This window comes from Heptranchias perlo, chromosome 22, assembly GCF_035084215.1.
Source record: "Heptranchias perlo isolate sHepPer1 chromosome 22, sHepPer1.hap1, whole genome shotgun sequence".
Lineage (NCBI taxonomy): Eukaryota > Metazoa > Chordata > Chondrichthyes > Hexanchiformes > Hexanchidae > Heptranchias > Heptranchias perlo.
The window spans coordinates 9,693,435-10,270,150 of record NC_090346.1 but is presented as its reverse complement, the minus strand read 5'-3'; the positions used below and the strand labels follow the sequence as shown (position 1 = coordinate 10,270,150).

Sequence of the window (576,716 nt, the reverse complement as noted above, 5' to 3'; positions counted from 1 at the left end):
GACTTCAAGATCTACTCCACTAATGAAAGTTCTTTCTTTTCATCGTACAGGGTCTCACTCTGACGCATCCTCACTTGAATCAGAAAGTATTGTGTAAAGAGCTGCACTTTAGGTTGAACAAAACTCTTGAACGTCATCACTTTGTATCCCATTGCAGTGGAAACTCATGCCTTCGAGAGATTCAATTATCTGCCAAGCTGCCTTTACTATGGCCTGTTTCTCGCAGGTCAGCTCTTTGTTGGCAGTCTTTCCCAATGGTTTAATATTAAGTCAGGGGATTTTGGGGCATTAACCCACGAAAAGTGCAGGTGGCAGTCAGGTGAAGCATTGATCAATCGATGATGAGAAGCTGTGCAGTGTCAGTATTGAATGACAGATAGTATGGGGGTAATTTTAACCTAACTTGCCAGACAGGAAACCCATGGGATTGGGTGGAACGCCTGTTTTGGAGAGTAAAATCAGGCGGGGTGTAAAACCAGTGTTGCACCCAATCGCGCCAGTTTCATAATTGGGTGGGTTAGGTTAAAATTGCCCCCTATATGTCAGTCTTGTGTGTACTGTGCTCATTTGAGGCACAGCCATTTCATGGGCCTGAATGGTTATAATGCTTTGATGCAGAAAGCTATTCTTTTTAAAAGAGATCAGTCTCTTTCATAATCTCTTTCATCAGATAATCCACGTAGATGAGAACAAAATGACAATGCTTTGGGAGACTTGAGTATTGTATGTGATCATAGAATCATAGAAAGTTACGGGACAGAAGGAGGCCATTCGGCCCATCGTGTCCATGCTGGCCGAAAAAGAGCTATCCAGGTTTATCCCACTTTCCAGCACTTGGTCCGTATCCCTGTAGGTTACGGCACTTCAAGTGCACATCCAAGTACTTTTTAAACAAGTTGAGGGTTTTGCCTCTGCCAGTTCCAGACCCCCACCACCCTCTGGACGAAAAAATTTCACCTCAGCTCCCCTCTAATCTTTCTACCAATTACTTTCAATCTGTGCCCCCTGGTCACTGACACCTCTGCTAAGGGAAATAGGTCCTCCCTATCCACTCTATCTAGTCCCGTCATAATTTTTTATATACCTCAGTTAAATCTCCCCTCAGCCTCATTTGTTCCAAAGAAAACAACCCCAGCCTATCCATTCTTTTCTCATTGCTAAAATTCTCCAGCCCTGGCAACATCCTTGTAAGTCTCCTCTCTACCCTCTCTAGTGCAATCACATCTTTCCTGTAATGTGTTGACCAGAACTGTATGCAGTACTCTAGCTGTGGCCTAACCAATGTCTTATACAGTTCCAGCATAATATCCCTGCTCTTATATTCTATGCCTCGGCTAATAAAGGAATTATCCCGTATGCCTTTTTAACCACCTTATCTGCCTGTCCTGCTACCTTCAGGGATCTGTGGATATGCACTCCAAGGTCCCTTTGTTCCTCTACACCTCTCAGTATCCTCCCATTTATTGTGTACTCCCTTGCCTTATTTCTAAAATGGGAGTCTTTTTTTTCTTGATTCTGGGCTATAATGCAATGAAAACTAAATTCAAAGACATAGCCTCTTATAACTGGAACTTCATCTGTGATATGTGGAAGTTATCCAAATAACAGCCCATGAGCAAGGAAAACTATGATTGATTACTTCAGTGATCCTTCGAATATAATAATAAGTATCTCAAATGCAACAGCAATCACAATATCAAACTGACAAATGCTATTTTGTATGTAATTATGTATCTTCTACTGAAAAATATCTCTGGTAAAATATAACAGGATATAGAGACACGGATGATACCAGAACTGAGAGGTCATAACTATAAGGAAAGATTGAACAGGCGGGGGCTCTATTCTCTAGAAAAGAGAAGGCTGAGGGGTGACCTAATAGAGGTCTTTAAAATTATGAAGGGGGCTCGATAGGGTAGACGTAGAGAAGATGTTTCCACTTGTAGGGGAGTCCAAAACTAGGGGGCCGTAAATACAAGATAGTCAATAATAAAGCCAAAAGGAAATCATGAGAAGCTTCTTTACCCAGAGAGTGGTTAGAATGTAGAACTCGCTACCACATGGAGTAGTTGAGGTGAATATCACGGATGCATTTAAGGGGAAGCTAGGTAAGTACAAGAGGGAAAAAGAAATAGAAGGTTATGTTGATAGGATTAGATGAAGTAGGGTGGGTGGCAACTCACATGGAGTATAAACACTGGCAAAGACCTTTTGGGCCGAATGGCCTCTTTCTGTGCTGTACATTCTAATTAACAGGAGTAGGCCATTCGGCCCACCAAGCAGGCTCTGTCATTTTTGTTAAACATGGCAACCCTATCTTTTTCATCCCAATCTCCTGCCATTTCTCCGTATCCCTTAATCTATTTCCTTCTAAACACCTCAATCGACTGAGTCTATATCCTTGTGGGGCGACGCATTCCCACAATCCTTTGTGTGAAGAAGATTTTCCTGAATTCGCTTTTCACCGTGAATTACTTAGCCTTCTCACCTGGTATTACGACCCTTTGTTCCAGCTCTATTCATCTTACAGCCTCTTGTTTCCTAAATGAATTGCAAAGGACACTTTGCAACTGATGATTTTGTTGCTGCATCAAGAGGCTTTGCGTCAAAGGATTAACTTTACATTAGGAGAAAAAAGAAAAGATTAGCTGTTGTAAACTTGGTAGTAGAAATCTTAAATCTTCATTAACTTGTCAGAGTCGTTCAATAATTAGATCAAGTTCCAACTGTTGTATTTATCACGATATTTTATATTAGGTGACTCTGTTTGCCTGACAGTTTTATTTGAAAATCACAAGCTTTCGGAGCTTACCTCCTTCGTCAGGTGAGCTTACCTCCTTCGTCAGGTGAGCTTACCTCCTTCGTCAGGTGACGAAGGAGGTAAGCTCCGAAAGCTTGTGATTTTCAAATAAAACTGTTGGACTATAACCTGGTGTTGTAAGATTCCTTACATGTGTCCACCCCAGTCCATCACCGGCATCTCCACATCATGCCTGTTTGCCTGAGACGCTGTGGCCGTTTGCAGCTGGACCCCACTGCTCGCGTGAGAACATATCCTTGTCTTTTGAGACAACATAACAGATAAGATGGTTCATTTCCCAATTCTTTATGAAGACATTCAAATATCAAGCTGGCAAAGTGCAGCTTTATCACACTAACCTTCCATTTTGTACCAATAGATGATCTGAAGTGATTGTTCCAGCTCTCAAATCTACCATTCGAACTGCCAAATATAACTTTATTGCAAAGAAGCAACAATTGCTATCTTCCTGCTTCTTCAGCAGCCATTCTAGGTTCCTCACAAAAGCCTGTTCTGCCCATCTTCTGCCTAATGGTACAGTTTCTTGATCCTCCGAAGAGAGAATAGCCTTTTTAGCTCACTTTCTTCTCCAACTCTAATCTCGAGGATCTTGGCAAAGAACCTCCAACCATTGGTCAGTTCTGCTCTACCCATTTTAATCAGCATAAACCTAGAGGTTACTGTTGGTGATAGTGGAAAAATGCTTAAGATAGTCGTATGACATTACTGTTTTACAATAATGGACAGAGGAATGTCTTGTCCATCCCTGTCTTTTGCTGTTGATTCCATTTTCCATTTGCCAATTTATTTCAAATTGCATGTGCTCAGTGACCACTCTGTTCTTGCCATCCTGATGTCCTTTGATGGGGTAATCTTCACTGTCACCACCTGGGTGGTGATCTGACATAACGGATTGCCTGCCTAATGGACAACCTGCCCAATTTTCATCCCATCGATTTCAATAGAATGATAATTGGGCGAGGTCTACAACTGGGAGGTGGGGGAATGGGGTGGGGTATAGGACAATCCGCTCCACCAGATTACCAGCCAGGCAGTGGAGATGAAAATTACCCCCACTGTTTCTTTAAATTCAACCAAGTAGTTGCTTCATGACTCCCCCAAGTTCAATTGATTCTCACAACTATGTCTCCCGACCACACTATGAAATGGGTGGAGGATGTCTTTACGAAGAACAACTGCTACTGCTTACTTTCAGTGGCTCCTCTTTTCATCCCCTTTCATCTGTCCAGATCGCCTAACTTTAAATGAAACTCTCGCATCTGCTCCATTGCCTTTTAAAAATATAGTAAAGTGCTCTGAAACATCTTTCAGTACACAAGCAATGCTACGAAATGCAACTTTTCCTCGTTCCTTGATAATAAGTGTTGGAGTGTATCAATGACAACACTCTTAACCGAGAAAATTACAAATCATTGTGATCAAGAAACTGTACCATTGAACAGAAGATGGGTGGAACGGGCTTTTATAAAGAACCAAGAATGGCTGCTGAAGAAGCAGGAAGATAGCAGTTGTTGCTTCTTTGCAATAAAGTTATGTTTGGCAGCTCGAATGGTAGATTTGAGAGCTGGAACAATCACTTCAGATCATCTATTGGTACAAAATGGAAGGTTAGTGTGATAAAGCTGCACTTTGCCAGCTTGATATTTGAATGTCTTCATAAAGAATTGGGAAATGAACCATCTTATCTGTTATGTTGTCTCAAAAGACAAGGATAAGTTCTCATGCTAGCAGTGGGGTCCAGCTGCTCAGGCAAACAAAGTCACCTAATATAAAATATTGTGATAAATACAACAGTTGGAACTTGATCTAATTATTGAACGACTCTGACAAGTTAATGAAGATTTAGGATTTCTACTACCAAGTTTACAACAGCTAATCTTTTCTTTTTTTCTCCTAATGTAATGTTAATCCTTTGACGCAAAGCCTCTTGATGCAGCAACAAAATCATCAGTTGCAAAGTGTCTTTTGCAATTCATTTAGGAAACAAGAGGCTGTAAGATGAATAGAGCTGGAACAAAGGGTCGTAATACCAGGTGAGAAGGCTAAGTAATTCACGGTGAAAAGCGAATTCAGGAAAATCTTCTTCACACAAAGGATTGCGGGAATGCATCGCCCCATAAGGATATAGACTCAGTCGATTGAGGTGTTTAGAAGGAGCTAGATTAAGGGATACGGAGATATGGCAGGAGATTGGGATGAAAAAGATAGAGTTGCTACGGTTAACAAAAATGACAGAGCCTGCTTGGTGGGCCGAATGGCCTACTCCTGTTAAATAGAATGTACTGCACAGAAAGAGGCCATTCTTTGCCAGTGTTTATACTCCATGTGAGTTGCCACCCACCCTACTTCATCTAACCCTATCAACATAACCTTCTATTTCTTTTTCCCTCTTGTACTTACCTAGCTTCCCCTTAAATGCATCTGTGATATTCACCTCAACTAGTCCATGTGGTAGCGAGTTCCACATTCTAACCACTCTCTGGGTAAAGAAGCTTCTCATGATTTCCTTTTGGCTTTATTATTGACTATCTTGTATTTACGGCCCCCTAGTTTTGGACTCCCCTACAAGTGGAAACATCTTCTCTACGTCTACCCTATCGAGCCCCCTTCATAATTTTAAAGACCTCTATTAGGTCACCCCTCAGCCTTCTCTTTTCTAGAGAATAGAGCCCCCGTCTGTTCCATCTTTCCTTATAGTTATAACCTCTCTGTTCTGGTATCATCCCGTGTCTCTATATCCTGTTATATTTTACCAGGGATACTTTTCAGTAGAAGATACATAATTATATACAAAATAGCTTTTGTCAGTTTGATATTTTGATTGCTGTTGCATTTGAGATACTTATTATCATATTCGAAGGATCACTGAAGTAATCAATCATAGTTTTCCTTGCTCATGGGCTGTTATTTGGATAACTTCCACATATCACAGATGAAGTTCCAGTTATAAGAGGCTATGTCTTTGAATTTAGTTTTCATTGCATTATAGCCCAGAATCAAGAAAAAAAAGACTCTCACTTTAGAAATCACTGACAAACATTTCCTGGGAAATGCCTTTCGTTTGCTTTGGGCAATGAAATTAAGTTTTCATTCAGTTAAATGCCTTTGTCTTTTCTCCCCAGGGTTCAGAATGATGTTCATTTCTCAGATTATATGGTGTGTTTCTTTTAATACATGCCAATTAACCAGCCCTGTCCCCGTCTAGAATAGTGTGTGTCCTTTGCAGCTTTCAAAAGAAAAAAAAGCTCTTGCAGGCCAATGTAAGAATGATTTTCTGTCAATTTTGAGTGCAACAAATGAAGGATACATCAGAGCTGCAGCTAAGGTGATGCAGTTAGATGAGGAATGGCTCTGACTGCATAACACCCTCGAGGTCTTGTTCCTTGGGGTAGTGTTTAACTTCGCTACCTGGACACTAACCTGGCGAAGCTGAATGCCTGTTGTAGAACTCGCCTGATTTTCATCCCATTTGATTGCCAACATCTATATTGGCTATCCAATGGCAAATGTAGTCCCTTTCCTTGGATGCATGCCATTCTTTAGTGATTAGGTAGGAACATCAGAACAGGAGTAGTCCATTCAGCCCCTCGAGCCTGTTCTGCCATTCAATTAGATAATGGCTGATCTGTATCTTAACTCCACCTACCCGCCTTGGTTCTGTAACCCATAATACCCTTGCCTAACTAAAATCTATCAATCTCAGTTTTGAAATTTTCAATTGACCCCCAGCCTCAACAGCTTTTCTGGGGAGAGAGTTCCAGATTTCCGTTACCCTTTGAGTGAAGAAGTGCTTCCTGACATCACCCCTGAACGGCCTAGTTCTAATGTTAAAGGTTTTGCTCCCTTGTTCCAGACTCCCCCACCAGAGGAAATACTTTCTCTCCATCTACCCTACCAGAGGAAATACCTTCTCTCTATCTACCCTATCAATCCTTTAATCATCTTAAACAACTCCAGTACATCAACCCTGAATCTTCTATATCCAAGGGAATAGGTAGTTTGAATAGGTTAGCACTGTGTTTTCTCTCTAGAACCTGGTTATGAAACCAGTCCTGACTCATGGGATTTGAATGTCCTCTCTCTTCTGTGGTGAAGCAGGTTGGATAGTCTCAACTCATTCCCTGGAGGGCACCATTCACAGCACAAGACTCAGAGGGGGTGAGATTGATCTTGGAAGGTGGCGCAAATCATGGTGGTAGTGAATTGGCAGCTCGTTTCACACATTCATTAAAGTCAGTGGCAAAGCAAACCGAGCGGGTGTAAAACAGGCTGTCGATTCGCTATCGCCTGCCCCAGAGAGCCTTGATGGGCACAGAAACAGAAATGACATAAAATCTAATAATAATATTTGCATTTATTGAACTGAAACGTGTCAAGTGCTTCAACCAATTAACTACATTCAGCTACCACTCCAGAGACTTGAGCACAAAATCTGAGTTAGAAGGTCATGGGGTTCAAGTCCCACTACAAGGATTTGAGCACATAGTCCAGGCTGGCACTCCAGTGCAGCACTGAGGGAGTGCTTCACTGTCGAATGTGCCGTCTTTCGGATGAGACATTAAACCGAGGCCCTCTCCGGTGGACGTAAGATTCAATGGCACTATTTCAAAGACGAGCAGGGGAGTTCACCCTGGGGTCCTGACCAATATTTATCCCTCAAACCACATTACTAAAACAGATTATCTGGTCATTATCACGTTGCTGTTTGTGGGATCTTGCTGTGCACAAATTGACTGCCGCTTTTCCTACATTACAACAGTGACTACACTTCAAACGTACTTCATTGGCTGTAAAGTGCTTTGGGACGTCCTGAGGTTGTGAAAGGTACGATATAAATTTCGTTTCCTGTTATATAAATTCGTAGTGGGCTCTAGATAGATGGAACAAGTTAAAATCCTTTTCTAGGCTGCTATTTTAGCGCACAAATTACTTTTCTTTTGATTTATTCTCCTGCTAGGATTTTTTAATGATTTATTTTATCTTTGGTAGTAATTATAGCCATGCTTTTGCATATTTTCTGGAGAGAGGAGATGAAAGTCTTATCGTAAAATGGCAGAAATTGAAATCAAGCAATCTACAGAATATCATCCCCAAGACACGGCATCAAAGATCCCACACAGTTGCTGAGAACATAAAAAGGTCTTGTTCTGAAGACATCCCACAGAAGTCGAGAGACTTTTTTTTCAAGTCATTGGACACTTAAAAAAACATGCACTTTTTAATCAAGTTCATGATGGTGTGTCAACGGGGACATAAATAATGTTTTAATTTTTTTTAGCAGTTTAATAAAGATCTCTCTGTGGAATGGTACAATTTATCGATGAGATCCGAAACCTAATGCAAAGTGCAAGCGCGCGCTCTCAAAAAATGTTATTCGTTCTTTAAAGTCTTTGAGAAGTTGCAAATACAACACATGCAAGAGAGAATGTGGTGAAGCTCACAGAACCGATCAAAATCACAGCCGCCTTTCGGCATATTGCAGCTTCATGGCTTCTCATTGGTCCTAAAGAGAGAAACAGCAGGTGTCGTGAAGGAAGGGTAGGTCTTCAAGTAGCTTATGTGTCCGTCAGATTGACTTTAGCATTTAGAATGGTTCTAATTTGGTAATCGTCATAAAAGAAGGAAGATGACTTTCGGAACATATGAGTAGGCCATTCAGTCTCAAGCCTGTTCTGCCATTCAATTAGATCAACTCCATTTACTCTGGAATCACAAAAATCTATCAATCACAGTCTTGAAAATTTCAGTTTCCCTGCCTCTCACCTGTCCAGTTTCCCTGCTTCTCACCTGTCCAGTTTCCCTGCCTCTCACCTGTCCAGTTTCCCTGCCTCTCACCTGTCCAGTTTCCCTGCTTCTCACCTGTCCAGTTTCCCTGCCTCTCACCTGTCCAGTTTCCCTGCCTCTCACCTGTCCAGTTTCCCTGCTTCTCACCTGTCCAGTTTCCCTGCCTCTCACCTGTCCAGTTTCCCTGCCTCTCACCTGTCCAGTTTCCCTGCCTCTCACCTGTCCAGTTTCCCTGCCTCTCACCTGTCCAGTTTCCCTGCCTCTCACCTGTCCAGTTTCCCTGCTTCTCACCTGTCCAGTTTCCCTGCCTCTCACCTGTCCAGTTTCCCTGCCTCTCACCTGTCCAGTTTCCCTGCCTCTCACCTGTCCAGTTTCCCTGCCTCTCACCTGTCCAGTTTCCCTGCTTCTCACCTGTCCAGTTTCCCTGCCTCTCACCTGTCCAGTTTCCCTGCCTCTCACCTGTCCAGTTTCCCTGCCTCTCACCTGTCCAGTTTCCCTGCCTCTCACCTGTCCAGTTTCCCTGCTTCTCACCTGTCCAGTTTCCCTGCCTCTCACCTGTCCAGTTTCCCTGCCTCTCACCTGTCCAGTTTCCCTGCTTCTCACCTGTCCAGTTTCCCTGCTTCTCACCTGTCCAGTTTCCCATTTGTTTTAGCTATCAGCCTTTACAAGTTAATATTCATCCAAATAGCATTTAGCTACTGGTGTCCAGGATGTGCAGCAGTTATTTCATAGCTACAATGGGATAAGAGCATTATTCATCATGCAGCACTATTTCTGAGCAGTGCACGATGAGATTTATCTGAGCCCCGGACTTATTTATAGCTCCGACTCTAATACTTTTTAAAAGTGTGTCATCAATAAGGTCTGGTACTAATACAGCGATATATGTAATAAGCTCAAAACTCTATATACCTTTACAGGCAACTGAATGAACTGAGCTCCCACTACATATGATCTGAGCCATCGTCAACATGGCCATATTGAGCGTACTTGTGGCAAAATAATTGATTCCCACCCCCGCAAATCAATGACGACACACAATCATGTCTGCAACCTGAATTGTAAATGTTGAACATAAAAATATGAAGCAGTATTCAAAAAGGTCAATGTTGTCTCTTAATTTATTTACAAGCCATTGATTTCTCATGGAATCTCATTCCATCCTAGGGTTGGGGCTGGGGGACGGGGGAATTGTCTGTTATCATTGGGCTATTTAGTTGCATGTGCGGTCTTACTGCTCCTTGGCTAGGACTAGCTAACTGCGCACAGATAAGGGATCAAACAATGGATTTTCCTGCTCCTCATGGCTTCACCACTCGGTGGTGGTTTTTCACAGAAACCCTTATTGCACTTTGTGTTTTTATTCCTTCTGGTATTTTACAGTAACTTTTCATCAGCTGCAGGGGTATTAGTTTCCCCAGCAACGACAAGCTGCATTTATGTAGCGCCTTTGATGTAGTAAAAACATCCCAAAATGCTACACAGGAGTGTAATCAGACAGAATTTGACACCAAGCCACATAAGGAGATATTAGGACAGGTGATCAAAAGTTTGGTCAAAGGGGGAGGTTTTAAGGAGTGACTTAAAGGGGGGCTGAGAGGCGCAGAGGTTTAGGGAGGGAATTTCAGAGCTTATCAGTAGCAAGCGGCAGAGCTGAGCGGTAGCAAGGAGGCACGGCTGATTTTAACGGCTGGGCTTCTTTAGAACGCTGCTTGCCAAATTCCCGACCAAAAGGACAGGAAGTCAGCGGGCCGCCACTGGGGACCCATGGGAACGATCCCCGGCACAAGGCACATGGCGGGGCGGGAAATCGCAGTTGGGGGAGTGGAGAAAGCCTAGGAACATTCCCTGCTCCTCCTGTCCCACAAGGAATCTTACAAACAATTAAAATAACTTGCCTTACTGGGCCTCTTCAGTCCCCGGCTCATGTTCTCAGCAGCTTTGGCATTGAGTGGAAGCCACCACTACTCCCCGACTCGGGCTTCAGGTTAAAATACCAGTCGGGCCCCGACGATGTTGCATGAAGCTGGACACCCAGTGCCCTTTTCAAATGGATTCTGCTGTTTATTCCTGGGTGAGCCCACCCTCCACCCTCTCTAAATGCATCACCCATCACTGCAGGTCCTCCTGTAGCAAGGCCCCCAACACCCATTCACAAAGTGGGATCGCACTGTTCAAATCCTTCTTTTGCCTCAAAAAATGGGCATCGCCCTAAGGGCTGCCCACTATCCTTTACGAGTTTCTGGCCCACAGTGACACAACATCATTCACTGCACCCCAACTGTTCTTAAAACATTTTATCAGAAAACTACTTTTGCAAATATAATTGATTTGTTCCAGCTATATAAATCTGTGACTTGAATGTATTTCCAAGAATACCTTATTCATCTCAGCCCAATATTATTTAATTGATAAAGGGAGGTATTTTAAGTTTAATCTGCTCTGCCTCACAATATTTCAATTAAGTGTAATTTAAATGAATTAAAGCACTTGGCCCACTGTGTAGATTCCGTGCCAGGACACCTTTGATGCCTCTCTCCTGAAAATCCCTGGAGGTTTCTCTTTCCCCGGCTCTTATAGAAAGAGCACTGGGGATATGCGATATGTGTTATGAATGTTTCATTGTCTTTATGTCTCACTCACCTTTTTATATCAAACGCCCCCATAAGCGCCTCTCCTGATCACTATCCTCCTATCTGCTAATTTCAGACTGCAGCAGCAAATCAAGGACATTAATTTCATCTTTGCATTTCAACTTTTATCACAGCTCATAAAAAGGAAAATGGCACAGTGTGCAGTAGCTCTTGTGTTAATTTGCACTTTACCAGTATTGTTCAGCTTGTTTCTCTATACTTTATGCTTTTTGTTGAATTGTATTTTGTGCGTAACAGCCCGTTTGTGGTCTGAATCTGTTGCTGGAAGGAAGTGGACTTCACAAGTGGAGGGAGTGTCCATTGACACTACTGTGCCAGCCAATACATTGGAGACAGGGCGGGACTTATGGCAGGACTCACAGCAAACAGTCTATTTAATCAGCAAACAAAGTCTATTTACAAAGTCTATTTAAAAAGAGTGTCTACAAACTGCAGCAAACGGGACTCGTGACCAAAACTGCAGCAACTTCTCCCACCCAGTCACTTACAGCAGTGCAGTTTCTTGGCGTAATTGACAGGGGAATTACCCAATCATCTCCATTCTGACTGGGAATAATGGTGTCACTATATACAGGTAGGAGCCGTTAACTCTCTGTGACAGACTTGCTGATATGATACCTGAACCAGGAAGATTGGCAGCACTCCAGGGCATGAATATCCCTTGTAAAGAATTGGCCAAGCTCCTACTTTCTACAGGGAAATCTCTTAATAGAATCATTGGTTGGACTGTTCAGTAGCTCTGTCCACACCAGGAAATCTTGCCATGTCTGTCACTGTAAAAGCGTTCCAGAAGTGGTGATTAAAATTAATATTTGAATCAATGACTGACTTACTTTCGTAAGAGTTGTGCTCAATTGGTCAGTCGAATCGCTGACAATAAAATTGGTAATAGAGTGAGAATTCAACATGAAGAAAATGACTGTGAAGAGAACTTGCATTTATGTAGCACCTCATCTAATCTCTCAGGGCGTTTCACAGTGCTTTGCATGCAATGAATTACTTTGAGGTGCAGTGTTGTCATGAAGGCAAATGCAGCACCCATTTTGCAAACAGCAATGGGCTGAGTGACCGATTAATCTGTTGTTGGTTGAGGAGGGAATGTTGGTCAGAACACCGGGCAAACTTCCTGATCTTCTTCAAGTAGATCTTTAACATCCACCTGAACAGACAGATGGGGGGCCTTGGCTTTAATGTCTCATCTGAAGGATGACTTCTCCTCCTGTACCACACTGTACTGTAGTATATGATAGTTGGCTGCATATAATGACTCCGCTATTCCTGCCCAGAATGGAGATGATTGGTTAATTCCCCCATCAATCACACTTGGAGACCGCACTACTGTGGATTGACTTTACACACAGAATTTGTATTATGTGACTATCCTCCACTCACTGCAATTTGCTGGAGAAATCACCCTGCTTTTAACGGGAGAAGTTGCTGCAGTTTCGGTCATGAGTTCTGTTTACTGTATTTCGTAGACACTCTTTTTAAATAGCCTCTGTAAGCTGTTTGCTGTAGTGCGCTGTTTAAAGAGACTCTGCTTGCTGAGTAAATAGACTTTGTTTGAGTATCGCTGTAAATCCTGCCCCGCCTCCAACTCATTGGCAGACACAGTGGCGTCAATAGATACTCTGATAGTTAAAGTTGAGGCTTTAGGACATAAAACTCAATGGATTGACTTCCTGCGCACTGACTCACTGAAAATAAAGGGGTGAGGTGAATTATTTAAGATCTGGTGTTAGAACTTGGGAAATGTCTTCTGGCTGCAGTGCATATTCACTCTTTGCTGCTTTGAAGCACCTTGTTTTGCTACATTTTTATAGTGTTTTGCTTATCTGGAAACTGCTAGAGAGTGCCACACTAATACTGAAATGAAATGGTGATTATGCACCATTTCTGTAGATCTCATTAGCACCAGTGAGATTGAAAGTAATTCACATATTGGTGATCTTGCAACTTGTACTCAATGGATTTTTTTTTTCATTTGAATGAATGAATACATTACCTTGGCTTTCATTGATCTGATTAATGGACCCGTCTGAATGAAGTGAACAAACGGGATAAATGCCCATTTTTATTTTTTAAAAAACACCAATTTGTCAATCATTAGTCAAAATTATTTCAGATTAAGGGCTGGAAAATGAAAATGGCAGAGCTCTTTGCTGTTAAAATTGTTACTTCAAGTCCTATTGGAATTCATTTCAAGTCAGTTTTTTGAATAATGTTCTAAATGAACATTGGTACAATGCTAATGGTGTTCCATCCATGATCGTGTGACCTTTTCATTGAAGGCGGTTCGTGTAATCTTAGAAGTGTATTTAGGGTCACAGTTAGAATTCCATTCAGTGAACATGAATTATTCACTGCATGATGAACACATCAGTCATTCAGGTCATTATTCTTCACTGGAATGTGTTAAATAGTTATGTAAACTACTGTCTTGAAAGTTGTGATCCAAATAGATGACTCTCATCTGCTGGATGAATTCCATTTAATTTTAACCAGCTCTCAGGGATTTTGTTGCTCCATTTTAAGGACAAAGGCACTGGAAATGTTTAGAAAACTATCGTTAGATTTTTTTTTGTGCTGTGTTTTGTTGGGTCAGTCTAATTATCCCATTAGAAGAGAGCCCAGTGGTCTCTTGCCTCTGTTGGCAGCAGTGAACCAGTACTCTGTTAACGTCCTTCCCGCTCTCTTAAAGAGGGATCATCGCTGCTTTAAGTGGGGGAGGGGGAAGAACTAGAAGGAGCACCAGTAATTTTCATTGTCACAGGATCATACATAAACAACAATGATGCTCTACATCAGCATATTTAAGGTGAAATCACATTGTGTGATATTAATAGCAAACACATCATGGAATCTTATAACACATAAGGAGGCCATTTGGCCCATTGTGCCTGTGCCGGCTATTTGAAAGAGCTATCCAATTAGTCCCACACCCCCGCTCTTTCCCCAAAGCCTGAAAATGTTTCCTTTTCAAGTATTTATCCAATTCCCTTTTGAAAGTTACTATTGAATCTGCTTCCACCGCCCTTTCAAGCAGTGCAATCCAGATCATAACAACTCGCTCCGTTAAAAAAAATTCTCCTCCTCTCCTCTCTGGTTCTTTTGCCAATTACCTTAAATCTATGTCTCTGGTTACCGACTCTCCTGCCAGGGGAAATAGTTTCTCCTTATTTACTCTATCGAAACCGCTCATAATTTTGAACAGCTCTATTAAATCTCCCCTTAACCTTCCCTGCTCTAAGGAGAACAACCCCAGCTTCTCCACATAACTGAAGTCCTGCATTCCTGGCACCACTCTAGTAAATCTCCTCTGCACCCTCTCCAAGGCCTAAGAGATCCTTCTTAAAATGTGGTGCCCAGAAGTGCATAGAATTCTCTAGCTGAGGCCTAACCAGTGATTTATAAAGGTTTAACATTAACTCCTTGCTTTAGGAACTCTGTGCCTATATTTATAAACCCGTATGTGTTTTTAACAGCTTCATCAACTTGTCCTGCCACCTTCAAAGACTGTGTAGGTGAACCCAAATGTTAACATGTTGGTATGACTGCTATTTTAACAAGAGCATTAACCCACCTGAATTAAAATAGAGGACAAAGCAATTTCATATGAGCGTGTGAACACTTATTATTAATATTGTGCCATGCAATTTCAAACCCCACCGTTGGACGAACAGAACAAAGTGATTTGCCAGACACATTTTACTGGTGGAAGTGCCCCTTTAATGTGTCCATGCCTCCTGATAGGCAATGTTATGCTGCAAGCAGGGAGGGTGTAGCCATTGGAGCCCAAGTGAGAGGGAAAGTCCAACTGTTTGGGTCCAAACCACTGTGACACCCATGCCGAGAAATTCGAGTGTCAATCCCCACTCCTGAATGGAGAGGCCCGAGGTGCACCTGATATTGGGCCTTGGGCCTCATTGTCATCAAGCCGGCGAGCTGCCGACACCTGATAGGGGTCCAGCAGTAAGTGGCTAAAGGGGACAGGGAAGAGGGGCGATCAGGTCAGGAGGGAGGGCAATCGAGTCAGGATGGTAGTGGTGGCTGGGAAAGAGGGTAGCGGTTGGCAGCACTTGGGGATGGCAGGGGAGGGGGAGGGGGTAGCAGTGATCGGAGGTGGGGGGAAGGAGTAGTGGCCGGCAGCGACCCATATGCTTTTAATGTGGGGTCAGGAGAATCACAGAGGTGAGAGTTCTACCACTGAGCCACAGCTGACATAAGAGGTGGTCATTATAACCTAACTCACCAGGTGGGAAGCCCACGGGATCGGGGAACACTAGTTTTACGCCACGCCCAATATCACTCCCCACTGACTTCATTTGCAAAGTAAAATCGGGTGGGGTGTAAAATCAGCGTTGCACCCAATCTCTTCAGTTTCCTGACAGGTGGTTAGGTTAAAATTGCCCCCAGAATTTCAGATCAATTCTGTACCATCCCTTTCATCCTGCACAGTAAATGCTTGATACCTTCGAACTATGTGGAAGGGGACAAGGATCATGATGTTGACTTTGACTACCTTTAGTGTGTGTGATAAATAGACACCACTGTCTCCTATTTCCAATAGAGTATTGTGGTATAGTATTGAGTCAAATTCTTCTTTCCGCAGTCTATTTTAAAAGGAGAGTCAAATTTCAGGATTTTATTGATTTTTTTTCTTTACAGAAAGGATTGTGGGAGTGTTTAAGAGTTGCGTTTTAAAACAAAATTAATCTGCGTAGGTTTTAAAAGGCCACGTGCTGCAGACATTAAGGGCCCGATTTTACCAGGGGTGCGGGCTCCCGGCGGGTAGGCCTGCGGGCACGTACCAAACGCGCCCGGTGAAATTAGTGGGTTGCCCGCGCGATCGCAGCAGGCAATCCACTAATTGGATCCACTTACCTGCTCCTCCGGGTTCCCCGCTGCTGATCTGCGCGTCGGGCGGGCTGCGCATGCGCAGTAAGATCTGTCAGCTGGAGGCGCTCTATTTAAAGGGGCAGTCCTCCACTGACAGATGCTGCCACAAACAGTAAAAATTACAGCATGGAGCAGCCCAGGGGGAAGGCTGCTCCCAGTTTAATGATGCCTCACTCCAGGTATCATTAGATGGGGTGAGGAGGAGGGGGAGGACAGAGATCTTCCCCCCTGTGGCCGGCAGGAAGCGGCCTGCCTCTGCCACCAAGAAGGCCTGGCCCGAGGTGGCAGAGGGGGTCAGCTGCGCCACCAACATATCGCCCACCTGCATACAGTGCAGGAGGCGCACCAATGACCTCAGTAGTCAGCCACAGTGAGAACACGTAGTCTTTCCCCTACACTCCGCCTGCCACATCACCGCCCCCACCCCACATCTCCTTCGGCACCGCCAACACTACTCTGTCACATCACCCCTCACACCCAATCAAACCTCATCCTCATCTTACCTGCACCTACTCACCTCGCGAGTACTCACCCCACCACTACCACTCAACCCAATCCTCATACAATGTCGTGGCTCTATCCCATACTCACCCTCTCGTGCATCTCTCTCACGGCCAGCCTCACTCAACCTGCCACCACCTGTGCTGCAGCCACAGGGCATGCATCACATATGTGCAGTAGGCAGCGTAAGGCAAACATGTCGTGAGCATGAAGGGGATGCACAAGGGTGTTGGAGAGTCTGTCATGGTTCGTACTTCTATTGAATTAAATAACAACTCACATCACACATTATATTGGCTCCACTACTGCCATGTCTTCGCGAATCCTGTCCGGTTTGTGCAATAATGCCCGCTCCTGGGTATCCCTATGAGGACCCACCACTGATGCCACCCAGTGTGTCACTGCAGAGTGGGTGTAGATGTATTTGCAGGGCTCATCTGCGCAGACGACTGAGAGACACCGGGGATGTCCCGGTTGCAGCCTGGAAGGCTGTGGAGGTGCCCTCACGGGCACCGAAACACAGGGGGCGTCGGCCCAAAGCATCTACCAGGTCAGGGCATGAACAGGAGCAACCTGCCACCACCTCTGCTCGAGCCACAGGGGTAGCACCACGTAGGGGTACCAGGAAACGAGAACCCAAAGTTCCGTGAGCACACAGGGATTGCACCAGGGTGTTTGTCTATTTGTTATCTTTTTATTTCCAGTCTTTGAATGGCAACACGAAATAAAGTCACTTTTTCTCACCAATGCTGCCATCTCTTGTCCATAATTCTGTGGCTTGTGCAATATGTCCCTTCCGTGCGCCTCATCATCACGACGACCACCCCGTCCCACCCATTGGGCATAATACAGTGGGTGCAGGTGTACAGGCACCACTCTTCTGTGGAGGGAGCCTGTATGGACCCTCGTCTGCGCATGTTATGACATGTGAACGCCTCACACAGTGTGATGTTAGGAGAACCGTTGGCATATGAGTGCCTCCCTGGCCTGACGAGCGCGCAGGTGTGCTGGTGTTCGGGCCATGGGTCGTTCCTCCTCCTCTCGCTCTTCCTCCTCCTCCTCCTCCTCCTCCTCCTCATTGTCGTCCTCAATGTGGGTGGCGGGTGTGCATGGGGCCTCCTCCAGCGGCATCCCTCTCTGTAGTGCCATGTTGTGCAGGGCACAGCAGACAACTATAATTCGTCCCACTCGGAGTGGCGTGTATTGGTGCGCTCCCCCTGAACGATCAAGGCACCTGAAGCGGATCTTGAGCAGCGCTATGGCCTGCTCAGTTGTAGACCTGGTAGCAATGTGGCTGTCATTATATCGACGATGCGGCTCGGTAATGGGGTTCCTCAGAGGTGTCATAAGCCACGTGTGCAGGGGATATCCCTTGTCGCCGAGGAGCCAAACGTTGCCGGTGTTGGGTGCGTGGAAGAGGGGCGGGACGGTGTACTCCCTGAGGACGAAGGCATCGTGGCAGCTGCCAGGGTATCTGGCGCACACGTGTAGGAATCTCTGGCGGTGGTCACAAATGCGCTGGGCTTTCATGGAGTGATACCCTTTCCTGTTGATGAACAGCCCTGGCTCATGTGGAGGTGCCCGTATTGCTATGTGGGTGCAATCGATTACACCCTGCACCCGTGGGAAGCCAGCCACATCATGGAATCCCACCGCCCTCTACATCTGGCTGCGCTCATCCATGGCGAAGTTGATGTAGGTCGAGGCCCTGCGGAACAGCCCATCGGTGACCTGCCTTATGCACTTGTGTGCAGACGACTGAGAGACCCCGGTGATGTCCCCCGTGGCACCCTGGAAGGATCCGGAGGCGAAGAAGTTGAGGGCAGTGGTGACTTTGACGGCGACAGGTAAGAAGGTGCTGCTTGGTCCATCCGGGAGCAGCTCGTCATTAAGGAGGCTGCAGATGTCGGCGACTACCTGGCGAGTGACTCTGAGCCTACGTATGCACTGCTGCTCAGAGAGGTCCATGAAGCTGAGCCTCGGTCTGTGGACCCTGTGGCGAGGGTAGTGCCTCCTGCGACTCATCTCTCTCTGCGGTTGCCCTCCATCCTGCTGTGCAGGTGGATGTGCCGCAGCACCGTGTTGTGGGGATGCATGTCTCTGAGGCGGACGGCGTGGACTGCGAGGCTGCTGGGGCTGGTGATGCTGTTCGTCCTCCGAGGATGTCAACGCAGCACCCATCTGGCAGGTGTAGGTCTGCGGGGTTGTGCACAGTAGAAAAGTGTGTCCTCGCACAGGGGTTGCACTTCCACGCCGGTGAATCTTCTTGCTTGGAGGAGGGTGGTGGAGGGCAGGCGTTGCCCAATGTTACGGAGTGTCCTCCTGCGTTGGGGAAGGCTCTCCCCCCCCACCTGTGGAATGCACCTTGGCAGCTGCCACAGGCTGCTGGCTGCAACACGTCCGTTTGGAGTGAGACTGTTTCCCCCAGTATGTGAAACAGTCTGAGTTGAAGGTAAAATCCCACACTTCCTAATAAGACAGCTGCATCAGGTCATTTAATGACCTGAACAAGCAAAGTAAATACACTCAAGTGGCATCCCGCTGGCTTTAATTGCCTGCGGGATTCCCACCAGCGGGGGCTACGCACGCACCCCCGCACGTCAGCGCGGAACCCGGAAGTGGCCGGGATCGAGGCGCGATCCGGTCACGCACCTGGATGTCGGGATTTTCGAGGCCCCCCCGCCGAGAACGCACCGGAAACCCGCTGCTAAAATCGGGCCCTAAATATATGTATTGAACCCCATTTGTGGAATTCACAACTAATGCAGTGAGGGCCAATTACCTTATCCCAGCCCATTATCTGGGATGGCCCCTATTAGGATCGTCAACTTTAGTTGGCTGTATTCCTGGAGGTTTCAACACATGACCTCATGTATCCAACCACCCCGCCCAGTCAAAGAGCTTTTCCCCCCATCTCCAATATTTTTATAACTAATAGAAAATGAACTAAAAGACATAATTTTTTAAATGCCTCTATGATTTTTCTCCTGGGTTGCTCACAGGAGTGTCCAGGAGATTAACCTTCAATTCCTGGAGACTCCAGGGCAATCCTGGAGGGTTGGCAACCCTAGCCCCTGTTCATCTTCGGATGTCCTCTTTGAACTTGCACCTTTAAAGGGGAAGGAGAGGTAGCCAGTTTTATTGACAGGCCTACTAGTCAATCACTACAGGGAGGAGACAGCATCTCAGCCCCTAGCCTGTCTGGGAGGATACACAAAGGAGCAAAGGGATACTGGAGCAACGAGGGGAATACTGCAGTGCTGGAAATCTGAAAACAAAAGCAGAAAAAAGCTGGAAATACTCAGCGAGTCGGGCAGCGTCTGTGGAGAAAAAGAGGGGGAAACATTCAACTTGTGCCTAAAACGGACGCAAGGTTAGACCACACTTAGAGTACTGTGCACAGTTCTGGTCTCTGTATTACAAAAAGAATATAGAGTCACGAGAGAAGGTGCAAAAAAGATTTACAAGGATGATACCAGCACTGAGAGGTTATAACTATCAGGAAAGACTAAACAGACTGGGGCACTTTTCTCTAGAAAAGAGAAGGCTGAGGGATTGGAACATAGGAACATAGGAACAGGAGTAGGCCATTCAGCCCCTCGTGCCTGCTCCGCCATTTGATAAGATCATGGCTGATCTGTGATCTAACTCCATATACCCGCCTTTGGCCCATATCCCTTAATACCTTTGGTTGCCAAAAAGCTATCTATCTCAGATTTAAATTTAGCAATTGAGCTAGTATCAATTGCCGTTTGCAGAAGAGAGTTCCAAACTTCTACAACCCATTGGGTGTAGAAATGATTTCTAATCTCACTCCTGAAAGGTCTGGCTCTAATTTTTAGACTGTGCCCCCTACTCCTAAAATCCCCAACCAGCGGAAATAGTTTCTCTCTATCCACCCTATCTGTTCCCCTTAATATCTTATAAACTTCGATCAGATCACCCCTTAACCTTCTAAACTCGAGAGAATACAACCCCAATTTGTGTAATCTCTCCTCGTAACTTAACCCTTGAAGTCCACGTATCATTCTAGTAAACCTACGCTGCACTCCCTCCAAGGCCAATATGTCCTTCCGAAGGTGCGGTGCCCAGAACTGCTCACAGTACTCCAGGTGCGATCTAACCAGGGTAACCTGATAGATGTCTTTAAAATTATGAAGAGGTTTGATAGGGTAGACGTAGGGAAGATGTTCCCACTTGTGGGGAGGTCCAAAACCAGGGCTATAAATACAAGATAATCACTAATAAATCCAATTGGGAATTCAGGAGAAATTTCTTTACCCAGAGAGTGGTTAGAATGTGGAACTTGCTACCACATGGAGTAGTTTAGGTGAATAACATAGATGCATTTAAGGGGAAGCTAGATAAACACATGAGTGAGAAAAGATTAGAAGGATATGCCGATATGGTTCGATGAAGTAAGATGGGAGGAGGCTCGTGTGGAGCATAAACACTGGCATAGACCAGCTGGACCGAATGGCCTGTTTCTGTGCTGTAAGTTTTATGTAGCATCGTCGGAGCGACCGCACAAACTGCCGCTCCATGCCAGCCTGAGGCCTAAGTCAAATGTGGCTTCAGACCTCATTTCAATGCCACCGGCGAGGTGCGGGCGCCAAACGGGTACCCCAGTGCGGCCCGCTGGCTGAGGTGGGCGGCAAATCGGATCGGCCCTGATGCAGATCCGGCTAGCAGTTCGGGTCTCGGCGAGGGAGCCGATCTCGAGGGGAGAGCCTCGAGCGAGCCAGCAGCAGGCTGGAGCACTCCTGCTTCTCCCGAGCCCACAAAAATAAAAACTGAACAATTCTTGGATCTTTTTTTTTTGAGCAGCCTCCGGTGATCCCTTTAAGCTGGTTAGGTCGCACAAGACCTGGTACAACGAGGTGGAGCATATGCAAGCTCCGCCCGTTTGTACCCGAATTTCACACTCGGGATCCTACAACTGGGGTAGGAACCCCGATTTGCTTATTTAAGGAGCCTAACACTTGTTTCAGGCGGGCTCCCTAGACGGCTTAAAGTCCGTGTGCTTCTGGTACAGATCAGGCGCTGCAGATCGTGAAGCGAAATTCGGAGACCTAACGACCGTTTTCCGCTTGCAAAACGGGTGGGCCGTAAGTTTAATTTCTCCGCCCGGAAGTCACTCAGTTGACATTCCAAGTCTTAAGACCCTTCCTCAGGACAGGAAGGTGCCACAGGATACACGAGCAGACAATGAGACACAGCTCTTGCCGTTAGACGTCTGAAAGAAAGGTAATGCCAAAAGCAAGTAAGGCGGCCCATAAAGTTATACGGTGCATGATTTATTATTGTCTCCCATGTTTCCAAGAAGAGAAGTGAGATTGAGCTAAGCAAGTGCAATTTGCTTTAACTCTCACTCTGTATGTTTTCTTGCTCTCTGTGAAATAACAATTTGTATCCGGCCTCGTCTTACCAAGTGCTGTTCATTCCGCCTTTGAAAAGAGTAGAGAAGCACATGTGCAAAAGACACAATATCCAGTTTACATCACATGGAGGTCCTATTGGTATATCCCTGGATTATGCCATCATATAGTTAGGTATTGGACAATACAGATACATCCCTAAGTGTAAGATACATAGATCACGTATGGGAGTGACCAGCACTGCTGTAACCAAAAGGGGCAGATCTAAGGCAGATCATGAACTTGTAACCAAGACCTATACTTTAGTTTTGAACCTCAGACCTTTGAAACTAAAGTTTATGGCTGGTTTCTTCTTTGTACATGTGTGGCAGAAAGCTATTGTCATGGCAGTGGAGTGGGATCACAGGTATTCAGGGCCTAGTCTCCAACCTCTCTCCTTCACAACTTTTCTTGTCTTTATTTTATCAATATTGTCATTGTTCCTCTGACCTTTCTCAAAAGCTTCCACAGGTTCTGTTCTACACCTCTCTTCTTCCCCCCCCCCTCCCCCCAACATCACTGGGTTGAAATCAAAAATCATCCCACCATCTCATTAACTCATTCTCTGTCAGGATGTTGAAACTCTGGGGTTCCCTCAGTCTTCCATTCCTCCAAGCTTGACTTAATCTAATCACTAACATTTGAATTTTTCACATCTTCTGTCCTACACTTTTCAACAGTATTGGCATCCTACACCATAGGCCTCAGCCCTTCACCTCAATTTCTCAAATTTAATATTAAATTTTATCAATTCATTCACTGTTAGAATCTTGAAATGTTTATGAGGTCATTGTTATATCTGGTCTTTGTTGGGGGTATGGTACATCATCAATATGACCCTCACTGATCCAGCAGATTTGACCTCCAACTGATATATATCACAACAAATCTCCACAAACTGGTTTCGACCTCAATATATGTACAATCTTTGCGTGTGAATCTGGCAAGAATATATCAAAACAAAAGTAGAATTCAATGTTTAGTTGAGCCTTGTGTTTAACAGCCCTGATCAAATACATGTCATAAAATATTTTTTTCAATTATGAAACAGAAACAAAGCCTTATTAAATAGAAAGCAGGCTGACACTTTCAGGTCTTTCTATCATTGAGGGATGTTAGCCTTTGCATCAGATAAGATGAGGAGAACAAAAGTGTAGCAAGAAAACTAGGCAAATAGGAGAGCTGTCAGGGTGGTGATAAAACACTTCCAAGGATAGTAGCAGACAATGTCAAGTCACCTGGAAGGAAACCTCACGGGAAAGTAAAAATAACTCTGAGTTTCCCTGACTGATACAATATTTGTTTGTACTTTTTGCCAAACAAACAAGGCGGACCTAAATGGACATCATCTAGGCAATGTCCCTTTCCCAAGAACTTTATTGTCCTTAGAGTTTTAGAAGAGCTTTTAAATGAGGATTACCTTCATGAAATATACATTGAGTAAATCCTTCCTAGATGTTCACAAACACATGACATAATGATGTAGCTTTTAAACATATTAAAACTCTTAACATTCAACACGGCTGCTTCCTTTCTGAGTCTAATAAACATAGCAACATTTTGGAGCTGGGTTGAATTTTTTTTAATGACTGGCCATTCGTATAGTGTGCCAGGACTTGCTGTTTGTAGGCATGCTCCTCCCCCTTATATAGTTATAATAGCTGCAAAGTTTTGTAAATAGCTAGAGACTAGGAACTGTAGAGGAGCAAAGGGATGTGTGTGTCCATGTACACAAATCACTAAAAGCATAGGTGCAAAAAGTAATTGATTCTTTAAAGGTAATCACTAGTAATTTCCACGTCAATTGACGTCAATGTAAATAAAAATTGGGAGAGATGTATAACAGGCTGCTGATTGGCTATCTCCCATTTTACATTATCGCACAAAGTCAAAATCTACAGTCTTTAGACACCACTGAAAACTGGATTGATGGAATGGGGAAAACTCACACACTGCCTCTTGGTCTCCAAAGTAGAATACAACACACAAGATCAAAACACTTCTCTCCTACCAGGCAAATGCTCACATTATTAATCAATTTTATTACTTGGGTTGAAGGGTGTGAACAGCAGCTTCTTTGCTGTCTGTTGGCTTTGTTTACTTTTGGCATGACTTGCATCTCAAATTGCTTGGTTCCAAGAATAACCCCAGAGTGTTTGACAGGCATCTTGCAAGATTTACATGCAGTTTAATAAGGATGTGAGGGAAATGCTGGTGTATTTATAGACAACGAACAGCACTGTAGGAAATTATCTGGCTAGACATGCAGTTTAGTATATTACTACCAGACACCAAGGTAAAGGACTTCTCTCAATAGAGAGACTTCTATGCATTGTAGACAGGCTGGAGTGGAACCCTTGTCGCAGAGGTTAAAGGATAGTATTTTAACCCACTTCATCACGCTTCCATTTTCAATTTTCCACTAAGTCAGCATTTGCTGAAATTGTTTGCTCATTTGCATTCTCATTTACAATTCCCATCCATTACAATGTCCCAAATGCTTTTATTGATACTTCTACTGATGTTGCAGTCAACTAATCCCCAAATCTCCAAGTACCCAAGAACGGCAATGGTACTTCCTGACCAATTATCCATTGCATGTGAGTGTGCTGTACGTGACTACGTGATAGGACAATTATGTAAGCATGGCAAAATGGCTGCCAAATAATGCACTAAACGTTCATCACAATCCAGCAAGTCAGAGAGGCAGTCAGGGAAGCTGGCCAGTAAATCTGAAAAGGTGCAGAAACATCTTCCCACAGGAGACTGCTTTTTAATGGGTTAAATAATTATTTATTTGGCTGGAGGGGTGAACAGTCAACATTAATAAAGGACTAAAGGACTGAAAACACAAAAAGTCAACATACAGGTGCAGCAGGTAACCCGGAAGGCAAACGGAATATTGGCCTTTATTTCTAGGGGGATGGAGTATAAAAGCAGGGAAGACATGCTACAACTGTACAGAGTGTTGGTGAGACCACACCTGGAGTACTGCGTACAGTTCTGGTGCCCTTATTTAAGGAAGGACATACTTGCATTGGAGGCAGTTCAGAGAAGGTTCACTAGGTTGATTCCGGATATGGAAGGGTTGCCTTATGAGGAAAGATTGAACAGGTTGGGTCTATACTCATTGGAGTTTAGAAGAATGAGAGGAGATCTTATTGAAACATACAAGATTCTGAGGGGACTCGATAGGGTCGATGCTGAGAGGATGTTACCCCCCCATGGGGGAATCTAAAACTAGGGGGCATAGTCTCAGAATAAGGGGTCGCCCGTTTAAGATGGAAATGAGGAGGAATTTCTTCTCCCAGAGGGTCGTGAATCTTTGGAATTCTTTACCCCAAAAAGCTGTGGAGGCTGAGTCATTGAAAACATTCAAGGCTGAGTTAGACACATTTTTGATCAGCAAGGGAGTCAAAGGATATGGGGAAAGGGCAGGAAAGTGGAGTTGAGGTAAAAATCAGATCAGCCACCATCTCACTAAATGGCGGAGCAGGCTCGAGGGGCCGAATGGCCTACTCCTGCTCCTATCTCTTATGGTCTTATGGATTGTGACGGGCCTGCACTGTTACCACTGGCAGCTTATAGTAAATAAATTGTGCATAAAGTCAACAATGTACAAAGCAAAGCAACAAATATCTGAGGTTAACTATTTGGGTTCTCGTTCTCTGAATGTCTTTTTTTAAGATCACAGCTAATTATTCTCAGAATTTTCTATGTATGGTTTATGATACCACATACCTCTTTCGGATGAGATGTGTATTGCAGTACTGTGCTTATAGCGAAAGATTACTGTGGTATACTCAATATTAGATATATGTTACAGTGCTGTGGTTTATACAGACAGCTTACTCTTGTACACTTAATATTAGGTATATGTTACAGTGCTGTGGTTTATATGGGCAGATTACTGTGGTGCACTTAATATTATATAAGTGTTATGGCTCCCTCTTTTCGGGTACTGTCCCCCTCCCTTTCAAAACTGCCATCATCATCCCCTCCTCCAAAAACCTCCATCGACCCCTCTGTCCTTGCAAATGACCACCCCATCTCCAATCTCCCTTTCCTCTCCAAAGTTCTTGAACGTGTTGTCCCCTCCCAAATCCATGCTCACCTTTCCTGCAGCTCCATGTTTGAATCTCTCCAGTCAGGTTTCTCCCCCTGCCACAGCACTGACACAGCCCTAATCAAAATCACAAATGACATCCTCTAACTGTGACCGTGGTGCACTATCCCTCCTCATCCTTCTCGACCTGTCTGCAGCCTGTGACACAGTTGACCACACCACCCTCCTCCAACGCCTCTCCTCCATTGTCCAACTGAGTGGGACTGCTCTCACTGGGTTCCATTCTTACCTATCCAATCGTAGCCAGAGTATCTCCAGCATTGGCTTCTCTTCTCGCCCTCACACCATTATCTCCGGATCCCTCAAGGATCTATCATTGGCACCCTGCTCACGATTACCAAGCTCCACTTAATATTGGGCGCACGGTGGAGTGCTGTGGTTTACATAGCCAGATTACTGTAGTGGACCTAATACAAGATATATGTTATGGTGCTGTGATTTACATGAGTGGATTACTGTGGTTCAAATATGACAGATTGTAAAATTACCTCTGCTATATCTGACTTGGGTGCATTCTCTCCTTTGGGCTACAGCTCCTTGTTCTGTTTTTTGAAAACTGAAAATTGCCCATTACAGTTTTTTGTGAATATAGCCAAGAGCATACAATCAATGCAGTAAAGGTGAGGTAACACACAGGCTGTCAGTACATCAGTGGGATTACACTTAATCACCGATGACTCACCTCTCCCAGAAATACATGAAGTGTGAAAATAGGAAAGGCTGAAATAAAGTGCAGATCTCCAGGTTCAGTGGCATTAATTGAACTCCAGGTACTGTAACTGGAGAACAGGTACATCAAAAGGGGTTATTGTGTGAGTTGATCTTGCAGTTGAAAAGTCACAAAAATAAAGAGCAGAGCGAGAATTATAACAAACTCAGAAAGTAGATTACACAGTACATCCAACACATGGTTCAATTATTCCAAATTTGCTGGTATTTTATGTGATTTATTTTTCCATTACATTACTTTCTTTTATGCACGACTTACTGCAGTTTGACATATAAAAACATTTTAATAGGCCCATTTTATAATTTTAACATTTTAATCTCCAATAATTTTCCAATTGTAGTGGCAGATTTCTGTTGAGAGGCTAGCAGAGAAGGAACAGCAGCCCTGCCAGGGGACGGGCCTGCTCCAGAGGTGCGACTGGGCCGTACAAATGATCCGGCCCACCAAATTCGGGCGCTCTGAGGCCTGGGCAAGCACAGCGCATTTCGAGTGATTTACACTTAACCAGTGCCTGGGCAAAGGGACAAACATGAGGGCTCGTGACCTGTTTATGACTCACTAGGTGCTTCTTCTCTGGACCTGAGCTAGGGATAATGACGTTACAACTTAATTGCTTCCACGGCACTCGGTTCAACAGCTGAACTCCATATCATATGGACATCCTCGGGCAGTTTCCAGGGTATTACCCATAGGAATCGCGAAGGCAACACTTTGGCCAATTTTGTGGAGCACACTTCCTACAAACCTTTGGACACTTGTGGAAAGATACCACTTACCATTTTATGCTTTCTTGGCCTTGTTTACCTGCCTGTTAGAGATTAAGATTGAGAAATAGTTAAGAAATCCATTTTATGCAAAATAATCTGGTTGTATTAAGTTCCATTTTATATTAACTTCTGTAGTTAAATCTTAGCATTAAAAAAACTGCAAATGTAGCTGACAGGCAATACCTGTAACTCTCATATAAAATAGCCTTGGATAGTTCTAATCTTCTAATCGATATGTTTCAGGTAGTTTATGTCATAAAAACAGAAAATGCTGGAAACAGTCAGCAGGTCAGGCAGCATCTGTGGCGAGCGAGAGAAACAGATTTCTGATGAAAGGACATCGACCTGAAACATTAACTCTGTTTCTCTTTCCTCCGATGCCGTTTCTTTAGAAACCCATAAGAGGTTGCTCCAGTGTCATCAAACCAAGACATTTATTTTAAAAGTGGCCCTTTTTAGAAGGGCACAACTAAGAGAAACTAATGTCATAAAAAACAAAGGAAACATATCAAATGAAATAATAATGTTGCCACCTGTGTCCAATAGTCCCTCCACTTTTTTCTCTCTCCACAGATGCTACCTGACCTGCTGAGCATTTTCTGTTTTTATTTCAGATTTCCAGCGTCTGCAGTATTTTGCTTTTGTAAAGGTAGTTTACGTTCTGTCCTGAGATTGTGCTGCGAAGCCTTTTTGAGTCCTTGGTATGTTGAGCTAATAAGACCTGATGTAAAACCCAAAAGTGAAGGTCATGGAGGATGTAATATAATGGGCTTTTAGCTGAGCTTAGCAGCAAGCATACTGTGTAATGTGAGGTTGAGAGATGAAGAGAGACACCTGGAGGTTTAAGCTGTAAATGTGTGTATCTTCTGCAGCAAAGCATCCTTTGTGATCTCAGTGCTGGTCGTGACTATATGTAACATTTAATCTTTAATAAGTGGCAAGCATTTGACTCTGTGTCTAAGAATTTCTTCACTCAGAGGGTGGTGAACCTGTGGAATTCTCTACCACAGAAGGCTGTGGAGGCCAAGTCATTAGATGTATTCAAGAAGGAGATAGATATACTTCTTAATGCTAAAGGGATCAAAGGATATGGGGAAAAAGCGGGAACAGGGTACTGAGTTAGACAATCAGCCATGATCATTTTGAATGGCGGAGCAGGCCCGAAGGGCCGAATGGCCTACTCTTGCTCCTATTTTCTATGTTTCTATGTAATTCACCCTTGGCATATAGGCACAGGACTGTAGCCTTTGTCTATTTTATTACAAGATTCACATTCCTAGCCAAAGGACTACCTCCAGGCACATCGGGGAGGAAAATCTACCTCCTGCACCTCTAGGAGAGATAAGAATGTTCATTACTGTCTATATAAAAAAACTCTGCACAAGGCTTCACTGCGTGTAGAAAGTTACCACAAAAACACAAATCAATTCTCTTGCAAGACTTAAGTACAGTTAATTTCTCACTTAAACTAACCACTTCTAATGCATCATTGACAGAAGATACTTACTGTTGGCAAGCATTTGAAGTATTGGTGCTGTGCAGGACAGTGACAGCTTCATGCATTATGTGTTTAACAAGAAGCACCTGACTAATCCATATTACACAGCACTGCCAACACAGTACATAAAGTATTGTAAAGATTGTTGAACAGTAATACATTTAAAAATATAAAATAACATTTTTTACAAATATGTACATTATCAAAAATTAAGGATACACGAATGTGAGCATGGAGCCCCTTTGAAATCATAGTTTCTTTCACCAAAAGGATGGAAGCTTTCACAAATCTACATTAACATCCTTTAGTCTTACATCTGCACATGCGTCCTGTGTACAAATCTTACTTCCTGTTGTTACATTTTTGTCACCCTTTTATGTCAGTTGTTTCCGTTATAAATTCGTACATCCACATTTATAATGGATACTGCTTATGTAAACATGTCACATTGTAATTACACCTTCCCACCAGTGTTGGCAAAGGAGGCCGATCTATACTGATTTTTTTCTAATTTTGAAGTCTTTGGTGGTTCTGGCTCAGGAGCAGGAACTCCCGGCTCTGGGGGTCTCGGCTGCCGGTTCTGGGGATCTTGGCTCCTGGTTCGGTGGGTCTTGGTTCCCAGTTCTGGGGCTCTCTGCTTCTGGTTCGGGGAGTCTCCACTCCCGGTTCGGGGAGGTCTCTGTTCCTGCTTTGGGGGTCTCGGCTTCCGATTCGGGGCGCCTCCCCTCCCGGTTGGGGGGAGGTCTCCGTTCCTGGTTTGGGGAGTCTCAGCTCCCAATTCAGGGAGGTCTCCATTCCCGCTTCGGGGAATCTCAGCTCCTGGTTCGGGGAGTCTCAGCTGCCGGTCATCAATTCCCCGGGGAATTTCTGTCCCATTATACTTATTTCATCCACCTCTGAAAGGCTGAGTTAACCCTGCCACAATTAAAACCCTGGCTCTGACACCAGCACTAAACCATTAAGCCACCCTACCGAAAGAAGGATCCTTCATGTTATAAACTTAAGTCAGTACGTAGTAAATATGATATAGACTACAGAGCCAGTGCCTGGGAGTGATTACAGGGCAGAAATCCAATCATGGCATTCAGATGGCATCGTAAACCATGAGAATGAATATTGGGCAGTTTAGATGTGACATCTGAATCCCAAGGTCAAGTTAAAGCTGAAAAATCATATTGTTCATAATCTCTTTTTGTACAAAGTTGTGAATTTATTTCACAGTCATTTCTTGATATATAAAGGCTGTGAATCTTTTCCACTGTTTTTAAGCATGGTGTACTGTTCGTAGATGAAAATTTCAATTAACGTAGGACAAAAGGGTTGGATTGAATTACAGGACCTGGAGGTGCATTAAATTTTTGATTTAGGACCTTTAGATATCTTTAACAGCAAAATTACAAAAGAATCTACCACCTTGAACCTAATGTTATTAACATTTCCCTTATGTTGCCCTGTCATCTGGAATCAATCTTCTCCAGAAGCATAATGCAGTAAAACAAATTTACAATGCTTAACTCAATATGGACTTGCTACAAACCATTCATTACCTGTAAAGGGAAAGAAAAACAAATTAATTCCCATTGCAACAGCCAGCCATCCAGTCTTAAAGTGCTGAGGAGCCGAATGACGGAGCCATGTGAGAGGCTTGTCGTGTTCGTGCTGCAAAATGGGAAGTGACTCTTTCGTTTTCCTGCTTTGTCAACACTCATCCCACCAATTACTGAAGGAAGAAAAGAAACTGTCAGAGGCGCTGACTTTCGAATGAGACGTTAAACCGAGGCCCCGTCTGCTCTCTCAGGCGGACGTAAAAGATCCCATGGCACTATTTCGAAGAGGAGAAGGGGAGTTCTTCTTGGTGTCCTGGCCACTATTTATCTCTCAACTGACACCTAAAACAGATGATCTGGTCATTGTCAAATTGCTGTTTGTGGGTTCTTGCTATATGCATATTTGCTGCCGCGTTTCCTACATTACAACAGTGACTACGGTTGACATGTCTCAACTCGTCTTCGTGAAGCCCCCCATATACTTTCCCATACCTACCTTACCTAATTATTTTCTCAATTTGCCTGACCATTTTCTTCTCTTTCGGTTTCTACGAAAAATTTAGAAAATAAACTACTTTTTGTTGCTGCTGAAACCCTCATCCTTGCCTTTGTTACCTCCAGACTTGACTATTCCAAGGCTCTCTGGGCTGGCCTCCCACCCTCCGTAAACTTCAGTATATCCAGAACTCTGCTGCCCATATCCTAACTCGCACCAAGTCCCGTTCACCCATCAGCCCCTGTGCTTACTGACCTACATTGGCTCCCGGTCTGGCCACGCCTCAAATTTAAAATTCTCATCCTTGTGTTCAAATCCTTCCATGGCCTCGCCCCTCCCTATCTCTGTAACCTCCTCCAGCCCTACAACCCTCCGAGATCTCTGCGCTCCTCCAATTCTTGCCTCTTGTGCATCCCCGATTTCCTTTGCCCCACCAATGGTGGCTGTGCCTTCAGCTGCCTAGGCCCTAAATTCTGGAATTCCCTCCCTAAACCTCTCTGCCTCTCTCTCTTCCTTTAAGACGCTCCTTGAAACCTACCTCTTTGACCAAGCTTTTGGTCACCTGTCCTAATATCTCCTAATGTGGCTCGGTGTCAAATTTTGTTTGATAATCACTCCTGTGAAGCGCCTTGGGACGTTTTATTATATTAAAGGTGCTATATAAATGCAAGTTATGTTGTTGTTGTGCACTATTTTACTTCTGGGAAAATTCATTCTGTACTTTAGTTAGGCTTTGACTGGACTTTTATGTTTTTAGTCTGTGCACTTTCCTTATCTCAATAGGATCAACAAAGAACGGACGATGAATGCCTGACTGTTTTTGAATTTGAATAATAACTGAAAATCAATCAGTTTCAGTTACCTGCCCTGGTCTCACTTATTCACTGGGCAATGACGATGAGCAATTGTTTTATGACAAGGGACCAGTGGAGATAAGGACTGTATGTAAAAATGATCGGTCACAGCTGGTTGCACCTGGGTTATGGGTGATGGACTGTTCCATCATAGATATCTTCTGGGTGGGGTTACAACGCTCATCGTGTACCAAAAGTTTCTTGCTCCCACCCTCATTGAGTAGGATCTCAATGATGAACTAATCTAAAATATTATTTTGTTTAGATGGTAGGATAAAAAATGTGTCTTAAATTGGTGAGAGACTTAACCATATTCGGAGGAAGGGGGAGAGATATCTTTTGTGTGCTTTGTGTAACAAATCGTAAGCCTGTTTATAAAGAACTGGCTGATGGTTTTGTTCCACACAGAGCACAAAGGAAACCTTCCTCCATTTTGGCTGACCTGCTCTCACTGATGTCCCTGCAATTAAACTTCCAAACATACGTAGCAGGTCAATAAGGCTGAAGGTACATTCCCAAGTTTCACTGTGAGCTGCAATTAGATAAAAGTCATTGAGTAAAAGATGTCAAACAATAACTTTGGGCTGCTGGTTACTGAGGTGAAAAGCCTATTGGATATCTGTGCCTAATGATGTATTAATCAAAATATATATCCAAAGGGCTTTTAGATTCCATGTCTTTTTGTAGTTGTTAATGTAAAGTAGCAAATGTTCAGCCCTGACTACATGTATATTCATCAGTTCTGCGTATTTAATTAGAATTGACTCTGACAGCAGGTAATTATCATCTTTATTCAAGTGATCTTTCAGTAACCTTTGCTGTGGACCATTTCATGTGTTGCTGAGGTCATGTGGTTCAAAAATCAGATCAGAGCAGCATAGGCCTTTCTCCGCCAACAGTCCGTTCACTTTGCCTCACCATTCACGCTGAGCCTTCAGCCACTTGGACTAACTCAGTGGAATTCCCTCCCTAAACTCCTCTGCCTCTTCACCTCTCTCCTCCTTTAAAGATGTCTTCAGAACCCAGCTCTTTGACCAAGCTTTTGGTCACCCCTCCTGGAATAACCTTTCCGAGCTTGACGTCCGTTTTCCATTCACCTTCTATGAAACGCATTGGCATTTTATTAATGTTAAAGACGCTATATAAATGGAAGCTGTTGTCATTTTGGTTGAGGGACGAATGTTGGTTAGGACCTTGGAAGAACTTCCTGTTCTTCAAATAGTGCCATGGGATCTTTGATATCCACCTGAACCACAGGGATAGGAAGACAGGTATTCAGTTTAATGTCTCATCCAAAGCACAGCACCTCCAACAGTGCAATACTCCCTCAGCACTGCTTTGGGTTGTCAGCCCTTCATGGTCTTGCCCCTCCCATCTCCCATAACCTTCAGGTCCAGAGGCAAGAATGCTATGAACTGAGCCAAGCTCAGTACAATAAGTTCTCATATTATTACAATGTTTATGAAATAAGATTCTCCGGAACATTTGTTTATTGATATATTTGTCCCTTTGTGCTCATTAGAGTGAGGGATGTCAGTGATGGGTAAGGGAATATTTTTCCATTTTAGGCATCAGTACCAGCATCAGCCACCCACAGGTCAAGTTTAGCAGGCCAGATGTTGAGCAAAGCTCCCTTTCTCACCTCACAACAATGTGACTCAATGCCAGTGTTTGAAGGGAGTTCCCCTACTCCATTAATGGAAATCTTTCCACCGCTTTCTTATTTAACCTGAGCTGAGTTTCCGACCCCATATCTTCTCCATCACTGAGACGGCCTATTTCCACCTCCGTAACATCTCTGCCCCTGCTTCAGCTCATCTGCTGCTGAAACCCTCATCTATGCCTTTGTTACCTCTACGCTCGGCTATGCCAAAGCTCTCCTGGCCGGCCTTCCACCTGGCACCCTCCGTACACTTGAGCTCATCCAAAACTCTGCTGCCCGTATCCCAACTCGCACCAAGTCCCGTTCTCCCATCACCCCTGTACTCGCCGACCTACATTGGCTCCTGGTCCGGCAATGCCTCGATTTTTAAAATTCTCATCCTTGTTTTCAAATCCCTTCATGACCTCGCCCCTCCCTGTCTCTGTAACTTCCTCCAGCCCTACAACTCTCTGAGATCTCTGCGTTCCTCCAATTCTGGCCTCTTGCTCATCCCTGATTTTCATTGCTCCACGATTGGCAGCCTTGCCTTCAGCTGCCTAGGCTCTAAGCTCTGGAATTCCCTCCATAAACCTCTCCACCTCTTTACTTCTCTCTCCTCCTTTAATATGCTCCTTAAAACCTACCTCTTTGACCACCTGTCGTGATATACCTCCTTGTGGGGCTCGGTGTAAAATTTTGTTTGATAACGATCCTGCGAAGCACCTTGGGACATTTTACTATATTAAAGACACTGTGTAGATGCAAGTTGTTGTTAATTACATCAGCCACCCACGTAACCTCTCTGAATGAGACTGTCAATGAGGGATGCCAGGCTGTAAGCAGTTTCTGTGCTGTGGACTCATGCCAACTAGAAACTGGATTGAAACTGCCCCAAACTGATTTCACGCTTGGCACTTAACAATTTGCAGTAATAGGAAACTTCTATCCCGTCGGACTGGGTTCAATTTAGTTTCAGGTGTTACGACCTACTGCACCACTCAGCCCTCTCCAGCATCTTCTGTACGTTTTTACAGCATCGCTGGAGAGTAGGAGCTCACGACACTGGTGTCGTCCGTCCCCGAATACACTTTTCACGAAGGAAACATTAGGTCCTACAGACAGTGCAGGACCCTGATTTACATGTTTAAGTAGGCTGCGGCCTGTCTTAGGCTTGACCGTTCCTTACCCATTTGCTGGCCCGCTCCAAAATCGCACCAAGCTGGATATGGGTCAGAACATGGCAGTAAGCATTGTGCTATGATTTTCGGCCCCCTACCCATCCCTTCTCGTTCCCTCTTGACAACGGGAAAGTAAATCGGCCTCCATATGTTTCCTGGAGCAGTGTCGATTCCTGAGTCTGGTTAACATGCCCATTGACTGACTCAAGATACCTGATGGTGACGGGAGAGGATTTTGCATTGTTTATTGACTTTCAGTACAATTAAATCCAGCCTCTCAGACCTGTGTGCAGGATAAGACTTCATGTTCATGATAACCTCTGTGCACCATTCATTACTCATTAACAACATTAGCCTGAGGTATGAGGCCCAAACAAATTGCATTTTCTACTTTAAAGATCAACATGAACTATGATTGTGCAGCAAGTTTAGAGAGGATGACTCATATGTTTAAGTACAAGGCTTTCGCCTTCTTTTCTCAGCAAAGAGACATCTAATTGAAGGAAAAATATATTTTAACAAGGACTGAAATCTACTGGAGAACGTAAAGGTCATTTGAAACTTGTGCTAAAATAATGTCTACAAGTTTGGATTAAAACTGAAAGTGAGTTTAATTCTGGTAGGCACTCTCATTACCCCACACTGGGCTGAATGCTCTCATCTCTACCCGGCAAGAATTGTTAAAAGGGTAATTTGAAAAAAAATGAATTCAAATAAACAGTAATTTATGTAGAATCTCAGTGTGCCATCTATTATTAGGACTTGGGGTCTTTAGAGATTGATTTTAGGCCCTTTTCCTTCCTTTATCAACCTGCAACATTGCACATGGCTGGGAGAGATTTGTCCTCATCTCAGACTCGTTTCTGTATATTGCAAGTCTTTGCCTAAAAGTGTGCCTAGGATCCGTGACAAAATATCGTACTGGCCTGCTCTGTTTTTTTGAGGGAAAAAATGCGGAAAATTTTGAGTCTGCACAGCTGGTGGGAGAGACTCCATGTTGTCAGTGCGGACTGATAAAATTACCCCCTAGGTCACTATCTCTTTTCCACCTTTTCTTCCCCCCCTTTTAAAAGTCATTCTCTATTACTACTCATATGAACCACTCATTGGTATTCAGTGTGTAGAACAGTTCATTGGTGTTCAGTGTGTCGAACAGTTCATTGGTGTTCAGTGTGTAGAACAATTCATCTGGAAAATGTAGATGAGGCTGGAGCCTCAAAATCATGATGGGGGGTCATGACAATTACCTGCTGCCTGGGACAACACCAACAGGCACATGCAGAACGGTCCCGTCCCCTGCACATCCGTATTTTGGCGCAATCAAATTTCTAGGCTTGGATCTTTAAGGTACAACTGAAAACTCTAATGGAAAGATGGTAAAAGATGGTATTGGGAAAGATGAGAACAAATGGTCTGAAGGGCTTCTTCATCTGAATCTCTCCTGATCTTGTGAAGTGTTATGAATGAGCAAGTAAATGTCTACAGGTCCCTGGATCAGATCGGATACACCCTGTAACCCTCTAGGAAAGGAGAAAGAAAACTGGTGAGGCTCTGGTTAATATTTTGACGAGCTCCATAGGGACTCTGCCTCGAGGAGCAATGGATAAGATGGTTGTTTGCTTAGCTTTTCTGGAAACTTCTACAATTGGAAAGACTCAAGGGCACAAAAGAGCACTTATTTGGCCCCAGTACCGACACCATCAGTACAGACTAGAGAATTAATCTGCGAAATTATTTCCTTAATGACCAGCTCAAGTGACATGCCATTTGTCTTAAATGTAGGAATTCCATTTATTGCTCACTGATAATATTTTACGATGTTCTTTTATAGTAATAAATCTGATCTACAGGAGGAGCTGACTGTGTCTACTTAAGTATGTAGATTTTTTAAAAATATGGGTTGTTGTACGAGGATAGCTATCTATGCTTGATTTCAAATGTTATTGATTTAACAAAGTGTCTGCTGTGGTTCAGTGGGTAGAGCTCTTGTATCTGAGTCAGAAGGTTGTGGCTTCAAATCCCACTCCAGAGACTTGAGCACAAAATCTAGGTTGATACCTCAGTATTGCACTGCGGAGGTGCCGTCTTTTGGATGAGACATTAAACTGAGGCCCCGTCTGCCCTCTCAGGTGGATGTAAACGATCCCATGGCACTATTTCAAAGAGGAGCAGGAGAGTTATTCCCGGTGTCCTGGGCCAATATTTATTCCCCAACCAACATCACTAAAACAAATTATCTGGTCATTTATCTCATTGCTGTTTGTGGGATCTTGCTGTGCACAAATTGGCTGCCGCGTTTCCTACATTACAACAGTGACTGCACTTCAAAAGCTATAATGTGCTTTGGGATGTCCTGAGGCCATGAAAGGCGCTGTATAAATGCAGGTTCTTTCTGCACAACAAATCTTAGCTGAAGATCGACTCCGCTGATAGCAGCTTTAACCTCCTGCTGCTTTTGAAGATTTTGAAAAGTCTGCAATACGATTGTGATCACGGTGCTCTCTGTAACCTGAAGGGAAATTATCAAAATGTAACCCGTGTTTATCAGAAGCTCTTCCCTGCTATGCACTATGGAAGATTTACCATTCGCCCCGTATAGAGAAAACGCTTTGCTTCATCCCAGGAGCACTTCATCCAATGATCATGTTTAAGCAGTAGGTTGTTTTTCAGACCTAATACAGTGGAACATATAAGAGAGTAAGTGCTTCAGTTTAAAGTGCTTTCCCACATTAGTGTTCCCTTTTAAGATGAATTGCCCTTATCCTGGCACTATGTGAGAGCACAAGAGATAAGTATAGTAGTAAAAGTGCGGCAAGTCCTTGAGAACAGAGTTTCTCATCAGCTGTGGATGCCTGACCTGGAGATCTATAACTGGTGCCAGTCGTAAACTTAGGGCCATTGGCTGGAATTAATTGAATCCAATGAACTTCGGCTGCTGCTGATGTGCTGATATCTCTTGCTACAGCAGGCAGATCTCTGACAACTAAGGCTGCACCTCCTCCCTTCTGACGTGGAGGTGTTGTGGAGAAGGAGAAGGAGGGAAGGAGAAGGAGAAAGAGAGAAGGAAAAGGAGAGAAGACAAGAAGGCGAGAAGGAGAGGATACGGAGAAGGAGAGAAGGAGTAGTTTAAAGCAGGTTCCCAGGTCACAACTGGAAATGTAGCAATCTAGCCTTTCTCAGATTGGCAGCAAGTTGGCAGCGAGGAGGGAAACGCGGGCTCCTGGCACACTGGTGGCTTGTGACAGAGGAGCCAACGCTGGATCTCAAGGGGGATGGATCATGAAGAGTGAGAGGGCACTGGGTTTCAGAGCGGGCCCTGGTCTGGACTAGAGAGGAGGGTTGCCCTGGAGTCGCCAGGAATTAACGACTAATCTCCAGGACATTGCTGCGAGCAAACCAGGAGGAAAATCATTGGAGCATTAAAAAAAAATGTATTTTCTTTGAACACATTTGTTTATTAGTTATAAAAATATCAGGCATGGGATAAAAGGCTGTTTGACTGACAGTTGAGAATCATCCAATCGGGTAATGAGTTCATTCACTTTCCGATTGGCTTGGAAAGTGGTGCACCATGAGGATGGACATGTCGGGAGACCAATGGCAGGAGTGTGGGGGGCGGGGTGGTTGGAGGCAGGAGGCGATGTGATGAAACCTCCAGGAATATGTCCAACCAGAGTTGGGAACCCTAGTGGAGAGGGGAGCAGATAGCAGCAGAATTACAACAGTGACTACCTCGCAAAGGTACATCACTGGTTGTAAAGCGCTTTGGGAAGTCCCGAGTTCATGAAAGGCGCTGTATAAATCAAACCTTTCTTTCTTTCACCAGGACCGGCGAGTGGGGATGGGCGCCAGGAATTCGGATCAAGCAAAATCCTGGTCGAGCGGGGCTGCAGATTTTTGGCTCCCTGATGTTTCTCGCTCACTTTAGCAGGCCGCTTTAAAGCAGAATCGCTGTAATCAGGATTCATGTGGGAAATGCAGAATCATCTGTGGCTGTTCCAGAAACTATTACAAGAGGCCTCCTCTGTTTGGCCAACTCCAGACAGCACCTTCACAAACACTCAGTCTTAAAGAGGATACAATCCTAAATTTTATTAGTGGCAATTTCTGGACACTGTGTTTTGTGCTTGCTGTGGCTCAGTAGGTAGCACTCTCAGAAGGCCATGGGTTCAAGTCCCACTCCAGAGACTTGACCACATAATACAGGCTGACGCTTCAGTGCATTACTGAGGGGAGTGCTGCACTGACGGAGATGCCGTCGTTGAGATGAGACGTTAAACCAAGGCCCCATCTTGCCTCTCAGGCTGACACTTCAGTGCAGTGCTGTGGGAGACCTGGACAGATGCCTTAAACAGGCATTGAACCCCTTAAATATGTTAATGAGGTGCCTCATGCCTGTTGAACGGACCCGTCTACAAAATTTGTTCCCGCCGAGAGTCCTGGCGCTCGCCCCCACCCCCCCCTCAACACATAGCCCGATCCCACCTCACTCCTAGAACTTACCTGAGGACCGCTGCAAATGGCCCGAAATTCATTTCTCTTGTGGGCCGAGCGGCCTGTGAAGGCCCGACTGATACCGACAGCTCATCCCGAAGACATGGATGAGGCCCGAGGCCCAATTTCGGGACAGCCTCGGGCCTCTCTGTTCAGGCACAAGCTGCTAGCACAAAGCGCCGAGTCTAGACCAGAAATCGGGCCCAGGCTAATCTCTTCCCCAATCTCTTTTGTGTCACAATCAGACCCGGGGCTGAATTTAAAAAGTAAAAAGGAAAGGTTTTTTGTTTCATTTGGCGAACGATTTCCATCTTTCATCTCCAGAGTTTGAAGGACGATTTAATAGTTTGAATGGCACAGTCCAGTCGATTTGAGATCAAAGCTAGGTCTCAGAAAGGTCGAACAAGGAAGCTGAGTTCAGAGGAAATGGTGGAGAAGCAAGTCAGCTTTTGGGCTTCTACAGAACCTTGATCTGTAGAGACACAGAGGCTTAGAAAGTCGTGTAATGAAATCTCTTCAGTGTCTGAAGTCTGGATGAAATTATATGTTGTCTAAAATCTCCACCTGTATATTTTCACACCCATGTATTGAACCAAAGGAACTTTGCTGCAGTATCTTCATATGCAGGAGATACCTCAGCATTATCAACACTTTTATTGATTGTTTTATTGTGCAATTCACTGGGGGAGAGGAGCAACTTGTCTCTTTCTTTCCTTTCTATGCTACAAAGAATTACATAATATTTACAGCACAGAAACAGGCCATTCGGCCCGACAGGTCTATGCCGGCATTTATGCTCCACACAAGCCTCCTCCTACCCCTCTTCATCTAACCCTATCAGCATATCCTTCTATTCCTTTATCTCTCATGTATTTATCTAGTTTCCCTTTAAATGCATCTATGCTAGTCGCCTTAACTACTTCCTGTGGTAGCGAGTTCCACATTCTAACCATTCTCTGGGTAAAGAAGTTTCTCCTGAATTCCCTAATGGATTTATTGGTGACAATCTTACATTCATGGCACATAGTTTTGATGATTGTTGCGTGTTCAAACAATAACGGAAACTCAATACATTGTTTTAATGCTTAGAACTATGTCACCTATATCCCCCAAAACCCAAAAACAGGATCTTGCACAATCATCCCCTTAAATAACACAAATCAACAAGAGGTCGTTTGTAAGTGATTGGCGATTTGTTCACATCGCACTGAAGTGTGCAATTTGGAAATATCACGTGGATCTGTAGTAAATTGAATATTTTGACTTTGAATCCCTCACTGCGTAACTTCAAAAAAAACTCGGCAATCACAGCAATAGATTTTTAATCATTTTTATTTAAGTTGCGTTAAAGAAAGTGAAGTTGAAGAGAGTTACAAAGCTGATAGGGAGGCAATCAATTCTGTGCCTTGTCAAATAGCAGTAACTGGACTGGTTTTATTCCATTCAAGGTTCAGTTTTGCATTATTCAGAGGCTCTCGGAATGGACTGTAAATTCAGACCCTGGTGAATGTTGCTTTTGAATAATGGCCATCTAGGTGTGATTGCCATATCTGACCATGGACTCAGTTGACATGACAAATCACAAGAGGAAAGTCTGAATGATTTAGAAGAGTCATTTGAGCTCCCGGATTACGTTACTGCCTTGTAATCACTCCCAGGTACCTGTTACCAGGATAGGTTTCAGGGCCATCTTCTGTCTCAGGTCAGTTCTTGCATTAGCTGCAGCTGTTATTTCCTGTACAGATGCATTTGGATGTTTTTGGTGACCCTCCATCCTTTGACACTCACTCAACAGCATTTATGTAGCGCCACTAACGTAGTCAAACGTCCAAAGGCACTTCACAGGAGCAATGATCAGACAAAATTTGACACCGAGCCACATGAGGAGATATTAGGACAGTTAGGTAGGTTTTAAGGAGCGTCTTAAAGGAGGAGAGAGAGGTAGAGAGGCAGAGAGGTTTAGGGAGGGAATTCCAGAGCTTAGGGCCGAAGCAGCTGAAAGCACAGCCGCCAATGGTGGAGCGATTAAAATCACGGATGCGCAAGAGGCCAGAATTGGAGGAGTGCAGAGATCTCGGAGAGTTGTAGGGCTGGAGGAGGTTACAGAGTTAGGGAGGGGTGACGCCTTGAAGAAATTTGAAAACAAAGATGAGAATTTTAAAATTGAGGTGTTGCCAAATGTAGGTCAGCGAGCACTTGGTGATGGGTGAACGGGACTTGGTGCGAGTTAGGATACGGGCTGCACAGTTTTGGATGAGTTCAAGTTTACGAAGGGTGCAAGGTGGGAGGCCAGCCAGGAGAGCATTGGAATAATCAGAAGAGAATTAGCAATCAATACAGAATTTTTGACAAATAATCTACAACTGGGAAGTCATATGTACAGTATACCAATCATTTTGTCACAACATTAACATCTGGAACAGCTTTGCAGTCAGATAGGTAGATAGAACTTGCATCTTTATCGCACCTTTCACAAGCTCAGGACATCCCAAAACGCTTCACAGCAAATAAATTACTTTTGAAGCGTCGTCATTGTTTTAATATAGGAAACGCAGCAGCCAATTTGTGCACAGCAAGGCCCCACAACCAGCAAAGAGATAAATGACTAATTAATGTTAATTAGTCTCAACTTACCTGAGAACAGGCATGGTGGGGCCACCCGCCCTGGCAGGTGGGGGCCTACTTCACATTGGAAAGCTGCGTCATCGACGCCACAACAGCATTTTAACTTCTGGATTGCGGAGATATGCGGGGGGAGGGCCCAACCGCGCAGTCGAACCGTGGAGGAAGTCGTAGAGTGGCCAGAAGAGGCCAAGGTAAGTTTCAAAATCTCTGTGGAATCCTTGTGGGCCAGGAGGAGCAGGAGTTTCCCCCCCCCCCACCGGGCCTCCCCAGCCCCAGACCTAGCCTCTCTCTCCTAATGCCGGTATCAGTTGCCAATCTCCTTCCCCAGCGCTAACGTTATGCCGGGGACCGTTCCCTCGAACTCCCGGCCCGATTTTCGCTTTCGCCCGCCGGCCCTGATGTCACTCCCACCAGTTTCGGGCGGCAGACAGTCCCAACCTTATTTAAAATGAGGCCCGGGAGTTAAAATGGTCACGGTGTCACGCAGAGCTCCCCGAGAGGGTTTCCATCCAGCCCTGCACCCCTGCCTGCCAGAACCCACCCACCCACCAACCCCCCCAATTAAAATTGACCCTTTGATTTCACCAGATGCCCAGAGCTCACCCACGAGGAGACAGGTGAGTCACCGGGCAGCAGTTCTGCCTTTTATAGTAACAAGGCCCAAAGTCAACACTGACAGGACACCTGAGGAGAGGAGATCAGCCTGCCGTCTCAGTCAGAGAACAGTGTACGACTGAGAGACCTAAGGGTGGTGGGAATAAACTAAGTTGACTGCAACGCTTCAAGAAGAAGGCCCACCACCACCTTCTCAGGACAACTCGGGATGGACAATAAATGCCAGTGATGCCCATATCCTGAGAACAAATTTTTAAAATGGGAGCGAATAAATAACATTTTTTATTAAACAATATATTTTCCATTCACATAAATTGTGCTGTGGTGTTATTTAAACACAAATAAAACCAAAGGAGCAAACCGAAATCTAGATTTTTGTCATTTGGAGTGCAGTTTGTTCCAACTGAATTGTAGGTCTGTGCTTGTGAAAGGCAGTTAAGTATCTGCTCCTGATTGATGTCCTCCTAAAACAGCTTCAATTACAATAATCTAAAGTGAACCACAAATTTAGACGCTGTCTCTTAATCGATCTTAATGAATGTAGAGTGTTATTTCCAAAACATTATTACAGTTCATTAGTGGTACGTAGCATCCACTTTATTGAGTGGCGCAAACTGGAATCCTGCCCCCTTATCACGAAGGGTGGGCTACAATTGCTGACTCCAGTCAGAGCTCCCTCGTTCCTGCAGGCAGCAAACCCGTTCACCTGCATTGAGAAAACAAAGATCAGCAAGGAAAAGGGTCTTTCAAAAGTGAGGAGCAACTTCACTCGGGTGTGCGTACACGCGCCAAGGAAACATGCCACTTGCTTCTGCCCGTGATGTGAGTGTAGATGAACTGCCCAATTCACCCGCGCCCCCAATTCAGCACATTGGACGTACTTTGCTGATTGTTTCATCACGCCAGTCATCAGACTAATTCCTGTCCAAACTGGTCAACGTCAGGATAAGGAATGGTTAGGATCTGAGATAGGAACAGGAGTAGACCATTCAGCCCCTCGAGCCTGCTCCACCATTCAATTAGATCATAGCTGATTTGTATCTTACCTCCATTTACCCGCCTTGGTTCCGTAACCTTTAATACCCTTGTCGAACAAAACACTATCAACCTCAGTTTTGAAATTATTAATTGACCCCCAGCCTCAACAGCTTTTTGGGGGAAGAGAGTTCCAGATTTCCACCACCCTTTGTCTGAAGAAGTGCTTGAGATCACAATTTAAATTGCAAGGTTTCATTTTATGACCTTACCCGCACATCAGAAATTCACTGCATACGATGTCCCATCTGTTTCTTTCAAATGGTCGGAAAGTCATGTGCTTCTGATATGCTGTCCCAATGGGAGAGTGTAGTCAGTCCTCTGATATTTTACTTTATTGCTGATGAAAATCGAAAGTCGTTAATTAATTAACGTCATGAGGCACAGAGGTAAACGGAAAAATGGACTTCAGTTTGGAAAAAAAACGTTTGGATCCAGTTTTATGTTTTTGAAATTTCCAAATGTCTCATTCAAAAAGGTGATACCAGACGAGTGATAACCCTAAAGAAAAGAAAGAACAAACTTACATTTATATAGCGCCTTTCACGTCCCAAAGCGCTTTACAGCCAATTGGGTACTTTTGAAGTGTAGTCACTGTTGTAATGTAGAAAACTTAAACAAAAACAGAAAAACAAATTGCACCAAGCACTCAATGGATCAGCCAGCACCTGAGTGGAGAGAACGGATAATTTAACAGAGACCAGCTGAGCAAGATATTACACAGCCCATAATTCAGATATGTATGGATCACTTTAATGCTATCGTTCCCAGGGTCCCCCTTTTTTAAACAGGTGCAAATGGTCCAAATTGGATCTCATATGCCAGTTTAATATCAGTAAATATCTGGAAAAATGTCTGTTGGCTTTTTAAAAAGCAGCAGATCGACGTTCGAAAATTAAAAGGGAGATGATTATTTACTTGGAAAGTAAAGGTGTTAAGGGATAGGAGAATAGGCAGAGAACTGGGATCATGAATACAGAGCTGCCGTGACTAACAAGTTTGGTGGAACAGGTTCAACGGCCTATTCCTGGTCCTATGTTTCTATAGATGCAAAGTCAATATGGGTGAACTAATAATCCCTGTGGTTCTCAGCGAGTCCATGTGCTGGGTCACGTTTGAAGGTCAGCCATCAAGTAGGAAAGCTTTTTACGTTGAGGAAACAAACATCCTTTTAGCCATTGCAGTGAAGCGTTCCACTTTGCAATGTGCTAAATGAAGATTACGATGCAGTTTGAGTGGGAACATGAGGTGGATGAGGAATGTGAGCTATTCCCTTCATAGACACATTAAACCTTCTATTGAAACTCCAGTGTTGAAGACCCGATTGCAGGCTTTGCTCATTAAGTTATCAATCACTGGTTAATTCGTGGCCAGTGTATTTGTTACTGATTCAGGTCGAAATTCATTCTCAGCTTAACAGCAGCTCTTTGGCAAGAAGGTGTAGCATTAGGGATACATTAACGAGACAAGAAGTTCCTAGACGGCTTGAATTAACAATGACAGATAGCTCTGGGGATCATCAAGTCCGTTTATGTACTGCAGCAAAAAAGTTACCGAGAAGTGGGCCAACATTTAATTTGTGAGTCACATCAAGAGAGTTAAGAACATTTAAAAGAGGCAGTAATTCCGCAGCCTGGTATATAAGGGTGATGGACATTAATTGCGAATGGAAGTGATTTTGATCAGACTTCCCAGATTCCACCGTCCTGACCTCCAAGACTCCGTGCATGAGCGTCCAATAAAAATTTCAAAAGCTCAAGGTCATTTGTAAAGCTGCCCATCGTGTTTGACTGTATCCGGAAAATTTTGTGAGGTCTTACTAGACCGAAGAATGGATGGGAGAGACCTGCAGTTGTGCTTAAATATCCTCCCTTTATGCCAGCGGTAGGCTCTGGCATTCAGCCTGACCCCAGGCCCTGTTAATGGGTAAGCCAGGAAATAGCAACACTGCAGTCACCATCAGGATTCAGGGAGCCCAGGAAAACTCCCCCCCCCACCCCCACAACACCACCCCCAATTTGGGGCCCCACAAACTCCATGGCACACATTTGTGCTGCCCACAAAGACATCCTTGTCATAAAGAATAATGTGTAAACGCCTTGATTTTAAAATTCTCATTCTTGTATTCAAATTCCTCCATGGCATCATCCCTCCCTATCTCTGTAACCTCCTCCAGACCTACAATCCATCGAGATCTCTGCCTCCAACTCTGGCCTCTTGCGCATCCCTGATTTTCATCGCTCCACCATTGGCGGCCGTGCCTTCAGCTGCCTAGGCCCTAAACTTTGGAATTCTCTCCCGAAACTTCTCCGCCTCTCCACCTCTCTCTCTTCCTTTAAGATGCTCCTTAAAACCTATCTCTTTGACCAAGCTGTCCTAATATCAAATTTTGTTTGATAATCGCTCCTGTGAAGAGCCTTGGGACATTTTACTACGTTGAAGGTGCTATATAAATGCAAGTTGTTGTTGTTGTAATCAAAGGATGTAGCACATCTTGGGAAAGATGATACAAAACTCTGCTGCCCATGTCCTATCCGACACCAAGTATCTCCATCACCCCGTCCTTGCTGACCTATATTGGCTCCCGGTCCCTCACTGCCTCCAATTTTAAATTCTCAGCTTGTGTTTCAATCCCTTCATGACCTCGCCCTTCCCCATTCCTGTAACTCCCTCCAGCCTGACAACCTCTCGCGAGCTCTCGGTTTCTCGACACTGGCCTCTTTTGCAACACCCTCCCCTCTCTTGCCCTCTCATTTGCAACTGTGCTTTCAACCCACCTGAGCCCCATGTTCTGGAATAACCTCTCTCTTTCTTTACCTCCCTCTCTCCTCCTTTAAAACCCACCTCTATGACCAAGCTTTTGGTCGCCCCTCCTAACATCTCCATCTTTGGTTCAGCATCCACTTCTGTCTAATTATACCGCACCATGGGATATTTCTCTGTGTTAAGGACGCTATATAAATGCCATTTGTAGTTGTTGTTGAGATGAGATTGATAAACTGTTCATACTTGCCCCTAATGCTTTATAACATCAATTCAATCTCTTATGTGCTGCAGCTTTGTAACAACCTCCATTAGCGTCAAATTAAAGGTCACTCTGTGCTATGATCCCATGCCGAGTGTGACTTTGACTGACAGTGCTCAAATTAACTTCACTTGGGACCTTTAACAGCCATCACCCAGAGGATGCAATCAACCCGACTGCCTGGCATTATTTAAACCCATTTGCCAGAGGTGAAAGGATTAGTGCACAACCTAGTCCTGTGGAATAGATTATTTGAAATATTAGCTTTAGATGACAGTAGCCTGTTAGTGATAAAAAAAAGAACCTACTTTATAAAAGGCAGCGCCTGTAATAAAAAGTTCTGAGCATCATTGGCACTTGGTTAAGAATCACAATGAAGTTAACCTTTTACTCTTCAGTAATACTTGCCTACATTACAACAGTGCTACACGTCAAAAGTACTTAATTGGTTGTAAAGTGCTTTAGGGTGACCTGAGGGGTGCTATATGAATGCAAGTCTGTCTTTCTTTCTTTCTTCCCCATGAAAATTCTTTTCTTGTGACTACATTACAGACAACTAATAGCTCGGGATCACAGGCCACAAAATTCCTGGAGATCTACTCTGCTGGCACAAGTAAAGCAGCTAGCCCCTTAGTCCAGAGCTGGTGGCTCAATCCCAAATTTCAGGGACGGGGGGTCATTTATTTAGCACCTTTCACGACCTCAGGATGTTGCAACGCACTTAACAGCCAGTATTCTTAAAGAGTAGTCACTTTTGTAATGTAGGAAACATGGCAACCAATTTGTGCACAGCAAGCTCTCACAAACAGCAATGTGATAATGAGCAGATAATCTGTTTTTTAGTGATGTTGGTTGAGAGATAAATATTGGCCCAGGACACTGGGGAGAACTCCTCTGCTCTTTTTCAAATAGTGCCATGGGATCTTTTACATTCACCTGATAGGGCAGATGGGGCCTTGGTTTAATATCTGATCTGAAAGACAGCCCCTCTGACAATGTAGCACTCCCTCAGTATTACACAGAAGTGCCAGCCTAGATCATCTGCTCAAGTCTCTGGAGTGGGATGTGAACCCATGACCTATCCTGACTCAGAGGTGAGAGTGCTACCCACTGAGCCACGGCTAATAATATTAACTGTTCCAACAGTGTGCAAAATGTCTTTGCATTATAAAAAAATCCTGTTCCGGGGGGAATTGGACCGACGGTATTTAAATGAGGTCCAGCAGTTAAAATTGGCCGTGTCCTCCTGCTGCCTCTGGTGGGAGGGGAATTAAATTGCAAGGGCATTTTCCCACTCCGAGTTAAAAGCCACCTTTCCACGTTAATACCGCTCCAGGAGCAAAACCAAATGGAGATCAGTGGGTGTCTGGAGTTAGGCACAGCAAGCTTCCCTCATTACAGCTTTTATTGATTTGATTAGTCCAATTGTTGCTTGCCACCTCCAGAGACAACACAGCTAATAACACGCTCAGAGTTTCTCTCACACAATCCTGCACAGCTTTGCCAAGGGACTCCATGCATATCTGCGAGCAATTAGTGTGTGAAATACCATTCAAACACAATGTAAACTGACTGAATTTCCTATGTAAACTTTTTAAAAAGTAAGGCTGCATACAGTGACACCACAAGTCCTGGCCAGATGGAGAAGATTGGGTAATTCCCCCATCAATTGCGCCTGGACACTGCGCTGCTGTAAGTAACTGGGAATAATTTTACGCACATAATTTATATTATGTAACTATCCTCCACTCATTGCATTTTGCTGGAGAAATAATCCTGCTTTTGTTGGGAGACTTTGCTGCAGTTTCAGTCATGAGTTCTGTTTGCTGTAGTTCGTGGAGACTCTGTTTCAATTGACTGTTTGCTGTAAAATAGACTTTGTTGGCTGTAAGTCCTATCTTGCCTCCAACTCATTAACTGACACACTAGTGCCAATACTGTGAAAAAATAATGGCTCTCCTGATGGCTCGGATGTTATGTACACACCCCAGGTATAGAATTGAGCCACACAGACCAGGAAGGTTCATCCCTGGTCAATATTGATTAGCTGATCTTGGTTCAGCAGTAGAGATGCTACAATTGGCCTCAGCACCCCAGTACCAGGGAACAAGCTTCCTGTTTCTGATCTCTATCAGCTTCCTGCTCCTGACCTCTATCAGCTTCCTGTTCCTGATCTCTATCGGCTTCCTGTTCCTGATCTCTATCGGCTTCCTGTTCCTGGTCTCTATCGGCTTCCTGTTCCTGATCTCTATCGGCTTCCTGTTCCTGATCTCTATCGGCTTCCTGTTCCTGATCCGTATCGGCTTCCTGTTCCTGATCTCTATCGGCTTCCTGTTCCAGATCTCTATCGGCTTCCTGTTCCTGATCTCTATCGGCTTCCTGTTCCTGATCCCTATCAGCTTCCTGTTCCTGATCCGTATCAGCTTCCTGTTCCTGATCTGTATCAGCTTCCTGTTCCTGATCTCTATCGTCTTCCTGTTCCTGATCCGTATCAGCTTCCTGTTCCTGATCTCTATCAGCTTCCTGTTCCTGATCCGTATCAGCTTCCTGTTCCTGATCTCTATCAGCTTCCTGTTCCTGATCTCTATCAGCTTCATGTTCCTGATCTCTATCAGCTTCCTGTTCCTGATCTCTATCAGCTTCCTGTTCCTGATCTCTATCAGCTTCATGTTCCTAATCCGTATAAGCTTCCTGTTCCTGATCCGTATCAGCTTCCTGTTCCTGATCTCTATCAGCTTCCTGTTCCTGATCCGTATCAGCTTCCTGTTCCTGATCTCTATCAGCTTCCTGTTCCTGATCTCTATCAGCTTCATGTTCCTAATCCGTATAAGCTTCCTGTTCCTGATCTCTATCAGCTTCCTGTTCCTGATCTCTATCAGCTTCCTGTTCCTGATCTCTATCAGCTTCCTGTTCCTGATCCGTATCAGCTTCCTGTTCCTGATCTCTATAAGCTTCCTGTTACTGATCCGTATCAGCTTCCTGTTCCCGATCCGTATCAGCTTCCTGCTCCTGATCCGTATCAGCTTCCTGTTCCTGATCTCTATCGGCTTCCTGTTCCTGATCCGTATCAGCTTCCTGTTCCTGATCTCTATCAGCTTCCTGTTCCTGATCTCTATCAGCTTCCTGTTCCTGATCCGTATCAGCTTCCTGTTCCTGATCTCTATCAGCTTCCTGTTCCTGATCCGTATCAGCTTCCTGTTCCTGATCCGTATCAGCTTCCTGTTCCTGATCCATATCAGCTTCCTGTTCCTGATCTCTATCAGCTTCCTGTTCCTGATCCGTATCAGCTTCCTGTTCCTGATCTCTATCAGCTTCCTGTTCCTGATCTCTATCAGCTTCCTGTTCCTGATCTCTATCAGCTTCCTGTTCCTGATCCGTATCAGCTTCCTGTTCCTGATCCGTATCAGCTTCCTGTTCCTGATCCGTATCAGCTTCCTGTTCCTGATCCGTATCAGCTTCCTGTTCCTGATCCGTATCAGCTTCCTGTTCCTGATCTCTATCAGCTTCCTGTTACTGATCCGTATCAGCTTCCTGTTCCTGATCTCTATCAGCTTCCTGTTCCTGATCCGTATCAGCTTCCTGTTCCTGATCCCTATCAGCTTCCTGTTCCGGATCTCTATCAGCTTCCTGTTCCTGATCCCTATCAGCTTCCTGTTCCTGATCCGTATCGGCTTCCTGTTCCTGATCTCTATTGGCTTCCTGTTCCTGATCTCTATCGGCTTCCTGTTCCAGATCTCTGTCGGCTTCCTGTTCCTGATCTCTATCGGCTTCCTGTTCCTGATCTCTATCGGCTTCCTGTTCCTGATCTCTATCAGCTTCCTGTTCCTGATCCGTATCAGCTTCCTGTTCCTGATCCGTATCAGCTTCCTGTTCCTGATCTCTATCGGCTTCCTTTTCCTGATCTCTATCAGCTTCCTGTTCCTGAGCCGTATCAGCTTCCTGTTCCAGATCTCTATCGGCTTCCTGTTCCTGATCTCTATCAGCTTCCTGTTCCTGATCCGTATCAGCTTCCTGTTCCTGATCTCTATCAGCTTCCTGTTCCTGATCTCTATCGGCTTCCTGTTCCTGATCCGTATCAGCTTCCTGTTCCTGATCTCTATCAGCTTCCTGTTCCTGATCTCTATCAGCTTCCTGTTCCTGATCTCTATCAGCTTCCTGTTCCTGATCTCTATCAGCTTCCTGTTCCTGATCTCTATCAGCTTCATGTTCCTAATCCGTATAAGCTTCCTGCTCCTGATCTCTATCAGCTTCCTGTTCCTGATCTCTATCAGCTTCCTGTTCCTGATCCGTATCAGCTTCCTGTTCCTGATCTCTATCAGCTTCCTGTTACTGATCCGTATCAGCATCCTGTTCCTGATCCGTATCAGCTTCCTGTTCGTGATCCATATCAGCTTCCTGTTCCTGATCTCTATCAGCTTCCTGTTCCTGATCCGTATCAGCTTCCTGTTCCTGATCTCTATCAGCTTCCTGTTCCTGATCTCTATCAGCTTCCTGTTCCTGATCCGTATCAGCTTCCTGTTCCTGATCCGTATCAGCTTCCTGTTCCTGATCCGTATCAGCTTCCTGTTCCTGATCCGTATCAGCTTCCTGTTCCTGATCTCTATCAGCTTCCTGTTCCTGATCCGTATCAGCTTCCTGTTCCTGATCTCTATCAGCTTCCTGTTCCTGATCCGTATCAGCTTCCTGTTCCTGATCCCTATCAGCTTCCTGTTCCGGATCTCTATCAGCTTCCTGTTCCTGATCTCTATCAGCTTCCTGTTCCTGATCCGTATCAGCTTCCTGTTCCTGATCTCTATCAGCTTCCTGTTCCTGATCCCTATCAGCTTCCTGTTCCGGATCTCTATCAGCTTCCTGTTCCTGATCTCTATCAGCTTCCTGTTCCTGATCCGTATCATCTTCCTGTTCCTGATCCCTATCAGCTTCCTGTTCCTGATCCGTATCGGCTTCCTGTTCCTGATCTCTATTGGCTTCCTGTTCCTGATCTCTATCGGCTTCCTGTTCCAGATCTCTGTCGGCTTCCTGTTCCTGATCTCTATCGGCTTCCTGTTCCTGATCTCTATCGGCTTCCTGTTCCTGATCCGTATCAGCTTCCTGTTCCTGATCCGTATCAGCTTCCTGTTTCTGATCTCTATCGGCTTCCTGTTCCTGATCTCTATCAGCTTCCTGTTCCTGATCCGTATCAGCTTCCTGTTCCTGATCTCTATCGGCTTCCTGTTCCTGATCTCTATCGGCTTCCTGTTCCAGATCTCTATCGGCTTCCTGTTCCTGATCTCTATCGGCTTCCTGTTCCTGATCCGTATCAGCTTCCTGTTCCTGATCTCTATCAGCTTCCTGTTCCTGATCCGTATCAGCTTCCTGTTCCTGATCTCTATCAGCTTCCTGTTCCTGATCTCTATCAGCTTCCTGTTCCTGATCTCTATCAGCTTCCTGTTCCTGATCTCTATCAGCTTCCTGTTCCTGATCTCTATCAGCTTCATGTTCCTAATCCGTATAAGCTTCCTGTTCCTGATCTCTATCAGCTTCCTGTTCCTGATCTCTATCAGCTTCCTGTTCCTGATCTCTATCAGCTTCCTGTTCCTGATCCGTATCAGCTTCCTGTTCCTGATCTCTATCGGCTTCCTGTTCCTGATCCGTATCAGCTTCCTGTTCCCAATCCGTATCAGCTTCCTGCTCCTGATCTCTATCAGCTTCCTGTTCCTGATCTCTATCGGCTTCCTGTTCCTGATCCGTATCAGCTTCCTGTTCCTGATCTCTATCAGCTTCCTGTTCCTGATCTCTATCAGCTTCCTGTTCCTGATCTCTATCAGCTTCCTGTTCCTGATCTCTATCAGCTTCCTGTTCCTGATCTCTATCAGCTTCCTGTTCCTGATCTCTATCAGCTTCCTGTTCCTGATCTCTATCAGCTTCCTGTTCCTGATCTCTATCAGCTTCCTGTTCCTGATCCGTATCAGCTTCCTGTTCCTGATCTCTATCAGCTTCCTGTTCCTGATCCGTATCAGCTTCCTGTTCCTGATCTCTATCAGCTTCCTGTTCCTGATCTCTATCAGCTTCCTGTTCCTGATCTCTATCAGCTTCATGTTCCTAATCCGTATAAGCTTCCTGTTCCTGATCTCTATCAGCTTCCTGTTCCTGATCTCTATCAGCTTCCTGTTCCTGATCTCTATCAGCTTCCTGTTCCTGATCCGTATCAGCTTCCTGTTCCTGATCTCTATCGGCTTCCTGTTCCTGATCCGTATCAGCTTCCTGTTCCTGATCTCTATCAGCTTCCTGTTCCTGATCCGTATCAGCTTCCTGTTCCTGATCTCTATCAGCTTCCTGTTCCTGATCCGAATCAGCTTCCTTTTCCTGATCCGTATCAGCTTCCTGTTCCTGATCCGTATCAGCTTCCTGTTCCTGATCTCTATCAGCTTCCTGTTCCTGATCCGTATCAGCTTCCTGTTCCTGATCTCTATCAGCTTCCTGTTCCTGATCTCTATCAGCTTCCTGTTCCTGATCTCTATCAGCTTCCTGTTCCTGATCCGTATCAGCTTCCTCTTCCTGATCTCTATCGGCTTCCTGTTCCTGATCTGTATCAGCTTCCTGTTCCCGATCCGTATCAGCTTCCTGCTCCTGATCTCTATCGGCTTCCTGTTCCTGATCCGTATCAGCTTCCTGTTCCTGATCCATATCAGCTTCCTGTTCCTGATCTCTATCAGCTTCCTGTTCCTGATCCGTATCAGCTTCCTGTTCCTGATCCGTATCAGCTTCCTGTTCCTGATTCGTATCAGCTTCCTGTTCCTGATCCGTATCAGCTTCCTGTTCCTGATTCGTATCAGCTTCCTGTTCCTGATCCGTATCAGCTTCCTGTTCCTGATCTCTATCAGCTTCCTGTTCCTGATCCGTATCAGCTTCCTGTTCCTGATCTCTATCAGCTTCCTGTTCCTGATCTCCATCAGCTTCCTGTTCCTGATCCGTATCAGCTTCCTGTTCCTGATCCCTATCAGCTTCCTGTTCCTGATCCGTATCAGCTTCCTGTTCCTGATCTCTATCAGCTTCCTGTTCCTGATCTCTATCAGCTTCCTGTTCCTGATCTCTATCAGCTTCCTGTTCCTGATCCGTATCAGCTTCCTGTTCCTGATCCGTATCAGCTTCCTGTTCCTGATCCGTATCAGCTTCCTGTTCCTGATCCGTATCAGCTTCCTGTTCCTGATCCGTATCAGCTTCCTGTTCCTGATCTCTATCAGCTTCCTGTTACTGATCCGTATCAGCTTCCTGTTCCTGATCTCTATCAGCTTCCTGTTCCTGATCCGTATCAGCTTCCTGTTCCTGATCCCTATCAGCTTCCTGTTCCGGATCTCTATCAGCTTCCTGTTCCTGATCCCTATCAGCTTCCTGTTCCTGATCCGTATCGGCTTCCTGTTCCTGATCTCTATTGGCTTCCTGTTCCTGATCTCTATCGGCTTCCTGTTCCAGATCTCTGTCGGCTTCCTGTTCCTGATCTCTATCGGCTTCCTGTTCCTGATCTCTATCGGCTTCCTGTTCCTGATCTCTATCAGCTTCCTGTTCCTGATCCGTATCAGCTTCCTGTTCCTGATCCGTATCAGCTTCCTGTTCCTGATCTCTATCGGCTTCCTTTTCCTGATCTCTATCAGCTTCCTGTTCCTGAGCCATATCAGCTTCCTGTTCCAGATCTCTATCGGCTTCCTGTTCCTGATCTCTATCAGCTTCCTGTTCCTGATCCGTATCAGCTTCCTGTTCCTGATCTCTATCAGCTTCCTGTTCCTGATCTCTATCGGCTTCCTGTTCCTGATCCGTATCAGCTTCCTGTTCCTGATCTCTATCAGCTTCCTGTTCCTGATCTCTATCAGCTTCCTGTTCCTGATCTCTATCAGCTTCCTGTTCCTGATCTCTATCAGCTTCCTGTTCCTGATCTCTATCAGCTTCATGTTCCTAATCCGTATAAGCTTCCTGCTCCTGATCTCTATCAGCTTCCTGTTCCTGATCTCTATCAGCTTCCTGTTCCTGATCCGTATCAGCTTCCTGTTCCTGATCTCTATCAGCTTCCTGTTACTGATCCGTATCAGCTTCCTGTTCCTGATCCCTATCAGCTTCCTGTTCCGGATCTCTATCAGCTTCCTGTTCCTGATCTCTATCAGCTTCCTGTTCCTGATCCGTATCAGCTTCCTGTTCCTGATCTCTATCAGCTTCCTGTTCCTGATCCCTATCAGCTTCCTGTTCTGGATCTCTATCAGCTTCCTGTTCCTGATCTCTATCAGCTTCCTGTTCCTGATCCGTATCATCTTCCTGTTCCTGATCCCTATCAGCTTCCTGTTCCTGATCCGTATCGGCTTCCTGTTCCTGATCTCTATTGGCTTCCTGTTCCTGATCTCTATCGGCTTCCTGTTCCAGATCTCTGTCGGCTTCCTGTTCCTGATCTCTATCGGCTTCCTGTTCCTGATCTCTATCGGCTTCCTGTTCCTGATCCGTATCAGCTTCCTGTTCCTGATCCGTATCAGCTTCCTGTTTCTGATCTCTATCGGCTTCCTGTTCCTGATCTCTATCAGCTTCCTGTTCCTGATCCGTATCAGCTTCCTGTTCCTGATCTCTATCGGCTTCCTGTTCCTGATCTCTATCGGCTTCCTGTTCCAGATCTCTATCGGCTTCCTGTTCCTGATCTCTATCGGCTTCCTGTTCCTGATCCGTATCAGCTTCCTGTTCCTGATCTCTATCAGCTTCCTGTTCCTGATCCGTATCAGCTTCCTGTTCCTGATCTCTATCAGCTTCCTGTTCCTGATCTCTATCAGCTTCCTGTTCCTGATCTCTATCAGCTTCCTGTTCCTGATCTCTATCAGCTTCCTGTTCCTGATCTCTATCAGCTTCATGTTCCTAATCCGTATAAGCTTCCTGTTCCTGATCTCTATCAGCTTCCTGTTCCTGATCTCTATCAGCTTCCTGTTCCTGATCTCTATCAGCTTCCTGTTCCTGATCCGTATCAGCTTCCTGTTCCTGATCTCTATCGGCTTCCTGTTCCTGATCCGTATCAGCTTCCTGTTCCCAATCCGTATCAGCTTCCTGCTCCTGATCTCTATCAGCTTCCTGTTCCTGATCTCTATCGGCTTCCTGTTCCTGATCCGTATCAGCTTCCTGTTCCTGATCTCTATCAGCTTCCTGTTCCTGATCCGTATCAGCTTCCTGTTCCTGATCTCTATCAGCTTCCTGTTCCTGATCTCTATCAGCTTCCTGTTCCTGATCTCTATCAGCTTCCTGTTCCTGATCTCTATCAGCTTCCTGTTCCTGATCTCTATCAGCTTCCTGTTCCTGATCTCTATCAGCTTCCTGTTCCTGATCTCTATCAGCTTCCTGTTCCTGATCCGTATCAGCTTCCTGTTCCTGATCTCTATCAGCTTCCTGTTCCTGATCCGTATCAGCTTCCTGTTCCTGATCTCTATCAGCTTCCTGTTCCTGATCTCTATCAGCTTCCTGTTCCTGATCTCTATCAGCTTCATGTTCCTAATCCGTATAAGCTTCCTGTTCCTGATCTCTATCAGCTTCCTGTTCCTGATCTCTATCAGCTTCCTGTTCCTGATCTCTATCAGCTTCCTGTTCCTGATCCGTATCAGCTTCCTGTTCCTGATCTCTATCGGCTTCCTGTTCCTGATCCGTATCAGCTTCCTGTTCCTGATCTCTATCAGCTTCCTGTTCCTGATCCGTATCAGCTTCCTGTTCCTGATCTCTATCAGCTTCCTGTTCCTGATCCGAATCAGCTTCCTTTTCCTGATCCGTATCAGCTTCCTGTTCCTGATCCGTATCAGCTTCCTGTTCCTGATCTCTATCAGCTTCCTGTTCCTGATCCGTATCAGCTTCCTGTTCCTGATCTCTATCAGCTTCCTGTTCCTGATCTCTATCAGCTTCCTGTTCCTGATCTCTATCAGCTTCCTGTTCCTGATCCGTATCAGCTTCCTCTTCCTGATCTCTATCGGCTTCCTGTTCCTGATCTGTATCAGCTTCCTGTTCCCGATCCGTATCAGCTTCCTGCTCCTGATCTCTATCGGCTTCCTGTTCCTGATCCGTATCAGCTTCCTGTTCCTGATCCATATCAGCTTCCTGTTCCTGATCTCTATCAGCTTCCTGTTCCTGATCCGTATCAGCTTCCTGTTCCTGATCCGTATCAGCTTCCTGTTCCTGATTCGTATCAGCTTCCTGTTCCTGATCCGTATCAGCTTCCTGTTCCTGATTCGTATCAGCTTCCTGTTCCTGATCCGTATCAGCTTCCTGTTCCTGATCTCTATCAGCTTCCTGTTCCTGATCCGTATCAGCTTCCTGTTCCTGATCTCTATCAGCTTCCTGTTCCTGATCTCCATCAGCTTCCTGTTCCTGATCCGTATCAGCTTCCTGTTCCTGATCCCTATCAGCTTCCTGTTCCTGATCTCTATCGGCTTCCTGTTCCTGATCTCTATCGGCTTCCTGTTCCTGATCTCTATCGGCTTCCTGTTCCTGATCTCTATCGGCTTCCTGTTCCTGATCTCTATCGGCTTCCTGTTCCTGATCTCTATCAGCTTCCTGTTCCGGATCTCTATCAGCTTCCTGTTCCTGATCCGTATCAGCTTCCTGGTCCTGATCTCTATCAGCTTCCTGTTCCTGATCTCTATCAGCTTCCTGTTCCTGATTCGTATCAGCTTCCTGTTCCTGATCCGTATCAGCTTCCTGTTCCTGATCCATATCAGCTTCCTGTTCCTGATCTCTATAAGCTTCCTGTTCCTGATCCGTATCAGCTTCCTGTTCCTGATCCGTATCCGCTTCCTGTTCCTGATCCGTATCAGCTTCCTGTTCCTGATCCGTATCAGCTTCCTGTTCCTGATCCATATCAGCTTCCTGTTCCTGATCTCTATCAGCTTCCTGTTCCTGATCCGTATCAGCTTCCTGTTCCTGATCTCTATCAGCTTCCTGTTCCTGATCCGTATCAGCTTCCTGTTCCTGATCCGTATCAGCTTCCTGTTCCTGATCTCTATCAGCTTCCTGTTCCTGATCTCCATCAGCTTCCTGTTCCTGATCCGTATCAGCTTCCTGTTCCTGATCCCTATCAGCTTCCTGTTCCTGATCTCTATCGGCTTCCTGTTCCTGATCTCTATCGGCTTCCTGTTCCTGATCTCTATCGGCTTCCTGTTCCTGATCTCTATCGGCTTCCTGTTCCTGATCTCTATCAGCTTCCTGTTCCGGATCTCTATCAGCTTCCTGTTCCTGATCCGTATCAGCTTCCTGTTCCTGATCCGTATCAGCTTCCTGTTCCTGATCTCTATCGGCTTCCTGTTCCTGATCCGTATCAGCTTCCTGTTCCCGATCCGTATCAGCTTCCTGCTTCTGATCTCTATCAGCTTCCTGTTCCTGATCTCTATCAGCTTCCTGTTCCTGATCCGTATCAGCTTCCTGTTCCTGATCCGTATCCGCTTCCTGTTCCTGATCCGTATCAGCTTCCTGTTCCTGATCCGTATCAGCTTCCTGTTCCTGATCTCTATCAGCTTCCTGTTCCTGATCCGTATCAGCTTCCTGTTCCTGATCTCTATCAGCTTCCTGTTCCGGATCTCTATCAGCTTCCTGTTCCTGATCTCTATCAGCTTCCTGTTCCTGATCCGTATCAGCTTCCTGTTCCTGATCCGTATCAGCTTCCTGTTCCCGATCCGTATCAGCTTCCTGTTCCTGATCTCTATCGGCTTCCTGTTCCTGATCTCTATCAGCTTCCTCTTCCTGATCCGTATCAGCTTCCTGTTCCTGATCTCTATCGGCTTCCTGTTCCTGATCTCCATCGGCTTCCTGGTCCTGATCCCTATCGGCTTCCTGTTCCTGATCCGTATCGGCGTCCTGTTCCTGATCTCTATCGGCTTCCTGTTCCTGATCTCTATCGGCTTCCTGTTCCTGATCTCTATCGGCTTCCTGTTCCTGATCTCTATCGGCTTCCTGTTCCTGATCTCTATTGGCTTCCTGTTCCAGATCTCTATCGGCTTCCTGTTCCAGATCTCTATCGGCTTCCTGTTCCTGATCTCTATCGGCTTCCTGTTCCTGATCTCTATCGGCTTCCTGTTCCTGATCTCTATCAGCTTCCTGTTCCTGATCCGTATCAGCTTCCTGTTCCTGATCCGTATCAGCTTCCTGTTCCTGATCTCTATCGGCTTCCTGTTCCTGATCTCTATCAGCTTCCTGTTCCTGATCCGTATCAGCTTCCTGTTCCTGATCCGTATCAGCTTCCTGTTCCAGATCTCTATCGGCTTCCTGTTCCTGATCTCTATCAGCTTCCTGTTCCTGATCCGTATCAGCTTCCTGTTCCTGATCTCTATCGGCTTCCTGTTCCAGATCTCTATCGGCTTCCTGTTCCTGATCTCTATCGGCTTCCTGTTCCTGATCCGTATCAGCTTCCTGTTCCTGATCTCTATCGGCTTCCTGTTCCTGATCTCTACCGGCTTCCTGTTCCTGATCTCTATCGGCTTCCTTTTCCTGATCCGTATCAGCTTCCTGTTCCTGATCTCTATCAGCTTCCTGTTCCTGATCCGTATCAGCTTCCTGTTCCTGATCCGTATCAGCTTCCTGTTCCAGATCTCTATCGGCTTCCTGTTCCTGATCTCTATCAGCTTCCTGTTCCTGATCCGTATCAGCTTCCTGTTCCTGATCTCTATCGGCTTCCTGTTCCAGATCTCTATCGGCTTCCTGTTCCTGATCTCTATCGGCTTCCTGTTCCTGATCCGTATCAGCTTCCTGTTCCTGATCTCTATCGGCTTCCTGTTCCTGATCTCTATCGGCTTCCTGTTCCTGATCTCTATCGGCTTCCTTTTCCTGATCCGTATCAGCTTCCTGTTCCTGATCTCTATCAGCTTCCTGTTCCTGATCCGTATCAGCTTCCTGTTCCTGATCTCTACCAGCTTCCTGTTCCTGATCCGTATCAGCTTCCTGTTCCTGATCTCTATCGGCATCCTGTTCCTGATCCGTATCAGCTTCCTGTTCCCAATCCGTATCAGCTTCCTGCTCCTGATCTCTATCAGCTTCCTGTTCCTGATCTCTATCAGCTTCCTGTTCCTGATCCGTATCAGCTTCCTGTTCCTGATCTCTATCAGCTTCCTGTTCCTGATCCGTATCAGCTTCCTGTTCCTGATCCGCATCAGCTTCCTATCCCTGATCCATATCAGCTTCCTGTTCCTGATCTCTATCAGCTTCCTGTTCCTGTTCCGTATCAGCTTCCTGTTCCTGATCTCTATCAGCTTCCTGTTCCTGATCTCTATCAGCTTCCTGTTCCTGATCTCTATCAGCTTCCTGTTCCTGATCCGTATCAGCTTCCTGTTCCTGATACGTATCAGCTTCCTGTTCCTGATCCGTATCAGCTTCCTGTTCCTGATCCGTATCAGCTTCCTGTTCCTGATCTCTATCAGCTTCCTGTTCCTGATCTCTATCAGCTTCCTGTTCCTGATCCGTATCAGCTTCCTGTTCCTGATCCCTATCAGCTTCCTGTTCCTGATCTCTATCGGCTTCCTGTTCCTGATCTCTATCGGCTTCCTGTTCCTGATCTCTATCGGCTTCCTGTTCCTGATCTCTATCAGCTTCCTGTTCCTGATCCGTATCAGCTTCCTGTTCCTGATCCGTATCAGCTTCCTGTTCTTGATCTCTATCAGCGTCCTGTTCCTGATCCCTATCAGCTTCCTGTTCCTGATCCCTATCAGCTTCCTGTTCCTGATCTCTATCGGCTTCCTGTTCCTGATCTCTATCGGCTTCCTGTTCCTGATCTCTATCGGCTTCCTGTTCCTGATCTCTATCAGCTTCCTGTTCCTGATCCGTATCAGCTTCCTGTTCCAGATCCGTATCAGCTTCCTGTTCCTGATCCGTATCAGCTTCCTGTTCTTGATCTCTATCAGCTTCCTGTTCCTGATCTCTATCAGCTTCCTGTTCCTGATCCGTATCAGCTTCCTGTTCCTGATCCATATCAGCTTCCTGTTCCTGATCTCTATAAGCTTCCTGTTCCTGATCCGTATCAGCTTCCTGTTCCTGATCTCTATCAGCTTCCTGTTCCTGATCTCTATCAGCTTCCTGTTCCTGATCTCTATCAGCTTCCTGTTCCTGATCTCTATCAGCTTCCTGTTCCTGATCTCTATCAGCTTCCTGTTCCTGATCCGTATCAGCTTCCTGTTCCTGATCCGTATCAGCTTCCTGTTCCTGATCCGTATCAGTTTCCTGTTCCTGATCCATATCAGCTTCCTGTTCCTGATCTCTATCAGCTTCCTGTTCCTGATCCGTATCAGCTTCCTGTTCCTGATCCGTATCAGCTTCCTGTTCCTGATCCGTATCAGCTTCCTGTTCCTGATCCGTATCAGCTTCCTGTTCCTGATCCGTATCAGCTTCCTGTTCCTGATCCGTATCAGCTTCCTGTTCCTGATCTCTATCGGCTTCCTGTTCCTGATCTCTATCGGCTTCCTGTTCCTGATCTCTATCGGCTTCCTGTTCCTGATCTCTATCCGCTTCCTGTTCCTGATCCGTATAAGCTTCCTGTTCCTGATCCGTATCAGCTTCCTGTTCCTGATCTCTATCAGCTTCCTGTTCCTGATCCGTATCAGCTTCCTGTTCCTGATCCGTATCAGCTTCCTGTTCCTGATCACTATCAGCTTCCTGTTCCTGATCTCTATCAGCTTCCTGTTCCTGATCTCTATCGGCTTCCTGTTCCTGATCTCTATCGGCTTCCTGTTCCTGATCCGTATCAGCTTCCTGTTCCTGATCACTATCAGCTTCCTGTTCCTGATCTCTATCAGCTTCCTGTTCCTGATCTCTATCAGCTTCCTGTTCCTGATCTCTATCAGCTTCCTGTTCCTGATCCGTATCAGCTTCCTGTTCCTGATCTCTATCAGCTTCCTGTTCCTGATCCGTATCAGCTTCCTGTTCCCGATCCGTATCAGCTTCCTGTTCCCGATCCGTATCGGATTCCTGCTCCTGATCTCTATCGGCTTCCTGTTCCTGATTCGTATCAGCTTCCTGTTCCTGATCCGTATCAGCTTCCTGTTCCTTATCCGTATCAGCTTCCTGTTCCTGATCCGTATCAGCTTCCTGTTCCTGATCCGTATCAGCTTCCTGTTCCTGATCTCTATCAGCTTCCTGTTCCTGATCCATATCAGCTTCCTGTTCCTGATCCGTATCAGCTTCCTGTTCCTGATCTCTATCAGCTTCCTGTTCCTGATCTCTATCAGCTTCCTGTTCCTGATCCGTATCAGCTTCCTGTTCCCGATCCGTATCAGCTTCCTGTTCCCGATCCGTATCGGATTCCTGCTCCTGATCTCTATCGGCTTCCTGTTCCTGATTCGTATCAGCTTCCTGTTCCTGATCTCTATCAGCTTCCTGTTCCTGATCCGTAACAGCTTCCTGTTCCTGATCCGTATCAGCTTCCTGTTCCTGATCTCTATCAGCTTCCTGTTCCTGATCTCTATCAGCTTCCTGTTCCTGATCTCTATCAGCTTCCTGTTCCTGATCCGTATCAGCTTCCTGTTCCTGATCCGTATCAGCTTCCTGTTCCTGATCCGTATCAGTTTCCTGTTCCTGATCCATATCAGCTTCCTGTTCCTGATCTCTATCAGCTTCCTGTTCCTGATCCGTATCAGCTTCCTGTTCCTGATCCGTATCAGCTTCCTGTTCCTGATCCGTATCAGCTTCCTGTTCCTGATCCGTATCAGCTTCCTGTTCCTGATCCGTATCAGCTTCCTGTTCCTGATCCGTATCAGCTTCCTGTTCCTGATCCGTATCAGCTTCCTGTTCCTGATCCGTATCAGCTTCCTGTTCCTGATCCGTATCAGCTTCCTGTTCCTGATCCGTATCAGCTTTCTGTTCCTGATCCCTATCAGCTTCCTGTTCCTGATCCATATCGGCTTCCTGTTCCTGATCTCTATCGGCTTCCTGTTCCAGATCTCTCTCGGCTTCCTGTTCCAGATCTCTATCGGCTTCCTGTTCCTGATCTCTATCGGCTTCCTGTTCCTGATCTCTATCGGCTTCCTGTTCCTGATCTCTATCCGCTTCCTGTTCCTGATCCGTATACGCTTCCTGTTCCTGATCCGTATCAGCTTCCTGTTCCTGATCTCTATCAGCTTCCTGTTCCTGATCCGTATCAGCTTCCTGTTCCTGATCACTATCAGCTTCCTGTTCCTGATCTCTATCAGCTTCCTGTTCCTGATCTCTATCGGCTTCCTGTTCCTGATCTCTATCGGCTTCCTGTTCCTGATCTCTATCAGCTTCCTGTTCCTGATCTCTATCAGCTTCCTGTTCCTGATCTCTATCAGCTTCCTGTTCCTGATCTCTATCAGCTTCCTGTTCCTGATCCGTATCAGCTTCCTGTTCCTGATCTCTATCAGCTTCCTGTTCCTGATCCGTATCAGCTTCCTGTTCCCGATCCGTATCAGCTTCCTGTTCCCGATCCGTATCGGATTCCTGCTCCTGATCTCTATCGGCTTCCTGTTCCTGATTCGTATCAGCTTCCTGTTCCTGATCCGTATCAGCTTCCTGTTCCTTATCCGTATCAGCTTCCTGTTCCTGATCCGTATCAGCTTCCTGTTCCTGATCCGTATCAGCTTCCTGTTCCTGATCTCTATCAGCTTCCTGTTCCTGATCCATATCAGCTTCCTGTTCCTGATCCGTATCAGCTTCCTGTTCCTGATCTCTATCAGCTTCCTGTTCCTGATCTCTATCAGCTTCCTGTTCCTGATCTCTATCAGCTTCCTGTTCCTGATCCGTATCAGCTTCCTGTTCCTGATCCGTATCAGCTTCCTGTTCCTGATCTCTATCAGCTTCCTGTTCCTGATCCGTATCAGCTTCCTGTTCCCGATCCGTATCAGCTTCCTGTTCCCGATCCGTATCGGATTCCTGCTCCTGATCTCTATCGGCTTCCTGTTCCTGATTCGTATCAGCTTCCTGTTCCTGATCCATATCAGCTTCCTGTTCCTGATCCGTATCAGCTTCCTGTTCCTGATCTCTATCAGCTTCCTGTTCCTGATCTCTATCAGCTTCCTGTTCCTGATCTCTATCAGCTTCCTGTTCCTGATCTCTATCAGCTTCCTGTTCCTGATCTCTATCAGCTTCCTGTTCCTGATCCGTATCAGCTTCCTGTTCCTGATCCGTATCAGCTTCCTGTTCCTGATCTCTATCAGCTTCCTGTTCCTGATCCGTATCAGCTTCCTGTTCCTGATCCGTATCAGCTTCCTGTTCCTGATCCCTATCGGCTTCCTGTTCCTGATCCGTATCGGCTTCCTGTTCCTGATCTCTATCGGCTTCCTGTTCCTGATCTCTATCGGCTTCCTGTTCCTGATCCGTATCAGCTTCCTGTTCCTGATCTCTATCAGCTTCCTGTTCCTGATCTCTATCAGCTTCCTGTTCCTGATCCGTATCAGCTTCCTGTTCCTGATCCGTATCAGCTTCCTGTTCCTGATCCCTATCGGCTTCCTGTTCCTGATCCGTATCGGCTTCCTGTTCCTGATCTCTATCGGCTTCCTGTTCCTGATCCGTATCAGCTTCCTGTTCCCGATCCGTATCAGCTTCCTGTTCCCGATCCGTATCAGCTTCCTGCTCCTGATCTCTATCGGCTTCCTGTTCCTGATCCGTATCAGCTTCCTGTTCCTGATCTCTATCAGCTTCCTGTTACTGATCCGTATCAGCTTCCTGTTCCTGATCCGTATCAGCTTCCTGTTCCTGATCCGTATCAGCTTCCTGTTCCTGATCTCTATCAGCTTCCTGTTCCCGATCCGTATCAGCTTCCTGTTCCTGATCCGTATCAGCTTCCTGTTCCTGATCTCTATCAGCTTCCTGTTCCTGATCCGTATCAGCTTCCTGTTCCCGATCCGTATCAGCTTCCTGTTCCCGATCCGTATCGGATTCCTGCTCCTGATCTCTATCAGCTTCCTGTTCCAGATCTCTCTCGGCTTCCTGTTCCAGATCTCTATCGGCTTCCTGTTCCTGATCTCTATCGGCTTCCTGTTCCTGATCTCTATCGGCTTCCTGTTCCTGATCTCTATCCGCTTCCTGTTCCTGATCCGTATACGCTTCCTGTTCCTGATCCGTATCAGCTTCCTGTTCCTGATCTCTATCAGCTTCCTGTTCCTGATCCGTATCAGCTTCCTGTTCCTGATCACTATCAGCTTCCTGTTCCTGATCTCTATCAGCTTCCTGTTCCTGATCTCTATCGGCTTCCTGTTCCTGATCTCTATCGGCTTCCTGTTCCTGATCTCTATCAGCTTCCTGTTCCTGATCTCTATCAGCTTCCTGTTCCTGATCTCTATCAGCTTCCTGTTCCTGATCTCTATCAGCTTCCTGTTCCTGATCCGTATCAGCTTCCTGTTCCTGATCTCTATCAGCTTCCTGTTCCTGATCCGTATCAGCTTCCTGTTCCCGATCCGTATCAGCTTCCTGTTCCCGATCCGTATCGGATTCCTGCTCCTGATCTCTATCGGCTTCCTGTTCCTGATTCGTATCAGCTTCCTGTTCCTGATCCGTATCAGCTTCCTGTTCCTTATCCGTATCAGCTTCCTGTTCCTGATCCGTATCAGCTTCCTGTTCCTGATCCGTATCAGCTTCCTGTTCCTGATCTCTATCAGCTTCCTGTTCCTGATCCATATCAGCTTCCTGTTCCTGATCCGTATCAGCTTCCTGTTCCTGATCTCTATCAGCTTCCTGTTCCTGATCTCTATCAGCTTCCTGTTCCTGATCTCTATCAGCTTCCTGTTCCTGATCCGTATCAGCTTCCTGTTCCTGATCCGTATCAGCTTCCTGTTCCTGATCTCTATCAGCTTCCTGTTCCTGATCCGTATCAGCTTCCTGTTCCCGATCCGTATCAGCTTCCTGTTCCCGATCCGTATCGGATTCCTGCTCCTGATCTCTATCGGCTTCCTGTTCCTGATTCGTATCAGCTTCCTGTTCCTGATCCATATCAGCTTCCTGTTCCTGATCCGTATCAGCTTCCTGTTCCTGATCTCTATCAGCTTCCTGTTCCTGATCTCTATCAGCTTCCTGTTCCTGATCTCTATCAGCTTCCTGTTCCTGATCTCTATCAGCTTCCTGTTCCTGATCCGTATCAGCTTCCTGTTCCTGATCCGTATCAGCTTCCTGTTCCTGATCTCTATCAGCTTCCTGTTCCTGATCCGTATCAGCTTCCTGTTCCTGATCCGTATCAGCTTCCTGTTCCTGATCCCTATCGGCTTCCTGTTCCTGATCCGTATCGGCTTCCTGTTCCTGATCTCTATCGGCTTCCTGTTCCTGATCTCTATCGGCTTCCTGTTCCTGATCCGTATCAGCTTCCTGTTCCTGATCTCTATCAGCTTCCTGTTCCTGATCTCTATCAGCTTCCTGTTCCTGATCCGTATCAGCTTCCTGTTCCTGATCCGTATCAGCTTCCTGTTCCTGATCCCTATCGGCTTCCTGTTCCTGATCCGTATCGGCTTCCTGTTCCTGATCTCTATCGGCTTCCTGTTCCTGATCCGTATCAGCTTCCTGTTCCCGATCCGTATCAGCTTCCTGTTCCCGATCCGTATCAGCTTCCTGCTCCTGATCTCTATCGGCTTCCTGTTCCTGATCCGTATCAGCTTCCTGTTCCTGATCTCTATCAGCTTCCTGTTACTGATCCGTATCAGCTTCCTGTTCCTGATCCGTATCAGCTTCCTGTTCCTGATCCGTATCAGCTTCCTGTTCCTGATCTCTATCAGCTTCCTGTTCCCGATCCGTATCAGCTTCCTGTTCCTGATCTCTATCAGCTTCCTGTTCCTGATCTCTATCAGCTTCCTGTTCCTGATCCGTATCAGCTTCCTGTTCCTGATCCGTATCAGCTTCCTGTTCCTGATCCGTATCAGCTTTCTGTTCCTGATCTCCATCAACTTCCTGTTCCTGATCCGTATCAGCTTCCTGTTCCTGATCTCTATCAGCTTCCTGTTCCTGATCCCTATCAGCTTCCTGTTCCTGATCCCTATCAGCTTCCTGTTCCTGATCCGTATCGGCTTCCTGTTCCTGATCCGTATCGGCTTCCTGTTCCTGATCTCTATCGGCTTCCTGTTCCAGATCTCTATCGGCTTCCTGTTCCAGATCTCTATCGGCTTCCTGTTCCTGATCTCTATCGGCTTCCTGTTCCAGATCTCTATCGGCTTCCTGTTCCTGATCTCTATCCGCTTCCTGTTCCTGATCCGTATCAGCTTCCTGTTCCTGATCCGTATCAGCTTCCTGTTCCTGATCCGTATCAGCTTCCTGTTCCTGATCTCTATCGGCTTCCTGTTCCTGATCCGTATCAGCTTCCTGTTCCTGATCTCTATCGGCTTCCTGTTCCTGATCTCTATCGGCTTCCTGTTCCTGATCTCTATCGGCTTCCTGTTCCTGATCCGTATCAGCTTCCTGTTCCTGATCTCTATCAGCTTCCTGTTCCTGATCTCTATCAGCTTCCTGTTCCTGATCCGTATCAGCTTCCTGTTCCTGATCCGTATCGGCTTCCTGTTCCTGATCCGTATCGGCTTCCTGTTCCTGATCTCTATCGGCTTCCTGTTCCAGATCTCTATCGGCTTCCTGTTCCAGATCTCTATCGGCTTCCTGTTCCTGATCTCTATCGGCTTCCTGTTCCTGATCTCTATCAGCTTCCTGTTCCTGATCTCTATCCGCTTCCTGTTCCTGATCCGTATCAGCTTCCTGTTCCTGATCCGTATCAGCTTCGTGTTCCTGATCCGTATCAGCTTCCTGTTCCTGATCCGTATCAGCTTCCTGTTCCTGATCTCTATCAGCTTCCTGTTCCTGATCCGTATCGGCTTCCTGTTCCTGATCTCTATCGGCTTCCTGTTCCTGATCTCTATCGGCTTCCTGTTCCTGATCCGTATCAGCTTCCTGTTCCTGATCTCTATCAGCTTCCTGTTCCTGATCTCTATCGGCTTCCTGTTCCTGATCCGTATCAGCTTCCTGTTCCCGATCCGTATCAGCTTCCTGCTCCTGATCTCTATCAGCTTCCTGTTCCTGATCTCTATCAGCTTCCTGTTCCTGATCCGTATCAGCTTCCTGTTCCTGATCCGTATCAGCTTCCTGTTCCTGATCCGTATCAGCTTCCTGTTCCTGATCCATATCAGCTTCCTGTTCCTGATCTCTATCAGCTTCCTGTTCCTGATCGCTATCAGCTTCCTGTTCCTGATCTCTATCGGCTTCCTGTTCCTGATCCGTATCAGCTTCCTGTTCCCGATCCGTATCAGCTTCCTGTTCCCGATCCGTATCAGCTTCCTGCTCCTGATCTCTATCGGCTTCCTGTTCCTGATCCGTATCAGCTTCCTGTTCCTGATCTCTATCAGCTTCCTGTTCCTGATCCGTATCAGCTTCCTGTTCCTGATCCGTATCAGCTTCCTGTTCCTGATCCGTATCAGCTTCCTGTTCCTGATCTCTATCAGCTTCCTGTTCCTGATCCGTATCAGCTTCCTGTTCCTGATCTCTATCAGCTTCCTGTTCCTGATCTCTATCAGCTTCCTGTTCCTGATCTCTATCAGCTTCCTGTTCCTGATCCGTATCAGCTTCCTGTTCCTGATCCGTATCAGCTTCCTGTTCCTGATCCGTATCGGCTTCCTGTTCCTGATCCCTATCGGCTTCCTGTTCCTGATCCGTATCGGCTTCCTGTTCCTGATCTCTATCGGCTTCCTGTTCCTGATCTCTATCAGCTTCCTGTTCCTGATCTCTATCAGCTTCCTGTTCCTGATCCGTATCAGCTTCCTGTTCCTGATCCGTATCAGCTTCCTGTTCCTGATCCCTATCAGCTTCCTGTTCCTGATCCGTATCGGCTTCCTGTTCCTGATCTCTATCGGCTTCCTGTTCCAGATCTCTATCGGCTTCCTGTTCCTGATCTCTATCGGCTTCCTGTTCCTGATCTCTATCGGCTTCCTGTTCCTGATCTCTATCAGCTTCCTGTTCCTGATCCGTATCAGCTTCCTGTTCCTGATCCGTATCAGCTTCCTGTTCCTGATCTCTATCGGCTTCCTGTTCCTGATCTCTATCAGCTTCCTGTTCCTGATCCGTATCAGCTTCCTGTTCCTGATCCGTATCAGCTTCCTGTTCCTGATCTCTATCAGCTTCCTGTTCCTGATCCGTATCAGCTTCCTGTTCCTGATCCGTATCAGCTTCCTGTTCCTGATCCATATCAGCTTCCTATTCCTGATCTCTATCAGCTTCCTGTTCCTGATCTCTATCAGCTTCCTGTTCCTGATCTCTATCAGCTTCCTGTTCCTGATCTCTATCAGCTTCCTGTTCCTGATCCGTATCAGCTTCCTGTTCCTGATCTCTATCGGCTTCCTGTTCCTGATCCGTATCAGCTTCCTGTTCCCGATCCGTATCAGCTTCCTGTTCCCGATCCGTATAAGCTTCCTGCTCCTGATCTCTATCGGCTTCCTGTTCCTGATCCGTATCAGCTTCCTGTTCCTGATCTCTATCAGCTTCCTGTTCCTGATCCGTATCAGCTTCCTGTTCCTGATCCGTATCAGCTTCCTGTTCCTGATCCGTATCAGCTTCCTGTTCCTGATCTCTATCAGCTTCCTGTTCCTGATCCGTATCAGCTTCCTGTTCCTGATCTCTATCAGCTTCCTGTTCCTGATCTCTATCAGCTTCCTGTTCCTGATCCCTATCGGCTTCCTGTTCCTGATCCGTATCGGCTTCCTGTTCCTGATCTCTATCAGCTTCCTGTTCCTGATCTCTATCAGCTTCATGTTCCTGATCCGTATCAGCTTCCTGTTCCTGATCCGTATCAGCTTCCTGTTCCTGATCTCTATCAGCTTCCTGTTCCTGATCCGTATCAGCTTCCTGTTCCTGATCCGTATCAGCTTCCTGTTCCTGATCCCTATCGGATTCCTGTTCCTGATCCGTATCGGCTTCCTGTTCCTGATCTCTATCGGCTTCCTGTTCCTGATCTCTATCGGCTTCCTGTTCCAGATCTCTATCGGCTTCCTGTTCCTGATCTCTATCGGCTTCCTGTTCCTGATCTCTATCGGCTTCCTGTTCCTGATCTCTATCAGCTTCCTGTTCCTGATCCGTATCAGCTTTCTGTTCCTGATCCGTATCAGCTTCCTGTTCCTGATCTCTATCGGCTTCCTGTTCCTGATCTCTATCGGCTTCCTGTTCCTGATCTCTATCGGCTTCCTGTTCCTGATCTCTATCAGCTTCCTGTTCCTGATCCGTATCAGCTTCCTGTTCCTGATCCGTATCAGCTTCCTGTTCATGATCTCTATCGGCTTCCTGTTCATGATCTCTATCAGCTTCCTGTTCCTGATCCGTATCAGCTTCCTGTTCCTGATCTCTATCGGCTTCCTGTTCCTGATCTCTATCGGCTTCCTGTTCCTGATCTCTATCGGCTTCCTGTTCCTGATCTCTATCGGCTTCCTGTTCCTGATCTCTATCGGCTTCCTGTTCCTGATCCGTATCGGCTTCCTGTTCCTGATCTCTATCGGCTTCCTGTTCCAGATCTCTATCGGCTTCCTGTTCCTGATCTCTATCGGCTTCCTGTTCCTGATCCCTATCGGCTTCCTGTTCCTGATCCGTATCGGCTTCCTGTTCCTGATCTCTATCGGCTTCCTGTTCCTGATCTCTATCGGCTTCCTGTTCCTGATCCGTATCAGCTTCCTGTTCCTGATCCGTATCAGCTTCCTGTTCCTGATCCGTATCAGCTTCCTGTTCCTGATCCGTATCAGCTTCCTGTTCCTGATCCGTATCAGCTTCCTGTTCCTGATCTCTATCAGCTTCCTGTTCCTGATCCGTATCAGCTTCCTGTTCCTGATCCCTATCAGCTTCCTGTTCCTGATCCATATCGGCTTCCTGTTCCTGATCTCTATCGGCTTCCTGTTCCAGATCTCTCTCGGCTTCCTGTTCCAGATCTCTATCGGCTTCCTGTTCCTGATCTCTATCGGCTTCCTGTTCCTGATCTCTATCGGCTTCCTGTTCCTGATCTCTATCCGCTTCCTGTTCCTGATCCGTATAAGCTTCCTGTTCCTGATCCGTATCAGCTTCCTGTTCCTGATCTCTATCAGCTTCCTGTTCCTGATCCGTATCAGCTTCCTGTTCCTGATCTCTATCGGCTTCCTGTTCCTGATCTCTATCGGCTTCCTGTTCCTGATCTCTATCGGCTTCCTGTTCCTGATCCGTATCAGCTTCCTGTTCCTGATCACTATCAGCTTCCTGTTCCTGATCTCTATCAGCTTCCTGTTCCTGATCTCTATCAGCTTCCTGTTCCTGATCTCTATCAGCTTCCTGTTCCTGATCTCTATCAGCTTCCTGTTCCTGATCTCTATCGGCTTCCTGTTCCTGATCCGTATCAGCTTCCTGTTCCTGATCTCTATCAGCTTCCTGTTCCTGATCTCTCTCCGGTGCTCCATGCTGGTAAGTGCATGTTTGTGGACATCTGTGTGAGGACAGGATGAGACTTACCTGTGAGGTTTCCCCCATTTGAATAAGTTGCTGACACTCATTGTCTGGACTCTCACATAAAGAATGGCCAGGCAGGCAAGTTACCAGAGGGCAGCTGGCACCATACTTCAGCCAATCAGCAGCTTCAGGAGAGGACAAGAGAAAAATGAGCAAAAAAAAAGAAAGAAAAGTTGTTTAATATAATAAACAACACATTAGATGTCAGACTTTGCTCAGTTGTAGCACTCTCGCCTCTGAGTCAGAAGGATGTGGATTCAAATCCCACTCGAGAGACTTGAGCACCTAATCTAGGCTGAGACTTCAGTGCAGTACTGAGGGAGAGCTGCACTGTCGGAGGTGCAGTCTTTCAGATGAGATGTTAAAACCTAGGCCCCATCTGCCTTCTCAGGTGGATGTAAAGAATCCCACGTCACCATTCGAAGAAGAGCAGAGTTCTCCCCACAGTCCTGGCCAATATTTATCCCTCAACCAACATCACTAAAATAGATTATCTGGTCATTATCTCATTGCTATTTGTGCGAGCTTGCTGTGTGTAATTCAGCTGCCACGTTTCCTACATCACAACAGTGACGACACTTCAAATATACTTCATTGGGCAGAGTCTCAGATTAATATCTCATTTGAAAGATGGCACTACCAACAATGTATCACTTCCTCTGTACTGCACTGGAGCGTCAGCCGGGATGATGTCCTCAGAAAAAGGAGTGGGGTTTGATCCTATGACTTTCCAACATCAAAGGCAAAAGTGCTACCAACTGAGCCAAGATGACAATAGCACTTAAAGGAATTTATTACTTAAATATGATAGAGTGGAAAACAATGACCGAATAACACTGTGCAGCTGTTGACCTGTCTAATCAGTCGCCTGAGGAAAACACCTCACTTTGCAGTTCTTTAATGTGTGAGGTGAGTTGTCTGGTGATAACAATCCTGACCAGGAAATCTATTAAGGGCAATTAACGGCACAGAACTGCGTGGATATAAAGGGGCTGTAAATACTGAGGATCACTTTGTGATCCTGACATCAGATCTGACATTGTTCTAACGACTTGGTAATGGCAAATGCAATCATTTAGCAATGCATTAACCCACGCAAGAAATGATCCCAGAGCTGTCCAAACTGAGTTTGTGTCTCAAGCAAAATCAATGGCATTTAACCGTCTGTCTCTGAAATTGTATTGTATATTGTGATTCCATGAAGCAGTGATCCCACGGGGAATGATCCTGACACAGAAATCAATGGTGTACCAGGATAGCCCAGTCACTACTATGATGCCATGATAATATTGAGTTGATTATTGTGCTCCATATATACTAATGAAGCCAATCTTTGATTGGTGTCTCCCATCTTCCACCCTCCGTAAACTTGAGCTCATCTCTCCATGACCTTATCCCTCCCTATTTCTGTAACCTCCTCCAAACCAACAGCCCTCCGAGAACTCTGCACTCCTCTAGTTCTGACCTCATGCATCCTCGATTTCCTTCCCCCACCATTGCCTTCAGCTGCCTAAGCTCTGGAATTATTTCCCTAAACCTCTCTACCTCTCTCTCCTCCTTTCAGATGCTCCTTAAAACCTAGCTCTTTGATCAAGCTTTTGGTCACCTGACCTAATATCTCCTGATTTTGTCTGATAACACTCCCCTGAGCACTTCTTGAATCTGATTTGACACTGCACTGCACTCAAACACATGAGGTGTGAGGCTGCCTTGTCCAGGGACTTTCCTCTGCCTTTTTCAGAGTCAGATGAGACCCTGACTGCAGATTTACATTCTAACTTTAGCACTGGTGCAAAGCAGAAACAATCCCTCACTGATTTTTTGCATTCACGCTTGTGGTGTCAAACAGATAGCAAATTTATTACAACCTACAGTGACACTGCAAAAGTAGAGGATTATGGTAACAGTGTCAAACTACCATTAAAGGAGGATTCCAGCAAAGGTTGACCAAATCCTCCGTAAACTTGAGTTCATCCAAAACTCTGCTGCCCGTATCCTAACTCGCACCAAATCCCGTTCACCCATCGCCCCTGTGCTCGCTGACCTACAATGGCAACGCTTTGATTTAAAAATTTGCATCATCTGAAAGGAGGAGAGAGAGGTCTATGTCAGCGGGCTTAGCAGCGATGCCTCACACAGTCGAATAATCTGCTGCCACTCATTTTCTAGCCTCAAGTAAGAAAGATTTACCAGAAGGATGCCAGTAGTGATGGGACTTTATCCAGCAAGATTAACCACTTTTGGAAGTTGGGAAAAAAAATATTCTATCTAATCCAGGAAAATCTAAAATGAATGTTGAACTTTAGCACTTTGCCTGGTGCCACGGTAAGCTTTGGGAATCTGATTTTTGTATGGTAAGCCAGCAATATTATTTTAAGATAATTAACTCACACAGTTATGGCCAAGAATTTCTCTGTTTAATGATTCTAACTTTAAGTATACAGCTGGGAGCGATATAATGATCATCTTGTTCCATATGATGTGCGGTTAGCACTGAATTTTCTAATTGGACGCTTGCCTATGATAGTAATGACCAGCAGTCTTATTGGGATCAGTTGTCACCATGGCAACTTTAACTAACCAATGTGCAGTTAGGAAACGCACACCCACACACTTAATATACATGAAGTTATTAGCATCACGTCTAATGCCTTTTCCCTCTCCTTTTTTATCATTTAGCCGGACATGTGAGAAATCCAATATTGTGATTCAGGTTCTCCAGATATCTTGTCTTACGCCCGACACAAAAACACAGCTCCCCAAAGTGTGCCTGTGCTTTCCATGAATGGAAACAGCACATGAGGAACATAGGAACAGGAGTAGGCCATTCAGCCCCTTGAGCCTGTTACACCATTCAATTAGATCATGACTGATCTGTATCTTAACTCCATCTACCTGCCTTGGTTCTATAACCCATAATACCCTTGCCTAATAAAAATCTATCAATCTCAGTTTTGAAATTTTCAATTGACCCCCAGCCTCAGCAGCTTTTTTGGGGAGAGAGTTCCAGATTTCCACTCCCCTTTGTGTGAAGAAGTGCTTCCTGACATCACCCCTGAACGGCCTAGCTCTAATTTTAAGGTTATGCCCCCTTGTTCTGGACTCCCCCACCAGAGGAAATAGTTTCTCACTATCTACTGTACCAAATCCTTTAATCATCTTAAACACCTCAATTAGATCACCCCTTAATCTTCTATATTCAAGGGAAGACAAGCCGAGTCCATGCAACTTGTTTTCATAATTTAACCCTTTTAGCCCAGATATCATTCTGGTGAATCTGCGCTGCACCCCCTCCAAGGCCAATACATCCTCATAAATGAAGTAATCTTGCATGGAGTGTGCTGGGAGAACAATGGGCTCGATATTGACAGGGCTGCGGGTTCGTGGCGGGGGGTCTATTGGGCGCGTGGGTAACGCGCCCGGTGAAATCAGTCTGCCCCGAGCGCGATCGCAGGGTAATTGGATCCACTTACTCGGTCTTCCGGGTTCTCCGCTGCTGATCTGCGCGTCGGGCGGGCTGCGCATGTGCAGTAAGGTCTGTCAGCTGGAGGAGCTCTATTTAAAGGGGCAGTCCTCCACTGACAGATGCTGCAACAAATAGAGAAAATTACAGCATGGAGCAGCCCAGGGGGAAGGCTGCTCCCAGGTTTAATGATGCCTCACTCCAGGTATCATTAGATGGGGTGAGGAGGAGGGGGAGGACAGAGATCTTCCCCCCGGCAGGCGGGAGGAAGCGGCCTGCCTCTGCCACCAAGAAGGCCTGGCTCGAGGGGGCAGAGGAGGTCACCTGCACCACCAACATATCGTGCACCTGCATACAGTGCAGGAGGCGCTGCAATGACCTAAGTAGGTCAGCCAAAGTGAGTGCACTTACTCATTCCCCTACACTCCGTCTGCCACATCACCGCCCCCACCCCACACCTCCTTCTGCACTGCCAACACTACTCTGTCACATCACCCCTCACACACACTCAAACCTCATCCTCATCTTACCTGCACTTACCCACCTCGCCAGTACTCATCCCGCCACTACCACTCAACCCAATCCTCATATAATCTCATGGCTCTATCTCATACTCACCCTCTCATGCATCTCTTTCACAGTCAGCCTCACCCAACCTGCCACTACCTGTGCTGCAGCCACAGGGCATGCATCACATATGTGCAGTAGGAAGCGTAAGGCAAACGTGTCGTGAGCATGAAGGGGATGCACAAGGGTGTTTGAGGGTTTGTCATGATTTTTACTTATATTTAATTTCTGACCAACTCACATTACATATTATATTGGCACCACTTAATCTTGTCTGGTTTGTGCAATAATGCCCTTTCCTGAGGATCACAATGAAGACCCACACCTGATGCCACCCATTGTGTCACTGCAAAGTGTGTGTAGGTGTATTTGCAGGGCTCTTTTGTGCAGACGACTGAGAGACGTCGGCGATGTCCCCGGTGGCACCCTGGAAGGATCCGGAGGAGAAGTTGTTGAGGGCAGTGGTGACATTGACAGCGACAGGTAAGAAGATGGTGCTCGGGCCAGCCGGGAGCAGCTCGGCATGAAGGAGGCTGCAGATGTCCACGACTACATGTCGAGTGACTCTGAGCCTCCGTATGCACTGCTGCTCAGAGAGGTCCAGGAAGCTGAGCCTCGGTCTGTGGACCCTGTGGCGAGGGTAGTGCCCTCTGCGACGCATCTCTCTCTGCGGTTGCCCTCCCTCCTGCTGTGCAGGTGGATGTGTCACAGCACTGTGTTGTGGAGCCCCACGTGTCAGAGGTGGACGGCGTGGCCGGCGAGGCTGGTGATGCTGTTCACCCTCCGAGGAGGTCATGACTGCAGCTATGGCGGCCCCCATCCGGAAGATGTACATCTGAGGGGGTCCGCAAGGTAGGTACATGTCTCTGGACCCCGGGGTAAGTGTACAAGTTGGTGAATTTGATTGTCAGGAAGAGGATGGTGGAGGCCAAACTTTGTCCAAAGTGACAGAGTGGCCTCCTGCAATGAGTGAGGGTCTCCCCCCACCAAACCTGTCAAATGGACCTTTGCAGCTGCCACAGGCTGATGGCTGCAACACGTCCATTTCAACTGGGAGTGTTTCCCCCAGTATGGGAAACAGTCCCAGTTGTTTCTAAAATCCCACCCCTCCTGACATATTCCCTTAATCAGGTCTGTTAATGACCTGAAATACCTAGGTAAATAGTCTCAAGTGGCACCCCGCTGGCTTTAATTGCCTGCGGGAGTCCCACATGCGGGGGCTGCGCGCGCAAGTCGGCGCGTCTGTGGGGAACCCGGAAGTGGGCGGGTTGGAGCTGGGCTCCCGACCCACTCCGGAATTCCCCGATTTTCGGAGCCCCCCCAGCCAGGAACGCACCTGATAGCAGGTGCTAAAATGGAGCCCAATATATCTATTCATTGCCTCTGGATTACATTTGGGATTTCCAACACGCACACATGCCACTTCCGAAAGTGATTAATATCAAATCACGCAAGGCACTCATGGCAGATTAAACCCGACATCCCTGTGTTTCTCCAATTCTGGGCTCTTGTGCATTGCGAATTTCCTTCGCTCCACCATTGGCGGCCGTTCCTTCAGCTGCCTAGGCCCGAAAGCTCTGGAGTTCTCTCCCCAAACCTCTCCGCCTCTCTACCTCTCTCTCCTCCTTTAAAATGCTCCTTAAAACCTACCTCTTTGACCAAACTTTAGGTCACCTAATATCTCTTTATGTGGCTCAGTGCCAAATTTTGTTTGATAACGCTCCTGTAGAGCGCCTTAGGGTACTTTACTACATTAGAGGCGCTATATAAATGCAAGTTGTTGTTATACTTACAGATCGAATAATTTACAGCAGCAGTCACAGCGAGTTCTGGAAGTCAGTTAAAATAATAGCAGCTCTGAATCAGTAAGCATCAGAGGTCTTAGTTTATGAGGAAAGATTGAGGAAATTCGAGAGGAGACATCCAAGAAGTGATCTTGTAGCAGTTTATAAGGTACAGCAAAAAGTAAATGTGGAATATTACTTAAATGTGTCCTGGCCAATATTTATCCCTCAACCAACACCTAAAAGAAACAAATGATCTGGTCATTATCACATTGCTGTTTGTGGGACCTTGCTGTGCGCAAATTGGCTGCCACATTTCCTTCATTATAACAGTGACTACACTTCACAAGTGCTTCATTGGCTGTAAAGCGCTTTGGGATGTCCTGAGGTTGTGAAAGGCGCTATATAAATGAAAGTTCTTTCTTTCTTAAAAGTAAACTGTGTGAATAGGACAAGGGGACACAGCTTCAGGCTAATAAAGAACTACACACAAGGAATAGATTCCCGGATAGAAATATTGCTGTGTGAAGATCAGCATTTGAATGCTTAACATGTTCATGTGGCATTTGTTTGTCTGCTTGTTACTGGTGGTATTAACACATTTAAAATGAATGACTTAATGAAGGAAGCAGTAACAAATTTAAAATGAACAGATTAATAAATGGAGGCAAAAATGCTTTTAAGATAAATAGGTTGATAAATGCAGGCAGTAACACATGCAAAATGAATGGGCCAATAAATGGAGGCAATAATGTATTTAAAATAAATGGGTTAATAAATGGCGGCAGTAACACATTTAAAGTAAAGTAAATTGTCTAACAAATAGAAGCCATAACACGCTTAGAATAAACTGGTCAATGCTCCATTTAAATAGCGGGTAAAGCAATGCCTCATGAATATGTTCAGCATCCACATGCTACTGTTAACAAAACATAATTTCAAGACACTGACATAATTCTTTAATGACTTAACTCAAGTGTAGGATTTGATATATTTCTTCATTTATTAAAATGTATCTATAATTAATGGTAAGGTTGGAGAGTAAGTCAGTGAAATAATCAGGGGGTGGTCAGAGGAATAGATAAGCATCTTGGGATGTTTTACTATGTTAAAGGTGCTATATAAATGCATGGTTTTGTTGTTGCAGGTGGGTAGATGGTTTGAAAGAGAGAGAGCAGAGGGAAGCCAACAGTGTTTATTCAGTTTGTAAATTAATTATTAGAATAGTTTTCACCATAGAAGATATCGGATACCCCTCAAATCGCAACCCCTCAAATAATGAAGCAGTCCATGCCCCCATGCAGCAAGACCTGGACAACATTCAGGCTTGGGCTCATAAGTGGCAAGTAACATTCGTGCCAGAGAAGTGCCAGGCAATGACCATCTCCAACAAGAGAGAGTCTAACCACCTCCCCTTGACATTCAACGGCATTACCATCGCCGAATCCCCCACCATCAACATCCTGGGGGTCACCATTGACCAGAAACTTAACTGGACCAGCCATATAAATACTGTGGCTACAAGAGCAGGTCAGAGGCTGGGTATTCTGCGGCGAGTGACTCACCTCCTGACTCCCCAAAGTCTTTCCACCATCTACAAGGCACAAGTCAGGAGTGTGATGGAATATTCTCCACTTGCCTGGATCAGTGCAGCTCCAACAACACTCAAGAAGCTCGACACCATCCAGGACAAAGCAGCCCCCTTGATTGGCACCCCATCCACCACCCTAAACATTCACTCCCTTCACCACCAGCGCACCGTGGCTGCAGTGTGTACCATCCACAGGCTGCACTGCAGCAACTCGCCAAGGCTTCTTCGACAGCACCTCCCAAACCCACGACCTCTACCACCTAAAAGGACAAGGGCAGCAGGCACATGGGAACAACACCACCTGCACGTTCCCCTCCAAGTCACACACCATACCGACTTGGAAATATATCGCGGTTCCTTCATCGTCGCTGGGTCAAAATCCTGGAACTCCCTTCCTAACAGCACTTTGGGAGAACCTTCACCACACGGACTGCAGTGGTTCAAGAAGGCGGCTCACCACCACCTTCTCAAGGGTAATTAGGGATGGGCAATGAATGCTGGCCTCACCAGCGACGTCCACAACCCATGAACGAATAAAAGATATATATATATTCCTAAGGAGGTAATTAAAAGAATGGGAAATGTATCTGAGTAGTTCTTTAAAAGGTCATTAATGTTAAATGGAGGCATTTGATAAGGAGAATTTATAGCTCAAATGAAAGGCCATAGGGGTAGAAGTTGGCCTCGGCCTGTTTTCGGGTGAAGGACAGTCAGTACACACCAAAAGCTGGAGGCCTGAGGCTCACCCAAAATTAGGCCTCAGGTCTCATGTTAACAACTGGGCCTCCAGAGGCAGCTCACCAGTCGCCAAGGAACCAATGTGGGTCTCCTGCCTCGCCAGCAGCAGCCCTCAGGTAAGTCCTGGGGGAGGGAGGAGAATGGGGGGGTGGGCAGAGGCAAGCACGGGCTGGCAGTGTCCTGCAGTAGTGCTGCGGAGCTGGGAGGAGAATTCCTGCTGCTCCTGGCTCCACATGAAGGGGTGTATGAGAAAAAAAAACGTACATTTTTGTTGACCTTTAAGGACCGCTGGGTGGGCCTCATGTAGAACCGGCAATCCTGAGCGAAGCAAGCCCGGCCTCTGCTCCGCTGCGGGCAGACGAATTTCTAGCCAGGGCCCTCAAGCAGGCGTTAACCCCCTGATTTGCATATGCGAGGGGCCTAATGCCTAATGTTTCAGGTGGACAACAGGGACGCCTGGAAAGTTGCCCTTAAAAATATGGCAATGTCCCTAAATTAGGTACAGATCGGGCGTGGGACGCACGCTCCAAAATTGTTCCTTTTTACAACAACAACTTGCATTTATACAGTGCCTTTAACGTAGTATTTATATAGATCAAAAGTTTGGTCAAAGAGATAGGTTTTAAGGAGTGTCTTAAAGGAGGAGAGTAGAGAGGCGGAGAGGTGTAGAGAGGGAATTCCAGAGCTTGGGGCCTAAGCAGCTGAAGGCACGGCTGCCAACGGTGGAGCGATGAAAATCGGGGAGTCGCAAGAGGCCAAAATTGGAGGAGCGTAGAGATCTCGAAGAGTTGTAGGGCTGGAAAATGGGCGCAATGAGGACCAATTACTCCCCCATAGGATCAAAGATGAGGTAGAATAGTGGATTCTCAACTGTGTAACTAACATCAAACAGAGGGACAGTTATCAGCGATTGTAATTCTAGTTGTTTCATTGTCATCAGAATAACTTGATGTTGTTTTTCATGTACTGTTCCCTGCCACTGGGCACTGTAAGGATGCAGGGTGGATGGCAGCATTATATTTCAAGAAGTATTAGGTTAGATCAAACATGGGTTTAATAAGTTTCAGGTGATACATCATGTAAGCTAAGAATTGCTGAGCTAAAACCTGTTTGGTGACATTGTGTGGGCTACTGACCATTTGATCACAGCGTGTGGTGAGGTTAAGATTTGCATGAACAAACCTCAGGCAAGTTTGAACCATAATTAAGTGGGTTTTCATATGACAACTGAGTGAAGCAACAATACAAGAAACACATGATAACAGAGTCGTTGACCCAGGACCACTGGGTGGGCACAAGGTACGGCAGGAAGGACACGGGATATAATCTGGGAGAAAGAGAGATCTCGTGGTAGAGGGAAGAAGGAAGGACGCCAAGAAGAGGCAGGAGTTACGATTCTACCCAGAGGAGCAGGTAATATCATTTTTGTTTATTCCTCTGTACTGTTGCTAAAGTGATTGTATTTACATTAGTTATTTTATATCAATAAAGTCAACACACACACAATATGGAGTCATACAAACATACAAAATTGATGGGCAGGAAAAGACCAACTGGTTCTTCAAGCTTGCCCTACACACCATGATGGCCGAAGCATCAAGACTAAACATTACTTCCCTCCCTCCCTCCCTCCCCACCCCGTCCCCATCCCGTCCCCCACAGCCATGTAATCTCCTGGGAGAGGCAAAAAAGCTGAGAAAAATCCCAGGGCCAATAAAGGAAAATATACTCTGGAAAATTTCTTTTTGACTCCCTCAGACGATCGAGACCAGTCCAGGAGATCACATGGACCAAGTGTTACCTTACCTTACCTTCTATATGATGTGATCTCTGCCCCAGTCAAGAACCGGTCCAGCTCCCTCTTGAAGGCAAACAGAGAGTCAGCAACCACCACACCAGCTGGCAACACATCCCAGAGGCTCACAATTCTCTGGGGAAAGAAGAACCACCTAACATCAGGTCTATTCCTGGTCTTCCATAATCTAAACTCATGTCCCCTGGTCCTTCCCAATCTGTTAACCTGGAATAATCTATTAAGTCTGCTCAGATTCTTACACCACTGTGCAATGTACTCCACAGGTTTTGCCTGTGAATCTCTCACTGGCCCATTTTTATTATTATTTTTCCAGCTGGAATTTCATCCTTACTTTTCCCTTCTACTGAGCTGAGCTCTTGTGCACTCCGTGCTCGCTTTCATTGTCAGTATCACTAAAACTAAATGACCACTTCCAACAGTCCCTCCGCTATATCGCTCCTATCCAGTTTCTCCTCAAAAAAAAATGTCAGAGACCCATCATTCGAAGTTGGACTTCTGAGCTGCTGATGACTGAGGTCTTTTTTCACATTCATTGGGAAGGGGATGATCACAGTTTTCTCTGATTGCCTCAGAAAAGCAACAGATCAGACTCCTGCGTCCGAACTTTCAGTAGTGCAGGAAGGAGGGATGAGCACAAAACGAGCCCAGGTCCGGGAGACTAATTAGCATGGCGGCACCATTCAGGCAGTCCATCCCTCTCAAACTGCAGTAGCTGTCGTCCCATGAGACACGCCACACATGAAACTTGAAACTCTCAATTAGGAAGTGAAATATAGACAGACAGGCCACTCCAGCAGAGGTAGGCCTCCCCGCAGGCCTCATTAAAAGTAAGAGACCTGCTGAAGGTGTCTGTAATGTGATCTGACTTGTGTTACTGATTTATTACATACCCCAAATGAATGTGTTATTCTATACATAGCTCCCTTCCACAGGGGGAGAAACAATTACTCAAAAGCCAAGATAAATGTACAATGAATGTTAATGATGTATCAGTGTGCTCGAGATACCTTCCCCATTGAGGGATTGTAGTAACTGTGATGGGCATTCAATCTCCACCTGCCTTACTACTAAACATAATTGGCCCAGACTTTCACTGTTAAAGTTTAATGGTGTTCACCGTTATTAATGTGCAAATCGTCCAGTAACTTGTGATAGCCCATGAGATACCCCATAAATTGCGAATCGCCACAAGTTGCTGGATGATTTGCGCCCTTAGCCTCGTGAAAACAGCAGCTCGCCCTCAACCTCCCCGTGAGTTTCGTGAAGTTGCTGCATTTGCGCGTTAATTACCAGTTAAACTCGCCGTTGGAAGTTAGGGCTGATACTTAACAGCGTAAGTACCTTTTTAATGAGGAGATTTATGTTCCTGCAATGCCAATCAACCTCACCAGCCCAGAAAAGGAACAATTTAAACTGTGAACCCTCATTCCTACAGGTAGTAAATTGTTGTTAGCGATTTTTTAAGATTTTAAATTTAAATGTTTTAATTTTTTTCTTACTTTTCCTTTCTGTCTCTTTTTTTCTCTCTCTCTCGTAATCCAGTCTTTCTTTCCTACTCTTTATTTCTCTTTCTGTACCTGATTTGACTCTAATTCACCCTATTTCCTTCTCCGTCGTTCCCCTGTTTCTTTCTCAATCCTTAAATCTCTTTGGTTAAGGAGATAGACTGTTGGTCCCGTCGCTCACCAAGGTCCCAGATGCCCCGTTGCCCTCTCCGTGCCATTATCAGCTCACACTTCCGGCAAGTTACAGGGCAAAAAAAATGTAATGCTGAAGGGTGAGTGAAAATGTCTAACTAACGGGGCACGGCAGGAGATGCCCCACGCCAGCAAGATCTGGGATACAATTGCAATAAGAAGTAATGGTAAGAGAAATCACTGACTTCGAGTCACATATGGTTTATATTAAGAACACAACCATTAATTGTAAGGGCCAGATCACCACCGAGGATGAAAGCAATGAAACATTCCCATCAGATTAATGTTATACAGGGTTATGCTTCAATACATTAAACTGTCTAATCTTGGATAGTTTATGTGCCACAAAACTGCATGCACTCCTTTAAAACTACCAGGTATGAATTTCCATCATTTGTTTTGTGCTTTTACTAATAGCTGCGGATACATATTCTACTTGTACTGTATGTGTTTGGAGTGCGCTGAGTATTAAGAGCAGATGAATAGAGAACATTTTATGCTCTGATTGGTATTTTTTATTCTCGGAGTTAGGAAGTTACACAGTGGAAGTGCATGGGATGTGGCTTGACGCATTACAACAACAACAACAACAACAACAACAACAACAACATTGCATTTATATAGGGCCTTTAACATCCCAAGGCGCTTCATGGAGGCGTGAGAGAAATGATGCTGAGCCAAAGAAGGAGAGATTAGGAGGTGTGTGTAAAAGCTTGGTCAAAGAGGTGGGTTTTAAGAAGGGTCTTAAAGGAGGCGAGGAAGGCGGAAGAGTTTAGGGAGACAATTCCTGAGAGTGGGACAGTGACAGGAACAAATAGATATACGGGCCTAGAAATTGGGTCACGCAGCGCCCATTTTTCAGGCGCTACGCGGTCTCCTAAGTGCCCAAAATGGCAGGCAGGAAGCACATCCGCACTTCTGGCCAGAAGTGGGCCGGCCGCCATATTGGGTAAGGACAAACAGGAGGTGTTCTTTATCCACGCCTAAAACAGGTGTTAATCCCTTTGCATATGCTAATAAGAGGCCAAATGCCTGCTTCAGGTCCCCGCTGCAACATGGGCGCTCCCGAATTTCTAGGCCACAAACTTTATGTGAACTTTTGAATGAGTACACTGCAGTCACTGGATTAATTCTCTTATATCCTGGTTTATTATTTGAACCTTGTCTGAGCTGTGGGCAGAACCTGAATAAGTTGGGGCCTCATGACTTTCCCGACGGAGAGTGGGATTAAAATTGCACCTCGGTCTCAAACTCAAACAGTGAGGTTTTTTTTTTGTTGTTATTATTTATTTGAAGTAAACAGCAGGAGTAGGGAGACCATCTCTTAGGAGACGGGGTAGTTGGAGTGTCGCTATTATGGCTGTCAAATCCCTTGTTATGCTTGTTAGTTTTTGTCATGTTTAGTGTTAGGATCACAAATTGGAACATACTGCCCACAAATTGAATCCAGACTTGACGTTGCAGTACCATTCTTCGTAGTGTTGGCTGGAGGGACATGTCCGCAGTGTGGTGATGTGGTAATGGATCCCTTCTAACATGAGAAACCAACACAGTCTCCCATAGTCCAAGGTCGACCTCAGTGTCATTACATTTACCTGTAACTTTTGCAGCCTGGATGAGTCCGTGTTCTACATTTTCCTTCAATGCGAGAGGTTGCGGTGTCTCTTCTACTAATTGAAGGGGCTGCTCCTCAACTTCTGGCTCCACTCCAGCCCCACGCTCCTGATCTTTGGCCGCCCGGTGCGGAGGGAGGCGGGCAAGTTGGAGAAGCCCCTCGTGGGTCTGCTCCTGGGCCTGGCCAAAGTGGCCATCTACAGGTCCAGGTCGGACGCGGCCCTTGGGGGGTGGTCGCTCCAACTGTCTGCCTCTCAACCGCGGCCTTGTACAAGCCCGGGTGGCCCTGGAGAAGGAGCACGCGGTGTCCGCTGGTACACTCGAGGCCTTCCGCCACTGGTGGGTACTACAGGGACCGGAGTGTATACACTGGACACAGGTGATATTATTATTATTTCATTTTATAAGTTTCCTTTGTTTTACGGTTTAGTTCTGCCCCTCTAAAACAGGGACACTTTTGTTTGTTTTATGTCTGATGATACTGGGGCCAACCAGTGTCTCGTTATGGTTTTATTAAGAAAAAGCGTTAAATTTACCTACAATCAAATCAGGTAAAGAGTAGCTTGATATCCTGAGGCCTTCATCCCATTGGCCTTGGCTGAATTTGAACCAGGTTTCCAGAAAGGATAAAAGGAAAGAGACTTGCATTTCTATAGCGCCTTTCACAACCTTGGGATGTCCCAAAGCACTTTACAACCAATGAAGTACTTTTAAAGTGTAGTCACTGTTGTAATGTAGGATTCGAGGCAGCCAATTTGCGCACAGCAAGCTCCCATAAACAGCAATGGGACAATGACCAGATAATCTGTTTTAGTGATGTTGGTTGAGGGATAAATATTGACCAGGACACTGGGAGAACTCCTCCACTCTTCTTCGAAATAGTGCCATGGGATCTTTGACGCCTACCTGAGAGGGCAAACGGGGCCTCAGTTTAGTCTCATCCGAAAGATGGTACCCCTGACAGTGTATGTTAGATGAGATGATAGGCACCCTAATCAAGCTAAATCAAAGTAAATCTAACTGATATCCATTTAATTTGAAATCAAGTTAACCACCTGAACACAAAACACAGGTAACAGTGAAATGCTCCATTTATTTGATCATAATTCACTTGTTCCCGATTAAGGGAGAATGTGCTGCTCCCAATTGTATCACAGCTACTTACTAAAAGACCGTGGGCGCTAAATTGGGCCGTGTAACGGCCGTTGTTTCGGCGCGACATGGCCTCTTCGACATCCAAGATGGCGTCTTGGCTGCGCATGCACAATTCCAGCATGACATGCACCAGACGCCATCTTGGTATAGGAGTTAGCGCAGGCGCAGATAACGAACACTGGAATCATGTAAAGTGGGGAGAAAATGGCTTCAGTGTGCAACGCTGATTTAAAGTGATAGACACCATTTTGGGACTTAACGCTCAACTCAACGCACAGTCTTAACCCCAACCATCTGAACGTGTCTTAGAGTGCCTGGAGGACCCCCCCCCCCACCCAACATTTAGAACCAGGACGTGCAGGAATGAAGTTAGGAAATGCTTCTACGCGCAAAGGGTGGGAGAAGTTTGGAACGGTCTTCTGCAAATGGCAGTTAATGCTAGCTCAATTGAGAATTCTAAATCTGAGATTGATAGATTTCTGTGCACCAAGGGTATTAAGGGATATGGGGCTAAGGCGGGTATATGGAGTTAGGTCACAGGTCCACCCTGATCTGATCAAATGGTGGAACAGGCTCGAGGGGCAAAATGCCACTGCCACTTGCTGCCTCCTGATATGTGCCAGCTTCTCCTGCAAGAAAGCGGGACGTGTGTCTGGGTGATGCGCCTATCATGGTTGAATAACTGCCAGTGTGTGTGGCCTGTGAGTTGTGGGTGGGCGGCTTGCAATGGTGGTAATGTGTAAGGGTGAGAGGGTTGAGTACTGATGGAGTTTATTGGTATGTGGGTGATGGGGGGTGTCGTGCATGGAGCAATGGATGCGGCTAGTGGTGCCGTTGGTAGGAGACGCCACTTGACAGTTGACCTCATTCATCTTGACCACTCATGAACTTCTTCCTGTTCTGCATCCATGTTCATGATGCTGTGTGCCTGGCACTGACTTCATCCCCTACTGCCTCCCACTACCTTTTGGGTGTATGTCTGGAGGGCCTCTTGCTCCCCCCCGCAGATATAGGATGTCCCTCCTTCTGTCCACCTCTTGCACCAAAGCATCTGGTGCATCTGCAGAGAACCTTGGTGCACAGAGCCTCAGATCGGCAGATTGGTGACGTCTGGCATGCAGATTGGAGGATGTGGGATTTAGTGGTGCGCAACCTTTATTCAATGTTTTAACATAACTCAACAGTATGTAAAAATAGGGATGGGTCCTGCATCTATGCTTTACGTGTGCAATGTCTGATCTCTGTTCAGAGTCCATGCAGACAACAGGCTGTTATATTCAGCAAATAACAGGTACCAGCTACCTTTTAAGAGATTCCTAACAGACGACCTGCCTTTAAGAGAGTGCAGCTCCCCTGCTGGTTGAAAGTGCGAATTGCATGGAATCCTTGTTCAACACTGATTTCCAACACAGATTGCAGGTGAGTCCTCAGGCCTGACGAAAATCTCGTCCTGCCTGTGCAGGGACCATTGGGCGCGGGGCAATTGCGGATTGTGCTACTCCCGCCCAAAAACAGGCCCTATCCAATTTTTCCCCCTGTCTAACTAGATAAGGGCTCTTTCTGTTGAGCAAAATAAAGCAATGCCACGCTCTTTATCACCTGTCTATGTAGGTGTAACTTTTTATGGGGCTGAAATATTTACAGCAGCGAAAAAATCCATTGCTTACTGGCAACAGCAAAGTTATCACAGTATGTGAAGTTAGTAATGGGTCAGAGCCAGATATCAATGAAATGACTCACACACACATAGAGCAATTCCTTTTTTTTAATGGCATATTGAACCATTGTAGTTTTGGTATGGAAGGAGGCCGTTTGGCCCATCAAGTCTGTGTTAGTGCTAGCTCTCTCATTGCAGCTACCTAATCCTATTTCCCTGCCTTTTCCACTTCCCTTTAATATTCTCCTTCAAGTGTTTACTTAATTTCCTCTTAAGCATTGCTTGGTTTCAATCTCAGGTGTCAGCCGTGGCTCAGTTGGTAGCACTCGCATCTCTGAGTCAGAAGGGAAATATTTGCAGGGCTATGGGGAAAGGGCAGGGGGTGTGGGAATAATTGGATAGCTCGTTCAAAGAGCCGGAACAATAGGCCGAATAGTCTCATTCCGTGCTGTATCATTCTATGATTCTAAGATCGGTGCAAACCCTGGGATAGATGCATAAACGGCCTTTGGCCGATCTCCGCCAAAGTTAGAGCAGGGGGACTCATGATGCAGAAGCTTTGTGCTCTAGTTTCGATACGCCATTCAACATAATGCTGATTCTGACTGGTCTCGGAAGGGCCAAGGTTAATGCACTTCATGCCAGTGAGGATTACAATAGATTGTTGCTTTACCCTAAATGGAACAGCTCGGCCTCTTGTCTTGCCTAGAGATATTGGAGTTGTATTAAATATAGTAGGACACATGAAAACAGTGCTGTGGAGGAAGGGGGTGCGGAGCAAGTGGGGGGGGGGAATTGCAGTGGGTTATAACGCAATACTTTGACCTCTGGGATGTGAGGTCAAATCCATCATGGACTGATGGGTGACAGTCACCTCACTCTGCCAACTAAAAAGGTGCTACAAATGATGAGTCTGGGGCAGTCTCAATCCAGTTCTAGTGGGTGCAGGCCCACAGCTAAAGGTTGGCAATGCTCACAATGTGGCAATTGGGAATCACACTCTGAGACACCATGTCAAATGACCAATGTGGATGGGAAAATTTCACACTGGTTGAAGGGGCGGGGGGAGGGCGGGGGTTGCTCTTCCGAGACCTTAAAGACTTGTTCAGTTATTCATGTCCTCTCATCCTTCATCTACTGTCAAAGTTGAATCATCTACCTTCTCCACCCCTGTCAACATTCCATGGTTCTCCCCTTGTTGTGAATGGGAGCTACAGGTCTGAATGGCTAATGGCTCGAGGGGCTGAATGGCCTACTCCTGATCCTATGTTCCTTCCTAGTGCTCACCAGATCTGTCGTCAAAGAGTTCTCACCAAAACTAATTGGAGAAAATGATAAAATATATTTTTTTTTAGCAATGAGTTATTGACATCACGATAGAACAGGTAAACCTACAGTGAGGCAGAGTTTGAATTCCTATCATATGCTCAACATTTCAGTGTCATGCCCTTTTGATAGATCAATATATTTGTGCAGGACAAAGCTTGCACCTAGAGAAAGGATTTATTTGAAGGAAATGGGAAATTTCCTACATTTTGTGCTCTATACCTGTGACGCAAGTACTTTTCCAGCTTATACTGCGGTGATTGCACTGTCTTGGGATTGAAATGTGATTTGTGAAGCCATTACAGTTTATAACTTTAGGCTACTGCAGAGAGATGTGATTGTACAGTAGGAAATACAAGAGTACAGGCAATAATCTGATTATTGTGCGGGGTCAGAACACGATACTCCCAAGCTCATTGCTCCTCAGTAACTATCAGTACCAAAGATCCAGGTTAACAAATCCCACGGAAACATCTTCATGAACTTCGCTCCATGTCAATTTTTGTCTGATTAGGCTCCTGTGAAGCACCTTGGGACGTTTTACTACGTTAAAAGCGCTTTTATATAAATGCAAATTGATGTTGTTCGAATGGGTTTGTCTTAAAAATTATGATTTGTTATTTAATCTGTTTTAATCAGACTCAAACACAGCTACTAATGTGCTGCAAAAAGAACTGATCCTCTCTGGTGTCCAATTTGGCTTAATAAATATGATGTCCTTCATTTAACAGCATGAAACTTAATCGAGCAAAGAGTAAATTGTACGATAATCTGAAGTCCTAATTTATTCCCATCATTTTCTATTAGGGAGCTTAATACAGTGCGTGCACACACTGTCGTTTGCACAAAATAATGCACTTTCAATTGATTCTCAGCAGTGTATTCATATGTTTTACCAAAAGCCAATGTCCTCACCAATGCAATAATATTCAGTCCTCATTAACTTAACCCTTAGTGTGCTCAGGATAGGTTTTACACACCTGAGCCCGCTGTTACTCTGAGGGCTGCCAATGAGTTCCCTCGTTCATTGGTAGTCCTTCCTATATTGGAACGTTTTTACATGTCAGAAAGTGACCCGCCATGTCTATAACGAACCAAAACAAGCTACAGTGTAGGGGCTTTCGGTTTTCTCGAAGAAAACACAACCAATATGGACTGTGGGGGCAGGGAGCTGAAGAAATAAGTTAAGTAAAGGGAGCTCATGTTACTTTTTAGAGAACTTGTATTTATATAGGGTCTTTCACACCTCAGGTCGTCCCAAAGCACTTTGCTTTTGAAATGTAATCACTGTTGTAATGTAGGAAATGTGGCAGCCAATTTGTGCACAGCAAGCTCCCACAAACAGAAAGGAAATAAATGATGGGATCACCTGTTTTAGGTGTTGGTTGAGGGATGAATATTGGCCAAGACACAGGGGAGAACTCCCTTGCTCTTCTTCGAATAGTGCCGGGGGATCTTTTACACCCACCTGAGAGGGCAGACGGGACCTCGGCTTAACTCCTCATTGGGCTACGTTTGGTAGAAAGAAAAAATCAAAGTTAAGAAATAAAAATAGGACAGGGAGTAAATGGGAAATTTGGGGAATGGAAGACAGGGAAAGAATTAAAAGTGCTTACATGTTTAGTTTTAACTGAAATAGCTTTGAAGTGTTTATCTTGTGATACAGAATTAATATTACAATAATAAAATTGCTCCTGATATCTGAGTAACTTTATCACTATAGTACTTGTGCTTGTCACAGTGCCAGACTAAAACCATATAAAACTGGCTGGCCAGAGAGATTGAAATTTCCCTAGAGCGACTAAAAGGCTAATGACAGAAAGAAGAGAAAAGCACACAATGTCCACTTTTTATTAGAAAAAATAACATGAATACAGGAATATAAATGTGTGTCATAAGGGATAATGAGATGGGATTGATCCTTCAGTTCAATGGACATCTACTTAATTGTGTATTTTTCCAATTATATAAGTGTCTAATGACAATGCCATTAACTGACGATAGCTACTGGATCCCAACTTCAGCTCATCCAAAACTCTGCTGCCTGTATCCTAACTCGCACCAAGTCCCGTTCACCCATCACCTTTGTGCTCGCTGACTTACATTGGCTCCCGGTCCGGCAATGCATCGATTTTAAAATTCTCATCCTTGTTTTCAAATCCGTCCATGGCCTCGCCCCCTCCCTATCTCTGTAACCTCCTCCAGCCCCTACAATCCTCTGAGATCTCTGCATTCCTCCAATTCTGACCTCTTGCGTCCCCAATTTTCATCGCTCCACCATTGGTGGCCGTGCCTTCAGCTGCCTAGGCCCTAAGCTCTGGAATTCCCTCTCTAAACCTCTCCGCCTCTTTACCTCTCTCCTCCTTTAAGATGCTCCTTAAAACCTACCTCTTTGACCAAGCTTTTGGTCACCTGTCCTAATATCTCCTTATGTGGCTCGGTGTCAAATTTTGTTTAATCTCAAATGCTCTTGTAAAGCGCGTTGGGATGTTTTACTACGTTAAAGGTGCTATATAAATGCAAGTGTTGTTGTTGATGTGTCCGATGCTACTTATACATCCTGGGGTGGGGAGGCGTCTCAGCTGGTAAACTCCAGAACTTAGTACACCCATCTTTTGTTTGTTGTATTTGCTTATTTAAAACATACAAACAACACAAAGTACAAAAACAAGAAAGGAAGAATCAGTAAGATGGTGAGAACTAAAACAAAAGCAAAATGCTGCGGATGCTGGAAATGTGAAATAAAAAGATAATACTGGAAAACACTCAGCAGGTCAGGCAGCATCTGTGGAGAGAGAAACAGAGTTAACGTTTCAGATTGATGACCTTTCATCAGAACTCAGATTGTGAGAACTGCCTGGAGACAGTGAGCTTCAAAGTGACAGCCAGTTAAAATAAGAGCCAGGCCAGTCAGGAGTGAAATCAGGAGGCACTTTTTCACACAAAGGATGGTGGAAATCTGGCATCCTCTCCTACAAAAGGCTGTGGATGCTGGCAGTCAATTGAAATATTCAAGACTGAGATCGACAGGCTTTTATTAGGGAAGGGTATCAAGGAATATGGATCAAAAGGCGGGTAAATGAGTTGAGGTACAGATCATAGGAACATAGGAACAGGGGTAGGCTATTCAGCCCCTCAAGCCTGTACCAGCATTCAATTAGATCATGGCTCATCTGTACCTTGGTTCTGTAACCCTTTGCGTAACAAAAATCGATCAATCTCAGTTTTGAAATTTTCAATTGACCCCCAGCCTCAACAGCTTTTTTGGGGAGAGAGTTCCAGATTTCCACTACCCTTGGTGTGAAGAAGTGCTTCCTGACATCACCCCTTGAACGGCCGAGCTCTAATATTAAGGTTATGCCCCCTCGTACTGGACTCTCCCACGAGAGAAAATAGTTTCTCTCTAACTACCCCATCAAATCCTTTAATCATCTTTAACACCTCAATTAGATCACCCCTTAATCTTCTATACTCGAGGGGATGCAAGCCTAGTCTATGCAACCTGTACTCATAATGTAAACCTCTTAGCCACGATCTAACTGAATGGCGGAACGGGCTCGAGGGGCTGAACGGCCTCCTCCTGTTCCTAATGCTACTCTCCTGCAGCCTTGATTAAATAGCCATTGAATGTGATGTAGACGTCAACCTCGTCACTGTAAATGGCATTTTCCCTGTTCTCCTGGTAAAGACGCACCCACACCTCATCTTCCTCCTGCAGCTCCAACATGACGCTCTGACTCTGCATGATGCTGCGGTCGCTGGGCTGGGCATACAGGATCACCACCTCCTCGCTGTTGTGCATCAGGTGGAGGTACGTTTCCTTAAAGTTCCAGGTGTGCACATTCAGGTTGAAAAAGTAGACGCCTGGGACGTAGCAGTAGAACTTGCCGGTGAACATGTTGAAGTGCTGGTAGAGATTGACGAACTCAATGTCGAAAATCAGCTGCATTTGGAACTCGCTGCTCTGGATCCCCTTCCTGCGGCCGACCGAGAATGCTGCGTAGTATTGCTTGCAGTTGTTCCCAGGAAGGCCCGCTTGCCCTCTGTTCCCCTTGGGCCCAGTAATGCCAACAGAACCATTGGGCCCTTCTTTCCCTGTTTTTCCTATCGTTCCTCTCACCCCTTTCTCTCCCTTCGAGCCTACAGAGAGATAAACATTCATCATTATTTTTATTAGCAATTTTTTGGCGGGGTGGGGGGCGAATGTTACATAGAATTTACAGCACAGAAACAGGCCATTCGGCCCAACTGGTCTATGCTGGTGTTTATGCTCCATACGAGCCTCCTCCCTCCCTCCTTCATCCCAACCTATCAGCATAACCTATTCTTTTCTCCCTCATGTGCTTATCGAGCTTCTCCTTAAATGTATCTATGCTAGCCGCCTCAACTACTCAATGTGGTAGCGAGTTCCACATTCTCATCACTCTCTGCATAAAGAAGTTTCTCCTGAATTCCTTATTGGATTTATTAGTGACTCTCTTATATTTATGGCCCCTAGTTTTGGACTCCCCCACAAATGGAAGCATCTTCACTACGTCTACCCTATCGAACCCCTTCGGAATTTTTGATCATTGAAGTTGAGGGTGGTTGGTGAAGGGGAATGGACTGTTTTCACATTTCAGCGCCAATCTTCCCATTATGTGGAGCCTCGCCCGCCTGGAGCCCCAGGTTGGAATATTGCGTCCGTGCTCTCCCGATGCGCGCTCCCGACGGGTGAGGCTTCCTGCCAGGAGCCGGCATTCAGAAAATCAGTTTCAGCATCCAGCGCTCCCAGGTTAGGTACAGCACAAATTGACTGCAGAATGGTAGCTCCCTCTACTGCAACACTGTGACATTTCTCTAGTTCCTACAGAAGCCATCCTGTGGTCTCTCTGACTGACACTGCCAAATCATGCTTCATTAGGAGATAGATTTGTGCTGTAACTTCCACGGTCACTAGAAACTGAGCTGAAATTACAAAACATTCAGCACTTTCTTGAATAGTGACAGATGCTTGTAATTTCTGAAACACGTGCATTTGATAACCTTTCCATGATTGTTGTGAAACTAAGATCTGCATCTTTTTGCCCTCCAAATGACAGCACCTCTGACAGGAGGGAGGGAGAGAAAAAACAGGGAATTACAGACCAGTTAGCCTAACATCAGTAGTGGGGAAAATGCTAGAGTCTATTATAAAAGATGTGATAACAGGACACTTGGAGGGCATTAATGGGATTGGACAAAGTCAGCATGGGTTTATGAAAGGGAAATCATGCTTAACAAATCTACTGGAGTTTTTTGAGGAGGTAACTAGTAGAATAGATAGGAGAGAACCAGTGGATGTGGTGTATTTGGATTTTCAGAAGGCTTTTGATAAGGTCCCACACAAGAGGTTAGTGTGCAAAATTAAAGCACATGGGATTGGGGAAATATACTGGCATGGATTGAGAATTGGTTGACAGACAGGAAACAGAGAGTAGGAATAAACGGGTCTTTTTCCGAGTGGCAGGCAGTGACTAGTGGGGTACCGCAGGGATCAGTGCTTGGGCCCCAGCTATTCACAATACATATCAATGATTTGGATGAGGGAACGGAATGCAACATTTCCAAGTTTGCAGATGACACAAAGCAGGGGTGGAATGTGAGCTGTGAGGAGGATGCAAAGAGGCTCCAATGTGATTTAGACAAGTTGGGTGAGTGGGCAAGAACATGGCAGATGCAGTATAACATGGATAAATGTGAGGTTATCCACTTTGGTTATAAAAACAGAAAGACAGATTATGAATAGTGTTGGATTGGGAAAAGGGGAGGTGCAACGAGACCTGGGTGTCCTTGTACACCAGTCGCTGAAAGCGAGCATTCAGGTGCAGCAAGCAGTTAGGAAGGCGAATGGTATGTTGGCGTTCATTGCAAGAGGATTTGAGTACAGGAACAGGGATGTTTTACTGCAGTTGTAAAGGGCCTTGGTGAGACCACACCTGGAGTATTGTGTGCAGTTTTGGTCTCCTTATCTGATCCCATGGAGGGAGTGCAACGAAGGTTAACCAAACTGATTCCTGGGATGGCAGGACTGACATATGAGGAGAGATTGGGTCGACTAGGCCTATATTCACTAGAGTTTAGAAGAATGAGAGGTGATCTCGTCGAAACATATAAAATTCTATGACAGTGCAGCACTCCCTCACTACTAAACTGAGGTGTCAGCCTAGATTATATGCTTAAAATGTCTGGAGTGGGGTTTGATCCCTCAACCTTCTGACCAAGAGGCAAAAGTGCAACCCACTGAGCCACATTTAGTGCTGGGCTTTGTATTTTTAGAATCTCCAGATATAAACAACCAATTTGCAACACTTGGCAGCACAAGAGGGTAGAAATTGAACCTTGTAGTGCCTGTTTTATGGATGTAAAATGGGTGCAACAAGGGCCAGTTATGGGGACCAGCTTGTTGTGCTCAAAGGACGCCTGAAAGACATCTGTCCCAATATTGGGTCAGGCCATGTTTCAGGCGACCACCTAAAGCAGGTGTTAAGGTCCCTCACATCTGTTTTAGGCCACCTCTGCAAAATTGGATATCGCAGAGCGGAGATGAAGCTGGGCCTGCTGCACCCGGGATTCTTAAGCGGTCACTACGGCTTAAGTGGACGCCACCTGAAGGCCAGCAACTTGAAATCTGCATGGGAAGCAAAATGGCGGCATGTAGCATCAAGCACCGCAGGCAGCACCTGTTGACTCTTCCCAACGGTAGACACTACATGGTCCAGTGCTGGAGGAAATGGCCATCTCTTGAGCTGGACCTCACTGATGGAGGCAGCAATGCTGCCTCATTTATACGGTGCCTGGGCTGCCTCCTGTAGCAGTGCTGGAATCTAAATGCAGCGTATGTTGCAATTAAAAATAACCTCATTCTGTAATAGTTATTCCACTGACCGTTCTTGGCAGTTTTATAAATATTCTGATTACGTTATCAGTTTAAAATTGGCACAACTCCCCAGAAACTTGTGTGCCTGGACCATTAACATAAAGAGAGCTGAGACCATCAGATTTGTTAATAAATAGCACTTTTGAAAAGTGCCAATCGAGAAACTAGAAAAAGGCTGCGTCTGCTGACATCACCATGGTGCAAATAAAGGAAATTTTATTCTCCTCATCAGGAAGTGGGAGGACAATACTCACCGAACATTATTGCCTGGAATGTGTAATTTGATCCAGTGTGCTGTAGACTCATTCAAGATCTCTATAATGTGTGGAATAACTGAGGATCAAGGAACTCCAGAGTGTTAGGAGTGAGGGTCCTGCTTTGTATATATATCTCAAAAAGATTTCAACTATTTGCTGTTCATGTCATAATTTCTTCAAGTTATTGCATGCTGTGGATTTTTTTAATAAGAAATAGTCAAGCCAACTTTATAGGCTGGTTCATTGAAGTCAATGGAAATTAAAACCATTTACACTATCGCCCAAAGTCAAAATTATCCCCTTTGTCTGTACAGGTGAGGGTGCTCCTGCTCTGAGATACTGGGTACATCTTGACTTTGTGCCATAGTGCAAAACGGGTGATAGCGAGTCAGCAGCCCATTTTACATCTCTCCCGATTGACTTCAATGGAAATAAAAATCGGGAGAGATATAAAACGGGCTTTCAATTTGCTATAACCTGTGTTACACTATCGCACAAAGTGTAGATCTACTCCATGGTTTCCATGTCTGTTTGAAGCATCTCATTGAGCTGCTGGTGGTGAATGTTGTACAGTGGGTGCCTGTAATTGTTTTTTTGCCAATTGTTTTCTGTCTCTTACATGAAGTTCTGAAATCCTGTCATTGAAATGTTTCATAGGTAGCATTCGTGACTCTAAATCAGAAGGTTGTGGGTTCAAGTCCCACTCCAGGACCTAAGCACATAATCTAGGCTGACACTTCAGTAAAGTACTGAAGGAGAACTGCATTGTCAAAGATGCTGTTTTTCAGATGAAACATTAAACCAAGGCCCCATCTGCCCCCTCTGGTGGGTTTAAAGATCCCAGAGAACTACTCGAAGAAGTGCAGATGTGTCCTGGCTAACATTTATCCCTTAATCAACACCACCAAAATAAATTAGCTGGCCATTTATCTCATTGCTGTTACCGGGATCTTGCTGTGCGCAAATTGGCTGCCACATTTGTCTACAAAACAAGTAACGACGCTTCAAAAGTGACTCATTGACTTTAAATCACCTTGAGACATCCTGGGAAAGTGAAAGGTGCTATATAAATGCAATGTCTTTGTTTTTCTTGAGGTATCTGGTTGTTTTTGCATGGGGTCCTTTCTGTCATTGTGTTAGTTGTAATTTACTGAAGATCAGCCCTTTATTTAATAGTCTGGCAACATCAGTCAATTGTGATAGTCCCGTGTCTTGTAGTATTCTGCAACTCGTACAAGATTTTGTATAAAGTTATCACCATCAAGGTCAAGCAAGTTTTATACATCTACGTGAAATTCATTGCTAGTGTCTATTTTCTTGTTTACATAGGCTCGATTTTACACCAGAACTGTTGGGGGCAGGGGCAGGGCGGGGGGGGCGAAGAAAATCCCGATTTCCAGGAGCGGGCAGAAATCCCAGCTCCAACACGCCTAAGAACGTACTCGACCCAGAGTCATCTGGGTCCATGCACCGTTCCCGAACCCAGAATCCCCGCCGGCAATTAACACACCATGAGGAACGAGTCGTGTTTCAGCAGGCAGCCATTTGGACATTTAAATCCCTGTTTGACGGATGGGGATAAAAGGTGAGTTATTGCAGCAGGGCACTCAGTTCTCTCAGACAAACCTTTGGCTGGGAGATCTTTATGTTTAGACTGAGAATTCTTGGTTTCCACTCAGAATTGTTCTGTTTACACATATTTACCAACTTTTCGGACCCCCTCAAACTGACACCATCAGGTTGGGAGGGCGATGGCTGCATTCACCAGTACATCCGAGGACGAGGAACATCACCATCCTCGCCAGGCACGGCGTGCACCTCCACCACGTGGAGATCCACAACACAGTGCTGCGCCACAGGCACCTGCACAAGAGCACAGAGGGGAACAACAGAGGGAGCGACATCACAGGAGCACGACCCTCGTCAGAGGGTCTACAGACCGAGGCTCAGCTTCCTGGACCTCCTCTGAGGAGCAGTGATACAGAGGCTGAGAGTGAGTCGCCAGATGGTCGCAGACATCTGCAGCCTCCTTCATGCCGAGCTGCTCCCGGCTGGGCCTGGCAGCATCTCATTACCCGTCACTGTTAAAGTCACCACTGCCCTCAACATCTTAGCCTCCGGATCATTTCAGGGTGCCACCGGTGACATTGCCTGTTTTACAGGACCTTGCAATATGTCAACTTCCCATGGATGACCTCAGCCAGACAGAGGGCAGTGGGATTCCACGCTGTGGCTGGCTTCCCACGTGTACAGGGTGCAATCGATTGCACACACATAGCAATCCGAGCACCTCCACACGAGCCAGGACTGTTCATCAACAGACAGGGTTATCACTCAATCAACACTCAGCTCGTTAGTGACCACCGCAAAAGATTTCTTGACGTGTGTGCGGGATTTCCTGGCAGATGCTACGATTCGTTCATTCTGAGGGAATCCAACATCCAGGGCCTCTTCCATGCACCGAACAGCATTAAGGGCTGGCTCCTCGGGGACAAGGGATACCCCCTGCACACCTGGCTCATGAGACCTCTGAGGAACCCCATCACCGAGCAACAGCGTTGATACAACGACAGCCACATCGCGACCAGGTCTATAATTGAACATGCGATAGGACCGCTGAAGATGCGATTTCGGTGCCTCGATCGTTCTAGGGGAACGCTTCAATACGCACCAACTATGGTGGGTTGTATTATAGTAGTGTGTTGTGTCCTGCACAACATGGCGCAACAGAGAGGGGTACCGGTTGATGAGGCCTCGTGCCCTCATCCAGCACCCACATCTGCCACATGGAGGCGGAGGACCATCGCCAACACCCCCACGCCCCACTCCGCCCATGGGCAGAGCAGCGGCTCACCTGGCTGCACGTGAGGTCAGGGAGTCACTGATATGTGAACGGTTCTGATAAGATCAGAAAGTGAGAATAGTCCAGTCCTCTCACCACCTGGAAAGAGCAGCGCCAACACCAGCACCCCCCACCCCAGCACAAAACAGTCCTGCAACTACATATACACCCACTGTAAACTCACCCACTGGGTGGCATCAAGTGTCACCATTCATGATGAAGCACATGAAAGAGCCCTATCACAAAAGCCAGTCAAGAATGGGCAAGTAGTGGTGAGAATGATAATATTTAATGTGACTTTATCAAAAACCAAATATAAATGAACAACATGACAGTCTCTCAGACACCCTTGTGCATACCCTTCGTGCTCACAAATCCTTAGCCTTTCTCTTCCTACTATTTCTATGTGGTGCTCTGGCTGCAGCAGAGGTAGTGGCAGGTTGCTCATGTCCATGGCCGGACTGCTTAGATGCTTTCAGCCTATGCCCTCTGGGTTTCGGTGTCCCTGAGGGCCCCTCCAAAGACTGCTCCACCTGCACCTGTGCAGGAGCAGACTCGGTCACCCGGAGAGGAGGCAGCATTGCAGGTACTGGTTGAGAGGGGGGCAACGGATGAAACGTGGGAACGCTTTGAGTGGCGTCCCCATTTCCATGTCCCCTTTTGCCATCATCCCTCTCCTGGACCAGGCCCACATCACTTCTACCACCCTGCTGGAGAACAGTTTGGAGGATATGTATGATGCCTTGGAAGCCCAGTTGTAAAGTTTCTGTCTGCCTGTTTATGGCAGCAGAATGTTCTTCACCGTGAGTCCGAACGGCCGTTGTCAGGGCCTGAATGGACTCATTTGTGAGCTGTGCTTGAAGCTCAATGGAGGCTAGCCTTCTCTCCATTGCAGACATTCCCACACTTACCTGCGACACTATCTCAGACATTTCCGCAGTTACCTGCGACACTATCTCAGACATTTTTTTTATTCGTTCATGGGATGTGGGCGTCGCTGGCGAGGCCGGCATTTATTGCCCATCCCTAATTGCCCTTGAGAAGGTGGTGGTGAGCCGCCTTCTTGAACCGCTGCAGTCCGTGTGGTTACCTGCGACACCATCTCAGACATTTCAGCAGTTACGTGCGACACAATCTCAGACAGTTACTCATGTCCCTGCGACACTATTTCAGAGATTCTCTCCCGTGCCTGTGCCACCATTCCACTAATGCAAGTGTTGGACTCCTCCATTCTCTGCGCTATCGTGGCACCTGTTCCAGTACCTCACAAATGTGCTGCTGTCCCTCGACCATTCTCATGTTAAACGATGGTCCCCAGGGTTTAGCATCTGCGTCCAGTTGAGCAGAGCCAGCAGAGGAGTGTGCCCACCGATGCAGACTCTCCACAGCTGCCCCTGCCACCAGTGTCTGCTCGAGCTCACTTGTGTGTGGTGACTCAACAGGTGCCAACCCAACTAACTGACTGCTAGGAGGTGTGAGTACCTGCGCTGGTGGATGGCTCGCTAAGATGTGACGGTGCACCCTCAGAGGCCGGGAGCTCCTCTGAAGAATCGCCCTCTCCCGTCACTGCAGTCATTGAAGGGCCTGTAAGAGAACAGAAGGCAATATTAAGCATCATCACAAATGTGTCATGTTGTGATGAGCATACTGAGGTGTTCAACATGCCGATCATTGTTAACATCAATTCATGTTGTGTGTGATGAATGTTAAAGTTGTGTCACCAGACATTTGTGGGGTACCTGTCTCGGCGTCCCCGATGAACAGGCACTCGAGGGTGCCACTGATCTCTAGGGCCTCCTCCTCCGCCTCTGTGAGGACCACTACTTGTTGTGGCCCCCCCTCCAGTCCTCGCCCTCTCACGTGCATTTTGCGCTCTCTTCTCCTTCAAGGGGAGAAAGTACAGACGTGTGAGTGAGTGAGGGTGAAGTGGTCAGCCAATGAATGCATTGCTTTGGGTGAGGCTGACCATAAAAAAGGTGCATCAGAGGGTGAGTATCAGACAGAGACATCAATTGGATCAGGATTGGGGTGAGTGGTAGTGAAGGGGTCACAAATGGGGAGGTGAGGAAGTGCACAGGAAGTGAAGGTAAGTTGAGGATGAGCCTTAAGTGGGTGTGAGGAGTGATGTGATGGAGTAGTCTTGGCAGTGCAGAATGAGTTGGGAGGGCACAGGGTGATGTGCAACACGGAATGCAGGAGAATCAGTAAGTGTACTCACTTTTGCTGACCTAGTTAGGTCATTGAAACACTTCCTGCACTGGATCCAGGTGCGGGAGATGTTGCTGCTGCTCGTGACCTCCTCTGCCACCTCGAGCCAAGCCTTCTTGGTGGTAGAGGCAGAGCACTTCCTCCTGTCGGCCGGGTAAAATAGTTCCCTCCTCCTCCTCACCCTGGCCAGTAGCAGCTGAAGTGAGGCATCGCTGAATCTTGGAGCAGCCTTGCCCCTGTGCTGCTCCATTGGGTCTTCTTGCTTTTTGCTCCAGCAAAATCCATTGGAGCAATGGCCCTTTAAATCCAGACGCTCCAGCTGACAGCCTGTCATGGGGGTGCGCAGTCCGCCCACTGCGCAGCTTTCGGACGGCAAACCCAGAAACAAGGTTAAGGGGCACCAATTAAGTCCTGATCGCGTGGGGAACGGTAAGTTTTTATTATTCGGGTTTGCCACGGGCCCATTGACCCCACCCCCCCCAACCCTGCTGTCATTTTAAAATCGAGCCCCATATGTCTTTGTGTTATCTCTTGTCATGGCTCTACATTATGTACACGAAACTCATTTGGGCATTTGCCTGTTGCCGTAATAATAAGAGCAGGTAGTCCTCTGTGCGATGTGTTAGGATAAAGTACCCGAGCACCACCACTATTTGAAATAGAGAGTACGGTGTTCTCCTGGTGACCTGGTACATCATTCATCCCTCAACCAACACCAGCAAAACAGATGAACTGGTTATCCATCTCATTGTTGTGTGTGGGACCTGGTTGTGAGCAAATTGGCCCTTGCCTACGTTACAAATGTGACTACACTTCAAAAGTACTTCATTGACTATGACACACTTTAGGACATCATGAGGGGATGAAAGGCGCTATATAAATGCAAGTCATTCTTTCTTTAGGTTTTTTAAGTGAATTTCATGACCATTTCGGATTTAAATACAACACTGTTAAAAACTGCATTCAATAATGTTTTGATGCATTTCTACTAAAACCAGATAGACATATTCAATGAATATATACAATAAAACATTAAATTTAATTAATTAAAAAGGACTTTCTTCTGCTTCACATTTTCATTTTGTCGTCTTCCTATTCGCAAGTCCCCATATAATCTCTTTAAAAAATCTTCGCTCGTGACAAATTGTTCTCAGTTTTAGTGTTTGAGTTTGCTCAGGAATTTGGGGGCAGAAGTGACATTGAACAAATGTTGCCCCTTTGAGGCGTCTCACAGCATTTTTAGGACCTACGGTGTTGACAAGGAGCTGTGTCACAGTGACAATTACTGGGTTTCCTTACATGTGGACGCCACTGGGAACTGACTTGGGGGGGTGGTGGTGAGATGCTCTCTCAGTGGCAGCATCCCACCCTCAGGATCGTCTCAATGTCCTGTCCTTTCAGTATTAGTAAAGAAACAACAGACAGGAAATGGAAAACAGACACAAAGCCTGGCAAAAATCACAACCAGGCCCAGCGATATCTGTGAAAAAATCCATCCCCTCAAAGAGCATCATTTTATTATATAATACGCTGGGAGAAGAGAAAAAACGGATCTCTGTAGTCAACAATATCGCTACCCATAGGTGTCGGCCATGGCTCAGTTGGTGGCACTCTTGCCTCTGAGTCAAAGGTTGTAGGTTTAAGTCCCACTCTAGGGGGTTGAGCACATAATCAAGTCTCAGAGATGAGAGTGCTATCAGCTGAACCACAGCTGACACCTTAGGAAGCTGCTCTTAGTTTAGTACCGGAGATTGAATATTTTACTTAAGAGAGATTTTAAAGATCTTACCTTTCAGTATAGTAATGTCTATTGTCGGCTTGATTTCCGGCATGGGGTAAGTGGAATGGTCGCTTGCCATGCCATGAAGGGGTGACGTACCATACGGATAAACAGGCTTCTCCAAAGGGCCACAGCATCGGACACACGAAGATGGGACCGTCTGCTTTTTAAAGTGAATTCTTTTGGATGAGACGACCCCAGCCACCAAGGAAACAATCAGAGCAATGGGGGCCTTCATTCTTTAATAACGGAATGACCTGCGCAGACGAAGATACAGAAAATAATCAACATTGGCAACTTGTATCCGTAAATCAAGATAGGGTTGTCAATCCTCCAGGATTGTCCTGGAGTCTCCAGGATTTAAAGATTAATTTCCTGCTGTGAGCAACCCAGGAGAAAAATCATAGGGGCATTAAAAAAAATTAGTGTGTTTTTTAAAATTTTCATTGAACACTTTCATTTATTAGTTACAAAAATACCGGAGATGGGGAAATAAAGGCTGTTTGACAGTCAAGAATTATCCAATCGGGTAACAAAGAGTCTGTTCACTTTCCAATCGGTGCTGGAAGGCGGGAGACCGAGAAGATGGACATGTCGGGCGACCAATGGCGGGAGCGTTGAGGGGGCGGGGCGGTTGGAGGCGGGAGGTCAAGCGATGAAACCTCCAGGAATACATCCGACCAGAGTTGGCAACCCTAAGCAAGATAAAGATCCGGAACCTTCCGCCACACCCAGCCCGCCTGCAGCTTCCAGCTCACAATCCTGGGCTCCTGTTAGATCTAACAGGGCTGTGGGAGAAACGTCACCTCATGGACCGCAGCGGATCAAGATGGCGGCTCACCACCACCGTCTCAAGGGCAACCAGGGATGGGCAATAAAAGCTGGCCTTGCCAGCGACGCCCACATCCCGAGAACGGATGAATGGAAGAAAGCCAGATCATATACAGTCACAAAATAAAAGTTAAAAATCTGCTGCATTTCAGAGATCAACACTGTACAATTATTATTCTGGTTTCACTTGGTTCACTTCTTTGGGGTGAAGGGACACACAGAAAATTTGCTGTACCTTTCCTCAGATTAAATGATTGGGTGGAATCCACGATAAATTTGGGTTGTGCATTATACCGCACCCATTATAATCAAATGAACCTTTTCTTAATCCATACTTCCTTGTATACTAATGGGGGTCTGATTACCTGTAGAAATCTCTGTTTCGTTTTGAGAATTAAAAAGCCCAAGGCCGATGTCCTGTGTTACAGTCGGGGAGTACAATCGTGGCCTTAGCTGGTATTGAAGGAAAATACCTAATGAAAGAAATAATTCAATGGAAGGAAATTTCGAAATATATTTTATGGATGACGCAAAATTGCAAAACGGTGAGCGCTTGGAGGATGGTTCAAGGATCACTAGAATTAATCAGTGTAGATGGCAGCGGGCTCTAGTTATGGCATCTGTCAAAAGGAGCAAAGAAAAAGATCCTCTTTACAATCCCAGAGAAGAATTGATTGAGAACTCAGTTTATAAAACCCAGCATTTACAGTCTCTGCTGAGAGTCTGGGTTCCATGCCTTGGGGCTAGGGCTAATTACAGAGTTTGGTATTTTCAAGAATAGGGATTTAAGGCCATTAAATGGAAAAAGAGGAACAGATTCTCGAAAGATTACAAACTGGTATCAGGAGAACATCTGTTCCGCTTCATTTTGCAATAAGATAGGGATTGACTATGGGATGTGTTACACTGAAATATAACAAACCATTATCTCCTCTTCAGCCTATTCAATGACAGACTTCCCATATTAGTTGATGACACTATTAGTCATGTCAGTGTAATGTCTGTCATTTTGTCACATTATTATCTTCATGGCCTGTGAGCTCACCATCTTCAAAATGAAGTATAGTCATGTCAGTGTTAGTCTAATCCATCTCTCTCACCTGCAGTTTGAAAACCATAAAGTTCCTTCACTAGTCTGGGTGTTGTATTGTTGAAGGGACAAAACAAACTTCACATTATAAAAGTTTCACATAAGCCAAGAAGGCTTTGAGCGGGGCTTTGAGCGGGTGAAACTGACCTTGGGTGATCAGGCACAACAGGTGATAGTGAGTCAGCGGCCTGTTTTACACCACGCCCAATTTTTTTTCCCCATTAAAGTCAGTGGAAAAGATATTCAGGCGGAGGGTAAAGCCGATTCGCTATCACCCGCTTTGCGCTGCCGTCCAAGACCAATCTCATACCCCCTGAGCTTATTCAAGGAGCCATCTTTCAGTGTCCACCTCTTCTACTACGCAGGAGCCCTGTCTGACTGCCCCTCTAACATGGGGAGCTGTTTACGCTGCTTGCTTACTTCTTCAACACTTACTTCTTCAGCACTTCTTCACACAAAGGGTAGTAGAAATCTGAAACTCTCTCCCCCAAAAGGCCGTTGATGCTGGGGGTCAATTGAAACTTTCAAGACTTGAGATCGATAGATTTTTGTTGGGTAAGGGTATCGTGGGATATGGAGCAATGGCGGATAAATGGGGTTGAGGTACAGGTCGGCCATGAGCTAACTGAATGGTGGAACACACTCGAGGGGCTGAATGACCTGCTCCTATTTCTATGTTCCTATGTTCCTACTTACCCTAATGGATACTGTGGCTTTTTGAAGTCCAGCAACAGTGAATATCATTACAGTAGTGCCTGATAAAGGACCAGGAGAATCTTTGGCCTTGGATGCCTGAGTTATGCACTGCTGTGTGGAGGGATGGGAGACCTTTTAGTTTCTTTTACAAGGTGTAAAAGAAAAGAACTTGCATTTATATAGCACCTTTTATGTTCTCAGGATGTCCCAAAGTGAACATATACAATGACCATATACAATGACCATATACAATGAATTACTTTTTTGAAGGGTAGTCACTGTTGTTTCGTAAACAAACACAGCAGCTAATATGCATACTGCAAGGTCCCACAAACAGTAAATGAATGAATGATCAGATAATCTGTTTTGACTGATGGATAAATATTGGCCAGGGCACTGGGAAAATCTTAAAAAAGAGCCATAGGATATTTTACATCCACCTGAGAGGGCAGACAGGGCCTCGGCTTATCATCTCATGTGAAAGATGGTACCTCCGACAGTGCAGCACTCCCTCAGTACTGCACTGGAGTGTCAGCCTGGATTATGTGCTCAAGTCTCTGGAGCAGAGCTTAGAACCAAAAAACCTTCCGCCTCAGAGATAAGAGTGCTATCAAATGAGCCAAGCTGGCAATAGTCACTTTGAGATGAACTGTACATCAGCAGTCTGTACATATAGTCAGATCTGTAATCCTAATATAATCAAATTTCTGGCATGGTTCCAATATTTGCAAATTGTTACCAGATTCACATTATGCTCCGTATATTATCTGGTGATATAATCATTCCTTTTAATGTAAGTCTGGTTAGAAGCAATGCTTTGTCCTCTGAGACGTATTGCTCTATTTTACATTTATTATGCATAAAGCAAATTTGATCTAAACAATACTAATCCTAACCCACCCAGTATAAGTTATTTAAAGTGCTTACCAGCACAGGTTAGAACTAGGGAATCATGCAGATGTCATGAAAATGGAATGCAATGTGTCATAAATGATTGGCGATGGAAAGTGTTAGGTAGGATTTTACAAACTGCTGCTGAAGTGGCTTTAGAATGGGTTTGTTATTGCCGTGCTCCCACTTCCACCCTCCCTTCCCATCCCCTCTCCTCCCCTCCCTTCCCCTTCCCCACACCACCTTTCCCCACACAACCAAAAATTTGCAGGGCTACGGGGAAAGGGCAGGGGAGTGGGATTCGCTGGATTGCTCTTGCAGAGAGCCGGCATGGACTCAACGGGCCGAATGGCCTTCTTCTGTGCTGTAACCATTCTATGATTCACCTCTACCACTGCTGGTACATCAGTACAAATAAAAGAGAATTTACACTGGGCTATTCTCAGTTACATTTATAATGACGCTCATACAGAGAAACAGCAGTGGAATGACTAGTCCTGCTTTGTGCCATACATTGTGCATTGAGCTAGTTAGAACAAAAAGATCCCAGGTTAGGTCTACTTCTGGGCTGAGTTCTCAGATCTCAGCAAGGGCCAAAAACTGGTCTCAGGGTAGGGAGAGAACAATATTCCAGGATTCCGCACCATCTGGTTGTTATTCAGCAACCCCTGCTGGAAAATGCACAGATGTGAGTATCAGGGGTGCTCAGGATGAGGCTCGGCTCTGGTTCCTTCCATCGCCCAAGTATGCTCCCCACCACCGCTGGCAAAGAGTCTCATGGTGTTCATTTTATAGACTCACACATGACTGGATGGTAATGGATGGCCTGCAGCACCTGTGAGAGCACACCTCAACATCATCGCCCCCTTGAGGACAGGAGGGGAGAAAACTGTAGAAAAACTATATTTCCATTGGAAGTAAATAACAAAACAACTGCAACTGATTTTCCTGTGCTTCTTACATTTCAATTTCTGTCAGTTGAAAACAGTCTAAAAGCGCCATAAATAGAACACTGATATCATTGATCCAAAATGAGTTATGCATTCAGCCTCACTCATTGAGATGTTCATCATATCAAACAGGCCATAACACATACCCTGTATATAAATTCTTATTTCACGTGCCTTTTGCTTCCTCAGGACAGCTGGTAGCTGACTTGCTGGAGCCTGCTTCACTTTGCCAGTTTTTCCTGGTTCCCACTCTATTTACCCACCCCCCTTTAGCTCTTCTCATACTTTCGACATCTCCTTCATGTCTTTGATCTCTCTCATTATGTCTCACTTTATCTCCTGCACATATCACTTCTGCCCTTTAGCCATTTCCTGATTCCCCCACCTTAACACTTTACAGGTCATTCTGTCTTTTCCTGTGTATGTGTTCGTTGTATATGTTTTTCCCCCTTCTGCCCTTCCTTTTTCTGTTTCTGTTCATCTGTAACATTTTTCAGTTTTGAGGAAGGGTTTATCAATTATCTTGTGATTTCTCAACAGATGCTGACTGACCTGCTGAGTGTGTCCAGCATTTTCCATTTTTGTCTCAGATTACCAGCATCTGCAGTATTTTGCTTTTGTTGTCTTGCTGTCTTGCCTGATTCCTTCCTTTCTCACCCCTTCAGTAGCCTTCCGTGCTAATGTTTGACCATCTTTTCCCATGTGCTCTTGTATTCAGGAAGAAAAAAAACAATTCCAAACTTGATCTTCAGATACTTAATCAGATCCAAGTAACGGAAGGACTTTCTCCAATGTTTTTTTTGTTGGTTTGCTGTTTGATGAGACTCACTTTCCAGAACAATTTTCCCTATTGCTGTCGTACTTGGTACGCTGCAAATGGTATGTTAGCTTTTATTGCAAGGGGGTTGGAGTATAAGAATAAGGAGGACTTACTGCAATTATATAGGGCTCTGGTGAGACCACATCTGGAGTACTGTGTACAACTTTGGTCTCCATACCTAAGGAAGGATATACTTGCCTTAGACAGGATGCAATGAAGGTTCACTAGATTGATTCCTGGGGTGAGAGGGTTGTCCTATGAGGAGAGATTGAGTAGAATGGGCCTATATTCTCTGGAGTTTAGAAGAATGAGAGGTGATCCCATTGAAGCGTATAAGATTCTGACAGGGCTTGACAGGGTAGATGCTGAGAGGCTGTTTCCCCTGGCTGGAGAGTCTAGAACTAGGGGACATAGCCTCAAGATAAGGGGTTGGCCATTTAGGACCTAGACGAGTAAACATTTCTTCACTCATTGGGTTGTGAATCTTTGGAATTCTCTACCCCAGAGGGCTGCAAATACTCAATCAGTGAGTATATTCAAGACAGATCGATGGATATTTGGACACTAAGGGAATCAAGGGACATGGGGATAGGGCGGGAAAGTAGAGTTGAGGTCGAAGATCAGCCATGATCTTAGTGAATGGGGGAGCAGGCTCGAGGGGCCATATGGCCTACTCCTGCTCCTATTTCTTATGTACTTACAAGTTGTTTTTTCTCCCTTGCATTCCATGATCTGACATGTAAACAAGCCTCTACGTGTTCACCTTCTCAGGATCCAATTATCTCTCAGCTCTGTAAGTACTATGGGATTATTTCTGTAACACATCTATAGATATTACACCAGGGGAATTTTCTATTTCAGTCAAGCTCTATTATACACACACAAATGCCTGCTCCAAGTCTGGAATCTCAGCAACCCCTTTCCCACAACCCTGGGGTACATATCAGGCGATCAGGGACACGGTTCCCCCATTTTTCTATCCATTTGAATGGAAAGCTTACATCCACTGGAGAACAAGGCCTTGGTTCAACACCTCACCTGAAATACTGTATCACCAACAGTGCAGCACTCCATCAATACTGCATTGCAGTGCAGATTCAATAGTAACTTTCCAAAGGGAATTGGATATTTACTTGAGAAGGAAAAACTTGCAGGGCTTTGGGGAAAGTGCGGGGGAGTAGGACTAATTGGATAGCTGTATCAAAGATCCGGCACAGGCGCGATGGGCCAAATGGCCTCCTTCTGTGTTGTAAGATCTTATGATCTTATGATAGGGAACGGGCACAACATTTGGGCCACTTAATCATTCTTATAGTAATTATAGAGCGTAGTCTTCTTCCTAATTCATGGTTAAAAAGATTGTTTACTGTGCTTGATATTTTTATTTGTATTTAGTTTTACTAATTAGCAAAATTAATTAATGCAAAATAATTGCATTAAAATCTCCACAGATTTGCAGCAGTGGATCACTTATAATCTCCCAGTGTTCCCAGCATCAGGCTCCACACCAAGAGCACACTTTCTTTTAAAATTAATCGGCGGTAAAGGATTTCCTGATATAGGAACATAGGAACAGTAGGCCATTCAGCCCCTCGAGCCTGTTCTGCCCATTCAATTAGATCATGGCTGCTCTGCACCTCAACTCCATTTACCCACCTTTGCTCTGTATCCCTTGCTACCCTTACCCGACAAAAATCTCCCAGTAAGTGAATCCCCACACACTGGAGGATGTAATCGTAAAAATTATCCTGCAGGTTCTTAGTGCTGGATTATTTGTGTTTTTTAAAACATTCTGCTCTATGTTTTGGAAGAATATCATTCTTACTTAATCTTCAAAAATAAAGCGTTGTTAAAAAATTAAACAAAGCCCTTGAACTCTGAAATTACAAAGCTACGAACAGATTTTCCTGCAATGATAAATTGAAAAAAAGTTTCTGAATGAAAAATGTAAGGAGTAATAACTGGATAACTTGTGAATCAGTGCTTCAAATATTTACAATATTTCCTTGTGCAACAAAAAATCTGGAATACCTTTTATTCACATTCAAAAGCATACTAATTATTTAACACCTATATAGACTGTAGCTTGTTATAAGACAGTAACAGTTAGATGATGTGAAATGGAAGCTTAAGCTGTTTGCCAGTCTCACGTTAAACCTAAAAGATGTGATCCTTGGAACACATTCCGACCAGTCTTATTCTCATTATGATGTTTGGATTTGGGAGAGCTTTTTTTTCATTTCAGTAAGTTTATATTTTTGCCAGTGATCCTTGTCAGGGTGGGAAGAGCAGGATGGGCGGATGATGGGATTGAATGATATGATTTGAACTGGCTCTGATGTTGTGCCAGATTGGTATTCTAACGCATGTTTTCATCGGAAATTAAATCAGGTTTATTGCAAAAAGGGGAAAGGTATGACATACTGTCAATTTTTTCCATTATAAATTGCTATATGCGCATTTATAATGGAAACTGCCTATGTAAACTTGTTTTGTCTGTAATTACACTCTCCCCCCTTTGGAGGTGCTCCAGCCCCACCACTGGTGGGAGGGTGTAGTTACAGCGTAACAAGTTTATTTAGGCAGTTTGCATTATAGATGTGGACATAGGAATTTATTTAAAATAGAAATATAATAATAAGGGCATAATGTGTCATAAGGTGTCAGCCTTGGCTCAGTGGTAGTCAAAAAGTTGTGAGTTCAAATCCCACTCCAGAGACTTGAGAATAAAATCTAGGCTGGCATTTCGGTGCACGACGACAGTGTCAGGGTGGCCATCTTTTGGATGAGACGTTAAACCGAGACCCCATCTGCCCTCTCAGGTGGACGTAAAAAGTCCTAAGGCAGTATTTTGAAGAAGAGCAGGGGAGTTCTCCCTGGTGTCCTGGCCAAAATTTACCCCTCAACCAATATCACTGAAACAGATTATCCGGTTATTTATTTCATTCTCAGGGAGAACTCCCCTGCTCTTCTTCAAAAAGTGCATTGGATCTGTTACATCCACTGGAGAACAAGGCCTTGGTTCAACACCTCACCTGAAATACTGTATCACCAACAGTGCAGCACTCCCTCAATACTGCATTGCAGTGCAGATTCAATAGTAACTTTCCAAAGGGAATTGGATATTTACTTGAAAAGGAAAAACTTGCAGGGCTAAGGGGAGAGAGCAGGGGAGTAGGACTAATTGGATAGCTGTATCAAAGATCCGGCACAGGCACGATGGGCCAAATGGCCTCCTTCTGTGTTGTTAAGATTCTATGATCTTATGATAGGGAACGGGCACAACATTTGGGCCACTTAATCATTCTTATAGTAATTATAGAGCGTAGTCTTCTTCATGGTTAAAAAGATTGTTTACTGTGCTTGATATTTTTATTTGCATTTAGTTTTACTAATTAGCTAAATTAATTAATGCAAAATAATTGCATTAATATCTCCATAGATTTGCAGCAGTGGATCACTGTGTCAATCCCATAATATCAATAGTATACCCCTTGAAGTAACATCATTGCGTTTTATAGCAATGAAAACAAGCAATCTCTGAGATTACCCTTTAATAGATTATCGATCTAGAAAGATCAACTGAACAATACAATCAAGTCTCAAAGCAAGTCTGAATTCAACAGGTAATTTTCAGCAGCTCCACCTGGATACACTGGAATATAAATATTTTCAAAACTCCTTTGTTTGATAACTCTGACTTGTTTAAAATGCGTTAGACACCATTTTATAATAAACCTAAAGGCTATGGAATAACTAATTTCAAAACTTGTACTTGGCACATCACATCATCAGGTCTCATTTATAATTCTTATCACAATTTTACACCTCCATCATTGTACACCTATTATTAATTATGAACTGCTGAAAGGTCAGAAAAGAAGATATGGATTATAGTATTCGTACCAGGGCACTGTGGGTTATTTTTGGGGGTTTATACTGTACTTGTTCTTGTGACGATAGCACAAGTGCACGTATTGGAAACAGATCAACCCAGAGTCACACATAGGATCATAGAATCATAGAATCTTACAGCACAGAAGGAGGCCATTCGGCCCATTGTGCCTGTACCGGCTCTTTGAAAGAGTTATCCAATTATTCCCTCTCTCCTACACTTTCCCTATAGCCCTTTTCTCCCCTTCAAGTATTTATCCAATTCCCTTTGGAAAGTTACTTAGTCCAACAATCATTCATCTTTTGTATTTTTTTTGGGGGGGGGGGGTAAACTCTTTTTAACCTGGGTGTATGGAAAAGGATTCAGTCGGTGAGCTGAACTGGGTAGGATATTTTCATCTCGTTGTTAACTTGGCTGTGCAGTTAAACAATGTGCACTTAAAATACAAATAACCCAGCAGTGCAGTGTGGATGTGCCTGATTTAAAAGAACTTACCCGAGGACTTGCTACTAATATTTTTTTTCCTCTTCAGTGTGGCTGCTCCAGTTGTTTTGAACAGGTTTCCTTGCATCCACTCAGCACACAGTGAATTCCTCCACTCTGCGTTCCCGGTCTCTGCCTCGACTCTTCAGATGACACAGTCGAGCACAGGTCAAGCTGCTTTCTATTTCTGTTTGCATCTACAAGCGACTTGAGGGATCTTCTTTGCACAAAAAAAAACTCTTTGCTTTGGATCAAAACAATCAGATTGTTGCTCTTCGAGTTGCTGTAACCAGCCTAGAACTTGGTGTGTTCAGTCTCCAGATGGCCATTGTTCATGATCCAACAGGAAAAATAAAACTAATTTCAAACAAAAAAAATCGCCCCCGGCTCAAAGGAAAGAAAAAATGTGGTAAAACCAGCTGGAAGCGATTTCAGAGTAGGAAATGTCAGCAGTGGGGGAGCATGGAACAGCAGCCTGCATTCTGGAACATTCTGGAAGTCCTTTAGATTCAGGCAGAAACTGGAATTAAGAAGTCGCAGATTAACTTGTTTCAGATCCCTACCAAAAAGAATTGCATTTATATAGCATCCTTCAGGACCTCAGGACATCCCAAAGCACGTTACAGCCAATTAAGTACTTTTGAAGTATAGTCATTGTTGTAATGTAGGAAATGTGGCAGCCAATTTGCGCACAGCAAGGTCCCACAAACAGCAATGTGATAATGACCAGATAATCTGTTTCAGTGAGGTTGGTTAAGGGATAAATATTGGCCTGGACACCAGGGAGAATTCCCCTGCTCTTCTTTGAAATAGCGGCCATGGGATCGTTTATGTCCACCTGAGAGGGCAGATGGGGCCTCGGTTTAACGTGTCATCTAAAGGACATCACCTCCGACAGTGCAGCATTCCCTCGGTACTGCACTGGAGTGTCAGCTTAGATTTTGTGCTCAAATCTCTGGAGTGGGATGAGTCTCTTCTGGAGAAGGGTTTTTAAATTAATGCCTTGCATCACTTATTTGATAAACATATAAGACAGCCCTGATTTTGGCAACCAGCACTTGAAGTGACAAAATAAAGTCAATCTAGGAATTTCACCATCACCTTCTCATATTTTGTCAAATTTTGTTTGATAATCGCTCCTGTGAAGCGCCTTGGGACATTTTACTACATTAAAGGCGCTATATAAATGCAAGTTGTTGCTGTTGTGATTAAATCCCGCAAACAGCGTCTGCAGTTGTTCAGTAAATAGAACAACTGCCTACAGTTCACTGTTACAGCTTTTCATTTTACAGACAGCGCTCTCTGAAAATGACCCTGCTTCATAAATTCTCTGACAACAATCCGAATCCAAGTGAACACCAGCAACACAAAGAAGAGTTTAATTTCACGTCATAATAGCCTGAGTCCATTTTGAAGATTGGAGGCAAAAGACCCAATACTGTTCAGAACTTGCTAGAACGGGCGAAACAAAATTACAATAACGATAGAGCTTTGGAACTGATTAAATGTTGCCATTAAATGATTCAGTTAATTATGAAAGTCAATACAGATATAAAGTTCAGTAGTCAATGGATTGGATAATATACAACAGTTGGTAGAGTTGGGTTACAATGGAGAGGTGTCACTATCTCCTCAATACACAGGAGATTTACGAGGATGTTGCCAGGGCTGGAGAATTTTAGCCATGAGAAAAGTTTGGATAGGCTGGGGATATTTTCTTTGGAACAAAGGAGGCTGAGGGGAGATTTAATTGAGTTATATAAAATTATGACGGGGCTAAATAGAATGGATAGGGAGGACCTATTTCCCTTAGCAGGGGGGTCAGTGCCCAGGGGGTATACATTTAAAGTAATTGGTAGAAGGATGTAGGGATAAAATTTGGATGAAGGGATATAAAGCGGTGGGCCCCAATTCGCCAGTATAAAACGGTCTGAAAGGTACCATTCAGTCTTGTTAGGCTGGAAACAAAACACAAAGCACCATGGGATACTTGACCATGTTAGCCCTTTTCAAACTAACATAGATAGGTTTAGCTGACCAAGGACATTCCAAGCTTTACTTAAGGAATGTTTAGAAGGGGTCTGTTCCTGAGAAGTGATAAGAGTATAAAGGTGTATTGATAAAACACCTGCTGATGGTCTGGGAAAGGAGTCAGTTGGCTGCATAATTCAATAGAGCTTTGTAGTCAAGCAGGCCATGTTCCTGCTGAAGATCCCTCCCTATAGTGATAACAAGAGTAAGAGATAGCTCAAGAATGCGAAGTTAGAGTGAAGCCTCTGCAGCCCATAAGCTTCTCACAGGGGGTATTCGAGTTCAAAGGGCAGGCCTAGTAGTTGATTGATTAACCCTATAAACCAATGATGTATCAATATTACCATGTATACACCCCCATTAGTAATTAGTGGGTGTTATCTAATAAACTGTATAAACTAAGTTGTATTGCCACTTTTCCTTTGAGAACGAGGTCTCCAGCTGGGATGGCTGAGATTGTTCGCCCGTGTGCACTCGTAATAAACTATTGATCTGGGTAACACCTGAGTCTGTTAGTTCTGTTTTACCTTCCAGATTTTCCTCGCTTACAAAGGATTAGAGGGGAGCTGAGGAAAATTTTTTTCACCCAGAGGGTGGTGGGGGTCTGGAACTCACTGCCTGTAAGGGTGGTAGAGGCAGAAACCCTCAACTCATTTAAAAAGTACTTGAAGGTGCACTTGAAGTGCTGTAACCTACAGGGCTACGGACCAAGTGCTGCAAAGTGGGATTAAACTGTCTTTTTCGGCTGGCATGGACATGATGGGCCAAAAGGCCTCCTTCTGTGCCGTAACTTTCTATGATTCTATGATCTCATGGAGTAGTGTCATTACTTCAGTACATCCCAGGCACAAGCTAAGGGCAGCTGCCTCTGAGGTCACGGGCTACCTTAGCTTTGCAGTTTAATGAAGCCAACTAACTATCCCTCCTACCTAAATCTGGTTAAAGTCCAACTATCGATTCTAAAACAAACTAGGAATGCATGGGTAAGATCACTGGTCCCAGTGGGGTGATGCACTCAAAGGGAAGATGTGGGAGAGACAGGGCCATTGCACTGTGCTGATTCTCTGACCACATGCTCGTTTCATAAGAACACAAGAACATAAGAAATAGGAGCAGGAGTAGGCCACATGGCCCCTCGAGCCTGCTCTGCCATTAAATTACATCATGGCTGACCTTCAACCTCAACTCCACTTTCCCGCTGGATCCCCAGATCCCTTGATTCCCCTGGAGTCCAAAAATCTATCGATCTCAGTCTTGAATATACTCAACCTTTCAAGTGAAGGTTATTCTGGGAACACAGGATTGGTGAATTCTATGGCTAAGGCAAAGAGGAGGAGGGTGAAGGGTATATGATCTGGTCCTCCATTGAAGAGGGGAATGCGGGAGAGCTGATAACCTATTTATTTTAAATGTGTTAACGCCTCAGTTACGATAACAGATGAAGAAATCGTGTTGGAACGCATTAAGTATTCACTCGCTGAGGTTCACCTAATCTAATTTCTAGGCCAATGTATTCTACTATTGTAGAGCGTCTCCTATCGATGCCTCTCACACGGCAACCTTGTTCTCTGCCCTTATTTCTTCAATCTATTGAAGCTGAGGTCGAGGTGCATTGCTGGGCAATAGAGAGGGAGCCTTACCCTGAATCTCACCCCTGCTGTATCTAACCTGGAAGTATTTGGTGCTGACACTAGCTACGTGGACACCAGAAGTAGAAAATATTTAATTGCCAGCATCAATATCTCTCCTCAACCTTAAAATTAGAACTAGGCCATTTAGGGGTGATGTCAGGAAGCACTTCTTCACACAAAGGGTAGTGGAAATCTGGAACTCTCTCCCCAGAAAAGAGTTGTTGAGGCTGGGGGTCAATTGAAAATTTCAAAACTGAGATTGATAGGTTTTTGTTAGGGAAGGGTATTAAGGAACTAAGGAGAGTAGAAGGAGTTAAGATATAGATCAGCCATGATCGAATTGAATGGCTGAACAGGCTCGAGGGGCTGAATGACCTACTCCTGTTCCTATGTTCCCTCTGTTGGGAACAAATTCAAACAAAAGTTCCTCTTCTTGGAAGGAGTAGGGGGAAGATTGAATTCTGGCATCTTTTGCATGTTCAATTGATTTGAAGGGCACATTAAACCCTTCTCCATGCTGCTAGCCTTTCCGTTTAAATATAGTCAACCCATAATTGGAATAATGTGGCGTTCATTTGCTGGCCAAGAGTCCCTTGCCTTTCCTGGACAGGAGCTAATCAAGTGTTTACAACACTTTCATGTTAGCACTTCAATCTATTTGAGCATTCCTTGCGCAGTCTCTTAAGCTAAAAATCATTGTAACTCACTGAGTACTAATAAATCACAGCAACACTTGACAGTTTAGTCTGAGTGATCTTCCTGCCAAACAGTGTCATAACACTGCACACATTCATATACCATCCAATACTTTAGAGCTGTGTTGTTGCAGATGTGCAGGTATGAGTTTAAAATAGTTCAAATGATGGTTGTTAATTTAAATGGCTAATATCTACATAATGTACAAAGCAGAATTTCCTGAATCCACCGTGCTTGTCTGGTAACACGTAAATAGACTGAAGCTCTGCAGACAAAAATATATGTTAGCTTTGTAATGGTATATTGGTTGAATGTGAGTATTTAGAAGTGTCCCCTTAAGCGTCAATGTTTCAAATAAGTAATCAGTTAGACTCGGACTAGCGATGTCTGTCAGTTTGCAAAATGGAGATTGTAGGCTGGCAATGGGCTGCTGAATGTGAACCATAACAACCATAACAAATCTAGTTGTTTTTTCCTTTATTATTTAATGCTGCATTATTGGGTGCCCTAAAAATAATGGCCTTGAAATTGTACAGTGGGATATTAACGTACAAACACTTAACATGCTTACCTGAAATCCGTCTCTCTGCAGGTTTAGCAGAGGTGTTGATCTATTTATTCTAAACATGTTAATGCCTCGAATAAAATAATGCAGGAAGGAACTTCAGGATGAGTGGGTTGACTTTTTATGCTGGTACTTCACAGCCTATATCAAGACAAGAATAGCGTAAATTTGCCAGGGTGATGCCAGGGATGAGTTTAACTATAGTTATATGGGGACACTTGAGGTATTATTTACACTGGAGCACAGGAGGCTAAGAGGAGATTTAATAGAGGTTTTTAAAATTATGGAGAGTTTTGATACAGTGAATAGGGAAAGACCAATGCCTGGAATTTCCATTGGGTTTGACCAGACCTCCTGCCATAACTTCAGTGGAAGGTCAGTGGAAACCCTGGAGAAACGACATAATGAAAAGGCACAACTTCTGGTCGTAATCCATTAGGTTCACTTGTAGGAGCATTATGCATGTATATACTGTCCTAGGGAATTGAGGGTTAGCCAAGAGCCTAGGAAGTCTCATAATGGCTCTGTTGATATCTGCACTGCCTAGATTGAAACTGAGACCTACAAATAACAAAGGCCACAGGGTCAATTCCAGTGTGTGTTTAGTTGGCTGATCTTAGCTAAGATGATGTTTAGAGGCTCTAAGTTGACCGTAGCGTCCATTTGCTAAGGAGGGGGAAAAGTTAGTCACCGTTTTCATTCCTGACCCTTGCTGGGAAGTGTGCGTGTATGGCTATCAATTGAGGGCAGGATCAGGCTCACTTTAAAACTCCTACTGTCCGCAGTCACACGTGAAGAATGATCACGTGGGAATTATACAAGAGAGAAGCAGAGAGAACTGGAGGGAGAAAGAACAGCCATCTGAATAATGAATTGTTACAGTTTGACCTTTTGTCTTTTGAAGGCAATGATTTAAACACTCACTGCAGGTAATGGAGAACAAGTTGAAGTACATTCACAATTACATTACTGAGACCAGGAACACTTTCAATCTATTATGGTATTAGCTTGATTAAAACTGAAAATGGTAAATTAGCTGAAGGGTTTTCTCCATATGAATCTATCTGTGACTATGTGAAAAAGAGAGACGATTCCTGGCCATGAACCACCTGAGAAATAGGCACATTGAGCTCCAATATTATGTAAAGAAAGAACTAGCATTTTTATAGGGCCTTTCACCACCTCATGACATCCCAAAGCGCTTCACGGCCAATGAATTACTTCTGAAGTGTCGTCACTGTTGTAATGTAGGCAAATACAGCAACCAATTTGCACACAGCAAGGTCCCACAAACTGCAATGAGATAAATGACCAAATATTCTGTTTCTTTTGGTGATAAATGTTAGCCAGAACAACAAGAACAACTTGCATTTATATAGGGCCTTTAATGTAATTAAACAGCCCAAGTCGCTTCACAGGAGCGTTATCAGACAAAAATTACCACTGAGCCACATAAGGAGATATCAGGACAGGTGACTAAAAGCTTAGTCAAAGGGGTAGATTTTTAGGAGCATCTTAAAGGAGGAGAGAGAGGTAGAGAGACAGAGAGGTTTGGGGAGGGAATTCCAGAATTCCTAAACAGCTGAAGGCACGGCCGCCAACGATGGAGTGAAAAAAATTGGGGAGAACTCCACTGTTCTTCTTCAAATAGAGCCATGGGATCTTTTACATCCACTCGAGAGGGTTAAACATGTCATCTGAAAGACCACACCTCTGACAATAGAGTCAGAAAGAATCTAGATGGCCTTAATATGTTAATACATTTTAACTGCAAAGCAATGAAGGTTGATCAAAGTCCTTCCTGATAATCAGTCTATCAATGGGCACTTTAGGAAGTTTCTCCTTCTGGATAGCTGTGTTGAAAATTATCTGTCAATCATCATCCGGTCTCCTGAGATCAAACGGGGCAGGTAAGGTTTTAATTAACGATGGTTAAAGTCACTTTTTATTGCCAATTTCAAAACCCAGTTTTTTTAATGTTTTATTTTTAGCGTAAGAAAAGAAGAAAATCAGTGGAAAAATATTGGAGCCCAAAAAAAGCCCAGATGAATTGTTTTATTTTGAACATCAGTAAAACTCAAGAAAACAATCAAGGGACTTCAAAAAAGTACAGTCAAACTAAATGACAACCCACACTTATTAACACCATAGACACCACTTTTACAGGACTTACCATCACACTGTCATCTAAACCCTAGGTCGTATTTTTAAATTAAAAGTATAATTGAGGAAACTATGTTTATTATTGTGGCTCCAGCCACTTACCTGCCATTATGTGTCAGCCGTAGCTCAGTGACTGAGCAGAAGGTGGTGGGTTCAAGTCCCACTCCAGAGACTTGAGCGCAAAATCTAGGCTGACACTCCAGTGCAGTACTGAGGGAGTGCTGCACTGTCGGAGGAGCCCGTCTTTCGGATGGGACGTTAAGCCGAGTCCCGTCTGCCCTCTCGGTTGGATGTAAAAGATCCCACGCAACACTATTTCGAAGACGAGCAGGGGAGTTCGCCCCAGTGTCCTGGACAATATTTATCCCTCAACCCAACATCACTAAAACAGATTATCTGATCATTATCATATTGCAGTTTGTGGGATCTTGCTGTGCGCAAATTGGCTGTCGAGTTTTCTACATTACAACAGTGACTACACTTCAAAACTACTTCATTGGGTGTGAAGCACTTTGGGATGTCCTGAGGTCGTGAAAGGCGCTATATATAAACACAAGTCTTTGTGGGATATTAAAAATTGTTGGAGAGTATGCACAATCTTGCTTTTAGTAAACAATGCCTTGATGTATGATCAGAGCCAGCCTTAGATCGAGGACCTTATCCTCAAGGGACTATCAACATGGTATCTCTGTCAGTGCACTGCTGCCCTTGCTACATGGAACGCTTCACGAATTTGAGTGTCATCCTTGCACAGGGGCTATGCTAATCTTCTCTGTATCGTTCCAATTTTAGTATATGTGCTGCCGAAGCTGCCCTTGCTACATGACTAACTCAGAATAAAGACTAAATTTTGCTGTAGTGCAAGAATATAGGCCTAGAAATTCGGGCTGCTCCACCCGGCTCCACATTCAGGTAAGTATATTTTAAAATCCCACCTTGTTTGTTGCGGCTTGTAGTGGTCCCTTTAAGGACCGCCAGTTAGGCCGCATGTAGACCTGGTTTTCCTAAGTGCAGCTGGCTGCCTCATGGCAAACCAATCTTGCAGTGGGGGCCTCAAACAGTTGTTAGGCCTCTTATTTGCATATGCAAAGGGCCTAATGCCTGTTTCAGGCATGGGCACGGCATGCCAATTTTTTGGGTCTTTACTAATATGGCGGGCGCCGCACTTCCGGCTCGTAACAAGCGTGCACTTCCTGCCATGTAGGAGTCTTAGGAGGCCGTTCAGCGGCCGGAAATCGGGGGGGAAATGGAAAGTTTTATTAATCAACTTGGCGTTTACTCACGTCAATTATACGGCTAATTCCAAGTTCCCAGTGGGGAGCTGGACCGGCAGGGAGCACAGGTTGGAGAACTGGGGTTACAATGCCGTAGGCCTATCTCCGACGTGTGCTCCCTTTGAGTGCAGCTCCCCCGCTGCTGGGAGCATCGAATTAACTGTTATATCTGTCTACTGTTAGCTGGAAGAAGTAGAAAAGGAAATAGCACCCGCGGAAAATTTCTTACAGGTCACAACATTGTAAACCTCTCCTTTATAAACAAGTTTATGATTCTGCTACGCACAGTGCACAGAGGAAATCGTCCGACCTGCTTCATGTTCCTACTTGTTTCTGGGCCTCTGCTTTAAATATTCCTGACACTTGAGATTTTTCAATGACTGTATTCCTGGTAGCTAAGCTTGTACATGGTAGCAAAATCACTTGGCCTGATGCTAATTCTTTCCCTTGTTACTTTGAAGTGGAGGCTGTCTGTTGACAACCATTCACAAACAGGCCCACTTCGGGACAGGCGAGAATCAACATTTGGGAATAAGGACAAAGTGCTCCATAAAATTGGGACAGAGCTGCTGTTTTTTTGGGGCTCTTTCTTTTGAAGTCTCTCAGGAATTTTCCAGTTTTATGTAAATAAAAATTTTGATCCAGTTGAAAATCAGGGGGAACGTCTCATTTTAATTTTCCTGGGTGAGAGAGAGCAAGGGGAAATTCAAAGTTACAAAAAAACAACCTACCAAAACCTTTGTGCACTTATTCACATTGGATAGAAATGAGTGTTGGAGACAATAACGACCAACGTCTCACACATTTGTGTGACGTTACTCTGTCTGATATTCTAATGAAAGATTTAGCACAATTAAGAGAAATGGTTAATGCCTCTGTTAAAATACCAGACAGTGGAATGTCATATGAATGTGTTAAGCATGTGTTTGCTGTTAGCCCCAAGTAATTTCTCTGCCTGTTAACCTCTTGTACCATTTTTTTGTCTGGTTCATTTTATCTCCATTGCATAATGCATAACCAGCAGACCCAAGGTATTCTGCCAGCTGCATCTCACTGCACCTGGTATAGAGATAAGTGACACATACAACAGTGACTACACTTCAAAAAGTACTTCATGAGCTGTAGAGCACTCTGAGACATCCTGGGGCCGTGAAAGGCGCTGTATAAATGCAAATCTTTCTTTCTATTGGCTATGAAGCACCTTGGGACGCCCTGAGGTTGTGAAAAGGCCCTGTATAAATGCAAGCTCTTTCACATGCGTAGAGCTCTACTCCCCAGACTGGATCGCAGATATACCACACTTGGCGTAAAGCCCAAGCAGTCTGAGAGTTCCTACCGGGCGAGTGTGCTCGCAACTCACATTTGGGTGTCAAGTGACTGATCTGACTCCCCCGAGCTGCCCTTCCATTTTCATATCAATATGCGCCCGAAACTGCCGTGCATTCATGCAAACAGTGCAATTATAGCTGCAGCCTTAGATACAGCAACAAAGAGCTGCAGACATCTGAACATTTGCATTATAGACATGCCTCCTCCAGACAGCTGCTTCCCAAGCATATTGTCGATCGCCACTTGAATGCTCATGGCGTGACAGGATGCAGACATAAAAAAAGCATCTTTCCTATCAAGTGCCTCATGCTGCCTGCTTAATGTCATTGCACGAGTCTGATGTTTGCTAGAAACTAATGTTTGTTAAATGCACTGCAAATATTTGGCACACGACAATCATCTTGAAAATAACGATTACGCATTCAGACATAAGCCTGGTCTCTCCTGTGAGAATATGATAACATTTTAATATGCCTCTTGTAAAGCTGTGTTGCACAAGAACTGGAGGGTTTGGGGATCTGTACTGTGTATATAATTATCAATTGCTGGGAGGTAAAATAACTAAAGCTAGCTAGTTCATTAAGTCTCAGAGCTTCAGAGAATATGTTAAATATTTTCCCAAAGAGCTGAAACAGATTCTGTGCAACAACCCACCCAAATCATGTTGCATTAGGAAACTACTCTTTGCAATATAAATAAACGGTCTTCAGAGGAACTGGAAGAAATTAAACATTATAGGCAATGACCTTAGGGAATTATTGAGCAAGTCAGAATGCCTTGATCTTATACATATCGCTGTGGATTAGGGTTTGTAGCTGAACATATGAACATGCAAAAATGAAAAAGGAAAGACCATCTGGTCCATCAAACCTGCCCCACACCCATGATGTCTGTGTATTGTGACTAGAGACCTCCTATTCCCCGCACCCCCACCCTCCTCTCCCTCATAGCCTGTAATTTTCTGGGAGAGGCAAAAAAGAACAGGGCCAATCGTGTCTATGCCGGCTCTTTGAAAGAGCTATCCAATTAGTCCCAATCCCCCGCTCTTTCCCCATGGCCCTGCAAATTTTTCCTTTACAAGTATATATCCAAGTCCCTTTTGAAAGTTACAATCTGCTTCCACCACCTTTATAGGCAGTACATTCCAAATCACAACAACTCACTGCGTAAAAAAAATTCTCCTCATCTCCCCCCTGGTTCTTTTGAAAATGATCTTAAATCCGTGTCTTCTATTTATCAACCCTCCTGCCAGTGGAAACAGTTGCTCCTTATTTACTGTATGAAAACCCCTCATGTAAACACCCTGTTTATTCTTCAGTTGCTCTTCACTTTATCTCAGAGCTCTTCACATGGGAGAAACTTAACGAAAGAAGGGAGAGCGCCTGGATCTCCTTGTTTATTGACAGCCCGCTAACAAAATGGTGGAAAAACGCAGTCTGGAAAGTTGCAATGCCTAAATGTGATTTAGTTGGAAGGTTTTTAAGTCCAGAGAAAAATAGGCATTCTCCTCTTTTTTGGTAAAAGAAGGAATTTTGCCCCCAATCTCCTGGAGTGCTGCTTATGTTTCGTAATCTACCATGTTGTGTAACTACTTTGTCAGGTACCTTGGAATGTTGCTGCCCTATACCTGCAATATGGGGATGAATGGGGGTGGGGAGGAACAATGAGGGAATTTGAAATTAAATATTAGTACAAAGAGAAAAAGATAGAAAAGTGGAAGGACAAGAAATAACGGAAATTGGCAGAGGAGCAAGGCAAATTGAACAAAACTTGACCAAAATGGAGAAATGATTGAAAATGATGAAGTGAAAAAAAAATGAAAGAACAGGCAAATAAGAGACATTCCTAAGAATGTATATGAGGAAAGGAATAAAAAAGTGAAGTGGCAGGACTGAGAGAAATGAATGAAAGAGGAGGGCACTTTAATGAATAAGTAGGTGAATTGCTAAGCAACGTGGAGAGGGTTGATTTATTTGGAGGCAGTTTACTCAGGCACTTGTCCTAGAGGTCACATATGACGTGTGAGATTATTTCCAATGCTGTGTACTAATCTCACAGCGTAAGTGTTACGCATATCAGACCATGAAAAATGTATTTCTGATCTGCAAAGCATAAAGGAAATTCAATGAGCTTCCATAAATCTCTGGGGTTTTTTTTTCAGCTGCATCTGTGAAGACTGTGGTAAATTCTGTTATCTCCGGCAGAGTCTTCTGCGTAAGAGATGTCTAGATCAAAATACACCTCTGAGGATGAGATTCCTTTTAATTTGGTTGTAAAAGGTGAAATTTTGAACCAACTCACCTCAATTAAACATTCAACCTCTGTCACGTTACACTGGGAGGGGTTCGCAGTGTGTGTGCGCATTTGTGCACGCGTGTGCATGTGTGTGTATACGTGTGCGTGTGTGTGCATACGTGTGCGTGTGTGCGAGCTGCCGACTCGCTATCACCCATTTTACACTATCGCACAAAGTCAAGATCTACCCCTCTGTGTGTGTGTGTGTGTGTGAATGTGAGTGTGTGTGTGTGTGTGTGTGTGTGAATGTGTGTGTGAATGTGTGTGTGTGTGAGTGTGTGTGTGAGTGTGTGTGTGTGTGAGTGTGTGTGTGTGTGTGTGTGTGTGTGAGTGTGTGTGTGTGTGAGTGAGTGTGAGTGAGTGTGTGAGTGTGTGTGTGTGTGTGAGTGTGTGTGTGTGTGTGAATGTGTGTGTGTGAGTGAGTGTGTGTGTGTGTGTGAGTGTGAGTGTGTGTGTGTGTGTGTGTGTGAATGTGAGTGTGTGTGTGAATGTGAGTGTGTGTGTGTGTGTGAATGTGTGTGTGAGTGTGTGTGTGTGTGAGTGTGTGTGAGTGTGTGTGAATGTGTGTGTGTGTGTGTGTGTGTGTGTGAGTGTGTGTGTGTGTCCGCATATGGTCCCCGAGAGATTGCTTCAAGTGAACATTGTTAAACTCTGGGCCTCAGCATCATGCACAGCAACAAATACAACAGTAATTCTTGGTCTTTCGTTGAAGTTTCATGATTCTTGCGGATTGATGGTTGAACACTCTTCCAGTACCTCACCCAAGTAACTCCTGTTCACGTGTAAACCTGAACTCTTTCAACAGGCTATTCAAAAGAGGGGGGGAGGGTTGGGCGTCACAGCTGACCCCACTCCTGTCCTCGCCCGACATCTGACTGGATAGTGGAAGGTGCGAGAATATCTGAGAGTGAGTATGTGAGAGAAATCACACCTATGTACTAAATATCGGCTGAGATAACTGACTTACTTATCTAATTATATACCTTATAAAACACTCGAGCATGTCTTGGAGTGGGACGCATTGAAACCACAAGTACTCTGAGCCTCCGCATTTTTGTTATGGACAAGTCCCAACCATGTGGGCCATTATTCCAGCTGTCAACACTTCCCTTCAGCACTTCCATTGTACAAGGTTCCTTATTTCTTTATTCACCTATGGCCAATTATGGGCCTGCGTATTTTAAGTTGTGCGGCAATGACGGAGCGACATAAGATGTCACACTTTCTCCCGTTGTCGCCATAGCGACTCTGGGTGCAAGGATTCAATGAATAATACAAAAAAAATCACACCTGTCACACTGTGTAGTGCATTTACAAGACATCGGGACTGTTTCTTTTTATTCCTCCAGTTTTATAAAGTAGCTTAAATATATGTTCTGAGGATAAGTTTAAAATATGACAACCGTGATTCCGAGATTAAATTAAAATGACCTGGATGGTTTCCCATATCAATTTGTTAATTTGCGCATTTTGCCTACAATTACTTAAAATTCAATTCACAAAAGCACTCGCCATGGTTTTACTCCCGATGGCCAGCATTGGTATAGCATTTGGGAGGGGATTTAAATGTTAAAAGATTCCTCCAAAGGGGTGCATTTGTTGACGTGTCAATCAATTAAAGGCGAAATCCTGGCACAGCACACTATGCTTCAATATGGTGAAAAGAAAGGAGAAAGAACTTGCATTTATCTAGCGCCTTTCGCAACCCCAAAGCCCTTTACAGCCAATGAAGGACTTTTGAAGCATCAGCACTGTTGTAATGTAGCCAGCCAATGTAAGCACAGCAAGATCCCACAAATAGCAATGAGATAAATTATGAAATCATTTGTTTATTTTGATGGTAAATATTGGCCATGACACAGGAGAACTCCTCTGCTCTCCTTTGAACTAGTGCCATGGGATCTTTTTGTTCACACTTGAGGGCATACAGGAGCTCCAACATGCAGCACTCTCCTGGAGTGTCAGCCTGGATCATGTGCTCAAGTCTCTGGAGTGGGACTTGAACCCATGACATTATGGCTCAGAGGTGAAAGTGTTACCAACTGAGCCAAGGCTGCCCTGATAGGGCAGAGCTGATTGTGAGTCACCCAGTCAACTCTATGCATTTCCTATCAGCAGGTCCAACAGGTACTGTGGGCACATTGGCACACTGCTGTTAGCTGGTGAGTGGGGGGGGGGTGGGGACACCTAAAGGCAAGGGGCGGGAAAGTAAATTATAAAATTACTCTCACAGATCACCAATATAAGAACATGAAAACATAAGAAATAGGAGCAGGAGTAGAGCATGCGGCCCCTCGAACCTGCTCTGCCATTCAATCAGATCATGGTTGATCTTCGACCTCTATAAACAGAACTAAGCGACTCCACAACCAACGGATCAGATCAAAGCTCTGCAGTCCTGCCACATCCAGTCGTGAATGGTGATGGACAATTATACAACTAACGGGAGGAGGAGGCTCTGTAAACATCCCCATCCTCAATGATGGTGGAGTCCAGCACGTGAGTGCAAAAGACAAGGCTGAAGCGTTTGCAACCAGCTTCAGCCAGAAGTGCCGAGTGGATGATCCATCTCGGCCTCCTCTCGATATCCCCACCATCACGGAAGCCAGTCTTCAGTCAATTTGATTCATTCCACGTGATATCAAGAAACGGCTGACTGCACTGGATACAGCAAAGGCTATGGGCCCCAACAACATCCCGGCTGTAGTGCTGAAGACTTGTGCTCCAGAACCAACTGCGCCTCTAGCCAAACTGTTCCAGTACAGCTACAACACTGGCATCTATAAGAATAAAACCGGACGGACCACCCGGCATCGGACCACTAGGCATCGGACACGACAAAGGCAAACCAAGCCCAGTCGATCCTGCAAAGTCCTCCTCACTAACATCTGGGGACTTGTGCCAAAATCAGGAGAGCTGTCCCACAGACTAGTCAAGCAACAGCTTGACATAGCCATACTCACAGAATCATACCTTTCAGCCAACGTCCCAGACTCTTCCATCACCATCCCTGGGTATGTCCTGTCCCACCGGTAGGACAGACCGACCAGAGGTACAGTGATAAACAGTCAGGAGGGAGTGGCCCTGGGAGTCCTCAACATTGATTCTGGACCCCACGAAATCTCATGGCATCAGGTCAAACATGGGCAAGGAAACCTCCTGCTGATTACCACCTACCGCCCTCCCTCAGCTGATGAATCAGTCCTCCTCCATGTTGAATACCACTTGGAGGAAGCACTGAGGGTAGCAAGGGCACAGAATGTACTCTGGGTGGGGGACTTCAATGTCCATCACCAAGAGTGGCTCAGTAGCACCACTACTGACCGAGCTGGCCGAGTCCTGAAGGACATAGCTGCCAGACTGGGCCTGCGGCAGGTGGTGAGCAAACCAACACGAGGGAAAAACTTACTTGACCTCGTCCTCACCAATCTACCTGTCGCAAATGCATCTGTCCATGACAGTATTGGTAGGAGTGACCACCACACAGTCCTCGTGGAGATGAAGTTCCGTCTTCGCACTGAGGACACCATCCAACATGTTGTGTGGCACTACCACTGAGTTAAATGGGATAGATTCAGGACAGATCTAGCAGCTCAAAACTGGGCAACCATGAGGCGCTGTGGGCCATCAGCAGCAGCAGAATTGTATTCCAGCACAATCTGTAACCTCATGGCCCGGCATATTCCTCACTCTACCATTACCAACAAGCCAGGGGATCAACCCTGGTTCAATGAGGAGTGTAGAAGAGCATGCCAGGAGCAGCACCAGGCGTACTGAAAAATGAGGTGCCAACCTGGTGAAGCTACAACTCAGGACTACATGCATGCTAAACAGCGGAAGCAACATGCTATAGACAGAGCTAAGCGATTCCACAACCAATGGATCAGATCAAAGCTCTGCAGTCCTGCCACATCCAGTCGTGAATGGTGGTGGACAATTAAACAACTAACGGGAGGAGGAGGCTCTGTAAACATCCCCATCCTCAATGTTGGCGGAGTTCAGCACATGAGTGCAAAAGACAAGGCTGAAGCGTTTGCAACCATCTTCAGCCAGAAGTGCCGAGTGGATGATCCATCTCGGCCTCCTCCCGATATCCCCACCATCACAGAAGCCAGTCTTCAGCCAATTCGATTCACTCCACGTGATGTCAAGAAATGGCTGAGTGCACTGGATACAGCAAAGACTATGAGCCCCGACAACATCCCAGCTGTAGTGCTGAAGACTTGTGCTCTAGAACTAGCTGCACCTCTAACCAAGCTGTTTCCAGTACAGCTACAACACTGGCATCTACCTGACAATGTGGAAAATTGCCCAGGTATGCCCTGTCCACGAAAAGCAGGACAAATCCAATCCGGCCAATTACCGCCCCATCAGTCTACTCTCAATCATCAGCAAAATGTTGATTAATGCTGGGATACAGTTCCCTGGGCGCTGGCTCCCACCCCTCCCCCGGTACCAAGGGGCCATTCTTCATGCGGGAGACTAGGTGGTAAATGTCAGCAGATTATTCAGAATTGGGTTTTTTAAAAATGTAAACATTGATAGAAAAGTGTGAGTGTGTATTTACACGACTGTGTATCAGTGTGAAGTAGTTTCACATTGCATTGTTGCTACAGTTATAGTGTAAATGCAGCCTGAATCTAGAGTCAGAGCCCGAGCTGGTACCAGAGCAAAACAGAATGAGATTCGCTGAGACAGGGAATCTCACTTCAATTCACTCCAGAGTTGAAAAGGCCTTTAAAGGCCCATTTTGCACTTCATGGGGTAGAAATTCATTTGCTAGGCCAGCATGAGCTGGGCGCAGCGGACAATCCCTGTACCGGGACTGGTAGGCTTGAGGCCCGATTGACATTGGGCCTCAGGCCTCATTTTCATAACTCCGTCCAGCTGCCTGGGGATACGTGGCAGGCAAAGTGGAGATGAATGTAGGTCAGTAGGCCCTGGGAGAAGGGGGAAGAGGGGAGGCGATCGGGTGGAGGGGCGAACGCGAGCCAGCACATGGCTGTGGAGGCAGGAGGAGAATTCCTGTTCCTCTTGGCTCCACATTAAGGAAACTTTTTAAAAGTTAAAAACTAGGGGCTAGCACCCGTCTGTCAGGCGCTGCGTGGCCTCCTAAGGCCCCAAAATGGAGTCCGGAATGCGCATGCACGCTTCTAGTGTGACATGTGCCGGACGCCATCTCGGTAAAGGCGTTTGCGCACGTGCAGATAACAAATGCCGGTACCATGTAAAGTAAAGAGAATATGCGTTAGATCAGCATGCAACGGTGATTTAAAGGGACAGATACGATTTTGGAACTCAACGCTCTAGCTAACACACTGTCTTAACCACGTACAGCTGAACAGGTCATACACGGCCTGGGGGACCCCCCACCAGCGCTATTTAAAGGGACCATGCAGGATTTACAGGTTAGTTGCTGGATTATTGCTTCTGGCTGCTGATACAATGCATTTGTACCTGTTTTTGGAGGTCTCCTATACTTGAATACTAGCACTAGGGACATAGCCTAAAATTAGAGCCAGGACTTGCAGGAGTGAAGTTAGGAAATGACTCTACGCGCAAAGGGTGGGAGAAGTTTGGAACGCTCTTCTGCAAATGGCAGTTGATGCTAGCTCAATTGTTAATTTTAAATCTGAGATTGATAGATTTTCGTTAAGCAAGGGTATTAAGGGATATGGGGCTAAGACGGGTATATGGAGTGAGGTCACAGATCAACCATGATCTCAATGAATGGCGGAACAGGCTCGACGGGCTAAATGCCACTGCCATTTGCTGCCTCCTGTTATGCACCACCTTCTCCTGCAAGAAAGTAGGACATGGGTCGGTGAGTGTCCTGCAGGATGTTTGGGTGGTGTGCCTGCCATGGTTGAATAGCTGCCAGTGTGTGTGACCTGTGAGTTGTGTGTGTGCGGCTTGCAACAGTGGTAATGTGTGAGGATGAGAGGAAGCATCTAACTGGAAGAATTGAGTACTGATTGAAAGAGTTTGTTGGTATGTGGGTGATGGGGGGTGTAGTGTGTGGACCGGTGGATGCGGCTAGTGGTGTAGTTGGTAGGAGACGCCACTTGACAGTCCATCTCACTCACCGTGACCATTCATGTCAAAGCACTGAACTTCTTCCTGCACTGCATCCATGTTCATGGTGCTATGCGCCTAGCATTGACTTCGTTCCCTACTGCCTCCCACTGCCTCTTGAGCATATGTCCGGAGGGCCTCTTGCCCCCTTGCAGATATAGGATGCCCCTCCTTCTGTCCACCTCTTGCACCAAGGCCTCTAGTGCATCAGCAGAGAATACTTGGTGCACGCTCTCTTGCAGGCACGGTACAAACTCAGATCAGCAGATTCATGAGGTCTGGCATGCAGATTGGAGGATGTAGGATTTAGTAGTGCGCAACCTTTATTCAATGTTTTAACATAACTCAACAGTTTGTAAACATAGGGATGGGACCTGCATCTGTGGTTTACGTGTGCGATGTCTGATCTCTGTTCAGAGTCCATGCGGACCCGTATCTTATATTTTGCAAATAAGAGGTGCAGGCTGCCTTTAAGAGGTGCGAGCAACTCATGCGATATCTGGGCCCCACTGCTGGTGAGAAGCCATTCAACAGCGCAGCCCAGCCTGGCTGCTTGGCAGAATCAGGTAAATGACCAGGGAGCACGAATCTCACATGCTGCCTGCATCCTAACGGCCGGGCGCGGGTTAATCGCGTACCATGACCCCCGCGCCCAGATTCGGGGGTTAGCGAATTTAACCCCCTAGAAACTTACTGGTCTTTGGCGAACTCCAGCGGTCCCTTTAAGGACCGCTGGTTGGGCATCTGCAGAACTGGAGAACTTAGTCATAGCTTGCATGGTACAAACTCTGCCTAGTTTTTGACTAGGGGTCCTAAAACAGGTTATGGGCCTGTGGAACTGGAGTCACATATAGGCCAAACCGGGTAAGGACAGCAGGTTTGCTTTCCTAAAGGACATTCATGAACCAGGTGGGATTTTATGATACTCTGACAGCTTCATGGTCACTTTTACTGATACCAGCTTTTTATTTCCAGGTTCTTTTCAAACTGAATTCAAATTCTCAAACCGCCATGGTGGGATTCGAACTCACGTTCTCTGGACTATTAGTCCAGGCCACAGTAAACCATCTTTTATGCTTTATTTAGCTTGTCACGATTCTCTACATTAACCTTGTACATCTCACTCCTGGAATTGTTTGAATTATGCTTGGAATTTTATTGATTACATGTCGCTTACTTTTCCACACAATGCCATTGAGATGGAACAACGTAGCAACACCGTAACTTGATGAACAATGAAATGACCTTGTTGATCTACGTCAAAACCCACACAAATTCACATCCATCAGGAATTCATATTTTGAACTACTGCAAATTACTCAAAAAAGTAACCAAGGTACAATAACAAACTTGCAGCTTTGATTCAGGGCAACCATAACACACAATATCTTGGTCTATACTCTTGTCCTTCAATCAGGCTCCCTTCTGGCCTTCCACACATCCATTGTTGTTTAATTTCTTTCCTTTTTGCACTTACAATAGCTCATCATGCTGCGCAATATATTTAGAACAAGACCGTCAAGGTTATGTAGCAAAGGAGAGTTACAAAAAAAACTCAAGGGATTGAATCATGTTTTACCTGAAAAGAAATTAGAAAGGGCTTTTCTGGTTCCCTCAGTTGGTAACCGCACTGTCTGAGGAGGGACTGAGACATACGGAATAAGAAGTTCCCAGGTTTCATTCCCGGTCTGTCCTGGGGAAGTGTCATGGGGTGGAAAAGACAAGTTTGCCCCGATTTTAACTCTCGGCTGGGCATCGTGCTCGAGAGAGCTGAGGCAGACACTCAGGACGTCCCAAAGCCCTTCACAGCTAACTAATTATTTTTGAAGTGTAGGGGTCGATTTTCGGATGGCCAAGCGGGTGGGTTTCTTAGCGGGGGGGCTGCTAAAATTGGGAATTCCCGGGGCGGGTCCGGAGCCCGGCTCCAACCCGCCCACTTCCGGGTTCCCCAATGATGCGCTTAGATGTGGGGCCAGCCCCCGCATGCGGGACTCCCACCCCACTTAAACCAATTAATTAGATAGTTCAGGTCAATTGCAGACCTGATTGGGAGGATATTTTAGGAGGGGTGGGATCTTCATATCAACTGAGCGTGTTTCCCGTACTGGGGGAAACACTCCCAGTTGAAACAGATGTGTTGCAGCCACCAGCCTGTGGGAGCTGCAAAGGTCCATTTGACAGGTAGTGGGGGGAGACCCTCACTCATTGCAGGAGGCCACTCTGTCACTTTGGACAAAGTTTGGCCTCCACCACCCTCCTCCTAACAATAAAATTCACCAACTTGGAACCTCAACCCTGATGTGCAGACACATTTACCTACCTTGCGGACCCCCTCAGATGTACATCTTCCGGATGGGGGCCGCCATAGCTGCAGTCATGACCTCATCGGAGGACGAACAGCATCACCAGCCTTGCCGGCCGCAACGTCCACCTCTGACACGTGGAGCTCCACAACACAGTGCTGTGACACATCCACCTGCACAGCAGGAGGGAGGGCAACCGCAGAGAGAGATGCGTCGCAGAGGGCACTACCCTCGCCACAAGGTCTGCAGACCGAGGCTCAGCTTCCTGGACCTCTCTGAGCAGCAGTGCACACGGAGGCTCAGAGACACTCGACATGTAGTCGTGGACACCTGCAGCCTCTTTGATGCCGAGCTGCTCCCAGCTGGCCCGAGCACCATCTTCTTACCTGTCGCTGTCAAAGTCACCACTGCCCTCAACAACTTCTCCTCCGGATCCTTCCAGGGTGCCACTGGGGACATTGCCGACGTCTCTCAGTCGCCTGCACAAAAGAGCCCTGCAAATACACCTACACCCACTCTGCAGTGACACAATGGGTAGCATCAGTTGTGGGTCTTCATAGTGATCCTCAGGAAAGGGCATTATTGCACAAACCAGACAAGATTTGCAAAGACGTGGCAGTAATGGTGATAACAAATTTTAATGTGCTTGGCAAAACAAACAAACTAAATGAAAAACATGGCATTCTGTCTTACACCCTTGTGCATCCCCTTTGTGCTCACAAAACTTTAGCTTTACATTTACAGGAACCCCTACGTGGTGCTACCCCTGTGGCTTCAGCAGAGGTAGTGGCAGGTTGCTCTTGTCCATGCCCTGATCGATGAAATGCTTTGCACGGACGCCCTCTGGATTTCGGTGCCCGTGAGGGCCCCTCCAAAGACTGCTCCACCTGCACCTGTGCAGGGGCAGACTCGGCCACCTGGAGAGGAGGCAGAATTGTGGGTACTGGTTGAGACGGGGGCAACGGGTGAGACGTGGGAGCGCTTTGAGTGGAGTCCCCACTTCCATGTCCCCTTTCGCCATCATCCCTCTCCTAGCCCAGGCCCACATCACTCCTTGCACCCTGCTTGGCGACAGTTTGGAGGACTTGTGTGAAGCCTTGGAAGGCCAGTTGTAAGGTATCTGTCAGTCTGTTTGAGGCAGCAGAATGTTGCTCACCCTGAATCCGAACGGCCGTTGTCAGGGCCTGAATGGACTCATTGTTGAGCCGTGCTTGAAGCTCGATGGAGGCTAGACTTTCCTCCATTGCAGACATTCCCACACCTACCCGCGACACTATCTCAGAGATGCCTTCACATCCCTGCGACACTATCTCGGAGATACCCTCCTGTACCTGTGCCACCATTCCACTCATGCAGGAGTTGGACTCCTCCATCCTCTGCACGATAGTGGAGAGTGCGCGTGGCACCTGTTCCAGTACCTCGGCAATGTGCTGCTGGCCCTCGATGACTCTCCTTTTCACGGCTGGCCCCCAGGGTTCAGCATCTGGGTCCAGCTGAGCAGAGCCTGGAGAAGAGTGCTCTCCACAGCTGCCGCTGCCACCAGGGTCTGCTCGTGCTCATGTGTGTGGTGACTGACCATGTGCAAGCCCAACTAAGTGAGGACGGGGACCCACCGAAGTGTGTGTATCTGCGTTGGTGGATGGCTGGCTCAGATGTGACGATGCCCCCTCAGAGGCCGGCAGGTCCTCTGAGGAATCGCCCTCCGCAGTCACGGCGCTCGCAGATGGCCCTGCAAGAGAACAGAAAGCAATATTAAGCATATGGACAGATGTTGAGGTGCTGCAGATGCCAAGTGATGCTAAGATCATTCGCTATAATGAGTGCTGAGTGTTAGGTTTCTGTCACCAGCCGTTTGTGCACTCCCAGTCTCGGCGTCTGCCACGGACAGGCACTCCAGCGTGCGGCTTATTTCCATTGCCTGCTGCTCCGCGTCTGTTAAGACCACCTGGTGTGGCGGGCCCCCTCCAGTCCTTGCCCTCTCCCGGGCATTCTGGCATCTCTTCTCCTATCACGGCAAAACACAGAGAGGCGTGATTGAACGATGGTTGCATGGTGACCCGCTGCATGCATTGGTGTGGGTGGGGGTGAGCGTGAGGGAGATGCGTGGGAGGGTGCGTGTGAGACATCGCCATGAGATTGTATGAGGATTGGGTTTCGTGGTAATGTTCGAATGGGAACTGGGGCGGTGAATAAGTGCAGGCAAGGTGAGGATAATGTTTGAGTGGATGTGAGGAGTGATGCGAGAGCGTTATGGTGGCAGTACAGAAGGAGTTGTGCGGTGGTGGAGGTGATGTGGAAGACGGAGTGTGGGAGAATGCGTAAGTGTACTCACTTTGACTGACCTGGTTAGGTCATTAAAGCGCTTCCTGCACTGGACCCAGGTTCTGCACACATTGCCGCTGCTGCTGACCTCCTCGGCCACCTCCAGCCAGGTCTTCTTGGTGGCGGAGGCAGGCCACCTCCTCCCATCTGATGGGAAAAACGTTTCCCTCCTCCTCCTCACCCCATCGAGCAGCACCTGGAGTGAGGAGTCACAAAACCTTGTAGCAGCCTACTCCATTCTATTACTTTGCTTCTTTGCTGCAGGAGGAGCATTGGAGGACTGCCCCTTTAAATAGGGCTCCTCCTGCTGACAGCCTGTGACGCGGGTGCGCAGTGCGCCCGCTGCGCAGGTCTGCAACGGGAAACCCAGAAGCACGCGTGAGTACCTTCAATTAGGCTGCACTCGCGTGTGGAGCACCCCGATTTCACTGGGCGCGTTACCCACGCGCCCAGTCGACCCCCCACTGCCAGCCCGCCTCCCTCCTAATACTGGGCCCGTAGTCACTGTTGTAGTGTAGGAAACATGGCAGCCAACATGGGCACAGCAAGGTCCCACAAACAGAAAATGATGAAATAATCTGTTTACTTCATGATAAATATTGGCCAGGACACTGGGGAGAACTCACCCTGCTCTTCTTCGAATACTGCCATGGGAACTTTCACGTCCACCTGAGCAGGTAGACGGGGCCTCATTTTAACATCTCATCAAAAAGACGGCACCTCCAACAATGCAGCACTCCCTCAGTACTGCACTGGAGTGGCACCCTGTGCTTAATTCTCTGGGATGGGACTTGAACCCACAACCTTCTGACTCAGAGGTGACAATACTACTAACTGACACTAACTAACTGAGTGCAGGCCAGATTGAAATCAACTGTGATTCCCTCCACAACACTCCATGACCTGTTGAAGCTCACATATAAGTAAGGGCCACTGGGAAGGCTGCTGCCATTCGTGAAGCTGTAAAGTAGCAAACTTCAGTTCAGGAGAAGAGCAGAGAAAAGGAGTGCAAATATCATCCCAGTGAGACTAAACCACCCACTGTCTTACCTTTTGATGTCAGTGTGGGAATTTTTCAATGGAGGAATGAAATAATGCTAGTAATTACACTGATTTTATAATTAATTTGCAGTTTAATGCTTAACTGCACTAATGATAGTTTAATGCTTTGTGTCATTTTTTTCCCTTTAAGCAAGGGTTATTAAATTAATAAACATTTTATCTCTGACAATCCCTCGGGATAATTGTCCCCAAATATAAATTAACATTCCAATGAATTCAAACGTAATGGGAGTTTGCATTGTTGCTCACTGCTGTATTAGCATTTCAACCTGAACACAGAATATCAATTGATAAATATTGTTGATGCTGTTCATAAATTAGGCACAGATTTCATCGTTTTGAATTAGAAGATTTGCTTCACAGTTTACTCCATTAAAGGACAAACCTGTCATCTGAATTATGCAGCGATAATATTTCTTACAAAGAGATATAACTGTTTCCAGTGCTGCTTGGTGGTTTTACTCTATGTGTGTTTTATATTAAGGGGGTGACTTTCTAAGTACACGGTGGTGGGAGTCTGGAACTCACTGCCTGAAAAGGTGGTAGAGGCAGAAACCCTCATCGCATTTAAAAATTACTTGGATGTGCACTTGAAGTGCCGTAACCTACAAGGCTACGGACCAAGAGCCGGAAAGTGGGATTAGGCTGGATAGCTCCTTTTTGGCTGACACAGACATGATGGGCTGAATGGCCTCCTTCTGTGCTGTAAATCTCTATGATTCTATGGTGGTGGAGGAGAGTCTCACCAGCTATCAGCACATACCCAAAAACCACCATCTTGCATCCTTTGAAATCAATGTAGTGAAAGTTGCAGCAGTTCTCCTCACTAGCACAGACTCAGAAAATTACTCCCTATAAGTCACTGGTTACCTCCCCCACCCCACCACCATCAGAAGAGGTCCCATATCATCATGTCAGTCTACATCCATCGATTAATAACCACCAATCTCATCCCCAACCAGATACTTTAAAAATCTACTAAAGGAAATTTATGGTCATTTTTGTAATGTTTTCTTTAGTTTTAATGAGCTCTATTAGAAATGTGGAGGTCACCTTATTGACTGCGTTTCTTACATGAAGTTGGCTGCTGTCATTTTCAGTCCAGCATCTGCCTTCCCTCAGAGTGAGGAGGGCAGGGGGAAGAGGGAAGATCAAAAGGGATTCTAACTCAGGTCTGACAACAGCACCCTACACCCTGCTGATTACCAGGCCGTCATTGTCAGAGATTATGGAGACATCAGTGACCCCCACCTATCCCCTCAGCCACAGCCTGGGAAGTTTCCCCCAGAATAAAGAAGTGGATACTTTTCAACACCATCGAATCATTGAGGGCAACATAATGTGGGATCTCAACAACTTGAATCTAAAAGCTTGTTGAATCCAAAGACTAAATAAACCTGAGTGCTTGCTCCTACATGACACTTGACATATATCAGGGTATTTTTAGTAAATCATCTTCTGCAGCCTTCAAATGCAATTGGTGTGGAAAAGGGTATTAATGCTGCATGGTAAAAGGAAAGAAAAGAAAGATTGGCATTTATATAGGGCCTTTCAAGACCCTAGGACGTCCAAAGCACTTTACAACCAATGAACTACTTTTGAAGTGTAGTCACTGTTGTAATGTAGGAAACGCGACACCCAATTTGCACACAGCAAGGTCCCACAACAGCAATGTGATAATGACCAGATAATCTGATTTTGTTAGTGATGTTGGTTGAGGGATAAACATTGGCCAGGACACCGGGAGAACTCCCCTGCTCTTCTTCAAAATAGTGCCGTGGGATCTTTTATGTCCACCTGAGAGATCAGACGGGGCCTCAAAAGAAATATACGATATCACATACAACGTGCTTCAAACCACTATGATATTCACTTTCCTGTTTAGTGATCACACTATAAAGAACTTGTGTGACGAATGCACACTTGCACTTACACTTGCCTTGTAAGTCTTTGCACAAATATCCACAAGTTCAACACTGTTCTCAGGACCAATTCAAACCAGTTTGGGTACTTAATTATATTGTGTGGACTGTTATAACTCTTTATTGCATTATAACTCCAGCAGCTACAACATAGAATCATTGAGGCACAGAAGGAGGCCATTTGGCCCATCGTGCCTGTGCCAGCTCTTTGAAAGAGCTGTCCAATTAGTCCCACTCCCCTGCTCTTTCCCAATAGCCCTGCAAATTTTTCCTTTTCAAGTATTTATCCAATTCCCTTTTGAAAGCTACTAATGAATCTGTTTCCATCACCACAGTACAAAACAATCTCAACGGTCTAAGAAAGAAAAAGCTTGCATTTATATAACGCCTTTCACGTCCTCAGGATGTCCCAAAGTGCTCACCATCAATGCATTACTTTAAAATGCACTCATTCTTCTGGGACAGAGGGAGGAAAAATGGGAGAGCTTTTTCCCTCAGCAATGGATCTGTTAGGGACTGGTTAAAGAGTGGCACTGGTGGAGAGTATGGGGGCAGGAAACATGCCCTCTCAACTCAACTGGTGTGTGGAACAGGGAGAACAAGCCATTCTGTTTTCTCTCCCAGAAGGGCTTAGCCTCTTCACCATAGTGTTCTGGACAGTACAGCTGAGATCACACCATAATCCTGCATCCCACCATATCGCACCAATCAGTGAGCACTATTTGTAGGCAACTTGAATACACTTCAATAGTATATTTAAAAAGAATGCAATGAAAGTCATGTCACACTGTGTACAAAGAAATTGCATTGGCCAATATTGGCTACTTGGTCTTTGAAGATCTACACTTTGATGTTAATGAGGCTGCAGTAAATGTTTTGCTTATGTACGCTTGCGAGAATGGGTAGCCTCGCCTGTTAAGATCAATCATGAACCTGCACATGTTCTATATTAATTGGTGCATTACAGCTTTCAGCGGCTGCTGACGACGTCAATTGAGGACATTGGCCGAGTTTTGTCAGCGATAAAATAATCTTGACAATAACTGAGCTGAATGTGTTAATAACAGGAATAGGAATGACTGCAGAATGATTACTACAACTCACTTTTCAGTGTCGATAGTTATATGTGTGTTGACATCCCAGTATATCTACGTCTCTTCATATTAGGATTGACAAGGATTACATGTACAAGTGGACACAGTTTACACGTACAAGTGGACAAGGTTTACATGTACAGGCGGACAAAGTTTACATGTACAAATGGACATGGTTTACATGTACAAATGGACAAGGTTTACACGTACAAGTGGACAAGATTTACATGTACAAATGGACAAGATTTACATGTACAAGTGGACAAGATTTACATGTACAAATGGACACAGTTTACACATACAAGTGGACAAGGTTTACATGTACAAGTGGACAAGGTTACGTGTACAAGTGGACAAGGTTTACATGTACAAGTGGACAAGGTTACGTGTACAAGTGGACAAGGTTTACATGTACAAATGGACATGGTTTAAATGTACAAGTGGACAAGGTTTACATGTACAAATGGACATGGTTTAAATGTACAAGTGGACAATGTTTACATGTACAAATGGACAAGTTTTACACGTACAAATGGACAAGGTGTACACGTATGAGTGGACAAGGTTTACATGTGCAAGTTACAACCTCAACTTACGTGAAATCAGTTAACCTCACTATGATTTAGTGTTCGTCATGCTTGTTTATCTATTTATACTTTTTCCTAATTTTTCCCTTGTGCTTCTTGTTGCTAATTTCCGCCTGCCTTTCTTATTCAGATATTTGAAAAGTAAAAGCTTAGGAGGATATGGATAAATGGCAGGGGAATAGGACTATGTGAATAGCTCTGACAAAGAGCTGGAACAGGCACGATGGGCAGAATGGCCTCCTTATGCATTATAAAATTCTATGATTAAAGCTGGGGGAGCGGCTAATATTTGTTCCAAGTGGAAAGTTAATAAAGAAAAAATTCCATTGTGTCTCTCCTAAGAGATCAATCACATTGATATCAATATTATGGGATAGACACCACTAGGGGGAAGGGAATCTATCTTTCTCTACATCGATCTAGCATGTTCATTCCTCCAAAATGGGCCACGCAAAGGGCCCTTGTGACTAGGCCAATCAAAATAGTAACCAGGGAATGGAGGGGAGTGGAATGAATTGGATGGACGTAAAATTCCTATTTCCTACCACAACACAACAATCCCTCTTTAAAAATTAATTCAGTGCAAAACAAAGAAACGTTAAGAAATGTGAAAGGCTTTGTAAACGCTGGAAATACCGCAACAGGCCACCCAGATACATCAGGTTTAGTAAAGAAGTCACAGTATATTTCTCCCAATGTTCTCATGGAGTCTCTACTGAACGGTTAGAAATTAAAAATTGCTTTCCAAATGCTCCAAAGTGTTATGCTAAGGCTGGCTGGCCGGCTGGCCAGAGAACTTAGATATTGTTTACCTCCAGAACAGCCCATGACAGCAATTAACAAGGTAATAGTACACCATTAAGAAATAATGACAGTGATTTTTAATTTCTGGAGTGCTTTTAATTGTCTTCTCATGAATTATGGTTCTGGATTAGAGCAATATAGCTGAGAAAATGCTTGTTAGAAACAGTCAGTGCTGTCAAATTTCCATGAGATCTTGCATATCTCTAAATTGTAAAATTATTCTGTTAATTACGAGGAACAAGAGAGCTGGGAATTGTAAATCACCAAGGAGTGTGAATGGTAGTGGGCTTTTACTAACCTTGACAGGTGAGATAAGAATATTCTGTTTGCAACTTATTCCGTCCCTGTAGTTGTAAAAATGTTGTATAATATTATTTTGTGATATAAAAATCTGCAACAATCATCTGCTCTTTCTCCTTCTGTAAAAATGTGAAAACACAAGATTTAATTTAAGTGGTTACTGTTCCGATTTGGGCTCCACCCAGAGATCGTTCACCCATGTTTGACACGATAATCGGCTTCTGGAGGTAAAGCACATGCTTCCTGTGATGTGAACCTTAACCTTTTGGTCTCCAGGAGAACAATAAATCCTTTTACCATTGAGGTTATACACTGGAAATAGGACAGGATTCAATTGTTCTCTGCCCTCTAACCCCTCCGTCACCTCAAGACTACACTTAGTTCTGATTCCCTGGGGTCGATTATAACTGCGGCTGCCCAGCGTAAACAGGGCGATAGCAGCCTGAAAATGGAGTCGGGACACTTGCATGGGCCCTCTGGCCGCCACCATCCTGATCATTTTACTCCATGACGCTGATGGAATTGCCTCCAAGTGACAGCAACCAGCACTCCTGGGCCTGCTGTACTAATGATTATACGGAGTGTAAAGCTTTCAAAAGGGAATTGGATATCTGCTTGAAAAGGAAAAATCTGCAGGGCTACTGGGACAGAGCAGGGAGTGGGACTAATTGGATAGCTCTTTCAAAGAGCCGGCACAAGCACCATGGGCCGAATGGCCTCCTTCTGTGCTGTAAAACTCTGTGAAAACTACTTCTACCCTGCGCCAACCTCAAACCTCACCAGTACCAGTGTGAGGTTTATATTCAAAGACAAGAGGAACCCCTAATGCACCAGTCTGATTTCTTCCATTGCACACACTGGCATCACCATGCCCTCTGTACATGAGTGCCAATTGGTGCCTAACTTTGGCCATTTTCGTTCTTTGCCGCCTTACCTATTTAGGATTCGACTGAAGCTGTCTTAAACCCATTTTGCTAAGGACCAATACAGCTAGTGGAGAAAAGAGACTTTTTTTTCTTATCACCTGTACTGGATTGAGAGCCTGGTCCCAGAGGTGAATGGATAAGGTGCCAATTCACTTCACCACAGTGTCCTCCAATATAATCTTTAGCTGATTACCATGAAGTTCTATCACCAGTGTAGAAAATAATTAACAGCAGAGTGAATGGTGAGAAACGACCAGCTTCTGGGGAGAAATATGTCTAGAAGGAGTGGAGTAGGGCACAGTGGTCCAGTTATCCAATAGGGCCATACCTTCAGTGTCAGTGGATGTGGTACGGTCCTGGATCTGGATCACCCTCAGTATTATGGGATGTGGTATGGTCCTGGGTCTAGATCACCCTCAGTATTATGGGATGTGGTATGGTCCTGGGTCTAGATCACCCTCAGTACTCAGTATTATGGGATGTGGTATGGTCCTGGATCTGGATCACCCTCAGTATTATGGGATGTGGTATGGTCCTGGGTCTAGATCACCCTCAGTATTATGGGATCTGGTATGGTCCTGGGTCTAGATTACCCTCAGTATTATGGGATGTGGTACGGTCCTGGGTCTAGATCACCCTCAGTATTATGGGATGTGGTGTGGTCCTGGGTTTGGATCGTCCTCAGTATAACAGGATGTGGTATGGTCCTGGGTCTAGATCACCCTCAGTATTATGGGATGTGGTATGGTCCTGGGTCTAGATCACCCTCAGTATTATGGGATGTGGTGTGGTCCTGGGTTTGGATCACCCTCAGTATTATGGGATGTGGTATGGTCCTGGGTCTAGATCACCCTCAGTATTATGGGATGTTGTACGACCCAGGATCCAGATCACCCTTGGTATTATGGGATGTTGTATGATCCCACTTGGGCCTAAAAGTGAAGCGATAAATTGTTCATTTTTCATCTCCACTCATAAACAGAAAATGTTGAAATTCCAACTTATATTTAATAAATAATACACATTACCTCCTCATCTTAATTTATAAGATTTTGCTCGCCTAGGTTACGACCCTGTAACTGGTTGGTAGGAACAACACTTAAGTAGAAATCTCATCAAAAAAGATTGGCCGAACCCTGGAGAGACATCGTAAGCCTTTGACACATTTCTCCGACGGGGGAGGTGGTGAATTCTGCTGAAGTCACAGCAAGAATTCAGGAGCCCCCTCCCCCTCGTCCCCTACTCCCCCCACCATTGCGGAAATTCCAGACTTTTGTTTCTATCCTTTATTTTTCTGGTAATGAGAGCAAATTCTTGGCATGATTAGGAACCAGTAATCTCACTGAGGGTTCAGATGGCTTTGCCACAGGAATGAAGCTCAAACCCAAATTGCATTTACTCTCTGTGATCACTCCCACAAGAGATTACTATTTTAAAATAACATATATCCTGTGGAACTTAGGTAACGGCTTTATTGTATTTTGAGTTTCCAGAGAGTTTTATTTTTCTCAAACTTCACCGATCAGCAATCAGAGACTGTAACGTAGTCACTGCAGGCTTAACAAGCAATGGTACATTTTGATTTATGTCAGTATGTTATGATTGATACATATAAATTTGGCTACCGCACAGACTATAATAACACTACTATACAGACTTGAGAAATCATCCCCTTGAAGATAAACGGCAAAAGAAAAGATCAATTCTGTAACAGCATTTAACAGGGTCAGAAATCACAGATCAGTGAGACTCAATGCATGTGATTAAATATAGACTCAACAACACTAACAACAACTTGCATTTTTATATCGCCTTTAACGTAGTAACACGTCCCAAGGCACTTCACAGGAGCGTTATCAAACAAAATTTGACACCCAGCCACATAAGGACATATTAGGTCAGCTGACCAAAAGCTTGGTTAAAGAGGTAGGTTTTAAGGAGCGTCTTAAAGGAGGAGAGAGAGGCAGAGAGGCTGAGAGATTTAGGGAGGGAATTCCAGAGCATAGTGCCTAGGCAGCTGAAGAAATGGCCGCCATTGGTGGAGCGATTAAAATCGGGGATGCACAAGAAGCAAGAATTGGAGGAGAGCAGAGATCTTGGAGGGTTGTAGGCTGGAGGAGGTTACAGGGATAGGGAGGGACGAGGCCATGGAGGGATTTGAAAACAAAGATGAGAATTTTAAAATTGAGGTGTTCCCGGACAGGGAGCCAATGTAGGTCAGCAAGCACAGGGGTGATGGGTGAATGGGATTTGGTGCAAGCTAGGATATGGGCAGCAAAGTTTTGGATAATCACAAATTTATGGAGGGTGAAACATGGGAGGCCAGCAAGGAGAGCATTGGAATAGTCAAGTCTAGTGGTAACAAAGGCATGAGCAGATGAACTGAGGCAGGGGCAGAGATGGGCAATGTTAAGGAGGTGGAAGTAGGCGAACTTGATAATGGAGCAGATATGTGATTGGAAGCTCATCTCAGGGTCAAATAGGACGCCAGGGTTGCGAACGGTTTGGTTCAGCCTCAGACCATGGCCAGGGAGAGGGATGGAATCAGTGGCTAGGGAACGAAGTTTGTTGTGGGGACCAAAGACAGTGGCTTTGGTCTTCCCAATATTTAGTTGGAGGAAATTTTTGCTCATCCAGTCGGACAAGCAGTGTGACAAATGAGAGACAATGGAGGGGTTGAGAGAGATGATGGTGAGGTAGAGCTGGATGTCATCAGTGTACATGTGGAATCTGATGTTGTGTTCATAGGAACATAGGAACAGGAGTAGGCCATTCAGCCCCTCGTGCCTGCTCTGCCATTTGATAAGATCATGGCTGATCTGTGATCTAACTCCATATACCCACCTTTGGCCCATATCCCTTAATATCTTTGATTGCCAAAAAGCTATCTATCTCAGATTTAAATTTAGCATAGAATGATACATCATAGAAGGAGGCCTTTAGGCCCATCGTGCCTGTGCTGGCCCTTTGAAAGAGCTATCCAATTAATTCCATTTCTCTGCCCTTTCCCTGTAGCCCTGCAAACTTTTCCCCCTTGAAGTATTTATCCAATTCCCTTTTGAAAGTTACTATTGAATATGCTTCCACCACCCTTTCAGGCAGTGCGTTCCAGATCATAATAACTCGCTGCATAAAAAAAATTCTCCTTATCTCACCTCTGGTTCTTTTGCCAATTACCTTAAATCTATGTTTTCTGGTTACCGATCCTTCTGCCAATGGAAAAAGTTTCTCCTTATTTACTCTATCAAAACTCTTCATGATTTTGAACACCTTTATTAAATCTCCCCTTAACCTTCTCTGCTCTAAGGAGAACAATCCCAGCTTTTCTGGTCTCTCCACGTAACTGAAGTCCATCTAGTTCCATGAAGTGTAGGTAAATTTCCAACTAAAAATTCTCAAACTGCCTTGGTGGGATTAGAACACACATTCCTGGATTGTTGGTCCAGGCCTCTGGATTACTAGTCCAGTAAAATAACCACTACACTGCAAAATCTTGCAAAGGTAGACTTGGTTCTGTCAGAAAATATCTTGACACGAAACAGTATATGAAGGATATGAAATTCTAAATGAAGGTTTATCTGCAATCTTTGGACATATTGGTGCATTATTAACCAATGTTCTTCTGTTCTCTGTCTCTCCCTTTGGGGTCAATTTTTACTTCTATCACCTGTTCTAAATGGGTCAGTAGCCCCTTTAACATCAATGAAGAGGCCGGTGACATTTTGCAAGGGGCATGAAGTGCCCGCCTGTAGGCCCCTTTAAGTATACAAATCAGGGTCCCAGAACCCTGAACTGCCATTTTAGGTCTGTGCCATGCAAACTCCAACCATGGGCAATGGAGCCAAAGTGGCCCGGCCAAGGTCAGTTTGGAATTATTTTTGTGGGGCCAGCCCCAGGACCCCCACACTCTGCGATCACGACACCCCCAACCCACACTTACCTAGCTGGTGGCCAAGAAGGCCCAATGTCTGGAGGTCTCAATCCAGCAAGCTGTTTCGCGATGTGCATTCGGTGTCCCGCAGTTTGCTAGCCGATGTTACTGAGGCCGGTGCCTCAAAATCATGGTCGTCTCTTTGCCGCGGGTATGGAAGATCGGCCGGCACTCTCCACTGATCAGTTACCGAAAAGTCAAAATCGACCCCTATCCCTCTCCATATGAGAGCATCCTGATCCTTTCTTTTCTGCGAGAGATATGCAGCCGCTGTGGGAGGTCTACGGCACAAGCTGCATGTGATCTGAATGCAGCCAGACTAAGAGTCGGGGAATGTCTACGTCCAGAAGGAATTTGATAAGTTTTGGCACAAGAGATTACTAGCAGGAAATGAAAGCGTAGGGAATCAGAGGTAATCTTGTGAGATGGGTTGGTAATTGGTTGGGAGACAGGAGACAGAGAGTAGCGATGAAGGGAACATTCTCTGATTGGCAGGATCTGACTGGTGGTGTTCCCCAGGGATCTGAACTGGGGCCTCATCTTTTATCTATTAATGACTTAGAAAATGGAATAGAGAGTTGTACAACCAAGTTTGCAGAAGTCCCTCGAGCTTGGTCCACCATTCAATCAGATCATGCCTGATCTGCACATCAACTCCATTTACCCGCCTTTGCTCCATGTCCCTCACTACCCTTACCTAACCAAAATCTATCGATCTCAGTCTTGAAAATTTCAATTGTTCCAGCATCCACAGACCTTTGGGATAAGTGAATTCTAGATTTCCGCTACCCTTTGTGTGAAATGTGAAAAAGAGGGATAGTTTAACATTCATTTCTCCAGGGCTACATTCCATTGTAACAATGTTCCTTGACACCTGAATACCTGCCTTCGAGTCCATCCCAGATTCGAGGGGTGACCAGTTACCTGCCAGTTGGGTCTTAAGGGTCCTAAGTGAAATTCAATCCAGTTTCTAATAGACACAAGTCATCAGCACATCATCACTCATGATTTCAGTAATAATTGGGCAGCTTGATGGGGAAAGCCCATGAAGATGGCTAGCACGGGAAATCAAAGTCTTACTCTGTGCTGTATCATGGTGCGCACCCGAGGTATATCAGGGGGAGTTTTACTCTACATGTATCCCATGCACCTGGGAGTCCATGCACGGTCTTGGTCTAATCATCACAAGGAAACCCCTCCCTGTAGAATACAAGGGAAAATCAGAAGGCAAGTTACCCTGGCCATTCTTTCACACCTCTCAGAAACTGGTCATGGAGCAACAACAACAGCAGCTTCAGTTAATATATGGCCTTCATTGTAATAAAATATCTGTTATGTGCTTCGCACGGGAGAGTGCAGACCGAGTGGAACAGTTAGGAGAAGACCAAAGACACATTGGAAAAGACAGGTTTTAAATGCAGGGACAATCGGCACGAAGAGGAGGGAGTTCCGTGGAGTAGGAACAATGTAGCTGAAGGATCTTCCACCAACAAGGGATAGTAAGCCAGAGGAACGAAGGGCAGAAGCTGGGACTTGGGGCTGAAGGTAGAAAGGACATAAATAAAAATCAGCAGCATTGTCAGAAGTCCGGGAGCAGGTTAATCTCCTCGGCTAATGGTGCTAAGTAAACCAAAAAGAGCATTAAAAATTATTGTGGAAACAGAAAAAAATGACTCATAGGATAAAGGTAAATAGGGACTAAAGCCTTGCGATCCGCAATGTTTAAAGTATTAAATGCAAGAGAAATGCATTACATGCCTCCCTGTATTTAATTTCTGAGACCTCAAATTTAAAGGAATAAAATTACCAGAGAAAGCTACAGATTTGACTGTAATTCACTCGAGTGAATAACAGGATGGGGGTTGCTAGGAGACATGATGTCGTACTCCTGTCAGTCTATTGTTGGATTCTAACCTTTTCGTGTTTCATACTTTTCAAGTGTTTTCTTTAAACTATGACTCACCCCTTTTCTCTTGTCGCTTGTTGAACACTCTCTGTATTCACTGGCGCGTCATTGCTGCTCTAACGTTGAGTGTCATCATCATTCAGTTGTCTGAATTCTCCACTGGTGAACACTTTCACACGTAAAACACATCTTCTGTTCGATGGTCAGAAGCCTCCATTAAGAAACGTCACCTTCAGTAAGTTAGCAGAAGTGTCCGCCAACATCAGCTTGAATTCCGAGTCTGCGTTTTTTTTTTAATCGCAGGTGTTTTTATGAACCACCGCACTCCATAAAAAGGTGCGACCACTGACCAGTGAGGTGCAGAATTCACCCCGGTATTATACTGCGACCAGAACTTCTTTTCCTCCTCAGACTATTCTTTGTACACTGGGAGACGAAGCAGATTAATGCCCCCTCCCCCCAACGCAGTTACAATATCAAGGCTGCAAACTCTTATCATTCTTGCTTCATAAAAAAGAAAGACTTGCATTTATACACAGTGCCTTTCACAACCTCAGGACGTCCCAAAACACTTTACAGCGGATTAAGTACTTTTGAAGTGTAGTCACTGTTGTAATGTAGGAAACGCGACAGCCAATTTGCGCGCAGCAAGGTCCTACAAACAACAACGAGATAATAGTGGTGGACAATTAAACAAGGAGGCTCCGTGAACATCCTGATCCTCAATGATGGCGGAGTCCAGCACAGGAGTATAAAAGACAAGGTTGAAGCGTTTGCAACCATCTTCAGCCAGAAGTGCCGAGTGGATGATCCACCTCGGCCTCCTCCCGATATCCCCACCATCACGGAAGCCAGTCTTCAGCCAATTCGATTCACTCCAAGTGATATCAAGAAACGGCTGAGTGCACTGGATACAGCAAAGGCTATGGGCCCCGACAACATCCCGGCTGTAGTGCTGAAGACTTGTGCTCCAGAACTAGCTGCGCCTCTAGCCAAGCTGTTCCAGTATAGCTACAACACTGGCATCTACCCGACAATGTGGAAAATTGCCCAGGTATGTCCTGTCCACAAAAAGCAGGATAAATCCAATCCGGCCAATTACCGCCCCATCAGTCTACTCTCAATCATCAGCAAAGTGATGGATGGTGTCGCCGACAATGCTATCAAGCGGCACTTACTCACCAATAACCTGCTCACCGATGCTCAGTTTGGGTTCCGCCAGGACCACTCGACTCCAGACCTCATTACAGCCTTGGTCCAAACATGGACAAAAGAGCTGAATTCCAGAGGTGAAGTGAGAGTGACTGCCCTTGACATCAAGGCAGCATTTGACCGATTGTGGCACCAAGGAGCCTTAGTAAAATTGAAGTCAATGGGAATCAGGGGGAAAACTCTCCAGTGGCTGGAGTCACACCTAGCACAAAGGAAGATGATAGTGGTTGATGGAGACCAATCATCTCAGCCCCAGGGCATTGCTGCAGGAGTTCCTCAGGGCAGTGTCCTAGGCCCAATCATCTTCAGCTGCTTCATCAATGACCTTCCCTCCATCATAAGGTCAGAAATGAGGATGTTCGCTGATGATTGCACAGTGTTCAGTTCCATTCACAATCCCTCAGATAATAAAGCAGTCCGTGCCCGCATGCAGCAAGACCTGGACAACATCAAGGCTTGGGCTGATGTGTGGCACAAATGTTACTTGCCACTTAAGTGCCAGGCAATGACCATCTCCAACAAGAGAGAGTCTAACCACCTCCCCTTGACATTCAACAGCATTACCATTGCCGAATCCCTCACCATCAACATCCTGGGGGTCACCATTGACCAGAAACTGGATCAGCCACATAAATACTGTGGCTACAAGAGCAGGTCAGAGGCTGGGTATTCTGCGGCGAGTGACTCACCTCCTGACTCCCCAAAGCCTTTCCACCATCTACAAGGCACAAGTCAGGAGTGTGATGGAATACTCTCCACTTGCCTGGATGAGTGCAGCTCCAACAACACTCAAGAAGCTCGACACCATCCAGGACAAAGCAGCCCGCTTGATTGGCACTCCATCCACCACCCTAAACATTCACTCCCTTCACCACCGGCGCCCAGTGGCTGCAGTGTGTACCATCCACAGGATGCACTGCAGCAACTCGCCAAGGCTTCTTCAACAGCACCTCCCAAACCCATGATCTCTACCACCTAGAAGGACAAGAGCAGCAGGCACATGGGAACAACACCATCTGCACGTTCCCCTCCAAGTCACACACCATCCCGACTTCGAAATATATCGCCGTTCCTTTATCGTTGCTGGGTCAAAATCCTGGAACTCCCTTCCTAACAGCACTGTGGGAGAATCTTCACCACACGGACTGCAGCGGTTCAAGAAGGCGGCTCACCACCACCTTCTCAAGGGCAATTCGGGATGGCAATAAATGCTGGTCTTGCCAGCGACGCCCACATCCCATGAACGAATTAAAAAAAAGACCAGATAATCTGTTTTTTAGTGATGTTGGTTGAGGGATAAATATAGGCCAGGACACTGGGGAGCACTCCCCTGCTCTTCTTCAAAATAGATCCGTGGGATTTTTTGCGTGCACCTGAGAAGGCAGACGGTTTAATATCTCGTCAGAAAAACAGCACCTACGCTTCCCCACATTACAAAAGTACTTTGTTGGTTGTGAAGCGCTTTGGGACGTCCTTAGGTCGTGAAAGGCGCTATATAAATGCAAGTTCTTTCTTTCTTTCTATTCCCCATTATTTCCAACCTTTGAAATGAATGGATGGAGAATCATGGGCTGCGTGCATCCAAACATCCAATAGTGGGGGTGGGGGGAATCTCCGCAGGGGTTCTTCCGCTTGTCCCTGGAACCCTGGATAAACTGTGTAAATGTTCAGAGTTACAGCCAATAAACGGGAGAACGCCTGCAGAAATTCACCCCGCACACCCCCAGCAGGCGAGACTCCGCACTGGCAGCACGAGCTCATAAATTGCCCCTCCTTTCATTGGAGCTGGCAGTAAGAGTGACCAAATGGGCAGCAAGTAGTGCTCCATCTTACGTCATGCTGCAACGTTTGACGTACAAAAGGCTGAAGGGTTTGGTCAATAGGGGGGCCAAGTGAATCCAACACCTACTTGGATTTCCCAATGGCTCAACCACACCAGTCAGGAAAATGAATATCAGTGCACACTCACTGCAGAACAGCTTGCTGTTCATTCAGGGCACCAACAGTACATTAACAAATGGCTTAGCAACAGTTCTGCAGGCAAAATACATGGAGTTGCTCAGCTGAGCATCCGCTGTAGCCCATTCAAACACCCACCAGTACAGATATAGTCCATTGCTTTGCCTAACTCACAGGAATCAAAAGTAACCCATATTCAAGAGAACTTTCATTCATATAGTGGTTACATGGACTGCCAGTCCGACAACATCTCGATTTTAAAATTCTCACCCTTGTTTTCAAATCCTTCTCATGGCCTCGCCCCTCCCTATCTCTGTAACCTCCTCCAGCCCTACAACCCTCCAAGATCTCTGCGCTCCTCCAATTCTGACCTCTTACGCATCCCCGATTTTCATCGCTCCACCGTTGGCAGCCGTGTCTTCAGCTGCCTAGACCTCAAGCTCTGGAATGCCCTCCCTAAACCTCTCCTCCTCTCTACCTCACTGTCCTCATTTAAGACACACCTTAAAACCTACCTCTTTGACCAAGCTTTTGGTCACCTGTCCTAATATCTCATGTGGCTCGGTGTCAAATTTTGATGGATGATCGCTCCTGTGAAGCGCCTTGGGACGTTTTACTACATGAAAGGCGCTTTATAAATGTAAGTTGTTGTTAACATAGAGGAATGTTGCAGGGCCCCTCACAGGTCAATAGCAGTGACAATAGGAGAGGGGGGATCGAAAGCTCAAATGGAGAGATGTTTTAAGAAGGGTTTTAAAGGTAGAAAAATTGGTTGCTGCGTTTCCCAAAAGATAAGAGTGACTACACTTCAAAACAAAAAGCACCTCATTGGCTGTAAAGCACTTTGGGACATCCTGAGGTCATGAAAGGCACTGTATAATCACAAGTTCATATTTTTCTTTCTTTTCCTATGTCTGTTTTTCACAGAACAGCTACAGAGAGCAAGACTTTTTATGACTGAGTCAGTAAGCTGCAAGGCAATATTCAATCTTGAAAACATACTCCAGGTTTTTGCACTGATTATTGTATTTAACCAGATTCCTGTCTTCACAATTCAGAGAGGTTCATCTTTTCACGTTGCCAAAACATACAGGCTGTCAGGTGCCCTAATGCTGCCATGTATCAGCACATGCAGCACTTCATATACATTTATTATAAAATGGAGTCTCATTCAAAGAATTTAGGACACTGGGCTGCGCATGCACAATCGACACTGGGCTGCGCATACGCATTCGTTAACTCTTAGCCAAGCATGGTAGCTGCCATTAGTGTGGAGGAAGACCTTGATCGAGCCTGTTGTACCGACCGAGCCTGCTGAGGGGAACTTTAACTAAGTTGCTGCCTGCTGAGGGAACTTTGACTGAGTTACTGCCCGTTGAGGGAACTTTGACTGAGTTACTGCCCAATTGAGGGAACTTTGACCGAGTTACTGCCCACTGAGGGAACTTTGACCGAGTTGCTCCCTGCTGAGGGAACTTTGACCGAGTTGCTGCCCACTGAGGGAACTTTGACCGAGTTGCTCCCCGCTGAGGGAACTTTGACCGAGTTGCTGTGCTGGAAGTTGCTTGCTGCTCTCAGGCCTGGAGTTGCTTGGATCTTTGTGGTATCTTTGGCTGTGCTTTGTAGTTGTTGATTGCTGCTTTAATATTTGTGAGTCCATAGTAGTTGCACGTTAACCTTCTTGTTGATTGCTGCTTTATTCACAGTAGTATTTTGTGAGTTCATAGTAGTTGTGTGAGCTACGAGTACAATTGCTTTAATGACTGTAGTGATTCGTGGATTCCTGGTAGTTGCACTTTAACCTCAGTAGTACTTGCGGTACTATCACCAACGACTGCATGAATCATAGTAGTCAGACTGGTGCTTGCTCTATGTGGCCTCACATTTTTCTTTGCTACACTAACCCTCATGAGCACAGTATATTATGCCAATTCATCTTGAGGAATCCTTCAGGTCTCCATGCTGTGAAAGTCCGTGGGTACGGTTATCTTCACTGTGTGAAAGTCTGTGAGTATGGTTATCTTCACTGTGTGAAAGTCTGTGAGTATGGTTATCTTCACTGTGTGAAAGTCTGTGAGTATGGTTATCTTCACTGTGTGAAAGTCTGTGAGTATGGTTATCTTCACTGTGTGAAAGTCTGTGAGTATGGTTCACTACAAGCTGCATATTGTGTTCACTGCATTTGGTTTGATCCATGCAAAACTGCCTGCCAGTACATTTTATTTGCTGCATTTTGCTCCACATGTTCCTCCCCGTGCCTTTTATCTGGTGCACGTAAAGCTGCAGTACATTTGGTAAGGACCATGTGCTCCCTTTTGTCCATCGTACACCCAGCTTCCCACCATGCCCTCTCCTTTGTCCAAATGTTATCCCTTTGCCATTTGTCTGCTGCTGCAGGACATTACTTGTCCTCCATGCTGATTTTCCTGGTGTTTTTGTTTGTAATGTAACTGTGAGAGCTGTGTTTTCTTACTTCCAGGTGCAGAGATCTCAGGCAATTTTCATCTTTTGTGCATTTATTTGGCGCATCTGGACCAAGATTTACCATTTGGCAAGCAAAAGCCCTCGGAGTCTGCTACCTGGGAGGTGCAAGTTTTCTGACCATTCGCAATTTTTCTGTGATCTGTGCAAAAAACAGTATCTGCACTTAGTGTTGTGTCTTTTCCTCATTTTCTTCTAGGAATAGAGACCTGCCAGTCTCAGTCTGAGCATTCCTTCCGATACGCTGCAAGAAACATCCCGCCCCTGAGAGAACACCTTTGGAATTCTGCTGACTGGGCACTGCAAGTATTCTGACCGATTAATCGGTGATCGGTATCTCCACTTAGGCTTCTTTGTGTTTGTCCTCCTCGCTCATTCTAGGCCAGGAGCACAGCCGGAGACGGGCCAGTCGGAGACCGGCCAGTCGAGAGCTCAGCTGGAGACCGGCCAGTCGGGAGCTCAGCCAGAGACCAGCCAGTTGGGAGCACAGCCGGAGACCGGCCAGTCGGAGACCGGTCGGTCGGGAGCTCAGCCGGAGACCGGCCAGTCGGGAGCTCAGCCAGTTGGGAGCACAGCCGGAGACCGGCCAGTCGGAGACCGGTCGGTCGGGAGCTTAGCCGGAGACCGGCCAGTCGGGAGCTCAGCCAGTTGGGAGCACAGCCGGAGACCGGCCAGTCGGAGACCGGTCGGTCGGGAGCTTAGCCGGAGACCGGCCAGTCGGGAGCACAGCTGGAGACCAGCCATGTCACCGTCATAGTTGTTCAGAAAAGAGGCCAACTGGAAACAACCAAAGTGAGAATTTTGTGAACTTTCCCTTTTGTGCTCAGTAGGTTATGTTCCGTAGATGCTTTAAAAGTGAGTTGCATTTTGTTCCATTGCTTCCTCAGGCTCGGATATGAGGCACGGGAGGAGGGGGAGGGAAGGGTCTAGGAAGAGCGCCCCAAAGAAGCCTGGGCCAATTCCGTGTCTCCAGCTTGATCATGGACTCCTGGGGGACTAAATGCAGCAGACCATTGAAATCCGCTGGGATCCAATGGGGCCAAAATAATCAAAGCATGTGTAAAGTGGGACCCTTTCCAGACAGGGAAGCCTCATGGCAAGAATTCTCTCCATCTCAAAGGCCATCCAGCCTCATCTCGGTGACATTGCTTTCTCTTGCTCTTATCTCACCTCAGCGCATCTGCCACTGAAAAACACGTTGGTGCCTTTGTTAGCTCCAGACTCAATGGGGGTTAAATTTGGACGTGTAATGCTCATTCTTCAGGTGCTACACCACCTACTGAGCCCCCAAATGGCAGGCAGGAAACATGTGCACACTTTCACCCAGAATCACTGCCCCGATCACCACCGCTCCATGCCTCCTCCGATCTCCCTCACTACCGATTGTGGCCCCCTGACCCCCCCATGTCCCTCCCGACCGATCACCACCCTCCCTCCCGATGGCCAGGCACTCCGCTGACTGGAATATTGCAGCGAAGCCTCTCAAGCCTCTCCTTGCAGTCTTGACTGTGGAAGCTGCCTGACCTAATCACTGTTTCCTGCTCACTCCCACACTCCTTTCACAGAAGCGATCTAAGTCACTCTGACTCAAACCGTGAAAGTAAACCCTTTGGCAAAACATCCAGGTGTGAGTTCTGTGCGCCACTGAGCTCTTTTCCCATGTTGTCATTCCAACGTGAGTTCACTATAGTTGCCATTTGTTCCATGTGCTCATCTGTAGAGCTGCAGTCCTTGATGGCAAGTGAAGTATCCACGGATACCACCCAGCAATTCAAGGGTATCTTCTCGACAATGGAGTTTGATAGCGATGAAAAGTTTGCTTTGAATCATAGAATCATAGAATCATAGAAGTTTACAACATGGAAACAGGCCCTTCGGCCCAACATGTCCATGTCGCCCAGTTTATACCACTAAGCTAGTCCCAATTGCCTGCACTTGGCCCATATCCATCTATACCCATCTTACCCATGTAACTGTCCAAATGCTTATTAAAAGACAAAATTGTACCCGCCTCTACTACTGCCTCTGGCAGCTCGTTCCAGACACTCACCACCCTTTGAGTGAAAAAATTGCCCCTCTGGACCCTTTTGTATCTCTCCCTTCTCACCTTAAATCTATGCCCCCTCGTTATAGACTCCCCTACCTTTGGGAAAAGATTTTGACTATCTACCTTATCTATGCCCCTCATTATTTTATAGACTTCTATAAGATCACCCCTAAACCTCCTACTCTCCAGGGAAAAAAGTTTCAGTCTATCCAACCTCTCCCTATAAGTCAAACCATCAAGTCCCGGTAGCATCCTAGTAAATCTTTTCTGCACTCTTTCTAGTTTAATAATATCCTTTCTATAATAGGGTGACCAGAACTGTACACAGTATTCCAAGTGTGGCCTTACTAATGTCTTGTACAACTTCAACAAGACATCCCAACTCCTGTATTCAATGTTCTGACCAATGAAACCAAACATGCTGAATGCCTTCTTCACCACCCTATCCACCTGTGACTCCACTTTCAAGGAGCTATGAACCTGTACTCCTAGATCTCTTTGCTCTATAACTCTCCCCAACGCCCTACCATTAACGGAGTAGGTCCTGGCCCAATTCGATCTACCAAAATGCATCACCTCACATTTATCTAAATTAAACTCCATCTGCCATTCATCGGCCCACTGGCCCAATTGATCAAGATCCCGTTGCAATCCTAGATAACCTTCTTCACTGTCCACAATGCCACCAATCTTGGTGTCATCTGCAAACTTACTAACCATGTCTCCTAAATTCTCATCCAAATCATTAATATAAATAACAAATAACAGCGGACCCAGCACCAATCCCTGAGGCACACCGCTGGTCACAGGCCTCCAGTTTGAAAAACAACCCTCTACAACCACCCTCTGTCTTCTGTCGTCAATCCAATTTTGTATCCAATTGGCTACCTCACCTTGGATCCCGTGAGATTTAACCTTATGTAACAACCTACCATGCGGTACCTTGTCAAAGGCTTTGCTAAAGTCCATGTAGACCACGTCTACTGCACAGCCCTCATCTATCTTCTTGGTTACCCCTTCAAAATATTCAATCAAATTCGTGAGACATGATTTTCCTCTCACAAAACCATGCTGATTGTTCCTAATCAGTCCCTGCCTCTCCAAATGCCTGTAGATCCTGTCTCTCAGAATACCCTCTAACAACTTACCCACTACAGATGTCAAGCTCACCGGTCTGTAGTTCTCAGGCTTTTCCCTGCCGCCCTTCTTAAACAAAGGCACAACATTTGCTACCCTCCAATCTTCAGGCACCTCACCTGTAGCTGTCGATGATTCAAATATCTCTGCTAGGGGACCCGCAATTTCCTCCCTAACCTCCCATAACGTCCTGGGATACATTTCATCAGGTCCCGGAGATTTATCTACCTTGATACGCATTAAGACTTCCAGCACCTCCCTCTCTGTAATATGTACACTCCTCAAGACATCACTATTTATTTCCCCAAGTTCCCTAACATCCATGCCTTTCTCAACCGTAAATACCGATGTGAAATATTCATTTAGGATCTCACCCATCTCTTGTGGTTCCGCACATAGATGACCTTGTTGATCCTTAAGAGGCCCTACTCTCTCCCTAGTTACTCTTTTGCCCTTTATGTATTTGTAGAAGCTCTTTGGATTCTCCTTTGCCTTATCTGCCAAAGCAATCTCATGTCCCCTTTTTGCCCTCCTGATTTCTCTCTTAACTCTACTCCGGCAATCTCTATACTCTTCAAGGGATCCACTTGATCCCAACAGTCTATGCATGTCATATGCCTCCTTCTTCTTTTTGACTAGGGCCTCAATCTCCCGAGTCATCCAAGGTTCCCTACTTCTACCAGCCTTGCCCTTCACTTTATAAGGAATGTGCTTACCCTGAACCCTGGTTAACACACTTTTGAAAGCCTCCCACTTACCAGACGTCCCTTTGCCTGCCAACAGACTCTCCCAATCAACTTCTGAAAGTTCCTGTCTAATACCATCAAAATTGGCCTTTCCCCAATTTAGAATTTTAACTTTTGGGCCAGACCTATCCTTCTCCATAGCTATCTTAAAACTAATGGAATTATGATCGCTGGTCCCAAAGTGATCCCTCACTAACACTTCTGTCACCTGCCCTTCCTTATTTCCCAAGAGGAGGTCAAGTTTTGCCCCCTCTCTAGTCGGGCCATCCACATACTGAATGAGAAATTCCTCCTGAATACACTCAACAAATTTCTCTCCATCCAAGCCCCTAATGCTATGGCTGTCCCAGTCAATGTTGGGAAAGTTAAAGTCCCCTACTATTACCACCCTATTTTTCTTGCAGCTGTCTGTAATCTCCTTACATATTTGCTCCTCAATTTCCCGTTGACTATTTGGGGGCCTGTCGTACAATCCTATCAGTGTTCTCTCCCTTCTTATTTTTCAGTTCTACCCATATAGACTCAGTGGGCGAACCCTCGGATATGTGAAATTTCAGGAGTTTCAACAGGTACCTCAGATATATGTGTATTCTGTGCCAGTTGTCTTCAGCTGCAGACTCTGTTCTCATCTATCATTCTTGGCAAAAGACTCAGATTTTAGTGAATATCAACTCTCTTCTCACAGGCGACTGGCAGCCTCTTCTCGAAGACACGTTCCCACACAGTGGCAACTTGCACGTTCGCCTCCAAGTCACACACCATCCCGACTTGGAAATATATCGCCGTTCCTTCATTGTCGCTGGGTCAAAATCCTGGAACTCCCTACCTAACAGCACTGTGGGAGAACCGTCACCACACGGACTGCAGCGGTTCAAGAAGGCGGCTCACCACCACCTTCTCGAGGGCAATTAGGGATGGGCAATAAATGCCGGCCTTGCCAGCGACGCCCACATCCCGTGAACGAATTTAAAAAAAACTTCCAGGACATGTCTGTGAAACTGTGCTGTGTCCACTATGGACTGCCACACATCCGGTCAACTGGGAGAAGACCCAATCAGTGGTAAGTGTTACAGCTGTTACACATCTGCTTGGTTGCTGTGGTGTTCATGTTGAAATGGTTATGGATTAATGTCCAGCAGGTGGGCTATAAGCATGGCCCCTGCTGAGAGGGGCATGTATTCAAGCCACTGTCTCAATCTGGAACAAATGTTGCAACCCAAGAGCCAGGAAATGGGCTTCTTACTTATGCGCTCACTGCCCTGTGGCTTCCCACCTGTCAGAATGAATGTTTGGGGAAAGTTGCAGGCTGCGAGCACATTCCCGGGAAATTCCAGCCACCATCTCAGGTGGCACCACTGGCATCTTTAGCTTCTCCACCTCGCACTCCCAGGCCTCAGCCCTCAAATAGATGGATTGTCTCTCTGGTGTGGCACTGTTTGTTCAACAGCACTGTCACTGCAAATAAACCTGCTCACTTCTCTCCTAAACCCTCCCAAACCTTGCATGCGATGCAAACAAGTACCGCAACAAGTGACTTACGCTGAGCACTTATAGGCTGTGGACATGATGCTTGTGATCGACTGTAATTGTGAGCATGCATGAATCCATTTTGTGCAGCTGAGCATTCTGACCCCAATTCTATTTTGTTTCAGGTACCTCGCAGTGGGATGTGAGGCCACACTTACTTTGGCCTACAGCGGGAGGAAGAACAAACTGTGTGTCAAATCACACCACCTTGTACACACACGCCACATACTGAGGAAGGAGTTTCTTCCATTTTACGCCAGCAGGCGACGTCTCAGCCCAGGGAAGATGAAACAGGTGGAGGAGTTGGCCAACCTCCAACCTAAAAACAAGCAGATGATGGAATATATCCAGCAGAAATTCAATAAGTCGCAACCTTGCATGACATCAGGAACATCAAGGCACGGCTGAAAGCTGGGAAAGATAGCATGGATGCTCTAATAGCCGGCCCTGCTGTTCCAACTGACTCTGTCCCCCCCCCCCCCCCCCCCCGCTGTATATCGTCAGGACATCATCACCACCACACCATCTTGACAAAGCTTTAAGAGTGAGCATCACATGCTAGATATGACACTTTTCATAAAATACCAACAAGTCACAAGGGAAAAAGTTTATTTTCAAACCACAGCACAAAAGGAAAGCAGTCATTTCCTACTGCCTTTTCCGATCTTGAGTTAAAGAAACAGACCAAGTCAGCAGCTAAACATTACAACCATGCTCCAGACCCCAGTCATCTACCTGCAATACCATGACAGATTAGCTAGTTTATAATAAATAGTAATGTAAACATACCTTATTTTATACAGAAGTGACCCTGCTGCTCTCGCCACCCTAGATATACCTCCACTTCTGGCCTCAGCCCCAGGAGCGCCTCCTGCTCCATCCCCAGTCAGGGCCCAGTCTACCTGTGAGCAGTACTGCAGGTGATTTTAAACATCAGAGCAAAAGTGGAACCTGCAGCTGATCTACAGCCCTGGGAGGCATGGAAGGGAGACATAAATGTCGAAAGGACTTCACCCTTGTGAAGGGGACCGTAGGAGAAAGAGCTAAGATGGTGAAGTGGTAAAGCATTGTTAAACAGCAATCTCCAGGGGGGTATAGGGAGATATACCTTGAGGCAAATAAGAGAGGTTAACAAAAAAAATAGTGAAGGAAAAAAGAATCGAAACAAAAATAATGCTGAGAAACATAAAAGGATCGGGGTTGCAGTTCTTGTCTGCAAATGTGCAAAGCGTTAGACATGGAGCCAGGAAAACTCTAAACACTAATTAGGATGGAGGGGTGTGACAGCCTGGACAAAAACATGGCTTTAGCCAGGACAAGACTGGACAGTAAACATTCATCTGCTGATAATCTGGATGTGCTAATCACATGAAAAATGCACCTATGAAAATAGCGCACATATTGGGCGGCATTTTAACACATATTAAAGTACCGACTGCAAAAGTATAAAAATATTTGCCATTACTTCTCCCCTGCATTTGTGAAAATGTGCGGAGCCCATTTTGTTCAATAACATGGCAATGACACTCACCAACTGCGCTCTTGCAAAAATTATAGGCAGCCCAAAAGCTGAGACGACAATACCTGTAGTGAGAAATATGGCAAGGTCTTAACGTGCACTGCTCGCTGCATCGGTATCATCAACTACTCTCCTTCCTATTCAGTAAAGGATTGGAGAGAGAATGTGAAATTACCAATGAGCAAATTAAACAGGCCTTGCAGGGGCGGAGACGGGAAATGTTGAGGTGGAAGTAGGCGGTCTTTGTGATGGAGCAGATATGTGGTCAGAAGCTCAGCTCAGGGTCAAATAGGATGGCAACGTTGCAGAGGGATAGTTTATCACGGTCACAGTCACAAAGGATGTAATTTGTGACTTTGATAATGGCTGTTTCAGTACTGTGACGGGTGGAAACCTGATCGGACGGATTCAAACATGGAGTCGCGGGAAAGATGGGCACGGATTTGGGAGGCGACAAGGACTTGTTCAAGGACTTTGGAGAGGCAAGGGAGATTGGAGATGGGGGCGGTAGTTTGCAAGGACAGAGGGGTCATGGGTGGGTTTTTTGAGGAGGGAAGTGATGACGGCAGGTTTAAAGGGGAGGGGGATTTTTGGCAGAGGAGAGCAGGACCCGATAGTGCTTTATGTGGCCTAGCCAGATCTGGCGATGAATGGCTAAAGCAGTTAACCGCCATAAAGAAGTCAGCATCCCTTGGCCATACCAGGGGGAATAAGTAAAAGGAGAGTCCGAGAGCAAGAGGAGAGTCCGAGAGGTGAGCGCAGTGTAAAAGGAGAGTCCGAGAGGTGAGCGCAGTGTAAAAGGAGAGTCTGAGAACGGGAGGAGAATCTGAGAGGTGAGCGCAGTGTAAAAGGAGAGTCCGAGAGCGGGAGGAGAGACCGAGAGGTGAGCGCAGTGTAAAAGGAGAGTCCGAGAGGTGAGCACAGTGTAAAAGGAGAGTCCGAGAGGTGAGCACAGTGTAAAAGGAGAGTCCGAGAGGTGAGCACAGTGTAAAAGGAGAGTCCGAGAGGTGAGCACAGTGTAAAAGGAGAGTCCGAGAGGTGAGCACAGTGTAAAAGGAGAGTCCGAGAGGTGAGCGCAGTGTAAAAGGAGAGTCCGAGAGGTGAGCGCAGTGTAAATGAGTGTCCGAGAGCGGGAGGAGAATCTGAGAGGTGAGCGCAGTGTAAAAGGAGAGTCCGAGAGGTGAGCGCAGTGTAAAAGGAGAGTCCGAGAGGTGAGCACAGTGTAAAAGGAGAGTCCGAGAGGTGAGCGCAGTGTAAATGAGTGTCCGAGAGCGGGAGGAGAATCTGAGAGGTGAGCGCAGTGTAAAAGGAGAGTCCGAGAGGTGAGCGCAGTGTAAAAGGAGAGTCCGAGAGGTGAGCACAGTGTAAAAGGAGAGTCCGAGAGGTGAGCACAGTGTAAAAGGAGAGTCCGAGAGGTGAGCGCAGTGTAAAAGGAGAGTCCGAGAGGTGAGCGCAGTGTAAAAGGAGAGTCCGAGAGGTGAGCACAGTGTAAAAGGAGAGTCCGAGAGGTGAGCACAGTGTAAAAGGAGAGTCCGAGAGGTGAGCACAGTGTAAAAGGTGAGTCCGAGAGGTGAGCGCAGTGTAAAAGGAGAGTCCGAGAGGTGAGCGCAGTGTAAAAGGAGAGTCCGAGAGTGAGAGGAGAGTCTGAGAGGTGAACACAGTGTAAAAGGAGAGTCCGAGTGTGCGCAGTGTAAAAGGAGAGTCTGAGAGCGGGAGGAGAGTCCGAGAGGTGAGCGCAGTGTAAAAGGAGAGTCCGAGAGCGGGAGGAGAGTCCGAGAGCTGAGGGCGGTGTAAAAGGAGAGTCCGAGAGGTGAGCGTGGAGTAAAAGGAGAGTCTAGAGAGCGGGAAGAGAGTCCTAGAGGTGAGCGCAGTGTAAACGGAGAGTCCGAGAGCGGGAAGAGAGTCCGAGAGGTGAGCGCAGTGTAAATCTAAGGCAAGTCATGGTAGCAGAGCTCGCACTCGTGATATGCTCCTCCTGCACCATGTGGGAAGTCATGGACACTACAGGTGTCCCTGGCAACCGTGTGTGCAGGAAGTGTGTCCAGCTGCAGCTACTGGCTAACTGCATTTCGGAGCTGGAGCTGTGGGTGGATTCACTGTGGAGCATTCGTGATGCTGAGACGATCGTGGATAGCACGTTCAATGAGGTGGTCACACCGCAGGTAAAGATTACGCAGGCAGAAAGGAAATGGGTGACCGTCAGATAGAGCAGGAGTCCCCTGGGGCCATCTCCCTCTCAAACAGATATTCTGCTTTGGATACTGTTGGGGGAGATGGCTTATCAGGGGAAAGCAGCAAGAGCCTGGTTCGGGGCACCACGGGTGGCTCTGCTGCACAGGAGGGGAGGAAGAAGAGTGGCAAGGCTACAGTGATAGGGGATTCAATTGTAAGGGGAACAGACAGGCGTTTCTGCGGCTGCAAACGTGACTCCAGGATGGTATGTTGCCTTCCTGGTGCTAGGGTCAAGGATGTCACGGAGCGGCTGCAGGGCATTCTGGAGGGGGAGGGTGAACAGCCAGTAGTCATGGTCCATATCGGCACCAACGACATAGGTTTAAAAAAAAGGATGAGGTCCTGCAAGGTGAATTTAAGGAGTTAGGAGATAAATTAAAAAGCAGGATCTCAAAGATAGTGATCTCAGGATTACTACCAGTACCACGTGCTAGTGAGTATAGGAACAGGAGAATAGACCAGATGAATACGTGGCTGCAGGGATGGTGTAGGAGGGAGGGATTTAGATTCCTGGGACATTGGGACCGGTTCTGGGGAAGGTGGGACCTGTACAAGCGGGACGGGTTACACCCGAGCAGGACCGGGACCGATGTCCTCGCGGGGGTGTTTGCTAGTGCTGTTGGGGAAGGTTTAAACTAGAATGGCAGGGGGAAGGGAACCTGAGCAGGGAGACAGAGGAGGGGGAAACAAGGATAGAAAAAAAAAACAGAAAGGGAAGAAGCAATAGTGGAAGGCAGAGAAAACAAGGGCAAAAAACAAATAGGGTCATAGTGCAAAATAAAACTAAGATGACTAGCAATCTTAAAAAGACAGTCTAAAGCCATTGTGTCTAAATGCGAGGAGCATTCGCAATAAGGTAGATGAATTAACATCGCAGATAGATATTAACGGGTATGATATAGTTGCGATTACGGAGACATGGCTGCAGGGTGACCAAGGATGGGAACTGAACATCCAGGGGTATTCAATATTTAGGAAGGACAGGCAAAAAGGGAAAGGAGGTGGGGTAGCGTTGTTAGTAAGGAGGAAATCAATGCAATAGTGAGGAAAGATATTGGCTCGGAAAATCACGATGTGGAATCTGTATAGGTGGAGCTAAGAAACACCAAGGGGCAGAAAACGTTGGTGGGGATTGTCTATAGGCCCCCAAACAGTAATGGAGATGTAGGAGCGAGCATTAAACAGGAAATTAGAGATGTATGCAAGAAGGGTACAACTATAATCATGGGTGACTTTAAGTTACATATAGATTGGTCAAACCAAATTAGCAATAATACTGTGGGGGAGGAATTCCTGGAGTGTGTACGTGATGGATTTCTAGACCAATACGTTGAGGAACCAACTAGAGAACAGGCGATCCTAGACTGGGTATTGTGCAATGAGAAAGGATTAATTAACAATCTTGTTGTGCGGGGTCCCTTAGGGAAGAGCGACCATAACATGATAGAATTCCTCATTAAGATGGAGAGTGAAGTAGTTGAATCCGAAACTAGGGTCCTGAATCTAAATAAAGGAAATTATGAAAGTATGAGGTGCGAGTTGACTATGATAGATTGGGGAACTTTACTAAAAGGGATGATGGTGGATAGGCAATGGCTAATATTTAAAGAACGTGTGCAGGAATTACAACAATTATTCATTCCTGTCTGGCGCAAAAATAAAATAGGAAAGGTGGCTCAACCATGGCTTACAAAAGAAATTAGGGATAGTATTAGATCCAAAGAGGAGACATATAAAATTGCCATAAAAAGCGGCAAGCCTGAGAATTGGGAGCAGTTCAGAATTCAGCAAAGGAGAACGAAGAGGTTGATTAAGAGGGGAAAAATAGAGTATGAGAGTAAACTAGCAGGGATCATAAAAACTGACTGTAAAAGCTTCTATAAACATGTCAAGCGAAAAAGATTAGTGAAGACAAATGTAGGTCCCTTACAGTCAGAAATGGGGGAAATTATATTGGGGAACAAAGAAATGGCAGAACAATTAAACACATACTTTGGTTCTGTCTTCACAAAGGAGGACACAAATAACCTCCCAGAAATGTTAGGGAACCAAGGGTCTGGTGTGAGGGAGGAACTGAAGGAAACCAGTATTAGTAAAAAAAAATAGTACTAGGGAAATTAATGGGGCTAAAGACTGACAAATCCCCAGGGCCTGATAATCTACATCCCAGAGTACTAAAGGAAGTGGCCCTGGAAATAGTGGATGCATTGGTGATCATCTTCCAAAATTCTACAGACTCTGGAACAGTTCCTACAGATTGGAGGGTGGCAAATGTAACCCCACTATTTAAAAAAGGAGGGAGAGAAAAAACAGGGAATTACAGACCAGTTAGCCTAACATCAGTAGTGGGGAAAATGCTAGAGTCTATTATAAAGGATGTGATAACAGAACACTTGGAGGGCATTAACGGGATTGGACAAGGTCAGCATGGGTTTATGAAAGGGAAATCATGCTTAACAGATCTACTGGAGTTTTTTTGAGGATGTAACTAGTAGAATAGATAGGGGAGAACCAGTGAATGTGGTGTATTTGGATTTTCAGAAGGCTTTTGATGAGGTCCCACACAAGAGGTTAGTGTGCAAAATTAAAGCACATGGGATTGGGGGGAATATACTGGCATGGATTGAGAATTGGTTGACAGACAGGAAACAGAGAGTAGGAATAAACGGGTCTTTTTCCGGGTGGCAGGCAGTGACTAGTGGGGTACCGCAGGGATCAGTGCTTGGGCCCCATCTATTCACAATATGTATCAATGATTTGGATGAGGGAACTAAATGTAATATTTCCAAGTTTACAGACGACACAAAGCTGGGGTGGAATGTGAGCTGTGAGGAGGATGCAAAGAGGCTCCAATGTGATTTAGACAAGTTGGGTGAGTGGGCAAGAACATGGCAGATGCAGTATAATGTGGATAAATGTGAGGTTATCTACTTTGGTTGTAAAAACAGAAAGGCAGGTTATTATCTGAATGGTGATAGATTGGGAACAGGGGAGATGCAACGAGACCTGGGTGTCCTTGTACACCAGTTGCTGAAAGCGAGCATTCAGGTGCAGCAAGCAGTTAGGAAGGCGAATGGTATGTTGGCCTTCATTGCAAGAGGATCTGAGTACAGGAGCAGGGATGTCTTACTGCAGTTATACAGGGCCTTGGTGAGACCACATCTGGAGTATTGTGTGCAGTTTTGGTCTCCTTATCTGAGGAAGGATGTCCTTGCCATGGAGGGAGTGCAACAAAGGTTTACCAGACTGATTCCTGGGATGGCAGGACTGACGTATGAGGAGAGATTGGGTCGACTAGGCCTATATTCACTAGAGTTTAGAAGAATGAGAGGTGATCTCATCGAAACATATAAAATTCTAACAGGACTAGACAGACTAGATGCAGGGAGGATGTTCCCAATGGCTGGGGAGTCCAGAACCAGGGGTCACAGTCTCAGGATACGGGGTATGCCATTTACAACCGAGATGAGGAGAAATTTCTTCACTCAGAGGGTGGTGAACCTGTGGAATTCTCTACCACAGAAGGCAGTGGAGGCCAAGTCATTAGATGTATTCAAGAAGGAGATAGATATATTTCTTAATGCTAAAGGGATCAAAGGATATGGGGAAAAAGCAGGAACAGGGTGCTGAGTTAGACGATCAGCCATGATCATTTTGAATGGCGCAGCAGGCTCGAAGGGCCAAATGGCCTACTCTTGCTCCTATTTTCTATGCTTCTATGTAAGAACATAAGAAATAGGAGCAGGAGTAGGCCATATGGCCCCTCGAGCCTGCTCCGCCATCCAATTAAATCATGGCCAATCTTATACCTCAACTCCATTTTCCTGCTCTACCCCATATTCCTTGATTCCCTTCATGACCAAAAGTCTATCGGTCTCAAACTTGAATATACTCAACGACTGAGTATCCGCAGCCCTCTGGGGTACAGAATTCCAAAGATTCAGAACCCTCTGAGTGAAGACATTTTTCCTCATCTCGGTCCTAAATGGCCGACTCCTTACCCTGAGACTATGTCCCCTACTTCTAGACTCTCCAGCTCGGGGAAACAGCCTCTCAGTATCTACCCTGTCAAGCCCTCTAAGAATTTTATATGTTTCAATGAGATTACCTCTCATTCTTCTAAACTCCAGAGAATAATGGCTCATTCTACTCAATCTCTCCTCATAGGACAACCCTCTCATCCCAGGAATCAATCCAGTGAACCTTTGTTGCACCCCCTCTAAGGCAAGTATATCCTTCATTAGGTTTTGAGACCAAAACTGTACCAGTGCTCCAGGTGTGGTCTCACCAAAGCCCTATATAATTGCAGCAAGACCTCCTTACTCTTATGCTCCAACTCCCTTGCAATAAAGACTAACATGCCATTTGCCTTCCTAATTGTTTGCTGTACCTGCATGTTACCTTTCTTTGATTCAGGTACAAGGACACCTAAATCCCTCTGAATACCAACCTTTCTCAGTTTCTCAACTTTTAAAAAATATTCTGCTTTTCTATTCTTCCTATCAAGTGGATAATTTCACATTTCCCCACATTATAATCCATCTGTCACCTTCTTGCCCACTCACTTAACCTGTCTATATCCCTTTGCTTCCTCCTCACAGCTTACTTTCCCATCTAGCTTTGTATCATCAGCAAACTTGGATACATTACACTCAGTCCGCTCATCTAAGTCATTGATATATATTGTAAACAGCTGAGGCCCAAGCACTGATCCTTGCGGCACCCCACTAGTTATAACCTGCCAACACAAAAATGACCCGTTTATTCCTACTCTCTGTTTTCTGTCCATTAACCAATCCTCAATCCATGCTAATATATTACTCCCAATCCCATGAGGCCTAATCTTGTGTAACAACCTCTTGTGTGGCACCTTTTGAATGCCTTTTGAAAATCCAAATATACTACATCCACTGGTTCCCCTTTATCTACCCTGCTAGTTACACCCTCAAAAAGCTCTAATAGATTTGTCAAACATGATTTCCCTTTCATAAAACCGTGTTGACACTGGCTAATCATATTAGGATTTTCTAAGTGCCCTGTTACTTCCTTAATAATATACTCTAGCATTTTCCCCACTACTGATTTCAGGCTAACTGGCCTTTCGTTCCCTGTTTTCTCTCTCCCTCCTTTCTTGAATAGCAGGGTTACGTTTGCTACCTTCCAATCCACTGGGACTGTTCCAGAATCTAGGGAATTCTGGAAGATCAAAACCAATGCATCCACTATCTCTGCATCCACCTCTTTTAAAACCCTAAGATGTAGGCCATCAGATCCAGGGGATTTGTTGGCTTTTAGTCCCATTAATTTCTCCAGCACTTTTTCTTTACTAATCTTAATTACTTTAAAGTTCCTCACTCTCATTAGACCCTTGGGTCCCCACTATTTCCGGTATGTTCTATGTATCTGTCTTCTACTGTGAAGACAGATACAAGATATTTGTTTAACATCTCTGCCATTTCCTTATTCCCCATTATATTTTCTCCTGTCTCTGTCTCTAAGGAACCCATGTTTACTTTCACTAATCTCTTCTTTTTTATGTACTTGTAGAAGCTCTTACAATCTGTTTTTCTATTTCTTGCTAATCTTGCTGGAATGACCAGGGTAAGAGAGAGTAATGGTTTTAACAGGGCATCAAAAAGGTGAGGGTGTGATTGAGCAGGTCGGTAGCTGCAGAAATGTCGTCATGAGTGGTGGAATGGCTTGATGATCCAATTGAATGGTGGAACAGGCTCGAGGGGCTCATTGGCCTACTCCTAATCCTACGTTCCTGTGGCAGTCCAGGAGATCAATGTAGCCGCCAGCCAAACATTAGGTGGACGGTATAGCAGCCGTTGTCACTCCTGTAGTGGCAAAAGTCACTGTGTTTGAATTTAGCAGTTCATCTCCACTGTTCATTTGATTCCTGTGGGTGCGTTGCCAGCAGAGTGATCAGGGCCACAGAGGGGTCATGGGAGGGAAATCATGGCAGAAATCGAGGTGGCCAGTTCTGGTGCAGAGTTTGGGCTGAGGGCTCCTGTCCCCACTTCTCGTTTTTTTATTCGTTCATGGGATGTGGGTGTCGTTGGCGAGGCCATCATTTGTTGCCCATCCCTAATTGTCTTGAGAAGGTGGTGGTGAGCTGCCTTCTTGAACCACTGCAGTCCGTGTGGTGAAGGTTCTCCCACAGTGCTGTTAGGAAGGGTGTTCCAGGATTTTGACCCAGCGACGATGAAGGAACGGCGATATATTTCCAAGTCGGGATGGTGTGTGATTTGGAGGGGAACGTGCAGGTGGTGTTGTTCCCATGTTCCTGCTGCTCTTGTCCTTCTAGGTGGTAGAGGTCGCGGGTTTGGGGGGTGCTGTCGAAGAAACCTTGGTGAGTTGCTGCAGTGCATCCTGTGGATGGTACACACTGCAGCCACAGTGCGCCGGTGGTGAAGGGAGTGAATGTTTAGGGTGGTGGATGGGTTGCCAATCAAGCAGGCTGCTTTGTCCTGGATGGTGTCGAGCTTCTTGAGTGTTGTTGGAGCTGCACTCATCCAGGCAAGTGGAGAGTATTCCATCACACTCCTGACTTGTGGTGGAAAGGCTTTGGGGAGTCAGGAGGTGAGTCACTTGCCGCAGAATACGCAGCCTCTGACCTGCTCTTGTAGCTACAGTATTTATGTGGCTGGTCCAGTTAAGTTTCTGGTCAACGGTGACCCCCAGGATGTTGATGGTGGTGGACTCGGCGATGGTAATACCGTTGAATGTCAAGGGGAGCTAGTTAGACTCTATCTTGTTGGAGATGGTCATTGCCTGGCACTTGTCTGGTACGAATGTTACTTGCCACTTATCAGCCCAAGCCTGGATGTTGTCCAGGTCTTGCTGCATGCAGGCTCGGACTGCTTCATTATCTGAGGGATTGCGAATGGAACTGAGCACTGTGCAGTCATCAGCGAACATCCTCATTTCTGACCTTATGATGGAGGGAAGGTCATTGATGAAGCAGCTGAAGATGGTTGGGCCAAGGACACTGCCCTGAAGAACTCCTGCAGCAATGTCCTGGGGCTGAGATGATTGGCCTCCAACAACCACTACCATCTTCCTTTGTGCTAGGTATGATTCCAGCCACTGGAGAGTTTTCCCCCTGATTCCCATTGACTTTGATTTTACTAGGGCTCCTTGGTGCCACACTCGGTCAAATGCTGCCTTGATATAAAGGGCAGTTACGCACCTCTGGAATTCAGCTCTTTTGACCATGTTTGGACCATGGCTGTAATGACGTCTGGAGCTGAGTGGTCCTGGCGGAACCCAAACTGAGCATCGATGAGCAGGTTATTGGTGAGTAAGTGCCGCTTGATAGCACTGTCGACGACACCTTCCATCACTTTGCTGATGATTGAGAGTAGATTGATGGGGCGGTAATTGGCCAGATTGGATTTATCCTGCTTTTTGTGGACATGACATACCTGGGCAATTTTCCACATTGTCGGGTAGATGCCAGTGTTGTAGCTGTACTGGAACAGCTTGGCTAGAGGCCGTGGCTAGTTCTGGAGCACAAGTCTTCAGCATTACAGCTGGGATGTTGTCCGGGCCTCGTAGCCTTTGCTGTATCCAGCGCACTCAGCCCTTTCTTGATATCACGTGGAATCGAATATGGCTGAAGACTGGCTTCTGTGATGGTGGGGATATCGGGAGGAGGCCGAGACGGATCATCTGCTCAGCACTTCTGGCTGAAGATGGTTGCATAACGTGCTAGACTCCGCCAAACATTGAGAATGGGGATGTTTACAGAGCCTCCTCCTCCCGTTAGTTGTTTAATTGTCCACCACCATTTACGACTGGATGCGGCAGGACTGCAGAGCTTTGATCTGATCCGTTGGTTGTGGAATCGCTTAGCTCGCGTCCGTTTTTAGGTAAGCCTGGTGCTGCTCCTGGCAAGCTCTTCTGCACTCCTCATTGAACCAGGGTTGATCCCCGGCTTGTTGGTAATGGAGTGAGGAATATGCCAGGCCATGAGGTTACAGATTGTGCTGGAATACAATTCTGCTGCTGCTGACGGCCCATAGCGCATCTTGGATGCCCAGTTTTGGGCTGCTAGATCTGTTCTGAATCTATCCCATTTAGCATTGTGATAGTGCCACCCAACACGTTGGATGGTGTCCTCAGTGCGAGGACAGGACTTCGTCTCCACGAGGACTGTGTGGTGGTCACTCCTACCAATACTGTCATGGACAGATGCATTTGCAACAGGTAGATTGGTGAGGACGAGGTCAAGTAAGTTTTTCCCTTGTGTTGGTTCGCTCACCACCTGCCGCAGGCCCAGTCTGGCAGCTATGTCCTTCAGGACTCGGCCAGTAGTGGTGCTACCAAGCCACTCCTGGTGATGGACATTGAAGTCCCCCAACCAGAGTACATTCTGTGCCCTTACTTCCTCCAAGTGGTGTTCAACATGGAGGAGGACTGATTCATCAGCTGAGGGAGGGCAGTAATCAGCAGGAGCTTTCCTTGCCTCTGTTTGACCTGATGCCATGAGATTTCATGGGGTCCAGTGTTAATGTTGAGGACTCCCAGGGCCACTCCCTCCTGACTATATATCACTGTACCACCACCTCTAGGTCGGTCTGTCCTGCCCGTGGGACAAGACATACCCAGGGATGGCGATGGAAGAGTCTGGGACATCGGTTGAAAGGTATGATTCTGTGAGTATGGCTATGTCAGGTTTGACTAAGTCTGTGGGAGAGCTCTCCCACTTTTGGCACAGATCCCCAGATGTTAGTGAGGAGGACTTTGCAGGGTTGGTTGGCTTGGTTTGCCTTTGTCGTGTCATTGGTGCCTAGTAGTCCGTCCGGTTTATATTCTTATTATGACTTTATTTTAGCGAGACTGTACTACTGAGTGGCTTGCTAGGCCATTTCAGAATCAACCACATTGCTGTGGGTCCAGAGTCGCATATAGGCCAGATTGGGTAAGGACGGCAGGTTTCCTTCCCTAAAGGGGCATTAGTGAACCAAGATGGGTTTTTACGATAATCCGGTAGTTTCATGGTCACCATTACTGATACTCAATAGTTTAATTCCAGATTTTATTTAATTAATTGAATTTAAATGCCCCAGCTGTCGTGGTGGGATTAGAACTTATAACTCTGGATTATTAGTCCAGGCCTGCGGGATTACTAGTCCAGTAACATAACCACTATGCTACCGTACCCGTACTTACCAGACCACCACCCAGAAGTGGGTAGTTTTCATAAGGAAAGTCCAGGCCTTTATATCAGAGGAAGTTGAGAACAATCTGCTGTTCAGACCACACATTGACTCCCTTGTGCAGTGCTGGTCACTGAGGCACGAGGGAGTTGTTAATGTGCTGCGGCCGGTGCAGTGAAAAGCCACAAGGAGGATCACTAGGAGAAAAGAACAGAGATTCAAATGTAGGAATGATATCAAGAAATCATTCTTCACACAAAGAGGGCTCAACACTTGATTCAAGGTGCACCAAATGGCCTTGCTCATCTACAGTTATCTTGTGATCTCTTTTTCTTGATTGAAGAAGAGGAGGAGCAATGGGAGGAGGATGAGCAGCCTTCATAGATATACAGAGCCTAACTAGCAGCGTAACTGTAGGCGTGAAGAGGAGGCACTGTGCAGTTTATGTCGCCTGCAATTCCCAACAGCTATCGCCTGTATTCCAAAAGACACTGTATGTCATCTGCAGCTGTGGAGTAGAAGACAATGCTGCTGTCCGTTGGCCCCATACCTATCTGCCATCTTTCCCACAACTCCATGTTTGAACCTCTCCGATCAGGTTTTGGCCCCAATCAAAGTCAGTGGTGAGATCCTCTGTGACTGTGGCCCTGGTGCACTATCCCTCCTCATCCTTATTTGAGTAGTTTTTAAACATGGTTAACCACACCTTCCTTCTCCAACATCCAGTCCTGAATGAACTGCAAATTCCTCCAATGAAACATTGGGAAGACCAAAGACATTGTCTTCGGTCCCCGCCACAAACTCTATTCCCTCACTACTGATTCCACCCCCCCTCCCTGGCCGCTGTCTCATGCTGAAACAGACTGTTCACAACCTCGGCATCCTAATTGACCCTGAGCTGAGCTTCTGACCCCATATCTTCTCCATCACAAACACCACCTACTTCCACCTCCACGACACTGCCCGTATCAGCCCCTGCCTCAGCTCATCTGCTGCTGAAAGCCTCATCCATGCCTTTGTTACCTCCAGACTTAACTATTCTAATGCTCTCCTGGCCGGCTTCCCACCTTCCACGCTCAATATACTTGAGCTCATCCAAAACTCTGCTGCCTGTATCCTAACTCGCAGGGAATCTTGTTCACCCATCGCCCCTGTGCTCGCTGACCCACATTGGCTCCCAGTCCACAAACACCTTGATTTTAAAATTCTCATCCTCATGTTGAAATCCCTCCATGGCCTCACACCTTCCGATCTGAACTCGGTAGTGTCAGCGCTGTGCGTCCTCTGAACTCGGGAGTGTCAGCGCTGTGCGTCCTCTGAAATCAGTAATGTCAGCGTTGTGCGTCCTCTGAAATCAGTAATGTCAGCGCTGTGCGTCCTCTGAAATCAGTAATGTCAGCGCTGTGCGTCCTCTGAAATCAGTAGTGTCAGTGCTGTGCGTCCTCTGAAATCAGTAGTGTCAGCGCTGTGCGTCCTCTGAAATCAGTAGTGTCAGCGCTGTACGTTCTCTGAACTCGGGAGTGTCAGCGCTGTGTGTTCTCTGAACTCAGTAGTGTCAGCACTGTACATTCTCTGAACTCGGGAGTGTCAGCACTGTGTGTTCTCTGGACTCGGTAGTGTCAGCGCTGTGTGTTCTCTGAACTCGGGAGTGTCAGCGCTGTGTGTTCTCTGAACTCAGTAGTGTCAGCACTGTACATTCTCTGAACTCGGGAGTGTCAGCACTGTGTGTTCTCTGAACTCGGGAGTGTCAGCACTGTGTGTTCTCTGAACTCGGGAGTGTCAGCGCTGTACGTTCTCTGAACTCGGTAATGTCAGCGCTGTGGATTCTCTGAACTCGGGAGTGTCAGCACTGTACATTCTCTGAACTCGGGAGTGTCAGCGCTGTGTGTTCTCTGAACTCGGGAGTGTCAGCGCTGTGTGTTCTCTGAACTCGGGAGTGTCAGCGCTGTGTGTTCTCTGAACTCGGGAGTGTCAGCGCTGTGTGTTCTCTGAACTCGGGAGTGTCAGCGCTGTGGATTCTCTGAACTCGGGAGTGTCAGCGCTGTGTGTTCTCTGAACTCGGGAGTGTCAGCGCTGTGTGATCTCTGAACTCGGGAGTGTCAGCGCTGTGGATTCTCTGAACTCGGGAGTGTCAGCGCTGTACGTTCCCTGAACTCGGGAGTGTCAGCGCTGTGGATTCTCTGAACTCGGGAGTGTCAGCGCTGTGTGTTCTCTGAACTCGGGAGTGTCAGCGCTGTGTGTTCTCTGAACTCGGGAGTGTCAGCGCTGTGTGTTCTCTGAACTCGGGAGTGTCAGCGCTGTACGTTCCCTGAACTCGGGAGTGTCAGCGCTGTGGATTCTCTGAACTCGGGAGTGTCAGCGCTGTGTGTTCTCTGAACTCGGGAGTGTCAGCGCTGTACGTTCCCTGAACTCGGGAGTGTCAGCGCTGTGGATTCTCTGAACTCGATAGTGTCAGCACTGTACGTTCTCTGAACTCGGTAATGTCAGCACTGTACATTCTCTGAACTCGATAGTGTCAGCACTGTACATTCTCTGAACTCGGTAATGTCAGCACTGTACATTCTCTAAACTCGATAGTGTCAGCACTGTACATTCTCTGAACTCGGTAATGTCAGCAATGTACATTCTCTGAACTCGATAGTGTCAGCACTGTACATTCTCTCAACTCGGTAATGTCAGCACTGTACATTCTCTGAACTCGATAGTGTCAGCACTGTACATTCTCTGAACTCGGTAATGTCAGCACTGTACATTCTCTGAACTCGATAGTGTCAGCGCTGTACATTCTCTGAACTCGATAGTGTCAGCACTGTACATTCTCTGAACTCGGTAATGTCAGCACTGTACATTCTCTGAACTCGATAGTGTCAGCACTGTACATTCTCTGAACTCGGTAATGTCAGCACTGTACATTCTCTGAACTCGATAGTGTCAGCACTGTACATTCTCTGAACTCGGTAATGTCAGCACTGTACATTCTCTGAACTCGATAGTGTCAGCACTGTACATTCTCTGAACTCGGTAATGTCAGCACTGTATGTTCCCTGAACTCGATAATGTCAGCACTGTGCGTTCTCTGAACTCGGGAGTGTCAGCACTGTACGTTCTCTGAACTCGGGAGTGTCAGCACTGTGCGTTCTCTGAACTCGATAATGTCAGCACTGTACATTCTCTGAACTCGATAGTGTCAGCACTGTGCGTTCTCTGAACTCGGGAGTGTCAGCACTGTACGTTCTCTGAACTCGATAGTGTCAGCACTGTACGTTCTCTGAACTCGGGAGTGTCAGCACTGTACATTCTCTGAACTCGATAGTGTCAGCACTGTACGTTCTCTGAACTCGATAGTGTCAGCACTGTGTCTTCTTTGAACTTGGAAGTGTCAGCGCTGTCTGTTCTCTGAAATCAGTCATGTCAGCGCTGTACGTTCTCTGAACACGGGAGTGTCAGCACTGTGTGTTCTCTGAACTCGATAGTGTCAGCACTGTACGTTCTCTGAACTCGGGAGTGTCAGCACTGTGTGTTCTCTGAACTCGATAGTGTCAGCACTGTACGTTCTCTGAACTCGGGAGTGTCAGCACTGTGTGTTCTCTGAACTCGATAGTGTCAGCACTGTACGTTCTCTGAACTCGGGAGTGTCAGCACTGTGTGTTCTCTGAACTCGATAGTGTCAGCACTGTACGTTCTCTGAACTCGGGAGTGTCAACACTGTGTGTTCTCTGAACTCGATAGTGTCAGCACTGTATGTTCTCTGAACTCGGGAGTGTCAGCACTGTACATTCTCTGAACTCGATAGTGTCAGCACTGTACATTCTCTGAACTCGATAGTGTCAGCACTGTACGTTCTCTGAACTCGATAGTGTCAGCACTGTACGTTCTCTGAACTCGATAGTGTCAGCACTGTACATTCTCTGAACTCGATAGTGTCAGCACTGTACGTTCTCTGAACTCGGGAGTGTCAGCACTGTACGTTCTCTGAACTCGATAGTGTCAGCACTGTACGTTCTCTGAACTCGATAGTGTCAGCACTGTACGTTCTCTGAACTCGATAGTGTCAGCACTGTACGTTCTCTGAACTCGATAGTGTCAGCACTGTGCGTTCTCTGAACTCGGGAGTGTCAGCACTGTACATTCTCTGAACTCGATAGTGTCAGCACTGTACGTTCTCTGAACTCGATAGTGTCAGCACTGTGCGTTCTCTGAACTCGGGAGTGTCAGCACTGTACATTCTCTGAACTCGATAGTGTCAGCACTGTGCATTCTCTGAACTCGGGAGTGTCAGCACTGTACGTTCTCTGAACTCGATAGTGTCAGCACTGTGCGTTCTTTGAACTCGGGAGTGTCAGCACTGTACATTCTCTGAACTCGATAGTGTCAGCACTGTACGTTCTCTGAACTCGATAGTGTCAGCACTGTGTCTTCTCTGAACTTGGAAGTGTCAGCGCTGTCTGTTCTCTGAAATCAGTCATGTCAGCGCTGTGCGTTCTCTGGACTCGGGAGTGTCAGCACTGTGTGTTCTCTGAACTCGATGGTGTCAGCACTGTACGTTCTCTGAACTCGGGAGTGTCAGCACTGTGTGTTCTCTGAACTCGATAGTGTCAGCACTGTACGTTCTCTGAACTCGGGAGTGTCAGCACTGTGTGTTCTCTGAACTCGACAGTGTCAGCACTGTACGTTCTCTGAACTCGGGAGTGTCAGCACTGTGTGTTCTCTGAACTCGATAGTGTCAGCTCTGTACGTTCTCTGAACTCGGGAGTGTCAGCACTGTGTGTTCTCTGAACTCGATAGTGTCAGCACTGTACGTTCTCTGAACTCGGGAGTGTCAGTACTGTGCGTTCTCTGAACTCGATAGTGTCAGCACTGTATGTTCTCTGAACTCGGGAGTGTCAGCACTGTACGTTCTCTGAACTCGATAGTGTCAGCACTGTACATTCTCTGAACTCGATAGTGTCAGCACTGTACGTTCTCTGAACTCGATAGTGTCAGCACTGTACGTTCTCTGAACTCGATAGTGTCAGCACTGTACATTCTCTGAACTCGATAGTGTCAGCACTGTACGTTCTCTGAACTCGATAGTGTCAGCACTGTACGTTCTCTGAACTCGGGAGTGTCAGCACTGTGCGTTCTCTGAACTCGATCGTGTCAGCACTGTAAGTTCTCTGAACTCGGGAGTGTCAGCACTGTACCTTCTCTGAACTCGATAGTGTCAGCACTGTACGTTCTCTGAACTCGATAGTGTCAGCACTGTACGTTCTCTGAACTCGATAGTGTCAGCACTGTACGTTCTCTGAACTCGATAGTGTCAGCACTGTACGTTCTCTGAACTCGATAGTGTCAGCACTGTACGTTCTCTGAACTCGATAGTGTCAGCGCTGTGCGTTCTCTGAACTCGATAGTGTCAGCGCTGTACGTTCTCTGAACTCGATAGTGTCAGCACCGTGCGCTCTCTGAACTCGATAGTGTCAGCACTGTGCATTCTCTGAACTCGATAGTGTCAGCACTGTGCGTTCTCTGAACTCGATAGTGTCAGCACTGTGCGTTCTCTGAACTCAATAGTGTCAGCACTGTACGTTCTCTGAACTCGATAGTGTCAGCACTGTACGTTCTCTGAACTCGATAGTGTCAGCACTGTACGTTCTCTGAACTCGAGAGTGTCAGCACTGTACATTCTCTGAACTCGGGAGTGTCAGCACTGTACGTTCTCTGAACTCGATAGTGTCAGCACTGTGCGTTCTCTGAACTCGATAGTGTCAGCACTGTACGTTCTCTGAACTCGATAGTGTCAGCACTGTACGTTCTCTGAACTCGATAGTGTCAGCACTGGACGTTCTCTGAACTCGATAGTGTCAGCACTGTACGTTCTGTGAACTCGATAGTGTCAGCACTGCACGTTCTCTGAACTCGATAATGTCAGCACTGTGCGTTCTCTGAACTCGATAATGTCAGCACTGTGCGTTCTCTGACCTCGATAATGTCAGCACTGTACATTCTCTGAACTCGGGAGTGTCAGCACTGTGTGTTCTCTGAACTCGGGAGTGTCAGCACTGTGCGTTCTCTGAACTCGATAATGTCAGCACTGTACATTCTCTGAACTTGGTAGTGTCAACACTGTACATTCTCTGAACTCGATAGTGTCAGCACTGTACGTTCTCTGAACTCGATAGTGTCAGCACTGTACATTCTCTGAACTCGATAGTGTCAGCACTGTACATTCTCTGAACTCGGGAGTGTCAGCACTGTACATTCTCTGAACTCGATAGTGTCAGCACTGTACGTTCTCTGAACTCGGGAGTGTCAGCACTGTACATTCTCTGAACTCGATAGTGTCAGCACTGTACATTCTCTGAACTCGATAGTGTCAGCACTGTACGTTCTCTGAACTCGGGAGTGTCAGCACTGTGCGTTCTCTGAACTCGATCGTGTCAGCACTGTAAGTTCTCTGAACTCGGGAGTGTCAGCACTGTACCTTCTCTGAACTCGATAGTGTCAGCACTGTACGTTCTCTGAACTCGATAGTGTCAGCACTGTACGTTCTCTGAACTCGATAGTGTCAGCACTGTACGTTCTCTGAACTCGATAGTGTCAGCACTGTACGTTCTCTGAACTCGATAGTGTCAGCACTGTACGTTCTCTGAACTCGATAGTGTCAGCGCTGTGCGTTCTCTGAACTCGATAGTGTCAGCGCTGTACGTTCTCTGAACTCGATAGTGTCAGCACCGTGCGCTCTCTGAACTCGATAGTGTCAGCACTGTGCATTCTCTGAACTCGATAGTGTCAGCACTGTGCGTTCTCTGAACTCGATAGTGTCAGCACTGTGCGTTCTCTGAACTCAATAGTGTCAGCACTGTACGTTCTCTGAACTCGATAGTGTCAGCACTGTACGTTCTCTGAACTCGATAGTGTCAGCACTGTACGTTCTCTGAACTCGAGAGTGTCAGCACTGTACATTCTCTGAACTCGGGAGTGTCAGCACTGTACGTTCTCTGAACTCGATAGTGTCAGCACTGTGCGTTCTCTGAACTCGATAGTGTCAGCACTGTACGTTCTCTGAACTCGATAGTGTCAGCACTGTACGTTCTCTGAACTCGATAGTGTCAGCACTGGACGTTCTCTGAACTCGATAGTGTCAGCACTGTACGTTCTGTGAACTCGATAGTGTCAGCACTGCACGTTCTCTGAACTCGATAATGTCAGCACTGTGCGTTCTCTGAACTCGATAATGTCAGCACTGTGCGTTCTCTGACCTCGATAATGTCAGCACTGTACATTCTCTGAACTCGGGAGTGTCAGCACTGTGTGTTCTCTGAACTCGGGAGTGTCAGCACTGTGCGTTCTCTGAACTCGATAATGTCAGCACTGTACATTCTCTGAACTTGGTAGTGTCAACACTGTACATTCTCTGAACTCGATAGTGTCAGCACTGTACGTTCTCTGAACTCGATAGTGTCAGCACTGTACATTCTCTGAACTCGATAGTGTCAGCACTGTACATTCTCTGAACTCGGGAGTGTCAGCACTGTACATTCTCTGAACTCGATAGTGTCAGCACTGTACGTTCTCTGAACTCGGGAGTGTCAGCACTGTACATTCTCTGAACTCGATAGTGTCAGCACTGTACATTCTCTGAACTCGATAGTGTCAGCACTGTACATTCTCTGAACTCGGGTGTGTCAGCACTGTACGTTCTCTGAACTCGATAGTGTCAGCACTGTACGTTCTCTGAACTCGATAGTGTCAGCACTGCACGTTCTCTGAACTCGATAGTGTCAGCACTGTGCGTTCTCTGAACTCGGGAGTGTCAGCACTGTACGTTCTCTGAACTCGATAGTGTCAGCACTGTACGTTCTCTGAACTCGATAGTGTCAGCACTGTACGTTCTCTGAACTCGATAGTGTCAGCACTGTACATTCTCTGAACTCGATAGTGTCAGCACTGTACGTTCTCTGAACTCGGGAGTGTCAGCACTGTGCGTTCTCTGAACTCGATCGTGTCAGCACTGTAAGTTCTCTGAACTCGGGAGTGTCAGCACTGTACCTTCTCTGAACTCGATAGTGTCAGCACTGTACGTTCTCTGAACTCGATAGTGTCAGCACTGTACGTTCTCTGAACTCGATAGTGTCAGCACTGTACGTTCTCTGAACTCGATAGTGTCAGCACTGTACATTCTCTGAACTCGATAGTGTCAGCACTGTACATTCTCTGAACTCGATAGTGTCAGCACTGTACGTTCTCTGAACTCGGGAGTGTCAGCACTGTGCGTTCTCTGAACTCGATCGTGTCAGCACTGTAAGTTCTCTGAACTCGGGAGTGTCAGCACTGTACCTTCTCTGAACTCGATAGTGTCAGCACTGTACGTTCTCTGAACTCGATAGTGTCAGCACTGTACGTTCTCTGAACTCGATAGTGTCAGCACTGTACGTTCTCTGAACTCGATAGTGTCAGCACTGTACGTTCTCTGAACTCGATAGTGTCAGCACTGTACGTTCTCTGAACTCGATAGTGTCAGCGCTGTGCGTTCTCTGAACTCGATAGTGTCAGCGCTGTACGTTCTCTGAACTCGATAGTGTCAGCACCGTGCGCTCTCTGAACTCGATAGTGTCAGCACTGTGCATTCTCTGAACTCGATAGTGTCAGCACTGTGCGTTCTCTGAACTCGATAGTGTCAGCACTGTGCGTTCTCTGAACTCAATAGTGTCAGCACTGTACGTTCTCTGAACTCGATAGTGTCAGCACTGTACGTTCTCTGAACTCGATAGTGTCAGCACTGTACGTTCTCTGAACTCGAGAGTGTCAGCACTGTACATTCTCTGAACTCGGGAGTGTCAGCACTGTACGTTCTCTGAACTCGATAGTGTCAGCACTGTGCGTTCTCTGAACTCGATAGTGTCAGCACTGTACGTTCTCTGAACTCGATAGTGTCAGCACTGTGCGTTCTCTGAACTCGGGAGTGTCAGCACTGTACGTTCTCTGAACTCGATAGTGTCAGCACTGTACGTTCTCTGAACTCGATAGTGTCAGCACTGTACGTTCTCTGAACTCGATAGTGTCAGCACTTTACGTTCTCTGAACTCGATAGTGTCAGCACTGTACGTTCTCTGAACTCGATAGTGTCAGCGCTGTGCGTTCTCTGAACTCGATAGTGTCAGCACTGTACGTTCTCTGAACTCGATAGTGTCAGCACTGTGCGTTCTCTGAACTCGATAGTGTCAGCAATGTGCGTTCTCTGAACTCGATAGTGTCAGCACTGTGCGTTCTCTGAACTCGATAGTGTCAGCACTGTGCGTTCTCTGAACTCGATAGTGTCAGCACTGTACGTTCTCTGAACTCGATAGTGTCAGCACTGTACGTTCTCTGAACTCGATAGTGTCAGCACTGTACGTTCTCTGAACTCGATAATGTCAGCACTGTGCGTTCTCTGAACTCGATAATGTCAGCACTGTGCGTTCTCTGAACTCGATAATGTCAGCACTGCACATTCTCTGAACTCGGGAGTGTCAGCACTGTGTGTTCTCTGAACTCGGGAGTGTCAGCACTGTGCGTTCTCTGAACTCGATAATGTCAGCACTGTACATTCTCTGAACTTGGTAGTGTCAACACTGTACATTCTCTGAACTCGATAGTGTCAGCACTGTACGTTCTCTGAACTCGATCGTGTCAGCACTGTACATTCTCTGAACTCGATAGTGTCAGCACTGTACATTCTCTGAACTCGGGAGTGTCAGCACTGTACATTCTCTGAACTCGATAGTGTCAGCACTGTACGTTCTCTGAACTCGGGAGTGTCAGCACTGTACATTCTCTGAACTCGATCGTGTCAGCACTGTACATTCTCTGAACTCGATAGTGTCAGCACTGTACGTTCTCTGAACTCGGGAGTGTCAGCACTGTACGTTCTCTGAACTCGATAGTGTCAGCACTGTACGTTCTCTGAACTCGATAGTGTCAGCACTGTGTGTTCTCTGAACTCGAGTGTGTCAGCACTGTATGTTCTCTGAACTCGATAGTGTCAGCACTGTGCGTTCTCTTAACTCCATAGTGTCAGCACTGTACATTCTCTGAACTCGATAGTGTCAGCACTGTACGTTCTCTGAACTCGATAGTGTCAGCACTGTACATTCTCTGAACTCGGGAGTGTCAGCGCTGTGCGTTCTCTGGACTCGGGAGTGTCAGCGCTGTACGTTCTCTGAACTCGGGAGTGTCAGCACTGTACATTCTCTGAACTCGATAGTGTCAGCACTGTACATTCTCTGACCTCGATAGTGTCAGCGCTGTACGTTCTCTGAACTCGGGAGTGTCAGCACTGTGCGTTCTCTGGACTCGGGAGTGTCAGCGCTGTACGTTCTCTGAACTCGGGAGTGTCAGCACTGTGCGTTCTCTGGACTCGGGAGTGTCAGCGCTGTACGTTCTCTGAACTCGGGAGTGTCAGCACTGTACTTTCTCTGAACTCGATAGTGTCAGCACTGTACGTTCTCTGAACTCGATAGTGTCAGCACTGTACGTTCTCTGAACACGATAGTGTCAGCACTGTGTGTTCTCTGAACTCGAGTGTGTCAGCACTGTACGTTCTCTGAACTCGATAGTGTCAGCACTGTGCGTTCTCTTAACTCCATAGTGTCAGCACTGTACATTCTCTGAACTCGATAGTGTCAGCACTGTACGTTCTCTGAACTCGATCGTGTCAGCACTGTGCGTTCTCTGAACTCGGGAGTGTCAGCACTGTACGTTCTCTGAACTCGGGAGTGTCAGCACTGTACGTTCTCTGAACTCGATAGTGTCAGCACTGTACGTTCTCTGAACTCGATAGTGTCAGCACTGTGTGTTCTATGAACTTGGAAGTGTCAGCGCTGTCTGTTCTCTGAAATCAGTCATGTCAGCGCTGTGCGTTCTCTGGACTCGGAAGTGTCAGCGCTGTGCGTTCTCTGGACTCGGGAGTGTCAGCACTGTACGTTCTCTGAACTCGATAGTGTCAGCACTGTACGTTCTCTGAACTCGATAGTGTCAGCACTGTACGTTCTCTGAACTCGATAGTGTCAGCAATGTGCGTTCTCTGGACTCGGGAGTGTCAGCGCTGTGCGTTCTCTGGACTCGGGAGAGTCAGCACTGTATGTTCTCTGAACTCGATAGTGTCAGCACTGTACGTTCTCTGAACTCGATAGTGTCAGCACTGTACGTTCTCTGAACTCGATAGTGTCAGCACTGTACTTTCTCTGAACTCGATAGTGTCAGCACTGTACGTTCTCTGAACTCGATAGTGTCAGCACTGTACATTCTCTGAACTCGGGTGTGTCAGCAATGTACGTTCTCTGAACTCGGGAGTGTCAGCACTGTACGTTCTCTGAACTCGATAGTGTCAGCACTGTACGTTCTCTGAACTCGATAGTGTCAGCACTGTACGTTCTCTGAACTCGATAGTGTCAGCACTGTACGTTCTCTGAACTCGATAGTGTCAGCACTGTACATTCTCTGAACTCGGGAGTGTCAGCACTGTGCGTTCTCTTGACTCGGGAGTGTCAGCGCTGTACGTTCTCTGAACTCGATAGTGTCAGCGCTGTGCGTTCTCTGGACTCGGGAGTGTCAGCGCTGTACGTTCTCTGAACTCGATAGTGTCAGCACTGTACGTTCTCTGAACTCGATAGTGTCAGCACTGTACGTTCTCTGAACTCGATAGTGTCAGCACTGTACATTCTCTGAACTCGGGAGTGTCAGCGCTGTGCGTTCTCTGGACTCGGGAGTGTCAGCGCTGTACGTTCTCTGAACTCGGGAGTGTCAGCACTGTACATTCTCTGAACTCGATAGTGTCAGCACTGTACATTCTCTGACCTCGATAGTGTCAGCGCTGTACGTTCTCTGAACTCGGGAGTGTCAGCACTGTGCGTTCTCTGGACTCGGGAGTGTCAGCGCTGTACGTTCTCTGAACTCGGGAGTGTCAGCACTGTGCGTTCTCTGGACTCGGGAGTGTCAGCGCTGTACGTTCTCTGAACTCGGGAGTGTCAGCACTGTACTTTCTCTGAACTCGATAGTGTCAGCACTGTACGTTCTCTGAACTCGATAGTGTCAGCACTGTACGTTCTCTGAACTCGATAGTGTCAGCACTGTACGTTCTCTGAACTCGATAGTGTCAGCACTGTACGTTCTCTGAACTCGATAGTGTCAGCACTGTACGTTCTCTGAACTCGATAGTGTCAGCGCTGTGCGTTCTCTGGACTCGGGAGTGTCAGCACTGTACGTTCTCTGAACTCGATAGTGTCAGCGCTGTACGTTCTCTGGACTTGATAATGTCAGCACTGTACGTTCTCTGAACTCGATAGTGTCAGCCCTGTACGTTCTCTGAACTCGATAGTGTCAGCACTGTACATTCTCTGAACTCGGGAGTGTCAGCACTGTGCGTTCTCTGGACTCGGGCGAGTCAGCACTGTACGTTCTCTGAACTCGATAGTGTCAGCACTGTGCGTTCTCTGGACTCGGGAGTGTCAGCACTGTACATTCTCTGAACTCGATAGTGTCAGCACTGTACGTTCTCTGAACTCGATAGTGTCAGCACTGTGCGTTCTCTGAACTCGGGAGTGTCAGCACTGTACGTTCTCTGAACTCGATAGTGTCAGCACTGTACGTTCTCTGAACTGATAATGTTAGTGCTGTGCGTTCTCTGAACTCAGTAGCGTCACTGCTGTGTGTTCTCTGAACTCGATAGTGTCAGCGCTGTCTGTTCTCTGAAATCAGTCATGTCAGCGCTGTGCGTTCTCTGGACTCGGGAGTGTCAGCGCTGTCTGTTCTCTGGACTCGGGAGTGTCAGCACTGTGTGTTCTCTGAACTCGATAGTGTCAGCACTGTACGTTCTCTGAACTCGGGAGTGTCAGCACTGTATGTTCTCTGAACTCGATAGTGTCAGCACTGTACATTCTCTGAACTCGATAGTGTCAGCACTGTACGTTCTCTGAACTCGATAGTGTCAGCACTGTACGTTCTCTGAACTCGGGAGTGTCAGCACTGTACGTTCTCTGAACTTGATAGTGTCAGCACTGTACGTTCTCTGAACTCGGGATTGTCAGCACTGTACATTCTCTGAACTCGATAGTGTCAGCACTGTACGTTCTCTGAACTCGATAGTGTCAGCACTGTACGTTCTCTGAACTCGATAGTGTCAGCACTGTACGTTCTCTGAACTCGATAGTGTCAGCACTGTACGTTCTCTGAACTCGATAGTGTCAGCACTGTACGTTCTCTGAACTCGGGAGTGTCAGCACTGTACGTTCTCTGAACTCGGGAGTGTCAGCACTGTACATTCTCTGAACTCGATAGTGTCAGCACTGTACGTTCTCTGAACTCGATAGTGTCAGCACTGTACATTCTCTGAACTCGATAGTGTCAGCACTGTACGTTCTCTAAACTCGATAGTGTCAGCACTGTACGTTCTCTGAACTCGATAGTGTCAGCACTGTACGTTCACTGAACTCAATAGTGTCAGCGCTGTGCGTTCTCTGAACTCGGGAGTGTCAGCACTGAACGTTCTCTGAACTCGATAGTGTCAGCACTGTACGTTCTCTGAACTCGATAGTGTCAGCACTGTACGTTCTCTGAACTCGATAGTGTCAGCACTGTACGTTCTCTGAACTCGATAGTGTCAGCGCTGTGCGTTCTCTGAACTCGATAGTGTCAGCGCTGTACGTTCTCTGAACTCGATAGTGTCAGCACCGTGCGCTCTCTGAACTCGATAGTATCAGCACTGTGCATTCTCTGAACTCGATAGTGTCAGCACTGTGCGTTCTCTGAACTCGATAGTGTCAGCACTGTGCGTTCTCTGAACTCAATAGTGTCAGCACTGTACGTTCTCTGAACTCGATAGTGTCAGCACTGTACGTTCTCTGAACTCGATAGTGTCAGCACTGTACGTTCTCTGAACTCGAGAGTGTCAGCACTGTACATTCTCTGAACTCGGGAGTGTCAGCACTGTACGTTCTCTGAACTCGATAGTGTCAGCACTGTGCGTTCTCTGAACTCGATAGTGTCAGCACTGTGCGTTCTCTGAACTCGATAGTGTCAGCACTGTACGTTCTCTGAACTCGATAGTGTCAGCACTGTACATTCTCTGAACTCGATAGTGTCAGCACTGGACGTTCTCTGAACTCGATAGTGTCAGCACTGTACGTTCTGTGAACTCGATAGTGTCAGCACTGCACGTTCTCTGAACTCGATAATGTCAGCACTGTGCGTTCTCTGAACTCGATAATGTCAGCACTGTGCGTTCTCTGACCTCGATAATGTCAGCACTGTACATTCTCTGAACTCGGGAGTGTCAGCACTGTGTGTTCTCTGAACTCGGGAGTGTCAGCACTGTGCGTTCTCTGAACTCGATAATGTCAGCACTGTACATTCTCTGAACTTGGTAGTGTCAACACTGTACATTCTCTGAACTCGATAGTGTCAGCACTGTACGTTCTCTGAACTCGATAGTGTCAGCACTGTACATTCTCTGAACTCGATAGTGTCAGCACTGTACATTCTCTGAACTCGGGAGTGTCAGCACTGTACATTCTCTGAACTCGATAGTGTCAGCACTGTACGTTCTCTGAACTCGGGAGTGTCAGCACTGTACATTCTCTGAACTCGATAGTGTCAGCACTGTACATTCTCTGAACTCGATAGTGTCAGCACTGTACATTCTCTGAACTCGGGTGTGTCAGCACTGTACGTTCTCTGAACTCGATAGTGTCAGCACTGTACGTTCTCTGAACTCGATAGTGTCAGCACTGCACGTTCTCTGAACTCGATAGTGTCAGCACTGTGCATTCTCTGAACTCGGGAGTGTCAGCACTGTACGTTCTCTGAACTCGATAGTGTCAGCACTGTACGTTCTCTGAACTCGATAGTGTCAGCACTGTACGTTCTCTGAACTCGATAGTGTCAGCACTTTACGTTCTCTGAACTCGATAGTGTCAGCACTGTACGTTCTCTGAACTCGATAGTGTCAGCACTGTACGTTCTCTGAACTCGATAGTGTCCGCACTGTACGTTCTCTGAACTCGATAGTGTCAGCACTGTACGTTCTCTGAACTCGGGAGTGTCAGCACTGTGCGTTCTCTGAACTCGATAGTGTCAGCACTGTGCGTTCTCTGAACTCGATAGTGTCAGCACTGTACGTTCTCTGAACTCGATAGTGTCAGCACTGTACGTTCTCTGAACTCGATAGTGTCAGCACTGTACGTTCTCTGAACTCGATAGTGTCAGCACTGTACGTTCTCTGAACTCGATAATGTCAGCACTGTGCGTTCTCTGAACTCGATAATGTCAGCACTGTGCGTTCTCTGAACTCGATAATGTCAGCACTGCACATTCTCTGAACTCGGGAGTGTCAGCACTGTGTGTTCTCTGAACTCGGGAGTGTCAGCACTGTGCGTTCTCTGAACTCGATAATGTCAGCACTGTACATTCTCTGAACTTGGTAGTGTCAACACTGTACATTCTCTGAACTCGATAGTGTCAGCACTGTACGTTCTCTGAACTCGATCGTGTCAGCACTGTACATTCTCTGAACTCGATAGTGTCAGCACTGTACATTCTCTGAACTCGGGAGTGTCAGCACTGTACATTCTCTGAACTCGATAGTGTCAGCACTGTACGTTCTCTGAACTCGGGAGTGTCAGCACTGTACATTCTCTGAACTCGATCGTGTCAGCACTGTACATTCTCTGAACTCGATAGTGTCAGCACTGTACGTTCTCTGAACTCGGGAGTGTCAGCACTGTACGTTCTCTGAACTCGATAGTGTCAGCACTGTACGTTCTCTGAACTCGATAGTGTCAGCACTGTGTGTTCTCTGAACTCGAGTGTGTCAGCACTGTATGTTCTCTGAACTCGATAGTGTCAGCACTGTGCGTTCTCTTAACTCCATAGTGTCAGCACTGTACATTCTCTGAACTCGATAGTGTCAGCACTGTACGTTCTCTGAACTCGATAGTGTCAGCACTGTACATTCTCTGAACTCGGGAGTGTCAGCGCTGTGCGTTCTCTGGACTCGGGAGTGTCAGCGCTGTACGTTCTCTGAACTCGGGAGTGTCAGCACTGTACATTCTCTGAAATCGATAGTGTCAGCACTGTACATTCTCTGACCTCGATAGTGTCAGCGCTGTACGTTCTCTGAACTCGGGAGTGTCAGCACTGTGCGTTCTCTGGACTCGGGAGTGTCAGCGCTGTACGTTCTCTGAACTCGGGAGTGTCAGCACTGTGCGTTCTCTGGACTCGGGAGTGTCAGCGCTGTACGTTCTCTGAACTCGGGAGTGTCAGCACTGTACTTTCTCTGAACTCGATAGTGTCAGCACTGTACGTTCTCTGAACTCGATAGTGTCAGCACTGTACGTTCTCTGAACACGATAGTGTCAGCACTGTGTGTTCTCTGAACTCGAGTGTGTCAGCACTGTACGTTCTCTGAACTCGATAGTGTCAGCACTGTGCGTTCTCTTAACTCCATAGTGTCAGCACTGTACATTCTCTGAACTCGATAGTGTCAGCACTGTACGTTCTCTGAACTCGATCGTGTCAGCACTGTGCGTTCTCTGAACTCGGGAGTGTCAGCACTGTACGTTCTCTGAACTCGATAGTGTCAGCACTGTACGTTCTCTGAACTCGGGAGTGTCAGCACTGTACGTTCTCTGAACTCGATAGTGTCAGCACTGTACGTTCTCTGAACTCGATAGTGTCAGCACTGTGTGTTCTATGAACTTGGAAGTGTCAGCGCTGTCTGTTCTCTGAAATCAGTCATGTCAGCGCTGTGCGTTCTCTGGACTCGGAAGTGTCAGCGCTGTGCGTTCTCTGGACTCGGGAGTGTCAGCACTGTACGTTCTCTGAACTCGATAGTGTCAGCACTGTACGTTCTCTGAACTCGATAGTGTCAGCACTGTACGTTCTCTGAACTCGATAGTGTCAGCAATGTGCGTTCTCTGGACTCGGGAGTGTCAGCGCTGTGCGTTCTCTGGACTCGGGAGAGTCAGCACTGTATGTTCTCTGAACTCGATAGTGTCAGCACTGTACGTTCTCTGAACTCGATAGTGTCAGCACTGTACGTTCTCTGAACTCGACAGTGTCAGCACTGTACTTTCTCTGAACTCGATAGTGTCAGCACTGTACGTTCTCTGAACTCGATAGTGTCAGCACTGTACGTTCTCTGAACTCGATAGTGTCAGCACTGTACGTTCTCTGAACTCGATAGTGTCAGCACTGTACATTCTCTGAACTCGGGAGTGTCAGCACTGTGCGTTCTCTTGACTCGGGAGTGTCAGCGCTGTACGTTCTCTGAACTCGATCGTGTCAGCGCTGTGCGTTCTCTGGACTCGGGAGTGTCAGCGCTGTACGTTCTCTGAACTCGGGAGTGTCAGCACTGTACATTCTCTGAACTCGATAGTGTCAGCACTGTACATTCTCTGACCTCGATAGTGTCAGCGCTGTACGTTCTCTGAACTCGGGAGTGTCAGCACTGTGCGTTCTCTGGACTCGGGAGTGTCAGCGCTGTACGTTCTCTGAACTCGGGAGTGTCAGCACTGTGCGTTCTCTGGACTCGGGAGTGTCAGCGCTGTACGTTCTCTGAACTCGGGAGTGTCAGCACTGTACTTTCTCTGAACTCGATAGTGTCAGCACTGTACGTTCTCTGAACTCGATAGTGTCAGCACTGTACGTTCTCTGAACTCGATAGTGTCAGCACTGTACGTTCTCTGAACTCGATAGTGTCAGCACTGTACGTTCTCTGAACTCGATAGTGTCAGCACTGTACGTTCTCTGAACTCGATAGTGTCAGCGCTGTGCGTTCTCTGGACTCGGGAGTGTCAGCACTGTACGTTCTCTGAAATCGATAGTGTCAGCGCTGTACGTTCTCTGGACTTGATAATGTCAGCACTGTACGTTCTCTGAACTCGATAGTGTCAGCCCTGTACGTTCTCTGAACTCGATAGTGTCAGCACTGTACATTCTCTGAACTCGGGAGTGTCAGCACTGTGCGTTCTCTGGACTCGGGCGAGTCAGCACTGTACGTTCTCTGAACTCGATAGTGTCAGCACTGTGCGTTCTCTGGACTCGGGAGTGTCAGCACTGTACATTCTCTGAACTCGATAGTGTCAGCACTGTACGTTCTCTGAACTCGATAGTGTCAGCACTGTGCGTTCTCTGAACTCGGGAGTGTCAGCACTGTACGTTCTCTGAACTCGATAGTGTCAGCACTGTACATTCTCTGAACTGATAATGTTAGTGCTGTGCGTTCTCTGAACTCAGTAGCGTCACTGCTGTGTGTTCTCTGAACTCGATAGTGTCAGCGCTGTCTGTTCTCTGAAATCAGTCATGTCAGCGCTGTGCGTTCTCTGGACTCGGGAGTGTCAGCGCTGTCTGTTCTCTGGACTCGGGAGTGTCAGCACTGTGTGTTCTCTGAACTCGATAGTGTCAGCACTGTACGTTCTCTGAACTCGGGAGTGTCAGCACTGTATGTTCTCTGAACTCGATAGTGTCAGCACTGTACATTCTCTGAACTCGATAGTGTCAGCACTGTACGTTCTCTGAACTCGATAGTGTCAGCACTGTACGTTCTCTGAACTCGGGAGTGTCAGCACTGTACGTTCTCTGAACTCGATAGTGTCAGCACTGTACGTTCTCTGAACTCGGGAGTGTCAGCACTGTACATTCTCTGAACTCGATAGTGTCAGCACTGTACGTTCTCTGAACTCGATAGTGTCAGCACTGTACGTTCTCTGAACTCGATAGTGTCAGCACTGTACGTTCTCTGAACTCGATAGTGTCAGCACTGTACGTTCTCTGAACTCGATAGTGTCAGCACTGTACGTTCTCTGAACTCGGGAGTGTCAGCACTGTACGTTCTCTGAACTCGGGAGTGTCAGCACTGTACATTCTCTGAACTCGATAGTGTCAGCACTGTACGTTCTCTGAACTCGATAGTGTCAGCACTGTACATTCTCTGAACTCGATAGTGTCAGCACTGTACGTTCTCTAAACTCGATAGTGTCAGCACTGTACGTTCTCTGAACTCGATAGTGTCAGCACTGTACGTTCACTGAACTCAATAGTGTCAGCGCTGTGCGTTCTCTGAACTCGGGAGTGTCAGCACTGTACGTTCTCTGAACTCGATAGTGTCAGCACTGTACGTTCTCTGAACTCGATAGTGTCAGCACTGTACGTTCTCTGAACTGATAATGTTAGTGCTGTGCGTTCTCTGAACTCAGTAGCGTCACTGCTGTGTGTTCTCTGAACTCGATAGTGTCAGCGCTGTCTGTTCTCTGAAATCAGTCATGTCAGCGCTGTGCGTTCTCTGGACTCGGGAGTGTCAGCGCTGTCTGTTCTCTGGACTCGGGAGTGTCAGCACTGTGTGTTCTCTGAACTCGATAGTGTCAGCACTGTACGTTCTCTGAACTCGGGAGTGTCAGCACTGTATGTTCTCTGAACTCGATAGTGTCAGCACTGTACATTCTCTGAACTCGATAGTGTCAGCACTGTACGTTCTCTGAACTCGATAGTGTCAGCACTGTACGTTCTCTGAACTCGGGAGTGTCAGCACTGTACGTTCTCTGAACTCGATAGTGTCAGCACTGTACGTTCTCTGAACTCGGGAGTGTCAGCACTGTACATTCTCTGAACTCGATAGTGTCAGCACTGTACGTTCTCTGAACTCGATAGTGTCAGCACTGTCCGTTCTCTGAACTCGATAGTGTCAGCACTGTACGTTCTCTGAACTCGATAGTGTCAGCACTGTACGTTCTCTGAACTCGGGAGTGTCAGCACTGTACGTTCTCTGAACTCGGGAGTGTCAGCACTGTACATTCTCTGAACTCGATAGTGTCAGCACTGTACGTTCTCTGAACTCGATAGTGTCAGCACTGTACATTCTCTGAACTCGATAGTGTCAGCACTGTACGTTCTCTAAACTCGATAGTGTCAGCACTGTACGTTCTCTGAACTCGATAGTGTCAGCACTGTACGTTCACTGAACTCAATAGTGTCAGCGCTGTGCGTTCTCTGAACTCGGGAGTGTCAGCACTGTACGTTCTCTGAACTCGATAGTGTCAGCACTGTACGTTCTCTGAACTCGATAGTGTCAGCACTGTACGTTCTCTGAACTCGATAGTGTCAGCACTGTACGTTCTCTGAACTCGGGAGTGTCAGCACTGTACATTCTCTGAACTCGATAGTGTCAGCACTGTACGTTCTCTGAACTCGATAGTGTCAGCACTGTACATTCTCTGAACTCGATAGTGTCAGCACTGTACGTTCTCTAAACTCGATAGTGTCAGCACTGTACGTTCTCTGAACTCGATAGTGTCAGCACTGTACGTTCTCTGAACTCGATAGTGTCAGCACTGTACGTTCACTGAACTCAATAGTGTCAGCGCTGTGAGTTCTCTGAACTCGGGAGTGTCAGCACTGTACGTTCTCTGAACTCGATAGTGTCAGCACTGTACGTTCTCTGAACTCGATAGTGTCAGCACTGTACGTTCTCTGAACTCGATAGTGTCAGCACTGTACGTTCTCTGAACTCGATAGTGTCAGCACTGTACGTTCTCTGAACTCGATAGTGTCAGCACTGTACGTTCTCTGAACTCGATATTGTCAGCACTGTACGTTCACTGAACTCGATAGTGTCAGCGCTGTGCGTTCTCTGAACTCGGGAGTGTCAGCACTGTACGTTCTCTGAACTCGATAGTGTCAGCACTGTACGTTCTCTGAACTCGATAGTGTCAGCACTGTGCGTTCTCTGAACTCGATATTGTCAGCACTGTCTGTTCTATGAAATCAGTCGTGTCAGCGCTGTGCGTTCTCTGGACTCGGGAGTGTCAGCGCTGTGCGTTCACTGGACTCGGGAGTGTCAGCGCTGTGCGTTCTCTGGACTCGGGAGTGTCAGCACTGTACGTTCTCTGAACTCGATAGTGTCAGCACTGTACGTTCTCTGAACTCGATAGTGTCAGCACTGTACGTTCTCTGAACTCGATAGTGTCAGCACTGTGCGTTCTCTGGACTCGGGAGTGTCAGCGCTGTGCGTTCTCTGGACTCGGGAGAGTCAGCACTGGACGTTCTCTGAACTCGATAGTGTCAGCACTGTACGTTCTCTGAACTCGATAGTGTCAGCACTGTACGTTCTCTGAACTCGATAGTGTCAGCACTGTACGTTCTCTGAACTCGATAGTGTCAACACTGTACGTTCTCTGAACTCGATAGTGTCAGCACTGTACATTCTCTGAACTCGATAGTGTCAGCACTGTACGTTCTCTGAACTCGATAGTGTCAGCTCTGTCCTTTCTCTGAACTCGATAGTGTCAGCGCTGTGCGTTCTCTGAACTCGGGAGTGTCAGCGCTGTACGTACTCTGAACTCGATAGTGTCAGCTCTGTGCGTTCTCTGAACTCGGGAGTGTCAGCACTGTACGTTCTCTGAACTCGATAGTGTCAGCACTGTACGTTCTCTGAACTCGATAGTGTCAGCACTGTCTGTTCTCTGAACTCGATAGTGTCAGCACTGTATGTTCTCTGAACATGGTAGTGTCGGCGCTGTGCGTTCTCTGAACTCTGGAGTGTCAGCGCTGTGCGTTCTCTGAACTCGGTAGTGTCAGCGCTGTGTGTTCTCTGAACTCGGTAGTGTCAGCGCTGTGTGTTCTCTGAACTCGGTAATGTCAGCGCTGTGCGTTCCCTGAACTCGGGAGTGTCAGCGCTGTGCGTTCCTTGAACTCGGGAGTGTCAGCACTGTGCGTTCTCTGAACTCGGGAGTGTTAGCTCTGTACGTTCTCTGAACTCGGGAGTGTTGGCGCTGTACATTCTCTGAACTCGGTAATGTCAGCACTGTACGTTCTCTGAACTCGATAGTGTCAGCACTGTGCGTTCTCTGAACTCGATAGTGTCAGCACTGTGCGTTCTCTGAACTCGGGAGTGTTAGCACTGTACATTCTCTGAACTCGGTAATGTCAGCACTGTACATTCTCTGAACTCGGTAATGTCAGCACTGTACATTCTCTGAACTCGATAGTGTCAGCACTGTGCGTTCTCTGAACTCGGTAATGTCAGCACTGTACGTTCTCTGAACATGGTAGTGTCAGCGCTGTGCGTTCTCTGAACTCGGTAGTGTCAGCGCTGTGTGTTCTCTGAACTCGGTAATGTCAGCGCTGTGCGTTCCCTGAACTCGGGAGTGTCAGCGCTGTGCGTTCCTTGAACTCGGGAGTGTCAGCACTGTGCGTTCTCTGAACTCGGGAGTGTTCGCTCTGTAAGTTCTCTGAACTCGGGAGTGTTGCCGCTGTACATTCTCTGAACTCGGTAATGTCAGCACTGTACATTCTCTGAACTCGGTAATGTCAGCACGGTACATTCTCTGAACTCGATAGTGTCAGCACTGTGCGTTCTCTGAACTCGATAGTGTCAGCACTGTGCGTTCTCTGAACTCGGGAGTGTTAGCACTGTACATTCTCTGAACTCGGTAATGTCAGCACTGTACGTTCTCTGAACTCGGTAATGTCAGCACTGTACATTCCCTGAACTCGATAGTGTCAGCACTGTGCGTTCTCTGAACTCGGGAGTGTCAGCACTGTACATTCTCTGAACTCGGTAATGTCAGCACTGTATGTTCCCTGAACTCGGTAATGTCAGCACTGTGCGTTCTCTGAACTCGATAGTGTCAGCACTGTGCGTTCTCTGAACTCGATAATGTCAGCACTGTGCGTTCTCTGAACTCGATAATGTCAGCACTGTACATTCTCTGAACTCGGGAGTGTCAGCACTGTGCGTTCTCTGAACTCGGGAGTGTCAGCACTGTGCGTTCTCTGAACTCGATAGTGTCAGCACTGTATGTTCTCTGAACTCGGGAGTGTCAGCACTGTACATTCTCTGAACTCGATAGTGTCAGCACTGCATGTTCTCTGAGCTCGATAGTGTCAGCACTGTATGTTCTCTGTACTCGGGAGTGTTAGCACTGTCTGTTCTCTGAAATCAGTCGTGTCAGCGCTGTGCGTTCTCTGGACTCGGGAGTGTCAGCACTGTACGTTCTCTGAACTCGATAGTGTCAGCACTGTACGTTCTCTGAACCCGATAGTGTCAGCAGTGTACGTTCTCTGAACTCGATAGTGTCAGCACTGTACGTTCTCTGAACTCGATAGTGTCAGCACTGTACGTTCTCTGAACTCGATAGTGTCAGCACTGTACGTTCTCTGAACTCGATAGTGTCAGCACTGTACATTCTCTGAACTCGGGAGTGTCAGCACTGTGCGTTCTCTGGACTCGGGAGTGTCAGCACTGTGCGTTCTCTGGACTCGGGAGTGTCTGCGCTGTACGTTCTCTGAACTCGATAGTGTCAGCACTGTACGTTCTCTGGACTTGATAGTGTCAGCACTGTACGTTCTCTGAACTCGATAGTGTCAGCACTGTACATTCTCTGAACTCGGGAGTGTCAGCACTGTGCGTTCTCTGGACTCGGGAGTGTCAGCACTGTACGTTCTCTGAACTCGATAGTGTCAGCATTGTACCTTCTCTGGACTCGGGAGTGTCAGCACTGTGCGTTCTCTGGACTCGGGAGTGTCAGCACTGTACGTTCTCTGAACTCGATAGTGTCAGCACTGTACGTTCTCTGGACTCGGGAGTGTCAGCACTGTGCGTTCTCTGGACTCGATAGTGTCAGCACTGTACGTTCTCTGGAGTCGGGAGTGTCAGCACTGTACATTCTCTGAACTCGATAGTGTCAGCACTGTACGTTCTCTGAACTCGATAGTGTCAGCTCTGTACGTTCTCTGAACTCGATAGTGTCAGCACTGTACGTTCTCTGAACTCGATCGTGTCAGCGCTGTGCGTTCTCTGAACTCGGGAGTGTCAGCACTGTACGTTCTCTGAACTCGATAGTGTCAGCGCTGTGCGTTCTCTGAACTCGGGAGTGTCAGCACTGTACGTTCTCTGAACTCGATAGTGTCAGCGCTGTGCGTTCTCTGAACTCGATAGTGTCAGCGCTGTGCGTTCTCTGAACTCGATAGTGTCAGCTCTGTACGTTCTCTGAACTCGATAGTGTCAGCTCTGTACGTTCTCTGAACTCGATAGTGTCAGCTCTGTACGTTCTCTGAACTCGATAGTGTCAGCACTGTACGTTCTCTGAACTCGATAGTGTCAGCGCTGTGCGTTCTCTGAACTCGGGAGTGTCAGCCCTGTACGTTCTCTGAACTCGATAGTGTCAGCTCTGTACGTTCTCTGAACTCGATAGTGTCAGCACTGTACGTTCTCTGAACTCGATAGTTTCAGCACTGTGCGTTCTCTGAACTCGGGAGTGTCAGCACTGTACGTTCTCTGAACTCGATAGTGTCAGCGCTGTGCGTTCTCTGAACTCAGGGGTGTCAGCGCTGTGCGTTCTCTGAACTCGATAGTGTCAGCGCTGTGCGTTCTCTGAACTCGATAGTGTCAGCACTGTACGTTCTCTGAACTCGGGAGTGTCAGCACTGTACGTTCTCTGAACTCGATCGTGTCAGCACTGTACGTTCTCTGAACTCGATAGTGTCAGCACTGTGCGTTCTCTGAACTCGGGAGTGTCAGCGCTGTGTGTTCTCTGAACTCGGGAGTGTCAGCACTGTACGTTCTCTGAACATGGTAGTGTCAGCGCTGTGCGTTCTCTGAACTCGGGAGTGTCAGCGCTGTGGATTCTCTGAACTCGGGAGTGTCAGCGCTGTGCGTTCTCTGAACTCGGTAGTGTCAGCGCTGTGTGTTCTCTGAACTCGGTAATGTCAGCGCTGTGCGTTCCCTGAACTCGGGAGTGTCAGCGCTGTGCGTTCCTTGAACTCGGGAGTGTCAGCACTGTGCGTTCTCTGAACTCGGGAGTGTTCGCTCTGTAAGTTCTCTGAACTCGGGAGTGTTGCCGCTGTACATTCTCTGAACTCGGTAATGTCAGCACTGTACATTCTCTGAACTCGGTAATGTCAGCACGGTACATTCTCTGAACTCGATAGTGTCAGCACTGTGCGTTCTCTGAACTCGATAGTGTCAGCACTGTGCGTTCTCTGAACTCGGGAGTGTTAGCACTGTACATTCTCTGAACTCGGTAATGTCAGCACTGTACGTTCTCTGAACTCGGTAATGTCAGCACTGTACATTCCCTGAACTCGATAGTGTCAGCACTGTGCGTTCTCTGAACTCGGGAGTGTCAGCACTGTACATTCTCTGAACTCGGTAATGTCAGCACTGTATGTTCCCTGAACTCGGTAATGTCAGCACTGTGCGTTCTCTGAACTCGATAGTGTCAGCACTGTGCGTTCTCTGAACTCGATAATGTCAGCACTGTGCGTTCTCTGAACTCGATAATGTCAGCACTGTACATTCTCTGAACTCGGGAGTGTCAGCACTGTGCGTTCTCTGAACTCGGGAGTGTCAGCACTGTGCGTTCTCTGAACTCGATAGTGTCAGCACTGTATGTTCTCTGAACTCGGGAGTGTCAGCACTGTACATTCTCTGAACTCGATAGTGTCAGCACTGCATGTTCTCTGAGCTCGATAGTGTCAGCACTGTATGTTCTCTGTACTCGGGAGTGTTAGCACTGTCTGTTCTCTGAAATCAGTCGTGTCAGCGCTGTGCGTTCTCTGGACTCGGGAGTGTCAGCACTGTACGTTCTCTGAACTCGATAGTGTCAGCACTGTACGTTCTCTGAACCCGATAGTGTCAGCAGTGTACGTTCTCTGAACTCGATAGTGTCAGCACTGTACGTTCTCTGAACTCGATAGTGTCAGCACTGTACGTTCTCTGAACTCGATAGTGTCAGCACTGTACGTTCTCTGAACTCGATAGTGTCAGCACTGTACATTCTCTGAACTCGGGAGTGTCAGCACTGTGCGTTCTCTGGACTCGGGAGTGTCAGCACTGTGCGTTCTCTGGACTCGGGAGTGTCTGCGCTGTACGTTCTCTGAACTCGATAGTGTCAGCACTGTACGTTCTCTGGACTTGATAGTGTCAGCACTGTACGTTCTCTGAACTCGATAGTGTCAGCACTGTACATTCTCTGAACTCGGGAGTGTCAGCACTGTGCGTTCTCTGGACTCGGGAGTGTCAGCACTGTACGTTCTCTGAACTCGATAGTGTCAGCACTGTGCGTTCTCTGAACTCGATAGTGTCAGCACTGTGCGTTCTCTGAACTCGGGAGTGTTAGCACTGTACATTCTCTGAACTCGGTAATGTCAGCACTGTACATTCTCTGAACTCGGTAATGTCAGCACTGTACATTCTCTGAACTCGATAGTGTCAGCACTGTGCGTTCTCTGAACTCGGTAATGTCAGCACTGTACGTTCTCTGAACATGGTAGTGTCAGCGCTGTGCGTTCTCTGAACTCGGGAGTGTCAGCGCTGTGGATTCTCTGAACTCGGGAGTGTCAGCGCTGTGCGTTCTCTGAACTCGGTAGTGTCAGCGCTGTGTGTTCTCTGAACTCGGTAGTGTCAGCGCTGTGTGTTCTCTGAACTCGGTAATGTCAGCGCTGTGCGTTCCCTGAACTCGGGAGTGTCAGCGCTGTGCGTTCCTTGAACTCGGGAGTGTCAGCACTGTGCGTTCTCTGAACTCGGGAGTGTTCGCTCTGTAAGTTCTCTGAACTCGGGAGTGTTGCCGCTGTACATTCTCTGAACTCGGTAATGTCAGCACTGTACATTCTCTGAACTCGGTAATGTCAGCACGGTACATTCTCTGAACTCGATAGTGTCAGCACTGTGCGTTCTCTGAACTCGATAGTGTCAGCACTGTGCGTTCTCTGAACTCGGGAGTGTTAGCACTGTACATTCTCTGAACTCGGTAATGTCAGCACTGTACGTTCTCTGAACTCGGTAATGTCAGCACTGTACATTCCCTGAACTCGATAGTGTCAGCACTGTGCGTTCTCTGAACTCGGGAGTGTCAGCACTGTACATTCTCTGAACTCGGTAATGTCAGCACTGTATGTTCCCTGAACTCGGTAATGTCAGCACTGTGCGTTCTCTGAACTCGATAGTGTCAGCACTGTGCGTTCTCTGAACTCGATAATGTCAGCACTGTGCGTTCTCTGAACTCGATAATGTCAGCACTGTACATTCTCTGAACTCGGGAGTGTCAGCACTGTGCGTTCTCTGAACTCGGGAGTGTCAGCACTGTGCGTTCTCTGAACTCGATAGTGTCAGCACTGTATGTTCTCTGAACTCGGGAGTGTCAGCACTGTACATTCTCTGAACTCGATAGTGTCAGCACTGCATGTTCTCTGAGCTCGATAGTGTCAGCACTGTATGTTCTCTGTACTCGGGAGTGTTAGCACTGTCTGTTCTCTGAAATCAGTCGTGTCAGCGCTGTGCGTTCTCTGGACTCGGGAGTGTCAGCACTGTACGTTCTCTGAACTCGATAGTGTCAGCACTGTACGTTCTCTGAACCCGATAGTGTCAGCAGTGTACGTTCTCTGAACTCGATAGTGTCAGCACTGTACGTTCTCTGAACTCGATAGTGTCAGCACTGTACGTTCTCTGAACTCGATAGTGTCAGCACTGTACGTTCTCTGAACTCGATAGTGTCAGCACTGTACATTCTCTGAACTCGGGAGTGTCAGCACTGTGCGTTCTCTGGACTCGGGAGTGTCAGCACTGTGCGTTCTCTGGACTCGGGAGTGTCTGCGCTGTACGTTCTCTGAACTCGATAGTGTCAGCACTGTACGTTCTCTGGACTTGATAGTGTCAGCACTGTACGTTCTCTGAACTCGATAGTGTCAGCACTGTACATTCTCTGAACTCGGGAGTGTCAGCACTGTGCGTTCTCTGGACTCGGGAATGTCAGCACTGTACGTTCTCTGAACTCGATAGTGTCAGCATTGTACCTTCTCTGGACTCGGGAGTGTCAGCACTGTGCGTTCTCTGGACTCGGGAGTGTCAGCACTGTACGTTCTCTGAACTCGATAGTGTCAGCACTGTACGTTCTCTGGACTCGGGAGTGTCAGCACTGTGCGTTCTCTGGACTCGATAGTGTCAGCACTGTACGTTCTCTGGAGTCGGGAGTGTCAGCACTGTACATTCTCTGAACTCGATAGTGTCAGCACTGTACGTTCTCTGAACTCGATAGTGTCAGCTCTGTACGTTCTCTGAACTCGATAGTGTCAGCACTGTACGTTCTCTGAACTCGATCGTGTCAGCGCTGTGCGTTCTCTGAACTCGGGAGTGTCAGCACTGTACGTTCTCTGAACTCGATAGTGTCAGCGCTGTGCGTTCTCTGAACTCGGGAGTGTCAGCACTGTACGTTCTCTGAACTCGATAGTGTCAGCGCTGTGCGTTCTCTGAACTCGATAGTGTCAGCGCTGTGCGTTCTCTGAACTCGATAGTGTCAGCTCTGTACGTTCTCTGAACTCGATAGTGTCAGCTCTGTACGTTCTCTGAACTCGATAGTGTCAGCACTGTACGTTCGCTGAACTCGATAGTGTCAGCGCTGTGCGTTCTCTGAACTCGGGGGTGTCAGCCCTGTACGTTCTCTGAACTCGATAGTGTCAGCTCTGTACGTTCTCTGAACTCGATAGTGTCAGCACTGTACGTTCTCTGAACTCGATAGTTTCAGCACTGTGCGTTCTCTGAACTCGGGAGTGTCAGCACTGTACGTTCTCTGAACTCGATAGTGTCAGCGCTGTGCGTTCTCTGAACTCAGGGGTGTCAGCGCTGTGCGTTCTCTGAACTCGATAGTGTCAGCGCTGTGCGTTCTCTGAACTCGATAGTGTCAGCACTGTACGTTCTCTGAACTCGGGAGTGTCAGCACTGTACGTTCTCTGAACTCGATCGTGTCAGCACTGTACGTTCTCTGAACTCGATAGTGTCAGCACTGTGCGTTCTCTGAACTCGGGAGTGTCAGCGCTGTGTGTTCTCTGAACTCGGGAGTGTCAGCACTGTACGTTCTCTGAACATGGTAGTGTCAGCGCTGTGCGTTCTCTGAACTCGGGAGTGTCAGCGCTGTGGATTCTCTGAACTCGGGAGTGTCAGCGCTGTGCGTTCTCTGAACTCGGTAGTGTCAGCGCTGTGTGTTCTCTGAACTCGGTAATGTCAGCGCTGTGCGTTCCCTGAACTCGGGAGTGTCAGCGCTGTGCGTTCCTTGAACTCGGGAGTGTCAGCACTGTGCGTTCTCTGAACTCGGGAGTGTTCGCTCTGTAAGTTCTCTGAACTCGGGAGTGTTGCCGCTGTACATTCTCTGAACTCGGTAATGTCAGCACTGTACATTCTCTGAACTCGGTAATGTCAGCACGGTACATTCTCTGAACTCGATAGTGTCAGCACTGTGCGTTCTCTGAACTCGATAGTGTCAGCACTGTGCGTTCTCTGAACTCGGGAGTGTTAGCACTGTACATTCTCTGAACTCGGTAATGTCAGCACTGTACGTTCTCTGAACTCGGTAATGTCAGCACTGTACATTCCCTGAACTCGATAGTGTCAGCACTGTGCGTTCTCTGAACTCGGGAGTGTCAGCACTGTACATTCTCTGAACTCGGTAATGTCAGCACTGTATGTTCCCTGAACTCGGTAATGTCAGCACTGTGCGTTCTCTGAACTCGATAGTGTCAGCACTGTGCGTTCTCTGAACTCGATAATGTCAGCACTGTGCGTTCTCTGAACTCGATAATGTCAGCACTGTACATTCTCTGAACTCGGGAGTGTCAGCACTGTGCGTTCTCTGAACTCGGGAGTGTCAGCACTGTGCGTTCTCTGAACTCGATAGTGTCAGCACTGTATGTTCTCTGAACTCGGGAGTGTCAGCACTGTACATTCTCTGAACTCGATCGTGTCAGCACTGCATGTTCTCTGAGCTCGATAGTGTCAGCACTGTATGTTCTCTGTACTCGGGAGTGTTAGCACTGTCTGTTCTCTGAAATCAGTCGTGTCAGCGCTGTGCGTTCTCTGGACTCGGGAGTGTCAGCACTGTACGTTCTCTGAACTCGATAGTGTCAGCACTGTACGTTCTCTGAACCCGATAGTGTCAGCAGTGTACGTTCTCTGAACTCGATAGTGTCAGCACTGTACGTTCTCTGAACTCGATAGTGTCAGCACTGTACGTTCTCTGAACTCGATAGTGTCAGCACTGTACGTTCTCTGAACTCGATAGTGTCAGCACTGTACATTCTCTGAACTCGGGAGTGTCAGCACTGTGCGTTCTCTGGACTCGGGAGTGTCAGCACTGTGCGTTCTCTGGACTCGGGAGTGTCTGCGCTGTACGTTCTCTGAACTCGATAGTGTCAGCACTGTACGTTCTCTGGACTTGATAGTGTCAGCACTGTACGTTCTCTGAACTCGATAGTGTCAGCACTGTACATTCTCTGAACTCGGGAGTGTCAGCACTGTGCGTTCTCTGGACTCGGGAGTGTCAGCACTGTACGTTCTCTGAACTCGATAGTGTCAGCATTGTACCTTCTCTGGACTCGGGAGTGTCAGCACTGTGCGTTCTCTGGACTCGGGAGTGTCAGCACTGTACGTTCTCTGAACTCGATAGTGTCAGCACTGTACGTTCTCTGGACTCGGGAGTGTCAGCACTGTGCGTTCTCTGGACTCGATAGTGTCAGCACTGTACGTTCTCTGGAGTCGGGAGTGTCAGCACTGTACATTCTCTGAACTCGATAGTGTCAGCATTGTACGTTCTCTGAACTCGATAGTGTCAGCTCTGTACGTTCTCTGAACTCGATAGTGTCAGCACTGTACGTTCTCTGAACTCGATCGTGTCAGCGCTGTGCGTTCTCTGAACTCGGGAGTGTCAGCACTGTACGTTCTCTGAACTCGATAGTGTCAGCGCTGTGCGTTCTCTGAACTCGGGAGTGTCAGCACTGTACGTTCTCTGAACTCGATAGTGTCAGCGCTGTGCGTTCTCTGAACTCGATAGTGTCAGCGCTGTGCGTTCTCTGAACTCGATAGTGTCAGCTCTGTACGTTCTCTGAACTCGATAGTGTCAGCTCTGTACGTTCTCTGAACTCGATAGTGTCAGCACTGTACGTTCTCTGAACTCGATAGTGTCAGCGCTGTGCGTTCTCTGAACTCGGGAGTGTCAGCCCTGTACGTTCTCTGAACTCGATAGTGTCAGCTCTGTACGTTCTCTGAACTCGATAGTGTCAGCACTGTACGTTCTCTGAACTCGATAGTTTCAGCACTGTGCGTTCTCTGAACTCGGGAGTGTCAGCACTGTACGTTCTCTGAACTCGATAGTGTCAGCGCTGTGCGTTCTCTGAACTCAGGGGTGTCAGCGCTGTGCGTTCTCTGAACTCGATAGTGTCAGCGCTGTGCGTTCTCTGAACTCGATAGTGTCAGCACTGTACGTTCTCTGAACTCGGGAGTGTCAGCACTGTACGTTCTCTGAACTCGATCGTGTCAGCACTGTACGTTCTCTGAACTCGATAGTGTCAGCACTGTGCGTTCTCTGAACTCGGGAGTGTCAGCGCTGTGTGTTCTCTGAACTCGGGAGTGTCAGCACTGTACATTCTCTGAACATGGTAGTGTCAGCGCTGTGCGTTCTCTGAACTCGGGAGTGTCAGCGCTGTGGATTCTCTGAACTCGGGAGTGTCAGCGCTGTGCGTTCTCTGAACTCGGTAGTGTCAGCGCTGTGTGTTCTCTGAACTCGGTAATGTCAGCGCTGTGCGTTCCCTGAACTCGGGAGTGTCAGCGCTGTGCGTTCCTTGAACTCGGGAGTGTCAGCACTGTGCGTTCTCTGAACTCGGGAGTGTTCGCTCTGTAAGTTCTCTGAACTCGGGAGTGTTGCCGCTGTACATTCTCTGAACTCGGTAATGTCAGCACTGTACATTCTCTGAACTCGGTAATGTCAGCACGGTACATTCTCTGAACTCGATAGTGTCAGCACTGTGCGTTCTCTGAACTCGATAGTGTCAGCACTGTGCGTTCTCTGAACTCGGGAGTGTTAGCACTGTACATTCTCTGAACTCGGTAATGTCAGCACTGTACGTTCTCTGAACTCGGTAATGTCAGCACTGTACATTCCCTGAACTCGATAGTGTCAGCACTGTGCGTTCTCTGAACTCGGGAGTGTCAGCACTGTACATTCTCTGAACTCGGTAATGTCAGCACTGTATGTTCCCTGAACTCGGTAATGTCAGCACTGTGCGTTCTCTGAACTCGGGAGTGTCAGCACTGTACATTCTCTGAACTCGGGAGTGTCAGCACTGTACATTCTCTGAACTCGGAAGTGTCAGCACTGTACATTCTCTGAACTCGGGAGTGTCAGCACTGTGTGTTCTCTGAATTCGATAGTGTCAGCACTGTGCGTTCTCTGAACTCGTTAATGTCAGCACTGTACATTCTCTGAACTCGCGAGTGTCAGCACTGTGTGTTCTCTGAATTCGATCGTGTCAGCACTGTGCGTTCTCTGAACTCGATAATGTCAGCACTGTGCGTTCTCTGAACTCGATAATGTCAGCACTGTGCGTTCTCTGAACTCGGGAGTGTCAGCACTGTGCGTTCTCTGAACTCGGTAATGTCAGCACTGTGCGTTCTCTGAACTCGGGAGTGTCAGCACTGTACATTCTCTGAACTCGGGAGTGTCAGCACTGTACATTCTCTGAACTCGGAAGTGTCAGCACTGTACATTCTCTGAACTCGGGAGTGTCAGCACTGTGTGTTCTCTGAATTCGATAGTGTCAGCACTGTGCGTTCTCTGAACTCGTTAATGTCAGCACTGTACATTCTCTGAACTCGCGAGTGTCAGCACTGTGTGTTCTCTGAATTCGATCGTGTCAGCACTGTGCGTTCTCTGAACTCGATAATGTCAGCACTGTGCGTTCTCTGAACTCGATAATGTCAGCACTGTGCGTTCTCTGAACTCGGGAGTGTCAGCACTGTGCGTTCTCTGAACTCGATAGTGTCAGCACTGTATGTTCTCTGAACTCGGGAGTGTCAGCACTGTACATTCTCTGAACTCGATATTGTCAGCACTGTACATTCTCTGAACTCGATAGTGTCAGCACTGTACGTTCTCTGAACTCGATAGTGTCAGCACTGTCCGTTCTCTGAACTCGGGAGTGTCAGCACTGTACATTCTCTGAACTCGATAGTGTCAGCACTGTACGTTCTCTGAACTCGATCGTGTCAGCACTGTACGTTCTCTGAACTCGGGTGTGTCAGCACTGTACGTTCTCTGAACTCGATAGTGTCAGCACTGTACATTCTCTGAACTCGATCGTGTCAGCACTGTACGTTCTCTGAACTCGATAGTGTCAGCACTGTACGTTCTCTGAACTTGATAGTGTCAGCAATGTACGTTCTCTGAACTCGGGAGTGTCAGCACTGTGTGTTCTCTGAACTTGGTAGTGTTAGCGCTGTCTGTTCTCTGAAATCAGTCATGTCAGCGCTGTGCGTTCTCTGGACTCGGGAGTGTCAGCACTGTCTGTTCTCTGAAATCAGTCATGTCAGCGCTGTGCGTTCTCTGGACTCGGGAGTGTCAGCACTGTGCGTTCTCTGAACTCAGTAGCGTCACTGCTGTGTGTTCTCTGAACTTGGTAGTGTTCGCGCTGTCTGTTCTCTGAAATCAGTCGTGTCAGCGCTGTGCGTTCTCTGAACTCGGGAGTGTCAGCACTGTACATTCTCTGAACTCGATAGTGTCAGCACTGTACGTTCTCTGAACTCGATAGTGTCAGCACTGTACATTCTCTGAACTCGATAGTGTCAGCGCTGTACGTTCTCTGAACTCGATAGTGTCAGCGCTGTGCGTTCTCTGAACTCGGGAGTGTCAGCACTGTACGTTCTCTGAACTCGATAGTGTCAGCACTGTACGTTCTCTGAACTCGATAGTGTCAGCACTGTACGTTCTCTGAACTCGATAGTGTCAGCACTGTACGTTCTCTGAACTCGATAGTGTCAGCACTGTACATTCTCTGAACTCGATAGTGTCAGCAATATACGTTCTCTGAACTCGGGAGTGTCAGCACTGTACGTTCTCTGAACTCGATAGTGTCAGCACTGTACGTTCTCTGAACTCGATAGTGTCAGCACTGTACGTTCTCTGAACTCGATAGTGTCAGTGCTCTGCATTCTCTGAACTCAGTAGCGTCACTGCTGTGTGTTCTCTGAACTTGGTAGTGTTAGCGCTGTCTGTTCTCTGAAATCAGTCGTGTCAGCGCTGTGCTTTCTCTGGACTCGGGAGTGTCGGCGCTGTGCGTTCTCTGGACTCGGGAGTGTCGGCGCTGTGCGTTCTCTGAACTCGTTAATGTCAGCACTGTACATTCTCTGAACTCGCGAGTGTCAGCACTGTGTGTTCTCTGAATTCGATCGTGTCAGCACTGTGCGTTCTCTGAACTCGATAATGTCAGCACTGTGCGTTCTCTGAACTCGATAATGTCAGCACTGTGCGTTCTCTGAACTCGGGAGTGTCAGCACTGTGCGTTCTCTGAACTCGGTAATGTCAGCACTGTGCGTTCTCTGAACTCGGGAGTGTCAGCACTGTACATTCTCTGAACTCGGGAGTGTCAGCACTGTACATTCTCTGAACTCGGAAGTGTCAGCACTGTACATTCTCTGAACTCGGGAGTGTCAGCACTGTGTGTTCTCTGAATTCGATAGTGTCAGCACTGTGCGTTCTCTGAACTCGTTAATGTCAGCACTGTACATTCTCTGAACTCGCGAGTGTCAGCACTGTGTGTTCTCTGAATTCGATCGTGTCAGCACTGTGCGTTCTCTGAACTCGATAATGTCAGCACTGTGCGTTCTCTGAACTCGATAATGTCAGCACTGTGCGTTCTCTGAACTCGGGAGTGTCAGCACTGTGCGTTCTCTGAACTCGATAGTGTCAGCACTGTATGTTCTCTGAACTCGGGAGTGTCAGCACTGTACATTCTCTGAACTCGATATTGTCAGCACTGTACATTCTCTGAACTCGATAGTGTCAGCACTGTACGTTCTCTGAACTCGATAGTGTCAGCACTGTCCGTTCTCTGAACTCGGGAGTGTCAGCACTGTACATTCTCTGAACTCGATAGTGTCAGCACTGTACGTTCTCTGAACTCGATCGTGTCAGCACTGTACGTTCTCTGAACTCGGGTGTGTCAGCACTGTACGTTCTCTGAACTCGATAGTGTCAGCACTGTACATTCTCTGAACTCGATCGTGTCAGCACTGTACGTTCTCTGAACTCGATAGTGTCAGCACTGTACGTTCTCTGAACTTGATAGTGTCAGCAATGTACGTTCTCTGAACTCGGGAGTGTCAGCACTGTGTGTTCTCTGAACTTGGTAGTGTTAGCGCTGTCTGTTCTCTGAAATCAGTCATGTCAGCGCTGTGCGTTCTCTGGACTCGGGAGTGTCAGCACTGTCTGTTCTCTGAAATCAGTCATGTCAGCGCTGTGCGTTCTCTGGACTCGGGAGTGTCAGCACTGTGCGTTCTCTGAACTCAGTAGCGTCACTGCTGTGTGTTCTCTGAACTTGGTAGTGTTCGCGCTGTCTGTTCTCTGAAATCAGTCGTGTCAGCGCTGTGCGTTCTCTGAACTCGGGAGTGTCAGCACTGTACATTCTCTGAACTCGATAGTGTCAGCACTGTACGTTCTCTGAACTCGATAGTGTCAGCACTGTACATTCTCTGAACTCGATAGTGTCAGCGCTGTACGTTCTCTGAACTCGATAGTGTCAGCGCTGTGCGTTCTCTGAACTCGGGAGTGTCAGCACTGTACGTTCTCTGAACTCGATAGTGTCAGCACTGTACGTTCTCTGAACTCGATAGTGTCAGCACTGTACGTTCTCTGAACTCGATAGTGTCAGCACTGTACGTTCTCTGAACTCGATAGTGTCAGCACTGTACATTCTCTGAACTCGATAGTGTCAGCAATATACGTTCTCTGAACTCGGGAGTGTCAGCACTGTACGTTCTCTGAACTCGATAGTGTCAGCACTGTACGTTCTCTGAACTCGATAGTGTCAGCACTGTACGTTCTCTGAACTCGATAGTGTCAGTGCTCTGCATTCTCTGAACTCAGTAGCGTCACTGCTGTGTGTTCTCTGAACTTGGTAGTGTTAGCGCTGTCTGTTCTCTGAAATCAGTCGTGTCAGCGCTGTGCTTTCTCTGGACTCGGGAGTGTCGGCGCTGTGCGTTCTCTGGACTCGGGAGTGTCGGCGCTGTGCGTTCTCTGGACTCGGGAGTGTCGGCGCTGTGCGTTCTCTGGACTCGGGAGTGTCAGCGCTGTGCGTTCTCTGGACTCGGGAGTGTCGGCGCTGTGCGTTCTCTGGACTCGGGAGTGTCGGCGCTGTGCGTTCTCTGGACTCGGGAGTGTCAGCGCTGTACGTTCTCACAAACATCGATGAGATAATCTGATTTAGTGATGTTGGTTGAGGGATAAACATTGTCCAGGACACCAGGGAGAACTCCCCTGCTCTTCTTTGAAATAGTGCCATGGGATCTTTTACATCCACCTGAGGTCTTAGTTTAGCATCTTATCCTAAAGACAGGACCACCCATAGTGCAGCACTCCTGCAGTGTGTCAGCCCAGATTTTGTACTCAAGTCGCTACAGTGGGACTTGAACCCATGACCTTATGACTGAATGGTAAGAGTGCTACACATTGAGCCACGGCTGAAAGTCAGCAAGGCCCCGAGGCCAGCCACTCGTATTGCCACATCCCCGCTCGGGAGTTACAATCAAGCACTTTGAGTCTGCAGTGTTTAAAACACTGAGTTTGTCAAACATGAGAGTTGTGTGTTGCAGCCGTCCACCAAACAGGACAAAAGCAGGAGGAGAACCTGTTAAACTCGAGTCTGCTCACACCTGCCACTTCATTCCTGCTGCTCACTCGTTATTATTAGAAACCTTTGAACGTCACATTTTTAAATGGAGTTACAGTGCATTCCTTTAATTGAAACGTCTTTCTCTTTGACAAGTTGTAGATGCTATTGCAGTTTAATGTCAGGAACTGACTTTCTCCGGAGATTTGATGATAAGAATAAAAGCCTTGGAGACTATTTTCATGAAATCATTTTGTATTCGATGGATGCAAAGAATTGATGCGTTTGTACCATTCATCGGTATGTATTAAAGCAAATATATTTATGAAAATACATGCATTTATATATCGCTTTTCATGTCCCCAAAGTGTTTGACAGCCAATGATTTACTTTTTGAAGAGTAGTCGCTTTTGTTTTATGGGAAAGCACGGCAGCCAATGTACACAGACAGTCCCGCAAGCAGCAATGATATAAATGATCAGATAATGAAAGAAAGAAAAGAAAGACTTGCATTTATACAGCACTATTTTGTAGAAGAGCAGGGGAGTTCTCTCCAGTGTCCAGGCCAACATTTACCTCTCAACCAACATCACTAAAACAGACTATCTGATCGTTATCACATTGCTGTTTGTGGGACCTTGCAGCGTGTTCTGCCTGCCGTGTTTCCTACATTACAGCAGTGACTACACTTCAAAAGTACTTCATGGGCTGTAAATCACTTTGGGACGTCCTATATAAATGCAAGTCTTTCTGTCTACTACTTTAACCTTTTTACAATTCAGGTAGTTAATGCCTCTGTCCACTTCGTGCCCTTACTACCAGCAAAGTGGGCTCGGTCACAGGGCAGTGAGCTAATGCAATGTCCAGCCTGTCTTTACCTTTCAGAATTTCTGTTATTTTAAATACGTATTTTTTTTTGGGGGTGGGGGGGTGCAGGAGGGAGTTAATAAAGAGCAACATTTCTACTCCAGTCCTTGGAACAAAATAAGTTTTTGAAACGTTTATTTTCCCAGCCCTTGCAAATTTTTCTGGTGACTCAAACAGAAACCATTGACTTTAATCAACTTCCCTGTAGGCTTCTCAGTGAATTGAGAAAACTAATGACCTTGGAGGTCTCAGCACAAACCCAGCCCCCAATTAGAGTAATAATACTGCCACAGGTACTCCTGTCACTTTGTACAAGGTTAAGTGAATTAAAGTACTTGAGTCACCGGTTTCAGTGAACATTAGTGCCATTCTGATGGAGAGGTGAGAGCGCTGGTCTGTGGAGACGCAGTGATCCTCGATCCATATATGGATTGGGGTTGGTGGAAGGCAAATGGAGATTGATTTGGCCAAATGCTGAGTGCTTGGATCAGGAAAGTGTTAGTGGGCCTTTATTAGCAGCGTATCAAGCTGTTCAACTCGCTGAATGAAAACCATCATCCCTGCAGGTCTGAACAAGCTCCAGCCTGGCACAATGTAACTGTCCCGGTTTTTTTTTCTCCATGAAATTGGAAAAATTGGCCGGGAATTTCCTCAGAGCTGCTGCCTTCACAGGAATTGTGATGGAAATCCCGTCAACAGTCTCACCGTAAGAAAAATTTATCCTTTATATAAATTCAAGTATTTTTCCCCCTCCCCCCAATCACGTGATCACATACATCGCAGTTATAAACCTGATACTGCACCAGATGATGATGTCCTTTCATGAACCCTCCATCAGCCTGTCACATACATTGAAGAAATAAACCATCGTAAAGTGTGAATTTAACCTAACTAGCCCGGCATGTTGGAGTCGCACACCCGATTTAATCCCTGCCCAATTTCTCCCGCCCGATTTTACTCCCCGCCCGATTTACTCCACGTCCGATTTTACTCCCCGTCCGATTTTACTCCCCGCCTGATTTACTCCCCACCCGATTTTACATTCCATTGACTCCATTGGAGCGTCAAATGGGGCGAGGTGTAAATCGGCCTGTAACTCGAATCAGCCCCCTTCCCGCCGGGCAAGTTAGGTTAAAATCGGACCTTTAATCCCTATTTAAATCGTTCACAAACTGGGACTAAATAGAAAGTGTACTTTATCAGCATTGCATCCTGCAGAGGGTGACCTGAAATAACAGAGCCAAGCTTAAATCTAAATAACTCCGTATGTGTGAGTACGTCAATCGCAGCCATTAACAGACTGAGGTGAGCATCTGGTATTCAATAAAAGAAAGAAAGGCTGAAGTAATTTCCTCACACTGTTTTCAGCTACTATTTTCCTTTTTCACTCAGGTCAGTGTGGACAGTTGGAAATAACAGGGGTGAGTTTCCACGGAGCAGGAGGGGTTCTCCCGCTCATCTCTGCAACGTCCAGGGGCGGTGTTCAGCTCGCGGGAGCCCCCGTGCAAAGGTTCGGTTTGGGGGCCCCTACGTTTTACTAAACAATGACACTAAACACTGCCGACTCACTCTGGTGCCAAATCCACAGCAGCACCTGAGGAGAAAAAAGGATTTTCTGTCCACCCAAAACATCCATCGTCTCTTCGAATATTGACCCCATGAGCTACTACATAGCTTCCAGCATTTTGTTGGTGAAGTTCTAACCAGCCTATAACTTTTTTAGACTGATTCGTTTTTTAGAGACATTAAATGAATAGACTTTCACATACCGTATTCAGCTGCTATGGCCCTCCGTTGGGAATCGCACTGATCCTCTGACAAAGTGAGCTATGTCAGTAGATGTGGGTGTGAGAGTACTGGCAGGTGGGCATTGAAAGGCTCTTGTGCAGCCTAGCATCCTCTGTTGGTCCTTCTTGTCTTCTTTCAGATAGCAGAAGGAAAGGGGAATTCCCATTGGGAAACCCATTGTGCTGCTATTGTTGTCATTGTCCAAAAACTTGGCCATGTCACATTTGCCACAATGGCCCTGATTTTATCTGGGGCGGGAGATCATTCCGCACGAGGGGGCCTGGGTGAGCAACAAGACCGCTGGTCAAGGTCCAGAGAGATTTTAACTCCCGGGCCTCATTTCCATATCCAGGACCCGATTCCCGTCCTTCTGGCCCTCAATCCAGCTCCTGCCTGGCTTGGCCTGTCACGGGAGCAGTCACTGTTCCCCTGCTCAGTCCTCCAGTTAAAATAGCAGCTTGGGCCCCGGTGATGTCATTGGAGCCCAACCTACACATTTACAGAGGGCCCCGCCAGCTTGGGGCAATAAAACGCTTCTTGTGAGGGGGGGGGTCGTAAAAGACACGATAGAAATGGAAGTTTTTTTTTCTTTTCACTCCATTTTAGCAGCAGAAATAGAAAAAAGAATCAAAATAAAAGGTTGGAAAATGGCCTGTAAATGCTCAGAACAACCTTCAGGTGGGGGTATGTCTGTGTATATACCTGTGCCTAGTGACCTTGAGCGCCCACTTTCAATGGGCGGGAACTGAATGCCGTTGTATGGACTTCAGTACCATTTTAAAATTAAGTCCCCGCTGGGAGCTTTCTGCACCTGTGTGACCCAGGTGGAAATGTCTAAAATGCGCAGGCTCCCAGCATTCCTGGTCCCCGTCCCATTTGCCAACAATTCCCCAAAATTGGACACTAAACCAATTGGAAAATATGCCCTCGGGTTACCGAACCAACGGACCTGTGCCTAATTATCTCAGCATTTCATTTAGAGTGGTGATTGGTGTTAATGAGGAAAGTTTACGAGGGCATCGCAATTTCCATTTTAAGCTTCATTAACAATTGAACCAATATTTGATCCACCATCTGTGTCAGTGAGGCATCAAAATGAGATACAGCTAGCTGTAAGATGCTGCTGTAAAGCTCAACTTTGCTCTGGAAGCTGTGATTAACATGCTCTTTGCAACACGTTTCTTGTTATGTAACCATAATAGACTTGTCCAGACAGCTTTCTGCACCCCCGACTCTTGCTTCAGTCAACTTCAATCAAAATTCTTTCAAAGCTGTTGGCCAAAATTGGTGTGAGAAAGCTTAATCCATTCATATGCAATCACTTTGCTATTTTAACGGAGGTGCTAATGCGATTTAAGTAAGCAAGGCATTGTCGACTTTGCTCAGTGGAAGCTCTCTCATTTCTGAGTCGGAAGGTTGTAGGTTCAAGCCTCCCACTCCAAGACATAGGCTGACACTTCAGAACAGCACTGAGGGAGCGCTGCATAGCTGGAAAGTCCCTATCTCTTGAACAAAGCTTTAAATTGAGACCCCGTCAGCTTGTTCAGGTGGATGTAAAAGATCCATGGGACGTTTGGTGGAAAAAAGCATTAAGTTCTTCAGTCTCCTGGCCAACATTCATCTCTCAAGGACCACCATCAAAAACAGAATGCTGGTCGTTCAGTCATTTGCTCTTTTTTTTTGGGACCGTACCGTGCACTAATCGGCTGCAGTGTCAGCCTACATAATAATGAATATTTCAAAAAGTAATTCACTGACGGTGATGTTCTGAGGACATGAAAAGTGCTGTATGAACGCAAAGGGTAAATGCTTGCATTTGCTGCATGGACGGTGATCTACCGGAGCAGATTGTCCAGCCGTCATGGAACTCGTCTGATTTTCAATGCATTGACTTCATTCGAAGGAAAATCGGGCAAGTTCTGTAAAAGACAAGCGATCTGCTCCACCACCCAGGTGGTGATGACAAAGATAACAGGCAAAAGAACCAGAGGGGTGATGCGAAATTATTTTACACAGCGAGTTGTTACAATCTGGAATGTACTGCCTGAAAGGGAGGTGGAATCAAATTCAATAGTAACTTTCAAAAGGGAATTGGATATAAACTTGAAAATTTTCAGAGCTATAGGGAAAGAGCAGGGGACTGGGACTAATTGGATAGCTCTTTCAAATAGCAGGCACAGGCACGATGGGCCGAATGGTCTTCTTCATTGCTGTAAGATTCTATGAAAAATTTACCCTCAAGTCTTTGTTTTCTCTGTTAATATCTCCAGTAGAATCATGGAAAAAAGAAACATTTGTTTCCAACGAGAACAACAATCTTTCTTAGGCTGAGGGAAACGAATTAATGAGTGGGTTCTACTTTGCCCACCGTGGCTCAGTGGTAGCATGCTCGCCTCTAAGTCAGAAGGTTGTGGGTTAAAGTCCCACTCCAGAGACCTGAGCACAAAATCTAGGCTGATGCCTCAGTCCAGGACCGAGGGAGTGCTGCATTGTTGGAGGTGCCATCTTTCGGAGGAGATGTCAAACCTATTGGGAAAGATTGAATAGGCTGGGGCACTTTCCTCTAGGAAAGAGAAGTCTGAGGGGTGACCTGCTGTGGGTCTTTAAGATTATGAAAGGGTATGATAAGGTAGACATAGAGAAGATATTTCTACTTGAGGGGGAGACCAGAACTGGAGGCCATAAATATAAGATAGTCACTAATGAATCCAATAGGGAATTCAGAAGAAAATTCTTCACGCAGAGAGTGGTTAGAAGGGGTAATTGGGGTGACTAGCATAGATGCATTTAAGGGGAAGCTAGATAAACACATAATGGAGAAGGGACTAGAAGGATATGTTGATAGGAAGCCCACGTGGAGCATAAAGACTGGCATGGACCTGTTGGGCCAATTGGCCTGTTTCTGTGTTGTACAGTCTTTGTAAACTGAGGCCCCATCTGCCCTCTCAGGTGGTTGTAAAAGATTCCATGGCACTATTCGATGAAGAGCAGGGGAGTTCTCCCTAGTGTCCTGGCCAATACGTTTCAAACGATCAAAAACAGATTATCTGGTCATTATCACATTGCTGTCTGTGGGATCTTGCTGTGTGGAAATACCGGATTTAATGGCAGGACATCATTAGAATTTTTTTACTGCCCGTCATGGGGTGGGTACTTCATCGCTTTGGGATGTCCTGAGGTGGTGAGAGCTGATATAGAAATGCAAGTCTTTCTCATTTTCTTTTTGCCAGCCTAATGACTAAAAGGCTTGTAAAGAAAGGTAAATTAATCAATAGGCAGCAGTCACACGGTCCCTATTGTTCAGGCAACCAAGATTAATACATATCCAGTGCACAGGCCAAGGGCTAAAGATATTAATCCATGGGGTCACAGTGGTGGAAATGAGTTCCACTTGTTAAATTATGTATTTATTCATTGACCACGTTAGCATGACTTTTGATTTGTTTTTTGTGCATGTACCTCATCTTAAACAAGTAGTTATAAAAATACAAGCAATTTTGTAGACGATCTTCTGAATAAATCCTTTTTTTTGCAGGACTAGAGCACAGACTTGAACCCATGTGCAGCATCATCTTGTGAGAGTGCCATGGATTTCAGCATTGATTGCATTACACTCCTCTCAGCACTGTCTATGGCCTGTGACCCATATCTCGTTCTAAAATGTTTAATTCTTCTTGATGCTACTCAGAATATATATATATATCATCAGCGCTCACCATAGTACGGTTCATGTATGAGTCCTGTGTGCTTGGCTATAAACTTGTTATTCACTACAGTCCAGAAGCTGACAATTAAAAGAAAGAAAGCACTTCACCTTTCACCACTTCAAGACGTCCCAAAGCGCTCTACAGCCAATGAAGTATTTGTTGCAATGTAGGAAACGCAGCAGCTGAATTGTGCACAGCAAGGTCCCACAAACAGCAATGAAATAAATGGTCAGATCATCTGTTGGTTGTGGGATAGATGTTGGACAGGACACCAGAGTTCTTCCCTGGTCTTTTACATCCACATGAGAAGGCAGATAGGGCCTCTGTTGAGCATCTTACCTGAACAACCACAGCTCTGACAGTGCAGCACTCTGTCAGTACTGTACTGGAGTATCAGCTTAGATTATGTGCTCAAGTCTCTGGAGTGGGGCTTGAACCCACAACCTTCTAAATCAGAGGTAAGAGCACTACCACTGAGCCATGGCTGCCCCCTAAGTTTAGCAGCAGGTGAAGCTATACTTGTGATGGAGACATCTCTATGGATTTCTCTATCATCTCAGACAGGGGTAGAAGACTGACAAATGACGTGCAGTTCCTGTACAGACACAACAGGCCTCTCATACAACCAGGGTATAGCTCCTGTATGATTTATGTGTGACACACGTACCGCTGTGAGATTGATGCAGTGCGTATTTGTGAGATAAAACTGATTGCTCTTAACACAATACTGGGAAGCAAATATTCCCGACTAGAAAATTTTCAGGAGATAGAAAAGGGAAAAAAGGGAGGAGGGTGATTCCTTAATTAAGGATATAGAAAAAGTTTTTATTAATGATAGTGCTCAGCTGAAGCTTGTCTGGTTTGAGTTAAGAGATAATAAGGGATCTGTTACAATATTGGGAATACATTATAAGCCACTGAAAAGTGAGAAAAACATCAAGGATAGGATTTGTAGGCAATTTTGCAGGAGTTAAAGAGTTGTAATAATGGGGACTTCTTGAGGTAGACTGGGATAAGACAAGTTAATGGTTAAAATAGGGTAGTGTTTTTAGAATGCAACCGGGACTGTTTCCTTAATCAGTACATTACTTGTGAAACTGGGAAGATGCTGCATTGGATTTGGTTCTGGGTAACGAAATAAGGCAAGTAACTGATCTGAAAACAAGAGAGCACTTGGGAAATAGCGACCAGAACTTAATTACAGTCACATTGAAAAGAGATAAAAGAGGAATGCTAGATAAAGATGTTAGAGTGAAATTTTAAAGGGATGAAAGGAGGCCGGAGATTCTGAAATTAAAACAGGAAGTCCTGGTGGGTCGGCTGGAGCTGAAAAGAGAAATGAATTTGGTCAACACGACAGGCTCAGGACCATTGGATCGTTCTCATCTGTTCATTTAATTGTCAAGGAGAGATGAAGACACCAGAAAACTGCTCAAAGAACTGGAACGTGAAGGATTTGCTCTTTCTACTCAGTTTGACAAGCCGGAAACACTCACAAAACAAGGGGAATTGACTTTATCAAGAAAGAACATCGGGGATAACATGAACTTTTATCGGCGGTCGATAAACGGGTGACCGTGAATCGGCATAACCTGTTTTACACCAAAGTCGGGCGAGGTGTAAAACGGGCTGCTGATTCATTATCATCCATTCCTTGCCCAGTGATAAAAGTTAAAATGACCCCAGCCAAGTGAGTTGAAGAATATAGAGAAGGAGATGAGCCCATAAAGCGCATAAGATAATTAAAATGTTCCATCTTCATCTGCCAATGATAACATTGAGGAAATAATTAAAGTTTCAGAGATTGCTGGAATTCTGTATTAGAAAATCTTATGTGCTGCATGATAAGAAATCTGTAGAGGTTCAAGCTGAAGGATTGAAGATACAATATAAAGTCCTCTGAATACCACAGGTGAGTAATATTCAGCTGAACGCAGAAAGACGATAAGGATTGGGGATGAGGGGAATTTATCAGTAACCAGTAATAAAGCAATAAAGGGATTGAACAGCTCTGAGCCAGCTTACCCACAGACACTGTAATCAATGTTACACGGTCAATAGTCAGATTATTTTCATATCAGTCATTTGATCAGAAGCACCTGAAATTAATACATTTGAGTTTTCTTATGGAGACGGGAATCAAAAAAAGGGCAGGGGTGAGGCCACGGAAGGATTTGAAATCAAGGATGAGGCTTTGAAAATCGAGGCGTTAGCGGACCCCGGAGCCAATGAACACAACAGCAAGGCAACAAGATATGCTTGGTCACAAATATATATCTAATGAGAATTTCCCTGTATTCTGTGCAAGTCGTGCTCCACATAGTGCAACATATGGTAGGTTGGTCTCCTTAATATGTGCTGCCTCAGCCAAAAGCAGCCAATTCCCATCTGTTCACCACAGCACTCCAAAGCAATAACTTTTAACAGTTTTAACAGAGAATTTCAACAAATCGCTGCTTTGCATCTGTTTTCCATTTAGCAGCAGATCTGTCACAAGCTTTGGTTACAACACCACAGAGTTTTTGTGGTTTGGGTAGGCTCGAGCCATCTGCATTGGCAAGTCAACCATCTCAGCCCCAATATTAATTCCACTCTCCATATGGTCACTTGTGATTGGAAACCCTCTCCTCGCTAATTTTTGCACGGGATAGAATCTATTATGTGCAGACAAAGCTTCCATGATTTGAAATGACCAATTTCCACTGTGCGCTTTTAAGTCAGAGTAAGGGAGCAATTATACTCTTCCTAGAAGAAATCAACCCACGTGTTTTTTTTACAAGGGATGGCAGCTTGTAAAGTACATGGAATTAACTTACGTAACGTTGGACCATCGGGATTTTTAAAGCATAAGGGAGAAACAAAGCATTCCACTTCATTAGGAGAAAGAAAACAATTTGATTTTTTTAATTACAAATGAAAGGAGAGACTTAATCCGACATCAGAATGGTTCTGAAAAACTGGCCCCGAGCCTGATGGTTATTACTGAGTAATAATTCAATGAATTTCTGAAGAGGGATTAGAGAGAGCTAGGAAATGAATGAGGACATGAGTATAGAAGGAGGGAGCAGTCAGTTATGAAAATGGCCTACTCCTGTTCCTATGTTCCTATGACAAGGAAGCTGCAACGATAAACAACAAAAGAGGAAGACTCCCTAATCGCCATTTATAGTAAACAAAAGAGTAAGGAATGTGTTAACACTTCAAGTAGCGAAGAGAGGAGATCTCTCCCAGATGTAAAACTGAGCAAAGGCGCAAAGAAGTTAGAAATTGGACAACATATGGCTGGGGGAAGATTTGGCTTGTCTAGAGCTTCATGTTGGATCGACACTTGGAGAGTCACAATGGATATTGAGGAGATGGTGAAGGGAGAAAAAGAGTTGTGTGTCTTTGCCCTCCAGGTAGAAACTGATGCTGGGCCATGCAGCAATATGGACTGCCTGTGATTGTATGAGAAAGGCCAAAGGCCTCCCAAATGATCAGCATGCACCCATAGACAAGATGCAGGTGGCTGAGACCATGCCATGCCAAGCATACAGCTGGAAAGCTTCTTCAACGTATTACATTTTGCACCAATGACCTTTGGACATATGAAAGGGCATTCGCTTGGTCCGCTAACTTTTCCCAGGCTGCTCCGCTGACCCAAAGATGGCGACCTGTATTTGCTGCACTTCCCTCAGCATCACCTCCAAGGTTTTCTTGGTTAAAGGTGGCAAACACTTCACAGCCAATGAATTACTTTTGACCTGCAATCACTGTTGTTATCTAGGCAAACTTGTGCCAATTTGTGAAGAGCAAAGTCCCACAGACAGTAATGAGATAAATGACCAGTTAATCTGTTTTGGTGGTGTTGACTGAGGGATAATGTTGGCCAGGACACTGGGAGATCCGTCTTGCTCTTTGAATATTGTAAACAATTTTACAACACCAAGTTATAGTCCAACAAATTTATTTTAAATTCCACAAGCTTTCGGAGGCTTCCTCCTTCCTCAGGTGAACACCGTTCACCTGAGGAAGGAGGAAGCCTCCGAAAGCTTGTGGAATTTAAAATAAATTTGTTGGACTATAACTTGGTGTTGTAAAATTGTTTACAATTGTCAACCCCAGTCCATCACCGGCATCTCCACATTGCCATGGTACCAAGTGAATCTCCTGTAGAGTTGCACACGGTTACTTGAAATCAAGTGTAGTCATCAGATGAGGCGACGTAAGAGGACAGGAGATCATTGGACCAGGGCATACAGATGTAATCCAGTACCCATTTTAACGTTATACATTATGTTCTTATTGTTGTAATACTTTGATTTGGTATTATTAGTTACAGCTAAATAGCAAATGTTACAACAGTTTGGGAAGCAGAGTTAGAGTTAGTTGGAGCATAGGAATTTCTGTGCCATACAGGCTAATGATCTGGAAGATGCAAAATCGAGGTATTACAGTGCCACCACTGGCTGGAGGGTGTAATTGCAGCGTGACAAATTTACATAGGCAGTTTCCATTATAAATGTGGATATAGGAATTTATAATGGTAAATGTTGACACAAAAGTGTGACAAAAACGTTAACAACAGGAAGTAGGATTTTGTAGACAGGAAGTGCACACAGGTGTAAGAAATACCTAATAATAATGGGAGAGCAATGATACACCTTTTTACACTAACCATTTAACCATTCTTTATTTAAGGTGCTTAAATAGTTTCTATTCACATATTAAACATTCTTTCAAATTACAGCCATATTAGGATTGGGTCAATTTGTTAAAAGTTCACTATTATGAAAACCATATGAAATAAAGATAAAGATTCCATCCTCAGAAATCACTGGAAGAGAAAAATCAAACTGGAAAAGACGTGAATTTTAGTAGTCTATTCATTGAACAAAAGCAGAGACTACGCAATTAGTTCATGTTGTTATGTTGGTTGGCTGATAAACAGGGGACTACTAACAGGGACAGATAGCTCATGAATTTTACCTTGGTGTGTTCTGGGAAAACAGAAAGACTCGGTGAAATTGTGCTGGGACGCCAATGGCCATTTCACAGATTTTCCATAGCTTGATCGCTTGCTCCAACACCTCTGGTTGGGAATAATTTGTATCGTCTTTAATCTTGATTGCAGAAGAATTGTCACCACAGAGAAAAAACTCGTTCATTTTCCACATGCAACTTATGATCAGGAGAACCACTTTCCTTATCTTTAGCTAAGTTAGACTGCGGTCAAAGATTTCTTCTGCGTCGCAAAATTATGGCTGTTTATTTGTAGACACGTTAATGAATTTGCTACGCCTACCTCACAGAATATATCTTACCCTGTTATCAGCAATGTCTGCTACCATTACTAGCCAACAGCTTATCTTGTTTGTGACCCGCTTGCCCTTGTTCATTGTCCCCAACCCCGTAACGTTGTTATGGCAACGCACCTATGGCACTGTTGTTACAGGGTGCATTTGAGGATAACTAACAAGGACAGGTGGCTCACAACTTTTATCCTGGTGAGTTCTGGGAAAATAGAAAATCTTGGTGAAATTGTCCGTTAATTATAATGCACATTATGTTTAATATCCATTATGTGTCCACTCGAAGAGAACATATGAGATAAATTATGAATTCAATTGTATGCACTTTACACATCCATTATATAAACTCCTGGTTACAGCTATATTTAAAAATAATACCTTGTGCAATGGGTAAGTCCATCACAGAGTGAAATGATAAATATTTCACTAAATCACCATTTTACAAGAGAGAAATATTTATCATAGTTAGCTATTCATTACCCCAATCAAATGGTTTAATTGTTGGCTTCACCATTAAGCCATGTGAGCTTCCTCTCAGCTTTCTCGACAGATGGCTATCTCCACCCTCGAACATCCCCCATGCAAGGATTCGATAATAAATATGCTGCCTCCTCAGCCCCAAATACATCTGAATTGATCAGTCAGTCACACCATTACTGTGGAGTACTAAATCCGTACAACAATTTAAATATAGCAGCCACTTCTTATAGCGGGCGTGTTGGTGTTAACGCGATCACTGGTTAGCAGCAAGGAGTGGGAAGCCTGACTGACTTTGCCTCTCCCTATTCGGGGGATACTGCGTCCAATTATCACAATCCTACCGCTGCCCTGTGTGAGAACAGCTGACTCAGTAATTGAACGTAGGAACTTCCTGGCCTGTGTGACTCACTATCACACCAGGTCACTAAGGGAATACTCAACTGACATGGCTCCATCTATAAGTGTCAGGAGATTGAGCTTCATGGACCACAGTTGTGGAGAGGATATTGAATCCTGGCTTCAGATGACTAGAAATCCATCTGTGTGAGAGTATGAGTCACACTGCCTATACTCCTGGGACCCACACATGTTATATAAATACATAAGATTGCAATCACATCGTTTCAGTTGTGAAATGCTCTGATAGACAATAAAAGTGTACATAGCAATAAAAAATATGAGCTAGTCCCACACAGACTCTCAGTGAAAAGACTGCATGCGTCCCCTCCATGCTGTATTTAAAGATTGTATAATGGGTGAAAGGATGTTGGGTGTTTTTTCTTATTTATTTCCTTGCCTGATTAACTGCCTCATAGCAATGATTCTGTAAGTCAAAGCGAGATAACAAATGACCACAATCGAGGGAGGATATACCAGACTCTGCGGGTGAAGAGTCCTGTTTAGCGAGGATATACCAGACTCTGCGGGTGAAGAGTCCTGTTTAGCGAGGATATACCAGACTCTGTGGGTGAAGAGTCCTGTTTAGTGAGGATATACCATACTGTGTGGGTGAAGAGTCCTGTTTAGCGAGGATATACTATACTCTGCAGGTGAAGAGTCCTGTTTAGCGAGGATATACCAGACTCTGCGGGTGAAGAGTCCTGTTTAGCGAGGATATACTATACTCTGCAGGTGAAGAGTCCTGTTTAGCGAGGATATACCAGACTCTGCGGGTGAAGAGTCCTGTTTAGCGAGGATATCCCGGACTCTGTGGGTGAAGAGTCCTGTTTAGCGAGGATATTCCAGACTCTGCTGGTGAAGAGTCCTGTTTAGCGAGGATATCCCGGACTCTGTGGGTGAAGAGTCCTGTTTAGCGAGGATATCCCGGACTCTGTGGGTGAAGAGTCCTGTTTAGCGAGGATATTCCAGACTCTGCTGGTGAAGAGTCCTGTCTAGCGAGGATATCCCGGACTCTGTGGGTGAAGAGTCCTGTTTAGCGAGGATATTCCAGACTCTGCTGGTGAAGAGTCCTGTCTAGCGAGGATATTCCAGACTCTGCGGGTGAAGAGTCCTGTTTAGCGAGGATATCCCGGACTCTGTGGGTGAGGAGTCCTGTTTAGCGAGGATATTCCAGACTCTGCTGGTGAGGAGTCCTGTTTAGCGAGGATATTCCAGACTCTGCTGGTGAAGAGTCCTGTTTAGCGAGGATATTCCAGACTCTGCTGGTGAGGAGTCCTGTTTAGCGAGGATATTCCAGACTCTGCTGGTGAAGAGTCCTGTTTAGCGAGGATATTCCAGACTCTGCTGGTGAAGAGTCCTGTTTAGCGAGGATATTCCAGACTCTGCTGGTGAAGAGTCCTGTTTAGCGAGGATATTCCAGACTCTGCGGGTGAAGAGTCCTGTTTAGCGAGGATATGATTTGTTTCTGTTTTTCCTCTGGTCCATCTAGCCTGTTCCCACAGAACTGCAATACCTTGTGCATCACAATATATACACTCCCCACCCCCACCCCAGAATATGCGGTCTCCTGGGAGAGCCGCAAAACCAGATAAAAACCCAGGCCAATTTGGGGGGAAAAAATTCTGGGAAATTTCGGCCACCTTAGGCAATCAAAACTAGTCCAGGAGTTCACTCTGGCCCTGATAATGCTGTGCAGTATCTACCTCTTGATTTCTAGTAAGGTTTGTGTTGCCAACTGGTCAGATTAATGGGTTGTTCACCACATGTATAATCACAGTTTTATTTTAAAAATTCTTTTAAAGAGTTCGTGTTTCAACCACTGTTTCGATTGACTAAAATCTGGAGGAGAATAGTCATTTGACAAAAATTCCTAGAACCTTCCGTGACCCCTGTCATGCGCACAATGAGCGGCCTACCGGAAAATTGTGGGAATCTTTCCTGCGATTTGTAACCACGATCTTCCTACGATTTTCCGATAAGTCGCCTGGCCTGCTGGTGACATGGGGTTTCGGAGATTTCTGCCCGCTATGTGCTCAGCAATGAGATTAGGATTAAATTTCTTATGACAATCATGACCAAAATAAGACTAAAACTGAAAGGAGTTGACATTAAAACTGAAATGGCTTCTAGTGCTAAAACGTTGATCAATAGTCTGCAACTTTTAGGGCAGATGTTGGAAATTGAAACATACAAATAAAGGCCATGACTTGTGGGATCTTGCTGTGCAAAAATTGGCTGCCACATTTCCCTTCAACAGTGACTACATTTGAAAAAGTACTTCATTGGCAGTAAAGAGCTTTGGGACATCCTGAGTTCGTGAAAGGCATTATATAATTTTCTGTCTTTATGATTTGTGTGAGAAGAGAAACACGAAAATCGAGAACAAAATTAGATCTAAAATCTGAAAAGCAGAAGCTACATTTGTGAAGGAATTTATTTTGCTCAATTAAACAAGGTATTGAGCTTCTGAAAGGCTTTGTCATTGTGTGTGCGAATCGCAGGGGCACATTTATAACCACAAAGAAAGCAAAGACAGACTATGAGATAGGACAATTAAGACAACTGGTACAGTAGGGATTTGGTTTTGTGGGGGTAGGGATTCCTCTGGTCATTAAACCCCTTCAAGATCTCTGCCTCTTGCGCATCCCCGATTTTCATCGCTCCACCACTGGCCGTCGTGCCTTCACCTGCCTAGCCCCTAAGCTCTGGAATTCCCTCCATAAACCTCTGTGCGCCTCTCTCCTCCTTTAAGTCGGTCCTTAAAATCTACCTCTTTAACCAAGCTTTTGGTCGCCTGTCCCAATATCTCCTTATATGGCTCGGTGCCAAGTGTTGTTTGATAATCGCTCCTATGAAGCACCTTGGGACGTTTTACTACGTTAAAGGCGCTATATAAATGCAAGTTGTTATTGTCGCTACTTCTGCAGAAATCATAAACATGCACTTTTAGAACATCACCAGAAATATCCAGCAGAGGAAACCTTCACAGTATCATTACACATTGAGACCAGAGGAACCCTCCCTTACCTCCCTGGTCAGTTCCCAGTAATGACAGATTGTTGATTTGACACATCATGAGGGAAGGAGATGTGATATCAGATGATTCATCCCAGGCTGTTCGCCGACATCTTCTGGCTGCTGATATTATGCAGATTCCACTATAATGGACACTCAAACAGGCTGAGGATGCAGTTCATCACTTATTCCAGGGCCACCTCCATGCTGTGAGCAAGGTGAAAGCCAGATTGGAGACTTTCAGGATGTTTTCAGTGAGATGGGCATGGAGCTGAGAGGCAATGATGCAATCAAGGACCTTAGAAAAGGTGAGGTTTAGGATCAGGTGGTGGTTGAAGAGGTTGGGTCGAGTCTGTTTTTTTCTTATTGAGAATTCCTGAGGATAAGGAGCCATTAACAATATTGGCTAGCATCAGGCCAGGAGTTGAGTGGGTAGAGGTTCAAGGGAGCAAGAAGTGGTTTCTCATGGAGAAGGTGAGCAAGAAGAGGGCATTGGAGAGATGGAGAGAACCTACAGAGTGATGCGGGATCAGCGCTAGAATATACAGGTGGGCTAGGAGAGATTGGGAGTGCGGTGGGGGAAGAGCAAGGTCACGCAGCAATAGAGGAAGCTGCATAAATGGTCTCAATTTTAGAGACTCAGAAATCCTTGGGCTCTTCACACATGGGGCGGGAGGTGATGCTGAAGGGGTTGGAGCAAAGGAGTTTAAGGAGGTGGTTAGCTGTGGAGAAAAGGAGCCTTTTGTTGTCCTTGCCCTCCAGGATGAATCTTGGAGTAATTGGCAGTTTCGGCTGAAAGCGCAAGGCACAGTAACACTTGAGCCAGATCTGATGATGGATGACTAGACGGCATCCGAACCAAGCATGCTCAGATTTACAGCCCTTTGACTTGAAGGAACGACGATGGAACCACACTAGGGGGAACAGCAGGGGTGGGAGACAATGAATGACCAAAGAACAAGGGTGTTGGAGGCAGAGGTGAGGGTAAGGAGCAGTTGACAGGTCCACAGCAGCCGAGGTGTTGTGTTGGTTGGAGGGCTGGAGAAGAGAGAGTTTAAGAGTGAATTTGTAAGGGAGCTGTGGAAGAGTACTTTCCGCAGTCAGACAGAAAGAAAGACCTTTATTTTTTATTCGTTCATGGGATGTGGGCGTCGCTGGCAAGGCCGGCATTTATTGCCCATCCCTAATTGCCCTCGAGAAGGTGGTGGTGAGCCGCCTTCTTGAACCGCAGCAGTCCGTGTGGTGAAGGTTCTCCCACAGTGCTGTTAGGAAGGGAGTTCCAGGATTTTGACCCAGCGACAATGAAGGAACGGCGATATATTTCCAAGTCGGGATGGTGTGTGACTTGGAGGGGAACGTGCAGGTGGTGTTGTTCCTATGTGCCTGCTGCTCTTGTCCTTCTAGGTGGTAGAGGTCGCGGGTTTGGGAGGTGCTGTCGAAGAAGCCTTGGCGAGTTGCTGCAGTGCATCCTGTGGATGGTACACACTGCAGCCACGGTGCGCCGGTGGTGAAGGGAGTGAATGTTTAGGGTGGTGGATGGGGTGCCAATCAAGTGGGCTGCTTTGTCCTGGATGGTGTCAAGCTTCTTGAGTGCTGTTGGAGCTGCACTCATCCAGGCAAGTGGAGAGTATTCCATCCCACTCCTGACTTGTGCCTTGTAGATGGTGGAAAGGCTTTGGGGAGTCAGGAGGTGAGTCACTCGCTGCAGAATACCCAGCCTCTGACCTGCTTTTGTAGCCACGGTATTTATGTGGCTGGTCCAGTTAAGTTTCTGGTCAATGGTGACCCCCAGGATGTTGATAGTGGGGGATTCGGCGATGGTAATGCCGTTGAATGTCAAGGGGAGGTGGTTAGACCCTCTCTTGTTGGAGATGGTCATTGCCTGGCACTTGTCTGGCGCGAATGTTACTTGCTACTTATCAGCCCAAGCCTGGATGTTGTCCTGGTCTTGCTGCATGCGGGCTCGGACTGCTTCATTATCTGAGGGGTTGCAAATGGAACTGAACACTGTGCAATCATCAGCGAACATCCCCATTTCTGACCTTATGGTGGAGGGAAGGTCATTGATGAAGCAGCTGAAGATGGTTGGGCCTGGGACACTGCCTTGAGCAACTCCTGCAGCACTGCCCTGGGGCTGAGATGATTGGCTTCCAACAACCACTACCGTCTTCCTTTGTGCTAGTTATGACTCCAGCCACTGGAGAGTTTTCCCCCCGATTCCCACTGACTTCAATTTTACTAGGGCTCCTTGGTGCCACACTCGGTCAAATGCTGCCTTGATGTCAAGGGCAGTCACTCTCACCTCACCTCTGGAATTCAGCTCTTTTGTCCATATTTGGACCAAGGCTGTAATGAGGTCTATAGCCGAGTGGTCCTGGCAGAACCCAAACTGAGCATCGGTGAGCAGGTTATTGGTGAGTAAGTGCCGCTTGATAGCGCTGTCAACGACACCTTCCATCACTTTGCTGATGATTGAGAGTAGACTGATGAGGTGGTAATTGGCCGGATTGGATTTGTCTTGCTTTTTGTGGACAGGACATACCTGGGCAATTTTCCACATTGTTGGGTAGATGCCAGTGTTGTAGCTGTACTGGAACAGCTTGGCTAGAGGCGCAGCTAGTTCTGGAGCACAAGTTTTCAGCACTACAGCTGGGATGTTGTCGGGGCCCATAGCCTTTGCTGTATCCAGTGCACTCAGCCGTTTCTTGATATCACGTGGAGTGAATCGAATTGGCTGAAGACTGGCTTCTGTGATGGTGTGGATATCGGGAGGAGGCCGAGATGGATCATCCACTCGGCCCTTCTGGCTGAAGATGGTTGCAAATGCTTCAGCCTTGTCTTTTGCATTATTATAGAGCCTTTCACACCTTAAAACATTCCAAAGCATTTCACATCTTTTGAAGTACTTTTGAAGTGTAGTCACTGTCGTAATGTAGGGAAACGCGGCAGCCAATTTACACACAGAAAGATCCCACAAACAGTAAAGAGTTAAATGACAAGATAATCTGTTTTAGTGATATTGGTTGAAGGATGAATATTGGCCAGGACACCGGGAGAACTCCCCAACTCTTCTTCAAATGGTGCCATGGCATTATTTACATTCAATTGAGAGGGCAGGTGGGGGCCTCGATTTAACGTCTCACCTGAAAGGCAATACTCCGACAGTGCAGCACTTCCTCAGTACTGCATTAAAGTGTCAGCCTAGATTATGTGCTCAAATCTCTGGAGTGGGACTTGAACCCACAATCTTCTGACTCAGGGGAGAGAGTCAAGGCTGATACCAAGATGGAGAGCCTCGTGAGTGGAGGAGGTGAGAAAATGTGGGTGAGAAAAAGACAAGAAAGTGGTCAGAGATGGCCTTGTTAGTGACTTGAGACCTCAAGGGAAAGTGAGGTAAAGAGGTTAACCATGGCTATGAGGGTGTTTATGTGAAGAGTGACATTGAGTGAGGATAGGAAGGTGAAGCAGTCAGAGGAAAGAGGATTAATGGTGTTTAGTATCGACTGAAGTCACTAAGTATGAGTACATCCTCACTGCAGAACCTAAGGGAGGAAAGTAAGGAGGACATCTCAGTGAAGAAGTCGATTGGGGCTTGTATCGATGTGTGAATGTACCTCTTTAAAACATTTCATAGCAGATGGCATCGGGAAGTTTTTAAATATGAGAGGTCTCTTTATTTCCTATCTATTGCACACATATCTCAAGGCAATAGTGAAATGCTGCCGCTCTTAAGATCTTAACAAGGAGCAAGAGCAACAAGTGTTCACTCCAGGTTCACTCTCAGAGAGTGATGAGAATGTAGAACTCGCTACCACACGGAGTAGTTGAGGCGAATAGCATAGATGCATTTAAGGGGAAGCTAGATAAGTACAAGGGAGAAAGGAATAGGATATGTTGATAGGGTAAAATGATGTAAATAGAGGGAGGGGGCTCGTGTGGTGTTTAAACACTGGCGTATGGCCTGTTTCTGCGCTGTAAATTCTATGTAATTCTATTTTGTATCTACCATTCATAGCTTCCAATTCCAGTACCCCAGAGACAGTCACATTAATAAGCTACGCCAGTCATCTTATCTTCCCACACACAGAGACAAGCCTGTGGCAAATCCTGGAACAAAGATGTTCCAAATAAAGGCCACTTGTCTGTACAAACTTCCAAAGTTCCAGCTGTCAGACCTCTTTAGCCAGGGGGCATGGAGACGGCACTGAGCAAAAGCTAGAGCCAGGAACACAGATGCTGATTTGTTTCTTCTCTCCAGCTGGAGTATTGTGTCCAATTCTGGGCACCGCACTTTAGGAAGGATGTGAAGGCCTTAGAGAGGATGCAGAGAAGATTTACTAGCATGGTTCCAGGGGTGAGAGTGACGCGAATAGACTGGAGAAGCTGGGGTTGTTCTCCTTAGATCAGAGAAGGTTAAGAGGAGATTTGATAGAAGTGTTCAAAATCATGAAGGATTTAGATAAAGTAAATAAAGAGAAACTGTTCCCATTGATGCAAGGGTTGAAAACCAGAGGACACAGATTTAAGATGATTGGCAAAAGAACCAAAGGCGACATGAGGAAGAACTTTTTTTACACAGCGAGTAGTTATGATCTGGAATGCGCTGCCTGAAAGGGTGGTGGAGGCAGATTCAATAGTAACTTTCAAAAGGGAATTGGATAAATATTTGAAGGGAAAAAAATTTGCAGGGTTATGGGGAAAGAGCGAGGGGGAAATGGGACTAACTGGATTGCTCTTGGGGTCGATGGGCCAAATGGCCTCCTTCTGTGCTGTAACCATTCTATGATTCTTTGCGATTATTACTTTTTAATAAGCTGCCTCTTTCAGATATTTCACCATGTAGACGGAGCTCTGGAATTTGAAATTACAAACTCTTTTGCACTTTCAACTGGACATGAAGTCAGCGGAAAGGAAAAATCGGGCCAGGTGTATAACGGGCGGCCAACCCGCTATCGTCAGTTTTCCGCCCACACCCAAAGTGAAAATTACTCTGTAACGTTCAATTCTAGGTGTCAGCTGTGACTCCGTGGGTAGCACTCTTGCCTCTAAGTAATGAAGATTGTGGGTTCAAGTCCCACTCCTGAGAACTGAGCACAAAATCTAGACTGTCACTCCCAGTGCAGTACTGAGGGAGTGCTGCACTGTCGGAGGTGCCGTCTTTTGGATGAGACGTTAAGCTAAGGCCTGGCCTGCCCTCTCAGGTGGATGTAAAAGATCCCACGGCACTATTTCGACGAGGAGCAGGGGAGTTCACTCTGGTGTCTTGGCCAATATTTATCCCTCAACCAACATCGCTAAAACAGATGATCTGGTCATTATCTCATTGCTGTTTGTGGAACCTTGCTGTGTGCAAAATGGCTGCCGCGTTTCCTACATCACAACAGTGACTACAATTCAAAAAGTACTTCATTGGCTGTGGGACGTCCTGAGGTGATGAAATGTGCTATGTAAAGGCAAATCTTTCTTTTCTTTTCTGATGATGGGCTGCAATGGCTTTAACTGAAAGGAAAGATGGGCTCAGTTTGAAATCTGCATTCAGTCCTCAAAATGTAACTTTATAATTCAGGAAAGGTGGGTTTTTTCCCTCTACAATAAACCACTTATTTAAACCATTCTGGTCGTGAGCTATCCTTCTTTCTGCCTAATGCCATGTGTGCTGAATGTGTGTGGAGCTGGTTCGTGTTTCTTAATGAGGAGCTGAGAATGAGTATTGACAGTGCTTGAAGTAAACCTGCTGAAATACTAAGAGATCAATCTTTCAGTGGGTGATGTATGAGTCAGAGCCCAGGAGGGCATTCTCCCGGGCACATGTAGAGTGGACAAGGGATAATGCTGCAACTTATTGCTCTAAAAATAGAAGTAATCATCAGCTCAGGCAGCGCAGAGACCAAAGAAATTATTTTGATGTCTGTTCATGTGAGACAGGTTATGCCAAGAAGGGTGTGAGTCACGTCTCGCTGATCCCCTAACACTGCCACAAGGCTACGTGTTGCTCATATCACAGATCATAATGCTGGCTCCCTTGCTCATTGGTCTTTCTATGGAGCAAGTAACACAGCTGGTTAGTACACTCCATACACTTCAAAACACATGGGCAAGGAAGAGTACTCCAGCAACAGTGATGATTTGAGTGCAGTGTTTGTTGGTGAGGATGAAAGTATAGCTGTGGTAAGAGCCAGCACAGGCACAATGGGCTGAATGGCCTCCTTCTGTGCTGTAAGATTCTATGATTTTAACTGCTTAAACCAAAATGAATGATGGCCCGTGAGACCTGGGTTGGAATCCATCGCAGACACATAGAACAAACTGTTCTTCTCTCTCTGAAACCTATCATGGTCTTAAGTTAACTGATTTTGTTTGGTCTCAATACAGTTTAGACTATAAGGATAGTTAGCATGGGAACATTTTCACTGATGGGATGTTCTTGTGAGGTTACGTTGCATTCTGGGAGTAGTGTACTGGGAGCTTTAGACTAAATGTAACCCATATCATAGGCAACAACTTAACGAGAGCAACAGTTCCTCCAGTGTTAATATTGGGAGTGTAATGCATCGCCAATCTGAAATGGTCAAGCACAAATCAGGCCACCTGATTTAAATTTCATGCCCAATTCCCCCATGGAGCTGTGATCAGCATTGATGGAATGGTGCCTGTGTATGTTGTTCGGTTGCTAACTGATACTTAGTGAGATAACCAAATGTAACGGTGCAAGTGCCAGTATCAGTGTATTGATGTTAAGGCCGGAAACTCAGTCCGTCTATAGCCTGTCATCGCTCTGTGTTACTCCCTGTGGGAAGCTAATCAATCTAGGCCTCCCATCCACCAATGGCTCTTCTCAGTCTCTGGGTCACTCCCAGACTCTCTCAGCTCTCCGTTGCTCACCAACCCACCCTCTCCATGGCTTTGTAAGACAGCAGACAAGGTCCAAGAGAAGCAAGCTGACCTGCTCTGTAGATGGAATAAAGTCGACAGGAATCCCTGGGCCTGGGACTGAGAATGCTGACAAACTGGAGATTAGGCCTCACTCCACGTTAGTCCAGTAGGTTTGATCTCCGATTGTTTAATCTTTATGATTTTCTGATTCTATTAATTATAGACAGTTACACAATTTGCATGCAAATGTAATAAAACGAGCATTTCAGTAGTGCCAGGATAAGCAAGACTGATTCGTAAATTGCAAATATGATTCACCTCCTGACTCCCCAAAGTCTTTCCACCATCTACAAGGCACAAGTCAGGAGTGTGATGGAATACTCTCCACTTGCCTGGATGAGTGCAGCTCCAACAACAATCAAGAAGCTCGACACCATCCAGGACAAAGCAGCCCGCTTGATTGGCACCCTATCTACCAACTTAAAAAACATTCACTCCCTTCACCACCGGCGCACAGTGGCTGCAGTGTGTACCATCCACAGGATGCACTGCAGCAACTCGCCAAGGCTTCTTCAACAGCACCTCCCAAACCGGCGATCTCCACCACCTAGAAAGATAAGAGCAGCAGGCACATGGGAACAACACCACCTGCACATTCCCCTCCAAGTCACACCCCATCCCGACTTGGAAATATATCGCCGTTCCTTCATCGTCACTGGGTCAAAATCCTGGAACTCCCTTCCTAACAGCACTGTGGGAGAACCTTCACCACACGGACTGCAGCGGTTCAAGGCGGCGGCTCACCACCACCTTCTCAAGGGCAATTAGGGATGGGCAATAAATGCCGGCCTCGCCAGCGACGCCCACATTCCATGAACAAATAAAAAAATGAATAACATATTTTATTTTTTTTGAGGGGGGGTGGGGATTTGTAGAGTTTTTGTATTTATTATATTAAAAGTTTTATTCCTCCGGGTATAAAGTGGGGGGTGAACTTTTGTTCATGGTGTGTGATTGGATAATATATTTTTTTTGCGGAAATGTTTTTTTATTTCTTGAATCTGATTGGTTCAAGTTAGGCTGTTTCGTCTTCCTGACTGGCAAAGTGTTGACCAATGAGAAAGACTCCTACAGTCACATGACCAGTTCAAGGCGAACAAATATATAAACAAATAGAATGGTTTAAATTTGTGAAGAACAAAAAGGTGAAAACACATTAGATAATTGTTGAATTTTATTAGTAAAGCTAAACTAAGACCAAAATTACATAGCAGTTTTCTTTCAATTGCTGGGTGTTATCTAGGGCAAAGCTAGTCTCTGTTTTCTGATTAAGGCAGAAAAATTGCAATCGTTTGGTTTTCCGAAAATCATTCATCTGAAAATCTGTGCATTATTTTTTGGTTGCTACTTCCTTGTGCTTACTCACAAGCCTGGCACTCTCTGATGTGTGGTAGCCAACATAAAGAGGAGACATTCATCCCATCAGTCTAGGTTGGATTGAAGTCCTAGCCACTGAGGTGAAAGGACAGTACCCTAACCCACTGTGACACCCAGTGTCCTACCCCCACTGTGAAACCCAGTGTCCTACCCCCACTGTGACACCCAGTGTCCTACCCCCACTGTGACACCCAGTGTCCTACCCCCACTGTGACACCCAGTGTCCTACCCCCACTGTGACACCCAGTGTCCTACCCCCACTGTGACACCCAGTGTCCTAACCCAATGTGACACCCAGTGTCCTACCCCCACTGTGACACCCAGTGTCCTAACCCAATGTGACATCCAGTGCCCTAATCCACTGTGACACCCAGTGTCCTAACCCAATGTGACACCCAGTGTCCTACCCCCACTGTGACACCCAGTGTCCTAACCCAATGTGACACCCAGTGTCCTACCCCCACTGTGACACTCAGTGCCCTACACCAATTTGACACCCAGTGCCCTAATCCACTGTGACACCCAGTGCCCTAACCCAATGTGACATCCAGTGCCCTAACCCACTGTGACACCCAGTGCCCTAACCCAATGTGCCATGCAGTGCCATACCCCACTGTGGCACTCAGTGCCCTACACCAATTTGACACCTAGTGCCCTACCACACTGTGACACCCAGTGCACCAACCGACAGTGGTACCCAGTGCCCCACCCCACTGTGGCACCTCGTGCCCTAACCCAATGTAGCACCCAGTGCCCTAACCCAATGTAGCACCCAGTGCCCCACCCCATTGTGGCACCCAGTGCCCTACCCCCACTATGACACCCAGTGCCCTAACCCAATGTAGCACTCAGTGCCCTACCCCCACTATGACACCCAGTGCCCTACCCCACTGTGGCACCCAGTGCCCTAACCCACTGTGGCACCCAGTGCCCTAACCCAATGTGACACCCAGTGCCCAACCCCACTGTGACACCCAGTGCCCTAACCCAATGTGACACCCAGTGCCCTAACCCCACTGTGACACCCAGTTCCCTACCCCACTGTGACACCCAGTGTCCTACCCCACTGTGACACCCAGTGCCCTAACCCCACTGTGACACCCAGTTCCCTACCCCACTGTGACACCCAGTGTCCTACCCCACTGTGACACCCAGTGTCCTACCCCACTGTGACACCCAGTGTCCTACCCCACTGTGACACCCAGTGCCCTACCCCACTGTGACACCCAGTGTCCTACCCTCACTGTGTAGTTTGGATCATTTTTTGATCACAGTTCTGGTCTCCATATTCCAAAAAGATATACAGGCACTGGAGAAGGTGCAAAAAAGATTTACAAGGATGACACCAGAACTGAGAGGTTAAACTATCAGGAAAGGCTGAACAGGCAGGGGCTCTTTTCTCTGGAAAAGAGAAGGCTGAGAGGTGATCTAATAGAGGCTTTTAAAATTAGGAAGGGCTTTGATAGGGTAGACGTAGAGAAATTGTTTCAGTTTGCGGGGGAGTCTAAAACTAGAGGCCAAAAATACAAAATAGTCACTAATAAATCCAATAAGGAATTCAGGAGAAACTTCTTTATCCAGGCAGTGGTTAGAATGCCCAGTTGGGTCGAATGGCCTGTTTCTGTGCTGTAAATTCTATGTAATTTTTTAATCACTTCCTTTGAGTTTTCTGTATGGGCCTATTACATCCTCTGCAAACACCTCCAACAAATAAAAAAAATTGCTGTGTTATCTTATAGAATAATGAATGTATATTGCTCACCATCAGTACAGCTCTTCATTTCCAATTGATACATCCACTAGCTTAGTCAGAAATGTCAACCGGCTTAGCTTCAAATTTGCCTGTAAATAACCTGTGCCCCTTTACCTGAACCAATTAAAGTAGAAGAAAATGTCAGTCAACGAACAAAAGAAGAATTGTACAATGAAGAAACACACACAATAAATGCAATGGGTCACTGAAGAGGTTAAACCTCCAAAACATGCTCTCACTGTTGACAGATGAGTAACTCTTTGATGTTATGTTAGAACAGACTCGTCATCTTCCTTTCGCACTGAAAGGACGGGATAATCAGTCAAACCGAAATCAAGTCACATCTTCATCATCGGCACTACCAGGGATGATGAAAACGGGTCATCTTTAGTTGCCTGAAGTTTCCTAATTACTCAAAAATTTAAGTTCTTTATTTAATCACGAACAGCGGACCCAAGTACAAGGGAGCAAAATCAAATACATTTTTATCATCTTTGGCATTATGCAGACAGGCTGCAAAATGATCTGAGAAACATATTGTTTAGCAATTTACGTTATCCTTTGTGGACTGGATTTCTCAACATGTTAGTCCTCTTACAGTCCTAATGTCATACAGCTTCTTCATTTAATGACACCATCAATGACTAGGGCTCCATCTAAAACACATTTGCATCTGAGTAAAATGGTTTTGGATGCATAAAGGTTTCAGAATAAATCAGGAGACCACTGAATGCACTAAAGCCCTTGTTGACCGGAGGTCACCGGTTACGGTTATTTGCTTAGTACAAAGAGAAGATTCAATTCTCTCTTAACTCTCAATTCGCTTTATTCACGCCGTTAGATCATATACATATAGTTTATATGTCTGGTTAGATATAGACATGCAGTTTGCACCAGGTTATACAGTTTTATACCCAAACTAGGATCTAAACGCACACCCACTAGGTTTCTCTGACACTCCCTGAGTGGTCACAGAATATAAAGGCTAATACCCGAAAAGGAGAGCTGACGCTGGCCAGGCGTTCCATTCTCTCTCTCTCTCTCTCTTTCGACGTCGTCTCTACATCCTTGATGTAGGTTCTTCCACTTCCGCAATGGTTGGTCTCCGGAGTCTTCACTCTGGCTCCATGCCCCAGATTCTTCATTCTTATTCCGAATCTTATCTCTTCAAGCTGTGCTGTCTCTCTCCCGTTGGTTTAGGCTTTGCTCGCCTAGCCTGTGTCTTCTCCTCATTGGCTCTGTCCCAAGGACTTAGGTAGCATTACCTCATTACTCCTTTTCTAAATAAGGACTTGTGTCTTATCACATCTCCTTTGTCTTTCACAAAACTTAGCTAATTCAAACTGGTTCCAGCCAGCTCAGGGCAGCGACTGAACTCAGGTTACTTCAGTTCAAAAGTTGCTTTTGCCTGTGTGTCAGCAGTTTGGAATAAACTCAGCAGATTCTGCAGCCCCTGGCCAACACCCTGATGCTTTATTTTGGCTTCTTACGCAACCCCGATTTCATTTGCTCCACGATTGGCGGCCGTACCTTCAGCTGTCTAGGCCTCAACCTCTGGAATCCCCCTCTAAATCTCTCCGCCTCTCTAGCTCTCTATCTCTCTCTCTCCTCCTTTAAGTCGCTCCTTAAAACCTACCTTTTTGAACAAGCTTTTGGTTCCTAATATCTCTCGTGGCTCGGTGTCAAATTTTGTGTGATGATGCTCCTGCCTTGGGACATTTTACTACATTAAAGGCACTATATAAATGCAAGTTGTTGTTGATGTGTGAGACCCTCGCATCTCCAAGAGACTCTCTCACACTCTCTCAGCTACCAAAGAGGATAATATAAATGCACCATTAAACATCCCAATCACAACAGATGGTAGTATCTTCTAATGCAGAACATTTGAGCAATAGAGGGGACAATGTTCAATATTTACATAGCAATATCAAAAGTTAAAAGCTGCTGATAAGATTCCAGAAAGTACTGAGCCTGGAGACCTTGCAGAATTTCTCTCCACTGCAGAGCTCGAGGAACTGGTTGACTAGTTGCCTCTGGGCCTTGATTTTGGAGAAGGAATCTAATCTTGGCAAAAATAACACGGGAAAAAATGCCTGAGAGAAAATGAAAGCTAATAAATAAAAGTTTAAATAAAGCTCACTGTGAGCTTAGAACGGAATAAGAAGGAATGAGGAAAGAGCATCTAGCCTCCATCTAGCACACCCCACTTATTAACTTCATGTACAAGATCTACTCAGATCACTTTCGAATCCCTCCTGGAATCATAAAATGTTACACCACATGAACAGTCCAATGTTTCTACATGAACCACGTAGACTAATCCTACTCTCCTGCATATTCCCAAACTCTTTAATGTTCCTCTTTTTCAAGCAATTACCTAATTCCCTTTTAAGAGTGGTTTGTGACAGAGAATTCCACATTCTCACCATCCTCCAAGTAAAGTAAAGTTTCTAACTCCCCCTTTCATTGTTTTTTCTTATTGTGCCCTCTCATTACCATCTCACCAACCAGTGGAAACAATCTACCACTATTTACTAAATCATAACCCTTCATGATCTATCAGGTCTCCCATTCTCAGCTCCACCGAAAAAAAACTCTAACGTCTTGGGTCTGTGTTCATAACTCTGACCCCCTCATCCCTGATAACATTCCAGTGAGTCGACACTGCACCAATTCCATTGAGTTTACATCCTTCCTGGAATGGGGTGCAAACAATACTCCAACTGCCGCCTAACTAAGGTTGATAGAAGTTCAACATCACCTTTTGTACTCTCATCTCTGAATCGGAAAGTTGTGGGTTCAAATCCCACTCCAGATACTTGAGCACAAAATCTAGGGCGACACTCCCAGTGCAGTACCAAGGGAGTGTTGCACTGTCGGAGATGCCATATTTCAGATGGGACGTTAAACCGAGGCCCCGTCTGCCCTCTCAGGTGGACGTAAAAGATCCCATGGGACTATTTCGAAGAAGAGCAGGGGAGTTCTCTCGGTGTCCTCGTCAATGTTTATCCCTCAACCAACTAAAACAGATTATCTGGTCATTATCTCATTGCTGTTCGTGGGATCTTGCTGTGTGCAAATTGGCTCCGTGTTTCCTACATTGCAACAGCGATTACACTTCAAAAATTACTTCACTGGCTGTAAAGCGCTTTGGAACATCCTCTGGTCATGAAAGGCGCTATATAAATGCAAGCCTTTCTTTTCTTTTTCTGGTCACAAAACCAAGGATTCCACTAGCCGTTTTATGGCCTTATCTGCTTGTGCTATCACCTTTAATAACTAGTTCCTTTATTTTGTATTAAGCAACACAAATGTTACATTAAGTGGTGATTTCAACATTGAGAATAAATTACTTGTGTGAATAGCACTGACCACGGGTGTTCCAGTTTAATATTCTGTACTAAATCACAATGGATTCTTTTTAATGTGTGGTGCAACTTTTGTGCCACTTTCAATAACTTGCGCCCACGTAGTAATTTTGTCAAGATGCTTCTCAAGAATAGATTGGATAACCAGCAAGAGTTGCAAGGGGAGTTCAGAGAGGTGAATTGAAAGCTCCATCAAAGAGGTGGGTTTTGAGGGTGCTTTCGAAGAAGGGAAGCAAGATGATAATGGGAGGGGTTCGGGAAGGCAGTTCCAGAATGTATCAACGCAGATTTATTTACATAGAAAGTACAGCACAGAAACAGGCCATTCTGCTCAACAGGTCTATGCCAGTGTTTATGCTCCACACGAGCCTCCTCCCACCCCTCTTCATCTCATCCTACCAGCATATCCTTCTATTCCTTTCTCCCTCATGTGTTTATCTAGATGTCCCTTAAATGCATCTATGCTATTCGCCTCAACTACTCCTTGTGGTAGCGAGTTCCACATTCTAACCACTGCCTGGGTAAAGATTCTGGTACTTTGAGACACAAGTCTAGACTTGGGTCCTACATTAGTATATCATGGTATAGCATTGACTAATGGAAACAAGGAATTATCTATTCTTCATTTATGAACTATTTCTAATCAGGTTATTTCTCTGTGGTTCATTGAGATAGCAGATGGACTCTGAAATGACTCCAATCCATCACTGCCAACCATCTTTTAGAAGATTATCCTTTTCAAATGATTTTTAGCAATACAGTACATTATTTTGAAACTGAGAAGTAATATTCTATATCTCAGATATCTGCATTTATATTAGATTTTTAAAATGCCATGATGGGGGAGAAATTATTACTCACAAAAACAAAAATACAGTATTTGGAACTGAAATCTATAGTCAAAGGGTAACCAGTTCTTACTCCCATTGGTTTCTTCACTAAACAGTCCTGTGGAATTCTGAAGTGCCATTCCACTACAGTACCACATTCCTCATTGCCTGTTCATTCATGAAAAGACATCTTAAATCAGCTACACTGAACCCAATTCAGAAATCCCTTTATAAAGGGGGCTCATGAGGCTCATGTTAAACACTTGCATGAAAGTGCATTAACAGCAGTTCCTAATGTCACAGTTGTGCGGTTAACGCCTGAATATTAGCTTGTTGTTTAGCTTTACCACAACCTGTAATAATCCCTCACAAACTTCAACAAAATAGTCATGGTCACAAGTAAACGTCAACCTGCCATTGAGATTATTATAATTCAAACTCTCTCCTTTGTAGTATTTTGAATTCAGAATTAAACTCCTCAATTGATTAAAAATGAAGGCATTAAAAACAATCAATCATTATAGCTCTAGACATTGCAGTCCGATGTCCTTTCCTGTCATCATTCTCTGTTGCCCTTTAAAGTAGGAAAGCGTAGCACTGAAGTGCAGAATACAGAAGGGGTCCTTCACTGCCACCTTGCTGTGACACAAGTTGAAGTTACTTCCATCCATGATAAGGACAAAGATCTTCATTACATGTAGAACAGTAACATTTATATAGCACCTTTAACGTGGCAAAACGTCCCAAGGTGCTTCACAAGAGCATAATCAAACAGAATTTGACACTGAGCCACATAAGGAGCTATTAGGACAGGTAACCAAAAGCTTGGTCAAAGAGGTATGTTTTAAGGAGCGTCTTAAAGGAGGAGAGAGAGGTAGAGAGGCGGAGAGGTTTAGGGAGGGAATTCCAGAGCTTAGGGCCTAAGCAGCTGGAAGTACGGTCGCCAATGGTGGAGCGATTAAAATTGGGAATGCACAAGAGGCCAGAATTGGAGGAGCGCAGCAATCTCAGAGGGTTGTAGGGCTGGAGGAGGTTACAGAGATAGGGAGGGGCGAGGTCATGGAGAGATTTGAAAATGAGGATGAGAATGAGAATTTTAAAAATTGAGGCGTTGCCGGACCAGGAGCCAATGTAGGTCAGCGAGCACAGGGGGTGATGGGTAAACGGGACTTGGTACAAGTTAGGATGCAGGCTAAGCTAAGTTTCGGATGAGCTCAAGTTTACGGAAGTTGCAAGGTGGGAAGCCGGCCTGGAGAGCATTGGAATGTAGAATACAAAAGCACAGAGGTAATACTGAACTCACACAAGTTGAGTATTGTGAACAGTCTTGGACTCCCCTTGTAAGAAAGATATAAAAACAGTAGAAAAGGTGCAGGATAGATTCACCAAAACATTGGTGAGGAGCTACAGCTGTGAAGAGAGACTTCAGAAGTCAGGTCTGCTTTTGATGGAGTTAAGAAGGTCACCAGACAGAGTCTTCAAGAATATTAAGGCTCAGTTGAAGGGTCAAGAGGCACATGTTTATGATAATCACGAAAAGAATTAAAGATTAGAAAAAATCTTTCTACTCAGAGGGTGTTTAGAAAGTGGAATTCTTTGCCCCAAACCATTGTTGGAGCAGAGTCCAGAAAAATCCCTTTAAAAGGGAATTAGACAGTTGTTTGAAAAAGAGGAATATTAAAGATTGTGGGGTGCGTGCAGCAGTGGGACCAGATTGGATGGCTCATCTGATGAAATACACTGGTGCAGACTTATGGGTTGAATGAGGTGTTTCTGTGCTGTAATGTTCTAAGATCCTATGATATATCTAGGCATAAATACAACACAAAGTCCAAAAAAAAGAACTGAAAACGTTTAAAAAGGTACGAGGCACAGCAGAGCGAACAATACATGTGGATGTACATAAAGAACAGCAAAAGGTAACTGTTTAATTGAACAGAACAATGCACCAAATATTGCATGACTGCCAAGGGATTCTGATTTAGCCTCGGGCATTTCCAACCAACAATTCTTGGGATAATGACGTGTCATTGGAAAGCTGATTACTGCAACCGTCACTTTTGATTCTCATTTAACCACATCCTTAATCAATAAAGATTAGTTTTTTTTAAATCAACCCAGCCTTGGCTCAGTGGTTCAAGATCAAGAACCGTACTTCTTGGTTCAAGATCTAGGCTGACACTCCAGTGCAGTACTGAGGGAGTGCTGCACTGTCGGAGGTGCCACCTTTCAGATGAGATGTTAAACCGAGGTCCCCTCTGCTCTCTCAGCTGGACATAAAAGATCCCATGGCACTATTTTGAAGAAGAGCAGGGGAGTTCTCCCTAATGTCCTGGCCAATATTTATCCCTCAACCAAAACCACTAAAACAGATGATCTGGTCATTATCACATTGCTGTTTATGGGTGTTTGCTGTACGCAAATTGGCTGCTGTGTTTCCTACATTGCAAGAGACTACACTTCAAAAGTTCTTCATTGGCTAGAAAGTGCTTTGGAACGTCCTGAGGTCATGAAAGGCGCTATATAAATGCAAGTCTTTCTTTCTGATCAATCAGTATGGATCTCACCACTGTCTCATGTTTATTTTGTTTGACGTTTCATTGTCCTTTGAGAGTCTTTTCAGAGATGCAAGTTCAGCCTGTATTGTGTGTTATACATTATTAATCTAAATCCAAATCACCATGAAAGCATCCTGTTTTAACACTTTCACAGCCAGTCTGGTCTTTGGTACAACCTGATGTTCAAATTCCTGGGCCCAAAACTTGCATTACATAAATAGAATTTACAGCACAGAAACAGCCGTTCGGCCCAATTGGTCTATGCTGGTGTTTATGCTCCACACGAGTCTCCTCCCATCCTACTTCATCTCACCCTATCAACATATCCTTCGATTGCTTTCTCCCTCGTGTGTTTATCTAGCTCCTCCTTAAATGTATCGATGCTATTTGCCTCAACTACTCCCTGTGATAGTGAGTTCCACATTCTAACCACTCTCTGGGTAAAGAGGTTTCTCCTGAATTCCCTATTGGATTTATTAGTGTCTATTTTGTATTTATGATCCCTAGTTTTAGAATCCCACAAATGGAAACATCTTCTCTACATCTACCCTGTGAAACCACTTCATAATTTTAAAGATCTCTACCAGGTCACCCCTCAGCCTTTTCTTTTCTAGAGAAAAGAGCCCCAGCCCGCTCAGTCTTTCCTGATAGGTAAAGCCTCTCAGTTCCGGTATCATCCTTGTAAATATTTTTGCACCTTCTCCAGTGCTTCTATATCCTTTTTTCACCCCAGCTTCTGATCATCTCTCTTTCCTCCTCCCCTGGAACCATGATTTGTTCAACCCTACAATGAAACAAAAGCTACCTATGGGACCAGCAACATGGCTGAGATTCATTGTGCAATACAATCCATGAGAGAGTCCATCGAAAGCAAGGGAGGGAGAGTAATGCAGAAAGAATAACAACATATTAGGACATTCCTTTTACTCAAATAGCCTGCCTACACGGTCTAGGTTCAAGAATGAAGAACGGGCACCTGGGTGAGATGCTGGTGGGAATCTCACGATCATGGAATTATGGACTCGCATTAGTCACTATCTTAAGGAGTGGAGAGAAAACTTGAAAGCAAGCTTGCCGTAGCTATCTGAGAATATTGTTCGAATTTTTCACTCCGGCAAGTGTTTCTGACTTGATTGTACTTTAAGTGAATTCTGCACTATTTCCTGATATCCTTGATTGGATCAACAGTTGGAATCACTGCCAGGTCAGGGGGTGGGGTCAATGTCCTCTATCCACTGCTTTCTCCTGTTCTTTCACCTATTTTACAAGGAGGCGGGATAAAAGCCAGTGTACACAGAACACTGCAGTCTATAGAAACATAACTCAGTATACATAGAACACTGCAGTCTATAGAAACATAATTCAATGTGCACAGAACACTGCAGTCTATAGAAATATAACACAGTGTACACAGAACACTGCAGCCTATAGAAATATAACTCAGTGTACACAGAACACTGCAGCCTATAGAAATATAACTCAGTGTACACAGAATACCGCAGTCTATAGAAACATAACTCAATGTGCACAGAACACTGCAGTGTCTCCAAGTACAACTCAGTGTACACAAGGTACTAGAATTTATAAAAACATAAAATAATTTCTATTTATATATTTTGTTTAATATATAAAAAAAAATCACAAGGTGCTTCACAGATAGGCATATGGAACACAGATTCCAAGCCAGAAAAGGAGAGACTTGGAGGGATGACCAAAAACCTGGTTTAAGAGTTGAGTACGGTCTTTGTGATGTAGAAAATAATGCAGTACGAAACATCTGCACTAAGTTGCTTTAGTTGTGTTTAAACTCTGTACTGGTGCAGTGAGCCATCAGGAGCCTGCTCTCTTACACATTCCATTACTTCTTACTGAATCCATGAATGAATAACTCAGCAGGCCACCCATGTGATAGATAACACCCTTGTGCTCAAGATCTTCGCATTCTCTAAGAAGCGCTTCAGAACCTTTAGCTGCCTGCGTAAAACAGACCCCAAGAACTCAAAACGGGCACGGTAGCGTAGTAGTTATGTCACTGGACTAATAAATCCAGAGAATGGGAGTTCAAATTCCATCATGGCAGCTTGAGGATTTAATACTGATCTTAAGGGGAGATGCCTTCATGGAAAAGGTGCCCAATCATGGCATTAAAAGCTGGAATCAGCAAAAGTGCCCGTGAAGCTGTCAGATTGTCGTAAAAAACCCAACTAATGTCCTTTGGGGAAGGAAAACTGCCGTCCTAACCCGGTCTGGCCTGTATGTGACTCCAGTCCCCACACCGACGTAGATGACTCTTATCTGCTACTCAGTTGTATCAAAACCGTTACAAAGAACAACAAGAACTGCAGCAGTTTAAGAAAGTGGCCTAGGGACTGGCCTTGCTGAACATGCCCACATTTCAGAAAGATGGATCATCATCTTCGGCCATGAATCACGCGTGTCCTGTTTCTTTCCTTTCCTTGTATTCTTATTACTGGGCAGTGAAATTACTGTTCACTCAGAGTGTCTGTGTGTTCAGCATCCATTCATTCTATTCACCTGCCTCTCGTAGTCAACAGTCAAAACTTTGTTGCATAAACATGGGTTGTATTCCCTTGAGGGGTGATCCAATCGAGGTGTTTAAAATGATAAAAGGATTTGATAAGGTAGATACAGAGAAACTATTTCCTCTGGTGTGGGAATCCAGAACATGGGGGCATAATCTTAAAATTAGAGCCAGGTCATTCAGGAGTGAGATCAGTCACTCTCCTGTACCTCTCCTTCCCTCCTCAGGATCCAGTTGCTCCCCAGTACATCATTAATGGTGCAGAGTATCACAGTTGAGGCCGATTCTGTTCTCACCTGCCAGGTGCAGATCCAGCAGAGATCACTGACGAGCAATCAGGAGTGCAAACCCCGGCCGATTCTGATCGCACTAACCCAGGGGATCTGCAGTTAATCGTAGCACCCCTTTGCTGCACCGGCTGAGATCAGCTAACTAATGGAACCTGGGACCTCCCTGGTCTGAATGACTCAATACAACACAGGACAGTGCAGGTACCAGCTGTTAACTCCTGCTTTCGTTGTTACTGTGATGGAAGGTGTCGTCAACAGTGATATCAAGCGGCACTTACTCACCAATAACCCGCTCACTGATACTCAGTTTGGGTTCTGCCAGGACCACTCGGCTCCAGACCTCATTACAGCCTTGGTCCAAACATGGACAAAAGAGCTGAATTCCAGAGGTGAGGTGAGAGTGACTGCCCTTGACATCAAGGCAGCATTTGACCGAGTGTGGCACCAAGGAGCCCTAGTAAAATGGGAATCAGGGGGAAAACTCTCCAGTGGCTGGAGTCATACATAGCACAAAGGAAGATGGTAGTGGTTGTTGGAAGCCAATCATCTCAGGCCCAGGACATTGCTGCAGGAGTTCCTCAGGGCAGTGTCCTAGGCCCAACCATCTTCAGCTGCTTCATCAATGACCTTCCCTCCATCATAAGGTCAGAAATGGGGATGTTCGCTGATGATTGCACAGTGTTCAGTTCCATTCCCCTCAGATAATGAAGCAGTCCGAGCCCGCATACAGCAAGACCTGGACAACATCCAGGCTTGGGCTCATAAGTGGCAAGTAACATTCGCGCCAGACAAGTGCCAGGCAATGACCATCTCCAACACGAGAGAGTCTAACCACCCTTGACATTCAATGGCATTACCATCGCCGAATCCCCACCATCAACATCCTGGCGGTCACCATTGACTAGAAACTTAACTGGACCAGCCATATTAATACTGTGGTTACAAGAGCAGGTCAGAGGCTGGGTATTCTGCAGCGAGTGACTCAACTCGTGACTCCCCAAAGCCTTTCCACCATCTACAAGGCACAAGTCAGGAGTGTGATGGAATACTCTCCACTTGCCTGGATCAGTGCAGCTCCAACAACACTCAAGAAGCTCGACACCATCCAGGACAAAGCAGCCCGCTTGATTGGCATCCCATCCACCACTCTAAACATTCACTTCCTTCACCACCGGCGCACAGTGGCTGCAGTGTGTACCATCCACAGGATGCACTGCAGCAACTCGCCAAGGCTTCTTCGACAGCACCTCCCAAACCCGCGACCTCTACCACCTAGAAGGACAAGAGCAGCAGGCACATGGGAACAACACCACCTGCACGTTCCCCTCCAAGTCACATACCATCCCGACTTGGAAATATATCGCCGTTCCTTCATCGTCGTTGGGTCAAAATCCTGGAACTCCCTTCCTAACAGCCACACGGACTGCAGCGGTTCAAGAAGGCGGCTCACCACCACCTTCTCAGGAGCAATTAGGGATGGGCAATAAATGCCAGCCTTGCCAGCGACGCGCACATCCCATGAACGAATAAAACAAACTATATATGAATACAGTACCTGCTTATAGGTTTATAGCCAGTGCGTTGTGAGGATGGACGTGTTGGGTAGACCATTGGTGGAGGCGGGGCAGTGGGAGACCAGAGATCATGTGATGAAACCTCCAGAGATACGTCCGACCAGAGGACTAATCTAATCCTCCTGCTGATCTAAATCTCACTACCAATAAGGAATTCAGGAAAAACTTCTTTACCCAGAGTGTGGCTAGAATGTGGATCTTGCTACCACAAGGAGAAGTTGAGGCGAATAGCATGGATCCATGTAAGGGGAAGCTCGATAAACACACGAGGGAGAAAGGAATAGGTTATGTTGATAGGGTGAGATGAAGAGGGGTGAGAGGAGGCTCTTGTGGAGCATAAACACGGGCTTAGACCTGTTGAGTTGAATGGCCTGTTTCTGTGCTGTACTTTCTATGTACTTCTATGTAATATGCATCACATTGGGTCTGAGACCTTGCAAAATCTGATCACAATTTACTCATGGGCGCCACTGTGTGGTGAGTGTAGCAACTAGCAAATGGAATCATTTTAACTGCTATGTCTGGACATTATGGGCTCTATTTTAGCACCCACTATCGGGTGCGATCCTGGCGGGGGGGGCTCCGAAAATCGGGGAATCCCGGAGAGGGTCGGGAGCCCGGCTCCAACCCGCCCACTTCCGGGTTCCCCACAGACGTGCTGACATGCGCGCGCAGCCCCCGCATGTGGGACTCCTGCAGGCAATTAAAGCCAGCGGGGTGTCACTTGAGACTATTTACTTTGCTATTTCAGGTCATTAACAGACCTGATTAAGGGAATATTTCAGGAGGGGTGGGATTTTAGAAACAACTGGGACTGTTTCCCGTACTGGGGGAAACACTCCCAGTTGAAATGGACGTGTTGCAACTATCAGCCTGTGGCAGCTGCAAAGGTCCATTTGACAGGTGGGGGGATGGGGGAGACCCTCACTCATTGTAGGAGGCCACTCTGTCACTTGGGACAAAGTTTGGCCTCCACCACCCTCCTCCTAACAATAAAATTCACCAATTTGCACACTTACCCCGGGGACCAGAGACATTTACCTACCTTGCGAACCCCCTCAGATGTACATCTTCCGGATGGGGGCCGCCATAGCTGCAGTCATGACCTCCTCGGAGGGCGAACAGCCTCGCCGGCCACACCGTCCACCTCTGACACGTGGAGCTCCACAACAGAGTGCTGTGACACATCCACCTGCACAGCAGGAGGGAGGGCAACCGCAGAGAGAGATGCGTCGCAGAGGGCACTACCCTCGCCACAGGGTCCACAGACCGAGGCTCAGCTTCCTGGACCTCTCTGAGCAGCAGTGCACACGGAGGCTCAGAGTCACTCGACATGTAGTCGTGGACACCTGCAGCCTCCTTCATGCCGAGCTGCTCCCGGCTGGCCCGAGTACCATCTTCTTACCTGTCGCTGTCAAAGTCACCACTGCCCTCAACAACTTCTCCTCCGCATCCTTCCAGGGTGCCACTGGGGACATCGCCGACGCCTCTCAGTCGTCTGCACAAAAGAGCCCTGCAAATACACCTACACCCACTCTGCAGTGACACAATGGGTGGCATCAGTTGTGGGTCTTCATTGTGATCCTCAGGAAAGGGCATTATTGCACAAACCAGACAAGATTTGCAAAGATGTGGCAGTAGTGGTGCCAGTATAATATGTAATGTGAGTTGGTCAGAAATTAAATATAAGTAAAAACCATGACAAACCCTCAAACACCCTTGTGCATCCCCTTCATGCTCATGACACGTTTGCCTTACGCTTCCTACTGCACATATGTGATCCATGCCCTGTGGCTGCAGCACAGGTAGTGGCAGGTTGAGTGAGACTGACTGTGAAAGAGATGCATGAGAGGGTGAGTATGAGATAGAGCCATGAGATTGTATGAGGATTGAGTTGAGTGGTAGTGGCGGGATGAGTACTGGCGAGGTGAGTAAGTGCAGGTAAGATGAGGATGAGGTTTGAGTGGGTGTGAGGGGTGATGTGACAGAGTAGTGTTGGCAGTGCAGAAGATGTGGGGTGGGGGCGGTGATGTGGCAGACGGAGTGTAGGGGAATGAGTAAGTGTACTCACTTTGGCTGACCTACTTAGGTCATTGCAGTGCCTCCTGCACTGTATGCAGGTGCACGATATGTTGGTGGTGCAGGTGACCTCCTCTGCCACCTCGAGCCAGGCCTTCCTGGTGACAAAGGCAGGCCGCTTCCTCCCGCCCGCCGGGGGGAAGATCTCTGTCCTCCCCCTCCTCCTCACCCCATCTAATGATTCCTGGAGTGAGGCATCATTAAACCTGGGAGCAGCCTTCCCCCTGGGCTGCTCCATGCTGTATTTTTTCCTATTTATTGCAGCATCTGTCAGTGGAGGACTGCCCCTTTAAATAGAGCTCCTCCAGCTGACAGACCTTACTGCACATGCGCAGCCCGCCCGACGCACAGATCAGCAGTGGGGAACCCGGAAGACCGGGTAAGTGGATCCAATTAGGCTGCGATCGCGCTCGGGGCAGACTGATTTCACCGGGCGCGTGGCCCCCCCGCTGCGAACCCGCAGCCCTGGCAATATCGAGCCCTATGAATTGTACAGGATTTGTAAAGATGCAGAATCAGTTTGTTTCTCCATATAAAAAGCTAAAGAAAAGAATCTAGAAACCAAGTTAAAGTTTATCTGTTTTGCAACACAGTTCTTGTATCCTCTTTGAAGTCTCAAAGGGGGAGGGGGGAGATGTAATGGGCTGATTGCTTGCTCTACATACTAACACTGATCAACTCCTACTGAATAATTGATTCGGAATTTTCCTGTCACATTCTTTGAAAATAACTGAATTTGAATATTAGGAAATAAAAGGTTAAACACATGACTGTTGTAAAGTTATTGGAAATTTCTACGGGTCAGAATTTCCAGGGTGGGTGGGGAGAGAGTTTCCGATCTCTGGCCGTTGCTTTGAGATTGCCGGAAACCCGAGAAACTGAATCAACAGACGGGGCTTCCAACAAAGTTACTGCAGATGTTCGGGAAAATTGCTGCTGGAATCCCGGGCGGTAGGAATTTTGAAGCACTTTGGTATCAAATTGAAAGGGTGATTGTGGTTAAAATGTCCGATAGTGAATATTCAGGAGGCCTGGATAACTGATCACAGCCTTCCTAATCATTATGGGATTCATGATGTGGAGATGCCGGTGATGGACTGGGGTTGAAAATTGTAAACAATTTTACAACACCAAGTTATAGTCCAGCAATTTTATTTTAAATTCACAAGCTTTCGGAGGCTTCCTGAGGAAGGAGGAAGCCTCCGAAAGCTTGTGAATTTAAAATAAAATTGCTGGACTATAACTTGGTGTTGTAAAATTGTTTACAATTATGGGATTCAGATTATCAACCACTTCTAGAGTTACAAACTCTGTATCCCTGAAGGTTTCATCACACGATCTCTGGTCTCCCACTGCCCCACCTCCTCCAATGGTCTACCCAACACGTCCATCCTCAACGCACTGCCTTCCCCTGCGAAGTGCGAAATGAAAAGACTGACAGACTGTTCTGTTGGGTGATTCTTAACTTCAGTCAAACGGCCCTTTTTCTCATCTCCAATTTTTTCCCTGGAGAGTAGGAGGTTAAGGGGGTGATCTTATAGAAGTCTATAAAATAATGAGGGGCATAGATAAGGTAGATAGTTAAAATCTTTTCCCAAAGGTAGGGGAGTCTATAACAAGGGGGCATAGATTTAAGGTGAGAGGGGAAGAGATACAAAAGGGTCCAGAGGGGCAATGTTTTCACTCAAAGGGTGGTGAGTGTCTGGAACGAGCTGCCAGAGGCAGCAGTAGAGGCGGGTACAATTTTGTCTTTTAAAAAGCATTTGGACAGTTACATGGGTAAGATGGGTATAGAGGGATATGGGCCAAGTGCAGGCAATTGGGACTAGCTTAGTGGTATAAACTGGGCGACATGGACATGTTGGGCCGAAGGGCCTGTTTCCATGTTGTAACTTCTATATGATTCTATGATTCTAATAAGCGAAAGTGTTCAAAGAATTTCTTTTTAAAAACACACAATTTTTTTAATGTCCCGATGATCTTTCTCCGGGTTTGCTCACAGCAGTGTCCTGGAGATCAATTTTCAATTCCTGAGACTCCAGGACAGATCTGGAGAGTTGACAATCCCTAACCACTGCTTTGCATGTGGTCAGTTAGGGGTATCCAAATTATGGCCAATGGAAAGAAAGTGGCTCCTGATTCCTGGCACTCTGTCCCCCAAAGCCCAGGTAACTCAGTCCTATTTGTACTTTTGTTTCTTATTTGCTGCTTTGTTCCATTTGAATGTTTGCAGGCCTGGGGGTTTGGGAAAGGCTGTTGACACGACTTTTGCCTCATTGATTGATAAATCTAAATCAGAACAGCAAGATCTGTTAGTATCAGCAACTCGAGAACCATGCAAATTAATGGGAACACAGGACATGGGATTTTACATGACATCCCCAACCTGAAATGTATCTACGAGGCCCATGATGACAAGCTTGGATATCCCTGACTTAAGTGCCTGCCAGTCTATGTAATGCTGCTTCTGGCCACATGGTAGCACCTGTGAGACATAAATGAACTACATGCAACTTAAATTTTAGTCAATCTGTGTCAGTTTCTAGCGTAGTACTAGTTGGATTTCCTGATGGGCATCAAGGTTAAAACTCTTGGAATAGCATTTTCTTTAGGTGAAAGTGCTTTGATGTGAAATCCTGTAAATGTGGACATTTTCTGTGCTAAATTTTCTTAAAATGTCATGAAATTTCTTTGACAAGGTTTCTTGTTTCACACTAAGTCTCTAGATACTTCACAATGCTGACACACCCTTTGTTTTCTTTTTGCTGTTTAGTGATGTTATTGTGGTCAGCTGGTGTGATTCTGAAGCTATGTTTACGAGGCACAGCTAGCAGCAAAACAAGTCTGTCTGTCCGACCGTATCAACTCTGTGAGGTAGTGGGAAAATGTTCATTGAATCAGCTTTTGATCTCTCTAAAACTAGGCCCAGATTTGTGTCCCACTTGTGATTAAACTCACTGTGGTGCCAATATGCTGTATCTCCATATTTCGCATCGGTATTTATGGTTGAGAAAGGCATGGATGTTAGGGAACTTGGGGAAATAAATAGTGATGTCTTGAGGAGTGTACATATTACAGAGAGGGAGGTGCTGGAAGTCTTAACGCGCATCAAGGTAGATAAATCTCCGGGACCTGATGAAATGTATCCCAGGACGTTATGGGAGGTTAGGGAGGAAATTGCGGGTCCCCTAGCAGAATCATCCACCGCTACAGGTGAGGTGCCTGAAGATTGGAGGGGAGCAAATGTTGTGCCTTTGTTTAAGAAGGGCGGCAGGGAAAAGCCTGGGAACTACAGACCGGTGAGCCTGACATCTGTAGTGGGTAAGTTGTTAGAGGGTATTCTGAGGGACAGGATCTACAGGCATTTGGAGAGGCAGGGACTAATTAGGAACAGTCAGCATGGTTTTGTGAGAGGAAAATCATGTCTCACGAATTTGATTGAGTTTTTTGAAGGGGTAACCAAGAAGATAGATGAGGGCTGTGCAGTAGACGTGGTCTACATGGACTTCAGCAAAGCCTTTGACAAGGTACCGCATGGTAGGTTGTTACATAAGGTTAAATCTCATGGGATCCAAGGTGAGGTAGCCAATTGGATACAAAATTGGCTTGACGACAGAAGACAGAGGGTGGTTGTAGAGGGTTGTTTTTCAAACTGGATGCCTGTGTCCAGCGGTGTGCCTCAGGGATCGATGCTGGGTCCGCTGTTATTTGTTATTTATATTAATGATTTGGATGAGAATTTAGGAGGCATGATTAGTAAGTTTGCAGATGACACCAAGATTGGTGGCATTGTGGACAGTGAAGAAGGTTATCTAGGATTGCAACGGGATCTTGATAAATTGGGCCAGTGGGCCGATGAATGGCAGATGGAGTTTAATTTAGATAAATGTGAGGTGATGCATTTTGGTAGATCGAATCGGGCCAGGACCTACTCCATTAATGGTAGGGCGTTGGGGAGAGTTATAGAACAAAGAGATCTAGGAGTACAGGTTCATAGCTCCTTGAAAGTGGAGTCACAGGTGGATAGGGTGGTGAAGAAGGCATTCGGCATGCTTGGTTTCATTGGTCAGAACATTGAATGCAGGAGTTGAGATGTCTTGTTGAAGTTGTACAGGGCATTGGTGAGGCCACACTTGGAGTACTGTGTACAGTTCTGGTCACCCTATTATAGAAAGGATATTATTAAACTAGAAAGAGTGCAGAAAAGATTTACTAGGATGCTACCGGGACTTGATGGTTTGACTTATTGGGAGAGGTTGGACAGACTGGGACTTTTTTCCCTGGAGAGTAGGAGGTTAAGGGGTGATCTTATAGAAGTCTATAAAATAATGAGGGGCATAGATAAGGTAGATAGTCAAAATCTTTTCCCAAAGGTAGGGGAGTCTATAATGAGGGGGCATAGATTTAAGGTGAGAGGGGAGAGATACAAAAGGGTCCAGAGGGGCAATTTTTTCAAAGGGTGGTGAGTGTCTGGAACGAGCTGCCAGAGGCAGTATTAGAGGCGGGTACAATTTTGTCTTTTAAAAAGCATTTGGACAGTTACATGGGTAAGATGGGTTTAGAGGGATATGGGCCAAGTGCAGGAAATTGGGACTAGCTTAGTGGTATAAACTGGGCGACATGGACATGTTGGGCCGAAGGGCCTGTTTCCATGTTGTAACTTCTATGATTCTATGATTCTCCATCCAGTCCAACGTCAAAGATTGCCCCAGTAAAAGTGACTGTGAAGCTTTCGGATTGTCCTAAAAACTGGTTCATTAATGTCCTTCCCTTAGGGAAGAAAACCTGCCGTCCTTACCCAGTCTGGCCTATATGTGACTCCAGTCCCACACCAATGTGGTTGACTCTTAACTGCCCTCTGAAGTGGCCGAGCATGTCACTCAGTTGAAGAAGGCTCACCATCACCTTCCAGGACAACAAGGGATGGGCAAGTTTGGGTTTTAAATGCTGCAGGCGATAAACGGGCATCCCACGCCAGCTCGCTGATTCTGGAAGGGCGGGCACTTGGCTAGCTCCCACGATGAGCTGGCTGGCAGGTCAGGTCTGGGTTGGGGGGGGGGGGGGCGGGGGGGGGGGAGGGGAAGGGTCTCGAATGAGCCGGCTGGTGTTTTTTGGGGGCAGGGCCCAGGAGGAGAAAACCTGGGCTCACAAATATAAATACTCAAGATTCCCTGGGCCGTTTTTTTTGAGCAGCCTCCAGCGATCCCTTAAAGATTAGGCTGCTCAATGCCTGATACGACAGGGTGGAGTGGGCGTGGTGCCTGCTCTGCACATTTGCACCTGAATTTTGTAATTGGGGTTCTACAACCAATGTGAGTGAAACTTGGAATATAGTCCTATTTTATTTTTAATTATAATGAAATAAATCACTTATGTCAAAGCAAGCTGGGGAAAAACATACGACACACATATCAATATGTCTGGTGATCTATTATAACACAGCACTGGAAATCTAATATAACATCACTGTTTGAAGATCTATTATAACCCAGCACTGTTTGGAGATCTTTTATAACACAGCACTGTTTGGAGATCTTTTATAACACAGCACTGTTTGAAGATCTATTATAACCCAGCACTGTTTGGAGATCTTTTATAACACAGCACTGTTTGGAGATCTATTATAACACAGCGCTTCCAGGGCCAAACCCACCTAATTATGCATCACTGTTCCCCCACCTCTCGTGGGTCTATACCTGCAAGTGGTACAAGGTGGACTGGGGATGATGATGGAGGAGTCTGTGATAGTGGCAGATAGATATGATTGGGAGTTGGACCAGTCAGACTATTGCTTGACAAGTCAGTGAGGCACCTTTCCCAACTTAGACACTAGTCCCGTTGTTCACAAGGAGCACTTTGCTTTGTTGACTGGGCTAGGAGTGCCTGAATCTTATCCTGATCTACTGCTTTGGCTGATGTTGATAAATCTTTCTGATATCTCTCTCATGATTCTGTTCTGCTGCAGTTGTTTTACAACCGAGTGGTTTACTTGAGAGGGCATTAAGAAACAACCACATATTGTGGGACTGGAGCCACAGGCCGACAATTGTTTCCCTTCCCTGAAAGCCATCAGTAAACTAGTTGCGTTTTTTACGACAATCTGACGGTTTGGATGATCATTTTACCTTGTGCTTGCCCCTAAATTACCAGATTTATTGAATTCAATTTCTTAACTTGCCATGGTGAGACTTGAACTCACTACCTCTGGGACACTACCATTCTCATAATTTAAAGTGTACCTTCACAAGGCTTAATGAAAAAAAAGATTCCAATGACATCAAACAGGGCACATTTTGGATGTCACATGATTGGAGGGGGGTCATTTAACCATCGGACATCCTCACAAGATTAAACTAGTTACTCCTCCAATGTGTTAACACTGTCCACTCATCCAACATTCCCTGTATTGGGTGCATGGTTATTTCTCTCTTTACTCTTTCACTATACATATAGTGGAGAGGGTGTGTAAAAGCCAGCTACCCAGTCACTCTCTCAATTAGTGAGTGGATAGTTGGTTTTCACATGAACTCTCCACTCTATGTAAACTCCTGATTTCTCCTTGCTTCAGTTGGTAGCACTCTTGGCTCTGGTTCCAATGGTTGCAGGTCGGATCCCCTCACCGGTGATTGAATTTGTGATATAATTGCAAGTCAGACCATGTCAGACCCCTGGGTTTTACCCGCCTTTCTCCATCACATTCCCGGGCCACAGGAGCCTTCTCCTCCTTGCCAGATTTCCCAGGCTTCCCTCCCCCTCTATTATTCTGCTGTAACCATTCATACCACCTCTGGACCCAGCTTTTGTTTCTTTGCTTGTCCCGTTACCACCCCCTTTTGCCTTGCACCATCATCCCTTTTGTCATTTGATCACTTCTGTCCTCCACCCTATCACCTTTGTTCTTTACCACCCCCCACCCCCACCACCACCCCCCACCCCCCACCACCACCACCACCCCCCCCCCCCCACCCCCTTTTCCCAGGCTCTGTACTTACTTAAAAACTGTTGATCTCTGAACATCTTCCAATTCTGATGAAAGGTCATCGACCTGAAACCTTGGGCAGGAACTTGCGTGGGAGGGCTGTCCGCACATCCTGGGGTCAAACACCACGAAAATACTAACCGCATGGTCTCCGACGTCCACTTGCTCCCTCTTCAATTTTTTTTTAAAAGTGCAGCGCTGTGAAATCAGCACAGGTTCCCTCATATCGATAGAGACTGTGGGAATGGAAGCCTCGCCCACAGAATCTGTCAAGATGAAAAGTCACACCCACAAGCAGACAAGTAGAGATCGTTCTTTACAGTTAACTTCTGTATGTTAGTTTAAATAAAAATTTAACATATCTTATCGTAAAAAAAGCCAAGCAAATGATTTAATTTAATGAAACTTACATAATTTTTATTTAACTTTTAATTTAATTTTTATTTTAAATGATCAAAAAATATTAAGAGTAATTTGACATTCCACATTTTTTAAATTTAATTTTTGTTGTTTCCAGTCATTAATAGTCACTGCGCTTTTAAAAAGTAGTGTAGGGCTGGTACTTTCCAGCATACCTTTTGGTGGCGTAAGTATCTTCGTTCCAGCTGGGCAGGTGGGTAATTTTTCGAATGTTGGATGATTTTATTGATTATATTGTGGCGTGGCCCTTTAATTCGGAGCAAGTTCACGATTTCCGAGTTTTAGTGTGCTTTCACGAACTTGTTTCATTGATTCGCCAGCAGAGAGAGAGAGGACTCCATCGGTGAGTAATCTCTGGGCCGGTAACTCTTTTCCTCTCTCCACAGATGCTGCCTGACCTGCTGTTTTCCAGCATTTTCTGTTTTTATTTCAGATTTCCAGCATCCGCAGTATTTTGCTTTTGAACTTGTGAATCTAGGCTGACACCATAGTGCGGTACTGAGGGAATGCTGCATTGTTGCAGGTGTCTTCTTTTGGATGCAATGCTAAACCAAGCTCCCAATCAGCAGTTTTACCAAGGAATAGTTCAGCTGCTCATCCATCTCGTTGCTGTTGGTGGAATGGTTGCTGTATTTATCTATATAATATTCACTGCACTTTAAAAAATAATTTATTGTGTGAAGTGCGTTTGAGACATTCCGATGTGGTAAGATACTACATAAAATGTAAGCGTTACTATTCATGGTCATCTATGCTCTCCTGAGATTTGGGCAGTGCATTCAGAACTATACTCAAATCTGTTATGAATTTAAGTTACCAGACGTAGTCAGAGGGAAGATGGGCCTCAATATTACTTTCAATGTAAACTACAATTGGAGGAACAGCAGACATTTTTCTTCAATGTGAATGACAAGCAGGCAGCCAGGGTAACAACCTCATGATCAGGATACATGCTCTGAGCTGACACTGGGTGAATATTGATCAAAATCCATCAGGCACAACTAAACTTACTTGTAACTGAAAAACTAGGAGTTACTTCAGGCATTTCATTTTGGCAGCAGCAACATTAAATTAGCAGAAACTGTATTACCACAAATGCAGGACGTTGCACTAAAGGAGGATGCTGCGTCAGAAATTCATCTGCAAAATAGTAATTCAGATTACAAAACAAACGTCTATAGTAAAAGCCGCATCAGTTGACGCTCGTGGCGTAAGCCATTTTGCCTCGAAGGCAGTTGGTTCTGATCTGAAAAAAACACTTGCACAGGCCTCACCAATGATTTGTGAGAGATGCACGCAAGTGTGATCTCTCTTAGTCGGTAACTGCTGGGTTTGCTCATTCATACTTGAAAGTAGATGGAAAGGTTAGCCAATTAGTTACAGACTTGACAGAGTAAGACCTGCCAAGAACAGATTCAATAACACTGTAGGCTCAAGATGAGGCAGTGCTTGCCTTTAGATCCAAATTTAAAAACAAGAGAAATCTTGGCAAGAATCGTGCAGGCACTATCGACGGGGTTGATGAAACATCTGGCTTTCATTCTTAGAATGGCAATAAACAATGGCGAACAGGTTACAAATATTAGCCCAAAGAGCAGCTTAAAAGTATACCATTTAAAGATATTTTTTTTATTCTTTGGCAAGACAACCTAGAAGTATCTCGTCTTTCACAATTCAGAATTTAGGTAATGATTCTTTTCGAGCTATAGTGGGTGAACTTTGACTCATATCCAGTTCCCACTTGCAATGTTATATTGCTATGAGTCATTTACAGAGCACATTGCATTATATCACAGCCAACATAAACTAATAAGAGTTATCAATACAGCTTTAAACGTGAAGGCAATGCTTACCTAGGAAGACATGGCCTCGAGCAGCATGAAATTGATACCTCTTTAGTGTAAATTGCTGTCCTCTTTCGGAGTGATATTAAATTGCTTACTTTCTTCCAGCTCTTTCAAATCATTCCCAGCTCCCTCGAGAGCCACATAAATGGGGCAAGAGTTTGGTTTATATCTCACTCAGAGTAATAAAGGCAGTTTGAGGTTGTCAGGATGTGGTAGACACGAGTCTTCTGGAGATGGAGCACTCTCACCTCTGAGTCAGAAGGTCGTGAGCTCAAGTCCCACTCCAGAGACTTTAGCACAAAATCCAGGATGATACTTCAGTGCAGTACTGTGGGAGTGCTGCACTGTCAAAGGTGCCATCTGTCAGATAAGAAGTTAAACTGAGGCCCCATCTGCCCTCTCAGGCGGATGGAAAAGGTCCTACCACTCTATTTCTAAGAACCGGTGTTCTGGCCAATATTTATCCCTCAACCAACATCTAAAAACAGATTATCTAGTCATTATCACATTGCTGTTTGTGGGACCTTGCTGTGCATAAATTGGCTGTTGCACTTCCTACATTACAAATGACTACATTTCAAAAGTATTTCATTGGCTGTAAAGCACTTTGGGATGTCCTGAGGTCACAAAAGGCGCTGCAGAAATGCAAGTCTTTCTTATGGTACAATTAGTTTGGTGCTACAATGGTAGGAACGTGGAGCTCGCTCCATTTTGCTGATCCTAGGACTTGCATGTTAGTGATATCTGACCCAGATGTTTCTTTTGACAATGTGTGAACTTAAGTTACTGCTTTCTTGTAAATAGTTTGGTGGAACACTTAATGCTTAGGTTTTTTTTGATTGTTTAACTTATTCTTAAGAAAACGGAAAAAGTTACTTAAAATAATTTGGGATCCTTCCACACCTAAGTATCACCTGAGCACTTGACAAGTGAAATAACGTGCAATCAATAAGACCAAACTTCAAGGTACATCTTACCTGCACCCAGATATATGTAAGTCCTTCCAGTATAAAATAGCCAGACTTTCCTCCCAAACATCCACCATTTAAACAATACTTGCGTGATATAGCACCCTACCACACCGAAACATTTCAAAGTGCTTCAGGTAACGGATTAAAGTCACGGTCACTATATCGGCAAATATAGCAGCAATGAGATCAATGGCAGTTTTATCTGAGGTTGCTTGAGAGAGAAATGTTGGCCAGGACACCAGGAGAACTCCCCGCTCTTACTCAATTAGTGCCCTAAAATCTTTAGCCTCCATCTGAAACAATTGACCAGCTGCATTTGTTCACTGTACATCAATGTGTTTGTAAAAAAAAGTGTTTGCTGGAGGCAGTGTGGATAGATAACATAGGTGGTGAAAATGCACCTAATAAGGAAGCACACTGGTGCCAGGAAGGTAGAAGGCACTCAGTCATTCTTTAAAATGGGGCACACCAATAAACTAGGAAACACCATCATTAGGCTCTAGGACTCAAGTACAAATGAGACATTAACTTGGGGAAACTTCTGAGTTTCCTGAAGTGTGCGAACCGAAAGTGGAGCAAAGAGCTGAGATATAAGTTTGTTCCCCACCCCCATCCATCAGTCTTCCATTGTATGAACGGTACATGCATTGAATCTAAACTTAAGGTTTTCTAGTCTGCTTCCGCAAAAGCTTTGAAGGCTGCACATTGAGGAATTTAATGTGCAATGCAGATGAGCATTCACCCCCACGTTAAAAATGCATGGTGATATTTATCCCTGCCAATAGTGGATCCAATCTCCCAGTTTCTATTGTAATCCACTGTTACTTCACAGTGACTTTAAACAGTATTAACTCTAACCACCAAGTCCGTCCAGGGAGATAGGCTGGCTTGACATTTAAATAGTTCAATAACAGAGCTGGTTAGATTGGCCTGGGCTTGAAGTCTCATTTACTTTAATCAACACACTATGTTCTTACATGGTTGTTGTTTGCATTAACAGCACTGCTGTCAGAAACGGACTCAAAACTCTTTAAACCTTTTCTGAAGGTTTTAGTTCCAAGACTGAATACTTGAAAATACAGCAGAAACACTTGTTGAGATTTCTGAAGTTTGTATTCATGAAGTTTACTCTGTTGCCTAAGTCAAGTTTGAAGAGATTTTATGGCATCTACTGGGTTATCTGAGGCTGAATTTATTCCATTCAACTTCAGTTTTCATTAGGAAAATGGTGAGGGGCAAAAATAGCTGACAAGTTTACAGAGGTGCCTATTGGTTCTGTACCGATTAATTGATTAGCTTTGGTGCCTAAACAGCAAATTTTGAGCATCCTGTCTCCCAGTCCAGCAACACCTCGATTTTAGAATTCTCATCCTTGTTTTCAAATCCCTCCATGCCCTCCCCCTCCCTATCTCTGTAACCTCCTCCAGCCCTACAACCCTCCAAGATCTCTGCGTTCCTCCAATTCTGGACTCTTGCGCATCTCCAATTTTCATCACTCCACCACTGGTGGCCCTAAGCTCTAGAGCTCCTTTCCCAAGCCTCTCCGCCTCTCTACCTCTCTCTCCTCCTTTAAGTCGCTCTTTAAAACCTACCTCTTTGACCAAGCTTTTGGTCACCTGTTCTAATACCTCTTTATGTGACTCGGTGTCAAATTTTGTTTGATAATCGTTCCTGTGAAGCGCCTTGGTACGTTTTATTACATTAAAGGCAAGTTGTTGTTAGTGTTGTCTACCAGTTACAAATTTCTGGTATATCTGAGCAGAACTCTACCAGTTTGTGACAGAAGCACGGGCTACAACGTACTCACTTCCGTGCACTTTGCACTTGCCCCAGTGAGTTGACAGCGAGTTTTGCCCCAAAATATAATTTTATTCAAAGTTGGGTTTGATGTGCCCTGTTACAAAGGGAATTGGGTTGGAACAAGAATGAACAGCTGACTGGGCCCGAGTGGGAGAGTCCAGGGTCGTATCTAGACATCTCCCTATGGGATAAGATATGCTGCTTTCATTGGTTTGTTTATTCAGATGGTAAGTGAGACCATAAGCCTTCGCCAGCTGAAAGCAAGGTCAAGAACAAAACGATAGAACCCCCTCCCCATGCAGCAAACTTGACTATAGCTAAGAACACAGGGTCCAAATACCTGGAAATCCCCAATATGTACCTAAAGACACACTTGTTCCAAGTTTACTGCATTAAATTGTCAGATTAATCCAACCTTTGTAACTGTATAATATTTTTTCACAGAGAAGTTACTGAGCCTAATGGTATGAGAGAACAGAATTAACACACATACATGCCCGCGCGTGCACACAGAGAGCTAAAGTTCTCGAGTAAATAATGATACCATTAATTCAGCTCTTTAGCTGTCAGTCCATAAGGATGTGATTGGGACTTACTGTTTAAAGAGCGATCAAGTCAAAAACAACAGAAATACATTACAAAATAATTAAGCTGGTGCTCAAATTATTCCTGTGTTTTTTTAAATGAGCAAAAGGCTCTGCTCGCGAAATTCCCTCTTGAAAATCAGTTGACGGAGTAGGCACAGCATCCATGTGGAATGGACAGCTTAGTGAATCACAGCTGCTGACTGCATCCAATCTGGTTGACATTGTGTAAATGGGGTCAAATGAGACCGATAAATACGAGGTGATGTTAGTGTGTTCCTGCAAATATATTTGAGGGGAAATAGTCGGGCTCTTCAAGAAGTTTTTAAAAAATAAGTGTACCAGCGCAAGTACATCCACTATAGCAGCTTGCTCTACTGACAGGACAGAATCAACCCCTCTGTACGTACACATACCTGCTGCAAATGGAATAGCTGCCTTGGAGAAGACTGGAAAAATATTGAAGTGTTCCGATTAAGTCAAAGTTTATAAAGACATCTGAACCACACATATATTTATATATACACTGACTAACGCGTGCGGTATCTTCCCTTTCTCATATCTGCCGCTATCGCTAAGTTTTGCTGTTTGGGTTTGTATCTTCCACTGTTGACACTTCACCACTGGGACTCCCTCATTTGGACTTCATCGAATGTCAGCAACAGAAGATGAGATGGCTCATTTTTTTTTTGCAAGTATGTCACCAAGATAGTCACTCTATTGTAAGTAACTCCCGCTAAGATCCCCTAATATTTAACTGATTTAGTCTGTGCTCATTCAACACTCTGGTTAAATGTCCATCCTGATTAGAAGACACTTTTGTGCCCAGCTTGATCTGCTGCATATAACAAAAAGATACAGTAGAGTCTAGTTTCTTTTACCATAGTTACGCTGTCCTTATTTGACACTGCTAGCTTTCATTATCTTATCACAGTCTCGTATCCACCATTTCAGTGAAACATTGGAGCAGTTAGGTTTTATTTTTAAGCACAGGGCATTTTGTTTAAACTATAAACTTTATTGTAATCACTGAGATTAGGAATGCAATTTTTTTTTAAAAGTCATCAGCAGAGTACTCAAAACAAGATCGGTGGCAGAAGTAGAATACATGTGATTATTCTACAGCTTCACTGTTGCCGGGAAAAAGGCAACTACATTGTGAACAGAGAGATAATTACATGAATCTTTTGAAAAGCTTCAGGACAGAAGCTGAAGGACTTGGCGCATTCGTTCAATCTTTGGAGGGCTGTCCTCAGTGGAATCATCTGTTCAAGTGAAAACATATGGGCAAATATTACATTTCTTTGTACACATCAATATAAAGAACTGACACCTAATGAGCTCAACAGATAATTATTTCATTCTTTAACCCAGAGGCTCCATTTCCCTCTCTTGTCTCAGCAGTTGTAAATCAATGGAGCACTGCCATGTAAGGTATTGCTTAATCTATACAGGCCTTCCACACAATATGCTGCTTGGAAACTAGCATAACTAAAGGATGAAATGTGTTGGAAATGCTGAAAGAAAGAAAGAAAGAGATATAGAAAGAAAGAGGTATAGAAAGAAAGAAAGATTTGGATAGAAAGATAAAGAGAGAAAGAAAGAGGAAAGAAGGAAATAAAGAAAGAGAGAAAAAGAAAGAGTCAGAAAGAAAAAGAGAAAAGGAGAGAAGGAAAGACTTGCATTTACATAGTGTCTCTCAGGTCCTTAGGATGTCCCAAAGTGCGTTACAGCCGGTGAGGTACTTTTTAAAGTATAGTCACTGTTATAATTGTACTGAAAACGCCTGCAATAACTAGAAGATGTTAAGTGCCTTTTTCATAGAACTGTAAGGTTGACCATAGTTACAATCTTTTTGTCAGCAAAGTATCCAAACGTGCTGTTTACAAGTGAAAGCCCTTAAACATAATGCTGTTGTATTCCATGAGCCAGTGCACTTTATTGTGGTTGAATCATACTAGGCTTTCTGTCTATTAATTCCTCCAGGTCTTACTCTTTCAAGGGCCACTAGGAACTTCCCAACAAAGTCAGAAGTTTGAATCCCATCCAAGTGAAGAACTGTACAAGACCCACAATCTAAATTCTGCAGGTACCATGTAATGTGTAATCTAGCTTGGATTCTGCCATGTACAATAACCCAAAATATGTCTACTTTTTTGTATAATTTAACAATAACTTTTTTTACGCAACACAAAAAAATTAAATTCAAATATTTAATGACCTTTCTTCAGACTCACTTACTGATCCTTACAGTGCTGTATAAATACCAGATTACCACAGTACATACTGATTATGTGATCAACTTGACACAAAGTATTTACCTGTAGATTCAGATGCTTTAACCAGAGCCTCTGCTTTCTGAATGGTTAATTCACGAGCATTCCCCTTCAGCCCATCCAGATACTTGAGCAACAGACTGAAGTGCTTATCAGAGATCTAAAATAGAGCAGAAGACAGTAAATAGCTTGATGCTTTTGAAAGAAATTCCCTGTGGATATGTTCCCAAATCCAATGCATGAGAACAGTACAACTGAGCAACTCTTTAATAACTCATACACTCTCAATTTACATTTTCCTAAATTATCAAGCAACATTATTTATCAGTCTAGTAGATTGATATACGTAATTTGTAAGTAGTACGGTACAAAGAGCAATGGCTCCACTTCAAAATCTCATGAGTCAACAAGGATGATTGCTGGGCCCATTATTAGGCTGTGGGAACTCGGGGACTTGTCTGTTGATGGCCTAATGCAATTTCTTCCAGTCTTTGTTTTCTCAGCAATCATTGAGGCCAAATTCAGGAGGTCTCTATCCTTATTACAGTTATCTGCAGCTGCACCCTGTTGTCATGCTATTTATTAAAAGCAGACACATATTCAGGCACCACAGTGCCAGCATCACGTTGAAATTGGGGAATATTTACCAATGAGCCAGTAGAAAGAATTTGCATTTATATAGCGCCTTTCACAACCCCAGGACGTCCCAAAGCGCTTTACAGGCAATGAAGCACTTTTCTGAAGTGTAGTCACTGTTGTAATGTAGGAAACGCGACAGCCAATTTGCGCACAGCAAGCTCCCACAAACGGCAATGTAACAATGACCAGATTATCTGTTTTTACGTGTTGGTTGAGGGATAAATATTGGCCAGGACTCTGGGGAGAACTCCCCTCCTCTTCTTTGAAATAGTGCCATGGGATCTTTTACATCCACTTGTAGGACAATATTAAAGAATTAGCATTCTGCTATGTTACTGCCTGATGGGTTTTGGTTATACCACCACAGCTTAGACAGCTGTTCTGTTCTAGTTACGTGAAGTACGATGCAGGTGCTTTGCGTATGACTAATATGGGGCTGCTATTGACCTGCTGCTGGCAATAGGCCACACAGCAATAGGGCACTAGCACCATCGCCACAGACTGGAATCAGTTCCTAGAGTCATCCTGGCCACTCAGTAAAGCTCAATCTCTGCTAAAACATATCATGTTCACTACACCATGTACACTATGGGAATAATGAATATAATATAGGTCAGCGTGTTGTAAAACAATTGCAGGAAAAAACGGCAGAAGTATTCTCTGTTAGGTCAGTGACAGATATTTTACTAGGACTAGCTATCCCCAGGATTGAGGATACTCACTAACTTTGGTCACAATCTCCAGCAGTGACCTACTTGAAGGCCACCCTAGAGTTATCTAGAATTATAGTAAAGTATACAACAACAACTTGCTTTTATATAGTGCCTTTAACGCAGAAAAAACATCCCAAGGCACTTCAGAGACCCGAAAGGAAAAATTTACGCTGAGCCACAGAAGGAGATATTAGGAGGGGGTAACGAAATGCTTGGTCGAAGAGGTCGGTTTTAAAGGAGGAGAGACGGAGGGGTTTGGGGAGGGAATTCCAGAGCTCAGGGTCTAGACAGCTGAAAGCATGGCCGCCATTGATGGGGCGACGCACAAGAGACAGAGAAAATGGAGAGTTGGGGTGGGGTTGTAGGGATGGAGGAGTTTACAGGGATAGGGAAGGGTGAGGCCATGAAGGGGTTTAAGGATGAGAATTTTAAATTTGAGGGGTTGGGGGAACTGGAGCCTATAATGGCCGGTATGGGCAAAGTACTCAAACAAATTGTGACTTGGGCATTTCCTTTTATTATTCTCTATTTCTCCTCATTCTCATCTTCATTTTGTTTTAACACTCATCTTTTCTTCCCAACACACACATAATTTGATTTTCCTGTTCATTCTTTCCCTCTGTCTGAACAATTTCTGTAGAAGTTTGTTTTTCTTCTAATGAAGGGTTTTATCTGATTTATAATTGTAAACAATTTTACAACACCAAGTTATAGTCCAGCAATTTTATTTTAAATTCACAAGCTTTCGGAGGCTACCTCCTTCCTCAGGTGAACGATGTGGAAAAATGCTTATAAATCAGATGTGAAAATCGCCACATCTGATTTATAAGCAGCGGGACTTTGCCAGAAACAGATAATTATGTATTAACTGAACATTATTTCCACACTTTTGCACGTGTTTATTTATTTGTTTAATGATGCTCTGAACTTTCCTCTCTCATACCTCCTAAGCTTCAAATGACATAATCACATGTGAGCTTCCACCTCCTTACAGCCTCATTATGTCGAAATTAAGATTCTCGGCACCATCTCTAACTCATTTTTTCCCCAGCACCACAAATCTGTGAAACTCTTTACCTATGGACTTTTAAAACCCACACTATCTCATCTTACATAGGATTTTCGACACAAACACAGGCCATTCGGCCCAACTAGTCCATGTCGGTGTTTATGTTCCACACGAGCCACCTCCCACCCCTCTTCATCTAACCTTATCAGCATATCCTTCTATTCCTTTCTCTCTCATGTATTTAACTAGCTTCCCATTAAATGCATCTATGCTCGTCGCCTCAACTACTCCTTGTGGTAGCGAGTTCCCCATTCTAACCACTCTCTGGGTAATGAAGTTTCTCCTGAATTCCCTATTGGATTTATTAGTGACTATCTTATATTTATGGCCCCTAGTTTTAGGTTTCCCCACAAGCGGAAACATTTTCTCTACGTCTACCCTATCAAAGCCCTTCCTAATTTTAAAGACCTCTATTAGGTCACCCCTCAGCTCTCTCTTTTTCTAGAAGGAAGGACTTGCATTTATATTGCCCTTTCACATCCTCAGGATGTCCCAAAGCACTTCTCAGCCAATGAAGTACTTCTGAAGTGTAGTCGCTGTTATAATGTAGAAAATGCAGCAGCCAATTTGCACACAGCAAGGTCCCACAAACAGTAATGTGTTAATGACCAGATCATTTGTTTTTTTTTAATGATCTTGGTTGAGGGATAAATATTGGCCAGGACACCGGGGAGAACTCCCCCGATTGTCTTCAAAATAGTGCCACATGATCTTTAACGTCCACCTGAAAGGACAGACAGGGCCTCAGTTTAACATCTCCTCCAAAAGACGGCACCTCTGACAATGCAGCACTCCCTCACTACTGCACTGGATACTCAGCCTGGATCTTGTGCTCAAGTCTCTGGAGTGGGACTTGAACCCACGACCTTCTGACTCAGAGACGAGAGTGCTACCCACTGAGCCACGGTTGAGAAAAGAGCCCCAACCTGTCCAGCCTTTCCTGAGAAGTATAACCTGTCAGTTCTGGTATGATCCTTCTAATTATTTTTTGCGCCTACTCCAGTGCCTCTATATCCTTTTTATAATATGGAGATCAGAACTGTGCACGGTGTTCCAAGTGTGTTTTCTCTGACTCTTTTCAACCTTGGTTGTGCCCTGCATTTGGCCCCTCTGGCCTGTCACCTTGGGTTCTCCATAAAAGGAATTTCATAATAACTGTACTGAAACAACAGTTCCCTAACTTATACCAAGCAGAAAGCAGCTATATCGAGTAGAATAGCAGTTTGTGAATCTTGTGGAAACCTTAAAAAAAAAAGACGATATTTAATTATCAAATGCTTTTTAAAAACTTGACACAATAAAAAAAACTGTGGCTTCAGTTTGTAGTGTATCATTATATTTCTTTCATTATATTTATATAATATAAGCTACACTTGGTGAAGTATCGTCCTACTTAATTCATGGTCCTAAACTGCAAAAGAAAATCAAATATAGCTTGACCATAAAGCCTGGCATAAATAAAAAAAATAAACTGCAAATGCCGGAAATCCGAAACTAAAACAGAAGATTGTGTAAATACAGGTCAGCCAGCAGGTATGGGTCCACCATGAGTACTTAAAATTGAGAGAGACCAGCATGCTGAGAAAGGAAAGTTTGTTGGGGCTGATTCTCCTGGCCTCTGACCCCGGGAACTAACCCTATCTTCTGGGCGAAAGGCCAGCGTGGGTCTTGGGGGAAGCCCGAAGATTGAGCAAGCAAGGTGTCTATTTAAGACGTCACACCCCTTTCTCTCCGCCCCCCCCACCCCCCCACCCAAGATGATCTTCGGGGTTTTGGGCCTCTGGTTGCTGCTTTCCATGTCGGCAGCAAGCTGCAATCTGATTTCTTCTCCCCTTTGCGACAGGAGGAGGTGTCATTCCTGGAACATCAATTCACGTTCAGTGTCAGTTGTGGCTTAGTGGGTAGGACTCTCGCCTCTGAGTCAGAAGGTCATGGGTTCAATTCCCACTCCAGAGACTTGAGCACAAAATCTAGGCCGACACTCCCAGTGCAGTACTGGGGGAGTGCTGCATTGTTGGAGGTGCCGTCTTTTGGATGAGACATTAAACCGAGGCCCTGTCTGCCCTCTCAGTTGAACATAAAAGATCCCATGAAACTATTTCGAAGAAGAACAGGGGAGTTCGCCCCTGTGTCCTGGCCAATATTTATCCCTTAATCAACATCACTAAAAAAAAGATTAGCTGGTCATTAACTCATTGCTGTTTGTGGGACCTTGCTGTGCGCAAATTGGCTGCTGTGTTTCCTACATTACAATAGTGACTACACTTCAAAAGTACTTAATTGGCTGTAAAGTGCTTTAGGACGCCCTGAGGTCGTGAAAAGCACTATATAAATGCAAGTCTTTCTTTCATAACCTGGGACAGGAGATAGCAACAAAGTTCACTCAAAATAAAATCCCAGAGAATTATTACAAGACAGTAATCTAAATGTTGGGTGACATGAGAAAGCTTTGACATAATTTATTGGAATTTTTGGTTATACCTCTTGTTTTTATTTTGTTTGTTTTTAAAAAAAATTCCATCTTAATTCTGTCCTGCCTACACCTAGCATGGTCCATCTTGTGATACAACTGCTGCAGGCTTATACTCTTGCAGCTGATTACTCGGGAACTCTCTGGCCAATATATATTACAAACTCACACACTGAATAAAGAGTGCACTCTGACACAATGTTAACTTGTCATTAATAGGTTAGTTACCTAACAACTCCGCACAAACTGCCTTCATTCCGATGGCATGAACAGAAACTTGTCGGACTGGTGAATGGGTTGGCTTAATCCTAGATTGCAGCTCACTGCTGCCAACTTTCTAGCAATAATTTGCATGCAGGTGTTATTTTCTCCTTCGCTTACAGAAACATTATCTTGCTGGGCCATCAAAATGACACTGGCTCCTTTAAAACAAACATCAGAACGTCTTTTCGCTGTTCCTTTGCCCACATACACAGGTTTGAGAAACAATAGTTTATTTCTCCGTCACAAACATTTCCACAGAATCATAGAGCTATTCGGCCCATAGTGCCTGTGCTGGCTCTTTTGAAAGAGCCATCCAATTAGTCCCACTCCTCCTGCTCTTTCCCCATAGCCCTTCTTCCCTGAAGGCATCGACTTGCACTGTTGTACATTTGCATGGGCAGTGCCAGCGATTCGCTACCTCCGCCAAGTGACTCCCTCTTCATGCGCGAGTTTAGCAGAATCTTGACAGGATATTCAACCAAGACATGGGAGAAAAGTCACAGCTGAACCCAATCCTGGGTTACCCTGACATCCACACACATGCACTTTTCAGTTGGGGAGGGTCACTTGATAACAATCAGAAGAAAGAACGAACTTGCAAAGCGCTTCGCAGCCAATGAAGTACTTTTGAAGTGTAGTCACTGTTGTAATGTAGGAAATGTGGCAGCCAATTTGCGCACAGCAAGATCCCACAAACAGCAATGTGATAATGACCAGATCATCTCTTTTTTTAAAGTGATGTTGGTTGAGGTCATCTTGCTCAGCACAGACCAGGGATCAAACCTGAAAGTTTCATTCTCTGTAGGGCTCAGCTATTCACTGGATAAACTCAACAAGCCAACTGGGAGGTACACAAGTGTTTTTTTTTTAAAAAGAAGAAAGATTTGGGGAAAATTATCCAGGCAGGACTCTTCCCTTCCCCTCCCCTCTCCCCACAAACTCCCTGTATGGAATTGACAGCATCCTTGAAGGTGCTTGGAGTATGCAACATCCAGCTCTCCTGATCGAGAAGACTACAACAACAACTACTTGCATTTATATAGCGCCTTTAATGTAGTAAAACGTCCCAAAACACTTCACAGGAGGGATTTTCGAACAAAATTTGACACCGAGCCACACAGAAAGATATTAGGACAGGTGACCAAAAGCTTGGTCAAAGAAGTAGGTTTTAAGGAGCATCTTAAAGGAGGAGAGGTTTAGGGAGGGAATTCCAGAGCTTAGGGCCTAGGCAGCTGAAGGTACGGCCACCAATGGTGGAGCGATTAAAATCGGGGATGCGCAAGAGGCCAGAATTGGAGGAGTGCAAAGATCTCGGAGGGTTGTAGGGCTGGTGGAGGTTACAGAGATAGGAAGGGGCGAGGCCCTGGAGGGATTTTAAAACAAGAATGAGAATTTTAAAATCAAAGCGTTGCCAGACTAGCTTGAATACTTGGGGGAGGGGGAAGAGGAGAGAAATGGGTAAATGTACACAAACACACACACACACACAAACAAACACACACGCACACAAACAAACACACACACGCGCGCGCGCACTCACACACAGAAATCCCATTAAATGGTAGAACTAGCTTTTGTTTGATGACTTAGACTGGTCTATCTTTGATCTTTGTGTGTAGAGTTTATAAAAGTACATCATTCATCAGCTACAGAGAACTGAAGAATCTCCTTTGCTAATACCATTAGCATCAAAACGGAGATTGACGACTATTGATACTGGGAGTACAGCTGTCATGAGACAGGAAAATGAAGAACTTCTCTAAAATGCTACTTTGGACTAAATCCAAATTGAGCATGTAAGTGCATTTTAATGTTCTATGATATCTAATTTGTTTGCATAGTGTTGACTTTTGAGTCTGTGATTGGCACAGTTTCAAAGTGGGATTTTATTCACATTTTCTCAATATTGATGCATTACCTTATCACAATCGTACATGTGCTGTAGGAGCCAGGTCTGCCTCGTCTTTTGAAATCTCCATTCCTTGTGTTTTTTGCACCACCTGAAAACAATGGTGACATTTTTTAAAAAGGTGAGCAAGATAAAATGGAAAATACAGCCAGTTTTTTTAAAAAAAGACTTGTATTTAAATAGTGCCTTTATCACCTCAGGACACCCCAAAGCACTTTACAGTTAATTAAGTACTTTTTTGAAGTGTAGCCTCTGCTGTAATGCGGGAAACGCGGCAGCCAATTTACGCACAGCAAGGTCCCACAAACAGCAATGTGATAATGACCAGATCATCTGTTTTTAGATGTTGGTCGAAAGGTTCATTGCACAGGAGTTTAATTTGATTTTCTTGAAATCACAACTTTAATAAAAAGTTACTTGAAGGATCTAGTGAGATGTACAGGAACCTCCCTAGTTTACAGGCCAGACTCTCTGCACACTTTGACAGAATCAACGCCATCAGTCAATCCCTAATATTTAAGGAAAGGGTCTATTTTTAAAGGAGAACAAATCGATTGTCAGCATAATGCGCTTTGGGCTTTGCTTCCAAAGGCAGTGCTTCAGGGCAGTATCCAAGGCCCAACCATCTTCAGCTGCTTCATCAATGACCTTCCCTCCACCATAAGGTCAGAAATGGGGATGTTCGCTGATGATTACACAGTGTTCGGTTCCATTCGCAACCCCTCAGATAATGAAGCAGTCCGAGCCCGCATGCAGCACGACCTGGACAACATCCAGGCTTGGGCTGATATGTGGCAAGTAATATTCGCACAAGTGTCAGGCAATGACCATCTCCCAAAAAGAGTCTAACCACCTCCCCTTGACATTCAACAGCATTACCATCGCCAAATCCCCCACCATCAACATCCTGAGGGTCTCCATCGACCAGAAACTTAACTGGACCAGCCATATAAATACTGTGACTACAAGAGCAGGTCAGAGGCTGGGTGTTCTGCAGTGAGTGACTCACCTCCTGACTCCCCAAAGCCGTTCCACCATCTACAAGGCACAAGTCAGGAGTGTGATGGAATACTCTCCACTTGCCTGGATCAGTGCAGCTCCAACAACACTCAAGAAGCTCGACAAAGCAGCCCGCTTGATTGGCACCCCATCCACTACCCTAAACATTCACTCCCTTCACCACCGGCGCACTGTGTCTGCAGTGTGTACCATCCACAGGATGCACTGCAGCAACTCGCCAAGGCTTCTTCGACAGCACCTCCCAAACCCGCGACCTCTACCACCTAGAAGGACAAGAGCAGCAGGTACATGGGAACAACACCACCTGCACGTTCCCCTCCAAGTCACACACCATCCTGACTTGGAAATATATCGCCGTTCCTTCATCGTCGCTGGGTCAAAATCCTGGAACTCCCTTCCTAACAGCACCGTGGGAGAACCGTCACCACACGGACTGCAGCGGTTCAAGGCGGCGGCTCACCACCACCTTCTCAAGGGCAATTAGGGATGGGCAATAAATGCCGGCCTCGCCAGCGACGCCCACATCCCATGAACGAATAAAAAAAAATTGTTGCTCTTGTGAAGATGCACTAACGCATCGCTTACCACTTCACCTCCTCTTTGTTCATCCTCTGTCACCCACAACAAAATCTTTTAATATATTTTTTTCCAGCAGCACACCCGAGCTATGTTACTAAGCTATTCTCGATTCTGACCTAAGTCTGGAGGTTGTACTTTACAGACTCAAGAGTAGCAGACACAGAGCTCCAGTGTGGGATTGCATCGAACTGTATGCATCAGCGGCAAACCCAAAGTGCAATTAGAAAGAATCCTCCAATCATTAAAATCAACTTGTGGGTTAATTCTGTTATACAACTGAGCAGTTCAAATCTTTTTAAATAGCTAATTAATCAAAACTTTATCAATGACAACCGGTATCTAATCTAACTCCCGAACAACACCAGCATCTGTGATTCATAGATTTTTGTTAGGTAAGGGTATTAAGGGATGTGGAACCATAGCGCATAAATGGAGTTGAGAGACAGATCAGCCATGATCTCATTGAACGGTGGGACAGGCACAAGGGGCTGAATGGCCTATTCCTGTTCCTATTTGGGATTTTAAATGTTGGTCTTTACAGAGGCAGAGGCTGTTGAACTCATACTGATGGCGTCATGCAAATTATATATATATATTATATATACACACACATCTTCTCTGTAACCTCCTACAACCCTCCGCGATCTCTGCGCTCCTTCAATTCTGGCCTCTTACGTATCCCCAATTTTCATCGCTCCACCATTGGCAGCCGCGCCTTCAGCTGCCTAGGCCCTAAGCTCTGGAATTCCCTTCTTTAAGATACTCCTTAAAACCTACCTCTGACCACCTGTCCTAATATCTTCTTTTGTGGCTCGGTGTCAAATATTGCCTGATTACGCTCCTGTGAAACACCTTGGAACATTTTACTACGTTAAAGGCGCTATATAAATGCAAGTTGATACGCTATACATACACAGTCTTTTGGCTGGAGGTTTTCAATTAATCTCCAATGTCACAGAAGATCATCTGTCAATTTTTCCCCAAGTGTATGATATTCTAATATGATGCAATTCACAAAACAATATCTAAGAGGCTACATTATTCTTGGACTGGTCTGCACTTGCATGTATAAATTGCTGCTTTTTTCAGAGTCTGCCATTTAGCCAGTTCATTGTTCTGCTCTGCATCAATTATTCCCAAGAACACCTCGGGCTAATTTTCTGAACGTGATGCAGCTGTTGAATAATTAGTTCCCTTTATTTAGAGTACATTAAGCATTTTTTAAGGAACATGTAACAAAAGTGACAGAGGCATAAATCTATATACGATCATTTAAATGAACTATTCTGACAGCCCTCACTATACACCCTCGAGTGTTTCCTAAAACATGCACAGAATTCTTTGTCTAACATTACATAGAAAAACAACCCACTCCAGAATATAAATCACTTCACATCTTGAAAATCTCTCCGAATCATTATGCAAACCTAGATCTGCCAGCTGCCATAACGAACATCTTTTTAAAAGCCCTTTTTGAAAACTATATTCCCTTTTTTAGACCTCCCATGTCAGGTACACTCCCACAGCTGAGAGGGCGAAAGAAAGAACTTGCATTTATATAGCGCCTTTCACAACCTCAGGATGTCCCAAAGTGCTTTACAGCCAATTAAGTACTTTTGAAGTATAGTCACTGTTGTAATGTAGGAAATGCGGCAGTCAATTTGAGCACAGCAAGATCCCACAAACAGCAATGTGATAATGACCAGATCATCTGTTTTTAGGTGCTGGTTGAGAGATGGATATTGGCCAGGACACCAGGGCAACTCCCCAGCTCTTCTTTGAAATAGTGCCATGGGATCTTTTACGTCCACCTGAGAGGTTTAATGTCTCATTCGAAAGACGGTGCCTCCGACAAGGCAGCACTCTCTCAGTACTGCACTGGAGTGTCAGCCTAGATTATGTGCTCAAGTTTCTGGAGGTGGACGAGCCCACGTCCTTCTGACTCAGAGGCGAGTGCTACTTACTGAGCTATGGCTGTGCTCTCTCTTGGCCTCCGCCAACGTCTCATTCACCAATTCTTTTCTTTTTCTTTAGTGACCCGGCTGATATCAGGAATTCCTCTTCTGGGGAGTTTGCAGGTTGAAACCATGTTCTACTAGTCCATGACTCAATTCGTGCATTGACAGCTTCATGCAGAATAGTTCAAAGGGTGCCTGGCATCTTCTGGTACCTTCACGTGTGGGCTCGACTGTGAGAGTTGGCAGGCTACTCACTCATAGGGGACAAGCAGTGCCTGATCTTATCCTGACCCGACCGGGCTGGACTTTTCAGAATGAAGCAGCCTGTCATGGTTCTCGAGTCGCAAGGATGCATCCAAAAAGGCTGAATGCTAGGCATCACCAGATGCACGAGTATGAACTGGTGCCTGCTGGCCACAGCCCCTCCGGCAATCATCTGATATTGGGGGGGGGGGGGGGGGGGGGGGGGAGATTGTAAAGCCTGCGCGAGGTGTGATATGTACCGTGTATGAACTTGAATTGGCCGTCACACATTTTGCCACCGATGACAGTAGTGCTCACGGTCTGTGCCCATCTCTCCCGGTTTCTGTGCTAAGTATAGCATTTGTAAAACAAATGTGCAAAATGTTTTAGATTTTTGGCAGTGTTAAAAGAACGAACTTGCAAGAGCCAGGACTTTCAGGAGTGAAGTTAGGAAACACTTCTACATGCAAAGGGTGGTAGAAGTTTGGAACTCTCTTTCGCAAACGGCAGTTGATGCTAGCTCAATTGTTAATTTTATATCTGAGATTGATATATTTTTGTTAACCAAAGGTTTTAAGGGATATGGGGGCTAAGGCGGGTATATGGAATTAGGTCACAGATCAGCCATGGTGTCATCGAATGGTAGAACAGGCTCCAGGGGCTAAATGGCCTACTCCTGTTCCTATCTTCCTATGCATTTACACAGTGCTGACACCTCAGAGAGCTTTACATCCAAGAAGTTACTTTCTGAAGTGCAGTCATATGTTGTTACGTAGACAATCGCAGCCACCAACTTGCACATAGCAAAGTCTCACAAACAGCAAAGGACAAATAACCTGTGTTTGGTGGTTGAGGGAGGAATGTTGGCCAGGGGACTTGGAAATCAATCTGGAAAGACCTTTCTGTGACGCTTGAAGTGGAAGCAAAAATTTATTTCCCAACTAAAACGCCAACTAGGTGACGGTTCGATCACTCCAAAACAAGCAGTGAGGATTAGCGAGTGACAAGAGAGTGACGGCGTGATTGTGTGTCCTTCCCAGCTATGACAGGTGCCAGGAAACAGATGCTGTTTGGCTGTGATCGCAGATTTATAATGTAATTACTACAGCATCGCAGGGGCAGAATTGTATAACAAACGGGACAAAAATCTCCCCCAGGTTTGTATGCAGCAAATGTATTTCAAAAGTAAAATAAAGCCCTCAGTGATTTATTTGCAGATTGTAGTAAATCTAATCACACAATCTGACTTAACCCCACCCAGTTGTGTTTGTATCTGTAACTTGGAAACCAGACTTTTTTTTTAAAGTGTAACCTTTGTTTTCTGTAACAGTCAATTCTCTCGCCCTTTTCCCCTCCGAGAGCTAGAGCTCAGCTCAGCACTCTCTCCTCTAATGGTGAGTATAGAAAGAAACAACTTGCATTTCTATAGCGCCTTTCATGATCTCAGGATGTCCCAAAAGTGCTTTACAGCCACTGAAGTGTAGTCAGCGTGCAAGCGCTCACCTCATTTGCACGGTTCAGAGTGTGAATTCAAGCGCCAATAAGCAGAGCAGAGGGTGTGTAAACTTTATGAGCAACTGTTTGGCGTCAGCCTTGGCTCAGGGGTAGCACTCTCGCCTCTCCATCAACTAACATCGTTCAAACAGATTATCTGGTCAGTTATCGCGTTGTTCTTTGTGGGACCTTGCTGTGTGCAAATCGACTGCCGCGTTTTCCCTGCATTGGCTGTGAAGCGCTTTGGGGCGTCCTGTGGATGTGAACGGCACTATATAAAAGGCAAGTTCTTTCTTACAGTCACGTGGGGAAAGACAGAACATTGATTAGGATTCGAGTGCTGAGGAGCAGAGAAACCTGACAGGGAAACTTGTGCTGTAGGGTGAAAATCTCAAACATTTCCTGTGACGAATGATTTCCCTAGTCCCAGTCAGCCTCATTTGTAAAGCTGTTGATTCTATTACAACAGTGTCAACATAAAAATGCACTTCCGAGTACTTTCATAGATTTTTTTTATGCCCAAGGAGATCAGTTAGAATTAATTTGCGATGCCAGTTTATCAGAGGGAGGTTCTGCAGAGGCAGAGTTCTCCTTTGTTGCCAATAGCAACTCCATCCAGACCGAGTAAAGAGTTGACAAAAAGTTCAGTGGACTAAAGTAAAGAAATTCTTTCATCTCTCTCACCTCGTTAGATATTCCAACGCAAGTTCAGACGCTGAAGATGTCGGAGGCCTCTCCTTTTTGACCGACAAACCAGCTTCCCGCAGCAGCTGTTTTTCTTCCTTTTTGCGCTCTTTCTTCAGCTTCCGTTCAATCTTTCTCTTTTCTTCTGGTGTGAGTTCCTCCTCTTCCTGGCACACTGGCACTTCCGTCTTTTCTTCTTCAATATCCTGACAACCAGATAAACATCAAATAAATTTAATGGTTTGGCAAAAAAAATTCTCAATTATTTTACGGGCAATGTGCATCAGATGCTAATGTTGTAATCACTCCCAACATGAGAGGTATTACAACAGCCAACTAAATTAACTTGTTTATAACTCGCCAAGGCTTCTTTGACAGCACGTCCCAAACCCATGACCTCCACCACTTAGAAGGACAAGGGCAGCGGGTGCATGGGAGCACCATCACCTCCAAATTCCCCTCCAAGTCACACACCATCCCGACTTGGACATATATCGGCCGTCCCTTCATCGTCGCTGGGTCGAAATCCTGGAACTCCCTACCCAACAGTGCTGTGGGAGCACCTTCACCTCACGGACTGCAGCTGTTCAAGAAGGCGGCTCACCACCACCTTCTCAAGGGGCAACTGGGGATGGGCAATAAATGCTGGTCTTGCCACATCCCGAGAATAAATGGAAAAAAAAGGGCTATTAAAACATCTCAATTATCTGCTCTGTTGTTTTAAATATCAGCTGCTACTTTTAGTACAATGGAATTATGTAAGAGAACCGTGAATGTACAGATGAGAACTCACTGGTGATGGGAAAAGACAGCTTGTATACAACAGAACTATGGTCGTGATCATTCAAACAACATTCTAATTGGAGACGGCTGCTCAACAAACTAACCCATGCAATGGATGCAAAAACCCTATACAAATGAAGTGCCTAGCACTTTCCAAAAGGTAAATAGTTCTTTCCAACTGGTATCACAGCAAATTATGGTGCTTGTAAAAGTAATTTTAAAAATACATCATCTTGTATGTCTCTTTGTTTTGTGGAAACATATTTTACCAACGGCTGCTATTGCTGATATCTGTAGTGAATGGGGAATAGCTCGCAAGGTACACCCTTAAACTGTTGATAATACTTTCCTTAGAAATGTTATCAGTTTTTACTGCAAAACACCAGCAAATTTGAGTGCTTGACAAGCAATATGGGATTTAGAAGCCACCTGTGCAAATCTATTTGGAATGGATTGCCCCATGGTTTGACTGCAAGTCAGAATAAGTTGTTGACTAATCCTTTGATGGTAGGATTGAACATTTGGATTAATATACACAGGATTTAGACCGGCTATAACTGAGGTCTCAATACTACAATAGATCATGATGCCCTTAAGCCTACAGTGCAAACAGATGTAGGGCAACTTTAAAACAAAGGCACTCAACTGAGATTTGAGTTCAATTCTGAATGTGGCATTAGATACAATTCCTTTGAATGGCACTTAGTAAATTAAAAGAACACTACAGCATCTGGGGGTAGGAGAAAATCATTTTTGTATCAAATTTTCGTGTTCAAGTAATATGCTACACTTCCTGGGCATCTGTACAATTTATTGGGAGCGCTTCTGACCTGTGGGCAGGAATTCTTTACAAGAGCATCAAGGAAAAGGAGGGATGTAGAAAGGGTGGGAATGAAGAGAAGGTGGAAGGGAGCAGAAGCCATGGGGCGGTGTTTTGGCAAGGAAGAGGGGAGAAGCTGGGAGTGACGTTTGGGATGGTAGGTGACTGACTAGTTGGTCAATTTGTTCTTCCTTTTTTTTAAATTAAAAAATTGATTAATTGTGAAGTTTAAAAATGCAATATTTTTAATGTAAAAATTTTGAAATGTTCTGTAGGAGTCCTGACTCCACCCCCATTAGAAATATACAAACAATTTTGTGCTGTCAACATCTGGATTTACCCCTTAGGCTTCCATGGACTTATTAATCCCACCAATACCACTAAAGGAATGTTGGGTATACCTATAGTGCAAGTCACGAACCCCACACAAGTACTTATCTTCGCATGTCACAGGCTTAAAATTGGGAGTCGCCAGCTGTTTGGGGCTGTGTCAGCCATTGCTGGTTTTCTAGGTTGGCAGGGATGGTTAAACTTGTGCAGAGATCTCAGCTGGGCAGCAGTAGCCCTGCTGCAATTGTCTGCAGGGTTAGGGAGAGGGGAAAAATAAAAAAAAGTCCTCCAACATTCTGCTCCTGATTGGTGCACAGCAGCTTCTGCTGGAACTGCCCGTGTGGTCAGTACGAGAGCGGGTGTGGCTGTGAAGCCTTCCGCGGTTGAATAGGCCCGGCAACACACTCCTACTCAAGGTTCACATGTAAAAACTGGCCACTTGGGTGAGGTACTGGAGGATGATCCCTCCCATACTCCAGTAATTAAGTCTTCAGGAAGGGGAAGGAGGGAGAAAGAGGAGATTTAATAGAGGGATTCAAAATCATGAGGGGTTTTGATGGAGTAGATAAGGAGAAACTGTTTCCAGTGGCAAAAGGGTCGGTAACCATAGGACACAGATTTACGGTAATTGGCAAAAGGAACAGAGGCGATATGAGGAGAATTTTTTTTTACGCAGCGAGCTGTCGTGTTCCGGAATGCTCTGCCTGAAAGGGCGGTGGAAGCAGATTCAATAATAACTTTCAAAAGGGAATTGGATAGATACTTGAAAGAGAAAAATCTGCAGGGGAAATATGGGGAAAGAGTAGGGGAGTGGGACTAATTGAAAAGCTCCTTCAAAGAGCCAGCACAGGCACGATGGGCCGAATGGCCTCCCTCTGTGCTGTATCATTCTATGAAAACAAATGATGTAGTCAGTCAGTAAATTACATCTGCACAATCCCTGATTGCCTGCAGTGTCCTGGTGTTGCTATGCATTCTCCACGTATGGGAATTATCGTTGGTCGTCAAAGAGTATTTTACCAGCCTTTTTTCCCTGTCTTTTAAGTGCTGGAAGGCCTGGATATCAGGCAGCCACACGCACATGCACCCTCCAGCAGGGTGTGCTGAAAAGCAATCAGGAGCTAGGTGATTATTTTCAGGGGCACTGATCGCAATTGCAGCAACTCTATCACTCTTCCGACTGAGATCAACTAACTGGGCAGAGGTCCGGGGTTGCAGTCGGGAATCTTCGTGGCCTGTCTGGCTCCGTGCAAACCATGCAGGGAATTTACCCACGAGTGAGCTTTCTGTTCCCAAATTATTCTGCTTTGGCGATTGCAAGTCACTCCAGGATCTGCCATCCGTTAGTACACGATGAATAACTACTGTTAGATTTGATCATCGTCAATCTAAGAACATCATTATATTCAGTATTTTTTTTATTACATTCAATCACTGACTAACAAAACAAAGCTTTAAAAAGGCAGGAACAACAGTCAGCTGGTCTGTGGAACACGACGTACCTGTCATCTGAAATTATTCTGGATAAGAAGAAAAGCAGAATGTGAATGATGATTAGCAGATGACCGGCTACACTCGCAGAAACCAGCTTCAGGAACCCTTCAAATACAGTCTTACTCATTTCTGCGATTACCAATTCAATCTTGTATTTTGTGAACGTTGTCAGGCAGACTCAAGACAACTGTGCAACTCTGTCCCAGTTTGATTGATGGTCAAAACACGTCCGTCCCTCCCACCCACCCCCCCCCACCATCTTTCTTCGAATGGGTTCTGACGGCCTGAAGTTAACCCTACCCTCCTCTCTCCACAGATGCTGCCTGACCTGCTGAGCGTTTCCAGCATTTTTGCTGTTTTTATTTCAAAGTTCCAGCATCCGCAGTATTTTGCTTTTTGTTTAAAGTGGCTGGTTCTTTCAGGTATAGCAGGGTTGTCCATTTGCAGCCCCAGGACCACATGTGGCTCCCAGCCCTTGAACTACAAGCAACTCCAGCCTACCTGAAGGAAGAGAAATAACTCTTATCTGTGTAGGACCTCTCACAATCTCAGGATGTCCAAAAGTGTCTTAGAGCCAACGAAGTATCATAGTAGGTACAGCACAGGAGGAGGCCATTCGGCCCATCGTGCCTGTGCCGGCTCTTTGAAAGAGCTATCCAATTATTCCCATTCCTCTGCTCTTTCTCCATAGCCCTGTAAATATTTTCGCTTCAAGTTTTTAATCCAATCCCCTTTTGAAAATTACTGTTGCATCTGCTTCCACCACTCTTTCAGGCAGTGCATTCCATAAGAAAATAAGAAATAGGAGCAGGAGTAGGCCATACGGCCCCTCGAGCCCTGCTCCGCCGTTCAATAAGATCAAGGCTGATCGTCGACCTCAACTCCACTTGCCCGTCCTATCCCCATATCCCTTAGTGTCCAAAAATCCATCGATCTCAGTCTTGAATATACTCAACGACTGAGCATCCACAGCCTTCTGGGGTAGAGAATTCCAAAGATTCATAATCCTCTGAGTGAAGAAATTTTTCCTCACGTTGGTCCTAAATGGCCGACCCCCTCAAAAGAAGTACTTCTGAAGTGTCGTCGCTGGTGTAATGTAGGGAAATGCCGTAGCTAATTTGTGCACAGTGAGGTCCCACAACCAGCAATGAAATAAATGACCAGCTACTTGTGCTTGTATTTCTTGTTCATTGGTTTGCCCTGATGAAATTTGTGGGCCTGGAGATTGAGAAAGGGTTGTTCAGTAGTGCCTTGAGACCATAAGAGATAGGAGCAGGAGTAGACCATTCGGCCCCTCAAGCCTGCTCCGCCATTTAATGAGATCATGGCTGATCTGATTTTTTACCTAAATTCCACTTTCCTGCCCTTTCCCCATATCCTTTGACTCCCTTGCTGATCAAAAATGTGTCCAACTCAGCCTTGAATGTTTTCAATGACTCAGCCTCCACAGCTTTTTGGGGTAAAGAATTCCAAAGATTCACAACCCTCTGGGAGAAGAAATTCCTCCACATTCCAGTCTTAAATGGGCGACCCCTTATTCTGAGACTATGTCCCCTAGCTTTAGATTTCCCCCATGATGGGTAACATCCTCTCAGCATCTACCCTATCGAGTCCCCTCAGAACCTTGTATGTTTCAATAAGATCTCCTCTCATTCTTCTAAACTCCAATGAGTACAGACCCAACCTGTTCAATCTTTCCTCATAAGACAACCCTTCCATACCCGGAATCAACCTAGTCAACCTTCTCTGAACTGCCTCCAATGCAAGTATGTCCTTCCTTAAATGAGAAAGTACTGCAGTACAAAGGGATCTGGGGGTCCTAGTGCAAGAAAATCAAAAAGTTGGTATGCAGGTGCAGCAGGTGATCAAGAAAGCCAACGGAATGTTGGCTTTTATTGCTAGGGGGATAGAATATAAAAACAAGGAGGTATTGCTGCAGTTATATAAGGTATTGGTGAGACCGCACCTGGAATACTGCATACAGTTTTGGTCTCCATACTTAAGAAAAGACATACTTGCTCTCGAGGCAGTACAAAGAAGGTTCACTCGGTTAATCCCGGGGATGAGGGGGCGGACATATGAGGAGAGGTTGAGTAGATTGGGACTCTACTCATTGGAGTTCAGAAGAATGAGAGGCGATCTTATTGAAACATATAAGATTGTGAAGGGTCTTGATCGGGTGGATGCAGTAAGGATGTTCCCAAAGATGGGTGAAACTAGAACTAGGGGGCATAATCTTAGAATAAGGGGCTGCTCTTTCAAAACTGAGATGAGGAGAAACTTCTTCACTCAGAGGGTGGTAGGTCTGTGGAATTTGCTGCCCCAGGAAGCTGTGGAAGCTACATCATTAGATAAATTTAAAACAGAAATAGACAGTTTCCTAGAAGTAAAGGGAATTAGGGGTTATGGGGAGCGGGCAGGAAATTGGACATGAAGCTGAGTTCGGATCGGTCAATGCCCTGTGGGTGGCGGAGAGGGCCCAGGGGCTATGTGGCCGGGTCCTGCTCCGACTTCTTGTGTTCTTTAGATTTGTGGTTGGGATCAGATCAGCCATGATCTTATTGAATGGCGGAGCAGGCTCGAGGGGCCGATTGGCCTACTCCTGCTCCAATTTCTTATGTTCTTATGTTCTTAAGAGCACCAGAACTGTACGCAGTATTCCAGGTGTGGTTTCGCCAGCATCCTGTACAGTTGTAGCATGACTTCCCTGCCTCTATACTCCATCCCCCTAGAAATAATGGCCAATATTCCGTTTGCCTTCCGGATTACCTGCTGCACCTGTATGTTGACTTTTTGTGTTTCATTTTTTTTATTATTCGTTCATGGGATGTGGGCGTCGCTGGTGAGGCCAGCATTTATTGCCCATCCCGAATTGCCCTTGAGAAGGTGGTGGTGAGCCGCCTTCTTGAACCGCTGCAGTCCATGTGGTGAAGGCTCTCCCACAGTGCTGTTAGGAAGGGAGTTCCAGGATTTTGACTCAGCGACGATGAAGGAACGGCGATATATTTCCAAGTCGGGATGGTGTGTGACTTGGAGGGGAACGTGCAGGTGGTGTGTTCCCATGTGCCTGCTGCTCTTGTCCTTCTAGGTGGTAGAGGTCGCGGGTTTGGAAGGTGCTGTCGAAGAAGCCTTGGCGAGTTGCTACAGTGAATCCTGTGGATGGTACACACTGCAGACACAGTGCGCCGGTGGTGAAGGGAGTGAATGTTTAGGGTGGTGGATGGGGTGCCAATCAAGCGGGCTGCTTTGTCCTGGATGGTGTCGAGCTTCTTGAGTGTTGTTGGAGCTGCACTCATCCAGGCAAGTGGAGAGTATTCCGTCACACTCCTGACTTGTGGCTTGTAGTTGATGGAAAGACTTTGGGGAGTCAGGAGGTGAGTCACTCGCTGCAGAATACCCAGCCTCTGACCTGCTCTTGTAGCTACAGTATTTACATGGTTGGTCCAGTTAAGTTTCTGGTCAATGGTGACCCCCAGGATATTGATGGTGGGGGATTCGGCGATGGTAATGCCGTTGAATGTCAAGGGGAGGTGGTTAGACTCTCTCTTGATGGAGATGGTCATTGCCTGGCACTTGTCTGGCACGAATGTTACTTGCCACTTATCAGCCCAAGCCTGGATGTTGTCCAGGTCTTGCTGCATGCGGGCACAGACTGCTTCATTATCTGAGGGGTTGTGAACGGAACTGATCACTGTGCAATCATCAGCGAACATCCCCATTTCTGACCTTATGATGGAGGGAAGGTCATTGATGAAGCAGCTGAAGATGGTTGGGCCTAGGACACTGCCTTGAGGAACTCCTGCAGCAATGTCCTGGGGCTGAGATGATTGGCCTCCAACAACCACTACCATCTTCCTTTGTGCCAGGTATGACTCCAGTCACTGGAGAGTTTTCCCCATAATTCCCATTGACTTCAATTTTACTAGGGCTCCTCGGTGCCACACTCGGTCAAATGCTGCCTTGATGTCAAGGGCAGTCACTCTCACCTCACCTCTGGAATTCAGCTCTTTTGTCTATGTTTGGACCAAGGCTGTAATGAGGTCTGGAGCCGAATGGTGCTGGCAGAACCCAAACTGTGCATCCGTGAGCAGGTTATTGGTGAGTAAGTGCCGCTTGATAGCACTGTCGACGACACCTTCCATCATTTTGCTGATGATTGAGAGTAGACTGATGGGGCGGTAATTGGCCGGATCAGATTTGTCTTGCTTTTTGTGGACAGGACATACCTGGGCAATTTTCCACATTGTTGGGTAGATGCCAGTGTTGTAGCTGTACTGGAACAGTTTGGCTAGAGGCGCAGCTAGTTCTGAAGCACAAGTCTTCAGCACTACAACCGGGATATTGTCGGGGCCCATAGCCTTTGCTGTATCCAGTGCACTCAGCCGTTTCTTGATATCACGTGGAGTGAATCGAATTGGCTGAAGACTGGCTTCTGTGGTGGTGGGGATATCGGGAGGAGGCCGAGATGGATCATCCACTTGGCACTTCTGGCTGAAGATGGTTGCAAACGCTTCAGCCTTGTCTTTTACACTCACGTGCTGGACTCTGCCATCATTGAGGATGGGAATGTTTACAGACCCTCCTCCTCCCATTAGTTGTTTAATTGTCCACCACCATTCACGACTGGATGTGGCAGGACTGCAGAGCTTTGATCTGATCCGTTGGTTGTGGAATTGCTTAGCTCTGTCTATAGCATGTTGCTTCCACTGTTTAGCATGCATGTAGTCCTGTGTTATAGCTTCACCAGGTTGGCATCTCATTTTTAGGTACGCCTGGTGCTGCTCCTGGCATGCTCTTCTGCACTCCTCATTGAACCAGGGTTGATCCCCTGGCTTGTTGGTAATGGTAGAGTGAGGAATATGCCAAGCCATGAGGTTACAGATTGTGCTGGAATACAATTCTGCTGCTGCTGATGGCCCACAGCGCCTCATGGATGCCCAGTTTTGAGCTGCTACATCTGTTCTGAATCTATCCCATTTAGCACGGTGGTAGTGCCACACAACACATTGGATGGTGTCCTCAGTGCGAAGACAGGACTTCGTCTCCACGAGGACCATGCGGTGGTCACTCCTACCAATACTGTCATGGACAGATGCATTTGCGACAGGTAGATTGGTGAGGACGAGGTCAAGTAGGTTTCTCCCTCGTGTTGGCGTACTCACCACCTGTCGCAGGCCCAGTCTGGCAGCTATGTCCTTCAGGACTCGGCCAGCTCGGTCAGTAGTGGTGCTACTGAGCCACTCTTGGTGATGGACATTGAAGTCCCCCACCCAGAGTATATTCTGTGCCCTTGCTACCCTCAGTGCTTCCTCCAAGTGGTGCTCAACATGGATTGATTCATCAGCTGAGGGAGGACGGTAGGTGGTAATCAACAGGAGGTTTCCTTGCCCGTGTTTGACCTGAGATTTCATGGGGTTCCGGAGTCAATGTTGAGGACTCCCAGGGCTACTCCCTCCTGACTGTATATCACTGTACCGCCACCTCTGGTGGGTCTGATCTGCCATGTACGAGGACACCCAGATCTCTGTGTACCGCAGCTTTTGTAGTATTTCTCCATTCAAATAATATTTTGCTTTTTTATTTTTCCTCCCAAAGTGGATGACTTCACATTTTCCCACATTATATTCCAACTGCCATATTTTTGCCCATTTGCTTAATGTGTCAATATTCCTTTGCAGACACTTTGTGTCCTCATTGCAACTTGCTTTTCCACCTATCTTTGTATCATCAGCAAATTTGGTCACAAGACACTCTGTTCCTTCATCCAAGTCATTGATATATATTGTAAATAGTTGAGGCCCCAGCACTGATCCCTGCGGCACCCCACTAGTTACAGACTGTCATTTTGAAAATTACCCTTTTATCCCGACTCTTTCTTTTCTGTTAGTAAACCAATCCTCTATCCATGCCAGTATATTACCCCCAACACCATGAGCTCTTATCTTGTGCAGTAATCTTTAATGTGGCACCTTATCGAATGCCTTTTGGAAATCCAAATATACTGCATCCATTGGTTCCCCTTTATCCACCCTGCCCGTCACTTCCTCAAAGAACTCTAATAAATTTGTCAGACATGATTTCCCCTTCATAAAACCATGTTGACTCTCCTTGATTGTATTATGAGTCTCCAAATGTCCTGCTGCTACTTCCTTAATAATGGATTCTAGCATTTTCCCAATGACAGGTGTTAGGCTAACTGGTCTATAGTTACCTGCTTTCTGTCTCACTCCCTTCTTGAATAGGGGTGTTACGTTTGCGGTTTTCCAATCCGCTGGGACCTTTCCAGAATGTGGTGAATTCTGGAAGATTACAACCAATGCATCCGCTATCTCTGTAGCCACTTCCTTTAAGACCCTCGGATGCAAGCCATCAGGTCCAGGGGACTTGTCTGCCTTTAGACCCATTAGTTTACCAAGTACTTTTTCTCTAGTGATAGTGATTGTTTTTAGTTCCTCCCTCCCCTTTGCCCCTTGATTATCTACTATTATTGGTATATTATTAGTGTCTTCTACTGTGAAGACCGATACAAAACATCTGTTCAATTCCTCTGTCATTTCCTTGTTTTCCATTATTATTTCCCCAGTCTCATCCTCTAAGGGACCAATGTTTACTTTAACTACCCTCTTCCTTTTTATATACTTGAAGAAGCTTTTACTGTCAGTTTTGCTAGCTTATGCTCATAATTTATTTTCTCCCTCTTTATTATTCTGTTAGTCATCCTTTGCTGGTTTTTAAAGTTTTCCCAATCTTCTGGCTTACCAGTAATCTTTGCCATGTTGTATGCTTTTTCTTTTAACCTGATACCATCCTTGACTTCCTTAGTTAGCCATGGTTGGTTCACCCGTTTTGTGGAGTCTTTCTCCCTCACAGGGATATATTTTTGTTGCGAGTCATAAAATATCTTTTCAAATGTTTGCCACTGCTTATCCACCATCATACCATCTAATCTGTTTACCCAGTCCACTTTATAGCCAATTCCGCCCTCATTCCTTTATAATTGCCCTTATTTAAGTTTAATACAGTAGTTTCAGACCCAAGATCCTCGCTCTCAAACTGGATGTGAAATTCTATCATGTTGTGATCACTGCTTCCCAAGGGATCCTTTACTTTGAGATCATTAATTAATCCTGTTTCGTTACCCATTACCAAATCCAAAATGGCCTGTTCCCTGGTTGGTTCCCCGAAGTATTGGTCTAAGAAACAGTCCCTAATACACTTTATAGCCAATTTGATTTGTCCAATCTATGTGAAAGTTAAAATCGCCCATGATTATTGCATTACCTTTTTTACAAGCCCCCCCTTATTTCCTGATTTATATTTTGCCCTACAGTGTAGCTACTGTTAGGGGGCCTATGTACTACTCCCACCAGTGATTTCTTTCCCTTTGACATCTTGATCTTCTGAGCCAAGATCATTTCTCACCATTATACCAATTTCATCCTTTATTAACAGAGCTACCCCATCACCTTTACCTTTGCCATTGGCTCATTGGTTGATTCTATATCAGGAAACCAAAATCCAAGATAATGGGAACGAGGACTTAGAAAGTTTATTTACTTATGGTACGCACATATGTGGCCCACAAAGACAAAAGCTTAGACATTGGAGGGATTAGCGCCAAGTAATGTAGTTGCCAATAAAAGGAAGGGTGTTGCCCAAGATCAGACTTAAGTACTACCAATTAAAGAACACCATGGCCACAAAAGACATCCACTTTAGCGGGCAGGTGATACAAGCTTGAACACAGCCCCAAGAAGACACAAACGAATTAAAATGAGGATCAAACACACAAAGATCTCCTTCTTCTTGCCGAACACTGCCATAATTTAAAAGATGAGCTCAGCACAAACCTGGGATAAAACTTGGAACTTTCCTAGTCTGTGACACACTATGGTGTGCGTTTATCTAACTAGTCATCAGGAAAAGACCCTACTACTGACATATTTACCAAGAAAAAAATACTTGCAGTGGGTTACCAGCACAGTAAAAGTATCTTTGTACTTTATTAAAAGTCTTGTGTCTCTGTGAACATGTCTTTAGTGCTGTAGAATTACCTCAACCAATCAGACCGTAGAACCAGTGTCTTTGGTCCCTGTCACAAACTCCACTCCCCTGATTCCATCCCCTTCCCCAGCCAGTCTCTCAGGCAGAACCGAACTGTTCACAACCACCTCAGCGCCCTTCGACCCCGAGCTGAGTTTCAGATCCCATATCCCGTCTATCACAAAGAACGCCTACCTTCCACATCTGTCCCAAACTCAGCCCTCTGCGGCTCAAACCCTGAAATGACATGCTGTCATTGCCTCCCAACTCCACTATTTTCAACTCCCTGCTTGCTGGCCTCTACCCTCACTCAACTTCAGCTTGTATAAAACCATGGTGCACACATACCGTTCCAAGCTAAGTCTCACTCACCCATCACCTTGGTCCTCACTAACCCACAATGGCTCCCATCCCCCATCACCTCAAATTTAAAATCCTTGTCCTCATCTTTAAATCCCTCCATGGCCTCATTCCATCCTACATCCATAACCTACTTCAGCTTGTGTCGGCCATGGTTCAGTGAGTAGCACTCTCGCCTCGGAGTCAGAAGGTTATGAGTTCATGTCCCACTCCAGAGACTTGATCACGTAATCCAGACCAACGCTCCAGTGCAGTACTGAGGGAGTGCTGCACTGTCGGAGGTGCCATCTTTCAGATGGAATGTTAAGCCGAGGCCCCGTCTGCCCCCTCAGGTGGATGTAAAAGATTTCATGGCACTTTTCGAAGACAAGCAGAGGAGTTCACCCCGGTGTCCTGGCTAGTATCACCAAAACAGACGATCTGGTCATTATCACACTGTTGTTTGTGGGATCTTGCTCTGTGCAAATTGACCCAACATTACAAAACAGTGACTACACTTCAAAAATACTTCATTGGCTGTAAAGCGCTTTGGGATGTCCTGAGGTCATGAAAGGCACTATATAAATGCAAGCTCTTTCTTTCTTTCTCTATCCTCCCCCAAACTCTTCACTTCTCTGACACTGGTCTCTTGCCCTTTACCCCCTCCCATTGCCCCACAATTGGCTGCAGGGCCTTCAGATGTCTGGGTTCTACCCTGTGAAACTCCCTCCATAAACTGCTCAGTCTCTCTCCTCCTTTAAAAATCTTTCGGTCACCTTTTCTAATATTTCCTTTGTTGGTTCAGTGTCGGTATTCCATACGTCTCGGTGAAGCGCCTCGAGACGCTTTTATACATTATACATATGGAAGCTGTTGTTGTAAATTTCCATGTACTGAACTGCAGTGTTATAAACAACTAATATGATGAATTCTCATTAGTGAACTGCAATAGACATATACTAAACTAATGTACAGAACTGCAATATACTAAATTGTAAATATACTGAATACACTATACCTATATCTTAAAAAAAGAAAGACTTGAATTTATATTTTGCGCCTTTCAGGATGTCCCAAAGTGCTTTACAGCCAACTAAGTACTTTTGAAGCGTAGTCACTGTTGTAATGTAGGATACACTGCCATCCAAAAGACAGCACTCTCTCAGTACTGCACTGGAGTGTCAGCCTGGATTAGGTCCTCAAGTCTCTGGAGTGGGACACGAATCCACAACCTTCTGACTCAGAGGCGAGAGTGCTGCCCACTGAGCCACGGCTGATACCTTAAGTTACAAATCCCATCCATGTACTTATTTTCACGTCACTGGCTTACAATCGGGGCCCTTCTTGAGTCGTCAACTTTTTGGGGCTGTGTCAGCACTATATACTCAACTGTTTATTTAAATATACCAAACCATATCATATCATAATATTCCGATAGTATTTTTCTGTACCTCACTGTCCACAGTCATGAAACTGCTGAAGGCAGCAAATGATTGCAATCACTTATCAATCCCGTGCACGTTGTGCAAATTCCTTGGCTCAAGCCCAACAGTTGTGCATTAAATGTTAATCAACTCTCTGCAGTAGAGACTCCTCCTCTTTCTTCAGCCTAACCCCCCCCTCCACCTTCCCCACTCCACATGTCAAAGATTTGAAAACTATCTTCTGATCCTACAGCTGCTGTTTTCTCAAAACAAGTTGCTGCATCCTTTACTAATGAGGCCAGTCATAAAAATGCCAAGCACTTGACAAAAGAGGCTCCTAATCGACCACTACTCCCTCCTCGGAGGCATTTCAGAAACAAAAAGCAGATTTAGTTTTTTGTTTTTGTTTTGCTGGCTGGGGTTCTGTCCCGAGTGCCCAGTCTGTGGTCTGGGCATTTCCTCGGTTGCTTCCTAGGAGCTAGTTTTTTTTTTAAATGATTAATAGCCTTTTCCCTCTGCTAGCTGTCATATGCACTATAGTTTTTGACACAAAAAAAATGCCAGCGCACTCCTACCCCCACCCCGCCCCACTTATTTTGCCTAAGATTTAAAAAAAACAAGCTGGAAAGAGTTAGAAATATCTTCCTGTTGTTGAGTTTTAAATGGTTTGTGGGGTTCGGATGAAACAGCAATGTAACTTGTGTCCATTATCCAAAAAATCCTTATGGAAAAAAAATATAAAAGGCTCACTGTGTTAGGGAACACTGGACTGAATTAAAAAGGCTTCTGAAGTGCACTGGGGGCAGAAGGATTCAAAACAAGCTCTGTAAGGAAACGCACTTTGCTCCATCAGTGAGAAACCCTTTGTATGTGTATAAATATATATCCTGCACTAGGTAAGTATTCCTGGAGGACTTGGTTTTGAAGTTTACAGAGGGGGTGGGGTTTTTTTTAAAAAAACCCTGAGATCTGAGGTGCCTCGATGGAAATCATACCCACAGAATAGGCAGCTTGCCAGATAGCCTTCTGTGGTGTGACCGCGATGCATTTAGGCTTTAATGAAATCCAGGCAGAACACATTACATGGTGTATCTGCTGAGAACGAGCGCTCCCTTCAGTAATCACTGCCGATAAAGAACACTAAAAGGCAGGGCTCGGTAAAAGGGGGAGGGAGGTGGTCCACTTCTGATGGGCTGGGGTTTTGTTGTGTTTCTTTTTTTTAAAAAAAAAATTATTATTTTCAGCAGATACAATCTAGGTCAGCCTGCTTCCTCTGGATACTCGAACAGTTCATGAGTTTTCTCTCTCTCTCTTTCTCTTTACCCCCCCCTCCCTCCCTCCACTCTTGCTGTTTGTCATCGCTCAGTGGCCAGAATGGAAATGAGCTGCGAGTGCCCGCTTACTTGTGCTGGTGCTGTGCCCTTTCTCCCGGGAGGAGGAGGAGGAGGCTGGGGCTGGGGCTCCTGCACAGTCCTGTAACAGTCCTCACACACACACCACACACACACAGAGAGAGAGAGAGAGAGAGAGCGGAGAAAGGATGTCTTTTCCCAGAAAGGGACACGCCGGCTGACGAGGATGTAACGAGCCCTGGACTCTCCCCACACTCGGCAGACTCTCACCCACAGCTCCAGCTCTGATACTTTCCATTCTCCAGGACTCCAAAGACTTGAGAGAGGACACTTTTTGGGAGCCAACTTTTTTATTTAAAAAAAAGAAACCCTGAAATTCTTCTAACCGGCAAATCCAAGTTGCAAACTCGAAACTGAGGTAAGTTTTTTGCTTTCTGTTTTTTTTTTCCTCCCCTCGTTAGTCCTGAAACTAGAAACCAACTTCATTTTTTTTTGCTTGACTTGAGTGTTTCTATGGTAACCGCTGGAGCATGGCTCTTGACCACCTGCTTTAAAGCTATTTTTTTTTTAAAAACAGTTTTGAACAGGATTTCATACAGTTTCAGCCGTGCATGTTAATTAGGTCCAACTGTTTTCTAATCACGGACTGATTGCTTTCTGTACACGCACTTTTTAAACCCAGAAAGTCTACGGTAATGACATTATAGTTGCTGAATGTAACACTCTCAAACTGCACTGTGGTGGAAGTGTAGAGTTTATATTCGATTTCAGACTCAATGACGTTTAGTAAATTATGGGGCAGGCACTCATTATTTGTCACCTACTGCCCCCAAAGAAACAATAAATTACTGGGACTGTCATCCCCTCAGTTATTGGTGAAATATAGACAGCATAAAAGTGACAGAATCATTTTTCTATTCACTCACTCAAACTGTCCAGAGGGGACAGAATATACCTTGGTCGATCAAGAGTTCTGCTAACTAACAGGGTCTTTAAGACTAGGGGAGGGGTGCAGAGAAAGGGTGAGAATTTGGCGGTGCATTAGGTCTTAAGTGCTCGAGGATCCCAAAATGGAAGATTATCAAGTTCGAATCGATTCCCAAGAGACATTATTGACACTAGTCTACTTTCACCAATTCTCGGCCAGATGGAGCAGTGTGCGGCACCACAATGACCCAGATCTTGCTGGCGTGGGGCATCTCCTGCTGTGCCCCGTTAGTTAGACATTTTCGCTCACCCTTCAGCTCGAAATTTTTTTTGCCCTGTAACTTGCCGGAAGTGTGAGCTGATAATGGCACGGTGAGGGCAACGGGGCAATTGGGACCTTGGTGAGCGACGGGACCAACAGTCTATCTCCTTAACCAAAGAGATTTAAGGATTGAGAAAGAAACAGGGGAACGACGGAGAAGGAAATAGGGTGAATTAGAGTTAAATCAAGTGCAGAAAGAGAAATAAAGAGAGGGAAAGAAAGATCGGATTAAAGATTGGAGAGAAAAAAAGAGACAGAAAAGAAAAGCAAGAAAAAAACAATTAAATTAAAAATTTTAATTTTTAAAAATCTCTAACAACAATTTGCTACCTGTAGGAATGAGGGTTCACAGTTTAAATTGTTCCTTTCTGGGCTGGTGAGGTTGATTGGCATTGCAGGAACATAAATCTCCTCATTAAAAAGGTACTTACGCTGTTAAGTACCAGCCCTAGCTTTCTGCGGCGAGTTTAGTTGGTAATTAACGCGCAAATGCAGCAACCTGATGAAATTCACGGGGAGGTTGAGGGCGAGCTACCATTTTCGCGAGGTTAGCGGCGCAAATCATCCAGCAACGTGCAGCGATTCGCAATTCACGGGGTATCTCTTCCTCGCCACATGTTGCTGGACGATTTACACACTAATAACGGCGAGAGCCATTAAACTCGCCGTTATTTTGGCAGCAAAATCTGGGCCCACATCTTTGAGGTGTATGTGTCTGTCCGTGGGTTCACCGGTGTGGCAGCTAATGGACGTAGACTCCAGCTTCCATTTTGTCTGGTGCTCCGTGCCTTGGTGGCCGTGAGATTTCTGTTGGGGTTAAGCCAATGAGGTTTGAGCATCATTCCCACCTACCCCACAATGAAAACATATTCACTGAGCATAACATTTGAAGAACTGTTCATCCCAGTAAGACAGCCTAGAAAGGATTCACGCTGTGCAAACTCAAAAGCCAGTCAATAAAAGAGGAAAACATTGCTGCAGTATGGATGCTCCGCCACTAGATGTCACTGGCATGTTTAATAAATCAATATTTTGTTATCAACCATCAGTTAAAAATCCTCAAATTTTTGCAATAAATAAAAAGGAAATTGACTAATGCAGTGGCCCTAATTAAACAAACAGAATCCCCCAAAATTGGTACAAACTTTGGAATCCCATGTAGCAAAAAAAAATTAACCGGTCACCATAAACTATTGGTGCTCATCATGTTTAATTTCCCCCCATTTGTTCTCGGGATGTGGAAGACACCAACAAGGCCTCATTTGTTGTCCAATCCTAGCTGGTCTGAGGTAGTGATGGGCCTTCTTCAAGCATTTTTTTTAAGATTACTGTTTAGTGGCTTGTTAGGTCACCTTAGAGGGCATTAGTGTTAGGGTTACAAACTCTGGTTGGACGTATTCCTGGAGGTTTCATCACATAACCTCCTGCCTCCAACCACCCCGCCCAGTCAAACAGCCATTTTTCCTAATCACCAATATTTTTATAAATAATAATTAACTATAAATGTAAGCATTCAAAGAAAATTTTAAACAAACACACTAATTTTTTTTAATGCCCCTATGATTTTTCTCCCGGGTTGCTCAGGGCAGTGTCCAGGAGATTGATCTTTAATTCCTGGTGACTCCAGGACAATCCTACAGTGTGGGACTAGAGTCAGGTTTAGGCCAGACTGGGTAGAGGTGGCAATGGACCAGTTAGGGTCATTTTTTTTATTCTGCTGACCGTGTGCGAGTTAACTTATTTAATGAATTCAATTTCAAAACTTGCTGTGGTGGGATGGAACACATGGTCTCTGGCTTGCTAGTCCTGTGACATCAGCGAGTGCACTACTGCACCCTTTCACAAAACATGGTAAGGACACCGTTACTGCTCCCAAAAAAACTCTTGGCCGCTGTGACCGTTTAGTAAAATATTACATTCTACAAGCCTGGACCGGAAATCTGAAAGGACAGTTGGCTTCAGAATCAGAAATAACATTGCAACCACTGGAGTGGATGAATCCAGTCTGGTACAATTCATTTCAAAAGCACTGTGAATTCCACCGAGCTATTCCTAAACACAGAGACAGACCGCGTTTTAAGCTTGTGTGCTGGTAACCAAAATTTTAAAAAATGATTGAGGTCTGTCTTGAACAGTAAGTCAGGATATAACAGATGCTCTAACTGCTGACCCACCACTATAGCCTACAGGAAATGTTTTCACCACTTGCGCTGATCACTGCAACAATGCAGTATATAAAATGCAAACCTTTACAAGTGTACTTATGACCTTTATCTGCTTGTCATTTCAGACTTAACATTTACTTTGCAATTACATTAAGATTTAACTTAAACAGCCAGAAAGAAAGATTTGTATTTATACTGCACCTTTCACGACCTCAGGACGTCCCAAAGCACTTTACAGCCATTGAAGTACTTTTGAACTGTAGTCACTGTTGTAGTGTAGGAAATGCGGCAGCCAATTTGCCACAAACAGCAATGTGACAATGAGCAGATAATCTGTTTGTGACATTGGTTGAGGGATAAATATTGGCCAGGACACTGGGAAGAACTCCCCTGCTCTTCTTCGAAATAGTGCCATGGGATTTTTTTCAGCACCTGAGGGGGCAGACGGGGCCTCGGTTTAATGTCTCATGTGAAAGACGGCACCTCCGACAGTGCAGCACTCCCTTGGTACTGCACTGTAGTGTCAGCCTGGATTATGTGCTCCAGTCTTTGGAGTGGGACTTGAACCAACAACCTTCTGACTAAGGTGAGTGCGCTGCTCACTGAGCCACGGCTGACACCTGAGAGGGCAGATGGGTACGGAACACAGTTTGTTTCTCTAAAACCATCAGTGCTCAATGTATATCCTCTATACCATTTTTTAAGAAACTAACACCCCCGCCCCCTTCTAACATACTGGCCAAGATAGCTACTGAGTGGAAGCCTGGCAGTTCCCCACAGGAAACAACAACTACAACTTGCATTTATATAGCGCCTTTAACAGAGTGAAATGTCCCAAGGCACTTCACTGGAATGTTATCAGACAATATTTGACACTGAGCCAGATAAGGTGATATTAACACAGGTGACCAAAAGCTTGGTCAAGAGGTAGTTTTAAGGAGCATCTTAAAAGGAGGAGAAAGAGATAGAGAGGTTTAGGGAGGGAATTCCAGAGAGGGCCTAGGCAGCTGAAGGCAAGGCCTCCAATGGTGGAGCGAAGGAAATCGGGGATGCACAAGAAGCCAGAATTAGAGGAGCGCAGAGATTTCGGAGGGATGTAGGGCTGGAGGAGGTTACAGAGATAGGGAGGGGCGAGGCCATGGAGGGATTTGAACACAAGTATGAGCATTTCAAATTTAAAATAAATTTAACGGAAAGGGAAAAATACTCCAGAAACAATAGTTCCATTAAAGCTACAGATCCAATTATTCATTAGAGCCCTGTGGATGCAGGGAAGGCCAGCCGCGTAATAGTAGGTGCTTGCTTTCTCTCGCTGAGCAGCAAGAGAAGAGGAAAGGAACAGAGCTGAGTCCCAGGCCTGGTGACATCCTATAGTCCGTGTGCCTGTAAAAGAAGGCCGAGCGTCACATGGAGCAGCAAGTTTGTGAGGGGCCGGGGTGAAGAGTGGGCAGGCTGTATAATAAATGCCATCGATTTACACAGTGCAAAGCAACTCATTAAAAAGTTTCTGAAGCAAGGAAGAGAAAACACGTTCCCCTTTGGCAGGGGTGTTCTCCCCGGTGTCCTGGCCAACATTTATTCCTCAACCAACTTCACTGAAAATCAGATGATCTGGTCATTATCACATTGCTGTTTGTGGGACCTTGCTGTGCACAAACTAGCTGCTGCATTTCCTACATTACAACAGTGACTACACTTCAAAAATTACTTAATTGGCTGTAAAACGCTTTTGGATCTCCTGAGGTCGTGGAAGGCACTATATAAATGCAGTCTTTCTTTTAGTTGTACACTTTATGCACTATGCATGTGTCAGCACAAAGATAGGGCATTCGCATCATTCATGACTCTGCTGAATTGCAAAAGTAGAATTCTGTTTATTCCTTTCTTTTGGTTTCCAGTAATGTTTTATCTTTAACTGCAGTACTTGGTGGCTGGTAGCGTGATCCGCTATTAACCCACATCCAATGGCCTCTGCGCAGGCAGAACAAGACTTCCGTCCTGCCTCAGTACTCACCTGCAAGCAGCGTTCAAATCCAGGCCTTGCACGTCGATTCAATGCAATTTGCACTTTCCACCAGCAGGGGGAGCCCTAATATCTTAAAGGGAGGATGTTTCTTAGAAATCTCTTAAAGGTAGACGGTACCTGGTATTTGCAGAAAGTAACAGTCTACTCTCTGAATGGAGATTCAACATCAAAGTTGCGCACTACTAAATCCCACATCCTCCAATCTGCACGCCAGAACTCAACAATCTGCAGATCTGAGTTGGTACCAGGCCTGTGAGAGTGTGTGCACCAAGGTTCTCCGCTGATGCACCAGAGACCTTGGTGCAAGAGGTGGACAGAAGGAAGGACACCCTATATCCGCAGGGGGGGGGTGGGGGGTGGGGGGCAAGAGGCCCTCCGGACATATGGCCCAAAGGCAGTGGGAGACGAAGTCAATGCCAGGGGCACAGCATCATGAACATGGAAGCAGTGCAGGAAGAAGTTCAAAGCTTTGACACGAGTGGTCAAGGTGAGTGAGGTCAACTGTCAAGTGGTGTCTCTACCAACTGCTCCACGCACTACACCCCCATCACCCACATACCAACAAACTCTTTCCATCAGTACTCAACTCTTCCAATCAGATGTTTCCTCTCACCCTTACACATTACCACTGTTTCAAGCCGCCCACCCACAACTCACAAGCCACACACATTGGCAGCTATTCAACCATAACAGGCACATCACCCAGACACAGGTCCTGCTTTCTTGCAGAAGAAGGTGGCGCATAACAGGAGGCAGCAAGTGGCCGTGGCATTTAACCCCTTGAGCCTGTTCCGCCATTCAATGAGATCATGTTGGACCTGTGACCTAACTCCATATACCCGCCGTGAGCCCATATCCCTTAATACCCTTGGTTCACAGAAATCTATCAATCTCAGATTTAGAATTCACAATTAAGCTAGCACCGACTGCGTTTGAAGAAGAACGTTCCAAATGTCTCCCACCCTTTGTGTGTAGAAGCGTTTCCTAAATTCACTCCTGCACGTCCTGGTTCTAAATGTTAGGCTATATCCCTAGTCCTAGTATTCAAGTATAGGAGATCTCCAAAAACAGTTACAAATGTCTCGGCAGCCAGAAGCAATAATCCAGCCACTAACATGTAAATCCTGCATGGCCCCTTTAAATAGCGTTGGTCAGGGTCCTCGAGGCATTCTAAGACATGTTCAGATGGTTGTGGTTAAGACTGTGCACTGAATTGAGCACTGAGTGCCAAAATGGTGTCTATCACTTTAAATCAGCGTTGCACACTGATTGTATCCATTTTCTCCTTACTTTACACGCAGCCGGCGTTCGGTATTTGCGTGTGCGCTAACTCCTATACCAAGATGGCATCTGGCGCACGTCACGCTGGAAACGTGCCAACACACCACCTTGGCAGCTCGAGAGGTCACGTAGCACCAAAACAACGGGCGCTACACGGCCCAATTTAGCACCCAAACTTTCTTCAACTTAAAACTTATCTGCTGCCAGTAATGAACCAAGACTGTGGAAAACAAGGGAAGAGAGGCCCCTGCATTAACAGAAATGTGAAACTCATATCTGCTCCAAATATCTGGAGCTGCATTAGCTCTGGGCACTTTTGTTCTATAACCAACTTGGCTGGAACGATTAAAGAGGAATGTAATACACAATCTCATCAGACATTAATGTATGTCGTGCATGACTCTCGCCCCCATTAGCAGAGAAACTGCATAAACCCCCTGGCTCTGAAATTCGTGGGCTTCGGAGGGGAGGCACGGATCTGGGGTGGAGCCGAGTTTCCATCTGCCCACTGACTGACCCCTGGCCTCATCTGAAATCCTGGGGTCAAGATTACTTAAATGTAAAGGGCGGAGTCTGCAGTGTTTCCAGTGTAACAGAGACACCTGCCTGGAAATGGGAGGAGGAGGAGGGCGGGGCGGGCAGAGAGAATGGGGACATTTCTCTGCAATGTTTGTGAGCTCTGGGAAGGAAGGGGCAAATGTTTAAAAAAAAAGTGACCAGTTTCTTTTCTATTCTACCAGTTTCTCCGCGACCGACTGCATTGCAAGTCCGGCCATTACATTTTCTGTCCCCCCACCCCCCACAGCCCTGGCGACGCTGGTTGCCAGGGGCTCACGGATGTGACACTCCTCCCCAAAGTTAGTGTTGGTGGCCGACTTGCACTTGAAGCATTTTGCCGGTCGGTGTATGCGGCGTTTGTTGGGTTAAGTATTTTGCTTTCGAGACAATATTTGTCACAGTCAAATTCTGTTGGATAAACAAAGCACATTTTATATTAAAAGAACAGCAGCACAAATGTGTAAGTGTGCCATGTTATCAAAGTCCCTGAGTCAACAAAGCACATATAAAGAGGTGTTTTTCTTCACAAAGCTGAATCAACAAAATTTCTTGTTCAACCCATTTCGAGCCTTACACATAATTAAGCTCGTGCAAAGAGCTTGTAATTTGCAGAGAAAAAATATTAATTTAAACACTTAAGTGCACAGCCTGTGCAAAGCACCATTCACTGCCCAAACAGGGGGTCCAGCAACCTGTGCCCAAGCCCTTTGCTGCTTGTTATCCAGCTCAGAGAGATGCAAAGTTATCTCTCCCAACATGTCAGTCGCGGCTCAGTGGGCAGCACTCTCGCCTCTGAGTCAGAAGGTCGTGGGGTTCAAGTCCCACTCCTGAGACACCACAAAATCTAGGCTGACACTTCAGCGCAGTACTGAGGGAGTGCTGCGCTGTTGGAGGGGCCGTCTTTCGGATGAGACGTTAAACCGAGGCCCCGTCTGCCCTCTCAGGTGGACGTAAAAGATCCCATGACACTATTCGAAGAAGAGCAGGGACGTTCTCCCTGGTGTCCTGGCCAATATTAATCACTCAACCAACATCACTAAAGAACAGATTATCTGGTCATTATTACATTGCTGATCATGGGATCTTGCTGTGCAGAAATTGGCTGCTCCATTTCCTACATTACAACCGTGACTACGCTTCAAAAGTACTTCACTGGCTGTGAAGCGCTTTGGGACATCCTGAGGTCATGAAAGATGCTATATAAATGCAAGTCTTCCATTTTTATTAAACCCACGGGGAAGAAGATTCCACCCTCTCTCCAAGTTTATGGATGAAACTAGAAGTTGACATTTTGTGGAGAATCACAGGCTCATGTTATACAAGGCACTGCAACTAGCTGCAGCGCCCGGGGCTCCCGAGCGGCGCGGGGCGGGCCCGGGGCTCCCGGGCGGGGCGGGGCGGGCCCGGGGCTCCCGGGCGGGGCGGGGCGGGCCCGGGGCTCCCGGGCGGGGCGGGGCGGGCCCGGGGCTCCCGGGCGGCGCGGCGGTTCTGTGGTAGCACTCTCGCCTCCGAGTCAGAAGGTCGAGTGTTCAAGCCCCACTCACAGAACCAGTTGCCAGTACAACCCACCTTGCTTTGCGATCGAGTTTTACTGATATGGAGCTGCAAAGACAACTTGGTGCAAAGTATCTCATTGTGGCTTCAGCCCCTTTGTTGGGGCACAACCAGTGGGCCCACCATCACGAGTCTGTGGAGATGTCATTGGCTGGCGAGAAGAATTGTTTCGTTCACTCTAGGTCACATAACGTAGGTTATCTGGGACTTGCATTCAATACATTTTGATCTCTTTTTTACATCATACATCAGAACTGTTAAAACCAAAATTATTTTAAAATTTCACAAATATGGTCCAGCTGATGAACCATCAAAAGCTAAAACCTTGAGCGGGGGATTCCAGAACAAGGGGGCATAACCTTAAAATTAGAGCTAGGCCGTTCAGGGGTGATGTCAGGAAGCATTTCTTCACACAAAGGGTAGTGGAAATCTGGAACTCTCTCCCCCAAAAAGCTGCTGAGGCTGGGGGGTGGGGGGTCAAATGAAAATTTCAAAACTGAGATTAATAGATTTTTGTTAGACAAGGGTATTAAGGGTTAAAGAACTAAGGCGGGTAGATGGAGTTAAGAAACAGATCAGCCATGATCTAATTGAATGGCGGAACAGGCTTGAGGGGCTGAATGGCCTACTCCTGTTCCTATATTCCCCCAGGTGACTTGATATGAAATGTCCCTCTAAAATTTCCCATCATTGCCACTTTTAAAGTCACCAGCATTTTAACCTAATAGAATAACTAATTTTATCAATAATTAAAAAGGCACGGGAGACTTTAGTTATGAAGCGAGGCTAGAGAAACTGGGGCTCTTTTCATTAGAGCAGGGAAGGTTAAGAGGCGTTCCAATGCAGGTGCTCTAAATAATGAGGAGTCTTGGTAAGATAAATAGGGAAAAACTATTTCACTAGTCAGTGAGTCAGTAACTAGAGGGCATACATTTATGATCATCGCCAATTAAATAAAGGGAGAGGTTAGGAGGGATTCTCTTATGCAGAGGGTTATCAGGACATGGATGTTCTACCAGAAACAATGGCGGAAGGGAGAAGTCGTAATAGCTTTTTGAAAGGGAAGTGGATAATCATTTGAAAAAGAAAATAAAAAGGGTTTTGGAGAAACAGGCAGGCGAACGGATATCAATGGGTAACTGTCAGCATAAGTGCAATGGGCTGAATGGCATCCTCCTGGGCCGTCAAAAAAAACTATGATTCTATGAAAACTCACTGTCTGGCTTTGTAATTGAAATGGAAGAATCCTGGACTTCCACCCACAATGCCCACGTTCATGCCCCCAGCCTGTATTTGTTTTTGGAGTGAGGGAGAAGAGGGTGAAAGAGATGGATATGTTTGCAGTCCCATCGCAGTGCAACAACAACAATGTGCATTTAAAACGTCGCAAGGCGCTTCACAGGAGCGTTATCAAACATAATTCGACACCGAGCCACATAAAGAGATATTAAGACTCGTGACCAAAAAGCTTGGTCAAAGAGGTAGGTTTTAAGGAGCGTCTTAAAAGGAGGAGAGAGAGGTAGAGAGGTTTAGGGAGGGAATTCCAGAGCTTGGGGCCCAGGCAGCTGAAGGCACGGCCGCCAACGCTGGAGCGAAGGAAATCAGAGATGCGCAAGAGGCCAGAATTGGAGGAGCGCAGAGATCTCAGAGGGTTGTAGGGCTGGAGGAGGTTACAGAGACAGAGAGGGGGGCGAGGCCATGGAGGGATTTGAAAACAAGGTTGAGAATTTTTAAATTGCGGCGTTGCCATGTTAAGGCACCTGTCAACTGTGGAGCAGAACTGTGGAGTAATCCAGACTCTGGATGGTCAGGTCCGGCCGGCTACAATGGACAATCAGATGAGAACAACAGGCACAGCCTAATGTGACAAAATCTTTCATAATAATTTCGGATTATTTTTTCGCCAGTGCAGTTTTACTGTAATAACAGCTGATAAAATGCCACCGAGCAAATCTGCGAAAGCAGCACCATTTGTAACTGGCTGTTCGAAATACAGCACATGGAATCTGTCTCCAAGGATAGGCTCTTATATTATCTTTGGAAAAAGTCCATCAGCCATGTACTCTGGACTACAAAAATAAATCAGGGGAAAGAGTTGGGTTATAGTGTGTAAAAACAACTGTTAATTGCACTGTGCCATAGAGTTCATGAAAACAGACGTAGTCTTGTGCAGAAAACAGAGTCTGCTCTACTATACTGTGCACCAGCCAAGACCACTTCCTTCCTCTGACTGACTTTGGAGTATGACTTACCCTCTGTCCTTGTGTAACTGCATATGGTACGGTAAAACAAAATAGCTTATTAAAATTTCATTTGAAGTAACTATATTAAAGCAGAATTTTCTTCAGTCATGTATTCCAATTTCTGAAAGTCAGTCGCTCAGCTACTGAATGTTATCTAAGATGCTGGCATTTACAATATTTGTTGTACTATAATTATATAGACCTCCTTTTCATGCGGCAGGAGAAGGGCAGAAATGCTCACTTACAAAATGATATGATGTGGAGATGCCGGTGATGGACTGGGGTTGACAATTGTAAACAATTTTACAACACCAAGTTATAGTCCAGCAATTTTATTTTAAATTCACAAGCTTTCGGAGATTTTCTCCTTCCTCAGGCAAATGTTTCAAGAGCTCCTTGAAGCCTACGCATTTATATATATAGAACAATACATGGTGTTTACAGACTGTTGCAGGGGCAGTCTGTAAACACCATGTATTGTTCTATATGTATAAATGCGTAGGCTTCAAGGAGCTCTTGAAACATTTGCCTGAGGAAGGAGAAAATCTCCGAAAGCTTGTGAATTTAAAATAAAATTGCTGGACTATAACTTGGTGTTGTAAAATTGTTTACAATTTACAAAATGATACACTGTGTGGCGTTGGTTTATGCTCCAATTCTTCAAAGGGAAAGTATCTGAGCTCAGCATAGTCTTTCGGGAAAGTATCACACTGAGGACAGGCATTTCATTGCCAAGGGTGGGAAAGGGAAAGAGAGGTCATTAAACCAGAAGGAATTTAATTCTCTCACCACCCCCTTCCCCCCGCACTCCCCACCCAATCCACCCTGCCCCCAGTGGCCGGGTCAAGAGTAGCAACTGGCTAGGAAGCAATTTGCCTACACAATAACAGTCACCGTTATGGTTGCCAACTCTCCAGGATTGTCCTGAAGTCTCCAGGAATTAAAGATTAAACTCCTGGACATGGCTGCCAGCAATATCCGGGAGAAAATCATAGCGGCATTAAAAAAAATGGTGTTTTTTTTTCTATTTTCTTTGAACATTTTTGTTTATTGGTTCTAAAAATATTGGAGATGTGAAAAAAGGTAGTTTGACTGGCGAGGCGGTTGGGGGTCCCATTGGCTACACCACTGCTGATACATTCTTAATGGGATAAAGTCAATCTAAAACACTACTTCCAGAGACAACGGGACTACCGGACAAGAGAACACTGGTTCAGGGCAAATTCAGGACAGACGTCAGGAAGCTTTTCTTTACACAGAGGGTGATCAACAGCTGGAACAGGTGCCCAGGGAGGGCGTTTAAGGCCCATGCAAGACACAGACGCAGCTGCAATGGGGAGACGATAAGGTTAGTCCTGAAAGGCATGAGATCAGAGGAGCTGAAGAGCCTGCTTCATCCAAACTGATCACTGACCGTGTGCCATTGCAGAGTTGGCGGCTAAGCAGATTAGCCAAGGCCCCGCCCGAGCTGAGCTGCCATGAGGTGATTCCCTCTTTCCCTTTGTGGACGCGTCTGGCTTTTGCTTGGCACCGCACCCTCAATGGCACCGCCGAGATCAGGAGCTTGGCGTGTAAGGAATCATGGCAAAGAGAACGGGTCCTACCTCTCTCTTTGATAAAGCACATCGGAGGCCCTCTTGCACCAGTGCGCCAGCCATAAGCTTATCTTCTGCGAGTGCGGAATATTATAAACAAGAAATGGAAGTATTTCTGGGTTGACAGTATTCTGTCAAACGATTAGAACTTGCACAAGCCGTACCCTGGACCTCCTGCTGTGGAGTGGTTGAGTGCTCCTTTACATAAAAACAAAATGTGTGTCACAAGTTGTTTAACAGCTACGAGAAATTGATTTATTCCAACCATTTCTCACTGAAGAGGACTCCTTCCTTGCAATAAATTAACTCTGGAGAAATCTGCGGAGACATACCCTTTCTATTAATGAACTTCAGAATCCCTCTCTATATCGGTCTCTATGTGCAAGTCTCTGCTGAGACGACCTTGGCAGCTCTCCCATGAACACCAGACAGTTTTGCTGGAACAGAAGAATCCACTGGTCCTACACAATTTCCCAGCTCCTGATGGTTAGAAATAAACCGTTTTTTTAAAAAAATCACTGCTGCAAAATTCAGACCAGTGGTTGCAGCAGGGTGAAAATAGGGTTACCAACTCTGGTTTGATGTATTCCTGGAGGTTTCATCACATGACCTCCCGACCCCCAGCCACCCCCTCCAGTCAAACAGCCTTTTCCCCCCATCTCCAATATTTTTTTTATAACTAATAAAATGAAAGTGTTCAAAGAAACTAAAGAAAAACTCATCATTGTTTTTAACGCCTCTAATTTTTCTCCCAGTTTTTTTGCTCGCAGCAGTGTCCAGGAGATTAATCTTTAATTCCTGGAGGCTGCAGGGAAATCCTGGAGGGTTGGTAAACCCAAGGTGAAAACCGCACTTGGTGACGTTCACATCGGAAAAACGCACAAGCCTCAGCCGAGGTGGGTGGGTTGTGGAAACAAGGGGCTCGATGTTACCAGGGGTGCGGGTTTGCGGCGGGGGGGGGGGGGGGCTATTGGGCGCGTGGGTAACGCGCCCGGCGAAATCAGTCTGCCCCGCGCGATCGCAGCCTAATTGGATCCACTTACCTGGTCTTCCGGGTTCCCCACTGCTGATCTGCGCGGCGGGCGGGCTGCGCATGCGCAGTAAGGTCTGTCAGCTGGAGGAGCTCTATTTAAAGGGGCAGTCCTCCACTGACTGATGCTGCAACAAATAGAAAAAATTACAGCATGGAGCAGCCCAGGGGGAAGGCTGCTCCCAGGTTTAATGATGCCTCACTCCAGGTATCAATAGATGGGGTGAGGAGGAGGGGGAGGACAGAGATCTTCCCCCCGGCGGGCGGGAGGAAGCGGCCTGCCTCTGTCACCAGGAAGGCCTGGCTCAAGGGGGCAGAGGAGGTCACCTGCACCACCAACATATCGCCCACCTGCATACAGTGCAGGAGGCGCTGCAATGACCTCAGTAGGTCAGCCAAAGTGAGTACACTTACTCATTCCCCTACACTCCGTCTGCCACATCACCGCCCCCACCCCACATCTCCTGCACTGCCAACACTACTCTGTCACATCACCCCTCACACCCACTCAAACCTCATCCTCATCTCACCTGCACCTACTCACCTTGCCAGTACTCATCCCGCCACTACCACTCAACCCAATCCTCATACAATCTCATGGCTCTATCTCATACTCACCCTCTGATGCATCTCTTTCACGGTCAGCCTCACTCACCCTGCCACTACCTGTGCTGCAGCCACAGGGCATGCATCACATATGTGCAGTAGGAAGCGTAAGGCAAACGTGTCATGAGCATGAAGGAGATGCACAAGGGTGTTTGAGGGTTTGTCATGGTTTTTACCGATATTGAATTTCTGACCAACTCACATTACATATTATATTGGCACCACTACTGCCACATCTTTGCGAATCTTGTCTGGTTTGTGCAATAATGCCCTTTCCTGAGGATCACAATGAAGACCCACACCTGATGCCACCCATTGTGTCACTGCAGAGTGGGTGTGGGTGTATTTGCAGGGCTCTTTTGTGCAGATGACTGAGAGACGTCGGTGATGTCCCCGGTGGCACCCTGGAAGGATGCGGAGGAGAAGTTGTTGAGGGCAGTGGTGACTTTGACAGCGACAGGTAAGAAGATGGTGCTCGGGCCAACCGGGAGCAGCTCGGCATGAAGGAGGCTGCAGATGTCCACGACTACATGTAGAGTGACTCTGAGCCTCCATGTGCACTGCTGCTCAGAGAGGTCCAGGAAGCTGAGCCTCGGTCTGTGGACCCTGTGGCGAGGGTAGTGCCCTCTGCGACGCATCTCTCTCTGCGGTTGCCCTCCCTCCTGCTGTGCGGGTGGATGTGTCACAGCACTGTGTTGTGGAGCTCCACGTGTCAGAGGTGGACGGCGTGGCCGGTGATGCTGTTCGCCCTCCAAGGAGGTCATGACTGCAGCTACAGCGGCCCCCATCCGAAAGATGTACATCTGAGGGGGTCTGCAAGGTAGGTACATGTCTCTGGACCCCGGGGTAAGTGTGCAAGTTGGTGAATTTTCTTGTCAGGAGGAGGGTGGTGGAGGCCAAACTTTGTCCCAAGTGACAGAGTGGCCTCCTGCAATGGGTGAGGGTCTCCTTCCCCCCCCCCCCCCTCACCTGTCAAATGGACCTTTGCAGCTGCCACAGGCTGATAGTTGCAACACGTCCATTTGAACTTGGAGTGTTTCCCCCAGTATGGGAAACAGTCCCAGTTGTTTCTAAAATCCCACCCCTCCTCACATATTCCCTTAATCAGGTCTGTTAATGACCTGAAATACCTAGGTAAATAGTCTCAAGTGGCACCCCGCTGGCTTTAATTGCCTGCGGGATTCCCACCTGCGGGGGCTGCGCGCGCACGTCGGCGCGTCTGTGGGGAACCCGGAAGTGGGCGGGTTGGAGCCGGGCTCCGGACCCGCTCCGGGATTCCCCCATTTTCGGAGCCCCCCCCCCCCCCCGCCAGGAACGCACCCGATAGCGGGTGCTAAAATGGAGGCCAAGGTGTGCCTCACATATCGGATGGCACAGTCGTTGATTTGACTCCAGAGAATGGTTTTTTAAGTACTGATTTCAAATGCAATTGCGTCTATAAATTATTCAGGGCTTCTATTGGTGGGAAGTCAGTTTTCTTTCAATTTCTTATACAAAACAAGTGGGAGCTGATCACAGAATATTGAGAGAGTTTTTTTTTTACAAGTACCAACGCGAATTGCTATGTGAGTGACATGAAACACCAACAGATAATATCACCGTACATAAATACAGACATCACCTCACTTATGTTAATGCAAGAAACTTCACCGCTAGTCCCGTAACAGTTTTGTGATTCATTTGCTCAAATCCTCTTGGAGTTGTTATTCAAGTGTTGATCCGTGTTGTAGCATGTTATATTCATACAGCAACAACTTCCACATATACAGCGCCTTTAACGTAATATAAATGTCCCAAGGCGCTTCAGAGGAGCGTAATCAAACAAAAATTTGACACCAAGCCACGTAAGGAGATATTAGCACATGACCAAAAGCTTAGTCAAAGAGGTAGGTTTTAAGGAGCGTCTTAAAGGAGGAGAGAGAGGTAGAGAGGCGGAGAGGTTTAGGGAGGGAATTCCACAGCTTGAGGCCTAGGCAGCTGAAGGCACGGCCGCCAATGGTGGAACGATTAAAATTGGGGATGTGCAAGAGGCCAGAATTAGAGGAACGCAGAGGTCAATGCAAAACTGTATTGTTAAATCTTGCACAACAGCCTGTGCAGATTTATTGCTGTTAACGGACTGCCCAGAAGCACTTCAATCTTAACACACATCTCGCAATGTGTAACTGCATAGATTGCTTCAGGATGCCTTTGCAAAAAAAAGGTTGATTGAAATTGGTTCTCACATTGATGTACTTGATACTTGATAATATGTATCTCATACGCATACATTGCGGAATTGGACTCGGTACAGAAGTAATCAGCATGGGACTCTTGCCAGCTTCACTCACGCACTCCAGTACTAATTAAATCCTAAAGGTATTTGCTGTCACAGGAAAAATTGGCAGTGGCCACCTGGTGTAATAAACAGCATGCCAATCAATATGCAAAAGTGAAAGACATGTTAGAAAGAAAACCTGCTTTCACGACCTCAGGACGTCCCAAAGCGCTTTACAGCCAATGAAGTACTTTTGAAGTGTAGTCACTGTTGTAATGTAGGAAACGCAACAGCCAATTTTCGCACAGCAAGGTCCCACAAACAGCAATGAGATAATGACCAGATAATCTGTTTTTAGTGATGGTGGTTGAGGGATAAATATTGGCCAGGACACTGGGAAGAGCTCCCCTGCTCTTCTTCGAAATAATGCCAAGGGATCTTTTACGTCCACCTGAGAGAGCAGACAGGGCCTCGGTTTAACACTACATCCGAAAGACGGCACCTCCGACAGCGCAGCACTCCCTCAGTACGGCACTGGGAGTATCAGCCTGGATTATGTGCTCAAGTCTCTGGTTCTGACTCAGAGGTGAGAGTGCTACCCACTGAGCCACGGCTGACACAACACTATAGCCAAAACATTAGCCTTTCTCTTTCATATTCTGATCGACCTGCTGTGTATTTCCAATAATTTCTGATTTTTATTTCAGACGTCCAACATTCATAATTATTTGACTTCATCACCAGTTAGCTGCCAGTGTTTTTGTAGCCATTGTGGGGTAGAAACTGGTCTTGTGACGGGTGGTATCGCGTTGGCCATCTGTTATACGTCCCACCATACTGAATATCGGGCGAGGCATATAAATGGGCGACCAATGCATACCACCCATCTCGCGCTGCCGCCTCAAGACCAATTTCTATCCCCGTGACCCTCAAAAGGATTAAATCCTTGCAGTTACAGAGCAGCTATGTTGGTTTGGATCTGTTTCCCAGCACATGGCACCACAGTGCAGCAGAATTGGGGAGTTCTCAATCATGGGAGGCAAGTTCCTGGTCGGGGCTGGGACGTCGGGGGCCAGGGTGGAGAGAAAGAGAGAAAATCAGGGATGAGGAGGGGGCCTATCTCGCACCTCCTACCAAAATAGTTACAGCACAAGGGCACGAGTGATTGCCTGTTTTAGGGAATGGACTTTGCAATGGAAGAATAAATCCAAATTAAAGGGGGAAGGAGAATCAATTCTAACAAGAGATCAGGGGCCTCAAATCCCCCCTCTAACGAGAAGCAGCAGAATGCCTCATTTTTCTTTGTAATTAATGACCTGCTATGAAAATGTGGAGCGGATGGCTTTAAAAACATGCAATTTCTGAGTGCAATTTTGTTGGTGGATTGATTACAAATAAAAAAGCACTCTCATTTTTTTTTAAATAAAAGAGGAACTTCAGCACTGAGATAGGTTTCTGCATGAAGTACAGTCACAAATACTATTGTGAAACAAGGAAAAAATCGATACAACCCCTTCCCTATTGCAAATGATCCCACTGTTTCTCTGAATTATGATGTGGAACGCCTGCATTTCCTTCCAACTGCCGTAAATCCAAATCTGCACTGCGGTTGCCAAAATTTCACAATCTCTTCTGGCATCTAAACAAACTAAAACACAACAGGAGTTGGAAGTTACACTTGGGACAATGCTGGTTAAAGAACATGTAGTTAGAATGGTCATTTCCTCCCAAGGTCAGGGCTGTCTCCAGCTTTTTTGTTGCTTTCATGGTGCCAAAGCAAGAGTGTACACGGAGGCAGCAATTGCCACTGTTTTCATAACCATTTTTGAACAGTTTAGAACACGTTTCTCGTAACCTACCCTGTATAATTGACAATATTCCACCACTGCAGGGAAACTCACACCAGAGATAATGGAGGAAAAATTCGATAGGGCCTATTATTGGGCGCAGCTAGCATGATCCGCTATTAACCCGCGTCCAATGGTCCCTGCGTCCTTTTTTTTTTATTCGTTCATGGGATGTGGGCGTCGCAGGCGAGGCCAGCATTTATTGCGCATCCCTAATTGCCCTCGAGAAGGTGGGGGTGGGCCGCCTTCTTGCAGTCCATGTGGTGAAGGTTCTCCCACAGCGCTGTGAGGAAGGGAGTTCCAGGATTTTGACCCAGCGACGATGAAAGAACAGCGATAGATTTCCAAGTCGGGATGGTGTGTGACTTGGAGGGGAACGTGCAGGTGGTGTTGTTCCCATGTGCCTGCTGCCCTTGTCCTTCTGGGTGGTAGAGGTCGCGGGTTTGGGAGGTGCTGTTGAAGAAGCCTTGGTGAGTTGCTGCAGTGCATCCTGTGGTTGGTACACACTGTAGCCACTGTGCGCCAGTGGTGAAGGGAGTGAATGTTTAGGGTGGTGGATGGGGTGCCAATCAAGCGGGCTGCTTTGTCCTGGATAGTGTCAAGCTTCTTGAGTGTTGTTGGAGCTGCACTCATCCAGGCAAGTGGAGAGTATTCCATCACACTCCTGACTTGTGCCTTGTAGATGGTGGAAAGGCTTTGAGGAGTCGGGAGGTGAGTCACTCGCTGCAGAATACCCAGCCTCTGACCTGCTCTTGTAGCCACAGTATTATGTGGTTGGTCCAGTTACGTTTCTGGTCAATGGTGACCCCCAGAATGTTGACGGTGGGATTCGGCGATGGTAATGCCGTTGAATGTCAAGGGGAGGTGGTTAGATTCTCTCTTGTTGGAGATGGTCATTGCCTGGCACTTGTCTGGCGCGAATGTTACTTGCCACTTATGAGCCCAAGCCTAGATGTTGTCCAGGTCTTGCTGCATGTGGGCACGGACTGCTTCATTATCTGAGGGGTTGCGAATGGAACTGAACACTGTGCAGTCATCAGCGAACATCCCCATTTCTGACCTTATGATGGAAGGAAGGTCATTGATGAAGCAGTTGATGATGGTTGGGTCTAGGACACTGTCCTGAGGAACTCCTGCTGCAATGTCCTGGGGCTGAGATGATTGGCCTCCAACAACCACTTTGTGCTAGGTATGACTCCAGCCACTGGAGAGTTTTCCCCTGATTCCCACTGACTTCAAATTTATAGGGCTCCTTGGTGCCACACTCGGTCAAATGCTGCCTTGATGTCAAGGGCAGTCACTCTCACCTCACCTCTGGAATTCAACTCTTTTGTCCATGTTTGGACCAAGGCTGTAATGAGGTCTGGAGCCGAGTGGTCCTGGTGGAACCCAAACTGAGCATTGGTCGGCATGTTATTGGTGAGTAAGCGCCACCTGATAGCACTGTCGACGACACCTTCCATCATTTTGCTGATGATTGAGAGTAGACTGATGGGGCGGTAATTGGCGGGATTAGATTTGTCCTGCTTTTTGTGGACAGGACATACCTGGGCAATTTTCCACATTGTCAGGTAGATGCCAGTGTTGTAGCTGTACTGGAACAGCTTGGCTAGAGGGGCAGCTAGTTCTGGAGCACAAGTCTTCAGCGCTACAGCTGGGATGTTGTCGGGGCCCATAGCCTTTGCTGTATCCAGTGCACTCAGCCGTTTCTTGATATCACGTGGAGTGAATCGAATTGGCTGAAGACTGGCTTCTGTGATGGTGGGGATATCGGGAGGAGGCTGAGATGGATCATCCACTCGGCACTTCTGGCTGAAGATGGTTGCAAACGCTTCAGCCTTGTCTTTTGCACTGACGTGCTGGACTCCGCCATCATTGAGGATGGGGATGTTTAAAGAGCCTCCTCCTCCCGTTAGTTGTTTAATTGTCCACCACCATTCATGACTGGATGTGGCAGGACTGCAGAGCTTTGATCTGATCCGTTGGTTGTGGAATTGCTTAGCTCTGTCTATAGCATGTTGCTTCCGCTGTTTAGCATGCATGTAGTCCTGTGTTATAGCTTCACCAGGTTGGCACCTCATTTTTAGGTACGCCTGGTGCTGCTCCTGGCATGCTCTTCTACACTCCTCATTGAACCAGGGTTGATCCCCTGGCTTGTTGGTAATGGTAGAGTGAGGAACATGCCGGGCCATGAGGTTACAGATTGTGCTGGAATACAAATCCAGACTTTGCACATCAATTCAATGCAATTTGCACTTTCTACCAGCAGGGAGAGCCCCAGTGTCTTAAAGGTAGGATGTCTCTTCAAATCTCTTAAAGGTAGCTGGTACCTGTTATTTGCTAAAAATAATAGTCTGCTGTCTGCACGGAGTCTGAACAGAGATCAGACACTGCACACGTAAAATGCAGATGCAGGTCCCATCCCTATGTTTACACACTGATGAGTCATGTTACAACATTGAATAAAGGTTGCGCACAACTAAATCCCACATCTCCAATCTGCATGCGAGACCTCACCAATCTGCCGATGAGTCGTTACCAGGCCTGCGAGAGTGCGTGCACCAAGGTTCTCTGCCGATGCACTAGAGGCCTTGGTGCAAGAGCTGGACAGAAAGAGGGACATCCTAAATCCGTTTTGGGGGGGGGGGGGGGCAAGAAGCCCTCCAGACATACGGCCAAACGCAGTGGGAGGCAGCAGGGGACGAAGTCAACACCAGGCGCACAGCACCACGAACATGGATGCAGTGCAGTAAGGAGTTCAATGCTTTGACACGAGTGGTCAAGGTGAGTGAGGTCAACTGTCAAGTGGTGTCTCCTACCAACTGCATCACTAGCCGCATCCACTGCTTCACGCACTACACCCCCCATCACCCACATACCAACACAAAGATCCTCTCACCCTTACACATTACCACTGTTGCAAGCCACCCACCCATAACTCACAGGCCATTCACACTGGCAGCTATTCAACCATGACAGGCACATCTCCCAGACACATGCCCGCTTTCTTGCAGAAGAAGGTGGCGCGTAACAGGAGGCAGCAAGTGGCTATGGTATTTAGCCCCTTGAGCCTGTTCCGCCATTCAATGAGATCATGCTGGACCTGTGACCTAACTCCATATACCCGCCTTAGCCCCATATCCCTTAATATCCTTGGTCCACAGAAATCTATCAATCTCAGATTTAGAATTCACAATTGAGCTGGCACCGACTGCCGTTTGGAAAAGAGCATTTCAAATGTCTCCCACCCTTTATGTGTAGAAGTGTTTCCTAATTTCACTCCTGCACGTCCTGGCTCTAAATGTTAGGCTATGTCCCTAGTCCTAGTATTCAAGTATAGGAGACCTCCAAAAACAGTTACAAATGTATCAGCAGCCAGAGCAATAATCCAGCCACTAACATGTAAATCCTGCATGGTCCCTTTAAATAACTCTGGTGGGGGTCCTCCAAGCACTCGAAGACACATTAAGATGGTCGGGGTTAAGACTGTACGTTGAGTTGAGCATTAAGTCCCAAAATGGTATCTATCACTTTAAATCAGCGTTGCACATTGATTGCACCCATTTTCTCCTTACTTTATATGCTTCTGGCATTTGCCATGTGCCAACTCCTTTTTCAAGATGGCGTCACGCTGGAAACGAGTGTGCGCAGCCAAGACGCCATCTTAGGTGTTCGAGAGGCCGCGTAGCGCCGTAACAACGGGCGCTACACGGCCCAATTTAGAGCCCACTGAATCAAAAAGTATTTATCACCCACCCCTATTTAACAAATTGTGTCTCGTTTTGATACATCACTTAGGGGATGTATGAATTTTAAATTTTAGTCTGATTTAGCGGAGCCGTACACTTTGAATTCGAACTGGCCAAATATTTGAAAGGAAAATTTAATGGAATGCTGTCATCTTGGTAAAAGGGGGAGAGGGACTAATTGGATAACTCTTTCAAATAGCCGTCACAGGCACGATGGGCCAAATGGCCTCCTTCTGTGCTGTATGATTCTTGTGATCTGCACAATCACTTCAGCAGATTGTAAACAGGAGTGCATGATGACACCTGGCATCATCGCGTCACCAAATGCTGCGTACGGGGCAGTGGAGAAAACAGCATCTCAGTAGTTCAAGCGCCTGCTGCAGAGTGAGTGAACTTTCCTGGCGGCTAATACTTCAACCACAAAAATCGTCTTAAAATGGGCTGTTAAGGATTAGGCCCAAAAATATCCCCACAACGCAAAGTTTTGCCCATTTACGTTTGAACAAGCAATGACACGACTCTCAGACCTGACATTAGGTTCGGTGGCCCACCATCAAGGCACTTAACACTGTCATCATCATGTCCAAGAAAGAAAGAATTTTCATTTATATAGCACCTTTCATGACCTCAGGGCGCCCCAAAGTGCTTTACAGCCAATGAAGTACTTTTGAAGTGTAGTCACTGTTGTAATGTAGGAAAAGCGGCAGCCAATTTGTGCACAGCAAGGTCCCACAAACAGTAATATAATAATGACCAGATAATCTGTTTTTTTAGTGATGTTGGTTGAGGGATAAATATTGGCCAGGACACCACTGCTCTTCTTCGAAATAGTGCCAAGGGACCTTTTACAACCATCTGAGAGGGCAGATGGGGCCATGGTTTAACGTCTTATCCGAAGGTCAGCACCTCCGATGGTGCAGCTCTCCCTCAGTACTGCACTGAAGTGTCAGCCTGGATTATATGCTCAAGTCTCTGGAATGGAATTTGAACCCACAACTTTCTGGCTCAGAGGCGAGAGTGCTGCCCACTCAGCCACAGCTGACTATGTTATTACTGTGACTGTACATTTTCATATGAATTAAATCAAAATTTTATTCGCTACAGATGAAACACTAATTCATATGTCTAAATAAGAACATAAGAGATAGGAGCAGGAGTAGGCCACATGGCCCCTCAAGCCTACTCCGCCATTCAATCAGATCATGGCTGATCTTCGACCTCAACTCCACTTTCCCGCCCGATCCCCATATCCCTTGATTCCCCTAGAGTCCAGAATTCTGTCTATCTCAGCCTTGAATATATTCAACAACTCAGCATCCACAGCCCTCTGGGGTAGAGAATTCCAAAGATTCACAACCCTCTGAGTGAAAAAATTCCTCCTCATCTCGGTCTTAAATAGCTGATCCCTTATCCTGCAACTATGCCCTCTAGTTCTAGACTCTCCAGCCATGGGACACAATCTCTCAGTATCTACCCTGTCAAGCCCCCTCATAATCTTATATGTTTCAATGAGATCACCTCTCATTCTTCTAAACTCCAGAGAGTATAGGCCCATTCTACTCAACCTCGCCGCATAAGACAACCCTCTCATCCCTGGAATTAAACTACTACCTCCGCTGCACCGCCTCTAAGGCAAGTATATCCTTCCTTAGATAAGGAGACCAAAACAGTACACAGTACTCCAGGTAAGGTCTTACTAAATCCCTGTACAATTGTAGTAAGACTTCCTTACTCTTGTACTCCAACCCCTTTGCAATAAAGGCCAACATGCCATTTTCCTTCCTAATTGCTTTCTGTACCAGCATGCTAATTTTTTGTGTTTCTGTACACCAACATTTAATAGTTTCTCACCATTTAAAAAATTATTCTGTTTTACTATTCTTCCTACCAAAGTGAATAACCTCACATTTCCCCACATTGTACTCCACCTGCCACCTTCTTGCCCACTCACTTAACCTGGTTATATCCCTTTGCAGACTCTTCGTGTCCTCCTCACAGCTTACTTTCCCACATAGCTTTGTATCGTCAGCAAACTTGGATACATCACACTCGATCCCATCATCTAAGTCACGAATGTAGATTGTAAATAACTGAGGACCAAGCACTGATCCTTGCGGCACCCCACTAGTTAGTCAGCCAGCCTGAAAATGACCTGTTTATCCCTAATCTCTGTTTTCTGTCCGTTAACCAATCCTCTATCCATTCTAATATGTTACCTCCAACCCCATGAGCCCTTATCTTGTGTAACAACCTTTCATGTAGCACCTTATCAAATGCCTTTTGAAAATCCAAATATACAACATCCACTGGTTCCCCTTTATCTACTCTGCTAGTTACATCCTCAAAAAATAGGTTTGTCAAACACGATTTCCCTTTCATAAAACCATGTTGACTCTGCCTAATCACATTATGATGTTCTAAGTGCCCTATTACCACTTCCTCTCATCCCTGGGCAACAGTAGTGTTTAGTTCTACTTCTAAATATATAACGCACAGCAATAAGTGACTTACAATTACAGTACAATTGAGGGATTCGAGAAGTGCCATGTTCCAAAATCTCAGCAGTTTACACAAGCCAGCAGATTCCAAGGCTAAATTTACTGCCTTAAACTGATCAGTACCTTGTTAATGGACATATATCAATTATTTCTGAGAGCAAGATTTGATTTCATCCACATTGCTGTCATTATACAGCAGATATGTTAAATGCAGGCGAAAGGGCAATAAGGTGCCCTAAGGCACGCAAAGAAAGAACAAACTTGCATTTATGTAGCGCCTTTCACAACCTCAGGACGTCCCAAAATGCTTTGAAGTATAGTCACTGTTGTAATGTAGGAAACTTGGCAGCCAATTTGTGCACAGCAAGGTCCCACAAACAGCAATGTGATAATGACCAGATAACCTGTTTTAGTGATGTAGGTTGAGGGATAAATATTAGCCAGGACACTTGGGAGAACTCCCCTATTCTTCTTCGAAATAGTGTCATGGAATCTTTTATGTCTACCTGAGGGGGCAGATGGAGCCTCGGTTTAATGTCTCATCAGAAAGACGGCACCTCCAACAGCACAGCACTCACTCAGTACTGCACTGGAGTGTCATCTTGGATAATATGTTCAAGTCTCTGGAGTGGGACTTGAACCTACAACCTTCTGACTCAGAGGCAAGATTGCTATCGACTGAGTCACGGCTGACACGCAATGTCATGATTTGTCCTGCATTAAGTACCAGATTTTCAAGTAAATAAACTAAATTATATTTTTAAATGCGTACACAGATTTTATACTATTTTTCCTTTCTCTTCAAGTCCCTTCCAGACAGTTCCCCAATCCAAGAGCCTGCTCTCTTCTTGAACCAGCTGCTGATAAAGATTCAAACAGCCTTGGGTGGGTCACCCTCCAAATTCTTCCTCCACCGCTGTGGAAGTGACCCATTTGTCCACGTGGCATTTCACTCTGATGCCCCAGCTCGCCACATGGCAGAGGGTAGCCAGTGCCAAACCAATCTGTGACCAAGCACTTTCAGGGCACCAACATACTCTGGCCACCTTGATGGTGGTCACGGTTAATTACCTGCTGATAATTAGAGCTTTCAATAAGTTCAAACCCCCCCCCCCGCCCCACCCCCACCCCCCGCCCAATCCCAGGCTGCTTCCAGTCACTGATTACCCTGTTTCCCCCGGCCGTCAGGAGCAGCATGTTTTCACAGTAACCTTGAGTGAAAGATGTTTTGCAGACACATAGTGGAAATTTGAAGAATTCAGACTGGTTTCAATTACCGTTCCCTCAACAACGGAGTCAGAAATCTTTTTAGGGACAAAACAAAGGATGGATTCTATCCCACATATTGCAAATTACAATCTGTGAGAATTTTATGATGAACTTAATTACAAATGATGATGGAAAGGAATCTCTCTGGATTTGTATAATAGCAGGGGTACAATGAACTTGTCAGCTGTAAAGGAGTGCAAATATTTCCCCCTCAGGGTTAACTACACATTACTGAAGCTGTAAATATGCATTAGCATTTCTTTAAAAAATTAAATAGTTTGAAAGAATCTGGATTGGACATTCTAGTAGTTGGGAAGGCCAATAAGCTGCTTTATGGACCGGTCAGAAGCCAGTTTTGGTTCGAGATCTCAGCCCATGAACTCAGTTTCCGAGTGAAGCTCAGACACTCCCCACAAGGAAAGAGAAAGGACAAAAAAATTAATAACAAATCAGACAGCTGGCCTTTCGGGCCACACTTGTACATCCTCTGGCAGCTAGTTTCAGAGTGAAGTCAGCGGAGGCCTGGGAGCTGGTCACTGGCAGGATTCATGAGGCAGAGCATCCAAAATGGAAAAGGGGAGAAAGTGATCAAGGAAGGAAGGTAGTCTTATCCTCACAAAAACCCAAACTAGTTATGAGCAACACTTTTCTCAATTGCTACTTGTTTTTTGTTCAAACTTAAAAGTGTTACTGAAGTCAAAGGAAGTGGCACAGAGAAGAATCTGAGCCTGACACTGTGAGGAAACTGAATTAACACACACGGATGTTCAAATCCGTGAAGCACTCTACGTACTGGCTTTATCTACCAACATTAATTCAGCTCAGCAACACAATGAAGTCAGTTCACAGTGAAGTGATCAGCATTCACTTTTGAACTAAAAGATAGACTGACAGAAATAGATGGGAACTACAACACGCCCAATAGAGACAGGCACAACACGCCCAATAGAACGAGACGGGCGCAACACGCCCAATAGAGACGGGCACTACATGCCCAATAGAACGAGACGGGCGCAACACGCCCAATAGAACGAGACGGGCGCAACACGCCCAATAGAGACGGGCACAACACGCCCAATAGAACGAGACGGGCGCAACACGCCCAATAGAACAAGATGGGCACAACACGCCCAATAGAACAAGATGGGCACAACACGCCCAATAGAACGAGATGGGCACAACACGCCCAATAGAACGAGATGGGCACAACACGCCCAATAGAGATGGGCACTACACGCCCAATAGAGACGGGTGCAACACGCCCAATAGAACGAGACGGGCGCAACACGCCCAATAGAACGAGATGGGCACAACACGCCCAATAGAGACAGGCGCAACACGCCCAATAGAGACGGGCGCAACACGCCCAATAGAACGAGACGGGCGCAACACGCCCAATAGAACGAGACGGGCGCAACACGCCCAATAGAGACGGGCACTACACGCCCAATAGAGACAGGCACAACACGCCCAACAGAGACGGGCGCAACACGCCCAACAGAGACGGGCGCAACACGCCCAATAGAACGAGATGGGCGCAACACGCCCAATAGAACAAGATGGGCACAACACGCCCAATAGAGATGGACGCAACACGCCCAATAGAGACGGGCGCAACACGCCCAATAGAACGAGACGGGCGCAACACGCCCAATAGAACGAGATGGGCACAACACGCCCAATAGAACGAGATGGGCACAACACGCCCAATAGAGACGGGCGCAACACGCCCAATAGAACGAGACGGGCGCAACACGCCCAATAGAACGAGACGGGCGCAACACGCCCAATAGAGACGGGCACTACACGCCCAATAGAGACGGGCACAACACGCCCAACAGAGACGGGCGCAACACGCCCAATAGAACGAGACGGGCGCAACACACCCAATAGAACGAGATGGGCGCAACACGCCCAATAGAACAAGATGGGCACAACACGCCCAATAGAGACAGGCGCAACACGCCCAATAGAGACGGGCGCAACACGCCCAATAGAACGAGACGGGCGCAACACGCCCAATAGAACGAGACGGGCGCAACACGCCCAATAGAGACGGGCACTACACGCCCAATAGAGACAGGCACAACACGCCCAACAGAGACGGGCGCAACACGCCCAACAGAGACGGGCGCAACACGCCCAATAGAACGAGATGGGCGCAACACGCCCAATAGAACAAGATGGGCACAACACGCCCAATAGAGATGGACGCAACACGCCCAATAGAGACGGGCGCAACACGCCCAATAGAACGAGACGGGCGCAACACGCCCAATAGAACGAGATGGGCACAACACGCCCAATAGAACGAGATGGGCACAACACGCCCAATAGAGACGGGCGCAACACGCCCAATAGAACGAGACGGGCGCAACACGCCCAATAGAGACGGGCACAACACGCCCAATAGAACGAGACGGGCGCAACACGCCCAATAGAACAAGATGGGCACAACACGCCCAATAGAACAAGATGGGCACAACACGCCCAATAGAGACAGGCACAACACGCCCAATAGAGACAGGCACAACACACCCAATAGAGACGGGCGCAACACGCCCAATAGAGACGGGCGCAACACGCCCAATAGAACGAGACGGGCGCAACACGCCCAATAGAACAAGATGGGCACAACACACCCAATAGAGACAGGCACAACACGCCCAATAGAGACAGGCACAACACGCCCAATAGAGACGGGCACAACACACCCAATAGAGACGGGCACAACACGCCCAATAGAGACGGGCACAATACGCCCAATAGAACGAGACGGGCACAACACGCCCAATAGAGACGGGCACAACACGCCCAATAGAGACGGGCACAACACGCCCAATAGAGACGGGCACAACACGCCCAATAGAACGAGACGGGCACAACACGCCCAATAGAACGAGACGGGCACAACACGCCCAATAGAATGAGATGGGCACAACACGCCCAACAGAGACGGGCACAACACGCCCAATAGAGACGGGCGCAACACGCCCAATAGAGACGGGCGCAACACGCCCAATAGAGACGGGCACAACACGCCCAATAGAACGAGACGGGCACAACACGCACAATAGAGATGGGCGCAACACGCCCAATAGAGACGGGCGCAACACGCCCAATAGAACGAGACGGGCACAACACGCCCAATAGAGACAGGCGCAACACGCCCAATAGAGACGGGCGCAACACGCCCAATAGAACGAGACGGGCGCAACACGCCCAATAGAGACGGGCACAACACGCCCAATAGAATGAGACGGGCACAACACGCCCAATAGAGACAGGCGCAACACGCCCAATAGAATGAGACGGGCACAACACGCCCAATAGAGACGGGCGCAACACGCCCAATAGAACGAGACGGGCACAACACGCCCAATAGAGACGGGCACAACACGCCCAATAGAACGAGACGGGCACAACACGCCCAATAGAGACAGGCGCAACACGCCCAATAGAATGAGACGGGCACAACACGCCCAACAGAGACAGGCGCAACACGCCCAACAGAGACAGGCACAACACGCCCAATAGAGACAGGCACAACACGCCTAATAGAGACAGGCACAACACGCCTAATAGAGACAGGCACAACACGCCCAATAGAGACGGGCACAACACGCCCAATAGAACGAGGCGGGCACAACACGCCCAATAGAGACAGGCGCAACACGCCCAATAGAACGAGGCGGGCACAACACGCCCAATAGAGACAGGCGCAACACGCCCAATAGAACGAGACGGGCACAACACGCCCAACAGAGACAGGCGCAACACGCCCAATAGAGACAGGCACAACACGCCCAATAGAACAAGATGGGAATAATACTCAACGATAATAGGAAAAAAGGCAGATTTTTCTCCATTCAGTAATGTTAATAAAAAAAGTTAGCATGAGAATAAAGTAGCTTAAAGTGGCTGGGTGACTTGGAATACCAAAGGGTCTGAATGGCCTTATCTTGTCCTTCATTTTTTCTTGCATTTTCCCACTTCTTACTCAGGCTGATTTTTTTTTCCCCCGCTAACGTTCGAGAACAGAGGACGATGTACCTGCTAACGGTTTCACCTTAAAGAAGATCCCATTGGCGACAGAGTCACATTCTTTAATTTCTTCAATACCTTATTTCAATGTCACCACCATTTTCATAACCTACCAATACAGAAAATCAAATTTATTGACCCGTTGGCATGGCAGATGCAAAATTACCTGCTCAGCATCTCCAACCTAATCTGGGTTACCATAGAACAGTTTCAAAATTATCACCACATCACACATGCCGCACCCTCATTACTGTTTGGCGGTCAGTAAGGGGGTGCAGCGTACGGCTGGTAGCTTCTCTCCCCTTTCAGTTTATGAAGGGACTGTGGGTGAGTATGTAAACACTGCTTCCACATTCGATATGTAACAACCTAAGCTTCAAACTTCAGTATAAAACCATCGACAAATGTGGTTTGTCAGCAAACCCAGTGCATCCTGTTTATTCTGTCTCAAAGGTCTGTACACATGAATGTACTTTTATTATGATAGACACCAGGAGCAAGAAATCCAACAAGACACAACCATTCATTGAAAAGGAAATTGTATACCTGCTGCTGGCAACAATATCGTGACATTCTATTCCAAGTAGAATACTTGAGACTTGATTCAGAAATGCTAAACTAAATCTCATCCATATGGTAATGATTTCCCAAGGATCTAAAATTATTTTTTGAATTAATGATCCAGAGTCCAGCTGGATAGAAAACTAAAGTTCCCCTTCCTGTAATCTCAAGAAAGTATGGATATTTCTTCTGGACATAAAATCCCTCCAATCTCTTCTGCTCTCCTGGGTAAACAGGGTGGGTGTGCTGGGAAGCCCACAGAATGAGACTGGGATCATGTTCTCTTTATTTCCTTTAAGCCATCTTACCCTCACCCCCCACCACCCCCCCCCACCCCCGCCCCAACAATGAAGGCACCTGGCCTCCACTCTCCACCTCCCATGGCAACGTGACCGAGATTGGGGCAAAATAGAACTGTGCGTTACCACTGCCAAAGCGTTCCAAGTGAATGCGATGCACCCCGATGCTTTATTTTGTTTTCTTTCTTTTGTGCATCAGCCATGGCTCAGTTGGAGGCACTCTCGCCTCTGAGTCGGAAGGCTGTGGGTTCAAGTCCCACTCCAGAGACTAGTGCACAAAATCTGGGTTGACACTCCAGTGCAGTACTGAGGGAGTGCTGCACTGTGGGAGATGCCTTTTTTTTGGATGAGACATTAACCCAAGGCCCCGTCTGCCCTCTCAGGTGGATGTAAAAGATCCCATGGTGGCACTATTTCTAAGAAAAGTAGGGGAGTTCTCCCCGGTGTCCTGGCCAATATTTATCCGTCAACCAACATCACTAAAAAAGATTATCTGGTCATTATCACATTACTGTTTGTGGGACCTTGCTGTGCGCAAATTGGGTGCCGTGTTTCCTACATTACGAAAGTGACACACTTCAAAAGTACTTCATTGACTGTAAAGCACTTTGGGATGTGCTGAGGTCGAGAAGGACAATAATATAAATGCATGTCTGTCTTTTATTTTCTTCTTCTTAAACACTTATGTCCTTGAATCGATTCGGATCATCCTAAATCATAAATGAGTTTGAAGCAAAACACATTAGGAGCAAACAAAGTTCCTCGTGAACCTCCTGGGCGAAAGTAACAGTTTCAGACAATCAGTCAGTGCAGATGAGAAACTAGACTGTACTTGTGCCAGAAGGGGCGATGGTATCTGTCAGGTCCACTCTGGAGCTGGGGGAGGCGCTATTGTGGCCAGTGGCCTCTGGCCTGCCATGTGTTGAGAGAGGTTTGTTTTGACAAAACACAAGATACTTTACTAAAGGCATTCTTAAGAAATCCCTGGAGTAGGTTTCTCAGTTAACGACTTGCACTTGCACAAAATCTAGAGTTGGCCGGGCAAAATGTCAGCACGGGTGTTGACTGGAGTAGGAATTTCAAACAGCTAAGTGCTGCAGCCAGCTTACACCATCTGTGCATTACTCAGTTTAAGATTCCGATGTTTTATTCATTCACTCTGTCGGTTCCAGCCTTGTGCAGCATTGGAGTAGCAGCAACACCTCGAGGTTGAATGGGTTTGTGCTGGGTGGGGAAGGCGGTTCAGCTGTTTCGTTTGGTAGGTTACATTGCTGAGCCAGTGCATCAGTGTCAGCCCTGGCTCAGTGGGCAGCACTCTCGCCTCTGAGCTCAAGCCCCACTCCAGAGACTTGAGCACAAAATCTAGGCTGACACTCCAGTGCAGTACTGAAGGAGTGCTGCACTGTCGGAGGTGCCGTCTTTCAGCTGAGACATCAAAACGAGGCCTTGTCTACCCTTTCAGGTGGACGTAAAAGATCCCACAGGCACTATTTCAAAGAAGGTCAGGGGAGTTCTCCCTGGTGTCCTGGCCAATATTTATCCCTCAAACAACATCACTAAAACAGATTATCTGGTCATTATCACATTTCTGTTTGTGGGACCTTACTGTTCGTAAATTGGCTGTTGCATTTCTTACAACAGTGGCCACACATCAAAGAAATACTTAATTGGCTGCAAAGCGCTTTGGGATGTCCTGAGGTGTTGAAACGCATTATATAAATGCAAGTCTTTCAAGTCTTTTTTCTTTCCTTTAATGCTCCTAACAGTGCTCTCAAGCCAGATCTTTTGTTCTAACCTGGAGCAGCGGAGGTCTCTGTAGTTGCCAGAATCAGGTTTGGGCTGTGTGGAGAAACCGTAGGCTTGAACCAGTGTCCTGCTGTCCGAGTGGCCCAGTGCACTAACGCACCAAAATATTACAAGAATCGGACGCGGTGGAGTACAGATGGCTCATTCAGGGTACCGAAAAATATAAAATAAGAACAGAAAATGCTGGAAAACACTCAGCAGATCAGGCAGCATTCGTGGAGAGAGAAACAGAGTTTCAGGTCAATGACCTTTCATCAGAAACTGGAAGATGTTTGAGATTGTTTTTAAGCAAGTGCAGAACCAGGGATAAAAGAGGTAGGGAGCAGGAAAAAACAAAGGGGAAGATCTGTGATAGGCTGGAGGGAAGGAGTGATCAAATGACAAAAGGGATGACGGTGCAAGGCAAAAGTGGGTGGTAACGGGACAAGAACAGAAACAAAAGATGGGTCCAGAGGAGGTACAAATGGTTATAGCAGAAAAGCAGAGGGGGAAGGGAAGCCTGGAAAATCTGGCAAAGAGGATAAGGCTCCTGTGGCCCAGGAACGTGACGGAGAAAGGCGGGTAAAACCCAGGGGTGCGGACCACCCCGTCGGCCGTGTACTGACAGAGGATCCCCACCCCAAGCACCAGCCTGCACCTCCTCCAGTGGCTCAGGTGCATCCGTCCTCCATTACCAGCACCAGACTGAGTCAAAATGAAACATGTTCCAATCGTGTTCTTTTCTCAATTCCAAAACAACTTTTGGTGGTGGTGGTGGGGGGGGGGGGGGAGAAAAGTTACTGCCAAGTTTGGTTTTTGGTTGCATACATTCTTCAAAGAGTTCTAATCTGAAACATCCTTCCACAAAATTCAGTCCTTCTTGTTGATCTAAACCATGCTGTGCAGCCATGAAATTCTCTTCCCCCTCCCCCCTCCCTTACCCTTCGCACTACTTCTGGAAATAGTTAGATTGAGACATGTACTCCTTAAAGGAAAAAACAAAATCCAACCACCAGCACTTTTAATGTGCACAAGAAATGTGGACTCTGGCAGCCTTGAGATACCGTATGATGATGCTCTGGGTCACACGGTGAGTTCCTGATCTCAGCCAACCCATCGCAGGGTGGCAACCATGCAAAGACAAGGCGGTTCTTCACATCACTCTTGCCCCAAACCCCATCCGCTTCTTCAGCCCGAGATTAGCAAAAGAGTAGAATTAGGCTCGTAGGTTGTCTGCTGATCTTATTTAGAAAATGGAAAGCAAGACCTAAAGAGTGGAAGAAACTCGCCAGGGAAAACCACCCGTAGAGTAGAAAATTATTCGGAGATATATTGCCCCCATCAGCGCAGCATTCCAATCTACTGCTCCCCCAGCTGTTCTTAGTTTTCTATGCTCGAGAAGAACATTGCGGATTAATAGTTTCACAAATACAAAAAGCCTGGTTATGAAACTCATTCTAACATTCAGTTTACAATGCAAAGTTAGGTTGTAGCAGACAGATTAACATTAATACTGAATTGACATTGCTATTTGGAATTTCAATGATCAACTGATTATTATTAATTTTTCCTTGAATTTTACTTTTATTATTGGGGAAATATAATTGTATGTTTTGAATCAAAATGGTTGTGCTCAATGATTTCCCTCTCCCCTCTGCCCCATGCCCTAACCAAGGAACCCTCTCTTAGGCTGCTGTTAGGGCAACTCGACTCAACAACAACTTGCATTTATATAGCGCCTTGACATCCCAAGGGGCTTCACAGGAGCGATTATCAACACAAAATATGACACCGAGCCACATAAAGAGATACTAGGACAGGTATCTCTCCCCTCCTTTAAGGAGCATCTTAAAGGAGGGGAGAGAGGCGGAGGGGTATAGGGAGGAAATTCCAGAGCTTAGGGCCTAGGCAGCCGAAGGCACGGCCGCCAATGATGGGGCAAAGGAAATCGGGGATGCGCAAGAGGCCAGAACTGGAGGAGCGCTGAGATCTTGGAGGGTTGTGGGGCTGGAGGAGGTTACAGAGATAGGGAGGGGTGAGGCCATGGAGGGATTTGAAACTCAATTGTGATGGGAGTATCTGAGCCATCCGGGCTGGTCCTTGTGTCCCTCTCGCACCTTGTGAAGGGAGCGCTCAGCATCTGTTCAGTACCCTCCTGGCAGCATGGTGGAGATTAGGAACCTGCCTGTGGGACGTTACAAATGCAAGTCCTTGCAATACCAATCAAGCTGCAGTACATCGTGTTTGGGAACGGTATTTTAAGATGCTGCCACCTTTTGTTTTTATGGAATTGATCAACCCGCACACCAATAGATTCAGAAATTATCGCTATCTTTCGACTGACTTGGTTAATAAACAGAGCACAATCCTCACAAGAGCATGCCCTTTAAGATTAGAAAGGTTTTTAAAAAAGTACACAGTAAATGGTTGTTACATAAGGTTAAATCTCATGGGATCCAAGGTGAGGTAGCCAATTGGATACAAAATTGGCTTGACGACAGAAGACAGAGGGTGGTTGTAGAGGGTTGTTTTTCATACTGGAGGCCTGTGTCCAGCGGTGTGCCTCAGGGATCGGTGCTGGGTCCGCTGTTATTTGTTATTTATATTAATGATTTGGATGAGAATTTAGGAGGCATGGTTAGTAAGTTTGCAGATGACACCAAGATTGGTGGCATTGTGGACAGTGAAGAAGGTTATCTAGGATTGCAACGGGATCTTGATAAATTGGGCCAGTGGGCCGATGAATGGCAGATGGAGTTTAATTTAGATAAATGTGAGGTGATGCATTTTGGTAGATCGAATCGGGCCAGGACCTACTCCGTTAATGGTAGGGCGTTGGGGAGAGTTATAGAACAAAGAGATCTAGGTTCATAGCTCCTTGAAAGTGGAGTCACAGGTGGATAGGGTGGTGAAGAAGGCATTCGGCATGCTTGGTTTCATTGGTCAGAACATTGAATGCAGGAGTTGGGATGTCTTGTTGAAGTTGTACAGGGCATTGGTGAGGCCACACTTGGAATACTGTGTACAGTTCTGGTCACCCTATTATAGAAAGGATATTATTAAACTAGAAAGAGTGCAGAAAAGATTTACTAGGATGCTACCGGGACTTGATGGTTTGACTTATAGGGAGAGGTTAGACAGACTGGGACTTTTTTCCCTGGAGAGTAGGAGGTTTAGGGGTGATCTTATAGAAGTCTATAAAATAATGAGGGGCATAGATAAGGTAGATAGTCAAAATCTTTTCCCAAAGGTAGGGGAGTCTATAACGAGGGGGCATAGATTTAAGGTGAGAGGGGAGAGATACAAAAGGGTCCAGAGGGGCAATTTTTTCACTCAAAGGGTGGTGAGTGTCTGGAACGAGCTGCCAGAGGCAGTAGTAGAGGCGGGTACAATTTTGTCTTTTAAAAAGCATTTGGACAGTTACATGGGTAAGATGGGTATAGATGGATATGGGCCAAGTGCAGGCAATTGGGACTAGCTTAGTGGTATAAACTGGGCGACATGGACATGTTGTAACTTCTATGATTCTATGAATGTTCTGATTTATTACAGCCTAAAGATTAATTCTGTCGGCTTGGCCCGCTTGGTAGCACTCTCCCCTCTGAGTCAGGAGGAGGTGGGCTCAAGTCCCACTCCAGAACTTGAGCACATGGCGCATGGGCTGTCATCTCAGTGCAGTGCTGCATTATGAGGGTGCTGTGTTTCAGATGAGACGTTAAGCAGAGGCCCCTCCCGCCCCATCAGTTTGGTGCGGTGACTTGCGGGGAATCTGAAGAACAGAGAGCACTCCTGGTGTCCCGGTAACATTCCACCACCACCAAAAACAGATCAACTGGTCATTCATCTCACTTGCTGACTGTGGGACCTTGCTGTGCGCAATTTGGCCTACATAACAACATTGATGGCACTTCCTACAAAAAATAGTAATTCACTAGAAGTGCTTTGGAATGCCCTGAAAGATATAAGCTGCTCTATAAATTTAGACTCTTTCTCAATCTTCAATGTGTAGTGACAAAGTTAAGAATGTTGTACACTGCACCTGCCATGGTCTGTAACCAATAACTACAATAGTCTAACTGCAGGTCTCCAAATCAATGGAATAATGATTGCTTAAATTTGTATTTGTCGATTTACAATGTCTGACTTAAAGTGAGTCATAACTGATTATACAATAGCTATCATCCATCATAAAAGCAACAGTGACATTCAATGATAAAGCCCATTGATGTAGCTCTGAATAGTGATCCCTTAGAATAATACAGTTTTATAAAAAGCAATCTCTCCTGGCTCAAGGTATGGCAGAAACCATTAAAGGTATTTCTGTCTTCATAATTACAAATGAACTGCCTGACTTAATGCCATATACAATGCAATAACTCCAGTGCGCCTTTCAATTACAGACTGAAGGGAAGCCTAAATACATTCGATTTTCAACAGTTACGGTAGCAATTCTGATCAATTTTCTAAGCTTTGGGACACAGTTCCTTTCATACTTGGGTATAAATGTATGGTATAAACAGTAATTTGAAAGGTGGTGTCTGAATCAAATGATACTGCAAATAGATGCATTTAAGGGGAAGATAGATAAGCATGAAAGAGAAAGAAATAAACGGTTATGCTGATTGGGTTAGATGAAGAGGTGTGGAGCATAAACACCAGCATGGACCCAGTTGGGCCAAATGGCCTGTTTCTGTGCTGTACATTCTATGTAATTCTATGCAGAGTTTAGTACAGACATTTCTGTTCTGATCCTAGAATCGGCTCCTGAACATTTTCAGGGTAAAAGTGTCTGAACAAGTTTATATTTGTCTAAAATACCGTATTGCTTGAATCATAACACTGGGTTCCTAGCAATGCTCCTTGGCAGACAGGCTTTATTTTGCTAAAGAATTGCACAAGGATTCATAGAAGTATTTGATGCCTTGATAGTGAAGTAAATGCAGGGCACAAGGTTCCATTTCCTGGAATACAATGAGCAGTGCTCCGTGCTTCCAATATTAAAGAGACTGGGGATAAAGAACTGACAGATTTACTGAGTGCTTTTTAAAGCTCAAAGTGCCTTCTGCTGAGATTCTATTTTACCACCATAGTGCTGTTCAATACAAATGGCCATCCAAAGAGCCCAAGGGGTCCTTGTGCTTGTTCTTACTTACAAGGGTGTGACTGTTGGACAGCAGTGGGGGTTGCATAATCGGGCCCTCTAGGGAGCACGTGATGCTGCTGAAGCGAGCCTTTGACTTAGTGGTAGCATTCCGGCCTCTGAGTCAGAAGGTGCAGGGTTCGAACCCCGCTCCAGATAGTCCAGGCGAGTGGAGACCGGCTCCGAATTCTGGGTTGACATCCAGCGGGATACTGACGTCCGGTAGGCGTGTGTGGCACCCCCTCATTGTATGGGTTGTGGGAGCCCATAAAACCATCCCCGCCACATAGGGCTAACCTGTCGGCTGGTGTATATATAGATGGTCACGACCATGGAAGGAGAGTTCACGTCATGGCCTGTCAGACTGTTAGTCAGCCTGCGAATCCTTCCACCATGTCGCACTATTCTCCAAGGGAGGAGTTTGAAGATACAAAAACAACATGCGATGCTGCTTAACCGCAGGCCTAAAGAGCAACAGCAACGTGGGCCAAAGTGTTAATCATATTGCTCATATGAGAGAAGCTTTGGAAGTATGTACCCCGGGAGTGAGTGCAGGATCCACTTTTGTTCTCAGTGTATTTATTTGAAGCAGAGGAAAATACGCGCTGCGGTGAGAAAATGGGGCGGTGGAATTACTTTTGCATCAATCCAGCAAAGTGCTAGAACAGACACGATGGGCTGAGTGGCCGCCTCCTGCACTGTAAACTTCTATAATTTCTGCTCCCGATCCCTGTCCGGCGATTCTTGCTGGAAGTGCATGTATGTGGATGGTGGGCAAGGACAGGATCGAAATTGGCTGTAATTCCTGCTGAACTGAGAGTACTCGGTTAACTGCAAAAAGGTGACAGGGCTAAGTCTGTGCATCCATCGAGCTGACGCTGACAGAATTATCCAGAGGCCACAAAAAGATCTCTGTGTAGGGTTGCCAACTCTGGCTGGGTATATTCCTGGAGGTTTTATTACATGACCTCCTCCTTCCAACTGACCAGCCCCCCCACACTCCCCCAATTGGTTGCCCAACATTAAAAGCAAAATACTGCAGATGCTGGAAATCTGAAATAGAAACCGAAAATGCTGGAGAAGCTCAGCATCTGTGGAGAAAGAAACAAGAGTTAACGTTTCAGGTCGAAGACCTTTCGTCAGAACTGGAAGACGACGACTTGGCCAATTGGAGAGCAAACAGACTCTTCACTACTTGAATGGATAGTGAGGAGTCAAACGGCCCTTTCTTTCCCAACTCCCACATTTTTATAACTAATAAACAAAACTGTTGAAAGAAAATGATTTTTTTTTAAATGCCCCTACGATTTTTCTCTCGGGTTTGCTCCCAGCAGTGTCCTGGAGACTAATCTTCAACTCCTGGAGACTCCAGGACAATCCTGGAGAGTTGGCAACACTGTCTCCATGGCTCCTGCAACTTCCTGTAGAGATTAATTTTATACTGTACGCACCTTTTGTAATTTTAGACAGATCATCTGGCAAGGTTGCAGGTTCATGCCTACAGGCCACAAGTTGATTATTAAGCAGAGGTTTTGGGGTTGTGTAAGAAGGGATCACTAGACTTCTGTTGTGAGAAAAGTGGCTTATAAGATAAAAGATTTATCTTGAGTTAATTCTGTGGTATAATTTCATTAGCTAGCTCTATTTGTGGGGGGAGACCAAAACTAGGGGCCATAAATATAAAATAGTCACTAATGAATCCAGTAGGGAATTCAGGAGAAATTTCTTTACTCGGAGAGTGGTTAGAATGTGGAACTCGCTACCACAAGGAGTAGCTGAGGAGAATAGCACAGGTGCATTTAAGGGGAAGCTAGATAAACATATGAGGGAGAAAGGAATAGAAGATTATGCTGATATGGTTAGATGAAGAGAGGTGGGAGGAGGTTTGTGTGAAACATAAACACCGGCACGGACCGGTTTCTGTGCTGTACATTCTATGTAATTATATGTGCTAGTTCTGCAGCAATATATTTAAGTGAAGGTTAAGACTGAACCCTTACGACTGTGGTTGTGTTAACATTTGTGAGCCTTGGCCAAATATGGCTTCAAGTTGAAAAATGCTCACAGCTAATAAAATGTCAAGTATTCAAATTTTCCGCAATAAGTCAAAAGTGGGTGAGAGGAAAGGAGGGACACTTGAGCCAAGGAATCTCAGACTCACCTGAGCTACTAATGTGAATTCAGCTCCCACGTAATAAATCTCATTGTTTTTGAAAAAAAATAATGAATCTCACGGTGAAGTATGAAAGTCTTGTTGATGCTATACTGGCATAACACTGCCAACATAAGCTGCTACAAATTTGTGGAACCAGCTCAAAAAAGCAGCTAAAATTTACTCTATGGACCAGGCTTTGAGACTCAGCCTGGCCACTTTTCTAAAACAATAAATGAGGATTGGCAGTTAACAAAACTAAACCCCTCCCACTCCTTTTGACTCTATATCTATCCTTTCCTGTTAAAAAAAAAAATCACCCTATCCAGCCCTTCACATTATTGTGCTATTTTCTGGGACTCTTCTCATCAACACCCCCCGAGCATACTGCACGCTGCCTTCCAATGAATTCTCTGTTTCCTCAAATTACAGATCCTGTTAAAAGTATGTGCGTAGTAAAAACAAAGGAGTAACCAAGCTATTCAATAAGGCTTTTGCAATTTAGTTATACAATACTATTGTGTTAAGTCGGTGCTGTCATTATTGCTAAACCAAGCCCCATCACTACCAACCCTCATGATTTTAACAATCCGTTTTGCTCAGTTCACAAAGCTATTATCACTCACAATGCCTCAATGATTCTGCACTTTTTCCTACTGTGTTTACAGTATGAGGGTGGTGGGAGGCGAGAGAGAAAGAAAAAATATGCGAATTGTGCACTTTAAATAGCACACAATAAATCAACGTTAGCCCCGCAAACTTGATCGATGGTCAACGTAACGGTGAGTGCTGATATTGCTGAATACCGTTGACCTTCCATAACAAAGCCAATACTCCTGCTTTATGCTGCGAGAGGCACTGGCAAGGCCCACTGCAACTTCTAATGTTAACGGCGCTGACTATTTAAGCCAATAGGAAGCAAGCATTCAAGACGGCGAGACAAAAGGAAGGGCAAGCTGAAGAAAGCCCCCATTTAGTATTAAGTTTAAAACCTGACAAAAAACTCACAACACAAATAACAAAGCACGTGTGTGTGTGCGTGCGTGCGTGCGATCTTTTGTGCTAGGCCCAACCTGAGCAACTTCGTTTGACAGCTCAAAGCAATTTTTTTAAATTAAAAAGTAAAGAAAATTCTTCAGTGAATTAATATGTCTACTGGATTGAGGTTTGTCAGTGTTGGGGAATGGAACATCTGCTTGCACTTCTATCACCCAATGTTATTGTCAAAGCCATTGGCAGAACTAAGCTCCATTTACTCTGCCCCAACAATAGGTTTACAACCCAACCTCAACACCCTCTCCTGCACCGCTGTGGTTTTTCCACTTCACATATCAACTGTCCTTCCTGCCTCTTTGAGTGAGCTTGCCCATTAGGGCTAACTTGGACTGAGCAATTTTGTTTCGAGCAACTCTTAAAGCCAGAGGAGATGGGAGGTTTTTGTCCCACCAGTGTACGCAGCTTTCAAACCTGGGTCCCAAGGCAAAAGGTTAATGTGTATTCAGTTCATTAAATTTCACAAGTTTCTGTTGAGTTTTCACACAGGCACACCAGAATTAGACCAAGGTGGAAATGCCCACAAAATAGGCAACAACAGGCCAGTGGCATAAAGTGACCTTACTATTATCCCAATTTTCTCCCTTCCTTTTCTGAGGAGACCAACTCTTGCTGGGGCCCAGTTGAAAGAACGCCAGAAGCCCTCCAAGTATGGCACCCGAATAGCCATTCTTCAGGTGCGAGTCTAGAGGGCAAGTGTTACCCTGCTATTCTACATGGTGGGCATCACAATTGGGTCTGATCCTCCGATGTCCACACGCACACTTTGCAAGAAAGGCCGCCGGACAGCGGACAGGAATTCGCTCTGATTTTTCCTTTCCCCAGCTCAGGGATACTTAGGCAAATTATAGCACTCTAACGGCTGCCATTGCTAAGATCGGCTCACGCAGCAGAAATGGAGAATCAAACCTGAGAATTTCTGTTCCTTATAGCTAAGTTCTACACCATGTAATACCTTTACCTACCAGGGGACTGAGGGCAAGGGGAATGAGCTTTAAGATATTAACTTGCAGCAAAATGCCACTTTGGTTTAAAGTGTCATGATAGACTGCATAAGGTCCATTGTGCATTAGGGACTCAGCTCAGAGCTGAACCTGAGTGTAAAAAGAAAGACCTACATTTATATAGCACCTTTCCTGACCTCGGGATGTCCCAAAGCGCTTTACAGACAATGAAGTACTCTTTTGAGGTGCAGTCACTGTTATAATGTAGGAAATGCCAATTTGTGCACAGCAAGGTCCCACAAACAGTAATGTGATAATGACCAGATAATCCGCTTTAGTGATGTTGGTTGAGGGATAAATATTGGCCAGGGCACTGGGAGAACTCCCCTGCTCTTCTTTGAAATGGTGCCACGGGATCTTTTACGTCCAACTGAGAGGTAGACGGGGCCTCGGTTTAACGTCTCATCCGAAATATGGCACACCTCTGACAGTGCAACACTCCCTCAGTACTGCAGTGGAGTGTCAGCCTAGATTTTATGCACAAATCCCTGGAGTGGGACTTGAACCCACGACTTTCTTACTCAAAAGTGAGAGAATGCTACCAACTGAGCCATGGCTGACACCTCAGGGGCAAAACTTCCGCGCCACATCAGCAGCTCAAAGCACCACAACCCAAATATCGTGTAATGCCACTGAAGTTGGGAGAAATTGGTGGGGGAGGGGGGGGGGAAATAGGATGTGTGACAGAAAAGGAACCCCTCCCATTCCAAATTATAAAATCTTGTAATTTTCATCTGAAATTGTAACTGGGTGGACTGGGATTTATTTATGTCTGATGTTGCTGAAGGAATTTTCTTTGTCTTAATGCAAGAGGTGGAGAGTAATGTAATCCACACCTGACAGCCTAGAGCAAACTTTGACATTCAAAATAGTATTCTGCTGGGAGAAGTCTCCAGATTTAAACCACGGACCACAAAAGACTTGCTTTGATCAAGGAAGGAAGGTGCTCTTCATTTCAAAGGAAATGAGGGCTAGATCTGAGCGTCAGTCTTAGTATCTAGTTCACTTTTTTCAACGGTTTGGCTCCGTGTTACTGCAGTGGGATGGAGCACCATGGAGATAGAAATATCCATGTTTCAGATCTTTAGTCAGTTATAAAGGGGGTTATTTTAACCCCCAAGAACGGGTGGGTGGGGGTGGGTGGAAGTTGAAAATAGTTGTTTTTTGGGTCGCAACCGCAACCCGGCTTTATTTCCAGGTTTAACGTCGGTGCGTAAAAGTACAGGCTTCCCACTGGGAATGCAAAGTCTGAAAATTTTGCCGCTGAGACCCAAAAAAACAACTATTTTCAACTCCCAACCCCCCCGTTCACGGGGGTTAAAATCACCCCCAAAGACTCTTGAGAAAGGACTTAAAGAATCTTGAAACACTTTGATCACAGAAACCAATTTGAAAGTATCAGGGACAGTTAGGTACTGATTTATCTTGCTCCTGTATAAATTTACGTTATGCAATACCAACATTTGTAGTTTAGCCTGAAACACGGTCTGTCAGCATGCCGTTTCTCTAACTGTCGGAAAGGTGAGGAGCATATGCTGGGCATCCTGTACTATTTTTGATGTACAGCCCAGTGGCACAGGGACAGATAGTTTATTTCAAGGTTAACAATCAGTCACTTCATCCACAAAGTTAGGTTTCGGTTTCATAGGCATAGGCCAGCATGTGGAAGTTGCACTTTGTGGTAAGTGCCAATCAAGAGCGTTGGGAGCGGTGTTGGAATTGTAACAGGATGAACAGCTCGCATGGTACTTAAAGATGCTGCTTCAAGTGTCAGCCACTCCCAGGGCTTGCTGCTATATTTGTAGTACCGTAACCTAGGACACAACCCACTGAGTGAAAGAACATGGATACTGATATCCCAGGAAAGGCATGACCGTCTGCAACCTTTCAGTGTTGGGAAAGTTGAAAGGAAAGCAGACAAGATGTATGTAGGAGGCTCCAAGATTTTCAGGCAAGTGAGAACTAAATGGAAGTTCCCCTGCCTCCATAAAAGGAAAGGACAGGCAGGGCTCATTGGAAAGTGGAGCCTGTACAATGTACAGTAGTGTTCGATCAACACTGGCTACATTATAATTCATCACAGCATTCCTTCAGCATCTTGAGCTCTGGGGATAGGGGTCTGTAAAGTACACAAGAGTGATAATGCTTTTGGTAATTGAATGCAATGGGTTCGCAAGTTCACAGCATTAACCATAATCTGGTTTTAATCAACAACCATGCGGGCAGCTAGCACTTCATCCTCAAGGAGAAAACAAACGGACCAAAATATAACCACGCATTCAGTGCACTAAAAGAAGTCCAGCAGTGAATAATATTCAGTGGCGTGTGCAGCCCAGCAACGATACTTAGCGGACTCAGGCTACTTGTGGACCAGATACATACTACGCCAATACTCCGTGCCTGAGACTGGCAACTGTTACTGTCAGGCAGCACATTGCCTTCACACAAAGGAGCACCCAATGAGGAAAAAAAGTGTCTTCTTTTTAATTCTTTCTCTTGGCAACTTTCTCCTGAAGGCACCAACTCCTAGCCGAGATACAGTTCTAGAGGCGCCTCTCTTATCTCATTCAAGTGACCACTATTCATGCATAAGCCTCAAAAGTTAGTGCTATTTGCAGAGGGCATCATTATCAAGACCAATCCTATCCTTACACCAATGTAGCTGGATAGCGAGCGATTTTCCTCTCCCTAATCTAGGGCATGAAGGCCAATTGTAACGTCCCCTCTACTCCTGCCCAAGATCAGCTAATTCAGCATGGATTCAACCTGGACCCTTCCTAGTTAAAACTCGTTCAGCCATCAGCAGAAAAAATCTTCTTAGCATGAAGATAATAAGCAGCGAACAAAATGGCCAGACAAGGACATAATCCGCTTGCTACTTCAGTACACACGAGTTAAATGGTTGGATCATTTACCATGACATGCATTCCATAGCCACCCATCATTTCTCTCTCTCTCTTTATCTAAAGGAAACAAGGTAAATGAAACTCAATCCACTCAGCAAACTTAAGAGGAAGAACTTGTAATTACAATATTCCTATTTTACATGGAATGCGGAATCAAAACAATTAGAAATTAAATCTTCACCATATTCATGAAAGATCTATAATGAAGTGTTTGCTTATTTTTATCAGAAGCACTACTTTTGAGAACTAGGACAAGTAATCATAGAAAAGAATCGAAGGGAAAAAAAACATCTGCCACTAATTTCCACTGCTGTCTGATTAAACCAAGTTCCATTGTATATCTTCAATATTGTACAATCGTACCTTCAGGAAAACAATTGGACAATAGGTTCCAATTTCACAAAGCCTTAATCCCCCTCATTCTCAGTGTTTTAAAGTTCGTTAACTACCTAGGAAAAAAAACCTTCCTATCACTATCGTATTGAATCTTCACCCAAGAGAAACTATTTTGAAGAAAATATTTTATTAATAATAGTAACACAATGGTGTCAGCGTTGGTTCAGTGGTAGCATATAGAAATATATAAATTACAACACAGAAACAGGCCATTTGACCCAACCAGTCCATGTCAGCATTTATCCTCTATGTGAGCAAATAGTTCTAATCATATTTACCCACTCTCTTCCCATATCCGTTCATCCCCTTGTCCTTTGTCCATCTATCCAATCTAATCTTGAATGTTGACATAATTTCTGCCTCAACCACTAACCCTGGAAGTGAATTCCACAGCCTCACAACTCTGTGTGTGAAGAGGTTACTCCTACCCTCTGATCTGTATCTCTTCCATTTAATCTTGTATCTGTGGCCTTTCGCTCTTGACCCCTCCACTACTGGAAGCAGTCTGATTCTATCTAACCTGCCCCATACTTTCATAATATTAAACACTTCTATTATATCGGCCCCGGAATCTGCATTGCTGTAACAAGAAAAGACTTATTTTCTTTTGTAGCTTCTTGATGAAGGTCCAGCAGTGGTGTAAGAGATTCCCACCAAGAAAGACCCATTAGAATCCTAACCCCTTCACATATCTGAACCGAGCTTCTCTCGGAGGAGAAGTTGATGGACCTCAGCTATTAGAGCCTGAATATCATGTAGCACAACATCCAGGGTGGGAGGAGAAAACAAGAGAAGTATCAGATGGCCCTGGCCTGCCTTGCAGTACAAACCTATGATCCGGTATAAAATGCTATTAACATGGATGAGAAGTCAATGGTTCAGATTATCCACCCTCTCAGGGGCAACGATTGAGGGTAGAAGACAATTATTTTTTTAAGGAAGTGAAATGAATCATTCAGACTCAACTGATAGATGAACTGGTCACATTTTATACCCCATTACAGACTCAGACTTTGCAAAATTAGTTTGTTTTGTATTTTAAACTTTTGCAGGTTACCCCCCCAACCCACTCCGCCACCTCCCATCTTCCCCTCCCTCCCTTCCTCGCACCCCCCCCCCTCACTTCTTAACTTGACTGGGCTTTTTAAGATACGAACACAAGCAGGACTGGTATTGTTTTTTGTTCTGGCCAAAAGACTAGGGGCTGAGGTCCTATAATTCAAACTGGGAGCTAAATCAGAGCCATAGTTAATATGAAATATGATCCACACACAGTTTTGACAGCGGGCTTTATGCAGTGCAGATGCTGCGATTACAGAGATCCGCCTTATTGTAAATTCTTATAATTCACATGGCCTGCAGACTGGGCCTTTGTGGCTGTCGCTTTGAATGGTATGCAGTGTGGGCAGAAAGATATTACCCCTGGCACAAGTGAGGTGCCTCCTTTCAACACAGAATGGGATAACTTTTATTAAGCTACAGTAACACATTTGAGGTTATGGGACCATGACAGCTAGTGGTACACCACTTGTGGAATCCCTCTAACCCAGCCACCACCGGGGGTTACTGAGGTGAGCAAACTGCAGTCGGAGACTCCAGTGGAAATTGTCAGTGAGTCCCAGGACCCTGGTAGAGTGGCTTGGTTAATTAAATCCACTATCTGAGCCTTGAAAGTTAAAGCTAGTAAGTTTAAAAAAAAACAGATGCATTTATATCGCGCCATTCACGACCTTAGGATGCTCCAAAGCGCTTTACAGCCACGGAAGTACTTTTGAAGTATCGTCACTGTTGTAACATAGGAAACACAGCAGCCAATAAGCACACAGCAAGATCCCACAAACAGCAATCTAATAATGAACAGTTAATCTGTTTTTAAGATGTTGGTTGAGGGATAAATATTGACCAAGACTCAAGGACAACTAGGGATGGGCAATAAATGCCGGCCTCGCCAGCGACGCCCACATCCCATGAACGAATTTTTAAAAAAAAGACACTGAGGAGAACTCCCCTGCACTTCTTCGAAAAAGTGCCAAGGGATTCCCACCAGAGAAGGCAGACAGAGCCTCAGTTTAATGTCTCATCCCAAAGACGGCACCTCCAACAGTATAGCACTTCCCTCAGTACTGCACTGAGGTGTCAGCCTGCATTTTGTGGTCAAGTCACTGGAGTGGGATTTGAACCTACAACCTTCTGACTCAGAGGTGAGAGAATGCTACCCACTGAGTGAGTAACTTGCGCTGAGCTCACTCAAATCCCTTCCTTTTCTTGTAAATCAAGTGGTCGATGCTGAAACTCTTGCAACAGATACCGAGAAAAACTGCATCCCAGTAAAAGAAATTCCAGAACAGTGGTGTAATCGTTTCATTTAATAACTTTCCCTGTAACTTGTGTGATTGCATGTAATTCATTCATGAACAATGCAGGCAGGAAACTGAAACGTCAGTGACACAGATTTGCTACTGCCGTTCGTGATGAGCTGTATTTATTTCTTTTAAAAGAAGGATCATATGGGACTGGGCAGTAGTGTTTAAATTTTCCGCCTCTTCTTGGGTCTGAATCCAGCCCAGGTTGATAGGATGAAAGTGCTCTCTCCAATGACTGTAAGGGTCCTATGTGAAGTGACTAGAGATCATTTTAGTCTAATTCTTAGTGATATGGCACAAAACAGCCCATGATTCAATACAAATTGGCTTTCTCACTCAGAGAGAGACGATAAGGAAAGCACACAGCAAGGTCCCACAATCAGCAATGCGATAGTGACCAGATAACCTGTTTTAGTGATGTTGGTTGAGGGATAAATATTGGACACTGAGGAGAACTCCCCTGCACTTCTTCGAAATAGTGCTGTGGGATCTTTTACGTCCACCTGAGAGGGTTTAATGTCTTATCTGAAAGACAGTGCAGCGCTCCCTCAGTAACACTAACCGCGATGCAGCAGAAGCTGCTCCTTGAAAGTTGCGACGGACACATTAATGGTGCAACACAGCAAGCTTTACTCGCAATTTCTCACGTTGTACTTGACTCTGGAGAGCTCAATGATATCAGCAAGTGCCTTCTTTCCCCTGCAGAGGCATCCTTGGCTTTAATCAGCCCACAAAGTCACTACACCCTACCGGAAGTCCAGCTCGTAGAAATGTGCCGGGAAATGATCGAAATAAGCAAATTAGTATTTACTCAGGAGCACAAAAAGCTGCATTTTGTGCCAATGGCCCAGGGCTATGACAAGGCCACAGTGACTTGTTATCCATTGACACGTGCTCATCCAGAACTGAATTCTGCCCTATGTGCAACACCAACTGAGCTCTTAACTGCAAGCACTGCATGAAACATGCACACTGCCCACAGGAAAATACTTTGGGAGCAAATAATAAATATGTTTGGCTCCAAAGTGGCTGAATAAGTTAATGTTGGAATCATAGCTCGTACTGTGCTTGTTCCGCTGTGTCAGAGCTCTGCTTGTCTAATACAGTAGCTCGTTTGTGAGGCATAAACATTACTTTCAAAGTACTGCAATAGCTGTTAACACTTGGTTCTTTGACGGGCTTACTCTGTAATCAGGACTGGAGCTGAGGAAGCCTGATGGGGAAGAGTGGATGCATCTGGATTAGGGTTGCCAACTCTGGTTGGACATATTCCTGGAGCTCTCATCACATGACCTCCTGCTTCCAACCGCCTCGCACCCACATCCCCGCCATTACTCATTACCCAATTGGCCAATTCGTCACACATCAGTCAACAGCCTTTATGCCCATGTCTGATATCTTTAGAACTAATAAACAAAAGTGTTCAAAGAATTTTTTTTTGAAAAAACACTTTTTTTATTGCCCCTATGATTTCTCTCCCGGCTTTGCTCAAAGCAGTGTCCTGGGGATTAGTCTTTAATTCCTGGAGACACCAGGGCAATCCTGTAGGGTTGGTTACCCTAATCTGGATGTAGCTCTGTACGACTTTCATTACGTATTCAGATTTGGTTTAGGGAGTATCAGTAAATTTACTTATTGGCTGTCAAAAGTCGGGGGGGGGGGGCGGAGTTATCAAACTATCAATTTATTATCAAGCAGACGACAGCAATGCTTTTGAAAGAGTGACATTTCTTGGAAGGCACAGAGGAAATCCTGGATTCAACAGGACCGCAGGCTTGGCACTAAGGCAAGAGGGCAATGGGAGTTGGTTGTGCAATTCCTAAACAATGCTGCGAGCTGAGTGGCTTGGCTTCATTCTTCCTTTCGCTCACATGATAATATATTCACTAATTAGAAACAAAATTTTGCGAGCGCATTATGAATCACTGGCCTGTTCTTTCCTTGCTCAGTTACTGATTATGTATGCAATAGGAAAAAAGTTGCTTTGTGTAACATGCAGAGGGTTCTGAAAGCTGCATTAGTGGCGCAGTCAGATCCAACTGAGAACTACTGAGAACTCCTAAAGCTTTGTGCAGCAAATTAATCCTTAAAATATTGGTCCCATTATTTGTTTGTCCAAGTGTAAGGAGGTCTAATTTATCCAGCAGAGTGGGGGTCCACCCAAGGAATACCATCAACAACTTAGAGACCACCTATCTAATGTTCTCATAGAATTGGCCTATGTTCAGTATGAGGGCATTTTTTTTTTTAATTTGCTGCTCTGGTTTTTGATTAAATATTTGTCTTCGATGAGCCCAATGCTAAGTAAACTGAGTATTTACGGATGGTGCCCTAGGAGGCGTAATAAATAATTCTGAGGACCAAAGGGAGCTGCAAAGGGATATTGATAAGATGATAGACTGAGCAAAAAGGTGGCAGATGAAATTCGAGGTCAGCTAATGTAAGATGGTACATTTTGGTTTTAAAAAAATAATTATATTTTGAATGAGGGAAAACTAGATGTGGAACAGCAGAGGGATTTGGGGATGCAGACTGGATGCAGGGAGGATGTTTCCCCTGGCTGGGGGGGGGGGGGGGGGGTCCAGAACGAGGGTTCACAGTCTCAGGATACTGGGTGGGACATTTAGGACTGAGATGAGGAGAAATTTCTTCACTCAGAGGGTGCTGAACCTGTGGAATTCTCTACCACAGGAGGCCAAGTCACTGAATATTTTTAAGAAGGAGCTAGATAGATTTCGAGACACAAAAGGCATCAAGGGGTATGGGGAGAGAGCGGGAATATGGTATTGATAGAGGATCAGCCATGATCATAATGAATGGCAGAGCAAGCTCTAAGGGCCGAGTGGCCTGCTCCTGCTCCTATTCCTATTTTCTATGTTTCTATGTGCTATGTGTATGTTCATATGAAATTCCAAGCAGCACCGTAAGTAGATAAGGCCATGAAAAAGCGTATGGAATATTGGGTTTATGGCAGGAAGTATAGAATATAATAATCGAGATGTAATGGTGAATCTATATAGTAGTAACACCACAATTGGGAGTAGTGTGCGCAGTTTTGAGCTCCACTTTATAGAAAGTATGTTGAGGCAAAAGAGAGTACACAACCTAAATTCACCAATGTAAGGAGTCGTACAACACCCGGTTATAGTCCAACAGCTTTATTTGAAATCACAAGCTTTCGGAGCTTTGCTCCTTCGTCAGGTGAGATAGTGAGACAGTGACCAGATAATCTGTTTTAGTGGTATTGGTTGAGGGATAAATATTGGCCAGGAAACCAAGAACTCCTTTGCGCTTCTTCAAAATAGTGCCATGGAATGTTTTGTGTCCATTTGAAAGGGTAGACGAGGTCTTGGTTTAACATCCTAAAGACGGCACCTCCGACAGTGCAGCATTTCCTTGGTACTGCACTGGAGTGTCAGCCTAGATTTTTGTGCTCAAGTCTCTGGAGTGGGAATTGAAGCCACCTGACGAAGGAGCAAAGCTCCGAAAGCTTGTGAATTCAAATAAAGCTGTTGGACTATAACCTGGTGTTGTACGACTCCTTACATTTGTCCACCCCAGTCCATCACTGGCATCTCCACATCATAAATTCACCAAGAACTTGTATTTACATAATGCCTTTCAAGGCATCCTAAAGCACTTCACAACCAATGAAGTACTTTTGAAGTGTAGTCACTGTTGTATTGTAGGCAAAAGTGGCAGCCAATTTGCACACAGCAAGGTCCCACACACAGCAGTGAGACAGTGACCAGATAATCTGTTTTAGTGGTATTGGTTGAGGGATAAATATTGGCCAGGAAACCAAGAACTCCTTTGCTCTTCTTCAAAATAGTGCCATGGAATGTTTTGTGTCCATTTGAAAGGGTAGACGAGGTCTTGGTTTAACATCCTAAAGACGGCACCTCCGACAGTGCAGCATTTCCTTGGTACTGCCCTGGAGTGTCAGCCTAGATTTTTGTGCTCAAGTCTCTGGAGTGGGAATTGAAGCCACGGCCTTCTGACTCAGAGGCGAGTGCGCTACCAACTGAGCTATGACTGACACGGCTAAAAAGGTTTCTAAACATGTCAAACACAAATGAAAAGAAGATTACTGCAGCAAAAATTAATCTTTGGGCAGAATTATCACCAAGCAAATGGAATATTTAGACCTACTGGTGAAACAACGCGCCTGGAGATTTAATGAAACTGAGAACATTATATTACATAAGTTGACAAGAAGTGGAAAGTTGCTCTGTCAAGTTAAGTAGGAAAGGCTGAAAGAGATTAGCGAAATAGTAAAATCCCAGAAGGTCAGGAGCTGTCAGACACTGCTGTAATGATACCAAACTGGCTGCCTAGTTACAGGAGCTGTACTGGTTTAAAGAATGAGCATCGTCAGGAATTTTTAAATGTTTCCCTCCATCCCCCATTTTGATCCCATCCTCTTCTGAAGGAACTGATGCTGGAATACACTTCCACAAGCACCTCTGGTATTTAACCCAAGTGACCATCAGTAATGTCCGAGTCCAGACAGTGAGCATTAGCAATTGATTTGACACTGGGGTGAGAGGTCAGGGTCAGGAAGTATGTTACAGCCAAGCACAAATTTTGTTTCCGCCTCGTCATCTACACATGCGCACTTACCAGCAGGAGTTGCTGTATGGTGATGAGGATGAATATTTTCCCTTCCCCTGCCCAGGCCATTGAGGTTAATATTAATGCCCCTACTGCCACCTCAGCTGAGGTCAGGTAACTCAGCAAAGATTAGCCGTCTAACTGAGCTATATAGACCAAGAGGGTCTCAATTTCAATTCCTGGTCTGTACTAATCTCAGCTAGGGTAACAGTGTTAGGGGATGGGGGAATCACAATTGACCTTTGTGTTCCAGGCTAGAGAGGGATGGAAAATATAAATATCAGCCACGGTTCCCACTCCTATCCATTGACCACTGATCCATGTTGCAAGTGCACCGCCTTCTCTATGAGGTCAAAATCATTTATAGGCTCACGTATAAAAAGTGACCACTTGATGGAATACTAGCAGTCTGCCACACCATGACTCAGGTATAATATCCTTCCACCTGATTTCCCACAGTCGAATAGTCTGTGCAGACACACATGGGGAATGGCCACTTGGAAGAGATACTTGAGGTGCCTCCAGCGCCCAGAAGTCACTGCCCTCGGAGAAAAAAAAATATGGATTTATTTTTATTCAATGTACTACTTGCGCCAAGAGCAGACTCTTCAGTTTGCTCTCACAAGTAACCAATCTTCTAACTGTTGGCATTTTAAACAGAGAAATTGGAACTTCCATACTAAAAAAAAATTGGTTTATAGAAATGAGAAAGCCTAGGCTTTACAGATGGAATGTAACCCTCACAAAAACACAGCTTTTGTGTGACCCACAAATGCAAGAGTATCAAGACAACTTCTTTAAACTTTTATGTTTCTGACATTGGTGAATACGATACAGCCTCAGGTCTGACAGAGATAAATGAAATGGGCTTGTTTTATCTCATCGAAATAGCCCATCAACATATGCATCATGTTTCTAAAAAGAATCAATGAGCTTTTCATCCTGCTGATCATTTGTGTGTAGTTAACCATTTCCCAGCTGTAGTCCTAAGATAACCACTGGGACATTCCTGGCAGGTGATATCTTTCCCTACCTCTACTCTTGAGATGATATCATCAATGTGTCCACAAGGTGTGTGCCCAAGGCAGAGTCCAGCTGCCACCTATAGTAACCAGAAGCTCAATGCATGCAACTCACCTACAGTAGGAGGGCTCCTAAAAGCTCTTCCTCTATAATACAGCTACTTGTGCAGTTTCTACAGCCCTAAAGCTGGGCAAGTAGCAAAGATAGGATAGTCAACTTTGGGTTGGTGAAATACAGAAATAGTTCTCGCAGTGCTGACTCACAGGAAGCACAGCCTTTGGGCTGGTGAGTAGTTTTACTTGAGTTGTTTTGCATATTGCACTGATCTGTGCAATTTATCCCATCTGGCAGTTTTATTATAGCTAAGGCTATATTATCAATATATTTTAAAAGTTTCAGAGTTCGATGGAAGAGGTAACCTGCAGTTACACTGCTCAAACAGAAAAAAAACAAAAACAGTTTGTTCAGCTTGGTGTGTAACATCACCATGTTGTACACTTATTTGAAATCTAACATCACTGCTGGATATTTTGCAGGATTATTCAGTGTTTTCACATCCATGGTATTGGAATCAGTAGGAAGCACACTTTAGCTTTAATTATGCTGGTGTGTCGAGGTCATGTCAACTCCAAACTGATTTCATGGTTGTTCGAACTCCAAATGGCATCGCCATCGCCAATGTAAACGGTAGGTGGGTGCCTCACCAACTCAACCCTCAATTAGATTGCTGAAAAGTTAAGACGTTTGGTTAACCCTTATACTTAAAAAAAAAAATAAAGTAAGGTTTTATCATCATCTGCAAAGTTCACATCTCTGGGTAAGCTAAGGTACATTGGGGTGATGTGACATTTTCATAGATATATCCAGAGGAGGCAATGTACACATAAAGTCACATGGCACTCAAAATTTACAAACATTCAACAGGTGTGTAGATGGTTGTCTACAAATAGGTAGCATTAGGGATTAGCAGAGCAAGGCTGCTTCTTGTTAGGAGAGTGCAGGCCAAACAGAGAGGAAAGCTGTCTTTCAAATATCACAAAGCAATACAGAGCTCATCACCAGTGGCACAAATCTTACATGAGCCCCTAGATCAGCCCCACTGCGCAGAGGACCAAAACAAATATGCATACTGAAAGAAAGAAAGACTTGCATTTATATAGCGCCTTTCATGACCTTGGGACGTCCCAAAGCACTTCACAGCCACTGAAGCACTTTTTCAAGTGTAATCACTGTTGTAATGTAGGACCGCGGCAGCCAATTTGCGCACAGCAAGGTCCCACAAACAGCAATGTGATAATGATCAGATAATCTGTTTTAGTGATGTTGGTTGAGGGATAAATATTGGCCAGGACACCGGAAGAACACCCCTGTTGTTCTTCAAAATGGTGCCACGGGATCTTTTACGTCCACCTGAGAGGGCAGACGGGGCCTTGGTTTAACGTCTCATCCGAAAGACGGCACCACGGACAGTGCAGCACTCCCTCAATGTTGCACTCGAGTATCAACTGAGATTTTGTGCTCAAGTCCCTGGAGGGGGACTTGAACCACAACCTTCTGACTCAGAGGCGACAGTGCCACCACTGAGCTCCATTCATGTAATGGTTGGAGTACAATTCTGGTTTCAGTGCAATCTGTTCTGCAGTACAGTCTATACAATAATCTCAGTTTAGGAGCTTTCTGACCAACTAACAAAATGTTTATTTACAGGTTGATTATGTTCAATCTTTTTGTCTCCCCAACTTTGACCCGCATCTCCTTTTCGGTTCCCTGTATGTCTTCAGCTTCTAGGCCCTAAGCTCTGGAATTCCCTCCCTAAACCTCTCCAAATCTCTCTCCACCTTTGCGACAGTCCTTAAAACCTACCTCTTTTGTGTCAATTTTTGTCTGAAAAAGTGCTTTGGGATGTTTTACTACGTTAAAGGCACTATATAAATGCAAGTTATTGTACTTGTTAATAGTGTGTGAATTACTGCAAAAAAAAACCCTTTCGTTTTCTCCATGCTTCACAACAACAGCTTCACATCATTCGAGCAAATACTGGATTCTGACGCAGTCAAGTAATAGACTAACACTTCTTGCTACTGGCTATTAATGCGCAGGAAAGTGGAAGAGTCCAATTGACTGAGCTAAAAATCTTATTCAGTGTAGGATTACTAAACTCCAAGTATGTGACTGCAGCAGAATTTGTAGTACTGTACTCTATAAAGAAGATGAGCAGGCGTCACAGTGCAATGATGCACAATATACTGATGCACGTGGGCTTGTGCCTACAATTGATTAAGATATGGTATTGTAGTAATTATGGTCCTGAGCTAGCAATCCAGAGATCCTGCGTGCAGAAAAAGATCATGAAAACTGCCACACTGTCATAAAAACCCAGCCGGCTCACTAATGTCCTTCAGGAAAGGGAACCTGCCATCCCAACCCAGTCTGGTCCACATAATTTCAGTCCCACACTATGGGCTTGATTTTCGGACGTCCGAGACGGCGGGTTCGTGCCGGGGGAGCTCCGAAAATCGGGGATTCCCGGGGCGGGTCCGGAGCCCAGCTCCAACCTGCCCACTTCCGGGTTCCTCAGACTAGAACTAAGAGACATGGAAGGTCCTCCAAGGAAGGATGGGAATCTGCCGGATAGCACAGCAGGGGCAAAGGTCTAGGGGCAGGATGGATGGCTCCCTTTTGGCGTGCAATTGGTGTGGATATCAGAACCCAGGGACATTGTTAGAGCCCACAAGTCACTGCAACCTACTTGTTACTGCTGGTGATATGCAACTTTTTGAAGTGAGGTGTTCCAGGATTTTGGAGTCAGCCTTATGAAGATGGCTGCAAACCATAGGAAGTCTAAGTAAAATAAAAATTTTTAATGCAAGTCTTCAGTTAGCTCACATCACTGAGGGTGAAATTTAATTATTTCCTAAGAAAGACTTGCATTTCTATAGCGCCTTTCATGACCTCAGGACGTCTCAAAGTGCTTTACAGCCAATGAAGTACATTTGAAGTGTAGTCCGTGTGATAATGTAGGAAACGTGGCAGCCAATTTACACACAAGGTCCCACAAACAGCAATGAGATAATGACCAGATAATCAGGTTTTAGGTGTTGGTTGACAGCTAAATATTAGCCAGGACACCCCTGCTCGTTTTCAAAATAGTGCCGTGGGATCTTTTATGTCCACCTGAGGGGGAAGACAGGGCTTCGGTTTAATGTCTCATCTGAAAGACGGCACCTCCGACAGTGCAGCACTCCCTCAGTACTGCACTGGGAGTGTCAGCCTAGATTTTGTGCTCCAGTCTCTGGAGTGGGACTCAGAGGTGAGAGTGAGAAGGAAGGAAGGAATTATTTACCAACCTCCCCAAATTGATATGAAAGTCATTACAATTGTGGCAAAGATGCTGATGTAGTCAAATTATACCATGCATCGCGCACAACTTCTTACACAGTAGACAAACGTACAGGACATAATAGACCTGTGAATGATTATAGAGCCCAAAAAAAAGTTCAACTTCTGAGGTTAGAATTCCTTTGGCAGTTCCTTAAATGACTGATGGGAATTGAAGAGTCACACATTATGCAGTAATTGTTAGCTTGATCCAATTATCATTCACTAGGTCACACGGCATACTGAACTTTAAAATGGGCATGTTACATAATGCTTGGGTAAACTTAAGGTTGGGACTGGATCCTTTTTTGGAGCCAACTTGGCTACAGTTTGAGGATTTCTGCAGCCAAGTAAGCTAATCTGTACCCGCTAGTGGTATTTACATCTGCATTCTATCTCCTCAATTAAGATCATGAAATTGTGCAATTATAAATATCATCCTTCCAGTCTCACTGGCTATAAACAGATCACCTAAAATGGCTTTTGGCAGTGACTAGTTTTTGCAACTAATTAGCTTGCGATTTTAATTATACATTATGAAGTATACCTTTCTTAACTAGTTTTTTTCATTTTTAAATAGACTCGGGTGTTGGTTGCAATTCAGAATGGGTTAGTTCTACACAATAAACTTGTAGCTTGCACCTTGGTTGTGAGAAAGATGAGACAGAGAATTATAAAGAGTTTTGATAGAGGAAATAGTTTCTCCTGATTTACACTGGCAGAAGGGTCAGTAACCAGAGGACACACAGGTTTAAGGTAATTGACAAAAGAACCAGCGGTGAGATGAGGAGAATTTTTTTCGCAGCGAGTTGTTGTGATGTGGAACGCGCTGCCTGAAAGGGTGGTGGAAGCAGATTCAATAATAACTTTCAAAAGGGAATTGGATAACTTAAAGGGGAAGAATTTTGCATGGCTATGGGGAAAGGGCAGGGGAGTAGGACCAATTTGGATAGCTCTTTCAACGAGCCGGCACAGGCACGAAGGGCCGATTGGCCTCCTTCTGTGCTGTATCATTCTATGATTCAGTGCACGTAATGTTAATACAGGCACAGCAAGTTAGAACTTTGTTTTCTGATTTTTTTTTTCTTTCGAAAGGTGTACAATGTTTAGTATTTTCACTGCATAGTTCCTACAGCACAATTTTTACCTTGGCATTCCGCTATCATTCTGCAGGGTGAGGAGGAGCGGGAAGGTGCTGGAGTTTGCTCCATCTTATCCAATAATCCGGTGACATTTATTCCTAGAACTTGACAACGAGAGTGTTTCCCGAGTGAGGGCTGCACACATTGGCTGAATGGAACGGTTGTCAAGGTCGGGAGTAGGATACTGTTCAGCCTTTTTTGGGGAAGGTCACCTGTAACACGATAGTCTCGATACCATAGGTCTCTTTGAAGAGTCATAACTTCGAAACATCAACATCATGTTCAAGCTCAGAGGCTGCAGCATTCCTTTCATTTTACTTTGCAAGGCAAAAAGTACACACAGGATAATAGGGCAGATGCCCGACACAGAGCGCAGAAGTAGAAATTCAATAAACCCTTCGGAGAGCTATATAAAGCACAAGATGCCCATTATAGTAGCGAGGCCGCAATTTTACTGTCACTAATCAATCACTGAAAAGTGGCTTCAGCTTCACAGTGACAACAAGTGACAGTAGGGGGGTGATTTTAAACCCAAACGGGCGGGAGTTGAAAATAGTTGCTTTTTTGGGTCGCAACCGTAAAATTTTCAGATTTTGCATTCCCAGTGGGAAGCCTGTACTTTTACGCGTCGACGTTAAACCCGGAAATAAAGCCGGGTTGCGGTCGGAACCCAAAAAACAACTATTTTCAACTCCCAACTCACCCGTTCTTGGGGTTTAAAATCACCCCCTATAACTCCAGTCAGGTCCCAATCAGGCTTGGATCTAACGTAATTATGAAAGATGCAGTACTCTACTGCCTTTTGTTTCTGCATAACTTCAAAGGGATTGGAAATGCATTACTGTGGGAAGCCTGTTTCACCCGGGAGAGTCAGCTTCAGCTGTCCAACCAACAACAGGAGAGTTCTGTGCTTTAAGTCTGTGCCGATCAGCTGGGAAGCTCAGCTACATTGAAGCTATAGCAAGCAAACTTCTGTTTTAAGTTCTATGTTGGGTGGTGTCTTTATTACTTTATGCATCATGCAGGAAAGCGAAGTGCATGATTCACTATTTTATACTGCATGCTTTCATTTATCTGTCATATTCAAATAAAACTATCTGTTGGTTTCGAGCCCTAGTTTCAATCTAATGGAGAATATATTCAGAAAAATCAAATGGTGGCACATGATCCATTCTAGTAGCTGGTGTACAGAGCAAAGGTTTTTGGTTACAATCCTTGGATCTTGCTATGATTTACCTAAATATTGGATGAGTTAAGGCACGCTCTGGATTTGTATGGGGATGCTAAACCCCAGAAAATATCTTTCGTGAAAACCTAAAATATATGAAAGGATTATAAGAACATAAGAAATAGGAGCAGGAGTAGGCCAATCGGCCCTTCGAGCCTGCTCCGCCATTCAATAAGATCATGGCTGATCTGATCCTAACCTCAAATCTAAATTCATGTCCAATTTCCTGCCCGCTCCCCGTAACCCCTAATTCCCTTTACTTCTAGGAAACTGTCGATTTCTGTTTTAAATTTATTTAATGATGTAGCTTCCACAGCTTCCTGGGGCAGCAAATTCCACAGACCTACTACCCTCTGAGTGAAGAAGTTTCTCCTCATCTCAGTTTTGAAAGAGCAGCCCCTTATTCTAAGATTATGCCCCCTAGTTCTAGTTTCACCCATCCTTGGGAACATCCTCACCGCATCCACCCGATCAAGCCCCTTCACAATTTTATATGTTTCAATAAGATCGCCTCTCATTCTTCTGAACTCCAATGAGTAGAGTCCCAATCTACTCAACCTCTCCTCATATGTCCACCCCTCATCCCCGGGATTAACCGAGTGAACGTTCTTTGTACTGCCTCGAGAGCAAGTATGTCTTTTCTTAAGTATGGACACCAAAACTGTATGCAGTATTCCAGGTGCGGTCTCACCAATACCTTATATAACTGCAGCAATACCTCCCTGTTTTTATATTCTATCCTCCTAGCAATAAACGCTAACATTCCGTTGGCCTTCTTGATCACCTGCTGCACCTGAATACTAACTTTTTGATTTTCTTGCACTGGGACCCCCAGATCCCTTTGTACTGCAGTACTTCCCAGTTTCTTGCCATTAAGATAATAACTTGCTCTCTGATTTTTCCTGTCAAAGTTCATAACCTCACATTTTCCAATATTGTATTGCATCTGCCAAATCTCCGCCCACTCACCCAGCCTGTCTATATCCCCTTGTAGGTTTATGATGTCCTCCTCACTCTCTACTTTCCCTCCCATCTTTGTATCATCTGCAAACTTTGATATGTTACACTCGGTCCCCTCTTCCAAATCGTTAATATAGATTGTAAAGAGTTGGGGACCCAGCACCGAACCCTGCGGAACACCACTGGCTACTGGTTGCCAGTCCGAGAATGAACCATTTATCCCAACTCTCTGCTTCTTGTTAGATAACCAATCCTCCACCCATGCCAGAATATTACCCCCAATCCAGTGATTCTTTATCTTGAGCAATAATCTTTTATGGGGCATCTTGTCGAATGCCTTCTGAAGTCTAAATACACTACGTCCACTGGTTCTCCTTTATCCACCCTGTACGTTATGTCCTCAAAGAACTCAAGCAAATTTGTCAGACATGACTTCCCCTTCGTAAAGCCATGCTGACTTTGTCCTATTACATTATGTTTATCCAAATGTTCCGCTACTGTCTCCTTAATAATAGACTCCAAAATTTTACCCACCACAGATGTTAGGCTTACTGGTCTATAATTTCCAGCCTTCTGCCTACTACCCTTTTTAAATAAGGGTGTTACATTAGCAGTTTTCCAATTATAAAGGATAACACCGGTTGTAACTTGGTTCAAGGATGGCATGAGATGGAGAAGAGGCTGATGTTTAGGACACCTCCCTGAACCCCTCAGATGAACATGTGGAAGGCTATGTCCCAATACTTGGGGCATTGCCCATTAGGTGTCAGTTTTGACTCAGTTGGTAGCACTCTTGCCTCTGAGTCAGAAGGTTGTGGGTTCAAGTCCCCCTCCAGAGACCTGAGCACATAATCCAGGCTGACACTCCAGTGCAGTACAAGAGGGAGCACTGCACTCTGGAGGTGCCAGCTTTCAGATGAGATGTTAAATCGAGGCCCCATCTACCCTCTCAGGTAAACGTAAAAGATCCCCTGGCACTATTTCAAAGAAAAGCAGGGGAGTTCTACCCGGTGTCCTAGCCAACATTTATCCCTCAACCAACATCATTAAAACAGATTATCTGGTCATTATCACATTGCTGTTTGTGGGACCTTGCTGTGCGCAAATTGGCTGCCGTGTTTCCCTACATTACAACAGCGACTACAAATCAAAAGTACTTCATTGGTTGTAAAGCGCTTTGGGATGTCCTGAGGTCATGAAAGGCACTAAATAAATGCAAGTCTTTCCTTCTTTCAATAACAGCAGTGTATGTAACATTGCTATTTTTTCAATTCAACAATTTCACAGTAATTCAGCACACAGTGATGCCAGATACTAGAAATAGCAACCATATCCCAGAAATACTGAGGATGGTCAATTGTGTCATCTCTGTGGTAAAGAAGAAAACACTGGGTGTCATTCATACCAGTACTGTGACTAATACCTCATCGTTCTACCATCATGAAGCATAACAATCAGAATTAGTTCTTTCCCCTATTCCCACCCCCAGGAATTCTTTGGACACCGTACTGAAAGTTGCTTTGTGGTTAAACAATCTAGGCACTTTTAGTTCTCAAAATAGCTATTTCACAACTGAGTAAGAATTCAATTTTTAAAAAACCCAAAATACAATTCCAGTTAATTCCAGAGTTAAGTACAGATCTCCTCCTTTATGTTGCTCCTTATAACCTAGCTCTTTGACCAAGCTTTTGGTCACCTGTCCTAATATCTCCATATGTGGCTCGGTGTCAAATTTTGTCTGATAATACTCCTGTGAAGTGCTTTGGGATGTTTTACTATGTTAAAGGTGCTATATAAATGCAAGTTGTTGTCATTGACATGCATGTTTACCGGGGCTAAAAGGGATAAATTATGAGGACAGGTTGCATAGACTAGGCTTATATTCCCTTGAATATAGACGATTAAGGGATGATCTAATTGAGGTGTTTAAGATGTTTAAAGGATTTGATAGGGTAGATAGAGCAAAACTATTTTCTCTGGTGGGGGAGTCCAGAACAAGGGGGCATAACCTTAAAATTAGAGCTAGGCCGTTCAGGGGTGATGTCAGGAAGCATTTCTTCACACAAAGGGGAGTGGAAATCTGGAACTCTCTCCCTCCATAAAGCTGTTGAGGCTGGGGGTCAATTGAAAATGTCAAAACTGAGATTGATAGAGTTTTGTTGGTTAAGGGTATTAAGGGTTACAGAACCAAGGCAGGTAGATGGAGTTAAGATACGGATCAGCCATGATGTAATTGAATGATGGAACAGGCTCGAGGGATTGAATGGCCTACTCCTGTTCCTATGTTCTCATGTATGCATGTGCACACACATGTACGCAGCACACATACTTTGCAGAACATTTTTGGAATACTGTAACTTTTTTTTTTAAATCCTTCTTATAATTTTATAATTTTTTTTAAGAGAAAAGACAAAGTTGGTTTTAAACTAGTATCTACCGCCCAATGCAGCACAGCCTGGCCTCGAGATACAGCTACTTTGCATATAGTTTAAAGGAAAGTACTTGCAAGCCTAATCAAATCTCTTTCTTTCCCTTAGTAATCAAGCGTACTAGTAGGATTAATGTTTAACTTTTATCTTTCCCTAACTGCTTCACAATAACCTACTGTAATTGTAACTGACACCAATCGTGCCTTCAGAGATCAACCAATAGCATTAACACAGCACTGATCTCTGCTCACTCCCCCACCTCATCATGTGAGAGAACAGAAATTCACCAATCGGGTATAAACCTGTATAATATCAGTGGTAACACTCTCACCTCAGAGTCATAAGGTCAAGGGTTCAAGTCCCACTCCAAGGCTGAGCACATAATCTAGGCTGACACTTCAGCGCAGTACTGAGGGAGTGCTGCACTGTCAGAGGTGCCATCTTTCGGATGAGACGTTAATCCGAGGCCTGGTCTCCATGTTCAGGGGGACGTAAAGAATCCATGGCACTATTTGAAGAAGAGCAGGGGAGTTCTCCCAGTGACCTGGCCAATATTTATCCCTCAACCGACAACACCAAAACAGCTCAACTGGGTCATTCACCTCACTGGTGTTTGTGGGATGGTTCCTAAGCAATAGTGACTACACTTCAAAATTAATTCATTGGCTGTGAAGCGCTTTGGGACGTATAAATACAAATCGTTCCTTCATACTTTCCCAGCATCAGAAATCAAACATACTGTGCCATGCTCTGTCCGGTTTCTTTTTTACTCCAAGATATTCTGATGGCGAGACTCCATCTTAAACATCATTACATACTCTAATTCACCCAACACCTTCCCCCCCTCTTCTCCCCCCGCCCCCCCACACATGCCCAATAAGCAATGCCTGGTCCCCCTCCACCCACCCATCTTATATGGCATCTCCCTTCTCCTATCTGCATATGCAACATGGGAGAGCAGAAAGGGGACAGAAAAATGGAGCAGCTTGAATTAAAGATGATCAACAATCAACTCTACAGAGTGCTTCCTAAAAGCTACAGCCAGATCAAATTCATTTTGAAAACACTGGCCTGGTAGCACACAGGGTGGAGCTTTCAACTCAAGCTGGTGGATTTGAATCCATCAATCAGAGGAGCCTGTTACATTTTGGTGCGTTTCATAAGCTCATGTTCAAGACATTAAGTGGAGCACCTTGCACCCAAGGATCGAAAAATATCTCCACAAGATTAAAGGGTTTTTCTTGATTGAGGAGAGCTTTCTTCCCACTTCCGCTCACTCCCCAAAGTTAATAGTTCATGTGTCCGCACCTCCTTTCTCAATCAAGGGGATTAGGTGCAGAAAAGGGGCCTCCCTGTGGTTACTTTTATTTTGTGGGCAGCCTGCCTGCAAATGTAGATTAGTCAAGGCTGAGATTTAAAAGCAGGTCTCCTCTTTAGGGGCTAAATGAGGAAATGTTGGTGTAATTGTTGGTCTTTCATATGCTGTGCTCTATCAGTATATACTAACAATATAAATAAAAAGTAAAACTGTGAATCCAGCAAATCGGCAGTAAATCCAGGTATAGATAATTACATTAACGTTTCATGTGGGACCCTTTATTGAAACTGGTGTAAGGGCCCCACCTTAAATGTTAACCTATCTTTACCTTCCAGATGCTGGCTGACCTGCTGTACGTTCCCAGAGTTTCCCTTTTTCATGCACGAACAATCTGCCAGGAAGCATAAAGAGTTGAAAAAAACACTGCAGATGTGATAACAAACCAAGGGTTTAATGAGCGTTGCATTAAGTGTTAGAATGTTCAGTCCCTGAAAACCAAATTCACTGATCTACTCAAAGCCCTATTCCAATGATCACAATATACACATTTAGCTGCAGGTCTCAACCCAAGGAAAGTCAGGTCACCAAACAGGAGACTAACGACGAGTGTGGCTTCTGATCTACATTCACTCAACGAACCACGCTCACTCACATTCTCATAAACGGAATGATTGAAATGACTAAGTTCTGACTCTTCCTTTCCACACTTGCCACGGTCACGACAATGCCAGCGATGACGTTTTATCAGGGGGAGAAAACAAGACCAATTGGAAACTGACCTAAATTAACAGAGACGTGTTTAATCACTGTGGTGAGAGGGACTGCAAAACCACTGCGTTCAATAGAGCAAAGTTTATTACAGCGTGGGGTTGACCGCAAATCCATCGCAGTGAACAAGCCTGGTTCATTTGTGACAAGACGGATTGCAAACCTACTGAAATAAATTATCTGGTTCAATGCAGTAGGAAAATAACATATTTTATACAAACTTACTCAAAAATAGGTTGATAGAAAACGCCACATCATTGTGCCATACAGCTGGTGGGGGGAAAGTTCTTGCCAACAAGAGTCAACACATTTTTGGAGCTTTAGCAGCTGGTAGCGGCCTAGGAACAGAAGGGTTGTAACCCTCTCAGCCATGGATGGTGTATGGTTATGGGGAGTCTCAGATGAGACTAGGGAAAAAAGCAACTCAAAAACTGGCCAAATATACAGCAATGGAACAATATTTTTTCAATGAAACATATACTCTAGATGTGAGTTACAAAAGTGCAATGTTATAAATTCTATTCAGGAGGTCTGCAAAATAAAATGAATTTCACACTGCAGAAAATGTAGAATAAGTGATTTTACTGTGGAGCTGCTGATTCACAATACACTGCTCTCCACTTCCAGCAATTCCTCTTTGAACTTTCCACTCGTCTCAATGTTCAAATTGCTTATTTTGTGCTCCTTAAGCTTGATTGTCTAATTTTTACTACTACGAGCTGGGTGTTACTGGTAAGTGGTTACTGCGGCTGAGGGAAATACTACCAGCCATTCAGATTAAAAGCTATTTACCCCAATTACAGAATATTCCAGTTTTAATCCTGTGCTCCATTAGCTCAGGTGAACTGTCCATTTCCCATAAAGGCGTAAGCTGTGGCTCAGTAGTAGCAAACTCTCGCCTCTGAGTCAGAAGGTCGCGGGTTCAAGTCTCACTCCACAGACTTGAGCACATAATCTAGGCTGACACTCCCAGTGCAGTACTGAGGGAGTACTGCACTGTCGGAAGTGCCATCTTTCGGATGAGGCGCTAAACCGAGGCTCCCGTCTGCCCTCTCAGGTGGCGTAAAAGATCCCATGGCACTATTCGAACAACAGCAGGGGAGTTCTCCCCAGTTTACTGGCCAATATTTATCCCTCAACCAACACCTAAAACTGATTATCTGGTCATTATCATGTTGTTGTTTGCTGCATGCAATTTGGTTGCTGCGTTTCCTACATTACAACAGTGACTACACTTCAAAAGTACTACATTGGCTGTAAAGCACTTTGGGACGTCCTGAGGTCACGAAAGGGGCCATATAAATGCAAGTCTTTTTTCTTTCTTTCTTGGCTTTATATTAGCCTGGAGGAGGCACTATCCAGTATTACATCCCAGGAAAATATGGTCAAAATATGAATTACACACAGGATGCCCTTGACAGTTCACCTGAACTAATGGAGCACAGGATTAAAACTGAAATATTCTGTAATTGGGGTAAATAGCTTTTAATCTGAATGGCTGGTAGTATTTCTCTCAGCCGCAGTAACCACTTACCAGTAACACCCAGCTCGTAGTAGTAAAAATTAGACAATTGAGCTTAAGGAGCACAAAATAAGCAATTTGAACATTGAGACCAGTGGAAAGTTCATGCTGGCTTACTGCACTGACTTCTAAGTCACTGATTTGGACAATCAGCGCCAATCTGTGTTACACATTAAATATATTGTTAATAAATTAGTTAATAGTTGTTACAGATTTGGGTGCTACTAGGGCATAGAAATGCTGTGTGTGAAAAAAAAATCCATGGACTGTACCACCTCCCTCCTACCAACCAAGTCTGGCAAAGGCGAGACGAAAGTGGTGAAAGGACATTAGAGATGTGCAATAAAAACAGAAAATGCTGGAAATGCTCAGCAAGTCTGGCAGCATCTGTGAAGAAAGAAACAGAGTTAACGTTTCAGGTCGATGACCCTTCATCTGACCTGGAAGAAGTTGAAGATTAAACAGTTTTTAAGCAAGTACAGAGCCAGGGAGGGGGGGGGGGGGGGGGGGGAGAGGGAGGAAAGAACAAAAGGGTAGGTCTATGATAGGGTAGAGGGCAGGAGTGATTAAATGACAAAAGAGATGATGGTGCAAGGCAAGGAGGTTAGTAATGGGACAGGTTAAAAAACAAAAGATAGGTCTTGAGGAGCTGTAAATGGCAAAACCATTGCCAGCACCTGCTGTCCGAGAAAATGGGAGCCGTGGTTATGATCTGAAGTTATTAAAATCATTGTTGAGTCCGGAAGGTTGAAAAGTACCTAATCGAAAGATGAGGTGCTGTTCCTCGAGCTTCTGTTGAGCTTCATTGGAACAGTGTAGGAGGTCGAGGACAAAGAGGTCAGAGTGGGAGAGGGAGAGGGAATTAAAATGGCAAGCGACCGGCAGGTCAGGGTCGCACTTAAGGACACAGCGGAGGTGTTCAGCAAAGCGATCACCCAATCTGCATTTGGTCTCCCCAGTGTAGAAGAGGCCGCATTGTGAGCAGCGAATACAGTATAGTAAATTGAAAGTACCACCAGTAAATCCCTGTTTTACCTGGAAGGAGTATTTGAGAGATGTGCAATTCAGCTGTTCTCACGTGGACTAATGTTCTAAAAGCAACAACTGAAGGTGTGAAAACCAAAGAAGGTTTTTTTCTTTTGTATGAATAATCTCGCTGAGCTGATGACAAGCATCGAATGATAAATGATAGTATCACAACGTCAAAACCAGTATCGAGCTCAAGCACACTATCAGTAACCCGAGACCCACCTTGTGCACTTTCTAGCAGTCGGTTGAATAGAATGTTATTGGCAGAAGCCTGGAATTACGTCACCTGCCCTAACTGCTCAATGAGAGATGGTGCATGACACAACAAAACCATGAAGGAGAAAGAACTTGATAAAAAAAAGTTTTAAAACTGTAGTTAGCATGTCAATGCTAACGTTACAATATCCTTGACAATCCATTTACAGGTTTAAGCAAATGTTTTCATAAGGGCACTGAATACAAAAGCAAGGGGGTGATGATGAATCTGTTATTGGTTAGGTCACAGTTAGTGTACTGCATGCAGTTTTGGACATCTATTTGAAAGGCTTCCTTATCTCTGTAACCTCCTCCAGCCCTACAACCCTCCGAGATCTCTGCGCTCCTCTAATTCTGACCTCTTGCGCATCCCCTATTTTCATCACTCCACCATTGGTGGCCGTGCCTTCAGCTGCCAAGGCTTTAAGCTCTGGAATTCCCTCCCTAAACCCTCTCCACCTCTGTACCTCTCGCTCCTCAAAGACGCTCCTTAAAATCTACCTCTTTTGCCTGTGTTAATATCTCCTTATGTGGCTGCGGCTTTTGATAACGCTCCTGTGAAGCTCCTCGAGATGTTTTACTATGTTAAAGACGCTATATAAATGCAAGTTGTTGTTTTTGTTGCTGATACTGGACCCATGGAAAAATGTGTAGCATGGGTTCATCTGAATGATACCAACAATGAGGGGATATAGTTATGGCATGACTCTCAAAAAATTAGGGCTGTATTTACAGGCATGCAGAAGGTTAACAGTTCTGATTGAAATGTTCCAAATTATAAAATGTGCTCATTAAATCTATATTCAGCTGAATAAATAATAGCCCCTATAAAAACATTTTTTAAAAAACAGCTTTCAGAATCTACGTGTAGTTCACTGGATAGCTAAGGTTTGTGATTGAAACCTGCAGTGTAACGGTTTTATATGTCTGAAAGGTTTGAGTGCCGAATACAAAACTTTAATTAGAACTTTGTTTATTCGCAAAAGTTCCACAAGTTGAAAATTCAACAAAATAAAATGACTGTGAATAAAGAAACACGAGGGGAGGAAGCAGGACTCCACTAACAGTTCCAGTATGCAGAGTTTGGCTCCAGAGTGTCGGAACAAATCTTTACATGTGCAGACAACCTATTTAATAAAAACATGATGGCGTATTAATATTTTTAAAACTCTTCAGCCTTCAAATTAGATTTGTTGGTAAGTGAATTATGTCTTGTGTCATTGAGTCTTACATGTTTGGTTGCTGCCAGGGCAGCAATGAGATAAAAGGAGAAAAAAAAGAGAAGAAATGTATCTCAAATTCTAATCTGAAAAATCTGTACTTGAAATTCACAAAAGCTAATTTTTTCTGAATGTGAGCATAATTTTGAAGAACTCTAAGGCATTCAGCACCAAAAGAGTTAACTTCTCCTGTTGAAGAGTTGGCTGCGTCAAAATAAATCTTTTATAAAAAGTCTTTCTGAGCCAATAGAGTCAAAGTACACTTCAGTCCCACAATCATTTCCTTCAGCTGTTTGTGTTCACTTGATATTGACCGTACACAAACTGGGATGGGTTTGTGTGTGCATGTGTGTGGCCTGCCAAGCGAACCCTGAAACAGTTATGACTCATTAACAGAGGAAAAAAACAAACACACATAAGCGCATCGCACAATGTCGTGCCAGCTGATAGCGAGAACGAAAGAATGGGAAAACCAGCAGACAGGGAAAAAAAGCCTTCAGTGCAGCTCGCTTCCGTTCAGTGTCAGACTCGCCGCCGTCTATGTTAACCGTCTAGACGGTAAAGACCGATGGCAACACGTTTAAGGTATGGCACCCTTGGCGCGGGCTTGGATGGGGAGGTGTTGGAATCTGTTGAGGGATTAAAATGATCAAACCTCATGGGCGGATGCAGCCGCTTGTAGCCCAGACCTGCAGCGGCAGCACTTGTTTGGGCTTCGCTGCAGCAGGGCAGGGAGGTTAGATGTACCGTGGTCGCTTCCGCTGTCCCAGACTGGAGCAGGTTCAATTTATTAATTTGACTGATTATTTATTACGATTTGTAACATTCACCCTTGTCCAGTGCCCACTGGAACAAGTTAAGCGAATTTCTGGTTTGCAAACAAGAAACTGCCTCAAACTGTTGTAGTGATGTACAGGTTTACCAGAAAGTACTTTATTAACGTAGAAATCAAATCAGAGTGACAGCCGGCAGGAAATTGAAATTAATCCTTTGTTGTGAGTGAGGCCCGAATGAACAATTGTGCACATTTCTTGTAATATTTGCTATCAGAAATGTAGCAAACACAAAAGTAGCAATCTTGGCTTTGTTTGACACGTTATCAACAATTGCAAAAATATGTGCCTCCTCCAGACATTAACAGTAGTTCATGTGCAGAAGTGATACTTTCTGTTCACCGCCGCGATATTACTTGCAGATCTTTCACTTCCCCACCCAACCAATTACTTCTCTTTTAACCGTTGGATTTACCTTTTGTGCTATTTTAAATATGTAACGTACTGTACTTTTAACTACTGTGCAAGTCACGAGAAAAAATTCTGCTTAACTACTTTTATCCATCAAGTGCTTAACAGCTGTGTGGAGAGAAAACTTATCAAACTCATTCAGGGTTTTAATTTTAAAAATGTCACCCAATGAACAAAAATAAATCAGGTCTATATTGACTGCATCTATGTACCATATTGCTGTATCACCTGGGCACAGACTGATTAAAGGCTGCACCATTAAAGGGAGAGTCAGTGAACTGAGGTTACCCAGTTTCGAAAGGAGACAGCGTTCACATTCGAAGTTCACTGGTGGGAAATGCTCGCCAGGGTGAGGGACTGGAGGGCCACTGGTTCCTGTGGAACCGCCCTCAGAAGTCAAGAGGAGAGACTGCGACTTACAGTGGGGACAATCTGTATGCAAGAATGTTTCCCTCCCTAGACACCCCCACCCCTTTAAATCGCACCTTAAAACCTACCTCTTTGACCAAGCTTTTGGTCATCTGTCCTAATATCTCTTTACGTGGCTCAGTGTCAAATTTTGTCTGATTACACTCCTGTGAAGCGCCTTGGGACGTTTTACTACATTAAAGGCGCTATATAAATGCAAGAAGTTGTTGTTGATAACCTAGAGTTTTTACAGTCAACAGGACTGTTTTTAAAAAAAACAATAAATCCTTAAGCAGCAATTGTCTAGATTGTTCCCAAAAGACAGGCAGATATATCAATCAAGGGTTTATTAAAAGTCCAGTGACATCTTGTCTATATGTAATTGCAGTGGGATGCAACGGCATTTTATTTAGTGATTGAGCTTTACATCAATGCAGTCTCTGGCCTGAGTGCCCAGGCTTCTGTTAATTGAAGTGGGCATTATTGTAAAGGCAAATATGATTCATACTTTAAGAGTTTCACAATAAATTGTATAAGTAGAAATAGCAACTTTGAGTCTTGATCAATAATTACCAATAGTGCAACAAAAAGCTCTCAATTCAGCCTTCCATGACCTGAACCCTTTAACAATTCATGTAGAGCTGCTTTACAGTCTCAAACAGGCAACTACCAGGACTGTCCCCGACCAGTTAATCAGATGACTCCATTTTAAAACTCTCATCCTTGTTTTCAAATCCCTCCGTGGCCTCGCCCCCTCCTTCTCTCTGTAACCTCCTCCAGCCCTACAACCCTCCGAGATCTCTGCGCTCCTCCAATTCTGGCCTCTTGCGCATCCCCGATTTTAATCTTGCCACCATTGGTGGCCGTGCCTTCAGCTGCCCAGGCCCTACGCTCTGGGAATTCCCTCCCTAAACCTCTCTCTCCTCCTTTCAGACGCTCCTTAAAACCTCATCTGTCCTAATATCTCCTTTCATGGCTCGGTGTCAAGTTTTGTTTGCTAACGTTCCTGTGAAGCGCCTTGGGACGTTGTACTACATTAAAGGCATTATATAAACGCGAGTAGTTGTTGTTATTGTTAATAATAATTATCTCTAATACCTAAACCCACTGGATAAAATTAGTGTCTGGACATTCTTTTATACTTGTACATATTTTACTTCTTTTTTGTTAATTAGAAAGGTATCTTTTACCTCTTCCCTTTTCTGCAGTCTCCATCTGCTTTCCAATTTTACCCAAGCAGGGAGGAGGCCTGCTCTTGGACCTCGTTCAGTGTTGCCCTAAAACTGAAGGTACATGTCAACAACCTAGGACAACCCCTTCTCTTCCCACATGGAGGCATTGGCTTCACTTAGCACTTTATTGCAGCTGGGTATCTCACCATGTCGACAACAACCCACCTGTATTCTACCATACCAAGATGCAACATCCACGGGCTCCACTGTGGACCTTTGACATTATCATCAACCGCTAAATCACTGCGCTCTCCTTTCCAAATACAACACTCTGCAGCATGTCAACTGGGTAGCAGGATTCCTTTCCTGAAGGACATTAGTGCACCAACTGGATTTTTATGACCCAATCTGGCAGCTTTCTTAGTAATTTCTTCTGGTGCTAGCCCACAATTTACTTCAATTCATAACTTGTCATGGTGAGATTTAACTCACGTCCTCCGGTTTGCTAGTCCAGCACCATAACCACATTACCGTATTCCCACATTCGCGCAGTAAGGTCATGGAAATGAATGGATGGATTGGAATGGTCAGGCAGCAATCTGATCAATGTACATTTATAGAACGCCTTATCGCATCAAAATATCTAAAAGCATTTCCACACAGTGAATTTCTTCTCAAATGCAAATGTGACACCACTGTCCTCCAGCCCAGGGATGAGATAAGTGCTTTTAGAGGTGTTGGTTCAGAAAGCAATGGTGGCCAGGATGGAAAGAGAATTCCCTAGTCTTCTTTAAATAGTTCCATGGGATTTTTGATGTCCACCAGAACCACTGGAACAGGCGGACAGAAACTCGGTTTATGTTATAACAATTTGGATCCTCTCCCAATTCTTTTTGTTTAAACTCATGCTCACCACAAAAGTCTGTTTGCAAAGGCAAGCCCTCGCGTTCTATGAACTGAAACGTGACCTTTTGCAAATAGTATCTATGTGGTAGTGTGCCCAGGGTGAACAATAAATCCTTTTACTGTTTGTACATACACTGGAAATGGCATATGCTGCCTGTGTAACTTCTCGGCTTTCCAAAATTAATACACTGGCAAACAGTATGAGTCAGGTGGAAAGGTACTAATTAGCTTTTTATTGAGACATGGAAGCAAAGTAAATCAATCAGCAGAATGAGTCTCGTAACTCGTTCTCTTACTAACTCTGGACCATTCATTCCCAATGAAAAGGCTTACATTAGCGATGAACTCCAAGGAGTCCTTTTAGCCTCCAGCTCATGAAGTGATACAATGAGAAGGGAATTAAGGAACATGAGGAACACAGCTAGTTTATTAGCCTATCCTTCTCTTTTCAAACCAATCCAAAAGGAAGATAAAATGTACCGTCACGATTAATAAAACTTGGCTTGTCCAAACAATTCACACGCCTTCCAGACAAAGCATAACTGCCAAAATCTTGATGGGACAATTGAAAAGGCCATGGATTGTCAATATAGGTGATCAATATTAGTTATTTCTAGCTGGTTGGAGTTGGCATCTACTACCCTTTGATGGACAATATGACCAGCTCTGCCCTAAACAATATATATGTCTGCTACAACCATCAAACCATTTTGGTTTCAATGCAGGATGAGGAAACCCACAAGCAATTATCAATGGGAATAAATTATCTCCCTGTTGAGGATTGCTCCCAGGAATACTTTGAGCAGGCAGCCACCATAGCTCGTTTAAAAGTGCTATAAATTTCATAAAACATCTAATTTGGAGATCATTATGAATTGAAACAGTACAGGTTTCTGATCCATCATGGTCTAACCCAAACAATAGCACCTCCATGAATGTTGCACTCTCTTAGTTCTGAACTAAAGCATAGATCAAACCCTGGTATAGGGTTTGAACCATCTGACTCAAAAGCAACACTGCTACCAATTGAGCGAAGCTGACATACAAATCTCAAAAGCAAAATCAGGCAATTTGTTAACAGTCAATCATATCCAGAGATCGTGGAGTCAGACAGCACAGGAGGCCATTTGGCCAATCATGCCTGTGCCAGCACTTTGAAAGACCTATCCAATAGTCCCACTCCCCCGCTCTTTCCCCAGAGCCCAACAATTTTTTCCTTTTCTAGTATATATCCAATTCCCTTTTGAAAGTTAGTATTGAATCTGCTTCCACCATTGTTTCAGGTAGTGCATTCCAGATGATGATAACTCACTGCATTAAAAAAAAATTCTCCTCATCTCCCCTCTGGTACTTTATGCCTCCTGCCAGTGGAAACAGTTTCTCCCTATCTACTCTATCAAAATCCCTCATAGTTTTGAACACCTATTAAATCTCCCCTTAACCTTCTCTGCTCTAAGGAGAACAATCCAATATTCTCTAGTCGCTCCACATAACTGAAGATACAATGACAGCCTTCAAATATCTCCCTGGTGTTGGTTAATATTTAGAATACATAACATTAAGTGGAACGTTTAGTCTGGGTCTGGTAGGTTTTCATTGCATTAATGAATTTGGTGCTGGTAACATCAATTCAGCTGCACACAAATGTTTGTGCCAACAGAGGTAATCTTAACTCGCACCAAGTCCCGTTCACCCATCACTCCTGTGCTCACTGACCTACATTGGCTCCCAGTCCGACAATGCCTGATTTTAAAATTCTCATCCTTGTTTTCAAATCCCTCCATGACCTCGCCCCTCCCTACCTCTCTCACCTCCTCCAGCCCTACACCCTCCGCGATCTCTGCTCCCTCCAATTCTGGCCTCTTGTGCATCCCCGATTTTCATCGGTCCACCGTGCCTTCAGCTACCTAAGCCCTAAGCTCTGGAATTTCCTCCCTAAACCTCTCCGCCTCTCTACCCTCCATTAAGGCATTCCTTAAAAGCTAACTCTTTGACCTTTTTGGTCACCTGTCCTAAGATCTCCTTATATGGCTCGGTGTCAAATTTTGTTTGATAATTGCTCCTGTGAAGCACTTTGGAACGTTTTACTATGTTAAAGGTGCTATATAAATGCAAGTTGTTGTTGTTTAAGGGTTAATTTTTGCCCTTCTGCTGCACTTGTTACTGAAGAGATTGGTAAAGTCACATTGTTTTACATAAAGACATGTGACAGAATCTGATCCGTTGCACAAGTTTAAATTGTGATTTCACGGCTCAAATGAGGTGTTGCTCAATTTCTTCCTTCTGATTTAAAGCCATTTAATTCAGGTGCATCCGTGAACTGTAAGCAACTGATGTAATGCAAACCATCGACAGTGAAATCTGCTTGCAAAAAGAATTCACCTGAACTAAAAGCTGTACGGTCCTCTTTCGAGCAACCAACTTGCACATTTCTGGTCAGTTTTATCAACTTCAAAGTGATCAGATTGCTGACATGCGTTGTGACATGTGTTTTTAGACAGAGTCTAAAAGAGGTAGGATAAGACCAAGTGAGCCATAGCGTGGAGTGCTACGATAAGAATGGAATGAGACGAGGCCATTCAGTCCATTCGAATTCTACCAACCCAATTAATCTCTTGAGTTGAGGGTTTCCAGACTTTACTCCTGTCTACCCCAACCAACGCCCCCCCCCCAAATAAAAGGTAAATCAAGATGCAGATTCACCGTATGCCATTTTCCCAATCAATGTCAGGTGAGGAGGGGTGGGTGTTGCTAAACAGAGGGTCTTTCCTGCAGAAGTGGAGAAAAAAACATGGAGAAGTCCAGGTCATTCTCCACACCTTCGAGTGACATGGTCAGAAAGCTGAGAGCAAGTAGCTGCCCAACAGTCCTCTTAATTGGGGAATGTTACAGAATATTGATGGGAGTAAAGGGGGGAAAGGAGAGACACACTTAAGGGTAGGGAATTGCTGTATTGGTCCTTGGAAAGTTAACGAGTCAACGGCAGGGTAGGTGTGCGAAATGTACAAACATCCTTGACCCATGAAGTATAGAACCAGCGGCCCTGTCCATCGTGGTCAGGAACAGTGGAACACCCAACGGTTGTGTCATTACACTGTTTTCATAGGAACATAGGAAACGCTAGACGAAAAAAAAGATCAGTTAGTCTATGACATCACGAATAAATATGAACCTGCACGATTATAGGAGAACAATTTGCACGTTGACCGTAAAGCATTGAATTTTCAGTTATTTCATATTTCCACATGATAGAGGAATAGAGTTTGTATTTATAACATAGGAATTGCGAGACAAAAAAAAAATGACCAAGGTCCATCTAGTTCGCCTTCTACCATCCTGGTAGTCAGTCGCATGATAATGGATTGTTGACTAATCATAGCAGTCAATCTCCATCAATTAGTCTACAACAGACCCAGACATGAGGCGAGGAAAACCCCAGTCGTGGAAAGCTTTGGGAACCAGGGGTCCAAAGTCACTTTTTTTCCAGCAAGGGTGGAAAATGGTAGGGGTGGAGGGGAGAGTATGGAAAGTCTATACACATCCTCAAATAAAGAATCTGAACAGTTCCTAGCAGAGAACATGCTGAGAAGAGGCGATTCATTTCCCCCTTCTGTTGGTTGTAAAATAATGGAGGTGGAATATGAACTGTTTATTTCTGAACGATAAAAAAAGTCAAAAGTAACCACATCTACAGTGGAACAGTTCAAACATTTCTGTATTTTGCAAAGTAAAAGGGTCATTTAGTTTGTAAGATTTCTGCACAAACACAAATGAGTATGGGTATGATACAGACCATGTTAGGCGATCCTTAGAGATTCAACAGACGATTTGACATAGTCAACTGCTCTTTGTTAAATACAACTAGAGCTATAGAATACCCCTCTGCTATACACCACACCTCCACCCAGCACCTCCTCACATGGCCTAGCCGAGATCAGTAACTCACCGTGAGGGAAATCTCTCCGAGGTTCAGCATACGATACCACCAACCTACCACCATGTTTTTGCCCACGTTTGAATTCATGCACTTAGGAATCTTATTATTTTACAAAGATCCTCCTCCCCCTCACTCAAAAAGATCGATTGCATTTCTAATGAAATAACTGCAATTTATTTTCTCTCCACAGCCAAGCTAGCGACCTGCTGAAACATCCTGAGTGAAGTCACTATGTGGAGTTGTGTAGGTTTCAATGAGACGGTGAATGGTCCGGACCAGCATTTCTGCTACGACCTCGAACTGGTCCTTTCCATCCTCTCCATCGTTTACCTCATCATCTGCTTCCCTTTCAGCATCTGCTACAACTCCCTGTTAATCCTAGTCAACCTCTACAACAAGCCGTCAATGACGATGCCCGACGTTTACTTTGTTAACATAGCTATTGCAGGCCTCATCCTCAGCCTCGTGGCACTGATACAGCTGCTGGGCCCGGACAATCCACAGTGGGCCGTGTGGAACTTCAACAGGGAAGTCTACATCACCTTGCTTATTTTATTTAACATCTCGGCTCTTGTCACCATGTACTCTACCACTTTGCTCAGTTTGGACTACTACATCGAGCAAGCTTTGCCAAGAACTTACATGTCCAGTGTCTACAACACCAAGCACGTCTGCGGGTTCATCTGGGGAGGGGCTGTGCTTACCAGCTTTTCGTCTCTTCTGCTCTACGTGTGCAGCCACGTTCCCAAGATAATAGAGTGCTCAAAAATACAGAATAAACAGGTGGCAGATACCATCATGGTATTTATTGGCTTCTTTGTGCCGGCTATAGCAGTGCTCTATGCCTTAATACTGATTCTCCGAATTCGGAACCAGTCCACCCCTCTTGATCAAGATTCGGCAAGGCTAGATCCTTCTACACACAAACTGCTGATGGCCACAGTCTGTACTCAGTTTATACTGTGGACCCCATATTACATGGCACTGTTAGTGCATGTAACCTTTAGCCCAAAAGGATCAGACTTAATAACGCGGTATAAAATTTACTATTTTGTTAAGGGCTTGTCGAAGCTGTTGGCTTATTCGTGCAGCTTTGTTATACCACTGCTCTACACCTACATGCACAAGAACTTTACCAACAAACTGAGGCAGCTAGTCAGACACCTGGACTGCCTGAATGAAGGATGTTCTCACCGACACTCAGAGGTGCAGTAACACGTCCTTGTGAGCTAAAGTTCCTTCAAATGTATGGATGGTGCACAGCTTCACGAATCAAGGCGGAACAAAAATAAACATGCAGTATTGGTGTCAAGAGCAAAAGCCCTCCAGTACATGCCACTGACATTAGCTATTGCAGAGGGTGCACAATTCCATTGTGATGGGAGTCCTGTAGGCTGAATACCATTCCATGTTAGAATATCGCACTGGCCTTCATTAACCAGTTCCCTAAACTCAATATCCAGTACAGCAATGGAATATATTTTTAGGAGCTTGGAACACTTCTTGGCACCCGAAGCTGTGTCAACAGTAAATGGAATGTGCAAGCTTGCAGAAATGGTGAAACCAAACCTTCAAAAGGTTTGTAAGCATCAGACCCAACTAAAGCCTTTTGCTTGGCTAAGTAACAAACAAAAAAAGACTGGTCATGACTTGGTTCCAGGATTACCACTTGCATGCCCCAAAGCTACAACAACAGCTGATGGGATGGTCACAGGGGCCAAGAATGTTTCCAATTGTGATAAGCTGTTCAGATAGGGTAACCAGCGAACTTTACACACCGTTCTGAAAGTTACTCAACCAAAGCCGACCAATTGAATGATCTCTTTGTGTTTGGAAGGACATCCTGCAGAAAGTCTCATCAAAGTGCAAGATCACCCAATACAAGCTCCATGAGGACTTGTTCCAAGACCTGTGGATTAGTCTCAGTAAACTGTCGGGAAACCTTCAACTGTTTGATGTGTACAGGATCGGTCATTATCAGCAGTGAGGTACAATGAATATTTCCGCAACTGAGCCGATTCAGATACCTCATAACCAACAATATCTCAATTAGCTGTGGTCAGCTTTGCAAGTTGACAGATCTACCATCTCTCACTGCTTCCATTCTGTCTGTTAAATGTGTGGTGTAATTGTTAACTAATTCGTGTCTCATGACTTTGGTTTTGTAGATATAAAAATATTTCCACAGTTCCTAGATCAAACACACAGTATAAAATAGTCCAATGCTATTTATTGTCATTGCCTTGTAAATAAAAAGATATATTCCCAAGGTTACAGTACGAGAGCCTTGCTCTGTTAAGATGTACAGTTTATACTAGTCTGAGGTAATACTTAATTTTAATTTACAGTATACAATTATATTTTTTTAAATTAAAAATACAATTGACTGAGCGGATCAGGGAGTTACAGCATTATCTTTTTCTCTCCAAGCCTGGGTTTGAATCCAGCCAAAAGTGACAGGATGAAAGCACAGCAAGGATCCCAAGTAAAATGAGTTTGACACAATCTTAATCTAGTTCTCAGTCAAGTTCTCAGAACTCATTAGTGGTCTCACTCACAAGGATGGCTGATACAGGGATTCGAAATTTCACACTGGTCCAAATGAATGGGGCACCATGAACCTACCTTTTTTTTTATTCGTTCATGGGATGTGGGCGTCGCTGGCAAGGCCAGCATTTATTGCCCATCCCTAATTGCCCTCGAGAAGGTGGTGGTGAGCCGCCTTCTTGAACCGCTGCAGTCTGTGTGGTGAAGGTTCTCCCACAGTGCTGTTAGGAAGGGAATTCCAGGATTTTGACCCAGTGACAATGAAGGAACGGCGATATATTTCCAAGTCGGGATGGTGTGTGACTTGGAGGGGAACGTGCAGGTCGTGTTGTTTCCATGTACCTGCTGCCCTTGTCCTTCTCGGTGGTAGAGGTCGCAGGTTCGGGAGGTGCCGAAGAAGCCTTGGCGAGTTGCTGCAGTGCAGCCTGTGGATGGTACACACTGCAGCCACAGTGCGCCGGTGGTGAAGGGAGTGAATGTTTAGGGTGGTGGATGAGGTGCCAATCAAGCAGGCTGCTTTGTCCTGGATGGTGCTGAGCTTCTTGAGTGTTGTTGGAGCTGCACTCATCCAGGCAAGTGGAGAGTATTCCATCACACTCCTGACTTGTGCCTTGTAGATGGTGGAAAGGCTTTGGGGAGTCAGGAGGTAAGTCACTCGCTGCAGAATACCCAGCCTCTGACCTGCTCTTGTAGCCACAGTATTTATATGGCTGGTCCAGTTAAGTTTCTGGTCAATGGTGACCCCCAGGATCTTGATGGTGGGGGATTCGGCGATGGTAATGCCGTTGAATGTCAAGGGGAGGTGGTTAGACTCTCTCTTGATGGAGATGGTCATTGCCTGGCACTTGTCTGGTGCGAATGTTGCTTGCCACTTATGAGCCCAAGCCTGGATGTTGTCCAGGTCTTGCTGCACGAGGGCTCGGACTGCTTCATTATTTGAGGGGTTGCGAATGGAACTGAACACTGTGCAATCATCAGCGAACATCCCCATTTCTGACCTTATGATGGAGGAAAGGTCATTGATGAAGCAGCTGAAGATGGTTGGGCCTAGGACACTGCCCTGAGGAACTCCTGCAGCAATGCCCTGGGGATGTGGTGATAGGCCTCCAAAAACCACTACCATCTTCCTTTGTGCTGGTATGGGTCCAGCCACTAGAGAGTTTTTCCCCTGATTCCCATTGACTTCAATTATACTAGGGCTCCTTGGTGCCACACTCGGTCAAATGCTGCCTTGATGTCAAGGGCAGTCACTCTCCCCTCACCTCTGGAATTCAGCTCTTTTGTCCATGTTTGGACCAAGGCTGTAACGAGGTCTGGAGCCGAGTGGTCCTGGCGGAACCCAAACTGAGCATCGGTGAGTAGGTTATTGGTGAGTAAGTGCCGCTTGATAGCACTGTCGACGACACCTTCCATCACTTAGCTGATGATTGAGAGTAGACTGATGGGGCGGTAATTGGCCGGATTGGATCTGTCCTGCTTTTTGTGGACAGGACATACCTGGTCAATTTTCCACATTGTTGGGTAGATGCCAGTGTTGTAGCTGTACTGGAACAGCTTGGCTAGAGGCGCAGCTAGTTCTGGAGCACAAGTCTTCACCTCTGCTACACTTAACTAGAGTGTGCTCACCATCAGTGCTGGGGATGTGAAACGGAAAATGTTTCATTCTGTAGCTCAGGCATCCTTTACCCTCACGATCACAAGAATTTCGCCATTTTTAGTGTTACAAAAACAATTAAAATGTCACTTCAGTAAAGCAAGGCTCACTCACAAGAGTAATTTACAAATGCTTCTGCAAGCTTCAGCTAGTATTGATTATCATTGCAATTGCAGTGTTGTCAATAGATGTACTTAATATATTGGTACCAATATGTTATCAGGGGGAAAAAAAATCAACTTGTACTGAAGCCCATGTGGTTTAATGGTGTGTGATATGCTTCTTATGGGATACTCTTCATTAGCTCAGATTGCTCCCACCAACACAGATAGACACATAACCCCCAGTACTTCATCCCTGTGCTAAACAGCTCAAAATACTTTCTCCAATACAATCCTTGTTTTAGGGCAAAGTCTGTTGATCTGTGGTACTGGATTTCCTTCACTGTTCAAGTGGGCACGGTATACACATTTCATACCCTCCGTTACACTTCACTAAAATCCTAACAACAAGTCACCCGGAATGAATAACATAACTGTCCTCACAGTACATGATCTATTGATTAAATCACAAACTCAAACAAGTGTACACAAATACTTTGATGAAGTAACAGAGGGTTGATGAAGGTGGTGTAGTGGATGTTGTATATATGGACTTTCAAAAGGCATTTGATGAAGTACCACATCATAGACTTACTTGGAAAATAGAAGCACCTGGTGTTAAAGGGACAGTGGTAACTTGGGTATGTAATTGGCTAAGGGATAGGAAGCAGAGAGTAGTGGTGAATGGATGTTTTTCTGACTGGAGAGAATTCCCCCAGGGATCGGTATTAGGACAATTGCTTATCTTGTTATATATAAATGACCTGTACTTGGGTATAGGGAGTACAATTTCGAAGTTTGCGAATGATACAAAACTTGGCAACGTAGTAAACAGTGAACAGGATAGTAGTAGACTTCAGGAGGACACAGACAGAATGGTGAAATGGACTGACACATGGCAGATAAGTGTGAAGTGATGCACTTTGGGAGGAACAACTCGGCGAGGAAATATAATCTAAATGGTACTATTTTGAGGGGGTGCAAGAGCAGAAGGACCTGGGGATGCATAAATCTTTGAAGGTGGCAGGGCAAGTTGATAAGGTGGTTAAGAAAGTGCATGGGATACTTGGCTTTGTAAATAGGAGCGTTGAATACAAAAACAAGGAAGTCATGCTAAACCTTTATAGATCACAGGTTAGGCCTCAGCTGGAGTATTGTGTACAATTCTGGACACCACATTTTGGGAAGGATGTCAAGGCCTTGGATAGGGTGCAGGGGAGGTTTACCAGGGTGATACTAGGGATGAGGGACTTCAGTTATACAGAGACACTACAGAAGCTGAAATTGTTCTCCCTAGAGCACAGAAGGTTAAGGGGATATTCAAAATTATGAGGGGTTTTGATAGAGCAAGTAAGGGGAAACCGTTTCCTCTGGCAAGTAGGTTGGTAACCAAAGGACACAGGTTTAAAATAATTGGCGAAAGACCTAGAGGGGAAATTAGGAGAATTTTTTTCACACAGAGGGTTGTAAGATCTGGAATGCACTACCTGAAAGGGTGATGGAATCAGATTCCATAGGAACTTTCAAAAAGACATGTACTTGAAGAGGACTAATTTGCAGGATTATGGGGAAAAAGCTGGGGAGCAGGATTGGACAGCTCTTCCAAAGAGCCGGCATGGGCATGAATGGCCTCCTTCTGTGCTGTAAGATTCTATGATTCTATGAAATATAACATTACCCACAGTTCTTAAGATCATGTAACCTTGGTCCATGATCTTTTGAGGTAAATGTCATTCTCACACTGTCAGTTAGTTCTCAGAGGGTTGTCACAAGGTGGTGCCTTTTCAGTCGGCACATTAGGTAAGAATCTATTCTGTGTTATAACCAGATTTTTATTTTTATTTACCGAATAGTGCGTATATGATTTTTTTTTGTCGATAATTTAAAAAGGTACACACACTTGCTACTCAAAAAGTGAATCTGATAAGAGAATATCCCGCTTAACAGCGGGTTTTGTTTGCAGATTGATTTCCCCAGAAAATTTCAACGCAATTGAACTCACAGAGAGTGAGGGGATCCCCTGTAATGGAGCTTTGTACAGCTCGCAACAAGAAAAGTAGGATTATAAGAACGAGCGTTGGAACTGCTAATTAACCGCATTTTGTTCCAGCTTTTGGAAAGTTGCCGTTCTGGGATTCATAGGGGTCACTACATAACAACCCATTGTTTAGGAGCAAATTTATCCCACTGTATCAGTTCTAAGATCAGTTAGTAACAGCAGAAAGATTAGTTGACCAGGAATTGACCTACGTAAGTTGTTTTTCTTGGTCATTTATCGCATATATACTGTTGGTGGGACCTTGCTATGCACAAATTAGCTGCCGTGTTTGCTGACATAACAACAATGATTACATTTCAAAAAAGTAATTAATTGCACACGAGGCACCTTGAGATTGCGATAAAAGCACTACACAGATGAAAGTTCTTTCTTCTTCTCCTGGTAGACTTAACTTAATTTCAACACAACGGACTGGAATTAAAGGTCTGATGCCCAGAACACAGTGGATACAAAGTCATGTTGTTTTTGGTGGCCATATTCTCTCTCCTTCTCTCGAAGGCCCAGGCTACAATTCCTCATCCAAGTGGCCAACCTTCAAGACAGCAAAGTGGTGATTGTAGCCCCCAAGAACGGGTGGGTTGGGGGCGGGTGGGAGTTGAAAATAGTTGGTTTTTTGGGTCGCAACCGCAAAATTTTTGGACTTTGCATTCCCAGTGGGAAGCCTGTACTTTTACGCGCCCAAATTAAACCCAGAAATAAAGCCGGGTTACAGTCGCGACCCAAAAAACAACTATTTTCAACTCCCAACCCACCCCCAACTCACCTGTTCTTGGGAGTTAAAATCACCCTCCAAGCGTTGGCAGTTAATTTGACAAAGGGGATCATCACGGCCCAGGCTGGTGGCACCCTCACCATTACATAGAATGTACGGTACAGAAACAGGCCATTCGGCCCAACAGGTCCATGCCGATGTTTATGCTCCACATGAGCCTCCTCCCTCCCTACTTCATTTAACCCTATCAGCAAACCCTTCTATCCTTTTCCCCCTCATATGTTTATCTAGCTTCCCCTTAAATGCATCTATGCTATTTCCCTGAGCTACTCCTTGTGGTAGCACGTTCCACATTCTTACCACTCTTTGGGTAAAGAGGTTTCTCCTGAATTCCCTATTGGATTTATTAGTGACGCCATGTTTTCATGAGTTTACAATTGATCGCTACCCTGTAACTCCTGCTGTCAGGAGTCCGAGCTGATTTTTAAAAAAAATCTCTCTCCAGCCCTGGGGCATTGGGAGTAATTATATTGCCCCCAGTGCTGCGCCAGCTGAGATTAACTAATCCACCACAGACCAAGGATCAAACCCAGGGACCTTCCCGGTCAGTAGGGCTCAGTACCACACTGGACAGTCACTGGGATATGGGGGGGGGGGGGGGGCGGGGGGAAGGGGGAGGAAGAAACTCTCATCACATTTTGCTTCTTAAAATATTTTCATTCCTTGTGAAAGTTCAATGGTCGTTGAAATTGGAGGTCCAGGGGCTCTGGAACCCTATAATAACCCTCAGGAAAGACAAATGCATCTCACAGAAATACCAGGGTTCTCTTATTAAAATGAGGACCAGTGTAAAGAGTTTGGCCCCACATTCATGGTTTGTGCTCCACCACGAAGGGTTAAAGGAACCCTTTGTCTAATATCCTTGCAAGATCTTTGCCAATAACGGTATGAAATTTAAGGAAAAGGACACAGAAATCCCAATGCCCAAGTGCATAATTCCTCTTGGCAGCATCAACCTCTGCCCTAAGGCACCATGAGTTAAGAGGCACCACCCCAAATTTTCCTTAAATACTAAGTTGCCTGTCATTTTCCCAAATATTTGCACATCATTCAACACTCCTGAACAAACAAAGAGAGATTATACATTCTGAAAAGTGCTATATCAATGCAAGTTTTTCTTTCTTTTCTTTGCCTTGACAACAATCTACAAAACTGTACTGAAGGGCTTTGCACCACATCCCTGGCCCTGCCCTGTTGATCAGGGCAATCTTCTTTAGTGAGGTCCTATAGCACTGGTTTGGAGATAAAAATTCTTCTTTCAAAAACATGTTACAGCATCAGTGGAATCCCTTGCTCAACACCAGTATGTGCTCACTTTTTATTCCTCAGATTTGCTTTGAAAGGTTATTTCTTCTATTCACCAGCTGGCAGATCAATAGTTTTACATGAGGCGGAGGGCGGAAATCTGATAACACACGGGCCAGGTAGGAGGCTCTGGCCTCGCGATCAGGCATGATAACAACAACTTGCATTTATATAGCGCTTTTAACATAGGAAAACGTACCAAGGCGCTTTACAGGAGCATAATCAGACAAAAATTGACACCAAGCCAAAGAAGGAGACCAGAAGTGTGGTCAAAGAGAGTCTTAAAGGAGCAGAGGCAGAGAGGTTTAGGGAGGGAATTCCAGAGCTTAGGGCCTAGGCAGCTGAAGGCACGGCCGCCTATGGCGGGGTGAAGGAAGTCGAGGATGCGCAAGAGGGCAGAATTGGAGGAACGCGGAGTTCTCAGGGGGTTGTAGGACTGGAGGAAGTGACATTGCAAGCCACATGGTGAATCCCAAGATTTCAAATCAGGAATCTCCAAGTCCAAATTGGCTTAAAAACCTGTCGTCACTGAGCTATTGGCCTCTATGTATTTAGTCTGGAATTTTTTTTAAAATCTGTTATTCGAATAAATTAAGGAGTTGATCCTTTAATTCAGCTGGAGCCAACTGCTATCTCCCCATCTTTGGCCTCAGTTGTCTGACTGACACAATACTGAGCCCTGTAACAGTTGCTTGGGAAACAATTGCGCTGCAATCTGTTCGCCATGTCCATATATAAAAGACGGGTTGTCCACTGACAAAATGACAGATTGTTTACTTAATACTAACATACTGTAGAATGTCAGTATTAATAACTTTTCCCATGAATAGCATCATGGCTATTTTGCATCCAAGAGGACATCATAATCGTCCAGACGACAGCAACACCCTGTATTGGCAAGTAACTGTTCAAAACATACCCTTTACATTAGCATTATGGTGCTTTAGAGAGATTTGGATTTGTTTTGCAGTTCATAACCTCCTTTCCTCAACAGAAAAACCAATGGGCCAAATCTCTAAGAAGAATTTAGTACATGTAGGAATTAGATTGAACAGTTTAAATTGTTCCCTTTCTGGGCCAGAGAGGTTGCATTAACAATTATCGTGTCGTTCAAAAGGTACTTATGTTCTCAATCACTAGCCCCAGCTTTTTGCAGCGAGTTTAATGGGCAATTAAGGTGCAAATCCAGCAAGTTCTTAAAAGTAACGGGGAGGTTGAGGGAGCTATGCCGTTTGGGTGAAGCAGTGTAAATCGACCAGCAAGTTCTGGAGCTTCACAATTCACGGCGTATCTCATAATCCCCTGAATTTGCTGGCCGATTTGCACCTTAATAACAGCGTGCGTCGTTAACGCACTGTTATTTTTCCAGCAAGATTTGGCTTAAAGTTAAAAACCATAACAAGACTCTGAAAACGTTAGACGATTTACATCGGATGGGTACCGCTATTCCCATCAGTTTGACGCTGCTGAATGCTGTTTATCACATGCAAATCTGAGTATGACCTCAGTAACAATTTAAAAAAAAAATAAATCTGGTCTGACTAGCCCTTCCTTCACACACGCTGAATTAGCAAAAGAAACTTGTTAGAAACAGTTTTACTCCTCAATCCATTATGAGATAGAAAATTTGCTGTCTTGATAAAACAGCACATTGCATTTTTCAAACCCTGACTAAATATTCGAGGGTTAAAAGTCATTATACTTTTCAAATTAGTTGTGCTGGGTTTATACATTATGCAAAATATAATGAGTGGATGGATCTCAGGGCTCTGAGCTTCATTCCCATGCTTTAAGACAATTAAGCCTTGACAACAGTCTTGTAACACATTCCGACCCAAGTTATCATACAATATGAGCAGAGAACAGAATCACGGTCTGCTACAGAGATGGCCCCATATCTCCATCCACTCAATGAGCCAGCTCTAGGGTCATCCGTCCAAACAATAGTATCAACTTTGTGATAATCAAAAAGCACAGTAATCATAGCAGAGCTCAGTGAGTGTGGAAACTTGCTTATAGAGCTCAACGAGTGTGGAAACTTGCAAGTATGGAGCTCAGTGAGTGTGGAAACACCCATGTACAGAGCTCAGCATGTGTGGAAACTATGTACAGAGCTCAGTGAGTGTGCAAACACCTATGTACAGAGCACAGCATGTGTGGAAACTATGTACAGAGCTCAGTGAGTGTGCAAACACCTATGTACAGAGCACAGCATGTGTGGAAACTATGTACAGAGCTCAGTGAGTGTGCAAACACCTATGTACAGAGCACAGCATGTGTGGAAACTATGTACAGAGCTCAGTGAGTGTGCAAACACCTATGTACAGAGCACAGCATGTGTGGAAACTATGTACAGAGCTCAGTGAGTGTGCAAACACCTATGTACAGAGCACAGCATGTGTGGAAACTATGTACAGAGCTCAGTGAGTGTGCAAACACCCATGTACAGAGCTCAGTGAGTGTGCAAACACCCATGTACAGAGCACAGCATGTGTGGAAACTATGTACAGAGCTCAGTGAGTGTGCAAACACCCATGTACAGAGCTCAGTGAGTGTGCAAACACCCATGTACAGAGCACAGCATGTGTGGAAACTATGTACAGAGCTCAGTGAGTGTGCAAACACCTATGTACAGAGCACAGCATGTGTGGAAACTATGTACAGAGTTCAGTGAGTGTGCAAACACCCATGTACAGAGCTCAGTGAGTGTGCAAACACCTATGTACAGAGCTCAGCATGTGTGGAAACTATGTACAGAGCTCAGTGAGTGTGGAAACTTGCACGTATGGAGCTCAGTGAGTGTGGAAATGCCCACATACAGAGCTCAGCATGTGTGGAAACTATGTACAGAGTTCAGTGAGTGTGGAAACACCCATGTACAAAGCTCAGAGTGTGTGGAAACTTGCACGTAGAGAGTTCAGTGAGTGTGGAAACACCCATGTACAGAGGTCAGTGTGTGTGGAAACTTGTATATACAGAGCTCAGATAGTGTGGAAACACAAACACACAGACAGCTCTGATTTGCCAAGCCAGAGAATGATGCAGAGATGCCAGGGTAATGCGGCATTGCCAGTTTTGCATTACACTGATCAGGTGATCCAGGCAAACTAGCAGAACAGATTTCCAATGCAGCATTATAGAGTATCAGTCCTATTGGATACCCTCTCACTAAAAATAACACAGAGTGCAGTAGAATTGTATGTGTGGCCTCAGGGGAGAAGTGAATATCAAGCTTAAAAATCAGAAAAACAACCCAGGACGGATCACAAAATCCTGATTGGCTTTGTTATAAAATCACTGCCTGTACAGACATTATTTTAGTAAACAGTGCAGTCAGTGGTTAATTGTAAACTTTGAAGTCAGTGAGATAACACAGGCCAGTGTGTCTCCTGCAGAGGCACACAGCAGCCTTGACCACCCCGGCCTGCATTAAATCTGACATTTTCCTTCCAAATACAATTTGTCCACCTTGACCTTCTGCTGGTTTATAGGGTAGATTTTTACAAATTTGTGTTCCCAGCCTACAGCTGCTGATGGGGAGGGGGGATATATGGAGAATTTGAGGGTGCAGGTCAATGGGTCACCCCTTCCCCCCTCTCCCCCACCCGGAATTTGCTATCCATTGACTCTAATCTTTCGGATGAACCATTAACGGGGTTCGGTGGCAGGGCACCAGCTTCTGAAGGGGTGGGGTTGTGGCGGACTCGGGGGCAGTGGGGGGGTTTCGTGCCTTGACCATCTGTGGCCTGTATAGTGATAGAGTGTGGCGGAAGGACGGGGGCACCTGAGGCCTGAACCCTTTGTGGATTAATGATGGGTGGCGGGGGGGGGGGGCGGGATTATTTTGAGGTCCTGAGTTATCCGCCAACGAACAAGGTTAATTATTAAAAAAAGGTATAGCCTTTTCTCCTTGTCTAACCAAGATCTTGTACCTCAGTTAGAATACTGTGTCCAATTTTGGTCTTCTCACATCGTGAAAGATAGAGATTCTGGAAATGGTGCAGAGAGGGCCTAGTTTAAAACACCTTTGCTACCCAGATAGGCTCAAAGAGCTGGGTCTGTATAATTCAGAAAAGCGTAGACTCAGGGGCTATTTGATTGAGGGTTTTAAAATAATGAAGAGACTAGATTGTGTTTATGTGGACCAATTATTTCAACCAGGGATCACGCTTACAAGTTATGTGAGGACAGAAGTAGGTTGGCTGTTAGGCAGTTCTTCTTTTCCTAGAGAATAGTGAACCTCTGGAACAGGCTGCCAGCTCGTGCGGTGAACACTGATTCGATCAATTCCTACAGGAAAGAGCTGGACCTGTTTCTGGTTGAGGTGGAGATTACCTCGTGTAAGAGGTCAGTACGCTCTAATATAAATCAGGGTCAATGTGGTCTTCTGGACTAGTTTTGATCGCCTAAAGTTGTGGGAGAGGAATTTTCCTGATTTTGTTCCCTAATTGACCTAGGTTTTTAATCTGGTTTTTTTCCCCTCTCCCAGGAGATCACATGGCTGTGGGTGGGTGGGGAGTGTCTGTATCGTGATGCACGGGGTATCACTGCTGGATGGACCAGTGGGTATCTTACAGTCCATCATGTTCATATGTTCGTAAACCGAGTCCCTATCTGCCCTCTCAGGTGGGCATAAAAGATCCCATGGCACTATCCTAAGAAAAGCAAGGGCGTTCTCCTGGTGTCCTGGCCAATATTTATTCCTCAATCGACCTCACTGAAACAGATTATCTTGTCATTTATCTCATTGCTGTTTGTGGGATTTTGCTTTGCCCGAATTGACTGCTGTGTTTCCCTACGTTACAACAGTGACTACACTGCAGAAATGCTTAATTGGCTGTGAAGCACGTTGGGACATCCTGAGGGCGTGAAAGGCCACAGAGATGCAAGTTCTTTCTTAATGGACTGAAAATCCCATGGGACTTACTGATGCCTGTATTCCTGATCTGAGCTCCTGGAGAACAAATTCATAACATTTATCCTTATGTGTAAAACAAAAAAAAATGAATCATTATATTTTCCCATAACAAAATGGTCATAATCCTGATTGGCTGTTGAAGAGTATTCATAGGACTGAATGTTCAACCTGCTGAAACAGCTCTACGGGAATGTCACCTACACACAATCTGCTTGACGGACTCCCCTAATGATTCGTCAAGATTATCCAGTGAGTAGCTAAGACATACAACCAGGTTCCATCCATGCTACGTGCTGACTGAGGTGAAATCAGCTGAGTAGTTGCGCCTTAGCAGCCTTGGATGAGGGAGTGGAAAATTGACCAGGGCTCCTACTCTTTATCACTCTCCAACGGCCTCTGTTGGAAGGGTGTGCGTGTGAACGTCAACTGAGGGCAGGATCAGCCGCAGCTGCAACGTCACCTTGTCCCATGGATGAACATCCTGCCAAACAGTCACCGTCAAAGCCCGCACAGGAATAGCGGCCACTTGAGTGAAGTACCAGAGAGTGTCCATGGAATGGCACTGCAGCACCTTCAGGAGATGGAACAACACTTGAGAAGGGGGAAAAAAAAACCTTCCCAAGCCCAGACTGATTCCTATATTTAGATACGCTCATACCACACATCACTTCCTGGGAGAGTTGATAGGCTTTGCAAGTCTCCACCAATAGGCTAACCAATAGAGGTGCACGGGAACACAATATTTTCTTTCTCTTCCTTGCTGGAAAAAGAGCCCAGAACTCACTCACTACGACCTCAGATGGTACAACGGAGATTGGGAACTGGTCTTGTGGTGCACTGTAGGTAAAATTTACATCCCAGATTAGTCAATCAGTAAACCAACAATGTCACAGAAAAAAATAGCAATCTAATAAACTCCTTCTTTCGTCATTGTACTTTTAACATAAAATTGTACACTGAGAATGGAATGCAAATTGTCACTTTAATTCATGGCCTTGTTTATTACAATCGTCTCAGTGATGAAATCAAAGGCAGGATACCACTTCCTACGATGCCTAATCCTCCTTTAATAATACTTTATGCGAAATACAGAACTGATGTGGTCATGCGCATTCATGATTTATACTTTCTTAGCCAGCTCTCTCAGATTTTAGCTCCCTTGCTTAATTTACCATCCACCAGGCTGAGCATTGGATGCTTCCCATCTGTCAGGTGCCCCCTGCGATTTTGCACTGTAGAATAAAGAAATATACGGCTCTTTTGAACAACAACATCTGCCTTTAAAATTTCATGCTGAGCGAGGCTGGTCGTGCTAATGGTCACTATGAAAGTATTGCACATAATCTAGGCTGACACTCTAGTGCAGTACTGAGAGAATGCTGCACTGTCGGAGGTGCCGTCTTTTGGATGAAATATTAAACCGAGGCCCTCTTTTACGTCTGCCCTCTCAGGTGGGTGTAAAAGATCCCATGGCACTATTTTGAAGAAGAGCGAAGGAGATCTCCTTGGTGTCCTGTCCAATATTTATCCCTCAACCAACATCACTAAAACAGATGATCTGGTCAATATCACATCGTTATTTGTGGGACCTTGCTGTGCGCAATTTGGCTGCCTTGTTTCCCTACTTTACAACAGTGACTACACTTCAAAAATACTTAATTGGCTGTAAAGTGCTTTGGGATTTCCTGAGGTTGTGGAAGATGCTATATAAATGTAAGTCTTTCTTTTTCTTTTTTTAACACAACCAGGTTAATGACGGTGCAGAGGATTTGGAAACATTTGAAGATTTTAGGACTTTCACCGTTATCACACACTCACGACCACGCCTGTTAGCGACCCCTTGATCCCTTTGAACTGAAGTGTGACCTTGTACACACAATATCTGGTAACGTAGCATTACCCATCGTTAAACAGATACCGTTGCTAATGCACTTTGCTCGCTGAAATTGACACAGATCCTTTAGGTTCTCCTTAGGGCTTGGGGAGAGCAGAAGAAAGATTGCTCTATCAGAACACAGAACTACCAATCAGATTAAAAAAACTGAACAATGGCAACAGATCAATAGAGTAGATTTCACTTGATTGTAGAAAATTTAACTTACAAAAAGAATAAAAGACTTTGATACTCTGCTAACTCTCTTAATAATACTGAACCTAGACCATTGTCCATATAACAAACTTAAACATGAGGTTTAGTTTACCGTCACAATGTCTTTGATTGCTCACTTTTACATGGACTGTAGTACAATACGATGTGGATTTGTTTCCAACCCAGTGAACCCATGATTATCGATTAGGTATGAAAATCACTGTGCTTAATTAATGTCATGTTTCAGTATGTTCTGACCATTTTACCACTGAAAAGATTTGAAAATACAAGTTACATTTAATGTTTTTTTTTAAAACCAAAAGTGCATTCTCACCCAAAAAAAGGCTCCCAGACAAAAGATGGTTAATATGCTAATCAGAAGTTTTTCTTCTCCCAGAGTCTAAACAATAATTATTCGCTCCTCTGGGTAACCAAAAAAGAAATACCTCACAGTCATTGCGTTGGAAAACCCTTTGATCCCTCTCTGTGAAGAGAGAGGCCCAGAGAAGGCAAGCTCATAAAAAACAGGAGACTGGAAGGAGAGGAGGTTCTTACCTGGCCTGCAAGCCAGAAAGCGGAGAAGTTACTATGTTTAAGTTAAGTAAGGTGACCCACTGATGTGGGGAAGCATAGCATGCCCATTATTTTATTGTGCAAAGACAAGTTGTATTAATTTAAATAAGTGAAACTGATCCTCAGGAAGGATATATTGGCCTTGGAGGGGGTGCAGCGCAGGTTCACCAGAATGATACTGGGGCTAAAAGGGTTAAATTATGAGGACAGGTTGCATGGACTAGGCTTGTATTCCCTCGAGTATAGAAAATTAAGGAATGATCTAATTAAGGCATTTAAGGTAATTAAAAGATTTGATGGAGTAGATCATAGATAGAGAGAAATTATTTCTTCTGGTGGGAGAGTCCACAACAAGGGGGCATAACCTTAAAATTAGAGCTAGGCCGTTCAGGGGAGATGTCAGGATCAATTCTTCACACAAAGGATAGTGAAAATCTGGAACTCGCTCCCCCAAAAAGCTGTTGAGGCTGGAGGTCAAATGAAAATTTTAAAACTGAGACTGATAGATTTTTGTTAGGTAAAAGTCTTAAGGAATATGGAACCAAGGCAGGTAAATGGAGTTGAGATACAGATCAGCCATGATCTAACTGAATGGCGGATCTGGCTTGAGGGGCTGAATGGCCTACTGCTGTTCCTATGTTTCCTTTGTATGTTCAGCTGATGTGAAATAAAGCAGCTCAACGGGTGTTTGCTCAGTCCGCCTCTGGACAGATTGAAGAAACACAGCGAATTACATAAGAGTTTACAGCACAGAAACAGGCCATTTGGCCCAACTGGTCTATGCCGGTGTTTGTATGCTCCACACGAACCTACATATGTGAAAGACATGAATATCCGGTCCAGAGTACAAAGGGATGCTTTTGCTACATCCCTGAGTTACTCTACCGTACATGTAGATATAAGGCAGCGTGAGTCAATTCCCTTGAAAGTAAGATGCTCGGACCTCTTAAGGAAGCAACAGATGCCACTTACCCACATAAAGTATCTACATCAGACCTGAATTTGTAACAAATTATGTATTGGTAAAATACTCTACCGTCAAAAACTTCACTCAAAGCAATGTACCTCAAGGTTGTGCAGTGTGCTTTTTGTGTGATGATCTCAATGCATCACCTCCAAATAGACCCACCATTATCGGTACCAGTGACATATCTGTAACCATCGGCACTTCATGTTGCTGTCTAGCTCAAAATGCCCTGTCCAGACACAACCCAAGTTTGGATGGAGAAAATATCTGTAGTTGCAATTCTGGGTGACGACACACCTAGAGTAATGCTGCATGAAAATTTCAAACATCCACCCCCACACTTCATTGAAATCTTAGAAACAAGTGAGTGTGGCCAAAATAGTCAAGCTGGTGTCTAAAATTACTGACCTGATTATCACAGGCTCTTGATGCTCAGACACTTGTGATCATCAATGCGGGCTCGGCTCCAAGTGATTTTGTGCAAGTGCTCAGAAGATTTCTTTTTTAAAAAAAAAGAGCCAAGTAATTCAGGATAAAAACGATCACACACGAGGGCTACTATAAACCATCAAAACTGCACGTATAACAATTCAGAGAAAACCACGATTCTGTGGTGAAGTTGAACGTTAGTGTTTTGAACTGGAGGTTCGTTGATGGCAAGTTAAAAATATGCAGATGTTTGCACAACTAGCACTCCACCCAATGGAAAACATTCCCTCCCGGACAAGTGCACGCTAAGTCCTCCTGTGAAGCATGCATTGTTTTTTTTTGAAAAAAAGCATCAAATACCGTGACTTGTTCACATTTTTTGAGTCCTCATTGCTGTGCATTAAAATTTTTATTGCCACTTAGGCATGGCAGAAGTTCAGAAAACTCAACAGATCAAAGATAACATCAATTATTCATGCAGAACAGGTCAATAAAAGGGCTGAGGCCCTTAAGATTAGAAACTCGCAGGGTTCCACACAGTACAACAACAACAACATTTGCTTCGGTATAGTGCCATAAAAGTTTCATTAGTGTAACAGCAATAAGTTTGGTAATCCAGGAGCATTTTTGTTTACCAAAAAATGTTTTTTTTTTAAAGAAAGTACTACTGAGCCTGCAACCTTTTGTGTTGATTCCAATGCTCTCCTGGCCGGCCTCCCACCTTGCACTCTCCGTAAACTTGAGCTCATTCAAAACTCCGTTGCCCGTATCCTAACTCGCACCGAGTCCGGTTCACCCATCATCCCTGTGCTCACTGATCTACACCGGCTTCCAGTCCAGCAACGCCTCAAGTTTAAAATTCTCAACCTTGTTTACAAATCCCTGCATGGCCTCACCCCTCCCTGTCTTTGTAACCTGCTGCAGGCCTACAACCCTCCGAGATCTCTGCGTACCTCCAATTATGGCCTCTTGTGCATCCCCGATTATCATTGCTCCACCATTGGCGGCTGTGCCCTCAGCCCTGGAATTCCCTCCCTAAACTTCTCCGCCTCTCTTTCTCTCTCTTCTCCTTTAAAACGATCCTTAAAACCTACCTCTTTGCCCAAGTTTTTGGTCACCTGTCCTAATATCTCCTTATGTGACCCGGTGTCAAATTTTGTTTAATAACCCTCCTGTGGAGTGCCCTGGGGAATTTTATTATGTTAAAGGTGCTATATAAATGCAAGTTGTTGTTGTTGATTCACTGTACAATGAGATTTATTAACTTCTATACTACTAGCACTGTATTGCTTTACGTGTTAGCCTTGTCTCAGTGATAGCACGCACGCCTCTGAGTCAGAAGGTTGTGGGTTCAAGCCCCACTCCAGGACTTGAGCACAAAATCATGGCCAACACTTCAGTGCAGTAATGAGGGAGTTCTGCATTGTCAGAGGTGCTGTCTTTTGGATGAGACATTAAACGGAGGCTCCGTCTGCCGAAGGTTGAAGAAGTGCAGGGAAGTTCTCCCCTCAACCAACACCAGCAAAAAAGAGTAAATGGTCATTCATCTCATTGATGCTCTTGTGATCGTTGCTGCCTGCTAATTGGTACCATGTTTGCCAAAACAGTGACTACACTTCAAAAATAATCCATTGGCTGTAAATCACTTTGGGATGTCCCGAGGACGTGATGGGCACTATATAAATGGAAGTTCTTTCTTTTTTTTAAAAAAAGAAAACAACTGACAATACTCTTATCTCTGATTGCTACGCCTGCAGGCGTGTTAATAGCTGCTAGGATAAAGTCACTGAGCTGTGTTACGAGGGGAGGTATTTTCCTCAAGACTGAAATGGAGGCTGACCATGTACAGGCGCATTAAAAGAAGCGAGCCCAGCCCTACCCCCAAACCCTGCCGACCCACAACGCCCTCCGGCTGGTTCTATGTGCCATGCCCCCCTTCCAACATGCCTTACAGCCCCGCCCTTCAATGCTACGCACAGAATCATAGGCAAAGCGAAATATCAATCAGCAATCTTCCTCCTTAAACTCCAATTTGTGGGTGTAGCCGCTCACACCATGGGGGTGGTTTTAGGAGACAATTGCGGGTGCGTTGGGGGCTCTGAAAATCGCGCAAATCCCGTTCCGGTTCAGAAACTGGCTCCAACCCGCCGATTTCAGAATTTCCCAGGGACCCACCCATGTGCGAGCGGGCGACCCGAAAACGGAAGTCCCGCCAGCAATTAAAACCGGCGGGCTGACAGTTAAAGAACCAAATGTACCTCATCGAGGTACTTAAGGCACTTTACCTGTGACAGATGAAGGGATTAGTAAGATTTTTTTTTAAACACACCTGGGCGGCTTGCCCACCGCTTCTGATTCACGCCTGGTGAAACCAGACATGCCAGATCAGGGAACAAGAAACAAAATAAATTAAATAAAAAAACATGCAATGAAGTGAAAACACTAAAAGCACCTACCTTTGAAACCTGCTCCGGTGTCAGATGTCTCCCGCTCCGATGTTCCCCCCCCCCGTTCTCACCTTCCTGATCTTCCCCTCTACCCTCCCCCCTCCCCGGTCTTCCAGTCCAGCACCGGATGATGTCTGGCTCTCTCTCTTTCCCATGTTGCAGCTCCTGACGGCAGCCAGCCTGTCAGTCAGGCTAGCTGCCGGGCGCGAAACCCGGAGAGGACGTTAACCACTATCAATCAACGTACGATCGCGTCGGAAACGGTGAGTTTGATTCATGCGGGTTTGCCACGGGCCCAATGGCCTCCCGGCTAATATCGGGGCCCAGGAGTTTGGACTATGACAGTGAGCAGGGCTGAGGTAATCAGGTGACAGGTCTGCAACTAGATGATAGGTCTTGTGAGGGGCGGTAGCCAGTCTTGTTGACCGGCTTACTGTCAATTCACTGAACAGAAAGAAGATGGGGAGACAGCCCTCCCACTTCCTGTGGTCAGCATCAGTCAGTCCAGTTAGGTCTGGGAAAAGAGCTCGGCCTAGCAAGGGAAAGCTCACTCTCCTTAAATTCAGAGCAAGTCATAACCAGAAGGCTGACCAGGAAAAGTTAAGTTAGCCCACTAATGCAGGATAGTTTATTATTTTTCCTAATCACAAGAGGTTTGAAGTGACGTAAGTGAATTTTGATCATAATAGTCACTCTGCACATTCACCTGCTGTTCGTAAAATAACGCAGCTTAACGATTGATACTTGACCTTGTCTCATTAAAATGCTTTCAGTCCACCTACTGAAAGATTGGAAGAGTGCACATGAGGGCATGTGTGAAAGAAGTGATATTCAGTCCAGATCACAAGGTGATACTACTGTTATGCATCTGGCTTATGCTGTCCCATAATTATTGGGAAGTAAGGACTTACTCCTGAACATAAAGGTGTGAGGACCACTTACAGGGGTGAGAATTGCTTTCAGGAGTCACCAGCACTGCTGAACCCAAGAGAATATCTAAGGCAGATCCGAAACGTGTAACAGTGGGCATGAAATTGTGCTCCATCACTCTATGGCACAGTATACCCCCGAGCTTCATGACCACCCCACCTACAGAGAGTTAAAATGTTCCAACACAAATGTATGGTCATTTGTGTTGTTCAGAGCTAGGAGTTGATGTCATATGAGGATCGAAGGAGCAGGCACAACCTGTCTAACCCAACTGTTACAAATGACAAACGAACTTATATCATTTATTTACAATATTCAAAATAGGGAAAATGAAGCAAGGGGACAGGGCAACCTAAGCAAGAGGGCAGAATCAGGTTATCAGTGATGCAGTGCTTGGCATTCTGGAAGAACGAGATCAACTAAGCTGAAGAGCTTACCTTATGAGAACCAATCTAGTGAGTGTACGGAGGCGGGGTGAATTTCCGGATACTGCTCAGATATGCAACAAAGACAGGAAAGTAATTGCAGGAAGTTGCTACAACCAACAGGGTCAGAGTCAGCAGGCCAGGCCAACATGAGACAGTTTGAAGAAATGACGGTAATTACCCAGGCAAGGCTGGGCATTAATCATGAGTTTGTTTACTGCAGATCTTTGCTCAGGCTGGCACGATTTAGCAAACAATTGTTTGTTTAAAATGAGGCCTTGTTTGTGAAAATTAGGATGGGCACTGTACATAGAATTACACAGAATGTACAGCACAGAAACAGGCCATTCAGCCCAACAGGTCCATGCCGGTGTTTATGTTTCACATGAGCCTCCTTCCACCCTTCATCTAACCCGATCAACATAACATTCTATTCCTTTCTCCCTCATGTGTTTATCTAGCTTCCCCTTAAATGCATTTATGCTATTCGCCTCATCTGTTCCTTCTGGTAGCGAGTTCCACATTCTAACCACTCTGGGAAAAGAGGTTTCTCCTGAATTCCCTACTGAATTTATTAGTGACCATCTCATATTTGTGGCTCCTAGTTCTGGTCTCTCCCGTAAGTGGAAACAGCTTCTCTACGTCTACCCTGTAGCGTAAGCCTGACAGGATTACTGTAAAATATTACTGGGCTTAGTTAGTGGTGCCTCGATGGTGATCATGGGGGGAACTGAAGTAATCAAAAAAGGTATAAATAACGAGAATAACTAATGGAATAAACATGAAATATCACAATAAGCAACAAGCAAGCCACTGTTATTGCCCATGCTCAACAGTGACTGATTATATGCAACCCTTTTGAATATTAAAAGCAAGGTTGTGCCAACTTCAGAAATCAGATATAATTTAATACTTGATGGAAATTTGAAACGCCCACAATCAGTCTCTGTGACCCCCAGTAATGTGAGCGTCTTTTCTTGAGGACTTGCTGAAGTAATTCTGCCTGCCCCAGAGATCCACTGAGTCCGGGAATTCAATGTTTCCAGGGTTATTCAAAAACAAAAGCAAAATACTGCGGATGCTGGAAATCTGACATCAGACCATAACCGCTCCCATTTTTTTGTGGTACTGCAGCAGCTGATAATGATTCTGCTGTTACCATTTACAGCTCCTCTAGAACCATCTTTTGGCCCTTAACTTGTCCCAGTCCCACCCTCCTTGCCTTGCACTGCACCATCATCCCTTTTGTCATTTAATTACTCTTGCCTTCCACCCTATCACAGACCCCCCCCCTTTTGTTCTTTCCTCCCCACCCCTTCCTCCCCACCACCTTTCCCTGACTCTGTACTTGCTTAAAAACTGTTAACTCTTTAACATCTTCCAGTTCTGACAAAAGGTCTTTGACCTGAAACGTTAACTGTTTCTTTCTGCACAGATGCTGCCTGACCTGCTGAGTTTCTCCAGCATTTTCTGTTTTTATTCAAAACCAAAACCCATAAGCAAAAATCTGGGACGAGAACATGTCTCTGTGACGAAGCACCTACCAGTGACAATTATGCCCCTTCAATGGTGAACGTGCATTAAGGCTAGAAAGATAAATCTGAAATGAATTACTAGCAGGTGTCAGCTTTGACTCAGCGGTAGCACACTCACCTAAGTCAGAAGGTTGTGGGTTCAAGTCCTACTCCAGAGTTTGAGCAAATGATCTAGGCTGACACTCCCAGTGCAGCACTGAGGGAGTTCTGCACTGTCGGATGAGACATTAAACGAGGTCCCGTCTGCCCTCTCAGGTGGACGTAAAAGATCCTATGCACTATTTCGAAGAAGAGCTGAGGAGTTCTCTCCGGTGTCCTGGCCAATATTTATCCCTCAACCAACATCACTAAAAAAAGATTATCTGGTCATTATTACATTGCTGTTTGTGGGACCTTGCTATGTGTAAATTGGCTGCCATGTTTCCTACATTACAACAGTGACTACATTTTTAAATAGAGTACTTCATTGGCTACGAAACGTTTTGGGACGTCCTGAGATCATGAAAGCTGTTACATAAATGCAAGTTTTTCTTTCTTTTTGTTCTTTAATTACGGATAGCAAAGAGAACGTGTGTTGGTCTACAATCAAATTAACAATGCATTCCAAAATAAGTAGAGGCTAAAATGGTAAGTTGTGGCAATAAAAGATCAAGAGAGGCTTGAATAATTTCTTCTCTTTAGCAAAAAATAGTTTTGCAGACACTGAAACCAAACATTTAGGGGTTTCAACAGGGCAAAAGGAAAATACTACAAATAAAAAGAGGGTAGTAATGTTGAGGATATCAATTGAGAAGCTGATCAAACATGTTTAAAATTGTGGTGCTGGACTGGGAGTAGAGCAGGAAATAAGAGAGATAACAGACGTTTCCTATAGTTATATAAAATGGCAACTGCCTAAGGAGTTGAGAATAATAAACGTAACTGCATATTTCAGGAAAGAGCTAAGCTACCAGATAGTCCAGTAATGGTGCCAGCAATGTGGAAAGTCTTAAGAGCTGATAGCAAGAGACGTAAAGTTGAAAATGTTAACTGGTTAACAGTTTTAGGAAAAGGAGATTTTTTTTGTTAGAATGAACTGGATTTTTTTTAAAAAGGTATTTAGTTCATAGGCGATAGGAAAATTACAGCAGACACTTAGGGTTGCCAACCCTCCAGGAGGTTCGAGGAATTAAAGATTAATCTCCAGGATACAGCTTGAGCAAACCGGGGAGAAAAGTCATCGGGGCATTAAAAAGAAATTATGTTTTTTTTCCCCCAAACACTTTCGTTTATTTGTTATGAAAATATTGGAGTTGGGGGGAAAAAAAAGATTGTCTGACTGGGCGGAGCTGTTGGAGGCAGGAGGTCATGTGATGAAACCTCCAGGAATACATCCAACCAGAGTTGGCAACTCCACAGGTGCTGCCAAAACAAAAAGCATCACATACCGATAAACCTTCATCAGTGACCTGTACAAAAGGTTATCGTGCGCCACAATATTGGAATGGAAATCGCAAACTTGATAAGAAATTGCCTTCACGGTGGAAAGCAAAGGGAGTCCATCAGTGGATAGATAGTTCTTGAAATGGGCAGCAGAGATGAGCTGGAGCTGCACAGTGACAACCCTCCAAAATCATTTCTCTGAGCAGCGACTTTTTATTTCCTGTTGGCTTTTTGCGTTTGTTCACCTCTTTAATCTTGGTGTTGACAGCTCTTGCATTTCCTGGCGCTGTCCAGGAATGATTGTCTTTAAGCGTGTATCTAGTTATTTATTCCTATGCTGAATAATGCTGCATGAAGACATTAATTTATGTGATTTCATCTGTGGAGTAAGTAATATCATTTTGACGCTTTTGCAGTCCTATATCATAGGAACATAGAATCATAGAATGATACAGCACAGAAGGAGGCCTTCCGGCCAATCGGCCTGTGCCGGCTCTTTGAAACAGCTATCCAATTAGCCCCCCTCCCCTGCTCTTTCCCCTTGGCCCTGCAAATTTCCCCCCTTCAAGTATTTATCTAATTCCCTTTTGAAAGCTATTTATCTAATTCCCTTTTGAAAGCTATTATTGAATCTAACTCCATCACCCTTTCAGTCGATGCATTCCAGATCATAACTCAAAACATTAAAAAAAATTTCCTCATTTCGCCTCTGGTTCTTTTGCCAATTACCTTAAATATGAATCTGTTGAAATCTTATCCAACAGTTGAAAATCAGTGTCACATCACAATTATAATACTGCATAAAATGGGTAAAACATGTACATTTGGAAAAAAACAAGTACAGCGTGAACAGCTTTGAAGTTTTGAACTCATAGCAGAAAGGAATTGAATTGGCTTTGAAGAGTGTGAAGAACTGAATTAGCTTTGAAGGGTTCGAAACAGGCCAAGAAAACACATACAGCAAGATTGATGGGACCAAAATCAAGCTGGAAACCCAACTTCAAAGACGATAAATCATATAGGAGCTTTAAAGATGCAGTGTAACAACACTGAGAAAATAGGTCCTGTTTAGTGAAGAAACTGGGAGATTACTTCAGATGTAAGCAAACTACACACAAGTTGAGCAGCAAAATGTTGGAGCCAGACTCATGTGATCTTTGGATAAGTCAGAAGCACAATTCCTGCCAGCCACATGCAGTCTGAACACCATTAAAGTTCTCTATGTCTCACCTAGATTTAAATAAAACCAACCATTGGAAATTCTGTAATGGTCATCATCACATTCAATCACAACATTAAGTTGGTCTGACCAGTTTCCTTCCAGTATAACGATGTACCTTTCTCTTGCTTCCAGCAAAACCAAGTCTACCAGTCTGGTCTTATAACCTGAACCAACTGACAATGAACACCTATATCTTTGCAATTCATAATCTACATGGCAAACGCTAGGGGGATGGGGGGAGAAGAATGAGCCTAAACCAAGTGACGTTAAACCAAGGTCCCTTCTGCCCTCTCAGGTGGGCGTACAAGATCCCTTGGCACTATTCAATGAAGAGCAGGAGAGTTCCCCAGGTGTCCTGGACAACATTTATCTCTCAACCAGTATCACTAAAACAGATGATCTGGCCATTTTCTCATTGCTGTTTGTGGGACCTTGCTGTGCGCAAATTGGCTGCCGCGTTTCCTACATTACAACAGTGACTACACTTCAAAAGTACTTCATTTGACGTAAAGCTCTTCAGGAGGTCTTGAGATCATGAAATCCGCTATGTCGATGCAAGTCTTTCTTTCTTAAATAGGATTCCACCACCATCTGCATGTGTGATGAATTCATCCAACATTTGGTATGGTCGAACTTCTAACTAGCAGTGAAAACTCCATTAATTAACCTGTCAGCTAAATGGAAATATCAGTGAGATTTCATGCTGCTGGACAACTGAGCAGAAGTTCTGATAATAATGAAGTACGATCTGAGTCACTGAAGAGCATCACTTAAAGCTGCTTTGGTCACTGATGTCCACCACTTGGATTTTACATGGCCAGCAACATCACCAAAAAAAAAGTAAAGAAAGAACTTGCATTTATATAGCGCCTTTCACAACCTCAGGACGCCCCAAAGTGCTTTACTGCCAATGAAGTAATTTTGAAGTGTAATCACTGTTGTAATGTAGGAAATGTGGAAGCCAATTTGCGCACAGCAAGGTCCCACAAACAGTGGTGAGATAATGACCAGATAATCTGTTTTTTAGTGATGTTGGTTGAGGGATAAATGTTGGCCAGGACACCGGAGTGAACTCCCCTGCTCTTCTTTGAATAGTACAGTGGGATCTTTTTACCTCCATCTGAGAGGGCAGACAGGGCTTCGGTTTAATGTCTCATCCGAAGGACGGCACCTACGACAGTGCAGCACTCCCTCAGTACTGCACTGGGAGTGTCAGCCTGGATTTTGTGCTCAAGTCTCTGGAGTGGGACTCGAACCCACAATCTTCTGACTCAGAGGCGAGAGTGCTACCCACTGAGCCACGGCTGACACTTGAGCCAACTTGATTCACTATGGCTGGCGGTCGGGGAGGATCTCTTCTTACCGGCTCTTCCCGGTCAGCGGCCTTCGCTTATCGTGCACGTTTACTTTGTCATCACCACCGACTGCGTAAGACCTGTGCGTCGGGAGCCACGGTGCTTGCAAGGCTCTTTTGTAAAATAAAAGCAGCTTCAATTTACCAAAGATCCTCTAGGGTTTATTACAAAAAAAAATATTCTGACATCCAACAGGATCTAGTTTCAGTAAACAAGTTCTCCAGAGCAGTGATATTCAACAGGCCATGCAACTGAATCAAAGCCCTTCATTATAATATTTTAATACACCACACATATGTCAAAGCACCAGTCTTCTAACATGGAGACAGACGATCTCAACTTACGATCATTTTTAGAAAGAAAAACAACCCATTTATATAGTGCCTTTCACGCTCTTAAAACATCCCAAAGCACTTCATAGCCAATGCATTACTTTTGAAGTGTGGCCGCTGCTGTTTTGTAGGCAAGTGTGGCAGCCAATTTCTGCACAGCAAGAGCATTGAGATGAATGACCAGTTAATCTGTTTTTGGTAGTGTTGGTTGAGGAACGAATGTTAGCCAAGTCAAAGAAAAAGTGGCCATGGGATCTTTTACATCCACCTGAACAGGTACTTGGTTTGATGTCCTATCTGAAAGACGGCACCTGTGACAATGCAGCACTCCCTCAGTGTAATGCACTATCCTAGATTATGTGCTCAACTTCTGGAGTCGGGCTTGAGTCCACAACCTTCTGACTCAGCTGACACATGAGTTTATTTAGTGGATAGAATTAAAATGAGGGGAAACTGCTCTAGATGAACAATCCTTCTTCACCCCTCAATTGTCAATTAAGGAGCAACAAACTTGGGAGGGCACCCAAATATCTGTGGCCTACACTGTTTCAACCCTTAGCAATGACAAATCAATTATATAGCTACGTTGGTGTAGAAAAATGTCCCAAAGCATGTCACATTCGAGGAAAAAACATACACCAAACCAAGGGAGGAGAGATTAGGAGGGGTGACCAAAAGCTTGGACAAAGAGGTGAATTTTAAGGAGGGTCTTAAAAGGGAGATAGGGAGATAAGGAGATCGGGTGACAGAGCAGCTTAGGGCGGGTGGGAATTCCAGAGACCAGGCCTGGGTGGCTGAAAGTAGTACTGCCAATGGTGGGGTGAACTGAGGGATGCACAAGAGGCCAGAGTCACAGAAGTGGGGAATTTGAGACGGGTAGGTTATCGGGCTGGAGGAGGTCAAGGAAATAGGGAAGGGCAAGGCCATGGAGAGATTCAAACACAAAAGGATGCAAATTTGAAGAGGGATTAGGGGCCATTGCAGTCGACAAGTATAGGTGTTAAAGCAGAGGAGAGTGCGAACTGAGTTTGTAACTTGGTCACGGGATTGATGGTGGGAAAGGGGTTGAAGGGGAGGCGATGTCATCCGTCAGGGTATATATATCCTATATCTTTTGGCTGGCACAGGATCTTTTTCTGGCTGAGCAATTAAGTCTCAAGTTTTTGACAAACAGAAAATAAAAGAAACAGAACAAAAAGATTGCTTTGGCTGAAGCAGCAAAGGAGTGTGAGGGACAACGGCCACTACTGCTGTGCAGTATCACTTTGTTTGTTCATTGTGGTTTTACTGCAACACTTTTGGTCGGACAGATTTTGGCCCATAGTTTGATGCTTAAACTGCTGGACTCTCTCATCACATTCCATAAATTCATGCAGTCTTTTTGCTTAAAGAGCATTATTTGAACACAACAGTCCTTGTTTTTGTTTGGCCTACATACAGTACAGAAGCTCATTTTTCAAAACGTTCACATAATAAATTAATACTAAAGAGTATCCACTTTGTAACTTTACAGAACAAAGTATCTCTTTCTGGGACTGAGTGCCAGGAGGTCATTTGAAGTACATTTACTCTACAGTATAGTTATTATTAAATTTTATTATATGTGTGGCATCCAAGTTATCTAGGATGGAATCATCAGAATATCATGGGTATTTGTCAAATTAAAAATGTACATAGCAATTTTTTTTTTGCCAGAGATTTACTATTGTATCAATGTACACCCGCAAGATTTGAAATTCATACAAACTGCATAACTGCACCATTGTATTAGATTTTACAGTAATATTTTCACTCAATTGAAAAGAACTTGTGCACTTTCCTTGCACGCTAGTCTCATAACAGAGAGACAGAGAAAAAAAAATCTCAAAGAGCTTAAAAAAAAGATTAAAAAGGAAAGCAGAAAGGAGAGTAAGATGAGTGAAGGGAGGGAGGGGTGCAGCGGAGAGGGAGAAGGGAGCAGCGGAGGGTGAGAGAAGGGGAGCAGCGGAGAGGGAGGGGGGACCGGCGGAGGGGGAGAAGAGAGAGGACGGCAGAGAGGGGGAGGGGGGAGCAGGGTGGTAGAGGGAAAGGGAAAGCAGTGGAGAAGGAGAGGGAGAGCAGTCTTGCAGGGTGAGGAAGTAATTTAATCTGAGTGCTCTGCTGATGTGAATAAAACACTCAAGCCTCATGTTCAATTATCAGCGACGCTCCATGGAATCGCTGCCGTCAATCTAGTATCATATCTGTGACTTGTGGTTCGGCACAAACAAAACTGAATTACTATAATCTTTTCTAATTGGCCTTTGGCCATTGCACAGAAGAATCTGCTGTTTTACCGTTTAAATCCCTCTCAATGAGCTGTAGATTTGGTAGAAAATGCCTGAAAGGTGGAAAGGGGCAGCCATGTGCCTCCTGAGTTCCTGGACAGGCTAGCTACAAAGGAAATCACATTGGTGTGTTGTCACAACTGTGGAAATCATCATTCCAATGGTTACCAGACCACACAAGAGGTATGAGATACAGTAAATCATTTAGAGCTAGATCAGAGAATGGGAGGGGTCGACAAGCCCAGCCTCTCTCACTGGATGAATGAAGACTTGTTGTCAGTTTCACCCCGAGACATAAAAGTTAGTTCCTAAAGTTGTTGAGGCCTCTGCTCCCACTGTAATAATAGGCAGGTATGTCGATGTTGGAGGTATAATTAATCCAATTCTAAACACGGTGCTCCACTTGAGAACAAGATGATGCAAGTTTGAACCATGTACAGATTCTTTTCCCCACCACCCAAAGGCAATTCCGAACACCACAGGCTTATCTGTCTGTACCTACCTTTACGGATGACTTGCAGGCGCTGCACACGGATTGTCTCACACGCTGGCACAGGTTTGTGCTCAGGATCCTCCACATGGTGTCAGCCGTGGCTCAGTGGGTTGCACTCTCGGCCGACTCAGAAGGTCGTGGGTTCAAGTCCCACTCCAGAGACTTGAGCACAAAATCTAGGCTGACACGCCCACTGCAGTACTGGGGGAGTGCTGCACTGTCGCATGTGCCGTCTTTTGTTAAGCCAAGGCCCTGAGTGCCCTCTCAGGTGGACGTAGACGATCCCATGACACTATTCAAAAGAACAGCAGTGGAGTTTTCCCGGTGAACTGGTCAATATTTATCCCTCAAGCAACATCACTAAAACAGATTCGCTCCAGTCCTGCAATGGAGTTTCAACCTAGACATGGGGCCCAAGTCCTGGAGTGGGCCTCGAACCCACAATCTTCTGATTCAGAGGCTACCACTGAGCCAAGGCTGACACCTTTACCACAGCTTCGTTGATCTTTACCATGACGAGGACAGGTTCAGTTTTTGGTGAAGGTCCATGCTGTAGACATTATGGCCAGATTCTGTTGTAGCGGGGCATCTGGCAGCATCTGCCGTTAGCTAGACTTGCCCCCTGCACTCTTCAGCTGAAATCATTTTTGGCCACTAAGTTGCTGAAAGTGCGAGCTGATAACGGGGCAGCGAGGGAAACAGGGCATCTGGGACCTGAGTAAACAGGGCAAGCAACAGGATATCTCCTTAATTGAAGGATGGGGAAATAAACACAGGTAGGACGGAGGAGGAGGAGGGTGAATTTAATGTCAAATCAGGTACAGGAAGAGAAATAGAGGGAAAGAAAGAATGGCTTTAGAGAGAGAGAAAGAAAAGTAAGAATTTTTTTAAAAAGACATTTTTAATATCTCCTCAAAAAATTAAGAACTTGAAGGAATGAGACTCCACACTTGTAAGTGTTAATTTTCAGTGCCAGAGAGGTTAATTTGCAGTCTTTAACACTCATCACATTGTTAAAAGGGTGCTTACGCTTGTAATGACAAGACTTAACATTCTCTGGCAAGTTTAGTGGGCAATTAATGGGCAAATGCAGCAAGTTCCCAAAAAATGGGGGAGGCTAAGGGCATGATGTCGTTTTGGCGAAGCTAATGGCGAGCAGCTCAATTCGGATAGCAACTTTTGGATATTCACATTTAACCGGGCATGTGCTCCTCACCTGACATTGCTGTACCATTTACCCATAAGTAACGGCATGTGCCATTCGCCTCACTGTTATCTCGACAGCAAATTCTGGCCCAATATGTCTGCTGATTTCTGTCTTTCAGTTGAGCGTTGCTTAAAGCTTCTCTTCCCCCACCTCCTTTTCTAGTCAATTTTCTCTTCTTTTTTTTCCCAACTGGATTACAATTTCACAACATCAATCACCATCTGGTGCCATGTCCATGTGGCCTTTGTCCATGTGCATGCCTCTACAGTGAGCATCAGCAGGTTATTCACGCATGGTAGGGAGGACAACTCACCACGGCTTCTTCGACAGCAATTCCCAAACCCGTGGCCTCCACCACCTAGAAGGACATGGGCAGCAGGCGCATGGGAACTCCATCACCTCCAAGTCGCACACCATCCCGACTTGGGCATATGTCGGCCGTTCCTTCATGCTCGCTGGGATAAAATCCTGGAACTTCCTATCTAACAACACTTTGGGAGCACCTTCACCACACGGACTGCACCACCACCTTCTCAAGGGCAACTAGGGATGGGCAATAAATGCCGGCCTCGCCAGCGACTCCCACATTCCAAAAGTGATTTTTTTTTTAAAGTCAAGTCTGACCCTGTCCTCACCCGTTGCCCACTCCAATTGAGACCAGCTAGCTCAACATAAAGATCCAACCTGTGACTCCTCCAGGTCACTGACTAATATGGCTGGGCCATTCATTACACACATCTTAGTGATCTCATTAGCTGCTTTGTACAAATGCCATAGATGCACATGGCATTTTTGTAGGAGCTGGCACTTGAGTTAGAACAATACCAAAAGGGTACCTTGTAACTGGAGAATAGGCTTAAAAAATATAACCCACAGGGTGTTGTTACTATTTCAATTATAGTTCATGCAGTAAAGGAGGAAGGTTTGTGCAATGGGAGATTGTGTTGCAAAAGGTGGTTTCCTTTTAGATGAACATAGCTGGGTCAAAAAGCGGGGAGGTTGATTGCCTTCTAGTGTGAGTCATTTTTTGAGAGACAGAGAACGAGTGGGAGATTGCAACAGAGCTGTCCATGGAAATCTGTATTATGCAGTGGGGTACTTGCAGGTTATTTCCAATTTTGATTTTGAAACTAATAAAATAAACTGTGCAAGTCAGGGTCGTGCTGACAGAGGTTGCATTACTTTCATTCTGAAACGCACTCGCTCAAAAAAAATTACATGAAGCATCATTTTAAACAGCTCAGGAAAAAAAAAGTAGTCGACCCATTGTGTAAAGGTGGTTAAGAAATCCATGCACGGTTGCTATCCGTACATCACTGTAATGAAGGCAATTTTTCTATGTAAACTGTTGGCTCTGCTTTGCCCGTGGAATGTCAGGACAAAAGAAATTTTGCTGAGTGCTTTAGTGATGCAGGGGGTATAGGTATGGGTGTCCAGAGTGTGTGGAGTTTATGAAGCTCCATCTAGTGATAGAAGTGTGAAACACAGGTATCGCTGTTGGACACACAATGCTGGTGTCCAAGTAAGATGTGTGTGACATGCACAGCAAATTTATTGCAGATGGGCAACTGCTTGTACTCAAACTCCTCTTTGTTTTGCACCAACTCAGTTTTGGTTTGTTGGAAATAAATGTGTAAATCTTTGTAAAAAGCTTTATAAACCCTGAATTCATTGAGACATTTTCACTCATTTTAGCGAGATTTTACGACTGAGTGTCTTGCTAGGCCATTTCAGAGGGCAATTAAGAATCAACCACATTGCTGTGGGTCTGGAGTCACATATAGGCCAGACCGGGTAAGGACGGCAGGTTTCCTTCCCTAAAGGACATTAGTGAACCAGATGGGTTTTTACAACAATCCGGTAGTTTCATGGCCGCCATTACTGATACTAGTATTTCAATTCCAGATTTGATTTGATTAATTGAATTTAAATTCCCCAGCTGCCGTGACGGGATTTGAACTCATGATTCTGGATTATTAGTCCAGGCCTCTGGATTACTAGTCTAGCAACATAACCACTATGCTACTGTACCCTACAGGCTCTGTAAACATCCCCATCCTCAATGAGGCAGAGTCCAGCACCTCAGTGCAAAAGACAAGGCTGAAGCGTTTGCAACTATCCTCAGCCAGAAGTGCCGAGTGGATGATCCATCTCGGCCTCCTCCCGATATCCCCACCATCACAGAAGCCAGTCTTCAGCCAATTCGATTCACTCCATGTGATATCAAGAAACGGCTGAGTGCACTGGATGCAGCAAAGGCTATGGGCCCCGACAACATCCCGGCTGTAGTGCTGAAGACTTGTGCTCCAGAACTACCTGCGCCTCCAGCCAAGCTGTTCCAGTACAGCTACAACACTGGCATCTACCTGACAATGTGGAAAATTACCCAGGTATGTCCTGTCCACAAAAAGCAGGACAAATCCAATCCGGCCAATTACCGCCCCATCAGTCTACTCTCAATCATCAGCAAAGTGATGGAAGGTGTCGTTAGCAGTGCTATCAAGCGGCACTTACTCACCAATAACCTGCTCACCGATACTCAGTTTGGGTTCTGCCAGGACCACTCGGCTCCAGACCTCATTACAGCCTTGGTCCAAACATGGACAAGAGCTGAATTCCAGAGGTGAGGTGAGAGTGACTGCCCTCGACATCAAGGCAGCATTTGACAGAGTGTGGCACCAAGGAGCCCTAGTAAAATTGAAGTCAATGGGAATCAGGGGGAAAACTCTCCAGTGGCTGGAGTCATACCAGCACAAAGGAAGATGGTAGTGGTTGTTGGAGGCCAATCATCTCGGCCCCAGGACATTGCTGCAGGAGTTCCTCAGGGCAGTGTCCTGGGCCCAACCATCTTCAGCTGCTTCATCAATGACCTTCCCATCATCATAAAGTCAGAAATGGGGATGTTCACTGATGATTGCAGTGTTCAGTTCCATTCGCAACCCCTCAGATAATGAAGCAGTCCGAGCCCGCATGCAGCAAGACCTGGACAACATCCAGGCTTGGGCTCATAAGTGGCAAGTAACATTCGTGCCAGACAAGTGCCAGGCAATGACCATCTCCAACAAGAGAGAGTCTAACCACCTCCCCTTGACATTCAACGGCATTACCATCGTCGAATCCCCCACCATCAACATCCTGGGGGGTCACCATTGACCAGAAACTTAACTGGACCAGCCACATAAATACTATGGCTACAAGAGCAGGTCAGAGGCTTGGTATTCTGCGGCGAGTGACTCACCTCCTGACTCCCCAAAGCCTTTCCACCATCTACAAGGCACAAGTCAGGAGTGTGATAGAATACTCTCCACTTGCCTGGATGAGTGCAGCTCCAACAACACTCAAGAAGCTCGACACCATCCAGGACAAAGCAGCCCGCTTGATTGGCACCCCATCCACCACCCTAAACATTCACTCCCTTCACCACCGGTGCACAGTGGCCGCAGTGTGCACCATCCACAGGATACACTGCAGCAATTCGCCAAGGCTTCTTCGACAGCACCCCCCAAACCCGCAACCTCTACCACCGAGAAGGACAAGAGCAGCAGGCACATGGGAACAGCACCACCTGCACGTTCCCCTCCAAGTCACACCATCCCGACTTGGAAATATATCGCCGTTCCTTCATCGTCGCTGGGTCAAAATCCTGGAACTCCCTTCCTAACAGCACTGTGGGAGAACCTACACCACACGGACTGCTGCGGTTCAAGGCGGCGGTTCACCACCACCTTCTCAAGGGCAATTATTAACGAGCAATAAATGCTGGCCTTGCTAGCGATGCCCACATCCCATGAACGAATAGCAAAAAATTTTTTTTTAGAGCAAATCGATAATCATAAAATCATAGAAAGGTTACAGCATGGAAGGAGGCCATTCAGCCCATCTATGCAAGAGCAATCCAGCTCGTCCCACTCCCCCGCCTATTCCCCGTAGCCCTGCAAATTTTTTCCTTTCAAGCACTTATCCAGTTCCCTTTTGAAGGCCATGATTGAATCTGCCTCCACCACCCCCTCGATCAGTGCATTACAGATCCTAACCACTCGCTGTGTAAAAAAGTTTTTCCTCGTGTCATCTTTGGTTCTTTTGTCAATCACCTAAATCTGTGTCCTCTGGTCCTTGACCCTTCTGCCAATGGGAACAGTTTCTCTCTATCTACTCTGTCTAGGCCCTTCATGATTTTGAATACCACTATCAAATCTCCTTGCAACCGTCTCTGTTCCAAGGAGAACAGCCCCAGCTTCTCCAGTCTATCCACATAACTAAAGACCCTCATCCCTGGAATCGTTCGAGTAAGTCTCTTCTGCACTCTCTCTAAGGCCTTCATGTCTTTCCTAAAGTGCAGTGCCCAGAACTGGACACAATGGATGAGGAGACAAGGATCTAATCCCTGTCTTACCAAACATTACTCACGCCTCTTCCAAAGCGTGCGTGAAGGGTGTCAAATGGGTAGGTCTATTCTGAACTGATCAAATGTGGCTCAGTCCATAGGTAGCGCTGTCCATTGGTTGAACCATCTTAGGAACATAGAAACAGGAGTAGGCCATTCGGCCCCTCCCGCCATTCAATTAGATCATGCCTAATCTGTATCTTAACTCCACCTACCCACCTTGGTTCCGTAACCCTTAATGCCCTTGCCTAACAAAAAAAATCTATTGATCTCAGTTTTGAAATTGTCAATTGATCCCCAGCCTCATCAACTATCCTGTGTGAAGTGCTTCCTGACATCACCCCTGAATGGCCTAGCTCGAATTTTAAGGTTATGCCCCCTTGTTCTGGACTCTCCCACCAGAGGAAATAGTTTCTCTCTATCTACCCTATCAACTCCTTTAATCATCTTAAACACTTCAATTAGATCACCCCTTAATCTTCTACATTCAAGGGAATACAAGCCTAGACGATGCGACCTGTCCTCATAATTTAACCCTTTTTGATTTACAGTGGGGGGAGTAGGATCACTAACTCAGGGACAGAACGGGGAAAATTTATTCCAAGGGAAATAAAGTATTTTCACTGCAGGCACCCAGTCATTGATCAGCCTTAAAATTGCTATTAAAATTCAAATGAACACTCACATTTAAAACTGAGCTGAACCCAGCCTGGAGGAAAGATTATAAAAACACCAAGTCTTCATTTAGACTTGGAAAAAAAGTACTGAGTAATGACAAACCTTATTTTTGGCAAACATTATTCCAATGCTCTCCTGGTCAGCCTCTCACCTACTACTCTCTCTAAACTTGAGTTATCCAAAAGTCTGCTGCCCATATCCTAACTTGCAACATGTCCCACTCACCCATCACCCCTGTGTTCGCTAACCTGCATTGGCTTCCAGTCCAGCAACATCTCAATTTTAAAACTCACATCCTGGTGTTCAAATCTTTCCGTGCCCTCGCCCCTCGCCCCTCCCTATCTCTGTAACCACCTCCAACCCTCCAAGATCTCTGCGCTCCTCCAATTCTGGACTTTTGCACATCCCTGATTTCCTTCGCTCCACTGGCGGCCGTGCCTTCAACTGCCTGGGCCCTAAGCTCTGGAATACCCCCCCTAAACCTCTCCGCCTCCCTCTCCTCTTTTAAGTCGCTCCTTAAAACCTACCTCTTTGACCAAGCTTTTGGTCACCTGTTCTAATATCTCTTTATGTGGCTCGGTGTCAAATTTTGTTTGATAATCGCTCCTGTGAAGCGCCTTGGGTCGTTTTACTACGTTAAAGATGCTTTATAAATGCAAGTTATTGTTGTTATATTTCCCCTCCCCCCAAACAAAAGAGTTGTAAATGGGGGATTGTAAGGGTTTCTTGTGGGGTCAACAGACTCTGAACACAACCCAAGCATACACAGAAGGCTCGTATCAGAGGCCTGGAATGAGAGAATGTGACTGGCTTCAGTCTGACGCCTGTGAACAGTTGAAATTCTTGGCAAGATCCATTGTACAGCTTTAGTCCAAACCACATGTATTGTAGGTAACTTTCGGTCCGAGTATACTGTTATCCTTTTATCCAATTTAACAACAGTTACACACTGAAGTATTTATGCCAGAGTGCTAAGTTATCTTTGGGCTGTACAAAAACAGGACTTGTACTTACAAAAGCTCTAGTCTGCCAAACCAACATCCACAGCCTAAAGTCTAATCCCACAGTAAGCACACCACCTAAACCACGGAATAGCATTGACATTAACAGTCACAGAGAAACCAGCTCCTTCACACATGGCATAGTCTAACCCCCAATTCCTACCCCTTCCCTCAGTGTTGACTCCTCGCTAGGATACAGTTTCACAGGCAAGGGTAGCCCTTCAGTACCTTATCGAAGTGGCTGCTATTGATGACGGGGAGTCTCGGGAAGCTATCTGACTGTGGCTAAGACCACGACCAAGACTGATCCGGTCAACGTGCACTTCCGGTTGGTGTCGCTGCATCGCGATAAGGAGTGAGTGGGAACCCTGGTTGATTTTTCTGCTCCCTAATTCATGAGTGCTGCAGCCAACTGTAGCACTCCTACTACTGCTCCAAGTGAGAATAGCTAACTATGGATCAAACCTGGGACCTTCCTGGTCTGCAGGTCTCTGCTAATCACCGATTTAAACGCTGAGCTATTAGAGGAGCCAAGTAGATATTTTGTGTAAAGTTCCTCTGCAATGAGAAAATGAACAGTAGAGCAGAATTCTGATCCTGGTTCACCACATCTCTTTAGAAGAACACTTGTGAAATTCAATGCCTTCTGAGCATGGAGCAAACCCTAGTTACACCTGGGAATGGAGCAAACCCCACTTACACCTGGGTATGGAGCAAACCCCACTTACACCTGGGAATGGAGCAAACCCTAGTTACACCTGGGAATGGAGCAAACCCCACTTACACCTGGGTATGGAGCAAACCCCACTTACACCTGGGAATGGAGCAAACCCTAGTTACACCTGGGAATGGAGCAAACCCTAGTTACACCTGGGAATGGAGCAAACCCCACTTACACCTGGGAATGGAGCAAACCCCACTTACACCTGGGTATGGAGCAAACCCCACTTACACCTGGGTATGGAGCAAACCCTAGTTACACCTGGGAATGGAGCAAACCCCACTTACACCTGGGAATGGAGCAAACCCCAGTTACACCTGGGAATGGAGCAAACCCCAGTTACACCTGGGAATGGAGCAAACCCCACTTACACCTGGGAATGGAGCAAACCCCACTTACACCTGGGTATGGAGCAAACCCCACTTACACCTGGGTATGGAGCAAACCCCACTTACACCTGGGTATGGAGCAAACCCTAGTTACACCTGGGAATGGAGCAAACCCTAGTTACACCTGGGAATGGAGCAAACCCTAGTTACACCTGGGAATGGAGCAAACCCCACTTACACCTGGGTATGGAGCAAACCCCACTTACACCTAGGTATGGAGCAAACCCCACTTACACCTGGGTATGGAGCAAACCCTAGTTACACCTGGGAATGGAGCAAACCCCACTTACACCTGGGTATGGAGCAAACCCCACTTACACCTGGGTATGGAGCAAACCCTAGTTACACCTGGGAATGGAGCAAACCCTAGTTACACCTGGGAATGGAGCAAACCCCAGTTACACCTGGGAATGGAGCAAACCCCAGTTACACCTGGGAATGGAGCAAACCCCACTTACACCTGGGAATGGAGCAAACCCCAGTTACACCTGGGAATGGAGCAAACCCTAGTTACACCTGGGAATGGAGCAAACCCAACTTACACCTGGGAATGGAGAAAACCCCAGTTACACCTGGGTATGGAGCAAACCCAACTTACACCTGGGAATGGAGCAAACCCTAGTTATACCTGGGTATGGAGCAAACCCTAGTTACACCTGAGAATGGAGCAAACCCAACTTACACCTGGGTATGGAGCAAACCCCAGTTACACCTGGGTATGGAGCAAACCCTAGTTACACCTGGGTATGGAGCAAACCCAACTTACACCTGGGTATGGAGCAAACCCCAGTTACACCTGGGAATGGAGCAATCCCTAGTTACACCTGGGAATGGAGCAAACCCCAGTTACACCTAGAAATGGAGCAAACCCCAGTTACACCTGGGTATGGAGCAAACCCCAGTTACACCTGGGAATGGAGCAAACCCAACTTACACCTGGGAATGGAGCAAACCCTAGTTACACATTAGTGAAACAGATGGGCTTTTGTGACAAACCGGCAACTTTCATTGTCAATTTCCCGGAATTCAAAATGACAACTTGCCATAGTGGGATTTAACTGGATTGCTAATCCAGTACCATAACCACCATACTACTATACCCTATTCCTAATATTAGCATCGTTTTTACAAAAAACCTGACCTAAGTTGAGATGAATACATGCTTTAAGGGTGAAATTATTTCTACATTTACTAGGTTAGCAAACACATTAAAATGGAACGCTGTGGAATTCCAGAGCAATTTCACCCACTTCGGGACCTACGTCCTAAGGCTAAAACTTTGAGAGGGTATAGAGTCATCCCTCTCTCGTACAGTGGACAGTTGGCCAATACCCAATTCAGCCTTGGTCGTTGTGTGCAGCAGGAGAATTAGGCAGTTACCTTCCAGGAATGAATTACAGTTGATCATAGCCGCATTTACACTCACTTATTCATTCTCCCTAATTCCCAGAAGCTGCATCTCGCAAGAAATGCATGTGTCAACATTTGACTAACTTGTGACCAGGTGCCAAGAAAAATAAAGTATTCATCAAGGCTCACAAACAATTTTGTTCAAAAAAACGGAATTAGCTCGGAATGGAGAGTTTTTGCTTCATTGGAAGTGAAAACTGATGGAAAAGGCAGGTTTCCTTTTTGTTACAATGGTGTTAAGCAAATTGCATTGTTTTCACAGTACAATTTTGTGTTGGACTCCACGACTCTCGGCAGTGTTTGCCTTGATTGTTCCTCCCCTGTGTAGGGTTGCCGACTCTGGTTGGATGTATTTCTGGATGGCCTCCCACTGCTTCAAACAGCCTCGCCCCCTCATCTCCAATATTTTTTATAACTAAGAAACTAAACTGTTCAATGAAGAAGGTACACAATTTTTATTCAATGCCCCCATGATTTTTCTCCCGGGTTGATCGCATCAGTGTCCCGGAGATTAATCTTTAATTCCTGGAGACTCCAAGACAATCCTGGAGGGTTGTCAGCCCTGCTCCCGTGACCAAGGTGATGAGTAGCTACGCCGTTAGGACGAGCATGTATTCCAAACTAGGAAAGTAGCAAAAGCTGATCAACAGCCCCAAAAAATGCCGACAGCTCAAAAAAAAACAGCCCCGAGTACAGGCCTCATCACGGGAATACGAGGAGTTAGGGTGAAATGGCAGTGGGGCACAGGCTTGTCATAAATTGAACTGCTGGTAAGCCTAGCATTCGGTCTCTTTTACAGCAGGGGAAAAAAAAATACAGAAGTGCAGCTTTGCAGCAGTGGTGCATTTAAAAGTTACTTAAGATGGGGTGAGGGAGGGGGTCTGGGGCCTGTTACCCACCGCCCCCGAATGTTTTTATAAGCAATAAATTAAAGTGTTCGAAGAAAATGAAAAGAAGAAAAAACGAACTTGCATTTATATAGCGCCTTTCACAACCTCAGGGTGTCACAAAGTGCATTACAGCCAATGAAGTACTTTTGAAGTGTAGTCAATGTTGTAATGTGGGAAACGTGGCAGCCAATTTGCACACAGCAAGGTCCCACAAACAGCGGTGTGTTTCACCTGCTCTTCTTCGAAATATTGCAAAGGGATCATTTAAGTCCACCTGAGAGCGTAGATGGGGCCTCAGTTTAATGTCTCATCCTAAAGACCTTTGACAGTGCAGCACTCCCTCAGTACTGCACTCGAGTGTCAGCCTAGATTTTGTGCTCAAGTCTCTGGAGTGGGGCTTGAGCCCACAACCTTCTGACTCAGAGGCGAGGATGATTCTATACGACTTTACTGGTCCAGTACCTTTCACGGGGAATCGAGCCCCGGGTACATCACGTGATCTTGTGAACTGAAACCTTACACAATAGGCACTTTCAATATTCTTAACTGACAGCACTTTCTATATTCACAAGATGAAACTGGCTCGCTATCTCATCTGTCCCTGTCCCACACCCCTTGGCAGCCCTGAGGGAGGCAGGCAATTACCTGGATCAAATAAAGGTATACTGATTGAACTATTAGCAGGAAAAAAAACTATTTTCATTTTTAAGTAGCTTCTATATAAAAAAGGGTGAGGCAATATCACACCCAAACTTGTCTTTTAATCACTGATTTAGTCCTCTGCATTTTAAGTGTTTTCTGTTTTTAAATCACTAAAAAGTCAAATAATTGCCCCTCATATTTCTAATTGCTGCTGCATTAATGTTCTAACTATTGGGTAATCCAAGAAAGAAAGAACAAACTTGCATTTATACATTTAGATAGTGTCTTTCACAACCTGCAAAGTGCTTAAGAGCCAATCAAGTACTTTTGAAGTGTAGTCACTGTTGTAAAGTAGAGAAACACAGCAGGCAATTTTCACAATTTATATTTTATCCTTACTGAGTCCACCTTACACCACGTACCATTTCCTAACTAAGAAGGCAGGCAAGTGACCTGCTTCTAAACTTTTGCAATGCATGTGCCCAAGTATGGCCTGGTGTGTCTCTCCCTCCATCTGTTCCATTGTGGATTCCACGCAACCCATTTAACCTTTTGGCTTAGGGTTCTGTAAAGTTTCTCTTTGGTTCCTCCTGTAAAATGAAGCAAGAAAACCCCCAGAATATGTGTCCAGCCTTGCATCCTACACAGCTCATCCTCGACCATCTGCCTTCCTTGCCATGACATTTCCATGGCCCTAGGAGCTCATAAACAATCATGTTCCACAGTGAAAACCTTCCTTAGGTGACATATTTCTGAATATTGACTCTCCCTATTATTATATCACCAGCAATCGATACATATTTAACACTCAACATAAAGGAAACTTATTGATTTAGTACAGGGCGCACTATAGAAGGTATTAAATTCTACTTCACATGCAAGTTGGTCTTTCTTTTTCATATTTATTGACAATCCAGGTCATACTCTGTCTCAGGAGTGACAATAACCAGTAAGTCCAGCAACGAACAAAACACAGAGCCAATAATATTATAGGAATTGAGGCCATGCTTGCAGGAGATTCAATTTTTACATCACTGGATATAAAAATACAGCTTGCACTGGTATAAAATTAGACGCTCAAGAGCTTTGGCTCACTTACGATTTAGCGATGCCTCACTGAGTTCATTATCTGTCCTGGGAATCAGCACATATTGGAACAACTTATAGCCAGTAAAGGGTCAATAAAGAGGTTGCTTTCCCATTAACTGTAGTGATTTTCCAATATGGCTTCTCAGGTTCCCAGGATCAGCAGTGAGCTCAGCATAAACCTGCATCTCTGCCAACAAGTTTACAAAAATATCCCAATAGGTCTCATTATAACATAGTAACTAGCCATTAAAGTATGGAAATGAAAGCAGGAAATGTAAGACAATCCCATGGCACTTTTTGAAGAAGGGCAGGGGAGTTCTTCCCAGTGTCCTGGCCAATATTTATCCTTCAACCAACATCACTAAAGTTTATCGGGTCATTTATCTGATTGCTGTTTGTGGGACCCTGCTGTGCACAAATTTGCTGCTGCGTTTCCTACATTACAACAGTGACTACACTTCAAAAAAAGTACTTCATTGGCTACAAAGCACTTTGGGATATCCAGAGGTCATGAAAGGCACTATACAGATGCTAAGTTCTTTCTTCATTGTACAACTGAGGTTGAACATTAATACTTAGCTTTTTTTCTCAGTTTGTTGGCCAGCTGAATAAAACTTGTGCAGTGTATGTCAACATACAGGTTATATTCCAGTATCTTGATCAAAACTTGCATCTTTCAACACAAGCATGCCATTTTTTTATGATAATACAACAACTTGCATTTATATAGCACCTTTAATATAAGAAAACTTTCCAAAGCAGTTCATAGAAGCAAAATTAGACAAATATTGAAACCGAGCCAAAGAAGGAGATATTAGGAATGCAGACTAAAAGCTTGGTCGACGATTTAGGTTTTAAGGAGAGTCTTAAAGGCAGAGAGAAAGCTAGAGAGGTGAGGAGGTTTAGGGAGGGAATTCAAGGGCTTAAGACCAAGATGACTGAAGGCACTGCTGTCATTGGGGGGGGGCCGATGGGAGTGGGGGATGTGTAAGACGTCAGAGTTGGTGGAATGCAGAGTTCTCAGAGGGTTGTAGGGCTGGAGGAGGTTACAGAGATAGGGAGGGGTGAGGCTATGAAGGGACTTGAATACGAGGATGAGAATTTTAAAATGGAGACGTTGATGGATCGGGAAGCAATGCAGGTCAGTGAGCACAGGGGTGATGGGTGAGCGGGACAGTGCGGAATAGGATATGGGCAACAGAGTTTTGGATCAGCTCAAGCTTTTGCAGTGTGAAGGATGGGAGGCCAGCCAGGAGAATATTGGAATAGTGAAGTCTGGAAGTGACAAAGGCACGGATGAGGGTTTCAGCAGCAGATAAGCTGAGGTAGGGGCGGAGGTGGACGATGTTATGGCGGTGGAAGAAGGCGGTCTTCGTGATGGAGAGGACACGAGGTCAGAAGATCAGCTCGCAGTCAAATGGGATGCTGAGGTTGTAAAGTCTAGTTTAATCGGAGATGGTAGCTGGGGAGAGGGATGGGATCGGTGCCAAGGGAACGGAGTTTGTGGGCGGGAGAGGGACAAAGACAATGGCTTGGGTCTTCCCGAAGTTTAACTGATTATAGTGGATCCTCAATGTATAGCAGTATTCCGTTCCATTCTCTAGCTCTGATGTCCATCACTTTGATAAACACATTCATTAACACACTCCCGCACAAAAAAAAAACACAAACACGCACACTTGCCGCACACAATCGAGGTGTGGATTATCTTCAAAAGATCAATTTTGAACACCTGGTCTTTTTTGGAACTGGGCTGTTGACCACATTTGGGCAGATTAGGTTGAAAAGGATTAGAAGTGCTGTTGAATGGTAAACAAATGTTTCTGCCAATTGTGTGCAACTTCCAATATGTCACAGATTCAGATATCTTGAGTGGTGAATGGGAAGTTGTTCAAAGCAGCACCACAGCAGCCAAGTGTGTGAGTGTGAACCAGAAACTCATCAAAGCACAAGCATATCAGTAATAATTATTAAATATTCACCTACTATTGCACTGAAATTTAAACAGAACAATACTCATTCATCCCCTGTGGCATTCTATTTCTCTCCTCTTTAGGGCTGGGGCTCTGACCACCTCTGTTGCTATTTTGACGGTACTCAGTACCTCACTGGACGTTCTTCAATCTTATCAGACTACAGTACAACATCGCACTGAACCTAGACACAGACACAAAACATTTAAACAGACGTGCAATGGCAAGTCGGATTGGATTCCAAATACTTTCATTTCATTTCGTTTTAAGAATGCCGTACACAATAACTTGAATGTTTCTAAGTCATAATAGTTCATTATGGAGACTCCCACTGACTGCCAGAATGGATCATGGCATACTTTTGGGCAAGAGGTGCAAACCCATGTTATTACAGTGTTTTTTATGGCAAGAGTTATATATTCACGTCAGTAGAAACGGAAATGAGTGAATGGACAAAGCACACAATAAACTTTAATCACGCTACCCAGACATACATCTGGTCTTCACAAGGACTGCACTACCAACTCCAAAAACAAATAAACACCTTTGAAACACTGCAGTTACCAGAATATGGCAACCTTGTCCTCAAACAATAACATGTTTAGAAGAGTTAATTGAACTGAACAAATTGCAATTGATAGATTTTTGTTAGGCACGGGTATTAAGGCAGGTAGGTGGAGTTATGATACAGATCGGCCCTGATCTAATTGAAAGGCAGTACAGGCTCGAGAGGCTGAATGGCCTTCTCCTGTTACTATGGTCCTAAATTGCCATGCCAGGTCTCACTGGATTTGGACAGAGTGAATAATCTGAACTAACCACCCCAAATCTCAACAAGATATTTTTTAAATCTGTAAATTATGCTCTATTTTGTGCATGTGTGGGCAATTTTGTGCTATAATATTCTATTTTAAGGAAAAAAACAAGTATATGAAATTCAATTCTGTTGCACAATGTCACCCAATTATGGGCGTAAACTAATTTTATCCTCTTATCTATCTTTGTGAGGGAAGAAAGAGGATGAGGGAGGAGTTAGAGTTTGATTACGTTTGCCCAGTAACTAAATCAAAATAACAAGCAGTAAGACAGAAGTACCACATAGTCAATATCCAAAATATGAGTCAAAGATGCAGGTCTATGGCACAGAAATTGTTACTCAAAACCACAGGTTCTAAGTCTCACATATTATAGAAGATTTTTTTTTAAACTGTCCTCACAAGGAAGAAGTTTACTCTTCCTCTATGGATAACGTAAGATGGATATTCAGATCTCAGACCTGCACAACACAAGAACAACGTTAACAAATCGAGCAAGATTAAAGATGAGAAGGAATTTCTCCATTCCTCCCAAAAGGCTAGTAGATATGATTAATAGCACGCCATCAAAACCATATTATTAGTTCACTTAAAAAGAAGCTATGACAAAAGGAACAAGTGTAGGCCATTCAACCCTTCTAGCCTGTTCTGCCATTCAATCAGATCAAGGATGATCTGTACCTCAACTCCATTTATCCGCCTTTGCTCCATATCCCTAGCAAAAATCTATCAATCTCAATCTTGAAAATTTCAATTGACTTTTGGCCGGGGGGGGGGGTGGGGGGGGGGGCGGGTAGGTAGGAGGGGAAGAGAAGAGTTCCAAATTTCCACTACCCTATGTGTATAAAGTACTACCTGAAGTTTGGATGGTCATTACAGAGAGATACGTTACGGAACACCATTGCCCCTCCGTCACTGTCACTACAAAAGTGAGGTGGTCAGGGAGAAATTTCAGAGCTGCCTCTTCTTGCACCCTTTCCCTTATGTTCATTCACCTCTCTCAGGAGTTTAAATAAGTTGGACAGAACTTTCAAGCAATTGTGTTCAGTCTCTGGGACGAATGGGCAAATAAGGTCCATCTCATTACATAATCTACATTCATACTTTAAAATTACACCTTTCCATAAAAGGTTATAATTGAATATTAATCAATTTTCTTGATAGAGTGATTTAAGCATCAGCATTTCAATATCTGAACACAAAAGTTGAACTCTGAAAACTGAAGATTCGATTTTTTGGATGGAAACTGAAATCCTCATCATTAAAAAGGGTGTGATCATAAGAAAAGTGTTTGGCGGACTTTGCTTCTTTGGAGAGACAGAGAAGTAAGAGGAGCAGTGCGCCATTGTTGTAACATGCAAGTTGCATCAGGGTGTATTCCATAGGATCACAAACACACAACGCAAAGACATCAAACAAAAAATGTTTTGACCAAACACTGGAAAAGAGGATGCTCCTTTAATCTAAAAAGCATTAGAGCGTAAAAGCAAGTTACCGTCGGACACCAGGGTTTGAAGCTGTTGGAATGAAGGTTTCCTTTTTCTGCTGGGTGTAAGTGTCCCATGCATTAACCTCTCAATCCTACACCTAGCGGTCATGAACTCAACACAAACCTGTTCCTAATTCAGTGCATACACAGATTAAATTGGCAAACTCACTTAGGCAGCCCATAAAAATGGCAGTGAAATGGATAAAATTTATACCAGTGTAATACTGGGTGCTTTTTTGAGGTTGGGATTAAGCACATCATTGGAACAGACTATAGGAGATCCCTTAACCTGAACTCTGGTCAATGGTGCACTTGAGCTTCTCGCTGGTGACATTTGGTGCCTAAAGAGAAAAAGCTCATTCGCTCCCTACGCTGAGCGGCACAAAAAAAAATTAACAATGAAAAGCAAAAAGGAGATTAAAAACTATGATTTAATTACTTCCTACTTATATGAAGTTCATGTTACTTAATGCAAAGATCGCTTCAGCAAGAAAATATTTGCTCATATCACTAAATGAGTGGTTTAAAAGGGAACAAAACAACACAAACTTCACTGAGGGTCACGTGCATTACTCAGAGACAGAATAGAGGGGGCAGGGACACTCAAAAGCTTTATTTGTATGGATGCAAAGGAAGATCACACTCATTTTTAAATCTGACTGCTTGCCACTACAGAATCCAAATTCATATTTGAGAATTGGGAAGAACAACTTCTGTCACACTCCAAATGCAGAGATCTCCCAGTACAAACCGGCAGACAAACTCATAACCTGAACCTGCAACAGTCCCACCTCCCACTGGTGAACCAGACAGATATATTAAAACCTATTAGACCACTTACGCGTGCATACAGAAAAACTTTTGCTAATTTTATTTTTATAAAGTGTTAGTGAAACCTAACAGTTCACATTTGGGAATGCTGAGCTCAGTAATTAAAACTGTTGCTGACGTCACTTCTGCTTTTCAATTAAAAGAAATACCCTGAGCATTTTTTTTTGCATTGGTTAGGAATCCATAAATTTCTACAGTGTGGGTGAAGTTTATATCGGTGGGTTAGGTTTCCATTGAGCCACTGCAAGCAGTTTCCCTCTGAATCTGTCGAGGTTACAGCAACTCCATTGTTTCGTGCTGCTAATGTGTCGTTTTTATTTTCATACGTTTAACTTTTTGGTTTTTTTTAAAAGTGCTTTTGTTGCTACTTTGTGTTGTTTCCCAGGTCGTCCACACTGCGTTCACAGAATCTGCAAGGGTAAGCCTACCAAGAATAAACTGAAGTTAAAATTCACTTAAAACTTTTCAAAAGTTTTAAAGAAAGAACTTGCATTTATGTAGCGCCTTTCACGACCTCAGGGCGTCCCAAAGCATTTCAAAGCCAATTAAGTACTTTTAAAAGTGACGTCACCGTAGCAAGATAGGAAACAGTGACGTCAGCCAGTTATAATTGCTGGGCTCAGCATTCTCAAATGTGAACTGTTGGGTTTCATTAACACCTAAAAAAAAAAATTAGCAAAAGATTTTGTGTATGCATAAGTAAAATACTGCATATGTGCAGAGGTTTAATAGATTTTAATATATCTGTCTGGCACAGCAGTGTTGTGGATTCAGGTTATGAGTTTGTCTGTGGGAGTTTACCGTGCGCAAACAAACAACAATGTGATAGTGACCAGATAATCTGTTTTAGTGATGCTGGTTGAGGGATGAATATCGGCCAGGACACCGGGGTGAAACCCTCTGCTGTTCTTCGTAATAGTGCCTTTACGTCCACCTGAGAGGGCAGGCGGGGCCTGCGTTTAACATCTCATCCGAAAGACGGCACCTCCGACAGTAATGCTTTCCCTCAGTACTGCACTGGAGCGTCAGCCTGGATTATGTGCTCAAGTCTCTGGAGTGGGGCTTGAACCCGTAACCCTCCGACTCAGAGGCGAGAGTGCTACCAACTGAGCCACAGCTGACACTTAAAAGCAAATACAAGTCGTTCGGATGCCTTAGAGATAAGTGTCCATCTCTGAGCTACAAAGACCGAGGCCCCTAGGTTAGATGCCTTGCCTGTACTGACTTAGCCGATCCTGGTCAAGGTAGTTGCAATGGCTGCAGCTCCCCTGGTGTTTTGAGAGAGAAACATTTCACTCAAGCGATGATGCAGTCTTTGGCAAAAATAGAAAGAGAGTCTGCCAGACACTTCAACAGAACAGAAGGACAGTGTCCTTCTAAATGGGGCGCACAGTGGTGTGTTGAGATAACTTTCCAAATTGAACAGACATGCACAGCAATGCACCCATTGTGTGTGTGTGTTCCCATTCCTGATTGCTATACAGAAACTCTACTGGAAGTGGGCACGCTTGAATGGTGGAATGAGAGGATTGAGTTCGGCTGTGATGTCCTCCACACTTGGATTGTCTCCCAACGCTCTTGTCAAGGGTCACACATGAATAATAATCACAGGGATAAGGTATTGGAAGGGATCCAGGGTCCATGGGACCATAGCCCAGTGAGGCAGTTAACGCCTCCAGGACAGCAGGGAAAAAAATTAGGGAAAAAAAGTAAAGATATTAAAATAAAAAACAAATTCACTATCCACATAAGTACATATTGGATACAATTCTTTTTCTGAAGTAACAGTAATTATGTTTTGACAACGCAGAGTTTGTGAAGAATGAAGCCTAGCAGCCATCTAATTAGAGAAAACCCATACATGCACAAATAAGTGCAATGATTTTCATGTCTGTTTGATTGCCTCACATCACTATAAGCCCCATTTAAGGGACATGTTCTTTGTTGAAGTGTCTGGCAGACTATTTTCTGTGTTTGCCTATAACTGCGATGGACAAGAGGCCAGAGTTGGAGGAACGCAGGGTTCTTGGAGGGTTGTAGGGCTGGAGGAGGTTACAGAGACAGAGCTGGGCAAGGCCATGGAGGGATTTGAACACAAGGATGAGAACTCCCCTCCTGCAGTTCCAATTCATCCTGAGGTATGGTTCCATGGGTGCAAGCCAACCTCCTGGACCATGGCGTTAGCAGGCTGTTTGATCATAGAGGCGCCACAGCTGAATCCAACCCCATCCTCAAACGATCTTCACACTTTTTAGCAAGAGTCACTGAGTAGCAATTAGGCACAGCAGCCCTGGGTGAATTTTCCCCTCCTTAGCCCAAGGGAGTGTTCGGGATCAGAGCTGAAACCTTCCTGGTCTGCTCAACTCTGCTCCCAACTAGGCTGTAGACTTACTGAGCCATCACAGGAACCCAGGCCTCCATATTAAATCAGCAAAGGGGAAGCTGCGTCAAAGTGATTTGAATACGAAATATCTCTCATATTGAGGATCTCCCTCCCTCCGTGACAGTTTGACTGGTGCCTTGTACCTTGAAGACCAGCTCAGAAGGACCACAGATTAAGTACCTCCAACCAGCCGTATAAACTTTTAACAAGCGTTTCACCATATGTGCAGTGATGTTAATGACTTGTTGTCGTACTTTAGTTGAGTAACACTGTCTCAGATGACATTGTAACAATTTCCTCAACACATTGTAAAAAACATTAAACGCGTTCGGTGTCTGAATGTCAACATACAGTAATTGAAGGAAAGCCTGTCCGCAGTAAATATGATGCCTTCAATTCAGCTGACTAATAGCTGATCCTTGAGACTGCAAACTGTGACTGGCACAGCTCGACTGAGTCATTTAAAACATGAGAGGCTCTCTGACATATTACTCGATTCCTGACTGCAAAATGAGTTCCAATCTCTGACCAACATTCTCAGTCCGGTATCCCCTTGAAGGTGAGTTGGCCAGCCTCACCTGCGGAGAGGGTTGCTGTGGGTGGTCTTCTCATACACTGCTTAAGATTGCCACCTCACAGGCTGACCAAGGAACAGCATTGACCAGTGCTCTGGAGAGATTTATGACTTGATATTCTCAACCCAGACCAAATAAAGAGGTGTGGATTACATAGAACGTACAGCACAGAACAACAGACCATTGCCCCAACAGGTCCATGCCAGTGTTTATGCTCCACACGAGCCTCCTCCCTCCCCTTCTTCATCTCACCCCTATTTCTTTCTCCCTCATGTGTTTATCTAGCTTCCCCTTTAAAATGCATCTATGCTATTCGCCTCAACTACTCCTAGTGCTAGCGAGTTCCACATTCTAACCATTCTCTGGGTAAATAAGTTTCTCCTGAATTCCCTACTGGATTTATTAATGACTATCTTATATTTATGGCCCCTAGTTCTGGTCTCCCCTGCAAGTGGAAACATCTTCTCCACCTCTACCCTACTGAACCCTTTCATAATCTTAAAGACCTCTATCAGGTCACCCCTCAGTCTTCTCTTTTCTCGAGAAAAGAACCCCAGCCTGTTCAATGTTTCCTGATAGGTATAACCTCTCTGTTCTGGTATCATCCTAGTAAATCTTTTTTGCACCTTCTCCAGTGCCTGTATATCCTTTTTATAATGTGGAGACCAGAATTGTTCACAGTACTGCAAGTGTGGTCTAACCAAGTTTAACATGACTTCTCTGCTTTTCAATTCTACCCCTCTAGAAATGAACTCCAATGCTTTGTTTGCTTTTTTTTTTAAATGGCCTTATTAACCTGCATCGCTACTTTTAGTGATTTGTGTATCTGCACCCCCAGATCCCTCTGCTCCTCTACATCATTTAGACTCTTACTTTCCAAGCAGTATGTGGCCCCCTTTTTCTTCCTACCAAAATGTTTGCGGGGGGGGAGGGTAAGAGAAGGAAGATATGAATCTTACTCCTGATACTGTAAGCTGTGTGTTCCACTGTTACATATTATTGAATCTCACTCTGCAGTCTTAACCAATGATAAGTGCTATATCCCAAATATCTCTGGCCTACTGTCTATTTTGTTAACAGTGTTTTAAGATTCTTTTTGCGTTATGCGCAGGCAGGTAAAAGACTCACACCCACTGTATTGCATTTACTGTATCACAGAAATAGCCAGCAGTTTGAACTTTTGCACTGCTACATCCTGTCAGGAAATCATCTGCTCGGGTATGGCAGGAACTGGGTTGACAGCAGTGGCTTAGTTAGAAGCCCTCTCGCCTTTGAGTCAGAAGGTCGTGGGTTCAAGTCCCACTCCAGGGGCTTAAGCACAAAATCCAGGCTGACACACGCGAGTGCAGTACTGAAGGAGTGCTGCATTGTCAGAGTTGCCATCTTTTGGATGAGACCCCCCCTCTGCCCTCTCAGGTGGACGTAAAAAAAAAAAATCACGTGGCACCATTTCCTAGAAGAGCAGGTGAGTTCTCCCCGGTGCTCTGGCCAATATTCATCCCTCAACCAACATCACTAAAACAGATGATCTGGTCATGATCACATTGCGGTTTGTGGGATCTTGCTGTGCGCAAATTGGCTGCGGTGTTTCCTACATTACAACAGTGACTACACTTCAAAAATACTTTATTGGCTGTAAAGCGCTTTGGGATGTCCTTAGGGTGTGAAAGGCACTATATAAATGCAATGATGTGGAGATGCCGGTGTTGGACTGGGGTGGACAAATGTAAGGAATCTTACAACACCAGGTTATAGTCCAACAGTTTTATTTGAAAATCACAAGCTTTCGGAGGCTTTCTCCTTCAAAGGAGAAAGCCTCCGAAAGCTTGTGATTTTCAAATAAAACTGTTGGACTATAACCTGGTGTTGTAAGATTCCTTACATTTATATAAATGCAAGTTCTTTCTTTTTCTTTCTTTGACTCTTCAGATGAACAGGAACCTAGAGTGAACACCTGGCCTCCTTAAACTGGTGCACGCTCAGCAGCTCTCCAAGGGGCAAGTGTCCAACTTGGTAACATTGGAGAAATGAATTGCCTTCTTTCGGAGGATGTCAGTGGAAGTGATGTTTTATAAAAGCTACAAGATAAAATCAACAAGCTAATTGCAGTGAATGAAAGCAATCTTTTTTTTTGCTCCAGAATATCAATTTCTTTCCTCACTGAGCTAAATCATTATACAGCAACAGATTCTATTTATATAGTATCTTCAATGTAAAAAAATACACCCAAGGCATTTCACAGAGGCATATGGAAAACAGACACCAAGCCAGGAAAGGAGAGATTAGGAGAGGGTGCCCAAAAGCTTGGTCAAAGAGATGAGATTGGAGGAGGTTTTTAAAGAGAGGAGAAAGAGGAGGAGAGGAGAGGTAATTCCAGAGAATAAGGTAGCAGCAGGCCCTGCCTCCAATGATGGGTAAAGGGATGAGGGTGGGATACTCAAGAGGCAGAAGTCCAAGGAGCAGAGAGTTGAGGGGGAATATAGGGATGGAGGAGGGTGGGGCGAGGGTCCGGAGGGATTTAGTGATGAGGATTTTAAGCATGAGGCACTGGGGGAAAGGGAGCTAATTTAGGTGAGCAAGGATTGAAGGGATGGGTGAGCAGGACATAGTATAGGATAGGATGCAGCAATAGATCTATTATAGTAACATTCAACTATATCTAGAGGGCACTGGTGTGGGGATGTCATATCCAAGGGATAACCAAGTGGCAATATATTCATTTTCCCTCCTTATCCCTCTTTTTTTTCTTTACAGCAAATATTTGAGAGTTATTTTCTTGTGGGTATGGAGGCACGGCTCTCCCAGCATTCACAACGGCAGTGAAAGCCCTTAATTAAAGCTATAGACCCTAAAGTGATTTTTTAAAAAAAAGATACATTTTGTGGAGTTGCTGTAGTTTTGTTACATGTTACTTTCAGCAGAATACAATGTCACAGTAAAGCTGCTGGTACAGTTAAGTGCATGCTGGAAACCACATGCTTTGGTGGGCCAGAGTAATTTGGTGGCGTCGCTCAGGCTGAGCCAGATCAGGGAGCTTGTAAGGGTCCCACTTACACAGGGAGGGTCTCGCAGAGTGTTGGTTTGTCGTCCTAGGCTTTTGTGGCCCAGATGGAGGAGAATCCTTGATAGCTTGTGACCATGTTTCCTACGAACCCATTTTTATCATCCCATGAGGCTGTCCCAACCCCGACTCTCTGGAACTCACTCCTTCTCTCTTTCTTTGAAAGTTTTCTCAAAACCAATCTTTTCAACCAACTTTTTACGACACTCCTCCTAAATTCTCCCTCCGTGCCTTATTGTTACTTTAACTATTCCTATTTTTTCTTCTTCCATCTCTTCAGAAAGTGTCTTGAGATGTTTTCCACATGGAGGGTACTAGTTTACGATTTGCCACGAGGGCTCTTTCTCCAGTTGATAAGTCCATGAGGCACAGACCTAGCTCTGCACGAACTGTGTAGAAGACTTGCACTTTCATCATCAGTCCTGGGATTGCTCCGCTCCCCATAAAATATCCTTGATATCTCTATGGTAGAAGGGCGAGGGGAGAGGGGGGGAAAGAGAGACAGACACACAAATACCAGGAATTTATAACACATTCTATGCTGAGGCAGGAAGGCAGGAGATAGCAATCTCATGAAGGAATGTTGTTATGTCTGCTCATCACATACTACAGTTTGTGATAATCAAGGAGTGGCCCAGTGATAAAAGGACAATTCCACTGGTTTTCTAACACTGGCCTACAGTGGCATAGTCGTTACATAATACGTGCCACAAATATGCCACTGTAGGCTAGTGAGGTTTTGAAGGGTGAATACTGGGGTCTGAATGAAAAACCCTGAATGTAAATGACACTTGAAACACAAACTAAAAACAAACAGTCTCAAGATTTTTTGAACGACTGCAAGACTCAATTTGCGAAAGTTGCCCCTTTGCAGGTTGAATCTCGAGAACTTCTTTGAAAATATTCCTTCCAGATCTTTTGTGTGAAAACACTGATTCTCCCTCAGCCACCCCACCCCTCCCCCTCACGTAGGCTATTTTCCACAAACCACTTGTAGCCAGACAGACTTACAAAATAGTTCGGATTTAGTTTAAATTTGAAGGCAGGGTTCTTTGTACTGTTTTCCCTGATTACCTGGTTAATGCAGGAGGGTCAGCTGGACAAAAATCAGGGGAGGGGCAACAAAGAAAAAAATGGTGTGACATGTAATCCTCCAGTTGCTGAGCTCCCCATCTCAGTCAGGTGGTCTGGGCTGTATGGAATGATAAGGTGTGCGTGTGAGAGAGAGAGAGAGAGAGAGAGAGAGCGAGAAAGAATTTTGAGCTCATCGTGATGAGGTGTATTAGTTCTGGCAAATAGAGTATTTTTGGGCTCCTACTGTTAGCTTTTTTTTTTACATAGAATGTACAGCACACAAATAGGCCATTCAGGCCAACAGGTCTGTCTATGCTCCACACGAGCCTCCTCCCTCCCTACTTCATCTAACCCGATTAGCATAACCGTTTATTCCTTTCTCCCTCATGTGTTTATCTAGCTTCCCCTTAAATGCATCTATGCTATTCGCCTCAACTGCTCCCTGTGGTAGCGAGTTCCATATTCGAACCACTCTCTGGGTAAAGAAGTTTCCCCTGAATTCCCTATTGGATTTATTAGTGACGGTCTTATATTTATGGCCCCTTGAAGTATTTCCAGGTTAGTTATACCTGGAGCGCCTGCAGAGTATAGGCTCCTTCTACTCTGCTGAGCCTCTGAAATCCATCCTTTACTGCTCAGTTAGTGCACTTTGGGCCCATGCCCAACAGGATCTGGATCAAAACTGTTCAAACTCATTTCATGTAGGATCCTTAGAGCCACCAAGTTTCATCCCATTAGTCTGGGCTACATTGAAACCGAGTACCAGAGGTAAAAAGCCTCTGCATGACCTACTCCCCCTCCAACACTTCATTTAAATTTGGTTTAAAAAAGATGGGTCAGGGCCTGGTCCAGAGATGAGGCCACTCAACCTCAACTCTATGTTACATAAATACAAAAGTAAGTTTAAATTAATCACAATCTTTTGCTATGGTTTTATTTTTGAAAAGGTTATACGATGATGAAACACATTTTTTAATTTTTTAGGTCAGACAGCTGCATTCAAACCAACCCATATTTTTTTCTGTTTCGTGCTGCGCTAATATAGGCCAAAGGTCCAAGCTTTTTATCTTCATGAGCCGCTTAGACGCAAACCATGGAGCCTAAGGGGTCACATTTGAAGTTTAAGTGCATGTTTCCATCCATTTGCTTATATCACAAGTTACCGATACTGACAGATCTTGGTGTTCTGATTTAGGATTTGCCCATCAATGAGGCGACTGTTAAGACTAACACTTTCCAAACCTCCAATCCAACAAAATTCAAACAGGACAAACCAGCGAGAAATACACGCACAAAGAGTGTGGAGCTGGCTGGGTTTAGTGGGCTGTATTGCCAGGACTCACAGGCCGACAGGCAGCAGTTTGCATTCCTGCACTAAACTAAAATTTCCGCCTCAAGTTCTTTTTTTAAAAAAAAAAGTTCCACCTCTCCCATCCCTTCCACTGACACACCACCCCCCTTCATTTGAGAGCGTGAGCCATTATTCATATCAGCTACAAACATATGTGTTTCTACACAACACACCCAATCCTGCTACTTTTTTCTCTACCCACCTATCTCTCCACAAAGATTCAGCACCATGAAGCTACTTGCAGAGGCAGAATGGTTATCGGGAAAGCTGCAAATTCCCTGCTAATGGATCCCGCGACCTATATAAGTGAATCAGCTGAATTTGGAACAATCCAACGCACGCGTTTTAGTGATGATTTGATATTGGGATGTAATTTCCCCTCTCTGACTGCTCTCCACCTGCACTCTCCCATCTTTGCAAAGAAAGTTCTTGCTGACAGTGCTTCCTTTTCCCAAAGCCACCTGCCGAAGAGATTAATGGCATCCTCCTAGGGTACCAGATTCCAGTTCCGAGAACTTGTTTATGACCGTTTTAGAAGCTTCACCCTTTGCAGCGTGACCAATCCCAATGCGAAATGGTCCCAACTCACACCCAAGTCTGTTTTGCCTCTGTTTCCAAATCATAAAACGGGGTTGGGATTCTCCAGTTTGAGTCTTCCTCCAGGTCCCTTTCCCATCTCCTGGGCTTGGTTTCAAATGGTACCCCGCTACCTTTTTAATTAGTCGCCTGTGTTCGATTTGTACGATTCTGTCCATCCAGCCCTCCTTCTCTCTTGGGCCTGTTTTGGATTTTTTAAAAATTCGTTCATGGGATGCGGGCGTCGCTGGCAAAGCCAGCATTTATTGCCCATCCCTAATTGCCCTTGAGAAGGTGGTGCAATAGGCCTGAAATTAGGTGAGTTTAAGCAATTGTTTTCTACTTTTGGTGCTTCCCTCGCCCCCATGAATCGACGCCCCCATTTTACATGACAATTCCTGAACTCTTTCCAGGAGCCACTCCAACTGTCCACGTGGTGTACTATCTAGTCGGCTGGCACAAAGTTAGCCAGCCATCGAAGGGATTGAAAGTCCTTGGAGTCATCTATTAAGTCCCAGGCTCTACCACCTTCGATAATAAACAACCAAGGGTACTTTGACTCTGGCCTTTTGTGCATCCCCCACTTCCTTCGGCCCACCATTGGCGGCCATGCCTTCAGCCATCTAGGCCCTAAGCTCTGGAATTCCCTCCTCAAACCTCTCCGCCTCCCTCTCCTCCGTTGAGATGCTGCTTACAACTTACCTCTTTGACCAAGCGTGTGGTCACCTGTCCTAATGTCTCTTTCTTTGGCTCGGCGTCAGTTTTTGTCTGCTAACCCTCCTGTGAAGCACCATAGGACGTTTTACTACATTAAAAGCACTATATAAATGCAAGTTGTTGGTGTTTGCACAGTTTCAAACTTCACCTTGTACGTTAAGTGACAAATTCCTAACTAAGATTTTAGACCAAGTCGCTCAGAATTTTTTATTTTCTCTGCACCAAATCTTCAATCAGGAAACTGATTGGACCTTGGAATCAATCCGATTGAGGAAACTCCCTCTTCCTTTAACTGTTCAAGAACTGAAAAGATTACTGGAGAAAAATGTATACTTGGTATTGCAATTAAGGGTTTTCTGCTTTAAAACAAAAATCCCATTGCTCAATATTAAGAACAAACAGTGGTGTTGCTTTCACAGCGCAATCAAAAGGAAATTGCAGTGTAGACTTCATACTATTTTTGGATAAATTACAAACACAACTATAGTCATCACAGTAACCCACCCTTTCTGTGTTTTTTTTGAAACAAGTATTTAGGAACTGCTAAAGCCCAGTTATGCACAGCTAGATCTGATTTTTTTTAAGTGTACTTTTCACTCCTTTAGATCCTCCTCATCATGCAGGAAAAAGACAAACTGTACCCAATCTCGCCTGTTACTGACCACAAGAATGTGAGCAATGACAGCTCAGCATGGGACCCCCTCTGATGATCTTTTCCTTCATTCTCTCTTGGAAAGCAACCCAGCATCACTTAGCATCTCCCTCAGTGGCAAAACTAGGCTTGGAAACGTGCTTGGTGTGAGGTGATTCTGCGCTATTATCGCTGGGCAGCGGATACGCAAACACATTGCATCAATCAAATGCTACGGCTTTTAATATTTCCTGAGGAAGTGGCGTGCTCAAGGTAAAAGGAAGCTCTGAGCCATCGAGAGCAAGAGGATTTTCAAAAGATGCGTAATACTCTTGCCCAATACTCAGAAAATCTGGGGGTGCAAGACTTCACCCTGTACAGAACCTACGTGTGCACTTGTTAGAGCTGGGGAGCAAGCACTCTGAGCAAGGCAAATGTGCTCTTAAGAAAAGGACACAATTGAGTTTATTCAAAAAAGCAACCAGAGCGGTTTGTGTTTTGGAAACCAAACTGATGGAATTTGTTTCTGAATAAACAGGCCTCCCTTGCTGAAGTGGCTGAGAAAACAGTTAGCTTGATGTTCCACTGAACAAGCAACGCCCTCAAAGAGGAAGTCTGAGGCACTTCCTCACTATGTCAGCAAGCAAGAAACCAAAAGCAGAATCAAGAGGTGAGTGAAAGCAAATCAATTCAATTTTGCAAAATAGTTTGTAAACTGCCTGTTGCAGTATTTCAATTTAGTAATCTATGCAATCATGTGTTCTATTTTAGTCTGAGCAATACTAAATGTACAGGCACTGAAGGGAATGGGAATGATACTCTCACAAACCAGACGATATTTGCTGAGTGTATACAGTACATTAGGCCCAGGATCTTGATAGGGTGGCTGCAACTACTGAACAAAGCTTGGATTTTCTGTGGAAACTGAACCAAGTTTTAATCAATATGCTCTTTCCGAATACAGAAACAAGACACAAAAGTACCTCTTACTTAATTTTAGATTTACTCATATAGTCAGTCAGTCAGTCTTCCTGTGTGTATTCAATGGTGTGGATGCCAACTGTTCGTGTTTTGCACTAACACTCAGTGATCTCCGGTGGGCTCCGTGCATCAACATTCGTTGACCCAAAGATGCCTTTTTTTTTGTTCTGACCAGCATCTCTTTGGGCAGAGTTGCAGAGTTTCATGAGCACACAGAGCTACAAGCGAGCAAATCAATAACAACAAGTGGTGAGAAGTTTGTGCGGGGGTAAGCGGTTTAGAACAACATTACCTGGAGCAATCCTTTATCTACTGCCGTGCACTGCAAATAATCGAGTGATTCTAAAGCTAATATAGGCAAATAACTTTTCCAAGCGTTGGTTGCTGTATTTGCAAACATGATTTGAGAAAGAATTTTGACTTTTTTTTTTGCAATGCTTTTGAAATCATTGGATGTAAATGTTGAGGTGGTTGCTAAACATAGTCAAGTTTCATTTCCATTGATTTTTTAAAATTTAAATCTTCAGCAGTACAAGCATGTTGAGGGCAGAAGTGATGTCCAATCCAAATTGACTTTTGGCAGAGTGCCTTTTTCAAAATGACCCCTAAAATCATAGAATTATACAACACGGTAGGAGGCCATTTGGCCCATCGTGCCTGTGCCAGCTCGCTGAAAGAGCTACCAATTAGTCCCACTCCCCTGCTCTTTCCCCATAGCCCTCAAGTGTATATCCAATTCCTATTTGAAAGTTACTATTGAATCTGCTTCCACCACCCTTTCAGGCAGCGCATTCCAGATCATAACAACTCGCTGAGTAAACAATTTCTCATCTCCCTCCTGCCACTGGAAACAGTTTCTCCCTGTCTATTCTATCAAAATCCCTCATAATTTTGAGCACCTCTCCCCTTCAATCGCCCCTTAACATTCCTTGCTCTATAGAGAACAATCCCAGTATCTCTAGTCTCTCCTCATAACTCAATCCCTCATCCCTGGTACCATTCTGGTAAATCTCCTCTGCACCCTCTCCAAGGCCTTGACATCCTTTCTGAAGTGTGGTCTCCATAATTGGACAAAATACTCTAGCTGAGGGTTAACCAATGATTTATAAAGGTTTAGCATAACTTCCATACTTTTGTACTCTATGCCTCTATTTATAAATTGTAAACAATTTTACAACACCAAGTTATAGTCCAGCAATTTTATTTTAAATTCACAAGCTTTCGGAGGCTACCTCCTTCCTCAGGTGAACGATGTGGAAAGAATAAGAATAAAATAGAAGAGAGAGAGGTCCTGAGGAGTGTGGATACATCAGGGGTGTGGTGTTCTTTTTTTTTTATTCGTTCACGGGATGTGGGCGTCGCTGGCGAGGCAGGCATTTATTGCCCATCCCTAATTGCCCCTTGAGAAGGTGGTGGTGAGCCGCCTTCTTGAACCGCTGCAGTCCGTGTGGTGACGGTTCTCCCACAGTGCTGTTAGGAAGGGAGTTCCAGGATTTTGACCCAGTGACGATGAAGGAACGGCGATATATTTCCAAGTCGGGATGGTGTGTGACTTGGAGGGGAACGTGCAGGTGGTGTTGTTCCCATGTGCCTGCTGCCCTTGTCCTTCTAGGTGGTAGAGGTCGCGGGTTTGGGAGGTGCTGTCGAAGAAGCCTTGGCGAGTTGCTGCAGTGCATCCTGTGGATGGTACACACTGCAGCCACAGTGTGCCGGTGGTGGAGGGAGTGAATGTTTAGGGTGGTGGATGGGGTGCCAATCAAGCGGGCTGCTTTATCTTGGATGTTGTCGAGCTTCTTGAGTGTTGTTGGAGCTGCACTCATCCAAGCAAGTGGAGAGTATTCCATCACACTCCTGACTTGTGCCTTGTAGATGGTGGAAAGGCTTTGGGGAGTCAGGAAGTGAGTCACTCGCCGTAGAATACCCAGCCTCTGACCTGCTCTCGTAGCTACAGTATTTATATGGCCGGTCCAGTTAAGTTTCTGGTCAGTGGTGACCCCCAGGATGTTGATGGTGGGGGATTCGGCGATGGTAATGCCGTTGAATATCAAGGGGAGGTGGTTAGACTCTCTCTTGTTGGAGATGGTCATTGCCTGGCACTTATCTGGCGCGAATGTTACTTGCCACTTACGAGCCCAAGCCTGGATGTTGTCCAGGTCTTGCTGTATGCGGGCTCGGACTGCTTCATTATTTGAGGGGTTGCGAATGGAACTGAACACTGTGCAATCATCAGCGAGCATCCCCATTTCTGACCTTATGATGAAGCGAAGGTCATTGATGAAGCAGCTGAAGATGGTTGGGCCTAGGACACTGCCTTGAGGAACTCCTGCAGCAATGTCCTGGGGCTGAGATGATTGACCTCCAACAACTACTATCATCTTCCTTTATGCTAGGTATGACTCCAGCCATTGGAGAGTTTTCCCCCTGATTCCCATTGACTTCAATTTTACTAGGGCTCCTTGGTGCCACACTCGGTCAAATGCTGCCTTGATGTCAAGGGCAGTCACTCTCACCTCACCTCTGGAATTCAGCTCTTTTGTCCATGTTTGGTCCAAGGCTGTAATGAGGTCTGGAGCCGAGTGTTGTAGCTGTACTGGAACAGCTTGGCTAGAGGCGCAGCTAGTTCTGGAGCACAAGTCTTCAGCAGTACAGCCGGGATGTTGTCGGGGCCCATAGCCTTTGCTGTATCCCGTGCACTCAGCCGTTTCTTGATATCACGTGGAGTGAATCGCATTGGCTGAAGACTGGCTTCTGTGATTTTGGGGATATCGGGAGGAGGCCGAGATGGATCATCCACTCGGCACTTCTGGCTGAAGATGGTTGCAAACGCTTCAGCCTTGTCTTTTGCAATCATGTGCTGGACTCCGCCATCATTGAGGATGGAGATGTTTGCAGAGCCTCCTCCTCCCGTTAGTTGTTTAATTGTCCACCACCATTCACGACTGGATGTGGCAGGACTGCAGAGCTTTGATCTGATCCGTTGGTTGTGGAATCGCTTAGCTCTGTCTATAGCATGTTGCTTCCACTGTTTAGCACGTATGTAGTCCTGAGTTGTAGCTTCACCAGGTTGGCACCTCATTTTTAGGTACGCCTGGTGCTGCTCCTGGCATGCTCTTCTACACTCCTCATTGAACCAGGGTTGATCTCCTGGCTTGTTGGTAATGGTAGAGTGAGGAATATGCCGGGCCATGAGGTTACAGATTGTGCTGGAATACAATTCTGCTGCTGCTGATGTACACAAATGTGCAAAGCATCAGAAATAATGTTTGGAAACTAGAGGCTTTAATTTAGAATGGAGAGACATTATATCGTAGTTCAGAGAAAAACTTGGCTTCAGCCAGATTGATGCTAGGAATTAAATATTCCTGGCTTTAACATTTTCAGGAGAGATTGAGAGGAATAAAAGGAAGAAATAAATAATTAAGGACCAGGTTGCAGCCATAGAAAGGACAGTGCTAAAAAAAAATTGTTTGGTTTAGTTTAAGAAATAATTGGGGATTTGTCACCACATTGAAGGTACATGATAAGACACTGAATGAATAGTGGGAAAGAGAGATTTGCAGTAGTGACAACGTTCTAATAATGAGGGACTTTTAAGGTAGACTGGGATATGACAAAAGCCTGTGGTCAAAATGGGAGGGATTTCAGAATGAATTCTTTAATCACTGTGTCACAGGAAAATCAGCAAGAACCCAACCCACCCCACCCATTTTGCAAATGAATGTGTAATTAAGAGAAATTGGTACGCCCCTCCCCCAACTAGAAACAAGTGAATAGAATTTCAAGAATAAAATGGATTTCAGGCTGCCCCATACGGATTTATAAATATTGTAAACTGAGGTCTGTAAAATCCATTTGAATTAGTTCTCTTAAAAACAACTGAGTACAACCATTGTTGGGACTCGTCAACACATCCTGGAAACAGGGGGCTGACTATCAACAAGCTGAGGCAGGAATTCTACTTCCATTTTCGAGGAAATTCTCCAGAACAGGATGACTTAGTTAAGAATGAGGTCCATCTGCATTGCATTTTATAAAGTAATTATAAAGCATATAGTTTACACTAAACTGCAGTGCAGTAAAAAGTTCATTAAAGTGCTCTAACATAAACCCATAAAGACCACGCTGCCTGAAATCCAGCACAAATAAAAGTTTAAAAGTACCAGATTATCAAAGAGTGTAACTCGGATTGCACACTGCTACAGAGGTTAGGATGTATTAAAACATATGCCTTCCAAATATTGGTTCTTCCAAACTTCTCTTTCTGACCGTACCCTGCGACAGATGGTGCTCCTGTTTATTTTTAAATGTAGAAAATCCCGAATTAGAAGCTGGCTCTGACAACTTTTGGTTATCTCCCAGAATCGGCTATGTGTTCAATTACTGCAGTTAGAGAGCAAAGAAAGAGGCAAAAAAATTAGGCCGTGTTTTAAAACTCAAATTTACAGGGAAAGGAAGCCGAGGGCTGTGCGAGCGTGCCTTTCCATTAAAAAAATAAACATTCAAGTTTAGTCAAGCTAATCTCCAATTTCCTCATCCCAGTCAAAGTCCTGGACAGAAGGACCAATTTCACACGTGAAAACATAAGGCTTCAACAAAAAGATTTGTTTGTGGATTATTTTAAAAATTGGAGTATCAGAATATTTGTTCCCATTTCTATCTCTGACTGTACCGACAGCAAGCAGTCAGGCATAATAGGGAACCAAAGTACCAAGATAGTAAACCACACACCTGCCATGGATTCCACCATGGTTTGCAGCCAACCTTATGCTTATTTGTGTTTGAATGTACCTTTGTGCCCAACTACCTTTGTAATGTCAATTTGGCTCTGTTGGAAGCACTCTCAGCCGAGTCAGAAGTTGCGACATCAAGCCTCACTCCAGAATTTGAGCACATAATGTAGGCTGACACTCTAGTGCAGCACTGGGGAGGTGTTGCATTGTCAGGGGTGCTGTACTTTAGATGAGATTTGAAACCAAGGCCCCCTCTACTTGTTGTGGTGATTCTTATGGATCTCATGGCACTGTTCGAAGAAACACAAGTACTCCAGTGTCCTGTCTAGCATTCTTCTCTCAACCAACAATACCAAAAACAGACAAAACTGATCAATTATCTCACTGCCTTTTGCGAACCTTCCTGTGGTCAAAATAGCTGCCACGTTGCCTACATAACAGAAGTCACTGCACCTCAAAGTAATTCATTGTATGTAAAGCACTTGGGTGTGAGAGACGTGACGAATTCAAGTCGTCTTCTTCACCCTTATTTAATCCAAATAAATATCCAATTTTCAGACACCAGCGGGGAATTGCTGACATACTTCAGTGTTACAAAACAACAACATTTATATAGTGCCTTTAGTGTAGTAAAACATCCCAAAGCGCTTCACAGGAGCGTTATCAAACAAAATTTGACAAGGCCAGTGGTGGGTGCTCAGTTGCCGCTTTCTTTGATCGGTGTGGATTGACGTTTAGTCTCGCCACTTATCACATCAGTTGTATTCTCTGAACAAACTAGAACTTCCTGGTATTTGGCTAACATTCCAGATTACACTATTACTCGGCTAGAGTCAAGGTTACACACATGCACATGTGGGATCAATGCTGGCAGTCATTATCTGAACCACATTGTGCATTTCTATTTAACTGTGGTGAAAGGACATTAACTCAATGTATTTAACGTTCAAGGAAAAGAAATACTGAATCGAATAAAATTCACTTTATTTACTCTTTCATGCTCAGAGATGCCTCCTCACACTCTGCTACATCATTGTAGCTCCAGTCAAGTCTCATTGGGGTTAATAGGGTTAGATGAAGAGGGGTGGGAGGAGGCTCATGTGGAGCATAAACCAGTTGGGCCGAATGGCCTGTTTCTGTGCTGTAATTCATTATTAGCATTACAATTCAAGGTTTTGTTAAATGCGTAGATTTCACCGGTGTTTTTCCGGCTACATTCCTCCCAATAATGCAGCAAAATTCTCCAGATTTCTTTTTGTAAAAACTCTACATATTTTTCAAATCAATTTGAACTCCCTCTCCTCAAGTTCTTGGCCCCCTGCTAGCCCCTCCCCAAACACAGTCTCTGCCAATGCAACCACTGACCCAGTCACTAAGAGCTGGGGGCGGGTGGGGGGGTGGGGGGGGGTGGGGGGAGGTGGGGGTAAACGGACAGAATTGCCCTTCCACTCAATGCCCTCTTTTACAGCATAGTTGAGATGGAAAACTCCTCCTGGGAATACAAGGGCAGCAGCAAACTTCACCTTTGTTGTTATTTCTTCAGAGAAGGGTGAGGAAAGGGGGCGAGGGTGAGGAAACGGGGCGAGGGTGAGGAAAGGGGGCGAGGGTGAGGAAAGGGGGCGAGGGTGAGGAAACGGGGCGAGGGTGAGGAAACGGGGCGAGGGTGAGGAAAGGGGGCGAGGGTGAGGAAACGGGGCGAGGGTGAGGAAAGGGGGCGAGGGTGAGGAAACGGGGCGAGGGTGAGGAAACGGGGCGAGGGTGAGGAAACGGGGCGAGGGTGAGGAAACGGGGCGAGGGTGAGGAAACGGGGCGAGGGTGAGGAAACGGGGCGAGGGTGAGGAAACGGGGCGAGGGTGAGGAAACGGGGCGAGGGTGAGGAAACGGGGCGAGGGTGAGGAAACGGGGCGAGGGTGAGGAAACGGGGCGAGGGTGAGGAAACGGGGCGAGGGTGAGGAAACGGGGCGAAGGTGAAAAATGCAACAAGACATTATTTAAACGGTGTACTGTAGAAAAAAAAAATCTCACCATATCCATTACTGGGATATGAAATAAATGATTAAGTGACTGACTTACTTGTTAATGATTTAGGTCTTACTGGAATTATTGGTTCGACCTTTGTTTAAGAGTGTCAACACCATTATTATGTTATAGATAAGAGTGTTTTATTTAGTTCTGGTCACCAAGAAACAAGGGAGACATTCGAGCGCTGGACCCAGTGCAGGGAAGAGCCACGACAGTCTTATCCCCCAGTGTCAGGGGTCTGCGTTACGAGGGAAGACTGGAAAGATTTTCAGCCTTGAAAAGAGGCATCTGGGTGCTGAACCTGTGGAAGTACATAACATAGGAAATGGCATGGAAAAGGTTAATCCAGAATAGTACTTTAAACAGTGGTTGTCGGACGAGGGTACACAGGTTGAAACTATTAAAAGATAACTTTGCAGGTGATATTAGGCAGTTTCTCTCCATGCGGAGAATGATCAGCACTTGCAACGGGCTTCCAGGCAAAGCGGCGGAATCAAAAAACCCCACAATCATTTAAGAAACAACTGGATGCAGCAGTGCTGGGAGTATAGGATTGTTCTGGTTGGATAGAAACATAGAAAGGTTACAGCACGGAAGGAGGCCATTCGGCCCATTGAGTCCACGCCGGCTCTCTGCAAGAGCAATCCAGCCAGTCCCACTCCCCCGCCTATTCCCCGTAGCCCTGCAAATTTTTTTCCTTTCAAGTACTAATCCAGTTCCCTTTTGAAGGCCATGATTGAATCTGCCTCCACCACCCCCTCGGGCAGTGCATTCTAGATCCTGACCACTCGATAAATAAAAACGTTTTTCCTCATGTCACCTTTCATTCTTTTGCCAATCACTTTAAATCAGCGTCCTCTGGTCCTTGACCCTTCCCCAATGGGAACAGTTTCTCTCTACCTACCCTGTCTGGACCCTTCATGATTTTGAATACCTCTATCAAATCTCCTCGCATCTGTCTCTGTTCCAAGGAGAACAACTCCAGCTTCTCCAGTCTATCCACAGAACTAAAGTCCCTCATCCCTGGAATCACTCTAGTAAATCTCTTCTGCACCCTCTCTAAGGTCTTCACATCTTTCCTAAAGTGCGGTGCCCAGAACTGGACACAATACTCCAGTTGTGGGTGAACCAGTGTTTTATAAAGGCTCATCATGACTTCCATACTTTTGTACTCTATGCCTCCGTTCAGTGTATAGATCTTGATTACACTAAAACTGCATTAAGCATTTACCAATAAATCATAATGTAACTATAAAAATAATTATCTGTATATTAAATAACCACTGCACCATTTTTGTCCAATACCAATTTTTTTTCTACAAAATACCTCTACACTTTTTTTTTTGCATTTTTTAACCACTTTCTCAACCTGCCCTGCCACCTTCAACAATTTGTGCACATATACCCCCAGATCTCTCTGTTCCTGTACCCCTTTTAGAGTTGTGCCCTCTAGTTTATATTGCCTCTCCTCGTTCTTTCTACCAAAATGTATCACTTTGCATTTTTCTGCGTTAAATTTCATCTGCCACGTGTCTGCCCATTCTACCAGAGTGTCTATATCCTCTCGAAGTCTATCACTAGCCTCCTCACTGTTTACGACCCTTCCAAATTTTGAGATATCTGCAAATTTTGAAATTGAGCCCTGTACATCCAAGTCCAAGTCATTAATATACATCAAGAAAACCAGCGGTCCCAGCACCAACTCCTGGGGAACACCACTGTACACCTCCCCAGTCCGACAAATAACTGTTCACACTACTCTCTGTTCCCTGTCCCGTTACCAATTCTGTATCCATATTGCTACTGCCCCCTTTATTCCATGGGCCGCAATCTTGATGATAAGCCTACCATGCGGCACTTTATCAAACGCCTTTTGAAAGTCTATATACACATCAACTGCCATGCCCTCATCTGTGTCCTCTGTTCCCTCATCAACTATCAGGTTAGTTAAACACGAATGTATTAAGTTGGGCCGAACGGCCGCCTTTATCTAGTATCTTGTGATCACTGCATTGTATTTTAATGGGAGAAGTGCCAAAACACATCACATTAGCTATAATGAACTCACACGTGACACAATGACAGTTTTGGTTCAAGCAAACAGCGTACACTACCATTAGACCCACTGTTTAGTTAAGTTAGAGTCTATATATTTGCTGTAAAATTATGTAAAAGGTGCAGAAAAATGTTTTTAAGTATTTAAACATTCCAACAAAAAAGGGACGCACTCCTGATTCGAGTGGGAACTGTAAGGGGTTACGGCCTTGTTTCCAAGGAGAATGGAACTGGTCCGTGCAGAAACTCAACATGAGCTGGGCTCAGGGAGGCCGGGCAGACTGTTTAACATTTTCTGCTCCTCGTGGTTTGTATGTGGTGGTTGCATCTCATGTGTTTTTTTTATCTGTGGGACTGACGACAATGGTGATATTTGCACTCATCCCTTGCCATTCTGTAACCCACATTACCAAACCCACGATTGCACAGACAGCCAATGAGTTAAGACGAGCATCTTTGCTTTTCTGATTAATGTAGAGTGTCAGAGTGTGGGGGTGGCCTGTAGCAGTGGATGGGATTAGATCTGGTCAAATAAAAACACACAGTGGCGGCCAGCCAAACTGGACTTGTGGTTTCTATTGCACAGTTCTGTTTTCCTTCTTGTGTGACAATGCACATTAAGTGGTTTAAGCCATTGCAGATCATTTGTACCACAATGGTGTTTTAATCGGATTTGACTAATTGCAGCCTGAGGGAATGGAATTGACCGAGCAAGAGGACACTCGGGTTCCTTCCTTATTGTCCCATAATTTCAACAATGCTGCTTCATTTTCTCCCTCCTCTCTCTCACCACCTTTTTTCTATAGACAATCCACTGTCCTGCCTGGGATTGTTCCTTACCAGCCTGGACGCACCTCATGTCACTTCTGTTGACATTGCAGCCTAGGCTTCTGGGAACTAGCAACTTGAAGCCAGCGGGTAAAGATTGTAACGGCACGTTCCATCCATGGCTGGACGTAGGACTCCTCTAGAAATAGGAGTGTTCGAGCTCTCCCAGAGGCTCAATTGGTAAAAGCAGCAATACAAACCTAATTACAGGGTTTGGAAAAAATATAGTTTTGTGTGTAATTATTCAGAATTTTTTTTTTAATATAAATGTATGTTTTTTTTAAAATCTCACTGAAAGGTGACCACCCTTCCTATCTGGGCCATCTGTTGTATCCCCATTGCATTCTATCAGTTAGCCTTGGCTTCCAGCATTCCCTATTGGGTATTAGGATGGCTGGGAGCCATGGCAAAGCAAAGATGCCTTATGTTTCCACATCCCAGCCTTTGAAAGACAGAGAAGATGGCTCTGATCAAGAGCCCGGGCGCCTCGTGGTGAGTTTAATTTCACTTCAAACTTTTTTTTTGTAATTTGAGCCGCAAAGTGAAAACCAGTTTTCATTTTGCTTGCCAAACGTCCAATTACAATAATGCGATTTCTGCCAATGTATCGTTGCAGTCCAGAAATGTTACTGCGTCAATGTGTACGTTCACTGTAACAAACGTGATGTATTTGGCACCTCTGCTAAATACAGTGCTGCCTTTCTCAGTTCAATACTCCAGATGAAGGCCCACAATGTTCTTTATACAGCCTCACGGATACTTTTATGATGATATTTGGCAGCAGGTGATACTGCCAGATTGGTGAAAATTACCATTTTTAAAAAAAATCAACATAACCACTACAGCAATGATGACAGGAACAATTCAAGTGTTATCTTCACTGGTTAGGTCTCAGCTGGAGTATTGTGTCCAATTCTGGGCACTGCACATCAAGAAGGATGTCAAAGCCTTGGAGAGGGTGCAGAGGAGATTTACTAGAATGGAGCCGGGATGAGGGACTTCAGTTATGTGGAGAGACTGGAGAAGCTGGGATTGTTCTCCTTAGAACAGAGAAGGTTAAGGGGAGATTTAATTATGAGGGGTTTTGATAGAGCAGATTACATGGAATTTACAGCTCAGAAATGAGCCATTCGGCCCAATTGGTCTATGCTGGTGTTTATGCTCCACACGAGCCTCTTCCCACCCCTCTTCATCTCACCCGATCAGCATATCCTTCTATTCCTTTCTCCTTCATGTGTTTATCTAGCTTTCCCTTAAATGCATCCATGCTGTTTGTCTCAACTACTTCTGGCTTGCACCAATGAAATTGATTTTAAATCAATTAAATATCACATTTTTGGGGAGGAGGGGGTTTGGAAGAGTCACGATGCTCTGAGACATTTGTGAGTAGATAGGGAGAAACTGTTTCCACTGGCAGGAGGGTCGGTAACCAGAGGACACAGAGTTAAGATAATTAGCAAAAGAACCAGAGGGGAGATGAGGAGAATTAATTTTTTTACGCAGCGAGTTGTAATGATCTGGAATGCACTGCCTGAAAGGGTGGTGGAAGTAGATTCAATAGTAACTTTCAAAAGAGAATTGGATAAATACTAGAAAAGGAAACATTTGCTAGGTTACGGGGAAAGAGCAGGGGGGAGTGGGACTAATGGGAAAACTCTTTCAAAGAGCCGGCACAGGCACAATGGGTCGAATGGCCTCTTTCTGTCCTGTATGATTCTACAATACAGATCCTCTCCAACCCCCCCCACTTCCCAAATAAAACCAGTTTCGCTCTCCAAGGTATGGAAACTCACTCACATGGCAACCCCCACTAAATAGATTCAAACTCAACATCCTAGAGTTAAACAATATAGACCAAGTACTTTCAAATTTCTACAAGTTTCTAAACAGGAGGCTCTAGAAAAAGAGGCCCCTTCTTTTACTATTAATATTTACGAATCATCCTACACTACAACAGTGACTACACTTCAAAAAGTACTTCATTGGCTGTAAAGCGCTTTGTAACATCCTGAGGCGCTATATAAATGCAAGTCTTTGTTTTCTTTATATTACTCCTCACTCAGAAAAACTGTATCAGCAAGTAATCACTGGTCTCAAATCACAAGGAAGCTTCAAGTCCAGATGAGAAACATCAAACAGTTAAAGGTATTAGATTCAAGTTTTGTTGCAGAATTCTTACTATTTCCTGAATTTCTGAATATATAAACTGGTCAATGAATCGGAACAAGCCATGTGCATCCCAAGGTCACTGAAACGAGGACGTGAATATTTAAAAAAAATAAAGTTACATTTGAGATGTGCAGTGAGCGTAGCTCTGCAGGGACCTTACTTACAGTTTATACGTTAAAAATTGCAATATGTTCAACCGTAAAAGCTATTTTAAAAAAGGGATGTTTCTAAATGATTCAACTTGAGACGAAAAGTGAAATGAAAATGTCCACCTGAAATAAGGCAAAATCCAATTTAAAAATAAATCTAAAGATCTATTTTCTTGCTGTGTTAAATGATTGCTAATTCTATCTGCAATTTAATGCTACAGGCAAAAAGTGATAAGAATGTACGGTGAACCCAATGGCCCAGATTTTGCCGGAGCTTCATCTCGAAAATTCTTTGCGCTTTAACTTGCTGGAAGTGTGAGCTGATAACAGCACAGCGAGGGTAACAGGGCATCTGGGACCTTAGTGAACGATGGGACCGACAGTCTATCTCCTTAACCAAAGAGATTTAAAGATTGAGAAAGAAACAGAGGGAACAACAGAGAAGGAAATAGGGTGAATGAGAGTCAAATCAAGTGCAGAAAGAGAAATAATGAAAGGGGAAGAAAGACTAGATTAAGAGAGAGAGAAAAAAAAAAAGAAAAAGGAAAAATAAGAAAAAAATTTAAGTATTAAAATTTTACATTTTAAAAATCTCCAACAATAATTTACTACCTGCAGGAATGAGACACCAGTTTAAACTGCTCCCTTTCCGGGCTGGAGAGATTGAGTGGCATTGCACGAACATAAATCTAGTTATTAAAAAGGTACTTATGCTGTTAACTACTAGCCCTAACTTTTTATGGAGAGTTTAATTAGTAATTAATGCACAAATGCAGCAATTTAATGAAACTCACGGGGAGGTTGAGGGCGAGCTGCCGTTTTCGCGAGTTGCGCAAATCGTCCAGCAACTTGTGACGACTCGCCATTCACGGAGTATCTAGAAACGTAGAAAAACTTACGGCACAGAAGGAAGCCATTCAGCCTGGTAGGTTACGGCACTTCAAGCGCATATCCAAGTACTTTTTAATAGAAACATAGAAAACATGGAAAAATCTTCCTCGCCACAAGTTGCTGGGCGATTTACACATTAATAACGGCGAGTGCCATTAAACTCGATGTTATTTTGGCAGCAAAATCTGGGCCATTGTGTTTCAGGTTTACGTATCAGGGCACCTGACTGTATTGTAATGTGGTTAGAAAAAAAACACATTGCTGCCATCTTGTGGATAATTGTAAACAATTTTACAACACCAAGTTATAGTCCAGCAATTTTATTTTAAATTCACAAGCTTGTGAATTTAAAATAAAATTGCTGGACTATAACTTGGTGTTGTAAAATTGTTTACAATTGTCAACCCCAGTCCATCACCGGCATCTCCACATCATCTTGTGGATAAGTGAATCAAGTACATGCATCGTTACACAGCAGATTAACAATCACAAGATAAATATGGGTGACAAAGGCCATTCAGTCCATCTTAGCTTATTCATCCAGAAAGACCCTGCAGTTTTTTCTCCCCATCACCGCGATCAGTTGTTTTTGGGGAGGGGGATGATGACGGTGGTTTTGAGAGAGGGACAGCACCTGAGGAGTGTGACCCATTTACAATATCAGCTAGCACGCCGGGGGGTGCGGGGGGGGGGGGGCAGGAAGGGAAGTTGGACGGTCAGCGGTTTAGCGGGAATGGAGTCAATGGAGCAGGAGTTGGGTCTCGTGGACAAGGTGAGCTGCGAGAGGGTACGAGGGGGGATGGGAGAGAAACTGAAAGAGAGACGCAAGTTCAGGGCGCGGGTCGGGGGAAAGCAGCTGGACAAATGGTCTCAGCCTGAAGTCCGTGAGCTCCTTGCACTTGCTGTTGGAGGAGCGGGTGGAGGGGGCAGAGGAGATGGGTTAAAGGAGACGGTTGGTAGTGGAGAAAAGGGTTATCTGGATCCTGGAGCAATGGGTAGTTTTGGCAGAGGAGAATGGGGCCCAATAGTACCTGATGTGGTCCGATGACGGATGGCTAAATCACCTATGCACCAGATATGTTCAAGTCTGTACACCATTTTGGTTGCCCCCCCCCACCCGCCATACCATGGGGGGAAACCAGAATGGGAGAGAGTAAAAGTTGTGCTGGGAAAAAGGCATCAGAGGTGGAGGTGGACGAGCAAGTCTACGGCTGCAGAAGTATTGTGATGAATGGAAAGCCAAAGGTTCAGCATTTCGGAGTTTGAAAGTGACGTTGGGGGGGGGGGGGGGGGGAAGAGTTTTTTTCCCCCAGGGGGGCAGATGCTTAAGGAAGTGGGGGTGGAAGTGGGAGCTGGACGTGGGTGGTGAGGGATACAAGGAAGTAGTCGAAGATGATTTGGTCAGAGATCAAGACCATGGGAGAAGCGGGGCCTCGGGAGATGGCAAGGTCGAGGGGGCGGCTGAGAGTATGGGGAGAAGAGTTACAGGGAGGACAGGAGGGCAGTGAATTCAGAGGAGAGATGGGCAAGAGGAGCTGAGATACATTGAAATCATTGAGGATGAGGAGTCACTCACAGACCGAGGAAGGCTACTTTGGGCAGAAACTCAGGGTGAGGCTTGTGGGGGGGTGGGGTGGGGCGGGGGGGGAGGCTGTGGTGGTAGAAAACGAGGATTTTAAAGGAGAGGTGAGAGCGGTGGAACAGGGCAAGGCGCTCGGAGGAAAGGAACAAGAGGAGGAGGGGTGGAGACCAAGGTTTGACTTGGTGAAGACAGCCACACCACCACTCCAGTGGTTTGAGCGGAGCAGATGGTGAAAATATAGCCAGGTGGGGAGGCTTCATTAAGGGGCAAGGTGTGCTAAATTTGCCTTTTACAAATTCGCTGGAAAATATCTTGCCCACGCACGGAACCCACCGGAACTGTCTCCAAGTATTTTGCTTTGGTTCTGGGACACTGAAACACTGTGTGGTCTCAACCAATCTTCACTCTGCAACTAGCCTTCAGCAGTTTGCATCAGCAGCTGGCTGACTGCCCACTGGCAGTAGCTAACCGGTAAAGGAAATCCTCAGCTTCGACTTTGCACTCTGACTTGTTACATTACCAGGGCGTCACACTATCTGAGTTTCCAGAGAATGTACTATACACTTTGCTTCAGTCTATTGTCCACTTAATGCTCTCCGGAAATTAAGATACTATACAGCCACGGAGAAAGGGTTATTTAGGTGCCTCCGCAACCCTGGGCCCATTAGACAATGATCCAGATTTACATTATATGCTTACTACTACTACTACTACTACTACTACGACTACTACTACAACAAGCATTTAACACAGTAAAATGTTCCACAGTGCTTCAGAGGAGCGATTATCAAACAAAATTTGACACTGAACCACATAAGGAGGTATTAGGACAGGTGACCAAAAGCTTGGTCAAAGAGATAGGTTTTAAGGAGCATCTTAAAGCAGGATAGAGGTAGAGAGGCAGAGAGGTTTAGGGAGGGAATTCCAGGGCTTAGGCGGCTGAAGGCACGGCCACTAATGGTGGAGCGATGGAAATGGGGGATGCGCAATCGTCCAGAATTGGAGGATTTCAGAGATCTCAGAGGGTTGTAGGGGCCGGAGGAGGTCACAGAGATAGGGAGGGGGCCGAGGCCATGGAGGGATTTGAAAACAAGGATGAGATTTTTTTTAAATTGAGGCGTTGCCAGACAAAGTACTCGATCAAAACTCAAAGGTTGGGAAGGTCCTATGTTTGGTTCAGGGTCTGTGCTGAGGGAGCTCATCCTAGGCAGGTCGTCAGTAGGGATGGTGCAATTGGCCTCTCCAGCCTCGAGTTAGAGGGGGGGAAGGTCAACCAGGGTTGCTCCTGATCGTTATCCAGCTGGATGAACACGTGCTTGACATCAGATGAGAAAGGGGTCTAGCCTCAGCTCTTAACGTCGACCACAAATAGCCTACCCAAACTCATTGTTAATGAAGAATTATCACGGGGTGAGGGGCACCCATGGGCCAATTCCCAGTAAGGATCAACGTCTCCACAAGAGAAGGGGAGGGTGAGAATTGATGGGAATGGGAAAATCACTGGCTTCCTACATTCCATCAGTGTTTGGAACATTCAGGAGGACTTCAGAGTCAGGAAACCCGTGACCTCTCCCACCTAGAAGGACAAGGGCAGCGGTCACATGGGAACAACACCACCTGCACGTTCCCCTCCAAGTCACACACCATCCCGACTTGGAAATATATCGCCGTTCCTTCATCGTCGCTGGGTCAAAATCCTGGAACTCCCTTCCTAACAGCACTGTGGGAAAACCTTCACCACACAGACTGCAGCGGTTCAAGAAGGCGGCTCACCACCACCTTCTCAAGGGATGGGCAATAAATGCCGGCCTTGCCAGCCACGCCCAGATCTCATGAACAAATATAAAAAAATACTGCAACACAAACTGTAAGGAAGCAAGGGCCTCCCTCCCCCTAGGCAACACCTGTACCCTGTAATATCTTAAATTCTTAGTAGCGCGTGAACATCAGACTGGCTCTAATGCAAAATACTCAGCTAGTAAATTCTAAACCACTCAGATCATCAGAACTAAAATCCCAACTCTCTGACTCGATATGGAATCTAAATATAGGAATCCACAGCGCCAAATTAATACGTTACAGGACACACACAAAATAAAGCAACTTTAGGCACCCCTGCTGTTGCTCCAGACAACCCCACAGGTGGTTGAAAATCTCATCAGAAGACCAAATAGTGTCTAAAAATCAGTATTTCTAACTGCTTCCAATTGCACAGCATGAATGCTCTTTTGTGGCAAAAGAACTTGCATTTATTTAGCGCCTTTCATGACCTCAGGATGTCCCAAAGTGCTCCACAGCCAATGAAGTAGTTTTGAAGTGTGGTCACTGTTGTAACGTAGGAAATACGGCAGTCAATTTGCGCACAGCAAGATCCCACAAACATCAATGAGATATATGATCAGATAATCTGTTTTAGTGATGTTGGTTGAGGGATAAATATCGGCCAGGACACCGGGGAGAACTCCCTGTCTTTCTTCGAAGTAGTGCCACGGGGTCTTTTACATCCACCTGAGAGGGCAGATGGGCCTCAGTTTAATGTCTCATCCGAAAGACGACACCTCTGACAGTGCAGCACTCCCTCAGTACTGCACTGGATTGTCAGCCTAGATCATGTGCTCAAGTCTCAATAATGGGGCTTGAACCGATTACCTTCTGTAACTGAGGCGAGAGTCCTACCACAGAGCCAAGGCTGACACCTAAATCAATCTTTACTTTTGTTACAATTCATCAAAATATTTTTTGGTAGATAGAAATTAACTACTTATCTTCTTTGTTCTTCACAGGTTGAAAACGGAAACGTTGTAATTTTTCTCAACTCAATTTGCTGAATCGAATGCCATAGATTACAATTCAGGATACAAACTGGCTGCATTACGGCAACCACAGTGCACTGCTGAGTGAGTCAATCTACGAGCAAAGAGTGGAGCTACAACAATGGCGCGGCAAGAAACTCCACACAATGCGACCCATCTCTCAGATTACTTTAACTCTACTCTCTCTCCCTCAGACAATGGCAATTCCACACACGTTCCTTCAGATTTTGACAACTCCGCATTCATTGAGATTGTGAAGGCACAAGATTTAATCTCAAGGAGCATTTACGCCTACAGCATATTTGGACTTGTTGGGTTCATAACGGGCATCTTCATCATAGTCATTTATATTGGAAACTACAGTAAGAAAAGGAAATTCGAAAAACTTGACATCTTTCTATTCTCCCTGACATTGGCAGATCTCATACTCATCCTTTTCTCACTCACTGATATAGTAAGACCAGAGGCCGTAGAAACCACTGCTCTTGGTTGTGCAGTCCTCTCATTTTTCTTCAACACCGCCTATTTCTACACGGAATACATTCACATCGTGATTTCCTTCTTCTTAGCATATGACCACATTGCACTGATTAGGAAGGCACTGAATAAACCGTTCATCTCAGTCTTGGCTGCAATGGGCCTAAGCGTCCTCTTCTCCGTCCTGGTCACGGCGCTAACTGGGGCCGGACGTGACCCAAGCAAGACAGTGAACTGTCATGTAGACCCACTAGAGGCCCCACCAGAGTACGGCATCGTCAAGTTTGTCTTCGGATTTCTAATGCCAACACTCATCATTCTGGGCTTTATCCTGCATTTCCTGATTCATTCCACATGCCTGCGGAATTCAGAGGACCTCCAAGACTGCAGGGAGCGTGTCCAGCCACACCGGGTTTTTCTGGCGTTGGTCACAGTGACTTTTATTTGCCGTCTGGTTTATAACATTCTACTTCTCCTCAGACCACAAACGGACGCCGGAAGCCGCCGCTCCAGTCTCAAAAGCGAGCTGGTAGTGATTATCGGAGAGTTGATCATGTTCGCTGGAAGCTGCCTGTGCCTGGTGTCCATCGTCACTTTGCACGAGATGAGGAAAGATGCGGCGATGGAAACCCTGAGGTGCATCACTGAGCCCTGCCGAGGGGTCAACGCCAACAGAAACCACGACATCATGAGCCCCAATATTGAGATCAAGGAGCACCATGAAGAAACTGCTTCTCTCTACTGAAACATCTCTACTCCCAGGCAACAGAACATTCTGCAACATCCAACTCAACCAACCCAGTGACAAATTCGGCTTCTTCTGTCCCAACAATAGCATCTCAACTTTTTTTTTGTTGAAAGCCATTCAGGAAGAAACTACTGCGAGGTATGTGACAGCAGCCTAAGAGTGACTTTCCTCTATCTTGTTGGGAAGTACTTCACCAGTAGAGAGGCGGAGAATGGAAAATCTGAATGTGGATGTTCACTAGTACAAAACCAAGTCCTGAACAGTGGCTATTAATGATATTGGGCGGGGGGGGGGGGGGGCGGGGGGTAGCGAGGAATAGACAAGAGAGCAACAAACAGTATCAACCCATCCTTATAAGTCGCCTGGCAGTAGCAAGGATCGTTCTTTTCTTTGGTCTAGAACCAAGAAATGTTTTGCTTTTATGTGCTGTGTTTCCACATCAAAATAGCTGTAGTTCCAAAAGATGTTTGAACATCTGGAACAGATCAAGCTGCAGAATGTAGATTATAAGTTACAAAGCTATAGGTTCCACGGAGTATCAACTACTAAAACCGCAGGGCTTGGTGCTTCTTTTCACACCCTATTTACCAAGGAGGCCACAGGTTACACAACTTGCACAGCGCAGTAATCGCAAGGACTTGGAAAAAGACCCACAGTCGATTCTAGCAGTCAGTAAATCTGCAGAGCAAGCCCCGCGAATACCACCGCCAGTCAATTTAATTAGCGGCATCACATTAAAAGCTAACATTAATGAGCCGTTAAAAGCCGCTCGCTGTGCGCAGAAAGTGGCGAGGGTGCACGTTTTATTTTTTTTTGTTTCTTGTTCAAGAAGTGGAGCATTACTGTGACCGCGATGAATTGAAAGAATGAGCGAGAGATCTTTCATTAAAACAAGCCTGTTTGTTGAGAAGGAGTGGTTCGTAGAGTTATGTGCCTGCAGTACTGCTGTTCCTTAGCCGAAATTTGTAAAACGTTTTTCACACTCAGCGCCAAAAGAATTCCGCTTTTATAGTGTGGACTCTGCTCATTCTGTAAGAGCACAGTTGCCCAACATGAAGAACTGTGCTGTTGAGGCCCATTGATCCAACGATTCTACATCAACATCCTGGGGGTCACCATTGACCAGAAACGTAACTGGACCAGCCACATAAAAACTATGGCTACAAGAGTAGGTCAGAGGCTGGGTAGTCTGTGGCGAGTGACTCACCTCCTGACTCCCCAAAGTCTTTCCACCATCAACAAGGCACAAGTCAGGAGTGTGATGGAATACTCTCCACTTGCCTGGATGAGTACAGCTCCAACAACACTCAAGAAGCTCGAAACCATCCAGGACAAAGCAGCCCGCTTGATTGGCACCCCATCCACCACCCTAAACATTCACTCCCTTCACCACCGGCGCACAGTGGCTGCAGTGTGTACCATCCACAGGATGCACTGCAGCAACTCGCCAAGGCTTCTTCAACAGCACCTCCCAAACCCACGACCTCTACCACCTAGAAGGACAAGGGCAGCAGGCATATGGGAACAACACCACCTACACATTCCCCTCCAAGTCACACACCATCCTGACTTGTAAATATATCGCCGTTCCTTCATCATCGCTGGGTCAAAATCCTGGAACTCCCTTCCTAACAGCACTGTGGGAGAACCGTCACCACAAGGACTGCAGCGGTTCAAGAAGGCAGCTCACCGCCACCTTCTCAAGGGCAATTAGGGATGGGCAATAAATGCTGACCTTGCCAGCAACGCCCACATCCCATGAACGAATAAAAAAAAGAACAGATGACACTTTGCTAAACTTGTGAATGCTAGACAATGCAGAAGAGCACAAGAAGTTAATAGCGATTGCACTGCAGTGCAATCGCAAGAGTGTCTGCCAGATGGCAAAGTGATTTCGAAGGCCATATAATTCTGTGGACTAAAGCAAAAGTGGCATCAACTCTTGCAAGACCTTTTGACTACATATCTAGAAAAGAGGCGTAAGGATCAACTTTAAAAACATATACTTTCATAATGCATAAAAATCATTGGAACTGCTCCTAAAAAAAATTACAAATTACAATAGATTGGTTCCGATCTTGCAGCTTGGAAAACTAAATACTGAGGGTTCTTGGTTTATAAATCTTAGTCGACATGTCTATCTTCTGAAGGATACAAACGTAAAAAGTTCAGTACTATCCTGAAAGGAAGAAAATGGTTTAACTGTAAGTGAATGCAGTAAACGTATCTCAGCCTACAGCACTTAAAGTTTCATATGAAATTGTTTGGTGCTTGTGGGCTACATGAATTTTGGGGGACTGACTTAAAATCTCACTAGATCTAAAAAATCTGTGAGGGAGGTAGACTTATCAAAGGAATTGCTGGACGAGAAAAGACCAAAGGCCCATCTAGTTCGCCTTCTACCATCCTGGTAGTCGCATGATACGATAATAGCAATCAACCTCCATCAACTAGTCTAATACAGACCCAGACATGAGGCGAGGAAAACCCCAGTGGTGGAGAGCTTTGGGAAACATAGGTCCAAAGTCACCTGCTCCCTCTAAGCATGGTACACTCACCACATGCTACACCTCAAATTACTCATATCCAGTATCCCAAAATGTTATCAGCAAACTTGATGTCATAATACTGTGCAATTTGTATTTTTTTTTTTGCCGTGTTAAATCAGGGCAGGAAATGAAACAAGAGTATCCAACTACAGCCTATGAGTCACACAAGCCCTGGCAAATGGCCCAGCCCACTTTATTCACCTTCATTTGGGTAATAGTTATTGTAGAATTACTGTGTAAAGAATGTGCACCGTCATAAGGCAGTTTTGATTTGTATGTCAGTGATTCCTGAAAGTGCTAGTATTGAAAGGTCAGAGAGGCACTTACCTCTTGCTTCCTTTCCCGCTTTAGTTAAAAGGCAACCGACCGAACAGCAAAGAACAGCAGTGTTTATTCCTTCAGTTCACAGCTTATTTTTTAATGCATTTTACCCACTGCTGTCTGCGCAAAAAACATTTTATAATAAAAGCCGTAACTCTGCAGAGTTCATTTAGTTGACTGAAAGAGGAAGTCCTTTTTTTTAAAAAAAAAACTCAGCACTCCACTGTAATGTAGTGACAGTAAAGGGAGCATTAAATGCTCATTACTGCAAAGTATTGCTACATTATCTCCTCAAAATTGGAAATAAATCTGGTAACAGGTAGCCAAGTGGACCACCTACTACTGATTTGGAAGCCAGTAAGTGGGTTTCGGGAGCGAGTTTATACTCATGTTACTGACTGACTGATGGCTCAGCTGGTTATGAAGGCAGTAGCTAAGCCGTAAAGATCAGAAAGGTCCCAGGTTCGATCTCTGGCCCGTGCTCAACACCTTGGAGTTGGCGGGGGGGGGGGGGAGAAAGAGAGGGAAATTAGCTCGGGTAACACTTCTACTGTTTCATGTGTCCCGCAAGTCCAACCGACAACCATCATCTCTTACTTTTATTGAGATCATAGTCATATCAACATTCTTGTCTCCTCTGACTTCAAATGGAATTCCCACATCTCCTCCGTAAGTAAAGTTGACTCAAGAAGCTTCATTTCCTCTGTTGTGCTAAACACTTTTTTCCCCCCTCAACAACTCTTAACTCTCTATGAAGCCCAAGCCCATCCCAAACTTAAATATTGCTCCCTTATCTGATGAGCTTCTTCTAGCAGCTCTCTCATACATCTGGGCAGGATACAAGAAAAAATTGTCCATGAGTTGATCTCTTGCCTCCAGCCTGCAACATCTGTCCATCACAGCCTTTCTCGAATTTCTCTGGTTTATTGATGTTACTATGCGCTGCTCTAACCGTTCCTCTCTTGATCCTCTTAAGCTGTAAGTACAACTTCCTGCAATTGCTTCCTCCTCCCTACGTCCATCCTGTGCTGAAATCCAGACTCATCTACTCTAGCTCATTCCCAGGTCCCCAAAATCGTGGAACTCCCTCAGCCTTTCCTTCATCCATCAATCTTCAAGCATTTGAAAGCCAAGGTCGGCATCACCAAATCACCACTTCCCGATTTACCACATTTAGATAAATGTGAGGTGATGCATTTTGGTAGATCGAATCGGGCCATGACCTACTCCGTTAATGGTAGGGCGTTGGGGAGAGTTATAGAACAAAGAGATCTAGGAGTACAGGTTCATAGCTCCTTGAAAGTGGAGTCACAGGCGGATAGGGTGGTGAAGAAGGCATTCGGCATGCTTGGTTTCATTGGTCAGCACATTGAATACAGGAGTTGGGATGTCTTGTTGAAGTTGTACAGGGCATTGGTGAGGCCACACTTGGAATACTGTGTACAGTTCTGGTCACCCTGTTATAGAAAGGATATTATTAAACTAGAAAGAGTGCAGAAAAGATTTACTAGGATGCTACCGGGACTTGATGGTTTGATTATAGGGAGAGGTTAGATAGACTGGGACTTTTTTCCCTGGAGAGGAGGAGGTTAAGGGGTGATCTTATAGAAGTCTATAAAATAATGAGGGGCATCGATAAGGTAGACAGTCAAAATCTTTTCCCAAAGGTAGGGGAGTCTATAACGAGGGGACATAGATTTAAGGTGAGAGGGGAGAGATACAAAAGGGTCCAGAGGGGCAATTTTTTCACTCAAAGGGTGGTGAGTGTCTGGAACGAGCTGCCAGAGGCAGTAGTAGAGGCGGGTACAATTTTGTCTTTTAAAAAGCATTTGGACAGTTACATGGGTAAGATGGGTATAGAGGGATATGGGCCAAGTGCAGGCAATTGGGACTAGCTTAGTGGTATAAACTGGGCGACATGGACATGTTGGGCCGAAGGGCCTGTTTCCATGTTGTAAACTTCTATGATTCTATTCTATCTTCTTTTACTCATTTCACCCATGATGCTTTTTGTGCACAATGGACCTTGGCCTTTCACCTTTGTTTCTCAGTAATGAAACAATACAATCTTATCCTGGAGAAGCAAAGCGGTGCACAGCACAATCCAGTGGTTCGAATCAGGTACTACAATAAATATAATACGGAGGATGCAGAATGTCATTACATTTCCATCCAGTGGCAAGGACTGGATACTACAGCAACATAACACTTCACCACATTCAACTTTGAAGCTAGTGCACATCAAATGACTAGGTTCCAAACAGGTCTACTTGGAAACCTGGTCAAGCCCCATGTCCTATCCATCACCAAGACTACTTCCACCTCCACTGTTCACAACACTGTGCGCCTCCAATCTTCTCTCAACTCCATTGCTGCTGAATCCCTTACCTGTGCCTTCCTTATCTCCAGACTAGATTTCTCCAGAAATCCATCCTACATGAACTCTAACTTGTGCAAAACTTCACCGTTCTCATGTTCTCCTGGACTAAATCTTGCTCCTGTTCGGGTAACATTTCTACTGTTTCGTGTCACTCACAAGTCCAACCGTCAGCCATCATTTCTTACTTTTACTGAGGCCTTTTACCTTGGCTTTTAATTACTGAAAAGGAAGTGATGGAAAGGTTGGAGGCACTCAATGTTTAGGCCTCAGGGCTAGATGGCTTGCACACAAGGATATTATAGGAAATGGCCAGTGAAGTTGGTCACATTCGAGATCTTTAGAGAATCATTAGAATTGTAACTTGTACCAAAGGATCAGAACTTGAACATAACTATCTTTAAAAAGGGGGAAAAGAGGACTGTCCTGGAAATTACAAGCTGGTGAGCCTGACATCTGTGGGAAGCTGTCCTGAAGGAGGAGATCACAAAACACCTAGAAGAGAATGAAGTCATCATAACTTTATTGGGAGAAGACCAGGCTTAACAAGGAGTTAGTGAGGAGGCATCAGTGAACTTCATGAAAGCTGCTTATCTAGACTTCAACAAAGGATTTTGGTACAATACCATATAGGAGGTTGGTCCATAAGGTAAAAAAGCGTGGAATAGGTGGACACTTATTGAAGTGGATTGGGAACTGGCTGCAACAAAGGTGGCAGAAGGTGGTCATGCGTGGAGTTGTGTCAGAGTGGTGGGAAATGACTAGTGAGGTATCTCAAGGATCAGTGCTGGGACCTTTGTTATTCATGTTGTATACTAATAACTTGTAGGTGAGGATAGGCGCAAAACTCAAAATTTGCTGATGACACCGAAGTTGGTGGGGGGGGGTGGGGGGGAGTGGCGGGCTGCAAACGATCAAGAACAGACTGATCAGGTGCGGAGGAAGCTAGTAGATTGGCTGGGAAGTTGGGCTGAGAAATGCCAAATGAAATTCAATGTCAACAAGTATAAAGTGATGAGACTAGAGAAGGAGAATAGTGAAACAATAAATCAATTGGCGTTAGCCTACAGTATACAGCACAGGAGGAGGAGGATCTTGGATTGTATAGTGCATGGAATAAAATATGAATCACAGGATGTGATACTGAGCCTATACAAAGTTCATCCCCATCTGCAGAACTACGTGCAGTTCTGGTCGGATATCATAGCACTGGAAAAGGGGCAACAAAAGGCAATAAACATCTGGTACCTGGCATCAGACACCTTAGCAACGAGGAGAGACCACAGAAGTTGTTTGTTTCCAATATAGAAGACTGAGGGGGAGATCTTATCTCCATTTTAAAAGTCTCATCCTAATTTTCAATCCCTCCATGGCCTCGCCTCCTCCCTATCTCTGTAACCTCCTCCAGCCCTACAATCCTCCGAGATCTCTGCACTCCTCCAATTCTGGCCTCTTGCACATCCCTGATTTTATTCGCTCCACCATTGGCGGCTGTGCCTTCGGCTGCCTAGGCCCTAGGCTCTGGAATACCTCTCCGCCTCTCTATCCTCCTTTAAGAAGCTCCTTAAGCTTTTGGTCACTTGTCCTAATATCTTACGTGGCTCCGTGTCAAATGTTGTTTGATAATCGCTCCTGTGAAGCGCCTTGGGCGTTTTACTACGTTAAGGGCGCTGTATAAATGCAATTTGCTGTTGTTATTAAGGTTGCGTCCTGAGAAACTGTTTACTACAGCCCCAGAAGGACCACATGGAGTAGTTGAGGTGAATAGTATTGATTCATTTAAGGGGAAGCTAGATAAGCACGAGGGAGAAAAGAATAGAAGGATATGCTGATAGGGTTAGATGAAGTAGGGTGGGAGGAGGCTCATGTGGAGCATAATCGGCAGCATAGTGGGCATTGGATGAAGCGCAGAAAAGGGAAAGTGAATGAACAGATTTGATATAACTACTTCACAGGGAGAGTGGTGAATGTTTGGAATGGACTGCCCAGGAAGATGCTCAAAGCTGATAAACATCAGTAATTTTAACAGCAAGATGGACAGGCATTTGGTAAGAAAATCAATTGAAAGATATTAGGTACTGAACTGCGTATTCTGTTTTTTCAACTTTGCGACTGGCCAGATGAATCAAAATGGCCTTTCTGGCCCTGTATATTTCTACGTTCCAATGTAATTACCCCAACTTTTGTGCAATATACTTACAAATGCCTCAGTTTGGTTCAATTGGTAGCACTCTTATCTCTTAGTCAGAAGGTTCAAACACCACTATGAATACATAACCTATGCTGACACTCCATTCCAGTACTGAGGGAGCGCTGCGTCACCAGAGGTATCATTCTTCAGACATTAAACTGAGGCCCTCTCTGCCTGTTCCTGTGGTTCAGGTGGACATTAAAGATCCTGTGTTATTATTTCGAAGAGGAGCAGTGAGTTCTCCTGGGCAACAGTCTTCCCTCACCAACATCACCCCAAAACCAGATTAACTGGTAACGGTTTGTGGGATCTTGCTGTGTGAGAAACGGCCACCACATTTGCCTACGTAACAACAGTCACTGTACTTCAAAGTAATTGCATGCAAAGCACTTTGAGTTGTTTTTGAAAGATGTGTAGCTAAGTCTTTAAATTGTTTTGTCATTAAAATTTAATGTTTTGGCATCATTACAAACACACAGTGTTGCACATCACGTTGTAATAAATATGGTACCATTTTGTTGCAGGATCCAATTTTACCAGAACTGAAGCCATGTCCATGTTACTGTAAATATAACAAGCAACTAAAGAAGAATGGGGGGGGGGGGGGTGGAGAAAGAGAATCATTTCTACTGAACTGCACAAATTTACTATACTATTTTAAATTCCCTACATTCTTGAACGGTCCCTGCGGATTGGAAGGTAGAAAAGCATAAATGCCGGCATAGACCAGTTGGGTAGAATGGCCTGTTTGTGTGCTGTAAATTCTATGTAATATGTAAGTTAGGAAAATGATGAGTTAGAAAAGGTGGGTGGGGGGGGGGGGGAAGAGAATGTATTAAAAACAAACCTGTAAAACTCGCCAATATCTCAAATTACTTCTTGTTTTGTTGTGGGGGGAGGGAGCGGGGGGAAGGTCCTTGTAACGATCGGTTTCTCGACACAGACCTGAAAATGTTGCTGAAAAATGAAACCCGGCAAGTACAGTAAACCATACAAGACAGAAACAAATGAGGAAGGCCGTTCGGCTTGTCTTAGCTCATCCATCCAGAAAAACCTACAGTCCCGTCACTGCATTCAGCTTAAATGATCATGAGGTTTTAGCCTCCATTAGCATACCGCAAATTCATTACAAATGTTGCTCACTCTTTACACAAGAAAAATTTCCGGACAGTAGTTCCTAAATTTGCCATTAATGGACTTCAACACGTGGCAGCAAGAGGTACAGGGCAAAAATATATGAAAGTACATCAGACTCGATTGATAAAAGTGTTACAGAAGTGCTATCATCTCTAATCTTCCATATCGCACACCGTCTGCCAACGTGCATCGCTGGCTAATTATTATTTTTTTAATACAACACAAGCTGTTGGCTAGTTGAGATCTTTCCTTCAAACTATCGATTCAAACTCGAGTTTAGCAAGCATATTTTGTGATGACTGATATCACACAAATCCCATAAGTTGTAACCACCCCAAATTTTATTAAAAACTGCCTTGCACCAAACAGAAATCGTGAGCCATAGGTTTACCCAACGTAACTGGCCACCAAAGCAAAAGAAATTCATTTGCACTGGTATTTACTGTTAAATTTATTGGCACCATTAAACACAGGAGGCTTCATTAACAGTTGAGGAGAAACTTGGCTGCTATTCAAAGATGCTGGACCAGATTTTCCTGTCAAAATAATGGTGAGGCTAATGGCGTTTATGCACAAATGCTACAGCAATCTCAGGCGAGCGGCAGATGCACAAGTAAACTCAAATACCCAAACGTTGCTGTCCGAGTTGCACTGTTCCACCGTTAGCTTGACGTTTCGCTGTCTGCCCCACCGTTAAAATGCATTGAATGGCGTGAAGTTACTGTATATGTGCGGTAGATAAAGAAAATTCACCACAGAAAGTTGAGTCTTGTCCATTCCAGTACCCTTTTAATGATGTAATAAGTGTAATTTCTGCCAAACAACCTCTCTAGTGCTGAAAATGAACTACTACAAGTGTGCAGTCTCATTCCTTGAGGTTTTAACCATTGTTAGAGATTTTTAAAATGTAAAACAATTTTTTTTTTACTTTTCCTTTGTGTCTTTAGATAGCCTTTTGGCAACCAAAGGTATTAAGAGATATGGGCCAAAGGCAAGTATATGGAGTTAGATCACAGATCAGCCATGATCTTATCAAATGGCGGAGCAGGCACGAGGGGCTGAATGGCCTACTCCTGTTCCTATGTCTCTTTTCACTCGCTCTCTCTCTTAATCCAATCTTTTCTTCCCTCTCTTTCTGTATCTAATTTGATATTGAATTCACCCAATCTAATTTACACTTCCTTCTCAGTGCTTGCGCTGTTAATTTCACAATCCTTCAATCTGATTGGTTAAGGAGATACACAGTTGCTTGCCCTCTTCACTCAGGTCCCAGATGCCCGGTTTCCCTCGCTGCCCCGTTACCACCTCACACTTTCAGCAACTTACCACGCAAAAAATTTAAAAACCTAAACATGCAAGGGCAAGTCTAACAATGGCAGACACCGTTAGATGCCCTGGCACAGCAAAATCGGGCCCATTGTAGTTAAAAGCAGTCCCTGGACCCCAACCTCCTCGCAGATCTGTAGGCCACCAGAAAGTCCCGATTAGCATCAGCCATGGCAACCCGGGAGCCCAAACTCTCAGCAGTCCCAAAACACCAACATGCTTGATGGCTTCAGACCACAGAGCAGGCCTAGGACAAAGTCCATCAGAAAGGACCCTGCTCCTCTCACCACAATGCAGACCCCAAACCATGATTATGATCTTCAAGCAGACCACATCTCCTCTAGCCCCTAAACCAGCCCAGCTCTTCTGATCATCCATATCCCGGCCAGGCCCTGAACGTTTGACTGTCAGGCAAATCTCAGTCGCCTTTTATCGGGTGGACTTGCAGACGTTTTTCCTTTGGCCATTATGGGCCGTTTCCTTACAAATGACTTACCTTTAAATAAGGACAGCTCTCTTTAAAGTTCATATCCGCAACTTCAAGTTTACATCCTTTTCCACTTGCCTCTACATGTTGGCTGCCATGTCAGACCCAATCGTCTGCCCCATCTCTGTTTCCCAATCCACTATGGCCCTCTTTCATCTCCACACCTCTTGGAATCCAGGCCACTCACTCTTCTCGCTCCCCTCCTACTGTTTCTGCAACTTGCCCCCCTCCATGTCACAAAGCTCCATTGGGACTTCCTCAAGGAAATCTGCTCCCTATTTTTGTCATTCAGTCTTGGCAGTGAACAATTCCTCATCCTCGATGATTTCAACCGACAGTGAAATTTTCCCTTCTTCTTTCCTTCAATTTCTCTGCTCTCAGTCTCCTCCTGCAGACAATCTCTCCCATCTATACCAATGACCACCTCCTTGCTCCTGCCATTATGCATGGACTCTCCACCTTTGAGGTCTTGTTCACTGACAAGACCATTTGCGACCACTTCTTCATTTCATTTACTATCCATCGCCCCTTATTTGTCCCCATCTCCTCTACCATCACGCACTGAACCTGGAAGTATCTACTCCCTAGCTCCCTCTCCAATGGCCCTTCACGAGTCATGATGCTGCTGTCCCCATTGACCTACCCAACACCTCCCTTGGCTCCACTTTTGGCATTCTTGTCCCCCACGCAGTCTTTCGCCCATCACTCCTTGTTGTACAACACCCACTTTGCATCCTGAACTCCAAGGGTCCAATGCTTATATCGCCCATCTATCCTGCCATCAGCATGATCAGTAAACACAGTGACAGTTTTCATATACACCAATGATACCCAGCCTTACCTCTCTACTACCATCCCTGATTCCATGACTGTCGCCATATTGTCAGGCTGCCTGTCCAACATCAAGTTGTGGGTGAGTCAGAATTTTTTTTTTTGCAGTCCCACAACTGACCGAAGCCATCCCTATCTGGCCCCAACTGGAAACTATATGTCCTAGCCCCGAGCCCATTCCCCTCCCTGGATGCTCACTCAAGCTCAACCTGATCCTTATAGTGCACTGGCGTGGCACCTTGCTCGATCCTGAGCTGAGCTTCAAATCCCACATCCAGTCCATCATCAAGGCTGCCTACTTCCACCTCTGAAACTTCATCCATCTCCAACCGTAGCTCACCCAAGGCGTAGCTGAAGCCCTCATCTATACCTCTGGTCACCTCCTGACACAAGTCTGCCAATACCTTCCCAAACTCCACCCTATATAAATTCCAACTCATCCAGAACTCCACCACCCACATCCAATTCCACAAAATATGATGTGGGCACATCTGTTTTGAAAACCTCAGCTCCTCTCGAAACCTCTCCAAAGTCCTGCCCTTCCCCATCTTTGCAACCTCCTCCAGTCCACGTCCACAGCCTCCGCTCTTCCAGCTCTGGTCTACTTTGCATTTTCCCCTTCCCTCCACTCTACTGTCAGTAGCGGAGCCTTCGGCTATCCTGCTCCACACTTCAATTCCCTTCCTAAATCCCTTTGTTTGGCTACATCTCTCCCCACTTTCAAAACCCTCCTTAAAACGTACCTCCTCTCCAGTGCCTTCGGACACCTCCCCCAACACCCTCCCTACTCCTAGAACCAGTCCGATTCCCCCAACCCCAACTGTGACACACCTTGGGAACTAAAAGGCGATATATAAATTTCTGCTTAATTTTCTTAAGTTACTAAAAACATTTAGGCTTTGAACTGTCACATCACAGCTTTTGGTGTCCCAGAGAAAATGTTACTGTGATGTAATGGGATAGATTTTTCACATTGCACAAAACTAGCATTGAGAATGGGCCACTCGTTATAGAAACCGCATAATTTTCCTTTCCGTTGAAATCAATCGGGCAGTTTCTATAATCAGGCGGCCGACCCCCAACGCCAGTTTTGCACATGGGCGGCAATGTGAATAATCTACCCCCAAGTCTTTTAAGAAACAAGAGTCCTGATCTCGACCTCTTATTCCGATTAGTCTCTTGGATTTACAGAACCCTCTTAACTAAAGAGCAGGGAAGATCCAGTCTCCAGACATCTCCCAAGATGGCAGCACTGAGTTGATCTGATAGAAAAGAGTTTTCGGTTAGCAACCTTGCCACTCGACTTCAAATTCTATATTTGATGAATGTTTAACATGTGAACTCTGCTGGTGTGTACCAATAAAAGACTTTTTCTGCCATGATAGCACTGCTTTCCTTTGTGCAGTTGACACTCACTATCTTTCAAAGTTAGATCAAGGGCTCCCAAGAGCATGTCACTATTTTCTCGGGATCCTCCATAAGAAAATCACTGCTCTAGTCAGTCCCCGAATGGGTTATATCAGTCGAAGCCAGGATCTGAACCCTGCCAATCACTACTAACTGCCCAATAATGCAGTTAATAGTGATTTCACATAGGAACTGCTAGACAAAAAAAGACCAAGATCCATTTAGTTCGGCTTCTATCTTCCTGGTGGTCACATGATACAGCAACAATGGAGTTGTTGACTAATCATAGCAATCAATCTCTATCAATTAGTCTACAACAGACCCAGACATGAGGCGAGGCAAACCCCCAGTGGTGGAAAGCTTTGGGAACCGTAAGTCCAAAGTCACCTGTTCCTCCCAAGCCTGCTACACTTATTACATGTCATGTCTCAAACTACTCATATACTGTATCCCAAAACGTTATTTTCTGGAAGAAATCCATCTAATTTTGCATAAGAATGAATCAACACTATCTGCTTCCGCCATCTCCCTGGAGAGCCTGTTCCATAGATTCATGAGACCGGCCTTTGTCATAATAATGCTCTTCTGATGCAAACCGAGCAACTGAAGGAGTAAAAGAAAATGAAGCATACGAAATTAAATGGAAATCATAAAAAGTAGAAAATAAAGAAGAAAAAAAGTGAAAGAAAAGCAATTTAGACAAAATATTGGGGGCCATTTGTTCTACTGGACTCTCTCGGAAAGCCCGTTCTCTAATTACAGTCTCAGCTATAATTTGAACCCAGTTCTTTGACCATTAATACAATTAGACTAGACCCTATTGGTTCAGGGGAGGGGGGGAAAAGCCAGATGACTTGTGGCAGAAAGGATATAACTAGGAGTGGAATTAATTAGGAGCGGAATTAATAAAAGGTACAAATATACGATTGCAAGTGTGATTAAATAATTGCCGTCCAATTTCTACGCTAAAGTTTCTGCTCTACCCCAAGATTCAACAGGTCTGAACGAACCGTCCCCGCAGCTGCATGATGATTGCACACAAATCGACTTCACGTGAATTATAATGGCAAACAGATGCTTGCTGATTAAAGCTCAACAGGAACAAAAGTGCTTTATGGAGCTGCTGTCGAACAACTACTCTGTTGTCTCATTGTTCAGTTCCAGCACCTTGTTAGTCAAATTTTCCTACCAGACAGTACAGGCTGGGCTATTTACTGATTATTGTCACAACTGGAAATCTGGACCATGTCAGTTTTAATAGACCCAAATCAAGCTGGATCGAAAACTAGAGAGATAGCCAGAAGTGCCCGCATATTATTTTTTTAAAAAGATTTTACTGTCTGGGAGTTAAAAGCTCTGCGCGTTAGTGTTTGGCACTCCAACAGAAATGCGTGCGGGATAGTACTGGTTCCAAGTTCAAGGAAACTGCTGAGTGGATATGTTTTCCTAACAGCCATCCCTCATGGCTGAGAAAGGGAAAGACTCAGAGTCAACACACCTTAGACAAGTTGTTTTAGATCATGACCAGCTCGAGTATCATCCAAACAAGATAAGCAGAGCAGTAATAAGAATACAAAGTCACAGTAATAAGAATACACGATAATAAGAATACGAAGTCACAGTAATAAGAATACACGATAATAAGAATACAAAGTCACGGTAATAAGAATATACAGTCACCCTGTTAAATTCATCAAATGGACATTAAAAAGGGCAAGAGATCCAATGTGGTGAGACACAGTATTCAGGATAAAGAAACACGTCTCCACACCAATCCCCCCACCCATCCCAAGATAAACAAACCTGCTCAAAAACAACATTTTAAAAAAAAAACAGGCCCAATGTTGGTGGCACAATCACATCAGAGAGGATGGGAATTCTCCACACAGCCTTTGAATGACAAGATGACTTCTGGTTTGTGAATAACATGTGAATCTAATCCTCAAAAATCCAGCTTCTATTCTAGATAAATACAAATTGTGCAACATTTCATACAACTGCAATAATGGCACAGATTTTGACAGAGCAGAGCATAGTATCATAGTAGGATACTGCACAGAAGGCGGCCATTTGGCCCATCGTGCCTGTGCCAGCACTTTGGTAGAGTATCCAATTGGTCCCACTCCCCTGCTCGTTCCCCATAGACCTGTAAATCTTTTCCCATTGTTTTTTTAAGAATCATAGAATGGTTACCGCACAGAAGGAGGCCATTCAGCCCATCGAGCCTGCCCCAGTTCTCTGCAAGAGCAATCCAGCTAGTCCCACTCCCCTGCTCTTTCCTTATAGTCCTGCAAATTTTTCTCCTTCAGGTACCTATCTAATTCCTTTTTGAAAGTCACTATTGACCCTGCTTCCAGCACCCCCTCGGGCAGTGCATTCCAGATCCTAACCACTCGCTGCGTAAAAAAGTTTTTCCTCATGTTGCCTTTGGTTCTTTTGCCAGTCACCTTAAACCTGTGTCCTCTGGTTCGCGACCCTTCCGCCAATGGGAACAGTTTCTCTTTATTTACTTTGTCTAGAACCTTCATGATTTTGAATACCTCTATCAAATCTCCTCTCAACCTTCTTTGCTCCAAGGAGAACAATCCCAGCTTTTCCAGTCTATCCACCTAACTGAGGGCTCTCATCCCTGGAAACATTCTAGTAAATCTTTTCTGCACCCTCTCTAAGGCCTTTACATCCTTTCTAACGTTCGGAGCCCAGAATTAAGAACATAAGAAATAGGAGCAGGAGTAGGCCATACAGCCCCTGGAGCCTGCTGCGCCATTCAATCAGATGATGGCTGATCTTCAACCTCAACTCCACTTTCCTGCCCAATCCACATATCCCTTGATTCCCCTGGAGCCCAAAAATTTATCTATCTCAGCCTTGAACATACCCAATGGCTCAGTATCCATAGCCCTCTGGGGTAGATAATTCCAAAGATTCACAACCACCTGAGTGAAGAAATGCCTCATCATCTCAATCTTACATGGCCGACCTCTTATCCTGCGACTATGCCCTCTAGTTCTAGACCCTCCAGCCAGGGGAAACAACCTCTCAGCATCTACCCTGTCGAGCCCCCTCAGAATCTTACATGTTTCAATGAGATCCCCTCTCATTCTTCTAAACTCCAGAGAATAAAGGCCCATTCTACTCAACCTCTCCTCATAGGACAACCCTCTCATCCCAGGAATTAATCTAGTGAACCTCTGTTGCACTGCCTCTAAGGCAAGTATATCCTTCCTTAGATAAGGAGACCAAAACTATACACAGTGCCTCCAGGTGAGGTCTCACCAAAGCCCTGTACAATTGTAGTAAGACTTCCTTACTCTTGTACTCCAACCCCCATGCAATAAAGGCCAACATGCCATTTGCCTTCCTAATTGTTTGCTGTACCCGCATGCTAACTTTTTGTGTTTCTTGTATCAGAACACCCCAAGTCTCTCTGCACACCAACATTTAATAGTTTCTCACCATTTAAAAAATTCTGTTTTTTTATTCTTCAAACTTGGATAAATTACACTCGGTCCCTTCATCCAAGTCATTAATACAGATTGTAATTAGCTGAGGCCCAAGCACTGATCCTTGCAGTAGCCCACTAGTTACAGCCTGCCACCCTGAAAATGACCCGTTTATTCCTACTCTCTGTTGTCTGTCCTTTAACCAATCCTCTATCCATGCTAATATGTTATCTTCAATCCCATGAGCCCTTATGTTGCGTAACAACCTTTTATGTGGCACCTTATCGAATGCCTTTTGAAAATCCAAATATACTATATTCACTAGTTCCCTTTATTTACGCTGCTAGTTACATCCTCAAAAAACTTCAATAGATTTGTCAAACACAATTTCCCTTTCATTAAACCATGACGACTTTGCCTAATCATATTATGATGATCTAAGTGCCCTGTCACCACTTCCTTAATAATGGATTCCGGCATTTTCCCGATGACTGATGTCAGGCTAACTGACCTGTAGTTCCCTGTTTTCTCTCTCCCTCCTTCCTTAAATAGCGGAGTTACATTTGCTACCTTCAAATCCGCTGGGACCGTTGTAGAATCTAGGGAATTCTGGAAGATCATAACCAATGAATCCACTATCTCTGCAGCCACGTCTTTTAGAACCCTCGGATGTAGGCTATCAGGTCCAGGGGATTTATCGGCTTTTAGTCCCATTAGTTTCTCAAGTACTTTTTCCCTACAGATAAAAATTAATTTAAGTTCCTCACTCTCATTAGCCCCGTGGTTCCCCTCTATTTCTGGTATGCTTTTTATATCTTCTACTGCGAAAATAGATACAAAATAGTCGTTTAACGCATCTGCCATTTCCTGATTCCCCATTATAATTTCTCCTGTCTCAGCCTCTAGGGGACCAACATTTACTTTTGCTACTCTCTTCCTTTTTACATATTTGTAGAAGCTCTTACAATCTGTTTTTATATTTCTTACGAGTTTACTTTCATATTCTATATTCTCCATCAATTTTTTGGTTGTCCTTTGTTGGTTTCTAAAACTCTCCCAATCCTCAGGCTTAGTAATCTTCTTGGCAACAGTATAGGCCTCTTCTTTTAATCTAATACTTTCTTTAACTTCTTCAGTTAACCATAGGTGGATCACTTTTCATGTGGAGTTTTTATTTCTCAATGGAATGTATATTTGTTGAGAATATTGAAATATATCTTTAAATGTTTGCCATAGCTTTTCAACCGTCACACCCTTTAATTTAATTTCCCAATCTACCTTAGCCAATCGCCCTCATACCTATATAATTGGCTTTATTTAAGTTTAAGACTAGTTTCAGACTTAAGTAGGTCACCCTCAAACTCAACAGACACAACACTCCAATTGTGGCCAAACCAGTGTTTTATAAAGGTTCATCACAACAGCCTCACTTTTGTACTCTATGCCTCTATTTATAAAGCCCATGATCCTGTATGCTTTCTTAACCGCTTTCTCAACCTGTCCTGCTACCGTCAACGACCTATATACGTTATACCCCCAGGTCTCTCTGTTCCTGAAGAGTAGTAAGCCTGAGGATTGGGAGAGTTTTAGAAACCAACAAAGGGCAACCAAAAAATTGATAAAAAGGGAGAAAATAGAATATGAAAATAAACTAGCAAGAAATATAAAAAGATTGTTCTTCCTACCAAAATGTATCACCTCACACTTCTCATCGTTAAATTTCATCTGCCACGTGCCTGCCCATTCCACCAACCTGTCTATGTCCTCCTGAAGTCTATTACTATCCGGCTCACTGTTCACTACACTTCCGAGTTTTGTGTCATCTGCAAATTTTGAAATTGTGCCTTGTACACCCAAGTCCACGTCATTAATTTATATCAAGAAAAGCAAAGCAGTGGTCCCAGTACGGACCCCTGGGGAACACCACCTTCCTCCAGTTTGAAAAACAGCCGTTCACCACTACCCTCTGTTTCCTGTCACTTAGCCAATTTTGTATCCACACTGCCACTGCCCCTTTTATTCCGTGGGCTGCAATTTAATTGACAAGTCTATTATGTAGCACTTTATCAAACGCCTTTTGGAAGTCAATATACACCACATCAACCGCATTGCCCTCATCATCCCTCTCTGTTACCTCATCCAAAAACTTTATTAGGTTAGTTAAACATGATTTGCCTTTAACAAATCCGTGCTGGCTTTCCCTTATTAATCCACACTTGTTCAAGTTAATTTTGTCCCGGATTATTGTTTCTAAAAGCTTCTCCACCACTGAGATTAAACTGACTGGCCTGTAGCTGCTGGGTTTATCTTTACATCCTTTTTTGAACAAGGGTGTAACATTTGCAATTCTCCAGTCCTCCGGCACCACCCTTGTGTCTAAGGAAGATTGGAAGATTGTGGCCAGTACTTCCGCAATTTAGATTACCTCTGTACTTTCTACGTTTAGCTTGGTTCTCTACTGTATTATGAACATTTGTCATCAGCCTCCTTTTTCTGTTTCATTTTAATCTCTATATCTTGAGTCATCCAGGGAGCTCTAGCTTTGGACGCTCTTCCTTCCCCCTTCGTGGGAATGTGTCTGCTCTGTGCCCATCTTGCAGAAAATTGCTGGAAGTGAGAGCTGATTACGGCACGGAGAGGGCAACGGGGCATCTGGGACCTTGGTGAACGATGGGACCAGCAGTCTGCCTCCTTAACCAATGAGATTTAAGGATAGTGAAAGAAACAGAGCAACGATGGAGAAGGAAATGGGGTGAATTAGAGTCAAATTAGGTACAGAAAGAGAAATAACGAAAAGGAGAGAAAGATTGGATTAAGAGAGAGAGAGAAAAAAAAAAGACGTAAAAGAAAAGTAGGAACAAAAATTGAAAAATTTAAATTCCACCGTTATTTTGGCAGCAAAATCTGGACCAACGACTATCTCAAAATAAAAATTAGCTACTCTACAGGGAGCCTTCTCTTGAAGTTACCATCGGAAGAAAAAACAGCAAGTGCAAGGTCACTTAAATAAACAATTTCACAATTAGAACATTCTGATGGAGTGCATGGTCCCTTTCTGCACAACGAGACTGTAAATTTGGCTGCATTCACGACTAGAACATTGGCACATAGAGACGGAACATTTCCCTGCTGCTTTCACACATCATTTTATATTCTTCCTTTTCAATTACTGCCTACTCAGGTGAACATTAAAGATCCCATAACCCTTTCTGCAGAGCAGCAGGGAATTCTCTCAATCTCCAGGTCAACATACTTACCTCAACCAAAAGTAGATTAAATGGTCATTTGTCTCATTGCTGTTTGTGGGAACTTCCGGTGTGCAATTTGGCTGCTGAGTTAGCCTACAAAACAACAGTGACTGCATTTCACACAGAAATTCACGTGATGTTTCTCAGAAACAGAAGGTGCCATATAAATACCAGTCTTTTTCTTTCTTATTTATCTTTTATATGATGTTATAGTCACTGTTTCAAAAGTCACTTGTGGTAAATTTAGCAGTCCATGTCCTAACCAGCTATGTGGGAAAAACAAATCTAACTTCTCCCTTTGTCTTCTAGTGATAATCCCCAGTTTATGCCTCCTTATTATCGATTCTCTGACCAGTAGAAATAATCTTCCACTGTTTGCCCACTCAAAACCTCTCACAATTTTGAAAACCTCCATTAAATTTCCCTTTAACCTTCTGTTCCAGTGAAAATAAACCCCGACTTTTCAAGCCTTCCTTCGTAACTAATTTTTTTTTAAAAAAGGAAGTATGTAGAACTGAATAAGGCAGAAAAGCAAAAATTTCAGTAAATTTATTATACTTGGACAATAACAAATTTGTTTTAATACACAATTGACAAAAGATTTTGAATAAATGAAATATCAACAGCAAAGCAGTTAAAGTGACTTATCCAGTGGAAAGTTGTGGAACGGAGTGATCTCGGAAGGGCTGTGGGAAACAATCAAAAACCTCAACCAATGTCAAGCAAGTCAACACATGAAAATACACATAGGAACACACGAGGTCAATAATGCAGGGTCTCAAACCTTCTCACCAAATTTTCTTTATGCTTCCTTTTCTTTCCAAAAAAAAACTTTGTTAAGGGAAACGTTAATCTAAGAATGACTTTCCAAAAATAAGACGCGTGTCTTTCGGATTCGACAAGAGGGAAACAGCTGGTTATTTCCACCACTGCAGGCACATCTGCTGGAACATTGAAAACAATTTTTCTTTGGTCAGTAACCCTCAACTCCCTCAAGAACAGGGTGATTTATCGGTCACAAATAAACACACACTATAATCCAATGCAGTGTCATTCAGTCTCCCCAGGATTTAGAGCAGAATACTTAAAATGCCACTATGCTACACGGTTTGTGTGGATAGGATGTAGAGAATGGATAGGTAGCAATCATATTCTTCCTTGATTCTTCTCTCTTCCCCCTCCAAGGCTGAGGAGGTTGCTCCCAACAGCCCTTGTACCTTTGGAATACCTTGGTGGAACTCAAGTGAGATTGCTCGTAAATTCAGGTGCATCACATTACATTAATCTTTTATTTTCTTACTTAAACTTATCCCTGTTCTGCAAAGTAATTCTTTGCACAGAGCTCCACTTTATAATCCATTAGAAACAAGTTGAATTCTTCCAATTTGTCCAAAATTGCTCTTACTTCAAATATAGTCAGTAGCACGCATTAGGCGTTTGAGTCTTTTCACCCTAAATTACTCTAGGTAAGTTTGGTTTCTATGTCTCAGATTATTCTTTTAGGTGAGTCCTCAGGAATGTTTACACATACCCCAATATCTAGGTACACTTGCTACTGTACCCAGGATAACAATCAGAAAACTCTTCTTTAGATTGCTTTAGGAGCTGCTCTATCCCAGGTCTTTGCAGGATCCTTCTTATCTTTGCAAAGTGGCAGAATTAGAATTTGTTTTAGGCTTTAACATTCAAATTCATTTATTGAAAAGTAAATGAACAGGCATCTAAAATGGCAAGAACTTATAGTAGTTAAACTTTCTCATCTCTTCATATAGTAAAAAATAATATAGTTCGCAACACTACTAAACTGATTAATTGCAATCAATCTTCTTACATAGTGAATCTTACGATGCAGTTTGGGTTTGGTGTTGACTCAGGATTGTGCTTTGAGTACAGTCGCCCAAAGGCCCTCCCCCAGCCCCAAGAGCTACTGCCTGCATTTCCAGCCTCTTCGGTGGGCATCGCAATTCTGCAGGTGTCAGGGCCATGCAATCAAAAGGCGAATGTATGCAAACCTCCTTGAGCAATAAAAAATGCCGATGTAAGAGCAGCACCTGAACAGTGAAACAAATATGGACTTAAATCAGGAAGAATATGAATCTTTTTCCATTTTCTCATCACCCACGGGGGTTCTCTACAGCCTCAGAATAAAGGATAGGCCATTTAGGACTGAAATGAGGAGAAATTTCTTCACTCAGAGGGTGGTGAATCTTTGGAATTCTCTACCTCAGAGAGCTGTGGAGGCTCAGTCATGGAGTACATTCAAAACAGAGATCGATAGATTTCTAGATATTAAAAGTCATCAAGGGATGTGGGGATAGTGCAGGAAAATGGCGTTGAGGTAGAAGATCAGTCATGATCTTGTTGAATGGCGGAGCAGGCTCGAGGGGCCGGATGGCCTACTCCTGCTCCTATTTCTTATGTCCTTATGACTAATATTCTTCAAAAGTCCCAGACAGATCGCGAAGGTTTTAGGTACTGATTCTATTCCAATGCCTTCATAGATTCTTCACCGATTTGAAAATTGTAAGTTAATAAATACCAACCCCCACCCCCACCCAGAGATGTGTTGTTGGAACCTTGTTCAATTTAAATAACTGTCTTTTAAATTCAAATGGAGCGGACAGCGAGACACACATCCAAACAAATCACATAGCACGTTTGTGTTTGAATTGTGTGGCTTGGGTTCTCCCTCAAGCAAATTGTCTGGAGACAATGGAATAGCCATCAAAACATTGTATCAAGTTAGGCTGGGACATGTTTTCAATGAGTGAAGTTGATTTTAACTCATTATGTGCAATGACTGAATTAAAGGAGCCAACACCAAGATAAAACTTACAAAAAAAACTCTCATTTTTGTCAAAGCAAGTCCAGCCTTTGCCCAAGGGAGGGGATGGAGGAGAAGCTTAAATTATGGGTTGAATTAGAAGAAGAGACCAAAAAAGGTATAAAGACATTTAAGATAGAAAGGGGGGAGGTACTTGATAAACTAATCAAGCTTAGAGAGGATAAAACCCCATGTCCAGATGTATTGCCTCTGCTATCTTTTAATTTGCACAGATGCAATATTAGATACATACAAAAATTCATTAGAAAAGGAATAATGCCTGAGGACTGGCAGACAGCTGCTATTCCTATATTTAAAAAAGAAGCAAGAACAAGTCCAGGGAACTTTAGACCAGTTAGCTTAACGTCAGTGGTAGGAAAGATAATGGAATCTTTACTCAAAAGATATAACAGCAAAAAATCTAGGAAACAAAAATATAATAAAGAATAGTCAGCACGGTTTTCAGAAGGGAAAGTCGTGCTTGACCAACCTTATCGAATTCTTTGAAGTAACAAACGGTAGACAAGGGCAATGCATAATAGATGTAATGTATTTGGATTTTCAAAAAGCCTTCGATAGAGGTACCACATAGTGGACTCATAAGTAAGGTCAGAGCATGTGGAGTCAGGGGAAAGGATAGCAAGCTGGCTACAAAACAGACAACAGAGAGTAGGGGTTAAGGGTAGCTACTCAGACTGGCAGAAGATGGGATCGGTGCTGGGACCACTGTTGATCACAATTTACATCAACAATTTGGACTTGGAAATCGGAAGTACAATTTCAAAATTTGCGGACGACACGAAATTGGGAGGCATAGTTAATACAAAGGAAGAATGCGTCAAAATGCAAAAAGACATTAATAAACTTGCAGAATGGGCGTCTAATTGGCAAATTAATTTCAATCTAGATAAGTGGTGCATTTTGGTAGGAAGAGAAAGGAGACCACATATTGCTTGGATAATAAGAGTCTAAATGGGGTAGAGGAGCAAATCTCGGGGTACAGATACACAGTAGCGACGCAGGTTAATTAGGCCATAAAAAAGACAAACCTAGCCCTGGGGTTCATTTCTAGAGGGATAGAATTGAAAAGCAAAGAAGTTATGTTACATTTGTGTAGAACCTTGGTTAGTTGGCCACACTTGGACTACAATGCACAGTTCTGGTCTCCACATTATAAAAAGGATATAGAGGTATTGGAGAAGGTGTGAAAAAGATTCACAAGGATAATACCAGAACTGAGAGGATATACTTATCAGGAAAGACTAAACAGGCTGGGGCTCGATTCTCTAGAAAAGAGAATGCTGAGGGGTGACCTGATAGAGGTCTTTAAGATAATGTAAGGCTTTGAAAGGGCAGGTGTAGAGAAAATGTTTCCACGTGTGGGGGAGACCAAAACTAGAGGTCATCAATATAAGATAGTCACTAATAAATCCAATAGGGAATTCAGGAGAAACTTCTTTACCCAAAGAGTGGCAAGAATATTGGATGTGCTGCCACAAGGAGTAGCTGAGGCAAATAGCATTGATGCATTTAAGGGGAAGCTACGTAAGCACACGAAGGAGAAAAGAATAGAAGGATATGCTGATAGGGTTAGATGAAGGAGTGAGGGAGGAGGCTCGTGTGGAGTATAAACGCCGGTATAGACCAGTTGGGCCGAATGGCCTGATTATGTGCTGTGGACTCAATGTAACACTTACTTGTACATTTCACTGTCACTTGCTGCTTAACTTTTATTTCCTGATCCCCAGTTATTTTTAATTTGAATAGTGAACTTTTTCAGCAATTCAATCCATTGTATGGGAGGATAGAAATATAAACAGAAAATGTCAAACAGGCACCAAACATAGTGTGAGCTGTGAATGCTTCAACTGATAAATAAACCTCAGGAAAACTGTCACTGAAGAAAGTAAGTTGCCTCACAGTAATTGCATTATGAAAGAACCATTTGAATCCGTCAGAGAGAGGAAAAAAACACATCATATTTGAGTGATGCTTTTTTCATGACTTCACAATTATTGTAACAATTTTAGCCAGCAGACTGAAAATAGAAACAGAAATCAATGACGTAAAATTTCAATGCACTAATTAGAGGGAATGGGAAATGGGCTTTAGCTGTATGTTCATCCTTCTGAGTTCAGAGTCATTGAGATACATGGCTGCAAGAAAAAGGTGACTGTAACTATCTATTACCTATTCACCATTTCAAATCTATTATTATTCCAGAACCCACCCATGAGTATAAACGTGCAGCTGGCATTTTTAAACTATTTATTAAGTGTTTTGTATAAACGCAATATGCACACAGTTCCTTTGTGGACAGTAACATGAAGCATTATACATTGCATGTTAATGTAACACCTACATCAATCAAGCATAGGAACCCATATTACTATGCTAGGCATATAGCAATTGCTTCCGTCTATCCCATTGAAACATCCAGGAGCCACCTACAGCCAGGTAATAACAAGAAACAAAACTTCAATTATAAGCTGCCAAAAGGAGTAGCTGAGGTGAATAGCATAGATGCATTTAAGGAGAAGCTAGATAAGCACATGAGGGAGACAGGAATAGAAGGGTATGCTGATAGGGTTAAATGAAGAGAGGAGGGAGGCGGCTCACTTGTGTGGTCCATAAACGCCGGCATAAACCAGTTGGGCCGAATGGCCTCTCTGTGTGCTGTAGACTCTATGTAATATACTTGATATTGTGTACAGTACCTTCTGAAAACTTGCCAAATACTATTCAATTTTTCAATTTTATCTCTAGTTTAGCAAAAGGAAATTGCCTTTGGGGCATGCAGAATTAATAAATCTACTTTATACATTCTCGGAGATTTCAAACAAGACACAAGGTTCAATTAACTTTCAGAGCAAATGCAAGCAGTAGTTTTCAATACTCCATTAAAATCAATATATGGAAAGAAATCCCTCCAAGATTAAAGAAAGGCAGTATCAACACACAATATGCTCAGCAATTTCACCCAACGCAAGGTTACAAGAAAATTAACCCTTCAAGTACAGAGAGCAGATTGAAATTTTACGGCAGAATGCATTAAGACCCCTTCTCGTCGGATGGTTCAGTGTGTAAATACAGTCAAACGTGCAATTATATAGCACCTTTCACATCTTCAGGATATCCTAAAGCACTTCACAGTCAATTAATTACCTTTTGAAGTGCAGTCACTGTTGTTTTGTAGGCAAACCCAGCAGCCAATTCGTACACAGCAAGGTCCCACAAATAACAATAAGATAAATGACCAGATAATCTGGTTTTGGGTGGTGTTCTGTTGAGGGATAAACACTGAACAGGATGCAGAGAGAACTCGCCTGCTCTTCTTCAGATAGTCCCATGGGATCTTTTACGGCCACCTAAGAGGGCAGACGAGGTCTCGGTTTGATATCTCATCTGAAAGACGGCATCTCCGCCAATGCAGCACTCTTTAAATAATGCACTTAAGTGTCAGCGGACTCAGCTGAGCCAAATCGGGGCTGTGTGCATTACGTGCAGATTAAGACTGATCCAGGTTAGATCTCTCGTCTGCGCTGTGTTAGCTGATCTCAGCTGGGATGGCACTTGGGCCCTACACGGTTGACCATAGGTGCTAGGCCAGGATAAAAAGGAATAAATAAATCGAACATTGCTCCTGCCTCTTGTTGTCCAGTGACCTCTGCTGAAAGTGCGTGTCTAAGGACATTGGGTAAAGACTACGTTGGGTTCAACTTTGATATACCACATGGTCCAACAGCCTGCAGAATTTCATCGTCTTAGGCTAACATGTTTAGAACGACGTGTGAGACTGAGTAGAGGATTGCCAGGGATCGTGGGACCACACCCCCAAACAACAGCCAACATCTTCAGAAGAGATGGGGGACAACGGGTGGTGGGAAGTAATGCATACGCAATAGATGGTGAGATGCTAAAAAGCATTTGTGGTAGAATGTGCTGCACCCCACCGTATCGGGACAGATGTTTTGTGCCCAGGTTTCCCTACACCACCAAATCACAATTTCAGATTTGTGAGGCAGTAGGCCTGGAGTCTCCCCACATGATAAAGAGGGGAAATCAAAGGGGTGGGTCACTCCAGGATGATGTCATACATTCAGTAGCATCAGCAGTGACCTGAGAGGAACATAGGAACAGGAGTAGGCCATTCAGCCCCTCGAGTTTGCTCCACCACTCAATTAGATCATGGCTGATCTGTACCTCAACTCCATTTACCCACCGTAGCTCCATGTCCCTTGATACCCTTACCTAACAAAAATCTACTTATCTCGGTCTTGAAACCTGCAATTGTCCCAGCATCCACAGCATTTTGGGGGAAGAGAATTCCAGATTTCTACAACCCTTCATGAAAAAGAGCTTCCCGATTTCCCTCCTAAATGGCTTAGCTCTAATTTTATTATGTCCCCCTTGTTCTGGATTCCCCCACCAGAGGAACTAGTTTCTCTATATCTACTCTAACGAATCCTTTCAATATTTTAAACACCTCGATCAGGTCATCCCTCAATCAGAGTATCATATCATAATAGGTATAGCACAGGAGGAGGCCATTCGGCCCTTCGTGCCTGTGCCGGCTCTTTGAAAGAGCTGTCCAATTAGTCCCATTCCCCTGCTCTTTCCCCATAGCCCTGTCAATCACCTATACTCAAAGGAATACAAGCCGAGTTTATGCAACCTGTCCTCATAATTTAACCTTCAAAGCCCCGGTATCATTCTGGTGACTATGCACTGCATTTTTTCCAAGGCCAATATATCCTTACTGAGGTGCGGTGCCCAAAACGGTACACAGTACTCCAGATGGGGTTTGACCAAGGCTCTATACAACTGAAGTATCACTTCCTCCCCTTTGTAATCCAGTCCCTTTGAGATAAAGGCCAACATTCCATTAGCTTTTTTGAACCTGTCTTCTCGCGTATAATCTGCCTTCCTTCTCAGCTAGACACTTTTTTCTGTTAATGACAAATGCAGCCATAACCTTCAATGCATTGTTGAATTCAGGGCTCCAGATGAAAGCTTGATTAATGAGACGATGGAAGTGTTTACAAGGCCCGTATGGGTAATAAATGGGTGACGATTACAAGTACATTGGCTGCCAAACTCAGTCCTTGAGAACACACCTACCATGGTGCGGGTTTACATATTTTCTCACTTGCATGTGAAAATCCTGGATCAGTTATCTGTTGCAGAAACCTCACAAATTCTGCTTTAACCCTGCTGAATAGTTTAAAAAGTTAGAATTAAATTTATACAAAACCATTTCACATGGTCAATTTTCTTGATCAACAACGTTCCTTACATTCAACTGGCTTTTCTTTCATCAGTTCTGGATAATGTTTGTCACAGTTAATTGAAACATTGGCAATAAGCACAATGTTCAGTTTGAGTGAAACTGCACTAAATCCGTAAATCCACCTCCCTTGTTTGCTGAAGTGCAGGTGATTACATTTTGCTAAATCAGTTAACAACATAAGTGTCGATTCTTTGCTTTCCCACACGGCAGTTTCCACTCTCATCTATATAACCTATCAAGTTGGACACTTTCCTAACAAGGGAGGAAGCTCCGTAGGTAGAGACCCGTTTGACTGGCAAATGGTGCAAAGCACAAAAAGGGACAGGTAAGCAGCGGAATAAATACGTCATCAAAGAAAGCAAGAAAATAATCGAGTATTTCACTGATCACACAGGCCACGATCAAAACAGAGATTATACTGCAGCCTAAGTGTCAGCCGTGGCTCAGTGGGTAGCACTCTCGCCTCTGATTCAGGTGGTCGTGGATTCAAGTCCCGCTACAGAGGCTTGAGCACAAAATCCACACCGACACTCCAGTGCAGTACTGAGGGAGTGCTGCACTGTCGGAGGTGCCGCCTTTCAGGTGAGACGTTAAACCGAGGCCCCGTCTGCCTTCTCAGGTGGACGCAAAAGATGCCACAGCACTAATTGAAGATCAGAGGAGTTCTCCCCAGTGTCTTGGCCAATATTTAGCCCTCAACCAACCTCACTAAAATAGATTATCTGGTCATTATCACGTGTCTATGGGATCTTGCTGAGCGTAAATTGGCTGACGTGCTTCCATTACAACAGTAACCACACTGTAAAGTGTTTTGGGACAGCCTGAGATTTTGAAAGACACTATATAAATGCAAGTCTTTCTTTCTAAGCACATTATCATTACAGTATTATTGCAAGTTAAAGTTTTCATAAATAATTTAAACTTCAGTAACTTTGTGTTTAATCAAAATTTTTAAACATAATTGCTCAACTAGAATCATTTTATTTAGCCATTTTGTTACCTACAGGTGAATTGCGTGCTTGGGCTGCAAGCCTTCCAAATGGGGTCTTGCAGGGTCAGGTACTGGCTGGGAGAGCCATAGCAGTGGACCCATCGAGTCTCTTCCTGAACCAACCGTAACTAAGGAAAACAAGGTCTTAGTGAGGGAGCAGAACCATGCAAGTTGGAGGTCCTGCATGCTCCGGTCCCCACTCAACCCGGGACAAGTTAAAACTCCACAAGTACAGGCAGAAGCAGCTCACCATTACATTTTCCTTCCTCCTCACAAGACATGGGTCAGGCCTTAGTGACTGACCTTTGTTGAGCATCTGTGTTTCCCTATACCCCTTCTATGCCGTCCTTTATACCCCTCTCCTGCCCTTCCAATGGCAGGGCCAAGAATCCAGAATTGACTGCACTGCCATGCCCCTTTCTCCCACCCCCAACCCCCCAGAAAAAGTAAAATAAAGGGCCTTAAAAAAATGATGCTACTGCTACGACTAAATTTCCGTCAGTTCAGCAGCAACAATGGGGCCAAATGAATTCACTCCACTGTTGAACTAGCCTGGCCGCTTCAATCATCTGGATCCCTTTCTGTGACAAGTCACTCGACATTGTCTATCCAGCGCTTCCTTGGTCTTCCTCGGCTTCTTGTTCCATGTACTTCTGTGTGCAGGGCCATGAAATGTTTCCTTTCTTGAAACATTCCCCAAACCATAACAGTCGTTGTTTCTTGGATCTTCTGAATAAATGTTGTTTCTTGTCCAAGCCATGTTCCTACTATACCATTCTGGATTCTTTGCATCCTGGATACTCCCAGTATTTCTCTCAACTAACTCATCTCCGCTGTCATAGTTTTCAGGGGCGGACTGGTTCCCCTGAAAGGGTGCAGGATTCTTCAGGATTTTCACAGAAAAAGGGGGCACCGATAATACGGCATTATGGAACCATGCACAGGGGCTTTCGAGAAATCTCCCCCATTTCCCATATAGCCCGTCCGCCCCGGATTGTAAGGAAAAACTAATAGTTGGTGCTAGTTTCACAATGTTATCAATTCTAGGGTTTCAAGTTGACTCTTGGCAGAGTGGCTACTGAAAACAAAATCATTTGCTTGAGGAAATTTATTTATAGGCAGTCTGCTGATAAGTTTCGCCATGACTGGCCTCGTCTGACAGCACCAGACATACAAATAGATCGTATCAGTCCTCAGGGATGACCATGTACACAAGGGAGTTAATGTCACCATTTTTTCACACACTGTTTTAGTAACAAATTAGTCACGTCCACACAAACTAGGCAAACATTTGGATAAGACATGAAGACAGGCTTGAGTAGCCTACTCAAAGACACATCTACTTTTTTTCCTCTTTCAGTTGCTAAGGATACAGCACAACAGGATGAACTAACCACAGCCATACAGGAGGAGTGCTTAACTTTGCATAAGACTTATTTGATTCGCTGCTCTCCGATGCCATGGATGCTCGCTGGATCTCAGTTGCACAGCAGGTGGCGTTTAGTTTGGTCTAGAAACCTTCAGTTACGCCCAATCTCTGCACAGTCCTCGGGGGCTCAGATTAATACACAGACTGGTGTTTCGCAAGGAGATAAGGAAACAGCTCCATCAGTTTCATTGCCGATCTTTCCTTGGGTGGATAACTACAATCTAGAGGCTGAACTAACAGGTACTATTGCAAAACTGGGCTGCTCTGCAATCGGGACGTGCAGGAGAACCCCATTGCTGCAGTGATTTCGCTCACTGATGTTTGTGGAATGTGTGCTAAGAAACAATAGACAATACTGTGACAGTAGTTAGTGTTTTGAAGTGTGCTTATTGTTCTTTTTTTTTTTAAGCACAGTACTTTAGGTAAATATGCACCAGCCGATGTTAATCAAGACCAAATGTTAATCGGGCTTTGTTAAGGAATTTGTAGATCTTTCTCTCTACCCACCCCACCACCTTTGTGGTGGGGGAGATTTCTTTCAGTCACTAAATGTGCGGTGCTCACATTTTCTAATCACTCCGCAACCTTGGATCGATTGCAGGTAGAGTGCATGGACGTTAAATCAGAGGTAGCACAGCGGCGATAGTGAATGCCACCCAAAAAGGTTCGTTTTCTTTTCATTAATAAGGGGTAGGTAGCATTACCGGGTGCTTTGGTCCTTACAAATGAAAGGCAAATTCCAAAAAAAATAATAACGCATTTGTAAGCGGGCAGCATACCTGACAAAACCCAGCCTACACCCTTGCTCGCCACCAACGTATGCAGGGTGTGAGGCTGAGGTAATCAAGTATTCAAGGCTCGTATCCAACAATAACAAAAAAAAAGCATTGTTCAATTACTGTTATTTTGAAGCTACTGGACCCAGCAGAAATTAATCTGGAAATTAAACAATAGCTTGGACCACGTTAAGTGTTTCGTGTGCTGAAGGGAATTTCAGCACCAAAATATAAAAAAGTCACATAACATTGGCAGTACTGTGGCGCTCACACTGCTGCTCAATGCCACGGAATGGGGTGGGGCACAGGCTTGAGTCCTGCTCCATCCACTTCCTGATCTGAACGACGTCAAAACTGGGGCACCTCTGCACCAGGGAGAAGTGGGCGAAGAAGAGAAAGAATACAAAAGAGGAGAGTCAATCTGGGTGGTCACTGATGTCTCCCAGCGACCAGCTATAGGAAAAAGAACGAAAGAACTTGCATTTATATAGCGCCTATCACGATCTCAGGATGTCCCAAAGCACTTTACAGCCAATGAAGTACTTTTGAAGTGTGGTCACTGTTGTAATGTAGAAAGCATCGACAATGGCCTAGGAACAGATCACATACCCACCTTCACAGCTGAGTAAGTGTCTGGCCAGGGTGAAACAAGGAAGGGGACAAAATGACTAATTTGTCGGCATGTGTTCTGGATACATCGGAGGACTTCAGTGTTATTGGTTATACTGCCTCACTTAAGGGTTGCCATCCCTCCAGGATTGTCCTGGAGTCTTCAGGAATTGGAGATTAATCTCCCAGACACTGATGCAGGCAACCTGGAGGGAGGGGAGGAGGGGTCATTGCGGCATTGAGCAAAAAAATTGTGTTTTTTCATTTTCTTTGAAAACTTTCGTTTATTAGTTATAGAAATATCGGTAATGGGGAAAAAAAACTGTAAATCAGTCAAGAAACCATCAAATCTTGTAACTAAGAGTCTGTTCGCTTTCCAATTGGTGTGGGTAGGCGTTGCGTCACGAGGAAGGGCGCGTTGGGTGGCCACTGGCAGGAGCGTGGGGGTGAGACGGTTGGAGCAGTGGGTCATGTGATAAAACCTCCTCGAATACGTCCAACTAGAGTGGGCAACCCAACCCCTCTTCCAGGCATATGGTTTAAGCCTGAATGGAAGAACTCTGAGGTAGCTACAGAAAATAACATGCACAAGAACAGCATTTGAACTGAGCGGGAGATACAAGCCAAGAAGCCAGTCTACCTGTAGAATCTTAGCATGCTTTGCTCTTGTAGGTATTAACAATTGCCTGGGAAAGCATGACCAATGTAACACAATCTTCCAATTTTAGGAGTTTGAGCTACATTGTAAATTTACAAACCCTATTAGAACCTCGCAATGTGTTACAGCCTTGTAATACAACAACAAGTGAATAATTGTCTAGATTAGGCGAGGAAAAAAAAACATGACAGACCCTGACTCAATACAGGGTTGCCAACCCTCCAGGATTGACCTGGAGTCCCCTGGAATTAAGATTAATCTCCTGGACACTGCTGTGAGCAAAAACCCAGGAGAAAAATCATTGGGGCGTTAAACTTTCGTTTATTAGTTATATAAAACCTGGCGATGGGAAAAACAGGCTGTTTGACTGGACCGGGCGGTTGGAGATGGGAGGTCATGTGATCAAACCTCAAGGAATACGTCAAACCAGAGTTGGCAACCCTAATCATCCATGACAAAATATTCAAATGGATGGTGACAATTTTCAGTGATCAATGTTGCCTTTTGCCTACTGGCTTCACAAAGCACAAACCAACAGAAACATTCCTTATTCTAGAAATCCATTTAGTAGTGTTAGAACGACACCAATATTGACTAATTTTCAGGTTATAATATATGTTTGTCGCTGAGCTACAGGCAATATTTAGATATATTTATAAATACCCCCACGCACCTGCCACTGGCCACCCAATGCGTCCTTCCTCGTGACGCAATGTCTACCCACACAAAATTGGGTATACAAAACCACCACAAACTCCATTCCCTAGTCACCGACTCCATCCCTCTCCCTGGCCACAGTCTGAGGTTGAACCAGACCGTTCGCATTCTTGGCGTCCTATTTGTCCCGGAGTTGATCTTCCTACCACATATCCTCTCCACCAAGATCGCCTACTTCCACCTCCGTAACATCACCAGTCTACCTCAGCTCATCTGCCGCTGAAATCCTCACCACGCCATTGTTACCTCTAGACTTGACTATTCCAATGCTCTCCTGGCAGGCCTCCCACCAGGCCTCCGTAAACTTGAGCTCATCCAAAACACTGTTGCCCGTATCCTAACTCGCAACAAGTCCCGTTCGCCCATCACCCCCTGTGCTCGCTGACCTACATTGGCTCCCGGTCTGGCAACACCTCGATTTAAAAATTCTCATCCTTGTTTTCAAATCCCTCCATGGCCTCGCCCCTCCCTATCGCTGTAACCTCCTCCCAACCTCATCCAATTCTGATCTTTTGCACATCCCCGATTTCCTTCACTCCACCATCGGCCTTCAGCTGCCTCGGCCCTAAACTCTGGAATTCCCTCCCTAAACCTCTCCGCCTCGCTCTCTCCTCCTTTAAATCGGTCCTTAAAACCTGCCTCACCTGTCTTAGTATCTCCTTATGTGGCTCAGTGTCAAATTTTGTTTGATAATGTTCCTGTGAAGTGTCTTGGGGCGTTTTACTACGTTAAAGGCGCTATATAAATGCACGCTGTTGTTGTAGTAGTAGTAGATCGGATGGCAGAATTAAAATTCAGTGAGACAGATGAGGAAAACTTAATGTCAAAATGTCCCAGAAGAATTTGCTCACAGCACTGAATTGTTCTATAAAGTAGAAACCCCGATTTACCGTGTAATCCTTCATGCGCCATGAAAATATCTTTCAACAAAACAAAGACTGACGTACAATAAAATTCCAGGGCTTTTTCCTGCTCTTTTGATATGCCTAATTAAGGAAGGTTCATGGTGCACTGTACTTCTAGCATTCAGTATCAGAATATTGATTTTCATTGCTAAAACAAAACAAAACAGTTGTGGGCATCGGTAGCTGTTGAGTCTATTTAACAGATAAAATTCAGATAGGTGATCAATAAATTTGAGGATTTATTAAATCACAAAAGAAAACAGGTCTTCTTACTTATGCACAAACAAATTGGGGGAGGCTGCACACAAAGGCAACTTATTTCAATTCAATCTAATTTGCTTCTTGCAACTGAATTTCTCAGAAGAAATTGTGATGATTCAGTCCGGAGGTTTTGCAGACAATGAATGAATCCCTGGTTGTGGTGACATTATCGCTGCAGTGTCAAAAGAAAAGCGGGGGGGGGGGGGCATTTGGATGACATCACAAATGGAGAGTCAAAAGCTGCAAGGGTTCCATTTCTACCTGAAGCCGCCCACCCTATCCATTTGCACAAAAAGGGCATTAATACTTGCGATGCAATTAATTGCACGGTTATTGTGAAATGCACTCTGCAGCAGTTTGCTAGGAAATTCCAGAACAACGGTAAAACATAACGAACCTGACAGGCAGGTAAAGACCAGATGGTCCATCCAGCTTGCCCCACACCATGATGGCTGGACAATCATGACTCAACACTTCTTCCCACTCTCTCTCTTCCACCCTTCTCCCTTCTCCCTCCTCTTCCTCTTCCTCTTCCTCCTCCTCCTCCTCCTCCTCCTCCTCCTCCTCCTCCCTCCCCCCCCCCCCACCAGCCATGTAATCTCCTAGGACAGGCAAAATAAAAGAAAACCCATAAGGGAAAAAATACTCTGGGAAATTCCTCTCCGACTCCCTCAGGCGATCGAAACCAGTCCAGGAGATGACATGGACCAAGTGCTTTCTGTAAAAAAAAACAGGAACCTAAACAAAAGCAAAATACCGTGGATGCTGGAAATCTGAAATAAGAACAGAAAATGCTGGAAAACACTCAACAGGTCAGGTGGCATCTGTGGAGAGAGGAACAGAGTTAACGCTTCAGGTCGATGACCTTTCATCAGAACTTTAGGGGCATCAACCTGAAACGTTAACTCTCTTTCTCTCTCCATAGATGCTGCCTGACCTGCTGAGCAAATGGGAAGCGGTTTGCCTTGTTTCTGTTTGCAGGGTTTTAACAATGAAGTAGTACCTTGTGTCTGTAATGCTCGATAATAATCAGCTTCTGCTGTACTCTTTACTCATGCTCACTTCAGGGGTGATGTCAGGAAGCACTTCTTCACACAAAGGATAGTGGAAATCTGGAACTCTCTCCCCCAAAAAGCTGTTGAGGCTGGGGGTCAACTGAAAATTTCAAAACTGAGATTGATAAGAGTTTTGTTAGGCAGGGGTATTAAGGATTATGGAACCAAGGCAGGAAGATGGAGATAAGATACAGATCAGCCATGATCTAGTTGAATGGCAGAACAGGCTCGAGGGGCTGAATGGCCTACTCCTGTTCCTACTAACGTCCCTAGTGCAATTCCCAACAGACTAGCTAATCTCAGCCTTGGTGGCGGGAGAGTGGGCACAATTCACTTCAGAGCCCCTGGGCTATTGTGGGTGGTGGGCAGGGGTGGAGGGAACTCACTATTTAGGTTAACACATGGATAATGACCACTTGGGTGAGGTCCCAGAGGACTACTGGTTCCTGCAGGACTGTATCCTCCAGAACAAGGGGGCAAAAGATAATTCTGCTGAAACTGAATGGAGGAGTGAATTCGTATGGCTCAATGCCACACTGGGCGATGTATTTCCAGCTAACTGATCAGGGGACGACAACAACAGACAACAACTGCATTATGTAGTGTATTTAATGCATTAAAATGTCCCAAGGTGCTTCACAAGAACGTAATCAAACAAAATTTGACACCGACCCACATAAGGAGACATTAAGACAGGTGATCAAAAGCTTGATCAAAGAGGTAGGTTTTAAGGAGAGTCTTAAAGGAGGAGAGAGTAGAGGGGTTTAGGGAGGGAATTCCAGATCTTAGGGCCTAGGCAGCTGATGGCACGGCAATGAAAATGGGGAATGAGCAAGAGGCCAAAATTGGAGGTGCGCCGAGATCTTGGAGGGTTGAAGGGCTGGAGGAGGTTACAGAGATAAGGAGGGGCGAGGCCATGGAGGGATTTGAAAACAAGGAGGAAAATTTTAAAATTGAGGCGTTGCCGGATCGGGAGCCAATGTAGGTCAGCAAGCACTGGGATGATGGGTGAACGGGACTTGGTGCGAGTTAGGATACGGGCAGCAGAGGTTTGGAAACCCCCCTGAGCTTTAGCAAGAATTTAAGAGAAAGGTGAGCGTGGGAGTACAGCAGGAGCTGATTATTACCGAGCATTACAGAGATACTAGATTCTGCTTGCTTTAATGTTAAACCTACGTAAAGAGAAACAAGGCGAACAGGCTCCCATTTACTGCTGTTCTAGAGAATTTCCTAGCAATCAGCTGCAATCAGTGCAGGTACACTTGTCTTGTATTTTGTAATTGGTTTTGTCTACATGGAAAATTGCAATAATCTGTTTAGCTGAACCCAGCCAAATGACACTATGGTACTGGAATTTAACACATTTATAAAATCGGAATCCTTCATAAATGGTATAAACATCCTTCTGCAACACAGTGGGAAGCTTGTAACCACATCATCATCAACAAGAAACCAGAACAAAACAGTTTTTTGAAAATCCACCATGTCAAACAGAATACTACTTGAAGTATATTACCTCTCGCTTTAGATTCCTGAATTTTGTATCTTGTTCACTGAGGGGGGTCAGTGTTTTATCAGAGCAGTTGTGTGTTCATCCAGCGATGCTCACCAAGTACACTGATCAGAAACAATGGCCCGTCGTTGAATTTTTTACATTTCCTAAATGCCACTTCAGTAGCAGCCATTCATTTCTTTAAGCAGTGCTGATCGAGGGGAGATATTCCTGCTGCTCTACATAGAATTTACAGCACAGAAACAGGCCACTCGGTCCAACTCATCAATGCTCCACATGAGCCTCCTCCCACCCCTCTTCATCTACTCCTATCAGCATAACCTTTTATTCCTTCCCCCCTCATGTGTTTAAATGCACTGATTCCATTCGCCTCAACTACTCCTCGCTTGCACCAATGAAATTAATTTTAAAATCGATTAAGTATCACATTTTTGGGGGGTTGGGAGGAGGGGGATTTGGAAGAGTCACGCTGCTCTGAGACATTTGTAAAGTTTATAACCATGGCATTCATTCCAAAATTAACAAAATTGTGCCCATTGGGGCAGAGGTTGTGGGGAAGCCAGTTGAAGGTAAGCCTTGATTTCAGCTCCATTAGCACGTGAAGAAGAAGAACTTGCGTTTATATAGCGCCTTTCACAACCTCAGGACGTCCCAAAGCCAATGAAGCACTTTTGCATTAGTCACAGTTGTAATGTAGGAAATGTGGCAGCCAATTTGCAGACAGCAAGCTCCCACAAACAGCAATATAATAATGATCAGATAATGTTTTTTTTTAAAAAGTGATGTTGGTTGAGGAATTGGCCAGGACACGGGGAGAACTCCCCTGTTCTTCTTCAAAAGAGTGCCGTGGGTGGGCCTGGGTTTAGTGTCTCAACCCAAAGACTGCACCCTCAGACAATACTGCACTCCCTCAGTACTAGCACTGGGAGTGTTGGCATAGATGTTGTGCTCCAGTCTCTGAATAGAGTGCTCTCCCACTGGGTCGTCACACGGTTACCAGGCTGTCAGCTTCTATCATTTCAATTTTTCCTTTTTTTGGGATAGGGAGGTTTAACATGTGTGGACAGTGCATGGCTGCACATTCACTCAAGGGTGCAAACTATTCCCCATGGTATTTGAAAAGATTAAATTAAGAATTTAGGACACTAAATAACACAATCATTATTGCACAGCAATATCATAGTGAGTCAAACATCACTAAGGAATAATATACAGCAGCCTCTGCACACGTGTATGTATATGTGACAAGTGAGAGCCGGTTAAGGCTTGCTGCGATGTTCCTCACTGTCAAATAGCTTGCCACTATTCATTCAGGAGGCTCCCACATGAATAATTGCTGAAAGCTACAGATAAAATTGTAGCAACATTGTCATTCTACATTAATATTTATTCTTCAGAAAACCTTCAATGTTGGGGCCAACAGTGGTACATAGCACAGAGCAGAGGACACAGTTTCAGCCTGCGTTGTAAGTTCCAGGTCTCAGCCGCACTGGTTCAGAGGTGCCGCATGTCTCTCACTTTTGGTCGGAGAAGAAAATGTGAATGAGATATTGCCAGCAGACCTCTTCTGTATGCCTCTCAGCTCCAGGCGGAGATAGGCACTGGCCTGAGAGAATGGCATCTGATTTGCCTTTCACTGTAGAAACTCACAGTTTAGTAAGAACCCGAGGAGGGAGTCTCTTCACTGGACATAACATTTTATTTATCCCAATGTTGTTTGCGGGACCTTGCTATGCGCAAATTGGCTGCCGCGTTTACCTGCATGACAACAGTGACTACGCTTCAAAAGTAATTCTTTGTTTGTAAAGTGCTTTGGGGCGTCCTGAGGATGTGAAAGCATTATATATAGAATTACACTGAATGTACAGTACGGAAAAGGCCACCTGGCCCAACAGGTCCATGAATGTGTTTACATTCCACAGAAACCTCCTCCCACTCTACTTCATCTAAGCCTATCCTTCTATTTCTTTCTCCCTACTTATCCAGCTTCCCCTTGACTACCCCATGTGGGAGCAAGTTCCACATTCTAACCATTCCCTGGGTAAAGAAGTTTCTCTTGAATTCCTTATTGGATTTATTAGTGATTATATTGTATTTATGGCCTCTAATTTTGGATTCCCCCACAAGTGGAAACATCTTCTCTACATCTACCCTACGAAACCCCCTTCATAATTTTAAAGGCCTCGATCAGGTCACCTCTCAGCCTTCTCATTTCTAGAGAAAAGAGCCCCAGAACTGTTCAGCCTTTCCTGACAGTTAGAATCTCGAATTCTGGTATCATCTTTATAAATCTTTTTTACACCTTCTCCAGTGCCTCTATATCCTTTTTCTAATATGGAGACGAGAACACATGCACCGTACTCAAGTGTGTTCTAACCAACGTTCTATATAAGTTTAGCATAACTTCTCTGCTTTTCAATGTCATTCTTCTGGAAATGAACCCCAGTGCTTTGTTTGCATTTTTACGGCCTTGTTAACTGCATTGCTACTTTTAAGGATTTGTGAAACTGTACCCTGAAGTCTGAACGTTTTTACTTCCTCGAATGTAATGTGTTTTGCTGTGACCAATGTACTAGTATTTATAGATCTTTGATGTTCATGTACAGTGGAAATGTGCACGATACACGTTATGGGTTTTGAGTCAGCATCTGATGCCTCCTGAACATTTTGTCATTAGGAAAGAAAATCCAATAAACTGTTGGGATAACAAGATAATCGGCTGCCTTTTCAACGCCCACTTCACACGACCATCTCAGCAGCTTTGTAGAAAGTCTCCTGAAGGATTTACTATTAACACTAATATTAGCACTACCCCAGGACATGGATGTGTGGGATGGGAGGAGGTGTAGAATTGTCTTTTGGAGACTGACTTGTTTATCACTGAAGCTGATAGTTTGCTTTAAAACATGTAATGAATTAGGCCACACTTCTACAGACAGCAATTTTTTTTTTTAAAAAGTCCTGAATTATTTAGATTTAATAGTGAAGTTAAATCTCCTTTTCTTGCTCATTTAAGGTGAGCGAGCACTGGAAGCAGATACCGGAGCAGCGGCACCACTCCCGTTTTGTGTCGTGTCAGTAGGACTCAGCCGGAGTGACACTGGTACTGCTACAACTGACATTAATGGCCCTGGGTTGCAGGGGAGCTATGGTCGGGGTGGGGCAGGGAGGTATAATTGACCCCCGTGGAAATAAACGGAGTCTCTTTCTGAAATTGCTGTCCCTTTGTAGAATCAGATTCGGGAAATGGATGGCACAAGATGATAAAGCATTGTCCTGTTCTTTCGGCTCAGTGGCTCAGATTGGCTTAAGCTGATGGAATGAATGTGTCTCTCTGCTATTTGCTACAAAATGAAGTGAGTTGGGGAATGGTTCAAACTAGGAAGACTCAAACTAGTCTCTAGTGGATGTGAGCCTACAGTACAAACATCCCTTGCCAGCAAGATGATCCTCAGACTATTAGGCTGAAATATAATATTGGTGCAGAATCAAATGAGATTTACAACAGTTTAATTACATCTGCCCTATGAGTACTCCATGCTGATTGGGTACCTAAAGTGTAAAAGTGTTTTATTTCCCCTGCACTAACATGCTTCAACTTGATAGAAACATAAGAATTCACCAGAGAGAATATAATTGTTTAATAAAATCATTACAATTTGTATTGGACCGAGATTATAAACAGAAAAGGCACCATAAAAAGTTGTTAAAAATAGCAATCTGATATTTTTCAGAGCAGGCTCGTGTTGATTTGATGTACTGTACGGCAGTTTACACAGCAGTAAAGAATTTAATGAAAATCAGGTGTAGACTGACCCAGATTAGCTCCCCAGTAACTCAGAAGTATAGTCTGAGCTATGCACACTGAAAAGATTACAGGTCTGATCTGAGTTAAGGCAACGGTGCTACAATTGACCAGAGTGCTCCATGAAGAGTGAAATTGCATTAATATAGCACCTTTCACAACCATAGGACGTCCCAAAGCGTTTCACAGACAACAAAGTACTTTTTGAAGTGTAGTCACTATTGTAATTTAGGAACACGTCAGCCAATTTGCTCCCAGACAAACAACAATGTGATAATAACCAGATAATCTGCTTTGGTGATGTTGGTTGAGGGGTAAATTTTGGCCAGAAAAAACGGGGAGAACTTCCCTGCTCTTCTTCGAAACAGTGTCATGGGATCTTTTACATCCACCTGAGAGGACAGAACATCACAAAGACGGCACCTCAGACAATGCCGCACTCCCTCAGTACTGCACTGGAGTGTCAGCCTGATTTTTGTGCTCAAGTCTCTGGAGTGGACTTGAACCAACAACCTTCTGACTCAGAGGTGATAGCGCTACCAACTGAGCCACGGCTGACACCTGTGGTTGGAGGGGAAGGGCATTAGGAGGAAACAGCCAAGGTGCCTGCTCCTGATGGCCATACAGCTCTCCTGCTGGGGGTTCATGTGTGCAAATAGGCTGCAGCTAAGTTGCAATGTTCTGCATAGTTGCCCGCTCGGTGACAATCACCATCACTGCTCACACGTGAATGATGGACACTTAGGAGGTACCCCCATGCCCCCCGCCTTGTGCCCAGTGTGGAACTGTACTCCAATAGAGAGGAATGGGATGAGGGTGGGAGAAAATTGAAGAATACATTTTTTTTTGAAGAACACTAAGATCAAAGAGATTCTATCCCAATACCATAATGTAAACAAACAGGCACAAAAATAATCTTGAGCCAAATCATACAAAAACAGGTTACACAACAACAACAACTTGCATTTATTTTGGCACCTTTAACGTAGTAAAACGTCCCAAGGCGCTTCGCGGGGTGTTATTAGTTAAACTTTGACACCGAGCCACATAAGGAGGCATTAGGGCAGGTGACCAAAAGCTTGATCAGAGGTAGGTTTTAAGGAGCATCTTAAAAGGAGGAGAGAGAGGTAGAGAGGCAGAGAGGTTTAGGGATGGAATTCAGAGCTTAGATCCTAGGTAGCTGAAGGATGGGCCGCCAATGGAGGAGCAAAGGAAATCGGGGATGCGCAAGAGGCCAGAATTGGAGGAACGCAGAGTTCTTGGAGGGTTATAGGAGGTTACAAAGATAGGGAGGGGCAAGGCCATGGAGGGCCAACAAAAAAATTTGCATTTGTAGGACTGGAAGTCAAGTCAGCACTTTACATTTAAATGGAGTGCAGTGTATTTACAAATATCATATTTCTCCACTAGTAATTTTCATCTTCCAAGGCTCCAAAGATTCTTATCCAACTGAGAGATCAACTAAACCAGCTATATTTGCTTGACTTCTGACCCCAATCCACCGCCATTGCTAAACCAACAGGGAACTTCAAACGTGGCCAACTTCCACCTCCAAGTGAAATGCTCCAACTGCCAAGGTCCAGTCTCTCTTCTACATTACATACTGACTGACTCTAGGAAAAGAACTAATAGAGCTGAATGATGTCAGCCAGGCTGCTGTATTTTTCCACCAGGCTGCTGGATTTCATCACAATGTTTACAGCAGACAAAATATATGTGCCGTTGTAGCCCATCTCCGTTCTAGTACTGTATGAGTGAGCACCGAGCCTGCACTGCGAAGAAGATGCCTCATTGGTTCAAATTATGAAACTGCAGGCCACCTGTACAGAAAAGAGACAGTCAACTGGTGTATAGGCACGGTGTCCCTCCTCCTCATGAATAAAAAGAAGCCACACAATCCAGGTCCACGGTGTCAGCCTCGTGGCTCAGTGGGTAGCACTCTCGCCTCGGAGTCAGAAGATTGTGGGTTCAAGTCCCACTTCAGACACTTGAGCACAGAATCTAGGCTGACACTTCAGTGCAGTACTGACGGAGTGCCGCACTGTTGGAGGTGCCGTCTTTCGGATGAGACATTAAACAGAGGTCTGTCCTCTCAGGTGGAGGTAAAAGAACCCACGGCACTATTTCGAAGAAGAGCAGGGGAGTTCTCCTCGGTGTCAAAGCGCTTTGGGATAAATACTAGTTCTTTCTTTCTTTAGCAGCTGTCTGTCCCACCTATTTATTTCAAAAATAAAAAATCTCTTGAAACCAAGGTAAATTACAATTTTGACATGCAACAGATTTCATTAAAGCAACCAAGACAAAGGTTTCACAGTCGCAGGAAAACAAATACACGAAGCTTCAAATTATTAATGATTAATTTTGAAAGCAATCTGCTTCGATTTGAGGGAACGTGTTATACAAGGCAGCTAACATTATACGACTACACAGCGTAATTTAGAACATCATAATGGAGCGAAAACTCCCTTTTGTTTCAACTCGTGAACGATGGTGGGAGTATCAAATTGTGCCGGAAAAAAATAGTTTACATCGAAGTGTAAAACAAGGGATCTGACTTCATCTTCTCAAATACAGGTGGTTTTTCTTATATATAAATATGTCTAAATTCATAAACTGTTTAGTGAAACAAGACACTCGTGTTTTTGCAACAAAAAGATTTACTTTTTGCACAGTGGTTCCTTCTCCTTCAAACACAATCCCGGACAAGAGGATGGACGGAAAAACAGGCCAGCGATGCCCATATCCAGAGAATGAATTTTTTTTTAAAATCCCCATCCAACCATCCTGAGGGACCCAGTGCAGTGTCACATTCATACAGAATGTATTCATCAAATTCAGCACAACATGCATCAGGCAATATTACCAACTTTTTGCTTTAAGTAAACGGAGTATTGATATCACTGTCAGCCAATGAGTTGGAGGTGGGGCAGGACTTAACACAAATTGATTATTTCTCCAGCAAAATGGAGCGAGTAGAGGATAGTTACATAATACAAGTTGATATTTCTCCAGCAACATGCAGTGAGTGGAGGTCAGTTACATAATACAAATTCTGTGCAAAAAATCAATCCCAGTCACTTACAGCAGTGCGGTCTCCAGGCGTGAATGACGAGGTCATTACTCAATCATCTCCATTCTGGCCCAGGACTTGTGGTGTCACTGTCTGCAGCCCCACTTCTCTTTTCATTAGAGCAGAGGTTAAGAGGAGATCATCCGATGGGGGTCTTCAAAATTATACGGAGTTTTGATACGGTAAACCAACCGTAAACAAATGGAGGGCATCAGTTTAAGATCACCAAAAAGAACAACGTTAGAGGTAGTGAGAATTTTTTAGAGCATGGATTTGAAACAGAAACAGTGGTGGTAGCAGAATCCTTGATAACTTTTAAAAGGGAAGTGGATAAATATTTTGATATGAAAAATTTGAAAGAGGAAAAGAGCAGTGGAATGTAGCTAAGTGAATAGCTCTTAAAATTTAGTAACATATCAACTGAATATTAATGTCATCTTGATCATAGAATCATGCAGCACAGGAGGCCATTCGGGCCATTGTGCCTGTGCCGACTCTTTCAAAGAGCTATCCAATTAGTCCCACTCCCCTGCTCTTTCCCCACAGCCCAACATATTTTTCCTTTTCAAGTATATATCCAATTGCCATTTGAAAGTTACTGCTGAATCTGCTTCCACCACCCTTTCAGGCAGTGCATTCCAGAACGAAGACTGAACTGAAGTACGTACGAACATACAAATTAAGAGCAGGAATAGGCCATTCGGCCCCTCGAGCCTGCTCTGCCATTTGATAAGATCATGGCTGATCTAATTGTGACCTCAACTCCACTTTCCCGTCTACCTACTATAACCTTTGACTCCCTTGTTGATCAGGAATCTATCTAACTCAGCCTTAAAAATATTCAATGACCCTGTCTCCACCGCTCTCTGGGGAAGGGAGTTCTACAGACTTACGACGCTCGGAGAAAAAATTTCTCCTCATCTCCGTCTTAAACGGGAGACCCCTTATTTTTAAACTGTTTCCCCTTGTGGGAGAGACTAGAACTAGGGGCAACATCCTCTCAACATCTACCCCTTCTAGTCCCCTCACGATCTTATATGTTTCAATAAGATCACCTCTCATTCTTCTAAACTCCGATGTATACGGGCCCAAATTGTCCAACCTTTCCCCATAAAATAACGCCCTCATCCCAGGAATCAGTCGAGTGAACCTTCTCTGAACCACCTCTAAAGCAATTATGTCCTTTCTTAAATAAGATAATCAAAACTGCACACAGTATTCTAGATGTGGTCTCACCAATGCCCTGCAGCAAAACATCACTACTTTTATATTCCATTCCCCTTGCAATAAATGACAACATTCCATTTGCCTTCCTAATCACTTGCAGTACCTGCATACTAACTTTTTGTGATTCATGTCCTAGGACACCCAGATCCCTCTGTACCTCAGAGTTCTGCAATCTCTTTCCATTTAAATAATTTACTGCTTTTCTATTCCTCCTGCCAAAGTGGACAAGTTCACATTTTCCCACATTATACTCCATTTGCCAAATTTTTGCCCACTCACTCAACCTATCTATATCTCTTCACAACTTACTTTCCGACCTACCTTTGTGTCATCAGCAAATTTAGCAACCATACATTCGGTCCCTTCATCCAAGTCATTGATATAGATTGTAAATAGTTGAGGCCCCAGCACTGATCCCTGTGGCACTCCACTCGTTACATCTTGACAACCTGAAAATGACCCATTTATGCCTACTCTCTGTTTCCTGTTAGCTAATTAATCCTTTATCCATGCTAATATCTTACCTCCTACACCATGAGCTCTTATTTTGTGTAGTAGCCTTTGATGTGGCACCTTGTCAAATGCCTTCTGGAAATCCAAGTACATCACATCCACAGGATTCCCTTTATCCACATTAATTTATTAGTTCTTTGAGGAAGTAGAAAGCAGTCAAACACGATTTCCCTTTCACAAAGCCGTGTTGACTCTGCCTGATTGCATTGAGATTTTCTAAGTGCCCTGCTATAACCTCCTTAATAATAGATTCTAGCATTTTCCCTATGACAGATGTTAAGCTAACTGGCCTGTAGTTTCCTGCTTTCTGTCTCCCTCCTTTCTTGAATAGAGGAGTTACATTCGCTATTTTCCAATCTGATGGGACCCTTCCAGAATCTAGGGAATTTTGGAAAATTAATATCTCTGCAGCCACTTCTTTTAAGACCTTAGGATGAAGTCTGTCAGGACCTGGGGACTTGTCAGCTTTTATTCTAATATTTTTTTCAGAACCCTTTCCCTGGTGATTGTAAATGTTTTAAGTTCCTCCCTCCCTTTCACCTCTTGATTCAAAATTATTTCTGGCATGTTATTTGTATCCTCTACAATGAAGACAGATGCAAAATATCTGTTCAATTCATCCGCCATTTCCTTATTCTCCATTATTAATTCCCCAGACTCACTCTCTAGAGGACCAGTGCTCACTTTACTTACTCTTTTCCTTTTTAAATACCTGTAGAAACTCTTACTATCTGTTTTTATATTTCTGGCTAGCTTTCTCTCATACTCTAATTTCTCCCTCATTATTCTTTTAGTCATTCTTTGCTGCTTTTTATATTCTGTTCAATCTTCTGACCTGCCACTAATCTTCGTGAAATTGTATGCTTTTTCTTTCATTTTGATACTATCTTTAACTTCCTTAGTTAGCCACGGATGGTAAGTCCTTCCCGTAGAGTCTTTCCTTCTCACTGGAATGTATCTTTGCTGAGTGTTATGAAATATCTCATTAAATGTCTGCCACTGCATCTCTACTGACATATCCCTTAACCTAATTTCCCAGTTCGCTTTAGCCAGCTGTCTTCGTGCCCTCATAATTTCCCTTATTTAAGTTTAAAACACTAGTCATAGACTTACTCTTCTCTCCCTCAAACTGAATGCAAAAGTCAATCATATTGTGATCACTGTTACCTAGAGGCGCCTTTACATTGAGGTCATTAATTAATCCTGTCTCATTACACATTACCAGATCTACAATAGCCTGCTCTCTGGATGGCACTAGAATGTGCTGCCCTAAGAAAGTGTCCCGAAAGCACTCTATGAACTCATCTTCCAGGCTACCTTTGCCAATCAGATTCTTCCAATCCATATGTAGATCAAAATCACCCATGATTATCGCTGTTCCTTTTTCACAAGCCCCCATTATTTCTTCCTATATACCCTGTCCTACAGTGTAGTTACTGTTAGGGGGCCTATAAACTACTCCCACAAGTGACTTCTTGCCTTTACTATTTCTTATCTCTACCCAAACTGATTCCACATCTTGGTCTTTAGAACTAAGGTCATTTCTCTCCATTATACTCATGTCATCCTTAATTAACAGAGCTACCCCTCCACCTTTTCCTAGCTTCCTGTCCTTCCGAAATGTCAAGTACCCTTGAATATTCAGGTTCCAGCCTTTGTCATCTTGCAGCCATGTCTCTGTAATGGCTATCAGATCGTACATATTTATTTCTATTTGAGCTGTCAATTCATCCATTTTGTTACGAATGCTACGCGCACTCAGATACAAAGCCTTTAGTGCTGTCTTTTTACTATTTTTGCAACCTCTGGCCTTATCTGCTGGCACATTCTTAAGTTTGCATGCTCTGTCCCTTCCTGCCACTCTCTGATTATCATTTCCCTTATTGCTACCTTGCTCCCTTGCCTTGTCGTCTTTCTTTAATTTATCACATCTTCCCTTACTTGATCCCTCACCCCCACTATTTAGTTTAAAGCCCTCTCTTCCACCCTAGTTATACGATTCGCCAGAAGGGCCCCAGCACGGTTCAGATGAAGGCCATCTCAACGGTACAGCTCCCACTTTCCCCAGTACTGGTGCCAGTGCCCCATGAATCGAAACCCATTTCTCCCACACCTATCTTTCAGCCACGAATTTAACTCTCTAATCTTCTCTACCACCCTATGCCAATTTGTTCATGGCTCAGGTAATAATCCAGAGATCCTCCCCCTCCCACTGCAAGTTCCTCTCCAGCCCAGAGCAGATGTCCCGAACCCTGGCATTGGTCAAGCAACACAGCCTTCTGGGCACTCATTATTGGCTGCAGAGAACTGTGTCTATCCCCTTGACTAGACTGTCCCCTACTACCACTACATTCCTACTAACTCCCCCCACTTGAATGGCTTCCTGTACCATGGTCAGTTTGTTCATCCACCCTGCAGCCCCTGCTTTCGTCCATACCTCAAAAACCTGTTGGACAATTGCAGACGTGTTTGCCCTGGATCACAGACATCAAGGAGCTTCCACATTCTGCAGTCGGTACACATCACCTGCCTTGCCATCTTTATTATGTGTTAATTAATTAATTATTTTTCTTAATTAAATTTATAAACGCCACTACTCCCAATAAGCTTTACAACTGCTAGTAAACCTTCTACTGCTACTAAAACCTTACAATTACTAAGTTACACTTGTTTTGAAAGTTAAAACGAGTCAATTACTCACCAACCACTTACGTGTTTCCCCGTGACGTCACGCTTGGTTTTCTCGCAGAATGTGGTGGGTGGGTTCTGACTGGCACCGACTGAACTCCCGCTCTCTCCGCACTGTTTATATCCCCGCTCTGGTCTCACTCTCTCCCACCGCTCACCGACTGAACTCCCGCTCTCTCCGGACTGTTTATATCCCCGCTCTGGTCTCACTCTTTCCCACCGCTCACCGACTGAACTCCCGCTCTCTCCGGACTGTTTATATCCCCGCTCTGGTCTCACTCTTTCCCACCGCTCACCGACTGAACTCCGGCTTTCTCCGCACTGTTTATATCCCCGCTCTGGTCTCGCTCTTTCCCACCGCTCACCGACTGAACTCCCGCTTTCTCCGCACTGTTCGTATCCCCGCTCTGGTCTCACTCTCTCCCCACCGCTCACCGACTGAACTCCCGCTTTCTCCGCACTGTTCGTATCCCCGCTCTGGTCTCACTCTCTCCCCACCGCTCACCGACTGAACTCCCGCTCTCTCCGCACTGTTCGTATCCCCGCTCTGGTCTCGCTCTTTCCCACCGCTCACCGACTGAACTCCCGCTTTCTCCGCACTGTTCGTATCCCCGCTCTGGTCTCACTCTCTCCCCACCGCTCACCGACTGAACTCCCGCTCTCTCCGCACTGTTCGTATCCCCGCTCTGGTCTCACTCTCTCCCACCGCTCACCGACTGAACTCCCGCTCTCTCCGCACTGTTCGTATCCCCGCTCTGGTCTCGCTCTTTCCCACCGCTCACCGACTGAACTCCCGCTTTCTCCGCACTGTTCGTATCCCCGCTCTGGTCTCACTCTCTCCCCACCGCTCACCGACTGAACTCCCGCTCTCTCCGCACTGTTCGTATCCCCGCTCTGGTCTCACTCTCTCCCACCGCTCACCGACTGAACTCCCGCTCTCTCCGCACTGTTTATATCCCCGCTCTGGTCTCGCTCTTTCCCACCGCTCACCGACTGAACTCCCGCTTTCTCCGCACTGTTCGTATCCCCGCTCTGGTCTCACTCTCTCCCACCGCTCACCGACTGAACTCCCGCTCTCTCCGCACTGTTTATATCCCCGCTCTGGTCTCGCTCTTTCCCACCGCTCACCGACTGAACTCCCGCTTTCTCCGCACTGTTCGTATCCCCGCTCTGGTCTCACTCTCTCCCACCGCTCACCGACTGAACTCCCGCTCTCTCCGCACTGTTTATATCCCCGCTCTGGTCTCACTCTTTCCCACCGCTCACCGACTGAACTCCCGCTCTCTCCGCACTGTTCGTATCCCCGCTCTGGTCTCACTCTTTCCCACCGCTCACTGACTGAACTCCCGCTCTCTCCGCACTGTTCGTATCCCCGCTCTGGTCTCGCTCTTTCCCACCGCTCACTGACTGAACTCAGTGAAATTTAAATGTTAATAAAACAATCAATTCTTATGTGCTGGGGGTGGGAGGGTGGGTAGAGCAATCTTAAACAGGATATGAATTTCACAAGTCCTGGATTTTAGCAAAAAATTTTTTTTTAATTCTACTGTCTGCACGAGACCAGATGATGATAGATATTTTGTTTAAAAGGTGTTGTACAAATGATTTATCAAATCACAGTTAACAAGATATTGACAGTTAAATGCTACATTTAAAACTACCAGCACCCTTGCTTTGAGGTGGATGGTTGTGAGTCCATGTCCACCCCAGGGCCGGAGTACATAATCTAGGCTGACATGTTAAACCTTGGTCCTGGAGTACATAATCTAGGCTGACATGTTAAACCTTGGTCCTGGAGTACATAATCTAGGCTGACATGTTAAACCTTGGTCCTGGAGTACATAATCTAGGCTGACATGTTAAACCTTGGTCCTGGAGTACATAATCTAGGCTGACATGTTAAACCTTGGTCCTGTCTGGTGGTTCAGCTGGACGCAAACGATCCCATGTCACTATTCAAAGTCGTGGAGGGCGTCCTCTCAGTGTCCTGTCAAGATTCGTCCCTTGACCAAAAACTGGTTTAAAAAAACACACCGAGATCTCAATTGCTGTTTGCAGGATGTTGGTGTGCGCAAATTGCCTGCCTTGTTTGACTACTTCACAGTGACAGCTCTTCAAAAAGAGAATAATTCATCGGTTGGAAAGAACTTTGAGCTATTGAGGAAGTGATAAGGCACGTTCTCCTTAAATACATACATGGTTAAAAAAAAGTAGTAAATTTCAGACAACTTGCATTTATATAGCGTCTTTAATGTAGTAAAACGTCCCAAGGCTCTTCACAGGAGCGTAATAAGACAAAAATTTACACTGAGCCAAAGATGGGAGACATTAGGACAGGTGACCAAAAGCTTGGTCAAAGAGTTAGGTTTTGAGAAGCGTCTTCGAGGAATCAGAGGTGGAGAGGCGGAGAGGTTTAGGGAGGAAATTCCAGAGCTTGGGGCCTAGACAACTCAAGGCACAGCCGCCAATGTTGGGGCGAAGGAAATCGGGGATGCACAAGAGGCCAGAATTGGAGGAACGCAGAGTTCTCGGAGGGTTGTAGGGCTGGAGTGGGTGACAGAGATAGGGAGGGTCAAGGCCATGGAAGAACTGTAAAACCATGACTGCATTACTCATGCAAAATTTAAGCGTTTCACACAATGGAATTAGATATGTAAGCCCTTACTGGTGACTCTTTGTAAAGTTGATAAATTAAAACTTCTGCACCAAAAATAACTAAGGAGTGAAACGTGTGATAAAGCAATAATTTAGATTGCTTTAGATTTAGATGGGAATATGTCCCTTGACTTTCCTAACACATTAATGTTAGCCAGAAAAAAAACTTTTAAATAAACACTTAGATGCAAGTTGAGATCCGTGCTAATTTTAAACCCTCAAAATACATTTTAAAAAGTGAGTCTTTTTCCAAAATAATTTCTCACGAGGAACAATTTTGTATAATTTGCCGTTTTCAGTTAGATTGACACAAAGGAAGACAACAATTAAGCAGTTTTTTTCCCAAAAAGCGCTAAATAATTTGGTTGTTGTCAATATCTATCTGTGCTGTGTAATCCTGAGGAAATTCTACCCCACCCCAGGCCACACGCAACTGTCTTAACTGCACAGGAAATCCTCCAGTTTTTCAGACTCACTTGTCAAATTCTCCAGTCGACACACTCCATGTGAATTCCTGCAACAAATCCTTCATGACCTTCTTGAATCCAGAATCCATGCACGCTTTCACAAGTGATGCAATTACCATGTGCTAGCGCTGCATTTTTTAAAAAAAGATAACTCTCATATTCTGCACTTTATTTGCATTTGTTGTGCTGAACATTCCACTGCTTACGAAGCAGGAAGTTTAGACGTGTTTTTAAGATAGTCAGTTTTTTTTTTAAAAAAGCTATAAAGTGCTGCTTATCATCAGTCGTGTTGTCATAACTTTGTGCGATATTTGTTCAAGAAGGCAGCTCACCACCACCTTCTCAAGGGCAATTAGGGATGGGCAATAAATGCTGGCCTCATCAGCGATGCCCAATCCCATGAACGAATAAAAAAAATATTGATAGCCCTGTATCAAAAAAAAATCAACCGTCACATTAGAGTCGAAATTTACCAGAGATGGCATTATAATGGAGAACTCTAACAAAGATGTCACTTCTATCATGCAATGTCTGAAAGAAATAAAATGCTCGTTTCTAATGGAGTCGAACAGACGGGAAATCTAGGAAATAACTTTTCTCAATGTAAAGCACGGTATGAATAATGCAGTGCAGCATTAGATGATGACAGGCGGCTAAAGATAATCTATCTCTCAGCACATTGAACAATATCACAAGAGTATTCAGGGTATTAATTAGCTTTCTGAAATCTGGAATTTTCTTTTAAACTAATTTTCAGCTCTGTATTAAAATTCTCCTTCAGTACTAAAAAGGGGTAATTAGCACAAATGACAGATGCAAACATAATTGTGGTACATTGACGGTTACAAACACAGCATTAGTGCTAAATTATTGTGTATGCAAAGAGATTACTCCACAGCCTAAGTGCTAAACAGAAAAAGCTACCCTCCATCAAACTGACATTTACAGTAAACATTGATTACCTTCCCCCCACAACAGTTGCTAGCTATACCCGTTTACTACGAATTATATGGCAGCGGTCCTTTCTTATTCGATTAACCTTGGAGGTATTTCATTATTAGGTTAAGACTTCGCTTGAGATTGTTTTGTTATACACATCACGGCGCCTACATTTTGTTTCTCGTGAAAGTACAGCACATAAAAGGTACGTCGTCATTCGTACAGTTTGCTAATACAATTGGACAGAATGTTTTTACCAAGTGTCTGGATGAATGCCCCATCTTCAATTAATTAGAATAGGTTTTCAACTGCAAATTGAAGTGTTTTCTTTAAATAGGGAATTGTCCTATTTGTGTACTGGATTTGTTGATCCATATTCACTTTTCTCTCTTTCCCCCCCCACCTCCCCCCCATTCCATTCCATTCCATTAACTGCAGGATGCTCACTTGGATTCTATAATTGGATTTTATAGCCAGTTAACGACTGACGGCCAATTCAATGTGAGAGGGGGAAAGTTTCAACAGCTTTTCTCAGAAAGTCACCAGAGACCATCGCGCATGCCTAACCAAAACACTACTGCCCGGTGTCGGGACTTTTCGGCTTGGCACCCCAAGAGCTTGGCCTTGACTTCTAAGAACTGCGATTAGCAGCCGAGGTGGGCAGAGAAACAAAAACCACACGTACAAGCACAGAGAGCTTTCCACCACTAAAGTCTCAATCTTCAACAGCATGCATCAACAAACTGGCATACGCACCTGAACGAAGGCCAGCGAGATAAATTTTGAATCGGACATGAGCAACACGACATTTATCGACCAGAATCACAATGCAACTGCAGGGACCAAGTTTGCGTCCCATTGGATTCTCCAGACAGCAAACAAAGCACGCTATTATAAAGAATGGCAGATTCATTTTTGAAACATTTGGACTAATTGAATGAATGCATCAATACAGACCAATGTAAATACTTAAAACACCGCTGTCAAAGCACTATTTATAAATTTAAAAACTGCCTTTGATTATGGAAGCTCACCTAGCATCACAAATATTACTATTTTCTAATGACACTGAATTAAATGAAACAAGCTCCTGTAATGAAACCTTATACTGTGGCTATGCCACCGAAAACCAAAGGGATGGCCAGTTTTATAATATCAGCCTCTTTCTATCCTGCTTATATACAGTTCTTCTATTTCCCATAGGCTTCATTGGGAATGGGTTGATCCTGGTTGTGAACTTGAACCATCACAAGAAAATGACCATCCCAGACCTCTATTTTGTAAACCTTGCAGTAGCTGATCTCATCCTCGTAGCAGATTCCCTCATTGAGGTCTTCAACCTCAATGATAAGTACTACGACATAGCCATTCTGTGCACTTTCATGTCTCTCTTCCTGCAGATCAACATGTACAGCAGCATCTTCTTTCTAACATGGATGAGCTTTGACCGGTACCTTGCCCTGGCACAATCTATGAAGTCCAGCACACTCCGAACTCTGCAACATGCAAAATGGAGCTGTGGCCTGATCTGGTTTACAGCCATCCTGGCTGCAATAATGCCCTTTGCCGTGGTACAGGCCCACCACACGGGGGAAGTTCACTTTTGCTTTGCAGATGTTACAGAGATCCAATGGTTGGAAGTCACTCTTGGATTTGTCGTCCCGTTCTTCATCATTGGACTCTGCTACTCGCTGATAGTACGGATTCTCATGAAAGCACAAAAGCATAATCGCATTTGGCAGAGGCGTCAGAAGGCCCTCCGCATGATTGTTGTGGTTGTTCTGGTTTTCTTCATCTGTTGGTTACCTGAAAATGTGTTCATCAGCTATCAGCTCCTACAAGGCACAAAGGATCCATCTGTTTCCGTCAAGGAATCACTGGGGAAATATTATCCACTCACACGTCACATTGTTAACCTGGCTGCTTTTTCTAACAGTTGTCTGAATCCCATTATATACAGCTTCCTTGGGGAGACCTTCCGAGACAAGCTCCGCCTGTACATGAAAAGGAAGGCAAGCGTATCCGCAGTTTATCGGCTTTGCAACAACACTTTGAACTGGAACATTCCTGTAACTGCACAGGAATCTTTTGCATAGCAGATTAAATCTCTATAAGTGTAGGCAATTGAGAAGAGGCCCAACTTGCGATTGACCTTCTTTGGTTATGATCCGCAATTCGGCCAGTTGGTTAAAAGCAATGTTTCCAGAATTGTCAACTTCAAAGTGGGTTGACCTAAGCACAATAATGGGACTCAACTCCAGAATGACCACCTTCCTCCATTAGCAATCAAACAAGTTTGGGACGTAAATGACAGCAATCTCTGGCTACACCAGTCGTGCTCATCATGCTGTTCACTTATATGGAAACTATCAATCAGCACTTATTTGGTGACTTATTTGAGGCTTGTAGTTTAAGGCACAATAATATTTAATAAAGATATTAAAGTCCATAAAATAAATCCTCACCCAAATAGGAAGAAAAATAAAAAGGGTGCAGGACTCCAAAATTTTAGTCAATTCTAAATGTTTTGTAAAATAATTCTACCTTCATTTAGAAGCACACATTTCAGTTCAATTATGAAGACATAAATTAAGGTTGGCCATATGTGTTTAGCTTCCTACAAGTTTCTAATTTGCTGACTGGGGACCACAGTTTGGTATAGAAAAGGCTGGAGGCAAGTGATAAATCAATTGCCTTATCAATTAGTCATGTAAATGTGACCAAGGTGAGATGCTCCAACTTGACAGCAGCCTGCAGGCACACAAATGGCAACATATCACATCAAAATAAACCAGAAAAGCAGAAGCGGAGGACATGGATGGAAACTAGTGAAGAAAAAAAATGGAAATTACTGAAAAGAAAATTTATAACAAATATCAGGGAGAAATGCATTACTCAGAATTAAATTTTTAGAGTAACCTCCCAGGCAGGGTAGAGGCAAAGACAATCGGGTTGCTCAAAATACAGTTGGTTGTTGTGATGAGAGAAGGAAGGAAGGTAAGAAAGAGAAAAAAGGAAAGAAAGAAAGGAGAAAAGACTTGCATTTATTTAGCGCCTTTCACAACCTCAGGATGTCCCAGAGTGCTTTACAGCCAATGAAATACTTTTGATGTGTAGTCACTGTTGTAATGTAGGAAATGCCACAGCCAATTTGCACACAGCAAGCTCCTACAAACAGCAATGTGATAATGACCAGATAATCTGTTTTAGTGATGTTAGTTGAGGGTTCATTATTGGCCAGGACACCGGGGAGAACTTTGAATAATGCCATGAGATCTTTTACGCCCATCTGAAAGGGCAGACAGGGACTCGGTTTAATGTCTCACCTGAAAGACGGCACCGCCAACAGTGCAGCACTCCCTCAGTACTGCACTGGACTTTCAGCCTGGATTACGTGCTCAAGTCTCTGGAGTGGGACTTGAATCCACGACCTTTTGACTAAGAGGTGAGAATGCTACACACTAAGCCATGGCTGACACCTTTAGCTCCTATGTACAACTTGCAATGGCTGTGGGGACACTATAGTTTGAACAGGTAACGGGAGGCAAAATATTACGTGTAGGGATTGTTGCTCAATAGAATGTTGAGCAAAACTGAAATGAGATGTCATGCAGTTTACATTGCAAAATTGTTATTTAAAAAAATAAAGTTTGTACTGATACCAAGATAGTAAAGGAACATGTGTTCTTAATTCCAGGATAGAATATCACCTGCACCTATCCTTTATCGTCATAATACAGCTGAATTTATCCTAGTTATGTTACGAATTACAGCAAGTTTTCTACAATGTGCAGAAAGAGTACATTTTGCGATGCGACAAAATGAAATGTCCATATGTATTGACAGAGACAGACAGACGAGAGAGTGAGAGAGTGAGAGAGTGAGAGAAAAGAGAGAGAAAGAGACACACAACAACAACTTGCATTTATATAGCATCTTTAACGTAGTAAGACGTCCCAAGGCACTTCATAAGAACGTTAACAAACAAAATTTGACACCAAAACACATAAGGAGATACTAGAACAGGTGACTAAAAGCTTTGTCAAAGAGGTAGGTTTTAAAGGAGTGCCTTAGAAGGAGAAGAGAGGTAGCAAGGTGGAGAGGTTTAGGGAAGGAGTTCGAGAGCTTAGGGCATAGGCAGCTGAAGGCATGGCCGCCAATGGTGGAGCGATTAAAATCGGGGATGTGCAAGAAGCAAGAATTGAAGGAGTGCAGAGATCTCGTAGGGTTGTAGGGCTGGGGAGGTAACAGAGATAGAGAGGGGTGAGGCCATGACGGGATTTGAAAACAAGGATGAGAATTTTAAATTCAAACGTTGCCAGACCAGCAGCCAATGTAGGTCAGCGAGCACAAGGGTGAAGTGTGAATGGGAGTTAGGATACGGGCAGCAGAGTTTTGGATGAGCTCAAGTTTACGGAGGGTGCAAGGTGTGAGGCCAGCCAGGAGAGCATTGGAATAGTCGCGTTTAGAAGTAACAAACGCATGGATGAGGGTTTCAGCAGCAGATGAGCTGAGGAAGGGGTGGAGATGGGCGATACTACGGAGGTGGAAGTAGGCGGTCTTGGTGATGGAAGGATTATGGGCTCAGCTCAGGGTCAAACAGGACATCAAGGTAGCGAATGGTCTGGTTCAGCCTCAGACAGTGGCCAAGGAGAGGGATGGAGCATTACAGCATCACTGTAGTTTCAGGTGACATATAGGAATTATCTTTTCAGTGACAAAGCAAATAAATCTTCCAAATTGCATGAATTTCAACATTTGCAGATGATGCAATTAAGAAAGGTAAAAGATAGATCAAACATTATGTCAGTTTGAAGAGGTTTTGGCAGTCTTAAAAAAATAATGTTGCAACTTCTAAAGCTGTGAGTTTATGAGCCGTTGAGACCAGGAAGGTGCCAAGTCTGAATCCCAGTCCATGCGGAGTTGGCCGATCTCGGGACAGGCAGTGGTAGCAGAGCTCCAGGTGGCCTCAGCGCCTATGGGCTAAAGGAAAGAACCTCAGCTGAAGTTCCTACATTTCATTACTATCCAAAGCACCCTGCGGAATGGTACATCTGTAGTCATCAGGCCCACCAGTGACGCTCCCACAATAAAATAGCCTGCCGACACTCGCCATCAAGGTTCATACATGACCAATAGCCACTTGGGCAAAGTACAGGAGGATAACAGAAGAAAGAATGAACTTGCATTTATACATCACCTTTCACAACCTCAGGACATCCCAAAACACTTTACAGCCAAAGAAGCACTTCCTTTTTTTGAAGTGTAGTCACTGTTGTAGGATACACAGCAGCAAATTTGCACACAGCAAGCTCCCACAAACAGCAATGTGATAATGACCAGATCATCTGTTTTAGTGATGTTGGTTGAGGGATAAATATTGGCTAGGACAATCTTCTTCGTAATATTATCATGGGATCTTTCATGTCCATCTGAGAGGGTGGACGGGGTCTCGGTTTAACGTCTCATCTGAAAGACGGCACCTCCATCAGTGCAGCACTCCCTCAGTACGGCACTGGAGTGCCAGCCTGGATCATGTGCTCCAGTGTCTGTAGTGGGACTTGAACCCACAACCTTCTAACTCAGAGGCGAGAGTGCTACCCACTGAGCCACGGCTGACACCATGGAAATGTAGTCTGGCAAGGAGAGGAAGGGAGCAAATTGGCAAAAAAAAAAAAAAATCGACACTAAAAGCAAGGCTGAAAGATGCTCATACCGACGTCAGGAAATAAAATTTATCTAGAGGATCACGGTCACATGGGTTAATCTCCCACTCTGCCAAGTTCTTACCTTTAGCTACGTGTTGCTGTGCAAGTGTCTGGCCTCTGCTTTGTTCTTCCTTCCCCTATGTGGACAAAATATATACACACATACATACACAGGTCATTAAACCTGGCAGTGCGGGTAGATAAGGCCGTAAAAAAGGCAAACAGAATCCTTGGTTCTGAACCTTGGGACGTTTTACTACGTTAAAGGTGCGATATAAACGCATGCTGTTCTTGTATCGAAAGGTATAGATTAGAAAAGCAAGGCTGTAACGTGAAAGAACTTGCATTTACGTTGCGCTTTTCACAACCTCAGGATGGCCCAAAGCACTTTACAGCCAATTAAGTACTTTTTGAGTGTAGTCACTGTTGTGATGTAGGAAGGATATAAAAGGTGCAGTGTGGATTCACTAAGATGTTACCAGGGATAAGAGATTACAGCAGTGAAAAACAAGGATTCAGGGGTTTGGTACCAAAACACTGCAAAATGCTGGAAATCTGAAAAAACAACAGCAAAGGCTGGAAACACACAGGTCAATCGGCAACTGTAAAGAGAACAGACGAGTTAATGTTTCATTAAGAAATACCTGGAGTCCAAAAGCCTGAAGGAGAGAGGCAGGCCCACACCAATGGTGCAGGTTCCTTTACCAGCCAGTGTTCTGATGAAGGATCGGCATCCTGTTTTACCAGCTTCTCCTGATTGACCCAATGACCTTCATTGTCTCAGATATTCACCTGTTCTTTGTTTCTTTTCCCCTTCTTCCCTTCATATTTTTTTTTATTCGTTCATGGGATGTGGGCGTCGCTGGTGAGGCCGGCATTTATAAATTTATAAAGTAGAGACCATCTCCACCAATACTCCCCCCATCTTGTGTGTGCATTTTTCCTCTTTCCTCTTGTTCTGGTCCTGTTTAAATGCTTGCTCTCTTCTGATGTTTCCTCTTTCAATGAAGGGTTACACCTGCAAAGTTAACTTGTCTCTTCTTTCCTACCGAGCTTCTTCAGCATTTTCTGCTTTTGTTGGAGAAGCTAGTGGCTGTTTTCACCACAGCACAGAAGAGTAAGATGATGGCCTGACAGAGGTCGAGATTATGAATATTGACTGATAAAGTCAATGGTGACTAGACCGTTTCAACTGGTCGATGAGTCATTAAAGAGAGGGATCAAACTTAAGAGCACTGTAAAAAGAATTAAGGGGAGGTTAGAAAAGTTATTTCCATAGAGGGTGGTTAGAATGTGGAATTCTCTCCCACAAAAGGCTGTAGAAGCAGAATTCATAAGAATTTTTAAAAGGGAATTAGATAGTTGTCTGAAAATGAGGACTGTTGAGTATGGGATTAAATTTGCAACTCTTGGGAAGAAAAACACCACTTATTGGGCCAAAAGATCTGTTTTGGTGCCACTCTGATGAGCTGTTAATCTCAGTTGAACTGACAGAGGAGATGTCAACAACTTGCACTAATTCTTTAACGTAGTAAAATGTCCCAAGGCATTCACAAGATCGCTATCAAACAAAATTTGATATCGAGCCACATAAGGAAGATATTAGGACACGTGACCAAAAGCTTGGTCAAAGAGGTAGGTTTTAAGCAGCATCTTAAAAAGGAGCAAGCACTAGGTACATTCCCGACAAGGAAGAGAGTGAAAGATCCGAGTGTGCGTGGTCCACAAGAAAACACTCTAAATCCTCAGGGCAGAACAACGTTAGCTGAGGAGCAGGTAACAAGACCCCCTTCTCACTTGGATCCAAATATACAAAAGGATATTACAGCCATGAAAAGGGTGAAACATAGATTTACTAATACTACACCAAAGACGAGGAGGTATAACAGTGACAGACTTGAAAAACTATAGCTTTATTCACTGGAGCAGAGAAGGTTGGGGGAACAATTCTAGTAGAAGTGTTCAACAGTTAAAGATTATTGCCACTGGTCAGTGAATCAGTAACAAGCAGGGCACAAGTTTAGGATTTGTACTAGAGGCTTAAAAGGAAGTTCAGAGGAAATATTTTCATGCAAAAGGTGAATAGAATCATGGAATGGATTCCCACAAGTAATTACTGAAGGGATCATGACATTTAAGAGGCACTTAGTTAAGTGCTTCAAGAAAAAATATCAAATGGTACAGAGAAAGAGCAGGGAAATGGGATTAGAGTCAATAGCTCTGATGTGGAGCTAGCACTAGTACTATGATCCAAATAGCCTCATTCTGTGCTAAAATTTATATGCTTTTATGAAAGGCTGTGAAGTTAAGAGGCCATTTGAGTGTTCTCAACATGATCATAGTACACCTCTTTCTGGCTTTTGGGAGAAGCAGAGGTCAGAGAAAAGGGAACATGCCTTCTCTTCCAGAAAACAGGCAACCCATCTAAGATCTGCAGACTTTTAACAGGAAGTGCAGTTTTGCTGTTTTCAATGGCGGACAAGTCTATTCGTGGGTTGCTCCATCTCTGGAAAATGAGGTTTACCAGTTCCTTGGAAAGCAATCACTGATGAAAGTGCACCACACTCTGACTGGGAAGGCCCATCACTTTTGGGGGGAAAAAACGGACTAGGAGGCAAACATGCTGGGCTCATCGTCTTCCCCTCCAATGTCCATTGAGAAGTTTAACGTGAGTTTTGTTTTTCCAGAAAGGTGCAGACTGTATAGTTTCTGAGTTCTAGTGTGAAAGGCACCACTGATGTTCTGACAGGCTAATGCTGATCTACATTATAAATGTGTGTGTATATATATATTTTTTTTTTAAATTGAACATAAAATTACTGTTCGAAGTGTCATTTTCAATGTAACTGCTTTTGTAACTTTTTTTTAAAAAACTGACAACACAATTCACTGATGATGCATCTACATTATCAAATGCACTGAAGTAAATTGCAATCTAGTCACATCGTTTCAGATCTACATTTTTTAAACTTTCAGGACTCGGGAATCGAAAGTACAATTTCAAAATTTGCAGACGACACCAAATTGGGAGGTATAGTTAATACAAAGAAAGAATGTGACAAAATACAAGAAGACATCAATAAACTAGCAGAAAGGGCATGTAATTGGCAAATGAATTTCAACATAGATAAGTGTGAGGTGGTGCATTTTGGTAGGAAGAATAAGGCCATGTACTGCTTGGATAATAAGAGTCTAAATGGGGTAAAGGAGCGAAGGGATCTCCGGGTACAGATACACGAATCACTAAAAGTAGCGATGCAGGTTAAAACGGCCATAAAAAAAAAGCAAACCAAACACTGGGGTTCATTTCCAGAGGGATAGAATTGCAAAGCAGAGAAGTTATGTTAAACTTGTCCACACCACACTTGGAGTATTGTGCACAGTTCTGGTCCCCATATTGTAAAAAGGATATAGAGTCATTGGAGAAGGTGCAAAACAGATTCACAAGGATGATGCCAGAAAGGCAAAGATATCCTTATCAGGAAAGGCTGAACAGGCTGGGGCTCTTTTCTCTAGAAAAGAGAAGGCTATGCGGTCTTTAAGATAATGAAAGGGTTCGATAGGGTAGACGTAGAGAAAATGTTTCCACTTGTGGGGAAGTCCAAAACTAGAGGTCATAAATATAAGATAGTCACTAATAAATCCAATGGGGAATTCAGGAGAAACTTCTTTATCCAAAGAGTGGTAAGAATGTGGCACTTGCTACCACAAGGAGTAGTTGAGGCAAATAGTATAGATGTATTTAAGGGGAAGCTAGATAAGCACATGAGGGAGAAAGGAACAGAGGTTATGCTGATAGGATTAGATGAAGAGGAGTGGGAGGAGGCTTGTGTGCAGCATAAAAACCAGCATAGACCAGTAGGGCCGAAAGGCCTCTTTCTGTGATGTAGACTCGATGTAACGCAATGTGAGAACCACAAAGCTCACGCAGCCTTTCCTCAGCATGAACTCACTGGAACAAAGGGGCTTAGGTCAAAGCTGGCGAAAGAAACATTTAGGACAGATGTTAGGAAGAACTTTATTCTTATTCCTTTAATTTTGAAAAAAAACCAAATTGGAATTCTTTTCAGGGATAAAACAGATATAAAATAAATTCTTGCTGTCCCAAAATAACTCATGCAATAAATTTTGAATGAGTTATCTTGAAGAAGTACATTTTAAGTACAACGTAATTTTTTCATTTTATATGCTACTACATTACCTGGCTGTCAGGCATTCTGTAAGAAACTAAATAGGTCAAAGTTTGATACTTTTTTTAGAATCAAGAACTCCTCAAGCTAGAACTCACAAGTCAATGTTTATTGAGAAACTTTTAGCACAGCTCCAAGATTTGTTAAGAGGGCTTCAATTGGTTCTAAATCAAAAGCAAAATACTGCAGATGCTGTAAATCTGAAATAAAAACAGAAAATGCTGGAAAAGCTCAGCAAGTGAGGCAGCATCTGTGGAGAAAGAAACAGAGTTAATGTTTCTGGTCGAAGACCTATCGTCAAAACTCAAATTTCGTTTTGACGCAAGGTCTTCAACCAGAAACATTAACTCTGTTTCTTTCTCCACAGATGCTGCCTCACTTGCTGAGCTTTTCCAGCATTTTCTGTTCAATTGGTTCTGTATCTGCATTATCCCTAAAAAGAAAAAAAAAATCCATTTAAGTTAAAGGAAGAAGAACAGATGCTTTGTCTAATGTGAAAGCACATGTGCAGGAGGGACAAACATGGGATTAAATCTTTCCGTTTCCAACTTCTCTCCTTTCTGTTTTTATCTGATTATTAACAAATTGCCTGTGGCGTCGGCCATGGTTAGCGAATGAAAATAATTTTTTTAAATTTACAAGATGACGAAGGAATTGGGAGACTGACTTCAGAAACTCTCTCCATAGAGCCACCTAGTGGTCAGAACCTACAACTACATTGTGACAGTTGACACAGGAAATACTGATGTAACGTTTTACAATGGTGAATTATTCACAGAAAGGTTTGACCAAAAATTATGACATGAAGTAAGCACATAGATATTTTATTTTACGACAACAATACAGGAACAAAATAAAACTTCAGGTTCATAGAAGAATAGCACGTGCACGATTAAAGTAGAAAATTAGCTAAACTAAGAGGATTCGGATGAAGTCTTACACAAGAAACATCAGCCTATCTTTTACTTCGAATGATGTGCATTTCTAACATTCATGTTTTCTGCTAACCTCTTAAAATAAACTAATGTGGCAAAGACCATTAAAAAAACCACATTGACATACGTGCAGCTGAGTTATCACAAAACTCTGCTTTTTTGTCACTATGAAAAAGTCGTACCAGCAACTTTAAAGCCAATCTACGAAAAAAGAGATGTAAATCAATTTTTAAAAAACCTACGCTGTAGTTCACTTAGCGTAACTGAGGGAGAAAGGAATAGAAGGATATGTTGATAGGGCAAGATGAAGTAAGGTGGGAGGAGGCTCGTGTAGAGCATAAACGACGGCATAGGCCTGATGGGCCGAATGGCCTGTTTCGGTGCTATAAATACTACTATGTAAATAAAAAGTAACACGGACTCAAAAAATAGACTATAGGATTGGTGGCCCAAGTTCACACTATGTGGCATTTTAAACTGCTAGGTGGGTCTTCCTCTGCCTTTTCTTAAGAAGTGTTAAAACAAATATTTGCTGCATTTCAGCATATTATACATTAAAAACAGAAATCTGGCAAAGAAACAGATCTCAGGGTCTCTCCCTCTTACTTGCAACAAAGCACATGAGGTAAGCCTGAGAATGGACCAGCAACGTCCAGTTATTAATATGTTGACGTTCTGCCTGGGAGCAGAGCCTTCCAGTGTATTTCCTTTCATTCTGTTAACAGCAGTACAGTTGATACCTTGCCATCCTATATACATCCCGGGGCTTTAAAAGTCAACACTCTCACGCATGAAAGATATCCTGCTGGGAAAGCAAACTGACACCAAACCGCCACCTCAGTCTCTCCAGCATCTGTTAGCCAATAAATGGTTTTTGTGCCAGTTAAATGTGGGAGAGAATGAGTTATTATTATTATCGTTCTAACAAGAGGTGATCGCTATCATGACACGTTTTTGTAAAAAGCAGCAAGATACGATTGGCACGACTAAAAACATGTGTCATGTTCATTAGAATTTATTTCTATTATTGAAGTACTTCATTACACTCTGCGACATATATTTGAAACACAGTATCTGCCAAATTTCACCAACATGAATCAAAATTTAGTTCAGCCAAAAATGTAATTTTTCCACCTTCATTTTGACTTTCATAAAGCTATCTATGGGTGGGGGGGGGGGGGGAAGAGAGAAATGGATATTTATGAAACTGCCAAAGTACAACTCAATTTATTTGGTCAGTCCTCAATCCAGCTTCTAGTGGATAAGAGAGACAGGCAGACAAGAGTGTGTGAACGAGAGAGAGAGAGAAAAAGGGAAAGGGCCAAACTTGTTTATACAATACCTTATCACATCCTCAGGACCTCTCCAAGCATTTTACAACGACTGAAGTGCTTTCTGAAGAATGTTGTAGGATAGTTTATATTTTGTGGTTGTGAGGGTAGGTGTCAGCAGTGGCTCAGTTGGTTGCACTCTCACCTCTGAGTCAGAAGGTTGTGGGTTCAAGTCCCACTCCAGAGACTTGAGCACGAAATCTAGGCTGACACTCCCAATGCAGTACTGAGGGAGCACTGCTCTGTCGGAGGTGTTAAACCAAGGCCCCATCTGCCCTCTCAGGTGGACGTAAAAGATCCCATGGCACTATTTCGAAGAAGAGCAGGGGAGTTCTCCCCAGTGTCCTGGCCAATATTACTAAAACAGACATTGTTTGTGGGAGCTTGCTGTGCGCAAATTAGCTGCTGCTTTTCCCCACATTACAACAATGATTACACTTCACAATTGGCTATAAAGTACTTTGGGATGCCTTGAGGTCGTGAAAGGCACTATAATTGCTTATTTTATTTTAAAAATAGATCTATACATTATCTCCCTTATACTTGGTACATTTTGAAACTGTGACTTGCAGTATTTGCACATCCTCAATGTTATGCGTTTCGTTGCTGGTTCCCGTGCTAATAATTTAACCTTTAACTTCTAACTGTAGGCCATCGGTCACTGCTGGTTCCCCAATGACTGAAAAATCTGTACTCTGGGACAAAGCATTTTCAAGAGATAGAGAGAGGCAGAGAGACAGGCAGGAAAAGGTAGCAATTCTGCTCTTCGTGAGAGATTCTTTGCACGTTACCAAAAAAATGCTGCCTTTTTGCCCTTTGCAGTTCATCAATATACATCAAAACCAAGTGTTCGATAAACCAGATGATTACTGAATAATTCAATCCGGAGTCCAGAAGGTATTTCAGAGAATCATTTGCTTTTGATTAGATGTTCTATGGTAAATATGAAGGCACCAGAGTTCCGAATGGGGAAGTGAATTATCATCTCTAACATAAATGGAGTACGCTATTTAAATACACTGTGCTTATCTCATTAGCTGCTTGGAAATGAAAGCTACTGCCAAGTCTGAGATCTAGCTGGCTTGAACCAGCCTAGAAACAGACAACAGATATAAATCTATCAGTGTTAACAGCAAAGTGAAAAAGAGCAGCTAGATAACGCTGGACAGGGTAATCGCAACATTGGGCAAGCAATGGCAATATATTGCTCATAGGTGCAGAACTACTGGGATATCACAACATTGCACTGCTGCGTCAGTGTTTTACAGTGATTATTACAGTAGGCCTGTGAAGTCAAGAACAGATACACAACTAAACACACTGCATCAAACCAACTGAACATTAATACAATAGTATTGAACTGTAATCTCGACAGGAAGGTGTCCCAGATTAATGCCTTTGTGGGGCACTTAAGTGTAGAAACATAGAAAAATTTACAGCGCAGAAGGAGGCTATTCATCATGTCTGCGCCGGTCGAAAAAGAGCTATCCAACCTAATCCCACTTCCCAGCACTTGGTCTGTAGCCTTGTAGGTTACGACATTTCAAGTGCACATCCAAGCACTTTTTAAATGTGATGAGGTTTTCTGCCTCTACCACCCTTTCAGGTTGAATGAGTTCCAGACCCCTATCACACTCTAGGTGAAAAAAAATGTCCTTAGCTCCCCTCTAATCCTTCTACCAATTACTTTAAATCTATGCCCCCTGGTTATTGGCCTCTCTGCTAAGGGAAATAGGTCCTTCCTGTCTACTCTCTCTAGGCCCCTCATAATTTTATACACCTCAATTAAATCACCCCTCAGCCTCCTCTATTCCAAAGAAAACAACCCCAGCCTATCCAATCTTTCCTCAAAGCTAAAATTCTCCAGTCCCGGCAACCACATCTTTCCTGTAATGTGGTGACCAGAACTGTACGCAGTACTCAAGCTGTGGCCTAACTAGTGTTTTATACAGTTCTAGCATAACCTCCATGCTCTTATATTCTATGCCTCGGCTTATAACGGAAAGTATCCCGTATGCCGTTTTAAACCACCTTGCCAACCTGTCCTGCTACCTTCAGGGATCTGTGGACATGCACTCCAAGGTCCCTCTCTTCCTCTACACCTCTCAGTATCCTCCCATTTATTGTGTATTCCCTTGCCTTGTTTGACCTCCCCAAATGCATTACATCACACTTCTCCGGATTGAATTCCATTTGCCACTTTTCTGCCCACCTGACCAGTCCATTGATATCTTCCTGCAGTCTACAGCTTTCCTCCTCACTATCAACCACACGGCCAATTTTTGTATCATCTGCAAACTTCTTAATCATGCCCCCCCTATATTTAAGTCTAAATCATTAATATATATCACAAAAAGCAAGGGACCTAGTTCTGAGCCCTGCGGAACCCCACTGGAAACAGCCTTCCAGTCACAAAAACACCCGTCGACCATTACCCTTTGCTTCCTGACACTGAGCCAATTTTGGATCCAATTTGCCATAGTCCCAAGGATCCCATGGGCATTTACTTTTTTGACCAGTCTGCCATGTGGAACCTTTATCAAAAGCCTTGCTAAAATCCACATAGACTACATCAAATGCACTACCCTCATCGACCCTCCTTGTTACCTCCTCAAAAAATTCAATCAAGTTAATCAGATACAGTCTTCCCTCAACTAATTCATGCTGACTGTCCTTAATTAACCCGTGCCTTTCTAAGTGATGGTTTATACAGTCCCTCAAAATTGATTCCAATAATTTGTCCACCACTGAGGTTAGACTGGCTGGCCTATAATTACTTGGTCTATCCTTTTCTCCCTTTTTAAACAACGGTATAACGTTATCAGTCCTTGTTAAATCATGAAGTTCTACAATCACATATAGGCCCAGATTTTGCTGGAGGGGTGCATCTGTTAGTTAGGCTCGTTCGTGCACATTTAGCGTTTAACATTTTTTGCCCACAAAGTTGTTGCAAGTGCGAGGTGATAACGAGGGCAATGGGGCATCTGGGACCTTGGTGAACAAGGGGACAAACAGTGTATCTCCCCTAACCAATGGGACTAAAGGATTGAGAAATAAACAGAGGAAGGACTGAAAAAGGTGATTTAGAGTGGGTGAATTCAGTGTCAAATCAGGTACAGAAAGAGGAAATAAAGAGAGGGAAAGAAAGACTGCAGTAAGAGAGAGAGAGAAAAAGAGACAGAGAGGGAAAGCAAGAAAAACAAACGTAAAAATTTAAAATTTGACCTTTTTAAAATCTCCTAAAACAATTCACAACCGAAAGGAATGAGACTCCACACTTTTAATTAGTCACTTTCTGGGCAAGAGAAGTTGATTGGCAGTCATTAACAATTATCCCATCGTTAAAAGGTACATACGCTGTTAATTACAAGACTTAACTTTCTGTGGCGAGTTTAATGGACAATTAATGTGCAAGTGCAGCAACTTCATGAAAACCATGGAGGGGTTAAGGGCATGATGCCGTTTCCGCAAAGCTAACAGCGGAACAGCGCAAATTGTGGCGATTCACAATTCACAGGGTAGCTCTTCCTCGCCACAAGTTGCTGGCCAATTTGCGCATTTATAAAGGCGTGCGTCGTTCAGATGCCATTATTGTTTCAGCAAAATCTGGGCCATTAAGTTTAAAATTGATGTTCCCACTAAGTTGCGCACATCTCCAGCTGAAGCAGCCCTCCTCCGGTGCCTTCTTTCTGGTTTCCACTCGGCCAGCCTGCCCTGGTCAAAAAACACCAGTGACATCCATTGTGACAATCCCTCCTTGACCTCTCCATGGTATTCGACACGGTTGACCTTTCCACCCCCCATCTGTGGTACTGCCCTACTTGTTTCCGCTCCAACCTGCCCCAACCCTACCACACCAACACCTGTAATGGTTTCTCCTCCTGCTTCTGCAAGGTCACATCAGGTGTGCCCAAAGCTCCATCTTTGCACTCTCATCCCCCCCCACCCCCCCCACCCAACCAAAACCTTATTTTCCCTGTCTACACGCTGCCCCATTCAAGCCAATTACAGGAGCCCAGTTACACCCCGAGGAGTTCGGCTAACTCAGTAAGAAAGCACATGCGTCCTTGTTAGGAGAGAACAGGATGCCAGCGTGGAAGGAAAAAAAGCCTGCTGCCACCCAATGACAGCCCCTTAAGGACGTGCACTTGGGTTACAAACCCCAAGAGCCACATGGACAATGGAATTATACCCCAGTATGAGTCACTGCATACAAGAAATGAGGGACAAAAAAAACAATTCTGTTAATTGAAAGTCAGCTAATGAAGTGACAGAGAGATAACTACCATCGGAATTGAGTGGAATCAGTTACATTTTTGTAATATTTCAACTATTAAAAAGAGTACCCCACAGGCTATTCAACAGAGCCACTTGTAAAAGCATTCCATTCTGCAGTAGTGGAAACGCTCGTTACAGAATCAGTCCTCCTCCATGTTGAGCACCACTTGGAGGAAGCACTGAGGGTAGCAAGGGCACAGAATGTACTCTGGGTGGGGGACTTCAATGTCCATCACCAAGAGTGGCTCGGTAGCACCACTACTGACCGAGCTGGCCGAGTCCTGAAGGACATAGCTGCTAGACTGGGCCTGCGACAGGTGGTGAGCGAACCAACACGAGGGAAAAACTTACTTGACCTTGTTCTCACCAATCTACCTGTCGCAAATGCATCTGTCCATGACAGTATTGGTAGGAGTGACCACCGCACAGTCCTCGTGGAGATGAAGTCCCGTCTTCGCACTGAGGACACCATCCAACGTGTTGTGTGGCACTACCACCGTGCTAAATGGGATAGATTCAGAACAGATCTAGCAGCTCAAAATTGGGCATCCATGAGGCGCTGTGGGCCATCAGCAGCAGCAGAATTGTATTCCACCACAATCTGTAACCTCATGGCCCGGCATATTCCTCACTCTACCATTACCAACAAGCCAGGGGATCAACCCTGGTTCAATGAGGAGTGTAGAAGAGCATGCCAGGAGCAGCACCAGGCGTACCTAAAAATGAGATACCAACCTGGTGAAGCTACAACTCAGGACTACATGCATGCCAAACTGCGGAAGCAACATGCTATAGACAGAGCTAAGCGATTCCACAACCAACGGATCAGATCAAAGCTCTGCAGTCCTGCCACATCCAGTCGTGAATGGTGGTGGACAATTAAACAACTAACGGGAGGAGGAGGCTCTGCAAACATCCCCATTCTCAATGATGGCGGAGTCCAGCACGTGAGTGCAAAAGACAAGGCTGAAGCGTTTGCAACCATCTTCAGCCAGAAGTGCCGAGTGGATGATCCATCTCAGCCTCCTCCCGATATCCCCACCATCACGGAAGCCAGTCTTCGGCCAATTCGATTCACTCCACGTGATATCAAGAAACGGCTGAGTGCACTGGATACAGCAAAGGCTATGGGCCCCGACAACATCCCAGCTGTAGTGCTGAAGACTTGTGCTCCAGAACTAGCTGCGCCTCTAGCCAAGCTGTTCCAGTACAGCTACAACACTGGCATCTACCCGACAATGTGGAAAATTGCCCAGGTATGTCCTGTCCACAAAAAGCAGGACAAATCCAATCCGGCCAATTACCGCCCCATCAGTCCACTCTCAATCATCAGCAAAGTGATGGAAGGTGTCGTCGACAGTGCTATCAAGCGGCACTTACTCACCAATAACCTGCTCACCGATACTCAGTTTGGGTTCTGCCAGGACCACTCGGCTCCAGACCTCATTACAGCCTTGGTCCAAACATGGACAAAAGAGCTGAATTCCAGAGGTGAGGTGAGAGTGACTGCCCTTGATATCAAGGCAGCATTTGACCGAGTGTGGCACCAAGGAGCCCTAGTAAAATTGAAGTCCATGGGAATCAGGGGGAAAACTCTCCAGTGGCTGGAGTCATACCTAGCACAAAGGAAGATGGTAGTGGTTGTTGGAGGCCAATCATCTCAGCCCCAGGGCATTGCTGCAGGAGTTCCTCAGGGCAGTGTGCTAGGCCCAACCATCTTCAGCTGCTTCATCAATGACCTTCCCTCCATCATAAGGTCAGAAATGGGGATGTTCGCTGATGACTGCACAGTGTTCAGTTCCATTCGCAACCCCTCAGATAATGAAGCAGTCCGAGCCCGCATGCAGCAAGACCTGGACAACATCCAGGCTTGGGCTCATAAGTGGCAAGTAACATTCGCGCCAGATAAGTGCCAGGCAATGACCATCTCCAACAAGAGAAAGTCTAACCACCTCCCCTTGACATTCAACGGCATTACCATCGCCGAATCCCCCACCATCAACATCCTGGGGGTCACCATTGACCAGAAACTGAACTGGACCAGCCATATAAATACTGTGGCTACAAGAGCAGGTCAGAGGCTGGGTATTCTGCGGCGAGTGACTCACCTCCTGACTCCCCAAAGCCTTTCCACCATCTACAAGGCACAAGTCAGGAGTGTGATGGAATACTCTCCACTTGCCTGGATGAGTGCAGCTCCAACAACACTCAAGAAGCTCGACACCATCCAAGATAAAGCAGCCCGCTTGATTGGCACCCCATCCATCACCCTAAACATTCACTCCCTTCACCACCGGCGCACTGTGGCTGCAGTGTGTACCATCCACAGGATGCACTGCAGCAACTCACCAAGGCTTCTTCGACAGCACCTCCCAAACCCGCGACCTCTACCACCTAGAAGGACAAGAGCAGCAGGCACATGGGAACAACACCACCTGCACGTTCCCCTCCAAGTCACACACCATCCCGACTTGGAAATATATCGCCGTTCCTTCATCGTCGCTGGGTCAAAATCCTGGAACTCCCTTCCTAACAGCACTGTGGGAGAACCGTCACCACACGGACTGCAGCGGTTCAAGAAGGCGGCTCACCACCACCTTCTCGAGGGTAATTAGGGATGGGCAATAAATGCTGGCCTCGCCAGCGACGCCCACATCCCATGAACGAATAAAAAAAAATGGTCCAACACAGAACACTCAATGTTATACTCATAGCAGTGAAGTGCCGTGGTCATCAAGATGTCCCAAAAATCTATAAAGCTGAACACTTCAAAAGCCATGCCCTGTGCTGGTCTTTTGTGCATCCCCGATTTTCTTTGCTGCACTACTGGCGACCGTGCCTTCAACTGCCTCGGTCCCAAGCTCTGGAATTCTCTCCCTAAACCTCTCCGCCTCTCTCTCCTCCTTTAAGACGCTCTTTAAAACCTACCTCTTTGACCAAGTTTTTGGACACCTGTCTTAATATCTCCTTATGCAGCTTGGTGTCAAATTCTGTTTCATAATTGCTCCTGTGAAGCACCTTGGGTCGTTTTACTACGTTAAAGGCACTATATAAATGCAAGTTCTTGTTTATCAACTGTTGCAACAGTAAAGTTGTTTTAATAAGGAAAAACAGGCATGTCATTATTTAATAAAATATCCAGCTGTTGCAGCGTGGATTCACACTTGCCATTATCCATGCAGTTGTGCGAGGGGGTAAAGCAGCTCTGAAGAAGCAAAGTGCTTCCCTACAAGGAAAAGAGCGGAAGGAAATGAGAAACCCTGGCTGCTCTTGGTCACAGCCTAGCAACTATTTCTAAACATGCCAATGCAAATTAATGTTATCGCAACATAACAAATAACGGAGACAGCAAAGCAAGCATACAGTGACGTTAAACGGGTAAAGTGCTCCCTTCATAACGGTTATCTCTCCATATTGACAACAGACGCAATATTTACAGTAGATTTTGTGTTCAGAAAGTGAAGCGGAACTTCTGAGATTGGCGCATTCATAATGATGCTTCTGAAGAGAGTCCTCACTTTCATTAGCTCCATTCAGGTGGATTGCAGCAACTTTCTGCAACTCAGCTGTGAAAAGTCAGACTTGGAGCGCAGTGGAGGGGTGCATTTAAAATCACACACAGTAACACACAGTGTAAAACACAGTGTTACACTGTACACCGCTGACCTGCTAGTATATACATTCCAGTGAGGAATAAAAACTCCACAGGAAAAGTGATCCATCCGAAGCTAACTAGTGAAGTTAAGGATAGTACTAGATTAAAAGAAGAGGCTTATAATGTTGCCAAGAGTAGTAAGCCTGAGGATTGGGAGAGTTTTAGAAACCAAAGGATGACCAAAAAATTGATAGAGGGAGAAAATAGAATGAGAGTAATCTAGCAAGAAATATAAAAACAGATTGTAAGAGCTTCTACAAGTATGTAAAAAGGAAGAGGTTAGCGAAAGTAAACGTGAGTCCCTTAGAGGTCAAGACAGGAGAAATTATAATGGGGAATAAGGAAATGGCAGAGACATTAAACAAATATTTTGTATCTGTCTTCACAGTAGAAGAGACCAAAAAATACCAGAAATAGTGGGGAACCAAGAGTCTAATGAGAGTGAGGAACTTAAAGTAATTAATATAAGTGAAGAAAAAGTACTGGAGAAATTAATGGGACCAAAAGCAGACAAATCCCCTGGACTTGATAGCCTACATCTTAGGGGTCTAAAAGAAGAGGTGGCTGCAGAGATAGTGGATGCATTGGTTGTGATCTTCCAAAATTCCCTAGATTCTAGAATAGTCCCAGTGGATTGAAAGGTAGTAAATGTAACACCGCTATTCAAGAAAGGAGGGAGAGAGAAAACAGGGGACTACAGGCCAGTTAGTCTGACATCAGTAGTCGGGAAAATGCTGGAATCTACTATCAAGGATGTGGTAACGGGGCACTTAGAAAATCCTAATATGATTAGGCAGTGTCAATATGGTTTTATGAAAGGGAAATCATGTTTGTCAAATCTATTAGAGTTTTTTTCAGGATGCAACTAGCAGGGTAGATAAAGGGGAACCAGTGGATGTGGTGTATTTGGATTTTCAAAAGACATTCGATAAGGTGCCACATAAAAGGTTGTTACACAAGATAAGGGTTTATGGGGTTGGGTAATATATTAGCATGGATAGAGGATTGGTTAATGGACAGAAAACAGAGAGTAGGAATAAGTGGGTCATTTTCAGGTTGACAGGCTGTAACTAGTGGGGTGCCGCAAGGATCGGTGCTTGGGCATCAGCTATTTACAATCTGTATTAATGACTTGGATGAAGGGACCGAGTATAATGTATCCAAGTTTGCTCATAATACAAAGCTAGGTGGGAAATTAAGCTGTGAGGAGGACACAAAGAGTCTACAAACGGACATAGACAGGTTAAGCAAGAAGATGGCAGCTGAAGTATAGTGTGGGGAAATGTGAGGTTATTCACTTTGGTAGGAATAGAAAAACTGAATTTTTTTTTAAAACTGTGAGAACTATTAAAGGTTGTTCAGAGGGATTTGGGTGTTCTTGTACACGAAACACAGGATGTTAATATGCAGGTACAGCAAGCAATTAGGAAGGCAAATGGTTTGTTGGCCTTTACTGCAAAGAGGTTGGAGCACAAGAGTAAGGAAGTCTTGCTACAATTGTACAGGGTTTGGGTGAGATCACACCTGGAATACTGCGTACAATTTTGGTCTCCTTACCAAAGGAAGGATATACTTGCCTAAGAGGCGGTGCAACGAAGGTTCACTAGATTGATTCCTGGGATGAGAGGGTTGTCCTATGAGGAAAGCTCGAGTAGAATGGGCCTATTCTCTCTGGAATTTAGAAGAATGAGAGGTGATCTCATTGAAACATGCAAGGTTCTGAGAGGGCTTGACATGGTAGATGCTGAGAGGCTGTTTCCCCTGGTTGGAAAGTCTGGAACTAAGGGGCATAGTCTCAGGATAAGGGGTCGGTTGAGTATATTCAAGACTGAGATCGATTGATTTTTGGACACTAAGGAACATGGGGATCAGGCGGGAAAGTGAAGTTGAGGTTGAAGATCAGCCATGATTTTAATGAATCAGTAGGAGGCTCATGGGGCCGTATGGCCTACTCCCACTCCTATGTCTTATGTTCTTAGTACACTTGCAAGTACAGTACTAGCATAAATGAAGATTAAGGCCATCTTGATGTTGATCTGATAGCTCATCAACTGTTCTGAAATAATAACTGGATCGGTTACAAACTCCATGCTGAACACAACAACTTCCATTTATAAAGCGCCGTTAATGTAGTAAAACATCCCAAGGCACTTCACGAGAGCGACCGTCAGACAAAAATTGACACTGAGCCACATAAGGCAATGTTAGGACAGGTGCGGTAAGCTGTAAGAAACGTCTTAAAAGCAGGAGAGGTAGAGAGGTGAAGAGGATCAGGGAGGGAATTCCAGAGTTTAGGGCCTAGGCAGCTGAAGCCAATGGCAGAGCGACGAAAATTGGGGGTGGGCAAGGCGGCCAGAATTGTAGGAGCACAGAGATCTCGGAGTGGTAGGGCTGGGGGAAGTTACAGAGATAGGGAGCAGCAAGGCCACGGATGGATTTGAACATAAGGATAAATCAAGGCATTACACCAGCACCAGTGACTCAAGCAGGAGCCAGCTTTACCTGGACTTTAGCTAGAATAGGCCCTTAAAGCCAATGTAAGCTAAATACAACATGATAGAAAGAGAGAATGTTCACTAGGATGCACCCCTCTATCAGAGCCACTTGTGGCTAGTTCCTGGAATAGATGCTATAAAACAGATTTTAACGTGCATCTTAAACTTACCCTTCCCCAATGTAAAAACTTAAGAGTACGTCAATCTGTAAAAATTGACGGGGAAAATCCAAAAGAAAGACATTCAGACAGATTGCATTTATGTAGCGCCTTTACAGCCAAAGAAGTATTTATGAAGTGTAGTCACTGTTGTAATGTAGGAAATGCGGCAGCCATTTTGCACAGCAAGCTCCCAGCGAAAGTTGGGTGAGTGGGCAAGAACATAGCAGATGCAGTATAACGTGGATAAATGTGAGGTTATCCACTTTGGTTGTAAAAACAGAAAGTCAGATTATCTAAATGGTGATGGATTGGGAAAAGGGGAGGTGCAACGAGACCTGGGTGTCCTTCTACACCAGTCGCTGAAAGCGAGCATTCAGGTGCGGCAAGCAGTTAGGAAGGCGAATCGTATGTTGGCCTTCGTTGCAAGAGGATTTGAGTACAGGAACAGGGATGTCTTACTGCAGTTGTTCAGGGCCTTGGTGAGACCACATCTGGAGTATTGTGTGCAGTTTTGGTCTCCTTATCTGAGGAAGGATGTCCTTGCCATGGAGGGAGTGCAACGAAGGTTTACCAGACTGATTCCTGGGATGGCAGGACTGACGTATGAGGAGAGATTGGGTCAACTAGGCCTATATTCACTAGAGTTTAGAAGAATGAGAGGTGATCTCATCGAAACATATAAAATTCTAACAGGACTGGACAGACTAGATGCAGGGAGGATGTTCCCGATGGATGGGGAATCCATAACCAGGGGTCACGGTCTCAGGATACGGGGTATGCCATTTACAACCGAGATGAGGAGAAATTTCTTCACTCAGAGGGTGGTGAAACTGTGGAATTGTCTACCACAGAAGGCAGTGGAGGCCAAGTCATTAGATGTATTCAAGAAGGAGATAGATATATTTCTTAATGCTAAAGGGATCAAGGGATATGGGGAAAAAGCAGGAACAGGGTACTGAGTTAGACGATCAGCCATGATCATTTTGAATGGTGGAGCAGGCCCGAAGGGCCAAATGGCCTACTCTTGCTCCTATTTTCTATGTTTCTATGTTATGTATCTTTTTGTAGTAACCGAGGTCACTCCAGAGACTTAAAAGTATAAAATCTAGGATGACACTCCCAGTGCAGTACTGAGGGAGTGCTGCACTGTCGGAGGTGCCGTCTTTCAGATGAGACGTTAAACCGAGGCCCCGTCTGCCCTCCCAGGTGGGCGTAAAAGATCCCATGTCACTATTTCGAAGAAGAGCAGGGGAGGGACAATATTTATCCTTCAACCAACATCACTAAAAACAGATTATCTGGTCATTATTGGATTGATTTGTGGGACCTCGCTGTGAGCAAATTGGCTGTCACATTTCCTAAGTTACAACACACTTCAAAATTACTTAATTGGCTGTCAAGCACTTTGGGACATCCTGAGGTTGCGAAAGGCACTATGTAAATGCAAGTTCTTTCTAATCCAGTCTTCACATTATTATATTAAGACACAGAATTTCACTAGTAATTCTAATAAGAATTTAACTTTTATTACTGTGCCACCCAATTAATCATTTTAGTTTGAGGCAGACTGCACAGACACACATTGTTTGGTAACAAAAAGCATAATACTGCATATGCCAGAATCAAAAACAGAAAATGCTGGAAACACTACGTAGGTCAGGCAGTATCTGTGGAGAGAACAGACAAGATGTTTCAGGTATGCGCCCTGCCTCAGGACCCTGTATACTGCAGGAGGGCGAGTCGACGGGGCTTTGGGGGAGCGGGTGGATAGCCAAATTCATGGTCAGCAGCACGACTGCTTTCATTCGCTATGGATGTTCCGACTTGAAGCTTGTTGCTTGCAAGTGTTGCTGCCATCACTTTTTCTTTCTTCTCAGAAATGGTACTACCGGCACCAGTAAACGTGTCCAGGCACTTGTTTTAATGTTTACCGGTAATTGCCATGTTGTGTCACATTGTCCACCTGCAAGCCCTTCCCACATTGATCATGTGCTGTCATCGCGACATTGGCACCTCAGTATGGTCAGTCAGAGAGCCCCTCGGAACCGTGGAGCCCCCATTTATATTCCGCACCCAGAATTCAGTGTCGTTATTTTGTTCAAAAGAATAAAAGTGCAGCTTACATGAACATCAATACAGTATGTACCCAACTGTGGGGACATGGAAGATTCCAGCCTGGGAAAAGAAGAGCATGAAAGAATAAATGTTTTTCCAGCTGTAAAGCCTCACCCTGGGAAGTTTGTACTTTTTATTACATAATGATCCATTTTCAAAGAGTTTCCAATACACTTAATAGTTACTAATGCTCCTCTTTGGAGCAAGTAGGTCTCTTGCTATTCTGCAGTGAACAAGACAGGTTGCTAAACCAGAGGTTATAAAGGTTTCCTCCAGAGTCTGCTCGACCCTTACACCTGCAACACAGAAAACTCAGCTTCAAGTTAAAGCAAAAATCCTGTAGGGTAGTTTCAGGGGACAAGAATAGGAGGAGTTTGGTTGGGAATTTACAGTTTCATGTAGGGATTAAATCAAACAGAGTGGCTGCATTTCCTCTACTGAAATCTCCTCGTTATGATGCTGAAACTTCAGTAAAGGGGTGGGGGGAGTCATAATTTTAGGATTAGGATTAAAAAACATTTGAGGGGGAGATTTTAAAAATGTTTTCACAGAGTTATTAGTTACAAGTGGTTATTGAAGCAGAGTTAATCATAATATTTAAACAGGAATTAACTAAACATTTGAAAAACAAGTGACAGGAATTGAGATTAAATAGCTCTGATGTGGAGCTAGCACTGACACGCTAGGCCAAACAGCCTCCTTTTACTCCGAAATTTATATAACCGGATGAATTAAACAGCTGTGAGACCTATGATTTTGAGTTTCTATCGACCCAGCACGTCACTGAATTCTTTCCACTTAGAATAGGTGAGATGTCAGCTGTTTCACAAAGTCAGATAGCAAGGACTCACAAAAATACATTTTTACAAGTATGTGAAAAGTGCTGATTTTAATTTTGGAGTTTATTTTCCATTCTTGGCCTGTGAGAATTTTCTTGAAGATTAAGCTAGATACTGAGGAATGAAATAAATTTGCACTCAGAGTTAGCATCAAGACCCACCAGGTATAGCGTGGGATTAGTTCATGGTAAACTACGTCAATCACTTCCACAACAGTATGCCACCATCGTAGCCTCATAAGAGCAACTGGGACATTTTTATTCTCACCAAGGTTTCCACTTCAGTCCCAGTGGTTCTCAACTTTACGTTGTGAATTCATGCTCACTAGAAACTGGGCTAAAGCAGCCTAAGATTCACAGATGACCCTCTCAAATGGTAGGCCAGGTCACCCTCAGTTTTATTTTTAATATGATAAGAAGTGTTAGGAAAAAACTCCCAGTTTCAGGCAGTGGGAGCATATTGTTAACCAAAAGTCTTCAAAAAGCCCCAATTTTAACCGACCATGCCCGGTGTGAACAGGGCACGTTCAGGTCGGACACCCCATCCGATTTTACGTGAATTAACTTCAATGGAGCTGAAACTCGGGGGCGGAGCAGGGTGTAAACCGAGCCTCCAACCTGAACGTGCCCCATTCTCGCCGGGTGCATTAGGTTAAAATCAGGGCTGAGCTCATTTCTCGTCTGGCCTAAGCTAACTAAGGAGGCAGTTCTGAACTTGCTTTCCAATACTCCCAACATCAACCCCTGTCATTTTCAATCATCACAGCGTTCCAAAAATGAACGTGGAACAAGCATAACGACCACATTCATCCCAATACACAGGAGGTTTCTGAATTAAAAAAGGTAAACATTTCAAAAGCAAATATGCGTACTGCATTTAAAAAAAGGTTAAGTACTATATTTTTGACTTTTTCTTGGATTTTTCCTTCAAAGTCACAGCCAACTTTTAGGGGGAAAAGACACTTAAAGCATCTTTAATCTGATAAGGAGTGGTCATTTTCAAAAAAAATGGATCTTTAGTAAATTACACATTGTCGCACGAGGAGAAACAGACTTCTAAAAATGAACCCTGCCAGCAGAGTCCGTCTTATGATACCAAACACAACCTCGAGTGATTCTATCTAGTTGCTGAGTAAACGCCATAAATATATACATTAAAAAAGAAAGACTTGCATTTATATAGCACCTTTCATGACCTCAGGACGTCCCAAAGCGCTTTACAGACAACAGTACTTTAGAAGTGTAGTCACTGTTGTAATGTAGGAAACGCAGCTGCCAAATTTGCGCACAGCAAGGACCCACAAACAGCAATAAAATAATGACCAGATAATCTGTTTTTAAAGTGATGTTGGTTGAGGGATAAATATCAGCCAGGACACTGGGAGAATTCCCCTGCTCTTCTTCCAAATAGTGCAATGGGATCTTTTACGTCCACCTCAAGATGGAGCCTCGGTTTAACGTCTCATCCGAAAGACTGCACCTCCGATAATGCAGCACTTCCTCAGTACTGCACTGAAGTGTCAGCCTAGATCTTGTGCTCGAATCTCTGGAGTGGAATTTGAACCCACAACTTTCTGACTCAGAGGCGAGAGTGCCACTACTGAGCCACTGCTGACACCATTACATGTGTGCGTATGTATATATTATATACGTCTTAAAAGTGGATATAATCTGATGTTTAAAATTAGCTACAAGTTTAGTTTCAGAATTTCAGAACAATGTATTTACTCTTTACATAATGGTTCATCAATAAAGCACACAGGATACGTGATCAGTGATATGTTTTGTGGTCTGTGCTCAGTAGTCGAAACCAACTGATTCGACGTGAGGGGGGAAAAAAAAAAATCACACTGCCATGTAAACCGTAGAGGTCACACTTGCTGAAGTAATCCAACTGGGAAGCAATTTATCCAATAGTGTTGAATAAAAGAATCAGTGATTGCATGTATATTTCCTAAAGATTTCAAAACAAGCCAATACAAAGTCATTCTGGAAATAAAACAGGTTGTGTTCTATTTTATTCGAGGTTAAATCGGTTGAACAGTATTTTCTTTTCGCCTTTGTGGGCTGCGTTGGTGCACAACATGGAGCCTCGCAGGCCACAAATGAAGTTTAAACGGACATTCCTATTAATCAGAAAGCAAGGGCCGGGTGCCAACAGATCTTGAGCTTCTGATTTCTGATTTATCCGACCCATGAGGTAACATAACAAACAGCAGCCTTTTCCCCAAGCCTCTAGGCCCACTAAATTCAAACAGAACAAACCATCATACTGGTAGATAAGGCTATCAAGGGATATGGATCAAAAGTGGGTAAATGGAGCTGAGGTACAGGTCAACCATGATCTAATTGGATGGCGGAGCAGGCTCAAGGGGCTGAATGGCCTACTCCTGCTCCTTTGCTCCATCAGGGCTGGGCATACCTAATTATGCTGGGGCAAAATAATATATTTTAACAACATTATTTTTTAACTCCACTTTCACTCCCAGCTCACTCATGCAATATATCCCTGACAAGGAATATGATCAAAACACTCTCCTTGACTGGGCAACATTTGGTATGCCCTCTCTTAACTGTCTCTATTAATGCTCGAAGCTTAACATTTTGCCAGACAATTTTTAAAAAAAAAACATTTCATTCTAGGGTTGGTGGAACTGTGCTGTGCCAGTAGCTCCCATTCCGCTTGAAAGGCATTGATAAAGGTGTGAAAAATTCTTAGAACTAACATTCACGTGGTGTGAATTTTACATCATGTTAATGAGCTCGGTGATGAAGCATGGGTCTTGCACAACCAGCTCCAAGCCAAGTATAAAGGTGCTACGGCCTCGTCCCTCCCCATCTCTGTGACCTCCTCCAGTCCTACAACCCTCCAACATGTCTGCGTTCCTCCAATTCTGGCCACTTGGGCATTCCCAATTTCCTTTGCCCCACCATTGGTGGCCGTAATTTCAGTTGTCATGGTCCTAAGTCATGGAATTCCCTCCCCAAACCTCTCCTCCTCTCTCTCTCTCTCTCTCCTCCTTTAAAGGCACTCCTTAAAACATATCTCTGTTACCAAACCTGTCCTAATATCACCCTATTTGGCTTGGTTTCAAATTTTGTCTGATAACATTCCTGTGCAGCGCCTTGGGACATTTGACTACGTTAAAGGCACTTTATAAATGTAAGCAGTTGTTGTTATCTGAACTTATAAGATTGGTAGCCTGGAAAACCGACTAAAAGTCCTGACACTTTTACATTTGGCTTGTAGCTGGCTCCACAAAACCCATGCTGTTTTGGCTATGTAGTACAACATTCTCTTGGCTTTGTTACTTGCATTAGTTAGACATGTTGAGTATTGAGTCAACCAAGACTCCAAGGTCTCTCTTTTCAGCTTCATCCTTTGCTAGAATTAGTTCTGATGAAGGGTTTTTTCTCCCCCCAACAAAGCCCTTCTTTACTCTTACTCTCGATTTGCCCAGGAACTAAACCTATAAAATTCTCTCATCTCTAGACTCCACTTTCTTTATTCTCTGGCCTATTCATCCCTTTTCAGTTTCCTGCCTCTTTTGCAGAATGCAGAATGCAATTGAAGTTGCTGGATTTGAAGGCAGAGGGATAATCGAGCTCTCAACAACGAAGATTTGACCCTGGAAAAGGGATCAACACCTTTTGCATAATCAGATGCAGTAGACATTTTACAGACCATTAGATCAGTTTCAGGTCAACACTAACCCAATCTGCAGATCTCTTTCAAGCCGTTTCTTCATTAAATACAGAGTAGGGTCATTCAAGATGTTTTGTGTGTTCTCATACCACAGAATCACGTGACACCGGCTGCTGTCGTACTCGTAAGAAGCCCCGTGCTCAAGACCCCAGAGATTAGTTAATTCCTACTTGTCTAAACAGTCATTGTTGGTTTGACCCCCTTCATGTAAAAAGACAAACAGAGCACAAATTGCAAATTCCACAGAAACCTGGGTGAATTTTGAAAAGTTCAGCTGCAGATCAGCCACTTTATTTCAAAGAAAATATTAATCCTGCATGCCAAAAAATGTGCATTAGAGTTTACATTATCATGCTTCTATAAATGCCATTGTCTGATGAGTTTGTTGGATATTCAGCAACCCTCACTCTGCCCATTATCCATTTGGCCATTTTTTTGATTTTACTAAGCTCTTTTTTGGACAAGTGATAGATCATTCCATTGATCTTGAGAAAGCAATGAAAAGGCAAAAATTCAAGATAACTGCAAAGAGGATAGTTAAAATGTGGAATTCTCTGCCACAACATACAGTTGAGGCAGAGCCCGAAAATTCTTTCAAATTGGAATTGGGTAGTTGCTTGAAAAAAAGGGTATGGGAGCGAACACGAGAGTGGGATTCACGTAGGTGTCTCATGTGGAGGAAAATATTGGCACAAATTGATAGGCTGAATGGCCTGTTTCTGCACTCACCCTTACCCTTTTCCCTCACCCTTTCGGGGTGGGAGCAAATGCAAATGGTTTGCTGGCAAGAAACATCTTCCCAAAATAGTGTAGACCACTACTGTGAGGTACACCATCCAGTAACTAACCTATGTTTGGGCAGGCAATGCTTTTAGCTTTTTCTGAAAATTGGTTCCACAGTTGCTGAGTTAGTAAACCCAGCATACAAGACGAGTGCAAGAAAACAGAGCCCCCCCATGCCCAATTGCTGGTCAGTGCTGAATTAGCTAACCTCAGCTGGAGTGGCAGCACAGGCACTCAATATGGCATCAGCATTCCTGGATTAAGGAGGGGGGAAAAAAATCAGCCAGGATACCCGCTTCCCAAATGCTATCCTGTGACCACCCCCCACCACCCCTGCTGGAAAGTGTACATGTGTAGACACCAGATAAGGTTAGGAATGGGCTTGCTCCCATGCAGCCAAACATCCCAACACCACTCACCGTCTTGACTCACACATGAACGACCCTCTGGGTGACACAGATAAGGGGTGGTCAGGTGCCCCAACATGAATCTGCTCGGTTTGTATTTACTTCAGTTGAATTTTACTTACGTTTATAGCCTGAGATCGGTCAGTGTCGGCTGGCCAGTCAGAGAGACTAGAGAGTATACAAGGTGCCTCGTACTATTCATGTGAGTTTATCAGCAGCGTACAGGTTTATTGTTCACCATGAGCCCACGAACTCCCAGATTACGTTTGATTCAACAAAAAGTGGGCTTGTCCTTAGGAGCTGATGTTTTGGGCCAAGAGAAAGTATCTAAAGGAGCACAAAGCACAACACCTCCTTCTTTCAACCCTCAAAAAGTGACCTAAATTTCTAGAATTGTACCCGAGTATGTACAGCAAGCCAGCAGCACAAGGGACCACAGAATGGATTTGTGCCACAAGATAGTTTCAGAGCTATTTTTGTCTTCGTTATTGTAGCTGAACTTGGGCAAGAGTCAATCCTAGGCATTAAATTCAATTGCTGCCAGGCAGCCAAAATAATTATACCAGCTACGGTTTTAATTGCTTATTTAAACTTGTTTTACAATATAAGTGGCTGTCCTTTAAACACTCACTTTGTTTACTTTCTGCAATTTTCATTTTAAGGTGGCGGCTACGTAATTGATCAGCTTTATTTTGAGATGAAATTCAATCAGGCTTATCTCTGTCCACACATAACACCAGTAGATCAACAAATGGGAGCATTCGCTTTGGTTGAGAAAGCAGGCACGACCACATGGTAAGGGAATTGTGGGGGGGGGGACTACCGCAGCAGGATTTCCATGGCAGTCACGAGCTCCGGCTACCAAGGCACAGGTGAACTGGCAAGTTCATGTTATCCAAATCAAGTTTGTTAGGAAGACATTAGCAAGTTCCCAAATGAGATGTGTTAAGAGGCAAACCCACATTTGTTGACCTGGATTTTCTAAGACTGCAGAGCCAATGTAAGATAACTGCCAAGTAGGTCACTTGATGAGCCAAAAGACTATATGGTCAATACATAACAATATCAGGTTCTCTTCCCCCCCTCCCCCCACCCATCCCCACTTTAGTAAAGTGCATTAACTTGGCTCAGTTAGCAGCACCTCAACTGAGTCAAGTTGTGGGCTCCCGTCCCACACCAAGGTTTGAGCTCACTCTCTTCCGCCTGCATGCTATCTGCACTAATTCCAGCTCACCCATCACCCCTGTCCTTGCCAACCTCCATATCTCCCAATCCCTTAACTCCAAAAGCATCATCCTGGCCTACAAATCTCTCCACCGACTCACTCTGCCCTGCAACTCCCTCACACAGCAACTGCTCTTGCAAGTAAGTCTGTACTACAGATCTCTGCGTTCCACCAATTCTGGCCTCTTGCGCTTCTCCGATTACCTTTGCCCCACCACTGGCGGTCGTGCCTTCAGCTGCCTAGGCCCTAAATTCTGGAATTCCATCCCTAAACCTCTCCGCCTCCCTCTCCTCCATTAAGTTGCTCCTTAAAACCTACCTCTTCGACCAAGCTTTTGGTCATCTGTCCTAACTTCTCTTCCTCAGCTGGGGGATGGGACTAACTGGGTTGCTCTTACAAAGAGCCAGCACGGATTCGATGGGCCAAATGACCTTCTGTGGTGTAACCATTCTATGATTCTATGAGGCTCGGTATCAAATTTTGTCTGATGACACTCCTGCAAAGCGCCTTGGGACGTTTTACTCTGTTAAAGGTGCTATATAAATGCACCTCTGACAGTTTTACCTATCGTGAAGGTATCATGACTTCAAAACATCCAGTGTTGCAATTCTGGCATTTTCCAGATACTTTTTCTTGTATCCAGAGGGGAAAAGGCTGTCCCATACCCAAGCCCTCGCTTATGTGCAAAGTAGTTAATAATGTAGGGTGCCTAGGGTGAACAATAAGCCTATTATGCTGTCGATAAGCTCATTTTAAATAGTACATGATGCCCTGTACTTTCCAGCTGAAGACATAACTTTGTAGCCTGAAGTATATGGTCTGTCAAACACAGCAGACTTCACTAGATAACAGTAAGAGAACACTTGATTTCTCAACACAACGGCCAACTAGTTCCGAAATAATAAATATTTTGAAAAATTAATTATTCTCATAACTTGGAACAAGTGTCCATGAGGAAAAGCTAGTACAGGAATTTGGATATTCACTTACATATTTTCACTAGTTGTATCGCATTCAACTGTCTGAGGAAGCAGAGATTCACTATAGGAACAGTGATACAGAGCAACCCCCTTCATTGTTTTGAAGTCGTGATACCTTCACGATAGGTAAAACTGTCAAAGGTGTTCAGAGGCATAGAAACCAGCCAGCAAGTTTTCCGGATATACAAACACCTATACAACAGCATCTCGGATGCAATGGATAGCCACGTCCACCTCACTCTCACACAGTGGACTGGTCAGCAGCAGTCGACTGTGCTACTTGTTAGCCAACCCACCTCATCAGGGGATAACAGCGATGGAGTAGAGTGACACGTGACGGATATGATACCTGTCTTGTTTTGCATCTAACAGAACAGTTCAGTGAAGTAAGCAGCTAGACAAGACGGCCATTACATATTTAAATCTGAGGGGATTTAATGTGATACCATAAACAATTACCTTAGTCAAGAGAGACTAGCTGGAAAATCTAGTGTATAATTTAACCTCGTGTGTACACACTAAAAGTTCTCCAAATACAGAGAACCAACAGTGAATTTTAATAAAATGGTAACTGTAAAATATATTTATGTGGTTGATTGTACAATAAGAAAAGCCCTAATCTTCCCAGTTCTTTTTTTGTTAAGCTACATAAATCATCGAGAGTCCTACAGAATTGTTCGCTAGTACTGTGCGTCAAAGCAGGGGACTAGAATGTGTGTGGCGTTCATGGTAATGTCATTACATCATCTCAGCCTCCCAAAGCTGTCTCCAGGGCACAGCCTCCTATGAAGTGACATTACCAGATTAGACAAGGCGTGCAATTCCCTCAAAACGGAGAAACACACAGCTGAGAGAATTTTGCCAGCATGCAATTACTGTAACCAGATTACACTGGCTATAATGCTGATCTCTAGAAAATCACATCAATAAATAATGAAAAGGGTATCGTATGATTTAAAGCATGATAGATCTCCGATCTGCTATTGGTGGCAAAGCCCTGCTTTCTGGAACTACCTTCCTGAAACCCATCTCTTTGATTCATCTCTCTGCACCATTAAGGGACTCCTCAAAACCTACCCCTTCAACATCGCCTTTGGTTACCTCCGCGACTCTTCTCCCTAGGCCTGCTCAGTATCCGACTTCCAGCTTCACCCCCCACCCCCTCCCCTCTTGTGCGCCATAGTCATCCTGTAGGTGAGATGGTTAAACTGAGGCCCGGTCTGTTTGCTTTAGTTGTTCAGGCAAGCTTACCAAGGTCCCACTGTACTAATCAAAGAGCAGGGCATTCTCATCTTATTGCTGTTTGTGGAACATTGCTGATTCAGCATAGCTGTCACATCTGCATAAACTATCAGGGCAGAGTGAACAGGTTGAGGGTCTTTTCTCTAGAAAAAAGACTAAGAGGTGACCTAATAGAGGTCTTTACGATTATGAAGGGGTTTGATAGGGTAGACGTAGAAAAGATGTTTCCTCTTGCGGGGGAGCCCAAAACTAGGGGTCATAAATACAAGATAGTCACTAGTAAATCCAATAAGGAAATGTGACACTGAGCCACATAAGGAGATATTAGGACAGGATATCAAAAGCTTGGTCAAAGAGGTAGGTTTTAAGGAGCGTCTTAAAGGAGGAGAGGGAGGTAGAGAGGTGAGAGGTTTAGGGAGGGAATTCCAGAGCTTAGGGCCTGGATAGCTGAAGGCACGGCCACCAATGATGGGGCAGAGGAAGTAGGGGATGTGCAAGAGGCCAAAATCAATCAAAACATTCTCACTTTAAAACCTGGGGTACGATTCACTTGTCTGTGTGCCCACAATATTTTCCAAATATAGAGAGGCAACAGTGGGTTTTAAATAAGATAACTGTAAAATTGAAGAGATTTCAGAAATTAATTGTACAATGAGACCCTCGACTTCCCATGCTTTTATTTTTTGCTGAGATATCTATGTCACTGTTAAAATGCATTTCCTATTTCTATTTATTCTTGCACTGAGTTCCATAAACATCAGAAGGTCAAACCTACCAGCTGTAATGTGAACGATCATTGCATATCTTTCCAAACACCAAAGCAAAATGCCTTCTGCAGACCCTTGGCCCCTCAGAGATTTAAATTTTCTAATGGACCTCTTGTGCAGCCTTTTTCCGCTGACTTTATTAAACACCGTCATGTTAGAGAATCATGACAATACCCTGGAGACAACTTGGGAGAGGTTGAGACAATATAATGACATTACCATGAATGCCACACACGTTTTAATCCCTTTCCTTGAGGAACTGGTGAACCGTTCTGGAGGACTCAATTGTAGAATAACTTAACAGAAGCTAACAAAAAAAAAAGGCATACACATTCCCTCCCCATCCTTTCATCTATAACTTGGTGATCTGGAGCTTTGCCGGTTTACACCACGAGCATCATGAACGCCTTGTGAACGATATTTTCGAGCGCATCGCAGGTGTGGCTTCCCGCCTGAGCCCATTAGAGCAAGCACCATACCATCAGCTCTCGGGGGTGTAACAATGAAACTCCCCTTGTCCTCTAGAGCGGATCTCCCGTGTCTAAATCACGCATGCTCTTTCAATCTCTCCAAAGATGGACCAAGTCGACACTAGGCAGGACGATGTTCGGTTTGATTCGCAAGCTGCTTTATTCCACAGTAAACAAAACATACACTGTGGTGAGAGACGGTAGGAACAATCAGTATAACTTCTGTTCACGAACTAGGCTATTCAGCTGTGGCTCAGTTGGTAATACTCTCGCCTCTGAGTCAGAATGTCGTGAGTTCAAGTCCCACTCCAGAGACTTAAGCACAAAATCTAGACTGACACGCCTGTGCAGTACTGAGGGAGTGCTGCATTGTTGGACATGCCATCTTTTGAATGAGGCATTAAACCGAGGCCTTGTCTGCCCTCTCAGGTGGACGTAAAAGATCCCACGGCATTATTTCGAAGATGAGCAGGAGAGTTGTACCCGGTGTCCTGGGCCAATATTTATCCCTCAACCAACATCACTAAAACAGATTATCTGGTCATTATCACATTGTTGTTTGTGGGAGCTTGCTGTGCGCAAATTGGCTGCTGAGTTTCCCACATTACAACACTTCATCGGCTGTAAAGTACTTTGGGAAGTCCTGAGGTCATGAAAAGCGCCATATAAATGCAAGCCTTTCTTCAGGAGCGAAGTCAGGAAGCACTTTTTCACACAAAGGGTAGCAGAAATTTGGAACTCCCTCCCCCAAAAGGCTGTGGATGGTAGGACAATTAGAGCTTTCAAGACAGAGATAGATTTTTGTTAGGCAAGGATATCAAGGGATATGGAGCAACAGTGGGAAAATGGGGCTGAGGTGCAGGTCAGCTGTGATCTAATTGACTGGCGGAACAGGCCCGAGGGGCTGAATGGCCTCCTCGTGTTCCTATGCACCATTACAAACATAACAAACAGGTGTTCACTAACTGATTACTTAATGGAAAAGCAGGAACTCTCCCTGACCAGGACAATGGCTCTCCCCTCACAGCTTGCTGAGTAATTTTCGAGTGGGTATCTGATTTTTAAAAGCCTTTCTTCAAAAACTAGTAGAGATCAAAAGAGCATGTCACCTTCCTGAATAGCAACACATTGGTCATTAGTTGGGATCTATGCAAAACAACTACATTCTCGCCATCTTCTGCATCTGCCACTCAGCATGGGACTGACCTGAAAGAGTTAACACCTTTTACTTAGAATACATATTAAAAGTCACTTACGTTTAAGTCCTTTTTGTGGAAAAATGGCCAAAGAATCCCAAATCCTGTTGCTTCTTGATCAACCAGGTACCATGCACATCAACATACTGTTCCAGATCAGCCTACATACTGTCCCAGATTAATACAGTACCATGAAACTAATTAAAAGATGAATAATATTCCACTGAATTGTCACATTATCCTAAATGCTGCAAAGAGGGATGAGATCTGTATATTTGAGTGTCTCTCAGTCAGCCTTTGTCAGTGTGATTTAGGTTTTAAAGTCTTCATGTACAACCTTAAACTGATGTGATTTTACTAGAACAAAATTTCACAACGTCATCAGAGATGTTGCCTGCAACTCACCAGTCCCATTCACAACAGAACTTCGCAGTACCACATAGGTCGGGGGGAGGGAGAGGGAAAGGGATAGGGATAGGGATAGGGATAGGGATAGTTCTCTGCACAATTGCTGCTATCTACCTCCAACCAACACTTTCAAAGCATTAAAACACGGTATCAAGGACTAACAAACACACCGATAAGCGCGACGATGTCTCCCCATAACATTTAGGACTATGCAATAACTCCTTTGTAAAAGCACACCATTTTCTTCAAACTATTTTTTAAAAAGCCACGCATACCAGGTATCCTAAAGATCGCCAAATCCAGGCAACTTTTAAAAATCTGATCACGGGAGAGAACCAGTGGTGCAAGTGTTTAAAACAAACCTGAGCAAGTTACAGTAATACTGAATTTGAAACAGCTTTTCTCCCCCTGTACTGTTTGCCAGGTTAATACTGCCACAATGAGAGGGGCACGCAGTTTCCAGCTCTCTCCCTTCTATCCTGCGCAAGATGCTTGCAATCCCTCACCCCATCTAAACACTGGGTTCATTATTTAAATCCTGCATCATCGAACCTTCTCAAACTCTCATCCAAACTACACTGAAAATTAATACTGTTGGAAAACAACAAAATCAGAGGATTAGAAACAAAATATTCTGCAGATGTGAAACAAATGCAAAAACAGCTGATGGAAAATATAATCACAACCTGTTAGCTACGTCAGTAACCAAGAACTGGAAGTTTTTCCAAAATCAGATATTCCATTAACGTTTGATAACAAAATTAGCAAAAGAACATACTGCAAGAACAAAGTAAATATCACCCAAGATAAAAATCAACAGTGGATACAGGAAACCAAGAGAAAAGGTGCACCTTTACACAGTGGGGTAGACAAAATGAGAATTAACCCCAACATTATCAAGCTGTGGTGATCATAAAGCTTAACTGTGCATCTTCACGACTATAGACAGACACAAATAAACTAATTTCAACTTTAAGGTCAGAAGAAAGCATCGACTGCTGGCTCCCCAATGGCTCAGTGAGATATTTGCATTTATGTAGCGCCTTTCATGACCTCAGGACATCCCAAAGCAATTTACAGCCAATAGATTACTTTTGAAGTGTAGTCGCTATTGTAATGTAGGAAACGCGGTAACCAAATTGTGCACAGCAAGCTCCCACATACAACAAGCAATGAGATAATTACCAGATAATCTGTTGGCCAGGACATCGGGGGAACTCCCTTGCTCTTCTTTGAAATAGTGCCATGGGATCTTTCACATCCACCTGTGGCAGGCGGGGCCTTGGTTTAACATCTCATCTGAGACACAGCACCTCCGACCGTGCAGCACTCCCTCAGTACTGCGCTGACTGGATTATGTGCTCGAATCTCTGGAGTGGGGCTTGAAGCCACTCAGAGGCGAGAGCGCCATCACTGAGCTACGGCTGTCACCTCGCGGCGGTGACTGTTTGTCCATCATTGTCGATGATGACAACCTATTGTCCAGGCAGGTTAACTATCATGTTCTATTATATATTTGACCAACCTTATAAACCTTAATCTTCTCCATAAACAGATTTTTATCCAGCATCTTTTTTTTTACAAAAGTTAAATCGACATAGTAATAAACTACTTTTGCTGGGACTCTATTGTACATATTTACTAGACTGTGGAAAAAGCTTCTTTCAAACTCTAGTCTCAATTAAAACTCATTAGTTTCAGATTGCTGTTTTGTCCACCTTCTCCATAGCTCAAAATTTTGAAAACATGTTTTTCACTGAAATGAAAAGTTCAGTTTTATGCCTCTCTCTCTGTGACTTACAACCTCAGGTGCCAGAATTATCTTGGTCACTTTTCCCTGAACTCTCTTCAATAATGTCCCCTTGAAGGCAAAGTACCCAAAATGGCACATAATTTTCAAATGTCACTAGAATTTCAGTAACATTACAACAGTGACTACACTTCAAAAGTACTTTGTTGGCTGTAAAGTGCTTTGGGACATCCCAAGGTCATGAAAGGTGCTATATAAGTGCAAGTCTTTCTTTCTTTTAGAATTTCGGTAAGGTTTAACAGTAGGTGTGTGAAATTTTCATCCCGTGTCTACTGACACCAGAACAATTACAGATTTTATCCTTTCAAACGTGGCTCGTGTCCGGAGAGTGTGTTTTAAGCTCTAACACAAGGTGAAGTAGTAATGGCTACAGGTCTGTGACTTGAGGTGGTGATAGTATTATGATGGGAGCAATTGATGAATTAACAGCATCAGTACCAGTACTGACTAAGCCCAGTGATAACACTGCTCCAAATGTGGCCTCACCAGCCATTTATACATTTACAGTGACGTTTTCATTTAGTGTCGAGTAATCTTCGGAGTATCCCAATATTTGATTAGTCTACTTTAAGGCAGCTTCACACTGATCGGATATTTTCAGTAAATTAACAATATTCACACCAAATCCTCAGCCTTTTCCAACTGAGCTATTATCTTGTATACATTTCATACTTCCCCTTCTAATAGATTTTAGTGTAAGGTAAAATCTATGTGCCATTCCTTATCCTAACCATCTAAGGCCTTCAGAAAAATGTTTTGCCAAATCGATTATATTTGCATACAAACACAAGAGGTCATGGTGTGAATTGCATTGAAATACATGACTTATCACTGCAACTAGAGCAATAGACGCATAGAGCTTCTATCTTCGCAAACAAAAAAATTTACCAAAAAGTTTCTCCCACCTCTTTAAATGGTCTTAAATTTGCCCCAATGGGTTGGTAGGTAATTGCAGGAAGCCATAGGAAAGTCCCAAGTTTAATTCTCAGTCTGTGAAAGGTTAACTGATTTTAGCCAGGGCTGCAGATGGGACGCTAGTACTCTGGGTTCAGATATGAACAATGGCCACTTAGGCAAGAAAAATCAGAGCTGTGGCACCCGTGCAACTGTTCTTCAGAAAGAGTCTGAACCTATTATTAGGAGAGAAATGATGAAATTGAGAAGGGAAAATGAAGACTAGAATGCTTTTTTGGCAACAAATTGAGATTAAAAGAGTGAAGGCCAACAAAACGGCAGAGCAGACTTGACAGCCTACTATCACCACAAGTGACAGACCTATAGCCATTACTACTTCACCTTATGTTATAGAGCTAATTATATATCATGCTACAAGTACTGCCCCGCATCATTCATGACGAGCGTGACAGCTGGAGACTCAGAACAGATCAGTTGTTTTAGATAATGTGTGTTTTTCCACTACTGCAACTTTATCCGATATCGCACTACAGATAGTTTCATAAAAACCATTTGAAGACATAGACTCTGAAATGCCCATTCCGGCTAATTGACGACATTTGGAGGTACTGTACATTTGTATTTCTATTTTCAGTAGGATCCGATCTCGTTATAAAATAGAAGGGATGTGGACATTTCCCAAGAAAATTTCCAAACTGAATTCAACATCCAATAATGAAACATTTGCTTTTGCAGATTGAAGAGTCATCCAATGCTGCATACAACCACTATTTCCTCACCTTCACATTGATCCTAGCAACATATAACATACAGAGTTAAGAGATAGCCAAGATAAACATTCAAGGAGGTACTCTGCAGAGTTCTGGTGATAACTGAAATTTGTATTTGTTTTCACTGTGAATAGGTTTGTCCAATTAGTTATACTGATATAATTAATTTCATTTAAAACCTTGCATGTACACTTTTGTGAGACCTCATAGCATACCCATCCATAAGGCAAAAAGCCATGATTGCTTAAATTAATATCCATTTATCTGTTAAGTTGCTAAAAATCCAATTACGAATATAAAAGCACCAAACATTACCAATGAGCACCACTTAACCAGCGGAAAACCGAGCAATCAAAATTATTGTTTTATTCCCCCTGCAGAGCCACCATTCACAAGTCAAATACTGTAAAACCAAGCAATCAAATCGTCCAATCTCTTCACTGTCTGCAAGAGTGAGAGTGTGTGTATTGCATCATACAAGTTGTAGTTTTCACCCTGTACCTTTGTGAAACAATTACACCCGACAACAAACCATTGCAATTAACAGCACAAAGCAATTGGGGGGGTGGGTGGGGGGGTGAGGAAAGAGAGAGAGAAAGAGACATACATTGCAGCACTTGTAGTTCCACAGGAACAGGGTCAAAGCTACAATACTCAAGAGTGTACTGTGGCTTCTGTGCAGAAAATTTACAATTGTCCAATAGGCACAAGCAAACATAAAAATATGAAGATATCACATTTTTTCAGCATTTTATACAGTTTATAATTAAAATTGTGTGATGTTTGGGATTAAGCTTTTTTTTTGCACCACTGAGAGGCTTTAATGGTTGTGCCAGGGCAAGAGCAGTACATTTATGAGGTGTTTTCCTGCTAATACAGGACACTGCAGTTGGACTCAGTGAGCCAGGCGTGGACTCGGGTGAATAGCCATGGATCGGATGTCAGTCATCAGAGACTCGAGAGTGGGGGAAACAGACGCCGAGGAGTAAGAAGTCAAGTTCGAGGAGCTGACAGAAGGCAGGATCAAAGAGGTAGATTATGAGGAGGCATTTGAATGTGCGAAAAGATGTAACGAGGCAGAGGGGTTTAGGGAGAACTCCAAAGTGCTGGGCCATGGTGGCTGAAGACTTTGCCAACGATGATGGAGCAAAGGCAGGAGAGGAAAGAGGACACGTGAAACACTGGAGCTGAGAATGGAGGATGTCCAGTTTTCTCCCATAGTTTTTTAATGAAGGTCCTTGGGGCATTTACTATGTGTTAAAGACGTTCTATAAATGCTGCTTGTTGAAACCCCCCCCTGCCGAGACGGTGGCCTCCGAGTGCATGTAACTTTGCAGGATGGCTCAGGTCTCGCGAATGTCAAGTTGGAGAAAGTGCTGGTTTAATCACGGCTCGATGTTGGACAAGCAGACACCACAGTAAACAGTTGTGGACTTGACAGTGGTGACGTAGGGATTCACTGGGGTGTCATCATCACACAGGTGGTAGCTGACTGCATGGATAATCTTGCCAAGGAGTATATAGATGAGGAAAGAGAATGGAACCAAGGACGGAGCATTGAGTTGAGTTTCATCATAGGGAGGGCAACCACATGAGAGAAAATTCTCTTAGTCAACTATTTCTAGCCGTTTAGAGAGCAGCACTGTCACAGGGGCTAGAAGCAGGTCATCTGTCAGTCCAAGAGGAGTGTACAATAGGAAGAGAAAAATACTTGTTTCTTCCCCAAAAAAACCTGTAAACTTTATCACTAATCCACGTACTAACTTGCTAATAAAAGGATACAACCTGTGTAAGTAGTTATGCACACTACATCAAGTCTACATACAGCACAGAAACAGGCCATTCGGCCCAACTGGTCCATGCCGGCGCTTATGCTTCACACGAGCCTCCTCCCACTCTATCAACATACCCTTCTATTCCTTTCTGCCTTGTGTGTCTATCCAGCTTCCCCTTAAATGAATCTATGCAATTTGCCTCAACTACGCCTTGTAGTAGCGCGTTCCACATTCTGATCACTCTGGATAAAGAAGTTTCTCCTGAATTCCCTAATCTACATTGACTGAATTGGTTGCTGAATCAGAGCAAGTCAATGTTATTGAAAGTTGTTCTCTCGGCACCATCTACTGACAACCCAAAGAACTGCAACAACTAATCTTACATAACAAAGCTCGGAATGAGAAAAGGACATTGAGGCAGCCACCATGCTAACGCCTTCCAATAGGCCATGTACAATATAAACTGTCGTGCACTCTACCCAACTTGACCTCAAGAGAGACCAATGGCCAATAATTTAAAACCCAGTAGTCATCCTTTGCGCACACTTTCGCACTCAATTTACAACAGTGCAGCTTATGTACCCGAGTTTGTGTTCTAGGGACAATAATGGCAAGCAATTAACTTGAAGCTGCGAAAATATCAAGTGACTTATCACACCACTGACCATTCTACAAGCAGTTTTGTCTCATGTCAAAAATCACCAGCAATGGTCAAACAACTGTCCAGTTCAATATTCCCACAAGTTTTTTGAAATTATATTTGGGTGCCAGAGAGAGACACACACAATATAAATTAAAAGTGATTAATGACTCATTAAGTTCCAGTACAGCTAAAAGTGATCAATAGGCTCTGCAGCAGCAAATAAATAACCTTAATGTAAAGGGCTAATGATAACAAATTCTAATATGATGGTCCAAGGGGAGTATACCAGCACTTTTAGAAGACTAATTTAGCCAATCACAGCCTTTGATTATGAGTTCCCCCAAATAAGGCACGATGTTCAGTCTCCAATGTAACTATTTCACAAGTCAAAAAACGTGAACTGTGATAATATACAATTTAATTGTTAGACACCACAGGATATTACTACTCAGAACTAATAGAATTGTACACAAGTTACATGACCAAATATAAATAATCATTTGAAATCTCATGATACTTTCATTAGTATTCTGCTTTTCTAAGGGTGAATTTGCTGCTGGTTAGTGTTTAAAGTGCTTTAGTAACTAAAAGTACTGCTTTATTGTATTCACCAGGGAATTATATCAGAATTAAAGGATGATGAGAATGTAAACGTGTAAAAATTAGGTTTATGTTTGAAAATCCTGTGTGTTGGATTCCCCGTAATATTAAAGAATCACTTTCAGAGGGTGTGCTGTGAGATGGGACAAGCTATGCGCCTCTGGGGGGTGATTCTGCTCCAGAAGTAAAGCACTGGCAGTGAGCATGGTTAATGTGCCATTGGCGTGGCCTCTTTATTCGCCCCAGCAGCCAATCCATATACAGTTTACACATTTGTTGCCCAGTGTGGACCTCCCCTTCCAGCAAAAGCTGCAGAACAAATTGCAAAACACAGTAAACAGGGTATTGGAATGTACTTTTCCAGATACTCCGGAGATTTGACCGATGGCGGTGTTAGTTAGTTTGCCACTCACTGTGAGTATGACGATTGTTATCCATTAATAGAATGTCACTGCACAACCATGGGCCACTGAGCCCATCAAGTCTGCACGTACTTTTTTCTCCACACAAGCCACCTAGTCTAAACCCAATCTCCTGCTCGCTCCCCATACCCTTTAATATTTCTCCTTTTCAAGCAACTAATTTCCCCTCAAAAAACGAACAGACTCTGTTTCAATAATGGTCGTTGGTTGAGACCACCACACCCAGCCACTTCTATCCAAAGTTCATTTTCTCTGGGCGGTAAGTGTACAGACCATTAGAACTTACCATGAGCAAAGGCATCATTAATGAATTGTAAACAATTTTACAACACCAAGTTATAGTCCAGCAATTTTATTTTAAATTCACAAGCTTTCGGAGATTTTCTCCTTCCTCAGGCAAATGTTTCAAGATCTCCTTGAAGCCTACGCATTTATACATATTGAACAATAATACATGGTGTTTACAGACTGCCCCTGCAACTGCCCGTTGCCAAGGCAATCACCGTGTTCAGACAGAGAGGTGTTACCTGCAGAACCTCCGAATACACATTCAACAAAAAAACAAACAGGGAAAAAAAACAGAGAAAAAAAAAACACAGAGAGAGGCAGAAACATCCGGAAGGCAGAGAGAGCCAGCAAATGACCCATTATATTAAAAACAGATAACATTTGTTCGCTGGTGGGGTAACGTGTAGCGTGACATGAACCCAAGATCCCGGTTGAGGCCGTCCTCATGGGTGCGGAACTTGGCTATCAATTTCTGCTCGACGATTTTGCGTTGTCGTGTGTCTCGAAGGCCGCCTTGGAGTACGCTTACCCGAAGGTCGGTGGATGAATGTCCATGACTGCTGAAGTGTTCCCCGACTGGGAGGGAACCCTCCTGTTTGGCGATTGTTGCGCGGTGTCCGTTCATCCGTTGTCGCAGCGTCTGCATGGTCTCGCCAATGTACCATGCTCTGGGGCATCCTTTCCTGCAACGTATGAGGTAGACAACGTTGGCTGAGTCACAGGAGTATGAACCATGCACCTGGTGGGTGGTGTCATCTCGTGTGATGGTGGTATCTGTGTCGATGATCTGGCATGTCTTGCAGAGGTTACCGTGGCAGGGTTGTGTGGCGTCGTGGACGCTGTTCTCTTGAAAGCTAGGTAGTTTTCTACCTAGAAAACTACCTAGCTTTCAAGAGAACAGCGTCCACGACGCCACACAACCCTGCCACGGTAACCTCTGCAAGACATGCCAGATCATCGACACAGATACCACCATCACACGAGATGACACCACCCACCAGGTGCATGGTTCATACTCCTGTGACTCAGCCAACGTTGTCTACCTCATACGTTGCAGGAAAGGATGCCCCAGAGCATGGTACATTGGCGAGACCATGCAGACGCTGCGACAACGGATGAACGGACACCGCGCAACAATCGCCAAACAGGAGGGTTCCCTCCCAGTCGGGGAACACTTCAGCAGTCATGGACATTCATCCACCGACCTTCGGGTAAGCGTACTCCAAGGCGGCCTTCGAGACACACGACAACGCAAAATCGTCGAGCAGAAATTGATAGCCAAGTTCCGCACCCATGAGGACGGCCTCAACCGGGATCTTGGGTTCATGTCACGCTACACGTTACCCCACCAGCGAACAAATGTTATCTGTTTTTAATATAATGGGTCATTTGCTGGCTCTCTCTGCCTTCCGGATGTTTCTGCCTCTCTCTGTGTTTTTTTTTTCTCTGTTTTTTTTCCCTGTTTGTTTTTTTGTTGAATGTGTATTCGGAGGTTCTGCAGGTAACACCTCTCTGTCTGAACACGGTGATTGCCTTGGCAACGGGCAGTTGCAGGGGCAGTCTGTAAACACCATGTATTATTGTTCAATATGTATAAATGCGTAGGCTTCAAGGAGATCTTGAAACATTTGCCTGAGGAAGGAGAAAATCTCCGAAAGCTTGTGAATTTAAAATAAAATTGCTGGACTATAACTTGGTGTTGTAAAATTGTTTACAATTGTCAACCCCAGTCCATCACCGGCATCTCCACATCATCATTAATGAACTGCATTTACTATAGTTTCCTGAATCCAATACACTTGATCAGATTCTGGTGTATGTTATGATGGAATGGAGATCCTTTCTCCTTCAATCATAAACATTTGAGCATTATATCTTAATATATGAAACTTAAGCTGTGCTAAACTCAAACTGGTTTCTGTTAACTGCTATGTCTGCTAGGAGTTTATCTGTCCCTTGGTAAAGCAAAAACATGACTTGATCTGGGGGCATCACTTGTTAAATTGCAACAGAAATTTTCCTAGCTGTAAAAGACTTAGAAGGCCCAAAGATTTTTGAACTGTAGCTCATCAAATTTTAGATCCTTTGAGGGCAATAGTTACGTTATTTCATAGGTTTCAGATGAAAATTTCTGGCATGTGAAATGTTAATATATGCAAGATTGTCACGGTGACAATAGTTGCACGATGGTCACATTAGGCTAAGCTTTTTAGAAGACCCAAAGGCCAGTAGTTTAAGCTCCTACTACCTGGACGCTGACTGATTAAAAACTCGTTTACCTCAAGGAAACTTACTAAAATCAGGAACAGACTTTTTTGTTCTGCGATGTGAGCAAACTGTTCAGCAAGGTATATCTGTATGGCAGCCCTAGTGCTTCCAGATCACTTGGAAACCATGCATCCAAGTTACTGCAGCTACAGCCATATCTATTTCATCTGAAATAAGGACTCAAGTATTATGAAATGCTTATGTTGTCCTCAGATAAAAATTGGTAGAAGTACTGTATCTGTTATTTTCATTTGCTGGTACAACATGCCTCTGTGTATATTTCTCTCCCATGGTAGTCAAATTGGGAGTTTTAGCCTGAGCTACACAATCTGTCAGCCTATCAGAGAGATCTGCATTACATGGGGGCATATCCTGTTAGCGTAACAGTAGATTGTTCACTCAGTGGCTCACTATCCCAGATATTTTACGCACAAGGTCAAACTTCCAATTCATAGGAAGTGTAGGCTTGGTATAGAAGTTGACTTTTGCAGTGAGCACGAATAAAGAGTATTGGGAAGTAGCACGAATTGCAACAGAGGGTATTCAGTTTTTGCATCAACCTCATGCATTGAAACACATCAACATGCCTAAGAATCTTGAAATCAATGTCCACGTAAATCGAGTTGCCATTTGCCCGATATAAAGTAAACACTTTCTCTCTATGGGGGTCAGTCCACTTATGCAAGCACAGAGAACTTAGGTGCAAGTTGACAAAAGTCAAGGCTTAGGGGTCCCTATGTATGTATAGGTGCACTGATGGAATTCAACCCACTATAACCATGTAGTTTACCAGCTTAGAGTTCTGATGAGCTTTCACTGCTTGTCAAGCCTACCCATTAAATTGTTATTTGGAGCCAAGTGTGAAGAATCTCAGCCCAAGCTGAAAGATACACCTCTCATCAATGATGGTCAATCATGACCAATGCTCTGGAGTACAGCATACTTACCTGTCTCATGCTTTGGATTACTGAATCTGCCACACAGAATCAAATTGATTCCAATACTTCATCGTCATTTCATCTCGGAGTCAGAATGTTGTGAATTCAAACCTCATTCCAGGTCGTATGTACATAATTTATGCTGTTCTTCAGTGTAGTGTTAAGGGAGTGCTGCATTGTTGAAGGTGCTGTCTTTCAGACAAGACGTTGAACCAGTCTGTTCCAGTGGTTCAAGCACGTGAGAGATCCATGGCACTATCTGAAAATATTCCCCCCTCAAACATCACTAAAAACAGATTAATAGTCATTCCTCTAATTTGCTGTTTGTGGGAACTTGCTTTGCACAAATTGGCTGCCATATCAGTCAGTGATAACAATGCATGATTGCACTTTAAAAAGTAATTATTTGACTGTGAAAAGCTTTAGGATATTTCGAGGACACAATAAAGCACAATACAAATGTAAATTCCCTTTTTTTGGAGTCACCTCAACACCAATGAGACTCTAGAAGAATAGTCATTAGCTGGTCATCGGATAACTGATAACGGCAGACATGATCCCTCGCTGAGTGGACAGCAGTAACACAACACACGAGTATGTTACCACCATTCTTCAGGCAACAACACAGACATGAACCATATCCCACAGATGTTAATATTGCATTTCAGGCTCTTTAATAACATGTTACTCAAGTTTCAAGCAAAAGTCAGCTTCCATATGAAACCTGTGCTTCCGATGAACCAAGGCTTGACCTTATCCACAAAGTAACTAGGACAGTGTGCCACCAGATCAATGATCAATCCCTTTTCTGTTGAGATAGGCACCAGAAATGGTACAGACTGTGAATCATATGCTCCTAATCCCTGAATAGGTGGAAAATGCCATGCTGACAAACCAAATACTGCAGGCTAAAAAAGTACAAAGCAGGTTTATTAAAGAAGTACATTATTACAAAGAGTCTGCAGAAGTAGGAGCAAATCAAATTAAGTACATCACTTAATTTTACACCATCGCTTCCAAAACAATAAAAGTCCCAAAGTGTTATCAGTTTTCTTCAGTGACCATTGATAATGGATGTGAAGAAAAGCTTTAAGACCATACATTGAATCATATACTCCCTCCACAAGAAATGGAATGTCACCTTAACCCAACATACTTATATAAAACAGTGACAATTATATAAATTTGACAGTGGTAGTGATTTTGTGGAACAATACATTCACAGCGTTATATTTAACACTTGCCAATCATTTTATTGCTAAAGCCAAATGAAAGCAAGTTTGTGATTGTGCTTGTTCTTGGAGGAAGTCAAACTCAATGTAATTAAGACTGCATATATACAGTCACTTCTGTGTCAATGGAAAATAATTTTAGGCGTGCATGAACACAAAAGGGGGTCGTATAAGAGAGAGGACTACCGAGCATTCCTCCTTAAGGCCATTTCACACCCATTCAAGATCCCCTAAAAATGTGCAATATAAATCCACCAGTTTTTAATATTGAACAAGGGGGGGGGGGAGGGGGTCATAAAAAAAACACATTTATTATCATTGGAAATGAGAAGAGACCCCACAAGTTTGCATAGCAATGGTTCTGGAGCACTCCTTGCTGGCCCCTCTTACCACTCACCTGTGCCCTGGTCCTTTTCTTTCTTTTCGGCTCGGGTGCCTCCAGCTTCCCATCGGTTGACTGTTTCATCTTGTGGGTCTCAGGTCTGCTTTCCTTCCCTTTAGCCATGGTGCGGAATAAATATAATAAAACTGCAAAATGTTTTTTTAACAGAGAGGGCTTGTTTTAATTTGCGGCACGAGTTGGAGCGCCGGGGCTGACAGCTCCAAATTGTTCCTTGTAGCAAACTCCCAACACACGTGGGTTTCAAATCAACCAAACATGACTACCACCGCCGTCCCGCCCCCCCCCCCTTTGTCGGGTCTGATTGGTCCGTTCGCCGCTTCTCGGGTTTCTATTGGATGGCGGCGCTGTCCGTCACAGGCCGCCGGCGACATTCCGCGGCAGCACGTTCAGTTGGCGTGCAGCGCGCAGCCGGAGTGCGCGTGCGCGGGAATGGTAAGCTTGTCTCAGGGAGTTGCAGGGAAAGTGGAAATCTCAAACCAACTGGTTCCTGTTTGTTTAGTCACTTAAGTAAGATTTTATATATTTTTTTTTTGAGGGGGCGGATTTCAAGACGTACGCTAAAAACTATCCACTTTGAACAAACATTTGTTTAAATTTTCACCTTCCAAACCAAAGGTATCCAAAAAGATGGCCCCTGGGCCATTACTAGGTCTGGCCAGCCAACAAATGAAGCACAGGCAATTCAGTTCCAGTTCCACTCATTTTTCTTAACAGGTACAAAAAGTAATCAAAAGGGCTAATGGAATGTTGGCTCTTATCTCAAGGGGGCTGCAATACAAAGGGGATGGAAGTTGTGGTTTAGTTGCGTAGAGCCCATCTGCGTTTAGTTTGCACCCCAAAAAAGGTATAGAGGGGATACAGCGCAGATTCACCAGAATGATACCGGGGCTTAAAGAGTTAAATTTTGAGGACAGGTTACATAAACTTGGCGTGTATTTCCCTGAGTTGAGGGATGATCTAATTGAGTTATTTAAAATGATAAAGGGGTTTTGATAGGGTAGTTACTGAGAAACCAGAAAAAGGGGCTACAGTCTTAAGTTTAGAGCTAGGCCATTTAGGAGTGAAATCAGAAAGTACTTTTTCACACAAGGGGTAGTGGAAATCTGAAACACTCCCCGAAAAGCCTGTGGAGGCAGCAACAACTGAAATTTTCAAGACTGAGATGATAGATTTTTGTTAAGTGAGAGTATCAATGGATATGGCTCAAGGGAGGGAAGTAAATGAAGTTGAGGTATGGATCGGCCATGATTTGATTGAATGGTGGTGGAACAGGTTCATAACATAGGAAATAGGAGCAGGAGTAGGCCATACGGCCCCTCGAGCCTGCTCCACCGTGCATTAAGATCATGGCTGATCTTCACCCTCCACTCCATTTTCCCACCCTATCTCCATATCCCTTCATTCCCTTACAGTTTATTTTACTTGAAAGTAAAAAATTTGCAGGGCTATGGGGGTAGGGCGGGGGAGTGGGACTAGCTGGATTGCTCTTGCATAGAGCCGGCGCGGACTCGATGGGCCGAATGGCCTCCTTCCGTGCTGTAAACTTTCCATGATTCTATGAGTACAAAAATCTATCAATCTCAGTCTTGAATATACTTAACGACCGAACATCCACAGCCCTCTGGGGTAGAGAATTCCAAATAAATGACCTTCTGAATGAAGAAATTCCTCCTCATCTCAATCCTAAATGTCCGACCCCTTATCCTGAGACTATGTCCCCTAGTTCTAGACTCTCCAGCCAGGGGAAACATCCTCTCAGCATCTACTCTGTCAAGCCCTCTTAGAAACTTATATGTTTCACTGAGATCACCTCTCATTCTTCTAAACTCCTGAGTATATGCCCATTCTATTCAATCTTTCTTTAGAGGACAACCCTCTCATCCCAAGAACCGATCTAGTGAACCTTCGTTGCACTGCCTCTAAGACAAGTATATCCTTCCTTAGGTAAGGAGACCAAAATTGTACACAGTACTCCAGGTGTGGTCTCACCAAAGCCCTATATAATTGCAGCAAGACTTCCTGACTCTTGTACTCCAACCCCCTTGCAATAAAAAGCCAACATACCATTTGCCTTCCTACATGCTTGCTCTATCTGCATGTTAACTTCCTGTGTTTCATGTACAAGGATGCCCAAATCCCTCTGAACACCAACATTTAAGTTTCTCACCATTTAAAAAATATCCTGTTTTTCTATTTTTCTTACCAAAGTGAATAACCTCACATTTCCCATTATACTCCATCTGCCACCTTCTTGCCCACTCGCTTAACCTATCGATACCGCTTTGCAGACTCTTTGCATCCTCCTCACAGCTTACTTTCCCACCTAGCTTTGAATTGTCAGCAAACTTGGATTCATTACATAAGAACATAAGAAATAGGAGCAGGAGTAGGCCAATCGGCCCTTCGAGCCTGCTCCGCCATTTAATAAGATCATGGCTGATCTGATCCTAACCTCAAATCTAAATTCATATCCAATTTCCTGCCCGCTCCCCGTAACCCCTAATTCCCTTTACTTCCAGGAAACTGTCTATTTCTGTTTTAAATTTATTCAATGATGTAGCTTCCACAGCTTCCTGGGGCAGCAAATTCCACAGACCTACCACCCTCTGAGTGAAGAAGTTTCCCCTCATCTCAGTTTTGAAGGGGAAGCCCCTTATTCTAAGATTATGCCCCCTAGTTCTAGTTTCACCATTACACTTGGTCCCTTCATCTAAGTCATTAATATAGATTGTAAATAGCTGAGGCCCAAGCATTGATCCCTGCGGCACCCCACTAGTTACAGCCTGCCAACCCGAAAATGATCCTACTCTCTTCTGTTCATTAACCAATCCTCAATCCCATGAGCCCAAATCTTGTTTAACAGCCTCTTATGTGGCCCCTTATTGAATGCCTTTTGAAAATCCAAATATACTACATCCACTGGTTCCCCTTTATCTACCCTGCTAGTTAAAAAAACTCTTAATAAATTTGTCAAACACGATTTCCCTTTCATAAAACCGTGTTGGCTCTGCCTAATCATACTATGATTTTCTAAGTCCCCTGTTACTACGTCCTTAATAATAGATTCTAGCATTTTACCTACTAATGTCAGGCTAACTGATCTATAGTTCCCTGTTTTCTCTCTCCCTCAAGGGGCTGAACAGCCTATTCGTGTTCCTATGTTTGCTAGATCATTTTCAGCCTCCGCCACAGACTCCATACCCACATCACCAATTCCACCCCCCCCCAACCCAAGCCACTTTCAAGTTGAACCAGACTTTTTTTTTTATTCGTTCACGGGATGTGGGCATCGCTGGCAAGGCCAGCATTTATTGCCCATCCCTAATTGCCCTTGAGAAGGTGGTGGTGAGCCGCCTTTTTGAACCGCTGCAGTCCGTGTGGTGAAGGTTCTCCCACAGTGCTGTAAGGAAGGGAGTTCCAGGATTTTGACCCAGCGACGATGAAGGAACGGCGATAGATTTCTCCGAAAGCTTGTAAATTTCAAATAAAATCATTGGACTGTAACTTGGTGTTGTAAAATTGTTTACAATATATTTCCAAGTCGGGATGGTGTCTGACTTGGAGGGGAACGTGCAGGTGGTGTTGTTCCCATGTGCCTGCTGCTCTTGTCCTTCTAGGTGGTAGAAGTCACTGGTTTGAGAGGTGCTGTCGAAGAAGCCTTGGCGAGTTGCTGCAGTGCATCCTGTGGATGGTACACACTGCAGCCAAAGTGCGCCAGTGGTGAAGGGAGTGAATGTTTCGGGTGGTGGATGCGGTGCCAATCAAACGGGCTGCTTTGTCCTGGATGGTGTCGAGCTTCTTAAGTGTTGTTGGAGCTGCACTCATCCAGGCAAGTGGAAAATATTCCATCACACTCCTGATTTGTGCTTTGTAGATGGTGGAAAGGCTTTGGGGAGTCAGGAGGTGAGTCACTCGCCGCAGAATACCCAGCCTCTGACCTGCTCTTGTAGCCACGGTATTTATGTGGCTGGTCCAGTTAAGTTTCTGGTCAATAGTGACACCCAGGATGTTGATGGTGGGGGATTCGGCGATGGTAATGCCATTGAATGTCAAGGGGAGGTGGTTAGACTCTTGTTGCAGATGGTCATTGCCTGGCACTTGTCTGGTGCGAATGTTACTTGCCACTTATGAGCCCAAGCCTGGGTGTTGTCCAGGTCTTGCTTCATGCGGGCACGGACTGCTTCATTATCTGAGGGGTTGTGAATGGAACTGAACACAGTGCAATCATCAGCGAACATCCCCATTTCTGACCTTATGATGGAGAGAAGGTCATTGATGAAGCAGCTGAAGATGGTTGGGCCCAGGACGCTGCCCTGAGGAACTCCTGCAGCAGTGTCCTGGGGCTGAGATGATTGGCCTCCAACAATCACCACCATCTTCCTTTGTGCTATGTATGACTCCAGCCACTGGAGAGTTTTCCCCCTGATTCCCATTGACTTCAATTTTACTAGGGCTCCTTGATGCCACACTCTGTCAAATGCTGCCTTGATGTCAATAGTAGTCACTCTGACCTCACCTCTGGAATCCAGCTCTTTTGTCCATGTTTAGACCCAGGCTGTAATAAGGTCTGGAGCCGAGTGGTCCTGGCGGAACCCAAACTGAGCATCGGTGAGCAGGTTATTAGTGAGTAAATGCCGCTTGATAGCACTGTCAACGACACCTTCCATCACTTTGCTGATGATTGAGAGTAGACTGATGGGGCGGTAATTGGCCGGATTGGATTTGTCCTGCTTTTTTTTTGTGGACAGGACATACCTGGTCAATTTTCCACATTGTCAGGTAGATACGAACATACGAATTAAGAGCAGGAGTCGACCTTTCGGCCCCTCGAGCCTGCTCTGCCATTTGATAAGATCATGGCTGATCTGATTGTGATCTCAACCCTACTTTCCCATCTACCTACTACAACCTTTGACTCCCTTGTTAATCAGGAATCTATCTAACTCAGCCTTAAAGATGTCAAGCCTCCACTGCTCTCTGGGGAAGGGAGTTCCACAGACTCACGACCCTCTAAGAGAAAAGATTTCTCCTCATCGCTGTCTTAAATGGGAGACTCCTTATTTTTAAACTGTGGCCCCTAGTTCTAGTCTCTCCCACAAGGGCAAACATCCTCTCAGCATCTACCCTTTCAAGTCCCCTCAGGATCTTACACGTTTCAATAAGATCACCTCTCATTCTTCTAAACTCCGATGTATACAGGCCCAACTTGTCCAACCTTTCCTCATAAGATAACCCCCTCATCCCAGGAATCAGTGAACCTTCTCTGAACCGCCTCTAAAGCAATGATGTCCTTTCTTAAATAAGGAGACCAAAACGCACACAGTATTCTAGATGTGGTCTCACCAATGCCCTATACAACTGTAGCAAAACATCTCTACTTTTATATTCCATTCCATTTGCCTTCCTAAATCACTTGCTGTACCTGCATACTAACTTTTTGTGATTCATGTACTAGGACACCCAGATTCCGCTGTAGCTCAGAGTTCTGCAATCTCTCTCCATTTAAATAATATACTGTTTTTCTATTCCTCCTGCCAAAGTGGACAAGTTCACATTTTCCCACATTATATTCCATCTGCCAATAATACCAAGCTTAAGAACAATCTTAAAAAAAATAGGGGTAAATACAGAGACACCGACCTGAAGCCTGAAGATTACAAGCCATTACAACTGCCCTCTGTTTGACTGTACAAGTTTAGAAGCAGCTACAATTACCTGGCTCTTCCTATTTACACCATTTCAACAAAGGGAGTGATTGGGCTGTGGCCTACAGCTATAATTACCTGGCTTGGCCTCCCCTGGTGGGACGGCATAATTACAGCATGATAAGTTGTCATAGCAAGTTTTCATTATATATGTGGGAATAGCAAGTTTCCTGTTAGCTGACCTATCCTCTATCCATGCTAGATGCCAGTGTTGTATCTGTACTGAAACAGCTTGGCTAGAGTTTGCAACTTCGGCTGTCTATTCAAACCCAAGCTGAGCTTCTGACCCCATATACTATAGAGATCACCTACTTCCACCACCATCTGCCACCCTTATCCATGCTTTTGTCACCTCCAGACTCATCTATTCCAATGCTTTCTTGGTGAGCTTCTCATCCTCCATAAACTTCAGCTCATCCAAAACTCTGCTGCCTGTATCCTATTCTGCATCTAATCCCACTCACCAATCACCCCTGTCCTTTTTGACCTACATTGCCTCCCAATTTAAAGTTCTCATCCTAGTTTTTAAATCTCTTCAAAGCCTTATCCCCCCATTTCTCTGTAACCTCCTCCAGCACTGCAATACCCCAGAATTTTCCTCTCCTCCTACTCTGGCCACTTGTCCAACCTCCCCCCTCCCTTCGTCCCACTGTGCCGTCAGCCGTCTAGGGCCTAGCTCTGGAATTTCCTCACTAAATCTTTCTGCCTTTCCACCTTCCTCTCCTCCTGTAAGACGCTCCTTAAATTTGCTGTTGCATTTTGCAAATTGGCTGCTGCATTTCCCTACACCAGTGAATACATTTCAGAAGTACTTCATTGGCTGCAAAGCACTTTAGTTTTAAAGGAAAGGGAAGGATATATTTATATAGTGCCTTTCACCACCTCAGGACATCCCAAACCACTTTGACCGAGCTTTTGGTCATCCCTCCTTATATTGCTCAGCGTCCATTTTTGTCTGATTAATCCTCTGTGAAGCATCTTGGAATGTTATTCTACATTAAAGGTATTATATAAATGCAAGTTGTTCTTGGATAAATTCTATATCAGAGCACCTAGCTGGTATCACCAGCGTGAAATTAATGTAAATTATTTGATTTAAATTATGCAGGCCCACCAGACTCCGAGAGAGGCAGCTTAGCAACCCATGAAGACAGAAATAAAATGCACGGATCAGTCCAACATAATTATTTAGGAGTATAACATTCTGGGGCTGCGCTGGTTCTCATTTCACTTTGCAGGTTACTGAGTGAAAAGAATAACTTTTACATCCCAAATTTTATTGCATTAAGAATCTGTTGCTGCATTAAAACCCGAGAAGCGGAGGGACCAGTGCAGTGACGAGCCCAGATTATTAAAACCCAGATCCTGCCAGCGCTGCAACGTGTTTGCGCGGAGTACGCGAGCATGCGCACATCTGTGGGAAAAAGCCCCATTGAAGTCCGCGGCAGCGCCGGTGCAGTCTGGGATCTGTAGTTCACCCCGCCATTGGCCGTAGGGCTAAAGTGCGGCCGGAGAACTACAACCCCCAGAATGCCTCACGCCATAACTTTTTTTTTAAAAAATGCTTTTGTTGACGGGAACATTAATATCCATCACAACTTTTAAATTACTTAATTTTTAAACAATTTACATAAAAGAGACGTGTAATTCTTTTTGGGAAAGCGTTTTTTGGTTAGAGGGGTATATGATGCTTACTTCCGGTGAGGCTTCACACACCCCCCTCCCCCCCCCCCCCCTTTCCCGGTCAGATGGAAACAAAATGGTGGTTTGTGAGGAGGTGGTGGCGTTGCTAAGGGGGTTGCTCTTTTTTTGTGCTTTATATACCCTGTCTGGGAAGGTGGAAATATGATCACTGCCCCTGATGTCGTGGCTCTCACCCGCGATGATGACTATGGGGAGCAGTACAGCGAAGACTCGGTGCCCCCTTTCCAATTCCAACCCGAAAACCCCTGGTCCAAGACGGCCACGGCTAAATTCGAGAAGGATTTCATTCTGATTTCCGAGTTTTCCGAGCAGGTAGGCCCTCAGCCTTTGTTAACGATCCCGGACAATGCCCGCGGTAACTTTGATCTCAACTATTTCTCTCTCAGGATCATGTCTGTGGATTATCAAGCCTCCTTCGTGGGGCACCCTCCTGGGACCAGCTATCCCAAGCTCAACTTCGTGGAAGACTCCAAGGTGGTGCTGGGTGACTCCAAGGAAGGGGCTTTCGCCTACGTTCATCACTTGACTCTCTACGACTTGGAGGCGAGAGGCTTCGTCAGGCCGTTCTGCATGGCTTACATCTCCGCCGATGAGAACAAGATCATGGAGGAGTTCCAGGAGCTTTCGGAAGAGTTTTCCAAAGCCTCCGAGTGTTTGAAAACTGGAAATAGGAAAGCTTTTGCCAATGAACTGGAAAAGAAACTCCAGGACCTGGAGTACACTCGGAATGTGTTACATAATGAAACGGAAATCCAGAAAAGATCCAACGATAAAGGATACTACTCGTCGGTAGCAATAGAAAAAGCCAACGAGTTAGCCAATGTGGAAAAGTGTATAATTGAACATCAAGATCTTTTAATGCAGATTAGAACTTATTCATACAAAAAAACGAAAGATGGCGATTATTTTTCTTATGAGCCAGTTAGTGGCATAGAACAATCCGACACCGGGCTGGAACAGTTGCCGAATACAGACGAATTGTGTGAAAAAATTAGCTTTTCCGATAGAAGATCTTACACGCCCAAATTCACACGGGCTAAGTCCGCAAAATGCTTTGAAAAAAAGCTGAAAACCTTAGAAGAACTTTGCGATAGTTACTTTTTTAATCAAACTTTAGAACAACTTAGGCAGGTAGAGAAATTCTTCAGAGGTGATGTATGCTATTTGATTACCAGCCAAATTGAAAAAGAGCTTCTTCAACAGCAGCAAATAACTTCCTTTCTGTTTGAAGACCCACTGCTCTTTACTGATGAAGAACAAACTGAAAAGCAACAACACTGTGACAAACTGCTTCCAGGTTTTAATATTCTCGGTCCAAAGGTTTTGGAACACCCTTGTTTATCCAATGAGGCCACCAGCTTTGAATCGTACAAGTCTTGTGTGGAGTCTGTGCCTATTAAACTGGAGCAAGTCAATGTAGAGAGTTACCATGGGACTGTGGCTGATTCGATCCCATGTAAAAATCCTCTAGGAACTTCAGACTATCTTGAATTGGAAGGGAAAGAAAAGGGAAGTATCAGTAGTGGTGAAAGCATTGAAGTGCTGGGCACAGAAAAATCCTGCCCAGCCCCAGTATTTTCCTCCAAGTCTGACAGCCAAACAAACTTGCAGTGTCAGCATCCAGAAGTTGTGAGGAGGAAATTTGCAGTCACCAAGCGGACAAACAGTGAGGACAGCATTGAAGTTCTCAGTACCACCGAATCTCTGATACCCGAAGATCTTAAGGCCACCTATCCAAGTGCAATACATGAAGAAGAACCTGCTTTAGACAATGAAGAAGAAAGGCAGCTGAGTACAGATCTTGTGCAAACTGATGCAAATCTAAACTGTGGTAATGGATTTAGCAATGCTGATGTTGAAAATAATACCATAACATTGTCTGTTTTATCTGAGCATGTAGACTCCACTTGTTGTATTGGGACAGAAAGCCCAAATTTTACTAAATCAGTACCTACATTTGTAACTGAAGAGTACAGTGATGGAGTAGTCAATGTTCCACCACAACGCAGTAAAACCATAGACCGAATATTCCACGGTGATTTCCCACAGCAAAATGAGGGAGATGGATTATATGATGCTGCTGATCAAGTATTATCTACCTACGAAAAAGAGTACAGTGATTTATCTGGTAATAGAGAAACAGCTCAAATTCCAGTAGATGAGTACTTGGACAACATGAGTTACATTAGTGCATCTTTATGTTCTGATAGGACTCCATCTCCAGCCTTCCCAACCAGTCCATCAAAGAGGCTCTCTGGAAAGCGCAAGAAGCATTCTGGGAAGAATTCGCTGTGGTTTATAAGGCAATATTCTTTTGCACAGCAGGCAATTTTTTCTTTGCTGTCTGGGCGGACACTTGTAATAGTAGGTGAACAAGAAGGAAAAGTCAAGAAGCTTGTCAATGCTTTGTCAATATTTGTCCCCCACTGCGGCAGGGCTGCAGACTCTATAAAGCAATGGGTAACATTCCCTTTGCATGTCAACCATTTACAGACCTGGAAACTCATTGGACTTCAGAGGTGCGTATTAAATATGGGTACAATATATCTATATTTAAGGACTGGTTTACTTTGTAGTGAATTCAGATCTGACTGAATGTTGGAGCAAAAGCTAAGCTTAGTACTAGAAACATAGAAAATAGGAGCAAGAGTAGGCCATTCGGCCCTTTGGGCCTGCTCCGCCATTCAAAATTATCCTGGCTGATCGTCTAACTCAGTACCCTGTTCCCGCTTTTTCCTCATATCCCTTGATCCCTTTAGCATTAAGAAATATATCTGTCTCCTTCTTGAATACATCTAATGACTTGGCCTCCACTGCCTTCTGTGGTAGAGAATTCCACAGGTTCACCACCCTCTGAGTGAAGAAATTTCTCCTCATCTAGGTTCTAAATGGCATACCCCGTATCCTGAGACTGTGACCCCTGGTTCTGGACTCCCCAGCCACCGAGAACATCCTCCCTGCATCTAGTCTGTCTAGTCCTGCTAGAATTTTATATGTTTCAATCAGATCACCTCTCATTCTTCTAAACTCTAGTGAATATAGGCCTAGTCGACCCAATCTCTCCTCATACGTCAGTCCTGCCATCCCAGGAATCAGTCTGGTAAACCTTCATTGCACTCCCTCCATGGTAATGACATCCTTCCTCAGATAAGGAGGCCAAAACTGCACACAATACTCCAGATGTGGTCTCACCAAGGCCCCGTACAACTGCAGTAAGACATCTCTGCTCCTGTACTCAAATCCTCTTGCAATGAAAGCCAACATACCATTTGCCTTCCTAACTGCTTGCTGCACCTGAATGCTCGCTTTCAGCGACTGGTGTACAAGGACCCCCAGGTCTCATTGCACCTCCTCTTTTCCCAATCTATCACCATTCAGATAATCTGCCTTTCTGTTTTTACAACCAAAGTGGATAACCTCACATTTATCTACGTTGTACTGCATCTGTCATGTTCTTGCCCACTCACCCAACTTGTCTAAATCACATTGGAGCCTCTTTGCATCCTTCTCACAGCTCACATTCCACCCCAGCTTTGTGTCGTCTGCAAACGTGGAAATGTTACATTTAGTTCCCTCATCCAAATCATTGATATATATTGTGAATAGCTGGGGCCCAAGCACTGATCCCTGCGGTACCCCACTAGTCACTGCCTGCCACCCGGAAAAAGACCCGTTTATTCCTACTCTCTGTTTCCTGTCTGTCAACCAATTCTCAATCCATGCCAGTATATTACCACCAATCCCATGTGCTTTAATTTTGCACACTAACCTCTTGTGTGGGACCTCATCAAAAGCCTTCTGAAAATCCAAATACACCACATCCACTGGTTCTCCCCTATCTATTCCACTAGTTACATCCTCAAAAAACTCCAGTAGATTTGTTAAGCATGATTTCCCTTTCCTAAACCAATGCTGACATTGTCCAATCCCGTTAATGCCTCCCAAGTGTTCTGTTATCACATCTTATAATAGACGCTAGCATTTTCCCCACTACTGATGTTAGTCTAACTGGTCTGCAGTTCCCTGTTTTTTCTCCCTCCTTTTTTAAATAGTGGGGTTACATTTGCCACCCTCCAATCTGTGGGAACTGTTCCAGAGTCTATAGAATTTTGGAAGATGATTACCAATGCATCCACTATTTCCAGGGCCACTTCCTTTAGTACTCTGGGATGTAGATCATTAGGCCCTGGGGATTTGTCAGCCTTTAGTCCCATTAATTTCCCTAGCACTTTCTTTTTTTTACTAATACTGGTTTCCTTCAGTTCCTCCCTCTCAATAGACCCTTGGTTCCCTAACATTTCTGGGATGTTATTTGTGTCCTCCTTTTGTGAAGACTGAACCAAAGTATGTGTTTAATTGTTCTGCCATTTCTTTGTTCCCCATTATAATTGTTGTAAAATTGTTTACAATTGTCAACCCCAGTCCATCACCGGCATCTCCACATCATTATAATTTCCCTCATTTCTGACTGTAAGGAACCTGCATTTGTCTTCACTAATCTTTTTCTCTTGACATTTATAGAAGCTTTTACAGTCAGTTTTTATGTTCCCTGCTAGTTTACTCTCATACTCTATTTTTCCCCTTTTAATCAATCTCTTTGTCCACCTTTGCTGAATTCTAAACTGCTCCCAATCCTCAGGCTTGCCGCTTTTTCTGGCAATTTTATATGTCTCCTCTTTGGATATAACACTATCCCTAATTTCTTTTGTAAGCCACGGATGAGCTACCTTTCCTGTTTTATTTTTGCGCCAGACAGGAATGAATAATTGTTGTAATTCCTGCACATGTTCTTTAAATATTAGCCATTGCCTATCCACCGTGATCCCTTTTAGTAAAGTTCCCCAATCTATCATAGCCAACTCGCACCTCGTACTTTTGTAATTTCCTTTATTTAGATTCAGGACCCTAGTTTTGGATTCAACTACTTCACTCTCCATCTTAATGAGGAATTCTTTCATGTTATGGTCGCCCTTCCCTAAGGGACCCCGCACAACAAGATTGTTAATTAATCCTTTCTCATTGCACAATACCCAGTCTAGGATCGCCTGTTCTCTAGTTGGTTACTGTAGATACAATTCAGAATTGCAAGAATTGGTGGACTCATAATAGATTAAATACAGAGTTTGGGAGAATGCTGTGGAACCAGTCATGATGTATGTGTGTAACTTCCTTTTGTCAGTACTGTGGATCCCAGGGTTGGGAGAAAATGCTCAAACCTCTTCCTGAATGAAAAGCCCTCATTTTGATTTTGTTTCACCAGATGTTAAGCAAACTTAACAAGTGTTCACCCTTGATCAGATGTTGGGTTGCTTTCAAAAATGGCAGTATTGGGACTATTAATAACGCTCAGATTTTTAATCAAACCTGTAGGTTTATTTGAAAAAACTTTTTGGACATGTGCTTATAAATATTCTGATAGTGAGCACCATCTTGTCACCTCAGTAACCTAACACTATGCACTTGATACAATACATTCTCATTCTGTTGGCCCCTTATAGATGTGGAGTGAAAATTGTAACCACATACATTTATTTCTCCACAAACATTGATTTGTGACATTAGAAAGATGGATTTAATTAAATTTTAGCCAAATATACTGTAGTTTTTTTTAAAACCCAGTTAGTTTTTTCAATTGTGTGACTGATCTGCTTCATGCAGGACAGTAAATACCCACCCAAAATGCACATGTAAAACTTGTGCATAAACTCGACAATCTTTTGGGATAACTTTTTTTAAAGTTAGTCTTCGTTCGCAATAATTGTTGAAGTTTGTGTTGTTTTAAAATCTTTGAACTGCTTTTTGTGAAATTCTACAACCTTGTCTATTGACATCGTTTACATGATGTGGAGATGCCGGTGATGGACTGGGGTTGACAATTGTAAACAATTTTACAACACCAAGTTATAGTCCAGCAATAAAATTGCTGGACTATAACTTGGTGTTGTAAAATTGTTTACAATCGTTTACATGAGATTTGTATAGCAGTTTCTTTCACTGTCGTGTGACCGATACTGACTCCAAACAAGAAGAGTGTCTCTGTTACGTGAAATTAGACATTGGGGTGAATTTAATACCTTTTGTAATCAGATAGCAGCAAATATTTTGCATTCTGTAGAGGGCATCCAAAATCAATAGCAAGATGAAATTCAAGACCATATCCAATGTAAGCATGCTGTTCCCCTTTGTTTCTGTGCACCTGCCACACAGGCTGTGTAACTTTGTCACATTACTATTGAAACAAGGTCCTATGATGCATTCAGATTTCTGTACCATTTCCTTATTGGAACCGTTCAAATTAACAGTCTGTAGTTATTTTATTTTCAGATCTGTAGTTTTTGCTCCTGAGTTACCTAAAGAAGCTAAACTGATGGATTTTTAAACTGAACACTCTTTACACAAGTGTTATCACTTTGCACTCATCACTGTACAAAGTGACAATCAAACACAGTTGGTGGGATTCCCTACTCTGGTGCTATCGTACTGGTATTTCCCCATTGCAAAGCGATTTTGGAAGAGTGTCAACACAGGAGCAGTAGATTAACTTGGCAGTGTGCATGCAACCTCTTAGCATACAAAAATCAAGAGGAGCGAGACCAACTTCAGGAGGTGGTCTCACACCACTTGGGACTTTGCACTGGGTATGGTATAATTCCAACACATTGTGGAAATGCGTTTTAATTTTGAGAGTCACTGCTCCCACCTGTTGTCTCATCATGTTATATAGAAACCAGAGTGCAGCTCTGAGCATGCTCCTTTGTCACTGAGCTGAATTTGAGCCATAATGATACACCATCTTGCAGAACTTGGTCTGCCACTGCACATTGCACTATACAGAATCTGCCCGAGACATGTTCTACAACGGTACCCTAAGAGTCTGCAGTCATTCCACCTTAACACATCACTGCAGCATGTTGCCTATTTAAAAGGTTCCTTAAAAATGCTGTGCTGGATCCAGAGAGGGCAATGTGATTCTGAGATTAGTGACATTTCCTCATGTCCGTAACTGTAAAGTGAACAGAAAGTGTGTGTGTGGTTAAAAGGAATCGAAGGCTTCCACTTTTCAGACTTGAAACCATTGATATCCGAGAAAAGCCTAACTGCAGTCTGCCCTTTATGTGTACGACTACACATAGGAAAGTTATCATTTACTAGTAATTATCCCAAGCAATCTAAGCATATATGGACCAGAGTGTTATATTGTGAATTAAATGTTTATAGAGTATTGCCGTATTAGATCATGGTGTGACTGTTGTCAGTGACGTGGCTAACATACACACTTTTTTTTAAAACGCTGCTGCACTACCTGAAAACATCTTGTTCAAATCTTTTAATTGTTCCATCGGTGCTTTATGTCCATTGCTGCAATTAACGGTCACTGTAGATTCTAATGCTGTATTGTATGGTAATTTCTGTTGAACACAGTGTAAATCACACTTTTTGGGGAAAAAAAAACTCCTCCAAGAGACCTAATTGCAATAGTGAACTCCAAAGCAGCAGGTATGACTATCAGAGGGGTTTCATAGAAATTTATGGCACAGAAGGAAGTCATTTGGCCCATTGTGTCTGTGCTGGCCGAAAAAGAGCTATCCAGCCTAATCTCACTTTCCAGCACTTGGTCCGTAGCCTTGTAGGTTACAGCATTTCAAGTGCACATCTACGTACTTTTTAAATACAATGAGGGTTTCTGCCTCTACCACCCTTTCAGGCAGTGAGTTCCAGACCCTCACCACCCTCTGGGTGAAAAAATTACTTTAAATCTATGCCCCCTAGTTTTTTGACCTCTCTGCTAAGGGAAACAGGTTTGCTATGCATGGTCATTATTTTAGTATAATTTTAAAGCAAAATGGATTGTTTATTTGAAACGCATACTATATATATAATGTTCACAGTTGCCCAAATACATCTTGGAGCTGGGAACATTCTGTAAAACAGACCAAATTTGAAACTGCCAGTATGGGAATTTTGAAACTGGCATTGTTACTACTGAGTATATATTCCCAATGTATACAAGCAGTCCTGTTGAAAATGAATTGGTAAATGTTGTTTCCTCTACTTTTCTAGAATAGCTTCTCCTCTGGGTACCAGTATGCTGCACTCGCTGAATCGGTACAGTCGCTACATCAGCATTCTAGACTGTGACAACAAAACCCTCCGTTGCCCGCTTTATAAAGGACTGCTGATCACCAGACTGGCAGATCACAGGACTCAGATAAAGAGGGGAAGCACATATTACATGCATGTCCACAATATGCTGACTCAGCTGTGCTCCCAGGCCTTTCTCTACACCTTCTGCCATCACCTGCACCTTCCCATCGATGAAAGAGAAACCGAAGAATCGGTCACCTATCGAAGAGTAAACTTTTTAAAGCACCACCTGGGGCTGGTGAATGATGATAGTAAGATCGTGCAATACTTTGCAGAACTCATAAAGATGCACTACCTACATGAACCTGCAAAGGGCTTAAATCCAGTTCTGCGGTTTGACTACATCGCCAGCGTTGTGTTTAAGATCTAGTTCTGCAACATTCTCCATTTCAGTGCTGAAATTTAATTATGTACTTTGATCGCAGAAAAGCATGACCTTTTTCTGTTGTTTTTTCCTAATTTGCTGTACTATCGCCTGCACTGTGAAAAGGCATCATTCTGGCTGTGGCAGGTAAAGGAAAGCTGAGCATTTCTAATTTACAGATCATTGGATAACCTTTTAGTGTCTAGACTGAATCAAGAATTTACAGATCTGGTGCATTGAAGTGTCTTCAGCTCAATACTGTAGGTTTAAAAGTAGTAAGCTTGAGGGAAAAAATCTCAATGATCTAAAGCATCAAGGGGGAATGGGATGGTTCAGTTTCCTGAACCATGGGTGAAACAAGACTTTCATATTGGAGCTTTGTTCCATGTCCTGCCAAGGCATTGGAGGTATGTTTACAGAGGGATGGTATTTGACGTAGTCAACAGGCAATATGAATTCCAGGTCAGGGTCTCTAAACTGGAATCTAGAAAAAGCACAGTAAGGCCAGAATGGAGGGTGGAAACAGAATATCACTGTGTCAGAGCCCCCTGAGGTGATCAGACTTTTGCTGTACCTCCCTAAGGCTAAAGTTTCAAAACAATTGTCCAGCATGTGTATCAATTTGCATTTAGAAGATAAAGGTGTGGGGGGGGAAAAAACAATTCCCTGATTGCCATGTCAGATGTAACTCTGAACATCAGTGGCTCTAGAACTGGCAAGGGGGCCTCTAGGTTATAGCTAAGGTCTTGGTGGTAGGTGATATCGTAGGTGGAACCATTATAACCAGATTGTCTGCTGTCCTTAATAATAATGTCAATTACCCATAGTTATAGTCCAGAAAATAAATTTAGCTTTTTTTTTTAAAAATAGGACAAGGTAGATTCCATGTCTGACGTAGGGGTAGGGTGATAGTTACATACCTCATAGTATTATGGCAGTAGATGTTTTTTCATGATGCATGATTTTATGATTGTTAACTGTGAACAAAAAAAAATCCAAGTCTACTAATCTTATCTCCAATAGCTTACACTGTGCCTGGACTTGTAATCTGCATGCTGCCAGTATAGATGTAAATCTCATACTGGATGTGCGATGCCAGCACCAAGGCAAGTCCAATTCATCAACGGTACGTGCCTATTTACTAGTGGCCCACTTCCACGTGGAGGGGATGGGGGATGGAAAGGCTGGAAATAAACATCTCTATGTTAATCCAAGTTTGCCCAATCACTGGATTTATTCCAGGGTATTGCAATAACCATTGTCTCCCCATCAGCACTTTCACTAATTTCAGTGGGAAGTGAAACTCTGCTTTAGACTTGCAGAAAATTTGAATTTTAAAGGAAAAGAACCATTTGATGTAGATGTGTTGCTTATCAATGGTTGCATTTAAAATTTTAGTTGGGGAAGAATAGTGTGCTATTCCAAGGTGTAGTCTGGTTTAGTGCACATGGAGCTCTCAATTTTGTCCATGCCATTGGAAGACGGTGCTAAGTAGGTTCTTACATACAGGGATATGGGGCAGGGATTAGAGAGAATCATTCTGGGCTGATCTTCTATACCTTTTTAGCAGTATAATTGAGGGCTGTGCACTTATCTGCTTGCCGCCTTAATCAGGAATGCTGTGTGGCAAAGCAGGCCCTGAAAAGGGAGCAAAAATAATTCTGCCTCATTTTCCACTTCTGCAATGACTTTTTAAAAATCCAGGAAGTAGACCCTAGTCATGTCTGACTGACTAATATGAATCCTAAGTTTAGTGCATCAGCATGGTCTATAAGCTGGTTCAGACACTACTGCCTGAAGTAAGGCTACACTGTCATTCCTGTTTGCGTAGGCCTAACAGCCAAGAAAAGAGAAGTTAGACATCTCCTTGGGTTTCAAGAGCTTTTTTGGGATCGCGTCAAAATTCTGACTGCATTTTCAGATCCTATTTTGTTTGCTTGTTGCTTAGATAATAGCACTTTATGAAGCCTGCACAATGCAAACTTGCACACAAACCATCCCTCAAAAGGGTTTCAGCATAGTGCAAGCTGTCCTGAAATATAACATCAAAGTGCAGCAGCTTAACATGACCATCACTGTTGGAAATTAGCAGCCCACTGAAATTCCCTTTTCTAGAGTCTTAATGATGGAGTTGAGTGATAGCACAGTAATTATCTTCTGCTTCTGAAGTCTTTCAGCTGACAGTGTAAATATAACAAGATACACTAAACATTAATAGAACATCATTACTGCACCAACTTTTATTAATTCTATTCATGGGAAATATCAGATGTATTTTGAAGAGTTAGAGGTATTTGTATAACACTGCTAACTATAGAGAATCTCCCTTTCGGTTTCACAATACCAGTCATGCAGTCAATTGGTAGTTGCATACTATTTGGGATTGCTCATATTTGAATATCCAATCAGATGGACTACATTTCAAAACTATTCTGTGGTAACCCAAATGTGAAGCATTCTCACTTGTGTTTTTGTCTTTTTTTTCCCCCTCCACCTTCAATTTTCTTCTCTGTTGAAGGCGGTCAAGTCATTCTGGGGTATGGTGATGTGGTTATTAACAGTCTTCATTTGTGAGCATAGTAATAAGTGTTGGGAGGCGTTCCGACTATTGGGAATGTCACTGCCAAGCCTGAATCTATTCACATACTATGTCCGTTTTCCAGCAAGAGTCACTGGATAGTAATCAGGCGGAGGAGCTCTGGGTGGCTGTTTCCCTCCCTATCCCAGTTGTACTCATGTCACTGCTGCCCTGCCTGAGATTGATTTAACTTAGCACATACCATGGATTGAACCGAAGATCTTACATGCTCTGTACGAGTCAGTACCACGCTATATGACACACTGACCCATCAAGCCGTCGGGGAACCATCTCAATTGCTGGTGTTTTTAAAATTAATTCTAGCATTCCACAATTTACTGTGAGTACAAAATAGGCTTTTACAAACTGGTTGATAGAGAAAACCACACGAGGAGGGGAAGGATCACATTTGGAATCCATTTGCTGACCCAATTTCACCTGCCCTTTTAGAATTGATGCAGTCAAAATGACACAAGTGCTCAGTTTCTCCACCTTCTGCATATTGGTGTCAACCTTGACTCAGTGGTAGCACCATCACCTGAGTCAGAAGCTTGTGGATTCAAGCCCCACTCCAGAGCCATGAGCATATAATCTAGGGTGACACTTCAGTGTAGCACTAAGGGAGTGCTACACTGGTAGAAATGCCATCTTTTGGATGAGACATTGTGAGGCCCTATCTGTCATCCCAGCTGGATGTAAAAGATCCCATGGCAGTATTCAAAGAAGAGCAGTGGAGTTCTCCGGATACCCTAGCCAACATTTATCTCAGTCAGCACCATGAAAACAGAGTATCTGGTCACTGTTGTTTGTGAGACTTGCTGTGCACAAAAATTAGTTGTCATGTTTCCCTACACTTCAAAAAGTACTTGAATGGCTATGGAGCGCTATGAGATATCCTGAGGCTGTAAAAGGCACTGCATAAATACAAATTCTTTCTATCATTGAGCATGGTGGTATTTAGACCAAAAGCTATCCCATCAGTGGACAGTATTACACTTTTTCATCAAGACTAGAGCCCAAAGATGCAGTACTTAGTGTTGAGCTTTCCTTCCTGGGAGACCTGTATACCCATTGCATTTGAGTCTAGCACAAACAGAAGTGATCTAACACCACATTTAATCATGGAATAATTAATGGCCAAACTCCTTTTGTGACATGAGAGTTTTGATGCTGAGTGGGATCTCCTATATTTTCCTATAGAAAAGTTGGAGGAGAGGGTTTCCTTTATTTTCTTTCTTTACCCTAGCCCTCTTCTGAAAGGCTGACTTGCTGGGATATGATTCCATGGGCAATGGTGACCCCCTGGTACCTTGCCAAAGGGGACTTCATGTATATTCCTAGGCAGTGACTGGCAGCAGATTGTTCAGCATGGAGGAAGGGGGGACACACCACAGCTGAGCTTCGCTCAGTTCTCATTTAATGTCCACTTTCAACAATCCTTGGCTAATTCCTTTTTCAGTTTCAGCTGGTCTAATATTTGGTGGAACTCTGCTTTTACCTTCTCTTTTCCCTTTCCCACCCCACTTGCCCCCCCAAAAATACAAGTCTCTTGACCACTAGATTTGATCCACAATGTTTCCTTATATGAAAACATTCTATAAAGTTGAACTTTCTTTCCTATCTCGGCATATTTCCCACCTCTGCACTGAAACCTTTTAAAAAAAAAAAAAAAAAAAAAATCTGTTGTATTGCATCTTTGTTCATTTTTATATTGATCTGTGATTCATCTCTTTTTCTTGTCCAAAGTTATGTTTAAGACTGTAATCTGATTAGTTGCAGTCCTGGTTGAGAATTCACCTGAGTATTCAAAAATCACAGCGTTGACTTTGTTTCTAAACATAAGAAGCTCGTCGAAGAGAAATGCCCTGGAGTCAGGAAATATTTAGAACAGACATGCAATTGCTTAGAAGAATTTATGCAATATATAAATCAGTGGCCAATAGACTGCACAGTCTTCCTAACTACAAAAATCATTGTTATGAGCCACTCCTGTGACTCAGGTGACCATAATAAGGTTTCATCATCATAGCACCTCAGTTTTCAATGCACACATTTTAAAGGAGTGCTCCAGGATAGCACACTCCAACCCTACATAATGCAACATTATCTTGCATGTAAGGTTTTTAGGAAAGTAATTTAAAGGAGGAAATGGAGCCCATACTTGAGATCTCTTTCCCTCATCCTGTCCTGAAAGCACTCGCATATGCTGGGGTGCCATTCCACAGGTGCTGCTCACTTTCCGGAACCTTGATCTTGTGGCCATTCTCGTGTGTGAGTTTAGACTGAGAGTGTTGATGGATTATTAAATAATAGAGGCAGGACAGTCAAGCCTGGTGCAGGCCACACCTGATACTTGCTGGAAGTTGAGCGTGTCATTGGAAAGCAGCCAGGAACAGGATCTCTCACCGGAACAGGATCTCTCACTAGCCCAGGAATGCTGAGGCCATTTGTATCAATTTAGTAATTCTGCCAATCTGGCGTGGAAATTTGAGAAAGGAAATTTTAAAAATTCAGTCCTTTGTTATCCTCTAAGAAATTACAGAACTTGCCATAGTTAGGCTCCTTACCTTGTTTAGAGAATTCGAGACGTTTTGGGGTTGTGACTTTTTTTTGCAATTTTTGTTCCATTTTCTAAAATCTTCAATTGTTGGCGCTGAATGCCTCAAGTAATATTTTTATGTATAATTTATTATTTTGTTTTTTTGTACAATCTAGAGGTTTGCCAATTAATTTTTAAAAATCAGTAGAAATTGATTTGTCTGAGCTAGCTTGTCCAAGTGCCCATGCAGCCTGTACTGTGCCATGTAACAGGGTAACCTGGCCGTCTGAGATTGAAAAGATTCAATCGGACTGCTGCATTTTTTGATGCTGCCTAATTGATTTGGAATATAAATCTAAACAACCCAATCAATCCATTGACCAGATCTGCACAGTCCTGTAACCAGTTTGTGTTACATCTATTGGGTTATTCAGATTCTCTTCCAGATGACTGGTAACGGCATTAATGCAAAATGTGTATTTGCTCTTAATGGCTGGCATAATGGGTAAATCTGAAGCATCTGTTCACTGAGCATGGTAACATCTTGCTATACAAGGCACTGAATGCATACTTAACCAACATGGCATAATGGAGCTGACAGTTGAACTTGCTCATAGTTAGCAAAATAATGGATTGGCACAGCCTGAATACTGAAAATGCATAAAATCATTAATTTGTAATCATTTCTAATAGTGCATTTAAAGAGGCAATGGATTCCTACCAGAAAATGGGTCCTTTTTTTTTAGAAAGGAACATTTTTAAGTTTTTTCAGACATATACTGTGAATATAGTTGTTTGCACTGACTGACTATTAATTGCCCATCTTCCCCAATTCAGAACAGCTGAATGTAGCTACTGTGCAAAATGCTCATATAGGATTCCATTAGTCATGCGAGTAGTTAGATAAATCCAAATGCTAACCATTTCAACTTGCTTTTTTTTATATAAAAAGATTGTTTGTTTACTGATTTGTATATTGGGGCTGATTTTCCTAACATTTTCCCCCTGAAATACTCATTTCTCCAGGCAAGAAGGGGAAAGAGACCGTTTTGGCAGCTCTCTGCCCCTTTTACATTGTCTGGGGATTTCCAGGGCTTCACTGAGGGGGTAAGAGCTGGGCCTATGCCTACAGTAGGTGCATGCAGGCCCACCGCACTGATCCAAACGAGCCGGGAGAGGGCGTATCTAGCCTGCTGCTGCATTTTCCTGGAACAATGCTTGCTGGACACCCCAGCGTATAGGGCGGCCAGTGAAACATGGTACCACGGCCTGGAACAGGAAGTACTGGCACACCTGGGCCTGAACAGGAACAGTGCACTTCAGATGCACTGCTCCGGTCCAGAGCCGGGGCCAAGAAACATCCGCCCCATTGCATTTGTTTTTCTAAATACCCTTTTTGGGAGCTTTTATCCAACAGGCCTTGGCAATATAGTAGCGTCCCTTTGATCCACCGAGTCTGCTGAAAGTCAGGAGAGCAATATTGGAAAATGTGAACATGGTAAAGATTCAATGCCTGAGTCTGTACAACATGATGCACACACTCCGTCCAAATTGAGGCAGTACTGGATTGTTTTAATTCTTCACTCTTGATTTGCTGTATGGCGAAGTGGACCAACATCAATCTGCCTTGGAAGTTACTTTTGGCTTAAACACACGGAAGTTTCCATCTTCTCATTCGACATTCTCGAGGTTGTGTCTGCATGCCGTCACATACAGTAATTGCTGCATGCAGGAGCATGATGTTATTTTCATTGGTGACAGTGTAAACGTACCTTGAATTTTACCTCACAATGTGTCTAGTCCATGTAATTGGTTAAAGGTGACTAAAACCCCATTACATGTAGGCATAAACAGTGCGCATGAAGAATAACCTGCTAATATGGTTTCCTTTTCCAGGGATAGAATTTAACAGTCTGGTTATTTTAATTTTTCTGAATTATATCCAAGTGCCAATTGGAGGAAATTATCAGTTGTGTTTTTTTAAGAGTGAAAACAACATCCTGTTATATTTTAAATGTAATTGTTATCTGTGGAACTGAGTCACAAGACACTTCTCTCTTTTTACCCCTCCCCCCCCAATTCCGTCTATTTATAAAGAAACCTAGTGCAGTATATATAAAGATGGATTGTTGGGATATTGTAATGAATTACTATGTGGTTATCACTGCAATTGATTATATTTGAATTTTAATACACACCTTTTGATCCAGCTGCTTGCTTTTTTACTTCCGTCCTCTCTGGCTTCTTCTCTAATTTTATACTATTTCTCTCCACTGCTTCATAAAGCTGCTTACTCCACCTGAGCTGCACTTGCCCCACACCCAAAAAGTTCAACAAACCCTAGTCAGTCATAAAAACAGCTGCCAGCCATAGATTACAACCCTCCCTCACCAATTTCCGAATTCCAGCTGTCGTGACTTTGCCTAGCCATTTCATTGAGTGGGATTTTCATGACAAGCCAAAACTCACCTGCTTAGAAAAAAAAGCCCGTCAGTATATAAAGCAAATACTTACCTCTAGTAACCTGATCAGGCCAAAAGAAAAGAAAGCTATCCTGGTTGGATAAGATATATTTGTACAGCTCCTGAATGACCGCATAGCACTTTCACACTTTGGTAATGTTTAGACAAGTTCACCCCCTGTACACATTGTATCTTTCATTTATGCCCTTCATGCTCATTGCCTCCCTGAATCCTCCAATTCAGAGAAAAGGACGTTTCAAAGCCAGTAGTGTTAGTCCCATCCTTTTTAAATTAGGGGACACACCCATAATAGCTGGAGTAACCCTATAAGTGTGATGTACAATTCAAATACTGTAAATATTTTTTTTTGTAAGACAAAAGATAGAACATGTCAGGCCATGAAACATGAGCAGTGTTTTAATCCCCTGTTAAGATTTCAGTTTGCAAGGCTGGTACATTGACGTGCTGCCAAAATGTTCGTCCAACAGGACATAAGACCATAATGTTTAAATTCTTACCCTGTTAGTGGAAGTTTTCTTTTTGAAGTATGTTTCAAATTGCACTTTCTTGCTGTTTTAATTTTGCACAAGACCTGAGTTGTTTTAAAATGCCAGATGTCGTTGTCTATTGTGTAATTATTTGTGTAACTTCTGTTTCTGTCTGAAAGTACACGGCCATTTAATTATTGTTGTCTTGGAAAATGTCGTGCCTTCCACTTGTAATCATTCAAACATCGTGTACCTTAATAAAACATTTTGCAACTCATTTGTGTTGCAATGTAGTTATAATTTTCCCCTCACTGTCCCCAATTGAGAGGGCAGCTGGAGAGCCACTTGCAATGACAGGTGTCTTTTTCTCATCGTCCATTTTAACTTTTGCACCCACCTGCAGTTGGCGCTTTCCCAATGGTATGCCTGAGTTGAAGGACCTCATGTGACTCTACCGTGGCACAGCACAAAGTTTGATTGCAGTCTCAAGTTTGCACAGGGTGGTTCCACCTGCCCCACAGTGAGTTTTTCCATACAATGCCTCGACAGGTTGCAAAGGGAATTTACATGTCTGGGGGCAGGGGAGGGGTGGTTTGATGAGGCTGCATCTCTTGGCAGTACTTTGATATTAACAAAGTTATTGCTACCCAAGGCACATTTGTTCCTGCATTTGTTTGAGACACAGTAGATCATTACAATTTGATCAAAATTATTCCACTTTTAGTGAGTATTAAAATGTAACAGATCAATAAACCATGTTTCCTTCTGCTACTGGGTTGGGGAAGGGAGGAAGGGAAACAGGAGATTTAGTACTAATGGTGCAATTATTCTAAAAGTTAACAAGAACATACTGCCTGCTGACAGTTCTCTACCACTTCCTGAATGTAATTTTAGGTAAGAAGCTATGGGGTGAGCATATTTGGATGCAAAACACCAATCAGCTAATAAACTGGATGCTTTTTAACAATCTGGTTAACAATTTTATTAATGCTTAAGTTTACGTAAATCGTAGGGTGTAATTTCCCACAATATTGTAGATGATACAGGTAAAATCAAATCACAATTTCCCTGCTAAACATTTGCTATGCATTTTAAGTTGTGACTGATTTTTTTTTTATTAACAGACATTTTTTTTCTTCCCAATGTGCTTTGGAACACATGTGGTACAATGGAATGCTAGGACACTGCTGAGTTTCCAACTACACTGTAGGTAGGCACCAAGTAGAGGCTGGATGCCTCCTGCAGAAGGTAGCAAAAAGATTATAAATCTGCACTGCTCTCAACACTTGTAGCCAGTGCTGTGGAAGCAGGCTGCAGTCAGCAATTTAATTGATATGCTTTTGTCTGCTCCATAATAACAAGTTTTTCTTCTGAATAACCAAAATGGCTCCACACCTGACTTTCTAAGGTAAATCATCAAAGTTGTCAATAGGCAAACAAGATGCAAATCTGAAATAAAAATGGACCTGCTTTGCATTTACAATTGTAAACAATTTTACAACACCAAGTTATAGTCCAGCAATTTTATTTTAAATTCACAAGCTTTCGGAGGCTACCTCCTTCCTCAGGTGAACGATGTGGAAAATGTGGAACGATGTGCATTTACAATCAGCATCTGAAAAGGATAGATTAATGTTTTGGGTGTGATCCTTCATCAGAACCCACAGAGTTCACCAGCATCAAAATCAATTGTAGCACCATTACCCCAGCTAAGATCAGCTAACCTCTATCGTTCAATGCTACCCAGCCAACAAGGAATCTATCAGATTTTTTAAAGAAGCACTTCCCTTCCAATTGAAGAATCTACAATCTAATTGAATGGCAGAACATGCTCGAGGGGCTGAATGGCCTACTCCTTTTCCTATGTAAGAAGGAAAACAGCTGTCATTTTTGTAATATTTTCAAGAAAACACAGCAACACAAATTGCATCCAAGTGTTTGGCATACATTACAGGGTAAAGATTATACCTCCTTATAAAAGCTGCAAACTGGCATGATCAATAGTAAAATTACATTACCCTGTCACCAATATATTTGTGTTTATACTATTGTTTTCAAAAGCTGTTTCTCCTTTAAAGTCCTAATCTTACTTTTGGCTTGAAAGGAAATGTTTGATGAAAGTATAGAATGAGTAAAGGTCATTTGGCCCATTAAATCACAGACCACATCCAATCTGCTCTGCTATAGCTTCTATCCAACCCTACATTTGAGAAATAATGCTTGGCATTTATGTAGTACCCTTATCATATTAAAATGTCTCTTAAGTGTTTCATGTGATTAATCACTTTTGAAGTGTAATAATTGTAGTTAGACAAACCAAATACCCCTTCAACATCAGTAACAACCTACAGCCGAACAATGAAATGAATGACCAACTAATCTGTTTTTTGGCAGTATCGGTTGAGGAAAAACTCCCTGGTCTTCTTGAAATACTACCGTGGGATGTTTAACATCCACCCGAATCATCAAGATAGGCAAACAGCAAGCACCTTGATTTAACATCTCACCTGAAGAATGGCAATGCAACACCCCCACCCTCTCGGATTTAAGAGCTGAACTCCTGGTTTGGGGCTTAAATGCACAACCTTCTGATTCAGAGGTGAGAGTGCAAACAACTGAATTAGCTTGATCCCTTGCCAGGGGAGTTTTTCCTTGCCCCTGTCTCCATAGTAATTAACCTGCAGATAATTGCTCCACCTGCACCGACATCAAATGTCGCGCTCAACAGCCACCCCGCCCCTAAGACGCTGCAAGTCCAAAACAGCGACCCGTAGCGGTGTCCTTGCCTCTGATTGGCCGCTGGACATTGTACAACCGTCCTGAAGCATGGCGTGAGCGATGCATCGTGGGAGTTGTAGTCTTGACGTCAGCGGGGGCAGGGCGCCTGCGGGCGGGAAAAAACTACATCTCCCAGCGGGCTGTGCGCGGATGCCCGGCAAAGGGGGAGGGAGCGTCGAGCGCGAGAGAAAAAGAATTCCTTCCCTGGATGCTCGTCAAGATGGCGGCTTGGGGAAGGAGGCGCGGTGTCACAGGGATTAGGGAAAGGTCAGTATCCGCGCTCTGGTGAAGTTATGTTTTTCTTTTATCCGACGGATGGAGCTACGGCCTTGGCGCGTCACCTTTCGACCCTAGCGTGTGATGGCGGCTCGTGTTGTTAAATCGAGGAGGGAGGGAGAAGGCAAGCTCCACATTTGCCGGCCTACCACAGGCAAGGCAGGGGGCGGGCTCCGGCTCCGGCTCCGTAACGCACTCGGTTGGGGGGGGGGTTTAATGTAAAATGACCGTCTCCTAATTAAACTTAGCCGATTAAATTGGTATCCGCACCGTCGGGATGAGCCAACCGTGTTCATCCGCAGCTCTTCTCGAAGCTTCCAAACTTGAGCTGTCCCGTTGGAGCCATGAAGGGATTAATACATTTGGGGAGGGGGTAGTGGAGGAGGGAGAAGAAGACTTCAAATAAATTCTTTCTTGGCGGCCTGTGTCTAGATTGGTCGTAAATTGATGAGATGCTGCACAGTTTTTTACGTGAGATTTTAGGCGCTCAATAACGCTTCTGCCCTTGTGGGTCAAACAAGAGAAGTGATCAAGTAAACAATTTTTAAGACAATGACACTTAAAAAGTGCCTCTGACCTCTTTATTGCTTGGTGACGAAGCAAAATGGGTAAATCTGTAGTGTCTATTTATATTTCAGGAGGGTGATGTGTAGGTAAACCGCCTATCGGTGAGTTATAAATAGGTACTGTATTGCATATTTACTATATGTTCTATTTATATCATTGGAGTGTAAATTAGTGCTTTTTTATTAAAAGAGGCTATCTTGCCATCTGTACCTCTTGCACATTCAACAGTTACAAAGAATTACAAAAAAGGAACTCCTTTTTCTTTTGTGTCTATTTCGATTTAATCGCAAGAATTGGTGAGATTGGAAGTGCTGGCTTGAAGGAATTACTGAGCTCAACGGTGTGAGGTTGTCAGAATTAGCACATCCAGTTGGTGCTGAAGCAATCTCCAGTTAATTTCATTCTCTTGCAAGATCAGGCTCAATTATGCCTTCAAACCAGCTGCCTAAATGGCATCAGTACTTATTGTTTCAATGCAACTAAACAAATGGAACAAATCATAAGGATTGGTATCACATATAAATCTGATTTTTAAAATGACCAGTTGGTGAGATTCCCTCTTTAAAAACTATCTCTTATTTTAAGTACAAGGCAGTTCTGTGGTGTTACATGAAAACCACTGGCCACTGTTAAGCACATTGGGAGTTTTACAATATTAAAGATGTAAGTTGCAATTTCCTGAAATTTAATATTTATAAATCTTGAGATTTGGTTCTTGACATCTTCCAGCTGCATATAGAAATTATATTATGTGATCTGTAGCATTTCTCTCATCTCTCCTAATATCTGAAATCTAATTTATATAACTGAAATTAAATTAGGAAAAAAGTTAAAGGTTCATAACCAGAAAGGAAACTAACCAGATAAATCTGCGGAAGTTGCTGAGTATTTTGGTAACAAGAATTTCCTCCAATTTTCACTTGAAATATTTAAATCATTTTCTTGCCTCAAACTATTTTAAAAATGAAAAGCAGGGGGGGGGAATTTTGGAATTATTTTCTTTTTATTTAAAAAAATGAACTTCGATCAACTAAAAATTGTGTCCCATAGATATTCTGGAAGGTAAATGCCAAGTTATAATGCTAGAGTTCTACCATAATATTAGAAAAAAAAAGAAAGACTTGCATTTATATAGTGCCTTTCATGACCTCAGGACATCCCAAAGTGCTTTACAGCCAATGAAGTACTTTTTGAATTGTAGTCACCGTTGTAATGTAGGAAATGCAGCAGCCAATTTGCACATAGCAAGCTCCCACAAACAACAATGTGATAAATGACAGGATAATCTGTTTTTTAGTGGTGTTGGCTGAGGGATAAATGTTGGCCAGGACACCGATGAGAACTCCCCTGCTCTTCTTCGAAATAGTGCCATGGGATCTTTTACGTCCACCTGAGAGGGCAGACGGAGCCTCGGTTTAACATCTCATCCGAAAAGAATGCTAAAGTTCACACTGGAAGTGCTGTGTTAAAATTATTTTGGTGAATATATCACAACACACTAATAGATTTCCATACCACGGAGTATATGCAACCTGCAAACGCAAGCGACTATAGCTTTTCTATTTGCATTTATATTTCTAACTCGCTCGTTTGCTCCATTTGAATTTGGTGAAGCTGGAGATTTGGAAAGGGCTATTTTTAGTGCTATTATCTCATTGGTGGATAATTCCTAACCCAGGATATCCAGATTTTACTATGAGCAGTTTGAGATAGAAACAAATCAATGAGAATGTTGATTTAAACTTTTGATGTGGCTCACAAGCCACCATGGTATGCTCCTCATTGGCTTATTAAGACAGAAACCTTGGACAGTCCCAAGTTCTAGGGCTTCATGCTCTGATATTGGGACTGATATTAAATCAGTAGATTGGTGTCTCGTCTCTTAAGTTTTGCTGCATATTATTGCTGTGGAGTGGACAGTAAAATACTCATGGTCAGTATTCACTGGTTCATATTTTGTAATATCCAGCACAGACACGGTGGCTGAATGGCCTCCTCCTGTGCAATCCACAATGATGCACAGCCAGCAGTAATGTTGGACTGGTCAACTATGGTTCCCATTTTTGCGCTAGCTTGCATCTGCTGGGCTCTTGTCATAATTCTGTGTGGAATTAACTTCCAAATCAGGGTAATGAGTCCTGGGTTTGCTGCTTCCCTCTTCCCCACCCCCCCCCCCCCACCCCCTATTGTATTGCAGTTGCTGATTGCTTTGTGTTCCAGGGTATTTTACACTTCAGTCACTTTAACTTAAATGTTAAAACTTAATACCTTAAACTAAATCTATTTCTTTTGAAGCTCCAGCTGCTTGTTTTGGTAAATACTGTTGTTTTTCCAACAGGGAACACTGTACGGTCATGCACCTATAACTTGGCATTCCTGTGTGTCTGCTTAAATTTGGCAAGTAGCATGTTTGCCGAGTCATTCAGTGTTGACAAGCAGTGGGTATGATAGTGTTCTGCTTATCAACACATTGCTGCTGTATGTAAGTTTAAACATTTCAGTGAAGTGACCGGTTACTCAATATGTCCATGTATCAACTGCGCTGCAGTTCATTATGGCAGAATGAGATGTATCTTCCTGAAAAATACTAGGCAACAAGTGTGCTGAGCACACTTGTTTAGATCGCGATGTCTCTAGTTTCTTAATTTACTGCAGTCTATGTTTCTGTGTGTTGAGACTTGACTTGAAGAATCTTCTGGCCAACAATACTACGTTTTTAGTTTATTTGTAAAAGAAAATGTTCTTTACCTGGAATTCCCATTAAATATGAAGAGTACAAAATAGCCCATGTGAAGAACTTTTTAACAGAATGAACAGTAAGGTGAGAGGAGGCTTGTGTGGAGCATAAACACCACATGGAGCAGTTGGGCTGAATGGTCTGTTTCTGTGCTGTAAATTTTGTGTATGTAATAATGACTTTAAAACCCTACTATTGCTTCCCTATGTAGTACACCCAAACGGTGTGAAATGCTGCTGATTTTACATATTCACTTTCTTTATTTTGAAGGACCCCTTCCTTCAGCAGACTTGTTATGCTCAGCAAATGTCTTTTAAAGTTTACCCATCCTATATATCTCAACACTTAGTAATCTTATATTGCAGATTGAAAGATTTCAGTGTACCAATTATTAGTCTAAAAACATTCTTGCCTTTTTGATCAACATAATTATAAGTGTGTTCAGGGTGTGGCATTAACTAATTTTTGGCCAATTAGCCTTTCTAGTTGAATCTATAAATCTTGCAGCCTTCTTGGAAATATGTAATATTATAATGGTGCTTGCATGTTATGCAGAACATTTCCTGATGGTGCTCAATATGCCACGGAAATGTAGGCAGTAGTAGTTGGATGTTGAGGTAAAATTTGTAACTACCCGTCATGACCAAACACTCACATTGTTAATGTCAGGCTCCAGCATGCATGGTTTAGTTCTGATTTCTGTATTTGTTTCAGTGCGTTTTTGCAATCTTACCCTAAATCTGAAGACGTCTGCACCAAATGTAATGAGACAAGTTGTGACCGAAGTATTTTATCTTTTCATCTCTAAATATGCTTGTGCTACACACCTTTTCAGTGTTCTTGATTATCCTGTTGGGCCAGCAATGGGGTGTCTTAAGTTTGTCCTATTGTGACTCCTGCTCTGATTTTATTTTGAGCCTTTATTTTTCCTTTGATGGAGCAGGTCTGATGGGCTAAATGATCAATTTCAGTTTCTGTCAGTGGGATGTCAGTGTCATATTTTCCAAGATCTTTCTCTTAATTGAGAAAGCTTGATGAATGGCAGTGGTCCATTTGCAAGATGAAGTAAATCAGCAAGTAGCGATTAGGTGATGCCGTACTTAAGTTATATTGTTTTGTGGGCGTGGAACGCCTTTCTTCTGTTTTTTTTGAGGTCATAGGATTGAATGTGACAAAAATTGGATGAAAAGCTAGAGAAATGAAAGAATGTGGAGGTAAGATCAGATAAATTTCATGAAAATTTAAGGGGGCACATGCTAAGTGTTAGGAAGAGAAAGTTTAAGAAAAGGGGTTTGAAAACACCTAAAGACACTATAACATCCTTGAAGAGCTTAGCAATGTTTGTGTGATGTGGCAGTGTTAAAACCCCAGGTAATCTTTGATCCTGGTCTTGAACTTGCCACTTGAAGAATCACATACAAACCTACATCTTATTCATTCTGTGGTAGTGGCGCGGTGCAATAGCTGTATCCCAAATAATTGTTTTTATTTGTATAGGATCAATTTGTTTACAAATATAATTGCAAGTTAAGTACAATTTATCAGACAAGTGCAGCTGCACTCTTTTTTGGTCAGTTAGGTATCTGATGTGCAGAAACCCATCACCATGTTTAAGTCTCCAAAACCAGCTGCTGAGAAATCCATACAAGTAGAGTTTGTCCAGTATGGAGCACATGCTCTATTCCCTTACAGATACATCTCACTTAACCTAAGTCCAGAGTGTTTAGGTGTCGGTTGGCAGAACCGAAGCTAGGGGGTGGAAGGATGGAAACTGATTCTGCTGGAGTGTAACGAACTAAAACTGCTTAATAACTAACTCAAACCTCTTAGCTTACCAGCACAAAGCATTGGCAAGTTTCCCACTTCTTGTCTAGCCAGGATCATCCTACCTGACAGAGCATTGGTCTGCAGGGTTATCGGGAGTAGAGTGGGAAGAACCCCAGTCCCAAGTGACAGGCCTACCTTTCCAGGTTCCATTAGTGGCTAGGTTGGCTCAATCATCAGCAGTGCCCTAGAATACTGTAGACCCACTTGACACAGACATTGGATTACCAAGTCTGCGACAGAGGATTGACGGGGTTTTGAGTCTTTGCTGGATGGATGGTAGGAATCGGGGATTGCTCGTGAGTGGCATAGTGAGCAGCACAACTCAAAAAAATGTAAGTGCATTGCCACCATCACTCCTGACTACAGCATGGACATACAGTGTACCCCATTGAATGGTGTTCCACCATTTCAAGAGCAGAGCTTTAGCAACAGCCGTTTGCCTCTCCTCAACACAGTCATTGTAGGCAGTGAACCCAATATGAGTGAGGGATCTCGTACCGGACCGCCAAGTCTGAGTTTGCTCATCAGCTATACAACAGATATCAGCTTTATGTGTGATGGAAGGTTCTACACAGGGCAGGTTGCGATGTGCCAACCCTCTTGATTTTCTAGATGTCCAAATGTGGTGCTATAGACCATGCATGCTCACCACCAACTCTTTTGATCCAGGTGCTTTTGTAAAGAAGTATGCCTGCCAGTGAGGCTGACTGCCCTGCCAAGGTATTCAGTGACTGGTCAGTGTAGGCCAGAGCCCTTCCTCCAGGAAACTCTCCTTTTTTGCCACAAATTCATCATGCACATCTTATCATAAAGAAGAACTGTCTGAATACATGTCAATTACAAAATTAGCCTGCACTGGGACTTTGGTCTTCACAGCTCCCTTCAATGAGAGCAGAATCCTTTTTCTCCCTCTCAGCGAGGTCCCACAAGACTGTGGTTGAAGTTGACGTTTCACGGTACCCCTAGGTACTGATATGAATCAAAAGTTGGAACATTGCTCACTCTTGAGGGAGTGGTTCATACAGTTTCTCGCACCCTTATACAAATCCAAGATTTGGCAAGGTACTCCCGTAACTTCA

General features: G+C 44.6%; 7 protein-coding genes and 1 non-coding gene across 13 annotated transcripts in view; 5 read left to right on the top strand and 3 right to left on the bottom strand.

Annotated features, from left to right (window-relative positions):
- Positions 1 to 90,346: 90,346 nt before the first annotated feature.
- Positions 90,347 to 112,560, bottom strand: LOC137340862 (complement C1q tumor necrosis factor-related protein 1-like). Its single transcript, XM_068003667.1, has 3 exons — positions 112,163 to 112,560; positions 102,504 to 102,751; positions 90,347 to 92,649 (listed from the first exon to the last, which is right to left on the bottom strand). Exons 2-3 carry the CDS (start codon positions 102,730 to 102,732, stop codon positions 92,102 to 92,104), a joined length of 777 nt encoding a protein of 258 aa, XP_067859768.1. The 5' UTR covers positions 102,733 to 102,751; positions 112,163 to 112,560; the 3' UTR covers positions 90,347 to 92,101.
- A 7,385-nt stretch (positions 112,561 to 119,945) lies between these two features.
- Positions 119,946 to 120,050, bottom strand: LOC137340972 (U6 spliceosomal RNA). The gene has a single exon (XR_010966930.1). It is a non-coding gene; the product is annotated as a U6 spliceosomal RNA (small nuclear RNA).
- A 140,430-nt stretch (positions 120,051 to 260,480) lies between these two features.
- LOC137340468 (uncharacterized protein C7orf50-like) lies at positions 260,481 to 543,704 on the bottom strand. The gene is made up of 5 exons (XM_068002917.1): positions 543,462 to 543,704; positions 274,824 to 275,029; positions 268,855 to 268,936; positions 261,827 to 261,941; positions 260,481 to 260,770 (listed from the first exon to the last, which is right to left on the bottom strand). Exons 1-5 carry the CDS (start codon positions 543,567 to 543,569, stop codon positions 260,703 to 260,705), a joined length of 579 nt encoding a protein of 192 aa, XP_067859018.1. The 5' UTR covers positions 543,570 to 543,704; the 3' UTR covers positions 260,481 to 260,702.
- Positions 289,475 to 367,986, top strand: gpr146 (G protein-coupled receptor 146). 4 transcript variants are annotated; one of them, XM_068002914.1, is made up of 2 exons: positions 289,475 to 289,826; positions 365,782 to 367,986. In XM_068002914.1, exon 2 carries the CDS (start codon positions 365,823 to 365,825, stop codon positions 366,804 to 366,806), a length of 984 nt encoding a protein of 327 aa, XP_067859015.1. In that variant the 5' UTR covers positions 289,475 to 289,826; positions 365,782 to 365,822; the 3' UTR covers positions 366,807 to 367,986. The 4 variants fall into 4 exon arrangements, with proteins under 4 accessions (XP_067859015.1, XP_067859014.1, XP_067859017.1 ...); XM_068002913.1 differs by lacking the exon at positions 289,475 to 289,826 and adding an exon at positions 358,235 to 358,509; XM_068002916.1 differs by lacking the exon at positions 289,475 to 289,826 and adding an exon at positions 358,683 to 358,704.
- LOC137340860 (G-protein coupled estrogen receptor 1-like) lies at positions 423,647 to 443,079 on the top strand. The gene is made up of 2 exons (XM_068003666.1): positions 423,647 to 424,029; positions 441,550 to 443,079. The coding sequence occupies exon 2, from the start codon at positions 441,701 to 441,703 to the stop codon at positions 442,799 to 442,801; it is 1,101 nt and encodes a 366-aa protein (XP_067859767.1). The 5' UTR covers positions 423,647 to 424,029; positions 441,550 to 441,700; the 3' UTR covers positions 442,802 to 443,079.
- On the top strand, positions 472,580 to 498,175 carry LOC137340465 (G-protein coupled estrogen receptor 1-like). 2 transcript variants are annotated; one of them, XM_068002911.1, is made up of 2 exons: positions 472,580 to 472,895; positions 494,952 to 498,175. In XM_068002911.1, the coding sequence occupies exon 2, from the start codon at positions 495,536 to 495,538 to the stop codon at positions 496,607 to 496,609; it is 1,074 nt and encodes a 357-aa protein (XP_067859012.1). In that variant the 5' UTR covers positions 472,580 to 472,895; positions 494,952 to 495,535; the 3' UTR covers positions 496,610 to 498,175. The 2 variants fall into 2 exon arrangements, with proteins under 2 accessions (XP_067859012.1, XP_067859013.1); XM_068002912.1 differs by lacking the exon at positions 472,580 to 472,895 and adding an exon at positions 485,464 to 485,528.
- Positions 543,705 to 550,925: 7,221 nt separating the features above from the next.
- Positions 550,926 to 567,729, top strand: smcr8a (Smith-Magenis syndrome chromosome region, candidate 8a). 2 transcript variants are annotated; one of them, XM_068002910.1, is made up of 3 exons: positions 551,102 to 551,188; positions 551,263 to 553,395; positions 558,938 to 567,729. In XM_068002910.1, the coding sequence occupies exons 2-3, from the start codon at positions 551,267 to 551,269 to the stop codon at positions 559,389 to 559,391; spliced, it is 2,583 nt and encodes an 860-aa protein (XP_067859011.1). In that variant the 5' UTR covers positions 551,102 to 551,188; positions 551,263 to 551,266; the 3' UTR covers positions 559,392 to 567,729. The 2 variants fall into 2 exon arrangements, with proteins under 2 accessions (XP_067859010.1, XP_067859011.1); XM_068002909.1 differs by having other exon boundaries at positions 550,926 to 553,395.
- A 2,667-nt stretch (positions 567,730 to 570,396) lies between these two features.
- tmem11 (transmembrane protein 11) overlaps positions 570,397 to 576,716 on the top strand; it is a 12,316-nt gene continuing 5,996 nt past the window's right edge. Inside the window, exon 1 of the mRNA XM_068002908.1 lies at positions 570,397 to 570,497. Within this exon, the coding sequence (XP_067859009.1) occupies positions 570,439 to 570,497 (59 nt within the window). The 5' untranslated portion in view covers positions 570,397 to 570,438. The remainder of the gene's footprint in view (positions 570,498 to 576,716) is intronic.

Bases quoted from the DNA above. Each gene is read 5' to 3' on its own strand.
- LOC137340862 (XM_068003667.1), bottom strand. From the start codon at position 102,732: ATGAAGGCCCCCATTGCTCTGATTGTTTCCTTGGTGGCTGGGGTCGTC. The intron at 92,650-102,503 runs GTAAGATCTTTA...ATCTCTCTGTAG, and splicing joins AGACATTACTATACTGAAAG to GCTCGAAGGGAGAGAAAGGG.
- gpr146 (XM_068002914.1), top strand. From the start codon at position 365,823: ATGTGGAGTTGTGTAGGTTTCAATGAGACGGTGAATGGTCCGGACCAG.
- LOC137340860 (XM_068003666.1), top strand. From the start codon at position 441,701: ATGGCGCGGCAAGAAACTCCACACAATGCGACCCATCTCTCAGATTAC.
- LOC137340465 (XM_068002911.1), top strand. From the start codon at position 495,536: ATGGAAGCTCACCTAGCATCACAAATATTACTATTTTCTAATGACACT.
- LOC137340468 (XM_068002917.1), bottom strand. From the start codon at position 543,569: ATGGCTAAAGGGAAGGAAAGCAGACCTGAGACCCACAAGATGAAACAG. The intron at 275,030-543,461 runs GTGAGTGGTAAG...TCTGGTTGTCAG, and splicing joins AGAAAAGGACCAGGGCACAG to GATATTGAAGAAGAAAAGAC. The intron at 261,942-268,854 runs GTAATGCATCAA...GCTCTATTTTAG, and splicing joins ACATGTACGATTGTGATAAG to ATCTCTGATAAGCACTTCAG.
- smcr8a (XM_068002909.1), top strand. From the start codon at position 551,018: ATGATCACTGCCCCTGATGTCGTGGCTCTCACCCGCGATGATGACTAT. The intron at 553,396-558,937 runs GTGCGTATTAAA...CTACTTTTCTAG, and splicing joins AAACTCATTGGACTTCAGAG to AATAGCTTCTCCTCTGGGTA.